The sequence below is a fragment of the Tursiops truncatus genome, chromosome 16 (genome assembly GCF_011762595.2).
Source record: "Tursiops truncatus isolate mTurTru1 chromosome 16, mTurTru1.mat.Y, whole genome shotgun sequence".
Lineage (NCBI taxonomy): Eukaryota > Metazoa > Chordata > Mammalia > Artiodactyla > Delphinidae > Tursiops > Tursiops truncatus.
Genome location: NC_047049.1, coordinates 16,990,326 through 17,567,041, shown reverse-complemented (window position 1 = coordinate 17,567,041; position 576,716 = coordinate 16,990,326). Strand labels below are relative to the sequence as shown.

Here is a 576,716-nt window from a genome sequence, read left to right as displayed (position 1 = left end):
AGGTGCTGGCCTGACTTCAAATGGTTCCCTGGAAGTAAAGTCTGAAAGAAGCACTTGGGAGCAGGTAATTTCTTGGGAAAAGATCCCAGGAAGCAGGATATGGGACATAGGAAAGCGAGACCAGCAGGGAGAAAGTCAGTTAAGGGTACATTATGGAGCTGGTTACCGCCTTGGGAAACGGAGCCCAGTCCCCCCAGGGACGGTATAGGGTGTGAGTCTGAAGGACTGGAGACTGAGGCATTTACCTGTCAGCCACTCTCCTCATGGTTGAGGGTTTCTCCAGCGACACTAAGGGCCCCCAGCTCCAGGTTATACCTACACGTGGGCTGAGCAGGCTTCCTCAGCTACAGAGAAAGCCCTGACACTGGCAGTGGGCAAAGAACACTCCACCACCACCGCCCAAAGCTGGGGGGCCGGGCAAGGAGTTGTGACGTGGGGCACAAAAAGAGGTTGCTTCGTGGTGCAAGGGGCCCTGGGTGCTCACTGTCTAGAAGGGATACGGGTGTGAGGAAGTGGGGGGCGGGAGGCTGCCGTAGCTAGGTGAGCATCCTCTGAACATGACCAAGCCACTGTGGAAAGGGAGAGGACCTTGTTCTAGACACTCGCCAGGCATTGACTCATTCTTTGCCTGCAACTGATTGGAGAGATGCTCTTCCATTTCAGGAGAGGAGACAGCTTTGAGAAATTAAATAAGCTGCCCAAAGTGACCCCGGGAAGGTAAAGCAAGGCTGGGATTCAAACTGAGGACCCCACCTGATCACAAAAGCTCATCTAATGTTTCTCTAACTTCTTTGATGATAACACATTATGAAATACATTTTACATAAGGACTCAGGTCACACTCAACAGACACATACACTGTATAACTGAAAGTTTCACAACCTCTCTTCCTGTGGACAAGGCCTCTGATGTTTGATGCTATTCCATTTTATTTTTAAAATGCCCGTTGCAGCCACCAGATTCATTTCACAATTCACTGCTGTGCCACAGCCCATGGTATGGAAAGAATACTGGGTTACTTATTTATCTGATCACTTATCAGACACTTACACTGAATCCCACCCAAGTCACTCCCTCATTCCTAATAATTATCATATTATTTTGAGATATCCCTCTCCCTCAATCTTGGCCAGTTCCCGGTTCAATGTTCTTAAAACTGGGTCAGTTTTCTTCAGAGCACCAACCTCAGTTTGTACTTAACCACATCCATTTGTGTGGTTATTGGATTCGTGTCTGTCTTCCATGGACTGCGAGGTCCACTCTGACTGAGTCTACTTGGGCTCACATGTCTTCTAGCACAACAGAGTGTGTTGGTATTTGTTTAACACAGCAGGTATTTAATACAGCAGGTATTTAATACAGCAGGTATTTAATACAGCAGGTATAATACACCATACAGCAGGTGCTTGGTATTTGTTTAATGACTTTATTGTCATAAGAACCATCGGTCTGAGGCCACTACTCCCCGGTGTATTCTATAACTCCTTTTCTCTTCACAGTAAACCCATGGGTGGACAGGCCTGGGAGTCAGCTGCTTGGGTTCAAACCCTGCCTCCAAGTCCTTCAAGTTGTGTGATCTTCAGCAAGTTTCCTATCTGCAAAAGAGAGATGATAATGGCCCACCTCAAGGAATTAGTGTGAGGACTAATTGATAAAACCTTAATGAACGACAGCAAAAAAAAGCTAGTTTACTGTAAAAAGCCCTGACGGGAAATATAATCAAATGAGGCTGGTGTTATGGGTAGAAGTGTGTTGTGTCCCCACCACCACCACTGGCAAAGATATGTTGAAGTCCTAACAATTTCTGGTACATTAAAATGAGACCTTATTAGGAAATAGGGGTGTTGCAGATGTAATTAGTTAAGATGAGGTCCTACTCGAGTAGGGTGGGCTATTAATCCAATATGACAGGTGTCCTATTGCAAGACAGCCACGTGAAGACAGAGACACAGGGAGAACACCATGTGACAACAAAGGCAGAGATCTGAGTGGGGCAACTGCAAGCCAAGGAATGCCAAGGACCTCTGGCAAACCACCAAAAGCCAGAAAGAAGCAAACTCGTATCCCCCTACAGGTGTCACAGGGAGCGTGGCTCTGCTGACATCTTGATTATAGAATTCTAGCCTCCAGAACTGGGAGACAATAAAGTTCTGTTGTTTAAAGCTAAAAAAGAAAAAGAAAAAGGAAAGGAAAAGAGAAAAAAAGAAAATTCCAAGAACAATAGTCATTATTATCATCTTTCTGCAGATGAGGGCAAAGCAGCATCCTTCAGGCCCAAGTGAATTAACTAACATTTATCCTAAGAACAGGGCTGCCTCCTGGGCTAGGCCTTTCACATATTTCAGTAAAGCCTATGTCCCTGACCCTGACCCGGAACAAGAACGATTTCCCCTAGTGATTTGTTCCCCTTGGGGCTTCGCCTTACACAATCTCGTATTGCAGCTATTTCTTTACTTTTCTTATCGCTTCATCTTCATGGTGAGCGCTTCAGAGTTGTGCTGTATTTACCTTGAATGTTAAAAGCACACATCACATATTTGTTAACTAAAACCGCATTGGATGATATGTTTAAAATACATTCAGTATCACACCATCTCTCCTCCCCGAGCTGCTGTCACTCTGGTCCAGCCCTCAGTCCCTGCCATGCTCTGGCCCCTGGTACCAACCACGCTGACCTCGTGTCCTACGACTTCTTCCTAACGCACTGATCCAGCCACACTGGCCTCTGTGTTAGTTCTCCATCTCCCAGGAAGGCTCCTGTCTCTAGAACTTTGTGCTTCTTCTTCCCTCTGGCCAAAACAACTCCTCCCCAGTCACTGCTGTGGCTCATTCTCCGGCCTCCTGCAAGTCTTTGTTCAAATGTCCCTTTCTCACTGAGGCCTACTCTGAACTCCCCATCTCCAGAAATTCCTGTCACCTTCTCCTTATCACTATTATGTATTTTACTTAGTCATTTATGATCCTTTCCCTCCATTAGGAAGGTCTACAGAAGAGCTTAGCAAGCCTAAGTATAGGTGCTCCATAAACACGTGCTGAATGAATAATCAGTGTGTCTCGTCCACAGCTCACTGTATCTATACTGCATTTTACTGCTCTATCAGTTCCAAGTTTAACTCAAGGTCTGAGACCAGACAGCATTTTTCAAAACTAATAATGTTCAAGTAGCAAAGTGTAGTTGTAGTAAAGCATTCTTAGCTCATGTGAATGCCAAAGGTCCCAGAGCCAACCTGCCCTGCTTACACAAGACCCAGAAAGACAAGTTATGGACATAAAAGCAACCTGTCAAGTGTTACCGACAATCATCTCAGCAATGCCGAAATGTCTAATGTGTTTTCAGCGAATCTCTGAGCCTCTCACTTGAGTGATGCTCTCAAAAGAGATTTTTCTCTCCAGGTTTTTCCTTTCCTAGTCAGACACACAGGCACACACAGAAGTATGGAATAATGGGGCAATGGAGCAAGGCTGGATTCAGGGCCCAGAGGGTTAAATTATAGTCTAGCCCCCTCTGCTCTGCAGCCATGAGTTTGGGCAAGTCCCCTACAGGTTCTGAACCTCACCTTACAAAAGAGAATCTAACCTAGATCATCTCCATATGCTCCTTTCTAGCTCTGAAACGTTAGTATTCTGTGAAATGCTAAGTCTTTGCAAAGAGGATGCCAGAAAGATTCAGGATTGCATCTCCTCTCCTCTTCCACTTGACCTGTCTTTGATCTCCATTTTTTCCCTCTGAACAAACCATCTTCTGTTACACTCAAGGGCAATCCTGATTACAAGTTTCTTGAAAGGGTCTCCTGAGCTTCAGTTGTATCATCTCTGAAATGCAATAAGCATGCTGACCTCGGGATGAAATAAGCTCATTTATACAAAGCACCTCCCTCGGTGCCTGGCATAGAGCAGGCTCTGGGCAAACATGCATTCTCTCCCTTTCAAGGCCCCTTGTGGTTCTGTTTTGACGAGCCCAAGGAAAGAGAATACACCAAATCATTAGCCCCAGGCTCCATCTGATCTCTTTTTCCATCTTCTCTTCAGAGAGGACAAGCCAGGCGACCTTGCCTTGGTCCCTACTCTTCCTCCCGGACTCAGTGAGATCATCACGGTGCCAACAGGCATTTTTGTGGATCACTCACAATGGCTTAATTTTTTGCAACATGTAGTCTCTCACTTAATCTTCACCACAGCTCTGTGAGACACATATCATATCCCCATTTTACAGATGAGGAAACTGAGGAACAGGTGTTAAGTAGCTACTCACAAACTGGTGAGTGAGGGGACTGGGACTGAACTTCCAGTTTCCAGATGCCCTGCTCCTTCCCAAAGCTGTCTGGTGAAATGGGTTGGAAGGAATGAGTGGCTGCCTGGGAAGTTGGGCAGACATGACCACTTGGAGGAGTTGATAAGGGGCCACGTCAGAGGAGCTAACATCACCCTGGCTCCTGACTTACTAGGGGGTGAAAACTAACACACCTTAACCTGTTAGGCAGCCAATATATACTGTATTATGTCTTATTTCTAATTTTTTTCAGTAATATTAGGAGGAAATGGGGGCTCAGAGACATTAAGGAACTGGCCTGAGGACACCCAGGCAGTGATTGGTAGAGTCAGGATTCCTACCCAGGTCCCCCGGCTCCATGATACCCACCCCCACTCTGCAATTATTTCCAGTAATATTGGATGTTGGGCTCTAGGGGTGAGATTTAACAGCCACAGTATCTGAGTTCTTACCCTGCCTGGAACCCTGCTCTGTGTCTCCATCACAGGAACTGCAGAGATTTGGCCTCAGCTTCCCCTCCTCTCACCTGAGCCCACCAGGCACCCTCCCTGCTCATCAGCTGTCCCACTCACCAGACCTTGAAATTGCTATGTTTCGGTATCACTGTCCATACTTCCTAGGAGATAAAGGACTCCTCGGGGGCAGAGACTGTGTGGGGTATGTCTTTGTGCCCCCATGGTACTTGGCATGAAGCCTTTCTCTTAAAGCTTGAACATGAATGGCTTTCCTCTCAGTGCCGTGAGAATTGTAATGAGAAACATATTTTACTTCATTACCAGATCGTGCTTGTCAATCCTGAAATGAAATGGGCTGAGAAATTCATGGTTAAGCGGTAACTACCTAGGTTACGAGTGGCTCGAGAACAGAAACTGTCTGATTCAAGGTTGAGCCCTTAGGTCAGGGGCTCTTCACCTGGGGTCTATGACCTCAATGCGCAGACGTCAGCAGGTCCAATAACCCTCTAAAAATGTCTGTAAATATTTTTGAGGATGTTCATTTGTCTGCCACAAGGACAGCTTTCATCAGATCCCTAAAGTGGGTGAAGACCCCCTCCCTAAGTACACAGTAGATGTTCAGTCATACATCTGAAAAGTATTTAACGAGGGCTTCCCTGGTTGCACAGTGGTTAAGAATCCGCCTACCAATGCAGGGCACATAGGTTCGAGCCCTGGTCCGGGAAGATCCCACATGCCGTGGAGCAACTAAGCCTGTGCGCCACAACTACTGAGCCGTGCGCCACAACTACTGAAGCCCGCGTGCCTAGAGCCTGTGCTCTGCAACAAGAGAAGCCACCGCAATGAGAAGCCCGCATACTGCAACAAAGAGTAGCCCCTGCTTGCCGCAACTAGAGAAAGCCCGTGCACGGCAACGAAGACCCAATGTAGCCAAAAATAAATAAATAAATAATTTAAAAAAAAATAGTATTTAACAAGCATTTCCTCAATAACCATTTGCTACGTGGATTAATGGCTTAAGGAAGAAACCTGTGCAAAGTGCAGACCTTTAAGGTTGGGTCTGTTTATTTCACTGGTCTTAGGTAAAGCCTTTGGGGTTCTCTGAGGGGGCCAAATTCTTCTTCTCAGTTAAAGTATCATGTAAGTCAACACTCACAGGCCAAATCTTAAAAGTGGCAATGTTACACAAGTTTTGGACTGGAAAATGGGAAACCTGAATTCTGATTAAAGCTGTTACTAATCAGTCAGAGTAGTCTCAGGTAAGTCCCCCAAAGCACAGTTGTTTGTGACAGTTCTTAACCTGTATTCTGCCACAACCAAATGACAGATGACTTTCCCACTGGAAAACAGGTGTGTGTCTTTTCTAATGCATAGGAAAGCAAAATATGACAATAATTCCTAAACACTCTGCATGTATTAACAGCATGTTCCAGAACATTCTTCATGACACCACACACCTGCAACCCTCCATGCCCCTATATTCCTCACCCACTCCTGTCCTTCCTTTCATTTCTACCCAAGAAAGCATATGAGCAGGTGAGTGACAGAACTTCCTCCCAATTTAATTTAAAAGTTAACTGTTTCCAGACATGAGCACTCTGATAAACGTACGTTACAAACTTCTATGACATACCTCCAGGACGATGGTGAGCATGGAGACCTAAAGAACCACAACATGGGTGGAGACATCCCTGGCTTTCCAGTCAAGTCAGTTGGAGAGAAGGGCTCAGCTCTGCTTATGGTCTACGTGACTTTAGGAAGTTAAATGACCTCTCTGAGCCTCCATTTTTTCATCTGAAAAGTGGAGATGATACCCCTTCCTCACAGGGTTGTGAAGATGAACGAGGCATGGTGTGGAAAGGACTATGTAGTCCTGTGCTCAGCCCCTGGTAATGAATTTTAGTGCCTGTCTCCTCCTAACTTCCCTCTCTGGACCTCAGCTTCGTGGTCATCAGGGTGAGAAGTTTAAATTACATCTATGTCAGAAGGATCTATTTTGGCCTCCCTCACTTCCTGCCTCTCGCATGGCTCCCGACTACTTTGGGAGAAAAGAGACAGAAATCCCATCAGCAAAATAATGCATCAAAGATTTGCTATATAAAAATTGGCCAATATTGTTAAGTGAAACTTCTTTGCAGATATTTCTTTCTGAAGGATAGGAAAGGTCTGTCTTCATCTCTCTAACAACCGCAAAGGGAACACTGAAGGGAGTGGCCTGTCCAGGCCTTCTACACCCTACAGGTAGAATTTAGTAGCTCCAAACCCTTGTTTCTCATATTGAGGGACCAGTATCCTTGCAGGAATATGGCAGGAGCTAGGGACACCCAAAGGCACAGGGCAAGCAACCCATCCTTCCCGAGACACCAGTTTTATTCTCATTTATTTTTTTAACTTTAATTTTTATTTTCCCTGCTAAGTTTTTAAAGCGGCAATATAAAACCTTATTTTAGCTTTTATTAAAACACACACAGAAATATTACAGCATCACAAAGTTTTTATGGATGTTTAAGACCAGGAAGGAGACATAATCCATTTCCATACGCTACTGTAAGGGAGAAAATTTGAGAAACACAGGACAGAATGATCTCCCTAAAATCTCAGGTGGTCGTGTATCTGTGTCAGCTCCAAGCCTGCCTCAGACTATCAGAGCTTACCCAAAACAAATAAATTCGTTAAAATATAAAGCTGGTGGCAGGTGTGGAGAGTGGGAGTGAGGATGGGGGCCGATTCAAGTTTACCTTGAAAAGAATTAGCTCCAAAAGCAAGCAAGGCAGGGACAGCTGACAAACTAAGGGATCCCGGGCACCGGGTTGCAGGGCTGCAGGATCCTGGGGGAACATTTGCATTTTGTGTCCAGGATGAAAGGCTTTCATGGACATCCCACGGACTGAGGCGGGTACCCTTATACTGTTGAAGGCAGATAGGGAATAGGTCCATCACTCTTACGGTGTGTGAAGGGAAACTCAAAACCTATAAATGCTCCCATGGAAAGAAAGCTCACAAAGCCTCAAGGACGACAAAATTCTTAACGTTTCTGGGCACTGCTTACGTTGTGAGAGCGATTCATTTCATTGTATAAGATTGGGGAAGTACAGGAAAGCACAAACCGGAAGTAAACATCACCCATAATCCCTGTTTTAGTCAGTTTGGGCTGCTGTAACAGAATACCAGAGACTGGGTGGGTTATAAATGACAGAAGCTTATTTCTAACAGTTCGGGAGCCTGGGAAGTCAAAGGTCAAGGCACTAGCAGATTCGATATCAGGTGATGGGCGACTTCCTGGTTCATAGAAGGCCATCTTGCTGTGTCCTCCCATGGTGGAAGGGGGAGAGGTCTCTGGGCACTAATCCCATTCATGAGGGCTAACCCCCCATGACCCAATCACCTCCCAAAGGGCCCACCTCCTAATTCCATCACATTGGTGGGGTTAGGATTTCAACATATGAATTTTAGGAGGACACAAGCATTCAGTCCATAACAGTTTCTTCCCCCAGAGATAATAACTGTTAGCATACAGTTATTATCAGTTAGCATACGCATACACACACATGCACACACACGTACACCTATATGTTTATGTATTAATATAATCTAAGTTTGGGATCATACTATACCTAATGTTTTGTAACCTATTTTTTCACTAAACATTAAATTATGAGCATTTTTCCATGTAATTATTCTGCCTTCTCAAGGGTCTCCAGAAATATCCAGCCATAGTCTGCTTTCAGAAAAAAAAAGGTTTGGTTTTATTTCTAACTAGTAAGAGAAAGAGACTCTTCTCTCATATTTTCAAACCCCTGAAATTTACCATCCCAGGGAGGGCACCACCTTCCTTGAGGCCCCAGGGCTCTACCCAGATGGTGCCTCAGGGAAGTGACATTCATAAGAGATGAGAAGGCGGCACGGCTCAGCACCCAGTGGGGCTTTCCCGGAGGACAGCACCCCAGTTGCCGAACCAAGTCACAATTTCCCTGCGTCTTTCAATCACTCGCAACCTCCCTGAAAATGTGGAAGCAGCCCGTGTAGAGGAGGCTCTGAAACCAGCCAAGAGGAAATGCTCACCCTGTTCCATCAGCCCTGCATCCACGCCACCTCCACCCTCTACTGCTTTCACAAATCTGATAAAAATCACATTTTCCTTCCTTCCAGTTGCTCATGTTTTCTTCTGACACAGGAGGCTGTTTCAGAAGTTGGAAAATGGCCACTCTTACCCCGAAGCTACCCTGCCCTCCCACCCGTCCCTGAAAAGAGCTTTTCTGTTTGAAGCCAATGCAGACCTTTCTCTCTTTTGGCCTTGAGACAGAGGGGAGGGGGGTGGTCAAAGTGGGACAAGGGAACAGGCCAAGCCTGTGAGCTTCTCCCTCAGGACCCTCCCTTTAACCCACCACTTTTGGAGGTTAAAAGGGGGCTTTTTGAAAGGCAGAAGAAAGCGACACAAAGCCCCTTGGAACAATGCTTTAACTGTTACCAGATCCCTCTAATAGTAGCGGGACAGGAGCCAGGTGACACCAGAATGGAATGTTCCCTATGTTCTCACACATTCCCCCAGCCCAAAGTGGATCCATTTGCAAGGAAAAAAGAAAAACACCCAAAAGTATTATTGTTCACCACACTTCCTGGTCCTCAGCCCCCCAACCCTAGGCAGATAGGATAGGCTTGCAGAAAACCAGATTGCTTCCCACGCAAAACACTGCAGGGGGAATAAAGACACAGACGTAGAGAATGGACTTGAGGACACGGGGAGACGGAAGGGTAATCTGGGACGAAGTGAGAGAGTGGCGTGGACGTATATACACCACCAAATGTAAAACAGATAGCTAGTGGGAAGCAGCCGCATAGCACAGGGAGATCAGCTCAGTGCTTTGTGACCACCTAGAGGGGTGGGATAGGGAGGGTGGGAGGGAGGGAGACGCAAGAGGGAAGAGATATGGGAACATATGTATAACTGATTCACTTTGTTATACAGCAGAAACTAACACACCATTGTAAAGCAATTATACTCCAATAAAGATGTAAAAAAAAAAAAACACTGCAGGGCTTTGTTGTTGTTTATGTTTGCTTTAGCGCAGACTCCTCAATAGGTAGACGTTTAAAAACAAAACAAAGCACCAGATTTATCTGTGAAGTGATCAAATGTTGACTCTATGAAGTGGTTTTAGAGAAACTTTATTCCAAACTCTTTGTTTTGCAAACGGAGACATCAGGGAGATGTGACTTGTTTCAGGGTCAGATATGGATGCGGTGACCAAGAAAGGGAGGTGACTCCTCACCAGGTGTGGAGGCGGCCAGGACTGTGATAATGACCTTGGCAAAGCACAAGCATCCTCCATCACCGCACCACCCTGGGAGAGTTTTGAAAGAATTTGCTATTTTATATTTCCAAAAGAGCATTAAAAATTCAAAACTACGTTAGATTCTTGATACCTATTTTGCTGTTTAGTATTTCTATTTGAATTACAAATAGGACAGGGGGTGACATGAGCTTTTGAGGGCTTAGGGCCCTGCAGTGCTTAACACAGCCTGCTCTTCACCCCTTCTCCAGCCCCGACAGCCCCGGCTTTTATTTCAAACATCTGCCTCCTGCCCCAAACACTCACATTCACGACCCACTCGGGGCGGGGCGGGGTGGGGGGGACATGCCAACTTTCTGTGACATTTTCCTCTTTCAAGAGGCTGCCTGTGATATTCCCATTGACTTTCAGCTGTGGAAAGTACTGGAAGCTGACGGCTGCGGGAGAAGAGGAGGGTGCATAGGGATTTCCCCTGTCGCCCTGAGTGGGAGGGTTTAGAATTAATTCTACACAGAGAGAAAGGTAGGTGGCGTCAGGATGCCTGAACTCCATTCTCCCACCGCACAGGTGAGGGAACTGAAACCCAAGGGAGGACTCAGATGACCTGGGGGCAGAGTCAAGACTCAGTCTAGGACTCTCCAGTCCTGGACTAGTGTTGTATTCACCTCATATCCCAGGCATTTTAAAAGAACATCTGCCCCATGGACCTGTCTTTTAAAAGAGTGAGTACTGGAGTTAAATAAAATTAAAAAAAAAAAAAAGTTATTTATTTTTGGCTGTGTTGGGTCTTCGTTTCTGTGTGAGGGCTTTCTCTAGTTGGAGCGAGCGGGGGCCACTCTTCATCGCGGTGCGTGGGCTTCTCACTGTCACGGAGCATAGGCTCCAGACGCGCAGGCTCAGTAGTTGTGGCTCATGGGCCTAGTTGCTCCGTGGCATGTGGGATCCTCCCAGACCAGGGCTCGAACCCATGTCCCCTGCATTAGCAGGCAGATTCTCAACCACTGCACCACCAGGGAAGCCCTGGAGTTACTTTTAAGGAATGGCTCTTGGGGAGAAATTCTAGACTCCAACAGACGGAAAGAGAGAAATTAAGAAGGCGTCCATGAGAATTATCTGGGGCTCTTCCAAAGGAAGCCTGCGTTACCATCTATTCCACCACATCCCCTCCGAACCTCCCTAAGTGGGGAGAGAAAGTTGCCGCCACGGTTCTGATACATAAAACCGCTTCCGGGCTTCCCTGGTGGTGCAGTGGTTGAGAGTCCGCCTGCCAATGCAGGGAACACGGGTTCGTGCCCCGGTCCGGGAGGATCCCACATGCCGCGGAGCGGCTGGGCCCGTGAGCCATGGCCTCTGAGCCTGTGCATCCGGAGCCTGTGCTCCGCAACGGGAGAGGCCACAACAGTGAGAGGCCCACGTACCGCAAAACAAAAAACAAAAAAACGCTTCCTCCAGGCGTGCTGGTGAGAATCCACAGTAAGCAGCCCCTTAGTCCCTTCCTGCTTCTCCCCCACACCCCATGATGCTCTCTGAAGGCATCTTGTGAACAAAACCACCAGAAAAGGCCATCCAGGAGAATGCCTGAAAAGATGTGTCCTGAGGCCTCTTGAAGGTTGTCACACCCACGAGCCAAGTCACAGGCTAATGTACCAGCCTTTGAGTGAGGCCCGCTGTTCACGACTCTGGGCCATGGCTGCCTCTGAGACGTCAAGACCTGGAGCCTCTGGGTTTGAACATTTATGAAGATGAGGGCAGGAAGCAGAGGGAGGTGAAGGGGTGAGACCCCCAAAATGGGGACAGCTATTGGCTAACAGTGGTTGGATACAAGGTATAACAACGAAATGACTTCCCTTAAATAAAAACCAGAAACCTCCTGGCTTGAGCAGGAGCAAAAGGAAGGAGGGTCTCAGAACACAAGCAGCCTCGCCCACAGCTCTGGGCTCCCAACGCCTGTGTCAGCCCTGCCCCCAGCCCCAGCAGGGGCCTCCCCCTTAACTCTCAGGCCAAGAGTTGTCAAAAAAGGGTTAGTTCTCTTTAGTTCCTTTCAGCACAGCCAAAACACATGGCATTTTCACTTAAAAAGAAAACAAATATGGGCTTCCCTGGTAGCGCAGTGGTTGAGAGTCTGCCTGCCGATGCAGGGGACGTGGGTTCGTGCCCCGGTCCAGGAAGATCCCACGTGCCGCGGAGCGGCTGGGCCCGTGAGCCGTGGCCGCTGAGCCTGCGTGTCCAGAGCCTGTGCTCCGCAACGGGAGAGGCCACAACAGTGCAAGGCCCACGTACCGCAAAAAAAAAAAAAAAAAGAAAAGAAAAGAAAAGAAAACAAAACAAATAAAAACCTTTGGGGGACTTCCCTGGTGGTCCCTTGGGTAAGACTCCACGCTCCCATGCAGGGGGCCCGGGTTCAAGCCCCAGTCGGGGAACTAGATACCACATGCATGCTGCAACTAAGAGTCCGTGTGCCGCAACTAAAGATCCCACATGCCACAATGAAGATCCCGCGTGCCACAATGAAGATCCCACATGCCACAATGAAGATCCCGCGTGCCGCAACTAAGACCCAGCACAGCCAAAATAAATAAATAAATATTTTTAAAATGTTTTTAAAAAAAAAAACTTTGGAATCCTAAGGAAAAACAAAAAAAGAAAGAAGTACAAAAAATGCAGAGTAACTGTCATCACATTCTATAGCAAAATGTTCTGTCTCCATAGAGGTCATGAAGTGCTTTGCTGACAACAAAATACTCATTCACCCAAGGATACAAATGTGTGAAATGCATTTTGCTACTTCCAATTCAATGCTCTTAGTAGACATCGCTAATCGATCACAGCATTTTATCCAAATGTTGAGCCCACTAATCTGAGAATCTTTCTCAACACAGCTTCCTAGACAGCCAGTACCAATCAGTCCGCACAGGCATAAAGATAAAGCTTATCTGCCATCTCTGCTTTTGCCAAGAGGGCTGAAAAGAACAAGGGAACACCTTGTCCAGTTTCTTCCCTTTTAGTTCCATTTGTCTTTTGACCAAAAAAAGCCTCCAGTCATCATCTTGATTTCTTGTTGCCCAGGACATGGTATAACAGTCACTTTGAATGAAAGTCCAGTGCCTCCCTCACTGAAGTACAACCTTTTCCATTGTTACAACAGACCATGGAACCTAGGGCCCTTCATTAGGTCTCCTTCTAGGCTGCACAAATCTTGTCCACACTGGGCACCACCCTGGAGTCCTCTCTGTTTCCACATTCCCCGTCTCACCCTCACGGTCTGCCCGCATATGTGCTCATGGGCCTCAACCAGCATGGGGAGATTCAGGCTTTCACCAGAGCACAACCTAGACATCCCCTCCAGCTCTGCAATGTCATGTTCTAGGCAGCACGTTCCTGTGTCGAGTAGTGCTTTAGAAGACTTCCTGAGTGTGTCTTAATTATTTTTAAATTATTATTGTTTCATTTAAAGCAGGAATTGCAAATACGAATGCCTGCAGAGTCCAGACAGGGAATATGAATGCGAGAAGCAGAAGCAAGTGGAAGCACAGGTACAGATTGTCAGTGAGTGGCAGGGACTGTGACAGCTGGAGAGTCTGTGACCTGTCAACAGGGGCCAGGATCTTCTCTGCAACCACAGCTACCACCGTGCACAAACGTGGGCACGGTATTGCAAGCGTATCATTCTTCAAGTTAAGTTAAAAGGTAGGTTGTTATGTAAAATCTCCTCGTTTTAAAATGTTGGCTCAAATTCATAAAGCCCTATGAGAGCCAAACAAGTCATGTCACCTGCCGGTTGAATCAGCCAACGGCCTGCGTGTTCATAACCTCTGATCTAAGGGAATGCTCTTTTGTTAACAGTTACAGATTAGGTAAACAGTGGGAAGTGACCCTGAAAAGAAAATAGGGAAGCCACTACCAGCAGAGTGGAAGCACTTGAGCAAGAGTTGGGAGGTGTTAGTCAGTGGCACACAGTGGCGGGACTGTGTAATCTACTAAGAGGGATGGAGAAAAAGGAAATAAAATTGGAAGCATAAATTAAGGGCGGTCATGGAGGGATCAAAATATTGATATCTGGAGATTTGATGTCATCCTGGAAATTAACAAGGAGCCATGTTTGAGCAAGAGAGTGACTGACACTTTCCTGCAGAAAGATTTTAGAAAATCTGGCCATCCCTAGAATCTCTTTTTCTGAAGGATGAGACTGCCTCCCTCCCCTCAATTAAACCAGTAGACTGTAATCAGAGGAAAGCAGTGGAGGCCACAGTCCTTTCTGTGATACAGGGACTCCTGAAACCCAAGCTCAAACTTGCTGATTTGACTTTGCTCTTTTTTCCCTAAAGCCACTTTCGTGTCATTCTCTCACTTGCAATGTGTAAGCCGCCTCTACAGGGCCACCTAGGAGTTACTTAATATGGACCCCAAAAGGCCTGAGACAATGGGGGATGATGCTATCGGCTCCCTCGAAATCACAAATGTAGAAAAACAGGGATCACCCAGGAGGATAATGGTTTCAATGTGTTCAGAAAAGGAGGCCCTGGCGTGAAGTCATGCACTCGAGTGATGGGAGGAGAGAATTCTGATTCCACTCAGGATAAGCTCAAGAGCACAGGGGAGAGGTCACCATTTGCATTTTTCCAGTGACCATTTGATAAGGAACCTCTACTGGGCCCTGATGAGAGATTCAGGTGTGTAGTTTACAGTCACGGTGCTGTTAACCCCACCTCAACCCCTTTCACCAGCTGGAAAATAATGACTTGTGCTGTGGGTTCCCCCTCCCTGGATGGCAATGAGGCTAAGTGAGGTGATTCTCCAAGGCTCCAATTCTCCCAACTCCACCTGGGAGAAGATGAGAAACAGAATCTTGAACTGCCCCTCCTACGCAACGGCGTGGGGATCAGGGCACCCTTGACAGTCACAGTGGAATATCTGAGGTTAAAACTGTTCACAAGTGATCCTGAAAGTCCAAGACATAGAGTCATTTGTTCTTTCTGGTCATGTGAATTGGAGTTTCAAGTAGTGGGGGGACTAGGTCATGGGATCTGATTCCATAGTTAGTGGTGGAGCCCCATCAACAGGCCGCAGTACAATGCAGTTGCTGTCACGTGTGTACTAGTTCATACAAAGTAGTAGAAAGTAACCCTGAACAGATAGTCAACGGCTGCTGAAACAGAGAGAGAAGTTTTATTGGGGAAATCATACTCTATACAAGTATCACCAAAATAGGGATTCAAGAAGGTCCTGAGACGCACCCCTAAAGATCATCAAGGTTCTACTACGGTAGAGTCAGAAATAAGGATGAGCGGGATACCAAAATTTCATAAACAGTAGGCTCTCAATGATGTTTTCAAAATGCATAGTTTAAAAACAGTAACAACGGGGCTTCCCTGGTGGCGCAGCAGTTGAGAGTCCACCTGCCGATGCAGGGGACGCGGGTTCGTACCCCGGTCCGGGAAGATCCCACATGCCATGGAGCGGCTGGGCCCGTGAGCCATGGCCGCTAAGCCTGCGTGTCCGGAGCCTATGCTCCGCAACGGGAGAAGCCACAACAGTGAGAGGCCCGCGTACCGCAAAAAAACAAACAAACAAAAAACCAGTAACAACAACAACAAAAGGAAGAAAATAGCAAATAGTCTAGGGGTTGCCTCAAGGGGATGGAATTATGCATTTTTCTCTGTTTCTTTAATATTTTATGAACTTTCTAGATATTCTGCAAAGAGTAAGTGTTACTTCTATAGAAAGAACAAATAAAAAAAAAGAAACCAAAGGGGAGGGAGAATGAGGATAAGAAACATGAAAGAAGAGGATGGTAGAGGATGGTAAGAGCCATGTCTTAACCTAAACTAACCTAACCTTAACCTTAACCTAACCCAGGCGTGCAAGCTCCAGCTCAGAATCACCACTCAAGCCTTATCTCCACTAGCATATTCAGTAAATCGTAGTGGGCACAACAGTCTAGGCTTTCCTCAAGATAAAATCACCACCAGCCGCAAGGCCAGCTTCACTGTTAGAAGTGGTGATCTCCGCAGTGTCTTGCACTTGTGTGTGACCTTATAGTTTTGAAAATGCTTTTACAACCTCCACTTACCTGTCTGTCTCTCTGCTTAGTAGCAAGAGATGTTTTATATATATATTTTTTTGCATAATCTTTATATGTAATTATATAATTTGATACACAAATTCTAACTTTTCTAAATATTTTTGAATGCTTCTCCTCTGTCCCTCATCACAACCTTGTAAGGAGCTTGGTGGAAATGAACGACCAGAGAAATGGAGCCATTTGCCCAAGGTTGCACAGTGAGTTCAGGGCAGAACCAAACTGACAGCGGGGAGGGGGTTGGAGAAATCTAAGTCTTCCCAAGCCCAAGGGCAGACCACGTTGTGCGGTGGTTATCTCGGAGTGTGCACAGAGCCGCAAATGGATTTCCTATCAGTTTTAACCATCTTTTAAGTCCACTGGGGAGGATAGATTTCCACAGCTTCTTAATCCAACTGTAAGAGGACAGAGTTGGTTTCAAACCCAAAACTAACGCTATGCAAATAGTCTGAGGTAACTAGTGAAGGTCACAGTGTGCAAAGGTCAGGGCCGGAAACCACAGAACTATTCAGCATTTGCAATACTTGAAAAAAAATTGCAGGCCTGACCGTGCAACTGTCCAGATTGCTCAAATTCAACTTACTGGGCTACTCCTTTGTTTTCAAATATATATATATATATATATATATATATATATATATATCATTGCACTACATTCTCCCATAAAATATCTCACAGCTGGGGAAATATTCAGTGACCACAAAGATCACTAAATCAGTTGGCTCTGTAAAGACAGCTGATGACAATAAAAGCAAATGGGAAGGAAACCAGAAAGACAGCTCACGGGTGTCCCAGTCCTGCAGATGAAAGTTTGTAGGGGGTTGGCCTAAATTTCTCCTGTAAGTTCTAAGCCTCCCTCTTCTTCTGCTTTGACCCGATTTCCCAGCCAATAAGGAGATGTGGGGCTGACAAGACAGAAGTGGTGGACAAATGGTCCCCTAGGATGAGATTTAAAAGCAAACTTAGTGTCAGAAAGACTGGGCTGGGGGCCAGAAGTACCTGGAGACTTGAAGCCCCCAGACTGTTGAAGGCAACGGTGTGGGCAGTGTGAAAAAAGGGGCCCTCAGCTCCACGTATGTGGGAAGTCTCTGAGTCTCTCCAGCAGAAGCCCCGAGGGCTCAGAAGAAAGATGTCCTTTAAATGAAGGGAACAGAACCCCATAAAAGAATGCGCCGGAGAAACTGCCCTCCTACAGGGACTTGGAGAAATGGTGATAAGATGATAGCAATACTGCCATTTATTGAGCGCTTACTGGGTGCCCAGTGCTTTACCTGCCTTCTCTCATTTCTTCCTTACAACGCTCCTTGGAGGCAGGTGTTGGGATTACCGCCTTTTTCCAAATGAGGGAAGTGGGGGGAAAGAGAGGTTAAGAAACTGATCTGCAGACACATAGCTGGTCTCTCTCATTTTTGTGCCCTGGCTCTAACCACCACACACACCTTCCTACCACCATGCCCCCTCCCCGTCACTACTGAAACAGTGACATCACGCTCAGGTACACAGGCTGGGATGCTTTCTCCCAGTCCAGATGACACTCAGACAGCAGTCATTGCATTTTATGTCATCATCTAACAAAAATTCAGTTCGTTGAATTCTGGACACCAGACGGTGGAAATTCAGCAGCAGATAATCCAGAGACGGGTCCCTGCCCTCCCAGCACTTCCAGTGGGAGACACAAGCATTCAACAAGAAATAATGATGTGATTGTGAAAGCAGATAGCTGATAGCTTCAAAGTGCTTAGGAAATGATGATGCAAGGGATTTTTTTTTTTTTTTCAAGCCCTTTCGAACTCCCAAGACCCTTTCTGGGAGTCAGTGAGGTGAAAACCATTTTCGTAACAATACTAAGGCATTAATTGCGTTTTTCACTGAGCTGGCATTTGCACTAATAGTGCAAAAGCAATAGTGGGTAAAACTGCTGGTGTCTCAGCAAGAATCAAGGCGGTAGCACTGAAAGTCTTTGTAATCGTCAATGCAGGTCACTCCCAGCTTTGAAAAAAGCCATTTTCACTAAAGAATATCCTTGATGAAGCAGTAAAAATGATTAATTTACGTAAATCCCAACCCTTGAGTACATAACTTTTCAATATTAAATTAATATTGCACATAACAGAATGGGAAGCATGCATAAAGCCCTTCTGCTACATACCAAAGTGTAATGATTGTCTTGAGGGAAAGCACTCAGAAGGTTGTTTAAACTAAGGGATAAACTAGCCGCTTTGTCAGGGAAGAGCACTTTTACTTGAATGAACAATTAGCAGACGAACTGTGGTTATTCAGACTTGGATCTTAGCAGATATTTTCTCTAAAACAAACTAAGCGAGCTTGACACTACAAGAAAATAACTGATGGTATTTGTTGCCATGATAAAAGCTGAACTTCTGCTAGAAAAGTAGAATTTCCAAAATCTACTCTCCACCACCATGATCTTAACAGCTTCTCAATACTCACTGAATTTTCTGAAGAGATGTTGGTGATCTTAATAAATGTGATATTTGAAATACTTATCATGAACATGTCAACCTTTAGAAAATCTGCAAAACTCAATGAACTAATATTTTCTAAAAGACCAATGCAAAATGTTATAAATCACGCAAAGGTAAAAGACCTATTAAAGTGTAAGATAGACCAATGAATTTAGTGTTGCAGAGTACAAAAATTTCATTGATAGGTTTCAGATTCCATGTTGCTACTAACTTGTAAGAAATTACCATTTGTTGAGTTTTGGTGTTATATCAGAAACGAACATCCATAATTATCTAAAGAGTCTATTAAAACACTCTTCTCTTTTCTAACTATAAATCTGTATGAAGTCAGATTTTCTTCTTATACATGAAGCAAAACAACGTATCACAAAAGACTGGATGCAAAAGCAGATATGAGAATGCAGTTTTCTTCTATGAAGCTAGATGTTAAAGAGATTTGTGACAATCTGAAACAGCACTGTTAGGAAATTGTTTTCTTTTGGAAAATATAGTTATTTTTCATTTAAAACTACACTATTTATGCTAACATTTAATGTTCGTATTGTTACGTTTCAATAAATTTTAAAATATTTTTTAAATTTCTCAGCTTTAATTTCTAATATATTTAAATACTAATGGACAAAACCCACAAAACCAAAGCCCTTCCGCAGTTTTTAAGAGCATAAAGGAATCCTGACCGAAAGTTTTGAGAACTGATGACTTCGATCTCTGTGCTCAATAATAAGATTATTAAAGAGATGAATAACCACTTGAATACTTAGATATTGCCATTCCAAGGCTTCTATGTGTTTTGTTCATTTTTCCTATTTTATTCATATAATAAATATTTTTTAGCTGCCAGATATGATCATTATTAGTAGTACATCTGTTAATAAGACCTATAGAACTTTTTTTGAGTTTCTTTTTATTTTATTTATACAGCACATTATTAGTTATCTATTTTATACAAATTAGTGTATGTATGTCAATCCCAATATCCCAGTTCATCCCACCCTGCCCCCCCAGCTTTCCCCCCTTGGTGTCCGTCCATACATTTGTTCTCTACATCTGTAAGACCTACAGAACTGTTTACTTTCCTTTTCATTTTATAAATTGAATTGAATTAATAAGCACTTGAGTTAATGCAGACCCCAGAGCCCCACACATGGGGTCCTAGGTAGGCTTTCATTATTAGCTGTGAGATGTAGGCATGATTCTTAACCTCTCTGTGTCTCAATAGCCTCCCTGTACGTTGGAGATAACCGTACATACCCACCTCATAGGGCTGTTGCAAAGAATAAATGTGTCAACACATGAAAAGTGTTTATAATAGTGCTAAACATCGTAAATGTGGCATAACTATCAGCTGGAATCCTATTACATGTAGCTTACTATCATTGTCATTCAACTTTGAAAAATCCCTTTCAACAGCATGTTTACTTTGAAGATAAGGAAGCTAGTCATTAAAGGGCCTGTTTGAACGTCCTGGACATAACGATCGGAGTGCCTCCCATTTATAAACCTCTTCCGAAGGAAAGGGAAGCCAAAATTCTCTTATGCCTGATCACCATACTTTAACCAATTTGAACCTGACTGTCTAACCTCAGCTGATTGGATCAGGGATCCGTCGCTCTCTAGGCTGGTTTGCAACCACTGAGATAGCTGGCTTGGCAAAAGAGCTCCACCAATAAGGTACTAGCTGACCAATCATATCTCCTCCTGGGATTGACCAGGAATCTACAGAGGGGCTCAGCAAGCGGCGGAGTGGGTGGGCAGATTGTGTGGCCTGGGTACTGGAAGGAGATGCAGCAGCGTTGTGCGAAGATTGACCGTGCTGGCCAGTTAGTCAACGGATCCCTTTCCAGGTCTGATAGCCACTGAAACATCCAGCCCAGGTCCGCAAGTTCTTCTGTCCCCACAAGGCCAGAGCTCACCACCCTGCACTCTGAGGCCTGAGGCTTGCCTGCTTTGGGTCAGAAGGCCTGGCCACTCTGAAACATGTAAAGTCTTTCTACTGAATCCTGTTCCCGTTATCTCTGCAGCATCTGCTCTTTAGATTTCAGCAGTGGAGGATCAAAAAGGGAGAATAAACCCTTTTCTGTTTGTTTGTTTGATGTTTTTTCCCACACGGTCGGCTGCCATCAAAGAAACCATCACACTGTCTGCAGTTCTTCTGCTGGGCCAGAGCCCAGGAGGTGGCAGCCAGTGGGCACTTCTAATGCAACTGGGATTGACAGGCATAACCTTGCAATGTTGCCAAAGGGAGCAGAGGTGGGAGGAGGGGATGAAGGAGGGGCAGAGAATCTCAGCATCGCATCTACTTCCTGGACACTAGTACAAAAAAATAGAGAGGACTGGGGGACCTCAGCGTATTTATAATCCACATCAACCATTTTAATCTTCAATATGAACAACTGAGATTTTTCAGTCTTATGTAAGATATCCTTAATCACTGAAACATCCCATTTACCAACTACGTTGTTGCCTTAAATCCTTTCCTCATAGAAAATCTGCTGCCACCGTTGTGCAACAACTAGTTCTTCCAGATACATCACTGGGTTCATTAAGCAGAGCCCCTACACAGGCTCAGGAACCTTCTGTGACTCTTTGCCTGCACACAACCAGTGTAAAGGCTGGTATTCATGGAGTATGTACAGAGGAGTGGATTCAAGAACGGTGTGTCATTGTCCAAAGGTGATTTCTTCTCTTGCTCTCTCTCTGCCAAAGATAGAGGCCTAAGTGGCTAAACCTGAAGGTTCTCGGGGAGTAAGATACTTAACCCTTCCTAGAATGAGATCAGGAAAGAACTTATTCTTTAACAACCCAGAATCAATGCTTCTGAAAACAGCCTTCTCTAAGGCTTACCCCTAGAGTGTTAGGACAGTCTAAGACCCAGTGCACACTCTCAGATTGCTTCCAGATAATTCTCTAATCGGGGGCCTTGAACCCAGTCCAAGGCCTTTGCTTTGTATTATGGAGTCAGTTAACAAATATTTACTGAGCATTTATTAAAGATTTCAGGTCACGAATTGATAAGGTTGGAGCTGTCTCTTAAGGAGATTGATCTGTCAATAATTTGCCTGGTTGACTGACATCAAGCTGAACACAGCTGAGGCTATTCTAGCAGTTAAGTTAGGATGCTGTGAGGCACGAATAAGAATGGTGACAGGGGAAATAGAGAACAATGTAATAGTAGAATAAATCAGGTTAATAAGCAAATATAGTGTGGTAGCTGTAAACCCAGACAATCGTGGGTCACATTCAAGCACCTGCACTTACCCCAGCAAGTGACTTAATCTTCCCAGGTTCCAGTTTTCTTACCTGTAAAATAAAAATAATAATATTTTATTATTATTAATAATAATAATAAATAAGAATAAATAAATTATAAATAATAAATAAGAATAATAAAATCCACTTAGATAGATCAATAGATGATAGAAAAATAGGTAGGTAGATAGATAGGCAGGCAGACAGGTATACACACACACACACACTCTTCCCAAAGGTAGCTCTATATATTTCACTGCTATCTGTTCACCAAAACCCATTTTCTCTTCTCCCTGGGCAGACAGCTGAAGTTAAATGTTGCCACATGACTGAGTTCTAGCCAATGAACTGTAAGTAGAAATGATGTATACTCTTTCCAGGCCTGGCCTTTTCAGATTCCCCATTGGAGATCCTCCATACTCTTTCTCCACCTGTTGGCTCAATACAGAGACGTCTGAGGACTCAGAGAACAGAGCTATGAGACACAAGAAGCCCAGTTCTGTGGATAATCATGGGAGGATTACCAACCAACTGGGAATAACTGCTGGATACTTCACATGAGTGAGAAATGAATTTCTATCGTATTAAACCACTAAGATTTGGGGCTTTATATCTATCTTTCTATTCTTGTACAGAACCTGACATCATAATCCTTTAATAAATGAGCATTATGACTTTATTTTGTTGTTTTAATACAAAGACCTACAAGTTCTCATTTTAAGAAGACAAGACAAACACAGCAGCACACACTAGAAGCCATGTACTTGATGCAGAGAACAGAAGTTCAAAAAGTTCGAAGTCCCCAGGAGTTAGGAAATCTGAGACAGCCTCACGTAGCAGGTAGCGTTCAGTTTGTCTTTGAAGACTGGGTATGAATTGTCCGGATAATGGAGTCTGCATTCATTCACCAACATTTTTAAAAAATCAACAAAAAATTACCCATAATCCAGTATCTACCCCCGTAGTCTGTAAACACTTCAGCTCTTACCCAATATTTCTCTATTGCTCATGTCTGCTGCCAATGATGTCCGGTGTGGTCTGGCCCTGGTTACCATGTCAGCCACCTGCAACCTTCTGAAATCACCTAACTTCCACTTTCCATCCCCAAAGGTCTGACCCGAGAAAGGAAGGACATGCAGCTTCAGAATTTTTGATACCCTTCCCCTTGGGTCCATCAGAGCCCTGAGTTTGTGGCTTTCAGAAAACCACTTGTCAATGAAACTATAAGCATATGTATACCTTGCTCCAGCCTTTTGCTTTGCTCCCTGCAGCTATTGATCAATAAATCCATTTTCATTACCATTTCCCTCTGGCTGTACAAGCAAAAAGCTTCATTTCAGAAATCAAAAGACGGATCAATCTAACGAAAGGCTTTTGTTTTAATGAAAAGATCAATCAATCCAATGAAAGGGTTTTCTTTTTTAATCATTACCATACACAGAAAGTTTGCAACATAAACTTATTGCTCTAATTTCCCTCTACAAATAATGAATTATAGATGATATGATGGGAATTCTACCATGATTTACAAGTTGCTTTCATCAAAACTATTGCCTTTTAGTCTTTTTCTTTTTTTTTTTTGGCCACACTGCCCAGCTTGCAAGATTTTCGTCCCCCAGCTGGGAATCGAACCCGTGCCCTCTGCAATGGAAGTGCAGAGTCCTAACCACCAGACCACCAGGGAACTCCCCTGCCCTTTAGTCTTTAAAACTAGTTGGAGTGCCTATTTTATATGAATAGTAGAAACTACCTTTGAAATTTCCCGAGTTACTTCAACTTTCCCCAAATGTTTAACACAGACATTTAAATTCTCTAGGTTCAGAAATGCACAATGTATTCATTGAGATGTGAATTAGACTTAAAAGTGTCATACTTCATTCTGCCAGTTTATTAAACAAATGGGACCCACATGTGCAGTGTCAGAGAAAACAGAAAAAAAACGGGACTACTCAGCATTTAGTACATGAGATCATTTAAAACTCACTTCATCACACTGTCAAGCATGCATTTTGCAGGAGGGTGCTAATGGAGCTGCAAGGTTTTGAAACACTTCCTCTCCCATCTCAGGATGCTGTTTGTTCTTAGAGGAAAGGGGAAACATTGGCAGGCACATGCACTACTGTTATACAGAAACCCCTCCGATGCAGTGTAGAAATGGCCTTCTCTTCAGAAACACTTAAACAATGGTGCCTGCAGGTGCTGCTGTAATCCGAACAAGTACTGAGAACTGGTATTGGCCGTAAAGAGCTGGCTGAAGGCAAATGAGAGATGCACATTTTCAAGGCTTCAGGAGTCTGATCAGGTCTCTATATGCTAACTAGCCATGATCTAATTGACTTCGCATAGAAATCCAGAATAACACCCTTCAACAGAGGCTAGCGTTTGAGGGTAGGCGCTTTGCAGTTTGAAAAGTCCTTTGGCTTCTTCCAAAGGACAACTTTGTGTCATTCTTTCATTCAGTAAATGCTTTCTAAATCACCTATGTGCTAGGTACTGTGCTGGGAGCTAGGAATTTAATGCCAAGCGAACACCCAGTTGTAACCCTTGCCTGGATGGAAGTTTCATTCTAGTAAAGGAGGTTTCATTCAAAAAAGTGAAGTCACACTATGATAAATGCTATGTAGGAGAAGTGCATCAGCTCTGAGGGTATAATTCTGTCCTAGAAGCAATGCAGTTGCTTATACCACAGATAACAAATGGGTTTCAACTCATACGCTAATTCCAATTGATTAATAGTGTCTCTTTGAGGTATGGTGTTGAGAATGCTTCTGAGGTCTTGTCTGGCATGCATGCAGAAGGGGGAAGTGGTAGTACTTGTGCCATGTATCTGATGTACCTGGTATCCATACAGAGCATGTAGGCATTTGAGAACAAAGTGACATGTGGTTACAGTTGCACAGTCGTCTAGCAATAGCGCACAAGATCATCATATAGGTTCTTTTCTTCTGCTGCTTCTTCCCTCTACCCATCTCTGGCTATCTGAGAACTGGACTGGGCCAGTATCTCTACACTCAACCATGACAGACATAAAGGAAAATGAAACTCACTCCACCTCTGTCATAATTACAAACAAATCAGACTTGGTTAGACTTTGGCTGGGAATGAGGACGAAGCTCACTGGGTAAGAGAATGGCTCCCCTTGAAGTTCCTGGAAAGAAAAATCAGTCCACCGAGATAGACGTGGGTCCTAGAGAGCAAATCTGTGAATTAGTTTTCGTTTCTACAGATCCATGGGACAATGACTCTAATCTGAATTATAAAACTATAACCAAAGTGACACTAATTTGCCAAACAGGGAAAGAAAACCCAGAATGGCATTATCCACCGAGGATGGAAATGCTCATAATGTGAAAGGCCAAGGAAGAGGAGATGCGCTTCGAGTCAAACAGGAAAACCTGCTTGGGTGTCTGGGAAAAGAGCTTTAAAATAAAAAGTACGTGATGATTGGTGAATGTATCATCTCCATCTTATATCAGAGCCTCCTTAAGTGCCATACCCCCTTCCTAGAATATTCTGTCCCTACACACGTGCGCGCGCGCGCGCGCGTGCGCGTGCATATACACGTGCCCAGCCGCTCCGCGGCATGTGGGATCTTCCCGGACCGGGGCACGAACCCGTGTCCCCTGCACCGGCAGACGGACTCTCAACCACTGCGCCACCAGGGAAACCCCCCTTCAGGTCGCATCTTCAGTCTCTTCAAAGAGATTTCCTTGACCAGGCTGTCTCAATTAGATGCCTCTTCTCTGTCCCATTATTCTTTATTTTTAAAGCCTATTTGTGTTCTGCCTCAATATCCTTACATTTACCCCAAGTAGATGATAGATATAGACAGATAGATAGATAGATAGATAGAGATATGTATATTTTCATATATGTGTATTTGATTACTACCTGGTACCTTACAGACACTCATTACATATTTGGTGAATGAATGGATGAGTAAATGGATGAAAGAATAAGTGGACGATACTCTGGGAAGTTTTAAGAACAGAACAAACGATTCACCTTGAATGTTTTAGACCAGCTGTGAGATTCCTAACCTTGATCTGAGTAGGAGCTATTTTTAATTCTTCAGTCCTGTGATTGGAGGAGGAGAGAAGGGTGGGGAGAAGACAGGAAAGGGAGGGGCTGATGGGTCCTACTCTTCAGAGAAAGAGGCCAAGTCTTTATTCCCTGTGCAGAGATTAGCCAGATAAGCCTGGAGAGGCCAGTGTGTATGCCTGGGGCACTCTGGGAACTCGTGGCCTCAGGGTCTGCGGAGGGATGGGGGAGGTGGAGCTTCTCTCTCGTATTTCAAATGCACTCTCAGGAGAGGGGTCTTTTCTCACTTCTCAGTTCTCCTTTCTGAAGTGCATTTTCCATGAGGGGAACATCACTTTCTCCGGAGAGCTGGGAGGAGTAGGCCATTGAAGCCTGCAAGGGAACACCCACTCATCTGCAAACTGGCAAACAGGGTCTCCCACAAAGTAGAAGGCTTGATTCAGGGCTTAAAGGAAACAAAGGAGTCCATTTAACAAAGCCAATGTGTAATGAACTCGAAACAGTGCGCTTTCAAAAATAAGTTACTAAAGCAGCCTTTTAAATTGTAATGCATGCTTATAGCTTTATTTTCAGACTACCATCTGTTACCTCAGGAAGAGTTTACTGGTTTGTCTATCATCATGATTCATCACCTACATGATTCCTGAGCTATGAATGACAACGTTGATTGGAATTCTGCAAATGGCAACCCTTTTGCATCTGGGCTAGCTTTCACAAACCTTGCAAGACCTTCGAAGAGAACTGGTACCTTCTAACGCCTGGCAATTCACAAAAGAAAGATGCAACGAGAGACAAACTCATTTTTCAGATGAGTTTGCCATAAAACCCTATTTATCGGGCTCTTTCAAGATCCTGATGTTTTAAAAATCTTCCCATCAGTTTTGTTTGTGTTTTACAGAGACGTAGCCATGGGCCTGAGTGGGAGACATCGCTTTTGGGTCGTCTCCCAGCGGCACCCCTCCTACCCCACCATCTCAGGAAGGGAGAGGAGTGGTGAAAAGCAGAAAGGGGATGAGGTGGGGCAGTGAAGTGGTGGGTAATTACCAAGGAAATAATAGAAGCCTCCTACCTTTTATCAGAGCAAGTATCAAATACTGTTTGGCCCAAGTACATTTTGTCCCATTCTGTTTCTTATGCAAATTACACATCTAGAGACTAGCCTGCCACAAAAGTTGACTCCGCTTCCCCAACTTTATTCAACTTGCCTTTGAAAGGAGTATCATGTACCTGATTGTTAGCTGGGTAACAATCAGAGAAATTGTAGGCAAGATCTTATCATTATGGGGGGGGGGGCTTCTTTAGAAATCAAAAGCACCTGCTCTTTGTGAAGATGGGCTTCTAAAGAGAGAAATATTCCCATTAGAAAATGCCCCGAGTTCAAATGGGAACATGATTAACATGTCCTCCCAGCCTGAGGGTACCAACCTTAGACCAATAAACTAGGGAACCTTTATTGAGCACTTACTGTGTGCCAGGTCCTTGCAACAGCCATAGGAGATGGGAAGCCTGATTATACAGATTTGGAAACTGAAGGCTTGGCAAGGTCAGGTGACTTGCCAAGATCCCACAATTGGAAATGTGACAGAGCCACAACCTCTAATTCCAGAACGTTTGCTTTTAATTACCTATGACGTAATTCAGCACCGATGACATTAATGTATACTATCTAGTGACAACCCCCCGCCTAATAGGCTGCCCTCTTTGGATTTTCCAAGCAGAACTGAGTATAAAACAAAAGACTTCCCTGAAGTCCTGCTCCTATAGAAGAAAATAAGCTACTCTATGCAAACCAATTTACACTTCATTTAATACTCCTAGTAACATTATATCATAGATATGATCATATCCTTTCAGGAAAGGAGGAAATAAAGGCTCACAGAAGCTAAGTAACTTGCCCAAGTGTACACAAGCTAGTAAGGGATAGAGGTGGGCTTTTGATTCCCAGGCCAACTTCAGTATCTATCTGCCTGGCACCTTGTAGGCATCCATCAGACGTTTCCACTGAGAGAGAGGGAAGGCTTTTAGTTCCCCTGCAACCCTTTTCATGAGTGAACTCTGCCCTTCCAGGTCAGAGTCAAGATGATCCTATTGACCCCCCTGGACCAAGGTTGGCTGAAAAGAAGGACGTATTTGAAGATGGGTGAAAAGAATCTTCTTGAAATAGAAACAAGTATCCTAACGTACATGGAAGACCAATGCTGAATTATCAGTGATGCATAACATTTGTGTCAAATTAGAGAGGCCATCCTTATGAAATTAGGGCATGAGGCCTCCGTGACTCGGCTTACCTGTTGCTTCCCCTGTCAAGCATGTCGACTCTCCCTTTTCCCTCCTCCCCCCATCCTGCGTTCCCGGTACAGATTTCTATTTTTCCGTGCATCCCGCACCCACCCACCCAGTTCCTAGTTCTGCTGATTTGCCTGTGTCTTCCCAGGGCCTTGTCCCTGGTATACTGTAGGGACTTAATATATGTTTAAAAAAGTGGACGGAGGAAGAAGCTCAGAGTTAGTGCTAAGCCCTAGGAAAGAGAAACTCAGAAGTTATGCATGCTTGTGAAATTCAAGCGCCATTTTCTGCTCAGGAAGTAATGCCTCTAATGAGTTGTGGAGACCAGTATAAACGTGCTGATACTTCCAGGTCACACTAAACTTGATCCTAGCATTAAAAAAATTAATGTGTTTCCTCTTCTTCCCCTCTCCAGCCCATTTGGTCTTTATCTATAAAATATATTCATTGCATGTGTGTTACACAATATAGATATGTCTCATGTAGCATGAATCTACAATGGGCAGTTCGTGGTACTTCCGAGGAAAAGAAAAACAACTCAGGGACACATACATGTTGCCAGAAATTGTTAGTTGTCTCTTCGAGTGATCTGTTTCTTTACCTAGGACTTTACAGTTCACAAGAGCCTTCACATCATTGCTCTCCCACCCCGTGAGGTGAGTTCAGGGCTGTGGCTTCCATTTACAGAGAAGGAAAGTGAGTCACAGAAATCTTTCGTGGCTTGCCATATGGCTATTTCCTTAGTTCTTAAATATCATCGTTGTAAGGCATGCCATTGATTTAACAATAGGTTTTGAGGATATAAGGAAACTACCATACTGTGTATACATATTGCTTATAAGACACATCCCAAAGTTTCTGAGACATTAAATTATATGCACTTGGAGAGAGAGACATGTATCTTAAACCTAAGAAAATGTGGTCAGTAGTGGAACAGTGACTTAACATGGCATTCTAACTCTGAGTCACTGTGTACAATTTACCTTCTCAGCTACATTATAAACTCCCACAAGCAGGGTATTTTTCTACACTTTTTACATGTCTCTCAAAAAGCGTAATGTAGTGGCTTCTGTACCAAATGCTCTCAGTTGGTTGACAAAAGAGTCCATTTCCTCTAAAAAACAAAACTAAAAGGAGCCCTTATTTTTCATTCTTAAATTTCTGGGTACTAAAAATTCCTAGGGAATATATTTGGAAACTTCCCAGGAGCCTCATTTTATCTGCTGTTTTTGGTGGGATCTTGTTTGGTGACTAAGAATTGAATCATAAAATTGCCTCTCTGAGAAAGACAAATACCATATGATACCACTTATATGTGGAATCCAAAATATGATACCAGTTATTTACAAAACAGAAACAGACACACAGACATAGAAAATAAACTTGTGCTTCCTGAAGGGAAAAGGGGGTGTAGGGGGCATAAATTAGGAGTTTGGGACTAACAGATACACACTACTACATATAAAATAGGTGAACAACAAGATCCTACCATCTGGCACAGGGAACTATATTCAATAATAAACCATAATGGAAAATAATATGAAAAAGAATACATATATATGTACATATATATATACATATATATATATATACATAAAACTGAATCATTTTGCTGTACTCCAGAAACTAACACAACATTGTAAATCAACTATACTTCCATAACAAATAAAAATTTTTTTAAAGAAAGATTGCCTTTCTAAGTTCCTTCTCCCAATATCACCGCTCTGGGAGACTAAAAAAACTTTAGAAACCTAGGGGGTCTACAATCAAAAGTTGTATTTCCGAATGAAGTTCTGATGAACTTCAAGATGAAACTCTAGAAGTTTGGAGCTTATTATAAGATATTAGAGAAAAAAATCTTTAACATGTTTGCATGAACACAGCCTATTTTTTTTGTTTAGTATCCAGTGTACCACTGCTGAACTTGTCTTCCTAAATTCAGTTTAGATAGCCTGCATATAAAAATAAGAAAGCAAGAAATAAACCAAAGAAAGCAAGATGTAAAAAAAGAAAACTGTCACCTGTAACCATGCAGAAATTGGTTTGTCTCCAATCAGAGTTATTTTTGTATGAGGAGGAGAAAATTCAACTTTTTATTCCACCCCTGGTTTAAAAAGCAGTTAAAAAAAAAAAAAGGTTCTCCAACTCTGTGAAGTAAAAGAAATTAGCCTCAAGTGGCCGTAACTGAGCTTCCCATCGGATTATCGTGCAAGGTTGCCTTTTATTTCCTCCCCACAGTGGATAATGCATGTTCATTGTGGTTTATCTGGAGCCGGTTTCTTTTACACCCTCTGCTTATATAAAGTCGAGCTAGGACTGGGAACAGAGATTTGGGGAGCATCTGAGAGGCAGCCTCCAGCCGGAGAGAATGAAACAGTCGGGAACTCGAGCAGCCGCGTGTGAAATTGACACTCTCTGTGGTATGAGCCCCATGTTTTGCCTCCCAACGCAGACGAAGAGCCGTTAGAAACGAGACGCGTGATCCATCTCCTCTGTATGTGCTGCTTTGTTCTCACCCTTGATTTTAATTTCTCGCTCGTGTTTCTGACCTAGAATGATCGAGGCTCGGGCCCTGTCAGGACCGTGAACGTTTGGCCAGCTTGACTTGGCCACCTGGCAAAAGCAATGGTGATGAGGGCCTTCGTCCTGTTGGCTGTCTTTGCAGAAGCCTCTGCGAGATCTTGCGCTCCAAATAAAGCAGGTATGCTCTGGTGCTGTGGCCCATTTTCCTGGAAAGGAACTTTTCCTGGCACTTCCCTTCGCAGAGTTCATAGCCCTGTGCTTCTATTGTTAGGAAAATGCAATACTGCAGCCAAGTAGAAGCGCTTAAGCACCCCAACGCCCATCCGGTTTTTCCCACAGAAAGTACAAATCTACTGGGTAAAGTTACACTTTTTAAAAATTAGAGGCTGCGAAATAGATGAACAAATAGATAAAATCTTCACATTTTTTCCCCATTTTCTATTTGACTACTGCTTTTCTGTCCTGTGCCATAAATTACTGTTTCATGGCATTGCGCATAAATGGACATTTAAAATTTTATAGGCTCGTTACATGGGATGTTCATACATATATGAAACCAGATTGAATGGATTGAAAATATATATACATATTGGAAATATAAATATGAAAATACATTGAATCTGGTTTCAAAAATACATTCCTTAAAATAAGTTAAAGCTTAAAAGGGGACCAATTCTGAATACATATTAAGAATAATGCAGATATTACACAGAGGTTTCAAAAACTGTAAAAGTGGAACTTCAGTGACTGAAGTTGGGGGAAAACTTTCGTCACAGCTCATGAAGAAGAGTGGGGAAAGTATTTTTAACTAACTGCTTTGCATGCTCAGCTGTAACAGGAGCCCACCATATGTGGATGTTACCAGATCTGATTTCAGACCAGGTCTCTCCTCTTTCCAGATGTCATTCTTGTGTTTTGTTATCCGAAAACAATCATCGCCAAAATCCCAGAGTGTCCCTATGGATGGGAAGTGCACCAGCTGGCGCTTGGCGGGCTATGTTACAATGGGGTCCACGAAGCAGGTTACTACCTATTTGTCATCCCAGATTTGTCACCTAAAAACAAGTCCTATTGTGGAACCCAGTCCGAGGTAAGACCAGGCCACACGTGGAGGAGTTGCTAAGAGGAGGCAACTGGGCCCAAGAATGAGACATCTCCTGTCCACCCTTAAAAAGATTCAGAATTCACCACTTTCTTTTTAAGAGTCAGTCCCAACTCCCAAATTTCCTGAGATATTAGTGTTCTTTGAATTCTTTTCTTCTGTCTAGTTTAGGCGACTCTTTGGATTTAAATTTTACTCTCCTAATTCACTGCCTGAGCAGCTAAGCCACCGTCCGTGAGTAGAACAAAGTACATTTCCCACCTCCACCTCACGTGGAGCTCCGAGCACATGTTCATGGCTGCCATCCTTCCTGAGTTGGATGGGTGAACCATCCTCTGCCCGAGACTTGGAAGTGGGGACAAAGGGGTGCATGTGGAAGGCATCTTAGAGACTTCCCTGGTGGTCCAGCAGTTAAGTCTCTGTGCTTCCACTGCAGGGGACACGGGTTCAATCCCTGGTCGGGGAACTAAGATCCCACATGCCACGCGGCGTGGCCAAAAAAATACAAAGATAATGGAAGGCATCTTAAAGGAGTGACCAAAGTATAACACAACCCGTAATTGGGTCTTGTGAAGTACCCAGGACAGGTAATCAGAATTAAAAGGAACCACAGACATCCTCTCGCCAAGTATCCTTATGGGATGGAGGAGAAATCTGAGACCTCCCAGCAAAGCCGCTAGTTCGGGGCCACAGAACCAGTAGAGATATAGTCATGAAGGGAGCCTAGGTCTTCTGACGCTCTGGCTGACGTCTAGAACTCATACGGCCTTGACTGAAGGAGATGGTACATCTATCGGGTCTCAGCTCCTGGGGCTTCCTCCTCTTCCTAAAGGTCCCACAAGGATTCAGGGATTTAGGGAGAAGAGTCATGGGCATGATTAACAAAAACATCATGTCTTTGAATATCCTGGTAAAATGAACTAGAAATCATATGTGCAGTCTTAGGCAGATCACTTCTCAAGTGACCGTTCAAGATCCCTTTTAACTCTAATATTTGGTGATTTTAAAGTCCAACAAGTCAGAGGAAAGAAACTCAGAAATAGTGCTCATGATTGGAAGAGGGAAAGAGCAAAGAACCAGGCAGTAACGTTCTAGAGATGGGAGGTAGTGAAGGTGTCACATAAGATTACTTGGACAGGGGAAAGTAAATTAAAAGTTGATGTTAGGAGATAGAGGTTCCTGAGCCAGTCCATTTCGGTCAGAAGCCCAATGGGTATATGGATTTTTTTTAAGTGTACAACATTCAACTTAGATTATTATAAGATTATTATAAACAATCTTGAACAGACTTAAGATCTCTTTACAAAAATTATCAGCTCACCTACAAACAAGAGTGGATGCTATATCAATGGCAGACATTCATGTCTCCCCATTGGGCATTTTTCTCTTTTTTCTTTTTTTTTTTTTCCCCCAGTACGTGGGCCTCTCACTGTTGTGGCCTCTCCCGTTGCGGAGCACAGGTTCCGGACGCGCAGGCTCAGCGGCCGTGGCTCACGGGCCCAGCCGCTCCGCGGCATGTGGGATCTTCCCGGACCGGGGTATGAACCCGTGTCCTCTGCATCGGCAGGCAGACTCTCAACCACTGTGCCACCAGGGAAGCCCTGGGCTTTTTTCTGAACCATCTTCAGTCATTTATCCAAGAGGCCTCATTCACATCATGGGGGTACAGGGCCACCCTAACCGCCTTCTTTCTTTCTCCAGTACAAGCCCCCCATCTACCACTTCTACAACCACATTGTTTCCAATGACAGCACCGTGATCGTAAAGAACCAGCCTGTGAACTACTCTTTCTCCTGCTCCTACCACTCCACCTACTTGGTGAACCAGGCTGCCTTTGACCAGAGGTAAGCTGCTCAGAGAGCGGAGGGCGGGCTGCCTTGCGTGTGCTCTGCAGTCCCTGTCAACCAGGCATGTTTCAGTCCTTATGCAAAATTCTCTCCCCTTTTCAGAGTGGCCACTGTTCATGTGAAGAACGGGAGCATGGGCACATTTGAAAGCCAATTGTCTCTCAACTTCTACACTGTAAGTGGTCTCCAGGGCTCCACTGCTACCCTGGGGCCTTTCTAGGAGATGATGGGATGCTTCCTCAGCATTTGTTCTCCTCTAAGCCGTATGCAGACCCCCATTCTTGAATTTGAACTGAGACGTAAGCTTTGTTCTAGTTTTAAGCCTCTTTAAAGACTAGATGCAGCAGACATTCAGATTCATAGACTGGATGGAAGAAAGGAAAGGTGCCACAGAGGAAAAAGGGCAATCTTCCCATTTCACAGATGAGAAAATAGAGATAAGAGAAATCAAAGGTCAATAGGCAATAAAGACAGCCAAGGTCTAATTCTTAATCAAGATCAGTTTCCACCACAACCCCCTCCAGAGATTTATATTTAGGATCTAGCTCTTGTTAAAACATCGGCACAGACTAGTGAGCTTCTACCTGGGACAGGGCTAAGGGGAGAGGTTGGGGTTGGCTGCTGCCGCCTAGTTCTTTGGTCTCCAAAGCCCTTTACTTAGTGGGCCTCCTCTTTGTCTAATTTGGACATGCTGCCTACATTGACATCAAAGCTAAAGGCACTAAGAATAAAATTCTCCAGAGAAACTAAATATGCAATGGCCATTAGCCCAGCTGCCCTCCTGTTTAGATGGGGTGCTCTGTTTTTTAGACCTGCAGCTTTCTGTGAGGGGACATGCGTATAGGAAATGGCCCAGCTGGCTAAAGGAAAATGCAGGCAGGAATAGAAACCTTTACTTCCAACATTAGAAGATAGCCTTAGAGGTCACCATGTACAACCCATTCATTTTGCAAAGGAAACAACTATACTACCTGGAACTCCACTGACCTTGAACTCTTTGAACTTGCTTTACCAGCTCCCTGGAAGCTATTAATCTTGCTGAACTCAGAAGGTGAGAGCTAGAAGGGATCCTAGAATAACCTAGTCCATTTTATAGCTGAGGATCTGAAACCCAGCGAGGAAATGATCTGTCCAAGATCCCACAGGTGGTCCAGAGCAGTACCCAGTCTGGAACAAGGTCCCCTAACATTGGTCTACAAGGCAAACTTACTATGCAGGGAATGGAGTTACTTAAGTTTCATGACCCCTCACTTCCACAGGCCCTTTTCAAGGCCCTGGGTCTAATTTTGTATTCAAAGTTTTGATTCTTTTAATTAAAGAGGGCTCTCTAAATAAGCTTCAAGGTCCCACAAAACCTAGATCGGCCCCAGGCTACACACCACTAGTGGTTAAGTCCTGAGAAAAGGAAATTCCATACAATCCCTTGACCTATAATCAGGGGGGTTAAAAACAGTGTGGATCACCAGGGTGAAGAAAGGATGGCAAAACCACTGTAGTAACTGCTGAAGGTTATCCAGAGAGGAAAATAAGCTTCACACATTGACAACAGACTCAGGGGACAGCCTGATGACAGGCTGTCTTTACTACTGAGCCCCTGTCTGGAAATACATGATTGTTGCTTTAACCAGATAAAATTATAGATATGACCCTATGAAGGTTTTACAACAGTTGGAAATGGAAAGGCACCACGATTGTCAGAAGTCATCATCCACCACCAGTTATGCGGAGCTAAGTTTCAGACAGAAATATCAAATCTTATAACTTTTTTAAGAAAAAACAAAAATTAGGAAGCCTGTCCCCAGCATCACCCAGACCATCCTCTAGATGGCTAGACAGACTGCTTCCTTGAACTGGTAGAAATGAGGCTAAGGCCTTCCCTAGGGCCCACCAAGACCCTTATAGGACAAACAAACCTTGGCAACGAGGGGCCTCTGAGGTTATAACCGAGACTTTGGTACTGATTAACATTCCCACAATGGGCTCGGTTTCCTGTGCCTTACCCATGAGGTTGGTATTTTTCTTCTCCTCCCTTCTTCTGCTTTGAGAGCATTCTTGTGTGTCTCTGAAGCAACAGCTGCTCGCTGCATATATTTCCATCAAATTACCAGAGACCGAGCTGTGCCCTGCGTGGCACAATAGAATGAATGCTCTGCTAGTTGCTTAGGATTCTGAGAGCTTCAAATGCCAGGCTGCAAAGCCACCAGTTCTACCCAGCATGCTTCCTCTCTTCTCTCTCTACCCGCTTCCACTCAATTCTGCCAATGGTCCGTGGTTGGTATTCTCGGTAAAGTTATTTTGACTCCCAATCCGAAATAAAGGAAGGTAGTCAACTTGCAGAAGTAGCCTAGCACTGTGGTTAAGAAAATAGGCCTTGACATCAGACCACTGGTTTGAAGCCAGTTTCCACCACTTACTAGTTGTGTGACCTTGGACAAGTTAGTTAACCTCTCCGGGCCTCCACCTATGCATTTGTTAAGTGGGGATAATAATAGCACTTATCTGAGAGGTTTGTTATGAGGGTTAAATGAAATAATCCTTATAAAACCCTTTCCACAGTGCCTGGCAGCAAAGTAAATGCCCGAGGAAATAGTCATTCTCACAATTGTATGCTTTGACCTTGTTTAAAGTGGAAACTGAGAACTCCTAGCACCAGCACTGTTACCTTTATAGGGTTGAACATCAATGTCAGAGTGGGATTAGGTTGCCTTCTATTCAATCAAAATGGTATTGACTATTCCTTTTAGTTAGACAGAGACAAATGCCAAAGCTTGGGATGGAACGAAGGCAAGCAATAGAGACCAAAATCATAGACTTCCAGAGTCAGAACAAACCTCAGAGGTGATTAATCTTGACCCTCCACCCAATGCCCAAAACCCTTCTGCAAGGCTGCTGAGGGATGGGTACCCCACCTCTTCCAAGGGCAATGGCAAGTTGGACCTTCTCATGTTAGGTCAGCATGTGAAATCTGATGTCATGAAATCTGACATTCCGAACTCCGGCCCACTGGTCCTGGTTCTGTCCTCTGAAATGATACTACATGTTACTGATGGTCCTTCAACTGGCTCAAGCTTGTCTTCCCCAAACTAAACATCGTCCCATTCTTGATGGTCCATTATCATCCTAGTGACTCTCTTCTCTGTATGATTTCCTGGGTTAATGCCCCCGTTAAAAGGCAGAGCCCAGAATTTGCCAAAATAAACTGTCCGGGTACTAAAGGGTAAGCTATCTGGACATAGGTCCCTAATTTTCACGTTACAAAGAAAGTAGGGGGAAATCACACGGAGTATTGCCTCACTGTCAGGTGAGAAGTGGAGAAACTGTCCCTTAAAAGCGTTTTGCTTCAGAAATTGAATTAAGTGTGCAGATTCTGTGCTCCACTATGTAACATAATCAGGAAGCTTCCCTGCAAGTGGAGGTATTATTCCAATATTCCAATTCTTGGTTCCCGGGAGATGGGGCCAGGAGAAGCACCTCTGGCTACACTGGGGACGGCGGTCTATGATTTGGGTCTCTATGTAGCGCAGTCTCCTGGACGTACATGTGATGTCCTCATCCCTTCTAAGGTGGCACCAGCATCCTAGGAGGTACAGCCTCTCTGGTCCCGGCGGGTCTCACTGTGGTCTCATGTGCCTGTGCCTTTGGGTTGTTCCTCCCCCCTCCCGTCCCGATTCATCTGCTCCTGTCAGACCCAACTGCTCAGTCTGACAGATCATAACGCCCGGTGTCAATTTCCTTCCAAAGAATGCCAAGTTCACCATTAAGAGGGAAGCGCCTTTTACCCTGGAGACATACGAAATCGGTTCAGATCTGTTTGCAGGAGTAGAAGCCAAAGGGTTAAGCATTAGGTAAGTGTGTGTTCTTAATGTTTGTATTTATAAATACAAAGAAGAGAAAAAAAAAACCAAACAAAAACAGCCCAGAGGCGTTTTAATCTCCCGAAGTTTCTAGGCATACAACTCCCTAGCTCACAGTGATGAGTTTTGTTTCATTTCCAGGTTTAAAGTGGTTTTGAACAGCTGCTGGGCCACACCTTCGGCTGATTTCATGTATCCCTTGCAGTGGCAGCTGATCAGCAAGGGGTAGGTACGGCTCTCGGGACCACAGGGCTGAGAGGTGGGGCTCGGTAGGTCCAGGGCTGCTCTGGCTTGGGACAGCTTGGAAGGAAGAGGCGGAGCCTGTTGGGGTCACATCAGTGACTTCCCCTGTGCTTCCAGACTGAATACGGATACCAGGAATCACTAACATAGTGCTTTCTAGGTTCAGGTTCTGTTCTGAGAGCTTTATCATATGCTAACTCATTTACCTTACAACAGGTAGGTATTATTACTATCATCCCCATTTTCCAGATGAGAAAACTGAGGCACAGGAGGGGTTAAGTAATGTCACATAGTTAGTGTGTGTGTGTGTTTATGGGGAAGTGGGCAGGTTGGGGTCAAACCTAATCAATCTGACATCAGAACCCTGATGAGAACTAACTTAGATATCCATGTAAAAAGCTTAGTACATAGTACCTAGCTGGTATTCAATCAATTTTAATAATAGCATTGTTTTTATTTACTAATAATTTCATAGGTAACGGGGAGTTCTTAAAATTTGGAGTAGAGGACTAAAGTAATGGGATTATAGTATAGAAATGTGATTCTGGAAATCACACACAGGGTGGTTAGAAACAGAACATGGGAGTAGAAAGACCAGATTAGAGGCTGTGGCAGCTCTAGTGCCGAAAGTGATAAGACCTGAATCAAGGCTGTAGCTAAGTGAGTGGAAAGAAGGTCATCCAACATCACCCAAGGGAGGGAGAAGCAATAAAAATTTAGCAACCAATTGGATATGGTAGAGGGAAGGACAGGGCACAATGAGGAACATGTGATAAAGAATGCTGCTGCACTGTGAATTGTGAAGATGAGAAGTTGTTTGTCATAGGCTCCTAGGGAAGAGGGGTTCTGGATAAGGGAGTTTGGATTCTCCTTGAGTTCAGGGATGACATATTGACCTTGAGATGACAATTGTCTAGAAGCACTTAGAATTGTAACTTTGGAAAAGGATGAGGATGAGTTAGACTAGAGATTCAGGCGTCATCCACACAAACAGTGAACACAGAAGAGGCCATTCCCCAAACCAAAGCAGACCAGTTACACTGGAACCATCAGGGCTGAGTAAACACTGCCGCCAGGGACAAAGATGATAAGATAACAAAGGTGAAGCCACTTTGGATCTTTATCTATTTTTATTTAACAAACACTTATACAGCCCTTACAACATACCAGGCATTACTCTAGGTAGGTGCTTTGCAAATACTAATTTATTTCAATTTCATTAAACTTCCTATAGAGTAGGTAGTATAACAATCACTATTTTATACATGAGGAAACTGAGGCACAGATAAGTTCAGAAACTTACCGAGAGTCTAAGCTAGTAAAGGGATGGATGATCTGGGCAGCGTTATCTCTTGATAACACAGGGTAGGACAGGCCAGCAAGGCCCACACCCAAGCAACCCATCTTCCTGCAGAGATGGGAGCTTAGTTTGGGTCCTTATTTCACATCTGTCATTGAATGATTCATTTAGGCTCTGTTGATGATGGTGCAAATCAAATGACCTCAGGGAGATTCTGAAATAAATTACTGACCTATAAGGACCTTGAAATTACCAAGAGGCACTGGGAACCTCTCTCAACCAATAGCCACACAAGGGCAAAGCCTTCTGCCACACCATGGAATCATCTCCTCAGATAGTTCTAGTGCCCCTGCACACCTAGTGGATGTGTCATGTGGCAGAAAAGGGAATGCTTGTGGCTTTGGGGTAGTCACTACAAGTGGTCCTCAAACTCTAGTGTGCACAGGAATTCCTTTGGGTATCTGCTAGGCATGCAGACACGTTGTAAACCTACAACATCAGAAGGTCCCTAGGTGAACCCTGGGACTCTGCATTTAAGCACAGCCAAATTAAAGACACCCTGACCTAGTTGCAAATACTGCCTAACCGAAATGGCCCCTTGAGGTTGGAGATAATTGCACGAAGACCAGTGTCAAAGGGGAGAATTAGAAAGGCCACTCCCATAACCTCCCAGATGGTTTTGGTTCACACCAGGCCCTTTGGAAGGAAAACCCAGTTTTCAAGAAAGCCTGGAGATATTAGAATAGGAATTTTGATCTCAGGTGGAGAAGTGATGATGGTGTGAAAGCTTCCCCGTGGGCATTCCACAATCCCGAGATACCTGTCACGGAGGGACAGGTGCCACAGCCAGCGCCAAGAGGCAGCAGTGCCAAGGCATCTAGGCCTGCCTGTCACTTGCCTCCTTCCTGCCGCCAGCAAAGCTCTGCTTTATATTGTTCCCACTGTCTGACACCGTACCCGGACACTCCAGCAGCCAGGAGCTATTTTAAGGACTTAGTCTTGAGTTCGTACAAGGATCTCGGGTTTAATGACCGAATGATCCTTCAAGAGTCTTGTTTCACAGCTCAGAAAATGCCCCTAGCTCTTGTCACTACTCAGAGGCCACCACAAACAGATCCCAGCTTCTGGCCCTGGTCCAGATATAAGGTGCAGTTTTCATGGCTCGTTTCACTCACTCTCAGAGTTAACAGCCCCTCCGTCCTACCTCTGATTTGGCCCCTAATGTCTGGTTCTGATGGACTGGGATGGGGGAGGGTCCACCATGAAGTTTCCCTGGGGCGACTGCACTGCTCCCTAGTGTGTGTGTTGAGTTGGAAGGACGATAGAGTCAGAGAAACACGCCAGGCGGGGCATGAACTTCGGGTTCCACTGAGGTGCTGTCCACTGGTCTTTAGCTTTTGAACCCATAGACCTCTGTTCCGTAGAGGACAGGTTCTGGAGCTCATTGTCACCTGCATACTGGCCCTCACACTCTGTGGGTCTCGCTGTACATTCCCGAGAACCACTGTGTCTGTTCCCAACCTGGCTGACTGTCTGGCACTTACGTAGGGAATCCTATGAGCTTGGTAAATGAAAAGGTATTGGGCTTAAACCAGGCTTTCCCAGTCTCCACACTGTTGACTTTTGGGGGCTGGATCATTCTCTGTTGTGGGGTCTGTCCTGTTCCCTGCAGGGCATTCTGCAGCATCCCTGGTTTCTACCCTCTAGGTGTCAGGAGTATCTCCCCCCCAGTCATGACAGCCACATGTCAAATTTCCCCTGGGGGGCAAAACGGCCCCCAGGTGAGAACAATTGGTTTCGACAAATGCCCATCTATGTCATTATTTTTTCCTTTTACTGCAGTTGTACATTTGGGACTTTGAAACTTCCCAAATATTACACTCTCATTATAGAGAATTAAAAAAAAAAAAAACAACATAAAGGTGAAAAAAGAAAACAAAAGCTGTCCATAATAGCCAGTGTTAACATTTAAATGGTATCCTTCCAGCCATTTTTTTCTGTGCTCATATTAAAAATATCTTTACAAAGGTAATTATATAATAGAATAGATATAGCGCTTAAATAGTACAATGTAAATTCAAATTCCCGGTGGCAAAACCTCACAATACACACACAGCAATATGTTGGGTGTGACCTGGGCCTAGGTGGCTGCGAGAGCACTTTGGGAAATGCCGTTCCCAGCACCACCATCTTTATTTTGGACATATGCGGGGAGTCTGTACGTATCCCAGTCCTCCAGAGGAGAGGACGTTGTCTGGGGGATTTCATTTCTTGGGGACAGAGATGTGGTAACTTCCAGATGTGTGGCTTCTCGTAAGTTGCTCCACCCTTGCTATACTCTATCTGTAGAATGGGGATGGTCACAGCCGTCTCATAGCTCCTCCAACTGACCCCGAAGAAATGAGGATAAGTGAGGTGCTGCCACAGTGCTTCAGAAGGATAATGTGCTGTGTAACAGCCCAGGGGAGGCCGTGCGTGACTTTGCCTCAGACGCCCTTGCTAGAGTTCATGAGATGACCTTGTCTCTCCCCCTTGCCTCCCCCGACCGCGTGTGCTCCAGCTGCCCTACGGATGAAACAGTCATCGTGTATGAGAATGGGAAAGGCCACAGGGCAACCTTCCAATTCAATGCTTTCCGGTTCCAGAACATCCCCAAATTGTCCAAGGTGTGGTTACACTGTGAGACTTTCATCTGTGACAGTGAGAAGCTCTCCTGCCCAGTGGTGAGCCACCCTTCCCGGAATGAGAATATTACCTGAGGCTGTGAGGGTGAGGGGATGGTATTTGAGAAGCTGTATTTTTACCTGGGAAATTGTCAACAGACCAGTGTAGATATGTGTGAGGACATACTGGAGGAAAGGCTGCTGAGGGTAGGGGCAGACGTTCCAGGCGTGTCTGCCCTGCCACAAACAAGCTACATGGTCTGGCCCAGGTCACTTAACCCCAGAGCCTGGTTTTCTCATCTTTAAAGATAGAGTGATGATGAGTAATGGTGGTCCTTCTCTTTTCAGAGAGCAATGTTAGGGAAAATGAAAGCAACAACAGACATGGAGATGCTTTGAAAAAGTTAACAGGACAAGGGAGATTCAAAATTCAGCTGGTAGCAATAGGCTCTGAATGGAAGTCGAAGGTAGGTATTTTTAGCTCTTGACTTACCAGCCTGAACGTCCGTCTCGGAGACTTAAGATGGACAAGAGAGATGTTGCAGGAATTCGCGACATGAGGTCACAGCTGTTCCGACCACGTGAGAGGAAGGGCCCGGCTTCCCAGACATGTTTAGTAGCTCATGCAGGAGGGTCAGTTTCCCCTCCGCTTCCTCCATCAAGAAGTTGCTGCAGAATCAGTCAACATGCGTAATGAATTCAGGTGGAAGAAAATTTTCCATCGCGACCAGGTGTGAACCTGGTCCTCAGAGCAGTGGTTCCAAAGTGTGGTCCACACTGCTTCAGCATTACCTGGGAACTTGTTAGGGATGCAAATTCTCAGTGCCCCACCCCACCCCCTGGCCCCAGACCACCTGATTCAGACACTCTGGGCGGACCCAGCAATCTGTGTTTTAACAAGCTCTTCAAGTGGCGTGCATGTTTGAGAACCACTGCTTTGAAGATCTAAAAGTGTTCAATTCCAAACTGTTACCTCCTCCAGTCTATTTGGACCGGAGACCTCAGGGAGGAAGGACACAGTGTTTCTGAAGAGGGTACCTGCTCGCATTGCCTATAGTAACCAACAGAAATAAGATGATAATCTCCATTTCTGTTGATTCATTTAGCCAGACAGTGGTCACTTACGAGCACAAACAGAGAAAGGGAAGGGAGTAGAGAAACATTTAACTGTTCATGAAAGGATTATTATTGGCACTACATTTAAAAAAGGAAAGGAACCAGAACACATTTTGCAGGTATCCACGTCTCAAATCACAGTGATGAGAGTAACTATGGGTAAAAGCCTTACTTCTCATCAAAAGAAACGGAGTCAGTTCCTCCCACATGCAATGCAGATTTGTTCCAGCTTGAAGAGTTAAGGACGGAAAGATTTCTTCCTTTTCTCAAGTTGGAGAAGCAATGGAATACATCGCTCTGGGTTATAAAAACAGTAAGGGAACTAATGTCTGAGGCCTGGGGAATTTTGACTCCATCAACTTTGTGACTTCTTAAAAAAAATCTCTTTTCTCTCCTGTGTTTTTTTCTCATCCCACCTCTCCCCTCGGCTTCTCCTGGGTCTCCAGACTTGTGACAAACGAAAACGCCTCCTCCAGGACCAGACTGGGGGCGTCCTGGTCGTCGAGCTCTCCCTCCGTAGTAAGCTTCTCTGTTTTCCAAATGGTTGCCCTCATGCTGGGCTGCGTCCACAGGCACGGCCGGTTTGAGCATTTTAACTGAATTGCCAAACCAGTTGTGCCTGTAGACACAACCTTTACCTGCAACGCGTCTCCTCACCTTGGGGGTGGGTAACTCACGCCCGACCAAGGAGGTTTGTTAACTACCCTGAAAAGTTCGGTCTGTGGCCTCAATTCCAATGCCCCCCAGGGACTAGGAAGTGCTGAGCTTCCACACACAGTGTGCAGGTGATAATAATAATAGAAAATGAAACGTACTGGGGCGTCCAGGGCACGTCAACAAAACTAGTAAAGGAGCTGGGTGGGCCCTGGGGTTTCAGAAATAAAGGAGATCCACACGGGCCCTGTCCTCAAGAATGTACCATCCAGCAAGGAGGGAGATGCTAAATGCTAAGGGAAAGGGAGATAATTACTGTCAGTGGGGGTGGGGGAGGTAGGGTCTATGGGAATAGATGGGTAGGCAGCTCAGCGTAGTCAGGCTTAGGGAGGACCTCTGCGAGTCGTCTTTAAGTCTGACCTCAAGAGTGCCGTGACATCAAGGGGGGGACAAGGCCTGGGAGCTTTAGGGGATGGTCACCCAACTCTGGTCAGGAGCCCAACCCCATCTGCTGCCTGATTTTGTATGACCTGTAAGCTAAGGGCAGTTTTTCCTTTTTATGTGGTTGAAAAAAATCAAAAGAAACAATATTTCATAACACACAAAAATTATATGAAATTCAAACTTCATTGTATATACAGAAAGTTTTGTTGGGACATAGCCACACTGGTTCATTTGGGGCTTGTCTCCAGCTACTTTCGACAGCGTCAAGTAGCTGCAATAGAGACCGAGTGGCCTGCGAAGCTGAATAAGTTTACCATCACCCGCCCTTTGCAGAAAGTTTACCAACCCCTGCCATAGAGAGCCGAGATGAAAATGGTGTGAGATGAAGCCTCTGTCAACCCTGCAAGAAACTTTGTGCTAAAGACAATGGGAGCGGGTTGGTTTCATCAGGGGAGAATCCAGTCAGGTTTGTGTTTTAGGAATGCAGCTCTGAGACTTCTCCCTCTGTGATCTTTTCTTAAACCTTCTGTATTCTTTCTTTACTCACTACAGGCAGGGGATCCTCCGGTCTCTATAGCTTCTCAGGTAAGGAAAAGAGACAGCTCTGGGTAATGCTTTTAACAGGCAGATGTGCGTTTTAAAAGAGGCTTACCTTTGGCCCCAGCAAAGCTTTTACCTGAATGAGTTGGGGGGGGGGATCGGAGGTCGAGAGGTCTCTCTCCAACCAGCCCCTGAGCTCTGAAGGGAGGGAGGAGCTGGGGGCAAGCTGGATGAAGCAGAGCTGGTTCCCCCACCCCCCTACCAAGTCTAAGCAAAGACATCACCAGGTGGTGCCTCTTGGGTTTCTGTGTTCAGAAAACATGATTTTCAATGATCTGTTCATTCAACAAATATTTCTGAGTCCCTTCTGTGACCCTGCCCCTCATGAACTGAGTGACCTTGGGCCATGACCCCACTCCTGCATTCCCCAGTTTCCTCTGTGAAATTGGGTTAATAATTGCCCATATCATACACAGAAGTTGTTGTGTGGATTAACTATTACAGCTAAGAGCACGAAACAATGCCCAGAAAGCAACAGACAACCAGTAAGGATCAGCTGTGATTACTGACTCTGTACCAGGCACTTTTCTAGGCAGTGTGACTGCTGCAGTGAACAAGGCAGGCAAGGCTCCTGCCCTTCCTAATATGCATGAAGTATGGTGGGTGGGGCCGAATAATGATTTAGACAGCAGTCCGGGAAGCACCTTAGAGGAAGAAGCATTTCAGCTAAGACCCAAGGTCTCACCAAATGATGCGAGAAGATGGGTCAGGCAGTTCTATTTATAAACAAACTCACAGATGTAAGATTTGCTCTCACAATTACAGGAAACCATGCAAGCCAACTGTTTGAGACTCTAAGATGCACCATCTGGAGTCTACAGTGAAACGCACCATCACTGTATTATCGAAGTTCAAGTTCCCATCTGTCAGAGGTCCCTATCCTAGGCTTATCTGTTGGGTTCTTCGTACTGATGAAAGTGAGCTATGGAAACCCCAGAGGACGAACAAAACTATGTACAAAATGTGCAGAGTTTTATGGAAACCTACTGAACGTCTCTGAGTTGACTCACTTATGTTGAGTTGACTCTTTTGTTGCGTTCTCCTTACTCCTTGTCGAACTGTTTGTCTCCTTTCCTATCTGGTCCACAGATGTTCTCTATCACCTCATCGTGATGCTGGGGATTTGTGCTGTGTTATAAGGGAGAGCCAGGCAGGCAGCTGCAGTTCCTCCACCCAAGACCATCTCCTCTGTCAATGACAAACTCACATTTATTGTGCTGCCAAAAAGAACAAACAGAAGACCGTATTGTTGGGAAGCAGAGAACAGCGCTTTGCCAAATATGTGTTCCAGTGATTTTTGTGAATTTCAGCGATTGTTTTTCTTCGGTGCCCCACTTCCTCTTGTGACTTCCTGTGGCTCTTAGATTCTGCCGTCCCTCCCCTGCAGCCGGCGGAGGAGTCTCCTTTTCCCATAGTCAAGTCGAGACTGCAGTGGACTCCTTTGAAAGCTATTCTAATTTTAAAAGACTAGCACACCCAACCAAGTGCAGCTGAGCATTTTGAGGACTTTAAAGTACTGAGGACGGAATGCACAGGAACAACCAACTTTGCCGAAGGAGCCTTTGTCTTTGAGGCTGTGCAATTCCTATCTAAGGACCAGAGCTGAGCCACCAGGCGGGGGTTCTAATATTTCAAATGATGATGTGGGAATCAGAGTAGAAAACATTCGTTTGCTCAAACCTGAATAATATAAAGGAAAGTGATCCTCGAGAGCCCCCAGTGAGTGCTAACCCAACTGGTGTTTTATTATAAGTTTTCTTAAATAGGTATAAACAGTATATACGTATACACTCCTTATTTTTATAGCTGATATAAACGTCTAAGATGGAAAGAAAATCACGAATTGAATAGGACTCAGGCTACAAAAAGACTAAAACTCACATTAGCATTCATTGAACATAATAATGCGGCATTGCCTAAATGAAACTGCTACCTGTAACATGCTTCAGAGGGACGGCCACGACAGAGTCTCTTCAGCTTGGCAACCCCATCCTACTCGTGATGCCCGAGGCTCTCACTATTTCTATCTGCTCTGCTAAGAAATCTTCATTTGTAGAGAATGGTCTGACCTCATTTAGCCTTTACTTCAACATTCAAGCCCATATCTTTTTTTGTCTCAGTAACCTACGACCATTCGAATGGAACCAACAAAAACTCGGAAACACAAATGCAAATAAAATGAAAACAAACGGCCAGTGAAATCACGTGGTTTCTCATGCTGAGAGCACTGCCACCCCAGTGATCCAGAACATGTTGAGAGTAATGATTTACACAGTCAAGCAAATAAAAAGGGAAAGAAGCGGTCCTGGTAGAGAATTGGCGGATCCCTGAAAACGCACTGAGGACCCCGGTTTGAAGCTAGAAGCTGAGATGCGCTAGGAAAAGCCTGAGCTTTAAATTCTGTTCTTTGTCTTGTAGAGACTCAACTAGCGGGCTTATCATTGGAAAACACGTCAGTTTGTATCTCTGTATTTAATGTATTTGAGAAGTTTTGGGATCTGTAGTTTGATGGTTCTCCTACAACCATGTTAATGAACTCGGAAATTAAGCTGGTTCTCAAACCTCTGGAGACACAGAGCGCATGTTTAGCAATAAGCTCGATTAAAATGACTCGTAGCTGAAACTGGTCTCAAAGCTGGTCCTCCAACCAGTTTGGGATCTCTTCTTCCTATATATTCAGAATTTTTGTAGTCAGGAAGGACAGAAGACATATTTCATTGGTTCTAGTCAAAAACTCTTAAATAGCATACTCACAGCCATAATCATAAATCCTTGGCTGTCAGAGTAAAACAAAGTTGTGCTAGTTTTGCTTTGTTTTAGCATAATGTTTAATGATCTTGTATCTCTTGGTGGTGCTACGGAATAAATAAAATGCCTTAAAATAAATAACCTATGACTATAGCTTACAGTGTAAATGTATCATGTTGGTTGCCAAATCTTCAACCCTCTCACTGGTTTCTACAACTAGAGCTTCTTAAATTCACATATATATCACAGGCTTTCAATCATTTTATCCTGCAGCTGCATTTCAGAAATTCCAGTATTGTGTTTCTAGGCAAGGAGGCAGAGCCATTTTGCATGATTAATGTCTGGGGGAAAAGTTTTTGTGGTCATCCCTGTCTCTAAGGCCCTCACGTCTGTCACCAGCAACGGCATGTGCTTCAACTCAAAGTCAACAGCCCCATGATGTTTGGTTGCATGTTTCATGTTTCACAACTTCTCTACTAAGGAATGAAGAGAAAGTCACTCTCCAAACAATCTCTCTTGCAAACTCCCATTAGTGCTAAACATAAAACAGACATTTAGAGGAGGAGGAAAGGGTACTTTCTCCCTTAGGTATCCTTGGTTGACATAGAAGAAAACCCTGAATATAGATTTTAGGAAAGTGCTCTTATCAAAATTCCTAATTATGAACACTAAAGACATCTTCTCTCTCTCTCTCTCTCTCTCCCAACTTGAGTAATTGAAACAAAATATAGAGAGAGACATGCATATATACACACATATATACTGAGTATACACAGGCACATAAATCTCTACCAATTGATAGAGACAGCTATCACTATAGCTGTAGAGATAGATATAGAGAGGTTGATGTCTGTATATACTCACTATATGTGTATATGTGCATGTATATATGTATAGGCGTGTACATGTGTATGTATATATGTGCATGTGTGTGTGAATGTAGGCACATGTGTATATATGTTCTATGTACATGTGTGTGACTGGATGCCAGATGTTTATGTTACAATGTTTGATGAAAAAGGCAGAAGTAACAAAGTTTTTATTATATGAACATAACTGTGTAAGCATGTGGGCTAGGGCTGGAAGGGAACAAACACACACACTGCATACAGATACAAAGATGGGATAATGATAGTTGATTGTCATATCCCACCCTATCCCTACGTCTGTGTGTTATTTTCTAATTCTCTTTCAATGTAACAGTATTGGATTTCTCAGTTACTTCTGCTCTTTTGTACATACCTCTGTTAGTCCTCAATATGTTGCATTACTACTATGTTTCCTCTCTCCAGCTAAACTGAGAACTAAAGATCATAGAAAGTTTCACATTTTCTTGTGTCCCCCAGTGTGGTACCTGGCACAGAGTAAGGACTCAATAAATGCTCTTTGAATTAATGAAATATTCATAAAGATGGATGGATGGATGGATGGATGGATGGATAGATTGGTGGGAACTGGCCAGTCTCTCTAAGAGACCCCATAGCAGAAGTTGCTTTGTTCCCTTTCATAATGGAACAAAGTGCTTAGCACCCAGAAGCCCTGATCCCAAACAAGGGAAGAAGATATGAGGCATGAGAAGATAACTTTTGGCCCACTGTCTCCATGCTAAGGTAACTCCCCTGTCCCCTTCATATAAATGTCTCTACCTTCCCTCCTTCCGAGGATCAGTCAAAAGCTTTCAATCCTTGGGACTTCCCTGGTGGTCCAGTGGTTAAGAATCCGCCTGCCAATGCAGGGGACACGGGTTCGAGCCCTGGTCTGGGAAGATCCCACATGCCGCGGAGAACTAAGCCCATGCGCCACAACTACTGAGCCTGCGCTCTAGAGCCTGTGAGCCACAACTACTGAGCCCATGTGCCACAACTACTGAAGCCCGCACACCATAGAGCCCATGCTCCACAACAAGAGAAGCCACCGCAATGAGAAGCCCGCGCACCTCAATGAAGAGTAGCCCCCGCTCGCTGCAACTAGAGAAAGCCCGCGCACAGCAACGAAGACCCAAGGCAGCCAAAAATAAATAAATAAATAAATAAGATGAAAATGGGATCATGTCATAGAAAATGGAGTCTGTGAAGTTCCTAGAATTCAGCTGCCCACCTCTGGGCAGAAGAAGAGTCCTGCCGATGGATAAGAAAGAAATTAAGCAATACATTGAGAATGGGACATGATCCATTTGGAAGCTGCAGTGCTCACAGGAAGTGAGAGCTCAGGGCCAGTCCTTCCAGCCACTGACTGCAGGGGTTCTGCCTGCCTGGGACGGCCTGAACCTGTTGGATTTCAGCGATTCACCCCTCAGTTAGAGCTTTAGCCCCTGAAAACATTCCTGAGATGTCTTCTGCTGTGGGCCTCTACGTCCTTGCAGGCCGATTAGCTGATAAATATAATAAACACCAAGGGTTAGGGAGGAGGCACTTTGCAGAGAAAGGCAGGTCCCTGGCCCCAGGCTTCGTCCTCCAGCTTTCCCCTTTCCCAGAATGAAATTGGACTCACTGCAAATTCGCAAGCTATTGTGCTGGAAACCTCTGGCGGGGAGGCAGGCTCGCTGGCTGGTCTGGGAGCGGCAGCCCTGGTCTCCCAGGAAATGAGTTCACTGTATCCAGCTCATCTGACTCCACCTTTGCTCTAGGCCACAGGACTCCAGGGTGGACGGAGGAGGCCAGCTAGATGGCTCCCCCTACTGGGAGACTGACTTAATACCCCGAACTACAACCCCTGAAGGGGATATTTAAGACACCCCATGGACTTTCCTGGAACCACACAAACAATTTTGAAGAAAATACTCACCTCAGAAGATCTCTGGGATTTTAGCTTCATCCTCAGTAAAGTCGGGGAGTGGGATCGTGAAGCCTTTTGCCCTTCAACCAGAAGGTTGTTTGCTCTCCTTTGCCCTGTGGGAAGCAAAGGAGAGCTAGTGAATCACAGAGCAGGAGAGGTTGCCTGTCAAGTGTGATCTCTCAGCAGACAACTCAGGTCGCCCTTGAGAACGTTGTTTGTAGCCAGAACTGCAATCAGGCGGGAGCTGCCTTGGTGAGGGAAAAGCTTCATCATAGATGAAATCGTGATCGTATCCTTGGACTTTGCTGATAAGCCTAGATGGACAGTCAGCGATGGTCTATGGGGTGAGGGCCAGGGGAGGCTAAAGTCTGTTGCAAAGAAAATCTTTTTAAAATAATAATAAAATCTCTTGAGCTCTTACTATGAGCAGGGCACCAAGTGAAACACCTCACATACAGGTTCACAACTAATCCTCACAGCCACCTTTTGAGGGCAGTAGTATCACCATTCCCATTTTACAGATGATAAAACTAAGCCCCCAAATGAGACAGCTAGGAATAAGTGGCACAGGATTCAAAGCTAGGTCTACACTGCTGACATCTAGAAAAATCTTCCTCTTACCTGAAGTCCGTTGATGAAATACATCATGCCAGAGCCAGACTTAGCAAACTGTGGAATTGAAGGTACCTCCTCCCTTTCACTTCTTTCCCTGGACCCTGACACCCACTCAAACTTCCAATGTCATAGTAACCACTCACCACTCCCACTGTGAGCATCTCCAAGATGCTCCTGAGAACATCTCAAGAGGAGTACCACCACCCCCAGAAAGGGCAATGCTTATCAGAAAGATGAGAAGGTATCATGGTACATTTCAGTGATGGACAGGAAGCCAGGATGGAAAGGAAGGCAGAGAGAAAGGGAAGAGATATTTAAATGTGTACAGATGAGGTCCAAGTGCCCCCAAACTAATGGGCTTCCATCCCCTCCACCTGGGCACTTTAGACTCATGAGAAGGGAAATAGAAGAATGTGGACATTATAATTCCTGGGCTTATATTTGCTGTTGCTTTTGTGGGAGACTAGACTGGGGTGTTCAAGCAGAAGCCAGGAGACCAGTGTAGCAAAGAGAAAGGAGGCATCACACAAGAGGTTGGTCTAGGTTGGAGCCAAAGTCACAGATTCCATGTTTGACCACTTAAGGGAATTGTACAGTCCTCTTTGGAGGAAGATAACCTCACAGTCATGAGAGCCTCCACATGGACCTTAGTGGTCTCCACGAACCACGGCATGGAGATTCACTCATCCCATCAAGTTCCTCAATATCTCCTTCAGGGACCGAAATGGGGTGGGGGGGGGGGTGGGCACGCATTTCGTCCAGTCTTACCTTGACTAGAATGGTGCCTCTCTTTTTCTCTTCTGCAAATCACACCCTCCCAACGCCAGCAGGGCGCCTGCAGTACTCTGAGAGACCTGAATCCGGAGAGCTGCCAGAAACCAGTTTTAGCCTAGTCATCACCTTGGTTGTGAATTTCATATGGATGTCAGTGGGGCAAGGGCTGCTGTGGGGAGGGAACACTACACACATGGCTCAAGTTCTTGGACTGCTAGCACCTCTCACTAAACAAATCACAGACAACCTCTCTCACGTCTAGGACACGTGGACTGGTATCACCAACCATCCAGACATTGCTCAGATGCTGCTGGGTGTTGCTCAAGCTTTAACACATTCGGTTTAGAAACAGAAGACGGAACGGAGCCCATATGCAAGTTGGTGTTCCTGATGGATGAGGGCAGCTGGGGTCCTCAGGCTCCCTGGGACAGTACCAGAGCTGGGATGTACCACTGAAAATGTCCTTTGTAACCAGAACTGCAGCTAAAGTCAGGTGTGGAGTCTACATCAGCATTTCCAATTTCATATTTTGTCCTTGAACTCTTTACTTACAAGCTAAGAGAGACGTTTAAATCTGGATTTGAGACTCAGTTGATTAACTTAGACAACAAAGTAATCAGAGGGGAAAAGATTTCTTGTGTGTTTTTATATACTGTGGAAGATTTACAAATTCAAAACAATGTTAACCTAAACTTTTCAAAACTAAATCACTGAGTAATTATTTTTTCCAGCTGATAAATGTCTCAGCTGATAAATGGCATATATGTGTCTAGTAATAATCAATACAATAAAATTATTGTAATGCAAAAGAATTTGATGTCCCCAGGAGTTCCTGGCCATAGATTTCTTTGGCATCGCCAAAACTATACAGCAGAATTGGCACATTACTACCTACAAGCCAAATCCTGCCCACCACCTGTGTTTGCAAAATAAAGTTTTATTGGAACATAAACACACCCAATATTTTTACATGTTGCAAATTGCTGCTTTCACACAACAACAGCAGTTACATAGTTGCAGCAGAGACTATAGCCCCCAAAGCCTAAAATATTTACTGTCTGGCCCTGTTCAGAAAAAGTCTGCCAACTGCTGCTCCTTATTTAAATGATCTTACTATATGCGTACCTGGCTGTTTAGGATGGAAAGTCTTGGAAGGAGATGTCATGTGTGTTTACACGGCTCCATTGAGAACACAGTGCAAAAACCCATCTTCAAAGCTTGTGACCAGTGTTGTCTGAATTGGATAATGATCTTATCCTCCAGATGGAAAAGAGTAGACAAAATGCAAATGGGTCTTCTAAAAATACTCTCTGGTTAAAGATAGGGGACGGGAGGGACAGCGATCGTGTGTTTGCAAAGTGCTGTAAACGATACCCACGCAAACTGCTACTTTCCATTCTGGAGGCCATGTTCACAGAGTCTCCAAACAGACAGTATCTGGGCCTGGTGATTCCTACCATGCCAGCCACCATGGGACCTGCAAAGGGAAGGACAGAGGCGCATGACCAGTCTGCATTTCCCAAGTGTGGGACTCCACAGTGCAAATCAGGTCAACAAAAGCAAGTCAATAAACATTCGTGAAGTAGCCTCTGGGGACAAAGCCTGGAAATAGACCTCAGGGTTTACAATGAGGCAAACTACAGAACCCACAGACTTTTGGTGGAAAGCAACATAATCAACTGTTATGGATTGAATGTTTGTGTGTCCCACCCCAATGCACATGCTGAAGCTCTAACCTCAATATGACGAGGAGGTGGGGCCTTTAGGTGGTAATTAGGTTTAGAGGAGGTCGTGAGAGGGAAAGCTCTTATGATGGGACCAGTGCCCTTATAAGAAGAGAAAGAGACACGAGAGCTCTCTCTCTTCCTGTACCGTGAGGACGTAGCCAGAGGGCAGCCCTCTGCAAGCTGGGAATAGGGCTTCCCCAGAATCCCCCATGGTAGAATCCTGACCTTAGGCTTTCCAGCCCCCAGAACTGTCATAAATGTGGGCTGTTTAAGCCACCCAGTCTATGGTAGTTTGTTATAACAACCAAACTGACTAAGACAGAAATTAATGACAGTGTTATTCATGCACTGGAGATGGAAACAAAGCATCAGTGGCACAAACACGGGAGTAATTCATCCTGGTTAGGAGTCAGGTTTTATTTTAGTTAAGCTGTGGAGGGTAAGTAAGAGCAGGTCTGGCTACATCGTTTGCAGGGCCCGGTCTCAAATGACAATAAGGGATCTTCCACTCAAAAATTATCAAGCATTTCAAGACAGTAACAGAATGGCATTAAACCAAGTACAGGTCACTTCTGCACAAGTCACAAGCCCATGAGTTTGACAAAAACAGAACATATCAAAGGGCATTTGATGCAGAGGCATGGAGGGAAAGCAGCCCAAATAAATGTCCTGGTTCGGGGGCTCCTCCTAATTTGGGTTCAACGCCTTGGAGTCTTTGTTCGTCCTTGTTACCAAGCAATCTGACTAACTAGAAATACACATGCAAAGAGAATTCAATCTTTTCTTTCCCCTGAAGATGCTACCATTTGCTCTCAGGGTTCCTAAATTAAGCCTCAGACCTAGGATGTGAATTTAGAACTACCTGCTGCTGTGTCTGGACCACAAGGCCACCTGCCCTTAGTGCTGTCTACCGGTGTGGAGGCCAGTCCAGAGCTTAACCTTCTCCTCAGGCATGTGCCCAATCGGGAAGCGGATGGTGGCACTGAGGAAGTGCAAGGACGTCGTGGCAATCTCGTCCACGTGTTGGGTACCATTCCGGATGGGAAGTCCACTAGCCACCATGTATGCATCTCCAATGGTTTCAGCCTGAAAATAAAGCAAGAAAGTGGCCTTGTGTTCATCATGAGGGAGGCTGGGGGTGATGGTGGGGTCAGAGACAAGGCCCCTCATTACTGATCCTGTTTGAGGCCACAGCCTTTGAAGGGTCATACTCCCTGACCTTCATTCCATCCAAGTCCCAGCATTTCCTCGAGTTCCTACTCTTGTTCTGGCTCCTACAAAGCCTTCCTTCCCTCACCTCTTCCCCACAGTCTCTGCTTTCTTCTCTGAAATCTGAGAGTGCTGGTGATTATATTTCCCCAACCCTAGTTCAAAACCAGTCAGACAGGCAGCAATATACTGATGGGGTAGATCTTGAAGGATCACACGGGTCCATCGAGTGCAATCCATCTTATCCAAGCTGAACTGTCTTCACTCCACACAAGGGCTCTTAGATCCAATTACACATATGCTTATATTATACAAAATACGTATAAATGTATGTACCTGCCTGATCTGTCCTCTTTTTCCCCAATCCTCCTAATAAAATCATCTTTCAGATCCTTCATTCACCACAGAGAATAAATGACAAGTGTAAGCATAAAGTTACAGCCCCTTCCAGATACGTTTGCTTTTCAGCAGAATCCAAAGATGATGTGGAAAATGTGGAATTTCAGGCCTTAGCCAGGCAATAAGACCACGTCTGCTTCCTGGTGACCCTAAAATGACCCAAAGCCAGCAAGTACACAAGTCTAACTGCTTCTAGGCTACCTCTCCCCACCATGGGCACATCCCTTAGCAATAGAAACTGATTTTAGCATTAGTTCATGCAAAACGTAGCTAAGAAGAAAACAGTAAGAGGAAATCCCAGAGGAGGCTCGTCTAAGCAGAGCAGCTTCCATTTTTGTTGGGTGAATGTGATCTGCTCTTTGTGATTACCTGTACCATCTTTCCTTCTGCTCTTGACCAGAGGCAACAGCTTTGGGGAATTTGGGGGGATAACCATTGAGGATGTGTTGCCAGGGGACATGATTGCACTGTCCCAAGTCTTCCTGATTCCAGGACCACAGGCAGAGCCCTGCAATCATGGTCAGAGCTGGTAAACTAGTGGCTGCCCACCAGGTGCGTGTGAACATGGGCACCTTGGAGTCATGATCTGGCCCCATCTGAACAGCCAGAAGGCACACAAAGTGGCCTCATCATCACCACCAGTGAATGAAGCCAAATTATTATGTTGCTCTCCTCCCCTGCAAGATTCATTTTTCACTCTAGGTGATCCTGTTCATACATCCCCAGTGTAGCACTAGGCGGGTGGTTGCTGTCTGACCTTTAGCCGTGAGTCTGATAGTCTAAGCTTGGGGGTCTATCTTCACCTGAATTGCTAAGGGCACAGTAACAGAAGTGAGACTCACGACAGATCCAAAGACAGTCTTTAAAGGAGAATAAATGTGAGCCTCTCTGAATGTGGAAAAAATATATTCAGGAGGGAACTGGAGGAATTAGCCAGAAGAAGGTCAATGCCTGTTTTAGAAATGTGTTTACTGTGAGATAAAATAATGGAAGGAAACAGAGGGAACAACTGATGATTCTTGACAAGCACCTACATCTGTGATGAATCAAGCCCTTTTCCAAGAAAACAAACAGGAATCAAATATTGAGTTTCTGCCATGAATTGAGATAGACTGCCAGCCTGAAATAGAACCTTCCTCCTGGCTGAGGTCTAGGGCTGGATTAATCCTCACTCATGCCCGGAGACAGCCTACAAGGGTCATGTGTGTCTCCACAACCCAGGAACCAGGTGTCTCACCTTATACACATCATAAGTTTTAATGATGTGATCGAATAAACTGTACAGGTCCTTAAGGAGCTGCACAAGTTGCAGCAGGGAGCTGAGAGAACAGAGTTTTGTGAATCCAACAATGTCAGAGAAAAAGATTGTCATGGACTGAAAATGCTCTGGTTCCACGGCTCTTCCAGCTATGAGCTGTTCTCCAATGAAGCTGAAACCAGAGAATAGGATCGTTTTTGAACAGTATCATTCATCTTGTCTCCTATAGACCCCTACAAAGTCTCCCTGGTAGATCTTTTTCTTCGGTGGGTTAGATTTTGGGGTCACAAAAATCCATCATCTAGAGGGATTCTTTTGACACCCATTTCTCTGCCTGCATTTTCTCTAAAGAGATATTTGAATTGGTGGGTATAAATTCAGGGAGGGGTGAGAAGCAGTTCACATAAATGCCTTTTCAAAAAGATTTTCTCCCTGAGGGAATTTCATTTGCCCCAATTGGTCATAGAATTTGATTTTAACGACTCAGTCTGCAGATGTGGAAGCAAATGTAAACATTCATCGATCCACAAATTAACATTTCTGCTTCTATCAATCAATCTCACACTGACACATTCAAATCCCCAGCCCCATTTCTTTGTCAAGACACATAAGAAGGGTGCTGGAATTTTTTTTTTTTTTTTTTTTTTTTTTTGCGTTATGTGGGCCTCTCACTGTCGTGGCCTCTCTCGTTGCGGAGCACAGGCTCCGGACGTGCAGGCTCAGTGGCCATGGCTTATGGGCCTAGCCGCTCTGCGGCATGTGGGATCTTCCTGGACCAGGGCACGAACCCGTGTCCCCTGCATCGGCAGGTGGACTCTCAACCACTGCGCCACCAGGGAAGCCCAGGGTGCTGGAATTTTAACAGCAGATGCTCTTCTAAGTGTTTAGAGAGTGCACAGGTGATAACAGAGCCCAAAAAAAGCAAGTTTTGAATCTGAAGTTATTGGTGCCTATTGCACTGTGCAAAGCATTTGGGCAGACGTAAAATCTTTATATGCTGAGGGTAGTAATTAATTGGACTCCTGAAACTAGAGCGCCATCTAGTGGTCCCTTCCTCTTGCTGCATCCCCTATATTCCATCCTTTACAGACCTGCGTTCTCTAATTCCTGTGGATTCCAGGGCCTTGCCTCTATCTCCCTTTACAAGGTGTACCAAATTACACACAAAATGCTTGACGCATTTTAGAAGAGACTAACATTCTCTTAGCAAAAGAACACAGGAAAGAGTCTCTCCATGTGAGGTCTCCTTAAATAGCGATGGTGTTGCTTCCTAGTTTGTCAAGGCCCCTGCTACTTTGGAATACCTGGGCAGCATTGTACACAGCAGTTGATCCACTTTCCTCTTCTCGGCCATCAGCTAGTTGGTCCTCTCTTCCACCCCCTCCTCCAGGTGACTGGGGTACACTCTCAGCTTGCTCACCATACTGTTCAGTACATTCACGCCGCTTTAAAAGAACCCAGAGATTTAAGTCTTTTTCCAAGAACTTTAGGGCCACAGTGGAGAACAACTTCCAAGTATACATTCCAAGACAACATGTCTCGCCCTTAAGGTTTCCTACTTAAGGGTTGCCGATGGACAGCAGTGAAATGACAATGGCCAAAAGGCCGCCTGGCAGGACAGAGCCTGTCCTTTACCAGCCCTGTGAGCTTGAGGGGCACCCTCTGAGCCTCAGTTTCTTCATCTGGGAAATGAGGATAGTAATACATACCTCCCAGGGTCATTCTGTAGATTCAGGCAGATAATGAGTACTAAGGCTGTGTCTGGTACCCAGTGGGCACTCAACAAACAGTAACCTTCACTGCCCTCCCCACCACCCCCACTTCCCGACATGCTCCATGTCAATCGTCATGGTCACGCAGAAATGTAGATTTCAGGACGGGTCATTCTTTTCTTTTCAGACGGCAACACCAGATGTTTTCTTTTCAAACGACAGATGTAAGGGGCGTTTCTAGATCCTATAGGCTCTTGTTTTACTTTTTTATTTTTTTTTTTTTACGGTACGCGGGCCTCTCACTGCCGTGGCCTCTCCCGTTGCGGAGCACAGGCTCCGTGATGCGCAGGCTCAGCGGCCATGACTCACGGGCCCAGCCGCTCTGCGGCATGTGGGATCTTCCCGGACCCGGTCACGAACCCGCGTCCCCTGCATCGGCAGGCGGACTCTCAACCACTGCGCCACCAGGGAAGCCCCCATAACGTTTTCCTGATGGAAGGGAAAGTGGGCCTTTTCTCTGGAGATTCACCCCAACATGCCTTCACCATGACCACCATCTTTTCATTTCCCTCCTCTTCTGACAGGGAAGGTCGAAGCGGCGCTGACGCCCTGGGGTCCTTGATTTGGCTGGTGATTTCTGAAATCCATCTGGGGTTTAAGTAGCTAAATGTCTGAGCTTTGTGCCATTTAGGACACTTCACTTTAAACAGACATGTTTTTAAATTTGTAAATTGAGTTTTTAAGTAAACTGAACAGATCAGAATTTCAGAGAAATCTGAATATTTTACAAGAAATATTAGGAATCCTCCTGGAAAATGGGGACTCTAATGTAAAACATATAAGCACACCCTAATTAATCTTTTTTTGATAAAGTTTTTTTCTAATAGAACTTTTCTTGAAATGAAGCATATCTCCACGTGCTTTCAGGAGCGTATAGCATTTGGTATTAGAAATCCTCAAAGTGTGCTTTACGCAATTTGCATTCCATATAAAATGTTACATAAAACTTATTTTAACAAACAATAAATGTTAACTACTATGTCCCACCTCTGTGTCCCACTTTGTAAACCTACTTTCTTTCACTTCCTCATTGGCTTCTACCGACATTTATTAAACATTCTGCTTAACCAGGTTTTGTAGAGGAAATAATATTTTGAGAACAATGTATTTGTGTTTTGGTAAAAAAAAACCACTGTGGTGTAACAAAATGAATGAATCTTAAATGTATTACTAAGTATAAGAAGCCAGTCTGAAAAGGCTACAGACTGATTCTGTTTATATGATATTCTAGAAAAGGCAAATTATGGAGGCAGAAAATAGCTCAGAGGCTGCCAGGAGTTTGGGGAGGAGAAGAAGTTGATCAGGGGAAGCACAGGGGATTTTTTAGGGTCATAAAATTATTCTGCACGATATTGCATTGGTGGATCAATGACACCACACATTTGCCAAAAGCCATAGGACTTTACAGCACAAAGAGTGAACCTTAAAGGATGCAAATTAAAAAAAATATCAGCTGGGAGATTGGACAACTGCAAGACAGAATGCAGACTGTGACAAAAGAATCTGTTTTACAAATGTGTGACCTAATCTCATTGAAGGGGATGGGGGTAAAGTGCCGACGTAAGTAACTTCTGAAACAACTAGAGACGGTGAGGCTAAAGTCAAAAGGAACTACTCAAAACCACTACACTCCAGTTGGTAGAATCGCCTCTCAGGGAGGTACAGATGAAGAACTCTGAAACGACTGTACTCAAATACTGGGATTGAACAAATAAGTAAGTGGATGGCAGATGGTGGGAGCCAGGATTCTCGCTGTTGGAAAGGGAGGTTATGGATCAGTGATGGGCAGAGACCAAAGTAAATGAAACATGTGATAACGACATTGGAGATGTCACTATGGACCCATGTTTAGCTTAATACAGATACAGATGGGTAGATAGAGATAGGAATGTGTGTATACATAGGGGTTAGTATATACCCACATATTATCTTGCTCTGTCCATGAGAGGGGCTAGAAGCAACAGCATCCCAGTAGCAACAAGCACATCTAGTGTCCAGGTGTTCATTCTCCAATACAGGAGCCAGGGCTTCTTAAGAGAAGCAGCTGAGGGGCTTCCCTGGTGGCGCAGTGGTTGAGAGTCCGCCTGCCGATGCAGGGGACACGGGTTCATGCCCCGGTCCGGGAATATCCCACATGCCGCGGAGTAGCTGGGCCCGTGAGCATGGCCGCTGAGCCTGCGCGTCTGGAGCCTGTGCTCCGCAACAGGAGAGGCCACAACAGTGAGAGGCCCGCGTATCGGGGGAAAAAAAAAAAAGAGAGAGAGAGAGAAGCAGCTGATTCTAGTATTGGAGCAGGGAAAATACAAGATGAGGCTAAAGCATCTTATACCACCAGAAACTAAGGAAGCACAAAACAAAACACTGCCATGGGTGTATGTCAAAGTACACAGAAGCCAACTGAAATGAAATGGTCAAAGATAAAACACTTTGAGCCACAAAATAAATAAAGAAGTATTCGATTATAACTCAAAATATAAAATTACTATATAATAAATTATATATAAATATCATAAATGAAATATAATAGGAAATTGAATGGATAGATAAATGGGAGAGAATAGACAAACCTGTAGAAATAAATTCCTAGCAATTTATGTAGCTATTTCTCCATTCAAGGTGGTGGAGCAAACACCCCCGTCCTTAGGTGAAGACTTCACATCGTGACCTCTTTCTTACCGGGACAGTATAGGAAGAGGGGAAATCAAGTCTCAAACGTTAGTGGGCATCAGAATCACCTGGGGAGCTAATTAGACACAGACCCTGGGCCCACGCCTCACCCCACCTCTACCCCCAGTTTCCAGTTCAGAAGGTCTGCAGTAAGGCCTGAAACGTGATTTTCTAACAGGTTCCCAGATGATCTGCTCCTACTGGTCGAGGGGCCACGCTAGGCCAGTGCTCCGCAGACTGTGGGTCTTCCACATCACCTGGGATCTTGATAGAAAAGCAAATTCTCAGGCCTGACCCCAGACCTACTGAGTCAGGAACCCTGAGGATGGGACCCAGCAATTCTGTTTGAACAAGCCCTCCAGGTGATCCTGATGCCCATTAAAACATTTGAGAACCATTGGTCTAGTGTACGCAGAGAATCCGTACTGTTTCCAGTACCAGGATTGTTGGCAGGGGTGTATGAGAAGTTAATGGAAGGGTGTGTTTCTCCATAAATTAGGTGCACGTCGTACTTTTCCTGGTTGTGGTCCTGTGTATCTATCGTCCCCTGTGACCAGCTCTCATTTACCCTGGTGAGCAGAGGACTACAATGAGGGGGAAATATACAGATTGTTCACAGCATTCCCACACCTTCCCCACCCACCCCCACCCCCCGTTGGCACCATCACATGGCAGCTGAGCTTAGCAAGTGTAGGTGGGCTCCTGCCTGGGTTCAGTGGAGGGAAGATGTGTCTAGCTGCTGGGTTCCAAATTCAGATGCCCCTGGATCTGAGATTAACCTTTTAGGTTGAGTCTCACGTCTGCTTCATTTAGCCACAGATTAGAATCAGAATCTGCTTTCAAAGCAACTAGCACACTCAGAAAGCCTCCAGGGAATGCGTGATGCTCTAAAGATGAGAGTTGGGATAGGCCACTGGGGATGGGCTAGAAATGGTAGGCAAGGCAATAAAAAAGAAATGACGGGAAAAAAATCAAGAGAGAAGAGTGGGCTGGGTTTACATAGAAACACACACACACACACACACACACACACACTTCCCTATCCTCTCTCCAAGATAGTGGTTCCCCACCTGAACTGCATGTTAGAATCACCTGGGGAACTTTAAAAACCCAGACGCCCAGGCCATACCCCAAACGAGTGACATCAGATTCTCTGAGTCTAAGATCCAGGCCTCAGCAGTTTTTAAAGTTTCCCAGGAAATTCCAATGTGCAGCCAAAGCGGAAATTAAAAGTGCCAGGGGGCTCCACCTGCTATACATTTTCTTATCAATTTTGATCAAATTTTGCTTCACCTCCCATTGCTTTTGCCCTTAATTCCCTCATGGAATGTGTTAAGAGACAACCTGGCCAAAAAAACAAAAAAAAACACCAAACCTGAATATATCCTTTGTAAGTAGAAAATTGGACACCATTTATCAAAAATTTTAAATATGTTTAAAATACATTTACCTTGGGCTTCCCTGGTGGCGCAGTGGTTGAGAGTCCGCCTGCCAATGCAGGGGACACGGGTTCGTGCCCCAGTCTGGGAAGATCCCACATGCCGCGGAGCCGCCGGTCCCGTGAGCCATGGCTGCTGGGCCTGCGCGTCCGGAGCCTGTGCTCCGCAACGGGAGGGGCCACAACAGTGAGAGGCCCGCGTATCGCAAAAAAAAAAAAAAAAAAAAAAAAAAAAAAGTGAATCAAATACATTTACCTCTTCAATTTCATGAGCAGAAGTCTATCCTGAAGGAACATTCACACATGCCCACAAAGATACAAGACTGCTCGTCGCAGCAATTTGGAACAGCAAAAAATGGAAAACAGTCAAAATGTCTATCAATAGATAATATATGACATAGCCTTACAATGACAAATTTTGTAGTCCTTAAGAAAGAATGAGGCAAATTTGCATATACGAATATGAGGTAAGAGATGCCCAGAGAGAGGCCACAGCATGAGATCTTCTTGGGTTATCTGGGTGGGTCCTAATCGAAGGACAAGTGTCCTCATGGGAGACATACAGAAGAGATCTATACAGAGAAGGCGGCAATGTGAAGATGGTTCTACATAGACCTACCTGGCCACAAACCCAGGGACGCTGGGGCAGCCACCTTGGAAGAGGCAAAGAATGGATCTTCCCTAGAGCTTCTAGAGGGAGCTCAGACCTGCTGAACCTTGATTTTGAACTTCTAGCCTCTAGAACTGTGAGAGAATAAACTTCTGTTGTTTCAAGCCAGCAGGCTTGGGGTTGTTTGTTACGGCTGCCCTAGGACACTAATATAAGTCATAGAGGCCCCATCAGAGGCCTCCAGTGATCTCCCAGGCTATTGTAAGGACTTAGTTTTCACTCCCCAAATGGGAAGTCAAGGGAGGATTTTGAGTTGAGAAGTGACACAATCTGACTCATTTTCTAACAGAACTGTTCGGGCTGCTCTTCTTGAATAAATTATATAGTTCTGAGTTTCTTGATTTTTTTTTTTTTTTTTTTTGGTAACCAAACTGCAATTTGTCTTCTAATTATTTAAAAAATATGAATGTTAAAAATTAAAGAATGGAATAGATTCTAAATTAATAAACATTTAACAAAACAATAAAAACAAGCACTTAAAAGCTAGCCCGAATGACCAAAGCCGGCCAAGGAGTCTCTCCCAGCTTTACCCTCTGGTGCCAGGTTTAGATCATCAAAATGTTCGTGGTCCTGGTGGTGGATCAGCTCCCTCATCAGGATGGCAAAGCTGTAAACGTCTCCCTTCAGGGTGCCCGACAGGGGCACATCTGGGAGCCATCCAGCAGAGCTCTGCAAAGCCGAGGATGTCAGCTGCCGGGTGGAACTGGAAAAGCCGCTCCTTTTTTCTCAGGGAAGCACAGGAGCAGTGAAAGCATCCAGCCCCTGAGAAGTCAGCCCTGATAGTTCTAGACTTTCTCCATATTCACACACTTGGGGGTCCGTGTGTGTGAATAGGGAGGAAATAATCAGGATGATCCTGCCCTAACATGTTAACAGCACTTAACTCACAACGGTGCAATCGCAGGTGGCTTTCCTTTTCCTTTTCCCTTTCTATATTGCCTACAGTAAAAAAATGATTTAACAATTCATAGAACATAAAACTAACCACTTGAAAGCGAACAATCCAGTGGCCTTTAGTACACCAGCAATGTTGTACAACCACCACCTCTACCTAGTTCCAAAACATTTCTAACACCCCAAAGTAAAACCTTGAGCCCGTTAAGCAGTTTATCCCCATTTCCCCTACCTCCCATGTCCTACCAACCACCAATCTGCATTCTGTCTCTACAGATGTATGTATTCTGTATATTTTATAAATCTACATTTCTTTGGCAGTGAGGTTTATAGGTTTATATCATTATAGGTTATAATCATGAAAAGAAAATATATTGGGGGATGGGGAGATAGAAGTGGCTGCTAGCAGGTTTTCAAAATTTCCCCTTTGCCTTTCTCTGCAAGATACCATCCTGCCCCCATATTATAGAAACCTCCCCATGTACACACAGTGAAGCTGCTGGGAGTGTGCTGCTTCAGAGACAGGCAGTCAAAGTGGAGGGCACTGGGCTCATCAGGGCCCAGGACAGTGCAAGGTGAGACTCAGGAGTGTTCAGTAACTTGGAGAAGTAGGAAAAGTCGTAGAGTCTCAATTTGCACACATGTAAAGGAGGGTTGGACTCCGGGCGGTGGGTCTGATCTTGAGATGCCCATCAGAATCACTTGAGAGGCTTTTAGAAAACAATACGAGGACTTCCCTCGTGGTCCAGTGGCTAAGACTCCATGCTCCCAATGCAGGGGGCCCGGGTTCGATCCCTGGTCAGGGAACTAGATCCCGCATGCACACCGCAACTAGATCCCACATGCATGCCTCAACTGAGAGTCCGCATGCTGCAACTAACACCCAGTATAGCCAAATAAATAAGTAAACAAACAAACAAACAAATAAATAAAATACAGATGCCCAGACTCCTTCTTCATAAATTCTGATTCAGTTGGCATGGGGTGGGACCCAGCCCCTTGCATATTTTTTAAAGCTTCTCAAGTGATACCGGAGCGCGGAGAGGTTGGAGAACTACTGAGCTCATCATCTGTAAGGTGCCTGGCAGGTCGCGCCTTCTCCCTGAGAGCACAGGATGAAGACGCGAGGAGACACAGAGGACTGAAGAGAAGGGCAGTGACTCACTTCAGGTCACCCAGCTAAGCCAGGGTGGGAACTAGTCTCCTAACTCAGACACCCCACCATGGACTCGTGCCACTCGTGGGCGTTATTTTTTCCTCATCTCCTTGGGTGGCTGGAATAACCACATACCATCAGCCCCAGAGGGAGGCCCACCTGCAGGTACCCGTGCACGTGAGCCTCAGAAAGCAGAGGTGGGATAGGAGCCCTTTACCCCTCTCCTGACAGCTAGTGGGTGCAAGACCTGCCAACAGTTACCCGAGCGGTCCGTCGTTCTCTCGTTGTATCTTCTGTACGTCCAGCCATATTTGAGTTCCCTCAGCCCAAATCCTGACAGCTTCACCTGCATCCGTCTGTCCACCAGGCAGCTGGAAGGCTTCAGGTTGCCAAGGGATCCCAGTGGGCTCCTGTGGAGGAACAGCAAGCCCTGAAAAGCGGAAATGAGCAGATGAATCAGAGCAGGTGCCAGCGGACGCTGCTGGAAGAAACAGAGACACAGCGGCAGATGGACAGAAACAGACAGACCCATGGCAGGAGACATGCCCATCTTCACGTTCATTTGTTCAAGAGCCACTAACACAGCCCCTCGCCTAGGGGGTCACCCCGGGCAGGAACCCCCAAAAAGGAGAAAACTATTTCTGGCCCCTCCATGTGGAGCCACAAACGCAAGGCCAGCTTAAAATAAATGTAGCCTCGTGGTCAGACTCCTGGGTTCAAATCCCAGCTCTACCACACAGTAGAGGGCAAGTTACTTTTCCCTGTAAGCCTCACCCTTCTTGTCAAAATGGAGATGACGATAATCCCCCTCGGGGTGGCTGTGGAGATTAAATGTAATGATACCTGCGAACCACCAGACATGGTGCCTGACACAGAGTAAAGACGGCTACAAATTATAATGAAAAATTTGTATGAATATAATAAAGGAGATCAACAATCTAGAAACAACACTATGCAATTAAAATATTATTTTATTACCTACATATTGAGGATTATATTCCATTACTATCTACATAGAATGGTTCTATAATAATAGAATATTATATTTATTACATGCACTTAAGGGTCCTGTTTGAGCACTTCACAGGGAGAGGCAATGAAATGAGGAACGCTGAAAAATTCTCATGTCATTCACTGTGTTCTTAAGAGGTTACGTCAATTATTTGTATGCAGTAATGAAGCACTGTTATTTATAAAGAGGACAGAACAAACTCTAGAGTCAGAAGACGTGTTCAAGTCTAGACTTCACCAGTCAGTCTCTTCAAACAAATCACCTGGGGGCCTCGATTTCACCATCCGTGAAATGGGTCTGCCTTAGACGCCTGCTACTTGAAAGATGTCCCAGGGAACAGCAGCAGCAGCAGCACCTGGGAGCTTGGCAGAAATACAGAATCTCAGGCGCTGCCCAGACCTACTGGATCAGTCTGTGCATTTTAACCCGATCCCCAGGAGATGCGTGTGCTTATTAGTCTGAGAACACCTGTCCTTGTCAATTGTTCCCAGCCCTGGCTGCACATTAAAATCACCTGCGGAGCTTAAAAAGACTATCAACGCTAGGGCCCAGATATAAGAACCTATACTAGCTGCAGATTACCTCCCACACAAACCAAGCCTGCGTGCGGAGGTGAGTGATCAGAATGGAGGAAGAGGGCCTAATCTGAAGGCCGGCTGAGGGAGCTCCATCCTCAAGGCAGTGATGATTCTTACTTAGCAAGGAGATGAGGGCGGGGGATGGGGATCTCTCACAATGAAGGAACTCAGGGTTTTAAACTGCTCCCAGGGAGTGGGGACAGAGCTGGGAGACAAACCCAGGTCCAGTCGCCTTTGAAGCCCAGCCACTTCTAAACCACTAGTTTTACTGTTTCTGGTGCCCTGGGTGACTGTAAGAGGAAGGTGGGGGAGGAAGAGGGTAGGTAGAAGCATACCTATTCTTCTGGCACCACTGCCAGGTTAAATGAACCACAAGTCCAGCTGAGTCACACGGTGTGGTTACGAGAAGTCATCGGCCCTCGGTACCAACAAGAAGGAATGTGAGGAGGGCCCCTGAACGGACTATTGCACCCAGAGGCCTCCTGGGCACCAGCTCTGGGACTCACCTCTTCCTCCAGCAGTGACGACAGGCTGAATCATTGTCAGCTTTAGCAAGAACCCTGAGCTAATGTTGCATTAGAAATACAGGCTAATACAGAAAGCAATAAGGAAACACTCAGGACAGTGGGTACACCATGCCCACCTCGCCCCCTAAAAGATCAGGAGGCCGTGTTCCCTTATCAATCTGTGTATTTGTTTTTTGAGGTGATAAAGTTGAATCACATTTTGGAAACACAACTCAATCAGACAGGAAGGGCCTGGGTGGGGCTCCCTCTGGAATGTTTCCAGCGAGGTTCCAACAGGCTGAGAGGTCTGGTCTTGAAATCTGGGGAGACCTGTGTCCAAGCCAGAGTTCTCTCTGACCTCACGGAGACCTTTCCATTCCACAGGAGTCTCCCTGACACACACGACTGTCCCTGCCCTTGCTAGTGCCAGGCCCACCCCCAGCATGAGACGTTCCACATTCTAGTCGCTGCTGACCACCCCTGACATCCAGGTATATTAGCGGAGCTCCTTCCATTAGGACAAAAATAACATGTTTCAGGATGCTGGAATCCTAGGAATGTAGTCCTCTGCAAGAGATGGCACACATCTCTGTGGTTTTTTGTTTGTTTGTTTTTTGGTGGGTTTTTTTGCGGTACACGGGCCTCTCACTATCGCGGCCTCTCTTGCTGCGGAGCACAGGCTCCAGACGCACAGGCTCAGCGGCCATGGCTCACGGGCCTAGCTGCTCCGCGGCATGTGGGATCTTCCCAGACCAGGGCTCGAACCCATGTCCCCTGCATTAGCAGGCAGATTCTCAACCACTGCGCCACCAGGGAAGCCCTCTTCTGTTACTCTTAGTCCCCTTTCAGCGAAGGTTGGCATTGCAGCTTCCTTACAGGATCCCATAACGTGTACACTCCATTTCAGGAGATAGCGAGCCTACCAAAGCAAGGTGTCAAGCTGTCCTCTGTCCTGGCATGGAGTGGAGGATAGACTCAGTGACCTAGAATAGCTGATGACCACCAGGAGATTTTCCCCTTCAAAGTGTCATTCGCACCCACCCCAGCATTTCTCCAGAGAATCCTTCGAGTCAATTCTTTTTTTTTCTTTATTCGAGTATAATTGCTTTACAATGGTGTGTTAGTTTCTGCTGTATAACAAAGTGAATCAGCTATACATATACATATATCCCCATATCTCCTCCCTCTTGCATCTCCCTCCCACCCTCCCTATCCCACCCCTCTAGGTGGTCACAAAGCACCGAGCTGATCTCCCTGTGCTATGCAGCTGCTTCCCACTAGCTATTTTATATTTGGTAGTGTATTTATGTCCATGCCACTCTCTCACTTCGTCCCAGCTTACCCTTCCCCCTCCCCATGTCCTCAAGTCCATTCTCTACATCTGCATCTTTATTTCTGCCCCTAGGTTCTTCAGAACCGATTCTTTTTTTTTTTTTTTAGATTATATATATATATGTTTTAGCATACGGTATTTGCTAACACATATATATGGAGTCAATTCTTGAAAGCAAAATGCCTCCACTGAAAAGCCTAAATCTACTAGTCATTCACACCATGGTGAGAACTTACTAGCTTTCTCTTTACATCCAATATAACTGATGCCAACTGTTTTGACTGGGTGGGAGACAGATCACCAGAGACTAGAGCACTTCCCTGGGCTTGGTGGGAAGGGAGGGAAAGTGGGTGAGGGGAAAGAGAGAGGAGCCCAGAGGAGGAGAGGATGCCAATCACATCCTCCTATTTTATAACCATTCCACCGCCACTTAAATAATTTCTTATGTACACTTCATGACTTTTTATTTTTTTTTTCTCTAGCTTAACTTTAAGCCATTCAAAGATGGAAACAAGTCCTTCTCTTCATATGAAAGTACCCAGAGTATGACAAACCCTTAACAGACACTCAATAAAGTTTTACTGAAATAATGAGTGGTGGCCCAGGGCTGTCGTCAGAAACCAGTCACAGAGAGGTTTCTGTTTGTTTATGTCTCCTGGTAACAATACACTGGCTTCCCACTAAGGCCTGGGAAGTCAAAGCTTAACAGGGCCATTAAGACTCAGCTCCTTACACACAAAGAGCAATCAAATTCTTGAGGAAGAAAACTCCTTCGACGTCCATTAAACCTACGTGGAGGCTGAGTAATAATAATAACAGCAACAATAATAGCTAAAATATATTTGGTACTTATTTCGGCTCAGATACTTTCTAGCACTTTGTGTATATTAATTTACTTTATTCTCACAACAAAATATAAGGTAGCTCTATTATTATCCCTGTTTCACACGTGGGAAATGAGTCGGGTGGGCCATATCGGTAGGGACTAGCATTCTGAGGATGCTCTCCTCAGCCTGGGCTAAAATCCAGCTGCTCTTCTAAGCTCACCGCATCTGCGGTTACCATTAGAGGGGAAGTAACTTACCACAGTCATTCAAGGAGTCACTGGCCCTAAAACCTAGGAGGGCAGAGTTTACATTTCACCCATGTATTCCTCACAGCACCCAGGCAGGGTCTTGCCCATAGGAGTCTGTCAGTTGATGGATGGGAATGTTGATTGATGGACGGACTGTTGATTGACAGATGACAACCAGCCTTGTCCTGCTGCCATGTGTCAGAGTGAGTGACTTCCCCACCAGGACCCATTCCCAGGTCATTAGCTTGGTCCCCTCAAAAACACTAATAGCATTTGTTCTTTACACTGGTTTATGTGATACTCGCGTTGACTCTGTCATATGCAAATGAGAGCTTGAATATCCAATCAATTTCATTGCCTGAGTTTCTCAAAACATCCTAGAGAACACAATTACTTGGAACATTACCAGTGACTCAACCAGAAGCACAGTGATCTTCGCGGGTTCAGTGGATTTGATTCTAATGCTTTGGATGGTGTTGAGCAGAAATGATACAACCTGAGGCAGAGGACTCTAAATCTAGTGACCGGAACTCTCCTTGGAAGAAACCATAACCTGCCTCAACATTGAGGAAGTTACGCAGTCTTGAGTTTTACAGATACTTCCTTGTTCCTGACATGAAGCTGGTGGTCACATGCCTCGGGAAAGATGGGCCCAGGAACAAACTTCAGATGTAGATATGACATCTTAGGAGATGAAACCAAGCTCACACAATTTCCCAGAACAAAGAGACCCGACACGTGGCAACTGCGCTGCTAATTTCATCCCCTGCAGGCAGCCCAGCAAGATAATTCAGGTCTCGAAATTAAACCAGAGAGGAGCTGTTCTTGGATGAAGAGGCAAAAGCACTTATAAGCTTCTTTATTAGCTGCCACTAATCTAACCTGAGGTAAGATTTACCGGGCTTCCCTGGTGGCGCAGTGGTTGAGAGTCCGCCTGCCGATGCAGGGGACACGGGTTCGTGCCCCGGTCTGGGAAGATCCCACATGCCGCAAAGCGGCTGGGCCCGTGAGCCATGGCTGCTGAGCCTGCGCGTCTGGAGCCTGTGCTCCGCAATGGGAGAGGCCACAACAGTGAGAGGCCCGCGTACCGCAAAAAAAAAAAAAAAAGATTTACTATTTTACTTACCTTAAGGCTTCCTCTTTTGCAATATTGGGTGACAATGCAGATGTTGGGTGATTCTGTGCAAATACCAAAGAAGGGAACAAAGTTTTCATGCCTTAATTCATACATCTGAAAATGATAATAGTAATACTAGCTTATGATTATAATGTGTCTTCTGCCCTAGGGGCAATGTTGTGTGCGTTACACACTTTCAGCAATTTTTCACAAAGACCCTGTGAGATAAGAACTATGACTGCTCCCATTTTACAGATGAGGAAACTGATGCTCAAAAGATAAATTAATGTGTTAAAGATCATACAACTTAGTAGTGGCAGAGCTGGGAGGTAAATCCGGGCAGTCTGCCTCCAGCAAATAAACGAGAGGCATGATCAAAGTCCCCCAAAGTCACGGGGATTAACTGAAGAAGTGGACCCCCTGAGCCTGACTCCCCTGCAAGGACCAGCTTCGAGAGAGACAGATACAGACACAAAGAATGAAGAGGCAGAATTAAGGCCAGGAAGAATTAAAGGCAAAAACAGGCGAGGAGAGCTCCCAGGATGCAGGTGCCTGGGTCAGCCATAAGCGTCTGAGGTCTAAATTCTGGGCTCTTGGCGGGTGGGGGTCATGGGCCAAGTTAAGGGAAGCAGCTTCCCACCATTGTCCTTTGGGGTGAAGGCCACCCGCAACCCCAGGTGGGAACAGGGAGCTGGGAGAGGCAAGGCAGAGGGCAGCAAGGCTTTGCCTCCTCCCAGGGCTGGGGGCCTCACCAGCCGGATTTCCTGCAGCACAGACGGCTTCCTGACCCAGGCTCGCGCTTGGGTCACCAGCATCACAGATGGCCACATGGTTTCCCTGGAACCGGAGACAAAGCGGAATTTTTTTTTTTTTTTTTTTACATCTTTATTGGAGTATAATTGCTTTACAATGGTGTGTTAGTTTCTGCTTTACAACAAAGTGAATCAGTTATACATATACATATGTTCCCATATCTCTTCCCTCTTGCGTCTCCCTCCCTCCCACGTTCACTATCCCACCCCTCCAGGTGGTCACAAAGCGCTGAGCTGATCTCCCAAAGCGGAATGTTCTTAACCCAGGCTGATTCAGAAAAAGCTACACTCAGAAAGAGCTAGGAAGGGGGGCAGGAAGACTGGCAAGAAACCCACCTACAGAAGGGATCATCGAGCTCCTCCCTGCTCAGCTCAGCCCTCGGATGGCCCCGTGCTGTGTCCAGGAGCCGAGCAGCTGCTCAACACAGCAGACCTCATTTAACAGGCAGCACAGCCCTGCAAGGCGGGGTGGGGGGGCAGGGGGGTGATTAGCCCATTTCCAGATGGGATCCCTGAGGTTAGGGAACTAGTTCAAGGTCACACATCTGTAGGTAGTACAGCCAGAATTTGAACATCTGCATACAGCCACTCTGCCCTCAGAATTACCCGGTAAAGCCCTACTGGGGCATGAAACAGCTCTCTGCCCTGCTGGTTCTCAACAGAGGAGCTTAAGTCCCCAGAAATCATCACACTAGATGAGTTACTGCTGTTCCCTCTCGACACAGGTGTGCCTCTCTGGGATGGCTGCGAAACAGGACACGATTCAGGTGCTCTCAGTAGGATGACCAAGTACCGATGAGACTACGCCTTTTATAGATGAGGAAAATTAGCGCCAAGGTTAATAGCAGTTAGTAAATGAGAGTCAGGACTCAAACCCTGATTTCTCTAACCCGAAGTGTGAGGGCTGAACTGCTACCCGCACCACTCTCGTGTCTGTGCCAACATCACAATGTCGTGGTTAAGACTCTGGGGTCAGGCTGCCCAAATTCAAGTGCTGGCTTTGGCCCTTAACTAGATGTGTGACCTGATGACACAGTCATTTTCCTCAATGAGCATCTAAGGAGGTGAACTCTCTGTGTAACACTCCCAGTGCCTCCCCAGCACCTAAAGAATATATTTTAAACAGAGGAGCCCTGTTTTTCTAGAAGAGTCTTACTCGGAAGCCTAATGTAGAAAACAGTAGCTCAAAGCAGAGCTGCTGTAGTTGAAGAGAAGAGGCTCAGAATTCCTCCCCACCACCCCTACCGCATTCCATCATTCACCCAAGGCCAGACCAGTGAGCCCCAGAATCCCCGGGACACTTGAAAAATAATTTACAAACGAACCCCAGTCTCCTGGTCATAGCATGTTGAAGCCTCCTTGACTTGGTACCTGCCAAGTCACCTTTTTTTCTTGAAAGTCGTAATTCACTTATTCAGTGAATAGTATATGCAAAGATACCAATAAAAGGAAACATACTATAAACTACAATTTTGAAAATAAAGCCAATATAACGGGAACAAAATACACGTAACGTGAGAAGAATGTTTGATTGTTGACCCATCATGCTTTCCTTACTTTTATAATGAACCTAAATGTCTTTAGAACAAACCTGTATACCTTGGTCTAACTTGAGTGCTTTCTAACAAGCAACAACATTCTAGAACACTTTTCTTTCGCTTTGAGATATTTAAGATTCACACATTTGTTCAAAAACATAAATTCTGATTCAGTGGTTGATCTGCATATCTTGTTATTCTCTGGATATCATGAGTAACGTGGATTCCTGAATAAGCACTATATGAAATTCTAAAATTCTTGATCTTTGACGTAAAATTTATTTCAGTTGTGGGTTTTTTTTTTTTTTTTTTTTTTGCGTTACGGGGGCCTCTCACTGTTGTGGCCTCTCCCGCTGCGGAGCACAGGCTCTGGATGCGCAGGCTCAGTGGCCATGGCTCACAGGCCCAGCCGCTCCGCGGCATGTGGGATCTTCCCGGACCGGGGCACGAACCCGTGTCCCCTGCATCAGCAGGCGGACTCTCAACCACTGCGCCACCAGGGAAGCCCCAGTTGTGGGTTTTTAATCACTTGAGATGAAAGCAAAATTCACCCCCTCCCTCCACCCCCCCTCCCAGGAACAAAGAGCTCTTATTAAAGTATAGAAACTTGAGTCTATCTTTCTACTCTAAAGAACAATTCTCACTAACCTTTCTGGGAAGGCAGTGAGTATTCCAGAATAATCAATATATGCTTGCAAAGATTATATCAACAACAAAAGCAAAACAAAAAAGGAAAGAAAGGAGACTTCAAGCTTAAGATATGCATAAAAATAGTCATGGCTATATTTTCTGGAATTATGTAACTGTTATATACTTATCAAATAATGTCATGCTTATTAAATGTGTGCCCAGCTTCACAGCCCTGAGAAGCCCTCAGCATACCCTGCGTTACTTCTCTCCTGGTCACCACTAGCGAACCCACTCTCCCCAGATGTCACCTCTTCTCTGAAGCCTTCATGATGCTGTGACATTCAATCCCTCTACCTGCGGGGTTTCTGCCTCAGCTTGTAGACACCTCCCAGAGCACTTACTTCCGTCGGAAGGCATCCATCTGTGGCGTGCCTTGCACTCTGCTTGGCCTGCAGTAGACAGGCAACACGTGTGTGTTGAGCCAATGAATTATATTGTCTTAGTTATCAGTAGTTTAAAGGAGTTAATGCGGTTTTGAAAATAACTAAACGCTCCCCAGGAGACAGCGTTAATATTTGAACAGGATGTATGGGTTCTTCTACCCACCAGGGACCAGGGCTGAAGGGAACTTCAGAAGCCATCTGATCATTTTTAAGTATTCAGAAACTGAGGCTGGGAAATTATGTTCCCAGCCAAAAAGTGGTAGTTCCAGAACCGGAACTCAGGGCCTAAGATTCTCCATTAAGAGCTCACTTTATAAATGAGTCAGCCTCCGCCCCCACAAGCTCCTAGATCAGGTCCCTTCCATGCATCACCAGCAGTGAGCAGGAAGGTGGATGTCTGGGCCAGGCGTGGCCTCACCTTGTTCTGGGACAGAATGGTGATGTCATCATAATTGATTTGCCACCAAAGACCTTTATTTTGCCTCTGCAGTTTTTCCCTCTGTGTCCTTAAAATCAGACCTATGATGACAGCTCCCAGGTTGGTAATCAGGAGGGTTACGGTGAAAATCACAGCAGTCACACCTGGAGGGCATATCGTTACTCAGGCCCACCTAAGAGCACAAGTGAGCACATCCCGGCCCTGCCAAACAGATGGCTCAAAAGCCGCCCAGGCACGGGTCCAGGTTAGGGCACACAGCATCCACTCAGGCCTGTCTTTTCCAGGAATCCTATTGGGCCCCAAGTGCGTGGTCTTCCCACACCCCTCTGGTTCCCGCGGCAACTGCACTCACCTCCTCCTTATATAGAAACGTCCCTTGTAGAGAAAAAAAGGATGACTTCTAAGACCATCGCCACCTTTCATTCAACATTTACTGTGTGCTCTCCTTACACTTGTTCTCAGTTGTGATCCACCTCATTCCAGGCCTGGGCTCCTAACCACCAGGCAACACTCCCTTGTCCAGACTCTACCTCCATAGAAATGGAATTCCTGAGACTCAGATCTCAGGAGCCAGGTTTCCCCAGGGCAGAGGTTCTCAACAGGGGAGGCCATGACGTTGCCTCTCCAGGGGATATCTGGCAATGTCTGGAGACATTTGGGGCTGTTAGAGCTAAAGGGTGCTGCTGGCATCTAGTGGGTGGGGTGGAGGCTAGGGAGGCTGCTAGGCCTGCTACAAGGCACAGGACAGCCCCTTACACAAAAAGATGATCTCGTCCTAAACATCGATGCTGTTGCCACTGCTGAGAAGCCCTGTTGTAAAGAGTCCTTTCCTGCTGCCTTCTCCAGGTGGCCACACTGATCTGCAAAAGCAGGCTCAGTTTCACAGAGCTCATTGGCAAATCCACAGCCACGTCTGTCTTCGGGAAGGGAACCGTGGAGAAATTCCCCATGGGTCTTAAAAAAAAAAGAAGACAATGAAAGGTCAGTGCCAACTTGATTTATTCAACTCGTCTCTACCTCAGGCATAGCAGGGGCAAATGAAACACACATGCCATTTGCAAAAAGCAGGCCTTGGTCTCTTCATTCAAACAGCTGCTGACCCATCCGGTTGTCCCACCTCACCAAGATTCTTCAAACCTAGCCTACAGGTAATATAATTCATGAGAGAGCAATATCTTTTTGCTTGGTAGAACAACTGACTCGATCTTTTGTTTTAAACCATGTCACTTCTGATTTAAAAGATGAAGTGTCGCTTCTCCAACGTTACTGTAGTTTTCTCCCATGTTTGATACAGACAAATCTTATTATAGAGCATCTTCACACTTTACAGACCAAAATGTCACCCCTGCCTGGAGAATGCCTGTTCCTACAATACAGAGAACCTAGCTGGCCATGGCTGTTTTGTTTCTTGGGCCAACCCATTCGGGGACATTAAAATTCCATAAGAGTAGGGGAGAGAAAAGTGTCAAGTCAAATCTGAATTGTGGGTGATGGCAGTGGGGGGCAAGTAGAAATTGAATTAAGTTTTATGTTCTCATGTAGTTGCTCATTGGTTTATAGCTGAGAGAACAGAAACAGAGTTTTTTTTTTTTTTTTCCCAAGAGATTTCTGGATACTGTGAGCCCAGGACAGCATCCAGGTCCTGGTGTCCCCCTGGCTGTCTGCATGAGTTGGTTTCACTGACTGTGAACCTGATCCTGTAGGAGGCGCTGTGCTCCATCATCGCCCAGGGCCAGGGCCTCTCCCTGAGACACTGGGGCTGTGGGACCTGCCCAGCTGGAGCATATGAGGAGGCCCAGGCCCACATGGAGGTGCAGGTAGGGATGCCATGTTATAAGTGGAACCTGAAATGGCTGAGCCACACCCACAGTCAAGGGCAAGACCACGTCGAAGGCCCAAAGTCGATCTTTATGAGTTCAGAGAGCAGCAGACAACTTGATTATAGGAGCTGGATCCCCAGCTGGCCTCCTAGCAGAACGACCGGCCCTTCCTCTCCTCCCAGGCCTCTTCCTGTAGCATGAGCTAAGCTTGGGAAAGCCCCTGCCATACCTGATGACTTCCCGATAGCTGTCATAATGAAGAAAAGGAAGAAAGAGGGACCCATCTGAGGATTTCTGTAGGGCATAGACCCAGTAATCCATGCGTCTTTCTCCCCGGGAGTCCACAAACACGGGGCTAGTAATTCCTGGAAAGAGAGGCACTTGCACACAGTAAAGGGAACATAGAGGAGCTTGGAGCTCAAAATGCCAGCCTGCCGAGTCATATCAGAGGAATGCCCTCCCCAGCAGTTGCTGAAAGCCACCCAGGAGTCTTTTGCCCTTTCGGGGAATCTAAGAGGCAGTCAAGAAGGAGAGTGGGAAAAAAAGAAGATAGTTCAGAGGTGGTACCCTGGTGGGGCTCAAGGGCCACTTGGTTCTGTTAGGCCTACACTGGGGAGGACCATCCAGCATTAAAAAAAAAAAGTTAAGCAGTTTCCAACTAATTTCACATAAAACCCAAGATTTATGCTTCCCAAACAATCAGATATGACCAATGGAGGCCGAATGACATGGCAGCGGTTGGCTGGGGCTGGGGACACTGCCTCCTCCCAGCCGCTACCATCCTACTCCCCCCACGTTCTCCACGCCGCCAGACCCTGGGACACGAGTTTGCAAGCTTTGTTCTCAGCATGGCCCTTCCTTCCCGGTTTTGGTTCCTGCTCAGGCATTGCGCTCAGACCTGGCCCAGGTGCATTCCTTGTTCTTGCTTAGGATGTGCCCTGCCCCCCACACGAAGGACACATCAGAGATCCCAGAGGAGTAAAGTACAGCAGTCCCACACCCCAAACTAGGACCCAAGGTCTGATCTAGGACTTATGATTTGTTCCCACTGGGGACAGGACAAAACATTAACATTCATGAGCTTCTGCTATGTGCCCAGCACTGAGGGCGGTAGTGATTTCACACATCTAGTTCCGGTTGACCCCACAGAGGAAGCACCATCATCCACTCCTAATAAGCAAGCAGGGCTTGGAGGCACAGACCCCTTGGAGTTTCCAGAGCCAGGAAGACACAGGTCTGTTGGGACCCAAGTGCATGGTCTTCCCACAGCCCTCGCTGCCTTGCTGTGCCCACTTGCTGGCATCCTGAATGTGGGGCTTGAGCACAGCTCCCTCCCAAGGTCTGCACAGGGAAAGGGCTGCAGCAAATGCAACAACCAGGGTTGAACCAGGAAATAAATTGATCTGACAGAGGGGATTAAACTGAGAGCAGGAAGACAGACTCCTCCCACTTCATCCCCTTTTTTAAAGCAAATGCTTCAGGGTCAGGAAGAAAAGAAGAAAGGGAAGCAAGTTAATATTTCCACTTGGAAAAGGTGTGGATGGGGTCATTGTAAACTGAATCTAGGAATGCCCTAAAGAGCAGGACTTGGCTGTCCTTTTGAAAATTTAGGATGAAGTTTAAGTCTTCATTTATTAAGGGAATGATGAGTCAAAGAAAAGATAACTAGCTGCCATTTAATGAGCACATACTATGTGCCAAGCACTTCATATATTGGATTAGCCAAACGTTCATTTGCTTTTTTCCGTAAGATGACTCTAGTAGCACTTAGTTGTCTTTAACTTCATTCGAAACAATTTTGTTAGATTGTATGTGACAGCTGTCATATCAGTGTTCATTTAGAAAAAGACATCAAAATTGGTGAATTTTTGTGTAGCCATTTGCATATTGAAGATGGAAAAAAAAGCAACATTTTTGGCATATTATGCTTTATTATTTCAAGAAAGATAAAAACGCAACTGAAACATAAAAAAAAAGATTTGTGCAGTGTATGGAGAAGGAGCTGTGACTGATCGAATGTGTCAAGAGTGGTTTGTAAAGTTTTGTGCTGGAGGGACTTCCCTGGTGGTGCAGTGGTTAAGAATCCACCTGCCAATGCAGGGGACATGGATTCCATCCCTGGTCCGGGAAGATCCCACATGCTGTGGAGCAACTAAGCCCACGCGCCACAACTACTGAGCCTGCGCCCTAGAGCCTGTGAGCCAAAACTACTGAGCCCATGAGCCACAACTACTGAAGCCCGCGCGCCTAGAGCCCATGCTCCGCAACAAGAGAAGCCACCGCAATGAGAAGCCCACGCACCGAAACAAAGAGTAGCCCCTGCCTTTCGCAACTAGAGAAAGCCCGCATGCAGCAACAAGACCCAACACCGTCCAAAATAAATAAATAAATACATTCATTTAAAAAAAATAAGTTTCGTGCTGGAGCTTTCTCTTTGGACGATGGTCCACGGTCGGGTACACCAGCTGAAGTTGATAGAGATCAAATCGAGACGTTAAGTCAATGTTATACCACGCGGGAGAGAGCCAACATACTCGGAATATCCCAATCAAGCATTGAAAATCATTTGCACCAGCTTGGTTATGTTAATCACTTTGATGTTTGGGTTCCACATAAGTTAAGCGAAAAAAACTTCTTGACCTTATTTCTGCATGCAATTCTCTACTTAAACGTAAAGAAAATGTTCGGTTTTTAAAACAAATCGTGATGGGCGATGAAAAGTGGATACTGTACAGTAATGTGGAACGGAAGAGATCGTGGGGCAAGTGAAATAAACCACCACCAATCACACCAAAGGCCAGTCTTCATCCAAAGAAGGTGATGTTGTGTGTATGGTGGGATTGGAAGGGAGTCCATTATTATGAGCTCCTTCTGGAAAACCAAACGATTAATTCCAACAAGTACCACTCCCAATTAGACCAGCTGAAAGCGGCACTCGACGAAAAGCGTCCAGAATTAGTCAACAGAAAACACATAATCTTCCATCAAGATAACACAAGACCACTTGTTTATTTGATGACCAGGCAAAAACTGTTACAGCTTGCCTGGGAAGTTCTGATTCATCCGCTGTATTCACCAGACGTTGCACCTTCAGATTTCCATTTATTTCGGTCTTTACAAAATTCTCTTAATGGTAAAAATTTCAATTCCCTGGAAGACTGTAAGAGCACCTGGAACAGTTCTTTGCTGAAAAAGATTAAAAGTTTTGGGAAGATGGAACTATGAAGTTGCCTGAAAAATGGTAGAAGGTAGTGGAACAAAAGAGTGAAAACGTTGTTCGGTAAAGTTCTTGGTGAAAATGAAAAATGTGTCATTTATTTTTACTTAAAAACCAAACGCACATTTTGGCCAACCCAATATTTTAATTACTCCTTGGTGTTACACAACAGTAAAGAACATGAGTCCTGGAGATAAAAACAGGCCTTATTTTGAATTCGGGCTCCACCATCTCGTAACTTTATGACCACCGGCAAGTAAGTAAATTTTCTACCCTGGGGTTACTCACCTGTGTAGTATATTATGGATAGTAATAGCACTACCTCATCGGTGGTGTGAGGATTAAATGAAATAGTGCACAGAAGCTCTTGGCACCCAGCTTGATATAAGGTAAGTCCTCAATAGATGCTGGTTATTATTATTAGATATGGCAGTATGTATTATCTCTGTCTCACAAAATAAAAAGCTGGAGTAGACCAAGATGACAGCCGTTGGCCAGCTCCCAGGGTGATTTCAAAACAGTTCACTTCCAAGCCTATCCTCACACCTGCAAGGAAAGTAAAATAGGATTGGCCCCATCCTCAGAGGCTGATGGTCATGATTCAGACAGGCACCGCATCAGAGAGGATGCAGGTTGTGGAGGATCATGGGAGTGATACCAGGAGGAGGGTCCCACCCTCTTGAGTTTTATTCTTGATGGGTTCGGTTTGAAAGGAGCTGTGGGAGAGACTTTTCAGGGGCGGGAAGAGACCCCAGAGGCCCCCCACCTGGTCTGGGCAGCCTTCTGGACAGAGCAGGAAGAGCAGACGGTGGCCGCTGGGAGTTTTAACCTCAACAACACTTCCCAGAGGCCGGAATCTCCGTGAGAAAGCAGAATTCTGTAATCACACACCCAACAACGCCAAGCCCCACGGACTCAGCTGCCCTGAGTTCGGCAAACCTACCACAGTCAAGACACTTACCCGGCAAAGCAGTCTGATTGGAGCCTTTCAGAGTGATGACGAGCTGCCGCCCATCCCAGAAATCCCTTCTGGCCGTTATCATCTCCTTCACGGCCTCAGCATACAGCAGGACTGCATCGTGAAAGTAAGCAGGGTAACGGCTCACCTTGGATGAGGGAAGCAAAGGCCGGGTAGAAAAAGGCCCATGGTGGTACTGAACTCTCTTAGCTTTTACTTGTCTGTGAGGCTCTTGATTTCTCCGTCAATAAAAATTAATTAATTTCTAAAATGATTTAAAAAAAAAAAAAGCCCATGGCCTGCTACATCACAGTCCGGGCTCAGTTAGAAGCAAGCTTTCTCCATCCTCTTAACAGTGTAACATAGCACACGTTCTCCGTTATTCCACAGAGAAAGGAGGACCCTCCACGTATCCTGGCCTGTGCTGGTATACCTAGGTATCACAGCTTCACTTTTCCTCTTTAGGCCTTGTTTTCTCAATTAGATTGCGTGATCTTTTGGGCTGTGAACAGCTTTTTAGGCCATAGGCAGGAGGGAATATGGTTTAATTGAAAGAGGGTGGATCTTGGAGTCAGGCTGGCCCTGGTACTTACTGTGAGACTTGGGGTAAGTTCCAGAACCTCTCTGAATCTCTCTGAATCTCGGTTCCTTCATTTATAAAATGCAGATAAAGCCACTATTGTGATGAGTATAAGGATAGTAAAATGAGGCAGAATAGGTATAGTATCTATTGTACTAACTGGCACATAGTAGGTCTTCAATACTTCATTTAGTCAACAAAAATGCATGTGCCTACTAGGCGCTAGGCACTGTTCTCCCCATAGAAACAGGTACAGAGCTGACACTTAGATGACTCCCCAAATATTCATTGATCCACCATCTTTCCTTGTGTGTTGGGATCCACAATCAGCTGCCTCATTCCTAATGGAACCCTTGTCATCAGTAGCTTCTCATCGCCTTCAGGCTCAGCTTGGCCCCGCTCTGGCAGGAGCTCCAGATCTGGCCAATGGTCTAGTTAATCAGACATTTTGCCCCATCATCCCACACATACTGGAACTACCACTGGCTGATAGGCTCTCTCCCGGCTGCCTTCTCAGAACATCTGCTTGCCTTGACCTGCCCTAGCTCCACATCTCTGCCTACTCCATTCTGGTTCCTGGTCGTGGCATCCTGCTGGGAAAGGAGACTGTCGTGGTCTGAGCACCCACTGGTATCTGTTCTGCTACTTCCATGTACTATGTCATTAGATACTCAAAACCACAGTCTGGAAGGCAGATGTCATAATCAGTCCCATTTTTGGGTGAAGAGACTGAGGTGTAGGGAGGTTAAACAATTCATCTCAAAGCCCCGTAGGTAGTGAATAGCAGAATTAGGATGGAAGCCCAGGACTCCGACTCCAAAGGCCAACCGATCACTCATGTAGTAACCTCTGTCCTCCGTGTGGACCTGGGGTGCAGATATCACAAGATCTCATCGGGCCACTGTTTATTTGGGGCTGTGGAAGATGAAGAAGTGCGTGCGTGTGTGTGTGTGTGTGTGTGTGTGTGCGCGTGTGTGTGTCTGTGTCTGTGTTAGGAGCCTGGGGAGTGGCCAAACACAGATATTCTCAAGGAAGGGAGGAGGGACCTGTGTAGGAAGACGCCCATCAGACCTGCTCCAACATGTGGAGGGGGCTGTGGAAGGGCGGCCCCCGCAGCCTTCGGAGGACCAGCTCTTGGAAGCCTTCATCTCCAGGGCCTTCTCGCGAGGAGCTGAGGGCTATGAGAATCACTGACTTGTAGAAAAGGGAAAGTGCATCACCTTCTGATTTGTCAATACCTCCTTCCAAAAACTGTCCTGAAAAATAATGAAATAAATGTAGCCATTCTGTAGGAAATACCCTAAGCAATAGTCAACATCAACTTTATTTATTTATTTATTTTTGGCTGCGTTGGGTCTTCATTGCCACGTGCCGGCTTTCTCTAGTTGCCATGAGTGGGGGCTACTCTTCGTTGCTGTGCACGGGCTTCTCATTGCGTTGGCTTCCCTCGTTGCAGAGCACGGGCTCTAGGCCCGCGGGCTTCAGTAGTTGTGGCGCCTGGGCTTAGTTGTTCCGCGGCATGTGGGATCTTCCTGGACCAGTGATCGAACCCATGACCCCAGCAATGGCAGGCAGATTCTTAACCACTGTGCCACCAGGGAAGTCCTCAACATCAAATGTGAATTTTTATTCTAATCCTTGGAAACACAATGGCCCTGGAAGACTTGCCATGTAAAGTTTATGTTTTCTAGTTAGCTTCAAAGCAGTGGGAAGGAAGCCAAAAAAATCAATCAATAAATAAGAAAAGATTACTTGGGGCATCGAGCAACTAATATGCAGAAAGCTTACCTTTTAACAATGGGCAGCAAAAACTTGAAAAACTTACAACTGTCGATTCTCAAATTTCTGCTTGTGGCTTAAGTCGTTTGTTATTATCATTATTACCTACATTATTATTATTATTATTATTATGAAAGTAACACCCACTCATTGTGTGTATATATGTGAAAGACGGTAAGATCTTCCCCAGTTTCCCTACGGCTCCCTCTTGTCTCCTCTGAGAGGCATCCGAATGTTCTAGACGTGTACAGAGGTGTGTGTGAGCATATGTGCATTTTACATAAATAGTATCATGCTATAATGGTATTCTGCAACTTGATTTTTGCCAACTTCAGCCTATATTGGGAACACTTTTAGGGAATGGATTTATGCTATTCTTTTTTTAAAGCAGCATGAATTCACTTTCATGGACGTCATGTGGTCTATTTTTAGTCCTATATTCTGTCTGCATTTCCAGCCAATTGGAATTTGATTATCAAGGTTTGGGGAGAACGTGACGAGGGGGTTGGCAGGGCTTCCCCGCTGATCCTGAGACCTGGTGCATCCTCTCCCCTTCTCGTCTGTCTGCAGGCAGAGGTGAGAGGACAAGTAAAGAGAAAGGGGGTGTATGGCAATGCAAAGGGAAGGTAGGAGGAGGTTCTGGAAAGCTTGGCTTACGATTAGAATTCCAACTGGCTGCCCAACGAAACCTGAGACACTTTTGGCAATCTGAAATACTTAATGATAAAAAGATAAAAGAAACCTGGAGCATTATTATGCATCTTCCTGTACTCCGTTTCACCCCATTTCAACTTCTTATGATCATATAAAACAAGCTGATTTTAGAAAGAGAAAACTGCTGGAAAAATTACACAGTGTGTCCATAGCTAAATATCAATACAAGGGGCTTTATTTTAGAAGCCTGTTGGTGTCGTGTGGTGGTTAAACGTACAAACACTGAGGCCAGCCTACCTGGTTTGACTACTAGGTCTCCCTCATACTAGTCGTGTGGCCTTGGTTAAGTTATTTCACCTCTCAGGACCTCGGTTTTCTCATCTGTAAAATGAGGAAAATGAAAGTATCTCCCCTTAGGGTGGTGTGAGCTGAAATGAGTGTTAGTTTATCAAGCGCTCACAGTGGGGCCTGGCACTCAGTACACACTCCACAAGGCAGAGCTGTTGGGGTCAAGGACTCAGTCCCAGAGTCCAAAAGACCAGCTTAAGAGGTCCAAGATCTTGGATAAGTTACCCTATTTCTCTAAGCCTCAATTTTTTCATCTGCGAGTTGGAATGCTAATAATCTGTACCTTATAAGGCTGTTGGAAATATTGAATGCAATGATGCATGTAAACCACGCATGGACTCTCTATCTGCCTCACGGGGCTGTTGGGAAAATCTAGCGCACCGATGCAGGTATAATGTATAACTCGGTACTCATGGGAGGTACGTGGTACATGTCAGCCATCCCTATCGTTACTAAAGGAACCAAACCACCTACAGATCGCCTCATTAGACCAGAGTGTTGGTTTCTCCAGGCCATTGTTGGGGCTCAAACACAGGTGGCCATGGAAGAAAAGAAAGTGAGAGCCACCGAGTTTGAGAGCCTCTGGGGAGGTCTCAGCCTCCCGGGAGGAATGATGGTTTTTCCTCAGCTGGTGTTTGCTGATGTAGACTACAGAGGACCAGGCTCCAGAACCAGCAGCCTGGTTCAAGGCCCGGGTCCCCGTCCCAGGAACTGTGCAAACGAACTCTGCGTAGGTTCTTTCAATTCAGTCTCAGTCTCTTGATCTTAAGTTGAGGACACAAGAGTAGCTGCCTCCCAGGGTTGAGTGTTCAGTGAGCTAATGCATCTGGTGCATAGCAAGTGCTGCATGCTTGTTACCTCTTCCTGCGGGAGCCGTTGCCTCTTATCAGCACCCACCTCCAGCTGCTGCAAAATGATAAAGATGAATTCTCCTGTGTGGAGTCCCAGGTTCTCTGCAGCCAGCAGGATAAGTTTTGCATCTTCTGAGCTGCAGACTAAGATAAGAACTGTAAGAGAAGACAGTCAGCCAGTTGCACATGTGTACACACACACACACACACACACACACACACACAGAGATACACACGTTTTAAAGTCTAGCCTAAAACCACTAGAAATGAGACATGAACTTTGTCTTTTCTTGAGCATGCTTTAGGAAATAGGAAGGTCTAAACTGTTCCCAGAGCGTGTCCTCCTTTAACCATGCCGGTAGCGTACAAACTGGCAGCTTTCGTCTTGTGGAACTAAAGTCTTCGCTGCAGCTCTCTCCCAAAGCACAAATCGAAAAAGTTTGAGACCACTTCTGTGCTCTAGTTTCTTCGTTTAACTGACTCAGAGCAATAGATCTGGCTTGTGACTCATCATCAGGTAGGTTGCGTTGACGGAGGACCTAGAACCAGGAGCACTGAGACTGTCTGAGATGGGATGGGGGGAAAAGGAGTAGGCCATGGTATTTTTCTTCCAGCCAAACACATCAGCATGCTTTTTGAGGGAACAAAAATGAAATACTGATTTATTGTTATGTATTTATTTTTTAATTGGAGCATGCTTTTTTTTTTGCTTCAGAATTTTTCTTTTTAATTGAGGTATGATAGATTTACAGTGTTGTGTTAGTTTCAGGTGTACAGCAAAGTGATTCAGATATAGATATACATATATATATATATATATATACACACACACACATATATATTCTTTTTCAGATTCTTTTCCCTTATAGGTTGTTAAAAATACTGAGTATAGTTCCCTGTGCTATACAATAGGTCCTTGTTGGTTATCTATTTTAGCGATTTATTTATTTATTTTTAATAAATTTATTTATTTAATTTTGGCTGCGCTGGGTCTTCGTTGCTGCTCTGGGGCTTTTCTCTAGTTGCGGTGAGCGGGGGCTACTCTTCGTTGTGGTGCGCGGGCTTCTCATTGCGGTGGCTTCTCTTGTTGTGGAGCAGGGGCTCTAGGCACGCGGGCTTCAGTAGTTGTGGCGCACTTGGGCTCAGCAGTTTTGGCTCACAGACTCTAGAGCGCAGGCTCAGTAGTTGTGGTGCATGGGCTTAGTTGCTCCGTGGCATGTGGCATCTTCCCAGACCAGGGCTTGAACCTGTGTCCCCTGCATTGGCAGGTGGGTTCTTAACTGCTGCGCCACCAGGGAAGTCCTTAGTGACTTATTTTTTGAATGAGATAAATTTTAATCTATTTACCTGAGCTCGAGCTAGGTGCCAGGCAATGTGCTAAGCATAGGATACAACAGTGAGCAAAAGAGAAGGTCCTTGTTCTCAGGGAGCTGACATTAAGACAGACAATATACAAGTGAAGAGATTAGAGAGATCGTTCAAGATTCTGATGAATGAAAGGGGAAAAGAATGCTGTGATACTAATGTGGGGAGGGGGAATCGCTCCATGTCAAGTAGTTGGGAAAGGCCCCTCACAGGAGATGGGATGGGCTCTGGGCTGAGTCTGGAAGGATGAGAGCAAGCTACCTATGGAAAGAACACTGTGTGGGATGAGGTGGGATTGCAGTGGAACTCCAAGCCAAGGGATACCAAGTCCCAAAGTCGCAAAGCCAGAAGGAGCTTGGTTTATTGGAAGAAGAGAAAGGAGTGCGCTACTAATTCCTGCTAGAAAGTAGAGGCTTAGAGGCACCACAACAACAATATTCACTATGGCGTGTTGATCAGTTATTATGTCCAGCACTTTACAGGCATGATCTTATTTAATCCTCACCATTCTATGAGGTAGGTAAGATGATTGTCTTTGTTTTACAGATAAGGTACCTGAGGCACAGAGAGGTTAAGCTACTTGCTCAAGAACACACAGCTAGAAAGTGTCAGAGGCGGGTTTCAAACCTAGGGATGTCTGTCTCCAGAGCCCATTCTCTGAACGAACATCCAAGTCCAAGACCCAGCCCACCTAGCAGGTGCTTCCAGAAATTACTCTGTACATCATGACACTATAGCATCGAAGATTCACTCTAGACAAAAAAAAAAGTTTTTGTTGGTTGGTAATGCTTTTATGTATCCTTAATTTTATACTCTGTTTTCATCTGCTTTTTACCCTCATAGAAAAATGAAAAATTCTTAGGTTTTTTTTCAATCATTGTTTTCTATTTGCCCCTCTAAACATAAGCAACAGAAGATTCTTTCCTACTTAGCCCTGGAAATCAATGACAGGCTTCTAAGATGCTCTTGAAGGAAGGCTGGATTGTTGTTGGTGTATTTCATGCTGGCGGTGATGGGGAAATGGGATTTGAGTTCATTCCCTACAACCCTCCACAACTTATCCACTCCCTCGCAGGAGGAAGTCCCAGAGTGACCTCCAAACATCCCAGTGTGTTTCCAGCCCAGGTACTGGAGGCTTTTCTGGAGCACATCACCAACTCTGTGCATGCGTGGCACAAGTTTCACATAGGTGTCATACAAGAAGTTGTTCTCCAGTTTTGCTGTTTGTCCAACAGAGTCAAACATGGGGGAGCCAGCAAACCAATAACCTTGAAAGTAACCAAAGGGATGACTTTCCATAATTGAGTTTTGCTACACTCCAGCCCCATTGTAAAATATCTGCATAAACTTTGTATTCAGTGAGTCTATGGGTCATACTTCCCCTCGCTTTTGGAATATTGATGATAACGTCTTGGATGCAACTTAAGGATGTAAAACCTCAGAGCACAAGAGTAACAATAGCCAGCATTTATTTAGTGATTACTATGTGCCAAGCACTCGACTAAGAGCTTACATATATTATCTTAATTCTTACATTTTCTATCAGGTAGGTATTATCATCTCATCTTAGAGATGAAAACATGGGGGCACAGAAATGTATTAATAAGTTCCAAAACTAGCAAATAGTGGAGCAGGCTTGGAATTCAGGTAATGTGGTTACAGAGCGCACACTCATAGGTACTACTCGCTTTTTCTTAATTTGTTCCTTATTCATTTTCCACTAGGAGCCTGCTATTTACAGGGAACTTCAGAGACCTTCCTCTTAAAAAGATCTTGTGATCAACTATTACAGGAGTTAAGACGTGTAAAAAAAGCTGTAGAGTTAAATATGCCCTTCAATATTTATAGACAATAGATTTAGAGGAGCTTAGAGAAGTAAGAAATTACTTCTGATTTGGGAATTAGAGATGTGAACGATGAGGGTAGAGAGATAAAGAAAGGCTCCGTGGCATTTGAGCTTGACTTTGAAGAATGGGTAGGCTTTGTTAATCAAATGGGGAATGTGTCAAATGGGGAATTCTAGGAGACACTAAGATTCAAATTCAAATGTAAACTTAACTCTATAGCACCCACTAATGATAGTTCTGCGGTATTTTTGAACGTGAGAACTGTGCTGCCTCGTCTATTCAGGCTTTGCATCTATACCTCTCAGAGCACAAGATACCCAAGGACATCAACAAAGCTAATCTCATTAGCTAAACAAACACAAATCATTCACATCTCTCATTTTCTTGCCTTAGCTTATGGCAATCTGTCATACTTCATCCTTTCCCTCTTTCTTTCCCATCACTGAATAATTTATTATACATGCCAAAGGGAAACCTACACAAACAGATGTTATTTTTCTATTTAAAGCCAAGCATTCAACTTCTTCTTCATTTTTCTGAGCCACGTGGCTGGCAATGTTGGAGTGAATGATGAGTCCATATCTGACAGCACCAAGGCCAAACAATCAACAAGTTTGTTAGTCAACATCAAGTTAGTGAGTGAACTAACAACTATTGATTTGAGAGGCTCTCTTTAGAGAGAGTATTCATTGTTCTAATTGCATGGTCTAATTACATCTCAAAGAAATGGTACACAAGACTTACACAGTTATTATTTATAATAATGTCATCCAAGTCCAGAGATTATTCAAGTCTATACCATCATCTTTAAGACCACCCTTTCCAATGGAAACCCAGAGTTTCTTAGAAGGCTGTATACTCTACCTCTGCTGCTTCTGGGCATGCTGGTCCAAACAGGGCAGAAATTTCTTCTTTCTGGACCTGGTTGATGAAAAGAGCAAGAGACTCCTTGGCGCTGCAGGTTGAGTTGGTGTAAGTAAACTCCCAGCTGAAATTTCCGAAGTCTGCCAGCTCAGAGTTGATCTTGTCCATGGCAATCTGGAGTCCGGCGCCCAGCCTCTGCACATTGAATGGATGGGAGATGTTCCAGGGGGCCTGGAACCCCGCAGTGAGTTTAGCAGCCTCAAGCCACATCACCAGGACACTGACAAGGAGCATCAGAACTAAGGTTGGGTGGCCAGCTCGGCATTCAACCCCCAAACAGGGCCCAGATCCGAGTGGGGCCTCAGCACCTGTCCTGGGAGCCATGGATGGAGTCTAACACCTGGATCACTGCAGAACCCTGAGAGGCTGAGCCTCCTGACCACTTGTGCCCAGAGCTTAAATGATAGCGCGCAGTTCCCTGAGGACCACAGCTTGCTTTCTCTTCAGTGCTGTTAATTAATCGAAAACTTCCCTTTCCAGAGTCTGTCCTAACACATCTAGAAGCAGAAATCTGTGCAAGGAGGCTGGGACAGGGAGCCAGCAAGACCCTGGTAATTGATCCAGTGACACCACTGTCAAACTCCATGGTCCTTGGCAAGCCACATAACCCCCACTCCCTCTCCACCCCCCAGATCCCTCTCCACTAGTAAAATAAGAATCATGGGAACCACTCAAGTGTAGACAGATGGCCTAGGCTGGAATTCTGACTCCATCATGTATTAGTGGTGTAACCTAAGACATGTTACTTTCTCTATTTTTCCCTCTCTAATTTTTTTCAAAAATTAGGCACAACCCCCATGTTCAATAGTAGGGGCCTAGATGAGTAACATGGAGTGAATCCATGTGACTGAGGAGGGCAGTCAATAAAAATGATATATTAAATGTGCACTTACTGACTTAGAAAAATAGTCACAATTATTGAGAGGAGGCACACTTTCAAACGACATGAATAGTATTCCATTTTTTGTTGTGTTTTTAAAAAGCACATAAAGTTGCATAACAAATATTATACACACCAAACGAATAAAAACTCTGGGCGATAGGAGTTCTGGGTGCTTTTTCTTCTCTGCTTAATTCTCATATTTTTATCTTCATGTCTTTGCAATAAGGAGGAAAAGTGAACGTTTCAATTGAAAATAAACCCTACAGACTTGTATTTGCAGAGTGAAATCACAGGGAGGTAAACTCACGCTGTCGGAATTCCTGGGTCAGGAGCACGTCACGTTGGCCTGGACCCTCACACTTCTATGCACTTGGCTTATTCTCTGCTGAACTAAGCCCCTTCCATGTCTCCACTGCCCTCAGAGGGAGAGGGAGACAGAGATGCAGGTGGTCTAGGTAATGGCGATCATCGTCTGGAAACCATTGCCATGGTAACAGGCCCACCTACTTTGTACGAAGTGCTTGATTGGCTGGAGTGGCAAGGCCTGAGCTTAAAACCAGGGAGATTGGTAGGGACTGTGGCTGCTGGAGGGGGCACACTGTTCTCCACTTTGCTTCTCCAGCCCTGCTCTCTTCTAGGAGATTCTTATGCCTGCAAGTTACCAGTGGTGGTAGATGGGGGAGGCCATGTTGTTTTATCCCACCATGCTTTGGAACAAAAGTAATCTGTGCTTGGCCCCCAGAGATGCAGAGCTTGGTTCCCTATGTTGGCATTTTGATTCCCAGATATGTTATCCCATCTCTGTTTCCTGAAAAGATTATTACAGAGGGAGGATTCTCTTTTCCTAATTTATAGTTTCCTCACTGCTGACCAGCTGGGCCATAAATCAGATATAGGGCCAGCTGTTCAGCATACAAAATCAGATGAGATTAGCTGTATCCAGGGTGATGGGACTAGCTTTTTTCTACCTGTCCTTCCTCCCCTCCCATTTGCCCCTCCCTCCCTTCAATTTGTAAATCTGTGGCCTCATCACGTTTAGAGAAAACGGAAAGGTTTGAAATGATGTGGGTTGGAACTTCTCCGGAAGGTGAAACAGAAACAGGTGTTTGGCTCACTCGGAATACAATAAAGTCAGGCTGGAGTTTCCCACCTGGAGGGAAAGACCGAGGGAGAGGCAGCCATCACTTCTGCCCTCACACTTTCTCCCACCTCACGGCGTGTTCTGGGAAGAGGCAACACCCTCAGGCTTCCAGAGTCTATAAGACTGCATCTGAGCCTCCGTTTTCTGATCTGTGAAGTGGGCTGAGGGAATGGCAGAGGGCTGAGACTTCGGACCTTACCAGCTTCTTGCCCTAAAACCCTAGGACCCTGGCGGATTCATAACTAACCAAATACTCCATGCTCAGTGATGGCCACAGTTTCTTTCCAGGTCTTGCTTACAGGCTCCTAAAGGGAGCCTTCCTGAAGGTCTAGCGTACCTTGTCCCAACCATCCTACAAGTAAGCGCAAGTCAAAAGTGGCTATTACCTACCGGGGTACGAACTTCAAACTTCCCTGTCGTGTTCTCAGCACTTGCCAATAGTTGTGATGCAGTCAAGTAAAAAGAATCTCCTGGTAAGTAAATGTCTAAAGAGCCGTAGGAGAGTGGAGTAAAGGTTGAACTTGCGTAAAGGGGAGATTGTGTTTCTTAGATCTGCAACAAAAGGCAATTCCTTGAATCCAAAAGCCACTCCTTTAGGTACCTGTGCGCAGACTACTCCCAGAAAGCCGAGGATGGGGCGCCGGCCTTGGCTTTCTGATGAGGACATGCTGATTGTTTCTGAAAAGGTTGATGTGAGGGAGGAGAATCCTCCCTCCTGGGGACGCTGCCTGTCTCATCTGTACTTCAAACTCTCGCTATTCGTCCTGTGCTACTGAAATAGACTCTTCCTCTGGCCTGTAATGTGTTGCTCTTTCTCGTGCCCATTTTTACCAGGAATGGGTTTTTGATGCCTGAGTAGTTGCTTTTGACAACCTGGAGCTTCTAATCAATACTTTCAAGTTTTCTTCTGGCTACAGATCTAATCGGAAGTTTAGCAGATTGATCCAGCCTAAATGTCAGATTTCCGATCTGAAGATTTATTCTGTGTTTTTTGATTCTGCCTCCCAGATTACTGTCCCCAACCCCTAATTAGCCTTAGCATGAAGAGCAAAACCTTCTAGAAACTAGTAGGGAGGAGGGGCAGCTGTCTGCTCAGTAATCAAGATACTAAATATTTAGCAGTGATGGAATGACTTTCCATAAAATTGTAAGTGTTCCAAGAACACTTTTGTTGTCACAGTGTCCAAACACTGAGCAAATAAAGAATGTGTCCTTGCCTTAACGCATCGTCCTCTGGGGCTTATACACTTTCGACCCATTAAAATGACATGCTTCTCCATCCAAGCCAATAGGGGAGCTGGGTAGCACCAGGCTTGTCATCTGGGTGGCGTCTCTCTGGTGCGTAGCTATATAAAGCCAGGCAGGATGTCCCTCTGGCTCCTCCACCCTTTTCAGCTTCTGGTCTACAGAGACCAGTACCCCTCCCACTTCCTGGCGTTTCCGCTCTGCTCGTGTTAAAAGCTCCCAAATTGCTCCCTAGCCAGGCACTCAATGATGTTCCCCCACGTTGCGAGCCCAGGGAACCAAGGCTGCAAAGCAGAGGACGATGTTCTTAAAGGCTTGGCAAGGGGGGAGGTGTGAGCATGGCACCCCCAAAGTACTGATGCTCCTGTCTGAAATTTCTCCCACACTCCCCTGTAAGAGGCAGCGTAGCAGAAGGGTGGGGTGCACGGATTTGGAATGAGACTGAAGCTGTGGCTGGGACAAGTTTTCACACAGCATAGTGCCTGGCCCGGAACAAGTCAGTGAACAGTAGCAGTTCCATAATAAGGAACTATTGCTTCCGTCAAGATCATGACCTCTGTTGAATGGAGGTATGTAAACCCAAAGGAACAAACTGTTACTGCTACAGAACCCGGAGGAACAGGTCAAAGACCTCATTGTTTTCAAGTTCACCCAGAGCAGTTATAACATGCTGACACTGGGTAACACCACCTTTCACATGTGGCCTATAGGCATTAAGACAGAGGATCTTTGGTCTAAATCAGTGTTGTCCATGAAAAATAGAGTGTGAGCCACTTGGGTAATGTTAAAATTCCCAGCAGACAGATTTGAAGATTAAAAGAAACAAGTAGAAATACTTAGCTAGTTTATCTGAAATATTATCATTTCAACATGTAATCCATATTTTAAAAATTGACAGTTTATGTTATTTTCTTCATACTAAGTCTCCAAAATTTGGCATGTGCTTTTTTTCTGTTTTTTGTTTTGTTTTGTTTTGTTTTGCAGTACGCGGGCCTCTCACTGTTGTGGCCTCTCCCGTTGTGGAGCACAGGCTCCAGACGCGCAGGCTCAGCGGCCATGGCTCACGGGCCCAGCCGCTCCGCGGCATGTGGGATCTTCCCTGACCGGGGCATGAACCCGTGTCCCCTGCATGGGCAGGCGGACTCTCAACCACTGCGCCACCAGGGAAGCCCTGCCATGTGTTTTGTACTTAAACACGTCTTACTGCAGACTTTCTTCATTTCAAGTGCTCAGTTGCTACATGTAGCTACTGGTCACAGTAGTGGACAGCATACGTCTAAATCTTTGCTCTGAGCTACGCTTCTAACCAGCTGGGAAATAGTGATGTTTCCTATGGGGTTGAAAGTTCTGGGAATTTAGAGCTGCCGCCTCTCTGAGGACCTTCACCCTTTCCATCTGATTCTTAAATGTTCTTGGGACGCTCTTGCTGATAAAGGTGCAAGTTGCCTGTGTCGCTGCGTTGCAACCTCGTTGACATCGTGACCCTGAGAATAATAGTATTTATATGACACACTGAATGCCCTAGGTGGGGCTGGCCGTGAGCACACCCAGCACTGTGAGGGCTGAGGCATCAGTATGTCTTGGCCCACCAGTGTCCCATGGCTTGCCAGTTGGGAAGGTCAGATCCAAGCCTGTAAGGCAATCTGCTCTATGAGTGTTATCTGGGGGAGGGGAGGCACAGGGGGAGTATCTGGGGTTGAGGCAAGCTGTTTATTGCAATCTGTGCAAACACCATTCTTGTCAATCAAGTGCTCATGCTTAAGTAACACTTCCTTCCCACAAAGAATGAGCAAGTGGCCTCAAGAGCTCAGGTGCCCAGGCTGTTACTGTCAGCGGCCCGAGTTGAGCAAAACAAGCTGCTGCAGACACTGAGCTGTGGGGCCAGCTTCTGCCGTGTGGCTAACACGGGGGCCTAGAATAGCACGGTGGCTGCTCCCAGCACAGCAGACAACAAAGCAGAAAGAGCTGGGTATCACACAGCTGAAAGATGCGGTACACTGCCCCCGCCCCCCACAGCCCGCCTTCGACTGCGGGAAGCAAGGCTCTCAGCATCAGGAAGGATGTCCAGGCAGGTGGGAAGCCCTTCTGAGGAGGGGAAAGGGAGCTGTTGTCCCACCCTGGGCATCAGGTTCCCGTGGCTGGCACTGGGCTCTCCTTCCTCCAGGGCAATGGCTCTTAATTCTCTTTGAGATACCAATCAGAGTTCCCAAGGGAAATATATAAACACACGGGGTTTATATATCGCATGCGGTTCATGGGATGAGTCATCCTTAATCATAGACATGTACTTGGGCTCTGGACTCAGGATGACCTGAGCTCAAAAAAGACGCTGCCAACTGTTAGCCACGTGGCTTGGGCAAGTAAACTTGACCTCTCTCAGCCTTTCCTCTTCTGCAAAATGACAATAACTTCTTCATAGGGCTGCTCTGAGGTTAAATGGGGTATTGCAGAGAGCTCAGCGCAGTGGGGCCACATGGGAAGTGCTCGACAATATTCACGATCATCTCGAAGGCCTTCAGAGTGGAGCTGACCTGGGAACCTAAGATTGCTCCTCGGTAAGGTGTACTTTGAGCGCCATTAGCCTTTTGAAACATCAGATAACCAAGGAAAGGGTGGGTATGGAATGGTCGGTTAGGGCATCTTGTTAAGAGTTTAGGGAACTTTGCCCCTTTCTTTTCACATCTCAGTGAAAGGCTAAACTTCAAAGTCAGCTCTGCCATGTGGGAAGCTAAAGGTCAGTCCATCACAGCTCCCATTTTGCCCACTTTGCGCCATCACACCCTCTGCCCTGCTGTACAGCTGACTCTGGGGAAGGACATGGCATTCTGATTCATCACTACTGAGTCAACATGAATAGATTCAACCTACAGCTCTAGGACTCTGCTTCTCTTTCTTCTTGGGTCATGTCGCCTGACTTCTAAAGACTTGGATTAGCTGTCAAAACAGCCTCAGATCCTTCCTAAATAAGTGTCCAGCGGACACCACCCGTCCCAGCTACTCCACACACCTTGTGCCGCCCCTTCTCGTCTCCAGCTTCCTTCTCTGCCCTCCCTCGGAATGCCGACAGTGAGCGTTGTTGAGTAGCTAGTCCACAGTCTGAATCCAGTGAAGTCTGCTACAGCAGACGAGCCGGAGGTACAAGATGAATCACCTGGATTCTGAGGGCAGAGGTTTTACTGAAAGGAGAAATTCCACTTTCCTCTAGAGGGACTTCATGAAGGTTCAGTGATGTCTGGAATCTGGAAACACCCCAAAGACCTTTAAATAATATTTGGTTCCCTGACTGATTCACACCTCCCAACCTTCTCTAAAATCTGCCTTGCCACCAATTCTGCTCCCGAATAAAGGTCTCCTTTTCAGGAAGAAGCTGCGAATCACCTGGCTTTGCAAAATAGCCTGAAATTATTTTTTTTTAAATGCTTGGCCTCACCGTCATCATCGTCTTCTTAGGAAGGCAACGTACCTGCTCTGAGCCTCCATCTTTGCACCCATACAAATCATAACTACCTGGAAGATTTACTGTGAGGGCCAAACGAAGTCCTTGTCACGGAGCCTGGCTCCGGCAGCCACTGAAGGTGCTGAAGGTGTTGTCCCCACTTACACCTCGCAGGTTTGTTAAGAGTTAGTTTGGAGGTGTTTTATAAGTTGGGAGGAGCTGTACAAATACACAGTGGTGCTATGTAAAGTTGGCCTACTGAGAAGGTCTGGCTTTCCCTGCTTTCAGAAATAGGGGAAACCTGGTTTCTGCTTCCAAAGAGCTGCCAGCCCTATGGTGAGAGGTATCTTGGCTGTTTCCGGGCTGTGTTACAAAACTCTGGAATGTTGGCTTCTGGTCTTCTCGAACTGTTGTAAATGAGATGTGTGGTTCCCTTGTCCCTACGAAAGGGGAAGGAGTGAAGGAGTGTATACTGCTCCCCCCCAATACCTCCCCCCACCTCCCGACCGGGGCAGAGAGTATGTGTGTCAGAACTGCAGCTATTGGGTCAGACTCCTCACCTCAGGCACCTCACCTGTGAATGACATAAAATAATGAAGGTTTGCACTTTTTAGAGGACATGGGATGCCTGGACCGGAAAGGAATTTTCTTTTTATTGATTTCTCAATGCATATGGCTGTGGGAAGGGAGGGAGAAGCAGAGGGTGTTGCAAAGCCTTATCAAACGTGTTTTTTTTTTTTTTTTTTTTTTTTTTTTTGCGGTATGCGGGCCTCTCACTGTTGTGGCCTTTCCCGTTGGGGAGCACAGGCTCCGGACGCGCAGGCTCAGCGGCCATGGCTCACGGGCCCAGCCGCTCCGCGGCACGTGGGATCCTCCCGGACCAGGGCACGAACCCACGTCCCCTGCATCGGCAGGCGGACTCCCAACCACTGCGCCACCAGGGAAGCCCAAACGTGTTTTTTTTGAAGGGAGATGTTATAGGAAACCATGGCTGATCAGGAGACAGTGTGGCCTGCTAGGGCAATGGAGGCCTGGGTTCTGGGCTTCCCTCTCCTACTAAGTTGATGCCTCACCCTAGCCGGCTGCTGCACCTTTTGGGGTCTCAGGTGCCCTTGAGAATAAAGTGAAGGTTATTAGATCCGGTGATGCCCCCTCCACACCCGCACTCATACCCACATGGGTCGTCTAGCTGGGATGCTGTCAGCACTGACTTACACTTACCTAAAGGAGAAGAGTGCGTGGCGATAACTCCTGATGTTGTCGAAGCACCCTCCCTGGGTCTTGGCCCTCTCGCTGGACTTGAGCAACATGTCTCTTCTAGAACATATCATGAGTTCTAATCTGTGTTAAGTTGTCCTCCCAACGGCAGGATCACCAGAGCCAAAACGACCCCATGCAGAGTTCCTTTGAACAGTTCAGTAGTTGAGCCCGTGGAAGGCGGGGTGGCTGCTTGGAGCAGTGGGGGTCCAAGAGGGTCCCCAAACCAGCAGCCTCCACATCAACTGGAATTGCGAGAAATGCAGATTCTCAGGCCCTGACCCAGGCCCACTGAATCGGAAACTACAGCATGGGCCCAGCAATCAGTATAACAAGCTCTCCAGGAGACTGTCATGCTCACTGGAGTTTGGGAACGACTGGCTTGGAGTATCTTGCTCTCTGGCTAGTGTGGCGTCAGCAGGTGTTCAGTGGGTTGCTACTTAACACAAGTTGGCATTAATCCGATCGAGTGGAACCTCAGCCCCCAGTTCCCCTTGAACTGTATCTTCTCTAGCCACCTCTTAGAAGCCTTTTCTTTCTGGTCCTACGGTAGGACTAGGGCTCCATGGCAAGAAGTGAGCCTACAGAGTCAATGCGCCTACGACCTGGATAAGAATCTGGGCAAATAAGATCTCTCTGTCGGTGAGGCAGCCACTCCTCCACACAGAGTCGGCAGGAAGTGGTATCGGTTTCTGATTTTGATATTAGCCGCCCGACCAAATACAGTGAGAGAAACCTAATGCAGCATTTCCATGAATTTCTGCAGGCCTGATACTCGGAACACGTTCAAGTATTTGAGGTCTGCTAGCAGTGAAATGAACACTGAGCAGCAAAGCAGCCCCATATGGGGGCAAAGGCACTGCGGCGGTTGTCTGTGGGCCTGGGTCAGGCCTTACCTTGACTACTAACTGACTGCATGATTCTGAGTGATTTCTTTCACCTGAAAAGGCCTCATTGGCCTCGCCTATAAAATAGAGATCACAAGGGATCTCCAGAGCCGCTTGCATCTCCAGCCAGCGTTTTTGTTTGGTGATGATGCCTTGCAGTCTTAAAGATTTTGGACTCGAGAATGGTGACGAGTGACTTTAAAATGGAAAGACAGAGGAGGATAGGCTGGACCGTGAGGCAACAGCAACCCTGCTTCTTCCAGAGCTCGCTGAGCCGTGGGTGGTGTAGGCTGTAGCCATGATTCTGCATTCTAAATCCCACCCGGCTATGCCTGTCCTTCTATCTAGATTCTAGAGTGATTTGCCTTATTTGATTGTCTTGGAGACATTGTGATTCTGTAGGGGTCACTGGCCCCTTCTAGAAGAAGGCTCATCTCTAAAATGCAGGCCTCTGCTTATCTGAATCTTAAAGCTAGAGGCAGTTAGAGTGGTGTCTCATTTTTCTCTCCCCGCTAAACTCAAGGAGCACTTTTTTCCTCTTCCTGTCACAATCTCAAGGATTCTGCCCAAAAAGCAGGTGCAAAGCCCTATCTAACCCCTCCGGTTTCCCTGAGGTATGGGCTTTATACAATGTTTTGCTTGTTAAACGTTAGCTTTCTGAGCTGACGACTCTCTCTCTCTCTCTCTCTCTTTTTTCTTCCTCTAAAGACCATTGCATAACAGTCTCCTGTTTTAAACTTTTGCCAAATCCTACACTTCTCACTGTCGGAGGTTACCACAAGTGTTTGAACAGGTAACTTCTACCTTTGAACTTCTATTGCAACAGGTTCAAAGGTTCCAGGAGAGCTGGTTAGCCACTCTCATTGGCTTCAGGTGTGGTCCCGACTCGGGCGCTGAGGAAAGGCATCATCACTAAAGGAAACGTCCGGACTCAGGAGGCTGAATGTGGTGCTGAACGAGTACAGCCAGCTGTGAGGGCCGCGTCTCCTGGACCCCGGAAGTGAGAGTATTCTTACAAGGTAAGCTGCAATAATGCTACCTGCTCCATAGCTTATATGTTTATGGGAGAGCAGAGGTAGGGTTGGTTGGGGAGAAGACAGTGGGCCGTGTGTCTATTCTCAGCCTAAGGCTCTTTCACAACATGAAATAACATTTGGTTGAATAGTAATCTCAGCTGACTTGAGTGGGAGGCAAAGAAAAAAATCAATTGAAAAGGGGGTGGAGACATGGAAGGGGCTCTGAATGTTGGCAGGAGATGGACTTGGAAGAGAGAGTTGTTAATTTCACTAAATGCAAATAAAACAGACTTAAAAGCTTTAAAGGTTATAACCAAAGCCAGGATGTGGGTCTCCTTCATCTTCCATTTAGAAATGTCTGTATCAATATGATTAGAAAGGCCATCCATCAGCTGCTGCTAACAGCCCTTCCCATTTGGAAGGGAGCAGGGAAGGGAATTCTTAACAGACTTTCTATCCCATGCTGGTGTCTGTACAAGATATGTGATGTGCATGACCTCATTGGCTCGTTACCTCCTGAAAGATAGGTGGTGTAGTTCTCATATAACAGATGAATAATGTGCCTCTGGGATGTTAAACAGAGCAGCCTGGGCTGCATAGCTAAGAGGAGGTGGGGCAGAAATTTGAGTCCTGGTCAGAATGTCACTACAGCCTGCTGCATGACGCAGAATTCTTGGGGGCTGTGAAAACCTTCCATCATTCCCTCAGATCTTGGGGGTGTCCCTCATGCATGTAGGATTGAACAGGAATGCACCCCTAGATGCTAGAGCTTTAGAATGACCCAGACTCTTCTGTACTTGAGCATTTGATCCTGGAGGAAACCATCTTCTCCTGGTCCTAAGCTCTTCGTCGGGTTGGTAAAAGAAGACAGCACCCAGGGAAGAGCCCAGTAGCATTATAATGGCTGAGACTTGACACCCACCCTGCCATCCTCTGCTCGTCGCTGAAGGGAGCTGCCCCTGTGGGAGGTGAGCTTGGAAACTAAGCAAAGCCAAGTGTTCCTCCAGCCATGAGATGAACCTGAAGATGGAAAGGCAGAGGGGACACCCTCATCTTCCCATACTTCATCGTTCTTCCATGTCTAAAGTGGGCTCCCGTGAGGCCAAGGGACCAGCGCTTATGTTCCCTGAGATTGGGGCACAGCTCGCTTTGGTTTTTATGGTTGGAGGCTTTTAGGCCCTCCTCTGTGTAGAGAAGGAATCCCGATCTAACTCTAGTAAAGAACTGAGCTTGTGCTGGAATTACCTTGATCCTTCTTAAAGGAACCAAGGCTGGGGAAAGTGCTGCTTAATTCTGGGGTGTCTGAGAGGTGGTGGGGAGGGGTGGGGGCAGGAAGGGGCAGGAGAACTTGTTCTTTCTGCCTTCAAATCTGAGAATGGAAGCCCCCATGCCCTTCTGTGGCCACAGCCGTAGGTGAATCCAGTGAGACTACTGCAGGTCCTGAGGCCCTGTAGACCAATCCCCAAGACTCTTTCAGGGCGTCTGCACATTCAAAGCAATTTTTGTAATAATACCAAGAAGTAATTTGTCTTTGCCACTGTCGTTGTCTCACGAATATACAGTGGAGTTTTCCAGAGGCTCCGAGATGCAGGATCAATCTGACAGCTAACGGCGTGTGTGCTTGTGGATTCCTGATTTTAAAATTTCCCAGTTGTGATCGGGGAGGTGAGGGAGGCAGCAAATTTGGGGTACGAAAAGGATGTGTCAGAGGAAAGGAACAGATCTCCGTGGCTGTCCCTGTCGTTCCTGACGTGCTCGTTTTCTTGGCTTTATCAGCACTGCTTCGGGGACTGAGGCAGGCTCACTGGGGACTGGAGAGTGGGTGACACAGTGCACGGCCGGCCGGCAATGCTGGCCAGGCCAGGCTGGCCTCCAGGTGTCCCCACAGTCTTGGGAAGGCTGCGAGGGCCACGGTGCCCTGTGGCTGGACCTCCCTGTCCTGGGAACCCAGGGAGGGGGTCTCACCTCTCTGACACTGGTGGTCTGCAAGGGGCACCTCAGTCATCTCCGTCTGGTTTTTGGTCTTGGTTTAGCGGTTGTCAGACCAACAGGGGGAGCGTGAGCTGCGTGGATGCAGGCTGTCTTCTGTGTCAGCCCTTAGGGACTGATGGTAAAGGCTTTGAAACCGAGCCAGGAGAGCTTTAGCGGCTTTTCTCCTCCTGGTCAGAACGCTTCCACTTTCAGTTGTGAAAGAAAAACCAGGAAGTGAAGTCCCCGAGCACGTTAGAAGCCGGCCATGGCCTGACTCCTGACACGGGGCAGCTCGGACAGGGCCCTGACGGCTCAGACGGCTCAGAACCGGGCACCCTCAGCCTGCAGAGATGCTCTGAAGCCCCTGTGACCCTGGAGGGACCGGGGGTGAGGGGAGAGGCCAGGGACTCGTGCCACGAGGAAGTCAGAGCCAGGAGGCCCCATTCACTGGAAGCACCAAGAGATGCGGCCCCCTCGCAGGGTAAGGGGGCAGCTGGAGGGGGTACTTAGTGAGGGGTCTCGTGGGCATGGGGCAGAAGCCCCGGTGGCATCCTGACCCCCAGCTCTGGCGAATCTGCCGCTTGCTGTGTCACCGGCACGTGTCAGTGCTCACTTTCTCCCTGGTCTCTAAGGGACTTCTTTAAACCCTCCTCGGGCTTCCCTGGTGGCACAGTGGTTGAGAGTCCGCCTGCCGATGCAGGGGACGCGGGTTCGTGCCCCGGTCCGGGAAGATCCCACATGCCGCGGAGCGGCTGGGCCCGTGAGCCATGGCCGCTGAGCCTGCGCGTCCAGAGCCTGTGTTCCGCAACGGGAGAGGCCACAACAGTGAGAGGCCCGCGTACCGCAAAAAAGAAAAAAAAAAAAAAAAACCCTCCCCATCAGGAGGGTGGAGGAGAAGGCAGATTGTGGAGGAGTCCTTTCTCCTGCCTCTCTTGGGGAAGGGGAACCACAACCCGGACCCCATTTTGTGGGCCTGAGCCTCTGCCTATAGCTCACCTGTGCTGCACTGGGTGTTGTCCTCAATTTTCCTGATGGATTTTCAGCCCTTCTGAGGGGAAGAGCTGCCCGATGCATGACTAATGGAATGGTTTCTGGATGAAGTTGGATCTGTTTTAAGGAGTAGGGCCACAAGTTGAATCTAAGATGAACTTGACCTTCAAGGAGTGAGTGTTGGAAAGGGACTCCATAGTTGGGGCTTACTACCTTCTCTGGGTATCCATCTTGTTGGTGATTTGAAAAGTAGGATTGGATCTGTAGCTCCAGTTTGTAGGTAATTGGTATTATCTAACAGAGGCAGTCTTAAAAAATAATAGAATTAAATTAAACTAAATTTAATTTAATTTAAAAATAAAAGATTGGTTCAGTTAAAAAAAAAAAGGAATAGTTGGTTTTGGTGATCCCTCCCTCTGTATTCCAGCGTGAGAGTTACTTTATGGTTGTCGCCTCCAATGGACAAGTATTTGAGGTGAACACAGAATAATCTTGGAAGAGACTTGGTATAAAATCTTGTAGGCATCACTTGTACGCTTGGCACAATAAAAGGGACAAAAACTGAAATAAAACAGGAGTCCCAAACACTTATAGAAGAGGCAGGCAATAGAGCGAAGTAAAGTAGGTGATATGGAACAAGATGCAGGTGAGAGGCGAAATGCAAGGCAGGTGCTCCCAGATAAACATACTCCAACTTGACGGGGTCTCTTCAAACATTATCCAGACCAAACAGGATGCTTCAGCCGAGCATTTGTTGAGGTCCTGACCTGAAATAGTCTTTTCTCCCAACTTTTAGTCTAACGCTCTGGGGGCAATGACACCTAAAATAATATCAGTGTATCATTGAGTGCCTAGGCCCTAAACCCACAGATGCTAGAGGGAGGCTGTGGGTCCAGAAAGGAGAAAGGAAGGAAACTATGGGGGAGGGGGAAGAGGAAGCCAGTTACGCACCAGCTCAAAGTGGGTACTCTGCCATTTCATTAAGACAGTATGAGGAGATGGGTGGTTAAGAGAGGTGAAGCCACCTTCCCAAGATTGCAAAGCAGCCAGCTGTCAACTGGAAGAGAAGCTGCAGTTGGTGTGATGTTAAAAACCGTGTTCCATCCACTCCTGTGTAGAATTAACCTCTCTCTGGATTTCCTAGAAATTTTCATTTTTAAAAAGATCCTTATGTACGGTGACCCGGGCAAATATTGACTTCACATATTTATTAGAGACTTTTCAGGTTGACATTTTTCTAGAATGTAAATATTACAGCTACCATTCTTTGAATATTTAGTGTGGGGCAGCGCTGTGCTTACTGTTCGTTTTGTTTTAATTTATTTATTTAATTAATTTGTTTTTGGCTGCATTGGGCCCTCGTTGTGTGTGGGCTTTCTCTAGTTGCAGCGAGCAGGGGCTACTCTTTGTCGTGGTGCACGGGCTTCTCATTGCAATGGCTTCTCTTGCGGAGCGTGGGCTTCAGTAGTTGTGGCACGTGGGCTCAGTAGTTGTGGCTCGTGGGCTCTAGAGCCCAGGCTCAGTAGTTGTGGCGCACGGGCTTAGTTGCTCCGTGGCATGTGGGACTTTCCCGGGCCAGGGCCCCAACCTATGTCCCCTGCATTGGCAGGTGGATTCTTAACCACTGCACCTCCAGTGAAGCCCCTGTGCTTACTCATTTATGGGGCTTTTATCTTTTGATCTTCAAAGCAGTCCTATGAGGTAGGTATGTTTTTTTGTAGACAGGGGAACCAAGACTTAGAAATAAACTGGACACAGTATGAAGAGATTGCAGCTGGCATTTGAACTCTGGCTCATTTAGTTCTGACGGCAAACTCTGCCTCCATTTCTGATGAGTCTAGTTTAGTGCATGGACCAGAGAATTAGAAACTGGGAGAAACTTTTTTCTTGCAAATCCTCCCACTTTCAAATCCATAGAAATGGAAAGCAGATGCATCCTTGGTTGCCACGGATTGGGAGGAAAGAGGAATGGGGAGTAACTGCTTAATGGGTACAGGATTTCCTTTGGGGATGATGAAAGTGTTTTGAAACTAGATAGAGGTGGTGGTTGCACAACATTGTGAATGTACCAAATGCCGTTGAATTGTTCACTTTAAAGTGGTTAATTTTATGTTACGTGAATTGCACCTCAGAAAAAAAAAAAAAACCCTCCCACCTCTAGGCAGGTGAATTCCTAAACCAGGACTTGGAGAGATTTTTAGAAATCAGGAAGGAGGTTTCTGTTTCTGTCTGTCTCACATGCCTGGCCAGCAGATGAACTGACCCTCATTTGGAGTGTGACCTCAGGTGACTCGTGTCCGGAGGCACCCTACGGGGGTGACATGTCCCCAGCAGCCCTGAGGTCAGCCGTCGCTGCTCTCGCCGCACTCTGCTCTAAACACATCCCGGTCTCTTTCTCCCCCATGTGACCGTGCACCATGAGATCAGAAATGTACTCTCTCGTTCTTCCCCTAGCACAGAGCCTGGTATTTTCAGGCTCTTAATTCATGTCATTAGAATAAATATGAGTTTTGGAGTTTGGAAGGTCAGGCAGCCCTTGTACTGCTGTGGTGAGGCCATGGTACCAACCCTCTGTGGGGAAGCTTGTTGTAGATCTCTGGGTCTCCATGGGTCCCTCTACTCTAAGAGTTGTGAGGTTGTGAGTGGCTTGTGGGAGGATGCAGGGGTGAGGTAGGGCTGAGGGAGATGGCAGGGTCAGAGCTTAGAGGTGGACCATGTGATCCCCAGCTAGAAATCCTCTGTTTAAATAGAAATGAGGAGTTGTTAAGACCTTTGTATGTAAGTCGAAGGACAGTTATACTACAAAGATCATGACCATCTCTTCTCTTTGGGGACATCTCGAAACAGAACACCTGATATTGACAAGGAGTTAGAAACTGACTTAAGTGGAAGAGGGAAAAAGAGAGCTCATCCTCACTGAGGGCTTCCTATGTGCTGGACAGCATACTGGAAAGTCTACCCATAGTATCCCTTTTAAGTAGAGATAATTACCTACCCCTTCTGGTGTGCAGTGGAGGGAAGCTGATGCTCAGTGACATTAAGTAACTGTCCCAGGGCCACATATCTGGTAAGTGGTAGTTCTGTTGCTCTGGTACCTGGAAAGGCAATGGCCTTAAACGTTTGCCACTGGAAAGGAGACTATTGGGAATAAAGTTTCTTGTTTACACACTGAATCTGGTGGCCCCTGACTTGCCCGACCAGGTAGTGAGTGGGCTGATTCTGCAGAGACCTCTTTCACAGCCTCCTGCGTCAGCCTGTCTTTACCCTGGCCTGGGTGATGGGGCACTAGCACTTTGTCCAGCCTATCTTTATACAGGCTCTTATCAACTCCAGCGGATTGTACTGGTTCTCCTGACCTCAGCACTCTCATGATTCACTTGGTCAGCAATAGGCTTGGAAGGCCTTTGGGAATGTTTACTGAGACAAGGACTTCCTCAGGGTAGAGCTGCTGGACTCTGACTTGTTGGAAGCACAGTAGTACATCAAGGTTGACTAAGTCGATCTAAGATCCAGTGGGACTTGTCACTGCCTGTCACCAGCCTATGAGTGGCTCAGCAACTATCCTGTGTGATCTTCATGGACTGAGTTAAGAGGATTTTGGCATTTGACTTAATGAAGGCTTTCCTGATAAATCCCACCCCACCAAGGCCTGGCACCCCAAGGCTCCCTGGTGTTTGTGAACCAAACACCAGCTGTGTAGTGTCTATACCAGGCCCCAGACACTGTCTTACTCAGCCCTTTGGAAGCTTTGTCTTTTTTCCCTTTCAACTAAAATTGGTCCTCTATCTCCATCAGACATGTCCCTTCACCATTTCCCTCCACGCTTGTCCCACTTTGGTGCCTCTAACCGTGCTGCACCTCTCACCCCACAGCCGGGTATTCCTCGTCCTCTCTGTTACTTAGGTTCATCCAACCTAATATGGTGACTGCTCTCTCCATGGAAAAGTAGATGGAGAGACACAGACAACAATGGAGAAAGGTAGTTTGGTGACAGTGACCCTGGCTGGAATCATAGTTGGGGTCTTACCAGCCATTGGCTTGGTGGGGTGGTCATCCTTGATGGACCCTGGACATAAGACTATTGTCGATACAGCCAGGGGATCAAGGACCACACGTCCTTGAGGGTCTGGTGCCCCTTAGACCACCTCCACCTCCTCCAGTCTACACTGGCCTCTCCCTTCTTCACATTCATTAGCTCATCTTGCACGCTGAATCCTTGTATAGGTGATTTTAGTGTTCGATGGACCCATAAGTCCCCAGAGGGCAGGAGCTGTGCCTTCTAAGTGTTTGGTCCTTTGCACACAGCACGGTGCTGGGCATACGCTGAGTCTAAGATCTTGGTTTGCCTCATTCAAGGGAAACTATACGTAAATTTAAAGTGCAGAGGGTAAACGTATCCCTTGCCACATACATCCTTTCTCCAGTATGTATGGAGCAGATGCTCCCAAAGCTGGGGTACATTCCACAGAGCATTTGTTTCCTGCCTGGGGAATTGGCTTTATCCCCTACTGGACTATGAACTCTGAGTGTAGTTTCCCCATGCTGGACACACTGCCCGGCACATAGTAGGTGCTCATATATTCGAATGCTTGTAGGATGAGTGAACCTTGACCTCACTCGGGTCGGGTTGCTTAGTGCTGCCCTTGCTATAGCAGGAAGTCCAGCTGTGGCATTTCTGAGGAGGGCTCAGCGGCTCTCCCCACCCCCCCGACCCCCCACTGTGTGTAGGCGCACATCGTGTCATCGCGGGATTGAGTTTTGCAACCTGTTTCCTCAGTAGACTCCCCTCCCTAGGTGCCTTTCTCTGATCTTGTGCTAATGGTGAGCGAAAGGGGAGGGTGACTTGTTGGCACTCGGTGGGTCCCCGCCGTATCTCGGGCACAGTGCTGCATTAAGATAGCCTCTGCCTGGGAGTGCTCACAACTCAGGCTGTCAGCTGAGCCCCAGGAACCCCCGAGACCCAAACCCAAGGAAAGAGCTGATCCGACTCCAACAGCTTTTCCTGTGCTATTCGGTAGCAAAGATATCACCAGTGGATAAGCATCGAAACCCTGAGGGTTTATTTACGGTTATGTTTGTTGGTGGGTCAGGGAACTTTCCCAAGCCTCGCCCTCACCTTCTCTCTGCCAGCCGCCTGACAAACTGGAACTGCTGGGTGTGGCCTAGGAATTGGGCTAGGAAAAACAAAATGTGGGAGATTAGTATCTCTTCCCTGTTTTTTTGGCTTTTATTTTTAAAGATTTTTTGATGTGGACCATTTCTAAAGACTTTTTTGAATTTGTTACCACATTGCTTCTGTTTTATGTTTTGCTTTTTGGCTCTGAGGCCTGTGAGATCTTAGCTCCCTGACCAGGAATTGAACCTGCACCCCCTGCATTGGAAGGTGAAGTCTTAACCACTAGACCGCCAGGGAAGTCCCTCTGTTTCCTGTTTTAGTTATTTAAGCACTCACACAATCTTTCCGGGGTGTGGAAATGACTGCTTCGCCACCCTTGGGGTTTTAACAGGGATTCCCTTTGATAATGCTGTCTTCCTGCTTGGCCACACGTGAATGACCCCGTGGAGGTGACAAGGAGGCCCTTTCCCATCTGCCTGGGGACATCCCATGGGGTGTGTGCTTCAGAGCATGCTGGGTGCCAGGCCCCCAGGGGAGGAGAGCCACTCAGGCCTGGGAATCCGGCCCTGCTTGGTGGAGAAGGCTAGTGCCAGGCGGTGGCCTGAGCACCCAGGTGCTGGTGAGTGGCTGAGAAGTTATCTCGTAGGTTGGGATGTTACACCAGCCTCTGTTCTCAGCAACTGCTGAGAATGTTGAAAGATGCACTTTCGGGTCCCCTTTGGCCCCATGACTCAACCTTCACCTTTGGTTTCTTATCCACTAAGGGGAATGAATGAAAAACGTTTCCACCCTCAGAGCTGCCATCCAGACTGGCCGGTAATGTGGGTGCAGGGAAAAGGCTACTGATGGAATGTAGCTTTAGTGGTGGGAGAGCTGCATTTCTAGAAATGAGGATGAGGCTGTATTCTCAGGTGTAGTCACATGAAATGCCACCAACCAAGGTAGAACTTTCTAAGTCAGCTGCCTTAGTCAGAAGTGGGATAATTCAGAGTTGTTCATTTTACCTTTTTTTTAAAAAAGCATACATATTACAGATTAAATGATACATCCTCTCAAGTGTTACTGTCCCAATGATACCTACTGTAACCTCCCTAATTAAAATTCACCCCCTGCTGTACACTCAATCCTCTTTCCCTAATATAGTTTTTATTCCACAGTATTCTATAATCTAGTTCTTGTTCAGGCTTGTCGCCAAACTCCCAATGAAATCCAACCCCACAAGAGCAGGGTTTCACTGCTATATCCCAGCACCTGGAATGATACCGATGGTATACAGTCAAGCCCTTAAATATCTTTGGCTGAATGACTGAATACTCAAAACTTCTGGACAATCCATTCATAATTTCTCCTCTTCAGTCTGTCTTTTCCTATGAGGATTATTCTTTCAGAAACACAAAAGCATACACTACACCGTCCAAGCGGTTTTTTCCTTTCTACTTGGTAGTATTTCACATAGTTCTTTCCTTATCAGACCTGCTTTATTCTCCTTACTACCTGCCAAGAATTCCATTGTGTGTAAGTGCTATAATGTATCTGGTTACTCTCCTATCAAGGAAGGCTTTCCTGGTTTCTGACATTATCAGCAATCCTATAGATTAATGATGATGAACAGAATAGCTCATACCTGAGCCCATGTGTCAGGCATTGTTCTAAGCACCGTACAGGTACATGAACTCCTTTAATCACGGTGACAGCCTTATGGGGGAGATACTAGTATTGCCATTTTACAGATGAGGAAACACACAGAAGTTATCTACCCTAGGTCACAAAGCTGACCACAGACAAGGATTGAGCGCAGTATGACTCAGAGTCCATATTCCTAGCGGGTGCCTCAAACAGCCATTTAAAGTGATGCACTTTTTATTGAACTGATGTCTTTCTATGGAATAAATTACTAGTAGAGTCATTAGGTCAAAGGGAACACATTTTAAATTGTGGTAGCGGGCAATGGGCACATCCCTACGGAGGCTGCCCCAAGTTTACGTCTTCGTGATTGATAGTGCATTTTGTACTGTTTCATCATCGCTAATCTAAATGATGGGGAAAAGGCATTTCATTTAAATTTGCATTTTAAGAAACTATAAGTGAAGTTGAATGCCTCTCCCTGGTTTTAAGTAACCTGTTTGTTTTGCCATGAACTGTCTGGTCATGCCCTCTGCCCTTGGTTTTACTGGGTTGTATTTTGTTTTTCATTGACTTCTACTCATTTCTACTGAGGAAATGAGCTCTTTGCCTATCTGGAATATTTGATATTTTTCCCAGTTTATCTTTGACTTTGTCTCTGGTATCTGTTCTGCAGGGCAAATATAAAGTTTTGTGTAGTCAAAGTTGCCAACATTTTCCTTTTATAGGTTCTAGGTTTTGTGTCTGTCTTGAGTCTTCCCCATGCGAAGATTATAAAAAACAATTCTCTCATACTTTTTATCCTCAAACACTCTCATGGTTTTCAATGTTTTATATTTAGTCTTTGATCCATCTCCAATGTATTTTTGTTTTAGGGGTAAGACAGTAATCAACTTTCGGTATTCTCACTGAATGGCTAGTCACTCGTCGCAACACATTGATTGTAAGTGAAAAAAATCTATCTTGATTTAGACTGCAGTTTAGTATATGATAATAGCATCCACTGGGAGTATTTCAGGATTATCTCATCACATAGATTTGTCTATTTATGACCAATAGAAAACTTCTATAGCTCCACAGTAAGCAAATTTGGTAACATTTGGGTAACCTCTCTGCTACCCACCCAATTCCTGTTACTTTTCAAAAACTTTCTGACTATTTTTGTAAGTTTTATTTTCCTGGGTGAACTTTAACTTTTTAATTTCCCAAGAAAATCCTATTGGTCTTTATTAGGGTTGCATTAAATGTATAAATTTATTTAGGGAGATTGGACCCCTTAACTGTCTCAAGTATGTCTTTCCATTATTCAAGCCTTTTTATGTCCTGCGGATGTGAACTTTTTAAATGTAGGTTTTACACATTTATTCTTACACACTATTGGGAATGGCCCCTTTTCCATTATTTTCGAATTAGTTATTTGCACAAAATATAGGAAAGCTATCGACTTTCTGGCTACTGATTTGGTAACTGGCCACCTAACTGAAATATCTCATGGTTTCTAATTGCCTCTTATTTCTTTAGAGAGATTTTAGGATTCCCTTCTCAGCAATTTTTTTTAATTGGGAAATATGACAATAAATTTTATCTTAGATATAACTGAATGTTGGCCCTTTCTGACTCATTTAAGATAACATGGGTAGCTGAGGTTTACCCTCCTTAGGAACCAATGCTTTTCCATTTTTTAAATTTTGTATTGAAATATAGTTGATTTACAATGTTGTGTTAGTTTCAGGTATACAGCAAAGTGATTCAGTTACACATATATATAAATATATATATTCCTTTTTTACATTCTCTTCCATTATAGGTTATTACAAGATACTGAGTATAGTTCCTTGTGCTATACAGTAGGTCCTCATATCAGCCTTTTCTCTGACCATGTTTTGCGAAAGAGGATTGTTGTCTCAAATCATGTTGTGTTTTATTTCTTATTAGAAGAAAACTCCATGTGCTACAGAAGAGTAAACTGGAGTAAGGAAAGGTGAAAACTCCTTAGCTCCAGAGCTCTGAGAAAGCTGGGTGAAGGATCTTGCAATAGAACTCTTATCTGGTTCACATTCATTGCATATAAAGGAAAAGGTTATCAGATCCTCCCAGGTATGCTCATGAGGCTATTGGTTTGTAATGTCCTATTGACCTGTTGCCATTACTTTGGGCTTTGTCTATATATATTAACTACGCAGTTAAGGAATGATATGGAGGGCTCCTAAATTGGGGGTGGCAGAAATTTAGGGAAATAACAATGGAGGCTGGATTAGAACTTAAAGCCCAACCGGGAAAGCAGAACTTTCATATACAGCCTCCTTAATAACACACAGGCCCCTTTGGAGTCATTATGAGTTGAGAAGATTTGTGACATAGTCTCTAGGAGAGAGTTAAGTAATTCAGTATGGAAGAATGTGTTAATTAACTGCGTGTAAGAACTTGGGGACTGTGGTCTCCCTTTTAATGAACTTTCTATCACCACAGAATGAGCCCATACATGCAAGAGAACAGAAAACCAATTAAGTCCCAATGAGTGTGCCACTTTCTAGAAGGCAGATTTTTTTAAAGCTTATAATTGCAATCTATATCTCATTATTGAATAGAAAATAATTCGTTCTTCAAGAGTAAAAGCAAAGATAATTAGTCTTATTGTCCTTTGAATTCCAAAAACCCAGGGCAACAGAATCATGTATTTCTAGGCTGGACCATTTACCCACTTAACACTGTAGATGACTTCATTTGATAAGATCCATCCTGCAGATTCTTCCAAGCCTGGAGGAGCAGACTGATCCTGACTGGTTTTTTATATATGTTAGAAATACATCCTTTCACCATTCATCATCCCGAACCTAATACCCTGCCAAAATATTGATCAGGAGTACCTATCTCAAGATTGTCCAGAGTGACTTTCGATAATTTAAGATTGGAGAGTTTGGGGGTGGGAGAGTTTATTAAGGGAGAAGTGGGTCAACTGAGAGTATTTAGAACAGATAATTCTGAACTAGAAAACTGGTCATTTATTCAGCAACCACTCATTGAAAGTTTACTCTGTGCCAGGCATGGTGCAGGCATTGGAAGCACAGCAGTGAACATAACAAAAATCCTTGTTCCGATTAAAGCATCAATTCAGTAGGGGCAATGGACCATAAGGGACTAGGACTATTTCAGATAGCAAACAGTGACATGGAGAAGAGAAATCAGGGTCCATGACAGTGACTGAGGTGGAAAGGGCAATATTAAATAGGGTGATCAGAGAGAGCCTCTGAGGAAATGACATTGGAGTTGAGATCTGAGCTACAAGCAATACACAACCATTTCAGATCTGGGGAAGAGTGTTTCAGGCAAAAAGAAGAGCAGATACAGAGACCCTAAGATGGGAGTGGACTTATGCTTGAAGAGCAGAATACACAGCAGAAAAATAAAATCTTTTAAGTGAAAGGGACTATCAGAAGACAAATTATTTATAGATTATAGGGAGATTCTGAAAGATTCGTAGCAATCAACATAGTTGACCAAAAACATGAATATTAGAGTAGAAGGGGGTCATTTAAGGACTTTATCCAAGGAAAACGGGACAATGAAGACATGCTGCCCCAAATCTTCAAAGGAGCAAAACCCAAAGCTGATTATGGGGTGGTCATAACCTAGGTACCAAGGCTGGTCCTGGGAGCTTGCAAGCAGGTATGAAGGCAGGAGGTGTCCTTCAGCAAGCTTGGGAATTCAACACGTCAGGAGCCAGATGAGTAATGTTGGCTGTGGCCATTCAAACCACAGAGGAAGTGAGGGGCCTGGAGAGTGAGTCAAGCGGAAGGGCTGAGGACAGATGGGCATCCTGGGGTATGGGACTAAGGCGTGTCACTATTACCACATCAGAAAGCGGAGGAAGCTTTCCAATTGGGGCAACCCTGTGGCTTGTTCAAACATCTGTAGATAACCTCAAACAAGAACTCCCAGATACAGTGTAACACAGCTCTCCTTCCTCTTTTCTTTACTGCTATTGCACTTGTCCTTACTCCATTCTTTCCCAACTGAGAGTGACGTTAAGGGAAGAGGAAAAGCTTGCAGGGGTTCCGTGGAGTGACCGATCAGAATTGTAATTTGAGTGACACAGGACACATGACGAGAGAGATGGTGGCTTCTCCCCTTGTTTACTTGAACATATCCGGAAGTGTTCATAGTTTCTAAAGTTTAGAATGGCAACCAGTCCAGTACTGGTGTAACCCGAAGGTCTTGCCTTCTCTCAGACCCTCGGTTTCTCCCATTTAAACAGTGAGAGAGTTATATGATACAAATTATGTTATATGATGCAAATCCTCTCTAGTGCTAGCATCGTAGGTTCAAAATGTGTGTGTGTGCTGTGCATTAAAAAGGAGACTATCGGGCTTCCCTAGTGGCGCAGTGGTTGAGAGTCCGCCTGCCGATGCAAGGGACACGGGTTCGTGCCCCGGTCCGGGAAGATCCCACATGCCGCAGAGCAGCTGGGCCCGTCAGCCGTGGCCGCTGAGCCTGCGCGTCCGGAGCCTGTGCTCCGCAACGGGAGAGGCCACAACAGTGAAAGGCCCGCGTACGGAAAAAAAAAAAGAAAAAAAGGAGACTATCAAGATAGTGAAAAGACAACCTACACATTGGCAGAAAATATTTGCAAATCATATTTCTGAGAAGGTTCTAGTATCAGAATATATAAAGAAGGCTTACAAGTCAACAACAAAAAGACAAACAGCCCAATTTAAAAATAGACAAAGGACTGCAATAGACATTTCTTCACAGAAGAAATACAAATGGCCAAAAAGCACATGAAAAGTTGCTAAACATCATTGGTCATTAGGGAAATGCAAATCAAAATCAAAATGAGATGTCATTTCACACCCATTAGAATGGGTATTATTTTTTTTTTAAAGAATAAAACAGCAAATGTTGGTAAGGATGTAAAGAAATTGGAATCCTCTACATTGCTGGTTGGAATGTAAAATGATAGAGCTACTGTGGAGAACAGTTTGGTGGTTCTTCAAAAAATTAAACATAAAATTACCATGTGACCCAGCATTTCCACTACTGTTTACCCCAAAGAACTGAAAATAGGTATTCAAACAAAACTTGTATACAAATGTTCACAGCACTATTCACCACAGCCAAAATGTGGAAATAACCCAAATATCTACCAACTGATGACTAGATCAGCAAAATGTGGTCTATGCATACAATGGAACATTCTTCAGCCATTAGAAGGAATGAAGTACTGAGACATGCTAAACCTTAGACATGGATAAACCTTAAAAATATTATGCTGAGGGCTTCCCTGGTGGCGCAGCGGTTGAGAGTCCGCCTGCCGATGCAGGGGACACGGGTTCATACCCCCGTCCAGGAGGATCCCACATGCCGCAGAGCGGCTGGGCCCGTGAGCCATGGCCGCTGAGCCTGCGCGTCCGGAGCCTGTGCTCCGCAACGGGAGAGGCCGCAACAGTGAGAGGCCCGCGTACCGCAAAAAAAAAAAAAAAAAAAAAAAAATTATGCTGAGTGAAAGAAGTTAGACACAAAGGGTCGCATATTACATAATTCCATTTATACGAAATATTCAGAATGGGTAAATACATGGAAACAGAAAGTAAATTAGTGGTTGCCCGGGGTGAGGGGGAGGAGAGAGTGGGAGTTACAGTTTAATGGGTGCGTGGTTTCCGCTTTTGGGGCCCCGAAATGTTTGGGAAATAACTAGAGATGGTGGTTGCACAACACTGTGAGTGTAATACTGTGACTGTGTTAAATGCTGCTGAGTTGTACATGTTAAAACTGGTTTATTCTACGTTATATGAATTTTACCTCCATTTTTCAAAATGTGGGGAGGCAGGGAGGAAGCATCTGAAATTCTGTGTATATCCTATTTGGATACCTGGTCAGCAGTAACAAACAAAGTGAGTAAGCTATTTCAGTTGACAAATACGTCTTTCAGTGTTTTCTGCAAATAAAGTCCCTTGCCAGTGCAGGCAAGGTAGTGAAGCGGCCAGGCTCATCCCATCTGTGGGCAATAGGACAGGAGTTCACCTAAAAGGAGTGCTCAAGAATTGGCAGGCCGTGGTCCGGATTACACCAGATGTGTTTTCGTTTATCCCATACCAGACCCTTACTAATAGAGCCAGAAGTTAAAATTGAGGTTTCATAAAAATCCAGTGTTCCAGGTTTTCTAGGGAGTAAAGAATCTGACCATCTGGTGACCCTGGGCTCACATTACTACATGGTAAGAATCAGCCGGGGTGGACAGCAGGTGCCACCTTTAGACTGGTCATGGGTTCTTTCTCTCTCTCCTCCCTTTGTGTTACCTGCCAGGCAATTCGCCCTCCCTCTTCCCCCTTCCCACACTGCCAGATTTCACCTTTAGACCCTCTTTTGAAGACGTTGTTTGCAAAGTCTCCCATTATGTCTCCAACTGAAATATAAAGCTGCCATGTGTAAGAAGAGGGCAAAAGTCCTCAGTGCAACAATCTGTTCTTGTATCCAAGCAGGGAGGTGCAGGTAAGAATATTTCACTTGAGGAGGGACGAAGGCAAAGGGCAGAACCCCAGATTCTAAGGTAGCACCAGACTGGTGGCAGTACCCCAGGCTGAGGACAGGGGTTGGCAGGAGGCAGAGATGGCTGAGCACAAAGCAGCTTCCCTCTTCCTTTGGCATTGCTACCTGTCCTGTGAATTTTGCAGCTTCCCCTGGGGCAGCCGCCCTTCTCAGCCTGAAGTGGGTGGCCGGCCTTGGAATGGTGTCCCGCATGGCTGGCTCTCTAATATGCTTTGCCTCCTGGACTGCCTTACCACACAATTTTGGCTAAGGCTGGATTCCAAAAATCCCAGCTCTCAGAATCCTGGCAGGTGGTCATAATAGCACCTGTTGTTAGGTAAACTAGCACCTTTGGGATCTGGCTTTTTTTAATCTTCTTTTTCTTTACCTAAACACAATGTGGAAGAAACCAAAGAACTGAGACAGTCATCCCAGTCTCTGGAAGTTCAATTTTGCTCCATAAAATGGAAAGGGACTACTCCAAACTCAGGAATAACCAATCAAGGGGTAGAAAAATGATGAAAAGTGACTCAGGGTTTCTTGTGACTGTTATGGTTCCCACACAAAATTTCTAGGCTTTAAAGCCTTTGTTAAAGTGGAAGGAACTGTTTCCCTTAGTGGCAAAAGTTCCAGGTGCCAGCTAATGGCAGCTGTCCCAAAGCTCTGAGGGTGGCTATGACTTTTTATTGGACTTGCTCTGCTCTCTTGATTTTGAGTAGGAACGTTTAGTTTCAACTCTGAGATATAGGGCGTTGCAGTAAACTTTAAAGAATACAAAATCTGAAATGCCTTTGCTGTGACCTGTAAGGGGCCAGATGAACTCAGTCTCCTTGAACCTTGTGGCTAGACTCTATAAGGAAAAAATGGGTTGTGATTTTGCAGATTTTAACAGGGAAGCAGCAGTGGCAAATGATGAGTGACCTTGGACAAGTCACTACTTCTGGGAGTTTCTATTTGCTTTGTCTGTAAAATGCGATTTCCATTAGATAATCCATGCAAACAACCCAGCTCAGTGCCTGGCATAGAGTTGGTGCTCATTTGTTTGATGCTGTTATTGTCCTAGTCAAGTCTGAAAGTTGTGAGGCAAGAGCTGAGAGAGATGGCTTCAGCGAGAATGAGTTCCTAGGACCCACTCAAATGTTAATGCCTCCTGTTAGAGTAGTTTGAAGCTGGAAACTACAAGAAAAGCTGAGTTGTGGGGGAAGACTGTTGCTTTTGGTTCGCTGAGATCACTTCCTGGCCTGAATCTTCAATGCTCACCTGCTACCATGTGTCAGGCCCATTCTCCTGCATCCTTCCTGCAGACCTGGCTAAAGTTGCCTCCAATAAAAATGGTTCCTCCAGGCTCCCTGGAGGAGAGGACTTTGGAGCTGGCAAGTTGCGGTTCTGTTGATTTCTGAGACCCTCCTGATGACTCAGAAAAGAAAGCAATGAGCAAGGCATATCTGGCCAGCAGGAAATGTCTTTCACAGGAGAATGCTTAATTTTTTTTTTTTTTTTTTTTTTTTTGCGGTATGCGGGCCTCTCACTGTTGTGGCCTCTCCCGTTGCAGAGCACAGGCTCTGGACGCACAGGCTCAGCGGCCATGGCTCACGGGCCCAGCCGCTCCGTGGCATGTGGGATCTTCCCGGACCAGGGCATGAACCCGTGTCCCCTGTATCGGCAGGCGGACTCTCAACCACTGCGCCACCAGGGAAGCCCGAGAATGCTTAATTTCTAAGATGGGTGATGTCACCTCTCCTGAGGTTCCCTCTTCTGTCTGGTTTATACTAGGGAGAGGCAGTTGCAAGAGTCCTTTGTGACCCTCGTTCTGCTTGGGCAGGGGGAGCTCTCTGGAGCCCCCTCCTCTGACTACCAGCTTATTTTGGGTCCAGAGGGCTTCTAGGCTTTGTCAGTCAAAAAATTAAAGGGTAGTCCTTTCTCAAAATTGTCTGGAAAATGATTAACCTGTTTCCTTTGATCCTTTCTGCCTTTTGGGAGGACAGTCAAGCAGCAAGGGTAGAGAATGCATTCTACTATTCTTGACAGTGTTAAGGTAAACAGTGGGAGAAATTCAGCTGCTAAAGTGGTCCAACCCTGGCTATTTGGAGGGCTAGAAGCTGTGTGTGTGTGTGTGTGTGTGTGTGTGTGTGTGTGTGTGTCTGTGTGTGTTCTTTCTGTAAACACAGAGCTATTGAGTAAAAATGTACGACCATTTCCTCTAACTTTTTCGTTCCTTCTTTTTTTTTTAGGCCTGAATTTCCTGCTGCTATTCACAAAGATGCTTTTTATCTTTAACTTCTTGTTTTCCCCACTTCCGACTCCGGCACTGATCTGCGTCCTGACCTTTGGAGCCGCCATATTCCTGTGGCTGATTAACAGACCCCGGCCCGTGTTGCCTGTTGTTGATCTGAACAAGCAATCGGTGGGACTCGAGGTAACTTACCCAGCACCTTTTCAGCTTGTCAAACTTGATCAAGCACAAACGAATTCAAGACCTGAGGATCACTGGTGAAGGAGACTTGGGTGGGGCGGGGGGTAGTATGGGAAAATAAGTCTTTTTGGTTAGCAAAACTACCCAAAATCTGTAAGTTAAACTTTCTAGTCATGGCATATTTTCCTTCGTAATAAAAATGAAATCACAGCTTTTACTGGTTTTATGATGCCAGTAATCTAGATCTGGGGTTGGCAAACTACAGCCTGCAGGCAAAATCCACCCTTTTCTGTGTGAGTAGCAAGCTAAGAATGTTTTTTATATTTTTCAAGGGATATGTAAAAAAAATTAAAAAGAGTGATAGATCATATGTGTTCCACGAAGCCTAAAGCATTTACAAAGTCCTTTACAGAAAAAGTTTGCTGACCCACGATCTAGATGAGGGAGTCAGTACTTTGGGGACAGGAGAACATTTTCATCAAGACACCCAGTGTCTGAGAATAGTAAAGAAGTTATTGAGTTAAATACCAGCTTTGAGGTAATGTTCCCTCTTAAAACGACAGACATGGAGCTGGGCTTTTCCCCTCAATTCCCTGACTTTTCAGCAAATCACACCGCCTCCTATATCTCTGAGCTAAGGGAAAGCTCCAAGAATTTTCTCTCATGATTTTTCATCTTCAACCCTTTTCAGAGAAAAAAAGCATTCCTGTTCCTTTGTAAAGCTAACCCCTTCTGATCTTTTTACAAACTCTGTTCTTCTACTCGGGAATCTTACTCCAAGTTGCCTCCACTCTCCGCCTGCCTCCCTTTTATTTGGAAGATTTTTAGCAGCATCTTCCTGTCCTGCTGGTCCTGCTGCTTCAGGCCACCATCTCTTTTCAATCCTCCCTTTCCCCCAGAGTCTTTAAGAGCAGTCCATTTGTTGATTCCCTCTTCTGAACTTCAGCTCACTGAGATCTGACCTTTATCACTACCATCTCCCCAGACTTCTCTGCATCGCTCATAATCTAACTTCTTAATTCAGTGATTCTTCAGCCTCTTCCTTTCAATTGACTTGACACTTCTTCTTTCCTGAAACTTCTACTTTTGCCTTTCATCGTATCCTTCAATGAGATTTCTTCCTAAGAAAGAAAGATTTCTTTCTTTGTCACTTAAGTTCCTTCCTTTCCTCATCTTACCGTGTCGGTCTCACCATCTCTTGATTCCTCTAAAGCAGGGGTTGGCAAACATGTTCTGTGAAGGCCAGATAGTGAAGAGTTTAGGCTCTGCAGACCACGTGGGTTGTGTCGCAACTACTCCACTCTGCCGTTATAGCGTGAAAGCACAGAAAATATGTAAATGAATGCGCATGACTGTGCTCCAATAAAATTTTATTTTAACAGTGACAAGCTATGTTTGGCCCCAGATTATAGTCTGCCAGTCCCTGCTTTCAATCCTCACTTCTTTTGAGAAAACCCCTCCTCTTCTATGACATGAATATGTACCTAAAAGTCTATGACACCCAAATCTGACTTTCTACTTCTGACCTCACCTGAGTTCCAGTCCATCTCAGTGACACTCAGGTACCTCAGGCTCCACACATCTTTGTACTGCATGTCTTCTCCCTTACACACACACACACACGCACACGCACACGCACACACACACACACACACACACGCATGCACCCTTTCCCGCTTCCCTTCCTGCTCTATCTCAGTTAAATGCATCTCTTCTTACCCAATTGCCTAAAGTTGAGTTGAATCATCTTTCGTTCTTCCTTCTTCCTCAGTCCATCTATGTAAGTAGACAGCAAGACCCCATCTTTCTTTTCTAGAAAAAGAACTTCATTTCTTTTTTTTTTTAAATTTATTTTTTTTAATGGTTTCTTTTGGCTGTGTTGGGTCTTCGTTGGTGTGTGCAGGCTTTCTCTAGTTGCAGTGAGCGGGGGCTACTCTTCGTTGTGGTGCGCGGGCTTCTCATTGCAGTGGCATCTCGTTGCGGAACACAGGCTCTAGGTGCGTGGGCTCAGTAGCTGTGGCATGCGGGCTCTAGGGCACAGGGTCAGTGGTTGTGGCGCATGGGCTTAGTTGCTACGTGGCATGTGGGATCTTCTTGGATCAGGGCTCGAACTCGTGGGCCCTGCATTGGCAGGCAGATTCTTAACCACTGCGTCACCAGGGAAGTCCCAAAAGAACTTTATTTCTGATGTCTTGACTTAATGTGACATCTGATGGAAATCTCCTGGTGCTCCAGATTAAGTCAGATCTCTTGTTATAGCCTCATGGATTACCTTGTACTTTTATAGCCCTTATCTTGGTAATAATTTACAGTTTTGAATGCTTATTTAATTGATGCCTATGCTTCTCTAAACTAACTTTCATGAAGGTTGAACCATGCCTATAGCTCTTACTGCAGCTCCAGGATCTAAATCAGGGCCTGATCCTGTAGTTCCGCTGACATTTCTGGACAAGTCCCTAGCTACTCCCTCTTTCTCAAATACCCTGTTCTCGAGCTGCCCACCAGAATCTTCAGTGTGCTTTCTTGCCTCTGTACCTTCTTTTTTTAATTTTAGTTGAAGTATAGTTGATTTATAATACTGTGTTAGTTTCAGGTGTACAGCATAGTGTTTTTTGTTTGTTTGTTTGTTTGTTTGTTTTGCGGTACGCGGGCCTCTCACTGTTGTGGCCTCTCCCGTTGCGGAGCACAGGCTCCGGACGCACAGGCTCAGTGGCCATGGCTCACGGGCCCAGCCGCTCTGCAGCATGTGGGATCTTCCCGGACCGGGGCACGAACCCGTGTCCCCTGCATCGGCAGGCGGACTCTCAACCACTGCACCACCAGGGAAGCCACGCATAGTGTTTTTTGTTTCTGGGTTTTTTTGCAGATGATGTTCCATTATAGGTTATTATAAGACACTGTATAACTCCCTGTGCTATACAGTAAATCCTTGTTGCTTCCTCTGTGCCTTTGTTCAGGTTATTCCTTCACTTTGAATTATCCTCCTTTCCCTCTGCTCTACGAAACCTCATCATTTTGGTAAATGCTTACTTATCTTCAAAGTCTCTATTGAAATGTTATTTCTTCTCTGTAGCATTTCTACTTGATACAGAATTGTTCACTTCATTCATCTCCCAAAACCATTATTACAGCAGGTACATCACAGTATTATATTTGCATGTTTTTCCCTTCTCACCCTATCCCAGCTGCAAAAACTCTCATTTATGGGGCGCTCATGGGCAGTAATTTTGTCTTAACTCACTTTGCATTTGCAGTAGTTGCCCAGTGACTGGAACACAGTATGCATTTGATAGATGTTTAAACTTCACTTGATTTTTTTAAAACGATATAACTATAATATTATCTCTTTTGTGTGTGTGTGTGTGTGTGTGTGTGTGTGTGTGTGTGCACGCACGTGCGTGTATGCCTAGGGAGGTGGGGGGAGATTTGCCAAAACATAACTGTGACAACCTCTGGATTTCTCTGATATGAAGACACCACAATTTGGAGATTTAAAAAATTGATGGACTGAGTACTAAAAGGGTCATCGCTGTGACCGCAATAGTCAGTGTTTATGTTCTTTTCAGTTCAATCCATAAGGGTTTGGAAAGGGTGGGGAAAGACTCAGTCTTAACCTAAACTTGGTCTTGTGTCTTAGGGAGGAGCACGGAGAGGTCCTTGCCAGGACAATGACCTAATACGTTACTACTTCTCAGATGCCAAGACGATGTATGAAGTTTTCCAAAGAGGAGTTGCTGTGTCTGGTAAGCCTGGATGTCTCACCTTGCCTGTAAGACCAAGGTGGGGTCCTGTTCCGTACCTCTCCTTCCCGGTCTCACTTCTAAAACTCTAGCTGTTTAAATGTGGTGGTCCAAGAAGAATCACAAATACAGCGTGGAGGGGACGTGAGCACAGAATCAGGATGGGTGCTGTAAACTGTGTAGTAGGACAGACTTGGGTTTGAAACCCAGTTCTTCTATTTCCAGCTGTGCGACTTTACATAAACGACTTTGCCTCTCTGAACCTATTTCTCACTTAACACAAGGAGAACTTCCTGGCCAAGTTGTTGTTAAAGAGTTAACAGTAGGAAAGTATTTTGATTAATTCACTAGTACATTATATTTGTTTAGGAACATGCTTTTCATAAATGCAATTCCCTGCATTATAGAATCTGAGCCAGAATTAGTATGCAGACCTCCTGACTTCTTACCTCGCCCTTGCCCCCAGTGCCATACTGCTGGCCCATGCTGCTGCCCATAGTATCACAGAAGGTAATTATCTTTTGGACTTTCTTAGAAACATCACCACGTGACCTTTGGTAGGGTCATTTGGAAAATATCAAGGCTCAGTAATTCTGTCTTGTATCATTGAACATGATGCTAGGTACACTGGTTTCCTTTCAAAATCAACTGGCTTATAACTCTCCCTATAACTTTTTTCTTTTGGGTGATATTCAGTCCAGGCGGAGGTTTACCTCTGTGACTTCTTCTCATCCCTTCCCTTCTGCCTTTTAATTATGACTATGACAATATTTAATAGTCGAGTGCTAACCAGCCTATCGTATTGCACGGATATCATCTACTTTATCTTCCCCTACAGGGGTTAGTTGCTATCACCCCATTTTTATTTATTTTTATTTTTTAAATATTTATTTGTTTGTTTGTTTTGGCTGCGTCTCATCTTAGTTGCGACATCGTTGTTTGTTTGGTTTCTTTTGGCTGCGTTGGGTCTTTGCTGCTGCGCGCGGGCTTTCACTAGTTGCGGCGAGTGGGGGCTACTCTTTGTTGTGGTGCACGGGCTTCTCATTGTAGTGGCTTCTCTTGTTGCGGAGCACAGGCTGTAGGAGCCTGTGCTGTAGGCGTGCAGGCTTCAGTAGTTGTGGCACATGGGCTCAGTAGTTTTGGTGCACGGACTAAGTAGTTGTGGCGCACGGGCGTAGTTGCTCCGTGGCATGTGGGATCTTCCTGGACCAGGGATGGAATCCGTGTCCCCTGCATTGGCAGGTGGATTCTTAACCACTGCGCCACCAGGGAAGTCCCTCACCCCCATTTTTTAAAGCAAGGAAACAGAGACTCTGAGATTCAGGAACATTTCAAAGGAGACAGAGCTAGAAAATGTTGACACTGATACTGAAATTTAAATCTGTCTATCTGGCTAGATTATTCTATTTTACGTCAGCTCTTAAGTGTTTTATAAAAGTTGTTGCACCTCCAGACAAGGAAAGGTTTTTGTAAAGAAAACTTATATCTGAAGTCTCTAAAGGGGACTGTACTTACTATTTCTGGCTCCAAATTAGTACTGATTTAGACTTCCAGGCAAATAACAAACACAAACCAATGCAACCATTAGTTTTATTTATTTGACAACTTAAGATAGTATATAGCTAATACAATAGACTTTCCTTTGGGATTTTCCATTTTTTGAAGTTTTCTTCACTGAGCATGTGTTGTTATTGTAACTAGAAACAAGTCATTGAGCGTGTAATATGTGGCACATAACACTGCTTCATTTAGAAATTTTATTTCAATACTCAATTTAAACTAAACAGATAAAGTTAAAATGGCTTCTCATGTAAGTAGGCTTGAAAAATCCATCCTGGCTATTTCCATAGAAAAATGACATGTCTGTCTACAACTGGGATTGAATACATCAGCCCTAACCTCTATCTTTAACCCCTACCCAGTAGATGATCCATGTTGAGAATCACCTGCAGATAATGTTTAAAATATAGATCCTCTGGCTCCACCTTGTTGTTTTTTTTAATTTAATTTAATTTATTTATTTTTGGCTGTGTTGGGTCTTCGTTGCTGAGCATGGGCTTTCTCTAGTTGGGGCGAGTAGGGGCTACTCTTCATTGCAGTACACAGGCTTCTCTCATTACGGTGGCTTCTCTTGTTGTGGAGCATGGGCTCTAGGCATGCGGGCTTCAGTAGTTGTGGCACGCAGGCTCAGTAGTTGTGGCTCACGGGCTTAGTTGCTCCGCGGCATGTGAGATCTTCCTGGACCAGGGATCGGACCCGTGTCCCCTGCATTGGCAGGCGGATTCACAACCACTGTGCCACCAGAGAAGCCCTCCACTGTGTTTTACTGAATTAGAATTCCAGATAGTTTGACCTAAGAATATGAGTTTTTAACAAAGCTTTCCAGGGATTCTGCATGCCGGAGTTTCAACTCTATCCAGCTTTGGGACCCAGTTTTGCTGAGAAGTTGTTAATGGGTGGATTCTTTTTAGATGGCCACGTCTTAGAACAGAAGATCTAAGTTGCTTAAGTTAATCAAAGGCTAGGCTGTTGCCTGGTCAGGACTCTGGCTAATCAGACTGAAGCTGATTAGGGCACAGAGTTGAATGAAACCCCAATTGGTTCCCCTTTGGGCCAGTTATTTGACTTGTTCCTTGGTCATGGGCCTCTGCTAGTATTTTCATCAACAGGGAAGTGATAAGGAGATGCAGTATAGTTTTTCCCACCTTCATCAGCTCTGCCACTTACTGAGTGAGCTTGAAGCTGTCTAGCCCTTCATGATTCTTGGTACCGTGGGGATAACAGTAGTTATTGGGAAGACCCAATGAGTCTTAAAATGCCTAGCACAGAGTAAGCTAGGTACCATAAATGGTGCTTATCACTGGTGATTAATGTCAGTACAGACAATCCTGTTGGTAGAGCACCAATGGCACACACTCTAGGCTGGAGCAGTGGCTGTGAACTCTAAAGCAGGACTTGCCTGTGGCTTCAGGGAAAGTCTTAGTCTGAGACTTGACTTCTTGAGCGTTCATGCAGCTGTTTCAGCAGAAAGAAAAAGAACTAACGTTTCCTGTGGACAGTCTCCACATTCATTTTTTTTTTTAATATCTCTTTAATCAGAGTGGCTATCTCTTTCCTGCTTTCTTTCCTTTGTCCTCTGTCACTTAGTCTGGAAGTTCACTTATTTACCTCTGAATTCCTAGTAACCTTCTCTTTGAATGCTTCCTTTGGGCTAGACCTGAATTCCTCTTGGCAATTTGGCTAAATCCTCTATGTAAAATTTCCTTCTCTTCTGCTTTTCTATTTATAACTCAGTCTCACGCTTCCCTGGTGGCGCAGTGGTTAAGAGTCCGCCTGCCGATGCAGGGGACACGGGTTCGTGCCCCGGTCCAGGAAGATCCCACATGCCGCGGAGCGGCTGGGCCCTTGAGCCATGGCCGCTGAGCCTGCGTGTCCGGAGCCTGTGCTCCGCAACAGAAGAGGCCACAACAGTGAGAGGCCTGCGTACCGCAAAAAAATAATAATAATAAAAAAAATAACTCAGTCTCATTCTGGCTTAGATGTTGGGTCTTCTCGGCCAGTTAGAGTTGTTCCTTAGCCTAACAAATATCATGGACTTTTGTGGCTTCTGTGGCTGCAATTACTATTTACTCTAGTAAGTGGATGTTCCCAGACTTATTGTAATTTTAAATAAGGCTGAGTAGTTTCAATGTTCAGAAGTGTAATTCTTCTATTGTCAAATGTAAGACAATAAATGTAAGTTGTAAAAATCTTGATGGCCAGTGTGTGTGTACATGTGTGTGTGTACATGTGTGCTCCTGTATGTACTCATATGTGTATGTGTTCTTGCAGTTCTTCATGAGTCTCAGTATCTCAGAAGACACGCTCATACAAACGGGCGAAGTACATTACCAGATAAAACTTAACAAATGAGGGAAAAGGCCCCACTTTAATAGCTGTTAAAGAAACCTAGACTAAAGTAATAACTTTCTAAAAAATTTTTTATTTTATTCATTTATTTATTTATTTTTGGCTGCTTCGGGTCTTAGTTGTGGCCCACGGGCTCTTTTCGTTGTGGCGCGTGGGCGTCTCTCTAGTTGTGAGGGTTTTCTCTTCTCTGGTTGTGGTGCACGGGCTCCAGGGCACGTGGGCTCTCTAGTTGTGGCACATGGGCTTAGTTGCCCCACAGCATGTGGGATCTTAGTTCTCTGACCAGGGATCGAACCCACATCCCCTGCATTGCAGGACAGATTCTTTACCACTGCACCTCCAGGGAAGTCCCTAAAGCAATAAATTTTAAAACCTATTTAACCAGAAGACATATTAAAAAGAGACTATTTAGTGTCTATGACTTGATGTATTGCTGGTTGGAGAAAAGCAAATTGTCACAGCTGCTTCACCAAGCAATGTGGGGCCAGGTATTAAAAACCTGAGCCGTGTGACCAACCATCCTCACTCCCAGCCGCTGCCACCCTTCCCAACACAGTTATTTCATTTAAAATACTCTATTCTAAGAAAATTTTCTAACTTTGAAATGATCAGTTGGAAAATATGCATCATACCATTATCATTACCAAGATCGAGGTGTCAATCTTGGAAACAATCTCAATGCCCATAATGAGATAAATTCAGCTATACAGTAGAACCCTTCATAACTTGGCCATAATAAGGCCATTGAAATCTCTACAGAGAAGAAATAATAACAGGGGAATATTTATATCAAACAGAGGAAGGAAGCAGGATACCAAAATATACATGTGAAATGAGTATAACCCTGTAGAACTATCAAAGGAGGTATGAAAGAAAATATCATCCTTAGCAATGGTGTTTATGTGATGAGATTATTGATGACTTGTATTTTGATTTTTTTCTAAAGTTTTATGAACATATATTTCTTTCATTGTAGGGAAGCTCAATCCGAGATTATCCGATATAGTCTATTAGTGTTTACTTGTGAGCTTTTGTTTGTTCACCTCATGTGGGCTAGTCCATACTCATGGCTTTCCCCAAATGCCTGTTACCATGGAGGTCACACATTCCAACATGGAACCACCCTTGTTTTGTAGCATTTCCCAAGTGTTTCAAATGTAGTTTACAAGGCTCCCTCTGCCTTTGAGAACTGAGTACTTACTGCGTTTGAATTTCCTTGGCACATAAGAGAAGCTCGCATCTTTACTGGATTTATCCTTTGTGTCTTGTCTCTTCCTAACCTCCTTTAACCTTCTCTGGTCCAAAGAATTTGCAACTGGAGCTGATTTTCATTTAATGTTATGTTTTTAGACAATGGGCCTTGCTTGGGATATAGAAAACGAAACCAGCCCTACAGATGGCTGTCCTACAAACAGGTAAGTCAGGCCCATGATTTTGGATAAATTCTTTTGCTTATGTGGTTATCTTGGGCTAATATGATCTCTTTTGGGTCTTGACTGCTTTTTTTCCTCTCTCTTTACCTCTCTCACTTGTAGGTGTCTGATCGAGCAGAGTACCTGGGCTCCTGTCTCTTGCAGAAAGGATATAAGCAATCACAAGAACACTTTGTTGGCATCTTTGCTCAGAATAGGCCAGAGGTAACCATGCTGAAATTAACTCAAGGAAATGAGTCAGGGCTAAGTCTAAAGACTTTAAACCCTACCCCAAATCCAGCACTCTGTCACTTGCTGATGACTTATCAAAGCTGTTTAAAGACCTCAGATTCTTTAAATATTGTTCCACTTAAAAGTTACAGTGCAGGACTTCTTTAATCCTGGTTGAATGTCTAGTGCTATTTGCTAGGTGACTGGACCTCTCTTACATGTCTCCCATTATGTGTCATTTTAAGTCAGTCTGTTGTATGAAGAAACTAAGGAAGCTATGAAGGACTGGCAAGTAAGAGCTTGAGGATGATGTGGAAAGGGATGAGTTTGTACTAGAATTGGAATTTGCACATTGTACGTGAACTAGCAACCAAGGCATCCATTGCTACTGAGACCAGCTGTAGCCATCTTTCCACAGTGAGTTGAAAATGGACTTTAGACATTAAGATGATTGGAATTAAGCTTATCTTCAAGTTCAAGTTAAGTCATTAGACCCAATATCCTCAGAGAAAGCCTTTGTATGTTTCAGAAGAGTTGGATGACATGTGCTCACCTAAGCCAGTTGCTTAACTAAAAATCCAAGAGGGCCCTGGCTGCACTTTTAGGTGCATCTACGTACTTCATCTTCATTACACCCAGCCTCAGTAAGAAGAGATATCCTTGACTCTAGTTCAGGAACTTAACACCAAACCTAGTATCTTAATCTACTAGGGCTTCCATAACAATATACCACAGACTGGTGACTTAAACAACAGAAATTAATTTTCTCACAGTCCTGGAGCTTGGAAGTTCAAGATCAAGGTGTCAGCAGGTTTGTTTTCTCCTGAGGCCTCTCTTCTTGGCTTATAGATGGCTGCCTTCTTGCTGTGTCCTCCCATGACCATTTCTCTGCCATCCCCTGTGTTTCTTTCTCTTCTTATAAGGACAACAGTTATATTGGATCAGGGCCCCATCCTTATGACCTCATTTAACCTTAGTTACCTCCTTAAAGGAGCTATCTACAAAAACAATTGCAATGGGGTTAGGGCTTCAACATAAATTTTAGGGGGAACACAATTCAGTTCATAATGCCTACACTGACATTCAAGGTTCGCCATTAGCAGATTCCAGCCCACCTTTCCAATTCATTTCCTGTCACTTTTTATGCTTTCTGATGTATACTTAGTGATGTCATGCGGTCCTATCTTTGTTCATTCACTTCCTTCTTCCTTGAATACCTTCTCTGCTTCCATCTCCATGACCAAATCCTACCTGTCCTTCAAAGCCCTGCCCAATTTCCGTCACTTTTCCCAAAGCAGTCCCAGATAGCCTACCCCACCCCTGAGTGTGACTCTACCTCAAGACTCCCTAATGCTTTCCATAACCCTTATGGATAGAACTTATTACACTCTCCCTTTGTTTTATAGTTGTCTCTGTACCTATCTTATCTTCTTTATTTAATTATATTTTATAACATCAGCAGTGGCAGTCCCTAGGGCATCACAAAAAAGGTGATTTTTTTTTTTTTAACACAGAGCCACCAAATAAGCATTTGTTGACTAAATGACTGAATTAGCACATTTCCTTTTCAAAGCATAAGCTATTCCTTATTTGAACTTCTCTCCATACAGTGGGTCATCTCTGAGTTTGCTTGTTACACATACTCCATGGTAGCTGTCCCCCTGTATGACACCTTGGGAGAAGACGCCGTCATATACATTGTCAACAAGGGTAAAACTTTGCTATTACATTTTTTTTAACATCTTTATTGGAGTGTAATTGCTTTACAATGGTGTGTTAGTTTCTGCTATATAACAAAGTGAATCAGCTATATGTATACATATATCCCCATATCTCCTCCCTCTTGTGTCTGCCTCCCACCCTCCCTATCCCACCCCTCTAGGTGGTCACAAAGCACCGAGCTGACCTCCCTGTGCGGTGCAGCTGCTTCCCACTAGCTATCTATTTTACATTTGGTAGTGTATATATGTCAGTGCTACTCTCTCACTTCGTCCCAGCTTATCCTTCCCCCTCCCCATGTCCTCAAGTCCATTCTCTACATCTGCGTCTTTATTCCTGTCGCTATTACATTTTAACTTGATTCTTTCTTGATGCTGAGTAATTCCTCATTATCTGTTTTTGTTAGCAGACTTAGAATGCTGTGGCCAGAAAAATGCTCAAGTCTCTCTTGTCCTGTAGTACCTATGATATAATTTAGAGGGAAGTTACAAAAAGCCCATGAGGCAGGTATATAATCAGATAGAAGTTTCAATGAAATGCTTCAAGGTAGTGTAGTATGACAATATAGTTTAGCAAAGTATGTTCAGTATGACATGTTTAGTATGTTTAGCAAAGGTAGTTTAGTATGACAATATAGTTTAGCAAAGACTATTTTTGCTGGCAACCCTGGATGAAAGGCCACAGTTAGTGAATAACTTTTTAATTGACTGTATCACTGTGAAACTACTAGTTTAATTTCCTATTCTTATAAATCAAAGTCAGTATAGCTCACCGGCATGTACCAATGTCCATGCTGAGTCTGTGGACCAAATTACCACTGTTAGAGAAACAAGTTCAAGTTCAATGGGCAAATAAGACATATACTAGATGTTACTTTCTGTCCCAGAACTAGTAGATTAAGTGAGTAGATCCATTTGAACTACAGACATAATCAGAAGGTTTCTATTTGTGTAAACAAGTATCAAAGCAAATGCTAACATTAAAAATCATAAATGCTTGTCTGCTAAAATCCCCCTTGCCTCCTCCTTTACCTTCTAATCCCTCCTCCCCTCTCCCCCAGGTAAAACACATCGGCAGGACCACATCTACATGATTCACACACGTTGTCTGTGTTCTTAAGCAGAAGGAATTTTGGGGCTCCTCTAGAAACTATAAACTGTTAAGTGCATGCAAGGAAATTAAGTGCTTCTGTTTCAATTAAGCTTATTTATTATCAGTGGAATGTTTCAGATTTTATACATTACAAATCTGATTTACAGACATAATCTCCTTTGGGGACCCAGTGGCTTTGAAATTTTCAAGAATCTCTTCCTCTTTGCAAGACAATCGGGTACACAGCAAAGCAGGAGGGTAACCCCCGGCCCTATTTCTGCTTTCAGCTGAGATCGCCACGGTGATCTGTGACACGCCCCAAAAGGCCTTGGCCCTGATTAAGAATGTGGAAAAAGGCCTCACCCCGGGCCTGAAATTGATCATCCTCATGGATCCCTTTGAGGACGACCTGAAGAAGAGAGGGGAGAAATGCGGAGTTGAGATCTTATCACTGCTTGATGCTGAGGTATGGGTCTGAAAGTCAGCTCACAGCTGGAAGGCTGGGCTGATGCTGTGGGCAGCTTGCAGGACTTCTACACAAGGGAGCAAGCTGTTGTTCTCCGGGGTGGAAGGAGAAGAGTAAATTACACTCATGCTGTGAAGCGTTGGGAATCATTTCCCCAAGACAACTCAGTGGGTGAGGAAGGTCTGTGGTCAGTGTGCACAGACTTCCAAGTAGAGGATTTATAAATGCAGAGGCTAGGTGGCAGTTAAAGATATGGTCCTGGAGCCAGGCTTGCTAGGTTCACGTTCCAGCTCCACCCCCATTAGTTAGGTGACCTTGGGCCAGTTGCTCCACATCTTCCTTTCCCCCTCTGTAAAATGAGGATGAAATAGTTCTTACCTCACAGAGGAGTTGTAAAGAGTTATATGAGAGAAAATAAAGTGCTCAGGACAGTAATATAAAGTGTAGTAAGCCTTGAAATGTTAACTGTTCATTTTATTCAAAACGATTTAGCAGTGGTCCTAGAAGACTGAACCAGAGGAGTCTGATGGGAAGTTTGGACATTTGGGATCGGCCCTCTTGAGTTGATACTCTAGAGGAAACTTATACTCTACCCCAAGGCTTCCATTATACCTGAATGTTGCCTCTGGGCCTGATCCAGGTTGGAATTTTGGTTGTATTCCCACAGAGGTGTTCTCAAGCAAAAGGGAAAAGGAGGGCTGTATTTGTCCTAAGTCTTCCCAACTCAACTAATGTCTTTCTTTCTTGGTTTCCTGTTCATGCAGAATTTAGGCAAAGAGAACTTCAAAAAACCCATGGTAAGTTTTCTTCTGCCCAAATTTGAGTCTTTCGACATTCAACTTTCAAAACTCACGGTAGACTAAGCCCTGGTGCTTTCCCCTCCAGCCTCCTGCACCAGAAGATCTGAGCATCATTTGCTTCACCAGTGGGACCACAGGTCAGTGCCCAGGAAGTTGCCGCAGAGGCCCCTGGTCAGCCAAACACATGGCTTGAGCCACTGACCACTAGTGGGCTGGTAAAAATACCCTACAATAAGCCCTATCCATAGGGGCTTATAATCTAAGATTTCTGAGTACAGATGCCTGCATAGAAAAACCTATGCATAAGCAAATAAATTTCACTGAACACGGTGGGAGGTGTTTACATGCTATGGAATTCAGGGCTCTTAAAGGTGGCATCAGAAAGTCAACTTTCTCCCCCAGCCCCAACTCTCTCAAGTTGACATCACTGGAGTGGTTTCACTCAATCAAGATAGCCCAGTGGTAGTTCTACACAGATCACTCCACGTCCTCTTTCTCCCCTGTATGTAGTTACCTAGCTATTAGAGCTCAGTAAATTTTAATGTGATCCATGATGATCTAGAAGTTATATCCATTCCACTGTGCCCAGGTTATAAAGTGATGGCTAGGTAATATTGTTAGATCTGAAGTCTTCAACATGAAAACAGCACAGGGAGGGGGGCGGGTTACTTGGTATTTTCTTTTTGACTGTGTTGCTGTCTGTGACTGTGGCTATGCCCTGTGTGGTAGCACAAGGCTAAGGCTGCTGTCAGAAGTAGAATCTGTGGAGGGATCAATCATTCATAAGCAGAGTCATACACTGTTCATAAAAAAAACACAGTGACAGGAGAAGCTCTCGGCTCCCTGGAACAGAACCAATCGAATGTAGCTCCTCATTTCAATGCCAAAGCCTACCTATTAGCCATTTAACAGATCTTTCCACCTCTTGTTTCCTACAGGTGACCCCAAAGGAGCCATGTTAACCCATGAAAATATCGTTTCAAATGCTGCTGCTTTTCTCAAATGTGTGGAGGTCAGTGGTCAATTGAAAAGGAGGCCCTCGTTAAAATGGGAATCTGTCATAAGATTTTAAAGTTAGAGGAGGCAGAGGGGGAAGAAACAGGTTGAAGGCCTGAGTGTGGACAAATACTGGTGCATCTTTGTCTAGAGTTTTGCTCTTTTAGGGTCACTGCAGATCTCTGCACTCAGTGCAGTTAGGGCACCCCTTAGGGCACAGTGCACACCTGTACAACTGTATGCAGCAGTCCTAGAAAGAAGAAGTGTTTAAATCTTCTTTGGAAGAGAAAGTTGGCATTAATCCACTGTTGTCTCCTTTCCATTTCCTGATCTATAGCATACTTTTGAGCCCAGTTCTGAGGACGTGACCATATCCTACCTCCCCTTGGCTCATATGTTTGAGAGGGTTGTACAGGTAAGGATCCTATATTCCTAGCAGGTATGTGAAAAGAGGGTCCTGACTTGCTAGTCCCACGTTTATTCCAAAGGCAGCTCTGCAACATTAACAATCTTTTCTCTAATGTGAAGGACATGGGCAGGGAGTTGGCATGGCTGAGTCCTAATCTTGGCATCACCCCTAACCTGCAGCAGAGCCTTCCTCTGTTGAGTCTGTGTGTCCCACGGAGGAAATGCTTCCTCCTGCCTTTACACAGGGTGCCTGCAAGTCCAGGGAGCTCATAGCCGGGAGCTTACTTACTATCTACCCTCAATTCTGAGCAGGGATACGAGGCATTGCTTTTTCTTTTTTCTTTTATTTGGGTTAGAATTTTTGAAAAGACCTAGGGTTAGAGAAAAGGAGTTCCCCACAGAGGGGTGGAGAAGGAGCCTTTGATCCAGGTAAGGTGTCCAGAGTGGAGCTGTTGAGGACTGTGCAGCAACTGGGGGGAGAGCTGGCCTTCTGTGAGTGGACGCCAAGCTTTTAGGCTACTCTGAGGCTGATTTGAGAACCGAAAGCAAAAACACAGGTGTTATTAGGGGTGGAAAATCCTCTCTCTGATCCCTGCTTAAATACCTCTTCAACCAGCTTATCTGTTGATGCATGAGATGCCAAAATGGAAGATTCAGTTCCTTGGGCTAAAGTGTTGATATCTGATTAATAAAATATCAATTCTAATAAGCATATTTTTTCTCACTTTACCATTTCTGAAACTGAGATGGTCTTACAAGTGTAGGCGTGTTCTAGTTTGAGTGGCAGTGTTTTTTCTTAGTGCTACATAACGAATGGTCTCTTACAAAGGATGATGCCTTAGACCCTCACCCAGAGCTGTGGGCAGAGTAGGGCTGGGCCTTCAGTCTCAGAATCTGTCTTACCTGTCCCGCCACCTCAGCAGAAGTGAGTTTCCATCTTGCCTAGGGGGTAGGGTCTCAGAGTTCTGGGTACATGAAACTTCAGGGGTCGGGTGTCCTGTCCAGAGAAAAGTGCCCATGGACCTCCTCAATTCTGTCCCATACAGACCCCACCCAAAGTGGTCCTTTGGCTCTGAGCTCTGCTCTTTGGTTTTGTTTTTAGGCTGTTGTGTACTCTTGTGGAGCCAGAGTTGGATTCTTCCAAGGAGATATTCGGCTGCTGCCTGATGACATGAAGACCCTGAAGCCCACAGTCTTTCCCGCGGTTCCCCGACTCCTTAACAGGGTCTATGATAAGGTGCTAACCTTGTTTCTGTTGGGCTGGCCCTGAGCTGCCGGAGCTGCCTGGGGCTTAGGCCTGACTAAAGCTCTTAGGAACTCTATGTTACTAAGAAACGTGCTCCACTTCTACCCCCAACCCCTACCAGCATCCACTTATAGCCACACATACAAGTGCAGCCATGAAAGACCATAACAGATGAAACTCCCTTTCCTCTGGATGAGATTACTTGGATGTGATCTGGAGAAAGAGATTAATTCAGAGAGTTGGGGAGCCCCTCAAAAGTCAGCTGACTTACTGGTAAATTGTTACTCTGATTTCATAACACTTACTGGTTTAGTGTGCTTCTTGCTGAGGTGCCGGGCCCCACAGTAAATATTTCATACGTGTTCCATCATTTAATTTCTACAAAGCCCAGGAAATCATGCCAACACTTATAATCCCTACCTTACAGATGAGGAGACTGAACCTTGGAGGTTAAATAACTTGTCCAGGGTCAGATCTACTAAGGAGTCGGGCCAGAATCCCACTGCCACATAACAGTTTTAGCTGTCATTGATCACTGCTCTGTTTTTCATTAAGCTTGGCAAAATGGTGCTTTTTCTAATCCAAGCATTTCTCTTGCCTTCATTAGCTGAGATTCCTTCATAAAGGCATGAAAATTATTTGATTTTTTCTTTTATCAGTCTTCAAAATAATGAACTGGTACCCCAGCGATCTTCAAAAATGGCCAGTGGGATGTGTTCTTTGTAACGTTATGGCATTACATACATACATATGATACTGAATCAAAAGTCCTAACAGTGGTACCCAATCAGCTGTTTAATCAGCACTCCCAGGTAACTTTAGTGTAGATAGATGCTGACTACCTTTTGAGGACATGCTATCTGAGTTGTCAAGGTTGTTTGCTAAGGACAAGGAATTTGGAGGAGCTGGAGCTCTGTGTGTATGTACTAAGTTCGCTTCTTTCTTAGTGTGGGCTCATCATTATTCAGCACACCAGTGCATGAATAAGAGCCTCTTCCTTATGAAGCTAGGAGGCACTATCTCTTGCTCACTGATGAATGGCCTTGGTGAGTATCTCCAATAGGTTTCCAACTAAGAGGAGCTGTCACTCTGCAGGTACAAAATGAAGCCAAGACACCCTTGAAGAAGTTCTTGTTGAACTTGGCTGTCGCCTGTAAATTCAGTGAAGTGAAAAAGGGTATCATCAGACGCAACAGTGTCTGGGACAAGCTCGTCTTTGCAAAGATCCAGGTACGTTGGGTAGATTATGGATGGAGCCAGGTAAGTATCTGGGCTGCCCACTGACTCAGCACACTTTGCTTTTCCTTTGATGGTCAAGCATCTCTTTAACTGGAGAGCTTTTTGCACTTTCTGTGTTCACTCACCTTTTGAGATCTCTCTTGGACAACTTTGTCACTAAAGGGATTTGGTCAAAAAGCAGAAAGTGGATTTTTCTTGTTCTAGCACTTCCATTCTCTTAGGTGGTCTGTTGAGGTTGCAGGTAATTTGAAGGGCCCAAGAATACAAATTATCTGAGGAAATCAAAAAAAAAAATAAATTGCAGGTCTGGTCCCAGCTATGGATGGTGGTGACAGTAATAGCTAACATTTTAAGTTCTTTTCTACGATGCTGGACTCTATTCTAAGTGCTGTGTAAATTAACGAGTTTAATGCTCATGACAACACCAAGTAGGTAGGCTGTTCTACCCATTTTGCAACAGAGGAAACTGAAGCCGAGGGAATAGTCTTCAGCAGGTCTTTTGTGTCTATTAAACAGGAAAGCCTGGGCGGGAAGGTTCGTTTCATGGTCACCGGAGCTGCCCCCATCTCCTCTCCTGTCTTGACGTTCCTCCGGGCAGCAATGGGATGTCCGGTAAGCCAAGCACCTTTTTTTTGATGATAGCTTATTTCACTTTTGCACAAATAAAGCTCACTATTTAAATAAAAATGAAAACATAGATGAAAAGTACCACAGAGAAAGTCAGCCAAAATCTCAAAATCAAGAGAAAATACCCTTCCAGTCACTTCTTAATGCACCTGTGTACAGAAACCTTTACACAAATGGCATCAGTACTAACAAAATTTTGCCATTTGCAGCAACATGAATGGACTTGGAGGGCATTATGCTAAGTGAAATAAATCAGACAGAGAAACACAAATACTGTGTGATATCACCTACACGTGGAATCTGAAAAAATACAACAGACTAGTCAATATAACAAAAAAAGAAGCAGACTCACAGATATAGAGAACAAACTAGTGGTTACCAGTGGGGAGAGGGGGAGGGGCAAGATAGGGGTAGGGGAGTAAGAGGTACAAACTATTAGGTATAAGGTAAGCTACAAGGATATATTGTACAACACGGGGAATATATCCAATATTTTATAACTATAAATGGAGTATAACCTTTAAAAAACAGCATCAGTTTTCTAAAATACTTATTAAACAGTGCCCATTAACATTGCTCCTTGTCAAATAAACATCATTTTAATGGTTCTGTAATAGTTTATTGAACGTACCCAAATCAGTAGTCCCCTATTGATGGACACTAGAGTTGTTTACCACTTTTTTTTTGTTATTATAATCAAGTGATAAGGATACTTGTGTATATTTATGCAGTTATCAATTTAGGAGAAATCCTTACGAGTGGGGATTATTGGGTCAAAGTATATGGGTTTTTTACATGTTAATGCAGATTATCACACTTCCCTCCAGAAAGGTCTTGTCTTTTTTATGCATTAATGCAAATAATGCACAAGTCCTGATATCCCCATATTCTTGCTAGTGCTTTTTCAGTCACTTAAATCTTAGCCGACGAGATACATGAAAAATCTTATTGCAACTTTGTTTCTTTTATTAACACTAAACATCTTTTCTACTGCTTACGGGCACTTGTATTTCTTTCATGAATTACTCGATTACTTACTTATAGAAAAATGAGCAAAGGATAATTTGGTTCTCTTTCACCTTGCTTCCTAGGAGTTCTTCGTATGGTCATAAAATCAATCTTTGCTGTGTTAGAAATATTTTTCCTAGTCTCACCTTTTTGTACTATGTATTGCTATATAAAAGTTTCAAATGTGTTTGTAGTCAGTCACCTTTTCTATGTGGCTCTATAATTGTTTAGACAGGCCTCCTAACCCTCAATATTGCATAAATCTGTTTTCGTCCAGATTTTCTGGTAGCCTTACGGTCTTACTTTTTTCCAAGTAAGTCTCTGCTCCACCTGGAATTTAGTAAATGGGCTTGAGTAGAGATACACTCTCATATTTGTTTTTCCACAAACGGCTAAGTAGTTCATTCATTCGGCCAACATGCACAACATGAATGAAACAACGGCCTAAAAGAGAAAAACAAATACTGTATGCTAACACGTGTATATGGAATCTAAAAAAAAAAAGGGTTCTGATGAACCTAGGGGGGAAGGACAGGAATAAAGACGCAGACGTAGAGACAGGACTTGAGGACACGGGGAGGGGGAAGGGTAAGCTGGGATGAAGTGAGAGAGTGGCATGGACATATATACACTACCAAATGTAAAATAGATAGCTAGTGGGAAGCAGCTGCATCGCACAGGGAGATCAGCTCGGTGCTCTGTGACCACCTAGAGGGGTGGGATAGGAAGGGTGGGAGGGAGATGTAAGAGGGAGGAGATATGGGGATATATGTATACATATAGCTTATTCATTTTGTTATACAGAGAAACTAACACACCATTGGAAAGCAATTATACTCCAATAAAGATGTTAAAAGAAAAAAGGTTCTGAATTGATGCCAAGGTCAGAGTTCCTCTGGTCTTTCAAACTAGCATCCTCCTGGCCGGTCTTAATACCTTCCTTTCCCTAAAACCAATAGGTCAGAAGGTCCTATTGCCACACCCCTTCCTCTCCTTCTCCACCAGCTCTGCCTATGACAGGCCATAGCCCCACTGCAGCCCATGCACTTACGTCCCCACATCCCCTCTCCAGTCAAGATTATCCTTTATACCAGGAGCTGGCAAACTGCAGCACAGGCCAAATCTGGCCCGTTGCCTGTATTTATAAGTAAAATTTCAGTGGAACACATCCATACCCATTTATTTACATATCGTCTACTGCTGCTTTGGTGCTACACTGGCAGAGTTAAGTCGTTGAAATACAGACCAAGTGGCTCACAAAGTCAAAAATATTCACTATCTGGTTCTATATACAAAAAGTTTGCCAACCCCTGTTCCAAACCATAGCTATTTCCCTTAAAAAATGCTACTCACTTTCTTCAGCTCCTTCAGTAGCACTCCATTGCCTTGGTTCAAGTCTGATTGCCATTGGGTTGCCCATCACTCAATGAATAACTTGCTTTTTTCCATCAGCCTGAAATGCCACATTTCCCAAAGTATAGTATGTTTCCATACTTTGGTCTATTTCTGGACCCTTTTGGTTTTTGAGTGAATCCACAGCTGTAAAGATTTAGCAGCTCAGGCATAAATTCAAGGTATTAGGACACTAAGTGTCCTCCAACTCTCAGAGACCTTGCTTTCCTCATGTCTTGCCATAGGGCACGGCCGGCTCCTGCTTTATCTTGAGTTAAGTCTCAAAGCCCTTCTTTGGTTTGCGCAGGTATATGAAGCTTACGGTCAAACAGAATGCACTGCTGGCTGTACAATTACATCACCTGGGGACTGGAAATCAGGTAGGTTCTTTGTCAGCTGGGCAGGAGGTTCAGTGGTTGGGAGGAGTTCTGCATGAACTAGGACGCAGGCGTTTAGATAACCTCAGTGCTGTGGATGAATGTGGCAGACGCCAAACCTAAGCTTTGGTCCGGGGCTTCCCATCTTGGCTCTCCAGCACTGGTGCCAGATGACTTTTCAGTTTTGTTCCTTTAGAGTCAATCCATAAATCTCTCTGAAATATGGCTGGGATTATCACCGTTTGCGGTACCCTGGCTGATTCAGTACGGTGTGTTTTAGGCCACGTTGGAGTCCCCATCGCTTGCAATCATGTGAAGCTGGAAGATGTGGCAGATATGAACTACTTTGCAGTGAACAACGAAGGACAGGTGGGTAGGCTGTGCCGGGCAGTCATTTTCAGACAATCATAGTGGGGACGTTTGCATCAGAAAAAGCACACAATTGTGAACAGGTTTGTGTTTCATTCTATTCAGAATTTTAGCAAGGAATTCAGTGTCTCTGAGCCTAACTTTCCAGTCCCCACAATGGGGATTCAAATCTGGTGCTCTTCATACATTAGTGGAAAGCATCAAATGATTCAAGGTGGTAGGAAAGTAGGTGTTTTGCAGCAGCCTTTGCTATTGTCACCACCTTGTACCATCTTATGTGCAGATCTGCATCAAGGGCACCAATGTGTTCAAGGGATACCTGAAGGACCCTGAGAAGACAGAGGAAGCCTTGGACAAGGATGGTTGGCTTCACACAGGAGACATTGGCCGCTGGCTCCCGGTGGGTGTTGCCTCAAAATTTCTGGGAGTTCCTACAGAGGAAAATTAGGTGACTTTTCCAAAGAAGAAGTGTAGTAGTCTATTTTGTTGTTGTTGTTGTGATTTTTACTTTTATTGAGGAAGAAATTGTGGTAACTCCATGGGCCTATAGTGTTTGCCTTTTATGAGTTTCAAAGGGATAAGCTTCTTTCCACTTATGTATGGAGACATATCAAAACAAGGACGCAGGATTTCTAAACAAGGTGTATGCAGAGGCTAGTTTTTGCCCCTCAGTGACCTTCACAGCCTCTCTTGGTGGAAGACACTGAGACTTTTTAAAAGCATAGCTTGCGAACAATCGGCAGTAAGTAGTCTCTGTCAACCCCGTTCTCCTAAGAGAGGAAATTAAGGCACGGTAATCATGGAGCCTTAAACCCCTGTGGAGGATATTCCAAGAGCTTTCCTCTCTGGAAGGTTTTTGTCTACTATGTGCTGGGGGAGCAGGAATGTAACCAGATTTAAAACTCCCTTCTTGCTCAATATTCTCAAGATTTAAGTGATATTCAAGGAATATTTGACAACAGATCTCTAAGAACACTGGTCCTAATGATGTATTTCATAGATTTGGGTCTAGTGGTATTTTGCTAACAGATCTGTTTCTGCATAACGAAGAGTTCTCAGTTCTAATAAGCCTACAATGTAGGCAACAGATGTGTCCTCCCACTGGAGTTGTAAAGGGCTGAGCCTTATTAATCACTTTCAGATAATGTCTGTTAGGCTGAATTGATGGCTAATTTCTTGAGTCGGCCTTGTTAATGGTTCCAAGGTTGGTTCAGTCTGCTGCGCTGTTCAGGGTGTGATCACGTGGACTGTATTTGCCACTTGTCCCAATTCTATAATTCAAATCCCTGAAAACCTAAGCGCCTCAGACCAATTAGCCCAGAGAAATGAAGCTGCAAATGACCTCTGGTGGCTGGTCAGAGAGCCCTCCCCAGCCCTGCTTCTGTCCTAACAAGCGCAATTACTGACTTGCTTGATTAGCAGTGGCACAGTAGAGCTGTATAGCCTGCTCCCGGATCTAACAGGAGGGATACAGAAAAGGGAGTCAAGGAGGGGGAGAACTAATTCAAAAGTCTTAATAAAAGATAACACCTTCCCTATTCCTGAGAGTTCTGGAAAAGGAGTAATTGGAAATTAAGTTGTTGGAAATTCAGAGCTGCAAAATTTCTTCATTGGATGAGGCAACCATTTACACAATGCCAGTGGGTCCAAGGGACTTTTTCCAAGACTGCCCACTGACTCTTCAAAGACACACGCAGTATAGACAGGTTTTGAAGAAAGCTGCCTTCCTCCCCTTTCCCCAAAGCCAAGAAAGAGAAAGGAAAGATTGCCCAAAGGTCAATGGAGAGGTCAAGTTTTAAGAAGGCAGATTACCTCTGACTTCACCTCTCTCTTCACTGACATCACTCAGTAGGGCTCAGAAACACTGATGGTGTGTGTTATCTCTGTCTCCTGTAGAATGGAACTCTGAAGGTCATCGACCGAAAAAAGAACATTTTCAAGCTGGCCCAAGGAGAATACATTGCTCCAGAGAAGATAGAAGATATCTACATCAGGAGTAGACTGGTGTTGCAAATTTTTGTACATGGGGAAAGCTTATGGGTAATATATATTGTCTTAACAACAGCCAGTTTCAGGCACAGACCATGCCAACTTCCATAGCTAGAGGAAATCTGTATAGGTAGATTTAGGATGAGAAGATCTGAGCTTATAAAACTAAAGAAATGAAGCCACACTCCAAACCTCAAATAAGGCACTATAAATGAAAAAACAAATTCTTTGAAACTATGATAGACTCTGTAAACAAGTCAGTAGAACTGTTAAAACAGTTATACTAAAGGGTAGCCATTCATTAGAAGAGCCCCATGGTGCACTTCGTTTCCACTACAATAGGAGTTCTTCTGGCACAAACTGTCTTATATATACTGCACTTAAACTTAGCTTCTTGGGAGTGGGGGAGGACTGACATGGACAGGCCAGAGATGCTTTAAGCTTAATGTTGAGCTCCACTTCTATTCATGTTTGAATAGAACATTTTTGTAGAAATGTTGTGTGGGAAAATGGGATCAGAGTTCCATGAGGGTTTGAAATATATGGTGAGAAAACTGTAGGACGCCAGCACTGAATTTCAGGGCTTGGGTACGATCATGCATTCTGAGGTAACGCTTTCTTTCCCCACTGGGGAGCAGTGCTGCGCTAGTTCACATGCCTGTTTCCTTTCCAGTCATTCCTCGTGGGAGTGGTGGTTCCTGACCCAGATGTGCTTCCCTCATTTGCAGCCAAACTTGGGGTGAAGGGCTCGTTTGCAGAACTGTGCCGAAACCAAGTAAGTCTCACTCAGAAAAGCCTATGCCCACCCATCGGCCCGTCGTGGGAAAGGGAGGCCTCCCCAGCTTGGGCACCCACAGCTGCCTAGAGCCTCCTCTCTGGAAGAACAGCCCCTTGCTGGGCGTGGACTGACTGCTTTTACTAGACTGGAAGAGAGGATGGGGAGTTTAAAAACAACCAAAATCCCTATTCTTTTTATAGCAGCATGTGCATTGTGGAAAAAATAACTGGAAAATGAGGAATTAAATAATGCCATCCAGAGAAAACCCCTGCTACCAGTTAGATTTGTTTTTTCTTCCCATGACTTTTTTTCTTTGAGCAACATTTAGGTATCACATGTGCTGGCACATACCCCCATATCCTGCTTTTATCCTGATGAGCTTAGCAGGCATTTTGAATTGGTTCATGCTCAGCCTTTCCTTTAGGCTCTTTTTCAACAGCCATGCTCTGAGCTGTTTTATATTCCTAGGTTATAAAGGAAAGCATTTTACAAGACTTGCAGAAAACTGGGACAGAAGGTGGCCTTAAATCCTTTGAACAGGTATGTACTACTCATGTTGTACCTGGTCTCTCATGTCATAAAGTTTTAAAGTTCGCATTTATAATGGGGTTTAAAATTTTAAAGTAGTTTCCAAGGAACTGATTTTAGAGGTACTATTAGTCCATTAATGACAGTAACCTTTGCATTTACCTGTCCAGCCCCTTCATGCTGTTCATTATTCCTCCTCCTTCTCCACTCATGTCTTTCCCAAGTTATTAGTGTGTGAGAATGGGCATGTGTTACCTTTCTCGTTACCCTCCCACTTCATCAGCGCCACTTTTATGAGGGGAAATATTCTTTAAGGTTCTTCCCATAGCATTTACAGGGCTCTGCGGAACCGTCCACATCACAATTAAACACGTATGCGTGCATCTTCCCTCCCAGGTCAAACACATCTATCTTCATCCAGAGCCATTTTCCATTGAAAACGGGCTCTTGACACCAACCTTGAAAGCAAAGAGGGGAGAGCTTGCCAAATACTTTCGGACTCAAATCAACAGTCTGTACGAGAAAACCCAGGAGTAGGTTAAGGTACTTATGGCTGCGAGGGGCTCAGAGGTAGCCTGCCTTGTGGGAATATGGATTAAAAACTAATCTTATGTTCATTTTTTTGTCTTTCCTCCTGTCTGTTGTTGTAGCTACTTACTAAATTATAAAACCATAGTTTCAGGGCTTTTTAAAAATATTAAGTGAGAGAACTTACCATGTGGAAGCTTAGTCTTGAACTAAATAACTCTTGTCCTTCCCATCTTAAATGTTGCTGACATTTAGGGCTACTTCTATCAAGATACCTTTCTTCAAGGTCCATTTGTATCTTTGTTCCTTCCTTGTGATCTCCAACCTTTATAAGTGTAACTAGTTCAAGGGCCAAAGTGACCCTTTGGGAATTCTTCCATGTTTTCTAGTAAACGTAAATTGTTGGCAGTCTCAACATTTAGGCCCTCCAGTGTTCAAATTAAGAGAACTTTAAGTTCTGAAAAGCTGTTTATAATTCATGTTTTCTAACCATTCCACAAAACCACTAAAATTGAGTTTTAAGCTATCACAATATTAATTAATCATATCTGTGAGACAAATTTCTTCTTTGTACTTCTGTGTCCACTGAAGTTTGTGTCCAGAAGGGAAAAGTTTGATCACTCAGCATTTCCTAAACCCTGTAGTTTCTCTGACTTGGGAGAATTTAAAACTGGGCCTATGACATTTTGTCCAAAAAGTATGTTGTGAAAGTGTTTTCTGCAGTATACCTGGTAACTGAACCTCTTCCCGACAGTTTGCTGCTGAGCTGGAAGCTGTGGGGGAAGGAGCTGAAACTCACGTCAAGTGCATTTTTCCAGTAAATGAAGCAAGCACTGAGTAACAACCTCCTGAACTGGGAATGAAGACCTATGGGCAAGCATGAAGCCTGCACAGCAGGCTTACCTTCTGGGAAGGAAGTGACTGATCTTTCCTCCCCTGACTCAGTTCCTGCTGTACCTTACACCCCTTCAACACGTGCTGCTTCCATTTGGAAATGTTCAGCATTCAGAATAAACCACTGCAGATAGCTTAAGCTGTGGTGTGTGTTTCCCCACAGACTGTGACGAGAACCAGCCTCAGACAGGACCCCTTAACAATCATGTAAGCTAGTGGCTCTCACACTTGGCTACACACTAGAATTACCTGGGAGTTTAAAAAGATATTGAGGCCTGCGTGACACTTAAGGGATTCTGATTAACATGGGCAGGGGTACAGCCTGGGCATCAGGATTTTTAAAAGGTCCCCAGGTGATTCTAGAATGCCACCAGGTTTGATAGCTACGTTGAAGACCAGGCCTTCTTATCCCACAGCTGTGAACAATAAAATAAATACCAGTCGAACCCTAACTCCAACTGAGCACAATTCATGTTCTTTCTCCTTTATCATCCAAGTAGTCTTGAACAGTGTTCCTTTCTGGTCTCTCACCGGAATTAAGGAGAATGTTCCTGGATGGTCTTTCTAGACCCTGAGCCCAGAAGAGCTGAGGAAACATCTATTCTTGGATATTTGAAACAGAAGGGCAGGCAGGAATTAACTTCCCTCCATGTCTATCTAACGCCCACTGTCTCCCTGACCTCCTCTCACACGCCCCCTTCGCTCATTCCAACTGCACCACACTGGCTGCCTTCCTGTCCTCAAACATGCCAGCCACATTCCAGCCTGTTGTTCTGCCTAAAATGCAGATACTCCCAGAGACATGTGATCTGTCCTCTCATCCACTTTAAATGTCACCTCCATCAGACTGTCCCACCTGCTTTCTTCATAATATATGACTCCATCTGACATATATTTTACTGTCTGTCCACCCCCCTACCCCTCACTGGAATGAGGCAGAGTTGTGCTTCATTCATTGATGAATCCCCAAGTGCCCTTCCCTTATTGTTAACTGTTATAAGCCAGACCCCCAAAGCTCAAGTTCCCTGCCTTGGAAAGAATTACTGCTGGAATAGGTGACTACTATAATTCTACTCATGTGTTTAGAAGAGCCCCAAAAATAGCTTTGTATACTACAAAGCTACAGTAATCAAAACAGCATGGTACTGCCACAAAAACAGACACATAGATCAATGGAACAGGATAGAAAGCCCGGAAATAAACTCAGGTGCTTATGGTCAATTAATCTATGACAAAGGAGGAAAGAATATACAATGGAGAAAAGACAGTCTCTTCAATAACTGGAGCTGGGAAAACTGAACAGCTACATGTAAAAGAATGAAATTAGAACATTCTCAAACACCATATACAAAATTAAACTCAAAATGATTAAAGACCTAAATGTGGGACTGGATACTATAAAACTCCTGGAGGAAAACATAGGCAGAACACTCTGACATAAATCACAGCAATATCTTTTTGGATCCATCTCCTAGAGTAATGGAAAGAAAAGCAAAAATAAACAAGTGGGACGTAATTACACTTAGAAGCTTTTGCATAGCAAAGGAAACCATAAACAAAAAGGCAACCTACAAAATAGGAGAAAATATTTGCAAAGGATACAACCTACAAGGGATTCATTTCCAAAATACAGAAACAGCTTATACAGCTCAATATCAAAAAAATAAACAACCCAATCAAAAAAGGGGCAGAAGACGTAAACAGACATTTCTCCATACAGATGGCCAATAGGCACATGAACAGATGCTCAACATTGCTAATTATTCGAGAAATGAAAATCAAAACTACAATGAGATTTCCTCACACAGGTCAGAATGGCCATCATCAAAAAGTCTACAAATAAATGCAGGAGAGGGTGTGAAGAAAAGAGAACCCTCCTGCACTGTTGGTGGGAATTGGTGAAGCCACTATGGAGAACAGTATGGAAGTTCCTTCAAAAACTAAAACTAAGTTACCATATGATCCAGCAATCCCACTCCTGGGTATATATCCAGAAAAGCTGAAAAAACTAATTCAGAAAGATACATGCACCCCAATGTTCATGGAACCACTATTTACAATAGCCAAGACATGGCAGCAACCTAAGTGTCCATGGACAGATGAATGGATAAAGATGTGGTGTATAAATGCACTGGAATATCACCCAGCCATAAAAAAGAATGAAATAATGCCATTTGCAGCAACATGGATGGACCTAGAGATTATCATACTAAGTGAAGTCAGACAGAGAAAGATAAGTATCATATGATATCACTAATATGTGGAATCTAAAAAAATGATACAAATGAACTTATTTAAAAAACAGAAATAGACTCACAGACATAGAAAACAAACATGGTTACCAAAGGGGAAAGAAGCAAGGAAGGATAAATTAGGAATCTGGGATTAATAGATACACACTACTATATATAAAATAGATAAACAAGAACCTACTGTATACCACAGGGAACTATATTCAATATGTTGTAATAACCTATAATGGAAAAGAATCTAAAAAGAATATATGTGTATATATATACATATATTATATAACTGAATATCTATACACACACATATATATAGATATATAGATATAACTGAATCACTGCTGTACACCTGTAACACTGTCAACCAATTATACTTCAATTTAAAAAACATCTCCTAGGGCTTCCCTGGTGGCGCAGTGGTTGAGGGTCTGCCTGCCGATGCAGGGTACGCAGGTTCGTGCCCCGGTCCGGGAAGATCCCACATGCCGTGGAGCGGCTAGGCCTGTGAGCCATGACCGCTGGGCCTGCGCGTCCAGAGCCTGTGCTCCGCAACGGGAGAGGCCACAATAGTGAGAGGCCCGCGTACCGCAAAAAAAAAAAAAAAAAAAACACAAACGTCTCCTAGACTCCTGTGATCTCAATATGCCATTAATTGGGTAATTTGAGGCAAATATGTATGTCTAAAGACTCATGATTAAAGATGTCGATTTTTCACAAGGCAGTAAAGCAGTTTTTCCATAAGGAACTAAGACAATCCTTTTTCGTCAGCAAAAAGATACTTTGAGTAAAAACTATGATTTATACAGAACATCCATTGATCTTTATTTGATTTGACAAAATCTTCATTATTAAAAGACGGGTAATAAAATCTGAGCTTACATTGAATCTGCAAATTAAGTTCTATAGTATCTAGAATATTACATAAGAAATTTCAGCAGAGGGGGAGAGAGGATAAAAGCATCACATGCAGATGCTCCTGGCAAAGGGGGAACTATATCTGCAGGTGAGGTCCATTGTGTGCAGTGCATAAAAAAATCCTAGAGAAAATGCAATCGACTTACTTGGGTGAAGTGTTTTTCCTTTTGGGGAGAGGGAGCGGTGGCATCGAGGTGCAGGAATTCAAAGGTATGTGCAGAATGGCTTCTCCATTTCAAAATGATAATAAAAATATTTAGATCATGGCATTAGGGCACCTTTGAGGAAAAGAACACCTTAACCAGAGTAGGCTCATTGCATAATTCTTTAGTAATATGTACAATTTTCAAGTAATGGAGCAGACTTAGAGTAATTTTACTTCAAAAGTGGCTATCTATTTTTCTTCTCGCCCTCTGGGGCTTGATCTGTTTCAGCATCGCAGGGACACTTTTCTACACAGTTTCTAGGGAACCATCCTCTTATTCTTGAAACATCTGAGGGAGAAAATGAAACTGATATGAAAAAGTCAGATATACCACAATGACATTTGTGAGACCCATTAGTTCTATTACTTCCAATTAATAAGCTTTTAGTTAGACTTTACCACCCCCCACCATCTTTTATAAGCACAATATGTGGTTAAAGTTAAATAAATAAATAAAATTAAAAAAAAAATGTTCCTAACAAGCTAGGAAACAGATATTTCCCAAATTGCATCATCTGGGAAGGAGCTGATGCGGCTCAGGAGAGCCCCAGTGGAGTGGGGGCAACTTGGTGTTCACGTACATGTGTGTGACCATGAAGGAGGATGGCTCTGTCATACTTCATCTGTTCCGGGGGACTATCTCCCTGTAGCCTTTGTGAATTTTCCTTTTAGACTTTCTCTAACTCGTGCACTTCTATATCAAGCTTGCCTAAGCTGTCACATGGGTTAATTTATGATTAACCCAGTGTTTTCAAAAGAGCATCCTGGGTTAATCTTTACTTTAAAAAGGAACAATTCTTAAAAGTAAATAAAAAATCAAGGACACAGTTTCAGTTCATTAGTTTTTATAATAACTTAATAGGACGAGTCATTCAATGGGGGTGCGTATAGCATGGCAGCTTAGTCATAGGCTCTGGAGCCAGACTGCGTGGGCTGGAGTCTTGGCTCCATCTGCATTTAGCGTGGCCTTGGGCACGTTGCTTAGCCTCTCCACGTTTCAGTTCCCTCACCAATACCTCGGAGGGCTGTTGGGGACCTGAATACCACAAGTGAAGCATTTCCACAAGTGCCTATTGCATAGTTAAGTATGGGGTGTGATGTTTGCTAATCATTGCAAAGACCCGATAAATACAAGTGTATGGAGAAATAATACAAAGAGCTTCTTTTTGTTGTTTAATGATGTGCCTTCCTATTTAGTTCCCCTAATGCACGTGACGTGACTGTTTATAAAAGTTATTCTTGTAAAATTTGCAGCTATTGCTGGCAGTCTTGTTCTTTAAACACCCCCTTCCACTTTCATACCTTCTTTAATGGAATCATCAAGAATTTTATCTCCATACAACCAGTATCTGAAATATTTAAAAGATTAAAATTAATTTTTTTTTTGGCTAGATGCCAATTTCGTCATTCAAGAAGAAATTCACTACTTTCTGTCACTTACCGTAAGCCTCTTGTGGCTAAAATGAACTCCCCTTTCTGTAGCCTTATCCGAGGCTCTTCAGTGCAGGGGCTCGTGAAGAAGGTTTTGATTCCTCTATTCAAAGGACAGCAGGTACCACTATAATCTTCTATTACTTTATACTGAACCTGTCATCAGTGAGCAGAAGAACAATTTCATATTAACTCATATCTGAGGTTTTTGAAGTTTGAATGTAAACTGTTAAAGGTAGATCCAAAATATGAGGCAAGTCTTTCCCTCCTGGTTCCCTACCTACCCTTTATAGAAGGTAATTAATTGATGCTTCTAATTCTCAGGCTTTTCCTTACCCTTCATTTCAAGCACATGGCTAAGAATGAAATTTTAGAAGCAGTGCTGTCCAGTAGAACTTTCTGCAGTGATAGAAATGTTTTATACTTGTGGTATCCAGTGTGATAGCCGCTAGACACATGTAGCTACTGAACACTTTTAATGTGGCTGGTGCAACCAAGGGACTTAAATTTTAATTTTATTTAAATTAATTTAAATTTAAATAGCCACATGTAGCTAGTGGCCGTTGAATTATTCAGCATCACTGTAAGGACGAGTTTCACACTAGGGAACTATATTGAGGATAATTATCTTCTGACAACATAAATTGACTACATTCCCTCCAAACCTCCAGCACAAACTATTTAAATGAAAACAAAACTAATATGCATTAAATTTCAACAAATGTATTAAGAAATATTAGTTAATAAAAGCTAACAGTTGGTTTTTACTCAAAGGCAATTTTAAAACTACACAGAAGTACAGAGCCTGACAAAAGAAAAAGAAATTAGTATCATTGCAAAAGAATTACTTACACTTCTGACTCTTTTATCTGCTTTTTGTTTCAACTGTTCTATCTGTTTGGAAGATATAGAAAAAAAACAATGAAGTCTCTTATCTCAATGTTTAAAAACAGGCTTTCCTCATTTACTATAGCACAGTGACAGGACAAACTCCCAATTTTCCAACATTTCAAATTGCTGACAATTTAAAGGCCGCTTTTTTTTTTTTTTTTTAGCATGGAAAGAAGGCCCTGTGACTAAAAACTGGTACTGAAGTGGGGCCTCCTCAGTGTTCCCTCTCCAATGTCTTTATTCACAGAGCACTCCCTGTGGCCCAGGAATCAGGGAGATGTGCTCTCTGCCCTCAGGGGGCTTCCGGGCTCGTCCCTGAGGTGAAGAGGATACAGAGACTCACTGATTCTTTAGAGAGAGGGCAAACAGACTGCAAAATTCACCAACAATGAGTCTTGATTAAAATTCACCATTTCAACTCCTTTTCTCCACTTATTCAGCAAGTTTATTAAATGTTACTACACTAGATATAGCAGGGGAAATAACCTCTGCCTAGAACCTTGCCAAGTTAAGTTAAAGACATAAGATACAAGAATTAAATAAAGATGAGACCTCATGTGCTAATATGCATTAGTATACGATTAAGTGCCAAATCCAGCTGAGTCTAGAGTGGGGAGGTAAGTCTTTATGGAAGAGAGGGCACTGGAACTGGTCTGAATAATTTCCGATAAACAGGAGCTCATATGACATAGAAAAAACAGTGTTGGGGAGGAGTTAGGTGTCAGGAATGTACCAGGAATTCGCTGAGTAGACTAGGCTGATTGGAAAGGATGATTCCTGCTAGGATGTAGGTGAAAGGTAGCTTTTGGCCAGATTTTATAAAACTAAGTTAAGGAATCTCACAGGTATGGAGAGATAAGGAATGATTTAAATAGAAGGAGGGACATGATACAAGGAGCGCTTTAGAATTAATTTAGATTCATTTGACATACTGAAAAAATTCTTATTACTTATTTTACTATAAAATGCCATTGGAGTTAAGGAGAAGTTAAGGGGAAGAAGGTGAGGCAAAAAGGCAAGACTATCTGAACAAAAATACTCACTGTTAAGCTGTACGGGTGACAGCCTTCTCTTATTGGCCAATCCAGTCCATCTCCTTTGGGGACCCCTGACCACGTAAAAACTTGTTTAAAGTTCTTCCATCTACTTCCCAAATCATAAGGAAAAACAAAGACTTCATCTAGTTGATAATATTGAATTCGATCTTTAGCCTGTGGGTAACAAAGATGTAAGATGGCAGATACATCTGTCTTAAGTGGCTTTTAGTAATATACTATCGAGAACATTTATTCCTCAAATTTGTATCATACCTAAAAATGCTTCCTCCTTGTTGTAACGTTAGAGTACACAGGAGAAATAAACACACTTATCACAATATAGGAAGAACTTGACACACAATACCAACCTTGTATGAGACCATCCAGAAAATGTCTGACAGGAGTTACTCAGGAATACGCCTAAATAAGACCAAATTTAAGCATTCAAAAACATTTATTAAAGGAGTCAGTAACTTTATTCCATGTAGAAAAAGTCCTCAATGTTCTTGCTTGTTCAGCAGAACAAAGGAATCCAGGTGTAAAGAAGACATACTGATAAGGAGGTTTAAGAGAAAACAAGGGTTTATTCAGGATGGAAGGAACCGTTAGGTGGGGTGCACTAGAATGCAATGGCTGCATCCTGGGTGGCAGCAACACCTGTGTGAGTGGCCAGGAAAGGTGTGACGGGGGAGTCATCATTCTATGAAAATTATTATTTTTTAAAGCTAGCAAGTATGTGTAAGAGATCTTTCAGTTTTATATACCATTACATATGTCTATATACTTATTTATGGAGGCATTTATATGTACATCTTATGCATATATATATAAATATTCAGGTTTCATAAATTATATTCTAGGCATTTAAATTGTTAGCTTTTACTTAAAGGGATAAACTGGCTTAGAATTTCTGATAGAAATTTCTAAGAAATTTCTTAGAATTTCTGAATTTCCACTGACACCTAGTGGTATAAAGATACACCATTTATTCCTACAATAAGTGTACAAATCCAGTTGATACTTACAGTGTAATAAAATCTGTAATTCTGATACATTTTAATATCAATACAATCATTTATTTGATTTCTACTGAGCAACAGAGCGCCAGTTTTAAAATAACTTCTAGATTTAGCATGGCACTTTATAAAGAGCTTTGGTCATTAGCAAAAAAACACTGTTAATCTAATGTCAACACATTATGCTAACTAGAGATGATACCTTGAAATATTATCAGGGGATAGTATTTTAGGGAAAAGCTTTTGCAGTTACTTATAAAGTGATGTTGATTCAATTAAAATTGTCAAGCTGTAACATGACAACATGTAAGTCCATCCCCACCCAGACAGTAAAGGGTAATTTCTTTTCCCTTTTTAAAAGCAAAAGCTTCAGTCTTCAAAATGAATTAAGAGACTCCGAGAATAGAGATCTAGAATATTAAGAAAGAAAAAGTGCTAAGGATGAGAGTAGCTTACAAAAATAACCAAGGCATGGTCTTTAAGAGAAGCACTCAGTGAAGATGGGGGATTCCAGCAATACTGTGTGTTAAAAGGTGACAGAGATGTGCAGTAAGTGCTACAGGAAAACGGTACAGAAGTACTTAACCTAGTCTAGGGAAAGTCAAGGAAGGTTCCTTGGAGGAAGTGACAGCTAAATTAAGTGTTGAGGGACAAGAAATTAGGCAAAAAATAGGGGGAAAGAATATTCTAGGCAGAGGGAACAACATGTGGAAAGATACAGAAGCATAAGATGTGCAAACTATTTGGTATTAGCTGGTATTGAGTGTGAATGGGGTGGGAGGGGTGGAAATGAAGCTGGAGAAGCAGGTAAGAGCAAGATATAAAAGGTTTTATTGATATTACGCTTAAGCTAAGGAGCTTGGACTTAAACCCGTACATCAGTGGTTCCCAAAGTATGCTCTGCATACCTCCTTGAGTCCCCAAGACCTTTTCTTGGAGTTCAACAAAGTCAGACAACTTTCATAATAATACGAAGATGTTATTTGCCTTCTTCATGGTGTTGACATTTGCAACGGTGGGTAAAACTGTTGGCACCTTAAGCAGGAATCAAGACAGTGGCACCAAACTGTATTAATAGGTGCTATAGTCTTCACTGCTACACACTCATAATTCAAACAAAACCAAACCAACAAAAAGCCCAGTTTTACATAAAAATTTCTTGATGAAGAAATAAAAATTATTTTTATTAAATCTCAGCCCTCAAGTAGATGTCTTTTTTTTTAAAGTAGATGTCTTTTTAATATTCTGTGTGACAAAATGGGAAGTACACATAAAGCTTGCCAAAGTGCTTATCTCAAGAAAAACACTTGTTTGAGTTGTGAGCTAACAAAAGCTGTGTAGCCAGCTTTTTTCATATAATGCTATTTTTACATGAAAGAATGAGTAATGTAACAGAAAAACCAAGGTTATTCAGACCTTGGTATTTAGTGGATATCTTCTCGAAAATGAACAAAGTCAGGCTGTTACTTCATATAAACAACTGAGTATTTGTTGCCAGTGGAAAAAATAAGGCTTTCAAGTGAAAATTGGAATTTGGAAAATTTATAGCCACAACTATGAGCTTGACAGCTTTCCAATATTTAAAGATTTTCCCCATAAAATTGGTAGTGATATAAATGAATGCGGCTTTTAGATACTGTATAATGAAATGTGTCAACATTTAAAAAATCTGTGTAATGCTGTAAACTACTATTTTCCAAATGACCGATGCCTGATGCCCTGTGTGGGTACCAGGTCCATTCAAAGAGCAAGATAGATTGATGGATTTAAATACGAAAGAATACAAAGAGTTTACTGATGTAGTTTCAGATCTCACATGCAGCTAACCTCTCAAGAACTAGCACTTGTCAAGCTTTAATGTATTATCAAGGAATATCCACTATTATCTAAAAGACATGTTAAAATACTCCACCCTTTTCTACCTACTTATCTGAGGCTGAATTTTCTTCATATACTTCAATCAAAGCAACATATCTCAACAGATTGAATGCAGAAGTAGATGTGAGAATCCAACTGTCTTCTGTTAAGTCAGATATTAGAGATTTATACAAAAAAAATACCACTTCCTATTTTATTTTGGAAAATTTAATTATTTTTCCCCAAAACATGTTATTTTTATTAACATATAATGGATTTATTGTTATTTTAAAGTGAAATAATAAATATTCAAAGATTTTCTCAGTTAGAAAATATGGCAAATGTCAATAGATATAATACACATTAACAAAAGCTCTTTAGTGTCCTTAACAATTTTTGAGAATGTAAAAGGTCCTGAGACCAAAAAGTTTGAGAACTGCTGCTGTAAATGAAAGCTCACCAGCTGGCTGCCGGGAGGCTAAATATGTCCTATAGGTGTTTTATTTGTCCCACAAAGGCTTTTTGTTTGTTTTTAATCTGAATTGCTTGTCAATGCTTAAAAATAGAAAGGAGGTAACACAGAAATCCAGATCTCTGACTTTTCTTGGAAAAAAAAAATATATACGATCTCACAATACTGGGTGAGGATTTCCCTGTGGCACCAATCAGCTTCGTCTGCCGGGCAGCTCTGGCCGACAGACTGGCTCCCCGCATCTAGGTTATCTGCCTGGGCCCTAGTGCATTTGGGTTTACAACCCCTGCTACAGTGATAGTGAGGCTCTGAGAAGTTTTAAATAGGGAGTGGGGTAGTCAGATGTACTTTTTATATCAGAATCACAATGGACAGCGTGAAGTATGTACTGGAGGTTGTGAGGTTTGTAACAAGCTAAATGTTATAAGCCCATCTGATGTCTAAAGCCTATGTGATGGCACCTTGGTAGGACAGAAGTTCCTTTCCCAATGGGTTCCCTTCTCCTCTAGTCTGAGAGGAGCCAAAATGGTTTCATGTGTGGCTCAGGCCTCTTCAACAACTCAGTGTGTGAGAGAGCTCTGTGGGAGTCATATTAAACCAGGAATAAATCAAACGGTTCCCATGATCGCCTTTTACATGGCATGCAAATGACGTAAGGAAGCCATTTGGTAGCCAAGTTTTCATTTTGGGGCATTTATTAGTTAATCTGGTCTATTAGTTAATCAGTACTTTATCGATATTGAGGAACAATTATAAAATTTACCTTCTCTTCAATCCATGATTCAATAGAAGTTTTGTTTCTGAGAATTATTTTCATCTGGAAATTAAATGATAAATAGTAAAATTTCATAATGTGACTGGTTCATTTAAGATTATAATCTTTACACTAACCCTACGAGGTAGTTTTTATTGTTCCACTCCATAGATGAAGATATCAGGATAACAGAGATTAAGTAACAGAGTGTGGTCCATCTGACTCTTAACCACTGTACATCTTCACATGAATGACTACATCGATCCACAGTCAAATCTGAATCTACTGTTTAAATAAAAAATCATGTTTTATGTACTATCTTCTGAATAGGTTTTTCAGAGTATTAATAAAATATTGATATAATCCATTCAATCAGTATTACATAGATTATGCTACTGAAATCTTTTACCACTATTTTTAATCTTAAATACATGATTAATCTATTTATTACAAGTAACAGTGACTCATTTCAGTCAACCTAGATATTTTGCTTGCTGTAAAAACTGAATATTTTCAGTCCTGATTCTATTCTTTGATCTTCCTAGCTATGGCAATTCCATTTATGTAGGTTTTTACACCACAGGATTTTAGTTTATTTCTAATATGATTCTTAATTCTAGGGATCGGGGAAAATTTTTCAAAGAATTTGATCCCAGGCTAGTAGAAAATGTGAACTATAACCAAAACCAGGTTATTTTAAAACCAAGAGTTCAAAAAGGGTTGGGTGATGCATCAGGGCCCTCAAGCCCAGCGTTTCTAATTCTATATGTCCTGCAATTCTTTGAAGTCTCGATGTGCCTTCATGGAGACAGTGTGACACAGTAAGAACAAACCTGGACTGGGAGTCCTTATCATATTCCAAGGGCCTAGCACAATACCTGGTCCACAATGGGCCTTCAATGAATGAATAAACTAATTAAGCAAATGAAATGAGTCATAAGAACTATTTTTTGATCCGTTCAGGGCCACATCCTCCTTCTCTGTGTTCTCACTGCACTCTGTACATAAATCTATGCTATACACATGACCCTGTATTAGTTAACTCTTCACCACTCATTGTGAGTTCCCTAATGGCAGGAACCCTTCATTTTCATTCTTGTAGCCTCAGTAATTAGCAAAGTGATTCATCACAGAGTAGACATTAAATAGCACCTATAGTACAGGGTTGTTATGGAGATTAAATGAGCTGACACATGTAAAAAGCCTAAAACAGCACTCAATAAATGTTAGCTATGCTATTATGATTTTGATTTAATATATGCTACTATAAAATAATAACAATTATGTTCATTGAATATATGTTTACTGAATACATGAATGGATGATCTTGGCTATGTCACTTAACCTTCCTGTGACTTAATTACTAATCTGTAAGGAAGGGAAAATAATACTCCTCTTCGACCTCTTTTGGGGTTGATGTGAAGATCAAGAGAGACGGTGAGAAGAGCTTTCTCAAGTATAAAATGCTATATAACTCTAAGTTAGTATTTTTAAAATTAAATCAATAACCTAGAAATTCTGGCAAAGTCACTTCAAAATTATCTGACTAGTAGAAGATTAAATTAATCATCTAGACGGAATACATAACAATAATCTCCATTTCACACTGCATACTTAAATGGAAGCTTTATCTCTTTCTCTTTACAAGTGGCCCCAATAACTTGACAACTTTAGCTAGAGGTAATAGAGGAACTTACCTGGATAAAAAACAACATCCCAACAGCTATGGTTGTTCCTAAAGCTAATCCCAAGGCAAACAAGGTGGCAGCAAATGCAGCTAATCCGAACGGCATAATCGGAAGAGGATCTCTCCGGGCTGCACTCATATCAATCTTTACCGTGTTCCACCCAAAGGAGAGCTATAAACAATAACAACAACACACAGTCATACTCTACCATTTAAAAGAACTTGGTCAAAAAGATCAACAAATGACAACTTGACACTGTGGCCAAAGCAAACAGAGCTGTTTCTAATCAATACTGTGGTTTGAACTCATACTGACATGCACGATATCATTCTTCAGTATTCTAAGACGTTTTTTGTTTGTTTGTTATTGTTCCCTCAGAGAGTGTTACGTAGACCACACAAACATTACTACGCATGAACACCACCAATCTAAGCTGTAACTGCGTCTCCCATCCTCTCCTTGTTTTCCTCTATTTACAGTGATTTCCACAGCGACAAACATAGCCTAGCATTCAGTGGTTTCTTCCCTCACGTTCCACAACGAGAGGTTTAAAAACTAGCAAAATGTAGGCCAAATATGGCCTGCCGATGTGTACTGCCTGGCCTACAAAATGTTTTAAAATATTCAGTTAGGTACCAACATTTAGAAATTTAGTGATTTAGAAATCAGATTTCACATAAAAAGTCCAGATTTTCAGATTTTTCTTGAAAAACCGGATGATCTGACATCACCAGGCTGGATTTCCAAACATCAAGAACTGGCTGAAGTCAAACATGGGCTGTTCCCTGTGTGAAGGACCTGTGTTTTCCAGCTTACCACATCCCACCAGGCCTGTTTCCCTCACTGACCCTCCAGCCCTCTTTAGGGGCCTCAATTTGTGACGACTGAACTTTATCTCATGACTACTTGCCCATAAATCAACTCAATCAGTTGCACCGTATCTTAGAACGTGCACCTGCTCTGTGAGCCACGTTCCAGGACACTGGATTTAGAAATGAACAAAAGAACTACAACTGGCCACAGGATCGAATGGAAACAGAAAGCACTAGTATTGCCTTTTTTCTCCCTCTTCTGCCTTTTCCTCTAACTATTCTTTACCACAGCTACCAAGTTTGAAGTCCAGTAAGTTATACATAGTACTAAAATAATTGTCAACTTCAACTAGAGCATATAAGGTGAGTTTCCAGAACAAAATAATCTTTCCTCATCTTAAAAACTGTTTTACTGCTTTTTTAAAAGGAGTCCTTATTGAGAATTATAAAGTTACAAAGTTCTATTTCCCCACCTAAATTGTAGAAAGCATATTTCCAAAAGGAACTTCTTAAATAATCTTAATAACTACTATTTAAGCTGGCATGATTTTATAACATTTTCTTACCCGATTATAAAGCTGTGTATACATTGTCATAACAAAAATAAAGGCAGCATGAATACAACCCAGTGGTGCTAAAAGGAGAAACAGTGTGAACGAAGCATGATTTTGATAACCACAGCAGTTGTTGATCCAAGGACAGTGATGGTCCATCTTCATCACACACCTAACAAGAAAAATTTACATAAAATGTGAGGCAGAAAATCCTGTCTACTTTAAATAACTTTGGTCTTCAAAAGATCAAGCACATCGGAATCTAGCATGTCCACGCATGGTCACAGAGAAATTATACTTCATGGAACACAAAGAAAAATCTTTATGAGTTTTTAAACAGTGACTTCTTTTAAATTTTAAACAACACAAGAAAGGGCAGGCTTTGTAACAGCATCTGAGGAAAAGATGTCTGCTACAAGTGACTTTGTTTAAAGAAGTCTGGAGGCCCGCTGAGAGGTTCATTATAAAGAAATGAGCATAGTTCCTGGTTTTCCTCTAGCTCTGAAATGCAGTGACTGAAGTGGAAAACAACAGAGACTGAACAAAATTACTTATAAATCTCCACTGGGGTTGATGGGACCTAGCAGACGCCTGTAACTTCCTTCCTTCCTGCTCATATTCTTTAGATGTGGAGTCTCTAAGCTAAGCAAGCTAACTCCGGAATATAAGATGTGGTTTAATAAGCAAAGTCTTACTCTGTTTCCCTTCCTTGAGGCTGCTAGAAGAAAATTTTCTTGCCTCAAACTAAACTTTATTTGCCCCTCCAATGGTCCCCATAAACCTCAGCATTCTCATCATAAATTTCTTATTTATCACTGGACATAGGTGTTCATTAAAAAAGGTTCTAGCTTAATTCACATTTTTCATAGTGATTCTGTTTTCTTCCAATTAAGTTTTGTATATAAAACACCTGTGATAATAGGCACCTGGATTCATTTATTAGATCTGTATAAAGTGTAAATGTTAGTCAACTAAATAATGGAAAAAGCAGGTCTCATTTATAATTTAGACTCAGAACAATTCTAAGGCTAGTCAAGATGACAGTCGAGAATTAATCCTGATTTATGAAAACAACCTAACGTTGTAACTTTTTACCCTGCTCTTGGCAAGGCAAGAAGCAAAGTAAACCTGTACTTTTCTAGAAAACTCTTTTCACTTATAACAAAAAAGAGTAATACTTATCAAAATTGACAATTTAAAAGTAAAATGAAGATTATGACACTTAATTATTTTGACATTATTTATAAAGTAGCCACCTTGCAGAAAATAAAACTAGGATTGATGTGGTAGAAAGAATAACAAAAGACCAGTAATCAAGTTGATCAATCCCCAATGAATAGCAAAGACAGTACCTGTTACACTTTCTGCAATGATGTGACCGTGGTGCCTTGTATGCTTGGCAGACTTTACAATATTGGAGGTACATGCTATCCTGAGAATTTTCCTTGGCAGCAAAATAGAAACAAAACATAAACTTCTGGGTAATTGGAAAAGTGATGTTGCTGTTACCAGAAATTCACTATTTAAAAATATTTTAACTCAAATATAATGGCTGAAAATGCAAGTTAAAATTCAAATTCCATCCTTTCCCCATCTCCCATAAAAGAAAATCAAACCATAATATTTATTCATAAGGCGTGACTTGTTATTACCAGGCTGTCTGTTATTTCTGAATACTTTATGGTTTAAAACAGTAGTTTCTAAAGAGTTTTTCTCAGTTATAAGGGATGTTAATATGTTACATGAAAAAAGATCCTAGAGCCAAACCACACTGTAGAATTATGAGGTGAATGATATGCAGTGTTTCCTAGAAACTTATGCACTCATCACCACCCTTCCATTTTTTTTTTTTTTTAAAGCAGAAGTATTTAATGAAATTGCTTTGGGAAATACTAATTTAGATCCATACTTTCAAACCAGTATAAAATAAAGTCTTTGAGCTCTAAATAATCGGTGATTAGAATAATACACTTAGTCTCTACCAAAGCAAAGAGCAGGCTGTGTTTGATCTTATTGGTTGGCAGATAAGGCAAAAACTAAACATATGATTATCATGAGGGTTCACCATCTTAAGGAATCTTTTTCTTACCGGTTTCCACCCCAGAGGGACGAAGCCAGGACCAACAAACATGGCATTGAAGTAATTATAAAGAATCATGACAGTCCAATTTATCAACATGATGAAGTTCATGCTTCCTCCAGTGGTATGTAAAGGCCAATACCACAACACAGAGTCAATCATGGCCATGGTAGAACATATTGCTATAACACCAAGGGCTATAATGGGACCCCAGTGACAAAGTCTCTTTACTTCTTGTAGATTTTCAAACTTGATAACTGAGCAGAATGTACCCATTTTGGTGAGGAAGAACTCGTTCCTGTTTTTAAAGAACTATAGATTTCCTTTTCCTGTGCATACATTTCCATGTGCCACAAGTCCACGTGTGTTCCTTAATTGTCATGCCTTCACATTGTGGGATGTTAATGCAGATTATGCCATGTTCACTGTTACACACTCTTTATGTTTTCTAGGAGAATCCGGTACCTTGGTTTGAAATCCAATCTAAAGAAACAAAATGAGAAAGTTCGGTAAGACATTTTACTATGTACTGTATTTGTTAATTCCAATAATCACCTAAACAAAAGCAGCTCACAAGTACTTTACTATGGAATGAGTACCTCATCAAACGTCAAAAAGAACTATTTTCGTCGTATCCAAACTTTCCTCATGTCTGAATAGCACCTAAACTGGACACGTGATTGTAAAATGGTTGTTTTTATTCTTTTGTTCCCAACTTGTCAGAGGACTGTGTCTATGCAACCGTTTAGTAAATGGTTTGAGGAGACGAAGAATTTTAGAGCTGGGAAGGAGGGCCTTAGGGTTGGCCTAATCCAGCTTCCTTCTTCATAGCAAAGAAAATGGCTTGGAGAGGCTGAGTGAGTAAACCACGGCGGTAACTCAACAGAAGCCAAGTCATCAAACTCCCTCTATGGAGTTCTAAACTGCCTCTTACCCAGTCTCGAATTACATAAAGTATGATCCAGACATGGTCTACACCATTTGCCTGCGGTTGCCCCCCAAACACTAACTTAAGGGTCTATTTGTGTCAAAGTAAAGAAGCGGGAGGGTGAAAGCAAAGAGACTGCAAGGAAGGGAGGGGAGAGATAAGTGTGTGTGAACTCAGGATCGGAGGTGTATATGAGAAGGAACATGATGAGAATATTTGAGGCAAAAAAAAAAAAAAAAAAGAAGAAGAAGAAGTGTCTCCCGGAGCGAGGGACGGGGAAGTCAGGACGGCGAGCGCCGGGAAGATCTGTAGAAGGGTATTTCGGACTGGACTGGAGTGAGTCAAGGGAAGAAGACCAGAGGAACAGAGTAACAAAGACTTCCATGCAACAGATGCCGCTGCCTTGTGCCTCAATTTCCCGCCCGTGTCATGGAGCAGAGCGCTTAGAAATCCTCACTCAGGGGAAGAACATCTTGATAAGAGTGGTTGGTCTCAACACTCTGGAGACTCTGGCCTCACTCGGGTGGAGCGAAGACCGCCAAAATCATGGTTACGTCCCGTGCTTTGACTCCCACCTCGGTCTGGTCCTCAGTGCCCGCTCTTTGGCCATCGCATTTCCGGGGCGGCTCGGGCTCACCCGGAGCAGGTTTTCTCAGGCTCGGATAACTCCGTCATGGGTACCCCAGCCGAGCGCAAGTAGAAAGTAAATCCTGTGTGCTAGAGGCCGGAGTTCGGCACCAGCCTCCACCCTCGCGTTGTTCCGCCATCGGCCTCGCCGCAGCTCTCCCGCTCAGGCTCAGTGCGCAGACTCCGTGACAGCCACTTCCGGGAGGTTCGCCGCATCAAACTTCCCCCCTGGAAACAAGGCCCTCTGACTTGTAGCTTGGGGAGCCGGAGCCGCTTTCCAAAACGTGGAGGGGCAAAAAATGCTTTCGGTGATTCCCGAGAACCCGCATATTTTTTAAGCTTTTGGGGGCACTAACTGAAGGGCTTTTCCTTAGCGAATTTCTTAATCTTGAAGCCCGAACGGAAAATAAAAAGCGCACCCAGCCCAACTTCCGGAGGACCAAGATCGCGAAGAACAACCAGGAAGCGGCCTGGCTGGGAGCTACCCCGGCTTCTCCGCTCCGCTCTCTAGGGAGCTTCCCGCGTTCCTACACCGTCTTTTCCTGCCCCGCGTAGCCCCAGCCCTGACCTAGGCTCCGGCCCGGGCCGGCCACTCCGGAGCCGCCATGTCGTCCGACTTCGAAGGCTACGAGCAGGACTTCGCGGTGCTCACTGCAGAGATCACCAATAAGATTGCGAGGGTCCCCCGACTCCCGCCTGGTAAGAGCCCTGCCCAGGCTGGGCGGGGGTGGCCCGGAGAGCCAGGAGGCTTGGGCAGTGGGCGATGGAACGACACCTGAATAAATGTGTCTCTGGGGAGCGAGCCTGGAGGCAGGTGGTGTTGGGGCCTCTCAGAGGGATGCTTGAGGTTGGTTGAGGGTAAGGGGAGAATCTAAGCTGGGTTGTGGGGTGCAGTGTCTGGACTCCGCTGCCTTGTGACTCGTATAACCTTGGGAACGTTTCTCTGAGTCTTAGTTTTGGCTGGGTTTTGTTTGTGAAATATAGAGATGTGAGAGTATCCAAAGAGAATCAGTGAACGTACCCAGATCATGAGTGTGCATCATACAGTAACGTTGTCTTGTTAGTAATGATGTTATTATTATAGGCAGCAAAGCAGTGTTAAGAGCCATAGTACCCGGATTCAAATCCCTGCTCTGCCACTTAGAAGTTGTTGTATTTAGGCAAGTTTCTTAATCTCTCTCAACTTTCCTTCTTGGTAAAATGGAGAGAATTGTGCGTCTCTCATAGGGTTTTTGTGAAGATTAAATGACAACATATGTAAAGCCCTTTCTTGGTGTTAGCTGCTGTAATCATTAGTATCTTTCATACCCCCATCCCCATTTATTATTTTTCATCCTTCCTGGGGATCCATAACCCAGTGTTGTGTAAAACTTGGTACAGGATAATTTTTCTCACTTTTAAAATTCCACCATTTTCATCCAGAAGAGTTTTGTTTTTGTGTTCTAGCACAACTCATTTTCGATACTGGGCTGTCAGTTATGTGAAGGTGGGAGCTGTGTTTGATTTCCTTGGCATTTACTTAGAACGGGCTCAGGAAAATGTTTTAAGTGAATGAACAGATACATAAATATGATGTCTTGTGACTTTTGTCTGTAGGACATTGTTTTAGGATTTATTTTTCTCTCAATACAGATTTAATTTGAGTATTTACTTGCAGAAAAGATTGTGGCTTTGGTGCTCAGTTTTGTTAGTGAAATTGAACCATCTACCTTCGCTCTATGGTGTAAAGTATAGGAAAAGGAGTGCTCATTGATCTGTGAACTGGTGGGCAACTTCCTTGCCCCACCTTGTTAGTCAATCCTTGATGCCAGCAGCAATTTCTCCTGGACTGAAGTTGTCATTCCTCTTTCCCTTTCCCTACCTCCCCCCAAACTTTTGTGTTTGTAAATAATTTTCTTCCTTTCTTTGTTTTTCTTTTTTTTAATATATAAATTTATTTATTTAGTTAGTTAGTTATGGCTCCGTTGGGTCTTCGTTGCTGCACGCGGGCTTTCTCTAGTTGCGGTGAGCGGGGGCTGCTCTTCATCGCGGTACGCTGGCTTCTCATTGCGGAGCACTGGCTCTAGGCACGTGAGCTTCAGTAGTTGTGGCACGTGGGCTCAGTAGCTGTGGCGCACAGGCTTAGTTGCTCCACAGCATGTGGGATCTTCCCGGACCAGGGATCGAACCCATGTCCCCTGCATTGGCAGGCAGATTCTTAACCACTGCGCCACCAGGGAAGTCCCCTCTTTGTTTTTCTTACCCCCACCTATTTTCTATTAATAGGGACATTTGCTTCAAGCCAGGTTCTCTGAATTTACACCCCACTCATCTCCTGAAGTCCCAGTTAGTTCTGGAGGAGGTGGAGGATGGTGTCTTAAAGAGGTGTACGAGTCCAAGTGAGGGAACAAGGGGAGAGAACCAAGGTAGCATATACCACCAGGCTTTGCTGCCTTGGAGATTTTTGTGGCGATTTGGCTGATGGCCTCATCACTTCATGATACATCACCTCGCCTCAACTCTTCATTTCTGCTTTCCTCCACTGCCCAATATCATCTTGATTTTTGTTGTCATTGTTGTTGGAGACTACTTCCTTTGACTTCAGTCCCAGAGCCTCAGAATATCAGGATTTGTGGTTTCCGTGGGATTTTTGCTCATTTTTAATTGTGATAGTTTTAGCTGAGGAAACATTTTTTTGTTTGGGCTAATAGGTTTTGTACTGGGAAGCTATTCTATAAAGTAACAAAATCATTCCTGGGTGCAAAGTTGTAACAGCCAATTCCAAGAAAACAGATTTGTTACAATCGATTTTTTTTCTTACCTTTATATTTTAATGTAACCATTCTTACCACATAGAAGGAAACCTTTGAATTAAGTACCTTAAAAATAAAAGTCTTGACTCTCTGTAGGTACAGTATAATGTAATGCCCAAACACAGCAGCTACATGAGAATTGAGAGGAGACTGTATAACTGGCACTGGAAAAATGCTTACTGACTTGAATAATTAAATGCTAGTAATTCTTGAAAATGCTGTGGTTTCCCTCTTAATAATTACTTGCACTTGCTCATTTTATAATGTTTCTAGTTGATAAGTAGAGAAAGATGAAAAATATATCTGTGTAGTTATGAATTTCAGATGTATATCTGTGGACTAACAAATTAATATGTACAACCATGGCGAAAACCAGTATGAATAAAAGTAATTATAATCTCTTCCTGGCATCTTTGGTAGTTGACCCAGAATTTACCTGAGTTAAGAAGGTTAAAAATTGGAGCAAAATTTTCAGCCAAAGCAGTTTGTTCCCCCAAATATTAACTTACTGAAATGGAAGTGGAGTAGGTAGGATTAATTGCAACTAAGTGTGTGCAGTATACAATGTGCTACCTCTGCTGTGCATGTACAGTGTATTAAAGTGTTACTTCCAAAGAGAACAGAAAAGATTGAAATTTTAAAACTTTATTTTAGAAAAGAAATTCGATTATTCTGTGATACATTTTAAACAATAAAAAAAACTTTCCTGTTAGACTAAAGTGTTTGAATTTTATGTAGTTTTAGTAATTGGACTAATGAGATAGATCAGTCCCTTCTTAAGTAATATTCTTATGGCACTGTATTCAAACTTTGATTTTAATGATTAGTATTCTGTGGTAAAGTCAGGACAATGGATGAGTGGAAACCATTGCTAATACTAATTGTGACACTCCTTTTCCTCTGATGATGAATCCTAAGTGGGGGGATACTTCGTAGGGGCAGAGGTTCTGTTACTCAGGCAGGCTTCCTGAAGGATCTTAAACAAAATGTTCCTTTGCAATTAGTTGCTTACCTCACCATAAACAGAGAGATAAATGGTCTGTTGTGAAGGCTATCATTTTGTAGATATAGTCAGAAATACCAAGAAAGGCATTATGGCAAATTGATTACAGTTCACACATGGCATCAGATCTGTTTAGAATCCCAGCTCTTTTTTACTAGATGTGCAGTCTTGAGCAAGTTGCCTAGCCTCTCTAAGCCTGTCTCCTCTACCTGGAAAAGCGGGGGTAGGGGATAATAGTTTCAACCTTACAGTGTTGTAAAAATCAAATGAAACAAAGCATATAACACCCTATCACACTTTTTTTTCTCCCCAGAGAAAGTACATGATAAATTAGCCACTAGTGATACTGCTGCTGGTGAAGACAACAGCTGTAGGGTTAGTCAGGACTCAGCTTCTCAGACTTTGTGATGTTAGTTGAACTCTTCAAGGAACCTTGGACCTCAATTTTGCTTCCTTTCTGTGCTAGAGTTGGGTGAATCTCTCTTGATGAACACCTACATTTGCGGGGAGATGAGTGATTAGGGACTTGGGGATGTGCACGTGGAATGGGGCTTTGAATTCAGGATATCAAAGATAGAGTCAGGGAGAGAACTGGAAGTGGTGGGGCAAGACAGGTGTCCTTTCTGGAAGGAAATGCTTCAGTCTAACTGATTGGTTATGCCAAGCCCTGAAGGCTTTTGGACACCATCTAGACATGGCCATGTATGGAAGAAGCCATAGCATTGTTCCATGATTCTCTCTTGCCTTTGCAGAGTGGTTGTAATCAGAGGATTCAGAAAAATCTGCTTTTATTTATGAACACTGTGGTTTGCTTAAAACGTATGTGGCTCTGGAGCTGTAATGTTGATGTGTAGCTACTGAGTGCTTGAAATGCGGCTGTTGCCACATAGTGAAATGATAGTGTTTTGGATATATTGAGTTAAATATTATTAAAACTAAAAAAATGTATATATTAAAATGAATTTCTCTTGTTCCTTTTTACTTTTTGAAATGTGGCTACTAGAAAATTTTAAATTACGTTATGTGACTTGCATGCATTACATTTCTATTGTTCTATAAAATTAGAGTTGAAGAGATGGTTCCAGACCTAATTCAGGAACTCAGGTACAGAGTGAGCTGAAGTAGAGTGGGTAGGACTTGAGTTAGGCATATACACACACGCACACATACCCACACTCAACCTAAGTAATAACTTCATTGATTAAAAAAAAAAAACTTTTAATTTTAGAACAGGTTTAGATTTACAGGAAAATCACAAAGATAATACAGAGACTCCTTATATACTCCATGCCCAGTTTCCTCTATTGTTAACATCTTACATTAATATGATACATTTGTTGCAGCCAGTGAACCCATATTGATACTTATTATTAACTGAAGTCCATACTTTATTCAGATTTCCTTAGTTTTTTACCAAATGTCCTTTTACTATTCTAGGACCCAATTCAGGGTATTACGGAACATTTAGTAGTCATGGCTCCTCAGGTTCCTCTTAGTTGTGACAGTTTCACAGCCCTTTCCTTATTTTTGATGACTTTACAGTTTAGAGGAGTACTGATCAGATATTTTATAGAATGTTCCTCAGTTGGAATTGGCCTGATGTTTTTCTCATCATCAGACTCGGGTTATAGGTTTTTGAGAGGAGGACCACGGAGGTTAAGCACCATTTTCATCACATCACATCACATCAGGAGTACACACTGTAAGGTAACTTAGCACTCCTGATGTTAACTTTGATCACCTGGCTGAGGTATTATTTGTCAGGTTTCTCCACTATAAAGTTACTCTTTTCCTCCTTTCCATACTGTTTGGAAGGAAACCATAGGCACAGCTGACACTTAAGGAGTAGGGAGTCGTGCTCCACCTCCTTGAAGGCTGATTATTTAGGTAAATTATTTGGAATTCTTCTATACAGGAAAGATTTGTCTATTCTCCTCCACTTATTAATTCAGTCATTTATATCCATGGACTCGTTTATTAAATACTTCATGTTATATTCTAATACCACTTTATTTTGTTGCTCACATTATGCCAGCTTTGACCATTGGAAGCCCTTCCAGCTGGCTTTTGTGTCCTTTTGCTATACTCCCATCATTGTGGGGCTTTTTTCCCCCTTTTTAACACTTTCATACTTTCTGATATTATGAGGTACTGTAGGATCATCTTGTATTTTTCCTACACCAGTCCTAGAATCACCAGTCATTTCTCCACGGAATCCCCAACTCTAGTCCTTTATCACAAGGATCATTCTAGAATGGCTTTGTTTTAACATTATTTTATTCATAAAGGGAAACTTGCCATTCTAAGTGGGAAGATTTGCCCCAGTCCTCACTGATACAATTTTTCTTTTTCTGTTTCTCTGTGAATAACAAATGTGTTGCTGAATGCTAAGACTGATTCATTCAGTAAACACTTAGTGAGCACCTACTGTGTACAGCTGTCTATGCTAAATACAAAATTATGACAAACATGTGTCAAGAGTGGTCCCTGCCTTCAAGGAGCTGGAAATGAGGCTGAAGGGAAAACTACAGGAAACAATTTCTAATGATCATCAGGGATGCTAGGGCAGAGGGCACAGGTCTAGGAATTCAGAGGAGATAAGATCATGTTCCAGGAGGTCACCTGGAAGGATGGCGGGATTTAGCCGACAAAAACAGGGAAAGAGTGTAAGAGTTGCAAGCAATGGGTTTCTGTTGTTTCGGAAGGCCCCGAATCCCCCATTCTATCTTATGAGAGCAGCGCCTCAATTTTCCGTTGAGGAACTCCCTAAACCCAGTCTTGGTGGAACTGACAGGCTGCCATGCCCTGTCCAGGTCAAGAGGTGAACACTTTACCCAAGCGAGGACATTCAGTGAATTTTTGCCAGGAATTGGAATTTTAACTCTCCTTCTGCAGAGACTGTCGGTGACTTCCTGCTCCCTTGGTTTCCTGAGCCACCCTGGGTACTGTCTTCCCTGAGCTTGGGAACTCATCTTTTCCATTGATTCTGTGATCCACCCTGAATTACTCTAATAAATTCCCTTTTTGGCTTAGGTTAGCCAGAATCAGATCTGTTCTATTCAACCAAAGAACCTAAATGGTAGCTTGAACAACGGCTTAGAGTTGTGGGGAGGGGGGTAGATGTGTTTGGGTAGTAAAGGATAGTCTGTCTGGTTAGTATGCAGAGCACATACGAGAGAGCTAGTAGTTGGAAATAAAGTTGGAACGGTCTCTTGGGTCTGGAATGTGGAGGGCCTTGACTGTTAGGCTCAAGTGATCCAATCAGAGCCACATTTTAGAAAGATTAAGTGGGGGAAGGGGTCAGGCAGGGAAAAAGGGAAACCAGGGTGGTTGGTAGCATAGCTTCTTTTATAAAGTCTTGCACTGACTACACTATTTATTCAGTTTACCATCAGTTTTCGAGAACTGATTATGTGCCAGGCTCAGTGCTAAATTTTAGGACTAAGACATGGTTCCTGTCTTCCCAGGGCCTCCAAGGTAGAAGATAAATCAGACCTGTAAGTGAGAGATAAATCATGAGGATTAGGTAAGGGTTCTCGGGATTTTCTGCAAGAGTGAGTAGTTAATTCTTCTGTTGGGTTAGAAAAAGCTTCAAAGAGGTAGTGATTTCTGAAGAGAGTTTTGAATAGCAGTTTGCCAGGTAGTCACAGTGGAGATGGGCAGAAGCATAGGGATTAAAGATCTGGAGTCCTGGAAATATATCAGGGTTAGAGGTAAAGGTTTGGTCCAGGATAGGCTTGTCTTGTTTCATATTCTGCACTATTTCAAAAATACAGTGTGGTTCTACTATAATTTGTGGAGATGTTAGATGGATTGACATGTACCAGAAGCATATAAATTTGGGGTCGTATACTAAATTTTTAATCTGGCCGTATGTAGGCTTAACTTTCTCAAAGAGGGAAAATCAAGCTGAATTTTAATTCTAAATGTGCACTTTTCTTAGGGAGAAATTCTTAGAGTACACACAGAACACTTTCTGTGATAGCTACCCCCTAGTTTGGAGGGGGGTGCTGATCAAAGGGAAGGAGTTGAAGTTATCAGAACCTAGTTATTATTCTAGTAAAATAATAACTTCTATTAAAGATTCCCCACTTGGTATTAACTATCCTTCTGAAAAGTTAGTCAGCTGCTAGGTATTGTACCCATTCAAGCTTCCTGACTTTTCTAGTCTGTTGTATTAGTCATTGGGTTTCAAGTCACAGAAAGCCAACTTAAATAAAGAAAAAGAAATGTGTTGTTTCAAAAAACCAAACCATGATAAAGTCAAGTAAAACCTGTTCCAGAGTTATCTGGAACAAGAAGCTAACTAACAAAATCTATTTCATCTTTATCTGTCTTTCTATGTATCTATCTATCTATCAGCTTTGCTTCTTTGTAAATGTAGGCTTTCATTCTCAACCACTGGAAATTGGCTTGCTCCTTGTAGCTAGAGCAGTGGATGCCAACAGCTTCTAGACTCACACTGTCATAACTCTACCAAGAGAGAGGAAAAGACTTTCCTGTTACTACAGGACTTTGATTAGTCTGATTGGATCCTATACGCATCCCACCCTCACCCCCCAGACCAATGTAGCCAGAGGGATTGAGCTACTAGTATTAGTCCAGCTGGAAAGAGAAGGCCATCCTTTGGCAAGTCACTGTGACCAGAGAGGCAGGGTCATAGAAGGACATAGTATCTCCCATTGACCTACTTGGTGAAGAGGAGAGCCTTGAAAGAGTGAGGCTTATTGCCTGAGAAGAGAAGGGTGTTAGGTAGACAAAAATATAAATGGTCAATAAATTAGGTTAGCACAAAACTCAGGTGCCATTTCTAAATAAATGGGCTGATTGATTTGGAATGGGAGTAGGGAAAATTTTTCTGAAAGTATCTGCTAGAACATGTCTCTCCCAGAATGAGGAATTATAGTTGAGTTATAACTTGATTGTGGTTGAGTTTGAAAAAAATCACATACAGACACTTAGCACTTCACAAATTAAAAGTAAATTCTCTTGCATCAGCTTATTTGAGCTAAAAAGAATCCAGTAGATGCTTTAAGTTTCCATTTTAGACAGTTTAGACTGAGTCTCAGTAGAAACTCTTTCTTACCCAGGATCCCATAACCATGAGGTAATGGCTTTGGGGTTAGAATCAGTACTTCTGACTTCAAATATTTCTTCCATTACACTCAACTCGTAATGAAAGCATAATTTTTTTTTAAAGGATTGTAAGAACTTGTCCAGTTTTAGGAATTGTTGTTATATGTGACTTTTAATTTGTATTCATAAATCCACTATTCCCAATTTATTAAAGTCATGACTTTGCGGACTCCTCATGCCACCACTAAATCTGCTATTGTTGACACAGTTTCTTCTAAAGGCCAAAATAATTTTTGGTTTCTCTTAAAAATGTTATGGCGTCTCTTAATTCAGTGCTCCATAGGATTATGTATTTCCAGATAGCCTAGAATCAGTGGCTTATAGTAGTTCCTAACCCACTAAAGAATGATATGGCCGTTTGACTGATAATGGTAATTCTCTACTCTGACCAGAAAGGAAAAAAAGTACATAAAATTAGAGGTTTTTAAATATTAAATTTATCTGTATCCTTAGCAATTCCTTGATGTTATTATTTGTTTCAGATGAGAAGAAGCAGGTGGTTGCAAATGTGGAGAAACAGCTCGAAGAAGCAAAAGAACTGGTATGTGTAGACTTGGTAACATATTTAAAACACACCCAGAGCCGTTTAATCTGATGCCTTCCTCTAAGTCTCTTTTATTCATTGTAGAAATGTGAAACATTACTGATTAGCAGTTCATGATTCAGAATTCATCAGTTTTTAGATGGAAGAGAATTTAATCACTTCTTGGTATTTTATTCTTCTTAGTAAAGGTGATTCATTAAATGTCCACCTCGAATTTTTATTCCTTCATAATACTTTTCGTAATGGTTATAACTAGCTAACACTTGTTAAAGGCATCCTGGGTACTAGACACTGGGTTAAGCATATTACTTGCTTTTTAATATTTAATTTTCACCAAAAGCCTGTGAGATAGGTACTATTTGTACCTATTTGTAAAAATTGTTAAGGATCGAGATTTTCCCCTGCTTGCTCACCAGTAAGTGAGCCTGCCACAATCTCATGGATGCTGACAGAAGACATGAGATTCCTAGGTCAGAGACCAAAGGCTTTTATTAGTCACAGCAAAAGCAGCCACCGAAGTTGCAGCAGGCTTGCGTCAGTTCCCTGAGGCCCAGTTCCCACAGGGCTGATGCATGTTTGCCTAGAAGAGTGCCTGCACATACAGCAGATTATCTTATGGGAGAGGAGCATGGAGCCTGGGGAACGTACTGCTTTACAACAGCCTGTAAGTAAGCCTGCTCTTTGCCCCGAGGGACACATTGTTTCTTGCCCCAACATTGTTCCCTGCCTGGGAATCAGTGGTCAGGACCTTGCATTCTTGGCATGCCCAGCAAGGCATGCAGAAGCGTGAGAGACCCGCAGAGTGTCATTACCCCCATTTTGTAGATGGGGAAACTGAGGCTTAGGAAGATCGAGTAACTTATCTGAAGTCCCACACCCAGTAAGTGGTGAAGTAAGGATTTGTACTTAGACATGCTAAACCCAGAGCTCTAGCTAGCTTCTCAAATCAAGGAGCAAAAAGTATTAAAATATATTGTGTCCTAATTTTTGGTTTCAAAGCCAGGTATTGCAAGTATGATTCAATTTGTTACTGCATTGTGGTCCTAAATGAGCGTGTTGCTTTTCTAAATACTGAAGGGTACTACTTGGTGTTCTAACTGATAAACTTACAACAGTTTCCCAAAGCGTGTTTCTGTTAACTGGTGTTGCCTGTTCAAACAAGTTCGGGAAACTGTAGCTTAAACAGAATTCTCCAATTCTGGGTCTTTTTTTGGTTATTATTTTTCTATAGAACCTTCTTAGACCCTAAAGTAGGCTACGAGGCACGACAGGTCTCTAGGAAGGGACCCTAAGGGGCAGCACTTCCCAGGCTTATTTGCCTGAGTAACATTTGTTAACGGGACCATACACCCGGGGCTGCTGCTTTGCAGGGTCTGAGGAATAGGCGGCAGTAGCCTCCCATCACACCGCAGACCTTTCCTTCGTGTCTGTGAATGCAAAGGAGGCGAGTTGCAGAGCTGATGCTCCATCTTGCCTGTCTCTGCTTCTTTTCTAGCTGTCGGAACGCCTACGCTCTCCTCACCCTGTAAGATCTACTTCTCATCTCACTATCTCTGCAGGGGCAGCTTTGTTCTAACTCCTCAGCTTCTCATGTTTGCCTCTCTTTTGGAAGTTATCTTTTTTTTTTTTATCCCCAATACTTTTCTGTTTCCTTTCTCTCCTTTTTATAGTCAGCTGTTTCTCTCATGCTTCCTGGCCTTCACGTGAAAAGACTGGCCTTTTATATACCATAGCTGCCAACCAGGACGCTTCTTCCTTCAGGTTGGCAGGCTTTACCATAAGTGATACAACAGATCAATTCTTTGGATGTTGAGTTAACTTCTTATCTTGTTGAGTTCTCAGTAGCGGGTGTTTTTGTTTTTGTTTGTTTTGTTTGCCATGAAAACCTGTGTTTTGGTTCATTGGTTTGCCTTCTTTTGGAGACGTTGATTTACTTGATGATGTTAGAAAGCTGGTTTCCTGATAAGCAAGATGTCACTGTACCAAGAAAAACTGAGTTATACCCCCATGGAGCTTACATGGTCATCTCCGTTTGTTACTAACGTAGAGTTTTGTCTTAGATATGTTTCTGTTTGTTTAAAATGATCAGGCAGCTGATTTACTTAATTCTGAGGACATCCTTATTAAGGATACTGATCATTATATACTGTCCTTTTGATGAGGATGCTGGGAGAAGAACTTCATTATGATTTTACTTATTAGGAGGAGTTGTATTTCTGCTGAACAGTTTGCATTAATCTCTTGGACACTGCATGTCTCATAATTACCCCTTGACATTGGTCACATGAATGTTGTGACAACGTGAAACTAGTGCATATTAGCCTTATTTCTGGTTTCATTTAAAGTGCTTGTTGTGTGTTTCCTTTTTTTCTTTCTTACCTACTTTTGGTTAGTTTTAAGTGTCCTTGTAAAACGCCTGAAACAAAAATGCAGTTAACGCTCGGATTTTCTCTTACATGTACTTTGCAGTCATTTGTCTGGATGATCCTGCTCAACCTTATTAGAACTAAGTACATAATGACGATCTCAGAGAAGTGCTCTAAGTAATTGCCTTGCTGAGTAACTAACTTATTGGTGCTTCACATTTACTTTGAGACATGTCAATAGTTTAAATGGTTACTGCGTAAATCAAGGGTAATTAAAACAATCTTTTTTTTTTAATAAAAATTAAGGCCTGTGAATTGAAACATGGTGTTTTGGTTTATCTGAGTTCTACTGTTGTTACTCAGACTCTGACACTGGACAAGTAAGAGTTTTATTAGTGCCAAGTGTATAGTGTTCATGGAAATAATTTATTAGGATTATTTGCTTTAAAAGGCAAAATATCTGACAACATTTTCGGTTGTGAGTTTATTAGACATGGCCTGAGCCAATTTGTAGTTGTTGGTTTTTATTTTTTAATGCCAAGTATAAACTACAGCTGATACCTTGTATCATGCTTGCTGTATTTCTTCTTCATCATCAGTAATCATCACTCCTATTATTCTCATTAATCTAGTGTTTACCAAGTAAGACACTGTCTTAAGCACGTTATAGGAATTACCCTGTTTAATCTTCATAACTGCCCTACAAAAGACGTACTGTTTTTAGAAATGGAAAGAGTAAGACCCAGAGAAGTTAAGAAGCCTGTCCAAGGTTGCATGACTAGTAAGCAGTGTAGCCTATGATGTGAACTGTGAACGCAGGCGTCTGACTTGAAAGCCTGTGTTCTTAACCATCATACTATTTCTGTATTGCCTCCCGTTAAATGCTCATGTGTTGTATGCAAAGTGTTACATCACGACAGGTTGTTATAAAGTGCCCTGCTCTGATTTCAGTGAGCTGTGTAATTTTACGTTACTGTATCCATTTAACTCCATATCAACATGATTAAAAAGTATAAGGCTGGAGTTCAAGATCCCATATTGGTTGCCATGGGATTTTCCTAATCAGAAAAGACTTTCCAGGAGAATTTTCACCAAATGACTAAGACTGGGCTGACATTTCATAGAATAATTGTAGAAATAACAGTTTGGTTTATCTTGGCATAGTTCTGGTGGTTTGGGGTCAGAAGACCAGACCCGGTTGGGTGGAATGATAGGATACTCCACGGATAGTCAGATCATTATCATTGAGGATGTTTGGCTTAATGCACATAGTTTTAAAAAATGCTTGACAGAGTAAACACTTTGGCACTCTATATGTCCCTTGGCAAGCACTCAGTACCTATTTGTTGACCTTAACAAACATGGAGCACAAAAATAGTCCCAGTGTTCAATTGACCACAGGTAGTTAGCTCCCTGGGTCTGGTTCCTCAAGTTGTAAACTGAGGAATTGGAATTAAATCCTTTCAGCTCGAAATGTCTAGTCACATGAAGAGTAAGCATATGGTTTAAGTCATGTTTTTCTCTCACCCTTCCAGTTGGAACAGATGGATTTGGAAGTCCGAGAGATACCTCCCCAAAGTCGAGGGATGTACAGCAACAGGATGAGAAGCTACAAGCAAGAAATGGGAAAACTTGAGACAGATTTTGTGAGTCAGATTGCACCCTTTGTTGTACTTACTGGTCTTCACACTGGTTTTCATGTCGTTTTTATTGTTGCCCCCACACGCCTCAGTCAGCATGAAGTGCACCGTCTTTGGGAGCTTGTGCCAAAGACTTGGGGATCTAAAAATGCTTGTAGAGCTGGCTAATGATGGACTTGAAGGTATGTTGGATTCCTGACTCACAAAATAGATCCAAATCATGTGGTTTTTTGAGTTTAGATAGTATTTATTGGTATTTAGCATTTATTAGGATTTTGAAATCCAATTTTGGGCCTTTTCAGAGTTTGCGGTCTTTAAACTGCAGTGTTCATGGATGGACTTCAGGGGCTCGTGAATGTCCTGAAATTATATCAGTATTTTTAGATGTGTGTTTCTATGTGTAATTTTTTCTGGGATAGGCTTCATAGCCTTTATTATTAGAGTCTTAAAAAGATACATTTAGGGCTTCCCTGGTGGCACAGTGGTTGAGAGTCCACCTGCCGATGCAGGGGTCATGGGTTCGTGCCCCGGTCCGGGAAGATCCCACATGCCGCGGAGCAGCTGGGCCCGTGAGCCATGGCCGCTGAGCCTGCGCGTCCTGAGCCTGTGCTCCGCAACGGGAGAGGCCACAACAGTGAGAGGCCCGCGTACCGCCAAAAAAAAAAAAGAATTACATTCCTGAAGAATAGAGTCCTTTAGGTATCATGTATTTGGATAAGCATTTCTCAGATATATTTTCTATTATAAAGAAAAATGGAAACAGCAGCTAGGAGCTAAACATTAGTCTCCAGGTTTTCATTAAAAAATTCATGTGTTCATCTATTTGCTGCCGCAGCTGTCTTCTGCTGTGTCAGGAAACGTCCTTCACCACCACCACCACCACCTTCTGTTGTACGGGACTCACAGTTTATAAAGTGCTTTAACACGCATTATTCATTTCACTGTAGGAAGGGTAGACAGAGCAGATGCGGATTACTATCCCCATTTTACATGTGAGAGAACCAAGAGGTCCAGCTTCATTATGGATTTCATTCAACTAGTCCTTCTTGAGCCCTGTAATGTATCAGGCAGTGTCCTAGGTGCTGGAAAAGAGCCGTGACTAAGAGAGAGAAAGTTCTTGCTCTCGTGGAATTTATATTCTAATGGGGAAGACAAGAAACAAGTGAATACATCTATCGTAATTTCAGGTAGTGATAAATGCTATAAAGAAGATGAGTAAATGGACAGACAGTGACCAGCAGGGCGGTGTGGCTGTTTGCTAGGGTGTTTGTTCTCTGTGCCCAAGTGGGAGAGAGGGGTGCCTGTGGTTACAGAAGGGGGGGCAGAGGAAAGACCTCTAAGGGCATTGCAGGCATGGTGAAGACCTTGGCCTCTACTCTCGCTTGATGAGAAGCAATTGTAGGGTGTTGAGCAGTGAGTGGTCCTTTGCTTCTTGTTTCACAGCTTTGTCCACTTTACCTTACCTTATCACGTGAGGCATTCGAATAGAATGTGGGAAGTATTTATGTAATTCTCTTTTGATTCTTATTGTCTTTTTATATATAATTCTGTTGTCTTTTAATGGAATGAAGAATATCTTCTTAAAGACATTTGATAATTTCTTATAATCATATACCATACCTCAAAGTATTGAATCCCAGGAAAAAATAGTAGAGATTGGTCCTTCAATCTTCAATTGGTCCTTCAATTGCAATGTTTATTGCAAATGAAGAAGTTCTCTTATTCCCTTTGTAATATTAAGACTTTGGGGGAACATCTATGCCAATGGGGAAAGGTAGAGGACAACTCAGTACTTTTTTCTTCAACCCCATTGTCTGCTTGCTTTCTTTTCTTGGCCCCTCTTCCTCCTCCTCTGCCTGTCCCTCAGATGCCTGGTTTCTTCGGACTTCTTCTCCACTTACCCCACTGTCCTACTCCTCATGTTATCATCCGCTCCTGCGGCTTCAATACCACAGCTATAATTCTCTTGCATTTCTCACTCAGAACTCCCTACAGCTCTAAATTCATATTTCTTACTGCTTACTGGGCACTGCTACCCCAGAGTCCTTTAAACACAAACACTTAAACTTGCCAAGTACTAGTCACTTCAGAGTGATGTTTTAATTTTTCCCTCTTCATCCTCTTGTGCATCCAGTTGGTCACTGAGAGTTAACAATCCTGTCACTTAAATAGCTCCTGCTTTCATCTGCACTACTCGAAGCCTTCATGTTTCTCAGTCTGGATGATTGTAGTAGCCTTGCCTCCTTCCATTCTTCTCCCAACCTAAACCACCCTCCACTCCACTCTGGAAATGCCTTTCTAGCACACTGATCTGAATATGTCACACTGTTCCACAAAATCCTAGAGTTCTATTGCCTGCTGAATTGTTAAAAGCCTAGAATTTGTTGGTTTCCTTTGGAGTAGTGCATCTCAATCTTTTTGTCATTGGCACTCCACTAAGGAACTTTTTTAGAGTTTTTTTTTCCTAATTGCTCCTCTCTTCCCCAGGAAATTTTAGTACCATGAATATACTGTGTGTCTGTACATCTGTTCATGTTCTGTGGCCCTTTGGAGGGCCATGCATCTTTGTAATATTTAAGATTCTTCATCCTCCCAAGAACCAGTTCTTGCCTCTGGGCAAGTCACCTCTGTTGACAGTGCCTGTTTTAGAGAATGTTGGCCTTTATTTGGACAAGCAGATAATTTACTAACAGATCCTTTCAAGGCTTATTGTTAACTTTGTTAGGACGTGTCTAGAGTAGCCTGACTTTTGAGGTTTGTCTTTCTTGGATTCCATTTGAATGACTGGAACGTTCAGTGAATATTCCACCCTCTGTTTGGTCAGAATTGTATCTCCCTGCTTTGGGTGACCTCCAGAATCTCCATTCCACCCATGGCTCCCCAATAAATGTCCTCTGTTACACCTCTTACCTCTACATACGCAAGTTCATTTTCAGCCAAAGACTTAACAGGACCCCTTTATAGATTTCTGGAGCTCCTTCTCTCCATTACTCTGCTAAGTTTCATCCATCTCGGCAGTCCCCACCTCCAGTATCTACCTCCTAAGCTTAGAGACATGTTAGCCTCCATTTGGGCTCCACCCCCCGTGCTGGAATCTGATCAGTGCCTACGGCTGAGAGCCATGGTGATTGTAGGGTTCATTTCAAGTGTTCTCTCCTCACAGGATTTCAGTCCTACACTGCCTATTGTCCAGTTTTTTAAAACGATTGCTTCACACATTTTGTCCATTGTTATAGTTGTTTAGAGACAGAGGGTTGGTCTTGTATCAGTTACTTTGTCATTACTGGCGTGAAAGTTCAGTAGAGTTTAATGTTTATTAATCCTTAGTGGATAATTGTGTACATCTGAGAATGAAAAAAGAATAATAGTCTGCTCTTTACAATGACCTATCATAGAATTTAATCTGTAGCTGAATAAATACATACTTATAAGATTTTAAAATATGGGTTATAATTTGCAGTCATAGTTGTGGGAAGGTAAGGGAAATCAGCAGACACTGCTATGTTCCCTTTTACACTGTTGCTACCCCTGATGATTCTGTTCACTTGCCTAATTCCATTTTTCTTGATTTTTGGCCTCTTATAGCCTCATATTGTTCATTTTGGATTCTTACAGTCTCAGAGTAATAGGAATATTAGGTCCAGAGAAGTTCAAATCCAGTCACATTTTTGAGATGAGGAAATGGAGGAACAGGGGGACCAAATGTCTTACCTTAAAGTCACACTGCTGTTTAGAGCAAGGACCAGAATCAAATAACTTAAACACACATTCTGATGTTCTCTCCATGATCCTTTGCAACTCCCTACCCTCAACTTCACATTTTCATAAAAATCAATTTAATAGCTCCTTTGTATGTTTGAAAACAATGTAAAAATTAGAATTCATGTATTTAAGCCATTCTTGTAATTTCTTCCTTCAGTATTGGTATGAGGTTAGCTAGGGCATGGTCACGTCCAGGAAAATGAACCAGCTAAAAGGAGGAAAGATGTAGTTGAGGATTTTTTCAAGTTTAAGATTATTGTTTGCTTCTTAAGAAAATAAAATCAAGCAAACAAAAACCCCTAAACTTGTACAAACAACAACAAAAAACAAACGTTGTATAAAGTATTTGACCAAGTCTCAGTAAGTAGAAAAAGAAAGGGACAAATAAGTGATGTACCAGGATAAGATTCCCTAAGTCATGAGGACGTGGTGTGTTGAATGATGAATGTCTTTTGCATCTGATGTTGTAATACTATGATGCTTGCGCCATCTTGTGGCTGATTTGTATAGTTGCATATTTCTTTTTTTTTTTTTTTTTTTTTTGTAACAAAGCTGAACTTCCTTTAAGATGTATACACAGACTACAGGACTTAGGGTGGAGGATTAGCAGTAGAGCTTTTTAGCCCCAGTCTCAAGTTCACTTCTATCCCAGGTCAGTGGTGCCCGAATGCTGTCCTTTTCCTGTTTGGCAGGCTGTGTGATGTGATTGTTAGACCAGCTCCTAGTGCAGAGCTGTCTACATCAGAGAATGGCACTTCTGTTGACAGTCTCAGCAGTGAGGCTGAATGGTCCTGGAAACCCAACTTCCTGCGGACTATCGGAGTTGGTCCCTTAGGTCAGGGCTCAGAGGATGTTGTGGAACAGCTTGAAGCTTTCACTGCTGCTACCTACACTCGCTCTTTTAACAGGTGAATGGACAACTTGAGTATCCGAGTTTATGACTGAAGCCAGTAGCTGTATTCTATTTTTTTAAGTCTAAGATAGACTAAAGAAGCATAAATGAGAGCGATGAACCCTTTTAAATTATGACTTTTGTTGGAAGGTCAAAAACTTGATGCTTCTGTGTATCTTTCCTGTTCTTGTGACTTCTTGAGATATTTTACTTCTGTTCTGTGGAAGCTATAGAAAACCATGAAAGCATGTTTTAGAAATTTGGATCATGTCAGTGGTAATATGTTGTAATTATGACATCAGCTGTCCCTCTTGCAGGAGCATAAGTACATTCTAGAAAGAAATAAGAAAGCCAGACTGGACGGAATCATTCCAGCAAAATCTTCCTCCACTCTGTGCACTTAATTAATATGATTTCCATTAAAAAATTACATTTGTCATTGGATTCTCTGTAAAAATAATACCTGCTCACTATAGAATATTCTGGAAATAAATAAGAGTAGAAAGAAGAAAGAAAATCACCTTAGCCCTATTACCTCAAAGGATTCATATTTTACATTTTTATTTATTTCCTTCTAATCTTCCCTTCCCCTCTCTTTTGTATAATTTGTTGTTTTATTTTGCATAATAATGGTGCAACTCGATCCACATTTACAAGGTTCTAACATTGGTACTTTCCATTTCTATAAATTCTCAATCATTTTAATGGGTGCATAATATTTCAGTCAGTGATATTAGTTCATCTTTTGTTGAATCCTAATGTATTTCCATTTATCCCCTCCATAATTTATTGTGCTGCAATGAACATATTAGAACAGGATTATTTCATCAGGGTCATTTCTCAGAAGACAGATTATCACATCAAAGGTTATCAACAATATTATAGCTCTAATTAAAATATTCCTTGGAGATATGTTTTTACTGTGATTTATCAGATCATCTTTGTTGTTCTTTCTATGATCTTCTCTGTATCAAAATGTTAAATAAGAGCTAAAAATCATAGGCAGACCAGAGGTAAGTACTTTATGTACATCACTCTTTTAACCCATAATTATATGAAAAAGATACTGTCATGATCTGTCATTATGGGGGATTTCACAATTCTAGAATTAAATACAACTGAGATTTCTTTTTCTAAGATACTTTTCCAGGGAAGATATATTCATGTTGGTAAGGCTAGTAGATATACATGGCTGTCATATCTGGTCTAAAACTGATCTCATTTTACATTCTCAAAATTTCGTAATCAGAAACTGAAGAATATGTTAGTTATCTGGATATGACTATGACCCCTTTAAGGGAGAAAGTAATACTGTACATGTACATACATGATTTTACTTGTTTGCAGTTATTTTCTGAGGATGTTGTTTCCTAAGGCCTCGATAGGTGAAATTGTTAGAAAATCATCATGCAGTTGGCCTTCTTTGTTTGTAGGATTCTCATTCCAGGCTTTGACCCTGGTAAATCTTCTACTCACAGAGCCCAGTAATTTCAAAGGCTGACACAGGAAATGGATTCGAAGTCTGTTATCGGCTGTAGTGATGCCTTCTGGGGCTGATCTGTGCTTTCGTGTCACCCTGGTCTCCTAATTCAGGATGCTGTTAAAGGTTCATGTTCTTGACCCTTCTCCCCACCATATATTTTTGAATGGAACAGTAGTATGTATTAAATATTTTATCATTGGTCTTATGTACTGAATTTGATGTTGGCCTTAATAGATCTTCTTCCCTTTGGAAACTCTGACACTTTCTTCCAAAGTGACTGCTTTTATGATGACTGCTTTGGGCTTCAGACCATTGTCTTTACCTCCTGTAGAGCTTTGTGACCTGCAAAAATAACTTTCATGTCCACTGTAGTTACTGGCAAAGTTGAAGTGTATACTGGTATGGATATATCTCTGTGTGTGCACTCACACATTCTTGTGTGTGTACATTTTTTTTAATTGGTGTCAAATTCCTGATAAGATATTACAATTTTATTGGAAGATTTTTTTCTGTCTATTGATACTAATTTTTTTAATCATTGGAATTAGTTTTAGTGTCATTTTATGGTAGAAGGAGCAAATTTTTGTTATGACTTTATGTTATTTCTATGGCTTGAGTTTTCTAAGCAGATGAAGTGTATGTTTTCTGGAAGCGGTGCTAAATTGCTTTAAAACAAACAAACAAAAAAGAATTATAAAGCTTATTGGTTTTAATGTAGTTGTGTCTGCTTATAATCCTTCTTAAATGACATAACAAATTATTATCAACTTTTCTGTTTGTTTGTTTTGCCTAGCCACTTTGATCTTACCTAGGAAATAAAGAGGAAAGATAAAAACAGGTAAGATTTTTGAAAGATTTAACTATAAACTGGTGATAAATTTGGCCTCATTGTTAGTCACTAGATGGCACTGTTTATTTGCAGAGCGCCATTTTTTAAAAAAGAACTGGTAGTGACTGAAATTACTGCTTCATGAATAAAATATTTCTGATGGGATTTGCATTTCTATATTGGCTGAAGACACTGTTGAATGTTTTATTAACCAGCCCAATGCAACTGTCAGCCTATTAAAGAGATCCAGTGGTCCCTGTTTAGATAAATAAACGAAATAAATCCAATTCGTCAAATTGTGTTCTTGGCTGTTTATTTTCCATTCTTTTGATGTACAGTTCATTTTAAGTTAAAGCCACATTGATTTAAAAATTAACGGGAAAATGTTATTTGGTGTTTGGAACATGAAGAAACTAATTGCCATAGTCAAAAAGCCAACTCTGTTTTAATGTAAAATTGTTTGCTCATGAATAGGAAATTCTTTACTGGCTGCTTGTAAACTGTCCCATGCTCAAAAATAGTCTGATATTCTGCAAATACATGGTCAGAGACTGTTACCAAGATTTGCGGCACCCCTGTTGAATTTCCCTGGGAAAAGTACTATGTAGTTTAAAAGATAAGCCTTTTACTTGTTTTATTTTGCCTTCGGGCCATGCTCTTTTTTCACGTAGGGTATACTAGTCCTTGGAAAGAAAAGTAGCTAATTGATTTTTAAATAAAATGTCTTTTATCAAAGCACTTGCCAGGCACTTCCTGGTAAATGCCAAACTTTAAAGTGGGTGACAGTGATGCTGTGATGTTGCTAGGGCAACCGAAGGCCTCAAGACAGTAGCACAGATGCCTGCACGTTCACTGCCCTCTTAAAGCTTATGTTCTAGGAATCTTGAAACTCAAAATTGAACTATTTTAATACCACTGACTTAGCTAGAGATTTCATACTTAGGCCCTAGGGTTAAAACATATTAGAATAAAGCATGTCAGTTTTGTGCTTTGCTTTGCTGAAGTAAGTGAGCAACTGGGAATGACACATCATGGTTCTGACTTTGCCTTCTCATTTCTTTCTTTCATGAATCTTCCATTGCTCTTTATGCCATTCTTATTGTCTTTCATCCAGTTCCACATTTGTGAGGTTCAGAACAAAACTTAAAATGGATTAGGCACTTTTGACTTAACTCATAGCTTTTAGGAGCATTGAGCTGCTTGTGATGAAGAAGGAGCCCGATCAGGTCTCTAGGGTGAAGGTTTTTCAGCTGTGTAGTAGTGGTTGAAGAGTTTTGCTGTGTCAACTAGTTTAAGCTTTCCTGTACAAGAAGTTAAAATGGGGCTAGAATAGATTTTGCCAGAGACTTTTCTCTTGATTTCAGGTCCTTGGAAACCTACCAGGACATGGACCATGCACACAGATAGCCTCTTTCTGGCTTGTTTTGTTTAACTTTCTGTCCTTTAGTTCTCCCAAATGGACAATTCATATTTAAGAATAAAACCAGGAACATATGTGGAGTCAAATTCGTCTTCTGGCTTTTCTTTTAAGAAGTTCATCAGATCATGGATTAAAAGCCTTTGCTGGAAATGCCTCTGAAATAAGCGCTTTAGTGTGGCCACATTGGGAAACATCGAGAAATGGGACTTCATCCTCATCACACTTTATTCGTTCTTGAGGCGCCTCGTGCCTTTGCAAATTCACAAAAGCTTCTGTAGGTCAAGCGCCATCACAGAAGATTCTGAGGAGACTTACCAATTGTCTCCATTTGGTTCTGTTAAGTATTGTTTAAAACAAGTTATCACTGTCTTGGACTTGGAAATCTACTGTGAAAATGGTGATTTCTGTTATTGGTTATAAAGAATTTGACTTGTAATTGCATTCTTAAAATGGAGAAAGACTTAGATTTTATGGTTTGGAAAGTCACACTGCATGGTATTGGTCTTGGTGTGAAATGTTTAATTACAGAAATGAAATGAGTTTCTTAAAGAGTGTATTCTGTACTTTAAAACAAGGGTGCCCTTTGTTAATCTTGTCTGAGTTTTTTTTTACCTGACATCCTTTGACTTTCCTACTGAAACATTGCCACTTTGCATATTAAATGACTGACATTTTTTGTTTCATTGCTTTCTTATTTTGATTTTTTATGTAAACCTAGTCTACAAATAAATTTCAACTGAAGTAAGACTAGGGTTGTCTTATTTATGGTGATATGTAATTTTTTTTTTTTTTTTTTTTGCGGTACGCGGGCCTCCCACTGTTGTGGCCTCTCCCGTTGCGGAGCACAGGCTCCGGACGCACAGGCCCAGCAGCCATGGCTCACGGGCCTAGCCACTCGGCGGCATGTGGGATCTTCCCGGACCGGGGCACAAACCCATGTCCCCTGCATCGGCAGGCGGACTCTCAACCACTGCGCCACCAGGGAAGCCTGCAATATGTAATTTTTACGGTGAAGCTTAGAAAGGAGAAAACAATCTCCATTGTTAGAACCTTGCAGATTTCTTTTTAGCTTCAATGAAGTTTAAATTTTTCTACTTTTTTTTAAAGAACGTGGTTCCGCGCTACCCATTTCAAATGCTGTCTGATCCAGGGTCCTTATTTGATGGCTTTATTTACCCTTAAAAAAATATCATACAGGGCTTCCCTGGTGGCGCAGTGGTTGAGAGTCTGCCTGCCGATGCAGGGGACACGGGTTCGTGCCCCGGTCCGGGAAGATCCCACATGCCGCGGAGCGGCTGGGCCCGTGAGCCATGGCCGCTGGGCCTGCACGTCCGGAGCCTGTGCTCCGCAACGGGAGAGACCACAACAGTGAGAGACCCGCGTACCGCAAAAAAAAAAAAAAAAAAAATCATACACGTATTATTAGACATTGGTTAGAAATGGTCTATCTCATATTTTTCTAAAATTGTATGAAGCTAAATTTGGTCATGGACCACTTTGTCAAGAGAGGAAGTGTGAAATAGTGAGAAAAGCCCAAGGAATGTAGACCCGAGACCTCAGACGTGGCATATTCCTTCTGGGCTTCAGTTTCTGGATCTGCAAATTTGGATCGTCTTATCAATTCTGCCTACCTAATGGGGAAATATGAGGGCCAAGTAAGATCATAAATGTATAAATACTTTGAGAACTGCCCTGATTTATAGTCAGTGGCTTTGCTGTGCACAAGTAGTAATCCTAGAATTAAAGAGTTTAGAGGTTAAAGTATCTCCAAGTCAGAATATCCCCTCAGTGTCCTAAACCTCCTTCTCAGTGCTTCAAGGCGAACTGCAGGCGCTTGCACAAAGGATGGAAGCATGAAATCTTCCATCTTATTCTCAGATATGACCTTCTACGTTGGCTTGCTTTCATATTCTAGCACATTTTATTTTGTAAAAGATGTCTTAGAAATTAATCTATGCAAGCAAGTTTCTCCTTGACCTTGTGGTAATAGTCAGAATTAAACATAGAAGAATTATGATACTCTACATTGTTTTATATCATTTTATTATATGTATCATATTACTAATTAGAGTTCTTTGTACTGAGTTTTTCATCTAGAGTTCAAAATACATGCTGAATTATTTACTTTGAATTTGCTTCCCATCCCTTCCCTAATTTCTAGTAACTGACATTTCCCAGAAACTATTAGGAGTCACTGTCTTTGCATTGTTATGGCACCGGCCTAACATACCAGTATTGAGAAGGAGAAGGGGGAAGATTCTGTAGTATCTGTTAAATATTGTCATTAATATCAACAAAGAACTTACTTTAGCAGACCTAAAGACAACAGCCAAATAGCTTTATAATTAAAAAGTTTCAAATATTGTCATACACTGAGAACTTGGTTTATAATATGCCCCAAATATACAAGGCAGTGTAATACACAGCTAAAAATTATATGGTGGAAGCTGAAATGATTTAAATCAAATTCTCACTAATAAAAACGAATACTATTAAAATTAATTTCAAACTAAAGAACAAACAAGGAAGCTGTGGAAGAGAACTTTCAAGCTGCTGTTCTTTCTATTCACTTCATTCTTTTTAATTTTAGTGGTTTTCAATAGTTTGTTGTTGTTTTGGTATAGATTACTAAAAACAACTTACATATATTTAGTACTTATCATGCATCAGGCATTGTGCAAGAGAGCAAAAGATGAATAAGACATATTCTTCAAGGGGCTCATAGTCAATAATTGTCTTACTCAGGTAAGTGAAATGATGGAGATTCTGATGGGAGAGTATGTGAAAGGGCACACTTTCAGGGAGGAACATCCAACCCAGGTGTTTGTGTAGGAATGAAGCGGGGTTGTGAGGGAAAGCAGCCAGTAGGAAGGAATACCCACACTGAGACTTGAAGGGTGAGGGAATTTGAGAGAAGCAGGGTCTCCTCGCGTTGAAAGAATAACATAAACAAAGTGGGGAGTGGAGGAGGGTAGTATCGTGGAAGGGAGGAAGGGGAGGCCTAGACTGTTTGATATCCTCCAGGTTTAACATGTGGGACTAGAGTCTTAGTTCCCCAACTTTGCTACACGTTAGAATCACCTGGGGGTCTTTAAGGACTCCTCCGCCTAGCGTCCACTCCCAGACGTTGTGATTTAATTGGTCTGGGCTGCGAATTGGGCATAAGCCCTTGATGAGCCTGAGAGCTCAGCGAAGCCTTGCCGGTAAAGTTGAGGAGCTTGGCCTTTATCTCCTTTGTGATTAGAAGTGATTGAAAGATTACACATGCTGGGTAATGTGCTTGCTTTATATTTAATGAAGCATTTAAAACAATGAAGCTCTTTCTTTCATTTAAGTTGCAGTGCCATTTAACTTGCTTTCATTCTTTTTCTCCCAAATCTTCAATGCTATTCTTTTAAAAACTTTTTTCTTTAACTTGGCAAAAGCCAGTATTTTACAGTGACAGTTACCCACATGTCTTTTGCATTAAATGACTTTAAAAATTAATTTCTTTTTGGTTTAAAGTTAGGTACCATGATAGCCATTATTTGGGGGAAACAGGTGCCATAGCATGAATAATTTTTCTCCCTAGGTGGCAAAACAAATATTTTAAATTCTCACTTGAGCCTAGGAAAAAAAAAAACCCCTCAGCCTTTAATTTCATACTACTAAATAGATTGTGCCTTTGACGTCTGACCTGAGGTCAATGCCAATAGAACATCTTCATGTGAATTTTTTGTTTATAAATATGCACTTTGCTTTGGAAACAGGTATATTAATTCCCTTGTAAGAACAGAAATATGATTATAGAAATTATATATATATATATGTTGTTTCCAGAGTTAGTAGGAAAAAACTATGTATATATATATTTTTTCCTTCCCCCTCTGATGTCCTGCAAGACTGATAGTAACTTAATTTTGTAAAAGAATTGTCAAGAAATTGCTAGTAATCTCTAATCAGAGAAAAAGAAGTGTGGATGTGGCAGATAAATAGGATTCTGTTATGGCCAACATCTTCATTGATCTTAGCAGAATTGCTCTTTGCCTCCCCTGTGTCTGTATTTTCTCTTGGCAGTAAGCCGAGTGAATTTGGAATAGAAAGAAAGAGAGAAAATCTACTTGGTGCAAAATGATGATAGCTGTGCATTGGTGTGTGGAAAATAACTTACAACTTGATAGTAGAATTACTAGAGGATTTCTCTTGTTTAGGGAGAAAATTGAAGTTCTTTTTGTGGCCAGGTTGGAGAACTTCTAATTTAATATAACCCATAGTTTATGATATCAATTTAAATCTTATGATCATCATATCAAATGGTATTTTAATTATGAAATAACTTTTAAACTATTTCTGAACTGCAGTCAAAAAGGACTCAGATTAGAAAAAAAAATACTATCCTGAGCCTTAATTGCTTTTTTTTTTTTTTTTTTTGACCACACTGTGCGGCATGTGGGACCTTAGTTCCCTGAGTAGGGGTTGACCCCGTGCCCCCTGCAGTGGAAGCACAGTCTTAACCACTGGACTGCCAGGGAAGTCCCTTTAATTACTACTTTAAAATCTATTCTGTTTCTTAAAATAAAATAGTTATTTTCTCAGGTTTTCTTTAAACATAGTGAATGGATTGAAGAGTCTTGGTTTATGGTTATATTGTTTTGCTATAGACTCTGCAGTCAGAGAAATTATCATCATGAAAGTATATAATTTCAAGATGTTATCATTATAAGATTCACAAACTTACATCTTTATAGCTGACTGTTACCCACTCAGGTAGATTCTAAGGCAATAATGCTTCTATGTGTTTGGAAATATAGATTTGGGGTGAGACTTTTGTCAGTGCATTTTATAGCTGAGAGGGCTTTCTATTTTCCTAGTCTGTTCAGGGACTGTCAAAGTAGCAAAATTATGTTTTCTAATTCAAACGGAATGTGGCCATAGATGGCACTGTGGCTCGCACTGATAGTTAACATATACCATATTGTGGCATTTTCTGAGAGAAATTTCTGAGACCAAAATCATCTACAACAGTCCCTTTGTAATAAAAGTTTACATTTCACTCCGAAGAGGAATGATTTTAAACCCGGCAGAACTAGAAATACTCACTATATTTTTAACGTTAGTAAATAGATCATGAGCAGCTGTATTTCTTGAGCCCTCAGAAATGTTTTTCAATATGGGGTCTCTTAATACTATCTCCGCAAAATGTTTTTACATAGGTATAGCGCCTAGAGAATGCCAGTTAAAGTACGCCCGTGACTCTCATTCTCATCTCCCAGAAAACATTATTGAAACCTTGCCATTAAATCAAGGCATTTTGTCTTTTGAATTCTGTCATGGCTGGGGCTAAACAACTGTCACTGGCAAGTGACAAGAGGCATAGACAGCAGGGAAAAGGAAAAGAGAGAAAGTAGGAGCAGGGGAAAATAAAAGTATAAGAGAGAGGGAGGGAAAATACCAGGTATGTACCAGAAGGGTGAGGTGCTGGCAGGCAGCAACTGCCTCGGGTGCCAGTTCGTTGAGACTCATGCAGTGATCTGCTCACTCCTGTTATATCCTGATACTTTTAATGTCTTTTTGGAATCTAGGTAGTACCAAAAAATATCTCAAAGTACAAACTGATGTCATTAGGTTCACATTTGCCTAAAGAATTTTTCAGTCCTCCAATTAAAAAAAAAATCCATAAATATTTACAAATTTATGGGTTTTTTGTTTTGGTTTGGGTTTTTTTTGCTAATTATTCCTCCCTCAGGTAGATTCTAGGGAAATAAACGTTCCATATGTCTGGAAATATAGATTTGCATGCAAATCTATCACATGCAAATAGAAGACTTCACACATGAAGGAATATTAAGTCAATTGTATTTTTGTACTCCATGTCATAAACTTGGGGATCTGATGCATTTCTACCTTGATGTTGATATTTTAGTAAAGTCAGGATGCTTGCTTTTGGGGGCAGAAAAGATATGATCTTTCTTTTCACTGAATGCTAGTGGTAATGGGTAGTTTTCCTCTTTGGTCTAGAGCAGAGTTTCTCAACCTTGGTACTGTTGAAATTTTGATGATTCTTTGTTGGGGGTGGGAGGAAGGTGTCCTGTGCCTTGCAGGGTGTTTAGCAACATCTCTGGCCTTTACCTACTAAATGCCAGTGGCCCACTTCCACTCCACCCGAGTCGTGACAATCAAAAAATGTCTCCAGATATTCCAGATGTCCCCATTGAGGCAAAAGTATCCCTGATTGAGAACCCCTCAATCTAGAATGATCGCTGATAGGGCTTTTAAAGGGAGAGGGAGAGAGAACTAACTGTTGAGGGCCTCTAATAGGTCAGCTACCATGTTGTATATAATTTATTCTTCATAGCCAGTTTATAATTCAGTCATACAAGGTTACGAAAAGCTGACACTTTCCCAAGGTCTCATAATTTGGATCCAGGACTTGAAATCAAACCTATCTGACTCTAAAGCCACTAAATCATACTGCTTTATAGCATTTCTCTTTAAAGAGTCGCTGAAGTCTCTGTTAGTTCCAGTGTGTTCAGTCTAAAGAAAACTTGGTTCAATAACTAACCTACATTTATTTCAAATAGGCTGTAAACCAAGAGAAGCAGGTGATGTAGTAGAAAGTACGCTGGATTAAGCATCAAAGTTCTGGCTTTGGGTGTCAGCTCTGATACTAACTAGCTGAGTGCCACTGGGCGAGTCACGGTGCCCTGGCTTCTTCAGCTCTGAAACGTGGGTCGACCTCCACATTGTCTGCGTGAGCTATGTTATTTAACAATTTTGAAAGTGGGAGTGCTTGGCATTTTATGACCAACAAAAGTTTTCGCGTTGCTTTAAAACTATTCTATATGCAGTTTAGGACAACAGGTGTGCTTTGGAACTTCGGGCTCACTCTACCTGTTAGTCTCATATTGATATGTCTTCCATTTCTACAATACCTCGCCCATTATTCATCTCCTTTGTGAAGTCTTTTCTAATTATCTTTCTGTCATGATAGATTTTCTTTACTTCCCATTTGCCTTGGCATTTACGTTATTAACCTGTACCAGTGTGCACACTGTTTCCATGTCAGAGCTGAAATGACTTACTGATTTTCACTTACTTATGTTTTATTACTCCAGCCAAATTATACGATCTTCAAGAGAAAAAACTGGGTGTTCCACTTTTAAGTTTTCTGAAGTAGTTTATGAATGCTGTACATAGTAGGTATTCAATAAGTGCCCATTGAATTAAATTTAAGAATTTGTAATTTTAAATCAAATTTTTTTTCAGATGAAACATCCATGATACATGGTGGGCACACAAAACATAAGTATTCCAACAAAACATCAGGTGTGAATTGTTCTTTAAGCACAATTTCTGTTTAACTTTAGTGGAGCAGCATAATAATGCCATGTGTTGCAATATATTTTTTCTCTGTTTTGACTCCTTCTAAATTTCTCAGACCTGGGAATTAAGATGCTTTAAGAATGAAGTTTCTGAAATGCTCCATTGGGTACATCTTTTCAGGAATAGCCATCTGTAGGAAAATATGACATATTCATTGGCAGAGAAGAGCTGATAAATACAATTTGATGTAGTGTTTCAGCGAGCATTTCAATAACTTTTTGACATTTTCCTGTAGTCCTTATTTGCCTTATCAATAGTTATAGTGACATATGATTGTCAACTTTTTATATTAAGACCAAACTAATAAATTAAACATGTTATGTTTATATCTGATGAAAGCTGATGTTTTCGAAGGGTGTTAAAATACACTGACAGGTCCTGTTCATAAGCTCCTTTGGTATAAATATGCAGATGGCATCTTTAGATATTGTTTGTACACACGCCGATAGAAAGTGTTGACAACGTAACAAATGCAAATGTCAACCTCACAGTTTAACCTTTCTGTGTAGAAAAAGATGTTAGTTTTAAGTTATGTGTATCTTTTAACTTTATTTCAAAGTTTTTATTATTTTTTAGCCTGTTATCACTACATGTACGGCTGAAAGCAGCCATTGCAAGAAGATTTACGCTTGAGAGCTTTTCTCTGTCATGCTCCTACTTCAACAATTGCAACTGTACAGATGTATTTATTTTTCTAATTCTTCAGGTTATTTTCCGTGTTGTTTCCTATCTCCTGAATCTTCTTGTAGCATCCTCCTACTTACCGTTACAAAATATATGGGGTTAATAAGAAAGCCTAAGGAAAACATTATGAACCTCCCCCTCCCTGCCCCACACATACTTCATGTTAAAGCATTTCTTACAACACGTTGCCACACTTATGTCTGTGCTAAGATCTAACAGAGTGTCGTGCAGCACTTTTTTAAAATTTTGGCTTATAGAGGCTCATATGGGACAGCAGTGGGTAGGCTGGAAAGAGAACTGGGTATTCTAGTTAGGAGAATATTCTAAGAAAGAATATTCTTCTGCTTAAATGCTATCGAAAGCTAGTCGCGGACACCTTTAAATCCAAGATAGTAGGATTTTAGAGTCGTTGCATGCAGAAACCATTAGAAATAATATCACAGGTCCACATGTACCCCCCAAAATAAATAACCCTTAAGGTTCCCTGAAATAAACATCAGATTAAAGATACTATCATTTCCGAACCTACACACAAGCCTTTTTTCTCCTTGACTCAGTGGCCAATCCCTAGGCCACATCGTTTCTGAATTTCCACATCCACGTACTTCTGTTTACTGCATATCCTTGATTTTACCACACTTATATCTCCTCTTACTTCAGTGCATGTGTGTGGATCTGTTAAAACAGTAATATATCAGAGGTAATATCACTTTTTTAGGGGGTAAAGTAACCTTAGAATAAGGGGAATTGTGTAGGCATATATATCTTATAAATGCTCTGCACCTGGGTTGAGAAACACTATGATAGAGTTAAGAAACTTTTTAAGAGGGAGTGTTTCTACAGTATTGCTTCTTTAAGGACTATAGTAATGTATCGTTTTTCGAGCTAGTGATTCTTTATTTTTTAAAATATGTATCTTAAAACTATAGTAATTTATTTATTTATTTTTTGGCCATGCCGCAGCTTGTGGGCATCTTCATTCCTCGACCAGGGATTGAACCCAGGCTTTGTTTCCACTTAGTCTTGTTCCTCCAACTACATTATATACTATTTCAGAATAGGAATTGTGATTTCTCGTGCTGTGTGAGAGCCTATAAATTCTAAATAAATATTTGTGAATTAACAGATGAATAGGCATATCATGTCTATTCATGATATTTTAAGAGAAAATAAAAATAGTTGTCCAGTTGGCTAATCTCTGTGGTAAGTGAAGAGAGTCAAGTTGGACTGTGTTATGAAATATACATTACAAGGCAGAGCTTTCCTAAATTGGGGTAAAATGCCTGTCTTCTTCTTGATTAAAATATAGGACTTGGCTATCCCATATCAACCAGAACCAGACCCAAAGACATTAGTTAATAGGAGTGTAATCATGTCCACTGGTTCCTAAAAAAGATTAAGATTGTTTTTTCTTTAAAATAGTACATTTTTTATATTTAATTTATCATACCCCAAGCAAACCATCTTCTATATTTAAAATATAAAGCAAAGTAATCACAACACAAACTTTAGTTTTATAACCTAAGCAGCTCTATTTGTTTAAAATACTTCATGGGGTTTTGTTTTTCCCATCTTTCTTAAGTTGTTAGAAATTTTCTGAGTTCTTCCTTTGTTTCTGAAAATACATAACGTTCTCACTGGTGAGTGCAAAAGGACCTTCCTGTTCACAAATTGGCACCCGTGATTTTAAATTCACAGCGTGCATTATCCAACCCCAACTGCTGTTGCCTTCATCCTGTCCATTCAGGCAGCTGACGGTCACAGTCAGAAGTCAGGATTATGGCTCCTCCTTTCCCAATATTGAAAATATGAACTACAGATTAGCAGTAGTTAAAACCAGGAGTGCTCAATTGAATTCTTTGTGGTATTTGAAAAACACACACACACACACACACACACACAAACACAAATCAAGAACTCCCCTGGGGAGACCGGTCTGCAGACGTGAATTGGGTCTCAGGTGATTCCAGTGTACATCTTTACAAAAGAACCATTAAACTAATGTTTCCCAGTCTTTTCACTACCAGGAAAACCAAATCAAAAACATTTATTAAGGAAGCATTGATTTCCATAATTTTTAAATTAACACAGGTAGGGAGATAGAATTTTTAAATATTTGAGTGAAGTCAAGGTTTGTTAAGTCAGTGTGAGAGAACTGAGTTCATATAATTCTAGCCTAAACAAACAAAAATTCTGATGTTTGATTAGGCTGTGTAGTCTTGTACTGGCTAAGTATATGATCACCACTAAACTTTCTGAAATATTGAAAGCAACTCATGAGCCCTTCAATACCTTTCTGGATATCTGGTAGAGCAGGAAGAGAGAGCAAGGCTGAGAGGTAATGGAAAGTGTGTTGACTAGACAGACAGAACTACACATTTCAAGAGTGAAGCTAGATAGTGCCTCTCGGAAAACAAAGGAAGCTGGGAATGTTGACTTTCCAGCCACATCCTCTCTAAGTTGAAGAGGAAGAAGAAGAAGGGGCTAATGTTTACTGAGTGCTCATTACGTACCAAAACCTGTATTAAGGACAGTTTGTATTTTGTCTCTTCAGAAGCCCTACGAAGTTAGATGTTAAGACTGTTTTAGCGATGAAGAGACACATCCTCAGTCAGATACCAGGTAGTTTGCCCAAGATCATTGAGCTGGTTAGTGGCTGAGCAAGAATGAGAAACCAGGATTCTTTGATTCTGTATCCAGTGTTCTTTCCAATATACCATTCAGTCTACGGCCGTACCACCCTGAACGCGCCCGATCTCGTCCAATATACCACTCTGTCTTCTAAATGCACTTCCTGCCATGGTCCAGTTTTTTAAAAGTCATGTAGGACCCTGGCTACATGAAGAACATCTCTCTGGTCTTCATTTATAGTTGGTTCAATATTTGTGGAATATTAAGTTGTAGGAAACCTTATAACCAATACTCTAGGAATGTCTATGAGCTCTCTAGAGCCCAAGAGTTGCATATACTGTGAAAGGAAAGATCTACTGGGGATCCTAAGGCTCAGTAGTCCCAGCAATTATGCGATAGGTCACAGTAGCGTATCTTATATATTAACAAAGAATTTTTTTTTAATGAAAGGAAAAAGACCTTAAGTTCCTCAAAGTTATTATTTAATTTGATTCTTGTGTATGGAACTTTTGCCTCTCTCTCAGCTCTCTGTTTCCTCCTTCGGACAATGAAGTGGTTAGACTAGACCAGTAGTTCTTAAAGTAGACCAGTAGATCAGTAAGTGGGAATCACCTGGAGGGTTCATTGTTGGGCCCACCTGAGACTTTCTGATTCAGAAGGCCCAGCAAGGGGCCTGGGGATTTGCATTTCTAAAGAATTCCATGTTGGGACTTCCCCCTTGGCGCAGTTGTTAAGAATCCGCCTGCCAATGCAGGGGACACGGGTTCGAGCCCTGGTCCGGGAAGATCCCACATGCTGCGGAGCAACTAAGCCCATGCACCACAACTACTGAGCCCGTGTGCCACAATTACTGAAGCCTGCACACCTAGAGCCCGTGCTCTGCAACAAGAGAAGCCACCGCAATGAGAAGCCCGCGCACCACAACAAAGAGTAGCCCCTGCTCGCTGCAACTAGAGAAAGCCCGTGTGCAGCAACGAAGACCCAACACAGCCAAAAATAAATAAATAAATTTTAAAAAAAAAGAAAGAATTCCAAGTTGACACTGAAGCATCATCCTGGGACCACACTTTGAGAGCCACTGGAGGAGATGATGCATAAAGTCTCTTCCAGTTTTAAAATTTATCTGATTCAGCTTATCAATTTCCTGGACTTCCTGGAAGATAGCTGTATCTTCCACTTTGAAGATGTATGCCTTGAATCTCTGCTTTATTTAATTGTGTTTGTTGCCCTTTCTAGTCATAGTGCAAGTTCTTTTCCCTTAGAAATTATATCCCCCCCCCCTCCGCATTCTTTGTGTACTGCCAAACAGAATGTTTGTTTAACTAATGTTAGTGCAGTGCATTTCCAGAGCTGCCCTTTGGGGAAATTTAAATGAAATTTTAAAGTATCATTAAGAATGCAAATAATAAATTCTTTGATTAGCTGTAGGCATCTTTACATTGGGATGACTAAAAAAGGTTCTGGTTAATTAGAAGTAATTTGTTAGAAACCTGAATCCTGTCTTTTTCTCTCTCAGATTAAAACTCAGTTCCCAGCTGGATGCTTATAAGTGCAGGAAATGTAATTGTCAGATGATTAATTGCAAAAGATAGATAATTACAGTTCATATGATGTGTCAAATATGGGTAACCAAGGTTGACTACAGGTTGAAAGAGAACAGCTGAAATCTAGATTTTGTGTTGTGGCTATCAATGGGTGATTTACCTTTACCACCAGAGCTTGAAGAAAGGGTTAGGTAGAAAAAGCAGATGCCTAAACCTTGCCTTTTATTTTTTTATCCCATTTTGGGCAAATTCTTCATAATGAAAATTACTAGAAAAGAGTTCCCATTACCTGAAATCAGGCTTAGAACATTAAGCTGTTGCTGAATTACCTTTTCTAATGTCAAGTAAAGGATTTGGGATTTGTAGTTGTATTTCAGTACCATATGTATTTTTAAACTGCATTAAACCTATCTTAAATTATTTCTTTCCCTAGTTGTGATGGCTGGCTTTTATTTCCTAAAAATAATGACCAAATCTTAGCTCCTTTGAAATTAGTATCTCTTGTTCCTGGAAGTTAAATGTTTTCACTGTAAGCATTGGATTCCAAATAGAATAGTTTTGCCTTCAAAAAAGAAAATGTATTTATGATATTTCTTTAAAAATCATCCATCAAAAAAATTAGCGAGTTGGAAAAAAAAATCCTACAGCCTGTCAGTAATTAAATTAGCCATCTCTATCCTGACTCACCTGTTGGTTTATTTAAAATCACAATGAAATTAATAGAACTAGATTTTTCTCCCGCATTTGTAAATGGGACTTTCTCCAGCTTCTAAACTTTGTATTTTTACTGAAGAGTTTCTCAGCTCTCAGAAATACTGCTTTACAAATTCAGCTAATTACCCAAACCCAGCTTGTTTGTTGTGTAGGAGTTGTGTTAAAATAACTCACTGTATGAGTATTGTCATTAATGATATGCTCATTTTGATAATGGGGCTGCAGATTCTTAGTCTGTAGTCCTTGGGGAGATGCTACAATTTTTTTTTTTTTTTTTTTAAACCAAGTATTGTTCTGGCTCCTTTCCTTGATTGGCCCAGAAATAGCAATCAGCTGGGGAGCAGGATGACATGCCTCTTAGCGATCCCTTTGATCTTTGAGATGAGTATCAACATTGTATGCTTCCTAATGGAAGTGTAATTTAATGAAATCTATTGGGTAAACATACTTCAGATGTTCAAAGGAGGTGACAAAATTTTTGCTGGCAGCCAGGACCTGGCGGCTTTCCAGCTTGCCTCTAGCTGCTATGCATATAGCATTGAGAAAGGCACTTAAAATAGGAACACAAAGTATTACTTTCATTGTGTTTCAACCCCCCTGCCTGCCCTCCCCTACCAATTTCTTTCCCTTAGGTTTATTTTTGTGGTATTTCTGTGAGTACCCTTTGACATATAACCTTTCCTATATAAAGTGGAATGTGAGATTTGATCTTTTTATATTTTTCTTGTTTTATTTTGTGACACCAAGAGTAGTACATTGGGTGTATGGCACCAAAGTCAGGAGAAGTTGTAGCCATGAGAATTACATAGAACATCCTAGAGGGAAAAAGGCACTCTATAAAAAGTACATATTTTCAGTATTGGTGGATTAAATTAAACATCTATTTTGGGGAGGAGATGATAGAGCGCTTTTGTTTTTACAATCCTTGAGGAAGTGTGATGGAAATAGACATAGACATCAGGAGTCGGGGACCTGACTAATCTCAGCAATGTCACTTTCTAGCTGTGTCATGCAGGGCCAGTCACTTTCTCTGGGCCTCAGTTTCCTTAGCTGTAAAATGAATAGATTGAATTAGATAATTCCAAAGGTCATTTTCAGCTCCAAGATTTTATGATTCTTTTTAAAACTGAATATCACCATCCAATAAAAATACTATGGCAGCCACACGTGTAATTTTAAATTTCCTAGTAACCACATTAAAAAAAAAAGCAGAAAGAAAGAGTCAAAATTAATTTTAGTAATATATTCTATTTAACCCAATAGATCCAAGCAAAATATTATCATTTCAGTATGTAATAAGTTTTAAAAATTATCGAGATATTAACATTCTATTTTTCTTTCTAAGTCTTCAAAAGCCAGTGCATATTTTACACAGCGTATTTCAGTTCTGACTGTCCATGTTTCAAGTGCTCAATAATCACATACGGCTGGTGGCTACCGATTTGGACAGCAGCTCTAGATGCTACCATCCAACTATTCCAAACCACATTCCCAGGAGACAGTTGGGCATGAAAATAAAGGTTCTGAGGCCTCCTCTAAACCAGTGGTTCTCAACTTTGGCTGTACCACCCAGGGAGCTTTAGGAAATACTGCTTCCTGGATACCCTTGTTCTAGGTGGAGCCAGGGCACAGGGATTTTTAAAGCTTCCCAGGTGATTGCAATGTTCAGTCCAGGTTGAGAACTGCTGCACTAGCCATAATGCCCCTAAATGCAGCTGTGTTGTATTCCATAGACTCCCCACCATCAAGGAAGCCTCTATAACATCCAACCCCACTTGTCTACACCCCACTTTCTAGGTAATAAGGAGTATATAGGATCTGTAGGTCAGATCCAAAATGTCGACACTCAGTATACCATAAATTAAGGGACTGATAGATTTTGTTTGTTCCATTAAAAATAGGGATGTGATACATAAGAGACTGTGGACACTGAAGCGTTTTCAGAACAATAACAGCAACAAAAAAACATGTAAGGTATAAGAGGAGCCTTTGACATATAAAAACTCTTAAGTCTTTTATAATCTCAGAAATTCTGTGCAGTGTATGAGGCAACTTCCAATCAATTGATACTCCTTTTTTAATATAGTTTTAGATTTTTTCTTAGATAAAAGTTTACTTCCTAAAAAAAAAAAAGTTTATTTCCTTATAGTCCTGCTTCCTTTTAAAAGAATAGCTTTATTGGCAATTCCCTGGTGGTCCAGTGGTTAGGACTCCACACTTCCATTGCAGAGGGCCCAGGTTCGATCCCTGGTCGGGGAACTAAGATCCCACAAGCTGAGCTACACAGCCAAAAAGATAATAATAATAGCTTTATTGAGGTATAATTTATATACTATAAAATTTCACTGTGAGTACACAATTCAGGGATTTTTAGGATATTTATACAGTTGTGCAACCACTACCACAATCCAGTTTTATAACACTTCCTAGAAGTTCTCTCATGCCCATTTGTAGTCAGTCTCATTCCCATTCCCAATCCCATGCCACTGCTGATCTGCTTTCTCTCTATATAGTAGTGCTTTTTCTAGAAATTTCATGTAAATGGAATCATTTAATGTATCGAGCTTCTTTCACTTACCGTAAGATTTTTGAGGTTCCTCTCTATTGTAGTATGTATCAATAATTTGTTTTTATTACTGAGTAATATTCCAGTGAATAAATATGTACCACTTTTTATTTATCCATTTACCAGTTAATGGACATTTGGATTGATTCTAGTTTTTTACTGTGACTGTGCTGTGAAAATTCACACACATGTCTGTGTGGAAACATGTTTTCATGTCTCTTGGAAAATTACCTAGGAGTGGAATTGCTGGGTCATTTGATAAATATATGCTTTTCAAGAAACTACCACATTGTTTCTGAAAAGATTGTACCATTTTATATTCCCACCAGCAATATATATGAGGATTCCAATTTCTCCATATTCTTGTCAGCACTTGGCATTGTCAGTCTTTTGATGGTAGCCATCTAGTGGGTATGTAATGACATCACATTGTACTTTTGATTTGCATTTCCCTAATGACTATTGATTTCAAGCATCTCTTTATATGCTTACTAGATGTGTATATATCTTTGGGAAATGTCTGTTTAAATCTTTTGCCCATTTTTTCTTAGGTTGTTTGTCTTCTTATGATTGAGTATTCTGGATGCAAGTCCTTTATCAGATATGTGGTTTGCAAATATTTTCTCCCAGTGTGTGGCTTGTCTTTTCATTTCCTTAATGATGTCATTTGAAGTACAAAAGTTTTAAATTTTGATAGTCTTTAATCTATTAATTTTTTAATGGATTGTGCTTTCTGTTTTGTATCTCACAAATTTCTGCCCAACCCAAGGATACAAAGATTTTCTTCTATAAGTTTTAGAATTCTAATTGTTATATTTAGGTCTATGATTATTTCAAATTAATTTTTTTGTATGGCATGAGGTAAAGTATCTCAGTTATTTATTTCTTTTTGTATATGGATATCCAATTGTTCCAGCACTATTCGTTGAAAAACTTATTTTTTCCCCCCATTGAATTCCCTTGGCTCTTTTGTAGAAAATCAGATGAGCATAGTGTAAGGGTTTATTTTTGGACTGTCAGTTCTGTTTCAGTGATCTATATGTCTGTGTTTATGCCAGTACCACAGTGTTCTGCTTACTGTAGCTTTACAGTAAGTTTTGAAATCACATAGTGTAAGTTCTCCAACTTTGTTCTTTAAAAAAAAAAAAAAATTCTAGGTTCTTAGCATTTCCATTTAACTTTAAGAATCAGCTTGTCAATTTCTGTGAAAAAGTCTGCTGAGATTTTGATAGGAATTCACTGAATAGAATCAATGTAGATCTATATGGGGGAAATTGCCATCTTAACAATATTAAGTATTCCAATCCATTTATTTGTTCTTTAATTTCTCTCAGAAATGTTTTAGGTTTTTAGTATATGATTCTTGTACTTCTTTTGAAATTTATTTCTAAATATTTTATTATTTATGATACTGTTGTGAATGAAGTTTTTTCTTAATTTTAATTTTTGTTTGTTCATTGTTAGTACATGGAAATATACTTGATTTTTGTATATTGATCTTGTATCCTGCAACCTTGCTAAACTCGCTTAATGATTCAAGTAGTTTTCTTTGTAGATTCTTCTGAATTTTCTACATAAAAGATCATGTCAACTGTGAATAAAGACAGTTTTGCTTCTTTGCAATATGTGCACCTTTAATTTCATTTATTTATTTATTTGCCTTTTTATGCTGGCTAAAACCTTCACTACTGTGTTGACTAGAAGTAGTAAGAATGGATTTCCTTGTCTTGGTCCAGTTTTTGAGGGAATATATTAATATTTTTACCATTAGATTGATGTTAACTGAGATGTTTTATAAATGTCCTTTATCAGGTGGAGGAATTTCCCTTTTAATCCTAGTTTGTTTTCAGTCTATATTATAAATGAGTGATGGATTTTGTCAAATACTATTTCTGTGTCTATTGAGATGATCATGTGGTTTTTGTCCTTTGTTGTATTAATATGATGTATTACATTAATTGATTTTTAGATGTTAAACCAGCCTTGTATTCCTAGCATAAATCCCACTTTGTGATATTATATAATCTTTTGTATATGTTGCTGGATTTGGTTTACTAATATTGTGTTAAGGATTTTTACATTTATATTTATGAGGGATGTTGGTCTACTGTTTTCTTATCATATCTCTGTCTGGATTTGGCATCGTGGTAGTACTGGTCTCTACCAGTGTAAGTTGGGAACTGTTTCTTCCTCTGTTTTCTAAATCTCTTTGTGTAGGTTGTTTATTTCTCCTTTAAATATTTGATAGAATTCATCATGCAATGTAGGACTGGGCTTTTCCTTGTAGAGAGATTTTTTACTAATTTAATTTATTTACATGTCATAGGTCTATTCTATTTTTTTTTTTTTTTTTTTTTTTTTTTCGGTACACGGGCCTCTCACTGTTGTGGCCTCTCTCATTGCGGAGCGCAGGCTCCGGACGCGCAGGCTCAGCTGCCATGGCTCACGGGCCCAGCCACTCCGCGGCATATGGGATCCTCCTGGACCAGGGCATGAACCCGTGTCCCCTGCATCGGCAGGCGGACTCCCAACCACTGTGCCACCAGGGAAGCCCAGTTCCATTTCTTTTTGATTCAGTTTTTTAAATTTATGTCTTTATAACTATTTGTCCACTTCATCTAAATTCTCTAATTTGTTGGTATAAGTTCTTCATAAGATTTCCTTATAATCCTTTCAATTTCTGTCAGGTCTGTGACAGTGTCTCGTCTTTCGTTTTGGAGTTTTGGAATTTTGTCATTTTTTTTTTTAATCAGTCTAGCTAAAAGTTTGTCAATTTTTTGGATCTCTTTTAAAAAACAACCTTTGGCTTCTTTGATTTTCTCTATTATTTTACCTGTTTTCTATTTCATTGATTTCTGCTCTGACCTTAATTATTTCCTTTCTTCTACTTTAGGTATCATTTGCTTTTTTCTTTCCAGCTTCCTTAAGTGGCAGCTTAGATTATTGATTTTAGACCCTTCTTCCTTTTTAAGGTAAATATTTAAAGCTCTAAATTTCCTAACGCCAGCTTCTTGTAAAAATTTAAGCCCATGGCCATTTTCTATATTATATTCCAGATTAATTTTAGTAGGCTAAACTAAAATTTGAAAATAGGCTTGGGAAGCTATTAATCAGAGCTTTTTCCCCCCTAATACTGAGTTAAATGGTCTTAAGGTCCCAGGAGTTTTTCAAGATATATGAAATGCACAAGATGATGGAAATGTTTCTTTCTACGTGCAGTGAAGAGGCCCGAGTGTTCTGCCACCATGCTTTTGCCTTAAAAACGTTAGCCAAATAATAGCCACCTGCTAGTAGTCCATTTCACTGAAGGGAATAATTCAGCAAAGACTTTTTTTTCTCTAACTTAAAAAAATTTCCTCTTCAACTCTTAATTTTGAAACTTTTCAAGCATACAGAAAAGTTGAAAGAAGAGTACAATAATCGCCTATATGCCTCTACTTAAATTCAGTAGTAACTGTTAAAACTTTCCTTCATTTGCTTTCTCTGTCTCTTTCAGAGATACCTTAATTTCTTTAACCCGTGTATATTACTGAAGACGGCATCAAGGATAAACTCCCAAGTTTCTAGCTTAAATAACTAGGTTTTTCAATGGATGATGCTAGTTATTGAGTTGGGGAAGACTAGCGTGGGACATGTCAGTTTTTTATTTCTTTGTTTGTTTAGTGGGAGAATAGTGGTTGTAGAATCAATAATTTACTCTCAGATGTTTTAAATTTGAGTTACTATGGAACATCCCAGTGGGGAACTTAAATAACCAGTTGGATATATCAAATTTGAGTTCAGAGGAGAAACTGAGTTAGATCTATTTTGATATTAGCATATAGATATTTTTAAACCTTTAAAAATAGATGAAAATACTTAGGTAGAGAAGAAAGTGTCAGAAGAGTGTTCTTGACCAAGCTCACAGGAATTATGGCATTTCAAGTTCAAGCAGAGAATGGTTAGAATTGAATTAGAAAAAAAAAAAAGCTACTGGTGAGGTAGAAGCAAAGCCAGATCATTTCTACAGAGGAGACTATTTAAAGAAAGAAGATATTTCAACCAAGTTGATTGAAGTTAAGTTGATAAGAAGTTACATAAAATGAAGACATAAAGAAGTGTCCATAGATTGTCTGCATGACACTGTTGACCTTGACTAGAACATGTAGGTTGAGTGGCAGCAACTAAGATTCAGCAAACCCCTTTATGTTTTTCGGTTTTTTGTTTTGGTTTGGTTTGGTTTTGGTTTTTTGCTGCAACACATGGCTTGCGGGATTTTAGTTCCCTGACCAGGGATCGAACCTGGGCCCCTGGCAGTGGAAGTGCAGACTTCTAACCACTGGACCACCAGGGTATTCTCAGCAAATCCCTTTAAAGCATGGCTTGGTTACTCACAACCATAATCGTTGAATAATTTATATATGAAGATCATTAAAATAAAATTATTGCTGTATTAAACAAATTCAGTGTTAAGTTCATTTCACTTAAGCAGATATTTATTAACTACCAATTTTAAGTCATTTAAATGGTCGCGATGATGCAGATTGTGTTCTGATAAAATGGACAGTACAGGTTTTGGTCAATGTCATCCTGGCTGTGTTGCTGACAGAGAACTATTTCAGCTAAGAACTTAAGTTTATTCTGAATATTTGGGTGGAGCACTTAAGTGTGATCATGACCACTTACTAGTTTTTTTCAGTAGTTATTTACATCTCTTTTATTTCCAGCCATACAGCTGCCAGTTGGACCAAAGTTGAAAACTAATTGCCTTAAAAAAAAAAAAAATAAGCCTGTTGGTTATTCTTTCTTCAGCAATGGAAGGAGGGGGGTAGTAAAAGAAAGGAAACATTTGAGTAATGTGATTGGATTGATTATATAAAGTGATTTATTTTAGAAGCTTTGCCAGGTTTTAAGTTCTTACTCTGACATTTATTAGTTGTTTGAACTTGGACAAGTTACGTATTTAATCTCTCTGCCTCAGTTTTCATATCTGTGATATGGGAATAATAATAGTGTATGCCTCAGGGTTATTGTGAAGAGTAAATTAATATATATGTACACACACACAGCTCTTAGAATAATGCCTGATACATAGTAAGCTTAAAAAATATGTTTACTATTATTTTTAACACAAATTAAGTTGATTTTTAAATAATTTCTGCTCAATTTCAGAGTAAATGATTATTTAAATTAGGTCAAAATCCCCAAAAGAGATAATTTCTTTGCCATGAGACTTTCCTCAGTTGTACACCCACAAGCCACATTTGATTACTCAGTCTAATGAGTGACACCATTTAATTATTGATCTACAGGAGTGTAGCAGAATTGTAATTTGCCAGCTCTAGAAAATGGATCTAGACGAATATGTAACTAGCTTAAAGTTTATCTCCAATTTGGAATCTCATACAAACTAGTGCCAGTTTTACATACGGAAAAAAGGGAAAGGTAATTGATTACCCTCTCCTAAAATTTATGATTGTTAAAACAAATCTTACCATCATTTTCAGTCTCTCATTTGTTTATATTAAATGATGTGAAATAATATAATGACACTTCAATAATTTGGAAATTATGATGCAGAATAGTTCCTGTTCTTTCGTATGTCTTTCCCCCGCTGGATTATGCACTGTATATAAATGCTTTCTGTCCAAGGATTCAGAGTAAACTTGGGTTCTTAGCTGAAACTTAGCACAACCAGGTTTATACTGACAAGAGAATTGCTCCTTCTATTTTATTAGACCATAATTTGCCTTTTCCTCAGGAGGCTAAGTTTTTCCTAAAGAGCGTTCTAATTCTGAAGTGCTACTATTGTATGATTTATAAAATGTTAATGATGTTGTTCTTTTATCGTGCAAGACCTTTAATTTTGCTTGAAAATGGATTCTTTCCCTTGTATTTGATTTACCTACAGTTTCCAAGCACACGGTAAACTAACCTCCCCACTACCAACAACAAATGAATGCAATACTTTTGAAAATCTTCTTTTTAGAAAAACATTATGATATATGCTGTGACTATTTAGGGGAACAAAATGATAGTAATTTACAAATATATTTAAACTAGACAGAAAAGAATAAATAAAGCTTGTGAGATATAGTCACCCCGTTGGCTATTTTTGAGTTATTCATATGGTGCTCAAGTTAAATAAAGATTGAGTAGACCTCGGTTTGCAGTTAGAGTTTTAACCACCATTTTTTTTCCTTGTGACTTCCAAGGGTTATCTTATCATATATTCAGATGAATAATTTTCTTAGAATTGCTGTTTCTTCATATGGTAGGTGTTTTATTCAGGTAACCTGTCACTTTAATAAATGTCTTTCTTAAGTGTGTCTACCTGAATTATTCTGTTTTCACCACAGGGACTAAAATGTTATCCAGTAGAATTTTGTCCAAAGAGAATGGGGTGAAGGTGGTGGTGCAATCAATCATTTATCTGCTAGATGTCAGCAAAGGTTTCAAGTAAATGAAGAAATAGCCAGGCTTTGGGAAAAGTGGCTTTATCTTGTCTTTATACTGTACAACTATTCCAACATTTAGATAAATGGGGATATTGCATTTAAAAAATATGTTTAAGGAAGAATTCAGGTGTTTAACTTTTTTATGTTGTATTGCTCCCATCTGTGTTAGATATCATACCTCTGAAACTTTTTAATAAAGTCACACATGACTTTTGTTTCTGAGGGCCCTTCCCAGTGTTTATCTTACTTGTCTCCTATGTAGTAGTTGATTCACTCCCATCTTCTTGAAACTAGCTTCCTTGACACCATACTCCCTTGGTCTCTTCCTGACTCTTTGATCCATCTCCTTCAGTAGATTCTTTTTCTGTCCTCCCCTTAATTTCTGTGTTTTCAGGTTATTGTTGTTTTGACTTGTCATCCCTATATTCTGTCTGGTTAATTTTATGTATGCCCACAGCTTCCACTACTGCCTATATATCAGTGACTTCAAAATCATGTCTCTAGCCCAGACTTTTACATCGCACACTGTACCCTTTCTTCAGGTGGCCATTGCACATGTCCCAGCCCTATGGATATTCAAATACAATGTTCCAACCTGAATTCATTAAACTTACTATCTTTTATCCAAACTCACTTCCTCTTCCTGCATTCATTATGCTGGTTGATGCATATGTTGGTTATGCTGGTTAAGGTACCATCTACTCAGTTACCCACATGAGAAACCTGAGAGACATTTCAGACTTGTTTCTTTGCCTTAACTCCCACATCTAATTGTCACTGAGTCCCATGGTTTCTGCCTCCATAATATCTCTCCCCTCCATCCTCACACAGTCTTTGAGGACCACGTGATTTCTCTCTTGATCTTTAAGAACAAGCTCAAGATTTCTACCTTCAGGCTAGTCCTCCTCCCATCTGTTTTCTACCTGGAGTCTAGAGGAAACTTCCTAAAAAAAATGTAAATCTGATTAGATCAAACTTTTATTTTTGAGACTTTCTGGTACCTATAGGAAGTCAGATGTTTGTCTGCCAATCAAATCGAGCTAAAAGATATCTTTTCCTGTTCAAAGTCTTTGATGTATTGAAATTGGTTGCCAACATTAAAGTAGATAAAATAATTATATAATAATATCTACTTTATCATTATTTAGATTTGTTATCTTGTTTGGTCTGAACATGAGATGGTCAGTAAAACTTTGTGACTTTATTAATAGAATTTTTTCCCAAAACTAGTAGCAATACTTATTTTATGTCATCATAACATATTCAGTTTTATAACTAATTCAAATATTTCTGGTCTTTCATGGTAAACTATTTAAATAACTTTAGACTTTTTGTATTCTCTTTTAAGACAAATTCTAGGTTAAGGCACTTACAAAAAAAAACAAAACAAAAACAAAGAAAAAGTGAAAGAAGTAATAAATGAGATTTCACTCCCAATATTCTTTTCTCCCCGATCAATATTTTGACATATTGATATTTTAAGAGTACTATATTAATAGTTGCATTTTTCAAGAACTCTGTGATTTAATTACTAATTGGAAATAAAAACTTTTTTTTTTGGCTAGCTATCATTTATTTCCCCAGAAATCAAAAATTTTGGCATCAGAGTTTACTTTTAAATTGAATAGTAAGATTGTTCTTGTTGGTTGGGAATTATGAGCATCTTATTTTGTAAAATAACGCCTCAAGTAAAATTGTAGGTATTTCTTAAAAGGGATAATGCAGGAGTTTAAAGCAGTGTTGAGGGACTTCCGTGGTGGTCCAGTGGTTAAGACTCCACGATTACAATGCAGGGGGCGAACTAAGATCCCACATGCCATGCGGCCAAAAAAAAAAGGGGAGGGGGGAGTAGTGTTGAGCAGTTTGTATGGGGGAACCTTTAAGGTAGATATTACTTTAGTTTCTGTAATCTTATGTCCTCCAATTTCTACTGTATCTTCAGTCTTACTTTACAAATAAGTATAATGTGATTAGCCAGCCATGAAGTAGCAAAATATATATCAGTCCATGTTTCCTAGAATCCTTACTTTTTAAAAATCTAGTATATTTCTTTTTACTTGTCCTAGATAAATCAGAGATTAGTATTTGCAGTTACATCTGTGACCACCTACTCAACAATCCCTACCAAGAGGAAAGAAAAAGGACATATTAAATCAAATGGAATTGAATGGTTAACCAATGTGATAAATGTGGTATAGTAGAAGGATGCCTGCACATGACTTTTACGTGTGATGAATTTCTTATGAACATGACTGCTGACCCACTGTCATCAGGTTACATGTTTTAATTATTTTTCTAAAAGTGAGACTAAAGGACTAGATTTGCACGCATTTCTCTTCATTTTCTCCCCAGCTCCAGCTTGTGAACAACAGCATGATCTTGTCTTCATTATCATTGGCTACAGTCCCTGGAATCAAATGTCCACAGCTTGCTCAGGAATGGAGGGATCTTGACCTTTATGAGGAAGTGTAAACTCTATCCGATATAACTATATGCACTTTTTTTCTTAATGGTAGTTTAGAATTAAGCCTACTTCTTTTGTTTCTTTTAACACAACTAACTTGACTTCTTTTTTGGTGTGTATTTTTGGTGTTGGTACCCTGCAAGCAACTGATTTCCATATTTTTGTATGTTGGTTCCTTAGCAACAAACAAAACAAAGAGTTTCTATGGAAGTTTGGAGTATGCCTTAATTTAAATTGCCTTGACTGTCTCTCATTCCTGAAAGAAAGCAAACACATTTTTGTGTTGCTTATCGTTTTTCCTAAGAAGGTAGAGGATTCCCATTTGATAAGGTGCTTATTTTGTAAATAACAAAATCTAAAATTAAAATTTTGATATTGAGCAAATGTTTTCTTTAAATAAATTTCCCAATTTTTCTTCCGCTAACAGATGGTGGCCCTAGGAGAGATTTTAAGAGGACAGCCCTTGTATCAATGTTTAACTCTTACGGGGTGTATGATAGAAATCATCTTTTATCACTTAATTGCTTGATTTTGAAAGTTTTACTGCTTGTTGTTATCCACGTGAAGTAGTGTGTTTATATTGTTATTGGGGTTTTCAGTTACCGTTTCTTATTTCACCTATGCATATAAGTCTGACGTCATAGATATACAGAAATGGTGAATGAAAAAGATTCGTTGGATTAATTATTCCTTCTTAGAGGGGCCAAAGTATGATCACTCCCTGTGGCATGCTGTTCAGCATTCTAAGACACTTGACTCAATGAGTCAAACATGAGGATTCCTTCTTTTTCTCCCTTGGGAAACTGCTCTATGGTCCAGAATATCTCACTCTTTTGGAATTTTTCTTAATCTCATAGGCAAGTGCTGAAAAGTCCTAAAAACATGACTAGAGTTCCTTCTTACATTATTGGAAACCTTTCACCCAGCAGATGCTGGAGATTGTGGTGCTGGTAATGATGAGGATAATGATAGTTATAATGATTACAGAGGTGTGCAGGGAAAATTCTCCCTTCCACCTCTGTTGTCCATCTCACTTCCCCATTCCACCCTCCCCTCCAATCACCAACCTAGGTAACTTCTGTTATTAATTCCTTGTGTATCTTTCCAGCTTTTATATATGTATATACGAGCAAATACAACTGTACATTCTTCTCCCTTCCCCCTTTAAATAACAGCACGAAAATGGTGAGCCATACAAAAGGCAGCAAAAATGACATATACTATACTACACCTTCCTTCTTCACTTTCTGTACTTTCACTTTGCTGCCTTATTAGTGTACTTATTGTTTGCAATTTTAGTTTATTCTCTTGGATTTTTGAGATATACAGTTATATCATCTGTAAGTAGTCGTGGAAAATGTTAAATAATAGTACTGTTAGTGGTCACTGTTTCCTTTTTTTGAGAAACAGTTTTATTGAGGTATGCTTGACATGTATATGACATATATTTGACATATATGTGACTATACATCTGATTATATATGAATATATAACTACATATATATATATATACACACACACACACACACATATATATTCTTTGTTCCTTTGGTCCTTATTTCTTGCCGTCTTTTTTTGATTAAATCACATAATTTTTAATATTATATTCTATCTCCCATATTCAATTTTTATTTATACCCCTTTGTGTTTATTTTTTAGTGGTTCCTATAGGAGAGTACAGTGTGTATCTTTATTAGTCTGCTTTCAAACAATGTCGTATTCCTTCATAGACAGTTTAAGACTTTACATAGTAGAATTCCATTTACTTGTCTCTCACCCTTTGAACTCTTGTTATCTTATATTTTACTTCTACATATGCTATCCTCATGACAAATACTTAGAAAAAGTCTTTTATATTTACCCAGATATTTATTATATTGGAACTCTTTTTTCCTTCATACAAATCACAATTTCCATTTGGTGTTATTTCTCTTAAGTCTAAAGAACTCATTTTAACATGTCTAGTTGGGCGATTCTCTCAGGTTTTATCTGATTTAAAAATGTCTTTATTTCACTACCATTTTTGAATGATATTTTCACTGGCTTTTGACTTTTAGTTTGACAGGTTTCCCATCCCTCTCCCTACCTTTCTGCACTTTAAGGGTGTAATTTCATTGTCTTCTGTAAAGTTTTCAGCCATTATTTATTCAAGTATTTCTTCTGCCCCCATTTCTTTCTTGTCCTTCTTTGACTTCTGTTACAAATATGTTAGGTCACAATATTATTTCACAGTTCTTGGATGCTTTTCTTTTATCTTTTGTCAGTTTTTTGTATCTTTGTGTTTCAGTTTGGATACTTTACATTGATCTCCTTTTAAGTTTACAGATCCTTTCCTTTGCTGTTTCTGGTCTGCTCTTAAGTCTATTTTCATGATATCATATTTTTAATTACATTTTGATACCATATTTTTTTGTTTGTTTTTCGGCCGTGCTGCACGGCTTGTAGGATCTTAGTTCCCCAACCAGGGATTGAACCCACGCCCTCTGCAGTGAAAGAGCAGAGTCCTAACCACTGGACTGCCAGGGAATTCCCTGATGCCGTAATTTTGTGCTGTCATTTCCATTTGGTTCCATTTCCATTTCCATTTTTATAGTCTCTCTTTCTTCATTGAAATTCCCCATCTCTTCATGTGTATTGTCCATTTTTTCCACCATATCCTTTAACATTTTTATGATACTTATTTTAAAGTCCCTGAATGATAATCCCAATATATGGATCATCTTTCAGTATGCTTCACTGACCATGGGTCATATTTTCTTTTTCTATTTTTTTTTTAACATCTTTATTGGAGTATAATTGCTTTACAGTGGTGTGTTAGTTTCTGCTTTATAACAAAGTGAATCAGCTATACATATACATATGTTTCCATATCTCTTCCCTCTTGCATCTCCCTCCCTCCCACCCTCCCTATCCCACCCCTCCAGGCGGTCACAAAGCACCGAGCTGATCTCCCTGTGCTATGCGGCTGCTTCCCACTAGCTATCTACCTTACGTTTGGTAGTGTATATATGTCCATGCCTCTCTCTCGCTGTCACAGCTTACCCTTCCCCCTCCCCATATCCTCAAGTCCATTCTCTAGTAGGTCTGCGTCTTTATTCCTGCTTTACCCCTAGGTTCTTCATGACATTTTTTTTCCTTAAATTCCATATATATGTGTTAGCATATGGTATTTATCTTTCTCTTTCTGACTTACTTCACTCTGTATGACAGACTCTAGGTCTATCCACCTCATTACAAAGAGCTCAATTTCGTTTCTTTTTATGGCTGAGTAATATTCCATTGTATATATGTGCCACGTCTTCTTTATCCATTCATCCAATGACGGACACTTAGGTTGTTTCCATCTCTGGGCTATTGTAAATAGAGCTGCAATGAACATTTTGGTACATGACTCTTTTTGAATTATGGTTTTCTCAGGGTATATGCCCAGTAGTGGGATTGCTGGGTCATGTGGTAGTTCTATTTGTAGTTTTTTAAGGAACCTCCATACTGTTCTCCACAGTGGCTGTATCAATTTACATTCCCACCAACAGTGCAAGAGGGTTTCCTTTTCTCCACATCCTCTCCAGCATTTATTGTTTCTAGATTTTTTGATGATGGCCATTCTGACTGGTGTGAGATGATATTTCATTGTAGTTTTGATCTGCATTTCTCTAATGATTAATGATGTTGAGCATTCTTTCATGTGTTTGTTGGCAATCTGTATATCTTCTTTGGAGAAATGTCTATTTAGGTCTTCTGCCCATATTTGGATTGGGTTGTTTGTTTTTTTGTTATTGAGCTGCATGAGCTGCTTATAAATTTTGGAGATTAATCCTTTGTCAGTTGCTTCATTTGCAAATATTTTCTCCCATTCTGAGGCTTGTCTTTTGGTCTTGTTTGTGGTTTCCTTTCCTGTGCAAAAGCTTTTAAGTTTCATTAGGTCCCATTTGTTTATTTTTGTTTTTCTTTCCATTTCTCTAGGAGGTGGGTCAAAAAGGATCTTGCTGTGATTTATGTCATAGAGTGTTCTGCCTATGTTTTCCTCTAAGAGTTTGATAGTTTCTGACCTTACATTTAGGTCTTTAATCTATTTTGAGCTTATTTTTGTGTATGGTGTTAGGGAGTGATCTAATCTCATACTTTTACATGTACCTGTCCAGTTTTCCCAGCACCACTTATTGAAGAGGCTGTCCTTTCTCCACTGTACATTCCTGCCTCCTTTATCAAAGATAAGGTGACCATATGTGCGTGGGTTTATCTCTGGGCTTTCTATCCTGTTCCATTGATCTATCTTTCTGTTTTTGTGCCAGTACCATACTGTCTTGATTACTGTAGCTTTGTAGTATAGTCTGAAGTCAGGGAGCCTGATTCCTCCAGCTCCGTTTTTCGTTCTCAAGATTGCTTTGGCTAGTCGGGATCTTTTGTGTTTCCATACAAATTGTGAATTTTTTTTGTTCTAGTTCTGTGAAAAATGCCAGTGGTAGTTTGATAGGGATTGCATTGAATCTGTAGATTGCTTTGGGTAGTAGAGTCATTTTCACAACGTTGATTCTTCCAATCCAAGAACATGGTATATCTCTCCATCTATTTGTATCATCTTTAATTTCTTTCATCAGTGTCTTATAATTTTCTGCGTACAGGTCTTTTGTCTCCTTAGGTAGGTTTATTCCTAGATATTTTATTCTTTTTGTTGCAGTGATAAATGGGAGTGTTTTCTTGATTTCACTTTCAGATTTTTCATCATTAGTGTATAGGAATGCTAGAGATTTCTGTGCATTAATTTTGTATCCTGCTACTTTACCAAATTCATTGATTAGCTCTAGTAGTATTCTGGTAGCATCTTTAGGATTCTCTATGTATAGTATCATGTCATCTGCAAACAGTGACAGCTTTACTTCTTCTTTTCCGATTTGGATTCCTTTTATTTCCTTTTCTTCTCTGATAGCTGTGGCTAAAACTTCCAAAACTATGTTGAATAAGAGTGGTGAGAGAGGGCAGCCTTGTCTTGTTCCTGATCTTAGTGGAAATGCTTACAGTTTTTCACCATTGAGGACAATGTTGGCTGTGGGTTTGTCATATATGGCCTTTATTATGTTGAGGAAAGTTCCCTCTATGCCTACTTTCTGGAGGGTTTTTATCATAAATGGGTGTTGAATTTTGTCGAAAGCTTTCTCTACATCTATTGAGATGATCATATGGTTTTTCTCCTTCAATTTGTTAATATGGTGTATCACATTGATTGATTTGCGTATATTGAAGAATCCTTGCGTTCCTGGAATAAACCCCACTTGATCATGGTGTATGATCCTTTTAATATGCTGTTGGATTTTGTTTGCTAGTATTTTATTGAGGATTTTTGCATCTATGTTCATCAGTGATATTGGCCTGTAGTTTTCTTTCTTTGTGACATCCTTGTCTGGTTTTGGTATCAGGGTGATGGTGGCCTCGTAGAATGAGTTTGGGAGTGTTCCTCCCTCTGCTATATTTTGGAAGAGTTTGAGAAGGATAGGTGTTAGCTCTTCTCTAGATGTTTGATAGAATTCGCCTGTGAAGCCATCTTGTCCTGGGCTTTTGTTTGTTGGAAGATTTTTAATCACAGTTTCAATTTCACTGCTTGTGATTGGTCTGTTCATGTTTTTTATTTCTTCCTGATTCAGTCTTGGCAGGTTGTGCATTTCTAAGAATTTGTCCATTTCTTCCAGATTGTCCATTTTATTGGCATAGAGTTGCTTGTCGTAATCTCTCATGATCTTTTGTATTTCTGCAGTATCAGTTGTTACTTCTCCTTTTTCATTTCTAATTCTATTGATTTGAGTCTTCTCCCTTTTTTTCTTGATGAGTCTGGCTAATGGTTTATCAATTTTGTTTATCTTCTCAAAGAACCAGCTTTTAGTTTTATGGATCTTTGCTATCATTTCCTTCATTTCTTTTGCATTTATTTCTGATATGATTTTTATGATTTCTTTCCTTCTGCTAACTTTGGGGTTTTTTTGTTCTTCTTTCTCTAATTGCTTTAGGTGCAAGGTTAGGTTGTTTATTCGATATGTTTCCTGTTTCTTGCAGTAGGATTGTATTGCTATAAACTTCCCTCTTAGAACTGCTTTTGCTGCATCCCATAGATTTTGGGTCGTAGTGTCCATTGTCATTTGTTTCTAGGTATTTTTTTATTTCCTCTTTGATTTCTTCAGTGATCGCTTCGTTATTAAGTAGTGTATTGTTTGGCCTCCATGTGTTTGTATTTTTTAATACAGGTCTTTTCCTGTAATTGATATCTAGTCTCATAGCGTTGTGGTCGGAAAAGATACTTGATACGATTTCAATTTTCTTAAGTTTACCAAGGCTTGATTTGTGACCCAAGATATGATCTATTCTGGAGAATGTTCCATGAGCACTCGAGAAAAATGTATTCTGTTGTTTTTGGATGGAATGTCCTATAAATATCAATTAAGTCCATCTTGTTTAATGTATCATTTAAAGCTTGTGTTTCCTTATTTATTTTCATTTTGGATGATTTGTCCATTGGTGAAAGTGGGGTGTTAAAGTCCCCTACTATGAATGTGTTACTGTCAATTTCCCCTTTTAGGTCATATTTTCTTGATTCTTCATGTGTCTTGTAATTTTTGATTCTATGCTGGATATTTTGTATAAAAGAGAGTCAAGTAAGTAAAATTTTATCCAAACATTCCCCCCCTTACCTCCACCCCAAAACCCTCCCTTTTATTTCAGGCTTCTATGGCTAAGTCAACTTGACCTTTAGTTGGGCTGTGTGGGGGCTTTATTTATTTATTTTTTTTTTAGCTTCAGCTTAATTCACATGTTTTGAGGCTGAAGTTAGGATTTTCCTTGTGAGCAGGGCTTGAGCTCTGAGCACTGGTGAGTTTCCAAAGACTTCTTTCTGCTTTTCAGCTGGGCCACCGTCTTTTTGATTTGTGGGAGATCCCTCCCTCACTTTTACAACCCCAGTGCTACCTTTATGAGTCTCTGGGGAATTCTCTTTGCTAGCCAGTCTTGCTCCCTGGCTTTCAGTAGCTTGGCAGATTCCTCTCTGCCCTGCTGCATAAATCAAGCCTTAGAAGGGCAGTTGCCTTATACTGTTTAAAGATCCGGAATGCCTCAGAGGGTTTCTCTCAGTTCTCCTGTTCTTCTCCCCTACTTCAACTTTTGGTGGCTGGAATTTTAGAATGCCTCAGATAGGTTTCCATCAGTTCCTTTGCCCATTCCCTAGCCTACTGTAGCCAGAGTGCTTAGCATGGACTTTTCTTAGCTCTGCTGCCTTGCACCCCACCTTCAGAGGGCCAGCTGTTTTAGGATTGAGGGTGGTCTTGTGCAACCCAGGGGAGCATCTCTGTCAGAAATTCTCCCATGCCCTGAGCACTCAGTAATGACCCATGGGAAAGCATTACTTGGTAGACCCTATACCTCACTCTGTGGCTCAGGTTCCTTGAAATCCTAATCTGTTATGCCAGCCCTGATGGCAACCTTTAATAGTTAGAAGTGTGACTGGTTTCTTCTTACCCATATCTGTGGAGACTTCCTCTACTCTGCCAAGAATGAGAACAGCCATGGGTTTCTTCTCTGTTATAAAAGGCTTATGGTTTTTTGGACTGTATTTCAGTTAGGTGTCTTTGTATCATCAGCTCTCTGATAGGTTTCTAAAAATTGTGATTTTTGTAGCTTCTGCAGCTTGTTTTGTTTGTTAAGGTGAAAGCAATGGCTTCTTGTGTTTTTCTACATTCTTTGGGAAGCAGGAGTCCTGTGTTATTCTTTATGTAACTCTGCTTCTCTCAACAAACTGTGTCCCAGAGTGCTTCTGCCAGCAGCTTGCTTACACCTTCCCACAGCCATTGTTTCAAATGAAGAATATAGATTTTGTGCTTTAGAATGAGTCCCTCATCTTTAGGAAGTGTATTTTAGTTGGTGCTTTTTTAGCTCGGCTGTGGTTGTGTCCTCTTACCATCCTTCAGGCATTTTGTCATCTGGCTCTGCATGATCTCATCTGCTTTGGGACACCTCTCCACATAATTTGGGATCTATGAATAATATCTGTTTTCTAGTTTTGCCAAGAAAGGAGAATTCCGAGTATATTTGTTCTTGTTATTCCCACCTACCCAAACCCAGAGGGGAAGGAGAGGGAAAAGTGATGACTTAGAGGGAACCTGTTAACTTATGCAGCTGTGTTCTTCTTGCAAGTCCCATTTAATCATTCCAACAAAGTGTTTTTCATTTCTTTTATGCAGATATGCAGACTGAGACTCAGAAAGTTTAGACACCCTTTCTTCAGTCACATAGGTAATAAATAGCAAAAGTAGGATTTGAATCATAGTTTAACTCATACTGTTAAATAAAGTGCTGGTAATGAAGCACATTATCTTTGAAGGTTCTATGTTATACTACTGTCTGAATTCTTTTCGGAGTTTGGGATGACATCTACAAGTATTTTCTCTGGGATCACATATATAAGTATTTGTTCTTCTAGAGAGAGCAAATGGGTGAATGGGAGCCTAAATCCTCAGAAAACGTTGAGGGTCAAAGCAGAGAAAATCAAGGTCAGATATAAATTAAAAGAGTCAAAAGAAAAAAGACCAAAAATGGAAGGCAAAATTGAGTCCCAAGGGCAAGGAGGAACTGGAATGGAATGGCAATCTGGTCTTTATAGTCAGAAGTTTGGGTGACAAATAACTGGGAGCAGAACTGAAGTGGCCATGTTGGGCAAAGTTGTGTGAGGCCATCTTAGAATAAAGAGCTGAGGTGGGCAAACCCAGAGTTTTATATGCTAGAAGAGTAGACTTGCTGGCATTCTCAATAATAATTATTATTATGATTAGAGCAGTTATTATTCTTTAATTCCCAGTATGTGTTAAGCACTGTATTGGTTGTTTTATAAACTTTACCTTGGCTACTACACAGGGGCTCAAAAACTTGCTTATTAATCATAACTAGAAAAGGATGAACCTGAGATTTGAATCCAGGCTCGTTGGTTGCCCAAATTGGAGATCTGTTTAATTTATCATACTGTTTTTTCAAAGGACAAGAAAAAAAATTTAAATTTAGGGCAAGTAATAGTAACTTGCCCTAAAACTCAAATAAAAATTAGTGCGTGTATATAATTTAATGTTAAATATATTCAGAGCAGAAATCAGAAAGAACAGAAAAATGAGTGGCCTCCTCAGCTTTACAGATGGTAAGATGGGGTACACTTTTAGTTCATGGTAGAATCTGGAAGAATCCACTAATGTCCATCTCTGAGTATTGTTGGGGTTACCATGCCTAAAGGTAATTCAGAGATGGGTCCCTCAGATGATTAAAGGATTAGAAAATTAGACAGATGAAGTAAGGTCCTGGGATCATTTTCCCTGCATGGAGAGTTGTGGAGTTGTTAAGTGTCTTCAAGTCTATGAAGAAGTGTTACACCAAGTGTGGTCAGCAGCTGTGGCTGGGCTCTACTGTATGTGTGACTGCAGAACCATAGATTTAAGTTTAATTTAGGGAAACAATTCCTGACAGTAATCGGTGACTGTTGGTAAACCTCCTTTGTGAAGGTTAAGGAATCTCCTTCCCAAGGTCTTTATCAGGTACATTCAGTGTGCTATGACGTCAGGGAGCAAGGCACACTAGAGGACCTCTCAAGGTCCCTTCTAGCCCTAAGGTCCTATCATTATTGCATATTTATAGAGCGCCAGAATTGGCTGTGTTGTTTTTAGAAAATGGAATTACATTCAGTCCCAGTCCAGGGCTATCACAGTCAAAATTAGACAGATCAGCCATACCTTGATTGCCAAATCAAGTCAAAGTTTAGTGGGCACATGTCTAACTATGTGAGAGTGTGTGTTCTCTTCAAGAACATTAGAGCATGACCTAAGAGCACGCTAAAAGATCTTTAGTTAGTGCAGAACACTCCGGTGAAATTTGTACTAGGATCCTCTAGGCATTTTTGTAAAATAATAATAATAAATCATTTATTTGTTAAGCAATCTGATTTAGAATTATTGTCCTCAACACTTTTATTCAGAATGAAATGAAGGGAAAAAAGAACTGTACATTACCGCAAAACTGTTTTGTTTGTTTTTTTTTTTGCGGTACGCGGGCCTCTCGCTGTTGTGGCCTCTCCCGTTGCGGGGCACAGGCTCCGGACGCGCAGGCTCAGCGGCCATGGCTCACGGGCCCAGCCACTCCGCGGCATGTGGGATCTTCCCAGACCGGGGCACGAACCCGTGTCCCCTGCATCGGCAGGCAGACTCTCAACCACGGCGCCACCAGGGAAGCCCCCGCCAAACTATTTTAAATGGTAGATAATATTCTGTCATTATGAACTGATAACTTTGAGCTTCTCTGACCAGGTATAATTTAGAGTCCATTCTACTAGCTGAACTACAAAAGAAAATTACGTTGCTAATTTAAAACTAACAAATGTAATCCTGCATTGTTACTGAAAAAAGCTAGAAGAGAACAAACACCATTGTATATAATAAAAATTACCAGTTTAAATAGTCTGAATTTGAAAGGAGTAATGGTCTTATACTTTAGTTTAACATGAGCTGTTATCTATCTAATCAAAGATTTATTCTGGACATTAGCTAATCTCAGACATTAGCTAGTTGTAGAAAATTAGCTTAGCAAGAGCCTCTATCTCCTTATCCCACTAACCTTTTCATACGTTTTAATCACTTTAAACTTTTTATTTGGAACTAATTTCAAACTTTCAGAAAAGTTTAAAGGATAGCACAAAGAACATACATATACCCTTTACCTAGATTTGCCTATTAACATTTTGTACTGTTTGCTTTATCATTTTTGTATGCTTTCTCTATTGATCTTTTCAACTCTACGTATGTCTATTTTTTTCTGAACTGTTTGAAATTAAGTTGCATACATCATGCATCTGTTCATGTTTTTAAATTAATGTAATTTTATAACTTTCTTCAAAGTAAAAATACTTTTTCTCAGATAGTTCTATCATTTACCAAAATGTAGAGGCCACTTGGAGCATTATATTTTACCTTGCTTTTGTCCTGTTATCTATTTTAACTACCGTTCATGAGGTCCTTTTCATGTCATATCTGCACTCTACTATTTTTTTAGATTGTCCTCTAATAAAATCTAAAGTCTTGACATAAGTACCTGTTGCTACAACATAAAAAGTTATAGCTATGTCATGTGACATATTACAGAATTTTGTAAAGTGCTCAATTCTTGTTACATAATTTTGATTGAAGAGAACTCATTTTCTAATGTAAATGCTTGCATTTAAGTAATTGAACTAATTAGATTTCTATTTAGTAAAATTACATTGGTTCAGTTGAAGTTTTTGATCTGTAAGTTTGTTTATTTTCTGTGTCAGCTCGATGTGGATTCCCAGGGTTGAATTTGCATGTTTGCTTATATCCTTCACAGCAGTGTCTGATCCTACAAGTCTAAGAGTGAGTTTCCCTGAAAGAGTAGCTCCAGAAGTTCCATAATGAAGATGCAACTTATAGAAAAGGGAACGGGATTCAACTCAAACAAAAATAATAGGGGAGGGGATTAAACTATTTTATATACTGATGGGCAAATTGATGTAATTTTTAAGTTGTGAAAATTTTATTACTTTGTCTTTACTGATGTAATTTATTAACATCTTTAATGTCTAAGATTAACACCAACTTATAATAGACCCTCTGACTATTTTTCCAAATAGTCTGAGGTATGGAAGAGATTGGGTGTAACTGTGATGAGGTCAGTTCTCTAAGGTTTTCAATTATTCTTTGTGAGTGTTGAAGACACAGAGCCGGAATCAGTTTAGGCTCAGGGAGAATGATGGGTTTACTTCTCAGATTGACTATGTTGTGGGCAGAGGCATCACCTGCATTCCCCAAAGGACTATAGGTCAGAGAATAAACTCAAAATGCAGCACAATATTAACTTTTTCATGTAGCTGATGAATTTTGACTTGGAATTTTCTTAGAAAGCCTCGTTCTCCTCTGATAACATGTAATTCCTGTCTGTTAGCATTTTTTTTCTTGTGTGTTTATTAGTATTAAGCATATTTCGTGCTTACTTCATGTTAGACCACTGCCAGAAAAACTAGACAGAATTAGTTCCAAAAATATTTTTCTTTCTTAGCACCCACACACAGGATGTGCGATCTATAGTAATTCTTATTCATTTGAAATAAAGCAATTTGTTCCTATCAGTAGACGATAGGTTTGTTGTTTTAAATTGCTGGGTTTTGTTTTTGTTGGCATGTTCCCCAATACAAATTGAATGGCTGACAAAAATCTATTTGTATGACAGTTCGATCTAGATAAGTGCCCTCTGTTGCCTAACGGTACAATTTGGGGTCTCAGACATAAAAGCAAACTGAACGCCAGGCTTGTAGCAGAGCTTCTTCATGCAGATTAACAGAAGTAATCCATATTCCTCAGGTCCACAAATCAGAAAAACAAAGGAGACATGTGCATGCACATCATGTCATTTGAAAGGGTGGTCTTTTAGCTTCTACATCATGAAAATTGGAAATATCTGACTTAGGAGAACAGTACAATAGCTGATGTGACATATGCCTACATTTGAAATTAAAGAGAAATGCGGTCTTGACTTACGAAGTTAGAGAGAGGTCTGCTGCTTAGCATTTTCCCATAATGTATTGGCTTTTGTCAAATGAATTTGCTTTCTATTTTAACATGCCTACTCTGAAATAAGTCATATCTTTAGACAATGATTCTTTTATAGCTTTGATATTCTGCTACAGATAGGGTTGAAAAGGTCTCCTTTACTCCCCAAGATGAGGCGCTGAGAATTTGTACCTGTTGGCTTACCTTTGCCTAAAAACATGTCAGTCTTTCCATACGAGTATCTGTCAAATATAATTCATATATAAAAAGAATGATGAAATATGTGGTAACAACAGTTATGGGGAAAGAATTGGGACTACAGACATTCTGGAAATATGGCTAAGGGCCCCAGTTGTAGATATTCTGAAAAATAAGGGTTTAATCCGTAGGGCTTGGTGATTGGATTTGGAGAGTAATGGAGAGAGTAGGAAAATTTTTAGGATTTTATCTGCGTTGACTATGTACATGGTAACACCATACCTCAAATTAGGGAAAACAGGAGGAAGAGCAGCATACAGGAGAAAGAAAATGCCCCACTTTGTCTGTATTAAGTCTGAGATGCCTTTTGATTATCTAAGGCACCGAGTACGAATTAGATTTATGCAAAAAACATGTCTTCGCCAGCCTCTAGGTGGTGGTTAGAACAACAGGTATAGATGAGATCAAACAGACGAGTGAGAATAGGGCTAAGGATGGAGACCCAGGGCATACAGAGAGAGCAATTATGATGAAGGAGACTGAGAAGGAGAGACCAGAAGGATAGGAGGAATTTCAAGGGAGGGTTGTGGTGTAACTGCTAAGGAGAAAGTGGGCAACAATGTCAGATGCTGTTGAGAGGTCTAATGAAACAAGGACTGAAAAGTGGCCATTGGAGCCAAAGTTGGTACAATCTGTGCAACAAAATTAATGAAGTAGTATTGGCTTATAAGCCAAAGTATAAAATAAATATCCGTGAGTTCATACTGATACTGACTAATGATTGAATAGACAGATCTCCCATGCCAAATAATTGATGTAGATGCTCCTTCCTCAAGGACGTGGAGCATAACTCCCCAGTCCTTAAATGGGGGCTGTTCACAGTGCATACAGTACAAGGAGGAGGAAGAGAGTAGCTTTACAATGGAGAAAGCTGATAAACATCTCCTCGGCCAGGTGATCAAGGTCAACATCAACAGTGATAAATCATGTTGATAGTCTGTACCTTTGATATGATGTTGATGAAAATAGCACTTTGCCCCTGTGGTCTTCCTCCCCAAAACTTATAACCCCCGTCTAGTCATGAGGAAAACCTCAGACTAATCCCAATTGAGGGACATTCTACAAAACACCAGTACTCCTCAAAAGTGTCAAGGTCATCAAAAACTAGGAAAGCCTGAGAAATTGTCACAGCTAAGAGGAGCCTAAGGAGACATGACACCTAAATGTAATGTGGGATATTGGATGGTGTCCTGGAACAGAAAAAGAACATGAGGTACTAAGGAAATCTGAAAAAAGTATGGACCTCAGTTTATAATAATGTGTAATAATGAACAATTGATTCCTTCGTTATGGCGAATGTACCACAGTAATGTAAGATGTTAATAATAAGAGACACAGACGTAGAGAAAAACGTATGGATACCAATGGGGAAGGGGGGGTAGGATGAATTGGGAGATTGGGATTAACATATATACACTATTGATACCATGTATAAAACAGGTAACTAATGAGGACCTACTGTATAGCACAGGGAACTCTACTCAGTGCTCTGTGGTGACCTAAATGAGAAGGAAATCCAAAAAAGAGGAGATACATGTATACGTATAGCTGATTCACTTTGCTGTATAGTATAAACTAATACAATATTGTAAAACAATACTATACTCCAATAAAAAAAAGAATAATATTAACATCAAAAAAAATAATAAGGGAAACGAGGTGTAGGTTATATGGGAACTCTCTGTATCATCTTTGTAACTTTTCTAGAAATCTATAACTATTCTAAAGAAGTTATTTTAAAATGATTTAAGAAAAAAAAAATGTCATGAAGAACCTAGGGGTAAGGCAGGAATAAAGACGCAGACCTCCTAGAGAACGGACTTGAGGTTATGGGGAGGGGGAAGGGTGAGCTGTGACGGGGCGAGAGAGAGTCATGGACATATACACACTAACAAACGTAGTAAGGTAGATAGCTAGTGGGAAGCAGCCGCATGGCACAGGGATATTGGCTCGGTGCTCTGTGACAGCCTGGAGGGGTGGGATAGGGAGGGTGGGAGGGAGGGAGACGCAAGAGGGAAGAGATATGGGAACATATGTATATGTATAACTGATTCACTTTGTTATAAAGCAGAAACTAACACACCATTGTAAAGTAATTATACCCCAATAAAGATGTTAAAAAAAAAAAAATGATTTTGTCAACTAGGAAGTCATTGGTGTTCCTGGGGAGTCCTGTGGCGTGGTAGGAAAACATCCAGTTTGTTGGAAGTTGATAAGCTGCTGGGACATGAATAAGTGTAGTTAGTGCTTGTAGTATACTCTTTTGAGAAGCTTGGCTAGAAAAGGAAGAATAAAGAGCAGTTGGGCATTAGCTGGGGAGTGTAGTATAGGGTAAAATAACCTTTTAAAATATTGAAAGTTGGGGTACACTTAAAAATGTTTGTATTCTTAAAGGGAAGAACCAGTAGAGAGTGACACATTGAAGATAGAAGAGAAAGAACATTTACTTGATGAAGCAAAGCCCCTCAGTAGGCAGGATTTTATTCTGTTCAACTGAAAATGGAGAATCTTTTAGATTCACAACATGTTTATGAATCAGGTATGAATATTTATATTTACTTAATCATATTTTATAGTTTTGGGTCACCCAGGTATAGAAGTAATCTTCAAAATATTTCCGTAGAGGATTTGGGCTAAAAGAGTTTTGTTTTATTGGCTAAGCATCACAGTTATATTGGCTGTATTCATAAAGCATTAAAAGGTATATTGTACACCTCTGAATTATGAGCACTGTAAACTCAAGGTAACACAGCATATTCTTTAATGAAGAATCTCTCACAACATGGGTCCAAAAGTAAGTACCAAGAAAAAAAATACTGTAAAAATTGTTTGCTTATGAGATGGCTGGTTCCAAGCTAGAATTTTAGAGTAGATAAATCGGGAGTCACCAGATCTCACGGGTAAGCAGATAGTTCTTAGCACATCTTAATAACTGGTGTGGCTCCTCTCCTGCCATGAGGTTAAATTATTGTTGCTTTATGTTGTAGCCTTTGAAGATTCATCTTGAAACATCTCAGTTACACCCATAGGTGTGGTTGTGACTCACCAACTGAGATCAGACACTTTTTTCTATCAAATAAAACATTCTACCTTAAGCATGTGTCACCCTTGGACTTTCAACTTTATTGTTGTCAATATTCCAGATGTTAGCAACAAAGTATAAGTAAAGGTTTGTTTGTTTGTTTTGGAGGAGGGTGACAAGAAACAAAATCTACAGACTAATCAACTTTATAGCTGATGATACATTCATAGAACTAGGTGAATGGTACAGCCAACCTTACCCTGGGGAATGGGTGATAAGACACCCCCAGCCTGTCTTGGTGGTCTGGTAAAGTGAAAAGAGCACTGGCATTGGGAAACGGATTCTGTCCTTCTTCTGCCAGGTCTTTCCTGGGTGTGTGGCCTTGGGTAGATCGCCCATCTGGCTTGGAACCTCTCATCTCTACGTTTGCAGGATGGTTTAGATGATGCTGGATGTCACTGTCAACTGTCAGATTCTGTCATTTATGTGATAACCTCAGTGACAGTTACATAGAATCCTCAAGATCATTTGTTCTTGGATGTCTGGATCACTTGAAACTACGACTGTGGATGGATTTTCAATGAATGAATCACTTTTCCTTCCTAATGCTAGGCAGATTACATAGGGAAACCTAGATACAAATTAATTATATAAATCTACATACTTTATTTCAGTAATTCTTTTAAAAATATAAATAAAGCATCTGTTATATAGCATTCATTTATCAGAGTATTATTTTCCAATGGGAATGTATAGGGTATTTATATATCATTATCAAACAAAATAATGAACATTTTGACATTTTGATTATTTCAAGTACAGTATGTGGAGTTATTTTATATTCAGAAAGACTGTAAAGAATTAGACTTCCTCTGCTGCATACTTACACTGTTCCAGATGTTGACAACAACATCTGGGCATTCTATCATGAGCTGATTTTCTGAATGAAGTAACTTAATTATTGATTGACAAACTAACATGATATAAGACACAGACACACTATGTTCAATAGCAGTGTCAAAGTTGTAAACTACAAACATATGCAAGCAAGTGGGGCCATGATTCTAACTAACTCAAGTTGCATTTTGAAACACTAATGTTAAACTTAAATTTCAGGCGTAAGTTTAGAAATGCTGGAGGAGGAAACGAAGAAGTGCAGTTACATCATTTCTGGGCTGTCTGTTTTGCAAATCATTAAATGATGTAGTGGCAATGTGGTCAGAGTTCCTAGTATAAATAAAAGTCTATTCTAGCATTGTGAAACATAAATAGAGTCATTCCATATGGATTGCATATGGGTTTGTATGAGTCTATATGTGTATATATACAGATATAACCTCATCATATGGAAATAAATACTCACATGTGATATTAAAGCTAAATTTAAAAAAATAATTAGGAGAAAATGTGGTATGATTTATCTTATTATTTATAGCCAAAACATAAATATCCATTTCAAACACATAAAATGTTTTGAAAGTACAAGCAAAAATAGTAAATAAGAATGATTATAATAGAAAGACATTTGTAATTGTACTTTTTCGAAAAAAATTTCTAGTATTACATACTCAAGAGCAATGGGTTATTTTAGTGTTCGCACGGTAACCTGCTTTTCCAACTGCTGGTAGCCTAGCAGCAGGGCATGTTAGTATTTTCTCTCTGGTGGCTTGCATATGGTCCATTGGCCATGAGTTTATGATAGATAGAAAGTGTGCTTTCCCTTTATTAACGGTACAGTATTGGTGACATGTGGCATGTGCACTTTCTAGTGAATGAGTTTGACCTTTAACTCTAAACAGTCCCTTGAGCAAGAGCAAGCCATGTTTAGTGGAATGACTACTTAGAAGAAACAGATTGGAAGTTCCTTTCTCTGATAGCATTAAAGAAATGCAGGAAAGTTTTTTATCATTGAAAGTCATCCAAAAATTGTGGAACCATAAAATAGGAAATTGGGCAAAACAATGTAGTAGTAGAATTACTGGATGAAATAATGGAATTTTTTATAGCAACTTTTGGTATATATTGGCAAATCATTTTCAACGAAAGATGCACTAATTTATACTCTCAGTCATGTATGTGTACTGGTTTTATTGTATCCGTTCCAATATTATCAAGTAATATTTAGTTGAACATCCTTTGCAGGGTTATCACATCCAAGGTATTATGATAGACTTCCATTTGTTTATAATATTTAAATCCTCACAAAAGCCCTGGGAAATAAATATTGTCACCACTTTTTTAGAGATTGAGGGAACTGATGTTCAGAAAACTTAATTTTGACCAAAGATCACATACTGAAAAGTTACTTCTGTTCTTTTCACTCAGTGCCCTGTGCTTTGTCATCCTAACAACTTTCCAAGGATCAAACATTTACCTAACAGTTTACTTTACCTTTACCTATATCATGTAGTATGGTATGTTTTAATCTTAAATTGCTATTTGCTAGAAATTAGTACAGCACAGAGAACATGGTCATAAACAAAATTTTATAAATTCCGTTTTATTTTTTTCTCCAAAATTTAAGTTTCCTGTCCTGGATTGATGAGCCTTTTTAAGTCCTGGGTCAGAGGTAGAGTAAGGATGAAAAGCTGAAATCACCAGCAAAGAAATAGAAGTAGGGTTAAAAATGGAATGCCTTGTTCCAAAGATAGATGCTTTTTAGAAAATGTCATCTGGGTATTATGGAAGTATGATATTTTTTAATTAGAACCAGATAAAGTTAGGTAAGAAATGAGTACCAGCAATTATATGGCTAGCTAATAAATATAATTTCACGGTATTCTGTAGCTATCCCAAAGTGTGAATTATAACAGGAGCAGTTAAATTCTTTAGAGTAGTTAAATTCTTTGGCTCTGAAAGCGTAACAGTTTTTAATAGGTGTATCACCTGGTAACCTGGGGCATTATTAAATATATGGAGACTGAAAGACATGGTAGAAGCAATGGAAAAGTCTGGCCAGGCTGGGTGATTTGTTTTAGACCTATGGAGAAATCTATTAACCATTTCTTCTATAGACCAATTTGATTAGGAAGTAGGACAAGCTGTTCTTTCATTACTTACCAAAACCATACTGCACTTTGTATCAATTATTTGGCTGTCTGCAGCACATAGATTAGAATAAAGGGCTTTCTTAGTGTTTGTGAATGTTGCGGATTGCTGATTAGTAATTAAAGTACTGAATGAAGAAAATCAGGCCAAAATTGAATGGGAATGAGAAAGTCTTAATTCTGTAATACAGATTTTGTCTTAAGCGGCCCATTCAACATAGTAACATTCTTCATTACCCTGGAGTATTTGCCTCCCATGTAAAACTCAAATCGAATGCCTTAGAGATTGTTTCCTCTCCCATGCCTTGTGATGTAGCTGTATGGGTATTAATTTAGTGAAATATCCTGTCTGCCAGGTGTGGGAACTAGCTGATTTTATTGTAATACCAGATCATTACTTAGTTCATATGCAACAGAGTGCAGCACATGGAAAGCATTATAAATCTATTTACAGTGTGGCTGGTCTGATGATAACATTGTATTAAATTCCCAGGTGAGGCAATTTAAGCAATTGCTTTGCCATGTGCACGCCATGGAAATTAAATTCTCATATATGCTCTAGTAATAAACCAACTTCATTGTTATGCTTATGCTAGTGGTGGGTGCTAGAATCCTCATTCTGGTTACGTATACCCTGTTTCACATGTAGAATCTTACAGGAGATGGTACCCAGATCACAGTTCTTAATTAGTTTAAACTAAGTTAATTCATTTTGTTTCTAGTTTAGCAGTGCCTGTCCAGGAACACATTCAGTTCAGTTGGGAAATGTTAAGGTCAAGTAGATAGATTGTTTCAAGCCAAATTTCCAGAGAGAACTGAGCAAGTGTATCTGTTTGAACTTGGCTTTAAGAGAATCAGCCAATCAGTATGCAGACGTTCTGTTCATCAAGTAAAAACTGCTGGGAGTCTGAAATTCTTGCTTTCATCACCAAAGACTCACTTTTGTTGTCAGTTTAAAATAACCATTGAAATTTTGTGCATCATGTCTTAGGGATAACAGTCAGTTGTCAATTTGTCATTTTTTTTATGGTTCATATATGGTCTGTAGATTTCTCTGTCTAACTGTGTCTAGTCCACCTAAGCATATAAGTTAGAAGGAATAAACTTTACAAAAACACACAACTAAAAGTGAGAAATGTCCTTGTATTTAACTCTGTGTGTGTGTGTGTGTGTGTGTGTGTGTGTGTGTGTGTGTGGCAGATATTGTCAGTTGAAGCTTTTCCATCCTTATGGTACAGACCTGAAATTGCAATAGATTACAAACTGCAGAGAGCTTCTGTCTTCTCCAGAAGCCACATATAAAGCACCAGTAGACAGTAGTAACTGACAACTAAGACTAAAAATGTTGACAATTTCTTGATTTGCCTGGTTAGCTTATGTATAGAAGTCATTAACTATTTATAAAATGCATTATGAATTGGGTTCCTTCAAACTGTAGCTGACTGTGTGACATTTCCAGCTCAAATTCTCATGCTTGCATTTGACTAAAGTACAGATTTTATACAGTTGATAATAAAGCAAAAAATATTTTAGTTGGTTTATAAAGATACAGTAGGTGTTTCAGTTTCATTAGCTTTGAGTCTGCCAAATTAAAGTATGACATAGTACTTAGCAATGTAGAGTGACATTTTAAAAAAATTCCACAAAATGTAAAATATTTTATTGATATTTTGGAGGAAAATTCCATAAAATAAGCAGTTTGTCATTCAAAGGAATTGGCCTTTTTTTGGTATTCAATTAGTTTAGTGATGATTCTGCAGGCTAAATTACAGTTGATTAAAATCGGCTTATTTAAAATTTCAAACCATAAAAATTTAGGAGAAAATACCAATGTCATGCATTTAAATATAATTCTTAGTAAAGCAAAGTGTTAATTTAAAAAAATTTTTATAAAGTGATACTTGAGTGTAAAGAGTTCAGTTTTCAGCATTAGCTGTGTCATTTTCATGAGGAACTATTTCTGATATTTGAAATGAGTTATCTTTTCAGTCAGTCAGAAGAACATTTTAAGGGAAGTCAGTCCTATCAGAGAACATTTTATAAACTCAGCATATCATTTGCTTAATTACATCCAGAAAGCCATCCCAATGAGCAGTTTTAACCATCCCAATGGTAAAGAATGACATTTATAGGGACCACCCTTCAGCTGTGGATAAATTTTTAGTTCTCTGTTGCTGAGCATGTACACCCTTAATTGCTGGTTTTTAAAAGCAATGGATTCTAACCAAAACAAGATTAGATATTTAGGGAGACATGTTTATAATTTTCTTCTTCTTTTGAAATACATCAAATCAAAATAAGAATATAATATAATTAAACAATCTATGCCAATTTGTTGGTATTTTGGTAAAAAAGGGAAAAACAAAAACCATCTCTATATGATATTCTTGCATACTGTGGAATGTTTTCGTCCCCCATAGTGATGAAATTAATAATTAAAAAGGCAGCTCTGATACCACAGCCTGTTTAAAGGTTCTCATTTCCTTTAATGCTATAAAATACTAGTTTGAAACTAGTTTGAAGCTAGTTTGAAACTACCGTAGCGAGGAGCTCCAAATGGGCAAAAGAAAGGTTTGGCTTGATTGAAATATTGTGGTAAGGCCATGAAGGGTACTGTCCTTGTAATTTAGCATTTTTCAGTACGATATGAAGTCAATAGAAATAGCTAACTAATAGTAGCTTCAGTGAATACAGTAAGAGAAGCCAACCTAATATCCGCTGTTTGTGGTGGTAAGAAGCCTGCCATATTCAAAAGTGAATGAGTTGGATCACTCCTGAATAGTTAAGACATCTGATATAGATGTCATTACTGACGTCAGTCTAATGACCTAACTTTTCTATTTTGTCCTTTCTGCAACATGGTTGCTTTCATTTATCTACTGCCAGAGTAGGAGATACACATTTGTAGCAAGGAAGGGGAGCTTGGGGTAGAGACTTAGGGCAGGAGGGGCTACCACCATCTCCTTTGTAACATTTTGCAATTTTTATATTTTTTTTCCTGAGAGTATTCAGAGGGTGATAAAATGAGGAGGAAATTTTGTGCGGTAGAATGAGTACTGAGCTGTAAGTCAGGACCACAGAGTTCTAGTCTCAATTTAACCAAAGCTACCTTTAGAATTCCGCGAGACTGATTTTTTTTTCTCTAAAAAAATAAAAGGATGTCTAGGTTTATTTATTTTTATTTATACCCCATTCAGCCCTTTTCAACTGGATTCTGCCAGAGAGTTAAGCCTTAATGCCCTAAAGTTTCTATTCTATGTAATGAACTAAACTCTCTCTCATGTCCCATCTTTGGGAGAATTGAGAAAATAGTCACTGAAATCATTTTCTGTATTTTGTGGTTCAGAAAAAGAACCCCAATTGAGAAAGGCAACTTTAAAATGATTTAAAGTCTATTAGTTTTTCTTGTCAAAAGTCCTTTTAAATTCTAGTATAGTAGGATTTTATGTTTAAGATATTATGATCTCTGTGTGGCGAAGCAGTGTTACTCATTCACTGGTTTAAAAATCTAATTAAAAATCTTGTTGACTTCTGCTCACGGATTATGGATAGTCCTTTTAAACTACAATAGTTTTTCATATCACAGTTGAGCAGGTAAGACATATTAAGTGCTAAACTGTAGACCCCAAGTGGGAAAAGATTACTGTTTCCCAACTGCCATTTTTTAATTGACTGTTTTTGCTTAGTTAGTTCAGAAGCAGAAAAGGCAGCAAAGTAATCTGTAAATCGGCATTTGGGTCTGAAATAGTGATGCTGAAGTAGGATCTGAGGATGGCACTCTAGCTTCACAGCTAATTTTCAGAGCTTTTTAGCTTTTCCAAATGTGTGCATGTTTAGATAATTCATGAGTTGCTTGCAGACATGTCCCTCTGACTTTACAGGTAAAGGTAGATTTCTTGTAAAACAAAATTTCAGTGTGTGAAAAATCGATCCATAGCCTGCTTGTCTTTATTTATTGGAATTGTGAAAAGCTGGCTCACAGCCTACTTGCCTTTATTTACTGGGGTTGGGAAATTTAATTTGTTTTACCAGATGCACACATACACACACTCCCACTGCTTTTCCTTAGGCCATTTTTATAGAGGACTTGGAGACATTTAAATTATTGTTTGGAAACGGCACGTGCTTTTAAATTCTGGTTAGTAACATCACAATAATGAAAGAAATAGGGATATGCTATTTTCCAGGCATTCCAGTGTATAGTTGGAGATATTATATTATCCTAGAATTAGAGATTTTAAAAAACCTATATTGTAGAGTCCATTTCCTGCCACAATATTAAAGACCTCCATATACTTTTGTTTTAATTACAATCTGGTGAGTGTTGCAGATATACAGCTATATAGTTGTATTTCCTTTAGCTTTGTGGTCTGATTTGAATGACTCTGCATGGAATAACATATCAATTCTGATCCGTTTGTGAATATTAATAGAGTACTTAACACAATGCAGAGTTTTCTTCCATTACTGGCATTTGAAAAAACTTCTAATTTACATTAAACTCCTCAAGTTCAAGAACTTTGCACAACTTTGGTTTGTACATTTGAGCAAATAGGTTTCCATTAGGGGGCTCTCGAGGTTTGAGATGATCAGCGTTGATACCAATAATGCTTCGAAGCCTTTACATTCTAACGTTCATCTTGCTCTCTCCCTTTTTGTTTTGTTTTATAGAAAAGGTCACGGATTGCCTACAGTGACGAAGTACGGAATGAGCTCCTAGGGGATGATGGGAATTCCTCAGAGAACCAGGTAGAATGCTAATCAGGAAGGCCCGGTGGGTGGCTGGAGGGTGAAGGAGGTCACTGGCACACTGGGCTCTCAAGCTGCTCCGTAACAGTATTAGCAGCAACTCATGTGGAAGCGATACTGTTTAATGCAAAGCTGGAGTCTTAATCAACTTCAAAATGTTTCTTGGAGATCTTACATTTAACCCTTTACCTTGTGATCACTGTCTGCTATCTTTTTAAAAAATCTTTTCTTCTCTTTTCTTTATTATTTAGTACTTAAGGAATAACTTGAAACACACTGTTTGCAGACAAAGCCAAGGTCCTCACCTCAAACACATGTAAAAGGAATAAAAAAGTACATAATGCAGCTTTGATAATAATGCAGTATAATTAAATCAACACTTGCAGCAAAACAAATGAAAGTAAGCTTTCAAAATTCGACAGGGCAGCTCAGTCTCCTATTGTGTAGCTTCTTAAAAATACATTCACCAAAATGCAAATTGTAAGCACCAGTGTGGAACTTGGATACTCACATAAAGGTCCTGCCCCTGTCCAATAATGAAGATGATGATGATGATAGTGGTAGAAGTAGTAATAAGAAAAGGAAAAGTCTTCACAGTTTAAGATCTGCACAGGCAAAAAAATTAAGATATAATTTCTTCTTAAAGAGGCCTTACAACTTGGTTGTCAGTTCTCACTGGATCACACAGTAGTGTCATGAGTCTAATTAATGTCCCACTTCTTTCTTTGAATTAATACTGCAGATTTCGTGAATTCATGTAGATAATATATATGACTTTAAAAAAATGTTTCGAGAACCTCAGAGTAGAGATGATTTTTAAAATGTCTCAAACAGTCCCAGTTTCTCTTTGACACTTTTAAAGAAAGTAAATGATAGGGAACTTCAGAAATAAGACCTGAACGTGTTTATTAATGTTACCTTGGCAAGTCTAGTAAAAGTCTCTACTCTCTAAATAAAAACAAACATAAACCATTCATTGAGTACACCAAAATTTTAATAAGATACTAAAACATAATATATTGATATTCATTATAAAAATTCATAATAGTATTTACCATTTCAAGTAGAATATAAGTTTATATATGCTGAAATTATATTACTATCCACTAAAATGTTAATATTGTAAACAGGGTTGTTGCTTATGTGATTAAGGCCCCCATCTGTCCACCCCCCCAAAAAGGAGAGGAATCACTGAGCTGATTGTGTTTGTTTTGGGGAAGATCTTACCTCCTCCACTATTTGGATGTTATCAGCTTGAGTTCAGACATGTAAACATATTAAAATTTGACTTGGGATTTCAGCTTCCCTGATTGAAATGTGAGAATAGCTAAGGGAAAAAAAAAAAAAGGAGCACATTAAACACAAAAGCGTGATGTGATAAAAGAGTTTTACATGTAATAGATTAAATAATGTCAGGATGAGAGCAAAACATTTTTTCTTCCTATTTTAAGTGAGATTTAGATTGCTCATACCTCTTGAGTGAATCAATCATAGTTTTATTTTCTATCTTTACTGCAAAAATACTATATTTTTTTGCAAAAAAAAAAAAAAGGGAATGCAAAGTCCCCATGTCAGTTCTTTAAAAAGCTACAGATCTTTCCGTCATTTGAAACTACTGCCTAATATAGAGGAAATAGAAAGGAAGGGGGTGTTTCTAACTCAGACTCCTTTATTGTAATGGATGTTGTAGTACTGTGACAGGGATCCTTTTTTTTTTTTGAAGCATGTTCTCTTCTCTTAATGGACATTTTATGTGCCTAGAACATTTGCCTTATATACATATAAGAATGATTTTTTTTAATGCCTAAAAAAAAATATTCCACAAAAATAGATTGAGTTCATATTTTCTGAATTTCTCAAATTATATTCCTGTCACTTTAAAGTGATTACTCAGAGATTTCCCCTGGACTTGTGTAAATCAAACTTACAAATTCTGAAAGTGCTTGGAGAGCCTGAAGTTTAGTTGTAAGGAGCTATCACTTCAATAAATAGAGTATATGATGAATTATACTCATGAGACTGTGGAAGTGTTAGATTATGTGAACTTTTCAGTCTAAAATTTGAATCAGATTCGAAAGTTCAAAGAGACGACACTTAACTTTTTGGATATTTTGTTACCAAATGTAGCAAAATTTCCATATCATAATGAAGCCTTTATGTTTCATTTTTGAGGCTCTTTATCATAATATAGGAATTAAAATCCCTAAAACTATAACGTATCCTTAACCAGGAATGGTCACTTGAGAATAACTCTTTATTCTGCATCAGTATTCATTCAGACTATGGAATCAAAACAGAAATATTTTCTTTAAAGGAAGAAAAGATTTCACTCTTCATTTTAATTTTTGTAGCTCAGTGGCCGAGAAGACAGCTTTTTCTGGGTAGGATCACCTGTAAATTATAGAAAAATATATTTTCTGCACACAGATAAGTTTATTTTCAAGTTAATTGTTGAGAACTTGATTTTCAGAACTTTTTGGCCATGTGATATGTATGATAAACTTTTAACAATAGAGGGAAAACTTAGAGGTAAACAGAATGAGACAAAAATGGCAAGATTTGTTTAACTAAAATTGGGATATATATCAATTTTTTAAAATTATAGGTCAGAAAAGGAAAAGGATAAAGAATTAATAGCAAAGGCTGCAAATAGATAAAGTGAACTAAGTACTAGCTATTTAGTTATTTTTGATGCAATATCCACATCCTCCCTGTAGTGACTTCTTTATGGATTCAGACAAATGTGAATGCCATAGCTCTTATTTCTCATTCTGCCAATTTATAATGCATTTTTTAGGCATCTGAAACCTGGCTGTTAATATACATAATTATGATCTGCCAATTAACTATAAAGTATATTAATTTACTCTTAAATATGTAAACATGTTTGCCATGATTACAATTGTTAAAATTTCAAAAATTGAGAATTTTCAAATGCATTTTAATGTCCTTTATACAGTACACATTTTTATTTAATTCCAAATTAACTGCTTTGTATAAATTCATTTCTATTATATCCATTGCATGCAATCAAATATAGCTCATCCGTGATTTACAGAGAAGGGACAAAATTACCTACTTTGCACATTCGTGTATTGTTGGGTCTTTCCAAGGACCATTGTCTTAGGCATTATCATTCTGTTATTTTAACATATCAAATTTTCCATTGCATGTGACATTTTAATTTTTAGAAAGAGTTCTTGAAATGTAGTGAAGCTGTATTTAGAGTGAAAACTTAAATAATTGTTAACTCAATTTAGTTTCATGAAAACGGTTCTCAAAAAGGAAAAAAAAAAAAAGAATCTTACAGAATTAAACCCCCTTCATAGTGGAGTATGATAATGGGGCAAATGTTCCCCATTTTGAAACCTAATAGTGTCTCAGTTTCCATATGCAAAATTACATTGATCAATGAATAAATCTGAACAAATGAAATTTGAGTAAATCCTAAATAGAAGGTTCAAAAAAAGATATAAAGAGTAGGATATTTCTAAACGTGTGGAAATTTTTGTGGTAAAGCAATATTCAGCAGATATGATTGCTTAATTTTTTAATGCGAGGTTCTCTTAAGTTCTGATTTGGGCTTGCTGTGCATAAAGTGTGTCAAACTTCAGCTACAGACCAGGGGGTGAAGTCGGTCAATTTAATTCCCCGAGATCTAAAGAAGGTCGGTATCATTTCATATAGCCCTGACAGAGCAGATCATTACCAGGCACAAATCTGTTCGTTACGTGCTGAGGGTTTATAGCAGAATAAATAGACTGTCATCATAAGTTCAGAAAATTGTGTGTTCGACCCACGATAATGTGTAAAGGGCGTTTAATAGAGTTCAGCATTTATTCGTTATCTGTATGCGGACAGAGACGGCAGTCGCGTTATCAGCTTTAAAAAAAAAATTCGGTAGTTCTGGGAGTCACGTGACACCCCTCGCATACAGAGGCGCGCGCGCATGAACCCTCACATGCTCTGCCGTGCAGTTTTGATTTTAGTCACAGCAGAAGGCTTAACCACAAGAGATTCCACTGGTTCAAACCAGCGTAAACCAGATTTTTTCAGCCCACAAAGGAACAGATTACCTCTTGTATCAAATTCTGCATTGGGGGAAAACCTTTGTTTCAAAAAAGATGTTGATTATCATAACTCAACATGGTGGCATGGCACGCTTTCATGTCGCCTATAACGGAGCTAGTAACTCGATAAAATACGAAATCACTACTTTCAGTCTAGTCTAAGCATTGTTAATTTTCAAAAATAGACCATCTTTTGTTTACTTGAGTGAAAACTCTCGAACTAAAAAAAAAAAAAAAAGATAAAGATTAAAAACCCTCCCATTACCTAGCTTAGCTCCAAATCCTGTGTAAAGCTGGGGTGCAGCCATGCAGCACAAACAAGATAGAACGTTTTTTGTTTGGAACCTATTGAAAAAACAAATGGGTAGCATTTTTAAACACTCATTGATTATGGCAGGGTGGTATGGCCCAAATGGTCTCTATTGCTGAAGAGTAGTTTTAAACTTTGGCCCTTTAAGTATCATAGTCAACTGAAGAATGGTGCCCCCGGAAAGAAGAAATAGCTGTGCGATCAATTCCAAGATCAGCTCTTTCTGAGAATTAATGTGTGCCTTTTTCTCCCATGATGTTTGGATAGCAAAGAGAAAGATTCCGATATACGATAGGCCAGGTATCTTAGTTTAGAATTTTACTTCTTCTGGGGAAGAATTGTAACTTTTCACATGAAATGATGAGATGCTTGACTCATACACTCAGTGGTTGCTGAGATAATGAGTGTATTAATTACAAGTAATGACAACTTCATATATATTTTTGGAAGAATGACATTAAAAGTTTCTTTTTCAGTAAATGCACTGTGAGGTATTATGTAATAGACTCTGTACCCTTTTTATAAGTTTCATAACAGATTTGAAATCTTATTCTTTTGTACTTGAAATACTTTTCAAATAACACATGAAATAACAGTAAGCTGGAATGCATATTGCCTTCCTTGAATTGGAGACAAAAACAGCATTAAGCATTGAGAAATCTGGGTTATCGTAAACATGATACTTTTAGAAAGACTTATAGTGAGCAATTCATGGCATGTTTCTCCCAAAGCAATAGTTTAATTTATTGGCCTGCATATGTCAAGTGTTATAACAGATGTTACAGATATTTGGATGCTTAAAAATTATCAGTTGTAGACCTGAATTGCTGAGGATGCAAATTTCAGACTTAGAATGTGGTTTATAGTCTCTTACAGCATAGGTTTCAGTTTCTATTCATTGTGGAAACTATGGCAGACACCTCAACTATACAATGATATTTGTGGTTTAGAATACAGTACTATCTCTGTCTCTGTCTCTCTGTCTCTCTCTCTTCCACACACACACACAAAGAGTGAACCAGATATATGGTTATATCCATTTTCTAGTTTCTAAAGAGTTAAACAACTTGTTTTATCTGTTATATTTAAGACAAATGAATATTCTACAGAGGAGAATCAAAATGTTATTATAGAAGAGTTTACTAACAGGTGAAGAGTGGTTTGGGATTTGACTTCGGTGAAAAGAGACCGCAGTACAAATGAAGTGAGAGAGCTCATTGCTTTGAAATGGCCCAGTTTACAAGATGAATAAAATTGAAAAGTGAAGAAACTTCAAAAATAAAAGCACCGTGTGATTTCAGTAGCCTCTTAAGCAAAACAAAACCCTAGAAATCAACTCTGATATACGCAGTATTTCTAAGGATGGTGAAATATTTTCTGATACTGCGTCCTAAGTATTATCTATCCTGGCATGCTTTATTCCCTATTAAAATAATGTTACTTCCAAGGGTGATCCTATTACTAGAGTGGTTACAAGTATGACATTAGCATAACAGTTTGTTGTTTTAAAATACTTATTGGGACCAAAGCATGAACTATTAATCATTTTCATTTGGAGGTAAAACCTGAAAGCAGTTGTCAAGATTCAAAATAGAGAAACATCCTGAAAACTTGTAAATACAAAACCTCTTCAGTGGTACATTCTTAGAAGAAAAGAACAGTAAACTTGTTTTCTTTCTTTATAATATAGACTTCTATGAAGTCATTCCCCTTTATTTCATGATGGTGTCTTAGATGTACTTTAAAAGAGAATTTCACACTATTCTCTTTGTTTAATGTGACAGTGTGAGAAAGTGATCTTTATTCGTTCAAAAAACTCTGCATGTAGTCTATGTTTAGGTTCTTTTAATGTGTTTGTCTGTGATTTTTAAATGCTAAACATGTAAACAGATAAATTGTCAATGTTAATTCTGTATCCTGTCACACAACTGATCTTTCTTTCCTGCCATTTCTCTCCTTTTTATCTTTTTTTTTTTGTGCATTCATGTTGCAGTTGATAAAATTACGTGAAGAGGTGAGTACTTCCTAGCTTGCTTTTAAAAAAAAAAATTCTGCTTTTCCCTATAAAATTGAGTTTCTAAATCTGAAGTAAAATCTTTGGGTTTGTTTTTTCAGGAAAATCTACACATAGCAAAAGTATTGATTATATTGCTAGAAATGTTCTCTGCTATCTTTAAGAAAAACAAGTACATCCTAATAATGCTTATCACAGTGATCATTGTTGTTTGCCAGCTTTGGAAGAAAATTCAGATTTTAAAGACCAAAAAAGGGAGGAAAAATAAAGGAATATCTTAAAACTATACCCAAGCATAGTTTTAATGTAGATTGACTTCAGTTTTGTTTTATTCATATTGGTTTCTCAAGGAAGTCAATGTGATTAAACATTTTTTCCTGACATTCTGATTTATTTTACTAAAACCTGTTTTTAAAAAAACTCCTTTCTCTCAACCAAAATTCTTAGGTTCACCATTAGATATCATGAATCTATTATCCTTTTGAGGAAACACACGTATGTTATAAATACCCTACTAGTCTGTGTACACAGATACCTAAGAATAGCTAAAGCTCTCCTCATTGTTAAACACTTTCCTTTTTGTAGGAAATAGAGCCCAAGTGAGTTCTCACTTTTCTGAGTTTGCTGGTCTGTTTCATAATGCAGCTTCAGACTTTTTTTTGTGGCCAAGCAAATATTTATAACAATGTTGAAATTTTATCCCTGTATCAATGAGGGATGCTGAATGATTCTGTATGTTTTTTTAAATTAGACCATACTTATCAAATATGCTTTGCTCTTTTCAGAAATAGAGTAGTAATATTTTTTACTTAGTGGGATTGAATTTTGTTACTTTTATATTAGGGCATAAAATAATGGCCCATATCGCAATTTAAAAATTGTCTAATTGCTTATAATAATCAGAGTCCTGTGAATTATTTTCAAGTTTAGATTGGCTGCATTGATTGAGATTTTCCCAGAAGTTTTTTTTAATTGGTATGTCACCATTCTCTAGGTGATGTGAATGCTAATTTAGAGGTTTGTAGAGAGTGGTTTTCAACAACTCTTCTGATTTAAGATGCATTAGTGATGTCTTCTCAGTAGAAGTAATAATGATATATAAAATGAAGGGTGAAAATACACAAAACCCTCACCCTACAACCTTTTTGTGTTTTTTTTAATCTTCCCTGCGTGGAAGCAGATGTATATACTAAATGAATATTATCAATCGCAGTTTTGATGTGAGTGATATGTCAACATTATTCTTCTGCAAGACAGACTGCTTGTATGTGTTTGCATATACTCAGGCTTAGGTGAAGAATCTGAATTTTCAAATGTTAATGCAACCAACAATAGACTTGAAAACCACTGTATGAAGAAACTACATGAAGCTCTTGGCCCTGAATTTAGCAGTGAATATAATTAATAAACCCTTGTGCCTTAGTACCATCAGCATCGTTGACGGAAGATTTAGTTTTAAGCTGAATTGTATGGATTTAGTAATCTTAATTCTATAAGCTGAAAACATCACATCTGCATTTCTTTTAAAATATGGTTCATCATCGTTTTATGGTTTAATTCCTTTGTTGTGCCTATAGCAACAGTTTTATCAGTTATGTGTCTGGAATGCATGTTTCCAAAACTGTAACCTGAAATGGAATTGTACTTGGAAGAGTTAGATCACTCAACTAACAGAATAGTATACTCTGAAATATTCTTTTTACAGTCTTTGATATGGGTACAGCATTGATATTTATAGAATAGGTTGCGGTGATGACACTGTGTTGGTAAATTGTTTGCTCCAAAGTGATTGTTTCTCAGCCAGGATTCTCAGAGTAATCAAACAGTGAATGTACCCCAGATTTCTTCCTTGTATCTATCCTAAGAAGACAAACACTCCTCTGCTTCAAAATAGGATGTTTCGTTGTGTTTGGAAACAAAGTATGCCCCATCCGTTCCTTATGATGCTCTTTTGGGGCTCAGTTCTGGAAACAGCATCCTTGGAGGCAGGCTGGTAGTGCATAGGGAGCTGAACTGGTGTTGGCTATGCCGAGCTCTCTGTTTGAATCCTGCATCTCCAGCTCTCCATGTTGCACAGCTCCTCACACAAGTGGAGCTGTGTCTGAAGCTTCTGCACAGCTTCACTTACCTGCTTTGAAAAGGGCTGAGAAGAGGGTGAGAGAATGAGTTTGGGATGGAGTGTGGGGGCAAGTTGAAAGCATCAGTTGCTACTGTAGTGCATTTCCTTTCATTTTCAGAGACCAGGGCAATGCACAACTAAGGGGACGATGTAAATAGCACAGCTGTTACAAGAACTTGATTTTAGCTTGACTTAAGTGAAGAGGTTCCAAAATACAAAGTGAGGTCCTGCTGGAAAGCTGCTGGTAAACTGGTAGTCCTCTTGTGTGCAGATTTGCTCTGGTAAAATTGAACTGTCCTGACGAAGAGTTATTTAGGAATATACCTTTATTCCATTATTTAGGAATATACTTTTTTTTTTTATAAAAAGTTCTCTTAGAAATTTTGCTCTCTATTATAGCCATATACTGAATAAGCTGATTTGACTCCCTTTCGTGGAATCTCAAAAGTCATTCTACATTTAAACACTTTGTTTCCTGCATTTTATATTATCATATAATTAGACTGTGCATTTTCAGTATTGAGCTTTGATTTTTTTTTTTTTAATCTACAGTAGCTAAATATTTTCTTTTAGTTTAGGGATTTCATCCAATATGAAAATGAACCAAAAATCTTTGTTCTGTTATTCTGGATTAAAATTCACATTTACTCTTGATATCACAAATCTGATTATCTTTTTAGAGAATCACCAATTTGAAATCAAGTCCTTTGTTAAGATAGAAAACAATATTCAAAGAAGGGAAGAGCAATCCCCACTCCCAAAACCTGCATGTAGTGAGAATTAGGAATAAGAAAGCTGTATTTGACAAGCTGAGTAAAGTGTTTAATTTTATTTAAAAATAGTCATAAATGCCGAACACATAAAGCTCCCCTTGCTTTTCTTTTTCTCAATTACAGCCTTGAGTGATTTTGCGTTTTCATGGCATGCGCTTTCCTTCCTCCCTTTTATTTATTTAGCACTTTTTTTTTTCCGGCGGTGGGGGGGTGGGGGAGCAGTTTTTCTCTTAATTTCTCCACTGTATAGTAGACGACTCTATTAATTATTATAGACTGTTGTTGCAGCTTTCCTGACCTTCACATCAGGTCCTATCTCTCTGTTCTAAATGCATTGTTTTAATGATTCTTCCCCCCACTCCCCCCAGCACTTCCCCCCAAAAAAAATTTCAAGGAAAGCTTTGATGTGGCTTTAGCTGCCTCCAACGTCTGGCCGCATCTCAGATGTGTCACCTATGCCGGGAGGGAATAAGGAAATCACGTTTTGAATGGTAATGATAACATACTAATCACTTCCTTTCTTTGAAGATGGGAGCGAGATATTCTGTCAGCATCCCTGGCTGCTAGAGCTTGGAGGCACTGGTCTAGGTGTATTAGCTTAAGTGTGCATGTCAATACAGCTTGCATCTCCAAGATCCATGGGGGCTCATTAGAGCAAGGTGGATCGTTTCGCTCGACAGCCACTCAGATAATATGTGTGGCACCTCCTTTTTTATTATTATTAGAAAGCATTTCTTCGATTTTAAATGACATCTGTCAACAACACAAAGTTGGAGTTATGGCTGCATTTTTTTCTTTCTTTTTGACCAGATACCAAAACTGATTTGAAGCGGAAAGTACTAATTTATACAAATACATGTGTGCATGTACATACACGCAAATATACGGTTACATATATTCTTATATTTCTAAGTATCCAGATATACATGCATCTATACACACATATGCACACACACACACACACACACACACACACACACACATTCCCATGGGCATGCATACATTCTTATCCATTCACAGCCATGATTAGCTTGTTAATATGTTTTATAAACCTGAATATGATCTAGTGTATGATCATTATGCTTTAAAAAAGAAAAGAAAAGAAAAGAAAATCAGCCTTAATGTAGAAAAGAAAGTTTAGAGGCTGAGGATTTGGGGAAAATTCTCTAATTTCCCCCATCAAATGTAATAGAAAAGCGTATATATAAGTATTATCATTTTAGTTCACAGTCTAAAACACTATGTGTCAGAAATTCACTTTCAGCCTAGTGCCATATGTCTGGGAATATTTGGGAATAAATCCACAATTTTGTACATCTGTGTGCATGGGGGAAACATGTGTCTCTTGTTTCTTAGTGGTTGCCCCGAGTGGTCTTAGAACTAGAACTGCTGTTTAGTATTCTGTTTTAGTAGCATACGTTGTTCTATATGGCATCTTGCTGTACATCTAAATTGAGAGGCATTCTCTTAAAAATAAAGTTTCTGTTTATAAATTACTATGTGTAGGAATCAAAGGAACAAGTGAGTTTTTTTAAATGATTGAATTTTATAAAAAATAAATACAAAATAGGGATCATAGATCTATGCAGATATCTCATAAATCTACTTCTGCTGAAACAGTAAAGATCCAGTTGGTTCTGGTTTTCATACCTTTCTCAGTGTTTTGGAGTAAGATTCATTGTGGCCACATACGACATGAATCTGCCTTATAAAACAAAAAAGTGGATGGTCCATACACGATTGACTGAAAAATCTGTTCATTGTAGTGGTTTGTATAAAGGAAGATTTGCTAAAAATTATCTATAATGGGTTGTGATTCCCCCCCACCCCCTGAAATGTGAGGGCATACGACGGCATTATTTTTTTTAAGGCAAAAAAAGAACGTTGTAGACGACTGTGTGATTTTTTTCCCTTTTTCTTTTTCAGAGGGCACATCTGCTCGATAACACAGAGAGGCTGGAAAGGTCATCTCGGAGACTAGAGGCTGGGTACCAAATAGCAGTGGAAACCGGTAAGAATTCTGAGAGTGAGCAAATTGTCTTGCTTATGCACAGCAGTCTTCACAACACATGACATTTCAGGGAAACTTCAAAGGAGTAGCAGAGACAGCAGCCCGAGATGTGGTTTACATATTGGGGAGACAATTGGGAGCTTATTTGCGCTTATCTTTTTTCAAGTTAAAAGGCATGACATCTACTGAAAACAGTTCCTGAGGTTTAAAAGTATACATCTGAAAAGAGATGGAATACTTCGTCTAAATTCTACATTTGTCTTAATATGCGGTTACATGTTGTCAGTTTACCCACCCGCAATGATTGCTAGCACACGGTGCTGTCTCCAGTTGTTTGCTCCTTTACGTTTATTCACGTATGTAAAAATTAACATTTTAATCAGTCTAAATGATATGAACCAGAGGAGAAGAAATACCAAGTTTACCTTGCTTGTTTGTCCTGCTGTTGGAAATGATTCCTAATGATCCCATATATATATATATTTTTTAAACATGAACAGAGCCTGTAATCAGATATGGGGGAAAAAAAGTCATGATAATTTTATTATGTGTTAGTTAATACTGTCCAAACTTTTGGGTTGAATTAACACTAGTTACTAATTTCAGAAAACGCAGCCCTATTTTGACTTCTAGGACGAGTCTACTTAAAATAGACATGCTTTTTCTTTATTGAGGTTTCACGCAATGAGTGTTTTTTTTTACCTAGTAAATAAATATCCATTAAGCCCTTTATACTTATCAGTTTCTTATTATTTAGCTATTTGCAAAGTATAGATTACATATCATCTATTTTATGTATTTGTGGATGCCTCTTGCCCTGTATATGGACAACAAAAATATGTGGTCAACGACATTTCCATTGATTTTTTTTTAATTTAGTGTTACAAAAAGTAATATTTATTTTGTAAGAGCAGGTATAATGAAAATGATTCCAAATGATTTATGAATGGCCAGTGTTTCCCTTGCTTGAATTCATGGCTATCCTGTACTGGCTGGCTTATGTGATGAATTCTAAGAAATCAAATAGAATGAGCACAAAAGGCGTTGGCATTATAGTCATGGTGAGAAAACTGAAGAAAATCATCAACCCTCCCAGATTTTTTAATAGTATGAGCAGCCCTTCTTTCTGAGGTTATTGATAGATTGGCATTCTGCCCTGATTGGAATAAAAGCCAGCTTTCAATTGTTCTTTTATTCCTTGGGCTCACCTTAAGAAGTGACTGTCCTTAAAAAGAATGTTTATAACGAGCAGCGCCCTGAACATGAGGTCAAAGGACCAGCCTTGGGTTCTGGCCCTTGTCTGTGTGACCTTAAGCAAATCACATAACTTCTTTTAGTCTGTTTCTTCTTCAGTAGAATGGAAATAATACTGTCTGTTGCAGAATATTCCTATGAAATGATAGCATAAGTTAAAATAGTTTATACACCATAAAACACTATATAAATATAAGTATTATTATTAATGTGTGGTCATTTGATGATATACAGGCATTTATCTTTCATAGAAAAAAGAAGTATTGTGATTGAAATTTGTGTTAAAGGAATTTTTAAGAAGTGTTATTTTGCGGAATGTGTCACTATACCTGTTGAACATCAGGGAACCTTCTTTGACAAAGCATCCCATCGGTGAGCCTCTTTCCACAGGGGACTGGGTTGGGTTGGAGATATTCTTGCTATGACACTGATCACTGGCCATTCATAAAAGAAATCATTAATCATTTGGGATTGATTTGGCTGATTGGGCTGCCTTTTCTCTTTCACAACACCATTCATGTAGCTCCCTCCCAAAGCTGAAGGAAATCAACAAAGAGGATCACAGATTCTGGAAGATCATGCACTGATCAAGGTTATAAGATCATGATTTGATAGTTATTCCTTTGGTGTGTACTAAAACGTAACGTCAAACTATCAATACAATCAACATGGAAAATGCGAATTTAAGAGTGTCCCCAAAACCAACCTCAGTTCCCTTGGACTTTTTAGTAGAATACAATGGTAAATTAACTCTGAAGTTTTATAAAATTAGATATTTGTATGTTTTATAATACATATATAAAAGCCTGGGAACTTCTCACAGACTGTAAAACCAAGTCTAAGAGGAGGAATAAGAGTGGGCTTTGTGGAGGTAAAGACAGATGTGGCACACAGCTAGACAGAAGTCATCATGATTCATTTCCTTGGATGAATTTGAAAGTGGGTGGAGAAATGAGAAGGCAGGCACAAAGCATTTTTCCTGCCCTTGCTTCTTACTGTAATGTGGGGGAAAAAAGTAATTGTGGCGGGCACCATGTTGCTTCTTCTCCATTTCTTGCTTCCCTGCTAGCACTCAGCCTAGTTATATCCAGTCAATCAACAGCTCTGTGTTTGTGATGTAAATTTATGATAGTAATAATCTTGTTACAGTATCAGTAGAGGAACAGCATCTTTCAAAAGGAAAAACTTTTAGCACTTATTGATTTCTTCTTGAAGACTGTGAAATGCAAGAAGGCATAGATGTGGAAGAGCTATGATGACTTTGAAGCAGCACAAAAGAGGGAAATGGTTTGCAAGTATTGGTCTAAGAACTGGTTCTAGACCACAACAAGAGTTTTCATCAGTCCACAGCAAAATGAGAGGACAAATGTAAAAAATAGTAATTTTCTTATAAAGCAAACGTCATTAATTTGAAAAAATACACGTTTTCTAAGATCATGTTTTTCCTATTTTGGGGTCATAAAAGAAAGGATAGTTTTATGATATGATAGAAATAGTAGGTGGAAGTTATATATATATATTTTTTTCTTTATCTGGAAAAATAACAAAATTGACAACCCTATTTGGGCCCTTTGAAATGTTTCTTGAAATTTTACTTGGCCACAAAATATAGGAATTATTGTCTGATGTACTGAATTGGAGAAAGAGACAGCAATCCCATCCTCTGGCCCTGCTATTAGTCAGCTGTGTGACTTTGAGGAATACTTAACCTCTCTGTACATGTTCTTTTATTTGCCAAATGGAAACCTGACATCGGATTCTATATATCCCATAAGGTTGTTATAATGTAAAATGAGGTCATATATATTCAAGGGCTTAGAAAGCAAATAGAGCTCTGGAAAAGTCATCATTTTTATGTTTTCATCAGCGTAATTGGTTATCTCTGAAAATTATTGGCAAAAGGTTTCGACAAAAATCTGTAGACTTTTCTTGATGACCATTATTGGCAAATATCATAAAAGAAATTTTGATTATTATATATAATCAGTTATTTGTGGAATAGAATAGAAAGCGTATTGACCACTAGCATCTTCCTAGTAAATAATAAAATTCATCTTCTAAAATTCTTGAGTCGTTTTTGACATTTTTAAAAGTTATTTTTTCAAATTGGCAGTTATTGTCTCTTTAAGAATAGCTGCTGAACAGGGGGACTCATGTCCAGAATGTACTTGGTCTGAGCAAATGCATCAACACATGATTATTTCTAAGCGCCATTTACAGCTTGATATATATTGAGTTTAATACCAGTCAGGTTTCTTCCGTGGCTTCCTTTCTATTTGAGAAAACTGATGAGGTTACAAGTTAATTGAACAACTCCATTTAGAAATGAAGAGACAGATGGAAGAATATATGATACAGAAGTAAAGAGCTGATGCTAGGACATCTCACTCTGAGACTGACATCAAGAGGCACAATTATCAGACTCATTAGCAAACTTCCTTGGGAGTGACCGTCAAAGACCAAACACTCTGGTGGTTGTATGAGCCATTGACATGATCCAGTTTAGCATTTTTATAAATTCTTGTCCCAGAATCTGTGAATAAAAAGTGACTCTTTCTTTTTTCATCTACTATTAATAGTCAGATATGACTCTTAGCTGTGGCGATACCTATTTTGCTTGAGGTCAGGGCATTAATATTTAAAACTTTGGGTCATCTGCCCTTAATGCTGAAATTATGATTATTTTTTTCTCTGAATTAAATATCCCAGAATTACAGTAGGCACAAAACTAATGGAAACTGTATGATGAATAAAAGAAATAGGCTGAAAGAGAAATTATACATGGGCAGAAATGCAAGGCTCACTCTCTTCTTTCAGTATGTAAACAGGTAGTTTAAGATACTCACCACTGTCCCAGCCTATACCCTAAATGGGCCCAGTGCACCTGGCAGTACATCTCTGGAACCAGGAGAGTGTTTGTCTACAGTCAGTAGCCTCACATCTTTGAAGAGTGATCTTCACCATTTACCAACCTTGCTTCTGCCATCCCCGAGTATCCAAGCCTTATGGGTTTGTACCCTTTCTCTCAGTCGTCACTTCAAGCCACCTAGCTCTGATGTCCCATTTGGTCAGTGATCTCTCTACAACTGGGTGCTGTGCTTCTGCCAGCCTTCCTGCCATGAATAAGAGGTGCTCCATCCTTCCCCAAGGGCCCCGCAGGTTCCCCACCCTGGACTAGCGATTGGACATATGTAGACATCATACAGTGTTTATTGAACACTTAATATGGGCCACACACTGTTCTCAGCACTCTGTATTTACCATCTCTTTAGTCCTTACCACAATCCAAGGTACAGAGAGATTAAGTTATTTGCCCACACTTACTAATCGAGCTAGGAAATAGTACAACCAGACTATCTGGTTCCATGCTGATTCCATGCTCTTAACCAATAAACCACGCTGAAAAATGAATGGGCCCCACATACCTAGATGACCACATACCAAAGTGACCTGTTGTAGTCAGAATAAGTCATGTTCTCACATCTGTTAAGTTCCTTTTCATATACTTTCTTCAGAAACTAACTATTGAATACTGTGTGCCATGTGCCAACGTCCCTGTTTCCAGGTAGCTTATGTATCAGAACAGGAAGGAGCCAGGAGCAGGATGAGACAGACATTTTTTTAATTAATAAATAAATGGACAAGATTATTTCAGATGGTGGCAAAATGAAGCAGGGTATGAAAGAGTAGCTAGTGAAATCTATCTTAGGTTAGCTCGTCAGGAAAGACCTAGACAAGTGCCTCGTAAGCTGAGTCTTGAACTGCACAAAGATGCCATTCGTAAGCACACGTGAGGCTGATGATTCCAAGAGGAAAAAGCAAGCACAAGGGCTCTGAAATGAGAAGATGTTTGGGGTGTTCAGGCAACAAAAAGAAGATCAGTATGGCTGAAGCAAAGTGAGCAATGGGCGTGGTACACAATTAGGTTAGAGCCACATAGGGTGAGATTTTGGGGGGCCCCAGGTGTCTGAATTTGACTTGTAGGGTATGATGCCATTGGAGAGCTTTCAACAGGCCAGTGGCCTGATCTGAATCATAGAGGACAAGGATTGTAGGGGAGGAGTGGCAGAGGAATGGGAACAAGGAGACATATTAGGAGGTATATTATAATAATCCAAGATTTAGTCCTTTTACTAGTTGAATGGAAGGATTGGATGGTGAAGATGCAGGAGAAATTATAGCCTTATTAAAAGTCATTCAGGAGCAGGGAGCTTGAAATTTGTCATTAATTTCCTTAACAATTGGCATGCGATCCCAAAGATTCTTCCTTGAGGATATCCCCAGAACAAATGGGGACTTATTAGTCCTTGTACCTGGTAGGACTTTACACAGACAATGGCCAGTCCATTAGGCTGGTGGTAATGGACACTTGTGATTATAAATCTGAACTTAAGACCAAGTTTATGATAATATTTTATTTGAGGAATAAAGATGATGATACCTATTTTCTAGAGTTTGTGAGAGGCATAAATAAAATAATGTATATAGAAAGATTTTGTAAATTGCCTCACAAAAGTTTTTTTTTTTTCCTCTCTAGAAATCTTCACTTTAGGTAGGTTCTGAGTATAAACATACATTGCCACTTTGCTTAATTTTGTGTCAGTCTAAAGAGAAATGGGTTAGTTCCATTCTACCCAAAGTGGGGCTTGGGACCAGCAGCATCGGTGTCCCCTGGGAGTTTGTTAGAAATGCAGCATCTTGGGTCTCCTCAGATCTACTGAATCAGAATCTGCATTTTAACAAGATCAGCAGTGATACCTGTGCATGGTGAAGTTGAGTTAGAAGTCCTGTTTTCAGTGTTAGTTTTTCGTCTGTGTCTGTTTGAACTGGATAAGTCATCTCATTGAATCTCATATACATGTGTATATATGTATAACTACACGTGTACAAATATTCAGGCAGGTAGCTTGTATTGTTAACACCTACACTCCCTGTGAAATACAGGTAATAAATATGGCTGTGTCTGCTAATATTGGTGATATTGGATTTGAGAATTGTCTATTTAGGAGCTATAATAATTATTTATCTTACCTTAGTTAGGCAATACTTGGCAACAAGAATAGCTAGGAACCTATCCAGTAAGCCTAAAGAGACTACATTGTACCACTTTATTTTTGTCAAAATATATTTTCCCCTATATTTAACACCACTTAACATTCTTTTTTAAAAATAGCACGTTTATCACAATTTCTTGTATATCTTGTTTTATTAGGGAAATGCAAAGGTAGATTTTCTGAGTAAGAATAATACCAATGTTATTTATAAGTTATTTTCATAAAAGAAATATTTTCTACCCAAGTCTTATTTGTTATAGAATTGATACAGAAGATTAGTCCATTTCTTTTTTTTCTTTAATATATTTATTTATTTATTATTTTTGGCTGTGTTGGGTCTTCGTTGCTGCGCACGGGTTTTCTTGTTAGTTGCGGCGAGGGAGGGCTACTCTTCGTTGCAGTGCGTGGGCTTCTCATTGCAGTGGCTTCTCTTCTTGCAGAACACAGGCTCTAGGCGCAAGGGCTTCAGTAGTTGTGGCTCACGGGCTCTAGAGCACAGGCTCAGTAGTTGTGGCGCATGGGCTTAGTTGCTCTGCGGCATGTGGGATCTTCCCAGACTAGGGCTCAAACCCGTGTCCCCTGCATTGGTAGGTGGATTCTCGACCACTGTGCCACTAGGGAAGCCCTAGTCCATTTCTATTTGAGAGTTTCCTTGGCAGTCCCATTTCCTTTCTATGAAGATTTTCTCTCTCTCTCATTTGTCTGTGTGTGTGTGTGTGTGTGTGTGTGTGTGTGTGTGTGTGTGTGTGTGTAAGGAGTCCCATCATCTAGTTAGGTAACACATTCATCACCTCACATGTTTATCTTTTTTTTTTTTTTCCTTTGGTGAAAACATTTAAGTTCTACTCTTTTAGCAAATGTCAATTATACAATGCAGTGTTATCAACTATAGTCACCATATTTTACATTAGATCCTCAGGCCTTATTCATCTTATAGCTGGAAGTTCTGTACATTTTTACCAAAGTTTTTACCCTTTGACGTGTATTTTTTTTAATTAAAAATATGGATTTTACTTCAATTTCAATATTCCAATACTATGTTATAGTTACCTAATTTTAAGCTGCAGATACTTCCCATTTTAAGAATATACTTCCAGGCTTCCCTGGTGGCGCAGTGGTTGAGAGTCCGCCTGCCGATGCAGGGGACATGGGTTCGTGCCCTGGTCTGGGAAGATCCCACATGCCGCGGAGTGGCTGGGCCAGGGCCGTTGAGCCTGAGCATCCGGAGCCTGTGCTCCGCAATGGGAGAGGCCACAACAGTGAGAGGCCCGCGTACCGCAAAAAAAACAAAAAACAAACAAAATAATATCCTTCCACAGGCCTATTTTACATGCATTCAGATTATTTTTGCTTTATATGATTACCTCGTCAAAATCTTCGTTCATTTGACCAAATAGAGAAACATATGGAGTACTTCTTTTTCTTCTGGAAAACAGATCTTAGAATTACAGCATTTTTATGAGAATTAGATAATTTATGTACACCACTGTTTCTGTTTCTACTGTGTCTATGTCTTTTTTTAAGAGTTCATACAGGAAAAGCAATCAATAGTGGTATCAGCTTACATTTTTAAAAACCAAACAAAATGTTTCATGTTCGGACCTTATTTAAAGAATCTGAACAAATGCATTTAAGATGTGAAGTGCCTTCCTCTGTATCTTCAATTGTCTCAAAGCCTTGGCTGAACTATTGATGGAGTTCACCTGAGCCTTTCATGGGGCTCTATGGGGATTATGGAGTATGATACTGCAAGTGTATCATATTCTATCTTTTGGCTCATGATAAAATATTCTTATTTTAATCAACTCACTATAGAACTCACTTAGAAATTTTAGTCAGGTTTGGAAGTATCTATTGAGACCATGTTTTTACCAAACCAAAAGTCAGTCATTTTCTTTATTTTTTCAGGAGTTTCTTCCATGTCTACTGACATTTTCTTATTCTTCTATCTCTTCCTCCTCATTATAATTAATCTTCTTTCTTCTCTTCTTCCCCTTCCTCCTTTTTCCCCTAATTCTTTTCTTCAAGAAGTATTTTGAGTGTTTACTATGTAATAATTTGATTCAAAAATATAAGTCCTTGAATGTATTAATTTATCATCTACAGGAAAGATTAATGGTTGAAACAATGCACAATAATAAAATATAATGCCTAAAACTACTTTTGAAGTTACAAGCTAGCTTTGGAACTGAGCTAACATCTCAGGAAATGTAAGAAAGTTGTTGTTGTTTTCCCCTCCATTTACTGACAAGTCATATTTATAAAGACTCCTGGGAACGTAGACCCCAAAAGTATTAACTGTGTGTTCCTTGCTCTTAGAGCTGTTATCAGTTGGTAGAAGAATAAATCTCTGATTCTGTAATATTAGTGAGAGTGGTACAGTATTATATGAAAGAAGGCAAATATTGTATTTCACTTATTCAGCAAGCTTTCATTGAACTCTGCTGAGTGTCAGATGCTTCAGAGATGCCGAGCTAGAAAGACAAGATACCCGAGTCTTGGTTCATCTGAGTAGAGGATGTTCTGTCTATAAACACTGATTCAGATTTTTAACCTGAATAATTTTGTTTAGGCACAGACTGGAATTCAGAAAGGCACTGCCATGTTTAAACTAGTGCAGAAATAACAAGTTAACACTTTATGTTGTTCTACAATATAGGAACAGAAAATGGGATTACACAGAACATGGGATTATACAATTGGGTTGATATTAACCATCTATTTTATCCAGCCACATATATTTTAGAGAAAAGATTTTTCTTTAGAAATGTTAAACTTTCTGACAGAAAAAGTTATCTCTAGAAAAAGTTTCTCTATTCATCATTTTGGGTGATGGAATAAGTGGTTATGCTTTCAGAACCTTAAAGATATCTCTGCTAGAATAGGTATTTTTTTAGATGCTAAGAAGAATTACTTGACCATGTCCCGTGAGTTTTTAAAAGTCTACCCTGTGGTAAAAGAATCATTTTAATGTGTAGTTATCACTTTATAATTACAACCCTATCAAAGTCTTACTTCTCAAAAAGCTGTGGTTCTGCTCTGAAAAGAACAGAGGAGGTTGTCATTTAGGGTGAAGCTCTTAAAGAGTATTTTCAAGTTGTGCTTAAATTTACTTTGTGAGGTTCCCTGAGATATTGGTGAGCTCCACAGTGGTAAGAAAAGGATGTCATTTAAACCCTATTTGGAGAACCTTCTCCTTAGGTGGTCCAAGGGAATTCATAGGGTTCATTTTTAATCCATTAAAAAGTATTATACTCATTTTTAAAGGTGTCCTACCCCGTAATGCCTATCACTTTGCGAGTTGGTTCGTAAGATACATGTGAAGCCATTCTTACTCTGTTGCATCTCTGTGAGTTGAGAAAAAGAAAGACGACCAAAGCAGGTCGCTAAAATGCCAATTTACTTTCAGATATTACAGTGAAGGACGGTTAAGCTTATGACCTTATTGCACTGTGCTTATATAACTTTCCTTGGGATTTTCTTTTTAATCAGGTTTATTTTCCCTTTGAGTCTGACTTCTAGTGCCCAGAACTTTTCTTTTCAGCAGTGTTTATGTATTTAACAGAATTTTCTGAGGTGGGTGCCACAGAATTTTCACAGCATGAGTTCACATTGGACTAAGATTTTGTATACGACTTATACCAAGTGGAAAACTTGACGGGCATGAGCTTTAAAAATGGCTTTTTTTGTGTGCTCTGTTTTCGTCTGTATTTCCTGTTGGGCTACAGTGTTTTCCAACGTTGCCATAAGGGAACAAAGTCAACATTAAAAAATAATTTTTTTATCGAAGAATAGGTTTTTCATAAAACCTTTCAAAAAGGTTTTTCATAAAGTCATTATCAAAGAGACTGTCATCGTGGGTCATCATTCATGTTTGGCACTGTGTTGCCCTTTTGCATCTTGAGATGTACATTCTAAGTCATAGTTAAATAGATATCTGTTTATTTAGAGAGAGGAAGAAACCACCCTAAAGCCAGACAAGGAAAAAAGCTTTTTGAAGACAGTCCCTTTTGGAGGAAAAATAAGCATATTGTTGGGTAGTCTTAACATTATCTTCCATGTCGGTAATCTCATTACAGTCAATTGCCTAAGGTCCTGATCCACATTAAAAGGTTATTTTTGTCCACATACAATACACCTTTTTTTTTTTTTTAAAGAAGATGTTGGGGGTAGGAGGTTTTTTTTTTTAATTAATTAATTTATTTATTTTTGCTGTGTTGGGTCTTCGTTTCTGTGCGAGGGCTTTCTCTAGTTGTGGCAAGCGGGGGCCACTCTTCATCGCGGTGTGCGGGCCTCTCACTATCGTGGCCTCTCCTGTTGTGGAGCACAGGCTCCAGACGCGCAGGCTCAGTAGTTGTGGCTCACAGACCCAGTTGCTCCGCGGCATGTGGGATCCTCCCAGACCAGGGCTCCAACCCGTGTCCCCTGCATTAGCAGGCAGATTCTCAACCACTGTGCCACCAGGGAAGCCCTACAATACACCTTTTAAGTTGACCTTAATAATTGTTTTTATTCCCATTTTCAGTGCTATTTGCGACACATGGCACTTGAACAGAGCACAGTGGAACCTTAACATCTATTCCAAAAACAATTTTTGGGCCCTGAGAAATTAGTTAGGGTCCATTAGATCTGGATTGGGCTAAGTCAGTCTCTGGAATAACAAGAAAAATATTGCCTTAAAAGAATATTATTAGCAAGGTTTGCATTTGGGAGTCAGGTAGGGGAGATAATCAACCCACCTGAAAAAGAAAATAGATTTTATGTAATTTAGGAAGGAACAGACCCTGGCCCCTTTCTAGGCACTTAGAATATAAAGTTCCTTTGATAAGCTGGGATATCTTGGCAAAATATCTGTTTGGGAAATACATAGCTATAAATCCCCATGATGAATATAATTAGTGTTTTTGAAGCAGGGTGGAGGAAGTAATTAAGTCTATTTCACAGTGTCAGGGAAAGACTCAGAATAGATGAGCCTTATGGAATAAATAAAGGGTGAGCTAGGGAAGTGGGTAAACCATGAGCAAAGTGGGTAAACCATTGGGGCAAGTATGTGGCTTATGAGAATTTCTAGAGTGTGTCTGTGGTGTAGCTAACATTCATCTTAGTTATTAAGTATACTTGAAAGTGATAACATTTATTTTAAAAGCATTTTCCCTCAAACTTTTATTATTTCAGAATAACCTTTCTAACTCACCTGTCCATTTTAATAGTCGGATGTGTGAGTATTTTACATAATACATTATAGAGACTTTTAATGCTTTATAGTCTTTGGTAATTTTCAACCTTGCGTTATGTGCTGTAAATAATAATGCTAATATTAGGAATAATATTATATAATCTGCTTTGAAATTTTCCAACTACTTTTAGTACATCTTTTTACATCTATTACTTCATTGTTTCAATCAATACATTAGCTTATCCAAAATGGAGATTGTGTGTTCAGATTAAGTAGACTGATCCCCTGAATACTACCCCAAATGCCATCAATTTTCACCAACTAGAATGGCTATTAAGTTTTATTTGATTTAATGTTTCCCTCTTCCTCATTAGCATATCTGTGAATTATCTCTGATGTTCGATGCTCTATGAAAACCTGTTGATGATTAGAACCTGTTACTTAAACAAACAAAACTCTGTTATAAGAGGGATACACAAATTTAAAAGATTCACCAATTTTTCTCGCCGGTGTTAGCATAGGACTTTTACAGTGTCATCCAAATTTTTCACATAGGTGAGTTAAAGAGATTGACTGCAGTGACTTTGTTAATATAAAAAAGGAGGCCTTTTTTTTTCCCCCCCAAACATTATGACTCTAAAAGGTAAGCATGAAGAAGATGGACCACATATCTTATTGCCTCACTGATGCTGCCTGCCAGCTGTGAATTTTCTTACTGTAATGAATCCCCTCATTTTTATTGCTGTGTACAAGGTACCGTGCTTTATTTTTCTTCCTACTTGGATTTCGTGTAGGATGCACACCCCATATAGTTCTTTAAATTCACACTGTTGTGCAAACAAGTCAGTCTTTCTGTTCTCTCCTTTGTTAACTGTAAACCTTGTGGTGCAGCAGTTCTTTCGTGCCCTCCATGAGTTGCTGGACTCTGCTCAAATTAAACACTGTAAGATTATCAGCAGGCTACAAAGGTGGAGTGGATCTTTCTCTTTGACATTTTGGTATAATGTTGTCTTGATCTGGAAAATGCTAACAAATTTGAGTGAAATAATCATCTCACACCCACCCGTTGTAAATTGGGACTTCGTGTCTACCACATAAAAAGTAGGAAGAACACATGTATAATTTTTGCTGTCCTTTGAGGATTCCAAAAAAAAGTTACATGTGTAAAATGCATAGTAATTATTTTTTTAATCCAGTGCCAAGTTGGATCACCTATCTTTCACCTGCAGTGACGCAAAATGGAATGTTCCTGGAGCTTTGTAACTAGACAGACCCCAGCTTCACATCTTGTTCTGCCACTTAATAACTGGGAAACCTTGGGCAAGTTCCTTCGCCTTTCCATGTCTTCATTTCCTAATATATAAAAATGTTTGCCGGTCTTCTCTGTGGAGGTTGTTGTGAGACTTACACGAAGTAAACTGTAAACACACTCAATGCATGTTGTCTATCATAGGTGCCCAATAAAGGTTAGTTTCCATTATTATGCTACTTTTCATAATAACACTAGCTGCTATGACAAATAAACCTCAAATTCCCCAGTGGCTTGATGCGGTGAAGTTTATTTCTCACTCTGGGAATAGTCCAGTGCAATTGCTGCTTATGAGCAGATGGGCTTCCACGTGGTGAGTCAGAATTCCAGGTCTCTCCCACCTGGCGGCTCTGCCCAACACCCGGCTTTGGAGGCCTCTACATTTTGCCAGTGCCCAAGGCAAAGAGAGAATGGAGAAGGCACACCCGATTTTAAAGCTCCATTGACAGCAAGTGACACATCTTGATGCTACATACATTCCACTAGCAAGAACTAGTAGAATGGTGCCACCAAGTGCAAGGGGGGCTGGGAAATGTAGTTCCAACTGGACAACCGCTTTCTCCTCACAACTTTCTAGTAGAGAAGAGAAAGAACAAATATACATGGGTAGTTTTTCCTCCTCTGCCATACTATTTGTTCTTGTCCACTTCACTGCCTCATAGTCAATTAAAACCCTGGCTTGTAACAGTATAATGGGATGAGATGGAAGAGTAGCTGGCTTATGGGTCAGGTCAGTGGTTATAATCTTGTAGAATTTGTGACAAATGAAACTTTCTCTCTTATTTATATGGGCACATTGAAGAGTCAATATCATTTGCTTTCTTTTCTACCAGGCATTTATCTCTGTTCACTTCTCAAATTTATACTCCTTAGATCTGTAACAAAAGATAATTCTGCTGCATGTGTTTTCATCTAAGTGTTGACAATAGATACAAGTCAGCAAATTTATTTATCTCATTTCTAAAGTATGTGCTTAAAGAACATTGCAAACTGTCACAACCAAGAGAAACCTAAGGAGGCAGGGTGACTAAATGTAATGTGGTATCCTAGATGGGATCCTGAAACATTAGACAAAATGCCTAAGGGCGTTAGACAAAAACTAAGGAAAATATGAAACTAGTATGGACTTTAGTAAATAATAATTATCAGTATTGGTTCATTAGCTATGTCAAATGTACCACAGTAATATAAGATGTTAATTATGGGGGAAACTGGATATTAAGTATACAGGAGCTCTGTATATCATAAATTTTCTGTAAATTTAAAACTGTTCTAAAGTAAGGTTGTTTTTTTTTTTTTTTAAGTACGTTGCAGTCACAGTGGTCTTCATATTTATTGACCAACCATAGTATAATATTGTCATTGCTGCAGACCTGGCCTCTCCTTTCTAACTTTTATATTACCACTGTCAATAATTTGGCCTTTCCAGTAACTAACAGGACCTGTGTATATCTAGAGCATCTTGCTTAGGTTTTGGCACTGGTAAATGCTTTAGGAAAGTTTGTTTCCTCTTTCTTTCCTCTCCTTCCCTCGGTACTTCTAGTAATTCTGAAAAGAACAAGATGAACTTTTATTTGGCTATTGAAAGTATCAGGCTAATAAATCAATGTTATGACTCCAAGAAATATGTGATATATATGGGGACATGGTCCCAGTGTCCATGTGATTCACTCCCATGTGCCGTCTTTAAGATGTGTAAGAGTGCATAGACCATTTTACTTATTAGAACAATAATCAATATATTTTTTTAATTTTGCAGTCTAGAAAAAACACAACAGGGTGCATCATGATAATAGAAATGGTTCCTATTTTTCTTCTCTTCCAAAGTTCCTAAAATGTTACTGTTTAATTTTACAATTGAAACAATTTTTTTCTCTGTATTTAAAAGTGCCTAAAATCTATTCTTGAAAAATTACTTCACATCATAGTTTCTCAAATATATATGTTTACAGAGAGTGAGAGATTCCATACGTCAATAGCATGAAGAGGCAAAACACTTGTAAAAACAATTTTCAGTTATTTTTGTTTCTCCTTATTTAACTGCCCAAATTGTGTAATACTAGGATTTATATCTAAAGGTCACTGTCTCTGAAAATTCTATAGTAACAGACTTTTAAAACTCTACATATATGTTTTTAACTTCCTTGGTCTATTTCTTAGGATTATTCTGGCGTCCTGATGATGATTTCTTGATTTCTCCAAACACAATTGTACCCATTTCAGCAATATTAATATGTGAAAGGAAGTGGAAGTTCGAATCCAGATTTGTTGACCCTTGAGATCTTATATTGACCTTAGTAGGTATTAACTTTTTAGATCAATAAGAGCTGTTATTGACCTCAAAGAAAAGTCAATACCCGCTTGTTGATTTGCAGCTTGAAAATGTTATACATTTTGTTCTTCATTATTACCCTACTTATTTCAGCCTTTTTAAATAAAAAATGTCTTTACTGTTTCTGCCAAGAGATCATCATGTCAAAATATTTCAGTTTTGGTGTTTAAGGAGATAATCACCGGACATGGTCGTCGTTTTAGGTGGTTTTTTTTTTAGTTTTTTAGTGGTTCATTTTAGTTTTTTGTAAAATTACAACTGGCTGAGATTCATGCTGTTCCGGAAAGTGAAGTATACTTAATTGTATTTTATTTACTGTGGTTTTTAACATTTGAGAAACAATTTTAAATAATCTATAGCTCATGGCAAGAATATTCTGACATGTATATATGAGAAATGAAAAGAAAGTTAAATTGGAAATAAGTGGTCTGAAAAGCAATTAATTAATAATGTTTTTTGCCTTTCCACGTATAAATGAAAAAGATCAGTGCAGATGCATGTTCAGCGTGTACTTTTTATGTGGATAAACATTGAAAGCTTTTAAGTAAGGACTTGTGTGGGTTTGAATTTTAGAGGCCTGTGCTTCTGAAGTTTTATTAAGTGTTTAAGTTTTAAGTATTGGTAGAGAAGTGGCTTTTTACATCATCATTGTTTTGTATATTAACATGGAAATGTCAAGCTTTGCATAACTTGAAATGTCTCAGAATTGCCTATTGCTGAAATTCAAATGTCAGAACAATACTTCTGCACATGTATGACTCTGATATTTCAACTCTAAAAACCTCATAAATGATTCAGTATCACTTTGGCCTTGTTATGATATAACTTTAAAGAGAGGTAGAATGATCTAAATGTGGTTTAGGAAGTGGTAGTCTCATTTAGTCCAGGCCTAAAGCACTAATTTCTCAACCCATTAATGGTCATTAGTCCTTTTTTAAAAATATGTAACCATTTTGGTGAAAAATTTGAATTTTAATGAGGATTCTTTCAGTATTTTGCACCATTGCAAAAAAGAAGCTATTTCATTTTTGAGCAACAAGATTGGCTTATATCTTACCCCAATTTGTGATATTAGTTCATTGTTATGGAGTCCTCAATATTAAAAAATAAATAAAAAGCTCTCTTTTTTTCAAGAGATGAATGCTTTCTAGGACATAAATGATAAATAAAGCCTAAGTGACCTGTAGAAATAGACCACCTACTATGAATTTACTCTTCCAAAGTTTATGTGGCATCTGTACATTTAAAATTTTAAACTTTAGAGCTAGAATGAGCCTTAGATGTGACAAACTTGACTGTCATTTTATACAGAAAACTGTATCTTGATGTCTAGTTCCTATATATTGCTACTTGGTTTTATTTTTTATTTAAAAATCTCAAATATTGTTGACCACTACTGGTATATTAATCATTTGGAATAAAATACCTTTACTACCCCCATATTTTTATATTAAGTATTTCCTTTCTAATGGAAAAAAAAAAAAAGCTTTCCCGAGGGGAACTTTATCACTTAAAGAGGCTTATTTTCATACATGTTCCTAATAGGTTTACTTGCTTTTCTAGGATATAAAGTTATGACAATTAAAATATGCCAACATTTCAATATGATAAAATTGATATGTTTGGGGTCTTATATTCTAGAAATAAAAAACACCATTAGGGTCATAACATGGAGTGTGTACCTTGGCCGTTTCATTGTTTCCTCTGCTAGGAGATTAGTGGAAAATAAGCTCTGCAAATTAAATTTTATTGCAAAATTATCTTCCGATGTTCAGCAGTGAAGATAATATTGAGTGATAAGGCTGCAGTGGATTTTGTATAAAGCAATTACAGCATGAAGACTACAATCTGAATGAAAAATAGCTCAAGCTTTCCTATAATCTGTAGAAAACCTCATTTTGGAATGTTTAAAATTGTCTCATTTTATACAGGTGATTATAATACTTAAGGTATATTGCAGCTTGAGAGCAGCATTACTGAATGGTTTTAACAACTATTATCGGCGAGAGGTACAAGAATACATAAATATATATTTTTTCATACTTGGAAAATTATCATTTCAAAAAGTCTCTCTGCTACTGGAGTTCCTTCTCTAAAGCTGGCTTTATCCATTGAACCCATTTCACTCTTTAGATAACTACTTATGAAAGGTAAGATCAAACTGTCCACTTGTGTATTTTACCCTCATCTTGGCACATGTAAAGAGGGACTTCTATTCCAGGTCTCCATTGTGTAATTGTATAGTTGGCCCTTTAGTAGCTTTATTTACACCTTAGTTCCTGAGTTTGTCCTTTACATAGTAATTACAAACAGATAAGAACAATGACATTGTTCTTGAATTATGTAGAGATTGGTTTGAAAGGGCCTCCTACAAGTAAACTTGAAGAAGAAAATGTGTGTGTATGTGTGTGCACGCGCATATGTGTATGCCCCCCCCTCCCGCAAACTCAGTTCATATGTGTTTCCTGGCCTTATATTCTTCTTTCCCACCAATCAGTCAGGGCTCATTTGGTGGGTGTCTGTTACGAACAAATTAGTGTCACAAGGTACCAGAATGGTGTAGTCAGATTACGGCTATGTCAGCATTGAGACTCCATCCCAAGGAATTGAACATCCAGTAGTATTATACAGCAGAAATTATTAAAGAGATATATTTGTTACCTGATGTGCAGAAAATCCTGTCATCCTTTAATTAAAAAAAAAAAGAAAGAAAGAAAGCCATCCCTTTTAGTAAATAATAGCCTAAAAGAAAAAATAGTAATTCAGAAGAAGTTACTTTTTACTTTATACAGGGAGCTTGAAAAAGATAGCTTATTGATTCAATGCACAAAAATACTTATCATAGACTTATCATGTAACCATTACTTTAGACAATTCATCCAGCTAAATTGACTCTAATGCCATCACGAATGAAGACTTTGGAGGTTTATCAAGACGAAAATAGCCCATTAAGAAGTGATCTGAACCAGTTTTGAGAAGGAGAGCCTGAGACCTGGCCCGTGAGGCTTTGGCTAGGAAAAGTTCACTCAGTGCTGGGCATATACCAGCTCCACAGGCCCCAACTTTATTAGTGTGGAGATAAGCTGATTAGGTCTTGTCAATCAAAGGTGCCCATATCTCAATTGAGAGACACACACTCTCTCAATTTTTCTTTAAGCATTGAAGCAGGCAACAAAGAGAGAGATGTGTGGTATGCATCCCTACGGTTGTCGCCATGCAGGGTGCAAGGGTCCTGTGATGATGTGATGACTGTATTAAAGAGTACATCAATTTGTTTTAAAGTGTTTTGATTTTTTATGGTGGCATTAAGAGAGAGAACATTGTGGTTGCAGCTTTACTAGAAAGCAAAGAGTTCTAGAAGAAAAAAAAATTGTGTCTCTTTGAAGCCTACCAGGGCTTTGAATCTTGCTGTGCCAATGGGCGCTTAAGTGCTCCTGTAACTGGCAACCTCAGATCCACCATCAGCTTAGGAACTACCTTCCTCTCCAAATTATTCATTTAGAGGAATAGGAGAAAAATGTTTGTTTATTTTTTTTTCTTTTCTCTTAGCTTTATTTTTTTTTTTTATTGAGGTATGGTTGTTTTACAATGTTGTGTTAGTTTCTACTGTACAGCGAAGTGGCGTTCCCTGTGCTATACGGCGGGTTCTTATTAATCTATTTTATACATATTAGTGTATATGTGTCAATCCCAATCTCCAGGAGAAAAATGTTTAAATTGACCTAAACGGAATTAATGTTTATCAACCACAAGTTTTTATTTTTTTAGAGGATTTAATATTTTGGATAAACATATGACATATATGATTATAACGATGTACCTTTATTCAGTTGTATAGAAAGAAATGCTTTTAAATGTTCCCCAAGCACAAATTGGTAGCATTGCTCCATTTAATTCTTTTATACACAATCCTTGCTTTATATACCTGGAAGATAAACCTGACTAATAAATACAGGCTGTCAAAATGGAATTCAGTAGGGCTTCAACTTGAGAGCTCATCATCTAGTCAGTGTTGAGAAAAAGGTAGAGTGATAGTGTAGGGGGAAAACCTGGCCTTTTGTTCTTCACATCTGAAGTTTGCTCACTGCAGGCCCCCTTCGTACTTCAAATGAAACAACAGAAAGAAGGCCGTCCTCTTCTTCCCTCACCCTACACGCACCCCCCAGTGCTGCAATCCTGTGCGGCCACCTTGCCACCGTGGATTATCTCTTCATCAGCTATTCTTCTCATCACTCCATCCATTTCCCATTGACCAGTCAGGCAGACCTCTTATGAAAGACCAGTGCTTATTTCAATAAAATGTGAATTCTGTACACACAGACCCACAGCCATTCTAGATGTTGCTTGTCACAGAACAGAAAGGCATTCTTGCTCCCCAGACTTGGGTACCTTTATTAGGCGTCCTTTGAGAAAAACAAAGATTTTAGGAGATGAAGACAGGACTAGTAATAGTATCTGAAATGGAAAAGGTATTTCATTTTATATAGTGCTGATTAGATGGAGCACACACAGTGATAAGTAGGTGTGAGTACCGTGCACATGGGCGTGAACGTGCTCACAGGTACCGAGAAAGGTATGTCCAGCTTTTAGGACATGTGAGATAGAAAAAACTGTTTTGTCACTGGTTCTCTACTGACCCAGATAGGGATAATTGCGGTGATGACTGTATTCCAAAGATTGTATGATCTAGAAGTACCTTCTTAGTTGTTAGAAAGATCAAGATCAGTGATGCTTAGAAATAGGTGTACTTTAATATATACAGACTTTCTACTCAGGATATTTTCCAGTAAGACATTTTATTACTGGATTTATTTTAATATTAATAAGGTCTCTGGAATACTCGCTGTTTTTTTTTTTTTTCTTAAGAAAAAGTTACCATGCAACTTTCCAGAAATATCTTTTAAAAAATAGGGCTTCCCTGGTGGCACAGTGGTTGAGGGTCCGCCTGCCGATGCAGGGGACGCGAGTTTGTGCCCCAGTCCAGGAGGATCCCGCATGCCGCGGAGCGGCTGGGCCCGTGAGCCGTGGCCACTGGGCCTGCGCGTCTGGAGCCTGTGCTCCACAATGGGAGAGGCCACGACGGTGAGAGGCCCACGTACCACAAAAAATATATATATATATATGTATGTATCGATGCGTTCACATATTGGATATGTGTATCTTGTGTGAGCAACTTAGGTAAGCACTTTCTCATTGCTTAGGTTTGTAGCTTACTGTCACTGTTTCAGAGAAGACTCTCTGACAGCTCCATTTAAAGATTTCCTTTCCTATCGTATCAGGCCCCTCCCTCATACCACTGACCCTAACTTACAAGGATGATCCATAACTTGTTTTTTACCTGTCTTCTCCAGAAGAATATAAGCTTCTTGAGGGACATTTTGTGGCCTGATTGAAAGAAATGGGCAGCTCTGTTCTTTTAATACAAAGCAAAGTGCTTATTTCTGAAAGTTTCCCACTAACCTTTAGCATAACAATAATTATAGCTATTTCCCAGACCACTTTTAAGGAGATGTATTGTGGCTTTGTGACATTTAAGGATTTGGCTTTGTCTCTCACTGTGTTGAAATTCTTAATATATTCAAGTAGTTCTCTCAAAAATACCATTGTGTGTATGTGTGGTTTTCTTTAATAATATTACATTTTCTCAGCAAAGTGATAATTAAGAAAAGTCTACTCTACTTAAGCTAGTCCACCGTGCAGCAGTATACTCATTAATAAGCATTCGGTGTTAAAGATTTTAAGCTAATAATGAGTATGGATTCACTTTTTAACTTACTGTATACTTTAGTGTTGAGCTTTGTTTTCCTCCACTATTTACCAAGTATAATTTCATAAGTTTACTTCAGTAACTGTTTTTAGGCTATAAAATTAATGGTGAAAATTAGGTTGCAGTATGATAATATTGCCTTATCATGAATTCGGGTATAATGTTTGTCTCACTGAAATCCTAAAACGAGGAGCTTGGGAAGAAATGGTTGAACTAAAGGGCATTTGCTTTAGTAGCTTTGAATTGTGTAAACCTCAGTTTTCCTCTTTATTATACGATGGGTAAAGCATGTAACCATTTTTCTTTTGCTGCTTATAAGGATACATAAAATACTTAAATTATTCCACATTAAGCTGTAGGCATCTTCAGTTCATAGCAATGATTTCAGAAAATTAATTTTTTTTATTTAGAAGCTTAACTCAAAAGAGAATAAGATATTTTGGCATGATTCTCTGATCACTGATAACTAAAAAATGCTATTTGAATAACATTGGAAATTGCACACTGAAATAGATCATGCTTAGAATCAGCATTTGAAAAAGGATCCTCCAAAAAAAAGTCTTTAAAGAGAGAATTCAGGGATACCTTAGAAATACATGGAAGAATATTATAAACTAAAGACTGCTGGCTCTTATTTCCCCCTCAGAAATATTTTCCATCAATAAAGAGATAGTTTTCTGAGTTGCTTTTATCATCAGTGTTCCACCCAGCCCCCCACAAATTAAAAAAATCTATCATCAGACTCTCTTTATGAGGTACCAGAATTTACCAATGCCACTGGACGTCCTTAGCCTCAGAGACACTACTTTTTTACTTCATAAAGGTAGAAGGAGTATCCTGAGTCACTTAATGAACTTTCCGTCAGGAAAAAAAAAATCTTTTTTAAATAAATAATGTCAGATGCTTATTTTTCTGCTTCTCAAATGACCTTTCAAGTAGTTGTCATACAGAATATTCCTGAGTTACAGTTAGTTTATCAGGAGTAAACAGACATAACTTATGACACTGGAGGTTTAAAGTATCATCATTAAACTACCAGAATTCAAAAGCAATGATGTTTTATTATTTAAAAACAATCCATATTTTTTCATATTCTTCCTTGAGGCATTAGTATTTGTTCAAGAAATTAGAGGGCCATGATCTTCTGTTTCTTTATGTTTACCTTGCAATTCTGTTTTGCAAATATTTATTTCTGAAGACAAGTATGAAATGTATATTTAGGATAATTCAGTAAATATTACCTCAACTTGATTTCTTTTAGGATGTTATATTTTCTTAAGTAACAAGTACTAGATAACTTCCAGAAATGGAGGATTCAGAAAGCAGTTTTATCTTTGTGTGTTTGTGTGTATGTGTGGACACGTATATGTGACTATATAAAATAGATTTTCTTTTATAACAACATCTAAGTGTCTCTTGATTCAGATAGTTTTATCATAGCAATCACATGTTGTAGGGAGCTCTCTTTTGTACCATTAATAATAACTAAAACACAATAATCTTTTTAAGGGAGAGAAAAAGAGAAGAGGGAAAAGGTGGAATTTGAAAAGGGGGGGAATCTGTTCCTATTCCTTCCCTGAGGCTGCACTGTTTATCACTCTATCCTCATTCGATAAAAGTGAATTTTATAATAAAATTTTCCCTAATCGGGCACTGTCAGTGGAGGTGTCTTATCGCTGAGAGGAAAATGACACCGATCCTATCGGAAAACAGAAACGATGTCACCATGTTCGCAATCACAGCTCTTCAGCCCCCATATCTACCTTCTCCACAAACACCAAGCAGTGCTTTTTTCATAAGAACATCAAAACCCAGCAAAGTCATTAAAATTGCACCCGCGTAGAGTTGCAGGGACCAGCCGCACTAGCGCAAAATGGGATGTGGGAAAACAGACTCTCTAAATGTGCTAATTCCATTGTCACGTGTTTACAGCTTAATTTTAATCAGTTAAAAAAGCCACACATTGCAATAAATTGGCATTATCTTCTGTGACACCAGAAGACACAGTTGGTTCAAGGATTTAGAGGGTCACTGGCAACAGTATATAGCATTACAGACAAAGTATTTTTACGCTTGAACTATGGTAGCTAAGGTACAATCCCCAGTTAAGACTGCAAACAAAGACTATAACCCACATTGCACTAGGTTCAACTTGCAGACTACCTTCGTCCTTGATGGACTTTGTATGCAAAACAAAGAATTTTGAGAATTTTTAAAAGAGTAATTTATTCATCATATAAAGAAATTTTAAAGTAGCCTTTCAGTGCTGTAGCCTCATTGCATACTTGGCAACAGACCAAATGGTCTTTCCATAGGCTTTCTCAGTATACTTGTTTTCCAGTCCTGATGTTTCATTGACTGTGTTTACATTGACCATTCGACTTGTGAGCCTAAACAAAGATACATTAACACGCTTGAGGAAATGCAAACAGAAAATAGTGTCATTGACAATTGTTGAAGGCCAACAATGAAAGACTGTCTCTAATGGTCTTAATTTATTAACGTCAAATTAGCACCAATATATTTTTACACAGTTACGTTCAGAAATTACTGAAGTAGAAACTACTGGCAAATTTAATTTTAATTTGTTCCAGGGGGTTATTCTTTGGATATATGTATCTCTATTTCAAAGCAGAATAATCCCTTGGACATGGACTGGCTAGTCTGCATAAGAATATCTGAGAGTAATTTTTGAACAAAAAGATTTATTTTTCCATGGCAAAATGTAAGATATCACTTCAGTTGTCTAATTTAATATTTCAGCTTTGTAAATTGCCAATACATTTACAATATGGTTTTAAAACATTAGACATCATCAAGTTTATTTTAAAAGCCTAAGGTGATTAAAATACCTACAGAAATGTTGGGAATTGTCAAACCTCTGTCGTTTGTGAAATAACAGTGAGTGCAAAAAAATTTCAATTTCATCCTGAAACAGTTTTTGTTTGTTTGTTTGTTTGTTTTTTCCTGATTGACAAATCTGATCTTGAGGGAGGGAAAAAAACAAAAAAACAAGTGCAACCACAAATTTTATGGTATGAAAAGAGCTTTTGGAATTAAATCATTTGGCAGTGACTGAAGAAGTAAACATTTGAGTGGCTTTTGTTTTAATTTCGTTTAACACTTTATTGATTTATTTATACCAAAAGCAATAGAAAGAAAAGATGACGTAATAGTGAACCAAACAGAAATAATTTTTCAGCACATCGTGCTTGTCTTCACTGCGAGTTTAGTTTTCTATAGTCAATGTCAAATTGATCAGACCTCTGCTGGGTGATTGAAGTACATTTTTTTTTTTTAATCTCACATTGTGAAGTTAAAGTGGCGAAGTTGCAGTGTCACTGAAACACTTTTCCTGATTGCACTCGCTTTGCCACAGAGGCTGGCTGAAGTTATTCCACTTCCTCCATATTTAAACAGCTTGAGTAAATTTACAGGGTCACTTTTTTTTCTTTTTTTTTTTTTAACAATAGAGAAAAGGAATGAGTGCAAATTTTGAGCCCAGTTCTTTTCTCTGCTAGGATTAGCAGCCAAGCTCTGCATGAAGGGAGAAAAGTTGGGAGTATGTATAAAGAACTTTCCTGTATGATGGCTCTTGGTTTTTTAAAGGAGACACTCACAAAAAATAACAGGAAAGTTAATTGTGTACAACGGAATGCTGGCTTTTGTCACACATCTAAAAAATGGTTTCACTGATTTTGCTTAGACTTTACTAGTAACTATGGGTCTTTGTCAACGATTTTTTTCTTTCCTTTTTTTTTTTTTTTTGAGGAGATGGGCCAGTTTACATTTATGAATGTACATTAATGTTAAAAAGGTTGAGGGAGATTATTGCTATGTGCTGCCTTGAAGGAGAACAGCTCCCCCCTCTATATTTGACTGGAGACCCATAGTATGTGTTGATTGAAGGAGATTTATGGATGGCAACGTATTTATCAAGTTTATACATGAGGTAGCAGAACAGGTTTTATTCAGCCTTCCTATCACCTGTACCATAAAACAATAGGCCTCTGTTTAATTAGCCTAATACAATTGTTAAATTGAAATAATGTTTTTGATTTAAAATATTTAATGCATGTGCTTAGTGTCTTTTCAGGGAAAGGCTATTTTAAAAGAGATTACAAATCACAGTATCATATGTTACGCTGACAGGAAACAGCTATTGAAATGTTAGCCACAAAACACCATGCTTCTTTAGATTTTTGGCACTGGAGGAAATAGAATTTCGAACTTATTCGAAAAAACTATAATGCTTCACGTTGAAAGAAAAAGACTTATTTTTATGTTTTATTTATATTTTTTCTCAATTTATTTTAGTTTCACAAATAACAGTGAAAATCATGATGCAATAGAAACAGAATTCTTTCATGTGTGCCTCTCATTTTTCAAAACCATATTATATTTTTGAACCATATTTATAACTACACAACTGAGTAGTTTTCACATTATCAGTTAATGTTGTATTATACTTTTCTACACATAGGCTGCGCCATTGAGCCACTAGTCAAAGAAATGTTTCTTGAACTGCCTGTAGTGCATGGACGTGGAATGTAGAGTAAATGGAAATGAAAAGGACCGGCTATTAGCTTTTTAAATGTTTGTCGCTATAATTAATACAGAAAAAAAGGCGTATTTTGATATACTTAACTAACAGTTTTGGATCTTTTAAGATATTTTCTAATAATTTTAAATTTACTGCTTTTTTAAAAACAGTTATTCTTTCAAGTTTTAATTATTATTTCCTCCATATATTAGTAAGTATATAAGAAAAATATAAATCTAGAAGAAATACAATTTTTAATTTAAATACGTTAAGTCATTTTAGTATTTTTTATTGACTGAAGAATTATTCAAATTTATTGTAACTGAAAAGGTAAACACCATTTAAAATAACTTTGAAGTGTCAAATATAATTAACATAAATATGTGCCTGGAAATTTTACATTGAAACTTAACTTTCATATCTGCATGAGAAATTTGTGAAGTCCAAGTGAATAGTGTTTCTCCTCTAATGGAAGAGAAACTGTTCAATAAATCTAAATAAGAACAGTTTGTTATTATGAATACATACTGCATTTTCCTTTTATTTCCATTAATATTGGAACTAACTGATACATGAAAAACTGTAGTAATATGTCTATTAATTTTTACCCTTTGATTCAAGAATATATTAAAATAATAGATTTTAAATAATATTTACAACTACATTACATTTCAACCTAAATGTTTCTTATATGTTGGAAAATAAAATTTTAAGTATAACCTAACACTTTTGTTACATATATGAGAAACCTAAATTTTATATATAGTTCATATATATATAAACTAACTTTTATATCATTTTTGATCTTTGCATTTTGTAGAGCTGCAGCTTTTGACAGCAGAGTGCTCAGGAACTATTTCTTTGCATAAATTCATTTTGTGTAAATCACTGTTTTCTTACTTAATAATTAGAATGACCTTGAGAAAAGTGAGCTATTGCTCTCGGCTAATGGAGAAGTTTGGGACTGAAAATTTAAGCAATAATATTTACAACTAACCCATGGCAAAAGTGCCAAAAACATTGGTGTGATTGGCAAATGAGGCTCCTCCTTGGATCCCCAGCGCCCGAGGCCTCACGTGCCCCTGCTTATAAACACTTACCCACGAGCACCCCATTGCTTCATATGCGAATCTTCAGGGGAAGATTTCTAGAAAATATGTTCATCAGTCAGTTACATGTTCAGGAGGTCTTCCCCGTTGTTTATACTGAGGCTGACTCAATTTGGACACAATATCTCGGTTTATCCTAAGAAAAAAACCTTACTTGGATCAAATAAAAATCTGTTGTATGTAGTACAGCATAGAGCTCATAACATAATTTACTTTATAAAATGTGGTTTGTTAGGAGTATAATTCTTACCAGTTTATGAATTCATAAATGAGTGGCAGTTCTATTTTTCATTACCGAGAATATGATGTGAAAATGTATTATTGCTTCCATTTATATCATCTTAATTTTATTAAGAAAAATAAGTCTCTGATATTAAATAATCATATTAGAATTAACAGTGTGATTTGAAATTTACAGCATCAGGCTAACATGTATTTTATTTCTTAGTGTACTTAAATTTTTTTTTTTGATAGTGAATAGAGGTATCAAAGCAAAGGTAGTGTAGCTCAGACTGTGTGCTGGGAATCTGCAAAGTTGGGTAATTGATATTGCTAGTCTATTACTTGTAGAATATCTCTACGTTGTGATTTAAGATACTCAGGAAGTGCTGTATTGGTGATTTGTCCAAATCAAAGAGTAACACAGTTACTCCAAAGGGTATGGTCGAACATGTCTCTCTGTTTATGACCTTAGATTGTCTGGCTCTTTCTGGAAAGGAGGACTGTTTTAATTGAAGAAGAGTACTAAGAATTAGCACTTAAATAGGGCACACATGTATGTAGGCAGAACTAGATTGGCCTTTGTTTAGAATGTTACTGCTTCCTAAAATGACTAGATTGACTTTCACTATTTGGTGGTCATGTTTGATATCATCTCACTTAAAGTAAGGCTATGTTATGTACCCAAAATTCATCGTGAAGCCCAAGGTGATATTTCACTGCTGTTTCAGAGCAGCTGAAACCGACGTATCAAGAGAAATATGCTATACATGTTAAGATACTGTGGACAGAGAAAAAAAAAAAGTATGGTCTCAAATATAAGCACCAAATTACAAGTCTCAGAAGGAATTGCACACACCAAGATGTGATGGAGCTTTTCGTATTAGCAGCTCTGTGTTCCTGTGCTCCAGGTATGGAGCCAAGAGAATTGTTTACTAAACAGTGTCAGGTGATTCTCCTTTGAGAGGTTGGAGAGTTCTAAATAACATCCCCAATCTTATCCTATAGCATTACCCAGCAGCTAAAAATTACCAGGTATGTTTAAATGGTCATATTTTACTAACTTGTATGGTTTATTCAATTTGGGGATTATGAAGTCTTCATGCTTTTCCTCCTGCTTCCTATAACTCTCCTTTGACCACCTCTTCTTTGTGCTTTTCCGCCATGGAGCAGACGCACTCAAGAGGTGCAACTCACATAGGTTCATTACAGGCCTTCTAGAAGTGCGGAGGGGAGCAACCATTTGTAGAATGCCTTCTGTGACCCAAGCACACACTTCATTCAATCTTCACAATAATCTTAGAAGGTAGGTGCTGTTGTTCCCATTTTACAAGCAAGGAAACTGAGGTCCAGAGAAGTTAAGTACCCAATCCAAATGAAGGACCATCTGAAGTCCTTTCCCTTATTTTTTTTCATTATTGCATGCTAAAGTGTTTAGTTATCCCAGTTGACTTCTAGTATAGAAAACAGAATTGAAAGGTAGGTTGGAACATCTGTTGGGTTAATACTTTGAAGGCAGAAGTAGCATTTTGCCCTCTCCATGGAGCCAACTCCCATAGCAGTGTTATCTGTAATGCTGCCGGCAAATATCTGTACATTGGTGAGAATGAGAGCTGACTAGCAAAGAGGGTATCCAGGGAAAACTTTGGAAGGTGGTGATGTGATGTTGCTACGAGCACGCTTCTGAAAGTGGGTAGAAAACTGCATCAGTACCACCTGGGTGCTTACTAACAACGCAGCTTCCTGTGCCCCGATGTTGATTGACCAGATCAGAATCTCTGGAGGTGTGGCCCAGGCATCTTCACTTCGAAGAAGTAACTTCTGGTGTTTCTGAAGCACACTGTCTTCTGAGGCTTACTGCTTGCATGTATGAAGCATGTATGAACTTGAGAGCACCTGTACTTTGAAATTCCATGAGCTTGTCCACAAACTCTGTTTTTCTCTGGAGAATTGTCTTCGTTTTCAAAGTGTCCGTTTAATACCACCAGTTGCCTGCATTTTGGTGCTCAGATACTCGAAGACATAATTAAGGCAATTTCTTCTTTAAAAGCTTACTTTAAAAGCTCACTGCACAGTATCTCATACAATTATATGGCTTGTTTATTTGTTGGTCCTTTTTCAAATACAAAGTGAAATGTTACCCTGAACAGCATCATAGTAAACTATAAAAATTATCTTTTGTGAAAAATGAAGTCAGGGCATACATCTGGGAATCCAACAAACTCTAAACTGCCTGTGTACAAAAATGTTTTTTAAGTTTGGAAACTGATAGCTGCCTGAAGGTCGCATATTTAAGGTCAGTTTCCCTGTTTCCTTCGTTTTTGCCCTGTGGCAAAGCAAGGAAAGACTTCCTATGGAAAAAAAAGGAAAGAAAGAAAAGAAAACCCAATACTGGCCCTCCAATAGCAAAGGAATAATAAAGATTGAGCCTAGAATTTCTAATCGTTCAGATATACTGTTCAGTTGGATAAATTCGCATACAACATATCTCAGATTGAAAGATCAGTGAATGTTGACCCATATCTTGAGACATAAGCCAACAAAGGTAGTACCTTTAATGAAAGAAAACAAAATATTTAAATAAAGTGTTTAAAATTAAAATGAAACATTGTTTTGTATAACAGCCTGAGTACCTCTGTGCAGGACATTTCTGTGAAGAGGCTAAAATGCCGGCTAAATTTTTGTATCCATTTTCTCACCAACTTCTGGCCTCAGTGAAGGAAGTCAGCACATTTTGTCTCCTTCGAGTTACCATCTATGTTAGAAGTTTTCCACGTGCCTCCTTCCTAGTTTTTGCTGAAAGAACTGAGGTAAGAGAGTTAATAGACTAATAAAAACAGTTCTGGTAAACATTTATTGAGCAGTTACTGTGTGCCAGGCACCATGTTAAAGAGTTTATGTAGATTATTTCCTTTAATTCTGAAACAGCCCTGTGAGTATTATTATTATCCTCACTTTACAGATGAGAAAAATCAACAACCAATGCAGCTAGTATTTATCGAGCATTTTCTATGTGCTGGGTACTATACTATGCTATCCCCTATGTTTTCTTAATCTTCAGAGTATTCTCTTTGTGGTATATGGGTATTTATTTTTATTTCACACATGAGGAGATTGAAGTTGAGAGATGAAGTGGCTAATTCAAAATGAGATTAACTGGCAGGTATTAGAGTTTCCGTGGCCTCTTGATTCCCCATTCTACTTGATATTTGTCCTAAGCTGCAAGTAAAAAATCTTCCCATTTGTTTATTCTTTCCATGTTTATACTCCAAAGAAAAGACTAGTAATGTCTCATACACCCAGTGATCCATTTTAAGGAAATATACATGCTCTTTTCCACGGGACAACACTAACCTTGGAAAGGTATCTTAGGATGCTTTAAAAAAAAAACCCCACAACAAAAACATGCATTATAAGGTAGTGGTTGAGAGCACGTGCTTGAATTAGACTTCGGTTTAGGTCCTGCTTTACTAGCTGTGTGACTTTGGAAAACTGATCTATCTCTCTGGCTCAGTTTCATCGTCAGTAAAATGAAGATAATGATAGCATTTTTGTGTACCTAGTTAGCTCTCAGTGAAAGGTATTAGTGGTGGGTGTTGTTGATGTTATTCCTCCATCTAAATCCTTAAAAAGGTTTGTTTTTGCAATTCTTTAGTTGTTTGCTTATTTTACTTCTCAGCCCAGCCCTCAGCAGAAGGGTTAAATTAAAGTAAGAAGGCTAGACACCATGAAGTAAGAGAGTTACCATTAAAGAAAAAGAGCCATAAAACTGTCTTTAAACAATCAAATAATGGCTGCTTGTAATAATAACGTTAAGTCAATTAAAAAAATGGAAATGTTCTCTATTGTTTGTTTAAGGAGACAATAAAGTGTATTTTAATGGTGTATTTTAGAAGATTCTCTTTAATTAATCAAATAAATGTTTGTTGCTTGAAGTTAAATCAGTTTAAATTATCTGGAAAGTTTTCTTTCCTAAAATACCCCGTTTCACCACAGTGCTAGATAAATGAGTTGTTACCCAAACCCTATAATGCTTTAAGTTTATTAGGGGTGACAGATGCAAAATGCTATGAGGGTCGTACATGTAACCACGTAACATAGTGAGTTGAGCTTATTGTAGCTGAATTTGAGGGAGCATATCCCCACCTAAAGTTGGCGTTTAAACACATTGTGCTGGCCAAACAGATGTGACTGGAGCCAGCATTCAGCCCAAAATTCGTGACCCCTGGAATGGATTGTGTTCGAGGCCCTTAGTGCTCACTAGCTGTGTGCGTGTTCACCTTGTGGCATCTGCCCCATTACCTGAAATAGTCTAAGTACCTTGGGAGTCAAGACTAAGCCTTAGACTTCTTTATGCCCCCGTTTCCTGCCCGGTGCCTGCATTAAATGGTTCTGCAACTCTTGCTTATTACAGAGGGTGTGTTTATTGGAAAGAAAACCATATCCACGAACTCCACCAAACAACATCCATGAAATTGTTTCACTGATACACATAAAAAGACAATGATGTTTGTATGTTTGGTGAAAATGTTCAAGAAACGAAAAGGTAATACTGGAGCCTAAGGGAGATTGTGTCTGCTGTCTGTCTGCTGTCTATCCTACTTACCTGGGGGCAGTGTAATCTAAGTGAAAAGACCATGGAATCAAAGAGATACAGATTTTAATTCCAACTTCATCATGTCCTTGTGCCTTTAGGAAAATTATTCATTCTGTACTTCCTCCTACTTCTGGAGATCCCCGTATTTTCTAGCAAGCTCAGTAAGAAACGCTTTAAAGATGCATGTTAGTTGAGGTAGATCCGAGATCTAGTTGTGAGATGGCCCTTCAGAGCAACAGGTCCGTCATGTTGCCTGAACAAGTGAGGCAGTAATCCTAATTCCAATAAACAACTTCTCTTTTTTTTTCTTTTCCTTATTTTAAATGAAATAGAACTAATGCCAGAGTCTACTTTAACTTAGGTTTTATACTTTAACAATGTTCCCCCAAAGTTTCAGCATATGATAAAATAAATCGTTAAAATGTTTGATTCTTTTTCTGAGTGTAACCTTTCATTTTCATCGATGTCTGCAGGTTCCTAGTGAATACTGTAGCTTTAATTCCATTTTATCTGAGTTACTTAAATTATAATACTTATTGTATTCTCTGACTCATTGGTTCCCAGATACCTGAGTTTAAAAAATCAAATCATATCAGTTAAGTGACGGGTACTGTTTTAGGCACTGGAAAGAGCATGAATCTCATAGGCAAGACAGAATGAAATCAGTGAGTACAGTGTAGAGGGATGCATTGGGTCAGGGAAAACTTTAATGTTCTGGTCTAATTATGGAAATTCCCAGATGAAGAAAGGAAAACGCTAGCTGAATTTTTTTTTTTTTAATAAAATTATTTATTTATTTTTGGCTGTGTTGGGTCTTCGTTTCTGTGCGAGGGCTTTCTCCAGTTGTGGCGAGTGGCGGCCCCTCTTCATCACGGTATGCGGGCCTCTCACTGTCGCGACCTCTCGTTGCGGAGCACAGGCTCCAGGCGCACAGGCTCAGTAGTTGTGGCTCACGGGCCCAGTTGCTCCACGGCATGTGGGATCCTCCCAGACCAGGGCTCGAACCCGTGTCCCCTGCATTGGCAGGCAGACTCTCAACCGCTGAGCCACCAGGGAAGCCCACGCTAGCTGAATTTGACTTGGCTGGCAGTAGGCTCTATTGCTGAATTATTGGAATGGTGGTCCCCAATCTTGAACCCCAATATTTGCATTTTCTCCTTGAAATGATTTAGCTCAACCATTTCATTTTAACAGATAAAATAATTGAGTCCCTGATGCATTAAGTGACTTTTCCATGTTTACACAGCCAGTCAGTGGCAGAGGAAATATCTAGATTCCAGATCACTGTTGTACTTTGCTTCACTAACATGCAATTTCCATGACCACAGGGACCTTGTATGGTTTGCTCACCACTGTATCTCTCTTTGGTGCTAATAGTAGGCACTAAATAAATATCTGTTGAATGAATGATTGATTTCTCTCTTGAGATTTCACAGCCTAAAAATCTTTTTGCTTTCCCTCACCTAATGATGTCTTTCTCTTGGCACAGAAAACTGATGAAAGTTGGGTAGTATTCCAGTAGCTCTTTTTCAGTTTCTGGTTTACTGACATACAGATCTAATTTATGGATCTTTTCATTATAATCTTTGTAGATGTTTTCATAAATATATAAATCAAGATATTCTTCATGTGCATTTAAATATCACTGATATTTGTCCTCTCTTTGCAAGAATGGATTTTGATAACAGCCAGAAGTATAGCAGTTTTCTGCTTCCTGCAGTAAACATTTGTTCTGTGTCCATCGTGTTTTCAAGAATGTTTGGTTCATCTTAGTCCCTGATGTGTGTGTCCTCCAGGGAAACATGATGGCCTTATTTTATAGCTCAGTTGAATTAACATCATCTTCATTTAAATTAGAAAATTTGCAAGTAATTACAGAACTAAATTACCTTTTACTTTATGAAATTAATTAATGTTTAAGATATAACTTGAAGGATGGCGCTGTGTTATTCTTGTGGTTGTTTATGAAGATACAGTCAGAAAATCATTTTATTGCCTTGTTTACTTTCTAGGCAGCACTGGAGGCATTTAAGACAATCTGTGTGATAGACTTCATATTTTTACCAGTTAGATTGTTCTTTTCAATTAATACTGTTCCATTATTTTCCATGATGTCTTCTTGAAGTGAATTGTTTACAGTTACATGTTTATTGTACAGGAAAGTTTAAACCTCTCAGAGTGTCCTTGACGATTTTCTGTTCGTTCTATATGTTTACCTTTTGCCCATTCTCATCCTGCCCCCTCTAAAAAGGCCAGAATGTCCCATTTCTACTTATCAGTTGCTCTTCCCTACCTATATTCTACACACATACTATTAATATTTTAGTATGCTTTTAATTACCCAGTCATTTCTGAACAATGCACTGTGCTGACATGCAGGTGACACCCATATTTAATAGTCTCAGAACTGTGCCATTCTCAAAATATAAACTTTGGAATATAGAGAAAATAAAATCTTTTCAAAGTGGAACTTTGGAATAAGTATCAAACTATCAAGAGTATTTATCTTGGGGTGGGATGTTGATTATAAGGTCCTACCCCTATTATCTATAATGGTAAAAATTTAATAATGCATTACTTTCATAATCAGAAGATTTAAAAATAAGATGTTTTCTGGTACCTACATCAAGAAGTCCCTTGTCCTATATCTGAGTGCATAATATGTCCAGGGACTGGGTCTATACATGTCAGGGCCGTATTTTTTCAAATATTTTAGATCATGACATAGTAAGAAATACATTTCACATCACGTTGCATATTACACACATATACACATACATAACTGAAACATATTTCATAAAACAATACCCTTTTTAGCTGTGGGTAATGTACACTAATATTTTCGAATCTTTTTTTTTTTAAAAAAACAAAATTCCAGTCTTGATTTCTAAATTGATTTTACAGTCCATCTACAAAGTCACGATCCACAGTTTGTGTTAGGGATACACAGATAAATCCTCTTTAGTCCTGATTTACAGTTTGTGTATTGTAATGGGGAGCGTAAAACATGCAGAGGTATACCGCATACTGTAAACGCTATAAGGTAGTATTTCCCAAAGGTCCAGCATTTATGAACCACAGCCACACTTTCCACCTCATCTATGTACCACCATCTAGTTTTATTTACTTAATAGTTTTCTATCAATCAACTTTAAAAAGACTGAAATTTTGTATTACATGGCCTTGTCCTATGTGAAACCATGAGTTAGATGCTCCAGTTAAGTTTTTTCTAATACCTAAATACATAAGTAATTGTATAAATATTAAAGTAAAAAAGATGTTATGTACCAGCAGCAGACCTCACACTCCTTGATAAACAGTTAAAAGTGAAGGAAAAAAGTGACCCAATAATAATTATGTTTTAGGAGGTGACCCTGGCCAATGGCATATAAGACAGCCCAGAGGAGAAAGAGTGGTAAGGGAAAGCATTTAGGACACTGTGGCAGCAGGCTATAGAAGTCCTAATTAAGGTTGAACTAGAGTTGTGGAATTAGGAATGAAGAAAAGAGGACAGATGCAAGAGACATCATTGAGGAAGGATCAACAAGTCTTGACAGTTTGGCTGTAAGGACAGGTGGTTGGGGGCATGCAGTGACGGGAGGGGTGAGGAGAAATCCTAGGTGGTTCCAGGGTTTCCATTTGAGTAAAACGTGTCCCATTAACAGAAAGGAAAATTGAAAGGAGGAATGGGTTTTGCAGGGAAGATACTGAGTTTTAAGGTATCAACAAGGTGCCCAGGTAATATTGTTGAGCAGGCAGCTGGAATTTGGGGACTGAAGCTTAAGAATGAGGTTATAGCTGGATATGTAAACATAAGTCGTCCTTGAAGTGATGATAATTTAAGCCTGTGTACTTCAAACTTTAGCCTTTTGAGTGCTACTTAAAAGCTTTTTGCCATACTTAACCAATACTTATACTCTTACTTAACATTTAAAAATCTGTTTTAAATTAACTCACTTTTTAAAAGCACAGCCCATTCTAAGGGACTTCCCTGGTGGTGCAGTGGTTAAGAATCCGCCTGCCAATGCAGGGGACACAGGTTCGAGCCCTGGCCCAAGAAGATCCCACATGCCGTGGAGCAGCTAAACCCTTGCACCACAACTACTGAGCCTGCGCTCTAGAGCCCACGAGCCACAACTACTGAGCCTGTGTGCCACAACTACTGAAGCCCATGTGCCTAGAGCCCGTGCTCCACAACAAAAGAAGCCACCACAATGAGAAGCCTATGCACCACAACGAAGAGTAGCCCCCGCTCGCCACAACTAGAGAAAGCCCGCACGCAGCAACGAAGACCCAAGGCAGCCAAAAAATAAATTAACTAATTAAAAATAAATAAATAAAAACATAGCCCATTCTAAATAATAATATCTGTGAAATCTGTGAGTTTGATGTGATGGATATAGTTTTTTAAAATACCCATGAAAATAAATGCATAATTACCATGTTTCATGATTGTAAGATGCACATCTTTTCACAATTTAACGTTTCCGAAATTAGGGTGTTTTACAGTTGATGGCATCTTACAAACTCTGTTGGCCAGGCAGCGGTGGAGATATACTTGTCATTGTCAGTACATGAGCCAATTTGGCGTGCGTGAAAAACTGCAGTCTCTCAACGTTTCAGTCAACAAACCATTTAAAGATCTTTAGAGAAAAGAATATAAGTTTTAACTGTTGTCTGAGAACCTGACTTTCTGGTACAAAGAAGAAAGCATGGAGACTTGCAGAATGAGTATCAGCACCATGGAAGAGAATCCCAGAGAGAGTAGTTAAGACACTTAAGAAATGTCACATCCCTGATGCTCCTGATGGCTCCGAGGATATCAATGACCTTGAGCTGAAAAGTGGTTCAGAAGAGTTGGACACTGATTGTGAGAACAATTTAGGAAAACCTTCACCCATTTGTTTTGCTTATAGCTCCCTCTGTGCATGCACAGGAGTGATGTATAAAAAAACTCTCTGAGAAATCTAAAAGATCTTTTGAATAAGTATAAAATTAAAATTTTAAGTGATAAGAAAGCATTGTGTCATAATTTAATTGGCAGCCGCTTTCTAAGTAGTATATTTTAAATGGTGCATCTTATGGTGGATGCCATCCAAGGTTAGATTAAACAAAGTATCCAAATAAAAAAATGTCAGTTCATGTTCCACTTAAAGTCATCTCATAAATACTACTTTATGGAAGCACATTTAAGCCAGAGGAATAAATAAGATCACCAAGAGAATATTTATACAGAAGAAAAGAGCCTTAGGATGCTGAGGAAAGTCTGCATTTCATGGGAGAGAGAGGAGTCAGGGTGTGTAAAGAGGGTGAGTGGATGACTCCTGGCAGTGCAGCGTCATGGAAGCCTTAGAAGGAGAGAGGTTTTTTTTTTTTCAAGAAAGAGAAGTAACTGAGAAAAATCTAATACTTCAGAAGACCTGGAGAGCATTCAAAAAGATAGGAAGTGGTGGCTTTGAGGGGTCAGAGAGCATGAATAGTGGGGAAGTTGGTCCTAGACTTTTCTTTTTAAGAAAAAGTGAGTAGAGAAATAAAAACGGTGAGGACTGATAAGGATCAGAGTTAATATTTTTTTCCTTAAGCCTGAGAGCCCTGGGCATGTTTTGGGAACAAGAGGTAGGAACTGGTAGAGACGTAGTGATGCCAATATGAAGAAAAGTAACTGCCCATTTCAGGACCTGATGACGTGCAAAGGGGTGGAATCAACAGCACGCATTGAAGAGGTAACCTTAAACGCTTCCTCAGAAGCAGGGGTGAAGGAAAAGGGAGGTAGAGTGGATTTTGAATAATGTTGAGTTCTAAAGGAGAGAACTTCAGAAGGTTCGTCATGATCCCAAACAAGGAACCCCGTTACTCCCTGACAGTGAAGGACAGGGTCAGGGGCTTAGAAGGAGGTGGGAAAGGCTCAGAATAGTTGCTGTAGGAAATGTCAAGGGGACTCAGCACGAGCTGAGTCAGAGGTGGCTGAGTTACCGTGAGTGCCCAGCTGAGGTCTGGGCGCACGAGTCTGGAGCGGGCTCACTAGTGTGGTCTCGCAGGTCTCCCCAGGATTGCTTGGCAGACAGGAGTAGGAGCCAAGAAAGCAAACAGTGGAAAGTCGCCGCCTGTTGAGAACTGGCAGAGTAGGCATGACAGGAGAACAAAGAGGAGCGATGGTAGGGTAGCAGTGAGTGCAAAGTTGGAATGGCTAACCGTGGGAGGTGGGCCAGATGGGGAGGCAGTGGGAGGCCAAATCAGGGTGATGGACAGGAAGAAAAGGGGGGCCCTGGGTGATTGACACTCACAGTGTACACAGAGAACCAGGAGGCAAGAGAAGGAATGTGAGAATCCAGTTGGCTGAATGGAGATGTGGAGGACTTCAAGAGGTTTTAAAAATAGAAGACTTAGCAATAATTATGTACCAGAATTATAAACGTACATGTCTTCTTAGAGGGCAGTTTATAGCCTGGTGGTTAATAGCAGTAGATTTGGATTCAAATCCAAGCCCAGCTAGCATTTACACACTCACTGTATGACCGCTTGAACATAAATTTTCCTTCCCCACATCCACTCTGCTTTGTTTCTTGGGTGACAGACTCTGTATGGACCACACCAATGGGCTCCCTTGCCCTCTGGGTTCCAATTAGGTTCACCCAGTGGGGAGCGCTGGCAGGACACGGAACACAGGGAGGAGAGGAAGGTCGGGGTATGGATTCTGCCAGCTCTCTTCCTGTGGTATTGCACTGAACTGGCTGCATCCGTCTCCAAGGCTGTTTCTTTCAGAGTCCTGGTAACCACTTCCTGCCCTCCCACTTTAAGCCTAGCGGTCGTAACTTGCCCACTGTTAGCTTGTCCCAGGCTAATGTGCCAGGCCTTGTGGATTCCCACACCTTTTAAATAGTCTCTTTATTAAAGACTGCTTAAATTACCTAATTTGATTATGTGGTCTATTTTCTATTGGGACTCTGATAAAATCACCTTGGGGAAGTTACTTAGGCTTTCAGCCTCACTTTTCTAATCTGCAAGATTGAGATAATAATAGTACCCACTTCACAGGTTTAGTAGAAGGATTAGATGTGATCATGTAAAATCCTTACACAATGCAGGGCATATAGTACGCCCTTAATAAATGATGATGATGTAGGATAGACTCTGGAATTTCCATTTATCCATGTATAGATTTATGGAGATCTATAGATCAGGGACAGAATGTTTGTGTTAGCAGGTAGCATTTCCTGCCCACCAGTGGCAGAATTGAAGGGGCAGATTGGAGAAGGAGAAACTCTCCAAGCTCCCTCCTCCCAAAGGCATTTTAGATTGATGGGTCACAACTTAATTTGTGGGGAGAAGTGAAGTACGCAAAGTACTCACCACTACAATTGGAATATCTTTAACATACAGTCTAAGTGAAAAATAGCGTGCTTGATGTGCAAGTGCAGCTTCAAGACAATTTCTCTGACCCTCTCCTCCTTGACACACCTTTCATAGTCCCTGGAAATTGTAGAGCCATCACTGGTCTTCTTGATTGTGGAGGCTTCTCTGGTTTTCCTGATTATATGGCTAATTGAAACCATTGAACGCATGGCTGTGCCTTTTAGGTGGCACAGAAGTAGTGGTTTTTAAAACTGGGTTCAAGAACAACTTTGGTAGAGGAGCAGCTCTGAAACTCTTACCTTCTTTCATTTGTTATGACTTAACAAGGCAATGCTTAGACTTGGTTAAGTGTTCTGAATTATTAAGCCATAATAGCAATGCTATCTTCTACTTGGTTAGAGCCTTATAATTTGAAAGTGTTTTTAGTCACTTTTCAAAAGTGGAGACGTCGTCATGTTGTAAACATGACGAGGCCAGCCACCAGGAGGCCACCATCATGCACCAGACTTTGAAGGACACCAGTGAGTATATCTGTCTTATTTGTAACAACCTCCAGGAAAATAAAGACTGCAAACCTCCATCAACTCAAGTTGACCACTGACCGTGATACTCAGGAAGGGAGGCATTTTTGCTGATACATGTATTCACACATATTCACATGTATTCACCGGAGCACTTCTGTAAACTTCACAGATCGTTTAAATGGTCACGTTTCATGTCCTATATGCGCGTAGGCACCTTACAGAGATAAAGCCGGAAAGGGGTCATAGTAAAAGGGTAAACAGTGATCAAGAGCAGGCTTCCCATGGCTCAGCTGGTGCTTTCATGATTCTCTTGTGCTTTTTGGCCCTGGGTGCTGCCGACAACAGCAGAGGATGCCTGTGGCTGTGCTCACCTGGGCACCATATGGGGTTTTAAACCCGGGGTAACAACTTCCATTTGCTAAGTCTTGTTATTCACTCTCTCAGGCCCCTAAATTTGCTTTCGAAAACCCTCAAATCCGGACGCCCTTTCTGCGTGGGATATATTTATGTGTATATCTGCTTTATCAGGAATGTGGTTGCATTCAGGTCTGTTGTCCTAAGCGCCTTTGTCGGTAGCTGCATTCCATGCAGTTCGGTCTTTCAGCCCCACGTATTTACTAACTATTCAAATGCCTTGTGGTATTCACACACAGATTATGTAAAATAAAAAAAATACATTATTAAGGCAGTGGATGCTGTGAATGGATTATTACAATTTGCCTATCATGGTAATGGCACCTGTTAGAGGTGTGATACAAAAGGCAGTGACAGGCAGTGTAATTTAGTAATTGTGGCCATTGTACCGTATGGCTGATCAGTTCACCAGGCAAGTACAAAGGAAGCAGTGTTATAGCAGAGCAGGGGTGCGTATGCTTAATAGAGAGAGCTAGTTGTGTACTGAAAGAGACTTTTGGTGGAGGGCTAACTCCCAGGGGGCAACTTCGAATGAGTTGAAAAGAATGAACAAAAGTACAAAAATGGTACAGGTTTTCCTATTTCAGCTCTTAAAGTGACAGACGAGTTACGTTGGTGCACGTTGCCAGCACTTTCTTCTACTGCCAGAGTAGCTTTTTTTTTCAAAATACTCCAAGTTGCCTTGTCATATGGCAGTCACATCTAATGTACCCTTTTCTTCTCCTATATGTAAAACATTCTGTGTCAAAGTTCAGATCTAACTGGCATAGGGGGGCAAATTCACTGAAGTTTGAGAAAACCATCTGTTTACAGTCTACAACAGTATTTAAAGAGCACGTAACTGCAGATTCAGAAAAGATACAAGTTTATATATCCTCTTCCTCTATTAATTTCCCTGCTCTCCTTAGCATTATTTTAATATCATGGGTGGTTTTGCTACTAGTCTGAAAATTCTAGCGTACTACCAGTCAGTGTAATTCAGGCCGAACTTGGGCATCAGAATGGGTTACAGAAATTAATAGGAACAATTTATAAAGTATATTTTTCTCCTTACCTCAAGAATTCATGAAGTCTAGCCGTTTCTCATGGCTTTACTGAGAAATACTTGAGAGGAGAATGAGGGAAAGCACAGTAAAAAGGACCAAATATGCCAAGATGACTTTTGTATCTCAAAATAATATGTCCTGTGCACCCTGATGTCAGATGGACCACCATGCATCACTCCCCTGTGATGTCAGGCAGAGTATACCTGTGATGTTAGGTAGAGTATAGAATGTGCCTTTGGAAACAGCAGCTTCCTCCACCTGTTTCTTAACTTGCTTTATTGTCCCTGTTCAAATTGTGATTGACAACAAACTGAGCTTTTCTCAGGGTGGATATTGAATACTTTTTATGGGCCGGGCAATGTACGAAGCTCTTTATAAGCATTTCCACATTTAATCTTTGCACCAATCTTTGGAGTATAGGTAGAATTACTATCCCCACTGAACAGATAAGGAAACAGAGCCTCAGGGAGGTTCCATAGCGTCCTTCTATGCAGTGAGTTGGGATGATGTATCCACATTCTCTCCATGTTTATGTATGTTTTTATATATCTCCAGAGAGGGAGAGAGATATAGAGAAAAACAGTACACTTAATTCTAAGTATCCATGTTATATTTGTAGTGAAGGTTGACAGGGTTTTGAAAATAGAATTGCAAAAAATTAGTCATAAGATTCCAGAATCTTATCATGGAATAAAATATGAGCATTTTGTCCCACAGTCATTTTAGTAGCACGGGCTACATGAGCTAAGTCCTTTATTAAAGGTGGATCAACTTGTAGAATATATAATGCTACGGGGAGCCAACCCAGTTTTAATAAAGGGGACACACAGAAGAAAATGTATACTACAAAATGTCGATTCACATCTCAACTTGTATAAATAGTGTTGCAGACAGTACTAGACATGTGTGAATGGGTGAGGTATGCCACTGTTCGGAATCACTCATGCAAGGGCTTTGGCCATCAGCCCGACGAAACGGGCGTGCCACTTAAGAGGGTGCCAGCTGAATAGATGGAGTTGTATGATACTTAAAACATGATTCTGTACTTGTGCTACATAGAACAGCGATTACAGCTTGTTACTTTTCTTTGCGCCAGTTTTGACATCTGAACATTTTTAACTGAAAAAGAATGTCATTTTCATGAAAGAACTTCCTGTACAATAAAGTTAGCATTTATAGTCATCCTAACATATGAAATGATTTGATAAGCTCGAATATTCTAATAGGCAGAAGTTTCCTTTTTCTGCTTCCTAGAAATCATTCCAAAGTTTGCAGAGTAGCCATGGGGAAAGATATAGGGGTTTATTTCTGGCATCAAGTTGTACAAAGAAACAACAAAGTTATGGATTTTGCGGGGAGGGTGCTTGTGTCACGCGCCCTCCTCCGCCTCTGCATCATAATTCAGTAACTATGGAGAGAATTAGCATACCGACAGAGCGCATGTAAACAGTATTCTACATCTGTAATCTAGCACTCAAGCAGAGAAAGCATTGGGTGTTTTGGACAGACAGAAGCAGAATCAGATATCAATATTCTCTAGTTTAAAGACTGCACTTACGTCTGATAAAACCACCTGGGTTTCCTCAGCGGCTGAGGTCAGGGATGGCGGCCGCAGACCCGTGTGCCCATCAGACTGCTGGAGTCAAGTCCTCTGTTTGTGTACAGTGTATAAATGGGAATGTGGGTAAACACTGCCCTCTCCAACCGCATAATTACGTCGATTGCTGAAAAAACCCAGAAGTGCACCAAAATATCACGGGGAAGCTATTTCTAACACGACTTTGCTCTTTATGGCTAAGTGGCAGCCGCTGTTTTTTTTTTTCCTTCTAAATTATGTGTTCTTGTTTCAAGCATTTAGATGATGCAAAACAGATTTTTGTGGCAACATTCTTTTTCGCAGCCAAAAAAGCATTCAAGGAAGAGCTGTACTCCGCCCAAGTTGCTATTTATTCTGGACCTTTTGTGTTATCGGCATAAACTCATTTCATTTAGAAAAGAGAAATAACCTACTTTGGATTGTTTTTTAGAACTGCTAATAATGCCAGTAAAATATCTAACAATGATGGGAAATGGAAGTCTTCAAATGATCAGTCAGAAAGGAAGACGAATAAATGAAAATAATAGGTGCAAAAAATAATAACCTTTCTCTTTATGGTTTTTCAGAATGCTCAGAATAAAGCAGATTCTTTCCCACAGAGACCTACTAATTCTTCATCCATAAAATAAAGGGTAACTTTGCGATTGCCTATGACCTCTAATCTCAAAAACAAGTCATAGTTTTATTATCAGTCTTTTAACATCCACTTCCTTATCTCTCTGTCCTCCTCTCCATTTTTTTTCCTCTGTCTCTGCTGCTTTTCTCTGGATCCCTCCCCCTCCTCTTGCCAATCTCCTTAGAAACAATTGCAGTTAGCAGAGTCGGAAGTCAAAACAGTTATTCTCATAGCCATGGTAAAAAAGACCAAAGTAAACAAATTCACAATTTCTCATTTCCAACATCTCCATTTTGCACATCCTATTATCATGGCACTTAGTTTTAGGGTAACCACTGGTGATTTAGTTGTCTAAAAATGGCCAGTGGTTTTTTAGCAGCAAACATGTTTTATTCTTTCACGGACCTTGAAATTTAAACTCAGAAATTCCACATCCATACACTTAGCTTGTCCTAGCACCATCCATTTATATATGTAGGTTCCTGTTTTTCATTTGTTTGTCTGACTTTCTTAGGCTTTAGATTTAGGATCTGAGTAGGGTATCATATGTTTCAATGGGCCCTGATGCCCATTGCTGAATATATCTTTTAATAGGTATTATAATTAATTGTTGCAAGAATGCTTCAGTTACATCAAATTTGTTGGAAATTATTACTTTTTGGTTTCTGGTGTTACTAAACGCATATTCAACGTTCCTCTGCTCTATAAATGTTCTTAGTGAATGCTCTTTTCCCAAAATTCATGTAACACATTTAATACTTGCCATGTACCTACCATCGCAATAGTTACTGTGAAGACCTCAGAGGAGTATATGTTCTCAAGCGTCTATAACACAGAGAAAGAAAGTTAAACAATATCATACTAAAAACTGGGATGGAAACTGGCACAGAGACTAAAAAAGAATATGACTAAGGGAAAGGAATTGGAAAGAATATCAAGGGAAAAGGACCTAGCTCTAACTGTTACACATTAATGAAGAGGAAAAAAGAAAGTTTAATAAACTTTGATGAAGGAGAACCTGTAAAGTGGTATGTTAAATGGAATTCTCTGAAATTCGATATCAAAAGATACCTTTGCAGAAAATGTTGAAAATTTAATACTATTAGGTTACACTTCTTAGAGAACTAAATGTAACGAGCACATTATCTAGGGCTGCTCCCATAATTTGGATGGCTTAATTAGTAAATGCACAAATACAGCTATACTCAGAATTAGATTCCAACTGGTATAACTGAAATTATAAAAATGTATTACAAAAAAGTAGTAGGATTTTTTGAAGATTATTTTTCCCTCAACGTTTGAGAAGAAAGTGACTTTTAGACTTGCCTTCTTCCCCTCCCTCCAAATTCCTGAACTGTTTTAAGTGCCTCTGATGCTTTCTTACATCCTTAATGCATTGTTTTAATGAGGAGAAGGGTGTTTGTGTGTGCATGTTTGTGTTTTACCCTTAAATTGTGCTTTGTTGGTTTTAGTAAAATAAAGTCGAAAAGCCACATCTTTCCCATTGAAATGAAATTAAAAACCACTGCAGCTCTGATGTCATGAAAGAAAAATGAGGGGGATTTAGACAGGAAAATTGTGCAAAGAAAACTTTATGAGGCTTTTAAAGGAGCTGATACAGTGTCTTCTAACTTGAACTAAGCTGCAGTTGTGTGTTCAGTGTATGTGTCTACATTGAATGTACTTTTATGAAAAGAAAGAGTAGACAAGCAACAGAAATACATACGGAGATATGAGTGGCCTGGAGCAAAAAGCAATAAATGTAGTTTTTCCAGCTCCTCCAAAAAAGCTGCAATTTAGGCCATATCATTACAAAGTTTTTTTCCTTTTGAAAAAAATGACTAATTTCTAAAGCAAATCCATACTAAAAAGTAGTACATGTAATAAGTTTCAGAGTATTACTTCAGGATAGTATGTACATAGGAAATACCACTTGTTGAATGTTTGAAGTCATTCAGTGAAAGACTGAAAACGTTATGTTGTAACACGTTTGATAATTATGCTTATTCAGTTCGGAGCTACTTTTATGTTTTCCTTTGAAAAGAATGATAATACCCTCTTATAAATTGAGACCATAAAGAAGGATGAGGCTGTGCTTCGTTCCGAATGGTTTAAAGGCAGGCTTTTTCTGAGTCTTTCTTAGAACTGCAGGTAGGAAGTAGCGGTGAGTAGTAATGCGTGGACCATAAGTTTTATGAGCTCTGCCAGTCCGTATGCTTCACACAGTCTGTCATTGTGTAGGGCTTGAATGCATTATAATATGTGTTCAACACGTCCTCTTAACTGGCAGCGTTAACTTCCGTGCACGTCATCACTGTGTCATGAGTTTGTTTAATCACGTTGCTCCTTTATTCCAGGCTTTGTGCAGCTCTCTTACCTCCCCTCTCACCTTCAGTCATGCTCAGAACCCAGTTCCTGGCAGGAAGGGAGGTATTTATTTCAGTCAGAAACATCCATGCAGCTTTCTATAATCACTTTGCCTGTAGATTTCAACCCTATGCTTCTTCATCTTTTCTTTTCTTCAAAGTTTTACATTGAAAGGGCAAATGTGGAAGATTTTTGCTTCTAAGGGAACTGTTTTATTTGCCTTAATTATTGTGTCTGAGAACTGGTTTGTCTTTATAAAATTGAAACCTCTTTCCCCTTAGAAATGGAGGAAGGGGGAGGAGGGGAAATGAATTGCAGAGAATAACATCTCACTTATCTAAAAATAATAGTAAGGAGAATAGCTAACATTTGTCAAGCACTCACGATGTTTAGACAGTGTTCTTAGTACTTTACATGTGTCAGGTCTTCACAACAACCCTCTGAAGTAGGCATCATTTTTGTCCCCATTTATAGTGAGGAAGCCGCAGAGAGTTTGGTAACTTACTGAAAGCAGCACTACTAGAAAACGGTAGAGCGGGGATTTGAACCAGCACTCTGGCATCAGAATCTGAATTCTTGACCAGGAAATTATTACTACACACACAAGTATTAAGCCATAAGAGAAAAAAATTTATGTTGCGAAAGCCTGAATTTATTTCACAAGAATTGCAATGTGCATTTCCTTAAAGATGATGATTTATAGTTTTCTTCCTTTTTATAGATTTAATGTGTATAGGGATTGAAGGGCCAAACCTTAATGTTAGGGTGCTATTTAAGTGTAGATTTCTAGTTGTCATGATACAATATTTTTGTACTCAGAATATGAACTCAGTAACTGAACATAGCTTACTTTTCCACCAGGTTGTTTTTGCCCTAATCTCTATTAGGGGTATTTGAGTCCTAGCCATGTTTCTGATGTTTAGCAAGAGATGAAAGTTGGTAGCCACTCAAAAGCCTATACGTGGGTGAGTTGATATCAATAATTTTTTTTATTACTCAGAGATGATAATGAAAATGTATGTTTAGTGAATCAGGGAAAGTTACAAAGAGGAAAATAGAGTATTGGATACACACACAGAGCAAGGGGCTCCTTCTCTCTATATGTGTGTATGTGAAGTACATACATATTTTTTATATATATATATATATAATTTATTTAATTAGACTATTTATTTATTTACTTATTTATTTCATTAGACCAGAGATTGGGAACAAGAACAGAAGATGTGCCCAGGATAATAATCCGTGTACAGAAAGATAGCCACAACTCTAGAGAGAAGTAGCTTCAGCTAAGATATCTCTGTTCTGGGCTGTAACGGCATTCACAGGCATTCAGCTTCCTATTGTGTTATCAGAATTAAGTTACAAGAGATATTTTCTGAAACAATTTTATATTTCTTAGTATATGAAATTTACCTTCTCAGAGCCGTAACCACCTCTTGCTGTCAAGATAAAATCCAGACATCTCAGGCTGGTGTTCAAGACTCTCAAGCTCCTTCCCCATATTTCCCAACATCTGTGCTCCAACCATATCTGATTATCTGATTATCCTGCAAGTTACTTGGCATGGTGGACAGAATGGACCCCTGAAGATGTCCATGACCTAATCCCTGGAACCTGAGAATATTTTACAATACATGACAAAAGAGACTTTGCAGATGTAATTAGAGAGCTTAAGATGGGGAGAGTTTCCTAAACTTGATGGGCCCAATCTAGCCACATGGACTCTTTTAAGCAAAGAACTTTCTCTGGCTGGAGGCAGAAGAGAATTAAGCCAAAGGAGAAGTTGGTGAGATTTGAAGTGTAAGAAGGACTCAGTGTACCTTTGCTGGTTTAAAGGCAGAAGGAGCAATGCGATGAGGAATACAGACAGTGTAAGGGGCTAAGAGAGGTCTCTGGCTGATAACCAATAGTAAAGCATAGACCTCAGTCCTGCAACCACAAGGAACTGAGTTTGGCCGACAACCTGAAGGAGTTTCAAAGTAGATTCATCTCCAGAACCTCCAGAAATGAATGCAGCCCTGGCAACACCTTGATTTTGACATTGTAGGACCCAGAGCAGAGGAAGCAGCCGTGCCCACCTGGACTTCTCACCTTTAGAACTGTGCAATAATAAACTTGTGTTGTTTTAAGCCGTAAGTTTGAGGCAATCTTTTCTAGCAGCAGCAAGTGCCCTTTCTCCACCCTTTCTAACTATCAACATCTGTTCGTCCTCCAAGGCTTAACTTGAATGATATTTCCTCCATTAACACTTGCATGAAAGTCCCAATCAGAAAAACCACTGCTCCATCTGTTGATGCCATTGGGTTTCTGCCTGTGCAGTGTCATTTCTTCATTTGCTTAACTTGAATGATATTTCCTCCATTAACACTTGCATGAAAGTCCCAATCAGAAAAACCACTGCTCCATCTGTTGATGCCATTGGGTTTCTGCCTGTGCAGTGTCATTTCTTCATTAGGCTTTGTGATGCATTTAGCCGTCTGTGTTCATCTCTGCCCTACTAAATCATAGCACTTGGAGCCTATGCTTTGGTTTATATCCATGCATTATTTGATATAGTACTTTGTACACAGTAAGTGCCCAGTTCCATAAAGGTTGCATTGTGAATGTCATCCTCAGAGAGCCTATAAATGATTAGACATGGTGCCCACATACACCTACTCAATCTGCAAATTATGGGCATACAAGGCAAAAAAAAATGTTCTTACCCTCATGGAGTTTACTGTCCAGTGGAGGAAAGGAAGATATTAATGATGTAATCCTGTCAATAAACCTAAAATTAAGCTCATGAAGGAAAGGGATATATAGTGCTGTGATACAGTGCTTTATAATCAAGTTTTTATCAAATGAAGGACTATGCAGCTTTAAGGAGAAAATTCATAGGCATCATTTCAAATAGACTAGAAATAGAGACAAGCATCTTATACAAAGAATGAGGATGACCTTCTTTCCCATCTTCTTAAAGGATGCAATGAGAAGTGACATTAAGCTGCAATCTGAAGAGTTTAGGTCGGACCAGGAGTTTTCAACCCTGGCTCAACGTTACAGTCAGCTGAGGAACTTTTAAAAATTACTGATGCTTGGGCCCCACCCCAGGCCAATTGAATCAGAATCTCCAGGGTGGGGTGTAAGCAACAGTATTTTTTAAAGCTCCTCAGCTACTTAAGATGCCAGTGAGGACTGAGAACTACTGCTTTAGTATTTCCGGTGCATTTTCAGATGTCTTGGTCAAAGATAGACAGGGTTGTGAAGTGCAGGCAGTGAAATACCCTTCCTCAGGAGGAGCTCTGCAATAGGATAGGAAAAGCCTCCTCAGGTATCAGTGTTTCTGTCTAAAAGCAGGCCAGTGCTGATTGTCTCTTGTTTTCTATTTCATATCATTTATTGGAACTTTTACTATAAAAGTAAGGGGTTTTTTTAATATAGAAAATTTAAGAAAAATAGAAAAGCACACAGAGGAAAATAAAAATTACTCATAATCCCATAAACCACTCTAAACATTTTTGGCAAATATTCAAGCATCACAAGCTGGTGGATGTGTGTATATGTGAACACATTTATGTAGGACATGTGGTCGCCCTTTTTTAAACCCGGTCACATCACAAATGCACTTGTTTTCATCCTCTGTAAGCATTCAAGTTTGTAACCCCTGAAATATATTTATATATATATATATATTTTTTAAAGCCAGCTTTTAAAAAAATTAATACTGTATGAAGACTTTTCCATATCATCAAATATTCTGCTGAGAAAAAAATTAATGGCTGTCTACTACTTCATCCTAAGAATATATCATACATTTATTTAACCAGATTCTTATTGTTGGACATTTTGTGTTGAATTTTTTTTTTTTTTTTTTTTTACTATTCTAACATTGCAATCGGGATACTTTTTCATAATTCTTTGCATAAATTTCTGGCTATTTCTTAATGATAAATTCCTAAGAGTGGAATTACTGGGCCAAAGAACATGAATATTTTCAATATTTTTTATCTGTAATACCAAATTGTCCTCCAATAAGCTATAATAGGTTAATAATTTGCCTTTCCCAGGACTTCCCTGGTGGTGCAGTGGTTAAGAATCTGCCTGCCAGTGCAGGGGACACGGGTTCAATCCCTGGTCCGGGAAGATTCCACATGCCACAGAGCAACTAAGCCCGTGCGCCACAAATATGGAGCCTGTGCTCTAGAGCCCGCAAGCCACAGCTACTGAGCCCGCGTTCTGCAACTACGGAAGCCCGCGTGCCTAGAGCCTGTGCTACACAACAAGAGAAGCCACAGCAATAAGAAGCCCACGCACCGCAACGAAGAGTAGCCTCCCTCGCCTCAACTAGAGAAAGTCCTCGCACAGCAACGAAGACCCAGCGCAGCCAAAAATCAATCAATCAATCAGTCAAAAAAATAATAATAATAATTTGCCTTTCCCAAAACCTTCACTCATACTGAGCAGAAGATGCGCTAGTGGCTTTTGTTGCATTTATTTATCACTATTAAGGCTGATATTTTCTCTTATGTTTATTAATCATTACAATTCTTTTGCTTACTTTTGCTTTGAAAGTTAATTTTTTTCTGTAGATATGTTTGTGTTTTTCTTCATGATTTACATAAGAGCTCTTCTAGTAACCGTTTGTGTACTTTTTTCGAATTTGTCAGTAGGCTTTTTTCAACTATTCTTAAAGTACTGACATTTTAAATTTGATGTGGCAGAATTTTTCTTTTTTATTATCTTTCCCTTGGAATTTATGTTCAGAAAAGCCCTCCCTGCTGTAAGTAAGACCAAAAACAAAATCATACTTTCCTTCTAATTCCTTTATAGTTCTATATTTTACTTATTGGGTTGTTGTCTGGTTCTCATTCTTTGAAGCTAACTTGAATTGCAAGTTCAAGAATGAAACACCTGGAAGAAAGTCTGGACTCTACCAGTTACTATTACCTGTGAGAATTGATTGAACCTCTGTGGGTCTGTTTTCTTTGTCTGTAAATGTAAAACGTAAAACCCAACACATGAGGACTAAGTGAGGTGACATAAAATACTGAGCACAGGGCCTGGCACATGGCACGTAGTAAATGCTAACAAAACAAAACAAAAACAAAAAGCCAACCAACACAAAATCCGATTTCCTCTAGTTACTTTCTTCAGAGTAACATTATCAGACTAGCATTTGAAGATTCAAGACTCAGTCGGTTTTCCCCCGTGCATTGTGACATCTTGCCTTTGGGCTGTCTCCAGTTTAAGCCCTTTCTCTCGGGTCTCTCTAATTATCTAAAGTGTATGGTTGTATTGTCATTTATGCGACTGGTTTATGTACCATTTATTGCAGGCCTCTCCCTCCTCTTCTGAATCATTGTTTTCCTTCTGCTCAGTCCTCAAGTGTCCCTTTCTCTTCTCTTTCGCCTTGACTGGCATTTCTGTGAGACATTTTGTGATGTGCATTTAGAACGCTATGTAAAAATGAACCGCCTTGTGTTATTTAAATATTTAGAGGCCTTTGTAGCCTTGCAGGCTATTTTTAAAGTGACCTTTAAAACCATTTGCAAGGAAGACAAAAGTAATGGGGGAAGGCATAACCTTTTAATGTTTCCTTCATTAGCAGTGTTCTCTCCCTTGAATGTATTGCCTTGCTTTGATAGCTCATAATGTAGGATACATCAAAGACCCAAATAATGGAGAACAATGGAGAACAATTTTTAAAAGCTTATTTTGTATTATTGCTGCTGCCATTAGGTGTCAGAGGGAAAAGGTCCCTTTCTTTTAATAACCTGGACTCATGATTGACTTTCTATGTACTGGAGACCCTCTCCGCAATGCTGGTACATAGTCATGCATGATTTGGGCTTATCCAATTTTCTCAGGCTTTGCTTTTATGAAATGATTTTATTTTTGAGAGGAGAAACTCAATCTACATTTTATCTGATTTAGTAAAAACAAGAAGCCAGATTGTAGCAAGATTCTGCCCTATCCCTTCCTTCATTCAATCCTCCATTCACCATTTCTTCAAAACACACCAGTTACTCGTTGACAGTGTTCTATCTAGGTCTGGACCCAGAGCAAGAGCCACTCTTCCAGAAACTTCCTTGAGAAACAAGAGTGAGCAAGACAGGAGGCCAGGACCACTTCGGAAAGCCACGGTTTGAATGCCCAAGAAGGCCTAAAACGAGAAGCAGCTAGCAGGGTAGAATTTAGGGATGAGTGAGGCCGGAGTGAGATGGAAAACAGAACACAAGGAAGGGTATGATTGGGCTAAGAGCATATTAGGGTAGAGAAAGCAGGCAGCCAGAATGTGGGGTCTCTGTGCTATTGGGTGGATGGGGGACAGGCAGATTAGAATGACTTGCTTTCTTTATTTTAAAATGGAATCAGGTCTTAGAGAAGATACTACCCTTTGATCTTGTAGTTCAGCTAGGGCATATATATGTGTGTGTGTATATATATGTGTGTGTGTATATATATACACACACACATATATAAGAAGTTAGATATTAGGGCAAAGTAGTATATGATGAATGCCAGTGAGTGGACAGCCAATAAGCGCTAGAGGAGAAGGCCTTTGTGGAGGGCTTTCAATACCACAGATTTGTTCTATGCTCAGAAAGAATAATAATATCCCAGCGCAGGGCCTGGTACATAGAGGGCAGCTCAATAAGTATTTTAAAATAAATTATGCTGTGTTATGCATTCATTATCTCATTATAATTATGAAGTAGGTACTACCTCATTTTATAGAATCAGAAACTAAGGTTTAGATAAACTAAGAATCACGTCCAAGGTCACACAGCTGGTGTATGATGAAGCAGGTTTTAAATCCAGGGTGGTCTGACTCAGAGCCCTAGGTATTAACCACAACAACTGCAAAACATTTCTGAGAAATGAAATGTTTGAAAACAATGTGTAGTAGAGAGAGTAATGCCCCTCTCCCTCAAGATGTCCTGTGAATATGTTATTTTGGTGGCAGAAGGGACTTGGCAGGTGTGACTGTTAATGACCTTGAGATGGGAAATAACCCTGGATTATCTAGGTCGTCCCAATGGAATCACTAGAGTCCTTATCCGAGGGAGGTAAGAGTGTCAGAGTCAGAGAAGGAAAGGTGATGATGGAAGCAGGGGTCAGACAGATTTGAAGATACTGTGCTGCTCACTTTGAGCGTGGAGGAAGGGACTGCAAGCCAAGGAATGTTGGTGCCTCTAGAAGCTGGAAAAGGCACAGAAACACATTTTCCCCTAGAAGCTCTAGAAGGAGCACAGCTCTGTCAGCACCCTGGTTTCAGTCCAGTAAGATCCATTTCAGACTTCTGACCTCCGAAACTATGAGAATAAATTTGTGTTCTTTTAAACCATTAAATGTGTGGCGATTTGTTATAGCAGCAGTAGGAAGCTAATACACAGTGCTTCAGAAGGATTAGCTTAGCAATGAAATAACAGAATGAATCAACACAGAGAGACTGAAGAGAAAACCAGAGAGGAGGCTGTTGCAACCCTCAGGTGACCTGGGACTATGTTCTTTCTTCGCCTTTTATTTCCTTCCTGACATAGACTGTGTCTTTTGGGTTGACCAGTTGTAGTTGGGACGGGCAAATTTTCTGCTCATTTTTTCTTATTAACAGCCTCACTTGAAAATAAGTGAAAGAATTATTCTTTAGGAAATTGTGGAGTTGCGGGGGGAGATTAATTTTATTATTAAGGGGGAAAAATGGTGATTTCTCATGTCTCCCCAAATCTTCCTTTTAGCACATGTGTGTATGACATACACTGAGTAGGAACCTATATTGGGCTGGCTTTTCCGTTGAACCTGCAGCACAGAGTTGGCCAGGACAATATAAAATACATTTTTATTATTTTAAGGATCCTGTGTGGTACAGCTTGGGAGTGAGGAAAAGAGATTAAAAAAAGGTGGCAAATAATGGGGAAGGATCCCTTTCAGTTATACATGGAAAAAATTTGGCTGCATTTTGGAATTTCTAGAGGAAATCACAGACATGCTAACATACAATGACAGAGGTGATCTCTAAACATTCATGTTCCTTCTTATGACTATTTGCTGAAATATTTATGGTAGAATATACTTTATTCTTTTTTATAATTAAAGTTTGACCAAAATGTGCATGCTTATTTATGCCTCTGGGATTAGGGTCAACTGTTGATGTGATAAGCAACAGTTTAAAGTGACTTTGTTTTTTAAATTCAGTTAACTTTAATAGGTTATAAGTGGGCTTTAAAGTATACAGTTAATGTTAACCTTACAGCCTCAAAGCATGTATATGTGTAAGTAAATTGCAGCTATATTCCCATAAGTCTCAAATATATATCTCCAGCTGTAGACTTTTATTTAGCTACCTACTTGACATGTCCAACTGAATGCTATTTGTCAGCTCAAGCTTCACGTACCCAGGACAGACCTCTTGTTTTCCCCACCATCCTTCTCTTCCTCCAGTGTCCTCCATCTCAGTTAATGGTTTTACCTTCTATTTAGTAGTTTAACTCAAAATGTTGGAGCCAACTTGGATTCCTCCCTCTATCTCACACCTCGTATCCAATCTATCATCAAATAGATGTCCTCCACCTTCAAAGGACATTCCAAATCTGCCCACTTCTCTACACCACCACTGTTACCACTCTGATCCAAGCCCCCAGCACCTCTCCCCTAGGCTGCTATGGTAATCTCCTAATTGCTCTCCCTTCTACAAGCACCCCAATACAGTCTTTTTTATCCTTATTAGCAGCCAGAGTGATACTTTGCAAACTTAGATCACGCCATCTTCTGATCAGAACAGCCAGTAACTTGTATCACATTTGGCATAAAATCCAGTCTTCACTGTATATGGTCCACATGGCCTCCCACTATTTGGCCACTTGTCCCTCCAACCGTAATTCTTACCACTTTTCTTTACCCATTTCTCTGAAATGCCTAGCACGTTTTTGCCACAATGTCTCTGTTCTTGCTTTTTCTTCTGCCCAGAAACCCTGCTCCCAGATATTCCCTATGGCTCACACTTGCTTTGTTCAAGTGTGGCCTCCCCAGAAAGCTCTTTTCCTGACCACCCTGTCTAAAATACTATCTCTTTCATTCTCCCCTTACCCTACGCTTATCACTACTTGACTTTGTAGTCTGAGTTTTTTTGTTTATTGTCTTCTTTTTCCCATCAGAAGGTGAAATCCGTGAGAACGGGTCTGTTTTGTTCTCTGCTCTGTCTCTATCTCCTAAAACATTCAAAGGTGAAAGTTCAAAAAATCATGAATGGATGAATTTTTACAACTGTTTAAAATTAGTGTCGGTTGTGAGTTGCACCATGATGGTTATTTGTAGTCGTTCGTTGAGATCATGAATTTGTAGATATTCCATCTGCTGTGTGCAGTTCCTCGTGCTAAGGCTTCTGAATAGGCAAATATGAATAAAATGCAGTCCTTCACTTGCCTTCAAGGCATTTACAGTCTAAGAAAGGAGATGAATTTCAATAAATGTTGGGCTGACAAGTCTAACTTGTAGTGACTTAATCATGTCACAAGGATAGTTCTGCGGAGCGTCAAAGAAGGAAGCACTTATCTCCAGTTGCTGGGATCAGGGAAACCTTCATGAGGAGGAGAGGGGAAGTTTGGCCTGGCTTTTGGGCAGTGAGTAGTATTTGGATATATGGAACTTATGAAGAAGGCATTCTAGGTGAAACGAACTGCTTAAATAAAAGTACAGAGGCAGGAAAATCCAAGGTGCTTTTCTAAAGGAAAATATTGACCAACAAGAAGTCAGAGTCAATAATACCCCAATGACAGTAAGTATTGATGTTCAGTAAAAACCAGTTGGCGTTGTCTACTATGCATAAACAATTTTGCTCGTACTCAGAACATTCTGGACTAAAATTCTGAATCAAAAATTATTTACTGCATTTTTTTTTAATTGAAGTATAGTTGATTTACAATGTTGTGTTAATTTCTGCTGTACAGCATAGTGATTCTGTTTACTGTGTTTTTTATATTTAAACATTTATTTCTATTGGGAAACGTTTATAAATGTGTCTGGTCTAATTTATTTGGTACCAACTAGGTGCTCCATGCTTTGTTGGCACTCTTTTTATTTATTGTTTCTCTGGTATTTTGTCATTGCTAGTCATCGTTCCATGCCTCATCGTAGGAGGTAGGTCTGTCCTGTTTGTGTTCATAAGCATGAGTGACCAGCATGACCCTTGACCTTTAAGCTGATGAGCAACAGGAGTTCACCGGTTATTCCGTCATGAAACAGGGATTCTCTGTATCAAATATCATCAGCAAGGCAAGAGAAGAGAAGTGGCATGTGCTGTTAGGTGCCATTTTCAGTTAATGAGAATGGTCCACATTTTAGCGTTCTTGGGAGTGATTTTTCTGAAGGGCTTTGGGAAATTGAATAAATAAACACATTTGAAATTGGATTTAGATTTTGATAGAACAGGAATGATCATAACTTAGGCCCTTTGGTGGCCTGGAACTATTCACATGTAGATAAAGACAATACATTTCCATAAATTCTTAAGAAAACACGTGGATGGAGTCTAAACCACGTTATTCTGATTGCTGGGTTAAAGACCGTTAAGAATGGGAAGAGCTGAAAAATGCAGGCGTTAGTTCCTCATGTGACAATTGCTCTAAATAGACCATTTCATAGGCTGCATGTTTTAAATATGAGCATTTCTAAAGGTAACATGAGCAATGGCATGTCAAAAGTGAAAATTAAATCATTAATTCTAACATATTCCTTTCCTAATTAAGAGTAATTATACCAGGGACTAGGTCCTATTCACCCTTTGACCTCAACCTCGGCCAGTACCCGGGACTTAATGTTCACTGAGTGAATGAAACCTCTTTTCCCTCAAATCTTTTGCTTAGGCAGGTCCATAAATGGCAAGGGGCATACCCTGAATGTTGCTGAAAGTGAGTAATTGATATGCAGAAGTTTGGCAGAATTCAGCTGAAGTGACCCAGAGCTTAAAGAATAACAGCTCAAAAAATTAAGGAAGATGGAGACTTACCAAAGCTTTCTGCCAGATAGATTCTTAATCCTGAAATGTTTATTGTCAAATAGTTTTAATACCTTTTGATAACAAATTTTGAAATGCCTCAAATAAATATGAAACTGATTATGTTTTTAATATAAAAATATTGAGGCTAGTGGATTTTTAAGACATTCTGGTGCACTTAAAATTAAGGGTCTTTATTATCAGATAGCTTTTAGGAAGTAGCTATACCATATGTTTATAAGGGGTGTGTATGCTGGGAAATTGTGGTCAAAATATCAAACAGTAAAACCGCAGAGTTCAAGCTACTTCACGTCAATATTTATGTGAATTTTGTAAACACTTATTTTGGTGATTTTTCCTGATATTCTAAGCTTTAAAGGAGCACCTTTATGGAAATATATCAAGGATCAATTTTTTTTTTTAATCATTAGTCCCATAGAATTACTTGATAATATCGTCCATATAGTCTGCTAAGTATGTGCTACTTAATTTTTTAAAAACCTATTACATGACTGAAACATTCTTTGTCAACTGAACAGTTATTACGAGTCAGGAGTGTTTATTGTTGATAGTATTTTATTTTTAATCCGTTAAATAAAATGTGGAGACTCATAGAGTGGGTTCTCTTTAGGCTTCTGGTAATTAATTATGGTATATTTTGCCCAAGCTGTATTGCCTTGCTGGCTGTGTTACTCAGCCATACCAGGGGGAAAAATGACTCGTTTAAGCTGATTTGGACCTTGTGGCATTTAATTGCAAGCAAAAGTGTAGCAGGCTAAACCCAAATGAATGTGACACTGATTAACTGGGACCTTGTTGACAACATAATGAGATTAAGAGCCCGTTTCCTAATATCACAGAGGCTCTGAGGAACACTTTTGCCACAGAGGACTTTTGGTGCTAACGGTGTGGGGCTGATTTTGCCATTGATGTACAGCAGAGGTGTGGAAGGTTTTACATAATTTTTCAGTAACATTCATTGTCTTTTTTTCTGAGCATAAATAGTCATTATGTTATTTTGTTTTGTGTTTGGTTTGGTTTTTAACAGTAACAGTACTTTTCTTAATGGTCAAGATTTGTCTTATTCAGATTTTTTTTCCCCTAGGAACTCGATACTGTTTTACTTGAACTGACTTTTTCACACTTCGGATCTCAAAGTATGTCCTAGGAATTTCTGAAATCCCTTCCCCTTACGAGAGATGCTCACAGCTTTCTTAGTCGAAGGGGGCATTACATGTTCAGACCACCTCAGTAAATGCCAAGCAAGGCTAGCTTCCTATCACCCATCTTACCACCCCCTACCTCCCACCTCCTCCCTCACTCCCCACCCCACCCCCGCATACCCAGCTGTGACTTCTGGCTACCCGTAAGGGAGAAAAACAGCTACTGTTGGCATTTAGCAACACCTGATGACAAGGACAAAACCTTCGTGAGCTCATCCTCCTTAAAAAACAGTTAAGTTGGGCTTCCCTGGTGGCGCAGAGGTTGAGAGTCCGCCTGCCGATGCAGGGGACGCGGGTTCGTGCCCCGGTCCGGGAGGATCCCACATGCCGCGGAGCGGCTGGGCCCGTGAGCCATGGCCGCTGAGCCTGCGCGTCCAGAGCCTGTGCTCCGCAACGGGAGAGGCCACAGCAGTGAGAGGCCCGCGTACCGCAAAAAAAAAAAAAACAGTTTAGTTAAGTCCTTGTGGCTCACAGTTTCCTTGCGGCATTTCCTGTCCTTGCCCAGTATGCTGCACATTTAGGATTGGGGGCTGTCAGTGCCAGACCAAGAAGCTTTAGAAATAAACTCTTTTTTTTGGTCTGGGAGTTAACCGAGGGATCAAGGATAAGAGTAGAACAGTCTAGAGTGGAGGCCAGACCCTTTCATCTGTTTATTAATTTTGCATAGTGGGTGCTCTGGGGCTAGACTGCCTGGGTTTGAATCCCAGCATTGCCTGCACCAACTAACTGTGTTGGTTCGAATAAGTTATCCAATCTCTTTATGCCTCGTTTTCATTACCTATAAAATGGGGCTCTTAACAACTTCACAGGTCCTTAAGAAGATACATCTAAAGAGTCATATACATAAAGGATTAAAACTCATACATGTAAAGAGTTAGTACAACACCTAGCACAAAGTAGGTTTTCATTAAATTGTGGTTATGTTTTTGTTTTTCTATTCCATTCTCTCTGTCTCTCCCTCTCCTCACTTTCCATCTTCCTCTCTATTTTTGCTTTCTTATGCTTCTAGAAAGAATCTAAGGTGCACTAGGATTAAAGAAAAGCAGGACAAAGAGGAAATGATAACTAACTTAAAGTTAGTCAGAAATGCATTTTCTAAGGCCCTATTCATTAATTAGAAGTGGGTTATAAGTTTGCCCTGAACTTCCTATTGACCAAAGGGGAATGTCTGATCAGTTATAAGAGTCAAAGTAACCAAAAGATTAATACATACCAGTTGGTTTGGAAAAGCACAGCTTTCCTTAGCCCTAGTTTTTCGTGTCATTCTTTTCATGGACTCTCACAACAGGGATGCTGTGGGATGTGGTGGACAATGTCTTCAACATTAGCCTTCATATTATTTTTCAAGTTCAAACAAATATGAGACGGGTAGTACTCCCAGATTTATTTCATCACAAGCCCTTTCTTTACAGAGTATCTTGCTAAACTAGAATTCCACCAGATGCAGTGTTTCTGCAAGTGAGAATTGCCTATGACTATTAACATGGTAAACTGGAAAGTTCAAGAAAAGAGAAAATCCAGCATTCTGGTTAAAAGGGCCGCATGGTGTGTACATATCTTTGCCTGCTCACCATCCATAGACATCTGTGGATAGTTCTTGAGAGCTTTCAGATAATTCGAAACTCCTATACACACAGAAACTACTGATTATTTTGCTTCTAGATTTCAGCCTGTTTCTACATATCACCTCTTTCTTATGGAGCTATTTGGGCATATTCCTGTATACCAGGCTATTTCTAGAAAACTAAGGAATGAACTTGAAAAAAAATATTGTGTGAAAGTTAAAGACTAAAGAGATTATAAAACATCAAATTTCTGATTCTTCATGTTTAATTTATGATCTGATGACCTTGTCTAAATAATGGCACATTTCTTAGTATACAGTGGTGATTACCGAGTACAATTTTACCCTCATTTAGAATAGGGGATTCCTCTCGTTTCGAATTGGGTAGTAAAATGTGTCAAAATGGACGTTGTTCTCAAGTAAAGTGGTTCACCATACAGAAGCTGAGTTCCTTTATTAGTTAAATATGTCACTGTGAACATCCATTTGTCTGGATATTGTACCTCTCTTGAGATGAGCCTCTTTTGAAAAGTTGTGCAGAGGAAAATAGTCCAGAAAATCAACAACATTTCCTCTTGGTGTACATCATAACTGTTTTCCCCTAGAGCTGGATTATTTTCGGTTTCGGTTGTGTTCCTGACCCCCACAAATTTTCCCAACTGCCTTTCCAACCTGGTCTTCCACATGCTCAGGCGCCACCCTCCACAGGTCTTTGTTTTACCCCTCCCAGTAAAGGGTGACAAACCCAGGCCTGGCCCGTGGGGATAATAGAGATGGAACAAACTGTACAGTGTCTCCTTCCCTTACATCAGCCCCTGACATATTTATCCAGGGGAGGCTGGCCCATAGTGTACACTAGGAACTGTATTAAACGAGAAATAAATATGCAGGAGGGTAAACAAGTAAGCTAAGAGGTAGAAGAAGAAGGGAGACTTGGTTCCTCCACTTTTCCAGGCAGAAGAAGAAGGACAAGATCATAGCTTCCTCTTTTTCCACTACAGCCTCTCCTGCTTCTGAGCCAGCAGCCAAGCATGCTACTTTTAACTGCGTGGATTTGCCTGCCTCCAGAGATAGTTCTTTAGGTACTAGATGCTCACCCTTCCATCTCTGTACCTCAGGAGTCTATAACTCAAATATCTGGGGCCATTGAGAATGGGGTAAAGACAGGTGAAGTAAAAACTATAGGCATTTTCATTGCAACTTAGAGTGATACCTACTTAGGCCTGTCCAGCCTGCGTTTGCAGTGCCGGGTAATTCTTTTCCCTACAATAATGATACTTAGAAGGGCCTGACAGGTAAAGGAGAGGAGTGAAGTAGGTCAGGCGTAGGATAAAGGGGCACGGCGGAGACTGGCGTATATCCTGTCCCAGGAAGGGACAGCTGGGATGGAGGCTGAATCTGAAGTTACTAGATGGTCTAACTTTCAAGCAAAGCTAGAAATTCAGATATCCTCCTGGAAGTTCCTAATTTTTAAAACACTGTGGGTCAAACAAAACTCATCCCCGGGCGACATACAATCATCAGGTCATTGTGTGCATCTAGATCCTACCTATCGGCTTGAGTTTCTCCTCCTTCACCAAGTCTTCCTGCTTGTACCACCCCATAGGGGCAGCAGTGATCAGAAAGCTTGGCTGGGGCTAGAAAATATGCTGCTCACTCAAACTGCTGCTGGCCCAGGGTTTTATTCCACCCCTTGGGCCTCTCCATAGGTCGGTATACTCACAACAGGGCAGCTGGCTTCTCCCAGAGCAAGTGATCCAAGAGAGAGGAAAGGTGAAAACAGCCAAGACAAAAGCCTCAATGTCTTTTAGAACCTGAGCTTGGAATTGACATATCATCCCTTCTGTAATAGTCTAGCAATCACATAGACCAACCCTGATGCAGTGTGGGAGGGACTATACAGGTGTGCATGCCAGGGGGTGGGAATCATGGGGACCATCTTGGAGCCTGGCTCCCCAAGCACTCTAGGGTAAACTCTTTCTGTGATACAAATAAATACTCACCCCGTATTTTCCTCCTTTGAACATTTTCACTTTAACCCCTTTTAGAATTTCTTAAAGAAGGCATCCTTCCAGTAGAATTAGCTAAGACTTCCATATCATTTGCAATTCAGTTACATGTCTATTTAACCAACTGTTTAATTTTTACAACAACATACACCCAGTCCTCTAGATGTGATCAGTAAAACACCATGTGTATAAATAAAACACTTAAGGGGCTCCTGAGGAAGCAGTGTAGATGATTTGCCAAGAAAAAATGATACACAAGGGCTACAGCCCACTTGGACCATAGTTTTTAAGTTTGTTGGTATTCTTTTCTATATTTAGGTCATTGAAATAACCACTTAAACCACATATAGACATGCTGGCAAATATATTGAATCAATGGTATAATTATTTCATGAAAGGGAAATAGGCCTTTTATATAATGACCTTGCAATAAGTGTCATTTTTATATGTGGAAAAGTAAGCGCCTGTCATTTTCTTGTTATTCTGAGGTCAGAGCCTACTGCAAAGATTTTAACATTTGAAAACTACTCTATTCACTGGAATCTCAGCATTTAAAATAATGATTTTCTTAAGATGCAGCATTCTGATGCACTATATCTGACCTTTCTTGGTCAGAAAAACAAAATCTTCAACACCTCTTGTTTCTTGTTCTACTCTTTCCATATTGCTCGAAATTCATGTTAAATGATCAGGATGCATTTTCACTCCTGCAGCGTTTTAATTAGCATTTGTCTATGGGTGTAACGAACATGAGACTTAGCAGCTTTTGCAGTCACTATACCTTCAGTCAAATACTTGTTCTTTTGAAATCATTTTAACTAGGTTAACTAGTGAAAATGGGGTTGGAAGTAAAAGATCTATAGAAAGAATTCTCATTGGAAAAAAGATTTTTTGGTGGGATATACGGTTACAATAAAGATTTAATGGATCTTATTTTATTTATATATCAGTAAATTTTAAGAAGTTCCTCTTATACTATGCTGCTTAATGCTACTGAAAAACTGGGTATATGCTTTGGGGAGGGATTAAGTGAATTGGTATAGTTTTGCTTTTTGAAAGAGAATTCATTAAAAGAAGAACTTACTCTAAGAAAAGGAAGCAAGTAATATTGAACAAGCATTTTAAATGGTTAAATTAATGAAGATGGTCTCAGATTAGAAAGATACAGAATGTCTTATTGGGTGGTTAAAAATAGCTTTAGGGGCTTTCCTGGTGGCGCAGTGGTTGAGAGTCCGCCTGCCGATGCAGGGGACACGGGTTCGTGCCCCGGTCCGGGAAGATCCCAATGTCGCGGAGCGGCTGGGCCCGTGAGCCATGGCCGCTGAGCCTGCGCGTCCGGAGCCTGTGCTCCGCAACGGGAGAGACTACAACAGTGAGAGGCCCGCGTACCACAAAAACAAAAACAAAAACAAAAACAAAAATAGCTTTAAAAATAATTACATTTGTAGTAATGATGAAAAAAACTCCCAAATAATTTGAGATTATAAACTCTGAGACAGGGATCATATCTTATTAATTTTTACAATCCCCTTCCTGAATCTAATACTTTGAGTATAGTAGACAGACAATAAATATTGGATAGAAAAATGAATAATATGGTACATTTTACTAATTTAATTACAAGACTTTACTTCTGCATAGAAACCATGTTCTTATTTTAAGAAACGTTCTAACTCTTAAAGTCTTTCTTCTGAATATTGTGTCATCATAAAATTATTTTAAGCATTTATCTAGTACGCACCCCTCACTGCCATGTCATCACCCTGCAATGAAAAAAAAATAATAATGAAATCACATTGGTGAGTTAAATGCGCTGGTTTTGTTTGGCAGATTCAGTGGTACCTCATGGACCAGTGGTCCCAAATCCACATGGAAGGGGGCTTGCTGGTGAAGTCCAGACAGCCCTTAAGCAAATCATTCTGTCCTGAATGGGACTGTGAATCTCACTTGTAAAGGATTTAGAAATTTAGCTGTATTATCACAAAATAATGACAGTATATTTACAGACATTTTAAAAGACTGCATCCCAGCTTTTAAGTAAAATATTCACCCCCCCCCCCCAAAAAAATTGTGCTATACACACAGGAAAAGAAAAACAAAGCTGACCCGTCACACAGACACTGAATTCATTAAAATGTATAGGCTTGGGAGGTGCTAGACCAAATGCTTATTATATACGTGTAGCATCAATTTAAAGAGGGGTGCATTCAACTGGTCTTATTCTGCTTAAAATCATCTTCAGTGTTCCAGGGTAGTCAGAAAAAGTGCATACTTTTCTAGGTTTTTTTTTTCCTCAAGTTTTTTTAAGATCATCCTCTTAGGATTGCTCTGTGGCTAAGCCTGTGGAAAACATACGCAGCCCCAGTAGAGTCCTTAAGCACTTCAAAAAGGCCAATGATTAATGATTACTGTTGATGCTCTGGGTAAAAGCCCCCAAATCAATCGTCTCTTCAGCCTTGTAGTCTCATTCTCCTTTCAGAGGTATCTCCCAAACCAAACACCAAGCAAAATGTGGCATAAAGTCAAAGAATCCTTGATTTGGAAAGCATCTTTGAAGTCATCCAATCAATTTTTATCTTCTACCCAAATTTCTTAGATAATTGACTCTAATATTACAGCCCAATGAATAAAATAAATGTGATTCAAAGAAATCATTAAATTTATGTTTACGTTTCTCTTGTTTTGCTTTGATAGCTTATTACCTAGCACATAGACAAAATGCCTATTTAAGAATTTTTTCCCTCTAAGTTTAGAATGCATCTAGACTATCCGGACTGTCTGATCAATAAATTAAATGAAAGTGACTGTCGGTTGTTGTCAGGCTGATTTGTGCTGCTTTCTTAATATGGCTGACTCTCACCTCCTCCTAGATTTCCTTATGCTAACTGTAAAGAAAACTAGAACCGCTTTCAATCCTAGCCATTTGTAATGAAAATTGTCCCAGCATGGTGACATTGACAACTACTCACCTTCAACAAGAAACAATACTGGAGTAGTGTTACCTGCTTTGGCTGAAGTCCAGTGGTTCAAGGAATGACTTATAAATAAGATCTCTTATCCGACACAGGTAGAACAGAAAAAATGTCTATCTGCTGAACTTTATTGTCTGTGCTCTGTTGCCTTTGCTCTTCACAGTTTTCATTATCATGCTTTTGAGCAAATAACTTGTGAAAGGTTTAGAAGTTCTGATTCACTGTTCACGCTTCCAGTGTGTAAATCCCCTAAAAGCTCCCTGGTAATTTAGCAACCTGTTCTGGCCATTTTTATACATTCTACATGTGTATGACCTTTCTCAGTCCATGTTGTAAAAGAGCGAGTGTAAGATTCTGTGGAAAACTTTTCAAGTTACTTGGAGGTAATCAAGGTGATGTCATTAGAAAATATTTGAAATTTAATGTCAATACCCTAAATTGATATCTTTGGAATATAAAAACCAAATATAGAAAGCAAAGGAAAAAAAGAGTTACGCTTATTTTAAAATGTGACAAAATGATCATTTTTGGTTAAGCCTATTTGCAGAAAAAGGTAAATGTTATTAAAGAGTTATTTTTCTTTGGGTACAAACATGGATTCACAAATTCCTTTTTTTAAAAAGCCATTTTATCATGAGTTTAAAACCGAGGTATCAGGGTTTTCATGTGACTATAAAATAAATGTGTCTACTCTCATTCTGTTATCAGCCCCTGATCTGGTTAGATAGAGATTTGTTTCTAGAGATTTGTTTTAGTGAGGATTAATAGAAAATGAGACAGCAGATTTTCAGTCTAAGTTAAACTGTGATCTTCATTAAATAAATTTGGTCATATAACCCAGAGTGATTTTTCCCTCCCTTTCACTAGTTATACTAAGATGGCAAGAGCCTTTTTAAAGAAGTCTTTTGTAGATAATGGTTAACCTATAAAACGTGTATTACATATGTGTGATTTTCAGGTCCCTGGAACATGTAAATAAAGTTAGCAATTAAACACTTTCCTATAATGACAATAAGATAAGTAAAACAGAAGTAGAGGCTTATACTTTCATGTCTGGACACTTAGTCAATCCACAATTTTAGTCATTTATTTTGCATCTAACCTGAATATTTCACAAATGTCACTGTGAGATAAGAAACAGTCTGTTTTCTTTTTTCTGTTATATGTATAATGGTCGTATTTAAAACGTGATAATTTTTTTCTTAATGTTAATATTTATTCAGTGGAGCATATAAACATTACTGTATCTTTCGATTAAAGCACATATTCAGTCATTTTGGAAGATTTCCCATAATGGGGCAAGAAAATGTTTTAATAGTGGGATATACAGTCGTCTTGTGATGATTGAAAACAAAAGTTGTTCTTTTTAAACAATTATAATTGTAAATTTTTTTTCAAATGTTAAATTTTTCTTTTTGCATTTGTCTTTTCACATTTTGGTTCCTAGACTTTTTATTGGGAGAATATACAAAGAATGTGTTCTATTTCCCCCGACTTCTTATGTTGGTTTGCCTATCCTTACAAAATTCTTTCTGCAAAGATGTCCAAAAACATGTAGGTACTTCTTATGCCATATTTCTTATGCCTCCTACCTCTTCCATATCCATAGCGGTCATCCTCTCTCGTTCTCTTTTTCTCTTCTCCCACTGCCTTTTTCTCTTTTGTCTCCCGTTTTGCAGACTCTTCCCTGTCTAACTTGAAATTGATTAGAATGCATTAATTTTTAAATAAGTGTCACATATCCTTAACTGAGCACTAAAAGGTTGAGAAGTCTTCATGGTGTAGAGTCTGATCCAAAACTGAGAAGAATTTTAAAAACAAGGGCTGCTCTTCATTAGCCCTCGTGCCATCTCCTGACAGGCTCCATGAACCACAATGCCACACCAGGCCAGGGCGAGCCCCGCTGCCGTGCACCATTTACCCTCTGTCAGCAGCTTCAGTCGGAGCTGGGGCGATACTGTACATGCGAGTCTGTCATGCGTCAGCCTCAATTAAGCTCACATTGCTTGCTTGGGAAACGCCACAGCCTCCTGTTAACCATCTTTTTTGTTGTTGTTCCATTTTCTTCTTCCATTTTTTTTTTGCCCTTCAGCTCTCTCTAGAAGCCCATGTTTTATTTGGTGAAAGTGTGTTCATAGTCTTTTAGCTTCTTACAAAGAGAAATCGTTTTTAGAGGAAGTAACTCCTCTATGTAGGTCCCAATAAGTTGATTTTACTCATGCAGTCGGCTCAGTTCACACCTGAGTTTATTGTTTAAAGGAAGGAGTTATACTGACAGTTTGTACCTGTGCCAAGCTTGGTCTCGAGTCCTATGAAGCAATTTTTCTTTAGGCTTTTTAAGAGTACAGGAGCACTAGGCATCCAGCTTTCTCAAATGTTGAAGTACTTCTTTCTCCCAACCTATTGTTTACTCATGCCCTTGTCATCTAAGGGGGTGGTGGTTTTCTTTTTTTAAGAGTAGAATGAAACCTTACTACACTTGAAGGGGGAAAAAATGTAGACAGCAGCAGTTTATATTTGGTTCACTATTCTGTGGTTTACCATAAGTTTATGGGAAAAACAAAAGGACTACCCAGGGCTTCATTATGCCAGGTGGTTGGCTGACCAAGCTAGTCTCTTATGAGAAATTATCTTTAAGAGGGAATTCTCAAAAAATAAAAGAAGAGTCTTTGCAGGGAATTTTCTTTTCCTTCTCTGGATAACAACAGAGAATTCAAAAGAGCTTTTGTGTGCTTTAGTGGACAGGTAGACATTGAGTTACTTGGTCATCTTGAGGATTCATGGAGATTTTATGGAGTTGGTCAGTTTGTAAAGTCAAGTTAACCTAAGAAGCTGATGTCAGATGTTGGTCACAAGGCACAGTATGAAAGAAATCACAACAATGTAAATCCCATGTGGTCTGTGGCATCAGAAGACGTTCACAGTGAGTGGAGAGCAAGGTCAGTTTCTTAGATGAGAATAGAGACAAAAAGTATGTGGATATGTTGTGCTTTTTTCACAAGCACATGACCAGTATGGACAAGTAGCTTTTAAATAGAATCATATTGATGGATCAATCCAAGGAAACAGATGGAGTATACAGATAATGGGATTCAGATTTCCAAAATACGTGGCAAACAGATCACTGTTGAAACTATTAACTGAAAAACTTATAAAAATCCATAATTATCTAAAGTTCATATTGGCAATAGGTTAAGGATTTCCAATTAGACTCTGTGGCAGTTCCATGCTATTGGCTTTCTGGAAGATATATATTAGCATTAAATGTGAAGTTATTGAACATCTTGAATGAAAGATTGTTTGCAAGACTCAACTGTCACAGTAGTTTAGCAAGGAAAAGTTTTCTTCTGAGATACTCTAGATTGAGAGATTTCCATTTGGAGAACAGATGGCAGCAGAAAGGCTTTGTAAATTAATATTTAGGAATATTTCTTTCGCAACCCAGGTCCTGATGGACATTGTCAAGGGAGTCTTCACTTTAACTTTTCCATCCTTCTTCTTTCGATGGGTCACACATCAGCAGCTTTTTAGGTTACTCCTTTATGTAACAAGTATTTTTGAGCCCCTGTTATGTGGCAGGCACTTGTTAGGTACAGGTGAATCAGTGGTGAACAAAACAGACATCATGGACTTCACAGCCTATTGGTGGAAATAATTGTTATAATATATAAATTTTAAACCGTATTAAATGGGTTGACAGGAATCCAGAGGGCTGTTAAAGCATGTAACAGGGGATCTTGATCCTAGTCTGGGGGTCAGAGGAACTTTCCTAAATAAGTGACATTTGAAATGTAATCTGAAAGATGAGTAAGAGTAGGCAAAGGGAGTAGAGAAGGGTGTGAGATGGGAATAGTCACTAGGCAGAAGAAGGAGACAAATGCAAAGGCCCTGCAGCAGAAAGGAGTACGGCACACCAAGGAACTGAAAGACGACTTGGCCAGAGCACAGAGAATGAGGTAGAGTGTGGTCAAATGAGCCCAGAGGCACAGAGGAGAGCTAGATCACATTTAGCCTCTTCAGGGGCCATCTCTGCGTTTTGCCCTTTATCTTAAAAGCAGACATTTTCCATCTGTAAAATGAGAGGATTAAGCATCAAAGTTCTTAATCTAGGAAGCTATTGGAAACGAGTGATATTTTTAATCAATTCTGTTACCTGCCATTAGGGATTTTAAATGACCAGCATTTGGGAAGGTCTCACAGGACAAAGAATCATCATGCCCAAAATACCCATAGTGCCTCCAGTAGGGAACACTGTGCTAAATCATCACTTGGATGCCTTTCCATTGTAACAGTCTGTTATTCTATAAATAAAAGTAAAATGCATACCTTTAGAAAGCAATGAAACTAATGTTAGTGATTTTATTGAATGCTCAAACCCTAGAACTTTTGTGCTAAACAACAAAAAATGAAAGCTACGTTAGTTGAGACAGAGGTCATATCTCCACCTGTGATAAGTCTGGACGTTAGATAAGTTAAAACGTATTATTTGATGCATTGAAGATTTTCAAGAATATATAAGGGCAATCTCCAAGGAGGGAAAGAGGTGAACAGTGAGTTGAAACCAGAATAGAGAGCAGTGAGCTGTTAAGTGAATAAGAAAGCCTAAGATATCTGGGAACCAAATGTAACCACCAGCACCACAGTTGGGAACCTAAGATGGAGGAGTGCACATACACACTTGCAGATGCACTTGTATGCACACACAGAAACACAGAAAGTGGGAGAGCTAACCTTGAAACTCTTCTGTTTAACCAGGAAATTGAAAGGGTTAATATAGTCCTGGATGAGTTACATCTGCTGGCTTCCAGCTAAAGTAAACAATTGTTTTTCTGGTAAAAAGCATCCCTAAATTAGGTTCTCTGGATTCTTGCAGATTAAATTTAACAAAATATGAGCTTATAATAAAAAAAATTACCAAACACACAAAGAAGAAAACATTACCATAAATAAAAGTCGAAGTGAACAACATATTTTGACTTTGCAACATTTTCAGATATTGACATTATCAACAGAGAATACAAAATAAGAGTATATATATTTACAGAAAATAAAATGGAATTTTTGAATGATCATGCAATATGAAACTATTAAAATGACTGTAAAGAACCATGTAGAACTTTTTGAAATTAAAATCTAGATGAATGAGTTTAAAAGCTGATTAAACAAAGCTAGAGAGACAACTAGTGAATTGGAAAATATATCCAAAGAAATTATGCAGAATTCAGCATAAAGAAGATGACACAAAGAGCATGAGAGAAATGTTGAGACATGTAGGATCTAATGAGAAGAGCTAGAAAGCATCAAATCAGAGTTCCAGAAGGAGAAATTTGAGGATCAGTCTTTGAAAAGATAATAGCTGAGAATTTTCAAATGTGGCCAAAGACATAAATCCACAAATACACAACATATGACAATCAAATTAAATAGGAAGAATTTCACATTTAGACACATTGTAGTGAAACTGCAGAACACCAGAGGCAACAAGAAGTAAAAGCCGCCAGAGATAAAAAGGCACATCAAGGGCTTCCCTGGTGGCGCAGTGGTTGAGAATCTGCCTGCTAATGCAGGGGACACTGGTTCAAGCCCTGGTCTGGGAAGATCCCACATGCCGCGGAGCAACTAGGCCCGTGAGCCGCAACTACCGAGCCTGCGCGTCTGGAGTCTGTGCTCCACAACAAGAGAGGCCGCGATAGTGAGAGGCCCACGCACCGCGATGAAGAGTGGCCCCCGCTTGCCACAACTAGAGAAAGCCCTCGCACAGAAACGAAGACCCAACACAGCCAAAAAAATAAATAAATAAACAAATGTGGGGTTTAAAAAAAAAAAAAAAGGTACATCAAGTCCAGTCTCTACATCTGCATCTTTACTCCTGTCCTGCCCCTAGGTTCGTCAGAACCATTTTTTTTTTTTTTTTAGATTCCATATATATGTGTTAGCATATGGTACTTGTTTTTCTCTTTCTGACTTACTTCACTCTGTATGACAGACTCTAGATCCATCCACCTCACTACAAATAACTCAATTTTGTTTCTTTTTATGGCTGAGTAATATTCCATTGTATATATATGCCACATCTTCTTTATCCATTCATCTGTCAGTGGACACTTAGGTTGCTTCCATGTCCTGGCTATTGTAAATAGAGCTGCAATGAACATTGTGGTACATGTCTCTTTTTGAATTATGGTTTTCTCAGGGTATATGCCCAGTAGTGGGATTGCTGGGTCATATGGTAGTTCTATTTTTAGTTTTTTTGTTGTTGTTTTTTTGTTTTCTATTTTTAGTTTTTTAAGGAACCTCCATACTGCTCTCCATAGTGGCTGTATCAGTTTACATTCTCACCAACAGTGCAAGAGGTTTCCCTTTTCTCCACAGCCTCTCTGACCTGAGGACACAGGGAGGGGCAAGGGTAAGCTGTGACGAAGTGAGAGAGTAGCATTGACATATATACACTACCAAATGTAAAATAGATAGCTAATGGGAAAGAGCTGCATCGTGCTTTGTGGCCACCTAGAGGGGTGAATAGGGAGGATGGGAGGGAGATGCAAGAGGGAGGGGATATGGGGATATATGTATACATATAGTTGATTCACTTTGTTATACAGCAGAAACTAACACAACGTCGTAAAGCAATTACACTCCAATAAAGATGTTGAAAAAGAAAAGGCACATCACTTACAAACAAATGATAAACAAGATTGAAAGTAGGCATCGCAACAAGAATCAAAGCCAAAAGACAGAACTGTCTCCCAAGTTTTAAGAGAATATAACTGCCAGCCTAGAATTTTCTTCTCGGCAAAACGGCTTCAATAACGAGGGCAAGACAGCATGTTTAGGTAAACAGAAACTAAGAGATTACCGGCTGGGCTTTCACCAAAGGAACTTTTGAAAACAAGTACTTCAGAAAAAAGGAAAATGACTCCAGAAGAAAGATCCAAGGTTCAAGAAGGAAAAGCAAACAATCATTAAATCTAAATGCAAATCTAAATAAGTGTTATAAGATTTACATTTACAATTTAAATAAAAATAGTAACTTTAATTTGGGGGGCGTTATTTAGGAAAAGGGACTAAAATCTTGCTATTTCACCTTTTTGGAAGTTAGGAGGGGTGTGATCAGAGTTAAAGTTTTCTAAGGTCTTGTAATTTTCGGGAAAGGAATAAAGATACTTATTACCTTTAGACCTCATTACATACAAATGGTAAATTTTCAGATATATCCATTGAAAGACTAAAGATAGAATTGTCTGGAGTCTAAAAAGTTTACTAAAACCACTTGTATTTCTATATAACAGCAAAAAGAAAAAGAATAAAACAAGTAAAAAGTAAGGGTGCCATTTACAATTACAAAATACAAGGTGTCTGAGGATAAATATAACAAAAGATATACAAGACCTAACTCTTCTGCTTACTAGCTGTGATCCTGAGCAAGGTACTTTCTCTGAACCTCAGTTTCTCATCTGTAATATGGCAGTGACAGTAGTACTTACTTAATAGAATGATGAAAATTGAATGCATTTAACACTGTGCCTAGCCCACAGTACAACTCCTATTAAGTAGTAGCCCATATTATTATCATCATCTTTATTATTAGGCACAAGCTAAAAGCCATGGAGAAACAATGGCCCCAACACTCAAAGAACTTAGAGTCTAAAAAGAATGATAACACGATAGACAAACAGGTAACATATGATATATAAATTGTAAATGTCAAGAGGTGATATTAACAAACTCTTAGGAAGGAGAGATCAGTTTTGGCCTAGGTACAGGAAGATGGGTCCTCAGAGACTTTGTGAAGAAGATGAGTTTTGAGCTGGGCCTAAAAATATTAATAGTTAGAATGCATACCATGGGTAGGGCATTGGGGCCAAAGGCATGCTACATATTAATTTTTTTTTAGTAAATGTATTTATTTATTTTTGGCTGCGTTGGGTCTTCGTTGCTGTGTGCGGGCTTTCTCTGGTTGCGACGAGCGGGGGCTACTCTTCATTGCGGTGTGCGGGCTTCTCATTGTGGTGGCTTCTCTTGTTGCGGAGCATGGGCTCTAGGCGCATGGGCTTCAGTAGTTGTGGCTCGCAGGCTCCGTAGTTGTGGCTCGCGGGATCTAGAGCGCAGGCTCAGTAGTTGTGGTGCACGGGCTTCGTTGCTCCACGGCCTGTGGGATCTTCCCAGACCAGAGCTCGAACCCGTGTCCACTGCATTAGCAGGGGGATTCTTAACCACTGCGCCACCAGGGAAGCCCTACATATTCATTCTTGAGTCTACCTTGACTGAATATTATTGGAGCATCCAAGGTGAACAGCAGAGAGATGGGAAAGCATGTTGGGTGATGGTGGCTAGCTCAGTTTTACTAGCTGAGAGGAGGTGAAGTTGGAAAAATGAGTTAGTGGAAGTACGCTGAAATTACAGAAGCCCATTGTGACACTGACCCAAATATTAATTAGCTGTCAGATACCAAGTAAATGTCTGGGAGACTCTTTAAGGAAAGGTAAATACATCCTCTGGAATACTGCCTGGCACATCAGTAAACAGATTTTTTTGTTTATTTTTAAAGAAGTAATATATTCAGTGCAGTGGGTTCAGAAAATTGTCATGGGGGTAATTTCATGTCAAACGAAACGGGTTTTTTTTTTACAACTGACTCCTATGATTGAAGGGATACGTGCATGCATGGTCTGAGCCAATTCATTGCATCTGGAGTAAAATTGTTCTTTTCGGAGAAGCAGTGGAAGGGGGCTTACTGAGAGGAAATATGTGGAAATAGGTAGCTATGCTAATGACAGTAGTTCCTCTAACCCACATGCCTGTACAAGCCTGAAGAGCTCAACAGCACAGCTTGTAGGGTAGGGGAGCCTCCCAGTGATGGAGAAATGTGGGCCCCTGTGCTCAAGGATCTCCCAGTCTCATTTGAGGAACTGTCCTGACACTCCGATAGCTCTTGTTTGAGTCATTCTCTGCCTTCACCTTGGAGGCCCCCAAGCTACAGAGCTGGCCCGGTGCTGCTTTAATGTTTCCGCAGAATATACAATTAGGTATTTCTAAACCATACCTAATTTTTACAGAGGTTTCCTCTTTAATGTTTTGCTCAGATGCACATAATCATCATTCTTCTCATGACTAGACAGAGCTGAGGGAAGGATGACTGCTAGATGAGACTTTAATTCACTTCCTTCCTTGTGAATAAGACTCGGGATAAAATGTACAAGGATCATTCTTACTCTTTTCCTGACAGTGTAAGTGGTTTGTTTGCCAGCTAATGAATGGTGGGATTGGGTGGGGAGGATGGAAGTTAGAAGTGAAAGAAGAGATAGCACCTGGGGAAGGACGTCATTGAAAGGACATTCTGCCCCGGCAATAAGAACGTCCAGGTGTTTGGGGAAGGTCTCGACCTCTTGGGTTGTAGTTTTAGTTTTGAAACCGGTCAGCAACAATCTGGAAGTGTTCCCAGGACTTTTAAGACTCCCCACTGAAGTATTTCTGGCGACAATGTGGAAATCTTTGTGATAGGTCAAAGCACACTGTGTTTTTAGGCCTGGTAAGTAACTGCATGTAGTATTAACAGCACGTGTTGTTCCTTTCACTTTATTATTGAACTTTAATAGAATTTGCGTTTCATTATTGGAATATAATCTCTTAGTCCTTGAGCTCTTGTTATTACTTATCAGAATTGAAGCCACTTGATCCAACAAGCATTTTATTCTTCATTTATGTGCAATACATTGTACGAGGCACTGTGGGGATAGGAAAAGGAGAGAGACAGCCCTGGTCTGGAGGGGTTTATAGTCTAGCAGAGACCCAGATAAAAGAATAGCTCTGGGGAAGGCTTGCTGGCTAGGCTGACAGCTGCAACAAAGGTGCAAACCACTTATTACTGGCTTCTGGGGAGGAAGAAATGGATTCAACTGGGGGGAAACTGGGAAGACTTCTGGTTGGGGGTCAGTTTTAAACTAGGCTTTCAAGGAAGAGGATGATTCTGATAGATTGAGGAGAGTGAGGGAATGGTTTGCAAATGCAATTTGGAACCACAGCCAAAAGATAGGAGGAAAAAGAGATGCTTTGGAAGAGATCGAGTCCTGGGCATGAAGTCCCTTGGAAGTGAGATTAGGGGCACAGATGGGCAGTGCAGTGTAATGGGCTGGGCCGATGGCAGGAGCCTTTGATTTTAGGCCAGGACTTGATTCCACATAGAGTATTGTGGTTTTTCCCCATTCGTCGGACAGACAATTCAGAGACCCAGTTGGTTGCTATTTTCTGGCCAAAGCTGAAATTTGTTGGAAAATGACCTGTTCTTTGCCATCCTCTTGTTTTGGTAGTTTCCAGTAATTGCCATCTGTTCCAAAATTCACTTATAAAGTCTAAGTAGATACATACATTTAAGGACGTATGGCAGTGTTTCCCAAGTGTGTTTCCCTGTGGAAGGAGGTGTTCTACTAAATGAGGGCTTTGTGGTCAATTGTCTGTGTGCACTGCTGCATACCGCACCCTTGTCTGGAAGAGTCGGATTATACATTAGCATATTAACGGTTCTGAGAAGTAAAAATCTTTTTTAACTTTGCATACCAAAGATCCCCTTCATCTTATTAACATCTCACAAAACAAGATTGGAGAAATATTGGATTAAGGTATAGTTCATAAATAGTTTTTATATGTTTCTCATCGTCTCCACAACATCCTAATGAAATAGACATTGTTGTCTCCGTTGTTCCAGTGAAAACTGAAGGTTAAGTACTTTTCCCAAGTTCACAGGCCAAGAAAAAAGCCAAAATTTGATTCCGTGTTCTCCTAACCTGGGAACCATCACACTTTGTACAACCTCTTAGATTCATGTATCCTAACCTAACTGGCTCTCGGCTCTGTCTTTAATGGCCTTTTTAAAAGATATGCTTCTTTCTGCCTGGGCTGTTTCAGTGATGGCTTATAGCCCTAAATCCTTAATCGTCTACTGTTTAACCTTTTATGACTCACACTCTTCCACATGGGACTGACCACTCCGGGGTGCCTGGTAACATATTTTGGGGCACGCTTGTCTCCATTTGCTGGCTCTACACTTCTTAAGCTTTGGGTGCACTTAGCATCGAGCACAGTTCTTGGCCCATAGTACAGCACAGTGCTTGTTTGCTCAATGAGAGCATGAAGAACACTTCCCAGGTATGGGAGTCGAGAGAGAGAGGACCCTAGATGCTCATTCTAACTCTGGTTCTCATCGTGCTGCGGCATCAGCCTGCTAAGAAACACATGAGGTGGTATTTTCTGTACATAGGTAGTCATCTGGTAAAGAAATATACAGTTGCCCTATCAAAATGTGAGCACAAAATTGGACCAACACCACGTAGTAACGTAATCCACCTAGAAGCGAGACTGGAACCCAGAACCCGTGCTGCCCAAAGGGACCTCAGAATATAGTTGTTTTTACAGGTTTTAATATTAGTGGGCATGAAGCACCCTCAGGTGGAGCAAGGTCTGCCCTGATTTCAAGCCTCCTCTGCCTTTTACTACTTCTACAAGTTTTAGCTTTGGCTTTGGTAGATTTTAATGCAGACCAAGAGTGCTGTTTTTACGTATGAAATCTTGTATTTAGAGAACAAAAAGTACCTTTCAAAAAGAAAGGAAGAGATGTAATGAAATCAGGTATAAGAGCCAAGACTGTAAACACACACATGTTTCTTTATCATGGATTAAGGGAAAATCAGGAAATAATTGCAGACTGGCAGTGTTTTACAAGAAAACAAGATTTGAATGATAAAATTATGTAAATTCCTATAATTTAGATTTTTACCCAAAGTCAATTTGTTCATGTAATCCTTGTTCTTTTAAGCATTTGGTGTGGCAAATCTCTTTGAAACATCTTAAAACTTTTTGTCAAAATAGCTCTAGTTCCTAATGCTAATTGGAAAATATGAATTAAAAAATCTGAAATACAAGTTAGGTGGTAGATTAGTAGAAAGTTTAAACTATAAATAAGAATGATCTCTAACTTAAGTTTTCAAAATTCCAATTATGGGTATTCAAGTGCATTTACACAAGCTGGGTTTGTTATTTCTGGAGTTAATAAGCAATTTCACAATGTACTATATATCACTTTTAAAGACATGATAAATTGTCCCTAATGGTATTGTGTGTATAAACTAGAGCTCTCTCTGCCTTGTATATAATTCTTAGGATTGGGTGGTGCACCTGAAAAGGCTTGGATTTTAATGGGGCCTTTTTAGCACTTTTGCACCTCGTATGTTCAGGATTATGTTTGATTGATGACTTTAAATGTGCTGGCATGAGAGATACGTAGATCTTAATGCTCTTGAACCATTTGTTTTCCAATCTCTGTAAAAGGCTCCTCTGTTTTGGGGTAACACTTTATCCTCCTTAAGTAAACAGAAATAGGTTTCTGGGATTTTGCTTTTTAGCATTGTAAATCCAGCAGAAAAGAGACAGGCTGGAGGCTTTTAAGAGAGGTCTAAAAACACCATGTTCCCATTTTATTAGGGGAGCCTGAAAATGTCAAAGTGTGTGTGTGTGTGTGTGTCTGGGTGTGTCTGGGTGTGTGTGTGTGTGTGTGTGTGTGTGTGTGTGTCTGGGTAGGTACATTTTTCTTTCTTCTAAACAGTTTTTAAATAACTCCCTACCCTCCTTCCCTCCCTTCCTTCCTTCCTTTCTTTCATTTTTCTTTTTATACCAGAACTCCCTGAATCGTTTCTTTCCTTTGGACCACTTGATGCCTCAGCCATTATCCTCGGCCTGCTGGCTGAGAAATCTCTTTGGATCCCATCATCTTCAACAGCTACAGGGTTGGCTACCGTGTGGCCAAGGGGATGTTCTCCCCAACAGCTCTTGGAACGAGAGACTGAGGCTATAAATTGAATCCTGCTTCCCAAAAGGCACTGGGACTTAGTACCCAAGCCTGGAGGTGTCTTATAATCGACTCCTGCAGGATTCCTCTGACTGGGACAAAATCTTCAGTGCTTCAGGAGGGGCTCAAAAAAACTCTCGTGACGGTTCCGTGTTTCTGATTAACAGTCTAGGCACTGTTCAGGGAAAGGGGGAAAATGGCTTTTGCTGAAAGAACAGATTGTTTTAAGATTTTAGGAACTGATTATAAACAAGTTACTCAGGGAGGAGAGAACCGCGCTGGTCAGAGGCAGCCTCTGCTGCTGAGCAGCGGCCCCCATCGCAACAGCAGGTCTCTGCACCGGCCTTCAGCCCCGGCTCCCAGTTGTCCGTCATCTTTCAAGAAAAGAGACCAGCATGGTACTGACGAACACATTTTCACTTCCATCTAAGATATGAACTTAGGGGCTCGAGAGTTGAAAGACTAGTGCATTTACCCATGTTTATAATATGTTGCTAATTAGCAGTCAGTGTCCTTGTGATCTTTTTCTTTGTCATCCTCTTGAGGCATCCCATTTCTTTCATTTCCTTCCTCTCCATCATCAGCAATGCTAAATGGAATATGGATTATTCTGGCAGCAGGGCAGTTTGAGCCCCCTGATTAGTCTAAAATGAAATGTGAAGGGAAAAAAATGTATGAAATGAGCCACTGTGTCTCCTTGTTCTCAAGATGTGATTTTGAAATCTTCATGGGTGGTGATGTATTTGCTGGTGATTCGTTTTGCCTAGAGATGTTTAGGATTCCTGGGAAGTTTTGGGGTTTTTTTTTTTTTTTGAATATACTTACTCTGTTTTTTTTGTTTTGTTGTAATAAAACTGTTCTTCTTAGGGTAAATCCTTGTAAATGAAGCATTAATATGATAGCAGAAAAGGTAAAAATCCCACACACAATCTTAGGGGACTTAAAATGACTCAGAGTCTCCTAGCTTTTATTACCAGTTTGTTGCTGCTGCTGTTGCTTTAAGTCTTTGAGTCAGCAAATAATCTCCAAATTATTTTTCACTCAAATTCTTGAAATTGTTTATTGTAATGGGTGTTTTATAATAAAATAAGAACTAAACGCATATGTTTGACTTGGGTGTATAAGTAAGCTGTATTTGTGTGTGTGCGCTTGGGTGAGTATAAAAGCTGGTTGAAAGCACGTCAGCAGCCATTACACGTGGAAGCACCATTAACGGAAGTATCATGTGTGATGCAAAGGAAATGCCTGTATGTGTTTGTATGAGAAAAATAGATTGATAGAGCCAGAAAGGATCTTCTAGCCATCTGGTTCAACTCTAGCAGCTTATAAATGAGAAAACTGAGTCCTGGCAAAGGCATGTATACATGTGATGGTCAAAAGGAGCTTGAACTAAGGTTTTCCAGCTGGTGGTCCACTGCTCTTAATGTGCATTGGAGATATACTCTGGCCTTTGTTTTTAGATACCATGCATTTGTCCCCCCCCATATAAACAGATGAAGGCATAATGTAATGATATATTAACCATAATAATATTTAAAAATGCACACGAGTGGAACCACAAAATCTGCACCATTACTTTTCCCTTCCAAGGTATTTTGTTCTATTCAGACAGTTATAGTGTTTAAGCACTTACAAATTAGTTGCAAATGCAGCTAGCTGAAATACTCATCCACTAATAACCAATTAATTAAAATTACCTAATGTTAATTACTCACAATTGCCTGGCCGATAATCGGTCCTCATTAAATGTATGTTGATTCACTCTTTCCTGTTCAGTTCTATCTTGAGCCAGTTTCTCAGATGGTGAGCTTTGAGTCAGTCACCTTGGGTGATATTTTTTTTAATGGAAATTCCTGCCACCCAAACACTGATCAGAATCTCTGGGGGTAGGCCTTGAAATTCGGTATTTTTGACAAACTGGGCAGTTAATTCTATGCACACAGAAGCTTGAGAACCACTGCCTAAAGTTAAGATATCAAAATCATAATTGATTAAAATGTCTTTAATTGATCAGTCCAGTTAGGAAACTAGAGGTATCTAAATGTAATCACCAGACATTTTTAAAGCAATTATGTAGGTTCTACAAACCCTAGTCCTTATACGACAACTGTTTTGGGTATTTTCAAATTATAACACAAATTATTGCAAATTATTCAAACAAGATAGAAGTATAAAAAGTTAAAAGACCCCCATCCGTCTTTCCCACTCCCACTCCCCAAGAAAAACCACTATGAACAGTTGGTGTATATGCTTTGAGATTTTTTTCACTATACATTTATATGTTTATCTACATGTAAGTATACATTTATGTGTATATATATATATATATATATATACACATATACATATGTGTGTACATACATATCTATGTATACATATTTATTTATATTTGTTTACTCATTCATTCAACAAATACTTGAGCATCTGTTGTGTTCTAGGAACTGGTACTGAAAAAACAACAGTGACCAAACAGGTGAAGTCCCCATTCTCATGAAATCCACATTCTAATGGAACCCACATTCTAATAGAGACAGTCAATAAATCAATACAAATGTAATATAAACTATTCATGCCATAACGAAAAATAAAGTAAGCTAAAGTGATAGAGAATTCCAGGTGGTTCTACTTTAGGTATGGTGGTCAGGGCAAGCCTCCCTGAGATGACTTTTAGGCAGAGGCCAGAATGAAGTGAGAGTGAGGGCTGTGCATATCTTAGAGAAGAGGAGGTCAAGTTCTTCCTAGATTACATGTGCAAAGTTACACTTTTCTCTTTTAACAAAACAAAATTATATTACGCATAGTGTCTGTACCTTGCTTTTTCCATTCAGTAATGATTTATATACATATTTCCAGTGTCAGTATATATGAATTTAAATTATTCTTTTTTAGTGACTGTTTATTATTCCATAATATGTATGTGCCATAATTTAACCATTCAAATATTGTTGGACAATTTTTTTCTTTCCATTTTACCTTTACGAATCATACTGCATGAAATTCTGTGGCTCATCATCTTAATATTTAGGTATTAGAGGATTACTATTATAGTTCTGTTGCAGAATGAGATTATTTAAAGTATTTGGATCCTATCAGTCAAATACAAAATGACTGTTCTAGTATAAAAAACCAGACCTTGGGGTACAAAAGTGCATAATATTCCTTTTAGATGTAGAGGTAAGAGTCAGTTAATCATTTTTAGTTTTAAATTGGGCCATCAGGGCTTCCCTGGTGGCGCGGTGGTTGAGAGTCCGCCTGCCGATGCAGGGGACACGGGTTCGTGCCCCGGTCCGGGAAGATCCCACATGCCGCGGAGCGGCTGGGCCCGTGAGCCATGGCCGCTGAGCCTGCGCGTCCGGAGCTTGTGCTCCGAAACGGGAGAGGCCACAACAGTGAGAGGCCCGCGTACCGCAAAAAAAAAAAAAAAAAAAATCGGGCCATCAAAGAATCCTAAATCATGTCTTTATCATAAAAAGCCATATTTTTTACTCTTTTCCATTTTTTTTTAAGTTATTCAACCAACTGCCCAGGCAACTGGTTCTCATTCATAGGACTGAGATCTGTTTGGATTGGTTTATTTTTATAAAGTCTGTTTTCTTAGTATTGGTTCATACATTTATTCTTCAGTGCTCCTGCCTTTATGTTGTTCTTTGATCCAAACTGTATTTTGTCTTTTAAATGTAAGATTTTCATATTAAAATTTTTTTCTTAATTATAAAATAAAGATAAAATTGTATCACTCAGAAATAACTTTTGTTAATATTGGGGGGTTTATCTTTTCAGTTTTTTCTTTTTTTATTTAATGCACATTTTTTTTTAAATCCAGATTTTCATTTTGGGCTACACAATTCCAAAAACTCTCTTTAATACACATGACTATCTCATAACCCACACTGAGAAGAAACCCAGTAACTCTCTCCTATTACCTTTCAATTGCTGATTACTCACTTTATTACAAACAGCCCAGAAGATTTTCTCTACATTGTCAATTGAATAGACATATGCCTTGCAGATTGATTGCTCAGTAAATGGCTTCTGGGGTGGCAGGTGATGTCACCGCAGCACTCAGAATCCCTGGATACTTGCCCAGTGGCTGTCATCATGGCTTCAGGTCAATCCTATGTGCTTGGAGCATTTGAACCCATGATTCACATTCCTCTTCGAGGACAGGGTGCCAGAAAGTTCTCGTATGCCCCTCCTTCTCATTAGCAGGCTCTGAGGAAGCTTGCTTTATATTTTCACAGAAAAAGAGATTTCCTCCCACACTATTTCTCATATCTCCTTCATTCTTCTGATCCCTATTTCACCACCACTAAGCTCTTGGGAGGAGAATTGGCTTTTAACTGGAGGCTTATATGTGTTTTCTCCCCACCTTGGAATTTAGAAGGAACAGAATCTTTGAAAAGTAGGCGCTAACTCATCTTCCCTCTGGTTAGGCTTCTCTTAGGAAAAAGCTGCTTGTCTTTGGGCTCCTCCATAGCCCATGATGGACCAGTGTAACACACTATGAGATTTGGGAATGAATGTTTCTTTAATGCAGACGTTGTTTGAATGTGAGGCTCTATAGCAGCAGTTTAGTAATTAAAATGTTTTCGTTTGCAACTCAGTGCAGATAAATCTATTCAACATGCTCCATCCTCATATGAACCGAATCTCCCAAACTTGCCATATGTAATTCATAAGTCTTTCTGTGTAGTACAGTGTACAGTTATGTGACTCCTGGATTTTTTTAAATGAAGATGATTTTTTAAATTTTTTTTCTAAAACGCCATCTTATACTATTAAAACTGAGAGTAGAGGTAAAAGGACAATAGTACATTGAAGAAACATGTTAATTGTGCCTAAAGATGTTTGTTTTTTCTTGAAATGCCCACTTAGTTCCCAACTGATCAAAAGTTGAAGGTTCCAGAGAGTCTTTCTTCTGACAGCTTGGTTATGTAGAGGCTCCCTTCTAGGGACTCTTGTTATTTTATAAACACATGCATATGTGTAATATATTCTGCCAAATACTCCCACTTTCTGATCTGCACAGTACAACAGAGCATCCCATGGAGTCAGAGAACAAAGAAAATCTTCACTCTTGAATTTTTTCCAGAAGCCAAATATGTCCTCAGCTTCAGAAAGAAAATCCTTAGTATGGATCGGGGCACCTCTCTGGCCCCCTGAAGGAAATTTTAGGCACCACTGGTGTGCTCCCCAGGAAAATAGTATGCTTGGGGGTACTGGAACTTGGGTTGATTTCCTATTGTGGATTCAGGTTTTGTTCCAGACATTTTACCTACGTCATTGCAGTTAATTCCCCCAATGACCCTGTGTTGTAGGTATTACCGTTCCATATCACACGAGGAAATTGAAGCTCAGAGAATCTGAATAACTTGCTAAAACCGTATGGCTATCAAGTGATGAAGTCAGGATTTGAACCTCTGTTCGTCTGACTCCAATGCCCTGAGATTTCTATTCTGCAGAACACAGACTCTAGCTCATAGTAGCTGGTGGATAGAAAACCACTCTGCCCCATTCAAAGTAGCTGAATTATCTTTTTCAGCCTATAATCAATCCCTGTAAAATTCTATTCACTGTAGGTTTATGGCATCCACTTCCTTACACAATAACCAGAAAATGAAAAGTAATAAAAATATTTGTAGCTGCAGTATGAGAAAGCATATGGAAAAGATCATACTGCTGTGCTACTTTCTAGTAAATTGGAGAACTCAAGTTGATAAGGGCATAGTAGAGAGAAAAGAATATTGTTTTTTCACCTCGTTATTCATTTTTAATGAGATAAAATTCACATAACATAATGAACTATTTTAAAGTGTGCAAATCTGTGGCTTTTGGTACATTCACAGTGTTAGGCAACCATCCTCTATCTAGTTCCAAAATATTTTCATCACCCCGAAAGGAAACCCCATATCCATTAAGCAGTTGCCCCCTCTTCCCATGCACCACCTGGCCCCCAGCAGCCAACAATCTTCTTTCTGACTCTATAGATTTATCTATTCTGGATATTTCATATAAATGGGGTCATATAGTATGTGGACCTTCTATGTGTAGCTTCTTTCACGTAGTATAATGAGTTTCCTCCACATTGGAGCATATATCTCAATTCCTTTTTATAGCTGAGAATATTAACTTTTAAGTAAGGGTTCTAGGCCTAGCTCTGCTAGTGGGTCACTGAAAACTTTACACAAGGCTCTTCCTTTCTCTGGCCTTATCGTGCTCATCTGTAAATGTGGAGATTGCGTACCCTTTGGAACATGAGTTTTGCAGAAGCTCTGGAACAAAAGGCCTTCCTGCTCAAAATAAACGTGGGAAAGAGTGCATGCTGTTTTCCCCCTTGTGGGGAGTCGTGATGCTCATGTTCTAAAGATTCTGGACCTGCTTTATTCTGTTTAGTCAGCATTTACCAACCTGTGCCCAGAGAACCTTTTTATTTTGCCTACTTTATTTTTACATCTTGTGGAATCCGGTCCAATTTCTAAGACACTGTAACCTGTGAACCACTCATTGATGCTACCCCACAGTGTACCACTTGGCCAGTCAAGTCCATGTTGATCTTGTCTCTAAGTTACTGACCTAGAGGGATTCTTCTTCCAGGGGAAGGTTTGAACCTTTGTTGGGGCATTTGGTTGTCCCAATGATAAGAGGCAAGGATAAGAAACATTCTGCCATGTACTGGACCTTCCTTCACAGCACCAACATCCTGGTCTACACAGACTCTCCAATGACCTGCTGGTCATTTATGTAGGCGAAAATGCTGTTTGTAATCATCCGAACCTAGTTTTCCATATAAACACAACGTATTTTTTGCATGGATTTAACGTCCACTAATTTTTCCATGTATACAACAATTGTGTAAGATCTGGCTATATTTTAAAAGGGCTATTTACCATTGAAGGACAGGCAGAGTTATGCTACAGAAACAAATTAACCTAGAAATCCTGGTGACTTAACACCACAAAGGTTTATTTTTTTGTTTATGCTGAAGGTCCATCAAGCATTGGTAGGAGGCTCTACTCACAATTAGTCAGGGGTTCAGACTGACTTCACCATGGGGGTTGTCACCAGCCACCTCCGGTGATGGTGGACAGGGTTTGTACACCACCTCTTCAATGCTTTGGCCCAAAAGGGAGGCACATCACTTCTGACTACAGCCCAGTGGCCAGAGCTAGTACACAGTCCCTCCCAACCATAAGAGGGCTAGGGAACGAGGAGCAGATGGAAAGTTTGGCAATACCATATCCGTGGTAATGCCGCTTGTAGCATTTGAGTCAGCATTAGAATGCTCACGTATTGGTTTGCATATGTAGCTGTCATATTTTTGTTAATTTTACATGCAGGTACAAGCATATGCCTACTAGCTATGTCTGTTAGTTTAGCAACGCCTGCACATTTACATATAGAAACATGTCTTACTGTAAGTTACTTTCTTGTACTTTTTCTTTACGTTACAGTTAGGGCATTGTATTGTTTTTTTTTTTTTTAATTATGTGTGTCTGTAGATTATGTTAGCTCTGAATTTTATTTCAAGGTGGTAAAGGGGCATTGAAAAAATATGTTATAAAAAGGAGGTCTGATGGGGCTGAGAGCCACTTTTCTAGGTCTCAGCATCATCTAGGGCATAGAGTAGGTCATGGAGAATTATAGGGTTTACATCATAATAGTAAGAAGAATATTAGCTAACATTTATTGAACTTTCTCTATGTGCCAGAGACTTTACCAAGCCCTATAAGTAAATCCCCTGCTGTAAGCCTCCCCAGAAGTCTATGAGGAAGCCTCTGAATTGTCCATTTTACAGACGAGAGCTGCTTTACTTATTTAGGCATGTTAGGGAGGTTGTGGGTCCCATACTTTCTCTTTACCCCATGTCAGCGTGACTATGAAGCGGGACCCCACATACCTACTAGGAAGGATAATTGCTCTTCAAATACTGTAAAGAGACAGCAAGCAAAGCGCAAGGGTTGGGATAGCACAACAGGACACCTGTGCAGCCCAGAGGAAAGTTAGAAAGGAGACTGGAAGGAAACAGTCCTGAGGAAAAGGACGTTGCCCCCAAAATGGACGTTGCCTCACCCATTCAGAGAGGATTGGGATTCTGTCACTGAGAGGGTGTTCCCCTGGGCCTTTCACCAAACTTGAGTACCTGCCTCTCCCATCTCATCCCTGTTGCTGTGCCTCACAATTTTTCTGTGATTTCATGGGCATAAGAGCTTACAACTAGCAGTTCAATCAGTTAGTTTATTTGAGTAGAATAATCAAGATAGTTCTAGGCCAAAATAAAAATTAAAATGTCAGGACCCTCCCTGTAATTATACCATCAGTTAACAAAAGAAAAAAAGAACCACAATTAACGGACAATTAGAAGGTAAAGGCTCTCGCATGCTTCCCTTTATTTGCGGTATATCCAGACGCCTTTGTTCCAGTGATGGGGCCTTCTTCCCTTCTATCCCTGGGTATATATGCAGGATGGGCTACTTTAAAAGTTTGGTTGCACCCTTACTTTCACTACTCAGTCTTCATTTTCTTCTCAGTCTTTATTCTATAAGAAATATGCTTCAGTGGCTTCCGCATTTGGAATTGATTTTGTAGAGTAGTGTAACGTTTTCCTTGCCCAGAGCAAGACCACATTGGTTCAAGGCTAAGAAAGTAGGCTGGTCCTACAGAGACCCTCTGGGTGACTCATCTCTTTTGAGAGCCTGATTGTCCGTTTTTTTGGTTGGTGTTTCTAGCAGCAGCGTGTGTTGCCCTGAAGGCACCTCTCATATGGTGTTGACTATACTACCCTGAGCTGTTTAATTCCTGCTTTGGATTGTGCCTCAAGTTTTAAGTCACTTGACAGTACAGATGGTTTCTTTCTCCAAAGTTTATCAATAGCATACCATTCCCTCCCAATAACTCCACACACAAACACACACACACACACACACACACACACACACACACACACACACACACACACAGCTACGTACAAATTTCATGTTTTCTCCCTTTTAGAAACAAGATGTGATCTGTCTGACCTAGCTGGAGAATCTGCTGCTTTTTCAGATTTATGTCCCTGTGCCCAGGTAGCTTGTCAAGCTATTTGTCTTAATCACTCAACTTCTCCATTAGACAGCTATTTAAAAACCTTCTGTGTAATTATCTTTTTGACCCTCCATCATCCACATTCTTGTCTTTATTGTAAACGTTCTTATGACGGTTTTTTATATGCTGTATGTTCCAAAAGGTATTTAAGCCTTCTTACACTGTTTTGTCTGCTTTTCATTAAGTTTGCCATCAACTTAACACTCCGTGCCCATTGCCTTCCTCACAATCTGACTGCTTATTTCTCTGGAAGAGGTGAACCCTAGATTGAGTGGTCCAGATCTGTCCTGTATCTTCTTTGCCCTTTGAAATAGACAAGGAGAGAAGCATCAGAGAAGCTCTTAAGGACATTTACCAGAGTTGTTACTGCCTTGTCATTGTCTTCTAACTGCAAGGTTACAAAGCTGGGGCTGGAGGTGGCTTCATTCATCATATGAGCCAGGCACTGTGCTGATCTTTGGGGGAATAAAAGATGACACAGATCCTGCTTTCAAGCAGCTCTCACTCTGGTAGAGAGGATAATTTAGGCAAGGTTGCATGCTTAGGAGTTTGAGGAGAAAGAGATCTCTTTTGACAGGGGCAAATGCAGAAGAATTCAGGGCAAATACAGCATTTTAGCTGAACTATGAACACTGAGTGGGGCTGTAAACACTAGAGATGGTTGGGGACACCCCAGACAGTGAACCACATGGGTGGAAGCTCATGGGTGCCCAAGTCCAATCTGACTAGAGCATTGGTTCTCAACCAGGGCTGGTTTTGACACCCAGGGGACATTTGGTAATGTCTGGAGACATTTTTGTTTAACAGCAAGGGGAGAAGGCCTCCTCCTGGCATCTCGTCAGTAGAGACGTCAATGCAGCTGAACATCCTACAGTGCACGGGACAGACCCTCCCATCCAACAGAGAGTTATCTACCCCAAACTCAGCAGATATCAAGTTTGAGAAGCTCTGTAATAGAGCCTAGACTTTTTGCCAGAGAGAATTAGGAGAGAAGCCCGAAAGACCATTTAGGCTGCAATTATGAAAGGATCTGAATGCTAGCTTAAGGCTTGGTTTTTACTTGGTAAGCAGTGAAAGGGTTCCGAGCATGACCAGACTGGTAGTTTAAGAGAGCAAACGATCAAGATGTATTGATGCATGGAGACAGTGAGGACAGGGAGACCAGTTAGGAAGGAGGCGCTAGTTTGTGTGAGAGGTTATAACAGTACCAAGGAGGAGAAGAAACAAATACGAGAGATATTTCAAAGGAAGTTTTGAAAAGACCTGATGACTTGTTCAAACTGGGAAGCAAAATAAAGGACGATTCCAAATGAATTGTTATGTGTCAGTTCTGGGAGACCCCCTTGATTTGCCTACCCTTAACTGATGGGAAGAAGCACATAGCAAGAAAATAAGATTTTGATTTTATACCTGTTGTATTTAAGGAACTGGCGAGACAACCAAAGTGAATATGCAGCATGGAATAGGAAATAGGGAGTAAAAGTTGGAATAGGTTAAGAGACAGATTAAGCATAGAAATGGGGATGATATTTAAAAAACATAGAAGTGAAAGAGGACCTCAAAGGAGATTATTTGAAGAATTTAAGGAAGAAATACAAGGTAAAAACTTACGAGTTCCAACACTTATGAGCTGAGATAAGGAAGCAGCACCCACAAGGGAGAAGGATCTGAAGGTGGGAGAAGCTCACAGTAGGCAGACTGCCCAGATTCACTCGTGGATGAGTAACTGTTAAAGTCAAGGCCGAGTCTTTCACTGCTTTGCTTCTGAATGTGGTAAATCTTTACATATGGTAGTATTTTGTAGACCAAGAATCTTGAGGTAACCAGCTCGCGTGTATTTGCTTTTTCTTCGATATCAGGATTTTATATATGGGTACACAGTTGCAATTAATATTACTTAATATTTGTACATATTGGAATCACTCATTAATTTTCTTCTGATATTGGACAGTGTGTTGGGGTCAAGGGAGAGTCCCACCTTTTCAAATAGATTATAAACTCCATCAAGGGCAGAGACTGTGTGTTTTGTTCTTTGGCAAATTACTACAGGGCACAGCAGGTATGAATTAAATGCTAGAAACCAACTTTTCTCTCCTAAAATAAAGAGAAAACAAACACCCATAACAAAATGAAACAGATCAACAAAAAAACCAAGGTCATTCTGATTTACTGTCATGGATATGGTATTTGAGGTAAGTTGTAAACCAAAGGAAACATTTCACATTTCTTATTTATCAGAAGACTGGTCTATTCTTCCAGAACCTAGAAGCCTCTGTCTACTTACTACATCTCAGAATAGATTCAACCAGACAAATATGTTTTATTTAGCTTAAATAATGACCTGAAAGCCTTTTTGAATGGTTCCAATAGAAACATTAGGAATTGTTTATACCTAACTTTTATTTGGTTTTGTTTTCTTTTTTTAAAAGCAAAACAGTTTGGGAACTCAAGATTTTATAGGTACCATCTATTTTGGAATGCAATTTACTTTTATGATGTTTATTCCTCACCCACTGAAGGGTGTGAACATTATGGGTTTCACTGCATGGCTACCTAATGCTATTTTTACATTATACTTTGTATATAGTGTCCATTTTTTCGGTGCTTCTTTTAAGGTTCCCTCATTGCATGTCAGCAGGAAATCATAATTAGGAGTGCTATGTGAAAGTCTTTCTCTTTAGCATTTAACTCTTGAAGAATGAGGAAATTAAAAAGTAATGTAAAGTTTTTTTTAAGGAACCTCCTTTACAGTTCTCCATAGTGGCTGTATCAATTTACATTCCCACAAACAGTGCAAGAGGGTTCCCTTTTCTCCACACCCTCTCCAGCATCTACTGTTTGTAGATTTTTTGATGATGGCCATTCTGACTGGTGTGAGATGATACCTCATTGTAGTTTTGATTTGCACTTCTCTAATGATTAGTTACAGATGTTGAGCATCCTTTCATGTGTTTGTTGGCAATCTGTATATCTTCTTTGGAGAAATGTCTATTTAGGTCTTCTGCCCATTTTTGGATTAAAAAACTAAAAGTAGAACTACCATATGACCCAGCAATCCCATGTGGTCATGTACCACAATGTTCATTGCAGCTCTATTTACAATAGCCAGGACATGAAAGCAACCTAAGTGTCCATCGACAGATGAATGGATAAAGAAGATGTGGCACATATATAAATGGAATATTACTCAGCCATAAAAAGAAACGAAATTGAGTTATTTGTAGTGAGGTGGATGGATCTAGAGTCTGTCATACAGAGTGAAGTAAGTCAGAAAGAGAAAAACAAATACCGGATGCTAACACATATATATGGAATCTAAAAAAAAAAAAAGGTTCTGATGAACCTAGGGGCAGGACAGGAATAAAGACACAGACATAGAGAATGGACTTGAGGACACGGGGAGGGGGAAGGGTAAGCTGGGACGAAGTGAGAGAGTGGCATGGACATATATACACTACCAAATGTAAAATAGATAGCTAGTGGGAAGCAGCCGCATAGCACAGGGAGATCGGGTGCTTTGTGACCACCTAGAGGGGTGGGATAGGGAGGGTGGGAGGGAGGCACAAGAGGGAGGGGATGTGGGGATATATGTATGCATATAGCTGATTCACTTTGTTATACAGCAGGAACTAACACAACATTGTAAAGCAATTACACTCCAGTAAAGATGTTAAAAAAAAATAGTAATGTAAAATTTTAAGTAAGTAATTGCACTTTTATTACTTTGCTGTATGTTACATAAAGGTAGATAATATAATTGGCCTAGAAGATCTAAGTGAATAAACTTAGATCTCAATGCAAGGATTAAGGAGTAGAATGGTAATACTAAAAAACTGCCTTGCATACAGTTGCTTTTTGACTCTGTAAAAATGGTTTACTTGACTCACATGCTTTGGAATTAATCGGATATGCAAGCATGTGGGCAGGGGGGACCCCTTATAGTTTCTACATATGTGAATCAAAGATGGGATTTGTCTGAATTACCCTTTAGCCTCCATTGTTAAAATCAGAATTAAGTTCTTTGTTTAGTGAAGCATTAATAGCAATCTTTGAGATTGCCAAGAAGGGCAGGTTGCTGGAGAGAGTTCTCAGTGTATTATGCTGTTTACCTAAGGGTTATATTCAAGAAGCTCTCTGAACAGCTGGGCTGATTATTGAAAATGCCTCACAGTAACTTCCAGCCTAGGCTGATCGATATTGGTGCAAAGCTTTACATGGGAGGGAGCTACTTAAACATTGAGAGCCCCAGGGATAAAAGAGAATGAAAAAATAATGCTGGACAAATATGCTGAAATGTTCAAAGGAAGAGAGAAGTATCTTGTCTTGCTATAGGGGAAAATTCCTAAACAAACAAACTAGAAAATTAAATTTGTCTTATAATGACATCCTAAAATTTTAGTTATTTTTCCTTAGAGCAAAAACACCCAAAATATTTAGCTATTTTATCTTATAACATACCCCCCCTAAATATTTAGTAGGAGGAGGGAAGTCTTATCAAATATACCAAAGACAATTTTATTTCCATTATTTTGAAATGTAACCTATTTCATAAATTCCATAAATCAATAAAGTATTTAACTTTATTGTTAAGTACACGGAGATCTTCATATTTTAAACCATTCTCTTTCTCAGACCCATTAGAAGATCATATCACCATTGTACCCCAACATCCAAATGTAGGCAGAAAATTCCTATTTCCTTAATATTTTCTGCTATAGAGATCTAGAACAGAGATATAAACATTTCCTTTTATCTTAGTCCTAGCAAAACAAGCTTATTTGTATGTTTCCAGTTCTGGTTTTAAAAGTTTAATACATTAAAGAAAAACTGCACTAGATATAGGAGATCTTATTTCCTAAAAACATTTGGTGGAATTATGACATTGAGGGAAAAGTATCAGCATTCAAAAGCCTGTCTACAAAATGGGGTAACAGAGAAATACTCCCCAAAAGAGTGGGGAATTTATCAAAGTGGGGGCAATTTATCAAAGTGAAAACCTGTGTTGAGAAATCCTACATCTTGTTACATCCATGATTTCTTACTTTTACCCTTCACACAACCAACAGACAGGAAGTTCAGAAACACAAAGGCAATCAATATGAAAACTGTGAAAGTCTCTTAATTAATCAACTCACACAAACTCTCCAAGTAAGAGGATTTTACAAGCATTTCAATTAAGGCTTTCCCTTTTTATTACCAAATTTCATTGACAATTAAGAATGCATAATTAAAGTTGACATGATTATTAAAAGCAAAATATTATTTACGTACTGAGCTTTTGGACTTATAGGAGACTTTCATTTTCTGATTCTTATTCTCTTGATGAATCACATAGACAATTGCTAATTGGATAGTTATTCTATAACAGTGATGTTTTAAAAATTTCAAAATGAGTAGGTCTTTGAACATGTTTGTGTTTCCCTCCTCACACGAACATCATCATTTTGGCATACATACCTAGAAGCTACAGGACCATTCTCATTCATGAAATTTAACAGTAATGCACATGCAGAAAACTACCTTATTCAGAGAAATTGTAAGAGCTAACATTCTGTGACTTTTTTGACTTAAGAGCCCTAGAATGGCCTGAATACACTCTGAAGCCCTGCAGCAATGCTCTTTACCCCGAATTGACATTGGAATGTAAGAAACTTACTGACATTGAAAATGGATATACTGAATATGGGAATTTTTGGAAAAAACAAACGTCAGTTTCATTTAATACTTTGTTTTTGTTATTAAAAGAAGGGTTTATTTGAAGTCCTCATTGACTCTCAGCTCTTAGGCTAAAGCCTGACAAGTTTCCAGAAACTGCACATATTCCCAGTATGGTTTATGCTACTTTTCTGCTTTGAAGACTGAAACATAGACCAGGAGACAAAGTATCATTTCACGATTCTGTTCCTCACTTAGGACAGTAGAAAAGTAATTTAACTCCTTTGTGCAACTTTTCTTCACCAGGAAATCAGGAATAATCATTGGTTTCCACCTTCGGCTGGGGACTCTGGAGAGTAACAGTCCAAGGGCCATTTGGAGTTAAAATTAAAAGATGAAATTATTATTTTTTTTTTACCCAAAGAATTAAGTTCATAGAATATGAGACTATCTCTTAAATAGTTTTTATTTTTAAACGCTCATTTAAAACTTATCATATTAAAATCTATTTCTTTTGTGTTTATATTGTAAAAATATTACAGAGATGCTAAAGATGTCATTTTAGAATGTCTTTAAATAGCAATCTCTACCAATGCCATGAAAATATTATCTACCTATGAAGCATAAAATCCTACTGTTTTAGGAATGAAACATGGGAGTTTAAAAAAAAATAAGCCGAAGCTTCCCTGTTTATCAGGAATCATAGCAGTCAGCCTTTGAGTCTGACTAGAATCTTATTTTGCCCATAGCTTGCTCCTATTTCCACGCCTCCCCTCCCCCATCACTACCACCTCTGATGGAGAACCATTGGACCAGCTCCACTGGGGATCAGGCCTTGCAAAGCCTGGAGGTGGGTAAGGAGGATCTCAGCACTCCAAGAAAACACACGCATACACACGCACGCACAGACATAAGCATCTATAGATAGATATTTAAGTGGACCAGGTTGTTTCACTTCCTAAGTGATTTGTTCACCGTTTTTAGGGTACTGTGTTAAGGGCTCCAGCGTTTAGTCCCCATAGAAAAATATAGCTAAAGCATTTTAATACCGGCCCATCATTTGGCAACCATTGAAATAGGCAGTCGTTCTATTATTTAAAGAGAATCATTATTCTTTTGTGTCTAAGAGAGTAGCAGCCCTGAGGGTAGTCTGAATACAAAATACAGGGCTCAGTCCAGAAACAGATCTTGGTGTCATATATTGTCTGGGCTCCAGGAGGATGTTGATGAATGCTGTGGTTTAGCATCCAAATTCCTCAATACGAAGGCCCAAGTCTCAGTTTCTAGCTGACAGTGGACAATCAGGGATATTCTCATTGGCTGTTTTTGTATAACTTCAAAAGGATAGTAAATATCTCTTTGTTGTCTTGTGAGTATTACAGAAAAAGCAATCGTTATTTTTTAAGGTAATCATTCAAAAAGGAGGGGTGGAAAACAAGCAAAAGTCACAGATTTTCTCCTGTTGGAAAAAGCCAGTATCTGAGCAGGCTTGTCGAGCTGTCAGTTGGGCACTTCAGGCTCTCTCTCTGATCATGCTGTTCGAAAGCCTTTGCTCCTCTCCTTCCAGTCCTCCTGCCAGCTCTCGTGACCCCTACATCCCACATTACCTGCCTACTACCGCATCCCTCCAACACACCAAGCTGGCTATCGATAAGAGAAAAACCAGAGTAGCCGCTTTCCTTATTTTGCCCAATTCAAAAGGGTTGAGGACTCCCACCAGGACTTACGAGCTCTGAAACTGGGGGATTTAGAGGAGCTTGCAGAGGCCGTAGCAAGTGATCAGGTGATGATGTGCGTGACCATGTGGGCTCAAGAGGGGAGATGACCTTAGCAAGAAGTAGAGATGGCAGTCCTTATGATGTGGACACAGTCCCAGGCAGACTTCCGGATGCTTGCAGTTGGCAAGGGTTCCAACCTCAATGCCAAAGTCCCACTTGCACAGGGTCTCCCTTAAATGATCTTCTCTATCCATTGCCTTCAGTATCCCTGTCCCTTCCAGATGTTCTTTCCCCATTTCCTAATATCCCTTTTCAGTGGAAGCCCTAGATCCCCCAAACTTCCACTTGTATGTTATGTGCTGTCCAAAGTGCTTACTTTTATAAACCGCATTTGACACATCCCTGTGTCAATTCATTGTATAAACCACATAGAGTCTTGCATCTATAAGCTAACTCCTGTGCTTGCACGCCTTTGAACACAAATGGACAACAAAAAGACAGGAACTGTGTTAAGCTCTGTGAATGACCAGAGGCAGGGTGCCATTGAGCAGAAATTGACGGCACGGTATTCATGGTTCTCAATTAACCAAAATCACTCTTTGAGTACCAAGTTAACACGCATTGCATTTAAAATACAATAAATGCAGTGTTCATAAACTTATATGTGCCTTGTGACTTCTGTGTCAGCAGGGTTTCTGTAGGCCTCTGTATCAGATAAACTTCAAATATTCAAGAATGTAGATCGCATCTGGCCTCATTTTTGAAGTGTCCCTCTAGGAATATTTCTAAAATAGTAGATCGTTCCAACTTCTTTTTTCCTAATGAGAAAAATCCATGTGTGTTCTGTGAGTATTTATAATAATGGCTTCAAATAAATTATTGCCTGGTGGCAATGGAAAGTATTTTCTAGTAGCTGAGGAGCTCCTGGGGCAACATCCGGATTCCCACTGCAGCTTGTCTAAGTTGTGCTCCTCTTCCCTCTCCACTTCATCAGCTCCATCAGTTATCAGCTGTCCCAAGCAGAGTTACCGAAGGTCAACAAGGGACAGAGGGACAAATGTGAAGGATTCATGGTTCAAGATTATAGTAACATTTAATAACAATTTAAAAGGAGTTGATGATTCTTATATTTTTTGACATATGAATCTTGGAGCTTTTTAAAATAATTTTTGTATTCGACAGAATTCCAAATATTGGCTCATGCATGCACACTCATAAACATACTTTCTGATGCCTATCTCTCTGTCGCTATATAACTATATATCTATAAATATATGTAGAGATAGGAATAGATATGCCAAATGACTACCATTTATGAGGCACTGTATGGAGGAGAAGTGAACAATGTGTAAGATTTATTGCCTACCATGGGGGAGTTGCCTACAGTCTAGTAGGGGATATGGGCATGAACATGGTCAGTCAGTCTTAGTAGACATATATTGTGTGTACCGTATCAGGCACTCTACCAGACTCTGGGCATAGAGAGAAGAGAAAAATGCCAGCCTTGGGATATGTGCCATCGTTGTGGTTCAGATAATGAACTGATCTGAGTCCAGAGGAGCGAGAAACATTGCCAGCAAAGTTGATCATGAAAGGCTTCTAGGCAGTAGTGACATAGGAACTGCATTTAAATGCATTTTCCCTATGTATAATTCTCAGAGCATGTTTTCTATTTCAACTGTATTGCATTTTGAGACATGTAAGTCCATGATCATTTATAATTTTTTTAATGTCTTGTGATTATGTAAGTAGATCTTTAAAAGTTTGGCTTTACTCAAAATAATCCAAGACCATTTACTGTGATTTAAAGTATTCATAAAGCAAGGTGATTATTACTCCTGAGACCATTGTACAAAGCCCTGAAGTGTGTTAGACATAGGCCAGAAACCTCTCTCCTTTGTTATATCTTATGAGTCTGTTAAGTTAAAAAAAAAAAAAGCCTATCCTTTTTTGCTATTCCTGTTCTGTCTTAGACACTTGAAAAATAGAATTTTATATGCTACAATCTAAAGGGAGGATCATGGAGGAATTCTCTTTCTCTATTGCATATGCTACCAAAGACTTAGAAAATCAAGAAGAAAACAGACAAAAATGCTCTGCTTATTAGTGTGCACACCTCCATTTTCCTAAAGTTGCATAACTAACTGAATTAGAGAAGTGCTATGAACATTGCATCACTGTTGACATTGAACATTGCATAGCTGGAAAGAAAGGCATGTATACGGTTTTTTTTCCATTTGCTATTTCAATAATCTAAATCGCAGTGGCAAATGAAAATACAATTGAGTCTCAAGTGAATGGCCAGAAACACCGTATATTTTATAAAATATGGCAGCATAATGAATAGGAGGTAAAAAAAAAAAAAAGGAAAAAAAAGAAAAAGTCCTGGCTTTCAAGTCCTGATGGTTGTGATGTGATTGAATCATAGTGCATTCTGTTTGATGTCTCGGCTTTGCTATTCAGATACACTGCAAAGTATGTGCATCACCCTCTCTGCAAAGTGCACCTGGCAACCCAGCACGGATGTAGTTTGTTTTTCCTGCCCCTGCAAGAAACGTATATATTCAGAGTAGAATTTAAATAGGGGTATTTTAATTCTCCTAATTGTGACAGATTCCCCATCCAGGGAAAACGATCAGTCAGGTACAAAAGAAACTGCTTAGGATTTGAAGGAATTTGATAATTTCGTTGTGGTTCCTAGCATGGCAGGTGGTAATAATGCCTATGCCAGCACTGTCAAAATATGAAAATTAAAGTGACGATGGGTTTTAATGAAATCCATTTGACAAATATAATTAAGGTGTTTTAATATGAAGTCCTGTAATAAAGACTACCGGTGGACTCCCTGAGGTCCTGACTAATTGTGTAGATTGCTTTTAAGCTTTGAATAGTTTTATTGGATAATGAACTGTTAAGAAGTGTTAGATCTTTCTTAAGCAGAATTTGGTTTGAAAAAGAAGAGGAGAGACAGGCCTGAGGTGTGGCATTTTAAACATAATTAGAAGAGAGATTTAAGTTAACATCTTTGATCTTGCTGTCAGTTTTTGATTAGAGCTGTAAATGCTTTAATCAAGTGTAGTGTAGTCATTACATTTCTTACTGTTTTTTAAACTGCGAAATTACTGAGACATTGACATCAATTTTAACACATTCTGAAAATTTGCTGTAGAATTGGGTTTCTCCGTGGAGTGTTTGCAATTAGAATATCTGATTATACTGACTTACCAACCTTAAACACAATGGCAAAATTATACTGTGGTGAGGATGAGTTTGGTTTCTGTAGTAGTTAAGCACAGCAACAGAACAGTACAATTAGTTGATATTTATTTTGCTTTCTAGGAATGTGTTTGCAAGTTGAAAGCACTCATGATATGAAAGAATTTCATTAAAATGTGTAGATGAGGAAGTAACCTCAAAATGTTCATCAAGTGAATTTTATAATATTAAATGTTTCTAACTTTCACTCTCAAAGAACCATTATTTACCAGATAGCTCATTATGATCATTTGATGCCATATTTGTGTTTTTATCGCCATGCTTGGTACACATAGTAAGCACTCAGTAACTGTTTGTTGGATGAATGAGAAATCAGTTGACAATAGCTGAGTATGTAACCTATATGAATTATTTTCCAAAAATTAAATAAGATCTAAATAAATGAACTATAAGGAAGAAGCACATTTCCTCTCCCTTCTGCCACCTGTCTTGACCCAGTTATTCATTATAGGGTATAAATGGGTATGTATTTGGTATTTCTGACTAGTTTCAGATAGCATCACTAAAATGATGAGTTAGAGCAGTGCTGTGTGGCATTCTCCTTGGTGGAAATCTGCCTCCCTAGCATTTCACCCATGACTGCAGGAGTGATAGGGCTATTTTAAGGAGCCATGCCCTAGGGCCATTCATTGACTCTAATAAGAAGGAGTCCACACTGATTACATGGTCTGGAACTTTCTGCTTGTATATTATGTGTTACACAGCATATGAAATGAAGAGTTGAGAAGTCTGGATTCTAACCCAAGCTCTGCCGTATATGCCATTTAGAAAATGTCTTTTCTCCAGATGATCTAATCCACCTCTGAGTGGAGTAAAACACTTCTAAATCTCTGCTGATTGTAGAGTTCTAGTGATCAGTGTCTAGCTCTCTAAATAAGTCTCTTTACCACCTTTACCCTTTTAGCCTTTCTCACTTTTAATGTTCTCACCTTTTACTTTTCTTTACCTTCCTTTTTTTCTCTGGATCTTCCCACCATTCATTTATCCATCCATCCATCCATCCATCCATCCAGGAAGTATTATTAAAGATCTGTTACGTGCCAGGCATTATGTAAGAAAATAAACAATACCAAGTAACAATAGATAGCCTCTTGGTTACCTGAGGCCAGATATGGGGAGTGGTTAGACAGAAGAGAATACTGTCCTCTTATCATCCAGTTTGATTTATGTGCCACTGGATGATAATACCTTTATAAGCAGGAGTCGCTGGACCAGGTACCTTTCAACATTTTTACCTGCAAGTACTGCTAGAAATAAAACCTTTCTTGTAGATTATCTGACTATCCATCATCCCATTGTTTTAAATATTTACTCTTTAAGTTAGTTTCAGGTCAGCATTATGTCCATTCTAAAGCTATAGCGAAAAAAATTAGGAAGCATTGTTTCCATAGGTCTTTACCTTTGTCTTCTAAGATTTGGAAAGAGATGTGAGTTGCACAGTAGAGTATCTGTTACAGTTAGGTTGTCGATAGACACTCGGTTTTTAAAGTACATCAGAAGGTAGCCACATCATTGTATGGCAGATGATTGTGAGTGTGGGGGCCAGAGGCCTGGGGTGGAAGGCATGGCATGGGGACTCCTGGAGACCTGCCAAGACGATGAATAAATCAGTTCATCGTCTTAGCAGGTACCATGTTTGTACGTTGGTTGATCCAACACATTTGATATGTTTCTCTATTTAGAACTGGTACAGTGTTTTATGTTGTGGTGGTGATTTTCACATCATTCTGCCCCACTTCAATATGAGCTGCTACGTGTTGGGAACATGCGTTATTCTTCTTTGTATCTTTACAGTGCCTGCCACATCATTCGCTCTCCATAATGTTTATTGAATTGAATTCTGATTTTACCTCTGATGTAAAATTTGTCTCCATGGGTAAGTTGTTGAACCTTTCTGGGAGAGTTGATTTTCATCAGGATTTCCAAGGAAAAACTGGGTAAAAAATCCATGGACAACTGAAAGTGACTGCAAAACTTTTCCTTCACTTCTGTGGGCTTATTGTAAACGACTTAACTGTCCAGCCCACTCCCAACTGAAATAAACGTTCTCCAAAGGGACCGTGGCAGTGTTCACTTTTGGAATATTTGTTCAGTGCCTTGAGATCGTGATGAAAGACCTGTAGAGTGGGGAGGGATTTTTTAGGTGTGATCCCTTCTGAGTCCATAGATGTAATCAGAGCCAGTCTGCTTATAAAATCATCAACACACTATCTCCCACTGCACTAGGTGTTCTTTTGAAGTCTCTTGTACCAAGCTCTGACCTTATTTCTCAAGATGTATCCACATTTTCTAAATGGGAGATTTGGGCAAATATAAGACAGCCCCGGGCTTCCTTGGTGGCGCAGTGGTTGGGAGTCTGCCTGCCGATGCAGGGGACACGGGTTCGTGCCCCGGTCCGGGAAGATCCCACATGCCGCAGAGCGGCTGGGCCCGTGAGCCATGGCCGCTGAGCCTGTGCGTCCGGAGCCTGTGCTCCGCAGCAGGAGAGGCCACAACAGTGAGAGGCCCGCGTACTGCAAAAAAAAAAAAAAAGAATATAAGACAGCCCCAACATGCAAAATATTTTTGAATGTTACTTTCCATTTAACACTTAAGGATTTCAATAAGGTAAAATATAGTATGCATACTATGTAGTGTTAACTGGCATTTCATTAAAGTTGTCAAGACTAAAAGTGGGTTTCCCCCCATAAGTTATGTATAGGTTTGTTTATCATTAGTGCAGAATGTTTAGGATCTCACATAAAAATCTTTTGTGAAAGAATTCCTGTATTACAGATTGTCCCTGCCTTGTTTTTAAAGGGAACAATGAGATAATCTATGTATAAATTACATATCAGTTATACATCTGGACTGATGTAGTAGCTTTTTCTGAAAAAGGTGAAAAGATTTTCCTCCTCCATTGGAATCAAGGTTTGAGAGTAAAAATGTGGGAAATGAAAATCAGCTCAAACCATATTCATTCTCATTCTGTCTTACTGTCTCTCTCTCTCTCTCTCTTACTCTCACTAAAGAAAGAGAGCTAATGGTTTGTGCCAACTTCTACGTCCATGAAACTAGAGAATTTTTGAAAATTGTCAGAAGATGCTATTTATTGTGCTCAGTGGCAAGCCCAGGACTCAGCATGCTTCTTTGTTATTGATGACCTCATCTTCAGGTTTCTGAGAGCAGTTCTGGTACCAGGCTCAGTGCATCAGACTCTACAATGAGTATCACCCACTATAAATACATTAAATCATCTTTAGGGTAAAACCAACATTGAAATTCATGAAAACATTGCAGACAGTTCAAAAAGAGATGCATTTTCCTATGGTACTAAAGGATCAAGAGTAATTTGAATTCATTCTACCTTATTCTGTCTCACTTTTTAAAAGATTTGTTGTTATTCTTTTGGTAGGAACCTTAAACATTCTGTCTACTCAGCAGTCTTTTTTCTTTTCACTATTTTGAGTCTCCAAATTTATAATACAGTTTTTAAATATGGCATCTTGCTTTCAAACAAGAGTTCAGGAGTAGACAAAAATTCCTAATTAACAATTCCTCAGCCTGGGTGAAATGTGTAGTGGGTTTGAGTTTGTCAGTGGGTATAATATATACCTATTAAATAATTTGTTTAATCATCTATTAAAATTCTGAGCCTTCTGGTATTACTTGCGGTGTATTACACATCTTTTCTTTGTATTTAGATGTTTGGGTGTGTGTTTTTGTTAAGGTTTCAGTCACTTTTCCTGCACCTGAAGAGGAGAATGGGATTTGCCAGTGATAAATGGGGAAGTGGACTAGCTAACTAATAAAGATTTGTCTTAATCAAGTATGATTTGTCAGAACAGGAGCGCACTGGGGTCAGGGCGCGCGCAATGAATTATACAGCATTCACAGGAGGAAAGGACCCGGCAAGAGACCTCATAAATATTCTGCCATTACCCACTGCTAATTCGTATTCAAAGCGTGCTCTGCAGTTAGTTTCTAGGTTGCTGAGCTGTTCACCAGCTTCCCGAGCTTTCTGTTTGCGTGAAAAAAGAAGTTTTATTATGTTTTGGCATCATCTGGGTTCTCACGGCTGATTATCAGGCCCCCAAACAGACCTGATACCAATAATTTGAAGTGGCTTATTGCATTACGTCACATAGGATATTTATTAAGTGCCTGCCGTGGACTCTGCAACATGCTGCACAGTGTGGGGAGGATACAGATGCACAAGACGTTCTCTTCTAGAAGACATTTCGGACGCATGCTTATGATCCTGTTCAAGTCTTGTCTCTGTCAATTCGAATATGGCTGTAAACATTTGTTTATATGACTTATTGCTGTGATAGGGTAAATAAGCCTTTTTCCTGGTCTTTATTTTGTAAATCTTTTCTTTGATTTGAAGAGGGTTGACTGTTTCTTCTCTTCATATTGAACATATGTTCAAATGTTCACATTCAAATGGTTTGAGAGTACAGTTTTGGTATTTCAAGGAAAAAACTGAATGGACTTTGGGCTTCCCACTTCCAAGGATGGTCCCGCCAAGAAAGAAAAGGTTGAAATAGAAAGTTGGGAAAGCCCATTTTATCCATTCCTGCTTTATCAAAGGAAAATTGTTAGCAGTTGGGCTATTATTTGGTATATTTCCTGAAACTTCCTTAGAACACTGGCCTCAGCCAGGAACGGAAAAAGAGCACAGTCCTCTGATTTCTGACCATGTAGAAATTGCCATGACACCTCACACGATGTTTGCAGTGGTGTGTAGGAGAATGTTGAGAATTCTGTAGTGATGGGGATTTCTTTGCTTCAGATGAGAAAGAACCTCCCCAACCCTGTGAATCAAAGATGGTATGAAGGGGCTGGGGAATGTGGTTGAGCCAAGGCTTGCTTAGGACAACGTCTGAACTTCCGTACAGACAAGCCCTCAGCGAAATCAAAACCTGTCCCCCTGTAAGAGACTCCGTGAAGATACTCACAAAGCAGTGCAGATAGATGGGTGGTGAAAACAGACCATAGAGATAATTCAGTTCTCAGAAATGAGTGGTCTTTACATCGGCATTAGTATTGTCTCAGCGAGTGTGCAGTCGCTGCATGTCTCAGAAAAAAACAAAACACACAAAATCCTGGAGAGGAGCTGGGAACTCTGGATTTGAGGGTAGAAGAAAGAGTTGGACAAAAGGCCAGCTGGGCCTGGGAAGTAGACCATAGGATGTGAGGTTCTTAGGCCTTAGAAAACTCATCTTGCTTTTCTTTCAAGTAGAAGGAGTCATTTTTAATTTTTTTTAAATGTCACCTTATACTCTCATCCTTGTATTTGATTTATGACATTGGAAAAGTCATAAAATGTCTAGCTTCCTTTTTTTTTTTTTTTTTTTTTTTTGGTACGCGGGCCTCTCACTGTTGTGGCCTCTCCCCTTGCGGAGCACAGGCTCCAGACGCGCAGGCCCAGCGGCCATGGCTCACGGGCCTAGCCGCTCTGCGGCATGTGGGATCTTCCCGGCCCGGGGCACGAACCCATGTCCCCTGCATCGGCAGGCGGACTCTCAACCACTGCGCCACCAGGGAAGCCCTAGCTTCCTTTTCTGTTATGTGTTTATCCAAAGTGTTGCTCCAGATTGCTTGGCCAGAGTGCCTGTGATGTTGGCCATTTATGGGCTGGTGAAAGCACAGTATGTGCCAGTGGCCATAACCATTGGCTTGGGGATCAATCGGATGTGGGTTTTGAATACTGGCCAACCTTGGGCAAATTCCCTAGCCTCTCTGAGCCTCAGATTGTCTTTAGAAGGGGTTAGTAATAGTCTACTTCATATGGTGGTTGTGAACATTAAATGCAGTATCTGTCAAGTGCTTAGCACAGTGGCTGGCATACAGTGAAGTAGTCAATAAATAGTAGCCCAAAATTAAAAAAAAAAAACCTTCCCTGGAGGGAAACATTTATTGCAGTATTTTATACACAGCCTGTAAGCAATAAACTTTTGCTGGATATATATTGAATGAATGAAGTCATTTTTTTATCGCCAAGGGTTTAAGCCTACATGCCTTTTTTCCTCAAAAAAAGTCCCATCTCAACTTGTTAATACTCTTACATGGAAGTTTGGTAAAAGACTCAATTTTAGTGGTTCCCTAATGGAGCCCACTGAGATGTAATTAAAAATTCTTCTTAGAATTATGCTAATAAGTTCAATATACGGCCTTGCCTATGAAGTCTAATAAATTTTCTATTGTATTAGAAACAATAGTAGCTTTGTTTTATTCTGTATTTTAGAAACTCCCAATGTCATAGTGCTTGCTAAGAAAGGCAAACAATAGTAAACTATTTTTTCAGGAGTTTTACTAAAAGAAGTCTCTAAGTGCACATTTGGTTATGTACTATCCTTCTAAGGTCAGACTGATATTTCAGTTTGCAAAACTGAATAATTCTTTACTGTCCTACCTGACATTGACCAGCAGTTGCCATCTGATGAGCTAGATTATCAAAATCCATATTTATTTAGTCTTTTCTTTAATGTCAAAAGAACAGCATAAATATTAGGAAATCTTTACCTCCTTCATATCTTTCATTTTTTTAAGGAAAACAATCATTTGGGCTCAGTTTGGATCTTTTATCACCTATACATCTCAAGTTAAAAAAAACTACTAAGGTCACATCACCTTAAAACTCTGCTAGAATATACCATAAAACTCTCCATCCTTTTTTTGCTATGCTTTTCTCCACTTGTTCACTAACTCCCTTGTCTTGAGTTTCATTAATTTCTACCTCTCCAAGTGTCTGTGTCTAAAATGCAGGTCCCTTCTGCTTTAGAGTTATTCAGGAATACACTGTCTCCATCCTGTTTTCTGCTTCATGATATAGTGTAAATTCTCCCCCTTCCATTTTAGAGTCCTCTGGAGATTGCTCTGGCTTACTTGTGTGTGTTTGTATATGTTTCAGTTAAACTTTGTTTACAAAAACAGGCCACGGCTATATTGGCTCAAAGGCCCTAGTTTGCCCATCCCTACTCTAGAACAGTGGTTCGCAAAGCGTAGTCCCAGGGAACCAGCAACATCAGCATCATCTGGGAACTTGTTAGAAATGCCGCTTCCTGGGCCCCACCCCAGACCGACTGAATTAGAAAGTGTGGTTGTAGGGCCCAAGAAGCTGTGTTTAAGAGCCTGACTTACTTTTGTTTACTGATTGATCTATGCTCCATCTACTTACGCAAAAGAAGCGCTTGACATTAAAGGGTCAGGTAGGTATATCAAGAGTAGAAAACTTAACCCAGGACCAAAGACAGAAGCCAAGAAGTAAAGGGGAGATTGGGTTGGGGGTTGATGTATAAAGAAATCCTAGAGCAGTGCTACAGTAATTAAGGATTAAACTCACCCTGAGCTTCCAGGATTCAGGCCAAAGAAGAAAATATGTTGGATTACATAGCTTACATTGTTCAGCAGTACAAAATGAATTATTTCCTGAATGGTCAAAAAAACATTTTTTTAATCAGGAAGGGGAGGAAGTGTGGTGGTGGTCTCTGAATAAGACAAACTAAGAAATGGGATGAATCCTGTCCTGGACATCAGCTTGACTAAAAAAGCGTAGAAATATTCTTTGTTTTTTAATTTCTTAAGTTGATCTTATGAGTACCAAAGACCCAGTGTTAAAAGGAGTAAAGTTCTGTATTGGAGCCAGATATGTAGTACTAGAGAGTGTTGAAGAATGAAGGCCAGGTGACAAAGAGTTTAGCATGACTTATAGAAAATTTTAAGAACATACATGTCTAAACCCCACCTCCAGGGACTCTAATTTAGTCAACCTAGAATGAGGTCTACACAACCCCATTTATTAAAAGTGCCATAAATGTGTCTAGACCAAAACCAAAGAAGCACAAGACCAGATGAGAACCTTTGCCATTGACTATCCCCTTCACATTTCAGTCATCTCACTCAGGCTTTTGAAGGAACTAGATGGCAGAAAATTCAAGAATGAGAGCCCTGGCTGAAAGCTGAAAAGTGGATGTTCTCTCTCATCAGTTGAAAAAAGACCCCAGTGCTGTAGATCCAGGATAGCAGATCGGTCTTATCCCCTGTACCAACCCTGATCAATTGGAGCTGATTGCCTGGAGCACTGTGAGGAGAGGGTTACCTGCAAAGCATGTTCAGGGGCAATGTGATGGATTAATGAGATCTACCAGGTGTTTGAGATTGAGTGGCAGCAGGTATGGCATATATTTGTTGACTTTGCTCTTGGACTAGACATATGGATAGGAAGAGTGACATTTCGTTGAAAATTAAAGAAACTGACTTATTTTATCACTCTGAATTTTTATTTCTAAACTTTATTTCTTTTTAAAAAAAACTTTTTTTGAGGTACAGTTGATGTACAATATAAGTTTCAGATGTACAACATCGTGATTCACAATTTTTAAAGGTTACATTCCATTTATAATTATTATAAAATATTGGCTATATTCCCTGTGTTATACAGTATATCCTTATATAAATTAGATTTTGTTGTTGTTTTTAATGTATAAGATGTATAAGAAGAAGGTAACTCCTTCCAGAGGAATTCTAAATGTTTTGTATGAGTCAAAAATATTGTGTACGAAGCCTCCTTCCTTACACCATAAACAAAAATTAAATCAAGGCTTCGCTGGTGGCGCAGTGGTTGAGAGTCCGCCTGCCGATGCAGGGGACGTGGGTTCGTGCCCCGGGCCGGGAAGATCCCACATGCCACGGAGCGGCTGGGCCCGTGAGCCATGGCCGCTGAGCCTGCGTGTCCGGAGCCTGTGCTCCGCAATGGGAGAGGCCACAACAGTGAGAGGCCCGCGTACCGCAAAAAAATAAAATAAAATAAAAATAATAAAATAAAATAAAAAATTAAATCAAAATGGATCAAAACCTATGTGTAAGAACTAAAACTGCAAAACTCTTAGAAGAAAACATAAGGATAAATCTTCGCAGTCTGGATTTGGCAATGGAGTTTTAAATGTGACACTAAAAACACAAACAACAAAAGAAAAAATAGATCTATTGGACTTCATTAAAGTTAACTTTTGTACATCAAAAGTCGCTATCAAGAGAGTGAAAAGACAGCCTACAAAATGAAAGAATATATTTACACATTACATATCTGATAAGGGTTTAGTATCCAGAATATATAAAGAACTCTTACAACTCAACAACAAAAAGACAAACCAATTTAAAAATGGACAAAGAACTTGAACGGAGATTTCTCTAAAGAAGATATACAGATGACCAACAGGCACATGAAAAGATGCTCAACATCATTAGACATTAGGGAAATGCAAAACCACAGTGAGAGGGACTTCGCTGGTGGCACAGTAGTTAGGAATCTGCCTACCAATGCAGGGGACACAGGTTCGAGCCCTGGTCGGGGAAGATCCCACATGCTGCAGAGCAGCTAAGCCTGTGCACCACAACTACTGAGCCTGTGCTCTAGAGCCCGCGAGCCACAACTACTGAGCCCACGTGCCACAACTACTGAAGCCCGCACACCTAGAGCCTGTGCTCCACAACAAGAGAAGCCACTGCAATGAGCAGCCCATGCACCACAACAAAGAGTAGCCCTCGCTCGCTGCAACTAGAGAAAGCCCACGTACAGCAATGAAGACCCAACGCAGCCAAAAATAAATAAATAAATAAATAAGTAAGTAAATTTTAAAAAAAAACAGTGCGATATTACTTCACACCTACTAGGATGACTATAATTTTTTGTTTTGTTTTGTTTTTGTTTTTTTGCGGTACGCGGGCCTCTCACTGTTGTGACCTCTCCCGTTGCGGAGCACAGGCTCCGGACACACAGGCTCAGCGGCCATGGCTCACGGGCCCAGCCGCTTCGTGGGATGTGGGATCTTCCCAGACCGTGGCACGAACCCATGTCCCATCCATCGGCAGGCGGACTCTCAACCACTGAGCCACCAGGGAAGCCCGACTATAATTTTTAAAATGGAAAATAACAAATGTGGCCAAGGAGGAACTGGAACATTCCCACATTGCTGGTGGGAATGTAAAATGGATAGCCACTGTGGAAAACAAGTTTTGCAGTTCCTCAAAAGGTTAAGCACAGAATTACCATATGATCCAGCAATTCTACTCCTAGGCACATACCCAAAAGAACTGAAAATAGATATTTAAATAAGTACTCGTATATGGATGTTCGTAGAAGCACTATTCACAATAGCCAAGGAGTAGAAACAACCAAAATATCCATCGGTGGATGAATGGATAAACAAAACGTGGTATATCCATATAATGGAACATTAAATTTTAAAAACATTTTTAAAGACATTTATTTGGCTTTGCTATTGTTATTATTATATTATTTTATTTTTTGGCTGCGTTGGGTCACAAGCAGATCCTACAGCAGCAAAACAAGAACATAAGTGAGTGAAACAGGTCAGGAAGGTAGGTGGCAGCCTCCATATGACCTGGCTTTTCTGAAGAGAGCAACTGTAACTCAGCTGCAGCCTGTGCTTCACCGTGCAGAAATGGGGACTCAGAATTGCTCTATATTCCAAACTTCAAAAGAGCCTAGATGTCCAGCTTTTTATATGAAATACCCTGTTTAAAAAAATTTTGTTGCAAACCAGTTCAGGAATGCTTAAAATAGTGTTTCAGAAAAGGAAAACATGTTTGCCAGCCATTATAGGTCCTGTGGTTCTCCCAACAGTGACTTCTGAATAAGCAGATAATTAGAATGTTATACATTCAGTGATAGAAATGTGTATAGTTCACAAAGAGTACAGAGAGTGATTAACTCTGCCCATAATGATTTCAGAAAGGCTTTCTAATTACTTTCTAGTCACTTGTCAATAGTTTACAACCCTTTTTGTTTTTTTTAGAATGAGTCATTCATTCAACCCAGATGCTGCTGACCCCCGTCTCCCTTGTCTGTTAAGTAAATACATGTTTGCTAAATTCCACAAGTGAGCCTTTGGAATGTGTTTTGACAGTTTTTCCCATTCAGGTTTTCTGCTGCTTGATCTCCTGGCTTTAACATTCTTTATTGAATTGTGAAAAAGGGATGTCCTTCCTGCCGCTCTGGTCTTGTTTCACAGAATAGAACAGATTCATTCTCATTTCTGAATGGAGCTGTAATTAACATGGTTCCTTTTGTTTAACAACCTCAATTTACATAGTACCTGCTCATTCCAGAGCATCGTTATGGGTAGCACAGCTTCATTGACTGATGTCTGAGGGCTCTGGGAATAGTGTTTGTTAATTATCTGCAGCAAACCAGGTAACTAAGGGGAGGTTCTGCTACTATGACTTTGATGAAAGTAGTGCTGATTATTTTTTTAATTGCTTAATGATAAATTTGATCATCCTAAAGCAAAATAGAATACATACCTGCTGAGGAAGTAGTGTTAAGTCATAATTGCTTTTAAAAAAAAAAAGAAAGAAACCTGAGGCCCTGTACATACTTTTGCTATATTACTACGAAGAATGCATAAGTTTACTTTCAGTTTACATAAATGTATAATTATTTCTGTAGTAATGTCATCATCAAAGTGCTTGTAAATATTTTATACTACATAGTAAATGCAAATGTCCTCAGAGGCCAAGCAGGCTACTACATGAAACAGTCCGGTTGTAGACTTGGGTATGCTGAGAGGATATGACCCGCTTAAAAGCATTTAAGTTTGAGTTATTTGTTGTTTCTTCAACATTGTCTTAGGGGAGGGGCGGGGGGAGGGTGGAATACTTTTGTGGGTCTGATTTGGCCCTTGTGCTCTAGTTTGCTTGAATGCTCCATAGAGAAAAAGAGGCATTAAGATTTTATAGCATCGTTGAGTCCAGTAGGGGCACTAGAGATTTATCTAGTCCAAAACTGTCATTTTACGTTTAAGGAAACTGAGGCCCAGAGAAGGGAAGTGTTTTACCAAAATCAAACCACAAATGAGTATGTCTGTATTTCTTTTTAGTGGGTCTTAAAGACAAAGGGAACTTGGAGATCCTTTTAAGATGGTATTTCTGTATTCTCCAATACAGTAACATTAGCCATTTGTGGTTACTGAGCCTTTGAAATGTGGCTGGTCCTACCAACACTGAAGTTTAAATTTTATATTATTTTAAATAATTAATTTGAAAAGCCTCATGTGGCCAGCAAGTGCCATATTGGACAGAGAGGCTCAAGGATTACAATTTTCATCCCTAACTTATCACAGTCTACCTCGAATAAATATTATGCTACTTCAAATATAACTTAAAACCTGTCAACAACATACTTGTATTTACTTCCTCTCCATCTTTTGTGCCATGATTTTCTTATATTTTACTTCTACATATGTTGTTATTATTTTTCTTTACATGGGTCTAAATTCTGTAATGCACATTTCCATATAGTATCGTTTCTCTTCAGCCTGAAGAATTTCCTTTAGCATTTCTTGTAACTCAGTTTTGCTGGATAATCCTCTCATTTTTCAATTATGTAAAATTATCTCTTTCACTTTTATGTTTAAGATATTTTTCACTAGATATGGGATACCAGGGTGACCTTTTTTCTTCCCCCAGCACTTTGGGATATTGTTCCATTTTCCTCTTGCATTGTTTCTGATGAAAATTCAATCCTCATTCTTATTATTATTTTCCAGAATGTAATGTGTCTTGCCCCCCCAACCCCTGGCTGCTTTTAAGATTTTTTATTTACCTTTAGTTTTCAGATATTTGACTATAATGTACTTGGTGAGGTTTTCTTTGTATTTATCTTGCTCAGAGCTTGTTGAACTTCTTTGATCTGTGGGATGACTTTTCTTTAAAATAAAATTTGAAAAATCTTTGCTGTTATTTCTTCAAATATTTGTTCCATTCCATTGTTTGTCCCTGAGACTCCCTTTTCTGGGAATCTAATTGCACGTATGTAAGACAACTAGTTGTTATCTCACAGATTATTGTTGCTATGTTCTTCCCCCTCCCCCACAAAAAACTTCTTTCCCTCCTTCAGATTGAATAATTTCTATTAACCTGTCTTCAAGTTCAGTGATCCTTCTTGTATAGTGAAGGATATTCTCTTTGGTCCATCCAGTGAATTGATTTCAGATGCTGTATTTTTCCATTCTAGAGTTTCATTCAGTTCCCTTTTAGAGTTTCCACTTCTTTCCTGAAAAATCCATCTCTTCACCGTTATATTTACCTTTTCATTTAAATTCTTTAGCATACTTATAATAGTTATTTTAAAACTCTTTATCTGTTAACCTTAATGACTAAGTCATTTGTTGGTCTACATTCATAAACCATGTTTTTACTTCATCATTCTCTTTTTTCCCCTGCTTTTTTGCATGTCTTATAATAGTATTCTTGACATAGTGTAAAGACAAAAACAGTAGAATCTGAAATATAAACATTTTGAATTTATTTCCTTTGGAAGCATTTTATTCTATTTTGTATTTGATTAATGGACTGATCAGATTCTTCCCAAAATTAAGTTGAGCTGGTGCTGAGCTGAATCTCTAATTAGATTGGATTCATCTGAGGTTAGTGTACCCCAACCTGTGTCTATGCTGCCTTTTAAAAAAAATCTTATCAGTATTTGATCTGAGAGTGGGTCCATCTCCAGTTTTCTGGATTCTTGGTTCATGTTGGGACTTAACTCTAGCAGGGTCTCAGAATGCAAGCACCACAAGAATATGTAGGAATATGAGGTTTCTCTTCACTAACCAGCCCCTTCTCCGCTGCCTCTTCTATGGCAAATTTGGAGATCGGAGGAGAGTTAAGAAACCAAGCCATTTGCTTTTGTGTTTAGAGCTCATCCAGATCCCATGCTGTCCATAAGCCTATATTTTTCACACGATGTTTGACTGATTTCTCCTTATCCCTGAAAAGTCTCTCAATGGGAGGCCTGTACTCAGACCAGGTCGTAGGTATGAATGTTGCCACAGCTCTTTGCTCACAAATGAAATGCTTGTTTCTCTCTAGAATCCATCAGAGCTTCTTTGTATATACTAGATATCTCCCAGAAAAGAATGGTAATTATTTTGTCTGGATTTTTCTTATTTCTATAAGTGTGGTCATTTGTATCTTTCTCCATCTGAATTGGAAGCAGAAGTTCTTTACATGCTTGAATTATGAAATAATGAAAGATGGTAGAAGAACTGTCTTTTCCATTTCCCCACCTATCCATGGATCGGAAATTCAAAAAGCTCTTCATGTCTCAGTAACATCAATACTGAGGATAACCTACCCACTCAGGGCATGATGCCAGAGTCAGTGCCCAGGAAGGTGTGCTAAATGCCGAAGAATGGCTGATCCAGTCACACTGAGCAGCTCCCTCCTGAGAAAGCTATATGTGAGCTACTTCGCTCTCCCAAAGCAATAACTTTTTACTTTTATTAGACTCAGTAGCCAGAATTTCTTGAGCCACGTCCAAAATTCAGTACTCCAAATTGTTAGGAAATATCACTTGGTGTTTTGCATCTGTCTGGTTGGTGTTCTGCAATATATGTATGAAAACACGTGCTTCAGAAATACCTCTATTAAGTACTTCTGTTCCCTCCACACTTCACAGAAGTCCCCATATACAAAGAATAGCTGGATAGTTGTGAATGCCTTTTACCTGTTGCTAAAATTTCTAAGAAGTTTTTGAGTGCCAGAAAATCATCTTGCCTTCTCTTAGTTCTTTAAAGAAGACTTGACTAGATGTCTTCACTTTTTAAATAATTTGCTGGAAATCACATCCTTAATAAAGTTTGTAAAAAGAAAGTTAAATATAAGTGTGCAAAGGAATGATTATTCTTTTCTGCTTTATAGCTTTATAGCATAATGGCTAAAATCTTTTTTAATATTTTGTATTTATCAAACAGAACATTTTCTGATGAATTATATTTGAGGCTCCCTCCTTTCAGCCATGTTTATATTATAACATGATGTGAACTTTCATCGGTTCTGCCTTCTGATAGAAAATATTTTAGTCTGTTCATCTCCAAAATACAAATACAATAATTTTTTTTAATTAAGTTCATTCACATCAGTCTTATGATTATTCAGGTGGCATTATTATTTTATGAATGGAGAGAAATGATTTACTGGTAGAAGCTCCTCAAAATAAGTCTTACCTTTTGTGATGCCAGTCCAGTCCTTCAGGAAGTATTTTGCTAGATTTGTAGTTCCCTGGTTCTTCTCCATAACTTTATGGGGCAGCAAAGTGTTGAATACCTATTGTATTATCCGCCACCCCCTGTAAAATATATTGAAAAGGAGAGGAAACCCATTTTGCAGTTTGTGACCCAGTAAAAGGGGCCTTAGATCAAGGATATGATGATTCATTCTGGGTAATGGTGAAAACAAAAGCTCACTTTATAAGCTTGAATGCCGTACTTCCACGCTGATTCCCAAGACCCCTGTGAAAAGGATAGAAGAAATGCAGAAAGAAACTTTTCTTTCCAGGAATTCATTTATCATGCTGTGACATGTAGAATTCCAGCATATAGCATCAGTTTTTATGTTCTTTTATGCTTCCCATTGTTTCTTAATCTCAAAAACATCCTCACAGTCAACAAGTACAATGTTTATAAAATTTATGATTTCTCAAGTTATTTCAATAGAGGCAGTATGGCTCTTCCCACTCTAAAGGTATTATGGAAGTTTGAAGAACTGAAAGCTCTAAACTCAGTATATCACATCTGCATTGGTATATGCCTGTGATCTTATATTCTTTCTTTATTGGTGTTGTTGGTGAGTTTTTACACCTTAGCTGTTCAAGAAAAATAAATCTAACAATGTTAATTTTTTTAATGAAATAATCCCTAAATGTCTATTCTGTCCAAAAATAGTCTATTTTTAAAATAATCCCCTCTTTTTTTTTTCAATGATATTTGTACTATTTTATTTAACTGGGCATTATTAAAGCAATCAGAATTTAGAATTTATGATTATTTTTACATAATAGAAAAATTATGAAATCATACATGCAATGCAGGTTATTGACAATGATAAAATAATCGCCTCTTAATTTGTTGCCTTCTTTTGTTTTGATTGGGGTAGGAGAACACATAATGAAAAAACTGTACATAACTTTTTTCATTCTACAAGTGTAAACATTTCTAATATGTTTGGCCTGGAATTTTCTTTAGTGGAGCGTTAAAATGGAAAGTAGCAAATAAGTAATTAAAAAAGAATTCTGTTTCCAACAAATGCATGGTATTTGCCTGTTAAGACCAGGACATATATGCACTCTTGCCAATATCTCTTCTTTTGCCAGATGGGGTTAGTACTTTGGATGCTAAGATACTTTCCAGGAGGCAAAGAGACTGAGGGAGTGACTTACAACTCCTGAAAAGGCCTGAGCTCTTTACGTCTTGTTCCACTGATTCCTTCAGTAACAGACTGTAGATCCATTCAGAAGAGTTTTTATATACTCCAGTGAACCTGATAGAAATGTGGCTATGTTGCCTGCATTCCAGGGTTGCCTTCTCCATTGCCACACATGATATGCTTTGAGAGCAGGAATACACCACAAACCTGTCATACACTCCATTTTTCACTTTCTTTTATTCTCTCATTGCTTTATTCCTTCCATGAATACTTACTGGAAACATTATGCTGGTGACAAGACACCATAGTAATAACCTATTTCCTATTTCTTTGAGATAGATATATATATATACTCTCAACCTTGATAGAAGATATTATATAACGAGGATTTTGCTGAACTAATTACAGTGTTGATGGTGTTCATAGATATTAGAGATTTTTAAGTTAAAAGTGAATTAAAATTGCTATGTTATGGGATTTTTTTGTTTTATTGTTTGTTTGTTTAACATCTTTATTGGAGTATAATTGCTTTACAGTGCTGTGTTAGTTTCTGCTGTATAACAAAGTGAATCGGCTGTACATATACACATATTCCCATATCTCTGCCCTCTTGCGTTGCCCTTCCACCCTCCTTATCCACCCCTCTAGGTGGACACAAAGCACTGAGCTGATCTCCCTGTGGTATACGGCTGCTTCCCACTGGCTATCTATTTTATATTTGGTAGTGTATATATGTCTATGTCACTCTCACTTCGTCCCAGCTTACCCTTCCCCCTCCCCATGTCCTCAAGTCCATTTTCTACGCCTGCATCTTTATTGCTGTCCTGCCCTTAGGTTCTTCAGAACCTTTTTTTTTTTAGATTCCATATATATGTGTTAGCATACGGTATTTGTTTTTCTCTTTCTGACTTACTCCACTCTGTATGATAGTCTCTAGGTCCATCCACCTCACTACAAATATCTCAGTTTCATTTCTTTTTATGGCTGAGTAGTATTCCATTGTATATATGTGCCACATCTTCTTTATCCATTCATCTGTCGATGGACACTTAGGTTGCTTCCATGTCCTGGCTATTGTAAATAGAGCTGCAATGAACATTGTGGTACATGACTCTTTTTGAATTATGATTTTCTCAGGGTATATGCCCAGTAGTGGGATTGCTGGGTTGTATGGTAGTTCTATTTTTAGTTTTTTAAGGAACCTCCATACTGTTCTCCATAGGTGCTCATCAATTTATATTCCCACCAACAGTGCAAGAGGGTTCCCTTTTCTCCACACCCTCTCCAGCATTTATTGTTTCTAGATTTTTTGACAATGGCCGTTATGACCAGTGTGAGGTGATACCTCACTGCTGTTTTGATTTGCATTTCTCTAATGATTAGTGATGTTGAGCATCCTTTCATGTGTTTGTTGGCAATCTGTATATCTTCTTTGGAGAAATGTCTATTTAGGTCTTCTCCCCATTTTTGGATTGGGTTTTTTGTTTTTTGATATTGAGCTGCATGAGCTGCTTATAAATTTTGGAGATTAATCCTCTGTCAGTTGCTTCATTTGCAAATATTTTCTCCCATTCTGAGGGTTGTCTTTTTGTCTTGTTTATGGTTTCCTTTCCTGTGCAAAAGCTTTTAAGTTTCATTAGGTCCCATTTGTTTATTTTTGTTTTTATTTCCATTTCTCTTGGAGGTGGGTCAAAAAGGATCTTGCTGTGATTTATGTCATAGAGTGTTCTGCCTATGTTTTCCTCTAAGAGTTTTACAGTGTCCAGTCTTACATTTAGGTCTTTAATCCATTTTGAGTTTATTTTTGTGTATGGTGTTAGGGAGTGTTCTAATTTCATTCTTTTACATGTAGCTGTCCAGTTTTCCCAGCACCAGTTACTGAAGAGGCTGTCTTTTCTCCATTGTATATTCTTGCCTCCTTTATCAAAGATAAGGTGACCATATGTGCGTGGGTTTATCTCTGGGCTTTCTATCATGTTCCATTGATCTGTATTTCTGTTTTTGTGCCAGTACCATACTCTCTTGATTACTCTAGCTTTGTAGTATAGTCTGACGTCAGGGAGCCTGACTCCTCCAGCTCTGTTTTTCTTTCTCAAGATTACTTTGGCTATTCGGGGTCTTTTGTGTTTCCATACAACTTGTGAAATTTTTTGTTCTAGTTCTGTGAAAAATGCCATTGGTAGTTTGATAGGGATTGCATTGAATCTGTAGATTGCTTTGGGTAGTATAGTCATTCTCACAATGTTGATTCTTCCAATCCAAGAACATGGTATATCTCCCCATCTGTTTGTATCGTCTTTAATTTCTTTCATCAGTGTCTTATAATTTTCTGCATACAGGTTTTTTGTCTCCTTAGGTAGGTTTATTCCTAGGTATTTTATTCTTTTTGTTGCAGTGGTAAATGGGAGTGTTTCCTTAATTTATCTTTCAGATTTTTCATCATTAGTGTATAGGAATGCAAGAGATTTCTGTGCATTCATTTTGTATTCTACTACTTTACCAAATTCATTGATTAGTTCTAGTAATTTTCTGGTAGCATCTTTAGGATTCTCTGTGTATAGTATCATGTCATCTGCAAACAGTGACAGCTTTACTTCTTCTTTTCCAATTTGGATTCCTTTTATTTATTTTTCTTCTCTGATTGCTGTGGTTAAAACTTCCCAAACTATGTTGAATAATAATGGTGAGAGTCGACACCCTTGTCTTGTTCCTGATCTTAGTGGATATGGTTTCAGTTTTTCACCATTGAGAACGATGTTGGCTGTGGGTTTGTCATATATGGCCTTTATTATGTTGAGGTAAGTTCCCTGTATGCCTACTTTCTGGAGGGTTTTTATCATAAATGGGTGTTGAATTTTGTCAAAAGCTTTCTCTGCATCTATTAAGATGATCATATGGTTTTTTCCTTCAATTTGTTAATCTGGTGTATCACATTGATTGATTTGCGTATATTGAAGAATCCTCGCATTCCTCAAGAATCCTTACATTCCTCAAGGATAAACCCCACTTGATCATGGTGTATGATCCTTTTAGTGTGCTGTTGGATTCTCTTTGCTAGTGTTTTGTTGAGGATTTTTGCATCTGTGTTCATCAGTGATATTGGCCTGTAGCTTTCTTTTTTTGTGACATCTTTGTCTGGTTTTGGTATCATGGTGGTGGTGGCCTCGTAGAATGAGTTTGGGAGTGTTCTTCCCTCTGCTATATTTTGGAAGAGTTTGAGAAAGATAGGTGTTAGCTCCTCTCTAAATGTTTGATAGAATTTGCCTACAAAGCCATCTGGTCCTGGGGTTTTGTTTGTTGGAAGATTTTTAATCACAGTTTTAATTTCAGTGCTTGTGATTGGTCTGTTCATATTCTCTATTTCTTCCTGGTTCAGTCTCGGAAGGTTGTGCATTTCTAAGAATTTGTCCATTTCTTCCAGGTTGTCCATTTTATTGGCATATAGTTGCTTGTAGTAATCTCTCATGATCCTTTGTATTTCTGCAGTGTCAGTTGTTACTTCCCCTTTTTCATTTCTAATTCTATTGATTTGAGTCTTCTCCCTTTTTTTCTTGATGAGTCTGGCTAATGGTTTATCAATTTTGTTTATCTTCTCGAACAACCAGCTTTTAGTTTTTTTGGTTTTTTTGTGTGTGTGTGTGGTACGCAGCCCTCTCACTGTTGTGGCCTCTCCCGTTGTGGAGCACAGGCTCCAGACGCGCAGGCTCAGCGGCCATGGCTCACAGGCCTAGCCGTTCCGTGGCATGTGGGATCTTCCCGGACCGGGGCACGAACTCATGTTCCCTGCATCGGCAGGCGGACTCTCAACCACTGCGCCAACAGGGAAGCCCCTAGTTTTATTGATCTTTGCTGTCATTTCCTTCATTTCTTTTTCATTTATTTTGGATCTGATCTTTATGATTTCTTTCCTTCTGCTAACTTTGGGGGTTTTTTGTTCTTATTTCTCTAATTGCTTTAGATGTAAGGTTAGGTTGTTTATTTGAGATGTTTCTTGTTTCTTCCGGTAGGATTGTATTGCTATGAACTTCCCTCTTAGAACTGCTTTTGCTGCATCCCATAGGTTTTGGGCCATCATGTTTTCATTTTCATTTGTTTCTAGGTATTTTTTGATTTCCTGTTTGATTTCTTCAGTTATCTCTCAGTTATTTAGTAGCGTATTGTTCAGCCTCCATGTGTTTGTGTTTTTTACAGATTTATTCCTGTGATTGATATCTAGTCTCATAGCATTGTGTTCGGAAAAGATATTTGATATGATTTCAATTTTCTTAAATTTACCAAGGCTTGATTTATGACCCAAGATATGATCTATCCTGGAGAATGTTCCATGAGCACTTGAGAAAAGAGTTTATTCTGTTGTTTTTGAATGCAATGTCCTATAAATATCAATTAAGTCCATCTTGTTTAATGCATCATTTAAAGCTTGTGTTTCCTTATTTATTTTCATTTTGGATGATCTGTCCATTGGTGAAAGTGGAGTGTTAAAGTCCCTACTATGATTGTGTTACTGTTGATTTCCCCTTTTTTTTTTTTTCCGGTGTTACGCGGGCCTCTCACTGTTGTGGCCTCTCCCGTTGCAGAGCACAGGCTCCGGACGCACAGGCTCAGCGGCCACGGCTCACGGGCCTAGTTGCTCCGCGGCATGTGGGATCTTCCCAGACTGGGGCACAAACCTGCATCCCCTGCATTGGCAGGCGGACTCTCAACCACTGTGCCACCAGGGAAGCCCTGATTTCCCCTTTTTATGGCTGTTAGCATTTGCCTTATATATTGAGGTGTTCCTATGTTGCGCATAAATATTTACAGTTGTTTTATCTTCTTCTTCTTGGATTAATCATTATGTAGTGTCAGTCTTTGTCCCTTACAATAGTCTTAATTTTAAAGTCTATTTTGTCTGATATGAGAAATGGTACTCCAGCTTTCTTTTGATTTCCATTTGCATGAAATATCTTTTTCCATCCCATCACTTTCAGTCTGTATGTGTCCCTAGGTCTGAAGTGGGTCTCTTGTAGACAGCATATATATGGGTCTTATTTTTGTTATCCATTCAGCCAGTCTATGTCTTTTGGTTGGAGCATTTAATCCATTTACATTTAAGACAGTTATCAATATGTATGTTCCTTTTACCATTTTCTAAATTGTTTTGGGTTTGTTATTGTAGATCTTTTCCTTCTCTTATGTTTCCTGCTTAGAGAAGTTCCTTTTGCATTTGTTGTAGAGCTGGTTTGGTGGTGCTGAATTCTCTTACCTTTTGCTTCTTGTAAAAGTTTTAATTTCTCTGTCAAATCTGAATGAGATCCTTGTTAGGTAGAGTAATCTTGGTTGTAGATTTTTCCCTTTCATCACTTTAAGTATGTCCTGCCACACCCTTCTGGCTTGCAGAATTTCTGCTGAAAAATCAGCTGATAACCTTATGGGGACTCCCTTGTATGTTATTTGTTGCTTTTCCCTTGCTGCTTTTAATATTTTTTCTTTGTATTTAATTTTTGATAGTTTGATTAATATGTGTCTTGGCATGTTTCTCCTTGGATTTATCCATGGGACTCTCTGCACTTCCTGGACTTGATTGACTATTTCCTTTCCCATATTAGGGAAGTTTTCAACTGTAATCTCTTCAAATATTTTCTCAGTCCCTTTTTTTTCCTCTTCTTCTTCTGGGACCCCTATAATTTGAATGTTGGTGCATTTAATGTTGTCCCAGAGGTCTCCAAGACTGTCCTTAATTCTTTTCATTCTTTTTTCTTTATTCTGCTCTGCGGTAATTATTTCCACTATTTTATCTTCCAGGTCACTTATCCTTTCTTCTGCCTCAGTTATCCTGTTATTGATTCCTTCCAGAGAAATTTTAATTTCTTTTATTGTGTTGTTCTTCATTGTTTGTTTGCTCTTTAGTTCTTCTAGATCCTTGTTAAACATTTCTTGTATTTTCTTCATTCTATTTCCAAGCTTTTGGATCATCTTTACTATCATTACTCTGAATTCTTTTTCAGGTAGACTGCCTATTTCCTCTTCATTTGTTTGGTCTGGTGGGTTTTTACCTCGCTCCTTCATCTGCTGTGTATTTCTCTGTCTTCTCATTTTGCTTAACTCATGATGTTTGAGGTCTCCGTTTTGCAGTCTGCAGGTTCATGCATCCTGTTGTTTTTGGTGTCTGCTCCCCGTGGGTAAGGTTGGTTCAGAGGGTTGTGTAGGCTTCCTGATGGAGGGGACTGGTGCCTGTGTTCTGGTGGAGGAGGCTGGATCTTGTCTTTCTGGTGGGCAGGACCACATCCAGTGGTTGTTTTGGGGTGTCTGTGACCTTATTATGATTTTAGGCAGCCTCTCTGCTAATGGCTGGGGTTGTGTTCCTATCTTGCTAGTTGTTTGGCATAGGGTGTCCAGCACTGTAGCTTGCTGGTCATTGAGTGGAGCTGGGTCTTAACGTTGACATACAGATCTCTGGGAGAGCTTTCGCCATTTGATATTACATGGGGCTAAGAGGTCTCTGGTGGACCAATGTCCTGAAGAGGCTCTGGCCTGACACCCAGCTGGAGCACCAAGACCCTTAGCAGTCCTAGTCTTCTCAAATCTTAAACACAAATTCAGAGCAACATTGGGATTCAGATAATCTGCTCAGGCCACCCCCTCCACACAGGTTCCCAGAGAGCCTTCTCCAAGCCCCTGAGGATGGAGGTTTCTTCCAGGTCTGCAATGTTTTAGTCTTTCCTCCTCACCGCTTATATGAATTTCACCTCTTCTTACAGACCTAATCCCAATTTCTCCAGGAAGTCTTATCTGATTTCTCCAGGCTAGAGCAAATATCCTCCTTGTCTGCTAGTGTTAGAGGGTCCCTGCAGAGGCGGGAGGCGGCTGTGGCTCACTGCGGGGACAAGGACACTCTAAAATTGCTATATTATATTGATTAAAGGAATTTAATGTCATGGTAATACCTAATAGTATGATAAAATTGAATATTGTAATTGTTATGCAAAGAAAGAAAAATGCAACTCTAGTTGTTTCATACTTCTCTGTTATTGGTGTCATTTTCCATTTTTATGATGCCTTTACTGGGAACCACATATCCAATTTTACCTTAAGGATAAATTGTATGGAGTTAGTAATAAAAAGCTAACGTCAATCTGAGAGGAGATAATATACTAAGAATGTACTATCCTAGGAAGAATTTGCAGTTTGTATAGGTGTCAAAAATATAATTTATGTTATTGTATTTAAGCAATTCTTATTATTTGGATTTTTCTTTCATGAAAGGAATATACAGTCCTTTTTTCTGATGTGCCATGAAATATGAACTCTAATGTAACATTTATACTTTAACTGCTAAATCATCTCTATTAGCTTGGGAGTTCGTGAGTGGAAGGGCTTGATCTTGGTTACTGGCCATGTCCCCAACATCTAGCCCTGGCGCAGAGTAGGGCCTCAGTGATTATTCATTGAGTGCATTGATTCTTGGGTACTATACAATTATGTGCATTTGTGTGGTACTCAATAGCTTTCAAAACATTTTTAGTTAGGTTATCTCATTTGACTATAACAACAATTTTGTGAGAAAGTTAGGACAGATATTTTCTTCCAATGAATAAAATTGCAGTTCAAGTGGATTATGGAAGACCTAGCTTAGGAGGGTGTCGGGGTCATAATAATCTGTTGTTTTTTTATATTGATCATAAGCATTCTATAAATTCTGCGCCTGTTGTCCTTTTGGTACTTCTGAAGTTTTTTTTTTCATTTGCACCCAAAGTCATCTTTCCTAACTCAAATTTTCTTGTCCATAGAACAAATTGGCCAGGAGATGTTGGAAAACCTCAGTCATGACAGAGAAAAGATACAGAGAGCACGTGAAAGAGTAAGTAGAAGTGCTACAATCTTTTCACAAATTCAGTAAATGAAAAGACAAAAAAATAAATGAGTATAAGGTCTTGGACATGTGCATAGACAGTAACAATTACATTGGTGTAAGCATGTGTAAAAATGGCTAGGGTGAAAGAGGGATATAGAGTTGGGGTGAGGGGAGTGTGGGATGGAGAAGGAATAAGCTGACTCTTTATGCCTCCATCCCAGAATGCCCCCAGGTAGATATTTTATTTAACACTATATCTAAGGAGAAGATCACTGAGGAAGATTTTGTGATATGTCAGGTCTTTCAGAGCAGAAGCTAAAAATATTGATCTCATCTTCCCTCAATTCATTTTGCTTCCATTTATATCTCTAGGACTGTGTACATTCATAGGGTGGAAATATTAATTAATTACCAGAAATAAATTAAACTTCGTCAGCCTGTGAGACATTTGCTTTTATATCCTGTTCAAGTATCCAATTTAAAGCTCCTGGGGTTATCTAGTATATGTAATTTTCTAAATCTAAGAATTTTCAGAGATAATGTAAGTGTCAAAAATGTACTTTAAAATATTTAAGCATTTTTTTATGAATTGGATTTTCCATCATGAAAGAAAATTATTGTTTGCCAGTGCACTTTAAAAATAATCTAATTCCATGAAGTTTCCTTTTGTTCTGTTTTAATGCTGCTTTTCTCCTCCTAGCTTCGGGAAACAGATGCTAACTTGGGGAAAAGCTCCAGGGTTCTGACAGGGATGTTGAGAAGGTAAGAGCCAGGTAGGGACTTATCTTCCTCTCTCTCTCTTACTTTTTTTTAAGTATATTTTTCATCTCATTGCAACCGGGCATGTTCCAGGCATGCAAGCTTCTGCTCTTAGTACCCTGTGTCAAGAACCTTTTGAAATGACAGAGCACTGATATTAACTCTCGTCTGGACAGGGACACACACTGAGTAACTTAGATTAGAGAGAAGGTTTGAGCTTGGGGGGTTACCTCAAGCTATGGAAAAAATTAGGGTTAGACATGAAGTATTTTTTCATAGCCTGAGGAAGGCCCCATGGCAGGAACAGACTGATTTTATTTTCTATTTTGATAGCCTCCTTGCTGTAGAGGGAATGGTGGCCTGCAGTACCAGGAGCACACTTGGTATTAGCTTTGCCTCTGTTGCTTTGTTTTCATTTCTTTTTTAAGAGAGTCTGGGGAAACATTCTGACTTTATGTATACTTAAAAAAGATTTTTTTAATTTAAAGGGTATCTGAATAATGTGCAGTCACATGTGCGAGCAAACAAATGTTAATGTTTTATATGTGAAACTAACCTTTGATTGATGGAAGATATTTGGGAGAGTATGTGAAAGTAAATGAATGCATGTAGGTAACATTCTACGTTCTGTAATTTTGGAGGGGAGTGAGAAATGTTTCCATTGTTCCGAAAATTGGAGTCGCTTTTGACTTAGGTATATGCAGCATGGAATTATTGCATTCAGAATCTACCAAATAAGACTATCATCTAGCATAACCTTCAGTTTGGAACTGTGGCTAGAAATATGAATGAGCAATGTTGAGAATCGCCTCTAGAATAGCTTAATTGGAATTTTAAAAAGAGAATCTTGTTTATCATTGATGCTATAGTGACAGCTATTTGAAAATAAGTACAATCTTCTCTGATCATGTATCCATGTATAATAATTTGCTAAAAGTATGTTTGCTGCGTTAGAGATTGATTGCATAAGAATCAGTCAAAGGTATGGTCACTTAGTCTTCTATAGGCCAATGTAACGACGTGATTCCTCTATCAGGCTACCCAGGAGCAAGGTTAAGTTCCTGGGACACTTCCAGCCCACGCTGACACCACTCCACATGCCCCTCCTTCTCCTACACCCACAGTCCCCAATTCAAAACCATAAACCACCGAATTCTCAGATTAGGGGTAATATGTAAATGACCTAGAAAAATTCAAAATCCACAGAGAAGTGGCAATTGAAAGGAATGCTTCAGTGCATATGAACAATAAAAAAGAAAAAAAGTGGAAAATTCTCTGTTGCTTCCTTGGGAGGGCCCCTGCAATGGGAGCTGTAACGAATATTCTGCATGTGTCTCCATTTTGTCAAACCTCATTAAAGAGTCCTCCCGCTTTATGTCAGTTGAGCTGTCCAGAAATCATTCATCATTTTTAGTGTAAAAAAAAAATCATGTGGTTATTTAAATAATATCATATTAATGTTAAAGTTCAGCTGTCATTTAATGGTATGGCTTAATCAGATGTAGCATTTAGGAAAAATAGTTTATCCAGGCTCTGTGTGGCTTTCAGGTTGGCAGATTCAAATAAGGATTTATGGGTTTCTAAACCAACGTATTTCTGTCCACATTTCTGCTTGATGTACCTCACCCTTTTGTGCAGGACACTGCAGACAGTTATTTCAGCAAATAACGCCTCTCCTCGTATTGTGTTTGAATAAATTTGCAAGTCATTTAGAGAGGGTGAAGCACAAACCACTTCTGTAACTTTTGACTGGGCTTTCTTTAGAAAAATCATACTAACAGGGTTGTTTCATAAGCCTACAGAAGAAAATTACTCTGCTGAAATCTTCTTGGGGTTCTCTTTGTAGGCAAACTCAGTCAGTCACTGACTCATCTCCTTTTGGGCTCTGTCTAGGGTATGAACAGAAATAAAAATCCCCAGATGGACATCACCTTTTGCTAGGTCTGAGCCAAGGAAACTCTTAAGTCCACCTGTGCACATTGGTAACTGTGTTTTTCACTAAGCACAACTGGGATCTTGGTATCAGCCGAGGTATCCAGGTACTTTTAATCAATGCTATAACCTGAGTCTTTGGGAACCAAATGTAGATGGTGGTTTTGGTTTAGTTTCTAATTACTATCCCACATGATATACAATTTATTTTGGACTTGGGAACAGGCAAAAATATTTTACCAACTTCTTCACTTCATTATTTTTTATTATTCCCTGGAAAAACAGTCTCTAGAAAGTGGAACCAGGGTTTATGTTTCTAATAGGAAGTCTTCTACTTACTGCTCTGATTTTGCTTCCTGTTACATCCCTCCCATTCACATGGCACTCACTTCCAGCACTGGTGGGGTTTTATTTCAGAAAGAGAAGTCACGTTATCTTACCAAAATTACACAGCTGTATCATGTGTCAACAGGTGCTTCTGATTTAAGAAAAGTTATAATATTGAAAAGTGTGCCTCTCTGTATAAATGCATACAAGAAATGAATGTCCTCTTTGTTCAGGGTAGATGTTTACCTGCATATAACATAAACTTCTTTATTTTCGTATGATAAATTCTTTATGACCGAAGATAGTTAAGTATTCTACAATATACCAAACCAAGGAATTATTTTATTTAAAAGAAAGACTGCTGATTATTTTTAATTTTTTAAACTTAGGTTGTTTTTAAATTTGTAAAATGAACAGGAATGGTATATCATGGTCCCTCATTTGAGTCATTTTGCTAATATTGATTAGTCTATTGTGAAGACAGGTGAAACCAGTGTTCCATCAGTGCCAAAGTTTGTACATAATCCACCCGATTTTCGAAGAGAGACCAAAGGTAGATAGGAAAATAAAAACGAGTAAGTGGCAGCCACTACCATTTGTGCTTTTTAATCTTTTATTAACTTCAAATGGGGTAAAAAAAAAAATTTTCCTTCCTTCCTTCCCTCCTTCCTTTCCTCCTTCTTTCTTTCCTTCCTTCCTTCCTTCCTTTCTTCCTTCTTTCTTTCCTTCCTTCCTTCCTTCCTTCCTTCCTTCTTTTCTTTTTTTCTCCTTACTCACTTCCTCAGTAAATATTCAGTAAATATACTGAATACAAGGACTTGGGGCTCCTCAAATGAAATCAGTTTGGATCCTTGCCTTCAGAGTACTTCAGTCTAGTAGAGAATATGTGCATATAAAGTGGCGTAGGAATTCCTAAAAGTATCTCATTTTCAAGGAAGCTATGGAAGATTCTGCAAGTCCAGTTAATCCTTACTGATCATTAAAAAGGGTGCCAGGAAAACAAAGAACCAATAGAAAATATGATTTCAGTAGCTATACAACCAATAAGTTTGAAAACAATAGAGAAATAGAGGATAACTTACGGAATCATAAGTTTTGAAAGAAACTAAACTATGCAGAGAATACTGAGACATATCTAGTGAGAGAGCAGCTGATTCAACCTAAATAAATGTTCTTCATGTAACTGTACTATATCACCAAAAGAAAGAAAACAAAGGAAAAAACCAGTCCGTTCAAAATTATATTAGTAAAACTTGACATCAGAATGCAGATATAGCTGATCTCCTGAAAAGTAATTTTTATTCTGTCTTGACATAAGATGAAGAGCTACCTGGGGACAAACTGTTCATTTCCTGACTCTGTAGACAGAGTTTTAAATAAAGTGGTATTCAGATAATAATGAAAATTATCGTGAAACAAATGACCATTCATGCAATGACGGGGGTCAAAAAAAAGGATTTTTCGTTGACTTCCACAAAATTAGACTGTCATTAATTGGTTGTCTTTAAAGTGCCTCAGGTAGCACTGAGAGGCTTCAGTGTTGCTCTCCATATATATTTGCCTGTACGTGCATGTTGGTGTGTATATTTTTTCCTATACATTTGACTGGGAGGTCTTATTAGATCAAACAGTACCAGCAGGAAGTGAAAATGAAAACAGAAGTTTTCAAGATTTTCAGTCAGCAAACAAAGGACATCATGATTCTATTTTCTTTTTGCCTCTGAAGAGTGAATAATTTATCAGTAATTGTATGTTTGTTTCTAAAAGTATCTAAAGGATTCCTTAGAAATGTAACAGTTATAATTTGAAATCTCTGTTGACATAAATTTGGAGGACATGTTACAAGTTTATGTTCACCCATTGACCACATGTATATGCTGGCAAAAGGCTTATGAAAGGAAATGACATATGTAACATTTTTTAAAACACCTTTTCTGTATGATTATCTTAATATCAAACAATTTTCTCTCTCGTGCACACTACCAATATTTGCTACTAGTATTAGTATTTACACACACACACACACAATACAGGATAGCAGAATTACACACACAATAGCAGAATGTTTCCTTGAAAAAGTGAATTCTGCTTATCCTTCCATCATGTATGTAGTAACTTTCTTAAATAGGTAGCTGTTGAGAGGTGTTTTGTAACTAATCTATAATATAAACAAAACAGATGGGATTAAATGAAGTTGATGCAGCCATCACTATTTATACATTTTTTAATTGCAATATAATTGATTTATTATATTAGTTTCAGGTGTACTACATAGTGACTCAATATTTTTATACATTACAGAATGATTACCACAAATATAGTTACCATCTGTCACCAGACAAAATTATTATAATATTATTGACTATATTCTCCATGCTGTATATTATATCCACATGGCTTATTTATTTTATAACTGGAATAACTTAATCCTCTTACTACTTAATACATGTATTTTTGTTAGAGCTACTTCTGAGCCCATCTGGGGAATAACTGCCACCTATCATTGTTATCACATTTTACATTTTAAACATGGTTTTGTTGCTTTGGTAGGAAGACAGGTAAAAACATCTGGAAAACTTAAATGAACTGTCAGAATGATTCCTAAGGGTAAATATATCAGAAATACCAATGCAATTTCTATAAGCAATAGATATGTAATTTTTTTATTAAACAAACTTATTCTTAAAGAAATATGCTGTGACTTTTAATCTTCTTTAAAAATTCATCCCCGCCCCCGCTATTTGCCCAGGAAACATTTTGTTATATTTTAATTGTTCTTATTATGATGTCTGAAAATTCAGCAGTAGAGAGTTTTCAAGACTTGTGAGAAAAATGTCCTTGAGAATTTACTCTCAATTTTTATTCACTGCAAAGTGTCTTACATTTATATTTTTCACTTTTTTTCTGGTTTTTGCTTTTCTCTCTTTATGTCGTTTCTCTTTCTTGGCCTGTTTTTACTAGCTGTGAACATGGGTGGGCCCTGACTTGAAATTAGTACAGCAAAATCTTAACCTCTAAGATATTCTTCAGTTTTTAATCAAGTGCTTATTCTTTCAGAACAAAATGATTCAGTTTGTTGCAGATCCTTTACACTTAACAGATTTAGGTTCTAAGCTTAGAATAATGCTACAAAGAGAAAATTATTTTTTAAAAACCTTGGTCCTTATTGTGTGAGTAAATTTATTACCATACACTTGACTCATTGCTTTCGTCCTATGACCCCTTCAAGGCTGACATGGGTGATGTTTTTACCAAATGAAAGAACAACTTTGGATTTCTTTATATATGTTTCTTTTTAATAACATTCTTATAGCTTTAAACATAGAGTTTTGGTATTGTGTTAGACATTCGAATACAGCATCTAAAGTTATCTATCAGTGATAACTCTACCAGCTGCCTTAGGTGTGTGTCTAACCCTAACCGTACTTTACACACATCAGATCTGATCCTTAAGAGCCCTGTGAAGGAAGCATCGTGTCCCCATTTTACAGGTGAGAATAACAATGCTTAGTGAAGTAAACTATCAATAGTCATATACATAGAAATGTACAGAATTAGACTATGAACTTAGCTGTCTCTTTTTTTTTTTTAATTTTATTTTTTTTATATGGCAGGTTCTTATTGGTCATCCATTTTATACACACCAGTGTATACATGTCAATCCCAATCTCCCAACTCATCCCACCACGACCACCACCCCCCTGCTTTCCCCGCATGGTGTCCATATGTTCATTCTCTACATCTGTGTCTCAATTTCTGCCCTGCAAACCAGTTCATCTGTACCATTTTATAGATTCCACATATATGCGTTAATATATGATATTTGTTTTTCTCTTTCTGACTTACTTCACTCTGTATGACAGTCTCTAGATCCATCCACGTCTCTACAAATGACCCAATTTCGTTCCTTTTTATGGCTGAGTAATATTCCATTGTATATATGTACCATCTCTTTATCCATTCGTCTGTCGATGGGCATTTATGTTGCTTCCATGACCTGGCTATTGTAAATAGAGCTGCAATGAACATTGGGGTGCATGTGTCTTTTTGAATTATGGTTTTCTCTGGGTATATGCCCAGTAGTGGGATTGCTGGGTCATATGGTAATTCTATTTTTAGTTGTTTAAGGAACCTCCATACTGTTCTCCATAGTGGCTGTATCAATTTACATTCCCACCAACAGTGCAAGAGGGTTCCCTCTTCTCCACACCCTCTCCAACATTTGTTGTTTGTAGATTTTCTGATGATGCCCATTCCAACTGGTGTGAGGTGATACCTCATTGCAGTTTTGATTTGCATTTCTCTAATAATAGTGATGTTGAGCAGCTTTTCATGTGCTTCTTGGCCATCTGTATGTCTTCTTTGGAGAAATGTCTATGTAGGTCTTCTGCCCATTTTTGGATTGGGTTGTTTTTTTTTTAATATTGAGCTACATGAGCTGTTTACATATTTTGGAGATTAATCCTTTGTCCATTGATTCCTTTGCAAATATTTTCTCCCATTTTGAGGATTGTCTTTTCATCTTGTTTATGGTTTCCTTTGCTGTGCAAAAGCTATAAGTTTCATTAGGTCCCATTTGTTTATTTTTGTTTTTATTTCCATTACTCTAGGAGGTGGATCAAAAAAGATCTTACTGTGATTTATGTCAAAGAGTGTTCTTCCTAAGTTTTCCTCTAAGAGTTTTATAGTGTCCAGTCTTACATTTAAGTCTTTAATCCATTTTGAGTTTATTTTTGTATATGGTGTTAGGGAGTGTTCTAATTTCATTCTTTTACATGTAGCTGTCCAGTTTACCCAGCACCACTTATTGAAGAGGCTGTCTTTTCTGCATTGTATATCCTTACCTCCTTTGTCATAGATTAGTTGACCATAGGTGTGTGGGTTTATCTCTAGGCTTTCTATCTTGTTGCATTGATCTATATTTCTGTTTTTGTGCCAGTACCATATTGTCTTGATTATTGTAGCTTTGTAGTATAGTCTGAAGTCAGGGAGTCTGACTCCTCCAGCTCCGTTTTTTTCCCTCAAGACCACTTTGGCTATTCGGGGTCTTTTGTGTTTCCATACAAACTTTAAGACTTTTTGTTCTAATTCCGTAAAAAATGCCATTGGTAATTTGATAGGGATTGCATTGAATCTGTAGATTGCTTTGGGTAGTATAGTCATTCTCACAATGTTGATTCTTCCAATCCAAGAACATGGTGTATCTCTCCATCTGTTGGTGTCATCTTTAATTTCTTTCACCAGTGTCTTATAGTTTTCTGCATACAGGTCTTTTATCTCCCTAGGTAGGTTTATTCCTAGGTATTTTATTCTTTTTGTTACAATGGTAAATGGGAGTGTTTCCTTAATTTCTCTTTCAGATTTTTCATCATTAGTGTATAGGAATGCAAGAGATTTCTGTGCATTAATTTTGTATTCTGCAACTTTACCAAATTCATTGATTAACTCTAGTAGTTTTCTGATTAGCTCTAGACAGTTTTACTTCTTCTTTTCCAATTTGTATTCCTTTTATTTCTTTTACTTCTCTGATTTCTGTGGCTGGGACTTCCAAAACTATGTTGAATAATAGTGGTGAGAGTGGACATCCTTGTCTTTTTCCTGATCTTAGAGGAAATGCTTTCAGTTTTTCACCATTGAGAATGATGTTTGCTGTGGGTTTGTCATATATGGCCTTTATTATGTTGAGCTAGGTTCCCTCTATGCCCACTTTCTGGAGAGTTTTTATCATAAATGAGTGTTGAATTTTGTTAAAGGCTTTTTCTCCATCTATTGAGACGATCATATGGTTTTTCTTCTTCAGTTTGTTAATATGGTGTATCACATTGATTGATTTGCGTATATTGAAGAATCCTTGCATCCCTGGGATAAATCCCACCTGATCATGGTGTGTGATCCTTTTAATGTGTTGTTGGATTCTGTTTGCTAGTATTTTGTTGAGGATTTTTGCATCTCTATTCATCAGTGATATTGGTCTGTAATTTTCTTTTTTTGTAGTATCTTTTTCTGGTTTTGGTATCAGGGTGATGGTGACCTCATAGCATGAGTTTGGGAGTGTTCCTTCCTCTGCAATTTTTTGGAAGAGTGTGAGAAGGATGGATGTTAGCTCTTCTCTAAATGTTTGATAGAATTCACCTGTGAAGCCATCTGGTCCTGGACTTTTGTTTGTTGGAAGATTTTTTATTTTTTATTTTTTTATTTTTTTATTTTTCGATACGCGGTCCTCTCACTGTTGTGGCCTCTCCCGTTGTGGAGCACAGGCTCCGGATGCGCAGGCTCAGTGGCCATGGCTCACGGGCCTAGCCACTCCGCGGCATGTGGGATCTTCCCGGACCGAGGCACGAACCCGTGTCCCCTGCATCAGCAGGCGAACTCTCAACCACTATGCCACCAGGGAAGCCCTGTTGGAAGATTTTTAATCACAGTTTCAGTTTCGTTACTTATGATTGGTCTGTTTGTATTTTCTGTTTCTTCCTGGTTCAGTCTTGGAAGATTATACTTATCTAAGAATTTGTCCATTTCTTCCAGGTTGTCCATTTTATTGGCAGAGTTGCTTGTAGTAGTCTCAGGATGCTTTGTATTTTTTCGGTGTCTGTTGTAACTTCTTTTTCATTTCTAATTTTATTGATTTGAGTCCTCTCCCTCTTTTTCTTGATGAGTCTGGCTAATGGTTTATCAATTTTGTTTATCTTCTCAAAGAACCAGCTTTTAGTTTTATTGATCTTTGCTATTGTTTTCTTTGTTTCTATTTCATTTATTTCTGCTCTGATCTTTATGATTTCTTTCCTTCTGCTAACTTTGGGTTTTGTTTGTTCTTTCTCCAGTTCCTTTAGGTGTAAGGTTAGATTGTTTGAGATTTTTCTTGTTTCTTGAGGTAGGCTTGTATAGCTATAAACTTCCCTCTTAGAACTGCTTTTGCCACATCCCATAGGTTTTGGATTGTCGTGTTTTCATTTTCATTTGTCTCTAGGTATTTTTTGATTTCCTCTTTGATTTCTTCAGTGATCTCTTGGTTATTTAGTAACGTATTGTTTAGCCTTCATGTGTTTGTGTTATTTATTTTTTTTTCCCTGTAGTTGATTTCTAATCTCATAGTGTTGTGGTCAGAAAAGATGCTTCGTATGATTTCAATTTTCTTAAATTACTGAGACTTGATTTGTGACCCAAGATGTGATCTATCCTGGAGAATGTTCCGTGCACACTTGAGAAGAAAGTGTAATCTGCTGTTTTGGGATGGAATGTCCTATAAATATCAATTAAATCTATCTGGTTTATTGTGTCATTTAAAGCTTGTGTTTCCTTATTAATTTTCTGTTTGGATGATCTGTCCATTGCTGTAAGTGAGGTGTTAAAATCCCCACTATTATTGTGTTACTGTCGATTTCCTCTTTTATAGCTCTTAGCAGTTGCCTTATGTATTGAGGTGCTCCTATGTTGGATGTCTATATGTCTATAATTGTTATATCTTCTTCTTGGATTGATCCCTTGATAATTATGTAGTGTCCTTCCTTGTCTCTTGTAACATTCTTTATTTTAAAGTCTATCTTATCTGATATGAGTATTGCTACCCCAGCTTTCTTTTGATTTCCATTTGCTTGGAATATCTTTTTCCATCCCCTCACTTTCAGTCTGTATGTGTCCCTAGGTCTGAAGTGGGTCTCTTGTAGACAGCATATATATGGATCTTATTTTTATATCCATTCAGCAAGCTGTGTCTATTGGTTGGAGCACTTAATCCATTCATGTTAAAGGTAATTATCAATATGTATGTTCCTATTATCATTTTCTCAATTGTTCTCGGTTTGTTTTTGTAGGTCCTTTTCTTCTCTTGTGTTTCCCACTTAGAGAAGTTCCTTTAGCATTTGTTGTAGAGCTGGTTTGGTGGTGCTGAATTGTCTTAGCTTTTGCTTGTCTGTAAAGCCTTTGATTTCTCCATAGAATCTGAATGAGATCCTTGCTGGGTAGAGTAATCTTGGTTGTAGTTTCTTCCCTTTCATCACTTTAAGTATATTATGCCACTCTCTTCTGGCTTGTAGAGTTTCTGCTGAGAAATCAGCTGTTAACCTTATGGGAGTTCCTTTGTATGTTATATGTCGTTTTTCCCTTGCTGCTTTCAATAATTTTCTTTGTCTTTAATTTTTGCCAGTTTGATTACTGTGTGTCTCGGCATGTTTCTCCTTGGGTTTATTCTGTATGGGACTCTCTGCACTTCCTGGACTTGGGTGGCTATTTCCTTTCCCACATTAGGGAAGTTTTCGATTATAATCTCTTGAAATATTTTCTTGGGTCCTTTTTCTCTCTCTTCTCCTTCTGGGACCCCTATAACGCGAATGTTGTTGCGTTTAATGTTGTCCCAGAAGTCTCTTAGGTTGTCTTCATTTCTTTTCATTCTTTTTTCTTTACTCTGTTCAGTGGCAGTGAATTCCACCATTCTGTCTTCCAGGTCACTTATCCATTCTTCTGCCTCAGTTATTCTGCTATTGATTCCTTCTAGTGTGTTTTTCATTTCAGTTATTGTATTGTTCATCTCTGTTTGTTTGTTCTTTAATTCTTCTAGATCTTTGTTGAACATTTCTTGCATCTTCTCAATCTTTGCCTCCATTCTTTTTCCAAGATCCTGGGTCATCTTCACTATCATTATTCTGAATTCTTTTTCTGGAAGGTTGCCTATCTCCACTTCATTTAATTGTTTTTCCTGGGGTTTTATCTTGTTCCTTCATCTGGTACATAGCCCTCTGCCTTTTCATCTTGTCTATCTTTCTGTGAATGTGGTTTTTGTTCCACAGGCTGCAGGATTGTAGTTATTCTTGCTTCTGCTGTCTGCCCTCTGGTGGATGAGGCTATCAAAGAGGCTTGTGGAAGTTTCCTGATGGGAGGGCCTGGTGGTGGGTAGAGCTGGCTGTTGCTCTGGTGGGCAGAGCTCAGTAAAACTTTAATCCACTTGTCTACTGATGGGTGGGGCTGGGTCCCCTCCCTGTTGGTTGTTTGGCCTGAGTCGACCCAACACTAGAGCCTACCCAGACTCTTAGGTGGGGCTAATGGCAGACTCTGGGAGGGCTCACACCAAGGCATACTTCCCAGAACTTCTGCTGCCAGTGTCCTTGTCCTCACTGTGAGACAGAGCCACCCCCCACCTCTGCAGCAGACCCTCCAACACTAGCAGGTAGGTCTGGTTCAGTCTCCGTGGGGTCACTGTTCCTTCCCCTGGGTCCTGATGCACACACTACTTTGTGTGTGCCCTCCAAGAGTGGAGTCTCTGTTTCCCCCAATCCTGTCGAAGTCCTGCAATCAAATCCCACTAGCCTTCAAAGTCTGATTCTCTATGAATTCCTACTCCCGTTGCCAGACCCACAGGTTGGGAAGCCTGACGTGGGGCTCAGAACCTTCACTCCAGTGGGTGGGCTTCTGTGTTATAAGTGTTCTCCAGTTTGTGAGTCACCCACCCAGCAGTTATGGGATTTGATTTTATTGTGATTGCACCCCTCCTACCGTCTCATTGTGGCTTCTCCTTTGTCTTTGGATGTGGGGTATCTTTTTTGGTGAGTTCCAGTGTCTTCCTGTCAATGATTATTCAGCAGTTAGTTGTGATTTCAGTGCTCTTGGAAGACGGAGTGAGAGCACGTCCTTCTACTCCACCATCTTGAACCAGTCTTCTTTAATTTATTTAATTTATTTATTTTTGTCTGCGTTGGGTCTTCATTGCTGTGCACGGGCTTTCTCTAGTGGTGATGAGTGGGGGCTACTCTTCGTTGCAGTGCGCGGGCCTCTCACTGCGGTGGCTTCTCTTGTTGCGGAGCATGGGCTCCAGGCACGTGGGCTTCAGCAGTTGTGGCACGCAGGCTCAGTAGTTGTGGCTCATGAGCTCTAAAGCGTCAGCTCAGCATTTGTGGCGCACAGGCTTTGTTGCTCCGCGGCATGTGGGATCTTTCTGGACCAGGGCTCAAACCCATGTCCCCTGCATTGGCAGGTGGATTCCCAACCACTGCGCCACCAGGGAAGCCCTAGCTATCTCTTTTGAATGCACTATACCAAAGGTTCTCAGAGTCAGTTTTCACTAACTAGTAGTGAAATGAGAAGAGTTAAAACAACCTAGTGAGTTTTCATTATGCCAATTGTTACTGTTATCTGCTCTCTTTGTCATGATTCCATTTCTTCTGTAAAATAATTGTGATAGTCAACAATTTCCTTAAAATAGTTGATTGTTACAGCAAATGGAAAAGGAAATCCTTGGAAGGACTAAACATTAGCAATCAGTTTTCCCACTTTCCCCCCTCTCCCCACAGTTTACTGGTCTGGGAAATTCAGAATTTTAGGAGCCGTTATTCTACACCACACTCTATCTTTTAATAACAAAAACCACTGCTACGCATGCACTCACCGGTACCTCCCAGGTAGCAGTCACTGTTTTAGACACTTGGCATACATTATCTTGTTTCATCTTCATGACATCTCTGTAAGGCAGATACCATTACTCCCATTTTAAGAAAGAAGGAACTTCTGTTAAATATTATCCAGCTCTGTAGAAGCGGTCTGCCTCCAGAGACTGTTTTTCCCACCGTGCTGGACTGTTACCCTTCTTCTATAGAGAATCAGTAGCCTCACAGAGAGTCAGACAACCATTCTGGATGGTTCTTGAAAGCAATGAACAAACCCTTACTACATCCCACTATTTTGGATCGGTCCCCATTAATCTGTGATCTGATGTTTTAGACCTGGAACCTCATGTAGCAGATGGACACACGGACTGAGAGCAGTTACCTCAGAAAAATCCAGGGCTTTTACTAAAAAGGGGACTAAATCCTGGGTGGGCAGAAACAACAGATGTTATCGTAAGAATGTTTCAGGTGAACTTTTATCTCTACTCTGGCTCTCAGGTGAACTAGCCCTCTCTTCATCAAGCCTTCATCAGTCTACCAGCCAGAAACAAACTGTCTTTGCTCTGATCCTTCAGGGTAGTTTGTGTTTCTCACAAGACTCTAACATCTTCTGCTTTGCACTGTGTACATTGTAGTTAGTTATTAATGACCAAGTCTTTCTTTTCTTCTAGATCTTTTTTATCCCCTCCCTCATCCCCCAAGGGACTTTATATGGTTCCCCACAATATTGTGCAACCAGCTGAAATAAATAGGGGAGGATATCCAAGTAAAAGAGAAAACAAAGCCAGGAATCACTTTCCTCCCCCCAAAGCATGGACTGTCAACAAATGCCTGTGCAGATATCCAGACAGGTGGAAAATGTCCTACCTGAAAGCAAAGCAGGAGACACAGTCAGAGGGCCCACGGTGTTAGATAAAATGAAAGTAACCTTTAGTTGAGGTCAAGCATAGCCTTTCATGCTGCTGAGACAGGCCTTGATAGACCGGTTACTGGGAGGGGGTGACAGTTCTCATGTCAGATCCCTGCCTGGAGGGGAATGAGGAGTTTCCGTGTGACCAGTTGTCTTAGGGGTCCTCAGGTCTGGAATGTAAGCTGCTGGCGGTCAGGAGCCTCATTGAATTTAGCACAGGGCCACGCTCCCCCGACCTGGGCCTGGTCAATGAATGGTCTTTGGAAGAATGGCTAAGAATAGTTTCAAAGTTGCTGTCTAGGTTCTTGGATGTAATTTAGTTGAAACCCCTTGACTGCAATGTAAACAGGTTCTTTCAAAGATAAAATAAGTAACTTAACAATAACAGACTATTTTTGTCCATTATTTAATCACAATGGAAAAACATCTTACATTTTCCTTGGTTGTGAGCCACAGTTTGAGCTAATTCGCAAATTACCTTTCTTTTATGATTTTCCCTTCTTTCCCCAGGAAACATGCCATCCTTTAACGCAATGTAGAATATGAAGGGTGCACGTCACCTTCACCATCAGCACTTCCTTTGAATGCAGACTTGAGCTCTTAACTGGAAGCAGGGAGCCCTAGGCCTTCCTCATAAACAAGTAATGGAGCCCTCGACCCCCCTTGTAAAGGGCTATTTATTAACATATACCATCACCAAACAACATTTTACAGTTCCATGCCCTCACACCGTTACACCACTGTCTGCTCCATGGTAAGCTGAGGGAGGCCTTTGGCCATCTGTTTCATTAAATACCAGAGGCAGTGAACGGCATCTGAACTTTATAAAGCAAGTGTCCAGGCTTCCCGCTTCACCAGTCTCCCCCTTCCTCTTCTGCTGCCACTGCTGCCGCCACTACCACCGCCGCCGCCGCCATATTTTTTTTGTTTGAACGCTCACATTGTAAATTAGTGTATTCACACATCAATTTTAAAAGGCTCACTGTGTTATAAGACGGGACAAAGCGAGCTCAGTAACAGCTCGTGCACAGTGCAGGTGGTCGAGCTAGCTGCTCCCTAGATCAAAAGTCAAACAACTGTGAATCTTCTTTTGAAAGTGCAGTTAGGGAGACAAGGCAAGGCTTATCTGCACAAACAAGAATGAGTTATAGATATACATCGCAAATGCAGGAGGACAAAAAGGGGTTTCATAATCTTGCAGGATAAGAAGACCTTCTAATGCTGAAAATTCTGAGGGCATCTCTGGAATATGTAGCCACTTTTTTCTTTCTTTCTCTCTTTTTCTTTTCTTTTTTTTTTTTTTTTTTTTTTAAAATTAGTCTTTTATTGTGTGGCAATTGGTAATTATTATTTATGCTTTGGTGCTGTTCCTAGAGTAGCTAAGTTTTTTTTTTTAAGCCACGTTGGGGGCAGGAAATAGCTCCCCTTTCATGGCTGTATTTTATTTTTCAGCAGCATTTAAGGACAGACTCCTATTTATACCACACAAGCAGTTTTGTCTGTTGTAAACAAAGTAAGTGGCTGGGAATTGTGCTTTCCCAGAAATGTTTTCCAGGGAAGCCATAATAAGAAACAACTGTGTACATCTTGAGATTTTTGTCGTCTAGGTATTAAGAAAGAATTCTTTGCATTCATGGAAACAAAAAAGAAAGAAAACACTGTTTATAAAGAAAGATGTTCAATATCCAGAAATGTAATTAAAATATTTCTTAAACTGCAAAAGTTGGCCACTTACTAGTAGTAATTGAGGTTGTTTTCTTTTCTTTTTTTTTAATTATCTCTAACATTTTTTGACAAGGTAGTAGCTGAAATGACAGGAGGCGTTTTCTTTTTTTAACCTCAATCTGCTATTTAAAAAGTTAGTGGCTTCTTTTGTAAAATTATGTGAAGAACTTTGGAACTGAAGTATGAATATCAATGGAAAAAATGCAACAGTGGTAAATTTTATGAAAAATTTTAAAAGAGCATTGAAGAGGCTTAGAATTATGAAAGAACAGCATAGTTTCTTATACAATTATAGATTACATAGGAAAAAGCCACTCTCCATCTTCTGATATCTTAATGATTTCATGCTGAAAAAAAAGAAACCTATCAGCTTTTCAATTCTCAAATCAGTCAAAGGTGTCTGAATCAGGTCCCCAAGGACTTTCATAAAACCATGCTCTCTGTCTCAGGGCGTAAGGCAGTGATCCCTATCCTGGGGTGGGTTTCACAGAGTCTCTGAACCACTGGAGTTTCCTGAAAATATTTGTGTATGTGTGTATATGCATCATTCTGAGAATTTTCCATAAAATTTTCTAAATAGTCCACAACCAACTCCAAAAAAGTTGAGAAACGAGATATTGTCACAAAACTGTGTACCGTGTCTTAGCTAAAAACCACTTAATTACTTTGATATTCTGGCTTATTTGAAATGTATTGGTCTACAAGAAACACTTATTTTGAATTTTCTGCAAAGTTTTACAAGAAACTTTTCAGGGATGCTTTCTTTGGGAAATCAGATCATTTATCAAAATTAAGTCCTTAGAGACAGTCAGAACAAGTAAAATATATATAGGGCCTTATAGTTTGTAAGGCACATTCACATATATTATTTCATTTAATGTAACCTTCATAAGAAGTCTGTGATTTGGTATCGTCATTATTATCCTTATGTTATAGATAATTGAGACCTACAAAAGTTGAGTCTTGCCCAAGGTCATTCCACCAAGATGGAGCAAAGTTGGACCAATACCCTGGTATTAGCCTCAGAAACCATGTTTTTAGCAGCCTCTTAACAGCAATATCCTCAGCAGCATCTTCTTCAACAGCAAATATTTAATGTTTACTGTGTCAAAGGGAATCCGTTAGTCATCAGAGATTCAACAAACTCAAGACTTTACTCCTAGGTACCTTAATATTTTTAAGAAACAACAATACATAGTAACTTGTGCTGTACGGTCAGTGAGAGATAAAATGGTAAGTGGGGGACAAGAAGAAGAAATCCCTGGGGCCCACGGTCAGGTAAGACTTTATAGAGGAGATGGCAGGTACCTGGCCTAAAAGTTACTGCCTGATTCTTAAGCCACACGTGGGGTAACGCCGCTTCCCTTTTTATGGCAGCCTCAAGGTAATAACTTCCAGCAGCAGAATTTGAATTGGGGGCAGGAGGATGTGTTAGAAACATCTGTTTGGCCACAACTATGTTGAGGGTATATAGGAAGTTAACAACTTGTAACTGCATCTGCTTATAAAGTAAATATGATCCAAAGTCTTCTTGATAATTTTTTTTTAATTGCAGTGGAGTTTAAGATTTTCTTCAAATAAGTAAGAAAGGCTTGAAGTCACCTCAGTAGCTCTAATTATAAACAAATAAAAAACCTTTTCACACATTTTATTTACCCCAATTTTAGAAAGATACTGAGAACTTTCATACCCTTGACTAAAATTATGTATTTATAAAATTTTATAGTCTTTGAAATTATACTGCATATTAACTGTACCTTCTATATGTGCGATTCGTGAATAGACGCAAAGAATGTTGGCAAAGTACGTGAACTATTGTATTGTGGCACGTTAATTAGTTGATAAGTGTATCACTTTAAAACACTGAATTTTTTCGTATATTCCAGTTAAATCTTTGTCATCAAATGTGTTTATAGAGGTTTAGTTAGTAGCAAACTTGCCCAGCCAATAAAGAAAAGCATTCATTTTCTGTTCTGTATAAGTGATCTGAAGCCATAGCCTTTAGGTCTTTTAATCTGTTCAAGGCCAAGCTATTTATATGGATAATTTTTAAAGCTTCTGTATAAAGAAAACAAGAACATTTTATTTATTCACTGGGGTTTTTATGTGCCTTGAAATTGCATAGATAAAGTATTTTCTGGCTCATGGATCTAGAGGAGATAAAAGGTCTCCTATTTTATAAGGCTTTATGTAAGCTTTTCAAATGTACAGTTTTCTTACGGCTAGAATTTTTTAAATAAAACATTATTTCACTATTACAACTGGAGTTTAATGTGGGCATCTTTTTCCTTCCCGGAATTGCATGTTAAATTATGTGTTTAAGATCGTTTTTATTGCATTTTTACCTCCTGGATTTTGATAATTCTCATGTTGGAGAAATTAATCTACCAATCCTCATTTTTAGTATTGGGCAACTATTTAATACGACTAGGAGTGGAAAACCCAGAAATCAGATTTAAGAGGCAGAGTGAAAGGTATAACTGACTTTTGCAGCATATTGGTCTGAGGACGAAAAATTATTTACCTCCCCCTCCTTAAGAATTTTTGCTGAGGCTGGTAGACTGAAAAGGAAAAAAGAGGCATTTTTTTTTAACTCTGGGGCAACTGGATTCAGACCAGATTCTAGGTGAACATTAGCTGTTGTTAGCTTTGCCATGTCAGGGCCAAGAAACAGCTTTCCCTGGCTGGAGCATTCCCAAGCTATCATGGCCATCAGACAGGTGGGGAATAAATATTGTAGAATGGTGGGACATTTGAAGAGCAAGCTCCTGACCCCCAGGACTCAATTTGGACAAGCTTCAATTGGAGCAAACAGGTGTTCCTGGGAGGAACTGTCCTCAGGTGGCTGGGGGTGTGCCATTCTTTCACACACATAAAAAGTTCCCTTTCCCTCTGCCCGCAGGAAAATTAGAATTAACTACAGCTTTTTCTTTTGAAATGGAAAAAGAGAAATAAAAATATGGTACCAGGTTTTGGCTCCAACTGGATTTCCATGGAGCATGTAATCTATGATGAATGATGAGAATTCTGGAAGCAAAGCATCCTTGCAGTTTTTAACATTGGAGATGCCATAAAAACTGAATGAATGCAAATAATCTTTTTACCCATGGCTGTACCTATATAAGATGGAGTAGTCTTTCCTTCTGTTATTCATTTGTTCATTCACCATATATTTCATGAGCACTTGCAATTTTCTAAACACTAGGCTAAGTGCTGGGCATAGAGTATAAGACAGAAAAAGGCCCTGCCCTCCAGGGACTTAGCCTAAATTGTAGTAATAGTAATTGGTTGGAACATGAAAATGAACCTAAATAGTCTTTGGGAAACTGTGCATTGAAAGTACTTGCTGGCATCAGAAAGATTTTTTTTTTTTTCTGTAATGCCACCACATTGAGGATATGACTAACATTTTATTTGGGGGTCATTCTTTTTAAATCAACTTTTGCTATAAAACATAAAATAGAAATATTAAAGAAAAACTTTAAAAGAAAAAAGTTGTTTTTAATCTCTCTTCCTAGAAACAAGCTACTCTGTTGATACAAGTATTTCCCTCTAGTCTTTCCGTCATGATCCATGTATATTGCTCTTCTCACTTAATATTGTATCTTAAATGTATTTCTCAATTTCCACATCTTCATGATTATATTTTTCCTAGTTAAAAATTTAATGAAAGTTTTAACAAACCTCTTATTTTGTAAAGAAAAAGAAGAAAGAAAGAAGAGAAACAAGTATCAAGAAACAGGAAGAGGGCTTCCCTGGTGGCGCAGTGGTTGAGAGTCCGCCTGCCGATGCAGGGTACACGGGTTCGTGCCCTGGTCTGGGAAGATCCCACATGCCGCGGAGCGGCTGGGCCCATGAGCCATGGCCACTGAGCCTGCGCGTCCGGAGCCTGTGCTCCGCAATGGGAGAGGCCACAACAGTGAGAGGCCCGCGTACCGCAAAAAAAAGAAACAGGAAGAAAGTAATCCATAATCACACTGACGAAAGGTAGCACCAAAATCACACTGGTGAAAGGTAGCATATTTCATTCCAGTATTTTTCTCTGTAAATATTAATTCCACTGCTGGTTCTATGAAATCTCTTCTTTATCTCACCCATCACTTCATCTTTTACCCTTTTATCTTTTTTAAATATCACAGGTTTCACTTTACAGTTTTCTGCCCTTCACTTGATAAAGGCTATTCTCTCTTACTGTTTTTATTGAAAATGCCAAACAAACTTCAAAAACATGTATAGGTTTCTTTATCACATAATTTTCAGAATTGCGTTCTTCCTCTGAAGCTTTAGGATGTCATTTCCTTTTCTTTGTTCTATAGGATCTTTTTTGCCACTGTCTTCATATTGTTTTGCATTTTTATTTGGTTTGGTTAGTTTTTAAAACCTCTTCTTGGATCTGCAAATGGATGGCAACTCTATAGGATCAACTCTGTCGAGAGATAGCCCTCTGTCTCCAGACTGTCTTCATGGGAAGGAAATGGGGCTTCTTCCTTCCCCCACTCCTTGACTCTGGCACGAAAAATGTCCAACCCTTGTGTGTACAACTGTCATCTCCTTCACATGTTTACCTTCCACCACTGTATGCAAACACACTTTACTTATGAAGGCCACACTTCCCAGGATTCACCATACCTTCCTTGCCTATCACTACCCAGTATTGATTTATTGTTTTCCTGGGAACTGTCATTTCTTACTGGCTATAGAAAAGAAATAAGATGAGGAGTGTGGAAAGGGAGGAATGACTACAGCAGTCCACATGCCTCCTAAGTGGCAGCATCCACTCATAAGAGAGACAGATACCTGGTTTCTAGTTGTAACAGAACTCACATCTACCTAGTAGCAGACTCTGTGAGAGGTGGGCTACTGCTTTACATTTCTCAGCCCAATTCATTTTTTGTAGCCGTAGAAGATCCTTCCAGGTTCTGGCAATTTGGTGTCGTAAACTATCGTCATCTTTTATTTTTTCATTCCAACTTAATGGTCACTTTGATAGATGCAGCATCAGGAGCCATCAAGCAGGCGCCATTTTAAACCGGAAACTGTGGGTGATCTTTAAAATTGCCCTACATGGGCTTCCCTGGTGGCGCAGTGGTTGAGAGTCCGCCTGCCGATGCGGGGGACGCGGGTTCGTGCCCCAGTCCGGGAGGATCCCACATGCCGCGGAGCGGCTGGGCCCGTGAGCCATGGCCGCTGAGCCTGCGCGTCCGGACCCTGTGCTCCGCAACGGGAGAGGCCACAACAGTGAGAGACCCGCGTACCGCAAAAAAAAAAAAAAAAAAATGCCCTACATAAGGGGACCATATAAACCATTTCTCTAGCTCAACCCTTGAGCCTGTTATGCCTGGGTGGTCTTGTTTTAACTGTTACTGTTTAATTATTGATTACTCACTGACACCAAGCATGGAAGCCTTAGGGAAAATGAAATCCCATGTGCCAGTTTCTTTAGATGAATCTTCTTTGAGGTTTAAGTGTCCCTCTAAGTAACATAGTGAGGCTGGATTTAGGGGGTCGTTCCAAATACTGCCTGGCAGGGTCAGCCGTGGCATCTATATTCATTGATGGAGTCTACTGATACATCTGGAAAACGAGGCGTGTCTGCCTGTGCTTCATATCATGACAGCCTCATACAAGCCCATCTCCTGTAGGCCAGGCATCCTTACATTTCCGTACTCCCCATTTCCCTTCTCTGTCCCTCCTGGGAGAAAGTCTACTCTCCAACAATAACAATGACTTACCAACAGGAACCAGCTTCCCCTATTAATGCTCCTATCCTGGAAGCATTTATTAGGAAAATGGTAATTCACTCCACAAATACGTGCAAGGAACTTTGCTGGGTATATAAGGATGGAGGATGACTCTTGCCAATGACTCTTCTTGCAGAAGAAGCACCACCTCAAATGGATGGTGATCAGAAACCTCATGCACAGTTTGGAGTGGAGACTATTGCCAGCTTGGAGGAATCAGGATGAGTTTCATGGATGACACAGCATTTGTAGTGGCCCTTGAAAGAGGGGTGAGATTTACCCAGGCAAAGTTAAGAGATTCCAGACCAAGAAAGCAGCACAAACAAGAGGGAAGTAGCATCTTTCAAGGCAGGCATAGCAGATAATTCAGATCAGCTGTTTGTCGTCAACTCTGCGATTTTTGCCTTTCGTTTTCTGAGGCTCCCATTCTAACAGTAGATTGGGTCAGCTCACAGCACACTTGCAGTTATGCACAACTGTCATCTCCCTCCCAGCTTTACCCGCCACTGGAGAGACAAAAGCTTGACTCAGTGATAGAGGCCTGAAAATCTAGGGTGTACTTTTTCTTGTCATTATTATTCTTTTATTGAGCACCTACTATGTACTCTGGGCAGAATGAACCTTATTAAAGGACCAAGTTCTTTCATTGTTTTCAGGTAGGCAGTTGCTGTGTTTCTTTTTGCAAGTTCTTATTTCCTCTTGAACATCACCGGTTTCACGGTGTTTTTCTAAGGATCCTGAAAGGTGTTACAAGTACAAGTGGCTATGTGTGTAGGCAGAATAGACCTCCACCAAAAGGTGGGATTTTTCTTTCGGGGCACCATGCCATCAAAAGTATCATTCTGAGCCATTGCCCAGAATGTTTCCTTTAGAGTTTGTCCTCTTAATCATTAGACTTTGCTGTCTCTTCAGATGCTGTGCGGACTCTCTATAACCTGTTGTCTCAGCTCTGCTGCATGTGACATAATCTGAGGATAGGTTGGTATGGGGGAGGAGGGGAGCTAGATCCTGGAGGATTTTAGGAGGCCACCAATCAGAGAGCCTGGGTGGCCTAGAATCACACTCCACAACATTGACTGAAACTGACCTGGGCCTAGCCTACTACTACCTCCTTGTTTTTTTTTTTTTTCCAACATTTTGCTTTCATAGGACCTGAAATTTTTAACCCAGTTTTGCTTTGGGGGAAAAAAATGTATTAACCATGTGCCTTGTCAAGATAACACTTTCTAAAAGTTTCTTGAATGAAAGTTCCCTCTCAGCACTGGGGTGCTTTCTAGGTACACACCTGCCTTGTTAATCAAGTTCTCTGGCTTTATTTCCATTTGCAAATACAAATGCTTAGTGGACAGCTTTGGAAGGAGTGGCTGTCCTCAGCAGCATGACTAAAGCGTTGATGAAATAATTTCAGGTACCTGGCAGGGTACTGCCAAATCCCATGGGCTTTCAGATCTGTAAGGAGAAGGAAGTGGGGGGAGCCAACACAGATGGTAACTGGTGGGTGGGTGACAGGTAAGCACAACATCCTGCCTGGTGATCCAGTCTGTGTGATTTCTGATTCATATTTATTACACAAATAGTGTTTGTTGACAGAGCAAAAGGGAACATTTTTTAAAAGAAAAGAAATTACTCATAACACACCTACAGTGATCTTGTCCTCATTTTTTCTGTCTTTAAATGTTGAATTTTTATTTATGTGCCTTTAGTACAATTTCAAGTTCTGCCTTTGCCTTTTTAACTTAACATGATAGCTTGCATTACTGTACACGGTGGATTTGATATTGTATTTAGTCTTTCCTTTTTTAATCAAGTTATTATGGCGTTGATAGAGGTTCAGGAAAGCCAAGCAGCATGTGGTTGGCATTCATTAGTTTTCTAGCAAATTGAAGGACTGACTCTCATGTGTCTCAGGCTTCCGCCGCCTAATGGTTAAGAGCACTGAGTTTTGATATTTGGGTGCTGAGACGTATGTGTACCGTTGTATGCTATCCACACAGATCCCTTGCATGTATTAATTTTAAGGTGTTTCATGATAATATTGATGACAACATGTATGTATAAACAAAGCAGGCAGGTCAGCCTGTGGAGGAGATCCATGTGGTGGGTTCCAGAAATAGCCGCATTTCCCCCCAAGTGTTCCCTAATAGACTGAAAGGCAATAGTTGGACTTGGATTAAGTCTTCACGCATTGTCTTTGTCAAATGGCAGCACTTGATCATTTAATCAGCGTCAGTCATGGCACCTGCTTGGTGATGTGTTAACCGCGTGAAGCTTTTCCTCGCCTTGCACAGAGCTCTGAGGGATGGCCTAGAATACAGGAGGCTGAGAGGACGGCTGACCGCAAGGATGGTGTTGGAGCCGCTTCAGAAGAATGAGGCGTGATCTGGGTGCCGTGGCAGGAGGCGCTGAACAGCCAGGGGGCAGCATGGGAGCATTTTGTACCTGAGGAAGGAGGAGAGTGATGGAAGAAGGGGGATGAACACAAACTTCCCCATTTTTCCCGAGCCCAGGATGATGGATGACTTGTCATCTTTTGTATTTCCTCTGGGGCAGCTAAAATGGAACCTCTCTACTGAGACCAGAGGTTGAAACTGGAACTCTGGGGGCCATAAGCGGTTTGCAGTACTTTTTTTTTTTTTTCCAGTCTGCACAGTTTTAGTTTGTTTTTAAAATTGAGATATTATTTACATATAATAAAATTCACACATTTTAAATGTAGATTTGTTGAATTTTGGTCATGGGATGCAATGACGTAACCACCACAACACATCAGGACAGAGACCAGTTCTCTGTCTAAAAAGTTTCCTCCAGTCCCTTTGCACTCATTCCCCTCCTCCATCCCTGTCCCAGACAGACAGTGATCTTCTTTCTGCTATTAGTTTTGCCTTTTCTAGAATTTCATGTAAATGGAATTATACAGCACATGGTCTTTTGTGTAGGACTTCTTTCACTGAACATAGAGATTTTGAAATTCGTCCATCTTGTTGTGTGTATTAGTATTTCATTCCTTTTAATTGCTGAGTCATATTTCATAGTAAGATACGCTACAACTTATCATTCACCAGTTTTACGAACATGTAGGTTGCTTCCAGTTTAGAGCTATTACAGCTAATGGTGCTGTGAACATTTGTGCACACATCTTTTCGCAGGTTTTCATTTCTCTTGAGTAAATATCTAGGGGTAAGATTGCTGGCTCATATGGTTTGTATATGTTTAGTTTTATAAGGACCTGCCAAACTGGTTCCAAAGTGGCTAAACCATTTTGCATTCCCCTAGCAATATATGAGAGTTCCAGTTGCTCTGCAGAGTTACTCTTAAAACATTCAAAGTAGCTGCCAGCAGTTAAAACTCAAAACCTCTCAGAGGGGCACATGGTCTCCGGCTCCCTCCAGTTACTATTTGACTCATTTTGATCATTTACACTGTCCACCTCTCCCCTGTAGTTCGTGACCCCTGCCTTAGAAATTCTGAGCAGCATCCTGTCCCATGGTATGTAGCAGGGGTTCATGACCAAGAGCAGATTTATAGAGAAAGGCAAAACTGGGTTGGAATCTCAGTCTTGCTATCCATAGGCTGTCACTTTGGACAGGTTGATTAACTTCTCTCAGCATGAGTTTCTTCACCTGTAAAATGTTGCAGATACCTTATCCAGTGGTTTATGGTAAAAATGAAATAATACAGCGCATGTCAAGCACCTAGCACAGGGCCAGGCCCAGAGAAAATGTACAGCAGATGGTACTTGTTAGTATCATGGTCTAGTCTAGTGATACTCAATTATGTGTGTATATCAGAGGCACCTGTGCAAAATTTTAAAAAACATAGATACCTGGGTCCCTACCACAGCTCTCCAGAATCACAGTCTCCTAAGCTGGACCTGAGCTTGTGCATTGTTATAAAGTTCTGCAGATAATTGGGATGAGTAAACCTGGTCGAGAATCATTGGTTGCCTGGGGAGATAGTAACAAGAAGCACTACATTCTAAACTCAGTTCTGCCACCAAGTAGCTGTGTGATCTTGGGCAAATCACTTAACCTCTGTGTGAGAGCTAGTTTAGCTAAGATCTGCCCAGCAAAGTTGGCCTTTCAGAATTACCAGTTTCTTCTGGGTAGATCGTGGCTGCAGTTGGAGACAGATGCCTTGGAGGTGGTGGAGGTCTATACCTGCTTCCCAAGTAATATGTTGAAGGCAAATTTCAGATGGAACTCTACCACACCTAGAAACATGTGCGAGCAGGCACAGAAACAGCCCTCCACCTGTCCTGTGGGCCCACGAAGCTCCTGTCCTCTGTCCTGAAAGGAGAGTGCATTGACAGCAACTTGCAGGAAAAGTTCCCTCGAGTTTGATGTGAGAATATTCTAGAAAGAGGAGTTGGCTAACCTTCTAGTCAAAGTCAGGTGACAGACTCCTCCTTTAAGTGGATAGACACAGGACTGAGTCAGAATCCTGAGTCGAGGGCTCCAATCCAGGGGAAATAGGCAGTTGGGGTCACTAGATGCAGATACCCTTCCCACGCAGGCTGGGAGTGCTGATGACAATGTTTCTAGCCTGTCCGCATAGCTTCAGTACCATTTCTGATGTCCTCATTAATGATTCTTGTTATGCTAATTAAGAGTAACTAATTAATAAGATAAAGATAGCCACCACACTTTAGTAGCTGCTTCTGGAATATGGCATTTCATTCGTCTTTTAGATGTGAACTAAACAGTTATTCCCGTTGGGCCACTTCAGTCATAAAATCACTGCCCTATGGTATGGATTAAGACCAATGCACACATATATGTCACACTATATATATGGAAGTATTTTAAAGTTAATTACAGATAACATAACGTGATTTCTAAGGTCCCATGCAAGCTTAAGATTCAGCAGTTCTACAAATGAAGGGTCCTAATAAGTGTACTGCTTTCCAGCACAACTTGTGGTTTTTAAGCCTCCTCTTTCTGGAAACCCCTCTGAATCCCCCAGGCCACATTAGTGCCCTTCCCTCGCCTGTGCCCTCCTAGAACATAAGTTGCCTCACGGCAACTTAGTCTAGGGAACATACAATAAGGATTCCAAACTTTGTAAAATGGCATCCTTTTTGACTTACCCCCATGGAACTGCGTTATTTCCCAAACTTCAGTGATCAGAGTAGTACGTCACAATTTTTTTTTTTTTGGTCCTCTCTGCCTAATATCTCCACTGCTGTTTTTCTTTAAATTGGCACACTTTTGTTTTAAACTTAAATATATTCTTTAGCTTTATTCCACAGAGTATTATCCATGAAATCATGGTTCGAATGTGTTATACATTTTTTCACATGTTAAAGTAAATGCATAATTAAATATTTTTAACATAATGTTGATTGTTAACAAATATTTTAAATTAAAAGTAATCATCTCTGTGTTCCCTAGAATCAGTTTCCGCTCCTCCAGCGGTCTGCACACAGTACTGTGGGAACCCTCGCCGTGCTGTACTTGTGGGGTTCCTGCCCATCTCCCCACTAGACCATGAGTCCCTGGAGGGGAGGACTGGCTTTCATCTTTGTAGCACCATGTCAGTAAGCCTGGTGCTTGGTACATAATATGCATTCAATAAATGTTTGATGAATGAATGTCTTCTCTTGCTATCACAAGTGAAATACCATTAGCAAATACAAATGTTTGCAATTTTCTCTCACTTTGATTTCCAACCTCTGAGAACTTAAGCACTCAGACATGGTCTCAAAACATAATGAAGCACCAAAACATGTAGAAGTGAAGTGATGCCAGTTTTTCTACCTCCTTTTTTTTTGGTACACGGGCCTTTCACTGTTCTGGCCTCTCCCATTGCGGAGCACAGGCTCTGGACGCACAGGCCCAGTGGCCATGGCTCACGGGCCCAGCCGCTCTGCGGCAATGTGGGATCCTCCCGGACCGGGCACGAACCCATGTCCCCTGCATCGGCAGGCGGACTCTCAACCACTGCGCCACCAGGGAAGCCCCTCCTAAAAGTTTTTTAAATGACTATTTTCATTTCATTACCCTAATATTAAAGGTGGAACGGGGTAGGGATGGGGGTGTAAAATGGTTTTAAATTTACTTGGCACAAGGCTCAAGGAAAATATAAAGAACTTTAAGAGGGAGTTTCCAAGTAGAAAATGGTGATTGCAAAAAGCAGTGATCAAATCATCATCTCAGTTTCCCAGAGGAAGGACAAAAAGTGAATCAAAGACCATGTTACTCTTTCCTAAGTAACACCCTTGGAGACATAGGAGGTCCTTGTGATCTGCAGGCTCTGTACTCGTGCAGGGTCCCCCTGGAATCATGTGTGCTCTTCAGTCTCTGCCCCGCTGAGGAACTAGGCATCCCTGATTCCAAAGTTAAAGTGCTTTACCCATTTTAGTGTGGGCTATCCCCTCCCAGCCCAACTCCCATCCTACTAGTTCTGTGCCGTACCTGTCCGCTTTATTCCGTCACACCCGAAAGCCTTTATGCTCCTTGTCGGCAGGGAGTAAAACTTTCTGCTTTAGACCCCCTGTGCCTCACTGGTTCCTTGGACAGAATGGACACTCAGGAAGTATTTGAATGAATAAATGAATGAATTAGTGAATGAATGAATGAACGAACAAGCGAACAAACAAACAAGCAAACAAAAGAACAGGTGAGCCACGACATTTTGGGTTATAATAAACCTTGCCGACTTAACCCCCTGCATTTTAGTAAAGATCTGGAAGGAAACACATTTTAGAGAAAAACTTTCTAATGTCTGGAAGCATGCCTGTAGATGTCAGGATTAGTCTCATTATTTTGAGCAAACTTTTACTTTTAACCTCCTTTAAACAAAATTTGATGATTCAATCTTTAAAAAATAATCAATCTTAATCTCCGAAAGCAAATGTTCCAAAGTAGATCAGTTGACTAAAACTTATAAATTAATGTTCCACTGATTTCAGTTACATAGGAAATGTAACACATGAAATGTTTTTGAGGTTTGTCTCTCCATTGGTCTCCAGAAATGAAAAGTTGGGACTTAGAGAAATATTTATCTTAGCGTAGTACCTACCTTGAACTTTTCTCCATGGTATTTACTGATATAATGTCAGATTGAAGCATTAGCATTTAATTACATAAAGCCTTTTAAAAGTTCAAGATGTCTAATTTGGGGGTTGATTGATTCTGTAAGCATTAGTTATATACATATTGAGTAGAAGAAAAGGGGCATAAGTACTTATATTAAAAACATCTAATTTTCTTAAGCCTTTAAAAAATATACTTTTTAAATGTTTAAGGTGAAAAAGGTAAACTATCTTGTTGGTTTATTTGCATTGGTTTTGCTTATTTCCCACAATTGCTGAGGTTGTTTTGTTCATAAAAAGGGAAGTGGTACTAACCTCAGGAGCAATTGCCAGGCTCGATTTGGGACATTGCAAACTTTCTCTAGCTTTACTTTAAACACACATTTGCAAATATGGTGCCAGTTTATTCTGGACAGTTCCTCCCTACACTGTTTAGAATCTTTGGCAGGCTTATTCCAGGAAAGGCACGGAGCTTGAGGCAGAGGGGAAGAACACTGAGGATGCATTGTGTGCCCACGGGCAAGCGTGTCACCTTACCCACAGCCCTGGAGTGAAACGCCCACGGTTGTGAAGTTGGGAAAACCTACTCCTCTGGGAGCCCTTTCACTACACACATGACCCGTCCACTGAGCTTAACGATGCTCACTCAAATAGAAAGCAGGAGAGGCTAAAATTATGTTTCTGATCATTTTTGCTGCCTTCTGAAAAGTTTGATTAGAAGTACAAGGTGTTATGCAAGATTCGTTAAGTACTATATTACTCTACTTAACATTGTACAAAGTGCTCTAGGGAGGAATTTGTACAGAAAGCCTCTTCCCTTTACTTGCCTCCAGTGAGTTCTGTTTATTGAGTATTTCATGTCTAGAGAAAAGTGTAAGTTAAGGAAAATGATTATGTGTATTCAAATGAGCACATCTAGGGAAATTCAGATTATCTCAAATTCAGAAGTATTATCTCAAGATCAGTATCTCCATAAGGGCTGTTTATCTTCTTCTATTTTCTATAAAGTGGGGTATGTTTATTGCTTATTTGACTAGAGGCTGGGGGCCTTCAATAACAGTTGCAGCTCATTCTGAGGACCCAAAAGCACAGCCCTCCGTAGTCTTTTCCTCTAACCCATGAGATTTAGGGATGTTTTAGCATTTCTGTAGTACAGATATTTTTCCTGAGCCTGATTTACATGCATTTGGAGACTAACCTCAGTGAAATAGCTTCAGATATCAGGGTGTGTTCAGTATTGACAGAAAATAAGTGGTTTGCATTCTCTGTTTTACACTATTGAAAATAAAACACCTTAATAATGAAGAAACATGGGATTGTTGAAATGAATTTGCTCATCAGTGTATTTGTTTTGGTCAAAAGTAAAACTATTGGGACTTCCCCAGTGGTCCAGTGGTTAAGACTCCGAGCTTCCGCTACAGGGGGGCTTGGGTTCGATCCCTGGTCAAGGAACTCAGATTCCACATGCCTCACAGCGAGGCCAAAAGATAAAAAATAAAATGAAATAAAAATAAAACTGTTAACCATAAACTAAGAAAGCCTGTGCACAACCGTCCTCCATCATTTCCTTGGTCAGATTCTATTTTCTTAGTTTTCTTAATTTGTGCTAAGTCTCCAAGAAGGAAAAATAATCATCCTCGCTCTGTCCGTGCGCACTCTGGAATTTGTTTAAGCAGAGAGTCAGGTCACAGCACCACAGACCGTGCTTTTTTCTGCTGAGGAATTGTATTTTCTTGAGTTTGTACTGAACCGCATGAACAAATCATTAAGTGACACAGTGAACGGGAAGAGAGAAGTATTCAAAAATTCTTTGACCTCTGCTACAAGGGTGGCTGACAGAAGACACTAGCTTTAATTGTTTGGTTCTGTCTTGCCAGTTTTTGTTTCAGTAAAACATTCCATGATCTCGAGGCAAAAGGTGATTGGGAAGGCAACATTTTGATTCTAATGGCTATATCTATTTTTCTTTATTCAGAATGATCAAAAATATTTTCATAGGTAAAATCAGATAGCATTTACACACAAATCACTCTACAGTTTAGCAGAAAGAGCCATATTAATTAGTACTGCTTAGGAAATGGAATTTAAACACAAGCCTGCAGATCTTTTGTCTTTTGCTCTTTTTTTTAAATGAAGAATATTTGATGATATATCCGCTCCCAACGGAGAAATTAGTGGGCTCAAACAGGTTTACTGGTTTAGTTTGTTTATCGCTTTGTTTCCTAACAAGAAAATAAAATAGCTACCTGAATTTTTTTTACCTGTATTAGTATATGTATATCTGTTTTAAACTCTCCTTCTTTACCCTGCAGAAAGGTATCTCTAGTACACTCTGATTTTTGTCTACTTTCATTCTTTTTAAAATAACATCCAGGGTTGTGTATTCCCATTTTAACATAAGAGGACTCATTTGCTTTGGAAGGGAAGCTTCCAGCAGCATTGAAGATACATAAGCTAATATATTTAGCAAATAACGTCAGAGAAACCTTAAAGCTGGTGTCTATCACATTTTACTGTCAGTAAGAACTGTCAGAATTCCTACTCTCAAGAGCAGTGTTCGAGATATTTAAAAATTGAAAATAAAAAAACAGAATCCTAGCTGTGGCACGGTGCCCTAGATGGGTAGTCACCCCCAGTCAGTGACTATGTGGTTTATCAAACCTTGAGGTTAGTCTAATATGCCACTGGATCTAGCAAACACTGTATACTGTCTCAGCACACAGAGTGTGCCTTACCCTAATCTGCCTGTTGCCTTCCTGCCTAGGGAACCTTACCCTGGTTTTTGCTTACACTAGCAGAACACCACTATGTTTATTGAAAACTACAGATGTAAATTCTTCGTGATGAAACCAAGATGGGAAAAAAGAATTCTAACTTCAATTTTTTTTAAAGTTTAATAATTTATTGTGTTCCGTTAAGACAACACAGAACTATTGCTTAGCAACACTGGATTAGGCAGAAAATAATTTAAGCTCCCAAATGAGAAACACTTGTAATCGAATATGCTCTACCACTTGCTTTACCACATGGCTCAACACCCTTTTGCTCACACATGGTTAAACACATGTTTGAACTGATGTTTTAACACCCGTCTCACACATCTTTACGCCCTTTGTTCACATATGCTTAAACACATGCTTTGACACTCTCTGAGCTCTCACTGTTGAACACAGGCAGAGTATTGTCTTAGGTCTCATGTTCTAAAGTTTCATTGGTTCGTAGCCTTCAGCCAAAGACTGGTGCCCAGTAAAGTCACAGCTCTTTCTACAAGATGATGTCTACTATTGCGTGCCTTCGGTCTGTCTAGAGAAGAGAATTCCTCATGGAGGTAACCACTGCCATGGTCCTTCGTGTCTACCACACCCCCGAGTGGTGGCCTTTTCGAATATTTCAGCCCAAGCGTGTGACGTGTCACAAAGTATTGTTTTTGCCCTGGCCAGTCTACTTGTATTTTCCCAAACTACCCTACACTCTGAAGTCTTCCTCGTGGCCAGATGTAGAATTTACCTGAGTGTTTTTCTCTTACATCTTACTTGGCAGTTTCAGCGGAGCTGAAAATATACGTACAGGAATGGGGTATTTGTGTTGCAGAAATCTGAATATAAATAGAGAAACTGTGGCCTTGCCTTGCTTACATGCGTCTGATTGCTTGGATCCTCTCTCTTCTTTTTGTTTGTGGCGTCTGCCATCCTCTTAGGCGAGGTGACTGCCTCCTCGTCACTCTGACCCCCTAGACCTGCCATTGGTGGATTCATAAAAGGTTGTCTCTTCCTCCTAAAATTATAGGATTCTATATGTAACAGTGGTTTGGAGTGTGGGCTTCTGAGCCGGACTGCTTGAGTTTGAGTCAGCTTAGGTTTCCTCATCTGAAAAATGGGAATAATGACAGTACCTACTTTCTTGAGTTGTTGTAAGGATTAAATGATACAGCACTTATAAATCACTGTGTCCATCCAGCACATAGTAAGTGCTCAAAAAATTACTAATTACTCTTAATTCAAGTAGAATAAAAGAGTGACAGTAAGCTAAATCTAAGCTGTGCTCTACAGTTTGTAAAATGTGTTTTATCCATATCTTTCTATGTTCCTACCAGAACATTGAGAGGGATGTAAACATATCCCCATTCCAGAGAGAGGCAAACTAAGAACAGACATCTTAAGAACCCTGCCAGAAATTGCATAGCCAGCAGGTAGTGAGCTTGACGGCTGGTCCCCTGACATCTAAAGGCAGTGTTTTTCCTACCATGTTACAAGACTAAGTCCTGTTACATGTACAAGGAAGTACCAGAAATGGCTCTTTCCATCAAAGAGCTTGCAGAGGAGGAAAGATACTGACACATGAAAAGTAACTTCCATTTACTGAGAAATAGTTATAAGCCAGTCTATACTAGGCACTTTTTAGTAAATTGTCTCTCTTAATCTTTACAGTAACCAGTTTGACAGATGAGGAAACTAAGGCCTAAAAAGCATAATGAACATACCCAGAGTCAAAGAACTAATAAGTAACAGAACTAGAGCAAGCCTGATTCCAAATAAAACCCATGCTTTTTATCCATTACTCATATTGGCTCTCAACCAATAACAATAAATGAGTTCATAGACAAACTACAGCTATTGTATAAGTCAATTTTGGATGAAGTATAGTCTTCCCCTAATAATTCCTGGTTATGCTGCTGTGTGATTGTTTGCTTCTTTTTTTTTAAAACATTATAGAATGGATAACATGACAAGAAATAAAAGTTATGGGTGTTGTATGAAAGCATTTGTAAATTAAATCCACATTTAGTCCGTTCCCCCACCTTGATGAAATTCAGGCCTATAAAGTGTGCTGCCTGGCTAAATCTTCATGGAAATGTTCTTTTACAAGTAACCTGTTCTCATAATTATCTGAATATAAGAATCATTTAAATTCCGTGGCTTTCAGGTCCCAGAGAGTGTTAATGGATATTAAATTAAGTTATTTGAAAATAAGCTCTACTTCATTGACTGGATCCTAGAAGGTCAATATTTAGGAAATTGTATGAAGAATGACACCCTTGAGTTTGGTGAGTTGGAAGGGCAGTTTTCATAATTGTTATTAATAACTCAAGCTATCTTCTTAGCTGTCTTTAAGGATAACTTAAAGGTGACTGGAATCCTTGAACTAACTTTCCATGTGAGATTGGTTTGGACGCAGATGCAAAGACTAACAATCAGACCATTTAAACACAGAACAGGACCAGCCAGGAATAGCAACACTTGGATGCCTGACTCATAGATGTAAGCAAGAATTAGTGATTACTGCAAATGGCTGGAAGATCCCAGAGGAAAATTTGGGAGGCTCTTCATTCCCTTTTGCCCTGTACACAGAATTCTTAGTACAAATACCTGGCAACATCAAAATACAGGTGCAGATTTGGAATACATAAAGCCTTGCTTTGGTTTCTTTGTGTTTTAACTGAATTTCACTCTGTTGAGGTTCAAGATCAAATACTTGCATTTTAATGTAACATTTGCCAAATTTCCAAACCTCTAAGCACAAAATCCTCAGCCCTCATTTTTTTTGCTTGCCTGGAAATCTAGGTAGCACTGAGCCAAAAGTAGAAGTTATGAAGTGAGATTATACTTGATTAGGAACAAAAAAAGTCCTATGTCCAGAAATGCAGATGTGTACAGCAGTCCTAGGGGAATGTTGGTATTTGATCTCCAAGTCTTAAAGGTTCATGTTCCCAAGGTTAAGAGTCGCAGAGAGCCAACTTTTATTTGTAACTAATGCTGAAATTACTCTGGAGATTCTAGAAGTATTACATTACAAATCACTCAGCTTTGGAAATCCTGCAGCTCGTGAGTTACAAATATCACTGTGTGAGAGAAAGGGGCAATAAGTGAAGGACATCATTCATAAACTTAATTTATACCGTAGCAGCATGATCATGAATATACTGTATGAGAGTTTTCTTCTCAGTGAGAAAAGGAAAAGGGAGCATATGAAGTCCATGAGTCAAGACCCCAACTAAAAGAACCAGGAAGTAAAGGCCTCCTTGTCTGGGGGAATTTGAGTGGGGCCAGGGGGGCACAGTCAACTTGGGCTGCAATATCCTCCTTTTTCTAATATCTAACTTCATGACCTGGGGTGAGTTGCTTGTTTATTGAGTAAGGCTTCCATTTTGGTGAAAGTTAAAGCCTAGGTATTTACAGAATCATATCCTTCAACAAGCATGGCACCAATGGCCATCTATGAAAAAGGTACACATAACAGTTTACCTCAAGGGGAGAACTTTAGTGGAACCAAATTCAATATTAAAATCAAGAATAGTTAAAGGCATTAATATGTCACACAGCTGCCTGGGTTTTTTTTAACCTTAATAAACTATATTCCTATAATAGGCACTTGGTACTCTCTGGTGTTAACTAGTTGGACTTGCTTTTCGGCTAGACCTTTCTTATTTTAAACTAAGTAGTGATCTGGTTCTTTGAATTTTCAATGACTTTAAGCCCAACAACAAAACAAAGATGAATAAATCTGTGTCTTGGTTACAGGAGTAAGCTATTATAGGCAAAATTCTACCTTTTACACTTTTCACCAATAATATCTACCACTGGATGTGTTTGTTTTCATTGTGAGGTTAATCTGCCCTTGCTATGAAATGTTTCTCTTTAAGAATTAAATCCATTAAGTCATCCCACTTTGGGAAGGGTTTTTAGAGTGATCTGAATGCATGACCTTAAAAATAGGGCTAGAATTTGGAATATAACGCATAACATATATAATTAATGTACAACATGTAAATGTGTGATATATCTTAAGGGGACAATATATGTCACCTACATCACACTAATAAATTCAAATTCAGGTTGTGCCATTTGAACAACTGCCACTTCACTCATCCTCACTAATGGTATTTTTCAGATCGTAGATTTTGATAGATGCACTGTGGAGTGTAGAAATAATCATCATTTAGGTAGCTGAAAAATAGCTTGCCAAAACTGATATAATGAAAGTTATTCAAGGTGTTCTGTCAAAATCCTTTCCAATTAGTGTTGAGGTCTTAAAGGGCCAGACTTAGCTTTTTATTAATATGTTCGTTTTATTAATGTATTTTTGATGTATGCATAGCATGACTACCTAATACATCTCATGATATTGCATAATTATGGTGCTTTTAATTTGTTATACCCCAGTCTATTCTCCAGTCTTATTTAAAATTCTAAATTACTTCATAGTTTCATAACTAATAACTCATTAGGAAGCCATGCCATGTACTTAAGGTTACCTCTAAGGCAATCCATATTTAACAAACTAGAGAAGTTCCTCACTACTTGACTGTCAGTGACCAGTTTAAATATTTAAAGTTATCATCTGACCCTTTGTCTAACCACTTTTAGAAAATGAAATAGTTTGTGTATAAAATGTAGGAAAGGGAAGTCCTTTCACATAGTCTTTTCCAAAATGAAGAAAACTAGCTGTCAGTAATCAAATACTTAGATAATACTATATATATATATATATGACACCATGCTGTTATTATTTTTAAAGATTAAAGGGCCCAATTTTTCATTTTCTTTTTTCTTGTTATTTTTTGACAGGACATAGAAATTTAAGTATGTCATTCTACAGTCAAATTCAGATTTGTTGTCAATCACCATAATGATTTTACATTACTGTCTGTCTCTCTGTTATATCTCAAAAAGACAGCTTTTGACTTGTTTCTGTTCCCCTCCAAATGACGAGAAATTGAGACTGTTGTTTTTAATGCCTTGCTTTCTTTACCTCGATAAATGAACACAGTTAAAAATTATAATGGTTCAACCCTTTGCTTATTGAGGTGTGTCTTCCCTACATTACTTAGACCTTGTCTCACGATCTAATAAGTAGCTGAATGATGTTAAAAGTAGTCCAGCATAATGCTATGCTATAGTGATGTGTTTTTTGTTTGTTTGTTTGGTTGGTTTTTTGCGGTACGCGGGCCTCTCACTGTTGTGGCCTCTCCCGTTGCGGAGCACAGGCTCTGGACGCGCAGGCTCAGCGGCCATGGCTCACGAGCCCAGCTGCTCCGCGGCATGTGGGATCTTCCCGGACCGGGGCACAAACCCGTGTCCCCTGCATCGGCAGGCGGACTCTCAACCACTGCGCCACCAGGGAAGCCCTATAGTGATGTGTTTTAACTAATGTTTATTCAGTATCTATTTGATAAAAATAGTGCTGGGTTCAGTAGGGATGCAAACATGGGGAGATGTGGAAGATACTTCGTATGAGGCAATGAGATAATTAGGGTCTATTTTCTGATGCTTGTCTTGGTCAGAGTTCTTAGATTCAGGAGGACAGAATCATCTATCTAATTTAAGCAGAAAGAGATTTATTAGAGCAGTGTATAGTGTCCTTAGGAAAGCCAGTGAAGCTCTTTTGGATGCTACAGAGCAGCAGAAGAGACCAACCGGACTCTCCAGGGACTGCTCACTGCTGCAGTCTTACCCCGAATGGCACCCAGGATACAGGAACTGAACTCCATAATCTCTACCGGAGCTGTCTCAGAAGAGCCAAATGCACCCTCCTCCCCTACACACACACACACCCACCCACCCCCCCCCCCCCCCACACACACACACACACACACTTACCAGAAGTGCCTGCTTTCTCCCATGCAAGTGCCTCATATTGCTCACATCCCCTTGCCAAGTCTTGCACAGAGAGACATCTGCCTTGCAGAACCTGGGTGATACCTGGAACCTGGTTGGTTGCAAGAGAATCTCGAAAATGTAGTTTTTAGGTTTCTAGCCTTCCCAGTCAAAGAAAGCTGTTAAAAGGGATCCGGAAATGTATGGAATGAGCCAATGCCCAGTGTCCCCCAGGGATGCTGTGAAATAGTGATTCTCAAATTGTATTCCAAGGAATCCTAAAATTTTGCTTATGTACATAAAGGTTGACAAGGAGGAAGAAGAGACCAGACAAGCAGGATTCTATCTGGAGCAGCTCCATGTTAATCTGATCTTCTGTTGGGCATGTCAATAATCCTTGAAGAAAAGTTTTATCAAAAAAAAAAAAAAAAAATTTTTTTTTCTCCAAGTTTCAAAACCCTTGCTAACCTGCAAATACAGGCATACCTCAGAGATAATGTAGGTTCAGTTCCAGACCACTGCAATAAAGCGAGTCACATGAGTTTTTTGGTTTCCAAATGCATATAAAAATTACGTTAACACTATTCTGCAGTCTCTTCAGTGTGCACAAGCATTTATGTCTTTTAAAAAATGTACATATTTAATTAAAAAATACTTTATTTGCTAAAACATGCTAACCATCGTCTGAGCCTTCAGCGAGTCGTAGTAGTAACCTCAAAGATCACTGATCACAGATCACTATAACAAATACAATAAAATGAAAAAGCTTGAAGTATTGCAAGAATTACCAAAACGGGACACAGAAACATGAAGTGAGCAAAAGCTGTTGGAAAATGGCACCAGTAGACTTGCTTGACACAGGGTTGCCACGAACCTTCAAATTGTAAAGAACACAATATCCGTGAAGCACAAAAAAATGAGGTGTACCTGGACGCCTCAATCTTCTGTCTACTGCTTTTCTTGTTAGCCAGGGTGTCACAGATACAGCCTAGCGTTTCTTTCCATCACAAGCTTTTTAACAGACCATCCTTTCTTAGCCAATGTTTGAAAATAATTACAAATTATACTCTTCTGTCACGTGTCTCCTTAGGGGAAGTGCTACTAACAGACCCATTCATATTAGGGTTTTTAAGGGGAAGTCACCACCTCCTGAGGACATCTCGGAACACCTCAGTGGTGGAGGGCCACCCCTCCTCATAGCCTTAGGGATGAAGAGACTGGACACGTTTAACTACTCTTCAGCTACTTTGTTTCATTCGACTTCAAAAACAAAATTAGCAGTAACAGGAGACAGTGGTCCCATGGGTTAAAGTAATCAATGTGTGCTAATTAAATAACGTGGTACCTCTGCATTGATGCCTGTTTCATTTGGTGGAGAGCTCTTAGTAAGTCTTAACCGACTTTGGTCTCTGTACTTTTAATATTTTGTCATTCGAACTAAATTGAAGGAAGACAGTGTGTAGTTTAAGCTGAAGAGAGAGCTTTTACTTCACATATATCGGCCCTCATGAAAGGATTTCGTTTTTCTTTTTTTTTTTTTTTTTTTTTTTTTTTTTACAGTTGGTTATCTCTTCTTTTAAATATAACATGTTTCCATGTCAATCCCAAACTTGGAAGTGTTTCTCCCTCATTCCCCCCAGGACATCTCCCACCATACTACATATGGCCTTTCCCACTCTGAACCGTAAGTGCTCCCCTTACAATGGATATGCCCTAAAGGAACCTGGATTTTGCTACCAATCCACTACTTACCCATCTTTCATGTGTTTTCAGAGTAGCCTAACCTCACCCCTACCTGTCATGCAATGTCCCAATCCCAGACCTGATCTGCCGCCCCAGAGGCAGACGAGCAGCCAACGTTTCTTTAAAGTAATGGAAATTTTCATCCTGTACACAAGGCACTGTTTGCCGTGTTGTTCCCACTTGCTTAAAATAGACTTCAGAATATTCTGGTTTTGTTATATTTCCCACAGTTTTCTTATATTAAAAAGTGATGAGTTTATTGAAATATTTGTAATACAAAACAGAAGAACCTGCACATTTTAAAAATATTAATTTCATATGTCTTGTTGAACATCTTGACACTTCTGAAAGGTATAGAGCACAAAATAAAACTCCCTGTAAGCCTCGTCATCCACTGAACCATCGTTGACACTTGAGAATGCGTTCTCCCCGCCTTTCTCTATGCATGTTTTACCTGCAAACAATTGCATATTTCATTGGCATTTTAAGTTTTAGAAATTTGTCTGTGATTCCTGTTACGCCAAATAAAATTTTTTAAGTTACTGTCCTAGTTTGGCAGGTTATGTATTTTAACACAAAGAATATAGAGTCTGCCAGAATTATTTATCTCGGTTTAGCTTATAAAAGTCCTTTTGGGTCACATTTTTGCCCTTTTTTTCTACCGTCAGCTGTAAAACATCAGAGCAGAATTAGCAGCTGTAAGTCCTGGTTGCACTTTATTAAGTTTATGGTGGACTTTTTCAACCCTGTTCCTGGTGAAGTTTATTTAGATAAAAGGTTGATAACATTCTTCACCCCAAAGTTTTTTTCTTTCTTTCCCGTTGAGACAGTTCTTTCCAGGGACTTCCCTGGTGGTCTAGTGGTTAAGACTCCACCCTTCCACTGCAGGGGGCACAGGTTCGATCCCTGGTCAGGGAACTAAGACCCCACATGCCGTGCAGTGCGGCCAAAAAGAAATAAAATAAAAAAGACAGTTCTTTCCTGATAACATCCAAGAGGTTAAACATGAAGAGTCATTGCTTCTCTCTCATATAAACAGACCCATCCTTCCCCTGTGTTAAGCCAGGTTTATAAAATATGTAATCTCACATGCAAAATAGAATAATTCTGTAGTATGTGTGTACGGTATGTGTCATACTGTGGGTTTGTTGAAATACAAAAGAACCCAGAAACATTTGTATTTTTAAAAAGACTGGGCCTCCACCATACCCTGATGCACAGAATTCATAATTTATGCTTGAACTTATTTAAATAACTGGAGTAACAGGTCTAGGTAAACAAGTTACATTAATTACAAGAGTTAACGTGAGCTTGAGAATATTTGTGTTAATGCTTCATTTTTTTCAAGTAAGACTCTGTGCATTCCTTACACAGAGGACTATTTTCCCAAAAGTGGTAAAAATGCAAACACTCATCTCTAATGTTTTATGCCATGTCAGCTACATCATCGATAGGATTCTTTGTTTTAGTTATTCTTCTTACCAGAGATAAGCTCTAAAGGATGTATTCTGCATACTAACTGAAGCATTACGCAGTACTTCTGCCAGAAAAGTCCCTGAATATTCCAAGTAAGAATTAAAGGAAATTTTGCATGACGTGGCGTATTTAAAATATTTCCACCATTTGGTGATCTAGTTTTTGATGGCCAAATATACCAATAAGTGTTACTCATCATATTTATACAAAAATCATGTTGTGTATATAGGTATTCATTTTGTAGCCTTTCCCACTTAGCAAGTTACCGTGAACATTTCCCCTTGACATGAAATATTTTCCTAAAGGATGTTTCTTACACAGTTTCCCTCGTGGGACTGCAAAGAGCAATTCTTAATTTGTGGGTAGAAATCCAGAGCTAGCAAGTTTGTGCTGTCCCCATGGTTGCGCGCATTGTTCCTAAACCATGGGCTTGCTGGCCTTCAAAGTTCTGTAGTAGGTTTTCTTTGGGATTAGCTTTGGGGGCTGGGGGAGGTAGATGAGAGGAGCTACCATCACGTTCCTGATTAGACCACCTCCTCTCCAGCATATTTTCTCCTTTGGCTCTGTCACCTTCCTCCTTTTAAGTTCCTGCCTGGGACTTCCCTGGTGGTCCAGTGGTCAAGACTCTGCCCTTTCAATGCAGGGGCATGGGTTCGATCCCTGGTCGGGGAACTGAGATTCCCGCATGCCACGTGGCATGGCCAAATAAATAAATAAATGAATTCCTGATTATTCTTAGCCTTCATCTCCTTTTGGTCACCAGTAATTGCTTCCCTTTTGGAGGGCCTCCTCTTTTTCAGCTTCTGGTTGCTTTGCTGACAAACACCTCAGAAAAGGGACAAAAAAATGGAGCCCTGTAGTTTTATAGGTAAAGAGTTTATGGATAAAGACTTTTTTTTTTTTTTTTTTTTTGCGGTACGCGGGCCTCTCACTGTTGTGGCCTCTCCCGTTGTGGAGCACAGGCTCCGGACGCGCAGGCTCAGCGGCCATGGCTCACGGGCCCAGCCGCTCCGCGGCATGTGGGATCTTCCCGGACCGGGGCACGAACCCGTGTCCCCTGCATCGGCAGGCGGACTCTCAACCACTGCGCCACCAGGGAAGCCCCTGAAGACTTTTTTTTATCCTAGTTCCCAGCGCCCCTAACAGTGTCTGTCTTCAGGCAGAACTGTCCCTCGGTGCCTTGGGCAGGCTTCTGTGGTCCCTCTGCATCCTTCCAGCCACGCTGTCCTCTCGTCACCTGCATTACAGCCAGACCCAAATCCTTCCTACCCCCCAGACATGCCTCATGCTCTTCCTGGACCCGTTCAACAAGAGGGGCTCCATGTTGCTTTAATTGTACTGCCCCTGTGGATGTATCTACGTAGTATGCCTGTATTTTATTTCCGTCAGCACCTGTCTCATTCACCCTACCACATGGTAACTCCTTGAGAGCAAGAGTAGGTCTCTTATATATGACTCTCAAAGCACTGGACACAGTTGCCTGCACATAGAAGATGCTTGGTAACCACTGGCCCAGGAGAATTTTTAAACTTCTGATTTGAAACTATCAATTCTCTTCCAGTTAATGTCTTTCAATTTTATTTATTTAGTGATATTGCAGAGTAAGTTTGGAGATCGCCTGTGGCTTATATGAAAGCACGGAATGACCTATCTTGGTTATGTCTTGAAGCAATGCCCAGAGAGAGGCCAGTTCCAAGTTGAGATACACTCTCAGCTCGTGCCATTGCCTGTTGATTTTTTTCCAGGCCAGTAACATAACTTACCTTGGAGAGTCTTGAGCTATACACCTTAGCTCTGATTTCCAGAATCTTCCTCAACTTTGTTAGTCATTCCGCATTGTTGTTCTTTTGCGTGTATGAGCGTGGGGACCTTGGCTTTTGGAATAATATTACATTGCACATCAACTTCTGCCTCAAAAGAACTTCTCTTCCACAATTTTCTGCATTTCTGAACAGGTTACAAAATGTCACAATTCAGTAGGGCCAATTATTAGATTTTCATTTAATGGGCAGTTTTAATGTTCTCAGAGACTCTGAATAGTAATAGCATTTTAAACTACTGCATTCCATTTAAAGACTCACAACCACTTCTTCTCTCTTTGAGTGTACCTAGTTATATTTTTGGGTATCATTTAAATTCAGGCTCCCAATCTGTAGGAAAATCAATGAGCTAATGAATAGCCTCATTTTTTAAACTTTTCAAATATTTTATCCTAATTATAAGGCATATCTAGTGACATTAATTTGATGAAATCCCAAATCATCAGATTGTGCAGAATAGCCTTTACCATGGAGTACTTTAGAGCATTTTCAGTTTAACAAATGTACTGTTTTTTAGGACCAGATCATGGCTTTGCTTACTGTGAGAAAAACTTTCTACTGGTAAGGTCTGGAGTACATGTCAGTGTAGGTCAAACTTTGTGCTTTTTTTTTTCATAGTTGTTTGTTTACCATGTTTTATTTAACCTAATAAATGAAAAGCATTCCTGCTATAAATAATAATCACCCCTGATGTATCTATAGCAAATTCTTCTTGGTAAATCACTCCCACATGCACTGTCCACCAGCTTGGTGAGCTTCAAGGTTACTCTCTGGCCATACAGTGAGTAAACAGCAAAGTCAAGTCCAAGACCAGTGACCTTCCACAAACAACTGGTGTGGTTCATGTAAACCACTTCATATCCTGTGGGGAACAAGATGGGGAGTCAGCCAGCAACAGTGATGACTGTTTGAGTCATTTATTTTCTGCCATGTCGTTCACAGCTCATAGGCTGTCCTCTGGGACAACAACAGAAAATGAATTCTCCAAACTGATGGAGGCTACAGTTTGAGAGAAACCGACACAGCAGGCGTCATTTCAGTCCTTCCTGCTATCCAGATGCCTCTTTGTGGTTCTCTGTTTTAATCCTTGTGCCTCTTTATCCTATTCAATTCTCTGTCCATTCTCCAGCTGAAGACATCTGACACTTACTCTCAGGGAAGTAGAAATCACTTACAAGCATCGCTTGAGCAGTCCTCATAGCTGTCCAGTAAGATAAGTCCAATGTAGGGAATGGAAGCCCCTCACTACTCCTTCAACATTTGAATGAGTCACCAAATTAGTAACCAAACCTAAACCTCCTGGTTCCCAGGCTGCTTCTCTGTTCGTGATCTACCACCAGCCAGAAAGTGGTAGGTGTCACATTATATCCAGCTGGCCAGTCAGCAACTTAAATTTATTCTTGCATACCTCCTTTGATTGGACCAATACAGAAGCAACATGTATTTTTAGCAAAAGCTCGTGGACTGTGGAGTTACAAAAATCAAAGTCTTCCTGGAAATAACTCATCTTCTTAATGATTTCTCTGCTAGGCCCACAATAGGACTCAGTAACTATCTGTGGGCTAAATGATATAATCCACCTAAATGATATAAATGCAACTAAAGGTATAATCCAGAGGGGAAGAAAGGAAAAAGAACGAATGGGCTGGAGATGTGAAACTGAGCAGAGAGGCACTTCCCTTTCTAAAGAAGCTGTGCTTAGTGCAACGCGTGTCCTATAAAGAAAATCTGGCATCGGGACAGGCTTGCCCCGCCCCGATTTTCCACTCGCATTTCACTTCCACTCCTCCCTCCCGCAAACATGAACTGATTTCCTTCTGCTGCTAATGAAGACTGCTGCCAGGTCAAGGGATTTTGATTACACAGCGTCTCATTGTGCTGTATGCAGATTTAATGGATTCAGACCATCAGGATGTGCTCTCCTTTTGTTGTTTTTAAATTTGGGGTGACAGATGTTGAGCACCTTTAAAATTCAATGGAGCAAAAGGTGCATCTAAGATGAGGAGGCCTCTACAACCGCGCCCAGATTGCAAGGGACACATTCCAGTCAACTCAGGAGTTTAGTTCCACTGAACTCCTATCTCGTGTTCGTGATACGGGACCCGTGTCCTAGCTCCAGGGAGCCTCTTTCCATGTCTACCTGACACTGCCTGGAATAGCCCCCACTTCCCATCCCCTTCTGGACCTCTGGGTTTGGAGGCTGAGCTCATGGTCTACTTGGATGACCCCTCCGTCCCCAGTTCCTATCTCTCTCTGACCACTGCGCTGCACTCACCAGCCCAGTAGGGTAATAGTGCTCACTTATTACTTAAGCCTCTTAGGAACCTAGAGACCAGGACTTTCCTTCTCAGTTTAAGAACTGGAGAACCTTGCGTATGATTTCCTTTTTTTTTTTTTTTAAATTTATTTATTTTTGGCTGCGTTGGGTCTTCGTTGCTGCGCGGGCTTTCTCTAGTTGCATCGAGTGGGGGCTGCTCCTCGTTGCGGCGCACGGGCTTCTCATTGCGGTGGCTTCTCTTGTTGCGGAGCATGGTCTCTAGGCCCGCGGGCTTCAATAGTCGCAGCACGTGGGCTCAGTAGTTGTGACGCACGGGCTTAGTTGGTCTGCAGCATGTGGGATCTTCCCCGACCAGGGATCGAACCCGCGTCCCCTGCATTGGCAGGTGGATTCTTAACCACTGCACCACCAGGGAAGTCCCGCATATGATTTCTTAATCATCGTTATTGTCATGATTGCTGTTGTCATCTTAATTGCCATTTATTTTAAGAGCACTGAAATGCTAAGTGCTGTATAATCATTATCTCATTTCATTTCATTTAACCCTCAGAGCAAACCTGTAAGGGAGGCATTATTATTTTCTTTTACAGATGAGGAAACTGAGGCTTAGCAAAGTTCAGTCACTTGCTCAAAGTCACACAACTATCAAGTCTCAGCCAGGATTGCAGCCAGTCACGTCCATCAGCCTTAAGAACTCAGCTCTTGGGCTTCCCTGGTGGCGCAGTGGTTGAGAGTCCGCCTGCCGATGCAGGGGACACGGGTTTATGCCCCGGTCTGGGAAGATCCCACATGCCACGGAGCGGCTGGGCCCGTAAGCCATGGCCACTGAGCCTGCGTGTCCAGAGCCTGTGCTCCGCAACGGGAGAGGCCACAACAGTGCGAGGCCCGCGTACCGCCAAAAAAAAAAAAAAAAAAAAAAGAACTCAGCTCTCCTTGTCTGAAACCTGACACCAGCTGGGTTCTCATCCTGCAGTCAGCCTCCAAGGAACCTAAGTAACTATGTGTGGACAAAGTGAAACGTCTATTTACAAATCAGACTATGCTTCTATTAATATGTTTCGTTTAGAGTATCGATGATGTTTTCAGTGATAAAGCAAGAGTCAGATTTTTAAGGAAATAGCTAAGCATATTTACCAGCTTCTTTCAGCTTAAATGGGGAAAAAAATGCTACAGTAGTCCTGAACAACTCATGTCTATATGCCAAGGTTGGCATATGAAATAATTTCCCAAGAGGTTGCTACCATAAGGCAAGGGGCAAAATGGCAGAAGAGGTCTTTGATGCTCTCCATGTTTGGTGGTGCCCAGCTCTTTTCTTCCGTTCTTTCCTGCCCACCCCACCCCAGCACCTTTGTCACCTCTGATGGCCTAATTCTCCTCACTGTAACCCCACCCGGGCCGGTCTGTCCCAAAAATGCAATCCCCAGTGGAAGCAGCCCATGAAAGAGAATCTCCGGGGAAAGCAGTCTGAGGAAGGTAAATTACACTAAGACTTAATCTTGGGACATAACCGAGTTTTATAAGAGTAGAAACGGAGACAGGCAATATCATGAACTCTGGACTTTTACCACTGCTTAGGACAGCCCACTGTTTTCCATGCTGTCTTGGATCTCTGCCCAGATCCCCTCTCGTCACTCTGTGCCTTTCCCCTGCTTCATTTTTCTTCATAACACTTGTCACTCCCTGGAATTGCTTTGTATACTTCTTGGTTTATCAGCATCTACGTCTATAGAAAGGAAGCTCCGTGAGAGCAGGAACTTTGCTTTGCTTGTTGCTAGAACCCTAGCGTCTGCAAGAGGGCCTGGCACGTAGTAGGTGCTGAATAAATATTTACCGGGTGGAGGGATCAGCCACTTGTCATGCCTCTTCTGAGCAGGGCAGCTTTTACTTTAACCCAGTTTTTGTCCAAAAGAACAAATTTAAGTAGCTATCAAACTCATGGTTTTACTGTTATTATTCCTTGAGAGGAGGTGAATTTTTCTTTCTTTAGAAGGCCAATTTCAACTTGACGTACAGAAAACAGTTAAGTAAATACTAGCTCAGGTGGTGCTCAGGTGCAATAAAGTCAGGAAAATGATATCTGAGTGTCTGGCAAACACTATGAGATCAGAAAATATTAGTGGACATCCTTCGTGTGAGTAAAAAATTGTATTGATCTACACAATTCATCTTGAAATAATTATGAGCCAACTTTTTCAATCTCACGTGACGTGTACTGTGTTCATGGTTCTCTTAGAATTATCTTTGGCTTTGGGAATTATAAGTAATGTACATAAAATTAAATCCAAAACATATCCACATTTGAGTTCAAATATTTCCTCTTTTAAAGTGTAACCATGACTTTGAAGTTGGGTTAAACCACAGATGTGTGTTTTTCTTCTATTCAGGTTCAATGATACCTGGTAATTTGGCATGTAATGATGGGGTAGGCTCAAGGATGTTCAAGAACAAATTGTACCATACTGTTAAGTTCTCCCTAATCTTACAAAAATGAACCATCACAAATTACTGAATTTTAATATCTCCTGAAACTCTCCCAGCAAAAAGAAGGAAGATACACTAATGACTAATTTAAATGCTAGAAGGCGGGGAGGGGTTGAAAGATAATCTCAAGTAAACCAAATTAGCCTACCTATCATTATGATTATTTTTAAATCACAGCGTCTCATGGAAAATGCGTTTCTGTGGTGCCGGGTTTCAGGGATACTCTTTGTTAAAACCTGTGTAAATGAAGTTATAAAATTGGAACTAGTAGATGGGGCAGGTGATTGGACAGGGGGACAATAAATAGTGGGGTTGAAACCCTCTTGTTAGTTAAAATATTGGTTTCCGTATGTTAAGAAAAAATATCTCACGCTCTCCATCTAGACCTCTAGACCTGTAGTCAGTGAGCCTGTGTACTTCTGTTTCCCCGCCAGATATTTGTTCCTGGCTGAAAGACATTTTATGGTATTTATTTGATGACACATACCTGCTGGGTAGATGAAAAGCTACTGCTCCTGAGGATGACCTACTTCAAGCTTCTGAGGACTTGGGCAGGTTGTCCTGCCACATCATTTGAGCCCATCTTGATGTCGCCTGTTGAACATATGTAAGACGAGTGCATTTGCAGACTTGTCAGAGGCAGAGTTGCTAACCCCAGGGAAGAGGTTTCAGAGTCAGTAATGACTTTGTAAGTGTACTGAGACAGGGAAGGCACACTGCTTTACCAAACCCACCTCTAGCATAGGAAGTGCTGCTCTCAGCACTGGGGATGGGGATTGGCCCAGAAACCTGCCCCCGTGGAGTGGACCATCTGGAAGGGGGATCTTACAGGAATCCACGTAATGTGGTCCAGGGTAAAGAGATGGACCCCAGGTGGGAGGTAGGGAGAGTGAGGGTCCAAGGTGACATGAAAGAAATTCTGATGCAGTGTTTTCCTGGGAGTTCACAGGACAGAGAGAGATTTCTAGTTGAGATCAAGGAAGAGCATGGGATGTTTGAAATGCATGGAGACACTGTCATCAGCTTCGTCCTTTGAAGCCAACTTGTTTTTACATGTTCATTTCCACAAACATTTATTGAGCACCAGCTATTGTGACGAGGCAGACCTTAGGCCCTAAAGATACAAATATAAATAATTTATATCCATCTCTCAGTGTACACAGTGTAGTAAGAAAGCATACCTAAACAGGAATTTTATTATAAATGTAAATATAACAGTAGAGGTACACAAGGAGTTCTTAGCCCTGTCGGCCTTCCTGGGCTTGGTGATGCCCAGCTTGAGTTCTGCAGAGTAAGTGCAAGTTAACCAAAGAAGAAAAAACTGGGAAATGGAGGCATGAAAATGATACGTTGTACTCGGAAGCGACAAACTGTTCGGTTTTACTGAATAGTTAAAAAGGTGAGGTGGGAATCAGTGGGTCCCTTAGAGGGGCTGTAGCTTCCCTACCCATCTCATGAGCCCCTTGCCACCACTGCCCGAGTAAGTGGACTGCCCCTGCCATGTAAATGCAGCTTCAGAGCACGTTCCGTCCTACCCCTTGCTGCCCTACGCTCCCCCGCGTGGAAGATCCAGAGATTCCAGGAAGAGGGGCCATTGACCCACTGCTGAGAAGTTATAAGCTCTGAATCATGAGTGAGTTGGGGTTTTACCTGGTGATTTAGAAGGAGTCTTTCTCCATTACTTTTTTTTTTTTTTTTTTTAATTCATTCTTGGCTGTGCTGGGTACCCGCTGCGGTACTCAGACCTCTCACCACAGTGGCTTCTCGTTGCGGGGCATGGGCTGTAGGCGTGCGGGCCCCAGCAGCTGCAGCACACGGGCTGCAGAACGCAGGCTCAGTAGTTGTGGCGCACGGGCCTAGTTGTTCCGTGGCACGCGGGATCCTCCTGGACCAAGGCTCGAACCCGTGTCCCCTGCACTGGCAGACGGACTCCCAGCCACTGCGCCACCAGGGAAGCCCTCTCCGTTACTTTTATTTGCGTGTCTGCAGCTCATGGTTTGAAAGCCTTGGCTCCAAATGACATATGCCCTCGGTGTTATCTACGATATGACTCTCCTTTTGGGTCTCCTTCCCTCCTCTTCCAGTTGTCTGTTGCTGTGTAACGAATAACCCCAAAAGGTAACGGCTTAGAACAACAATTGTCATCTCTCACAATTTCTGTGGGTCAGGAATGGAGAGCGGCTTGGCTGGGTGTTCCGGCTCGGAATCTCTCATGAGGTCATCTTCAGATCAAGCCTGGAACCGGAACAGTTGGGAAGAAAGAGGATTCAGGAGTAGCTAGAGACTGGCTGGGACTTTCTCCCGTTACCGCTTTATTAATCTCGAGGCCTTTCCATGTAGTCTGTCTACATGAGCTAGTCTGGGCTTCCTTACGGCATGGAGCCTCGGGCTTACCAGCTTAGACCCCCCAAAGATGAGTCCCAAGAGCAAGACTGGCAGAAGCCGCATGGCCTTTCTTAAAGCCAGCCTAGGAAGTCACACAGTGTCACCTCTGCTGCATTTTCTTCCTCAAGACGGTCACAAGGGCCCATCAGGTTTCGATGGGAAGGGACATAGGCTCCGCCCCTTGAGGCAGGGGTGGCACGGTTGTGGAAAATCAGTGGGATGGGAATATTTTGTCTCCAATTTAGGAAAATATAATGTGCCACACACCCTCCAAGAACATTTTCCTCTGCTCACGTAATCCTTTAAATTACCTAAATATTAATTCACTCATTTTGCTGTTGCCCGAAAGCTTTCTAGTTCCCTTTCCACACCAGAATCCAAGGCTTCAGTGCACACACAAGAACCAAAACACCTCCATTGTCTGAAGAGAGTCAATCACTCTAGTGTGTGGTGTTCCCCTTATGATGATAACACTTTATAAGCATATATACCCTGTTGCCCCATCTTCAAGGAAGCTCTACCTCAATCAGGCACTCGTTTTGTTTTTTTAATTTATTTTTTATTGAAGCATGGTTGATTTACAAATGTTGTGTTAGTTTCTGGTGTACAGCAGAGTGACTCAGTTATGCTTTTTTTTTCATATTCTTTTCCATTACGGTTTATTATAGGGTACAGAATATAGTTCCCTGTGCTCTACAGTAGGACCTTGTTGTTTATCCATCCTGTATATGATAGTTTGCATCTGCTGATCCCAACCTCCCACTCCATCTCTCCCCCACCACCACCCCCCATTTGGCAACCACAAGTCTGTTCTCTGCGTCTGTGTGTGTGTTTCTGTTTTGTAAATAGTTCATATGTGTCATATTCTAGATTCCACTTATAAGTGATATCATATGGTATTTGTCTTTCTCTTTCTGACTTACTTCACTTAGTATGATAATCTCCAGGTCCATCCATGTTGCTGCAAATGGTATCATTTCATTCTTTTTAATCAGGCACTGTTAAATCCAAATATTGCTCATATCTTTCCCTGAGAGGCCCCTTTTTATCTAACCACAGCAAACTTGAGCTTCAGGAGTGAATGATTTCAAATCTGTCTTTTTATTTGCCGTTCACTGGATAGATTGATGGTGCTCTTATAACAGGGTTGGTCAGTAGCGTTTTGTGGAGTACAGGATATCTCCGTGAGTAAAAAAAGAAAAAAGTTTAAAAAAAAGGGCCCAGACTTTGGCTTAAGGAACTTTAAAAACTGAAGCATTAGCATGTTCTTGGTAGGAAACCTTCTGATGTAAAGTTAAACTATTGATGTAAATTTTACATTTTTAAATAAGTACTATTGCAAGTGTGCTATCTTAATGAGGGCTTTTAGATTTTACGCATATATAGTGAACAGAAGTTGAGTTCTTTAAATATTTTCTGTTAAACATACATGATACATGAGCACTGGATTGGAGGGGTTTTTTCACCCTTGGATAACCTAGAAAAGAATATAGCTCTATTTTAAAATCCCTTCCAGTTCAAGAGTTATCCAAGCAAACAATATTGACCAAGGTGTTGAATGCACCAGTAATAATAATGCTAACCTTTCATAAAGCTAAGTAATCAGGAATAATGCTGAAAATAAGAAGACAGTCATTTATTTACTCTATTTGGCATTGTTAGTACTAATAATGCATTTCAACACAGTGGAATTGCTAGATAATGCTTTTGTGACTTTTATGCAGGTTATTGTTATTTAAATGAACAGTCGACTGCACTGTAATGAAGAAATGCATGCTTTTCCCATCTCAGTTATCAACCAGGATTCTAGGAAAATGAGAATTTGTGTCTGCCTTCATTCACAGAGCAAACTGGAGGTCACTGTTTTCAATACGAACCTTTTTTTAGCTTTTCAGCAGTGAATAATTAGGAGCTGCTGCTTCTGAAATTACCTGTATTCACTGTAGAGAAGGAAAGACTTTTATCTTCCACGATGAAATACATTTTCTCATTCAAATTTCATCATTCTTTTTTTAAAACGGCATTTTACACCGCTGAGTCAATCCTGGGTAGCATAAAATAAAAGAAGTAGATTTTGTGTGCTGCTGTAGCCTTGTTTATTCAATTTACTTCCTTAAATTTCAGCTCCGCCTTGAAAAATGATCCAAATGCAAAAATGGGTTTAAAGCAGTTGACTATATACAGCAGTTATCCACGTAGAATACTATTATACAAACACATGTGTTTTTTGCACTTTGATTTAAATTGAGTTGATCCTTGATCCTTATAATTTAATGATTATGTGCTTCTACTGAGTTTTTAACAGCTTTGTTGGGATACAGCTTACATATTATACAATTCACCCATTTAAAGTGCACAGTTCAATGGCTTTTAGTATATTCACTGAGTTGCGCAACCATCACCAAATCAATTTTAGAACATTTTCACCACCCCAAAAAGAAATCTGGTACCCATTAGCAGTCACTTCCCATGTCCCGCTAGCCCGTGACAACCACTAAACAACTTCTCTGTCTCTGTGGATTTGCCTATGCTGGACATTTCATATAAATGAAATCATATAATATGTGGTCTTTTGTTTTGGGCTTCCTTCACTTAGCATAAGGTTTTCACGTTTCATCTATGTTGTAGCATGTGTCAGTACTTCATATGTTTTTGTTGCCTACTAATATTCCATTGTATGGATATACAAATTTTATTTATCCATTTATTAATTGGTGGACATTTAGGTTGTTTCTATTTTTTGGCTACTATGACTAATGCTGCTGTAAACATTCACCTGAAAGTTTTTGTGTGGACATATGTTTTCATTTCTCCTGGCTGTATACTTAGGAGTAGAATTGCTGGGTCATATGTAAGTTTAACTTTTGAAAAAGTGCCAAATGGGGCTTCCCTGGTGGCACACTGGTTAAGAATCCGCCTGCCAATGCAAGGGACACGGGTTCGAGCCCTGGTCCGGGAAGATCCCACATGCCGCGGAGCAACTAAGCCCATGTGCCACAACTACTGAGCCTGAGCTCTAGAACCCACGAGCCACAACTACTGAAGCCGGCACACCTAGAGCCTGTGCTCCACAACAAGAGAAGCCCCGCTCGCCGCAACTAGAGAAAGCCCATGTGCAGCAGCAAAGACCCAACGCAACCAAAAATAAAATAAATTAAAAAAAAAAAAAGTGCCAAACTGTTTTCTAAAGTGATTGGACTGTTTTATATTCCCACCAGCAATGTATAAGGGGTTCCAATTTCTTCACATCTTCCCCAACACTTGTTATTGTCTGTCTTTTTGATTACAAGCATCCCAGTGGGTGTGAGGAACTATCTCATTGTGATTTTGATTTGCATTTTCCAAATGGCTAAGACGTTGAGCCTCTTTTTATGTGCTTATTGGCCATTTGTATTTCTTCTTTGGAGAAATGTCTGTTTTTATTGAGTTTTTAAAAATTCTGTTACCTCACCTTAGGAATGTGGCTAGCAGAACTAAGTTGGAAATAAATATATCTTCCTAAAGGGAGTAATTTTCAAAACAAATTTACAGATTGAAGACATTGTTTTTACAATGGTAGTATTTCTGGGTTATAGAAGAATTGAATTGCTCTCAGGAATCAGTTTACTTCTGAAACTTTTTTCAATTTGATTAGCAATATATCAGATATTGGTGGTCCCAGAGTCATACCTAGAAAATGGCTTAAAGATCAGTTTGTCCAGTTAACTCATTTTACAGATTAGGAAACTGAGAGCCTAAGAGGTGAAATATGTGGGTCGCAGAGAATTAATGATAGATATAGAACTATGCAGGTGGAATCCAGATAACTGAACATCTCTATTTAATTTAGAGAGAAAATAATGCACTCTTCAAATGGGTTCTTACTGATTTAAAAAAAAAATGGTGAACTGCTCTGCAGTTAGAATCCACAATATTTATTTTTGGGTATTTAACACATACTATTTTGTTTTATCCTCATAGTAACACATGTAAGATTGATATTATTTTTCTGTCCTATTGTGTGTAGGGAAGCAGGTTAGCTATAGCTTGTTGAATGGCAGCTACATAGTGAATGGCAGCTACATAGTAAATGGCAGGCTCTAACCCAAACCTTCTGATTCCATGTTCATGGTTTTGTTTCCTCTGGTCTTTACAAAAAGACAGCATCAACACATTGTTACCCATGCCATCTTGAGAGCCTTTTGTTTCTCGTCACTAAATCACTGACGCAAGTAACCGATAGGTGGCATCATGGAGCATCATTTCCCATCATTAATATAGTTATTCAGCAGCACTAATATACCTAACTTTGGAAATAGGATGTAAGTTTCAAGTGACAGAAGGATTGTTCGAGAATAAAAATACAGTACCTGAAAGGATCTACTAATATAATAACATATTTCTGGAGTCCTTTTCAGTTGCAAAGCACTTGGCTCACGCTTTTGATTTGATATTTACAATTATGCAAGACCACTTTTTCTGTTGTGATGGGTTTGTCATATTCATGATGACACCAAGGCCTGAAGGGCTTTAGTTGCTGCACTCATAATGGCTCAGGCAGAGCTATATCTCAGATCCAAGTCTCTTGGCTCCTGTGTAGCCCTGTGTTCCCTCCAGTGTACCATGCTCCGCCTTAATGATGTGCTGAAGGACACTCATTTGAAAGAAGAGAAGACTTTACGCCATTATTCCAGGCAACAACAGAGCTATGAACAAGTAGAAGTTATAGGGAGGCAATTTTGAGGCCGTATAAAGAAGACTTGATCTGCTCAACAATGCAGTGTGTTGTCTTGTGAAGGAGTGAGGTCTCTTGTCATTGAACTGTTCAAGCTAGGGCTGGATGACCATCTGGGAGGATGCTCTAAAAGGGGTTTCTGCATTGTGTGTGTGTGTGTGTGTGTGTGTGTGTGTGTGTGTGTGTGTGTGTGTGTGTGTGTGACTGTTGTCAAGAGAAATGAGAAGGCACTTACGGTCCCTTCCAACTGTGAGATTGTGGGTCTTTGTTCTTAGTTAAGAGAATAAGCTGGTTTAAGAGGTCCTCTGTATCCTTACTGAAGAAAGAAACTTTGAGAAACTCTTATCCTGCACAGTTGAAGGTACAGGGTCTTCTGTTTAAAAGAGAGCAGCCAAATTTATCAACTTGAATTACTAGTTTCCAAATGGTTAGAACAGCAGTTCCCGTGTATGTGTATATACAGTCAGCACAGCAAAGCTTCCATATTCAGATAAGTTTAAATACGAGCCTTTAATATGTCATTGTCCTTTGTGATTATCGAAGAGGGAGAGAAAGTGTGCAGCAGTGTCAATTTTATTTTTTATTTTCACAAAGCCCTTCAGAAACATGTTTGTCAGTCTCACCCAGTGGTTCTCAGCTCTGGTGGCACATGAGGATCACCTGAGGAGCTTTTTAAAAACACTGATGACCAGGCCCCAGCCCAGACCAAATGAATCCAGATCTCTCAGGGTGGGTTCCCAGCGTCAGTATTTTTTAACAGCTCTCCAGATGATTCTCCTATGAAACCAGGGTTAAGATGAACTACTCGAGTGTAAGCATAAACTCAGGCAAACTCTGGACATTTGCTTTGTAATTTTGGCTGCTCTTTGGAATTCAGGTAATCAATTTAGAGCCAAAGCTCATAAGTATGGTTAGAGGCAGCATCTCACGGTGATTCACGCTGCTGCTCTAGAGCCAGACAGGCTGGCTTTGTCCACTTACTAGTTCTGTGACTTTGGGCAACTTATTTTAATCTCTCTGTGCCTCAGGTTCTTAATTTGTTGATGGAGATAATAATGCTACTTATATGATAAAAGCTAAGGTAAACACCGGAAAGGAAATAAAAACTTGACATACTATGATATTACAATCATCGTCATCATCATCGTGTTGTTTTGCTGTTGTTAGTAGTGGACGCTGTAGCAGTAGTGCTCCTGGCATAGGAGCTAAGCACCTATTGAGAAAACAGTCTGTTCTACACAAGGCTGCAAACCGGACCCGACCTTACTTGAAAACTAAAGGCTTTTCAGCCACTTTAGCAGCAGCGTACTGCCTCAGATTCAGAACTTTCCAATGAAGTGGAATGTTTTGTAGCAAGTTTTTTTGGGAGCTGAGGCTTAAACCAGGTAACCTCCTGCAGTTCGATCCAGCTCTAAAGAACGGGCCAGAGCTCTGCCAAGCAGGGGCCTGGACTGAAGGGTGATGCTGGGTTTCTGTTGGATAACTGGGAAAGGCATGCACTAAGTATGGCAGGCTGACCTCCCAAATCCTCAGGGTAATCTCAGTTAACCGCCCACCCTGCTAAACCATGGGACCTGCAGTTCAGAAAGCATGGTTGCTATTCAATAGGAAGCAATGGCTCCAAACACCAGCGTCCGTGGCTAATCGTGCAAAAAAGGTGAATACAATTAGGGTGTGTGGGACAGCCTCAGAGAAAAATTAAAGTGCAGGATAGGCATAGTTTCTATTTAATTTTCAGTTGAAATAATTTGAAGTGGCTCTAGTCACTACGGATACAGTAGCAAGAGTCCCTTACTCTCTGGGGTTTAGTACAAGTGTGGACATTTCATGGATATTACAGGTTCTCTAACACACAGTTTCCATCAAGACAGCCTCCAGCTGCAATTGTGGAAGTTGGTGGAACATTCCTAGGAGGAGCTCAAAGGATTGTAAGGCTGAATAACATCTTTGTCTCAAAAACTTACGTGAGAATCTGGGGTTTTTTTCCCCTTTTCTCCTATAAGCGTTTTGTGGCTCACCATTGCAGACACTGCATGTCTTTGTAGCCCACAAAGTCCCCATGTTAATAGTTGTTTGCTAGTTGTGGTCATTTAATTGAAAAAAGCTGGCATGGAGATATTACGGGTCTCAACAGGTCATTTTTGTATCAAGTATGGTGTCATTACCTTTGACTAAACCCCTTCCAAATCCAAATTCATTATAGTTCTTTAAATGCATTAATAACATGTAAGAGGATAGAAAGCTGGAGGAAAGATGTGTGTGGCCTTAAGTATGCCAGTCGTCTACAGTTCTGCCGTGGCATGTTGCCAGTGGTGCATTATAGAATTCCAGACGGCACGGTTCTGCTGGTACTAGTTTCGGATTTGCTCTGGGAATGAGGTCAGAGAGGATGCTAGACTGGAGTTCTCTTCCTTGCCTCTCCCAGAGTAGATCCTGGAAGACTCCATCCCCTCCCACCAATCAGACAACTGCCCCAACCTCTCTTGGGGATTGTGGACTCAGCACAATTGCTCACTCCCCATGAGTTCCCAGGCATCTAGTTACCCAGTACTGCAGAGGTCAGGAAGATTGAACTCCCTTGTGTGAGCTGTGCTTGGCTTCCTCAGACGCCAGGGCTTGGTCAAGTATGGGTATGAATTCAAAGACTCGATAGATAAATGTTGTGTTTTTCATCAGCTCGCCTGTCTGAACTTGCTTTATTTTCTGTGAGATTCTCTCTTTAAATAAATAAATAAATAAAACAAAAACCTTTCTTACAGAAATTTATACAACACACAGAGAAAAATATAGTGCAGTGAACCCCCATATCCCAACACCCAGCTTTCACAGTTAGCAAATTTAGCCATTCTGGTTTTCTTTCCCTTCCCTTTTTCTTTTGTTTTCCTATACTATTTTAAAGCAAATTCCAGATATCTGATTTTAACTGTACATATTTTAGTATGTAGCTCTAGTACACACAGCATAACTTTTCAAAAACCTAACTGCAATACCCTTATCACACCTAACAAATTTAATAATGATTACATGCCCTGTCCAGGTTCAGTTCTCCCTAATTGTTTTACAAACGTCCACACACAACTGGGTACTTTGAATCAGGATCCAAACAAGATGCCCCTGTTGCATTTGACTGACCCAACCTTAAGCCTCTTTTAATCTATTACAGACCTTTCTCCTGTTTTTATGGTATTTATTTGTTGAAGAAACCAGATCATTGTCCTTTAAAAATGTCCACATTATGTATTTGACCTATTGCATCTTCATTGTGCTGTTTGATATGTTCCTCTCCCCTCCATACTTCCTGTAAATTAGTGGTTAGCTCTGAAGACTTAACGAAATTCAGGTTCAATTTTATCACATCGGGAGGCATAACACCTTTTATTGATGTCAAGATTGATCATTGGGTTCAGACGTGGTCAGCCTGATTCAACCATTATGAAGTTGTCTATCTACCTGTTAGCCTAATAGTTTTAGTAACTTAATCACTGTCTACATCCATTAGAGGTTACAAAATGGAGATTCTCGATTCTACCATTCTTTCTGCATTTATTAGTTATTATTCTATATAGAAGAACTTATTATCAATTACTGGGTTACTCTGAAATACAGTTCATACAGGAAAAGCAGCATAAAAGCCTCTTTCCATTTATTTATCAATTTTTAGAATATTGCCCCCAGCAACCTCCAAAAGTGACCAGTGAGGTTTGTTTGTTGTTGAGTATCATTATAAACACTTAGGTTTTTATCCATTTCATATGCATCAGTCCACTGTAATCATTACTCTTTTTGATGCTCAAATAGCCCATCTTTCATCAATGGGAGACCCTTCTAGTTGCCTCTGGTCACCTTTTAACTTAATTCCCCTAGTCTTTTCTGGCAGGATAAGGTACCCCAGGCTTCTGGCCTAAATCTGGAATCAGCTGTTTCTACAGGGAGTCCTGGTTCCTTTCCATGTATGTAAAGACCACAGTCTGGGCACTGGGAGTAGATTCCTTCTTAAAATCGTTACGTTTGTGTTGGAATGGTGACCTCATCTTCCTGGATATCTCGTTATTCCCGTTCTTTAAGGGGCATCTGGTTCCACCTGGATACTCCCTGCTCCACACACACTTATTAACAGCCGGTGCTCACCTCTCCTCCAACCAGACCCTACCTCTTCTCTCAATCTATCCATCCTTCCCTTCTAATCAGACGCCCTCACTCATCTTTGAGATTCGAAGACGCCAACGTGGGGAACACTTCCCTACTGCTGAAGAGTAGTTGTATTCTTTTTTTCACAGACTATTTTTTTTTTTAATTTCGTGAAGAGAGTTAACCTCCTGTTGCTATCCAAGCCTTTGGTAGACAAATCTAGTCACTTTCTTAACCCAGAACAGCAGTGCTTTGAAACACCATGGAAATGGCCAGCCCAGTCACCAGATCCGGGGAGGCTTCATGAAAACCAACAGTCCCCCAGGTGTGTGTGTCTTCCTGGGAATCATGGGTGGTTGCATGTTAAAACTTTTAACTAGAGTTGCTGGCTAATGAAAAAATGTTGAGAAATTAGTTTACCTGAACCGTTTTTTAGGCCACATAGCCGTTTGAACATGCAATGAAAACTAGGGAACTTCTCTCTAGAAAAATGCATATACACCCAAAATGTTATAGACAATCTCATGGTCTTCAAGGACTTCAGACTATCTTGGAGTCGAATTCGTTTTCACAGACTAGCTCCTGCTTTGCACTGGCTTGGTGGAGGCTGCAGGATTTGCAGTTGGAGCAGGGGTCTGGGCAGAAAAACACAAAACGGGAATCAGGGTGCCGGCTTTAAATTGCTTCACTGAACATTATTCCTTCCTTGGTCTAGAGCTACTGCTGGTGCCAGTCCATGAACTGTTTGCCGTTATCCTATGATGTCGTTAAGTAGAGAAATCTAGAGTAGGCATTTGAAAACATTTTAGCCATTTGCCATTACCACAGCATCCAAGCACGTGGTCAGTGGACTGGCCTCATCGAACAGCACGTAAACCATTGTGCACGCTGTTAAGTGCACAGCATGTGTCTGGTCATGTGAACAGGACTCCCCATTAGTCCTCGAAAGTTTGGAAATGAAACACCGAAGCAAGAATTGTTCCTTCGTCTAAGATAGTCTGAGAAGCAACAGCAGTGGAACCCAAAATGCTTTTGCTCTGTGTGCTCTTGTGTTGTTTGAGCCCGTCTTCCTCCATCATCTGCCTCTATCACGCTGACCTAGAACAAGGCACACAGTAGGCACTCAGTAAATCTCTGCTGCAAGAAGACAGAGCAGAACAAAACTGCTCTCTTAAGAGAGAAGCCACTTTCTTTCCCCAATGATACCCTGCAGAAAAAGAATCCTGGTGTTCCCCGGGGAGTTGAAGCTGCATACATGAAGAAAATATGATAGGAAATAAATTATAAGCAGTCATTCTTCACTGAATGTCTCCTAGAACATGGAATAAGTAGAGTAACATTAAATAGCTGTTCCTCACTGTGGAAGTCATGAGCTTTCGGATGGTTTGTATTTCAGTGTACAGACCACATGAATTAACAAGTCATAGTAACAAATGTGGTCCAGTTTCAGGGCGGAAAAACCACCCTGCAGTAGAGCAGTCACAGGTATAATAATACTAACAGTGGGAAGAAAATTATTTAATCTTCAGAATAAGATTTTGTAAATGAAAGAAAATAAGATACAGTAGTGTACTCTGTGCCCAGTTTTTCCCTTCCTGTCATCTCTTTCTACCTTCCCTGAGGATCCAGGAACAGTAAAATCCTCTCTTTGAAGGAATCTCACATCTTTTCTTTAAAAAGTGGGCTTGTGAAAGGTCACGTTTAGTTCTCAGGACTCCAGGCTGCCTGAGGACCAACCAACCTTATTAGGACTCTGCCCTCCCCCACCCCAACCTTACCCCACAAGCCTGGCCCCAGAAGAGCCCACGCCACACTCCCAGCATGCCTTGCAGCTGCCCTGACACTGTGTAGCACGTCTGACGTGAACGAGCTGCCGAGGGGACATAGTGGCTCCAAGTCACCAGCTGTCTCGCTTACCAGAGAAAGGGATTTTACCACAGGACAACTTCTCAGGATCTGAAGCCAGTCCCTGCTTAAGACAGACCATCTTCCTTCCTTCCTTCCCTTCCTTCCTTCCCTTCCTTCCTTCCTTCCTTTCTTCCTTTCTTTCTTTCTTCAACTTTTTAAAATTGAATAGAATCAGAAATATTATCTTCCAATAGCAAGAGAAGAAGAAAAATTGATAATGCCTCACACCGTTGATGAAATCAGCAGTAGATGGTGTAAGGGTCCGTGTGGGAGAGTGACACCTGGTTTGTGTTTATCCACAACTGTTAAGTAAACTAGAAATTTCTGGAAATAATTTTGCTTTTTAACGTCCTCTCAGAATAACACAGGCTGTTTGCCCTATATCATGAAGAGAAAGACAAAAGAAAAAATTTGTTCTACTTACCATGCGTGGGCACTAAGGGGATAAAGGGGATAAAGGAGCTTGTCCATAGTATGTGGGCCCAGAAAATACACAAGTGCTGAAGTCTGATATGACCTTTGTCTCCACAAATAAAAAAACTGATAACCCTAGGTGTCACCACCACATTTTTTAAACACATATATCACAAAGGGCTCAGCTTAATGACTATTTTCAAGTACAAATGAATTTCCTGAAGTGGAAGAGAAGAAATAGAATCATACCATGTACACATAAAGAGAGGGAGAATTGGGGGTAAAAGGGGCTTTGGTTACCCCTAGTGTTCTCCATCAATATCTACCAATAAACATTCCCTACACCAATGCCCTGACTCCCATATGGGAGTTTTATGGTTACTGATAGTAGCATGATTATGGTAACCATTTGTAGAGCACTTCTATGTACCAGGCATGGGCTAAGCCCTTTATGTTAGTGGATTTTTAAAAACCTTTGCAATAGCCCTAAGAGATAAGTGTTTTTATTATTCCATTTTATAAGTAAGGAAACAACTTACTCAGATTGTGTGTCTCATAAGTGGCCAAGCTAGTCTAGGAACCAGGTCTAACTTCTCAGCTTTAACAGTCATGCTGGCCTTTAGGGGTCTGTTTATTTGTTTGTTTTTGCTTTTGTCTTAAAAGTTTAAAAAGAGAGGTTTTTTTGCTCCTTGGCTAGAAAGGTTCCAGACCACTTTTTGTCCTCAAACTCACATAAGCCATCAGAGAGGCTAGAAACTGGCCACAGCACTATCACTGAAAGGTAATAATTAATGAAAAAGGTGTCATTTAAAGAGGTCAGTGACTCAAAGCGTATGTTTCTCTTGGATCAACTTTCCTAACACTCTTTAAATAACGTGTTGCTATCAGCACAGACCAAAAAGACTGCAAACAGACCTGAACAGTTTAAACCTCTGGGAAGAAATATACGAAAATAAAGCTGTTCTTGTAGCCTTAAACAACGACTTACACTTCTTTTTCTGCGATAATAATTGTGATAATTACCACTGATTGTGGGACTTTTTTTTTATACCAAGCAAAGTGCTTATCTTTAATCCCCAAAGATTGGAACTGTCTCGGTTTTACAACTGAAGAGGTTCTATCACTGTATAGGATCTTAGGAAGACTTTCCCTCCATGACATTGAGCGTATTCAAAATACACAACAGGGGAACTCCTTGGTGGTCCAGTGGTTAGGACTCTGCACTTCCACTGCCAGGAGCCCAGGTTCGATCCCTAGTCCTAGAACTGAGATCCAGCAAACTGCGCAGTGCGGCCCAAAACAAAACAAACAAAATCCAAAATACACAACGGAAGTAACAGGAAAAACAGCACAGATTGCTGCACACGTCCAAGGGATCGATACAAAAATACCCTCTAACAAGTCACAAACAGTGGAGGAACAGCACCCCCTATGGTGTGGTATGTTGTCATTGGTGGGACGTGCAGTAATTAAGACACAGGTCCACACTCCATTTGAAAATCGGCTAATCGTGGGCTGGACACCTTTGGTGTAACCTGTAAAATACTCTCTACAAAGACTTGGAAAGGGGACTTGTACCTTCTTGGGGCTGCGATGGTACTGCCAAGGGTCATGCCTGGCTGTGATTCTGGAGAGTTCCGTCAACCTTCTTTGTGGGTAGCAAACCCAAAACTCCCCAGAAAGTTCAAGGGTCAAGGCTGGGCATCCTGACCTCAAATCCAGGAACCCCAGCACCAGGACATCTCTCCCCAGCAGCGTCGCCTGGTATGAGTTATTTAATTCCTCTGGACCCAGGTCTCATTGACCTATTTCTTGGCAACACGGCATGAAAATAACGCTAGCCATTTGTACCTATGGCACTGAGCTCCTTAGAAGATCGCATGAACTAGCTGGGTTATTTTGAAGGTGGAAATGGGCTTGGTAAGGAAGAGAGATTATAGCCGCCGGTAAACCATAGGTTTCCTCCATTCTGTGACCCTCGTTTCTCTGCATCCTTCAAGACTTTGCTAGAGCTTAAGTTTTTTATTTCTACTTATGAGAATGCTTCTCTCGGAGTTTATTGATAATTCCTGCCCTCACATACCTTTGTATAGCAGAGATTGGGCCCTGCCAGCAGATAGTCACCTTGCGGCTTGAACCTGTCAGTCCGAAGAGTGACTGTAAGAGGTACTTTTTAAATCATTTGGAGTGAGGGTTGGTGCAGAGCAGGCATGCCTGGGTGTCACTTCCTGCCAGTCCACCAACACGTGGAGCCCCTGTGACAGGTGACCTGTTGACATTGGCAGTTCATTTCTTATCAGTCTCTGAGACTGAGCATTTCTGCTTCCTATTGACAGCAACTTGCACCTTTAGGATTTTCTTAAACATCCCTCTCCCTTTCCTCCGCGTTCTCTCTTCCCTCTCTTTTTCTTCATCTCCTCACTTTTTATTCTCTCCTCTTTTCTCTCTCTTTTCTTTTCCACTTTTCTTCTCAACATTATACTCAACCACTATGTCAGTAAATCCAGCAAGTGACCATGAAAAGACCAATTCCAACTGCAGAATGGCAGCTCAGCCTCAGCTTGGAAAACACTAGAGAAAATGAACTTAAGTCATCAAAGACTTAAGAAGAGATACTAGAAAGATGGGATTTCACGTGAGATGTATATTACAGTGAAAATTCTGCTATAAAAAAAAGAATCTTTTTAATTTTTTTCCTTGATATAGTCAGAATAATTTATACCAAATGCCAAGAAATTATATATAATTAGTCCGGGTGATATATAATTTCCATTTGATTATATATATTAAAGTGATTAAGCAACTTCAGTTTTTCACTGGTAAATATCTGCCTTCTTTGTTCCATTCTGGGTCTGTAATGACTGTTTGTATCAAGTGTAGGACTCGGAACCAACGGGAGCAAAGGTTTGAATGCCTTAATCAAGCTCTGTTGACTGATGTCTGTGAATCTGGGAGATAACGTGAAGTCAGCTATATGGGAGGAAAAAACTGAAGGGAGATTTACATCCAATCTAAAACCATTATGTAATTTTTGCATTACTTCCCATAAGAAAGTTGAGTAAAACGGTGTAACTGGAAAGCCCTATTTATAGAGAGGTTATTCAATAAAGTATCTGACATCACCAATATTTTTAGTATTGCTTAGAATAAAATGAAATTTTTGACATTTCAGTTTTTAATTAATGACTTCTGTTTACTTTTTGTACAGTACTTCTCTATGTTTATTACCACATATTTATAGCAGTTTTTCTTTTTCCAATTAGAGGATAGGTTTCATCCTTTATCTTTGCAGGTAGCTGATCCAAGACATTTTTATGTAAATGGATTAATTAATTGGTGGCCTTCATTTGAAACTTAAAAAGAATGTAATCCTTTTTGAGAGGCATTAATTGTTTTTTCATAAACAATTCTTAAGCACCTTGTCACACAATTAGAAATTGTTTGACAGCGGTAATCATAATAAAATGCATTACCCCTTACCACATCACCTTTTTTTCAAGGTGATTAAAAGAACCCATTCATTAAAAGGCTGTGTAGCAGTTTTGCTTGTAAAAATCATGTTTTGGGGAAACTTGCTGGTACATATTCACAAAACTTTGGAACAAATGACATCACAAGTTCAATTTCCTATACAGCCTTTGTCAGTAGGCATCTAGCTACAAAAATGTACTGAATTTGGGGAAAGGCAGCTACACCTGGCTTTCTTTGAGAGCCCTTAAGCCCCTCTGCCTTCCAGCCCTATGATTTATGCAAATCAGAAAGCTCTGGCGGTCTCCACTTCCTGGCCCGGCCAGCATAATCCACTTCCTTCGGGTTCATGTGACCATGCAAATTTGAGCCCTCCTGAATAGTCCCAGAGGGGCTGTGCCTCTCATTATTCCTGCCCCATTCTCTGCGCAGTGCAAGCATTCAGACTATGAATGGACAAGGGTTTAATTGCTCACCACATCTGTCAGATCAGATACGACTCGAGAATGAAGAGAATCCCAGACAAGCCCAGTCGTTTCTTTGCAGTGTTCCTCAGGGCCGAGGTCATCCAGCTCTGTCTTCTAGGGAATATTTTCCACTCCTTGTTTCATGACCCTTCTGGAAAACAAGGACTCCAGCTTTTGGAGATCCATTACTGGGCCTTTCACATTGTGTGTGGCCTTTACAAATGTTAATTAATCTTCCTAATGATGCTCTGAGCCTCAGGGAGCCCTTTATTCCCCCAGGGCTTCTGATGACCAATATGAATGCCAGAAAGTTTTCCTTACTGTTTCCTGACCTACAGGCTCCTCTCTCTGTGTGCTTTGCTCCTTCCCCCTCTCCCAAAAATGTCCCCCACATGACAGATTGACTACTCACATTACCAGGTCAGCCAGAGTTTGACATAGTAAAGGCGGATGGTCCAAGTAGAGGATACACCTTCGTGGAATAGGATTCTTGCAGATGAAACATTCCCAAGGCCAGCAGCCCAGGCCCCCCGAGGAAAATGCACATAATAACAGGTAGGAAGGAGGGTATCTGCTGGGAGCCCAAGAGACGATTTCCCTCGATGAGGGGGCACTAGCATGCCCTCCCTCTCTGTGTTTATATTCTTTGGGTTTAAGAGGAGGTTCTGGGCATGTGCAACTCAGGAATATAAGGTTCCGTGGATTGCCATAGTGTTTGGGGGGTTCTGTTTTTGTTTTGTTTGGTTTTCCTTTTATCTTTTTTTCAAATGAAGTAGAATTCACAGAACATAAAATTAACCATTTTCAAGAGCATCATTCAGTGTCATTCAGCATATTCACAGTGCTCTGCAACCATCACCTCTATCTAGTTCCAAACATTTTCATCGCTCAGAAAGAAGTCCCTGTACCCATTAAGTAGTTACTCCCCATCCCCCTGTCCTCTGTCTCTGTGGATTTACCTGCTCTGGGTATTTCATATATAGAGAATCCTACCATATGTGATCTTTTATGACTGGCTTCTTTCATTTAGAATAATGTTTTTGAGGTTTGCCATAGCGTTTTACTGTGGCATTTTCTGGGGGTTTGTGTGTGTTTATCATTCTTACCCCATCACAGTTATTCTTCACATGTTCTCTGCCTTGGATAATGGCGTTACCCTCTAAGGAAGCCTGAGGATCAGCATAGACCCATGTCTTCGCTCACTCCTGTAGTCTTTAGGAGTGTTCTTTAGGGTCCGTCGATTGCACATCTGAAATACCTCAGGTCCCTTCTCATTTAATGCTCTTACAGCTCCTGCCCCTTCTCAGAGACCATTCATTCCCCAGCTGGTCTTTCTCAAGCACAGACCCTCCTGACCCTGCCACTGCCCAGCTCAACTCTTGACTGGTTCCTCCCCACCTTCCGAACTGGGTTCAAGCTCCTTCCCCTGCTGGCCCAGGCTGTCTGCAATCTGTTCTCCCCTCCAACTGCCCTCAGTCCCATCCCTACCTGCTACACCACGTCTATCCGACCGCATTAGACTGCCTGTGGGTCTCTGACCAGGGCTCACACTCCCTCTGCTGTGCCTTTCTGTGTCCCGTTCCCTCCCTAAAATGTCTTCCTTCCCACCATCCCACCCCTGCTTCCCACTGCAGGAATCCATCCCTCCTTCTCCCTCTCTTGCGTTTAACCTTCTCACCTTCCCTGATCGGCGAGTCAGAATGAATTCCTCCTTTCTAATCCCATGGCTTTTCCTTCTCCAAAGAAAAAACTATGGGCCTGTAAGGAGCCAGAGGGAGAGAAACCAGTCTGATGAAAGTAACACGGACTAACATTTTAAATGATTTTCGTCTTCTATTGAATTCACAGTTACTCACAATGGTTTACCAGGTTCAATTAGCAGAAAATGCAACTTTGCTTTTTATTTTCCTCTTCAGATTATGTTCTTCATTACAAACCTCAAGAGTTTTATACGCAGTTGCCAAAAATCTTCTTTTTGACAAATTGCACAGGATGCATTTTGGGATTGTGTGATCGAGCGGATTGAATTTAGGCCAAGTTCTGTACCCTGATATCTCTCAAAACAAAAATACAGATGTAGGGCTACTCAAACATTTATCTATTTATTTTATCCCAGCCCTCCAAATTCATTGTCTTTAAGAATAATCAATTGGATTCTTTTTAAATTAAATGCCAAGTAAACGATGCAAATAAAACAATTTTGTTTGCCGAGAAGTAACTGAAAATCTGCAACTAATTACAAATTGGCGAGCTCTGAAGCTGCAAATAGCTCAAACCCTCTGCTGATGCGTTGTTTACAGCAGGGTTCAAACTGATTTCCTTACACCAGCCGTCCACAAGTTATTAATCAATACTTTGCCAAGTTCTATACCTCACCTTCAAAAAATGGTAATAAACATTTAATTTTCAATATGGGCTTCATAAATAAAGCTTTTAAAAACTAGCGGAGGAGGTGTAATGGGTTAGAACACACAAAGTCTGTTCTTGAGTTAATGTGAGTTGGCTTTGGATTAAGTACCCTGTCCTTCCTTGACTGCTCAGGAATCCTGCAACTCAGTTGAAATTAATATCTGCCGGTCTGGTCACTGAGTCCCCTATAGCACTCCACTGATATAATGCAAGACCTTTCTAATTGAAATTCTGGAGAAAAGCAACATATTTGTGGGCCACAGAGAGACAGGGAACAACGAATTTGATTTGCTATTGCTACAAGCAGGTAAAGCCGAATTTACAAATGACTCCATTCTGAGTGGTGGTTTAAACACACACACACACACACACACACACACACACACACACACACACACACACACACACACACACACACATTCTGATGCTTCCATACCTCTCAGACTCCATCTCCTACTGTTCTTTCTCTCCCAGCTGACCTACATTCACTCTTGTTCAGTCTCTGCCCCTGTCGCTCTGTTCCTGGAATGTTCTTCCTCTAAATCTTCACTTGGCCGGCTCCTTCTTTTCCTTCAGGTTTCAGTTTAATGTCAGTCTTCAAAAAGGCTTTCCCTGTCCACCTTACCTGATATCTTGTACTTTATTCTCTTTCTTTGTTTATTTACTTGATAATTGTGAGATGTAAGCTATACAAGGACAGACACCTTGTTTATCTTGTTCTCTACTCTAACCCTGGTCCCTGGACTAGTGCCTTGCACGTGGTAAGTTCTCAGTAAGTACCGGATGGATGGATGGATGGGTGTTCAGGTGAATGGATAGATGGGTGGGTAGGTAGATGGATGGATGGCTAGATTAGAGGGATGAATGAAGGAATAGTTACGTTGGTTGGAACAAGCAGCAGAGTGAAGACAGAAATTGAATGCTAGGAAGGACATGATTCTAAAAGCATCTTCTTTGATAAGAAACCAAAACCTCTTCTGGATTCCAAAATTAGAGACTTCTTTGCAAACTGGGGTGCATTCAGTGGTCAGAGATGGTGAGAAATACTACACAGCAAATACTCTTCAGCTTTCACAAGGACTGTTCTGTAGAAGAATCATTAGACCTATCTCTGTGGCCCCAAAGGCTTGACCCAGGATCAGTGGGTGGAAATTACTAGAATGCATATGTGGCTTAAAATGAACACACTTTCTCACTGAGAAAGCTGCCCTGAATGGAAAATTAGTAGTGAGATGATGTTGGCGGAAGGATTTATATACAAAGTACCTGGCTACTTAGCAAGGGTGCTTATCACAGGGGATATAGGCATCAAATGTGCTGTCGTTCTAGATGACTTGTCTGGGCTCTTACTACCCCGAAGCTCTGTGGTTCTGTAATGATCAAAGGAGAAGCCTGCTAAATAGTTGACAATTATTTTTAAAGGGAGAAATTCCAATGAGATTTGGATTATTCATTTTGTCCCATAAGGAGATAACTAAAAAATGATTTTGAACTGAAAGAAGATGTCCTTGGCAAAATAATAAGGCTGAATTCTGAAAGTCTCTTCCCCATCTTCTGTTCCCTGGGATGCCTGGGACAGGGCATGCAGTATTTTAGGTACATTGTGAGCGAGGAGCCTGCATTCCCAGGAGGTGGCAGGGATGGCCTGTAAGGTCTCAATCCAACTCTGTGATCTTAGGGCAAAGCTTCTGTGTGTGAAACGCAGTAGTACCTCCAAAATAGAACAAGAGCACTCCATCCATGTGAAGATGACTGTCAAGGTCACTGAGACCTACAGTGATCTGGCAAATTAAAGCTGTCTGTGGCTGCCTTTCCTTTCAGGACATACTTTAGGAGATAAAAAAAAAAATTTTTTTTTATAAATTGATGATTTTCTGTTGCTGAGTCATTTTTCTTGCAGTTCTTTTTGCTTTTCCTATTTATTGTTGGTTTGACGCCTGAGCCATAGCATTGTTGCCTTCCAGCTGGTGTGAAGGAGAGAGCGGAAGATGCAGGTGTGTGCCCCGGTGGGCAGCTCTAGGCATGGCCATGAGGCCCTCCTGCAAGTCCACCAACGTCCAGAGATCAAGATGAATGTTCTGGTTGGTTAATGAAGTTTGGGTTTGTCACTGCACCACAATCCAATTGTTTCCCTTGCCAATTCCTGGGGTGAACAGAATGCTGAGAGTGGAGCATGGGAAGGGAGTTTAGATTTCTCACCTGGTTTCTAGCCAGGCTGATACATTGTCCTACGCAGGAGGCCTCAGTCAAGCCGCAAGTAATGTGCACTGGTCACTGGCAGAGCATCCGGGATGTTCTCTCTGCCTGCACTTCCCTTCATCCGGGTAGAGCTCACTCACCTGGCAAGGCTCAGCTTAAATCTTAGCTTCTCTTGGGAGCTCTCCCAAGCCCTCATTTGGAATAACCATTCTTCCCTCTGGGCCTCCTCGCTGACTTCTGTCTCCCCTTCAGTTCATGGTATAAATTATACGGTGTCGAAGTGGCTCTCCTCTGAGGCCGTGAGATCCTTGAGGGCAGGCATTGTGTTTCCTTTTTCTTTATATCTCCGGAATACAGTGCCCTTCCTGGCACGAAATAGGTCCTCAGTGAATGCCTGATATATTGGGAAAAAATGACTAGACACCTGAAATATTAAAGGAATTAATATTATTTGGGTGGAGAGTAATAAAGACATGCAGAGTTCTATGTGAAACTCATCTTTTCTCCCCAATACAACCTGATTAAACAGTGACAGTTTCTTCCTCTCTTGAGCCACCTGGATCTTAATGGTTATTTTCTTACAAGGCTGTTGAGTTTACAAGATGACAGAACTGTATTTACCTTGGACTTGGGGCTGTCCTCTATTAAGGAGCTTTCAGCAAAGCCTAGGAGTCAAGTTATCACATTGCGGGCTAAAAGCCAGTGGGGAAACCCTGGGGGAAAACCCCTCATGGGTAAGAAATACTTTGTCATCTGGTCCCTGAGTCTTATGGACTTAAGCAGTGACCTAGCTGAGTGATCCCACAGTAGGCCTCAACGTGTTCCAAGACCTTAACTTGCTCTGAATGGCTCCGGATTCCCAGTGATGCACGCAGCCCCCCAGGGTCAGGGGCCACCATGCTGCCAGTCAGGCGGGGCAGGTGGAATGTTGCACAGCTGCGCCTCTGGTTGCATTTCCCAACACCTCCCTATCCCACAATGACTGGTCGTTGGCATGCTATTTCTGCCACCTTGTCATCTTAATGGCTTGTCTGGGGTCTCGATGGCTGTATATGCAGAGTGCCTGTCCCCAGCCCTTTTTTCTCAGGACAAGCTCGAGTTCACTTCCTCTGGTCTTATCAAACCCCTTGTTTCCAAAACTGTTAGCCACTTGGGGAGTTGAACTCGACTTCTCCCTCCCAACATCCTCCCAGCTGAAAGTAATGAGAAAAACAGTTGACGATGGTGAGACGTCCGTCCTTCCCATTCTCCCCCATCTACCATGACTTGGAGGGATGAGCCTGGAGAATTTTGTCAGGTGCGTTTCGTACTGCTGGTGGTTATTTGGCCACCTCTGATTCGAGCTCAGCTTAAAGAAACATATGGCCCCAGATTCTGCAACGCCACAGATTTGGAACTTTCCCATGTTAAAAGTCTTAACAGATGAAATATGGTTTTCTATACCTCTTTTCACTGACCGTCAAAATAACAAGTGGTGTCTTGTCTTTCAACAGAGACACTCTTTTTACTCGGTTATTCAATGAAGAATGTGCTGTTGTCTTTGCTGTAGATTTTTATTTTATTTGTAAATTGTGCGTGCTGCGTGCTATGGAATACTGAAAAGCTATACACCCTGGCTTGTTAGCTGACACACAGTATGTGTGATTACAAATTGTTTGAATAACAGTGGACTATTGAACTGCCATCCAGATGTGTGTGGAGTTAACTGTGGGAATGTCCACAAAAGAGGATTATCTTTCTGGTTGCTGGGTCCAAGCCCCCCAGAAAGTGGAAACATAAGCGTGGAAGCTACTCAAATAGAACAGTAGCTACAAATGGCTCTTCAGAAGCAAAATTAATCATTTTTTTAAATTACACATTGCAGTTAAGACTGAATTTGTCCTTCTAAAGTAAATCAGGCAAAGAAAATACCAAACAACAACAAAAGAAGTTGCGGCTTTGAATGGCCTTTGCAAATGGTTTAGTCATTTTATGTTTTTAATTGTCTACAAATTCAGAACATTGTAGACTCCAGATAAGACCCTGACCATCCCAAGTCTCTGAGCTAACTTCTTGTGTACTTTATCTATGTTTCCAGCACTTCCTTCCATCTTGTCTGCTGCACCGGATACCACAATCATACAGCAGTTGGCGTTCATAGTCCTGGCCAGGGGAAAACAATACAGAAATCCCTTGTGAACATTTCCTTTAAAATATTTGAACCACAGTGAGATACTACTTCACACCCAGTAGAATGGCTAAAATAAAAAAGACAGACAATAACAAGTGTCGACAAAGATGTGGAGATATCAAAACCCTCACCCGCTGTTTATGAGAAAGTAAAATGGCATAGCCACTTTGTCAAACAGTTGGACAGTTCCTTACAATGTTCAACATGGAGCTACCATACAAACCAGCATTTCCACTCCTAGGTATATGTATCCAAGAGGAATGACAATATAGGTTCACATAAAAACTTGCACATGTATGTTCAGAGCAGCATTATTCATAATAGTCAAACAGCAGAAACAACCCGATGTCCATCAACTGATGAATGGATAAATAAAATGGCATTTTATTATTTGGCCATAAAAAGGAATGAAATACTAATACAACCTGGATGAACCTTGAAAACATGCTCAGTGAAAGAAACCAGACTCAAAAGACTGTGTAGTGTATGAATCCATTTGTATGAAATGTCCCGAATAGGCAGATCTATAGAGATAGAAAGTAGATTAGTGGTTGCCTAGAGCTGGAGGGGTTGAGGGAAAATGGAGGGTGACTGCTAATGGGAATGGGTTTTCTCTTTGGAGTGATGAAAATTTTCTAAAGTTGATTGTGATGATGGTTGTACAACTTGGTGAATATACTAAAAACCATTGAATTTTAAACCTTAAATGGGTAAATGGCATGGTATATGAATTATACCTCAATTAAGCTGTTTAAAAATGAAGGCAAAATAAAGACAGTTTCAGGTAAAAAATTTTAAAGATATTTCAAGGTGATTTTTTTTTTTAGAGAATCATGCCTCAAATTAGGAAGTCTTCAAAAACCACATATCTGGACTTTTTTGGCAACATGAAAAGAAGGGGAAATGGTTTTAAATTTAGTAGCTTATGTCCTTTCCCCCTCCGCCCCCGGAATGAAATATCTGTTACTTGTTCAACAATGTCAATGCTTTCTATCTCCACTTGGAATCTACAGCAGTAAGTTGGCACCCAGCCATCAAATACCTAGATCTACCCTTGTGCAATACAGCTCCCTTTAGCGATGCGTATTGAAATCTATCATTTGGAACCTATTTTAAATTCTGTAGCAAGCAAGTCAAAAAAAAAATGTAAATCATGAAACATCAACCAAGTCAGAGGAAACAAAGAAACAAACAGGAAATCCTCTCGATTCTGTTCTCACTCCACTTTCTATAGTTTAATCTAAAGAAAAATGTGGAATTTCCTGCGGAGTGATTAATAGGCCAGTGTGGTGATATACAGGAACTCTGAGCTTGACCTTGCAGGTAAAGGCTAACTGGTATGTTAAGTTGATTACACAATTTCCTCTAAATAAGTTGACAAGTGGTTTGCTCAGTTGCCTTGACTTTTGCCCTTATAAATGCACACTTATAAATGACTTGCTTTTTCAGCTAAAGCAATCCTTATTTTAGATGTGACATGTGTTAAGTAAACAGACTGATAGGGAACCCAGCTTCCTAGCCTTCATAGCCAGGTCAGATTAGCAGAGTTGCTAGGGGACATGAGTTGGGGCAGCCTGAAACTTGGCTTTGAGATACGGCTGTATTTGTAGAGCATGAGAAACCCAACACTGTTTTTGTCCTTCCAGTATGGTGAAGTAGACTGGTGGATTTGAGAAGATGATTCCACAAGTAGCTGGAAATATTCCAGGAGTAGAGGTGCTAAATGGTTTGCATTGAATGACAATAGGTTTATCTCTAGTGTTTATCTCTAGTTTATCTCTAGTTCAGGTCTCCTTTCAGGATGTCAAGTCTGTAAGAAAATACAGCCTCTGGTGTTTTGTCCAAAAATATCACGGAGAAAAGGTTTCTGGTCAGCATTTCTGTTCTATTATCATTTTCATAGGAAGAAAATATAGTCCTTTTATAGTCAAGAGGATATAGTTTATTGAGATATTTTTATTTAAAGATGTACTACTTCCTTCTATTTAAGGGGAAAGTTAACAAAAAGCCACTATAAGGAACAGGAAATGTTACTTCAGATGATAAATCAAAATGATGCTTAGGAAAATAACTGGTTATTTGTAGATTTATAAGTCAAGCACCTTTATTGAACTTAATATATCCTGATTTGATAAGCAAAAAGAGCTTTGCTAACATTGTTGATTTAGCTGGAATCTATTTGTGTGTGTGTGTGTGTGTGTGTGTGGTGTGTGTGACTCTTCCTGAATGAGTTAAACATTTGGAAAATGAATTGATTTTTATTTGTATATACAAAGATAATGCCATTTATGCTTTCCAGGTCTAGAATATGACAAGCCTTGAGCTCATCTGGAAAACAGAACATTATTAGGATTCAGAGGTTAAATTTACCATCCCACCATCAAATCCATGAATGTCCCTCTGAAACAATGTGCAGACCCATTATAAATCATCTTCCTTCACATTAGCTCTTACATAAGATGAAACTCGCCAGCCTGGAAATGTTTACTACTTACCACAGATGTCTCTCTTAGACATCTTTTTGTTTATTTCATTATTTCATTCAGTCATGCATAAGTATTTGCAACAAAAGGATTGCCATCCATCTTCTGGCTGGCTGTATGCTTGGGCAAAGGACTGGGGCTAATCTGTCCTGCCATGTGGCTTCCCCTTGAAAGCTGTCAATACTCAGTAACCATTAACTATTAACAACAACATCCTCAATGCATGTGTCTGAGCCATGTCACTTCCGCCCCAGCTAGCCAGAGCCCAGTTAGACGTACTCATGAGATTTTTCACTCTCAACTCTCTCTGCTTGTGGAAAGTTCGGATCTCCTGAGGTTTGGCTTTCAACTCAGCATGGTAAACCTAAGGCTGACGAATTTCCCACCACAAAGGACCAGTCAGAGAAGTTTCTGCTGCCTCTCAATTTTCTCTCTCAAGAGAGTACCCTTTAAAATTAAAGGATAAATACTTCTGTTATATACATTTTAATCAAATATTTCAGAAATTAAAAATAGGACATAATAAGTGAACACCCTTCATAATAAATGAACACCCCTCTTCCCAGCACAAGCTTAAGAATTAATATTTTACAAATACAAATGAAGTTCCCGTTCCACCTCAGGAGGAGTTTACAAGACCAAGTGCACAGTACCTTGAAGAAATCCACATGAAATATTGGGAGCTGCCCTGTGAGAGGAAGAGAGATGACATGCTTCTGGAGAAAAAATGCACTTTTCTCTTGTTGGTTTGAGTTTTTTATATTCCAGATATTTAAACCATAAGACATTGCCGATATTCAGTTATTTTCAAACCTCAAAGGTGACAGTTTTCTGTGGTTAGCCTCAGAGCAGAGAGACAGATATCCATTGCACATTACAAGAGGAAACCAAAATCCAGGTCGCATCTTCTCTTGTCTAGATCATTAGCTTAGACTCAGAATTGGCTTCCCTGCCTCAGTGCTCAGCCCCTTCCAATTCAGCCTCCACGCTCTTGCCACAAGCATATGTATATCAGATCGAGAATCAAGACAGGGAAGCTGTCTCGATTATAAAATATATACATAGTGGAATTCTTACTACAAGCCAGCTACCTTGCAGAGGCTGCCACTTTACATAACTCATCTCATTTCATCCTCACAGGAAACTCTGAGACATCCAGGGGCAGATCCAAGTTTTGTGGAATCCAAATTTGGGGATACTTTGATGAGGGGAGGTTAAATTCAAAATTAGTTAATATTTGTTTAGGTTAAGAAAAGAAAGTACAACAAAATTTTAAAGGGAGTTAAATACTACAGACACCTCAAAGTTCAGAAAAATCACATAGTTTTATTATTAACCACTTGACATACATTTAATACTTTTTCCCCCTATATTTTTGGCTGCATATTCTTTGGTCATTTCTTCATCTAACAAGTATTTCATAATATCATTTTCTATGACGAGAACAGAGGATGCTCAGTCTTTCCTCTAACGTGGTTGAGCAAACTTTTTTTTAATTATGGAGAGTATATTTAAAGCTTCTTTTTTGCTTCATAGTTCAACATTAGTAATAATCATGTAAGTTTTTAAGATCGTCGTCAAATAGAAACATCTCACTTTTTTCCCAGATATGGAGCTGTGAGATTTGGAATTTTTTCCACACACTTAGCTCTGGCTCCGTGCATTTCTTTCTGTACCTCCCATATGCCTCTGGAGCCGGTTGCTCTAAGGCATGTTCATATGACAGTATGACCTCTGGCCCTGGCCCTTCATGTCCCAACACTAGATGAGTTGGCCGTTTCCAGCCCAGGACAGCTAGCAATAACCTGCCCAAACATGGAAATGACTGTGTAACATGTAAGCGTATCCCACTGCATCCAAAGTAAATTATCCCTAACTCAGCTTTTCCCCATGGCCACTCCAGTGCTACCCAACACAAGGGAGAGTCAGAGTAGAAAGAGACGGTCATCCTAAAGGATTGCAGTTAATATGTCTTATGTTTACAAATTGTAAAAAATATTTGACCAAGTGAACATATTTCTAGGGCCTCTCCCAGGGCCTTGGAAGGAGGCCAAACAAGTGAGAGACTGACCCTGAAGGCTGGACGGGAGCTGAGAAGCTGCATTTGCTTTTGCAAACTCGAGCAAGGTTACTTGGGTAGCAAGTGACAGAGCTAGGACTTGAACCCAGTCTGTAGAGGCCAAGCTCTTATCTATTAAATTATGTTAACTCATCTTTTTTTTTTTTAACTTTTTATTTTATACTGGAGTGTAGTTAACAATGTTGTGTTAGTTTCAGGTGTACAGCAAAGTGATTCAGTTATACATATACATGTATCTATTCTTTTTCAAAGTCTTTTCCCATTTAGGTTGTTACATAATATTAAGCAGAGTTCCCTGTGCCATACAGTAGGTCTTCAGTTGGTTACTCATTTAAAATACGGCAGTGTGTACATGTCAATCCCAAAGTCCCTAACTATCCCTCCCCACCTCCCTTCCCCCCAGTAACCATAAATTCATTCTCTAAGTCTGTGAGTCTGTTTCTGTTTTGTAAATAAATTCATTTGTATCATTTTTTTTAGATTCCGCATATAAGCGATATCATACGATATTTCTCTTTCTCTATCTGATGTCACTCAGTGTGACAATCTCTAGGTCCATCCATGTAGCTGCAAATGGCATTATTTCATTCTTTTTATGGCTGAGTAATATTCCATTATATATATATATGTTCCACACTACTTCATCCATTCCTCTGTCGATGGACATTTAGGTTGCTTCCATGTCTTGGCTATTGTAAACAGTGCTGCAGTGAAAGTTGGGGTGCATGTATCCTTTCAGACCATGTTTTTCTCTAGGTATATGCCCAGGAGTGGGATTGCAGGATCATATGGTAGCTCTATTTTTAGTTTCTTAAGGACCCTCCATACTGTTTTCCATAGTGGCTGCACCAATTCACATTCCCACCAACGGTACGGGAGGGTTCCCTTCTCTCCACACCCTCTCCAGCATTTATTGTTTGTGGACTTTTTAATGATGGCCATTCTGACTGGTGAGAGGTAATACCTCATTTCACCATTAGTCAACATTTGCTACACCAAAAAATGGGCATTCGAATCTCGAAACAGATGTGCTCTACTCCTGTGCACCCTTGGGCCAACTTCCTTTAAGACTCTGGAACTCAACCTCTGTTGGAAACAAATTTTATCATGACAGAGATTTTCCAACAGCTCTGTATTAAACAAAAGTCATGCCTCTCCTCCACCCATGTTCTAAAATTCATGTTGCCCCGCATCCAGCTGGGAATATTTCTCAGGCCGCCCCAAGGGTTGATAAATATAGTACAGTCCCTTACGTTTATTCTGGTGTCCCTAAAAGCCATATTTCGGAAGTGGTGGGACAGTCCTCATTAGAAGGGGGACAGCCAGCAGGGGCCCTGCTCTCCACGCCCTGGCGCCTGCAGAAGAAAGGCTTTTTCTGATAAACCCTCCAATGTCTGGGACCCGCGGTTGTTCACATGGGCGGAACGCTGTCTCACAGAACGAGTGTGTTTGCCAAATCAGGGGCTGAAGTATCTTGCAAGTCCACTTGTTCCAGAAGAAAGACAGGATAAGGAAAGTGGCAGAAGCAGTGATAGGAAAGGAGTTTTTCGCACTAACAGGCGTGAGCTGATAAGCCTGACCTGTAAGGCAAATGTTGAGGGTCCTGAGTACACCTCTCAGGCCAGAATTAGCTGAGCAAATTTGATCTGGCTTTCCATTTTATAGCGGGAAAAAAATGCCTAGGAGGAAAGAAAACTCAGCATGTATTGCTCTCACAAATGACAGATTTGACTGCTCAACTGCTAGATTTTCCGACTGAATAAGTCAAGGGAATCACTTCCTCATATGCCTGAATTGTAGGGTGACATGATAAAAATATAGTAATAATATATTTTAGCCCTTGCTATGCTCCAGTCCCTGGGCTGAGTGAGTTTACATTGCTTATTTCATTTGATCCTCGTAAGAAACCTATGAGGCTGTTTCAAATTACAGATGAAGAAAATGAGGCTTAGAGAGATTCAGTAATTTACCCAACGCAGCCACACAGCCAACAGGTGGTGGAGGCTAGATCTGAACCAAAGCAGCCGGGCTTGGGAGCCTGCACGCTTATCTACTCTTATACGTGGGAGAGGTCCATCTACATCCCATTCCTGTCTCCCTGCTCAGGGATCACCCTACCTCTCTGAACAGTTCCTATAAAAGGGGGAGTGGGGCTTCCCTGGTGGCGCAGTGGTTGAGGGTCCGCCTGCTGATGCAGGGGACATGGGTTGGTGCCCCAGTCCGGGAGGATCCCACATGCCACGGGGCGGCTGGGCCCATGGTCCGTGGCCGCTGGGCCTGCGTGTCCGGAGCCTGTGCTCCACAGCGGGAGAGGCCTCAGCGGTGAGAGGCCCACGTACCGCAGAAAAAAAAAAAAAAAGTGGGGGAGTACTTTGAGAAACTCTCTGTTATTTGACATATGTATAAAGCAAACAAGGATTCTTTTTATTATGTGCCACAAGTACCCTTATTAGCTTTTTTTTTTTCTCTTAGGGCGCCTAGAATAAAACATAAGAATATTGGTAAGGGAGCAAAATAAATATTTATTGAGCTCTGAAAGGCTTGATACATGCTTAGTTCTTCTCCACCCCTGCTCGGAGGCCCAAGCCGTGTAAAAGGAAGCTCTCAGAAGGGTTAAGGAGAGTGTGGCTGCTTCCTTCTGGCAAACTCAGGTTCCTGTGAAGAATCTAAAGTCATGTTGCTGCTCCTTGGAGGCTGAACAGGGTTCCCTGTGTGTTACCCATCTGTACCTAAAATCTCTACCAGGAAGTTTTTGAAAAGTTCTCCAGAAGGAAAGCCATATTCACCTGGTCCAGGTGTAGGGTATGGTGGCAATTCAATGCCAGGTCCCGGGGGAAGCACCAGCCTGGGCCTTGTAGTCACATTGGAGAGGCCAGGATGATGAGAGGGAACCTCAGGAGAATATGTGCTCCATCCCCTCATTTCACAGAAGGAGAAACTGAGGCCCCGAGAGAGGAAGTGACCTATGGCTGGTCACGGTGGAGGCAGCACTAGGCTTCCTACGTAAGACACTCCTTCTACCATAGGCTGCTGACATGCTCGCTTCAGCGCAGCCTCACCCAAGCAGACGGGGGCATCCTAAATACTTCGTGGCAGTTCTGTCATCCAGCGATGAGATCTGAGGTTACATTTCAGAATTGTGATGAGGAGGCGGACTTCCAAGAGAGGCTACGCCCTTTTTCCTAAGGTGGTTAGATTCTCAGTCTACAGCAACAAAAGAGCTATTTAAATAAACCCTATTTTATTCCTACAGTTGGTGACTCACCTACAGTAGTACGTGTTATCATATTACCTGAGCCAACCACGTTTTCCCCAGACTTACATTCCTCAGCAGAGATGCAGGGAAATTGCCCAACAAGTTCTTTATTGCTTGTTCCAAAAGCAGGAAGTGCCCTAAGTGACTGTGTACACAAGTATCTCACACAAATGACACCTGTTACTCTTTTTCTCCTTGAGGTACCTTGTTTAACCAAATATACTTGAAAAGAGTTGGGGAGAATCAAGTTATTGTTCACGTTGATCCATCTTTGCCAATAGAACATTGTTGAAGACAACGATATTATCTTATGCACTTTAAATACATTCTCAAAACCTTGAAGCAACGGATTGAGCTCGTTTAAATAAGGGAAACATCCTCTGCGTAGCCCAATTAGCAAAACCAGTCTTCACTGTAAATGAAACAATCCAGTGGACTCGTTTTCTGATAGAACAAGTCTGATTTCATTTTTTCCATTTAAACAGATGTGTTAGTACATGTCCCTGGGAGAAGCTTGTCGCTCTGAATTCTAGTTCTGAAGTAGCTGGGAAGCTAGGAAGGAGGTGGACGTATGGAGCAGAGAGCATCAAGCCTCTCTGTGAATCTGTCACAAGGCAGGTGTAAGGTGCTGCCACCATCAGTACATCTTCAGACACTTTCTTTGCTTTGTCCCCACAAGACTATCAAGAAAGCTGCATTCTTTGAAAATAAATTAGGAGATGAAAAAGGTAAAGTTATTACACTTTCAGTGAACAAAAACTGTCAAAATTTGCACCACTTCACTGTACAATATGTCTGAATTCAGACCATCCTATTACCCACTGAGCACCGTGCATCACCCTTCACAGGAATATGTGTAAAACTGGGAGAAACTCAAAGCTCCAGCTTGGATCTGTGGTCCTTGATGAAAGGAGCAGCTACTTACAGCAGTCATTCCTATTGTCTCGTCTCTTTACTTGGCACTGGGGAGCCAGTACACCCAGGGCAAAGCAACTTAGTGAAGTGGGAGAAGGCAACTGAGGAAACACGGTGGTGAAAGAACGCTGGCGTGATACTTGGATCACAGGCATAGTCTCAGAAGACTGGCTTCAACAAATAAAAATACATATGGAAGTTAGGGATCTAGACATTGATTCTCTTTAATTTAGCTATACTCCAATTTAATACTTTAAGAGAAATCTTTGCAGGTACTGAGAAAAGGCCACGTACCAGTATGTTCATTGCAACATTGGAAAAGCAGAAATTTAGAAGCGACATAAAGATTCATCAGTGGGGGAGGGTCAATACAACAGAACACTGTATGGTAGTTAAAATACATAAGTGAATCATACACACATGTGCACACACACATGCATCCTGGAACTATTATGTTGAGTCAAAAGATAATTTTTTTTTTTTTTTTTTTTTTTTTAGCGATACGCGGGCCTCTCACTGCTGTGGTCTCTCCCATTGTGGAGCACAGGCTCCGGACGCGCAGGCTCAGCGGCCATGGCTCACGGGCCCAGCCGCTCCGCGGCGTGTGGGATCTTCCCGGACTGGGGCACGAACCCGTGTCCCCTGCATCGGCAGGCGGACTCTCAACCACTGCGCCACCAGGGAAGCCCCAAAAGATAATTTTTGAAGTGCTGCGTATAGAGCATTATGTTAAAAAAAATAGTACACCTGTTTATAGATGCATACATATGTAGTAAAAGAATAGAAACATGGGCAGAAGCACAAGCTACGGGGGAAGGGGTATCAACTGTATTTTGTAACATGTTATCTTTTCAAAAGAGCAGCTCGGCCTTCCATGCTATTAAATTGATTATTGTATTTCCAGAGGAAACAAAGAGACTGATTTTTAAATATGTATCCTGTGCATCCAATGGGAGAAGGGGCTTTAGAGTTTCGACTTAGGCTTTTGTGGGAGAATAAAGGAAGGGAACTGACCTTTCACCTCGGACACTCCATCAGGGCCAAATACAGGCTTAAGACAATTTCCATCTTGGAAGGGGATGAGTCTGGTTAGACTGCTTACCCCAAAGTCATCCCTGATTTTTGTTTTTAATGAAATTTGACAAATAAAGTATGTGCATGAAGGCTCCTGTAGAATGGCCTTAATTTGTGCTTAGGAATGCATAATTTTATCAGGGTCTCTGTAATTAGATATTGTGCAATAGAATAAAAAGCAAATACTGCTCGTTCCATGGCAACAACGGCCTTTAGTACCTATCTTTGAGATAACGAAGGTTTCCATAGACACACGTATCACATGGGATTTTTTTAAATAGACATCCAACAAGAAAATGAAAGTTTCCCAATTGGTTTTCCCCTGATTTTAAGGGCAAGTGTATGGACATGTGTTTTGTTCTCTTCTTTTTCTACTGTCTCCTAGATGTGAGTTGTTTTTCCCCCTTCTTTATCTGTTTGAACTGTAAACGTGGATGCTGCAGGTTTCGTAGTCCTATAGAATAATTTCAGTGCTTAAACTGGTGTTTGGTGTGAAGTGCTCATCCTTTCAGGGGAGAGAAAAGAAGATTGTGGTCACTTTCTTTGTAAGGGCTGAAGAAAGGTTTCATGGGATGGTAGTCTGTCTTTTATCAGAAAGAGCACTGACGGGCCGGGGCATGGACTAGAGAGCAAGCTTCTAGAAGGCAGGGAGTAACCTCTGTGACGCCAGCATCTAGCATTGCAGACACACAGTAGGAACTCAACAATTAACTCCCTGCTGGTTAACTAATCATACAGACGGAAGAGAGCAGTGTTGAATAATTACTAAGGAAAGACCCTGAAAGATGCACCTTCGCTTCTAGACCAGAGGTCAGATATCTGAGTGAGCAGGTGGGTCACATAAATGTGCCAGGTGGGGCTGGCCAAATGTTACACAACAGGAAGTGGAGGGCCTGGGGTGAACCAAGGTGTGCATGGACTATCTTAAAGCATTCAATCCAAGCTTTTTCAGACATCAACTAAGCCAAACAAAACAGTCTAATTTGCATTTCTGCCTAGGCTGTGAGTAATGTAATTCTAGTACTATATTGTTTCCACTGAGAGACGGCCAAGTCCCAAACAGGTTAAGAACCATTCCTACCAAGCGCCAGTATTAAGCAGGTAACTATGCAGTGGGTATTGCTCTTTACTAAGTGGTAAGACTTTGGGCCAGACCAGCTCTGTGCAGGGCCAGTTCTGGAAGCAGTAGGCTCTCTTTTTCTCACTTTGGAATTTGGTTGAAATTCACCTGTAATGTTCACCAAGGGCAGTCTAGAAAGGGAGAATACCCAGCAGTGTATCCTGCACCTTAAGAGGAAGGGTCAGTGGAAGGTGAGAGAAGCAAGCCCATGGGTTTGTGGTCTGCTAAGACGCATGCGACCTTCAAATCATTGTTTTAAATACCAGTGGGTCAACAACTGCCTTCTATCCAACCTGCTGCCTACCTGGGGTGATCTCCTAGAGTCTGATTCACTGCACCACCCAATAAAGCCTGATTGGTTGTACATAAACATTTCTAGTACAGATGCTCTTGGCCACAAGATTTTTGCTTTAAGAACTATTAGCCCAAGTCCCTCCTGTTGGAACACATGGCCTCAAGTATTTGTAGATGTTCTGCCCAAGATACACCTAGGCTGAATTCTGGAAACTATTTCTTTTATCTCTTTCATTTCATTAACTGCATTTAATAGCATGATTGGAATTGTTAGGGCAAAGCCCTTTGCAATTTTATTAGCATTAAGCAATTTTATATGTGGCAGCGAAGTGTGCACCTTGAGAGAATACTGAGCACATTTTAAGAAGTGAAGAGAGATATTGATATATAGTGAGAGAGGCAGAGAAACACATGTTAATTATCCCTATGAATCCTGTAAATGTCTTCATAGAATCATAGAAATCACACCATTCCTTGGATTTAGAGAGCATTCTCTTCCAAATGACTCGAGGCAGTAGAGGTGTTGTCTTATCTTCATATGATCCTGAGAGATAGGGAGGAACAATTGTAAAACAAACTATTCAGACCCTGTTAGGCATCATGGGGTAGCAGTTAAGATATCATTTAAAGTATTGTTAATCTAAAATTTATGGTCTCAGTAGAGGCAGTTATAGTCACCTTTGTCAATTGGATCAATAAAAGAACTAAAATTGTCCATCTCTCCATTAAAACAAAGAACTGGAATAAGAGTCTGGGACCCTAGAGATAGTCTAGGCCACTAGACCCAACTCCTAGAGATTATGCATTTTAGAATGGTGCAAAAAGAAAAGCCACAGGAAAGGATGAATTTAATACCACGTACCTGCAAAGATAGGGAGTTGATCTCTACACTCATTGGTTAGACAGTCACTTTGAGGTATTTCAGTGCTTGCAGGTGGCAGCTGTGCTTCCTTTGCTCAACAGTGAGTTTTCTTTTTTTTAATTTATTTTATTTATTTATTTATTTTTAATTTTTAAATAGATCTTTATTGGAGTGTAATTGCTTCACAATACTGTGTTAGTTTCTGTTGCACAACAAAGAGAATCAGCCATATGCATGCATATGTCCCCACATCCCCTCCCTCTCGAGCCTCCCTCCCACCCTCCCTATCCCACCCCTCTAGGTCATCGCAAAGCACCAAGCCGATCTACCTGTGCTATGCTGCTGCTTCCCACCAGCCAACTATTTTACATTCGGTAGTGTATATATGTCGATGGTACTCTTACTTCGCCCCAGCTTCACCCTCCCACCCCGTGTCCTCAAGTCCATTTTCTATGTCTACGTCTTTATTCCTGCCCTGCAACTAGGTTCATCAGTACCATTTTTTTTTTTTTTTTTTTTTTAGATACCGTATATATGCGTTAGCGTACGGTATTTGCTTTTCTCTTTCTGACTTACTTCACTCTGTATGACAGACTCTAGGTCCATCCACCTCACTACAAATAAGTCAATTTCATTTCTCTTTATGTCTGTGTAATATTCCATTGTATATATGTGCCACATCTTCTTTATCCATTCATCTGTCAGTGGACATTTAGGTTGGTTCCATGTCCTGGCTATTGTAAATAGTACTGCAATGAACATTGTGGTACATGTCTCTTTTTGAATTATGGTTTTCTCAGGGTATATGCCCAGTAGTGGGATTGCTGGGTCATATGGTAGTTCTACTTTTAGTTTTTTAAGGAACCTCCATACTGTTTTCCATAGTGGCTGTATCAATTTACATTCCCATCAACAGTGCAGGAGGGTTCCCTTTTCACCACACCCTTTCCAGTATTTACTGTTTCTAGATTTTTTGGTGATGGCGATTCTGACCAGCATGAGGTAATACCTAATTGTAGTTTTGATTTATATTTCTATAATGATTAGTGATGTTGAGCATCCTTTCATGTGTTTGTTGGCAATCAGTATATCTTCTTTGGAGAAATGTCTATTTAGGTCTTCTGCCCATTTTTTAACTGGATTGTTTGTTTTTTCAATATTGAGCTCCATGAGCTGTTTGTATATTTTGGAGATTAATCCTTTGTCTATTGTTTCATTTGCAAATATTTCCTCCCTTTCTGAGGGTTGTCTTTTTGTCTTGTTTATGGTTTCCTTTCCTGTGCAAAAGCTTTTAAGTGCCATTTGTTTATATTTGTTTTTATTTCCGTTACTCTAGGAGGTGAGTCAAAAAAGATCTTGCTGTGGTTTATGTCAAAGTGTCTTTTTCCTGTTTTCCTCTAAGAGTTTTTATAGTGTCTGGTCTTACATTTAAATCTTTAATCCATTTGGAGATTGTTTTTGTGTACGCTATTAGGTAGTGTTCTAATTTCATTCTTGTACATGGAGCTGTCCAGTTTTCCCAGCACCACTTATTGAAGAGGCTATCTTTTCTCCAGTGTTTGTTCTTGCCTCCTTTATTGTAAATTAGGTGCCCATGTGTTCGTGGGTTTATCTCTGGGCATTCTATCTTCTACCATTGATCTGTATTTCTGTTTTTGTGCCAGTACCATACTGTCTTGATTACTATAGCTTTGTGGTATAGTTTGAAGTCAGGGAGCCTGATTCTTCCAACTCCATTTTTCTTTCTCAAGATTGCTTTGACTATTCGGGGTATTTTGTGTTTCCATACAAATTGTGAAATTTTTTGTTGTAATTCTGTGAAGAATGCCATTGGTAGTTTGATAGGGATTGCATTGAATCTGTAGATTGCTTTGGGTAGTATAGTCATTTTCACAATATTGATTCTTCCAATCCAAGAACATGGTATATTTCTCCATCTGTTTATGTCATCTTTGATTTCTTTCATCAGTGTTTTATAGTTTTCTGTACAAGTCTTTTGTCTCCTTAGGTAGCTTTATTCCTAGGTATTTTATTCTTTTTTGTTGCAATGGTAAATGGGAGTGTTTCCTTAATTTCTCTTTCAGATGTTTCATCATTAGCGTATAGGAATGCAAGAGATTTCTGTGCATTAGTTTTGTATCCTGCAACCTTACCAAATTCATTGATTAGTTCTAGTAGTTTTCTGGTGGCATCTTTAGGATTTTCTATGTATAGTATCACATCATTGGCAAACAGTGACAGTTTTACTTCTTCTTTTCCAATTTGTATTTCTTTTTCTTCTCTGATTGCTGTGGCTAGGACTTCCAAAACTATGTTGAATAAGAGTGGCAAGAGTACACATCCTTGTCTTGTTTCTGATCTTAGTGGAAATGCTTTCAGTTTTTCACCATTGAGTATGATGAATGCTCATATATATGTCATATATGTCATATATAGCCTTTGACATATAGAATGTCATATATAGCCTTTATTATGTTGAGGTAGGTTCCCTCTATGCCCATTTTCTGGAGAGTTTTTATCATGAATAGGTGTTGAATTTTGTCAAAAGCTTTTTCTGCATCTATTGAGACGACCATATCGTTTTTATTCCTTAATTTGTAAATGTGGTGTATCACATTGATTGATTTGCATATATTGAAGAATCCTTGCATCCCTGGGATAAATCCCACTTGATCATAGTGTATGATCCTTTTAATGTGCTGTTGGATTTTGTTCAGGATTTTTGCATCTATGTTCATCAGTGATATTAGTCTATAATTTTCTTTTTTTGTGATATCTTTTTCTGGTTTTGGTATCAGGGTGATGGTGGCTTCGTAGAATGAATTTGGGAGTGTTTCTCCCTCTGCAATTTTTTGAAAGAGTTTGAGAAGGATGGGTGTTAGCTCTTCTCTAAACGTTTGATAGAATTCACTGTGAAGCCATCTGGTCCTGGACTTTGGTTTGTTGGAAGATATTTAATTACAGTTTCAATTTCATTACTTGTGATAGGTCTGTTTATATTTTCTAATTCTTCCTGGTTCAGTCTTGTAAAATTGTACCTTTCCGGGCTTCCCTGGTGGCGCAGTGGTTGAGAGTCCGCCTGCCGATGCAGGGGACACGGGTTCGTGCCCCGGTCCGGGAAGATCTCACATGCCGCGGAGCGGCTGGGCCGGTGAGCCATGGCCTCTGAGCCTGTGCATCCGGAGCCTGCGCTCCGCAACGGGAGAGGCCGCAACAGTGAGAGGCCCGCGTACCACAAAAAAAGAAAATTGTACCTTTCCAAGAATTTGTACATTTCTTTGCGGTTGTCCATTTTATTGTCATATAGTTGTTCGTAGTAGTCTCTTATAATCCTTTGTATTTCTGCAGTGTCGGTTGTGATTTCTCCTTTTTCATTTCTAATTTTATTGATTTGCGTCCTCTCCCTTTTTTTCTTGATGAGTCTGGCTAAGGGTTTATCAATTTTGTTTATCTTCTCAAAGAACCAGTTTTTAGTTTTATTGATCTTTGCTATTGTTTTCTTCGTTTCTATTTCATTTATTTCTGCTCTGATCTTTATGATTTCTTTCCTTCTACTGACTTTGGGTTTTCTTTGTTCTTCTTTCTCTAGTTGTTTTAAGTGTATGGTTAGATTGTTTACTTGAGATTTTTCTTGTTTCTTGAGGTGAGATTGAATTGCTTTAAACTTCCCTCTTAGAACTGCTTTTGCTGCATCCTGTAGGTTTTGGGTCGTCGTGTTTTCATTGTCATTTGTTTCTATGTATTTTTTAATTTCTTTGATTTCTTCAGTGAGCTCTTGGTTATTTAGTAGCGCACTGTTTAGCCTCCATATATTTGTGTTTTTTACAGTTTTTTTCCTGTAATTGATTTCCAATCTCCTAACATTGTGGTCAGAAAAGATGCTTGATACGATTTCAGTTTTCTTAAATTTTCCAAGACTTGATTTGTGACCCAAGGTGTGATCGACCCTGGAGAATGTTCTCTGTGCACTTGAGAACAAAATGTATTCTGCCACTTTTGAGTGGAATGTTCTGTAAATATCAATTAGATCTATCTGGTCTATTGTGTCATTTAAAGCTTGTGTTTCCTTATTTATTTTCTGTTTGGATAATCTGTCCATTGGTGTAAGTGGGGTGTTAAAGTCCCCTACTATTATTGTGTTACTGTTGATTTCTTCTTTCATGGTTGTTAGCATTTGCCTTATGTATTGGGGTGCTCCTACTATGTTGGGTACATAAACATTTATAATTGTTATATCTTCTTGGATTCATCCTTTGATCATTATGTAGTGTCCCACCTTATCTCTTGTAACAGTCTTTATATTAAAGTCTATTTTATCTGATATGAGTATTGCTACTCTAGCTTTCTTTTGATTTCCATTTGCATGGAATATATTTTTCTAATCCTTCACTTTCAGTCTGTATGTGTCCCTAGGTCTGAAGTGGGTCTCTTGTAGACAGCATATATACCAGTCTTGTTTTTGTATCCATTCAGCCAGTCTGTGTCTTTTGGTTGGGGCATTTAATCCATTTACATTCAAGGTTATTATCGATATGTATGTTCCTGTTACCATTTTCTTCATTGTTTTGGGTTTGTTTTTGTGGGTCTTTTTCTTCTCTTGTGTTTCCTGCTTGGAGAAGTTTCTTTAGCATTTGTTGTAAAGCTGGTCTGGTGGTGCTGAATTCTCTTAGCTTTTGCTTGTCTGTGAAGCTTTTGATTTCTCCATCAAATCTGAATGAGATAATGAGATCCTTGCTGGGTATAGTAATCTTGGTTTTAGGTTTTTCTCTTTCATCACTTTAAGTATATCCTGCCACTCCCTTCTGGCCTGCAGAGTTTCTGCTGAAAAATCAGCTGATAACCTTATGGGAATCCCTTTGTATGTTACTTTTTGGTTTTTTTCCCTTGCTGCTTTTAATGTTTTTTTCTTTGAATTTAATTTTTGTTAATTTGATTAATATGTGTCTTGGTGTGTTTTTCCTAGGATTTATCCTGTATGGGACTCTCTGTGCTTCCTGGACTTGGGTGACTATTTCCTTTCCCATGTTAGGGAAGTTTTCAACTATAATGTCTTCAAATATTTTCTCAGACCCTTTCTTTTTCTCTTCTTCTTCTGGGAACCCTATAATTCGAATGTTGGTGCACTTAGTGTTGTCCCAGAGGTCTCTGAAATTGTCTTCAATTCTTTTCATTCTTTTTTCTTTATTCTGCTCCTCAGCAGTTATTTCCACCATTTTGTCTTCCAGCTCACTTATTCGTTCTTCTGCCTCAGTTATTCTGTTGTTGATTCCTTCTAGTGTATTTTTCATTTCATTTATTGTGTTGTTCATCTCTGTTTGTTTGTTCTTTAGTTCTTCTAAACCTCTGTTAAGCATTTCTTGTATTTTCTCAATCTATGCCACCATTCTATTTCCGAGATTCTGGATCATCTTTACTATCATTACTCTGAATTCTTTTTCAAGTAGATTGCCTATTGCCTCTTCATTTATTTGGTCTTGTAGGTTTTTACCTTGTTCCTTCATCTTGACACTTGGCATGTTGTTTTGCCGTCTCTCTTTTTCTTTTTTTTTAATTGGTATGGTTGTGTTCCTGTCTTACTGGTTGTTTGGCCTGAGGCTTCCAACACTGGGGTTTGCAGGCTGTTGGGTAGAGCTGGGTCTTGGTGCTGAGATGAGGAACTCAGTGAGACCTCACTCCAATGAATATTCCCTGGGGTCTGAGGTTCTCTGTTAGTCCAGTGGTTTGGATTTGGAGCTCCCACTGCAGAAGCTTTGGCCTGCCCCTGGACTTGTGAACTAAGATCACGCAAGCCGCCTGAGGCGGGAAAAAAAAAAAAGCAATAACAAAGTAAAAATTAAAATTAGAGTAGGAAACTAACAGATATTTTAGGAAGAATATAAAAATAAAAATATAGATGAATCAACAACTGGAAGGTACATCAGTACCACAATAGTAAAAAAGAGGAGGAGGAAAAAGAGAAAAGAAAAACAAGGGTAGGGGAAGGCCTTGGCTGTGGAGGGCGGGGCCTAAGCAAGGGTGAGGTTTGGGTGGTGGGCGGGGCCAATGCTCAGGACTCACAGGGCTGGAAAAGGCCCTGGGAGCCGTGGGGGGTGGGGCTTAGACTCAAGGAACGGAAGGCTCCCAGGCGTGCCCCCCTCCCTGGTCTCAGAGGATGGGGGACCTCACCTGGAGCTCAGCAGGTTCCCCGTACCCGAGTGGGCGGGGCAATCACCCTCTGCTCCTTTCCCACTCCTCTGGTCTGGGAGGGCCCCTCCTGCCTGCCTCTCCTGATGTCCCAGGTCTCCCTCCTATGCCCCCAGGACCCACGTGGCTTCGATGGGGCTTTGTGGGGGGGTACAAGCCTGGGAGCTCAGCAGGCTCCCTGGCCCGAGTGGGCCAGGCGATTGCCCTCTGCTCCCCTCCCGCCCTTCCTGGAGAGTCCCTCTCGCCTGCCTCTCCTGATCTCCCCAGCCTCAGAGGCGCCAATCCTGTCTGGCCTCCACTTCTCCTCCCCTCTCAGTCCCCCTACATCCTACCGGTTCACTTTGAGGTTCCTCCTGTTTCCTTGGGCATCAGAGTTCCCCCACCAGTGGCCGTCAGGCGCCCTAGTTGTGAGGAGATGCTAACTCCATGTCTTCCCACACCACCATCTTCACGATGAGTTTTCATGATGGTAGAGTAGGCAGAGGTCAGACAGCATTCTCTAATGGCTACTATTTACCTGGTCTTATCCAATCAGGTGCCAGGTACATCTTCTTAACTACAACTAAAGAGTTCTTTTAACTCAGAATTCAGAGAAAAGGCCGGTCTCTCTTCCCAGGTTGAGAAGGACCAAAGTTGTAGTGTAGGCATGACTATGCATAGGTCACATAAAGAACTATAAACTGGAAACAGGTATAGAGAAACCATAATATGCAGTCATGAGGAGCTTCCAGGTGTCAATTACCAATTCCTCCCTGCCTGAGCTGTGGTGAAACCCATGGTCAGGAGTTCCCAGGGCCAAGCCCAGTCTGGCTCCAACCAGAGCCTCCTCTTTCATTGTCACACTGATTCCATTTTGTCCTCTGATCCTCCCCTGTGTCCCTTCCTGGTCTGTGCTATTTGAATTACACTGTCAGCTACTCTACGACAGCATTTAATATCCTAATTACAGAAGAGTCTCCTATTCACCAGCCACAATTCCCGAAAGAATAATGCACAGATGTCATCCACTGCGTTTCTGTTGCTCTAGCACTTTCTGACCTTTGTGCTTATTTGAGAAACCTTTGAAAATGCTGAAGGTATCATTCTCCCTCGGTGGAAATATTCTTTGGGAAAATTCCCACTAAAACTGTATTTCCTCCCCTGCTATGGCAACCAGAGTTTATAAGGCCTGCTTTCTTTACGTGAAGAACAACTTTCAGACTGAATGTCTCCCTCACATAGTAAACCATGGATTGTTTTCTGTGCCAAAGTATCTAACTCCAGTATCAGTCTATTGGCGAGAAAGAACTATGGTGCTGGGTCAACGTCTGCTATTTACCTCCTTAAATTTCATGTCATGGGGGCTGTGGTGGTTTGGCTTCAGGTATAACACAGGCTTAGTCGTGGTCCTTCATTTCACTTATATGGACTTTATCCTCCCCACCCACCACTTTTTTTTTTTTTTTTTTTTTTGGTATGTTAGAGGTCTATAGTTTGTGGGCTCTGAAACCATATTTTACAAATCAATAAAGTAAGACATGTGACCTGAAAAAAAGATTTTTTTCCTGATTGGTACATGTATTTTACAGAAAGTTTCTTAAAATTAAATCAGATTTAGTTATACATTGGGGGAAAAAAATCACCTTTTAAAAAGATAAGATTACATAACATAGACACTGCCCCTAAGAGGATGGCAATATAAGGAGAGTTTACCTATAACATATACAGAGTGATATGTCTTATCAGCTGTTAGACTTACAACTTATTTTTGCAAAAAAGAATTCCTTCTCCAGGTTTGTGTCCATAAGAGAAGTAACCAAGAAGCTTCATTTTTTTAAATATAAAGATAATACAACCCTTAATCCCATAACCAGAAAGAACTAACATCTCCAAGCCACTTTTCTCCACTTTGGAAGGAGAATGAGTTAACTTTTTTTCTTTTTTTCTCTCAGAGTTACTATTCTCAAAATGGTAGACAGTGTGCAAATCCTAGAGTTTATTCTGCTTAAACTGTGAGCATTTTCCCTCCAGATTAACCATGTGCTGTTGAAACCAGACCTCTAATTACTGTTATCTAATAGTTTTATAACATGCCATGCACTATTTGCAAGAAATTTTTTCTATCATTTTTTCATTGCTCATTCAGAAATACAATTACAATGAAAATGAGCTCTTTACCCCTTGGTATGGGAAAAGAGACTGTGCAAGGGCAAAAATAGACTTTTCCCCCCTGATTTGTGTTCTGCCTACCCAGAGTTGAAGTAGCCAGGAACAGAGTATGATCATTCTCTGTGAATTTATTATATGAAAAGAATTTGATTTTTTTTTAATGGGTAGGAAAGCCTCAATTTCAGCTTATGTCCAGGACCTCGTGGGGATTGTAAAAGTGGGAGAAAACCCTTTAGGTCAGAGTGACTCAAACCATCAGAGAATTTTCATCTGTCCTTTCCAGGGTCAACTCTAAATCTGTAACAGGAAGAATTCTGCACACAGCACAGGTAGGAAGCTAGGAGCCAGGGAGAGAAGGGAGCACATATCTTCCTGCAATTTGATATAGCCCCTGTTGTGCAAGCTGGACCACCAGAGCGAATAGGGTTGGTATTCTGTTTGGGCCATCGTGCTTCTGTGTAGATAAAGAAAACTTTGGGGAAAGGCTGAACCGAAAGCAAGAAGGTAGACATTCCATAGGAGGAAACAACCAAGGGGGAACGGACTGTTTACTTCTCAGGAAGTTATGAAATCTCGTTATGTAAAACACAGTCATATTTTTGTTATTACTTGATTTAACACTCCAGGAAGTTAGCCCAAGCCAGCTGTGACTCTCAGGCTGCCCCACTCATTAAAATCCCCCCTCCTGGGCTTCCCTGGTGGCGCAGTGGTTGAGAGTCTGCCTGCCGATGCAGGGGACGCGGGTTCGTGCCCCGGTCCGGGAAGATCCCACATGCCTCGGAGCGGCTGGGCCCGTGAGCCATGGCCGCTGAGCCTGCGCGTCCGGAGCCTGTGCTCCGCAACGGGAGAGGCCGCAACAGTGAGAGGCCCGCGTACCGCAAAAAAATAAAAAATAAAAAAATAAAATAAAATCCCCCCTCCTCCCTCTTTGGATTCAGACCCCCTTTCACCATGACTGGATGTCGCCTGGCCTGTTATCCCTAACTCGACTCCATGTAATTCAGGAATGTGCCTGTGCAGTGCTCCCAAGAAGTTTCTTTTTAATAACATATTATATTCCTACAAAAGTAAAAGTTCACTATAGAAATTTTGGAAAATTCTGAAAAGTACAAATTAAAAATACATGGCACAATAATTCTATCACCTGTACGTTGTGCCACTGTTAACACATTAGTGACATAAAACTGTTTTGTTTTTTTTTTTTGCGGTACGCGGGCCTCCCACTGCTGTGGCCTCTCCCGTTGCGGAGCACAGGCTCCGGACGCGCAGGCTCAGCGGCCATGGCTCACGGGCCCAGCCGCTCCGCGGCATGTGGGATCTTCTCGGACTGGGGCACGAACCCGCGTCCCCTGCATCGGCAGGCGGGCTGTCAACCACTGCGCCGCCAGGGAAGCCCAAAACTGTTATTTTTTAAGCATTCACACTAATCCTGAAGATACCAGGTGTGGAGGTGTCCAGACCCTACCCCTGAGGGCAAAGGTCATATCTTCTCTGTTTCGGTGCCAGCGTGCAGGAGCCACGCTGTGTGTGCAGCATCCGTGTGCCTGAGTTTTCAGAGGAAAATTCTAGAATGGGTCCAGGAAAGAAACGTGTTGGTACCTTTTCTCAGATAGCAACTATCAAATATATTTCTCAATTATGACCTTTTTCTGGAATTGTCTAGAAATGTCAAAAACGTGGGCCTGAGGGTTGAAGAGAATGTAAGACTTTTCGAGGACTCTGCTCAGAGGATAAGTTTACTCAAAATTCTGTGGCATTTCTTTGGCACCCAGGGCAGGAAGATACCGGCTTGGGACAGTGGACTCCCAGTGGGTGAGCCGAGCCCTGGGCTGCTTGAGAAGGGACGGGGGCAGGGGTGGATCTGCTGAGACTGGGGCCTCACCACCTACCTGCAGTATCTGAGTCAAGGTGTGTGAGGTTTGAAGAGGGGTAGGGGAGGGACCGGGCTGGTTGGTATCCAGGCCCCCTAAGCCACCAGGGCCTGTACATGGACCATATGTCCCTGCATGGAGCAGCGCCCGTAAACAGATTACAGAACTCCATTCGTTAATCCCCAAACAGTTTTCTGTCATTTAATTAGAAAATTCATCTTATTTTGCCTCCAGGCCTTGTAGCCTTATTGCATTTGCACATATTTCAAAATGTTTCAAGTACTGACCAGATAACATTAATGAATATATTAGATAGGCAAACGCTTTTAAACAAAAAATAATAAACATACTTGTGTGTGTATATAGAAAAAAAAAGTTAATTCCGTCTGGAGCCAAACAGGTAATTTTCCCTTCAGCGTTTTTTCAGTCAGCTAAGACAGGTTGGCCTAAGAGTGCAGTCAGCCTGTCTGCAGATTCCGGCTCGACTTGCATACCAGGGTCAGAGTTTTTTCAGAAACAGACAGCAAGATGATCTGATTGGCTCAGGTCCAGAGCGTGGTCACAAGGGCTTCTTTGATGAAGGGGTCCTTGGTAAGTCCTGTACCAAAAGCAGCCTGCCACCCTCTTTTCAAAGATATCCATTTAGAGTAATTCCCAGAAAGGGAAAAAAACACTGAGAAAAAGAGAGAGGGAAGGGGAGCAGAGAGAGAGAGAGAGAGAGGAATTACCGCAAGAATAATTATGCTCCCTGGCAAGAGAAAGGGGGAAAAGTTATTACAAGTAAACTGCTGGATGTTGAAGTGGCTGGTTGGCAACTCTGCAAGAACATAAGGAATGTGCAATTAAATTCATTAAAACATCATCATTATGCTTATCAATCTTTTTCCAAAAGGGGTGTGGGGTGGAGCAGTATGTTAAGGCATGACTGCTTTTGCAGATAAGGATCCAGGACTACCTAGATGCTTCTCTCAGCAAACAAAGTCAGCTCTTCCGTTCCACGAGGCACTTACAGTTATACACGTGCCGCAGTGGTGCGTGCGCTCCGGGAAAGACATCTGGAAGACTGGTTCCTCTCAGCCGGCAAGCTTCCTTGTGATAGGATCTCCATCAGACGAGCGAGTCTTGATTAAGCACCTGCTGTATGCCCAACACTGGTGTTCAAAGAAATTCAGAAATATTGTACATGGTGTGAGCCCGGCCCTCCAAGCACCATTAACTTAGTTGGGGAGGTGAGACCTAAGTCATTCATTCACTATGCAATAAAGATGTATTGAGAGGCAGCCCTGTGTGTGCACTCTGCTGGGTGCAGTGGGTACCAGGATGACCAAGGAGGACACAGCCCCCCCCCCTCACCATCCAGCAGAGAGTCAGTCCTTCAGGCCCAAGTTCAGTGATGCAGAATTGCTACGTGACCAGTGCTGGAATGGGTAGGTCAAGGTTCAGTGGGAGCACGGGTAGGAGTAACTACTCCACATACAACTTGCTCATGGTCCACATTCGATTTTTTTTTTTTTTTTTTTTTTGCGGTACGCGGGCCTCTCACTGTTGCGGCCTCTCCCGCTGCGGAGCACAGGCTCCGGACGCGCAGGCTCAGCGGCCACGGTTCACGGGCCCAGCCGCTCCGCGGCATGTGGGATCTTCCCGGACCGGGGCACGAACCCGTGTCCCCTGCATCGGCAGGCAGAGTCTCAACCACTGCGCCACCAGGGAAGACCCACATTCAATTTTAAGCTCCTTGAGGAGCTCTTTTGTCTCTCTTTTACTGTCACTTTTTCTCTTTCTTTGCTGCTATTATTTTTTAATGGCATTTAAAAAAATAAATTTATGGGCTTCCCTGGTGGCGTAGTGGTTGAGAGTCCGCCTGCCGATGCAGGGGACACGGGTTCGTGCCCCGATCCGGGAAGATCCCACATGCCGCGGAGCGGCTGGGCCCGTGAGCCGTGGCCGCTGAGCCTGCGCATCCGGAGCCTATGCTCCGCAGCGGGAGAGGCCACAGCAGTGAGAGGCCCACGTACCGCAAAAAAATAATAATAATAAATTTATTTATTTTTATTTATTTTATTTTTGGCTGCGTTGGGTCTTGCTGCACGCAGGCTTTCTCTAGTTGCTGCGAGCGGGGCTACTCTTTGTTGCAGTGCACGGGCTTCTCACTGCGGTGGCTTTTCTTGTTGCGGAGCACGGGCTCTAAGCGCGTGGGCTTCAGTAGTGGTGGCTCGCGGGCTCAGTAGTTGTGGCTCGCAGCCTCTAGAGTGCAGGTTCAGTAGTTGTGGCACAAGGGCTTAGTTGCTCTTCAGCATGTGGGATCTTCCCGGGCCAGGTCTCGAACCCATGTCCCCTGCATTGGCAGGCAGAATCTTAACCACTGCGCCACCAGGGAAGCCCCTTTAATGACATTTTTAATATGAAAATGGTTTATGATGAAGATTAATCACATGCAGAAAAATATAAAAAGAAAATTTTAAATTATCCATAAGCTGAATACCCAGAGAGACCCACTCTGACATTTAGATGTTTTCGCTTCCAATTTTTTTTATTTTTTATGAAATCATATAAATAGAATTATTTTTTCACTTGACATAATGTGAGCATTTTCCATATCATTAAATATGCTTCGAACCATTGTTTAGAATATCTGCACAGTTTAATCTTTTACTGCTGGACATTTTGTTTGTTTATACTTTTTCACCATTATACATAATATTGCCCTGAGCATCTTTGTATGTAAGAATTGTCACTTATTTCATATCCCCACAGTTATTTTCAAATAGTGTTTATGCAATAACCACCTGTAAAATAAAGGAAAGATACATAAAACAAAACAGAGTATAACCGTGGGATCCAAACTGGAGCTGAAGGAATCCGGAAAGCAGTTTATTCACTGGGGATTAGCACAAACAGGAAGGATCATAGAGAAGGTGGGACTAGAACTGGGGTGGTCTCATTTTTAAAGTCTTATAATACTGTGGATTGTCTCAAAATCTCCACGTTGTACTTTCTTCTGAGCATCTGTAAGGAGCACCCCTTTTCCTCCACCAGCTCAGTCCTGGGAGACCCCATCCCCATGTCTCCACTACGTCCCTAGTTCGGTAATCCACAAACATTTCTCTGCTTCAGAATCACCTGGGGTGTGGGTTATAAAGACCGATTGCTGGACCTCATCCCAGACCTGCTAAATCAAAACCTGTGGAGTGGGGTCTGGGAATCTGCATTTTTTAAACACACACCAAGGTACTTCTAGTGCAAGGGGTCAGTGACCCAATGAGGCAGGAGGAAGCGCTGGCTGCAGTCGTGATGCTGGACACACAGTGGTCAAGAGGAAGGGCTCCTGGCAGAGGGGTATGGGCTCAGCCCCTGGCCCTGCCATTCACCACCTTTGCTTCCCAAGCCTGTCTCCTCATCTGTAAAAGGAAGATCATAGTAGGAAATCCCTCCAAGAGTAGTTGTGAGGATTAAACGAAGGGCTTAAGACCCCAACCCAGAACCAGTTTCCAATGAACATTTTTGGTAGCATTATTTTTCACATGTATCGTTTCTCTTTAAAACCTGAGCAGCATGTAGGCCTCCTTGCTTAGCCTTAGTCTTGGCTGGAGCTGAGCTCACCAATGAGACCGTGTCTGTATTAATAAGAGTGGCCTCAGAGATCAGTGACCCTCCTGTGCAAAGCTCCCGCAGAAGCGCTGGTGCCTACTTTACTTCCCTCAGCTTCCTGTCTTACGGCAAGGGAGCTGGGGCATCTGATTGGTAGAAATGCATCCCTGGTTGGGAGCCAAGTTAAGCTAAGGTGGGAGGGAAAGATAAGCCTAAGGAAATGCTGAAGCGAAGATGGGTGACTGGAGAAATACCAGTACCCCTCAGGACTGGAGGGAGCCAGCTTGATCTTTAATTCCTGGTTTGATCAAGGTAGTGTAAAAATGGACCCCCAACAGTCTTTAGATGGAAAACTAGGTTTTAGGTTTCACATATTAGCTGTAGTTAAAGCCAAATGTTCATTCCACTCAAATTGTGTGGGTGGATCACTTTCCTCCCACTGTTGAAGTATCGTGTTTTTAGCTGTTAATAAACTTAATAAAATCCATTTCTTATTTCCCCTAGTGTATTAAGTCCGTTCACATGCACTGCTGAACCAACGCTTAGTGACACTGTGTTAGAAAGTATTTTTGTTGGAAACAGACAACAGACGCAGTTCAACTGCAAAACACTTCTCAAAAAGGCTTCTTTTCTCCAGTCTCAAGTTTGCAAAGAGTCATTTGAATTCAGGGAATCCTCCCAGTCAACCATAACACCTACACAAAGTATGAAGGAATTTTGTTTTACTGGTTCAAGAAGCAGATTCAAAGGAACTGCATGCTTTTCTACACCCACGGAAGCCCCCACCTGTTCATTTCCCACCCCCAGACTCTCATTGCCACTAAGGGCCCGTGTCTTCTCACTGTCCCAACACGCCAAGGCTACCCAGATCAGAAGAGTCAGGGTGCATTTCCAGGGTCTAGCCAACCCCAGCTCTTCTCAGACTGCTTGGTGATTGAACGCTGGTGCTGTAATCAAGCAAAACAAAAATGCGCTGCTGAGAAGTGAATTTGGAGAGCAGTGTGGGGAATACTGGAGTCTTCCAAGCCAGGGTTGAAAAGAACCAGAAATAAAGAAGGGGGATCGTGAAGCTATAGATATAGACAAGGAAAATATGCAGGAGTCCACATGGAGACATGGAATCTAAGGAGGTAGAAATAGACATTTGACAGTTTCAATCGTTCTGTTCTAAAATTTCAAAACATGGTGTCTAGACCACTATGATGCGTTATGTTTGTGGTGTGTTGATTATTGATATGTAGGTGTTGGGGCAGGGACAGAGATGAAATTTTAAGAAAATCCAAAAAGTTGGAAACAATCCAGATTGTTTGTCAATCCATGATATCAAGTTCCCATTTGATTTAAGGATGCAAAAATAGGACAGAACGCCCTTCCTTGTCTGTCCTGCTCTGTTTTGGTGACAGGTGAAGCCATTTTACCTGTGAGCATTCATTTTTCTTTCTTACTTTTAAGGTTAAAAAAAAGATAAAGCCAACCTCGTACTCAGGCTTTTGCATACCAGGACTGTTAAGTCTTGAGGAATTTGCTGCTGTTTCACAAAGTGATTGTGAGATCTTTGCTCTTCTGTAAGGTGAAAACTAGAAAATTACAATGCCGTGCCCATGTTTGCTGAAGTGATCACCCCTCGATTGTGTGGGGCTTATCTCCCGGTATAATCGGCATGGCCCTCTTAAATAGAGCTGTCTTAAAAACCCAGATCTACCGGTAAGATTTGTTTTAATTTCGGTCTAACAGCTTTAGGATTACCCCTCAAGACTATATCGTCAGGCTTTTGTACAAACAAGGAGCTTACACAAAACTCCCATTATAATGGTGGCTTGAGGGCAAGGGAAAGCCGTGTTTGGTTGATTGAGTTATGATTGTATAGGGAACAAATAAAGGCTTTCTTTCCTTAAACATAACAGTTATGTCTTACTCTCACTAATAATGCCACATATTCTTTGGAAAAATATTTACACAGCCTGACATTATTCTTAATGTCAATGCAGTGTGTTACCTCTAGGTTGAAATCCAGTTTTAATCCTATAAGCTAGAAAAATAAGTTCAATTCTGCACAATTGAGTTTTGAAACTGTTGATTCTGTTGCTGTATTTATTACCATTGATGGTTGGTCTCTCCCCCCTCCCTCCCCCTCTCTCTTCCCCTCCTCCCCCCTCCTCTTCCTTCTTTTCTCTCTCTTTCTTTCACTCCGTATGTATATATGAATTAAACTGATTAGCTGTATATGTGTATATAGCTCTGTACGTGTGTGTATCTATACACGTGTAACAATTTCATTCATGCTGCAAGAAACTATCTTAATTCCTTCTCTGGGAATCTACTCTGTGATCTCAATAAACTCTTCTACAATGAACTGATTTACTGCAGACCTGGACAGTATTTATGCTTTATCCTGCCTTCCGCCCCAAAGAAGTTAAATGGCTTTTCTTTGACAGTTGTTACACTAGGTACATTACAGTTTTACTCACCAGATTTTATTTAAAGTCTCTTATAAATAAAATGGATTGGAGAGTTTGGGTGCTGGGTAGGTTACGTGATTTCAGCTGAGGGGTAGTCAACCACTGGTAGTGTGGATGCTGTGGGGCTCATTTCTGATGGCTTTAAGGGCTGCGGGCACATTCTCTGTAGCTGCACTCACAGGGGCGCTAGAGCCGAGTGTCCTGCAGCCAGTGGTCCAGACGCAACCCTCCAGCTGCAAGGTGTGATGGCGGAGGCCAAAAAAGAACAAACAAGTGAAATCAGAGGTGACGTTAGGCAAAACTAGGCTGAGAGCTTTTTTTTTCTTTTTTTCTCAGCAATGGAAACCAGATAGTGATCCAGAAACAGGAAGACAGAGAGATTCCTACGAACTGGCACAGGAGCCATAGTGAAGGCTTTTAAACGTGAATTCGCAGTGACCTTGGCCCTGGACCAGGCACTGGGTGCTATTTGTCCTCTCTAAATCCATCTTTAAACATAGTTCTGAGAGTATATTTGGGCAGGAGATTTGAATTGGGATATTATCATTGCAGCAGGACTAATTTTAATCAGTTAGTTTGACATTTTGGAAGCACTTGAGTCATTGTAATTATGCAAAGGGTACACAGTCATTAGCACTCAATATCCCAATTTCTTATTAATATCTACCTGGAATCGAATTGATGAATATGAGGCCATCATTGCCTGAAAATGAACATTTTCACTTGAAAGTGTGGCTTCTTTTCACTCTCGGCTGCTCCCAGAATTGGTGTGAGTACTGGGCCTGGAGCGCAGTGCCCTTTAGCTTTCAGAACCATAGCTCACACACGTGGAATGGATCAAGACATCTTTATTTATTTATTTATTTATTTTTGGCTGCATTGGGTCTTTGTTGCGGCGAGCGGGGGCTACTCTTCGTTGTGGTGCGCGGGTGTCTCATTGCGGTGGCTTCTCTTTGTTGCAGAGCACGGCCTGTAGGCGCGCGGGCTTCAGTAGTTGTAGCGCAGGGGCTTAGTTGCTCCGCAGCATGTGGGATCTTCCCAGACCAGGAATCGAACCCGTGTCCCCTGCATTGGTAGGCGGATTCTTAACCACTGAGCCACCAGGGAAGTCCCAAGACATTTAAATACCACTGATCGAGCTTATCACAGCTAAATGATCTGGCAGAAGGCTAGTTTAAAAAATTAAGAGTCACAGCCGGAGGGCGTTTTGCATAGCCTGCGATCCTCGAGCACCTCAAACTTGGACCCGGACAGCACCTGCCACTTGGCACCAGACTCAAAAACCCATTGGTGGTGCCACTTTGGTTAGTAGAGAGTGAATGACTGGGCATGTGACCTCTCAGTAGACTTTAAATGTTCCACTGGCCTTTGTTCCAAGTCTCACGTCCAAGCATAATTTTACACGCCCCACCTGCACCAAGGGGCGTGATGAGGTTGAATTGAGTTCTTGCTTCTTTTCCTGCCTGTTTGTACTAAGAGCATGTTGCCCTGCTTTGTAGCTTCAAGAAGTGAATTTAATAGTCTGGTGGCAGGTAGGACGCTGCTTCATTGAGTTATGGAACTTCAGAGCCCTGTGTTTGGGAGTTTCGTGCCTTGTATTGATGTAAGTTGTCTTTGTTTAGAACCTGTTTTATGCTTAAACCTCATCTTAATTTAGCTCTCAGGCGTTGTTTCATGAAAATACGCCACAAGGTCATTGCATTTCTGCCTTTGACCTCCAGCCTCATGCTTTTGTTCCCTGCTGCCATATGACGCCAAGAACACGTCATGAACCGGGTGCCAGTCAGACACCTGTGCAGTGGCCTTTACAACCCTCCCAATGGTTTATTCATCTGATTCATGCCGTAGCACCCCTTCTGGGAAACAGCATGTCAAGAACCTATATGGTTCCGAGGAGAGAAAAAAGGAAAGATGGAAGGAAAGGTTTTTAGAAGCTGCAGTTACGCCTGCCAATGACAGTGTCTGCGGCATCCCTGGGGGTTGTTTAAACCTCCCCAGTAGACTGATGCCCAACCCGCAGCACTGGAGATACACGTGGTACCCTCAGGAATTCCTAGTTAAGTTTAGGGATTTTTTCCTCTTCTGTGCCAGAGATTCTTGGACGCACTTTGCATGCATGCTATCAGTCACCAGCCACTTAATCCCAGTCAGAGCCTGTAGTACTTGATTTGTTGGCCGTTGTAGCCAGCTGTAGGCAATTCTTGATTGTCTGTGGGAATGGAGAAGACTTGGGGCATGGTTAATCCAAAACAGTGAATAATGCAAAAGAATCATATTCTGAGAATTATCTTCAGTTGGTTTTGTTTTTATAAAACTGTGTTACCTTCCTAGCTATACTTGGCTTAAGCTAAACTTGGTGTTTAAAATGTTATATTCTAAGTTTTTATATTATATGGAGTAATGTATTAGAAAAAATTAGAAAATTATAGGAGACTTAAAATCACACCATTAATAACCTTTTGCCGAATATATGTCTTGGCATTTTTCTCTTGCTACGAACACATATAGATACAAGTTTTTAATGCAGTTGAACTTTCTTCACTTTACTAAATATTGTGATTGTTGTTCCGTATCGGTCATTCATCAGCGTCATCATTTTTATGGGCTGTGTGGTACTTGGTGTTATGAATGTATCGCAATTTGTTTATACACATGCCTATTGATGAATATTTGCACTTCAGAATTACAGTTACTAACAGCATTACAGTATCCACTCTTGCACATCCATAGACCAGTGCACACATGTTCTAATGCATCCTTAGAGTTCAGGACTAAGGGTGCATTGCCGGGTCATTTTCAATTTTCAAAATGATGCCAAACCGCAGTCCAGAAAAGCTGAGCAAATACACATTCCTACAGCAGCGATCACCCAGTCCTTGCTGGGCGTTATAATCCCTTTCATGGTCACTAACCTGATAAGTGGGGGAAAGTGGCATCACATTGTTTTACCAGTTTCTTTATTTACTAGTTAAGGTTGAACATATTAAAATATTTGCCATTTCTATTTCTTCTTTTGTAAATTACATGCTCATCTCGTTAACCCATTTCTTCTATTATAATATTTGTGCTTTTAAACATTACATTTGTTTTTTTTTGTTTTTTTGTGGTACGCGGGCCTCTCACTGTTGTGGCCTCTCCCGTTGTGGAGCACAGGCTCCGGACGCGCAGGCTCAGCGGCCATGGCACACGGGCCCAGCCGCTACGCGGCATGTGGGATCTTCCCGGACCGGGGCACGAACCCGTGTCCCCTGCATCGGCAGGCAGACTCTCAACCACTGCGCCACCAGGGAAGCCCTATTTTTAATTTATTGAAAAATATTAATTGAACACCTGTTATGTGCTAAGCACTGCTTGGTGCTAGGGAAACAATGGTGAAAAGAAAAACACAGTTCCTGCCCTCAGGGTAGTGGGGGAAACAGACATTAATGAAGTAATCACACAAACAGGAGAGTGTAATTGTCATGAATGCCATGAGGGAGAGCATCACAGTGCAGTAAGACTATCTTAGCAAGTGATTCTCAAGCGTCAGCAGGCCTCAGAATCAACTGGAGGGCTTGTTAAAACAGATTGCTGGGCTCTAACCCCAGAGTTTATGATTTAATAGGTCTGAGCCTGAGAATTTGCATTTCTAGCGAGACCCCAGGAGGTGCTAATGATGCAGGTCCAGAGACCACAGGTGGAGAATCTCTGGTCTAGAGATTTCACTCAACAGGCAGGTTTCCTGAAGAAGTGATCCTTGAGATGTGAAGACATTACCTAGATGCTCCTGGCATAGACAGAGCTTGTGCAAGAGCCCCGTGGTGGGAGGGGGTATACAGAGAGCAAAAGCTGGTTAGGCCAGTGTATCTGGAGAGCAAGAGAAGGAAGAGTGGTATGAGGTTAGGTGGAACTGATAGCCGGGGCCACACCATATAGATGCAGTTGTACGAGTTAAGGAATATTCAGGAATTTTGACAAGGTTAAGCATAAAAGGAAACCTTAGGCAATAAAGGTGTTTTGTAGAAACAAAAAGTGAAGTTAAAAACTGACTATAAGCAATGCACCAAGTGTGTAAACTATAAATAATGAAAAGCTAGTACTTTTAAAGATAAACAGTATTTCTTTTAAACATCTTTATTGGAGTATAATTGCTTTACAATGGTGTGTTAGTTTCAGCTTTATAACAAAGTGAATCAGTTATACAAACACATATATTCCTATATCTCTTCCCTCTTGCGTCTCCCTCCCTGATAAACAGTATTATTAAGAGTTACTTGCAATTTATGTTTATAAACCTTACTAAATTCCGTTACCAGCCGGTTTATAAGCTTAGATTCAAATATAATTTTAGACTTAATAGTTAGAAAGAGCCTGTTTCTGGAAGCACTTGGCATCAGGTTCTTACCTGCTGACTGCTCCCGGCAACTTCACCAGAAGAGGGAAATGTTGTATTCAAATCAATAGTCAATGGGAAAATCAGGACTCAGATTTCCATTGGAAAGAAAAACATGTTAGCACCCTTCAAAGAGGAGAGCAAAGGACTTGCTTCAGATTTACAAAAAGTGCTCAAAGGATCCTGTGGTCCATAGGACTGAAACCTCTCATTTGATTCCTGTCGTAAGAGAGGAAGTGGTGGCTTTTAGCAAGGATGCTAGAAAATGTGTCCTGTGTGTGTCATCAACCAATCTTTTCCTTAGGTAGCTGGAGGAAAGGGAAAGTTAAGATAGCAACGGATTCTAAGTGGTTATAAGTGTTTTAAGAAGTTGTGAGACTGGTTTAATGGCAGATAGTTTGGATGAGATGGAAGCCGAGGATTATTTTTCTTTGAAGCCATAAAGGGAGAAAGGAATCAGGACAAGATCCACACCTGTTATGGTTTAGTGAGAAAGGTGTAGCAATATTGCATTTAGGCGTTTGTCCTTTCAATCTTGCTCCATATATATTATAGCCTTCAAAACAGAATTTGAAAGCTACTAATTTCTTGGCCGTTTGAGTTTTTATTCTTTGAAAGGGAAATGCTTTCCATCAGCTTCCCAATCTGTGCTTTAAACCTGACTTTTCAAACAATGTTGTAACAATAATCATAGTAATAGTAGCTAACATCTATTGATTTCTTACTATGTACCAGGTACTGCACTCTTTGTATGTGATATTTTAATTCTCACAACAACCTTTGGGTTAAGTATTTTATCGTGTCCTGTTACAGGTGGTAAAAACTAAGGCCCAAAGTCATACAATTAGTAAGTTGGGATTTAGGGATTCGAATCCAGATGATCTGGGCACAGAGTCCATCCTCTTAACCATTTGGCTATCCTGCCTCCCCAAGTCCCGTCTTTATTTGACGGCAGCAAACCCTAACTGCACACTTAATTCCTAAGAGAAAGTAAGTGCCTATTCAGTGCTGAGTACGAAGTAAAAGCTGCCAGATTAAAAGCACAATAGAGAAACTATTCTAATGTGTTGTCCTAGTCCTGGAAAGAGGGAGGCAGAAACTATAACAGTGTGGAGTATGCTGGAACAATGGGAGTGAACACCCGCAAATGTTAAATATATTTGTTTAAGGGTATCCAACTAAGGGGGCCTGCCTACCTGCCTGCCTTTCTTCCTTCCTTCTTTTTTTTCTGTTTCTCTGTATTCTCCCAATTTTCTTAGTTACAACGAAAAACTAATAATTAAAATAATTTTCTGAAGATCAATGGGACACTTAACCAACTTATTTTAAACCCTAACTCCATACAAGACATGGTGAGATAGTGTAAAGCCCAGAACATTCTGGGCTCCTAGGACCAGTCTTGTCATCAGGCATCTTGGGGGGAGGGTGACTTGAGGACGTCCAGGTGACTCTTGTTTCTCTTTTTACTGAATCCAGCAAAACAGTGGTGCATAGGGCAGCTGTAGCACGTCTGGTAGAATGAGGATGCAGTATCTTTTGGGGTGCTGCTCTCCCCCAGAAGCCCAGATAAAGTGCATAGCTGTGCTTTGTGCCATGAGCCATGAGGCATTTGTGTCACAAGAGGGTGACACTATATCACTTCCCCCCTTGCATCCTGATACCTTTCCCGGGACTTCCGTGCCCCAGTCTCCTGCTCCGCCCGGTACTCATATGATAGGTGACCTCCAGGACAAGCCTGGCCTTCCTCAGTCTCTCTCTGTCCCAACCCCGTGTCTTCCACATCCTATTTTGACGTGCAGTGGCTTGCAGCTCCTTGCAGATATTTGAAAAGAGAATGAAGTGATTTACATAATTAAAACAAATTGCTTGACGAGTGTGAGACTCCATTGTTGTGCTATAATGGAATGATTTAGATGCTGTGTGAGACACAGGGCTGGGGGGAAGCTGCTCTCCCGCCCTGGGAATGTAATTGCAGCTCCACAAAGCTCTCTCTGGAGAGACTTAGGGTGATTAGAGCAGGACACGGCAGTTGTCTCTGGGAGAAAGCATAAGACCAAAATAGAAGACTCTGAACTTCGCAAGTCTGCCTTCTCAACTTTAAGCATATGATGAAACGCCTGGAGCCACTGCTGAAGCGAGAGGGGACATTCGGTATTCCCCCGCTGGCCGGCTACCAGCTTACCGTTACAGTGGGGGATTTTTTCTTTTTTTGCACGTTTCCACCCTCTACCTCTACCTTTTCTGGTTCTCTGGTGCCACAGAGAAAGCGTCTTTAAAATCATATTAGGATTTCAGATTAAGGGAGACCAAATGGACGTGAAAAGTAGACAGCTAAATGCAGTCTGTGATCCTTGACTGAATCCGGGAACAGGGGTGGGGTTGAGGGTAGGGGAGCCTGTAAAGGACATTATGAGGACAAGTGGCAGAATTGGCATGCAGACTGTGGATTTGATGTTAGTATTATATCATGGTTAAACTTCCTGATTTTGGTAAATGTATTATGGAAATAATGTAAAGGGATATGACGTCTGCAACTGACTCTTTGGTGGTTGGTTCCCAATGGAGTATGCGTTTATGCAGAGAGAGAATGCTAACGCTTATGGGGCAGAATAATAACAATCAGTAAATCCAGGTAAAGGATACAGGGGCTCATTTTATTATTCTTGCAACTTTCCTGTTAAGTTGGGAATTATTTCAACATAAGAAGTTAAGAAAACCCAATCACATTAGGAAGTAATTCTGGCCTTGTAGGACTGACAATTACTCATTTCTTAAAAGAAAAACTGGGATGAGTAGAAAAGAAAAATAACATGCATGGTCCAAATAATTTCTTTTTTTTTTTTTTTAATTAATTTATTTATTTATAGCTGCGTTGGTCTTCGTTGCTGCGCGTGGGCTTTCTTTAGTTGTGGCGTTACGGACTTAGTTGCTCCGCGGCATGTGGGATCCTCCCCGACCAGGGCTCAAACCCGTGTCCCCTGCATTGGTAGGCAGAGTCTTAACTGCTGTGCCACCAGGGAAGCCCCTGGTCCAAATAATTTCTATGTGAAGTAGGGAGAGCTGAAATTTGCAATTAATTATATCCACAAGTTAGATGAAAATCCAGGTCACCACCGCAGCTCTGCTGACTTTAGAACACAGACCACAGGCCTCGCCTGTGCCCCACGCAGGGTGCAGCCATCTTGGGGAGCCTCATTATAAGATTATCACTAACCAGGAAGCGAGTGCTTCATGTGCGTGGAAGGACCTGTTGTCAGGGAGGCTGTGTCATTTAATTCGCAAGGTCTGTTTGTCTCCCATTCTCATAAGGAAGAAAATCAATTGACTTGGAGTCCAGGTTCATTTGGATGTTAGACGAAACCATGGAATTTCCCTGCCTTCAAGTCTTCAGCAAGTTAGACTTGCGAACAACAGCCTCCCGCTTTATACCCAGATGTACCCCTACCCCAGTGCATGAGCTGGAGGTCCTGGACAAGGTAGAGCGGTGGTGAGGTGCTTATTCTTGCAACTTTCCTGTTAAGTTGGGAATTGTTTCAACATAAGGAGTTAAGAAAACCCAGTCACATTAGGAAGTAATCAGGAGGCACCTGAGGTGACTCCAGGTGTCTCACTTGGGTTCTGCTGTAGGTGTGGTGTTGATCAGGAGGGCCAAAGTGGTATTCACAAGGGCTTTTCTTGCCTAGTGGCATTGGCACCAATCTCTACATCCTGTAGCTCTGCATGGTATTTGGAAAGGTATATGGTGAGATCCAGGTGGCTCACCCCTTGTTTACCTTCCTGTTGGAACATGACAAAGCTTAGGGCATAACCTGAGAGAGCAGGTAGGAACCTGGGAAGGGATCCAGTTCAGGGGTGGCAGACTCAGATGCTCATGGGGACTGGGTAGGTACCACAGCTGAGTGAAACGAGCCAGGAGGTGATGGGAAACCTGGAAAGTGAGTGCCCTATTGAAAAGGCTTCTCAGAATCCATTCCACTGCTGTCATGGGGGAGTGTGGGCCTGCTGAGGTCAGCCCTTCCGACTTTTCCAGAATGCCAGAATTCTAGATTACAAATTTCCCTGTTTGTAAATATTGGCAAGAAATTGTTTTAAAAAATTAAAAACTGAACACACCAAACCAACACGTCTGGCACGTGGGATCTGGCTGTGGGCTGCCAGTTGGCTTATATTACGTGTTGGACAATTATATGCCACAAGCAGTTATTGGAATCTGACACGGTGCTGGCACCCAGAGAGGGCAAGTGATGGGCCTACAGTCACATCGCCAGTTAGTGGCAGAGGTGAGTACTGCATCAGAGTGTTCAAGTTGTATAGTGAGCGTTCTGGTTTGGGATGAAAAAGAAAATTTGGCTAAAAGATGCAGCCTCGTGAACAGGAGTAATTAATTCCAAATGTTTTTTTTTTAATAAAATTAATTCCATTGTTAAATCTCATAACATCCTACTTCTGTCGCATGTTTATAGAAATACCTCCTTAAAATTCACTGTGTTTCTTCCTAACCACAAATAAACTGGTTTTCATAAACAAATAAGTGTAAAGATGGGGTTCAAAGTGTCAGCTACCACTGCTGCGGGGGAAAAAGTACCCCCGACCCCCCCATTGCAAATGATTTGTTTTAGAAATAAACAGGATGTGGATAGGGTCGTTTCTGGCTCTCTTAGGGAACACTTTGGAATGGAGAATGGAGAGGCCTCTGGGATTCCCCAGGCCCCAGTGGGGAAAAGGGGAGGCCTCTGTGCACACACACTGGCCCCCTTTCCAGTGCGATGTCCCGTGTTCACATGTAACTCAGGCTCACATGTGCCCAGATTCTGGAGTCAGTGGAAATTTGCTTCCAATCCAGGATCTGCCACTTATTAGCTGTGTGACCTTGGACAAGTTACCTAAAGTCCTTCCGTTTCTTCCTGTTTAAATGGAGGCAAGAATGGTACCTATCTTGGAGAGTAGTTACAAGAATTGAAAGAGGGCTCCCCTGGTGGCTCAGTGGTTAAGAATCCGCCTGCCAGTGCAGGGGACATGGGTTTGAGCTCTGATCTGGGAAGACCCCACATGCCGCGGAGCCACTAAGCCCGTGCGCCACAACTACTGAGCCTGCGCTCTAGAGCCCACGAGCCACAACTACTGAAGCCTGTGCACCTAGAGCCCGCGCTCCGCAACGAGGGAAGCTACCGCAATGAGAAGCCCGCGCACCGCAACGAAGACCCAACGCAGCCAAAAATTTAATAAATAAATAAATGAAAGAATTGAAAGAGATAAATTCTGCCCAACACTTAGCATGGAGCCTGGCGTTGTGAAGTTCTCATCAAAAGTGCTCAGCCTGTGACAGATGGGGAAAGCAGATTGTGAAACGGGCAGCCGGGAAGGGGGCGTGGGGGAATGTTCGGCCACCACACAGCAAAGCAGCCACACCACGGGAGCAGCTCCTAAAGCACTCATGGTTTTGGTGGTTTCAGGGGGTTTTGGTAAAGTTTTATATAGGTGTAATTCACATGCCCTTCAATTCACCCATTTAAACTACATAATTTAATGGTTTTTGGACTCTTCACAGATACGTGCAAACAGCATCACAGTTGATTTTAGAGTATCTTCGTCACCTCAGAAAGAAACCCCAGAATTTGGAGCCCATCTTCCCATCCCCTCAGCCCTTGGCAGCCACTAATCCACTTTCTCTATAGGTTTACCTATTCTGGACATTTCCTATAAAAGGAATCACATGATATAACGCGTGAGCTTTTGTGGCTGGCTTCTTTCACTTAGCGTAATGTTTTCAAGATTCAGCCGACCTGCAGCATGTATCAGTACTTCATTCCTTTTTATGGATGACTAGCATGCCACATTTTATTTATCCATACATCCATTGATGGGCATTTGGGTTGTTTCTACGTTTTAGCTATTGTGAATAATGCTGCCCTGAACATCCGCGTTCAGGTTTTTGTGTGGACGTATGTTTTCATTTCTCTTGGGTATAAACCTAGGAGTAGAATTACTGAGTCAAATGGTAACTTCGACTTAACTGTCAAACTGTTTTCCAAAGCAGCTGTACCATTTTACGTTCCACCAGCAGTGTATAAGGGTTTTGATTTCTCCACATTCTCATCAACACTTGGTTTTATCTGACTTTTTGATTCCAGCCGTACTCCTGAGTGTGAAGTGGTATCTCGCTGTGGTTTTGATTTGCATTTCCCTGATGACTAATGATGTTGAGCATCTTTTTCTCTACTTATTAGCTTATATCTTCTTTGGAGAAATGTCTACGCAGATCCTTTGCCCATTTTTAATTGGGTTGTTTGTCTTTTTATTACAGAGTTGTAATGGTCTAGATACAAGTTCCTTATCAACTACATGATTTGCAAATATTTTTTCCATTCTGTGGGTTGTCTTTTCACTTTCTTGATAGCGTCCTTTGAAGTACAAAAGTTTTTAATTTTGATGAATTACAATTTATTTTCTTTTGTTGCTTGTGCTTTCGGTGTCATATTCAAGAATCTGTTGCTAAATCCAATGTCACAAAGATTTACTCCTATGTTTTCTTCTAAGAATTTTATAGTTTTGGCTCTTGCATTTAGGTCTTTGATCCGTTTTGAGTTAATATTCATATACGGTTTGAGGTAGGGATCCAATTCTCTTATTTTTTGCAGAAGAGAAAGAACTGTGAAGTGATGTGGTCATCCACTAAGACATACCAAAGCCCAGTCCACCTTGGAAGCCCATTAGCCAATAGGAGCAGGTTGGGAAGGGTCAACTTTCGCAATGGGAGAGCTGCTTCAGCTCTCAGAAGCTCTAGTCTGCAAGCCATAGAGTGTAACTCGAAAGCTTATACAGTGTGCCCATTAAGTGGATGAAATAATGACCAAGAGGGTAGTGATTTAATCACCATAACTTGTACTTGTCTCTTACCTTCCTGCCATCTCTGAGCCTTTTGGGCAGAAGTAGGGTGTAACAGAAACAGAATTGACCTTTTTGTCAAAAGACTAGGAGCTGATTCTTGGCCACCCTTGTGACCTTAGATGAGTCATTAACCTCTCTGAGCCTTGGTCTTCTCATGTCTAAAGTGGGCTATTGATACCAAGTTTCCAGCGTTATTGAATGAGTTCAAGAAAGCATTCCCAGTTATGGAAAAGCACACAGTACCTGATGTCCAGTTGCCACACAAAACATGTGTGTTCACACTCATCGTACTTCTAACACCTCTTCCACCATTGATCTTACTGTGTGCTAAGCCAGCTGTGTGTCTGCTACATCAGTTCACACAGACCAGGACCCTAGAATCCCGTGCAGTAGTCAATTCCAGAGGCACAAACCCGCCTATAAACTATCCTGTGCTATCCCCGTTCCTCTTCCAAGATACTGACCCTGGGAAGTCTTAGAAAAGGGTGATGCTTGGACACACCTCGACTCAGCTGAGGGTGCGCTTGGAAGGTGCTTAGGCCTCAACCCATCTCAGTGTTGCAGGTGGTACCCCTGGTACCTGAAAAGAGACAGTTGATTGGAAAGAAAACTTGTAGCCGTAGGACTGAGTGATTGGAAAAGAGGACCAAGAAGGATCTTCAGAGTGTGAATTCAGATTTTTTTCTGCTAGGCCTGAAATTTCTTCCAGTGGTGCCCTACCCTTGGGTTAAGGCACAGTATCGAGGCCAGTATCGAACATCTTACCTGGCGTGGGCAGCAGAGAGCTAGTGGATGTGATGATACGAAGCAGTAAGAAGAGCTCTGCCAACGTGACGAGACACCATAACCCAAGAGGAGCTACTGGCATAAATCATAGGATATTAGAGCTGAGAGGAAGGGCCCTTAGAAATCTATCCAGCTCCTGCACTTGGCAAAAGAAGACAACTAAGTCTCAGAGGCACTGAATGACTTGACTGAGGCAAGGCAATGAGTAACAGCAGAGCTTGGTACCTAAGGCACCTGCCATTGGGTCCTGAGGCCATGGAGCCTGGAATTCAAACATTTTGATGTGGAGGGTGTTGGAGAAGGTATCTCAAAAAGGAGGCCGAGTGTTCAGGTCTAGAGTTGAGGGTACCAGAGGAGCAGCTCAGGAGCTATTTGGTTGGGGAGAGAGAAGGGGAAATAGGCTTTGAGGCAGAGGCACAAAGGCTAGAAGAAGTTCCTCTGCTTCTCCGTTTTGTCAAAGGTCCTTCGCATAGGTATATTCTATTTCAGCTGAAACTTCAGATGCCAGAAAAAGATGGTGGGACATCTGTGACCCAGGCCTGCCTCTGCCACTGACTATCCGGGGGCTTCCCAGGACCACAACTCTCCTCTCTGCACCTTGGTCTGTTCACGGCACATGAGATAGGAGTAAAGTAGATGAACCCTGGAGGCCCATGGTAAGGCCAAGTCAGGCTTAGGGTGGCGAATTAATGAACAACTTTACGGGAGCACATTTAGAAATAAGTTTGGGATGATCATTTTTAGTTCTCCTTTTTTTTTTTATGCACTTATTCAAATGATACATTTGACCTGATTAATAGAAAGTGTACCAGCCTAATGTACAGTATTAAGAGATAATTGCAATGGATGAAAGTTCCTTGAGTCAATTAACTCTTATTACCTGGAAACCATTTATAAGAGGCAATAAATTATTGGGACAACACAATTAGCAGTCCCACAATAAAACGGGTTTCACGTGTGTGCCTGTAGGCACTCCCCCCCCCCAACTCCCCACCCCGCGAGGGCCTGTCAAGTTAAAGGGTACGTGTTTGAAGGGATTGCTGTGCCCTTTTGTGTTTACAGGAGTGTGTTAACAGGCAGCAGGGCTGACATATCCCAGGCTAGCCCTGAGCAATGAAATAAGCTTTCCACGCCTGGGAACAATGATGCCTGTGTCACAGCCAGTCAATGGCTGTTTCAGTGCCTTGTACCTAATAGACTCACCAAACGTTGGCCAATCTGCTGAGTGATATTTGAGGTTGGATCTTGTGATTCTGTTTAAAGACTGTTTCTAACACTCCCACCCTTGAATTTTAAAATTGAAATTGCTTAATATTTAGAAAGAGTTTCTTTTCCCCACTCCACCCCCTCCATCAAACTACAGGTTCTGTATAGTGTGGACAGATTTGGGACCAAAGGAAAGTTTTATATGAGGATACTAGAAGGTACCACTACAGTAGCAAGTAAGCGTCTAGGAGCCACATTTCATCTCTTACATTTGCTTTCAATCTGTGGAAGAAGATTGCCTTGTCCCTAAGCTGGCCCAAACTTAGTTCAGTGTGTCTTAGAACTGTAGGATCCAGGGTCCCTTTCTACTGAATCTTCACGCTATTTGCTTATTAAGTAAAGAGAACTACTCTAGAATTCTTTCATAATGATCTGAAATAACCTGACATTTACTTTGACCAACCTAGTGTTTCTATCACCTGAAGCATTTTTCCCTCCACTGTTGCATTACAAGCAGGATTCAAATTCCTAACAGCAGGGGGGGAAAAAAAACCTCAACAAATCCCAGAGTACAACAATGTTAATGATCAACGTTTTATTTTTTACCCTGTTGACTGTTTCAACCACAAGCTTAAAGAATTATCAAGGCCAACTGCATTAGTCCAAATAAGCTGGAAATAATAGACTGACCAGAACCAGTGCTAAGAAGGCAAATTTATAAGTCAAGTAATTGGAAACATAATAAAGAAGGAAACAGGTTACCATAGAACCCAGGTCTCTCTCCTGTGTGTGTGTCCAAATTTGGGGGGGGGGTATTTTAATATCACCAGATCACTTTATGATAGTCTATCTGTGACTTCTTCAACGATGATAAATGTGCGATCTGATCTTTTAGAAGAATAAACAGTTCCTTGTTAATTAATTTATACAGCTGTCAGTGAAGCTTTTTCTCTCTTTGCACTCTAAGTGTTTCCCTGCCATAGATTTTCTTGCCGTTCCTGGCAAACCTCCAGTGAGAGCCTGGGATTTATTAGGCTGACTTGGTGCAAAGTCTATTGATTGTGGCCCCGAGGGTAATAACTAAATAGAGCCAGAGCAACAAGTCAATAAGAGCATTGTTGCTGCAGCCGGCATTCGCTGGAGGAGTGAGATTGTTTTACAGCAGCCGAGGGTAATCAGGACAGATCAGCGTGTTCAGCACGCGCCGCGTGCACCGTGTTAGAGCCGAGGACTGTTTGAGAGCTTCAGCGGGGTCGGGAGAATCGGGGTGGGGTCCTGGGATTATGAACCCTGTGAACTCCTCCATTACAGCTTAAAGGTTTCAACTTTAGTTTTTAACATCTGCTGCAACCTTGGGGAGCCCAGGGGCAGGGCTGGGGCAAGGGAGTACAGACACAGGCCCTGGGCCTCAGCGCTAAGCGCTCTCTTCTGGGCTGGGTCCCAGAAACAAGATGGTTAGGAGCTGAGAGACGCTCTCACAGCTGCTGTCTGTCGTGCATCCGTCCATCCATCATCCGCCCATCTGTGTGAGGTGCTAGCCAGTGGCACCATCCCCGGCTTCTCATAGCCCAGAATATGTTCAACATCAACCATCCAAACGGAGCTGTTATTACCCCGGAGGAAGTCATATCATTGTCATTTCTCGCTTCCAGATCTTGAGTTGCACTGACCTAATATTTAAAACCGTTTTCTTAAGGCTTGCTTCGAAAGAAAGACCAATCGTGTCTTTCAAAGCTGTTCTTTCCTCACTCGTAGAAGTTCCAAACTCTGACTTTCACATATCTGATGACTGGTTTTTTAATTACAGAAAGCAAAATCAAAGTCCACTTCGATGGCTGTCTCTCTTTTGCCTTTTGAAGAGTCCTTGCCATGTCTCATGGTAGAAACCTGTTTCTGTGCATGAAGGACTGGAAAGTCAGGAGTCAGCTTCCCGGATGTAGCTGGTGCTAACCAGGCTCCCGTCCTCCCAGACTCATCTTGTCCCAGTGGTGTTGGAATAACTAAGGTGGGGTGGATTTCTTAGGCCCATCAGGGAAAGTTCCAGGACACTGGTCCGCAATCCAGGACTAAATCGATCGCTGACGAATAAGTGCCTTCTCTTCCTGTGGGAGGCTAGAGACGGCCACGGGGCAGCCCTTTATTACACAGAAGTTTGTCCTTTGAGTCTTTGATATAGAGTAGTGTGGAGAGAAAGGCAATCTCTGGGGCTATAAAGGTAAAAAAAAAACAAACATGACTTCACCAAAAAGATTTTATTCTGAATGTAAAATCTGCCTCGTTAAGACACCTTCCCCGGTAGTCCTTGGTGATTATTGCATTTCAGTTCCATGCCTGACATTCGTCAGTCAGAGACAAAATTCATTTGCTGGGAAGGGGGCCATTTTGGTCCCACAGTCATGAGCGCACTGGGATTTCTGCCCCATCCCCGCAGGGCTCAGTTTTCTGGACATCGTGGCATTTGTCTTCTGGTTCCTTCCCAAGGAAGAGCTGAAGTTAGATTTTGCCTGTATGGTCATGTAACTTACAGAAAGAAAGTTGATAGAAAGAAAGAAATGGAAAGTATTGATAGCAGGTCCCATAATAGCCTTGTTACTCACACTGCAATAGGAAAGTGACCTTTTAGATCTATGACTTGGAATTACCAGTCACCTGGATAAACACCACCTCATTTTTTACTTTTTTTTTTTTTTTTGCGGTACGCGGGCCTCTCACCACCGCGGCCCCTCCCGTCATGGAGCACAGGCTCCGGACGCGCAGGCCCAGCGCCCATGGCTCACGGGCCCACCACCTCATTTTTAACTAATACCAAGGCCATCAGTTCCAAGTTGTTGGATTGAAGAACCATGGAATGGCTCCAGGAAGGCAGGCACCTCTGAGAAGCTGTTTAGAAGCCAAGAGCAATTCTTACCCTCATTCGTCCTCTCGACGAGGGACGGTCATTGGTGTGGGCTATGCGCAAATGTGCCTGCATGAACTAGTTACGTACAAATAACCCCAGACCCTCGTGTGACTCAATCCAGATGGAAGACAAATCTTTCATGGAATCTTCTATTTTTAAACAACTTTCATTATTCTCTACCGAATTGAGGTTTTTTCTGTTCATTCCTATTTTACTGAAATAATCCTTGGCAAATCTATGGCACAAAATAAAACTTGGGAGGGTCTTTAAAAATACTTGCAGTATGACTTATGTTACTGAAAAGTTAAGAAGCAGGAGCAATTCCATCAGGCAGCAATCTTTCTGAAAAAAAAATTTTTTTTTGAGAGTTTAGTCAATCCTAACATACAACTTCTGAGCAAAGCTGAACCGCTACTTCCTCCCCTGGGAGACATAAGTGACTTGTTCATCAGACATTCTTTGGTCTGAATGAAGAAATTTCTGTCCAGTCTGCTTAGGTTCAGTCCTGTGATACAAGCAGATTTTGACATATCAAGATGACCTAGGGGCTTCCCTGGTGGCGCAGTGGTTGAGAGTCCGCCTGCCGATGCAGGGGACACGGGTTCGTGCCCCGGCCCGGGAGGATCCCACATGCCGCGGAGCGGCTGGGCCCATGAGCCATGGCCACTGAGCCTGCGCGTCTGGAGCCTGTGCTCCGCAATGGGAGAGGCCACAACAGTGAGAGGCCTGCGTACCGCAAAAAAAAAAAAAAAAGATGACCTAAGAGCTGAGAAGCTTTGGCACAGGAAAGAAATATGCAAGAGAAGTTAAGGAGCTGAGGGGAAAAAAAATAATGATAATCTAAGTTGATTTGTAGAACACTTTCAGATTCTCAAAGATGTTTTTGTTTGGGTGGTTGTGGAACCCTCATATTTGCCTTATCACAACTTAAAGAGGGAAAACAGCAAAGAGTACACACATTTGCAGTTTGTGTGGTTGTGCCAATATCTCATCTCAAGGTTTTTAAGAGTGGAGGCCAGATTTTTTTCGGTATTATGTGCTCTTCTCAGTGTCAGGGGTAATCAGAATCATCTCGGATAGACTAAAGCAGGGGATAAACAGCTGAAACTAATCGATTTGTGTATTTGCTAGATGCTGAGAAGTCATAAGGAGTCATGTGTGAGCTCTTAAAACAGTGGCTGCTGGGTTTATCTTTGTAAGGGGAGACTGGATTTTGACACAGAGACAAGCATGGCAGGAGTATTACAGTTGTGAAATGACCAGTGATTTTTCCAAGTCTATTGTGAATACATCTTCATAAGAGGGTGTCCTCTTTTTGCCTCACAGGGCAGGTTATTGCAAAACACATACACTTCTGAGGTCAATAGGCCTATAAGCTGTAGTATACATTGGACTCATTTTCAGGAATTTCAGATAATTTGGACTTGATTTTAGAGAATATCCCTTAGTCTGTTGGTATGTGCTCACCCACTTTTCAAAAAAAAAAAAAGTGACCATCTAGGAAAATATTTTTCTTTGACAATCAAATCTTCTAGAGCAAACACAGTGTCCGCTTCGCATCTTCTTTCTGCGTCTTTATGAACTGTCTTCTTCAGCATCCACCATGCATCACTTTATGCTTTTGTGTTTCTTGCATTTTATGGTTTGGAATAATCTGAAAATAGGTATCTGAAGGATTACTCACCTAAACAGGTGAGATTAAAGAGAGAAAAATACCTATATTTCAATGTTACTATGATGTAGAAGCTGTCAGTCATGCTCTTATGGCCACATTCCTCATTTATAATGGACTGTGTTGCCAAGAGCTCCCTATTCTTCAGGTTTCTCGTGGACTATTTTTCTGTTACAAGCGATTTATTGCTTTTTTGGTTCTGAATTGCCGATGTTAATTGTTTAATTCTAAACTTCCTTGTATGCCTGGCATTTCAGTAATTGAGGATTTGGGTAACACCATGACCTTGGTGGAAAAGGAATTTAGCAACTTCACCTATAGATTGCTCAAATGCATGTGCTTGATTTCAGAATGAAACTTCAAAACCTTTGAAAACAACATCTTAAAGTCCATATCTCTCCCTTATTCCCAGATGAGGTTTTCTATAATAGCCAACATTTACCAAGTATCATCCATGTCCCAGATACTAGATGAAAGCCCAATGTGTGTAGTCTCATTTAATTTTCTTGTTAACCATATAAAGTGCATACTGTTCATATTTTATAGTTTAGGAAACAAAATACCAGTAAGGTTAGTTACTTTCTCAAAGCCACACGGCTAATGGAAAACAAGCTCCTTTGCTGGTCCATGGGCCAGCACGATCTGACCTCTGCCCTCCCCTTCAGCTCACGTCCTTCCCATCATTCTCCTCTCTGAGCACAGTACCTTTGCTCAGTCCCACCAGCGTGCCTTGCAGATAAAGGACCTTTGCACATGCTGTGCCCCCTGCCTGGAATCTTTTTCCCATTCCCACCCTCTCCCTTACTTAACCCAGTGCATCCTTCAGATCCCAATTCAACGTCATCACCACCTTCGGTATCACTAGGCCCCTGGATGAGCTTGGTCCTGTGGCAGCCACGGGGTAGGGCGGCCATCAAGCTTCAAGGCATGCAGTCCCTCCAGGTGTTGGCAGGTACCCGGCTCAGCATCAGAAATGAGCCAACCACTTCCCAGGCAGTCCTGAGCCAGTGACTGAGCACAGGGGAGGTCCTAGGACCAAGCCATTTCTGTCCAATGCACGATTCGAAAATGGAGCCGTCTTTGGCCCAGAGCCCCTGATTGGGTTGGCCGAGATTTGGTCACATCTGCAGCATGGTCCGAGGCTCTACTTGTCTGTTCCTGCTTCTTCCCCACTTTGCTTTCATAGGTGTCAGGTCTGCACGATGGTCTGAAGACTTTCCCTGCCCGATCCTGCCCCCTTCCCTTTTGATCTTTCACAGGCGGTGCCCCCCACTAAACTTCTTTCACTCCTAGCTCTGTTTCAGCATCTGCGTTCCTAAAAGTCCCAACTGACACAAATCCCCTCTTCTAGACTCTCCTACTTTCTATCTGCTCCTTTCTAAGCACTTCACGGTGTTGTGGTACTTAGCGTTGGAAACTGTACACTGTGAGCATGTGATTGTCCAGGTCTGTAAGCTCCACGAGGATGCCCATGTTTGCATGCCCAGACCCAGGCCTGTTGCCTTTTACCCTGGAGTCAGCTCACTCCCCATCACCCCACGCTGGGCGTGCTCAGCCCCGTGCATCCAGGGCCGCTTCACTGACGGTAGCCAGTTGAGTGCCGAGACTGTCACAGCAGCGCTGGGAGTGGGACATTGAGACCTGGCGCTGCCTTGGAGAGCACACTGCAAAAGGAGGCAACGATGAGGCCTGGGTCAGGCCGGCCCCCGTGTGAAGGCCCTTTGGCATCTTTTTTCCTGCGTGGAGGTGCACGCGTACCCTTTCTCCTTGAGGAGAAGATAGGACTTTAGCGTTTTCAAGGCCTTCTAAGTGAAAACATCTGTATCCGATTTTCCCCGTCGCCAGGTATTAGTAAAGGCCCACTGAAGAGCGGCTTACAGTTGACAAGACTGTCATCAGAAGGTGTCACTGCCATCAGCTGGCATTACAGTGAGGCTGCTAGAGCTGGTGCCCTAGCCAGATGCCAGCCCGGGTAATCACATTGGGTCTCCCTAAAATTCCCTCCAGACTTCTCATCGGACACGTATTCTTCATCTCTGCCCTGACCTGTGAGGCAATGTTTGCTGAGAGCCTTTCAGCTGCTGCCATAGTTCATTCCAAAAATGGATGCATTCCTGAAGGACCACTTGTCAGGGGGTGTTGTCGGGGGGGGAGTCCTGCTTGGGAGAGGGGCTGGCCTGATTAGATGGCCCCTAAGGCCACTTCCTCTTCCATTTCTGATTCTGTGGTTCAGTGCTTGTCACCCTCAAAATGTAGTGTGCACGGAACTGCTGAGAGCCTTGCACATGAAAATACTGCTAGATCAAAAGGGCAGAACTTAGTAGGAGAGATGTTTACATACACACGCACCCCAAACAAACCTGGATATCCCTGGGACCCGGAAACAGTCACGGTTGTATTTTCACTCTCAAGTAGATTTTGAAGCCATAATTAACTGAAGACAAAAAAATGTATATGTTGAATGAAAGGCGTGTAATCTTTGGGATAATTCTGATGTAATTAACACAGCAGAGCTGCATTAAGGCCAGTATTCAATGAGTGGAATTTTCCAACATCGATTAAGCTGGACTTGAAGAGAAGTGAGTCTTTGTCTGCCAAATGAAAACAACTTTGGGATATTTAAATTCAGGTTGGAAATTGGTTTGAGTAAAGGGATATTTAAACCACAGCTGTTCAAGGGCTAAGACATATGAGTACGTGTGCGCACGTGCGCGCGCGTGTGTGCGCGCGTGCACACACAACACCACACACACACACACACACACACACACACACACACACCCTCCGCCTCCTCTAAAAACAAGTTAGCCAAAGGTGTACATTCCTTCTAAGTTCTCATGATCAACAGATGTAAATGTTCACGGTGTTCGGATGAATTATGGACCCTAATGAGATTTCAATACTGAGCAAACAATAAAAATTTATGCATCGCATAGTTGCTGTGGCCTTTGGCTCCAAGGCTAGTGTTCCACCCTTTCACCAGCTTCAGTAATATAATATCCAGCTGGCTTTGGAGGTAAGGAAAATTCGAGGGGTGAATTGAAATTGCGAGAAATTATTTGATGGATTGCTTTGTCAGAGTAATGCATGGCCTTGGCATAATTACCGTGGCCACCTTAACCCTTGCGGCAGGTGGTGACAAAGGCCTGCAGGGCCGAGGTGCCGAGCGGGTCCCCACACGTGCCCCTCACTCTCCCTGTCCCCAGTGTTCATGGGGTCCAGGCTCTCATGAGCAAATGCCGAACAAGCACATTCCTGTCCTAGTGCGGCGAGCAAGCGATCAGGACAGCCGAAGGGCTGTGCTTTTTCCGAGAACTGTTGTCAGTGTCAGGGTGAGAAGAACCAAACAAAAGACAGACCGACCTTGAAATAAAATGGTGCGAAGATGGGGAAAGATGATTTGTATCTTTTAAAGCAATGCTTAGTTTAAACACAACGGCGGACGCAGGCACGTTAATTTCTCTCTCACTTTCTCTATCAATTCAGACCTTGAACTTCATGGTTGTCTGCCTTGTCCTTTATAATGTTCAAGTCTTAACATGTGATTAATAGCAGAATCCCTGTGTGTACGTGTCAGAGACCACATCTGTAGCAAATCTGCCAGCATATTTCTTATGCTAGTTTCACTCTGGAACCATAAAGTGATTCCCGTTTTGTGAATGAGAATAAACCTATTATGCAGTAACATAGCTACACCCAGCATCCGCTCTTGGGGGAAAGAAGTTGGCCTATACGCTAGGGCAGCTCACATTTCAGCGTTTGGAAATGCTTGTCAGCGTGGCCTTAACAGCGAGAAACCGTGCCCACCCATTTCATGGTTTTATTATGATAACGGAAATATATTTGCAGCATGTTGACAAACTCACTTGGAGTAAACAGGGTCGTCTTAATTGTAAGTCCTAAGGTTTTAATGCTAAATCAGGCAACAAGTCAGTGTTTCAGTTTGGCACGGCCAACCGCATGTTCCCCCAAAATAGCCTTTGACACTTTTTAAAGCAAGTCAGTGGTGTACTTAGGCTGTTCACAAAAGGCTTCATTCTTGTCTACAAATGGCAAACCTCCCCTTCATCCCAAGCGTGCCCAGCTCAAGTGAGGTTGGAGAAAAATAGGCACGTCCTCTGTATCAAGGCATTTCTCCAACTCTTACGCTCATCAAAAAGGAAAGATTTTGAATATATGGGGAAAGCATGCCTAGGAAAGGCTCTCTTGATTTTCATTTAACACACCCGCCCCCCGAGTTTTTTAAAGGTCTGTATTTCTGCATGGCTGAAAACATAGATTCCACCCTGGAGAGATCTCCGGGCTGTTCATGTTACACTCTGAAGCCATGTGTTTTCACATCGTGGCAAAACCCAAGATGTAGGCAGATCCCTTGGCCCCTGTTGGCTTTGGGATTTTAGTCTCTTCATTGTTCTCCACTGTAAACTTATACAGAAAAAGACCTCTGCACCCTGAATATAAGCACAGGCAGTAATGTTTTCCCACAGATGCCAACCATGTAGCTAAGCAAGACCCAAGAGTGGTGGGAAAGGGGAAGGAAGGGGGCAGAGGTCCATGAGTGCTGCGGCTGGAAATGAAGGGCTCTCCAGGTGCCCCAAGTGCCCTCCCAGAGGCAGCCACTTCCCTAGGAGGCTTTGTCAGCACAGTGACCACAGGGGCGGATGCAGAGGAGCCCCTCTCCAACATAGGCAGCCCTAGAGCTTCTAAGACCCTGCTTAGCCATAGAAGGGGGTGGTTACAAAAATAATAATACCAGCCCTTTACTTTTGGCTATGTGCTCATCACTTCTATGGCTTATCTCATTTAATCCTCACCAGAGCCCTATATGGTAGGCATTATTATTATCCTGAGGCCCAGATTGGTAAGGACTTTGTCCAAGGTCACACAGCTAAAGAGTGGCAGAGAGCCAGGATCCAACCCAGACAGTCCATTCCAGGGTGCACACTCTTACCCTCATGCTTTGCTGTCTTTCATTCTTTGGAGGTTTCCTCCTCTTGTCTTTTAGCATAACCCGATCCCAATTTTTCTGCCTTGTCACCCTCTCTTCCACTTATCAGTATTTTAGCATTGGGTATAAGATGTTGTTATAAGTTACTGACTTCAGGTAATTCACTGTTCTCTTGATCCATTTTGCTTATAAAGTGCCAAAGCAGTTCTTAGCGCTGTGCACTTGTACAGTTTTGATAGCTGGGGTAAACAGACAACCAGGCTGCTGTGTCCCCCGGAGATCATGGCCCAGCTGCCTTTCGAGGTTTCAAACATCCAAACATCCTCAGGACTGACACCTTTGTAAGTGTTCGTGGTCCTCAGTGACTTTCACTTTTGCTTTGTAAATATCTTCCAATGTCCAGATTGATGGATTCTGTAGATAAAATGCCCCAAATCCCTCCCTCCGCTTCCCCCTAAGACAATGGTTCTCCAACTTTTAGGTCTCAGGATGCTTTCACACTCTTAAAAATGATTGAGAGCCCCAAGAGTTCTTGTTTGTATGGGTTACATCTGTGAATATTTTTCATATCAGAAATTGGAACTGAGAAAAATTAAATATGTATGAATCCATTTGTAAATAATGATACTGAACTGATTATATATGAACACATTTTATGAAAAATGACTATATTTTCTAAAACGAAGTGAGAGAGAAGGGGGCATTGATTTACACTATTGCAAATCTCTTTAAAGTCTGGCTTAATGGGGACAGCTGGAGTCCAATGTGCTTCTGCATTAATCCGCTGTGATGTCACACATCTAGTAGCCTCTGGAAAACTCCACTGTACACTCATGAGAGAAGGAGAGTGGGAAAGGCAGATAACATCTTAGTGTTACTATGAAAATAGATTTGATTTCATGGATCCCCTTAAAGGATCCCTGGGCCACATTTTGAGAACCGTGCCCTGAAATATGGCTGGTATTTACAAAACCACACTGATGTGAGTAAAGGAGGAACAAGTTCTTATGGAAAAGGCAGGTGGTGTCCTGGACTGCAAATCAGCTTACCTTTCAGCAGTGTCTCCTATGCTCTTCTGGGCTCACAGGCACTTACTTCTCTGCTCCTCGCCTCTAGATCTGTAGGCCGGGCCATGCCACACATGCTCCTTAGATGTCAGAATACTGGGTCTTGTTTTCTGCTAGACCATGAACTTCTTGAGGCCACGAGCCAGGTCTATTTCATCTCATTCTCTAGTATCAAGCATATAATGCCTGGCACATGACAGGTGAATTTTACAGAACTGGACAAGGGTCCATGATAAAGATATTTGCAAACAGTCCAGGCATATGAATATGTTGATTTTTTAAATGAAAACCCAGATATTTCTCTTCTTTCTCTATATCATTCATCTCTTCATCAAATATTTATTGATACCTATAATATGCCAAACACTAGAATAGGTAATGGATACAACAAAGACCAAGGCAGACTTGAGCCTTGCTCTTACACAATTCCACTTCATAGAGGAGACAGTCAAGAAACAAATAATTACAGATGGAAAGAAATAAAGAAGCTACCATCAACCAAAGGGGAGACATGAGGTTGGGCTCCTTCAATCTGGAGGACTGACTTTACTATTCACTGCTAGTATGCCATCTCCCTTGGAACCAAAAGAGCCATTTGTTGGTCTATGGGCTATTTAACAGCTGTATTGAGGTATCACTTGTATACCATGAAATTTACCCATTGGAAGCATACAGTTCAATGATTTATAGTAAGTTTATAGAACTGTGCAACCATCACCATGATCTGTTTGTAAAACATTTCTGTCACCCCAGTGTTGCCTCTTGCCTGTTTGCTTGAGTCAATCCTGGCTCCAACTCCCAGCCCCAAGCAACCACTGATCTGAATTCTAGGAATTTCATATAAATAGAATCATACAACATGTAGTCTTTTATATCTAGCTTCTTTTGCTTAGCATAATGTCTTTGAGGTTTATCCATACTGCAGCATGTGTCAGTAGATTGTTACTTATTTTTTCAATTGGGGTATAGTTGCTTTACAATGTTGTGCTAGTTTCCGCTGTACAGAGAAGTGAATCAGCTATACATATACATATATCCCCTCTCTTTTTTGATTTCCTTCCCATTTAGGTCACCACAGAGCATTGAGTAGAGTTCCCTGTGCTATACAACAGGTTCTCATTAGTTATCTATTTTATACATAGTAGTGTATATATGTCAATCCCAATCTCCCAATTACTTTTTTTTTTTAATTTATTTATTTATTTTTATTTTTGGCTGCCTCGGGTCTTTGTTGCTGCGCGCAGGCTTTTCTCTAGTTGCGCCGAGCGGGGGCTACTCTTTGTTGCTGTGTGCGGGCTTCTCATTGGGTGGCTTCTCGTTTCAGAGCACGGGCTCTAGGCGCACGGGCTTCAGTAGTGGTGGCACGTGGGCTCAGTAGTTGTGGCTCATGGGCTGTAGAGCTTAGGCTCAGTAGTTGTGGCGCACTGGCTTAGTTGCTCTGCAACATGTGGGATCTTCCTGGACCAGGGCTCAAACCCATGTCCACTGCATTGGCAGGTGGATTCTTAACCACTGCACCACCAGGGAAAGCCCTCCCAATTACTTTTTATTGCTGAGTAGTATTCCACTGTAAGGCTGAACCACGTTTTGTTTATCCATTCACCAGTTGGTGGACACTTAGATTGTTTCAAGTTGTGGACTATTATAAATATGCTGCTGTGAACATTTGCATACAAATTTTGCATAGACATGTGTTTTCATTTCTCTTGGGTAGATACATAAGGGAAGAATTGCTGATTCATATGGTATGTATATGTTTAACTTTTTTTTTTAACTGCCAAACTTTTCTAAAGTAGATGTACCATTTTACATTCCCCCCAGTAATGTTTGGGGACTGAATGTCCTTGGTATTCTTTGGATTAGGCTTTTTGATTAGAGACATTTAGTGGATGTGCTGTGCTATCTCATTTTTATTTGCATTTTCCTAATGACTAATGAAAGTGATCATTTTTTTCATATGCTTATTAGCCATTTGTAGTCTTTGGTGAAATGTCTATTCAGCTTTTTTTTTTTTTTACTTATTTATTTTTGGCTGTGTTGGGTCTTCGTTGATGCACCAGGCTCTCTCTAGTTATGGAGAGCGGGGGCTACTCTTCGTTGCGGTGTGCAGGCTTCTCATTGTGCTGGCTTATCTTTGTTGTGGAGCACGGGCTCTAGGCACATGGGCTTCAGTAGTTGTGGCATGCGGGCTCAGTAGTTGTGGCTCACGGGCTCTAGGGCACAGGCTCAGTAATTGTGGCACATGGGCTTAGTTGCTCTGCAGCATGTGGGGTCTTCCCGGACCAAGGGTCAAACCCGTGTCCCCTGCATTGGCAGGCGGACTCCCAACCACTGTACCACCAGGGAAGTCCTATTCAGCTCTTTTTTAATTTTATAATTTTTTAATTGGGTTATTTGTCTTCTTAGTGTTGAATTTTGAGTTTTCATTTTTATGGTCCTGGCTAGTAGTCTTTTATTGGATATACGATTTGCAAATATTTTCCCCCAGGCTATGGCTTGTCCTTTTACTTTCTTAATGGTGAATTTTGAAAAGTAAAAGCTTTTAATTTTGGTAAAGTCAATTTATCAATTTCTTATTTTATAGATTGTGCTTTTAGTGTCTTACCTAAGAAATCTTTGCCTATCCCAAGGTCACAAAGACTTTCTTCCAGAAGTTTCATAGTTTTAGCTCTTATATTCAGGTCTACGGTCTATTTTGAATTTTTGCACATAGTGTGAGATAATCGTCTAAGTTTTTTTTTTTTTTTTTATATGGGTATTTAATTCTCCTAGCACCATTGAATTACCTTGGATCTTTTTTCAAAAATGAATTGGTCATAAATGTAAACATTTATTTTTGGAATTTCTATCTTGTCCCATTGATCTATATATCTGTCCTTATACCAATACTATACTATCTTGATTACTGTGGCTTTTTAGTAAGTTTGAAATCAGGTGATGTAAGTCCTCCAATTTATTCTTTTTCAAAATTGTTTTGGCCATTCTAGTTCTTTCCATTTACATATACATTTAATTTATTTTTCAATTTCCACAAAAAAAGTCTGCTAATATTTTGATATGAACTGCTTTGAATTGCCATCTTAACAATATTGATTTTTCCAACTCATGAACGTGGACTTGTTCTCCATTTATTTAGATCTTTAATTTTTCTCAGCAATGTGTGGTAGATTTCAGCATGCAGGTCTTATTTGGTTAAACTTACTCCCAAGTTCTGTATTCTTTTTGATTTTATTTGAATTAAATTTTCTTAATTTTATTTGCCTGCTGTTCACTGCTAGTACGTAGAAGCACAATTGATTTTTGTGTGTTGATCTTGTATCTTGCAACCTTGCTAAATTCATTTATTAGTTGCTGTAGCTTTTTTGTAGATCCCTTAGGATTTTCTACATACAGAATCATGTCATCTGTAATGAAGATAATTTTACTTCTTCCTTTATAATCAGGATGCTTTTTATTTCTTTCTTATGCCTGGTTGCATTGGCTACAACCTCCAGTACAAGGCTGAATAGGAGTAGTAAGAGCAGATCTTCTTTCCTCCTTCCATATCTTAAGGGGAAATCATTCAGTCTTTCATTTAAGTATGCTATTAGCTATTGGTTTTTCATGAATGCCCTTTATCAGGTTGAAGAAATTCCCTTTTATTCCAGTTTGTTGAGAGTTCCTATCATGAATATGTATTGGATTTTGCTAGATGTTTTCTCTGTGTCTAATAAGATGATCATGTGTTTTTGTCCTTTATACTATTAATGCAGTATATTACATTAATTGATTTTCATATGTTAAACCAACCTTGCATTACTGGGATAAATCCCACTTGGTCATGTTGTTTAATCCTTTTAATATGTTGCTGGACTCATTTTGATAATTTTTTTTTTTTTTTTTTTTTTTTTTTTCAATATGCGGACCTCTCACTGTTGTGGCCTCTCCCGTTGCGGAGCACAGGCTCCGGACGTGCAGGCTCAGTGGCCATGGCTCATGGGCCCAGCCGCTCCGCGGCATGTGGGATCCTCCCGGGCCGGGGCACGAACCTGTGTCCCCTGCATCGGCAGGCGGACTCTCAACCACTGCACCACCAGGGAAGCCCCCATTTTGATAATATTTATAAAGGATGTTGGTGTCTTATGTTCATGTTGGGCATTTCTTGTGTTGTCTTTAGCTTCTGTATCAGGGTAATACTGACCTCATAGATGAGTTGGGAAGTGTTCTCTCCTCCCTTATTTTCTAAGAAAGTTTACATAGGATAAGTATTATTTTTTTGTGGTTTTTTGTGTGTTTTTTTAGGATAAGTGTCATTTTTTTCTTTAAATATGTGGTAGGATTCATTATTTAAGCCATACGATGCTGGGCTTTTCTTTGTGAGAAGTTTTAAAATTACTAATCCAATTTATTTCCTTGTCATAGGTCTGTTCAGATTTTCTGTGTCTTCTTAAGTCATGGTTTATAGTGTGTTTATTTCTGGGAATTTGTACATTTCACCTAAATTGTCTAGTTTTTGGTATGAAATTGTTCCAAATATTTCCTTATAGTCCTTTTAATTTTTATGAAGTCAGTAGTGATGTTCCTCTTTCATTCTTGATGTTGGTAATCATGTCTTCTTCCTCTTTTTGGTCTTTCTGGCTAAAAGTTTATCAGTTTTGTTGATCTTTTCAAGGAGCCAACTTTTGATTTCATTTATTTTCAGTTTCCTGTCTCATTGATTTCTGCTCTAACCCTTAGTCCTTTTTTTCTGCTTGTATTGGGCTTAATTTGCTCTTTTTCTAATTTCTTAATGTGGTGGCTTAGATAATTAATTTGAAACTTTTTTTTCCAAATTAGGCAAATAAATTTTTTACTAAGTTCTGCTTTGTTACATCCCACAAATATTGATTGTTACTGTTTTGTTTTCATTCATTTCAAAACACTTTATAATTCCCATTGTAATTTCTTATTTGACTCATGAATTCCTTAGAAGTGTCTTACTTAATTTTCTAATATTTGGGGATTTCCCAAATTACTTTCTTTTGTTGTGGATTTCTAATTTAGTCCTATTGTGATTGCAGAACATACTTTTTATGATTTAACTTCTTTTTAATTTGTTGAGACTTGTTTTATGGCCTATATATGGTCTATGCTGGGGGATATTCCATGTAATTTTTTAAAGAATATATACTCTGCTGTCATCAAGTGAGGTGTTCTATAAAAGTTAATTAGGTCAGGTTGGCTGATAGTGTTGAAGTCTTCTATATCTTTACTGATTTTCTGTCTAGTTATTCTGTCAGTTTTTCAAGAGCAGAGTATTGAGATCTCCAAGTATAATTATTGAACTCTCTATTTCTCTTTTCTTCAATCAACTTTTGCTTCATGTATTTCAGGACTTGGTTGTTAGGTATTTATATGTTTATAATTGCCATATCTTCTTGATACACTGACCCTATTATATTTATGAAATGACCCTCTTTTTCTCTAGGAATGTTTCTTGTCCTAAAGTCCATTTGTCTGATATTAATATAGACATTCCAATGCTCTTAAGTTTACTATTTGCATGGTATATATATTTCCTTCTTTTAACTTTCAACCTATATGTGCTTTTAAATCTAAAGTGTGTCTCTTTACACCGCATATGTTCTTGTAGACGGCATAAAGTTGGATCTTTTTTATCCAGTCTGACGATCTGCTGTTGATTGAATTATTTAGTCCAGTAACATTTGTATGATTTTTTATCTTGCTGGATTTATGTCTGCCATTTTGCTATTTGTTTTCTATATGCCTCATATCTTTTTTTCCTCTCATTCTTTTCTGCTTTCTTTTTTAAAATAGATTTTTTGTGTGTGTATACCATTTTAATTCATCTGCTGATTTCTTAACTATATTTTGTTTTTTTGGCTGCATTAGGTGTTCGTTGCTCTGCACAGGCTTTCTCTAGTTGTGGCGAGCAGGGTCTACTCTTCGTTGAGGTGCACGGGCTTCTCATTGCAGTGGCTTCTTTTGTTGCGGAGCACAGGCTCTAGGCACACGGGCTTCAGTAGTTGCAGCACGTGGGCTCAGTAGCTGTAGCATGCAGGCCCTAGAGCGCAGGCTCAGTAGTTGTGGCACATAAGCTTAGTCGCTCCACGGCATGTGGGATCTTCCCGGACCAGGGATAAAACCCGTGTCCCCTGCATTGGTAGGCGGATTCTTAACCACTGCGCCACCAGGGAAGTCCCTTAACTACATTTTTTATAGTGATTTTCTTACTCTTTGCTCTAGGAATTGCAATATATCTTCTACCTTTTCACAATCTACTTTAGCTTACTACTGACTTAGTTCTAATAAAATATAGCAAGTTTATTCCAATATGGCCATTTTTCCCCTCTTCCTTTGTACTATGATTGTCAAATCTGTATATATTATAAACCAAACAATACTGATGGTTGTCCTTATAATTATTGCTTATGCAATCTTTATGTTCTTTAAAGAAATTAAGGGAAGATAAGAGAAAATATATACACAGTCTTCTATATTTACCCACATATTTACCATTTCCAGTGTTCTTCATTTCTTTCTCTGGATATGAGTTACCCTGTGGTGTCATTTCCTTTCAGCCTGAAGGACTTCATTTAGTATATCTTGTAAGGCTAACAAAAAATTCCCTCACTATTTATCTAGAAATGTCTTTATGTCACCCTCATTTGTGATTAATGCTATTGCTAGATATGGGATTCTTGGTAGACAGGTTACTCCCACACCCACATTTTTACCACTTTGAATATGTTCATCTGTCTTCTCCCTCCATTGTTTCTGGTGAGAATTCAGCTATCAATCATAATGTTGTTTGCTTGTACATAACGAGTTATTTTTGTCTTGCTGCTTTCAAGATTTTCTCTCTCCCTTCTCCTTCTCCTTCCCTCTCCCTCTCCCACTGCACATGTGTTGATATTCTTGCCCTTGTCACACAGGTCTCTGAGGCTCTGCTCATTTTTCTTCAATTTTTTTTTTATCTTTCTCATCTTCAGATTGGATGATTTCTATTGGCAAATGTTCAAGTTCACTGATTCCTGTTCATTTAATTTATTGTATTTTTCAACTGTAGAATTTTTATAGTTCCTCTTTCTCTATTGAGATTCCCTATCTGTTGAAGCATTGTCATCATAATTTCTTTTAATTCTTTAAATACAGCTTCCTTTAAGACTTTGACTAAGTTACACTAGCTGCTTTGAAGTCCTTGTCTGCTAAACCAACATCAAAGTCACTCAGAATCAGTTTGTATTGACTACTTTTTTTTTCCCCTTGAATATAGATCATCCTTTTTCATTTTTCTTTTCTTTTTGTCATGTCATAATTTTTTGTTTAAAACTAAACATTTTAGATGATATGTTGTAACAGCTCAGGGTTCTGATAGTTTTAAGTAGCTTGCCTGAACATAATCTGCAGGATCTATCTCCCCTGCAGTCTGCTCGGTTGTTGCTTTTTTTTTTTAATTCTTATTTTTATTTTATGAGCCTGGCTTCCTAGGGGTTGCCCCTTTGCACACATAGCTTAGTGGCCAGCCAATGGCTGAGCAAAGACTGTGCTCAAAAACCTTGAACCCGTAAGGCTTCCATCCTCTGCCAAGCAATCTGTATGTGGGTTGAAGAGAACATTCAAAGTTCAGCCAGTTCTCAAGCCTGCCTTGGCTTTGACTTTTCACTGGGGTCTCCCAGGTCTCCCCAGCATATACGCATACTTTCCCAATCAACAAAAGATGTGTGGAGAGCTTATCTGGCACATCTATGGCTCTCTCATTTCCAGAACCTCCCCATCACATTTTTGGTTGATCTGTCACTCATCCCGACCAGGACTGCCACCTCAGGCCAGCAAAACTGTGCTGTTTCCCCCATTCATTTTCCTACAGAGTTTGCTACTTTTATTGGCAATGCCACTGGCTTTTGCCTTCTGCTCCAAATCAAGTCAGCCTCCTCTGGCAGTCCTGCCCTGATAAAACCATCTTCCTAGCCAACTAAGCCAGAGGGTGAGGTGGGGATCTTCTTACCCAAAGTTCTGTCAGCTTTCTATGAATAAACACTTCTCAGTTTGTGTTTTGCCTTCAGTCATTATCCAGGGCCCTGAAAAGATTGTTTTAACAATTGTTCAGTTTTAAACTTGTTTTGGGGGGAGTGAATTTGTTGACCTCTTCACTCGGAGCTGGAAGTCCCCTGTCGAAGAATTTTGCTAGTCTGTACAAAGTATGTAGGATGTGGTTGCAATGAAAGGCCTTAGCCTTGACTCCTTGTGGCTTTTGGCCCCTTACTTCCCAGAATTCCCAGCCCTCCTCCTCAAAGAGCTTCCAGTGGCTGAGGTTCCCTGAGATGGGTAATGACCAGCTCCACGCGCTTTCACTCCATTCATTTCCCCATCGGCAGTGTGACCGTCAAAATCGAATCTTTGCATGTGCTTACATCAGCTTCAAATCCAGGGCAGCACTTTGCCCATTAACTGACCCAAAGGCAACAGGTGGGACCTGTTTTTGGCAGAACTGTTGAAGAAAAATGGCCTAGTCATCAGCCTGTTTCATTTATCTCTATCATCTGGGAATACAATATAGATAGTATCAGACTCAACAAAAGGTACATTCTATTTTCAGTTTTTTGTCTAGACGGAGAAGACTAAGCACTTGGATATCTGAAATACCTACCACGAAAAATAAGAAAGATGGGCGCAGTGGAAGGCCAGAGGGGGGAGCACTGCTTGTTCGCCTTCTCTCCCTATGTTCTTTTTTTTTTTTAAAGAAAAAAGTTCAACCCCATCACCCACTCGTCAGGTGATTGGAGACTGTAGTTGTAAAAATGTGCTGCAGGCAGAAGTTCTGAAAAATCCCAGAAAGTGTTGAAAACATCTCTAAACAAGGTATTTTTCTCCTGCACCTTTCTTGCTAAAGGTCCCAATTGCTGCCCAGAAAACTAGTGAGAATGTTAGCTGCCAAATAAAAAATTTATGACAGTGTTTGGCAAAGGACTATCTCGCTGCTTGTTTTATACATTTCCACAAGGCACTTGAAGGCAGCCTCTTTCTCCTTCTCCCTCCTCCTCCCACACTTTGGGTACATATACCTTACTGATCACTGTTCTGGGTTTGTTCTCTAATAAAAGAGCAAACTCCTATAAAGTAGGATTAAACAATATAACTTTTTTCCCTTCAGTAACCTCGGAAAATGTGAGGGAAGTGTTTTCAAATATGATGCGTTGCATAGAAGGGGAAAGAAATGCTGGGTTCACTTGTTTGGAATAGGCCCATGTATAAGGAAAAAAAAGAACCTTTCGATTAATGACCGGAGACGCTTAGTGGCAGAAGGAATCTTAGAAATCCTCCAGTTCTTGCAAACCCCCGCAGCCAACACTTTGCAGACAAGGAAATGGGGACCCAGAAGGAGACAGTGTCCTGCCTAAGGTCACACAGGCCGAGCCCACCTGGGAAGAGAGCCTGGCTCTCACCTGGGTACCACGCTGTACCCGCCACATCACACCGCAGCTCGCGTCACTTTTGTTTGTTGGGGATCCCCCCAAGCCTGTGCACTTACAGTGTGTTTTATGAGCATTAGCATTCTAGGCTATTCTACTTTAGGAAAATTAAAACATTTTCTTCCCCAAAACTCTTTTTTAAAAATCTAACGCATTAAAAGTGAGTCAAGATAGGGCAACGATACTACTGAAATGGCACTGCCTGCCTGTGTCAATTAAACCTCCAGGCTGTGTCATTAAATGTTTACGTGAACCTTTCAAAAGGATGGGGGTTGGGGGGAGGTGTTTAGAAAAAAAGTTTTGAAGCGAGTTTGAATGTTGATTACATAGGTTGGTGATCACCCTGAAATATTTTGCCTGCCTGAGAAAGCAAAATTATGTCTCAGTCTTTTCAAAACAGTTATCAGATTATGCTCTCAGTTGTTAATTAGTGCCGTTTAGCACGCATTTCATCATTCTTACTTATTCAGAAGCCTGGCTGCACCCTTGTTCCTTGCCTGGCTTCTGTCCGCAGAAGCATCTGCTGTGACCATCGCACGCACGCCCGGCAATGCTGAAGCACGGGGCCAGGGCTGCGGCTGCCTTTTGCTGTGGCTGAGTTAAGGAAGCGAGTGTTATTTGATATAAAGTACTGCGGACAGACCAGAAGTAAGCGGATTATTTCAGGCAGCGTTAGGAGGTAACTGGAGGAAGATTAGCTCTCCATGAGGCAGATATCATAAGCAAATTAGAAAACCTCCCCAATTAGTACAAGAAACCCAGATTTGTGCTGTTTGTGATCTTCTGCTGAAAGGCAAAGTGTCGACGTTATAGGCTCGAGTCTTGATTTAAGTTGAAATGTTGGCATTTCCTATCAGTGCGTGTTAGCATCTGAGGCTGTGTACTGGCTTAGTAAGCGAAGTAAATCCCTATTCTCCCTGGCTGCCAAGTCTTCCCCATTCCAACGTTCTGTACATTGGTAAGGTTTTCTTTGGCCCTGGAATAACCTCTAGGGCATATTATAATATTTCGATGCTGGGAATATTCAACATGACTCCAATATCCCACACTTAATCTCTCTTTCATCTGTCTTACGGCACATGTGTCATGCTGAAGTCATAAAAACGGAGTGTGCAAAATGCCAGATGCTACAAACGCAATTATATACTTAAAACTAGCTTCCTCGGGGCACTGCTTGAAATCTGAACTGGGCCCTGTTTTCTCAAACAGGGTGACACTTTTCTGCTAAGCTACCGATCGTGTGCTCTGACAGGAAGCACAGGTCCCCTTCTGAGGCCACCATGCACACGCAGGTCATTCTAGAATTCAGACCAGGCACTCTCATCCTTGCAACATCATGGCAGTCCCAGGCATGTTTCTGTTTTATTCTCCGAGTGCACTGTGTAGTCTCCGGCGTCTTGACCTCTGATGTTTTGCACAAGTTGTATGTGGCAAAAGCCCTCAGCAGACCAAGCCCTCAGCAGACCAAGCCTGACTTGTCTAAAGAAAATGGGGTAGCTGTACTCCTCGTCTGAAGATTTGAAATGCATTCCAAATAAACTTTTCACCAGAATTCGAACAACCGCAAAGCTCAGAATTTATTTTGCAGTCTTATCCAAGGAGGAAGGTAATGTTTTTGTCTCTGTGTGTGGAGGCTGATAAACAGTGCCTATTTTTCTGGCTGTAAACATAGTGCATATTCATTACAAAAAAATTTGGAAAATGTGGTGAGTCACAGAAGATTTTTTTTAAATCACCATGATCTAAACACAATCATTACTTTCATTTCAATGTATTTCTTTCCAGATTTTGTTCAAGTTTATCCTTTTGTAAAATTAGGATCCTAATATTCATAGTATTTTTAATCTTTGCTTTTTACCTAATATATCATGGGCAAGAAAATTGGTGGTCTTAATGACAAGCAGAATAGGACAAGACCCTCTCATACCTTCTGAATGATCAAGAACAAATTTATTCAGTGTAGTTTTAGTATTCTACTTCAGTATATATTTTTCTTTGAAAATTATCAGTATCCCAATGGTATTTACGGCAACTTTCAACTCACCAATGTTATATGAAATACTGTCATATCACTCTATTTCTTTGAGGAGAACTTTGCATTTTCTCTGGTTTTACATGCGTGATCTAATTTGAACATCACAAGAAGCTTTCAGGTAGGAAAAAAAAAAAAACGAACAGATGTTGTTATCCCTGATTTGATTCATAAATGCAAAGTGAGCTACAGTATAAGATACGCCGTGATGCCAGCCATTATTCTTCCCACCACGCACTGCACATGGTCTTTGAAACTGGACCTCATTTTAATTTACTTATTTTCTTTATTTTATTTGTGGCTGCGTTGGGTCTTCATTGCTGCACGCGGGCTTTCTCTAGTTGCGGTGAGCGGCGGCTACTCTTGATTGTGGTGCACGGGCTTCTCATTGTGGTGACTTCTCTTGTTGCGGAGCACGGGCTCTAGGTGCGCAGGCTTCAGTAGTTATGGCTCACAGGGTCTAGAGCGCAGGCTCAGTAGTTGTGGCGCATGGGCTAAGTTGCTCCGCGGCATGTGGGATCTTCCCGGGGCTCGAACCCGTGTCCCCTGCATTGGCAGGCGGATTCTTAACCACTGCACCATCAGGGAAGCCCCTGGACCTCATTTTAAATACCAGCTTTGCCACTGACTAGCTGTGCAATCTTGGGCAAATTGACCTCCCTAAGCCTCAGTTTTCTTCTTTGGAAAATCGTAACATTGATATCTTTGTCACAGATTTGTAACGAGGATTAAATAAAAGAATTTGTGTGAAGTACTTCGGATAGCATAAGGCACCAAAAAAGTTAATTTTTTTCTCACACATTCTCTCTTTCTTATAACATTGTGAAGAAAGTATTATGTTTCTTTTTCCAATTTACTCAATTCTTCGTTTAGCATTATTTTAAATAATAATTATATATGTAATAATATACAATTTAAGAAAATGTAAAAATACGTAATAGAAAGCAAAAAACACTCGCCAACCAAATACAAACATTGGTACTGCTTGGCTACATTTCCTTCCAGTCTTTTTTAAATATTTTCTGTGCAAAGGCTTGCCATTTGTTTTTAGACATGTCAATTAGTGCCTTAAACCAAGGAATATGGCTGGTAGTTAAGGCATGTGTTTTAGAGAACATGGTCTGCATGCCACCACACCCTGTTCTTGCTTCTAGATCTCAAAAGAGGTGTCCCTTTGGAATCCTACTTCCATTGGCAGTAAACCAAAATGGGGAGTCAGATGCGTGGTCATGGCAGGGGTGCGATGAGGATGTCTCCAGAACCTGAGGTATCTGAATGCATTGATGAGTCCCTCACCCACTGGTCCTGTGGCCTTGGAGTAAATTGTGTAAAACCCAGCCCACCCATTCACAAAACCAGCTTCTCTGACAATAGAAAGGGGTTGGACTTCAGAGGCCACAATCTGTCAGGCCCAAATTCGGCCTCGTTGTCACCCAGGGCATGGGCAACTCAGAATTACGACACTCAGGTATCATCAACCACTGGGAAGAAAAGCCTTTCCTAGACCCTTAAAAGGTGTTCTGTTCAAGCTGAAAGGAAAATACCTACAGCCAAGCATCTCCTGTCAGCTAAGTTGATAGTTCTCTATCAAGTCAACCATTAGTGAATACATTGGTTCTCCTTTTTTTTTTTTTCTTTTTTTGCGGTTCTGCCTTGGCTATTCCCAAGACTTCTCTGAACCAGTTGGGCAAAATTGATTTTTATTAGTTCCACTGGCCTTGTGGAAAATTATCTCATGAACTGGTTTTTATAGGAAGACTCAAAGCACAGCACAGGGTAAAAAATAAGCCTATAGCAGTCAAAACTGTTGTCTGAAATGTCTTCAGACTGGAAGGCTGAATTTATTGCACAAAACAAGTACTAGCAAGGCGGAGGTGTGCATTCCTGCTCATTATCACTGGAAAGGAGAACCAAAAAGCCGAGTAAAAAATTAAATTTTAATAATGCCACTGATATTTTCTAAATCTTTCCTGACAGAAAGATTCTCATTATTTTTATCTGTCTCCGAGTAGGTTCTTTTAGTGCCATCTCAGAAATGGCCTCAGCTATGATTGTTTTCTAGGCTTTAAAGCATCTGAAAAACCAAATATATACAGAGAGAAATATGCTTTAGATTGTTCAAGGAAGGGCCGTGACCGTGGTAACATTTCAGCTAGCGTATCTGCAGCCAACATTTGCTGGGAACGCCTTCTGCTTCCAAAAGGAGGTCCGTGTTATTAAGACAATTGAAGTAAATCCCCAAACAAAGGGGACCACGATCCACTGCACTTGGCTACGGGGGAACTCAGGAGTCCCAAGTTTGGGTTCACTCTGGAAACTGCCCCATGCTGGCCACAAAAGGAGATTCAAGAAAAAATGGAATTATCTTATTGTTTCGGTAAACGTGCAAACTCGCCTTCCAAGTATCACATAGTACAGAATTGTTTGGGGGATAGGAGGGAAGATAAAACCAGAATCATTAAAGTAGCCAACCCACAAAAATGTGAATTTTTTTGTTTGTTTTCTTAGTTTTTTAGTGCCTGTGTATAAACCTGTCTTGGTCCCAAAAGGATTTACAGCAATTTACCAAAATGTATACAATAGATTTTCTATATAGTAAATGAAGTCCGGGGGGAGGTTAACACACAAACTGTGGAATAGCCCATAAGTTTGTGAGAAGTGGGCCACAAATTTATCTCCAGGCATCTGGCAGGCGACTTGAAGAGGAAGACGGTTTCAGTTAGATGAGCTGAAAACACAGCTCCTTGCTCCTTCCCCCGACCCCAGCACCTTCCCATGGGACCTCATCACAGGGACACACGCCGTGCAGGGTAGTAAACATGTTCAAGAGCATCCCTACAGGAAACACGAGTTCCACAGGGCTGTCTCCTGCTGTCCCTCCGTCCAAGCAGGTGGCGTGGTGCCGAGCACAGCCAAGCGCGCATGCGCGAGCCTGAGCAAAGCCAGTGGTGCAGACTCTCGCGGCCTCCGCCCCTCCAGAGGAGACTCCTGTGTCTCGAGGAGAGGGGGACCCCATTCGTTAGGCCCCTCGATCAACCCTGTTTCCCTAGGCTGGACTTCTGACGAGTGTTCGGCAGGGGAGTTTGAGGCTCTACCCAACTCCATTAGAAACCTCCAATGACACCCCCTTAAGCTGGTAAATAGGGCGCCCACGTAGGGGTCTGGGTTTCACCATCTGCTTGTGAAAATGAAGGCCAGGGAGCTTGAGGCCAGTACCTCCAAAGAATGACAGAGGAAAGAAGGGCTTCTTCTAAGATTCAGGCTGCTTTTCGGCTCAGTCTCTGGAAAGAGCCCTCCTGACTTGTTGGTTTTTCTATTCGCTGCAGTAAAGGAGCTGAGTTCAAAGGCCGCAGGATTCCTTGGCAGTTTGTTTTCTTTCTTTTTATCAAGTCCACAGGTGTGGATGTCAGCAAACATCCTCAGGGATGCTTGGGTCACATATATTTACTACCACTTTAGAGAGGGGGAAACTGAGGCCCATTTCCTTGTTTTTCACAAGATCACGCAACAGATTGGGCGTGGAGGCCATCCTGCAAACCTCTTTGCCACTCACCCTCCGAAAGACACCACTTGGTTTCCCATCTCAGGCCCACTGACTTATAAGACGTTTCACATAAAATGTACACCCTCCTCCTTGAGAAGTACCAGCCAGGCTCTCCAGCACATTCTGCAGGCTGTGAGGGTCAAGGGGACTGCAGATATGCAGTCCAGCCCTGACCTCTGCCTGTGCTTTTCATCCCCTTGTGAGAGGTCCAGAAGGCACACACAAGCTGGTTTGTGGCTTCTGTTGACCTCTCTCTAGCCCTTGACCCTGCGGTTAGGAATCAGTTATGGGCTAAGTTGGATGCACTCAGTGTAGACCCTGGTTATTGAAGCTCACACAGAGGTTGAACTTCAGACTTCCACAGGGTCAGGACAGCTGGGCTTTTCCTGCCTCCGAGGGGATCTCCAGCAATGCAGGGCAGGGAGGCTCTCCCTCACCCACCCCCTTCCTTTTAATTCATCCCTGAATCAGTGGTCAGAGGTCACAGACTGGAGACCAGAGCCACTCTGACCCCCAGACAGATGTTTTTCTGTTTGGCTACCCAGTGTTTTGGAAAACTTTTTCTTAGTTGCCAATATTTAAAACTTGAGAGATTTCACAGAAAGAACACAGTTTCTGGCTTCTCTTGGCAAAAAAGAAGATCTGGCCGCACTGAGCTGACTCTGCGTACCAAGGGCAAGTAGGAGCGGCACCCCAGTTTAGAATGAGGGCAAGCAACCCCAGTTCTCCAGTCCCCTCTCCCGACGCCTGCAGCCCTCAGACTGGAGACTCCCCTTCCCCCCCACCGGATTTCCTTCCTTAGTTAGAGAAAAGAATTGCGCACGTTCCCGGGCTGGCAGGTGACAGGGCTTCACCTGCGCAAACCTGGAGATCCTGCTATCTGATGGCCACCCTGCCCCACCCTCCTCCCGCCCAAAGAACTATGAGTCAGCCCTCATGCTTATCTCAAATAAGCCTTCCGAGGAGGCCACCTTAACCTGGGGTCACCTGCTCAGAAATGATTAATGCTGCTTGGGGGTATGTAAAATCAGTTTCAAGGGGAAGATTGTGAGGGAGATACAAGTTTGAGCAGACAGGGCACACGCTGCTGGGTGCCTCCTGCAGGGCAGCCCAGGGATTCGAGTCACCAAAAAGCCCCTCCACCTGGACTGGAGCGGTGTGCCCAGAGCCCAGGCGAGGGCCACCTGATGGGAGCTGGAAGCAGGGAGGGCCTGTGAGGAACCACAGGGGAGATGGAGCTGCTGGGAAGGCAGAGGAAGAAAGGGAGGAATGCCCTGACTTCTCTCTCCCTCCCATCCCCACTGTCCTGCCAGCGCCTCCCACTAACAGAGCTGGAGGGGGCCGCCTCCGCCTTCCCGGGTAACTGAGGTAGCTGCTGAAGGCGGGGCTTCCAGGAGAGTGGCCGAGCCTGGACCCCACAAAGCAAGCTAATCAGGGGCAGCACTAGGACGTGCCCCGCGGGAATCTGCAGAGGGATCTGCAGGCTTTCCAGGCCAAGGCACCTGAGCAGGGGGATGCCTACTGGAGGGGAGGGGGGCAGCCAAATAAGGGGGAGTCTCAGGACTCATTGTGGGGAGATCAGTGAGCGACAATAGGAGTAGAGTTATGAAATAATAACCATTACAGTTCTTTATTGAGCGGTTACTATTGCCAGGCACTGGTCTAAGCACTTCATGTTGAATTAACTCATTTATTTATTAATGTAATTTATCGACCAAGGGGCTGCTATTATTGGCCCCATTTTCCTGAGGAGGAAACCGAAGCATTGGTTCTTTGGAACTTTCAGGTTCCTTGTATTGGTATTTTCATCTTTCTTTTTAAACAGAAGACTGATGGAACATTGTCCACTTTTTATTTTGCCAAGTAAGAGAGAGTAGTTTCCAAAGAGAGTGTACATTTCCAATGTCCAAGTTCGGGACACTGGGAGAAAACAGTGGCATCTACTGTCATCATCACTCTACAAAATAAAGAATATTTTCATGCTAAAAGGGTGAAAAGGACATAATCTTGGAGAAGTAATGAAGTAACTGGTCCAAGTAACTTGCCCGACTGGTGTGAGGCAGATTCAAATCCGGGCAGTTGGCTCCAAAACTGAAGGCGGCTGGTCAGCTTCTGCTCATGGCTTCTCTGGAGGATAAAGAGGGTGTGGGCTCTTGGTGACGGAGGGGCTGGGGGTGGCTCGTTCAGGAGGGCAGTGAGGTTGCTTTACAATACAGGGCAGGACCCAGCGGAAGTGGGGAACCTCCCTCAGGGCACCCAGCAGGAGATGCACAGGGAGAGAGTGAGAAACACCTGAAACCGGGAATGGGAGGTCATCCAGGCCTGACACCGAGGAAGGTCCGTCTCGCACCGAGAACTTTACCGGGGCCGCATGCGGAGTGGGGCTCGCCTTCGCCCTGGGAGGGTCTAAGCCACCAAATCTGGGTCCTACCTAATAAATCCGGATCATCGTGAAGATTAAATGACATCCCACAAAGAGATCTGTAGTCCTTTCCCAAGATCACACAGTGAGTCTAGCTAATTGTCCCACCTGATACTCTTTTCTGTTAGCACTCTTTTCTACCAGACGCACTAAATTAAATCTTCAGCAGACTTGGAATCTTTGTACAGCACATCCCTTCATCTGTATGACAGGTGATGTTGACGTCATAAAAAATCGTGTGGTACGAGGTCACTGGGCAAGGGACAGTCACTGGTGAGCAACCCCCAGAGGACGATTGCTTTTAGTTCTGTCCCTGAATCTGGTGAGGGATCGGGTGATCATGCATTTACCTAAAAGAGAGGGGCTGAAAGGACACGGCCAGTGTGCCAGGGACTGAAGAAAGCTGATGAGCTATGCTCCTGAATAGAAATGAGTATTAGGGGCTTCCCTGGTGGCGCAGTGGTTGAGAGTCTGCCTGCCAATGCAGGGGACATAGATTCAAGCCCTGGTCTGGGAGGATCCCACATGCCGCGGAGCAACTGAGCCCTTGAGCCACAGCTACTGAGCCTGCACGTCTGGAGCCTGTGCTCCGCAACGAGGGGCCACGATAGTGAGAGGCCCGTGCACCGCGATGAAGAGTGATCCCTGCTTGCCACAACTGGAGAAAGCCCTCACACAGAAACGAAGACCCAACACAGCCAAAAATAATAAATAAATAAATAAATAAATAAATAAATAAATAAATAAAAAGCTGATGCAGCCACGGATAAAATAAATTTTTTTTAAAAAAGGAAAGAAATGAGTATTAGTAATTTACTGTGCATTTATGCTGGGCACTAAGTAAAGAGTAGACTTTGGTTAATTAGTGTTCTGTGCTATCAACAAAAGTTAACTTGCGTGCCCAATTACTGTGTCCATGCAGAAGGGTGTGAAGATGAAGACGTCAAAGACTCGCCTTCAGACGACCAAGGCGAGTCTGACAGAGAACATGAGACACACCCGTTGCCTAAATAACCACTTCGTGTGTGTCCAGCAGGGGTGGAAGCTAAGACTGGAGAGGTGGGCTAGGGCTTCAGGGAACTCCTTTGTCCAAATGGGCGTGATATAGTCTCTACCTCATGAGATTGTGGTGAGGGTTCAACAAAGTGTAGAAAATGCCAGAATAACACCTGGCCAGGAGTCCACACCCGGCTCATATGAGCTGTGGGTGGGGTGTAGCTGCAGCTGTCCTCACAGTCACTGTCATTGATGTTGCTGTTGGCATCACCCTGGCAACCACGCTGTCAAGGCCTGAGGAGGAATCTCCAGAGGATAGAGCTGGGTGGGATTTTCCAGCTCCGGGGTTCACGAACTTTCACATTTCTTGGACTTGGGACTTTTTAAACAGAGAACTGAAGGAGGATTGTCCACTTTTGATTTTGCCAAGTAAGAATAGTTTCCAAGGAAAGAGTACATTTCCAATGTCCAAATAAGGGCATTGGAGAAAAACTTGCCGTTTACTATCACCGTCACTCCATAAAATCGAGGACATTTGAGCACTAAAACAGTAGAAAGGACCCAATCTCAGAGGAAAGGGCAGTCCTTGAAACTGAGTAATCTGCTTTTCAAATAAAGGAGGTGTCTGTGTCGCTTTCCTTGCATTGAGCTTCGGCCTGGAGTTGGGGAACCACTGTTGTCCATCCTTCCACGCCCCTCTTCATTGTATGTAGAAGTAGGACCGGGTTAAGCTCAGTAAGAGGTGGAGACTGATAGGCTCTGAGCTGTGTTCCTGGATTTTGTTGAACATTCTCTGGTAGCAGAAGACATGTTTGGAGTTGCCATGATGTGCAGTCGCCACAGTGGCCCTGGCCGCTCGCGTGAGAATGAGGGTCACAGTGAAACAGGAGCGGGCCTGGGGCTCTGGAGACCTGGCTGTGCCCCACAGGGTTGACCCTGGGCACGTCCCTCCACCTCTCAAGCCCTCAGGGTCCTCGACTCTAAAACGAACACTCCAGACCAGAGTATGGAGACCTTTTCCAGCTCTGGCTGTCTGCAAACCTGGGAGGGAGTAAGTGTACCTTGCATATCTAGAGCATCCTTATTTGATTTTCTTCAAGTTCTTTCCAAACCCTTTGATTGAAGCGAGCTGCCTTGATCGTATCTGAAAGCCCAGTAGCCAGCAAAGCTCTCCAGGCCCCTGCCATCACTGAGTCCGTAGTTCAGAATAGCAGAGGCTGCACTGCCCAGCCTGAAATTCGAGGTGCCCGTTTGGCAATGTAGAGTGCAGCGTAACTACACACCGCTCATCAGACCCTGGCGGGCTTAGCAATGGGCTCTGACAGGTACTTGTTGGCCGCCTTCCCAGGCTGGGAAGGTGTCCTCAAGCCAGCCAATGGGATGCCCTCCCTTTGCCTTTGATGTTTATGCGGCCACCTTGGAGGGAAGGCTCGCCCTGCTGGGGACAGTGTCACCGTGAGGCCCAGATAGATACCAGACTGTGGGATTGAGAAGCCTGGTGGGCTTGGGCTTGGTGGGGGGTTGGGCAGCAGCTTCCTGGACACGTGCCTCCACCTCCCCCGCAGCCACTGGAGGTTTCCCAGGCAGCTCCTCCAGACTCTGACCACCTTCCCCTGCCTGTCGCCTTTCCTGAAACCGCGTCTCCTTTCACAGGGTTATTTGCCGACCTCACGCATGTAAAGGCTTTACCTTTTGCAAGTGCTTTATAATCTCTAATGAGCTAATCCTCTTCTCCCTGGGGTGGTTGGTGAACTGGCTGATTTTGCTGGGAAGAAACTGAAGCCCAAGTGTGTCGGAGTGACTTGCTCCAGGTCACCCCAGGCAGATCCAGGATTGTGGACACACAACAAATTGTCCCCAGGCAGATCCAGGATTGTGGACACACAACAAGTTGTCCCGGGCACTGGCATTACTCTAATTACAGCCTTTGTTGTCAGGCTTCCGTAATTGATTTCTCACTGTGACACCGTCAGCTCCCTCGGGGCAGGGACTCTGGGTTTTCTGTTCTCTTCAGAGGGACTTGGCCAGACCTGCCATTCCCATCTGCGCATGGTCCAAGGACCAGCACATTCTCCAGCGGAGGAGGGCTTGCCTTCAATAGCTTTTAGCTTTGAGACCAGGAGTGGGCAAACCACAGATAGCACAACAAATCTAGCCCCTTGCCTGTTTTGGTATGGCCCGTGGGATAAAAATGGTTTTGACATTTTGAAATGGTTGGAGAAAAATCAAAAGAAGGATATTTTTTGATGTGGGGAAATTACATGAAATTCAAATCTCAGTGTTTGTAAAGAAAGTTTTGTTAGAACACAGCCGTGGTCACTTGTCCACGTATTGTCTAGGGCTGCTTTTGCACTACACGGGCAGAATCCTGTAGTTGCAGCAGAGGCCGCATGGCCCACGAAGCCTAAAATACTTACAGTTGTGGGTTGTATTGTGTGTTCTCCCCTCCCCCACTCCCCTTCCCCAAACCCATAGGTTGAAGTGCTAACCCCTAGGACCTCAGAATGTGACCTTGTCTGGAAAAAAGGTCTTTGCAGATACAATTAGTTAAGGTGAGACATCCTGGAGCAGGGTGGTCCCCTAATCCCATATGACTGGCGTCCTTACAGAAAGAGGAAATTGGGTTGCACACACACACAGGAAAAACGCCATGTGAAGATGAAAGCAGAGATCGCAGTGGTGCTTCTCCAGGCCAAGGAGCTTCAGATGTTGCCAGCAGACCACCAGGAGCTGGTGCAGAGGCGAGGAGCAGATTCTCCCTCCCAGAGCTCAGGAGGAACCAACCTGCCAACACCTTGATCTTGGACGCTCAGCCTCCAGGACTACGAGACAATACATTTCTGTTGTTCAAGCCACACAGTCTGTGGTACTTTGTTACTGCAGCTCTAGCAAACTAATACGTTTATTACCTGGCCTTTCACAGAAAAGGTTAAATTCCTTTAAGTTAAGTAGAAATTCGGAAACAGAGTACTTCTTGTCCTCACTCAGGACCTAGCCTCGGTGTCCCAGGGCTCAGATACTGGCTCCTGTCCCCTCATTTCCTTGCTGGAGGGCGTGCTCATTTCTCCGCCTGTTAAAACTTATCCCTCCTGTGTCCCGTTCCCTCAGGACTTGTGGATAACTGACCACTCCTAAATGCAGGTTGGTAAGTATGGACTATGAATGGTGGGGCGAGGCTTAGTTAGTTGACCCAGAGACAACATCTGGCTTTCTTCTTGGTTTTTATATATATATTTATTTATTTATTTATTTATTTATTTATTTATTTATTATTTTTGGCTGCGTTGGGTCTTCATTGCTGCCTGCGGGCTTCCTCTAGTTGCGGTGAGCGGGGGCTACTCTTGGTTGCAGTGCATGGCCTTCTCATTGTGGTGGCTTCTCTTTGTTGCAGAGCACGGGCTCTAAGCGCATGGGCTTCAGTAGTTGTGGCACGCAGGCTCAGTGGTTGTGGCTCGCGGGCTCTAGAGCACAGGCTCAGTAGTTGTGGCACATGGGCTTAGTTGCTCCGCGGCACATGGGTTCTTCTTGGACCAGGGATCAAACCCGTGTCCCCTGCACTGGGAGGCAGATTCTTAACCACTGCGCCACCTGGGAAGCCCCCTTCTTGTTTTAAATGTCTTATCCCAGAGGCAGGAGTCTCGTGGGATGTGCCCCCTCGGGTCCCTCATTTCACATGGCTTTGGGCCACTGTCTACTCTGTTCGTGAATAGAAATCTCATCTGTGATGAAAGAACCAGCAGCTCCTGAAGACTGTGAGCCCCACAGCTGTACGCAAAGCTTCCAGGGAACCAGGCTGGGACTGTCCTGACTTCACAGGAAGACAAGGGCGTGGAGACATGGAGAAGGGTTGTTGTAAAGGCCGAGACAAGAAGGCTGGGTCCATATCCTGGTCTGGATCTGAGAACTTCATGTACTCACGTCCTAGGGCTGCCGTTACAAAGCACCACAAACTGAGGACTTAGGGCTTCCCTGGTAGCGCAGTGGTTGGGGGTCCGCCTGCCGATGCAGGGGACCTGGGTTCGTGCCCTGGTCCGGGAGGATCCCACATGCCGCGGAGCGGCTGGGCCCGTGGGCCATGGCCGCTGAGCCTGCGCATCCGGAGCCTGTGCTCCGCAGTGGGAGAGGCCACAGCAGTGAGAGGCCCGCGTACCGCAAAAAAAAAAAAAAAACAAAACTGAGGGCTTAAAACAACAGAAACGTATTCTGTCACTGTTCTAGAGGTTTGATGTCTGAAATCACGGAGTCAGCAGGGCCATGCTGAAGGTCTAGGGAAGAATCCTTCCTTGCCTCTTACAGCTTCAGGTGACCCCACGCTTTCCCTGGCTGGTGGCAGCATCTCTCCAGTCTCTGCACGTGGCTTCATAGGGCCTTCTTCCCTGTATCTGTGCCGTCCCTTCTCATAAGGAACACCAGTCATTGGATCTCAGGCCCACCCTACATCCAGGATGATTTTATCTCAAGATCCTTAACAAATTACATCTGCAAAGACCCTGTTTCCAGACGAGGTCACATTCTGAGGTGGACGTGAATTTGGGGCGGGGTGAGGGGATAGCTGTTCAACTCAGTACAGTCGGTATGGCTGAAAGTGAGAGAAGCCCCAGCCAAACTTGCTTGAATCAAAGGGGAATTGTTCGGCTCCTATAACTGGGAAGTTCCTGAGGCACACCGCAGGGGTTCAAATAACGCCTTTAGGAACCCGTCTTTTTCTTCATCTCTGGGCTCTCTGCTCCTCTGTGTGCCATCCTTTGGGCAGGTTCCCCTCCCACATGGTGATAAGAATACCCCCCACTCCCCCATACCCCCATCCCTGCTGCTCTAGGCTTCCATTGTCCCCACAGCCAATTCCAGTAAAGAGAGGACCTTTTTCTTGATTTTTTTAGGAAAAATCCCCGGGCGACTCCATCTGGCCTGAGTGGCTTGCCAATTCCTGAACAAGTGGTTGTGCAGGGTCCAAAGAGCTGTAATTAGCCAGGCCTGCCTGTGTCATGTGTCCACCTGTGGAATCAGAGACTGGGGGTCGCCCCACCTGAATCCTGGGGTGAAACTGAGGATCCCTCCTGAAGGCACAGGATGTAGAAGACCCTGGATGGGCTTTATCAGTGGACACAACAAACACACAGCTCTAGCTCAGAGGCAACCACGTACCCAGCTTTGAAAAGAATGCTTCAAATTAAAAGTTAGTGTTAGAGGCTGATTACAATGACCCATTTCCCCTACTCCTGTTTTCATTTCTTTCTGGTGAATATTACCATTGAATTGGACGTAGAACTTGGAGAGCCTTTCCCTCGGTCCTTGTTTTTGGAAAGTTCCCAAAGAGACACGATACAGGCTCCTGTGCACAGCGTCTCCCCCGCCCCCCGCTCCGCCCCCCACTCTCCTGGTTGCTAAATGTCCTGACAACTGGTACTGTTCTGTCAGACCCCAAAGGTGAGGCATCATTATTTGCGGTCAGGCAGGAAAGCGTGTGCAGGACGGGGCGCCAAACCTGTGGCGTGGCGTGCACTCTCCAACAAATGAATGCAGGCTTGCAAAGGGATTTGGACACTGCCGGCATGCTTCATGGGAGAGTGGCTAAGAGCTAACTCCTAAAGCTGTGCTTGTCTGCAAGCAGCTCTTAGAAACCAGGAAGATGACTACATGAACCTTCATTCATTCATTCAGCAAGCTTTTTTTTTTTTTTTTTTGAGAATGTCTATGCCAAGCTCTATTTTAAGCGCTGGGAATACAAAAGACAAAGGAGATTCAGGCCATAGAGGGGCCACTTTTTATTGGGGAAACCTGCACAGAAACAGAAAATCATAAAACTGTGTGGCAAATGTAGCGGTAAGAGAGGGGCACACACACACACAAGGAAATACATGAGTGAGCAAGGGGCATGGTCAGGAAATTCTCCCGGAAGAGGTGGGGAAAATATGCCGTTGATCAAGGACTTGGTTTTGAAATTAAAGTGAATCAACCTAAAAATGCTTTTTGGTCTCAAATAACAGAAGACCTAGCTCAAACTGACTTCAGAAATAGCATTCATTTATTTTCTCATATAATGGAAATTCCAAAAGAAGGATGTTTGGTAGAGAGGTCCACGTCTTCAGGACTGGGGTTCCATTTCTCTGCTTTTTCTTCAACTCTGCTATCCTCCATGGGTCAGCTTCTTTCTTCAGCTGGCTTCCCTCATGGAAACAAAATGGCTGCAGCAGATCCAGGCCTAACACCTGCACACCACATAGTCCAGGTGACCTGACCTTGCATTCCAAGCAAAGCTTCTGACATTCACTCTATTAGATTGGCTTCATTCACATGCCTGCTTCATTCACATGCCTGGTCCAGTCACTGTGGTCAGGGGTATGTAACACACTGACCTCTTAGCCTAGGTCACAGCTCTACCCCTGGGGCTAGGGGTAGCGCCAGATGTTTGGAAGGGAGAAATGAATGCGGCCAACACATATCTGCTCTTCGTGGGAAGCAGAATGCCCCACCTGAGCTTGCTGAAACATTCATGAACACACACTGGCATTGGTTACAGCTGGAAGAAGCTCTTGAGTCTTCAGTGAGGAGTCTTACAACCAAGTATGGAGAGATGAGGATCCCAGCTTTTGAAAACCAAGAGGCAAAAAACCTAGTCTTCAAGGAAAGAAGTCATTTCACCCGCCGTTATACCTTGGCGTTTTGGATGCTTTAAACCACTTGGCTTGGCCAGACACCCCATCTTGTTGGAGAAGGGGGTCAGAGGTGCATCACCCAGGATAGCTGATGTTCTCCTGCAGTAGAAACGACCCCCAAATCTCATTACCTTAATACAAGCCCACTGTGAGTCCCACCGAGCCTCCAGGGCAATAGTCTTCCATGGGGTGACTCAGGGATCCAGGGGGAAGGAGTCTCCACCATCCTGTAGCTGCACTCCCAGAACCTAGAGCCTCCTAGATCAGAACAGCAAGGGAAGACCCAAATGGAGAGTCAAACCCTGGAAGTTAAATGCCTCCACCTGGAAGGGACGCCTAGCTCTTCTGCTCACATTCCATGGACTAAAACAGGTCACGTGGCCACATCTAACCTCAAGGGACAGGTGAGTGTGCCCAGAAATCAGGATGTGCGAGCTGGTGGATGTGGAAACGCCCACTACAGTGGAATTCCTGGGTTCCTGCAGCGCGAGCAGAGAGCTGTGCCAGGTGCCTGTCTGCTTACTTCCCTGTAACCAGTCTTCTGTGATTCCGGCTGCCACACGCAGGAACTTGTTTCTGGAGAGGGAGGAGACTGGCAATGGAAAGATTAGCTGCTCCCTGGGTTCCACACGGGGATCGGTATTTTCAACAATACTTGGTGAGTTCAGCCTCAAAGTAAATGGTTAATTCATCTTGTATCAACAGCACTGTGATTCATAAAGTAAACTTGGAGAATCCTTGATGTTTCGGGCCCACATTCCTTTTAATTTGGCCCTGCATTCTTCTGAAGCCACAGCCTGCTCACTTAATAGAATGCAGCATGCAAATGCACATGTTTTTGCCTGGAGGCAATTTAGCCTCGCTGTTTCAATGGATGTCTTCTTTCAAGTGTATATTCTTTCTTAAATTATTTACTGGGTAAACACACTTTGCATTTTCAAAAGGGAGATTAAGACCGCTTGTGGCAGACCTAGTAGGATATAAAGCGCCCCCCACAACCTTGTCCAAAGTTAGAAGGAAGTTACTCTGGGCTTCCTCTAAAGTTCCTTCTCTGCTTCACGAGCTGGGAACCCCGCTTCCCAGCTTGTGGACCTGATTCTTTCCGGACTCTGCATTCCTTTCTGCTTTGCCTACAGCAATACCTACCAGCGGCCCCTGGCTGTGACGGTAGGCCAGGCCTCCTCACAGATGGGGCCCACCAATGCCAGCCTTTGTTTCCCTGTCCAGGCTGGCTTGGTCTTATTCACTCAAAGGCCCCAACAGCTCACTTTTCTGGCCCTTAGAGGTATTGTATCTGCCCAACACCTTTGAGGCCCAAAACTGGGTTGGTGGCCTGGCCAGAGTCAAGCTTACTTCCAATTCTGTCAACTCCAGCCCTTTTTTTTGCCCCTCTACAGCCTTTGTCCCACATATCTTTGTTTGAAAGCAAATACTCTCTCCTGCTGACCTCTTCCACCGCCAGCACACAGTTCCATGAGGACCTTTCCTTCTCCCCGTTTGACCCAGTAGTGCTCTGAGAAGACACCATGATACAGTGTTCCATCTTTGGGGAGTTTATGTCAGCTTTTAACTTCAGCCTTTTCTATGCAGACTCCCTGCGATTTTCCTGCAAATTAAATTTGCACAGATTTCTTCTCCATTCTCCCTTGAATGGAATGATTACAATTACAGGGGCTGCGTTCTTTCATTATCATCCTTTGGACAGTTCTCCTGGGGGCCTACATGCCAGTAACCGTGCCGAGTTCTGGGCTGGTGAAGTGAAGACTCCAGGCTCTGTGGACACACCAAGGTCTTTCTGAACGTCTGTGACCCAGTGGTGCCCTTCTTGGGATCAGGTGTGTGTGCACTGAGTGAGTTAAAGACGAGCTATTAGGAAAAATCATGGGTGAAACCCACTCTTTGCTTTGAGATGAGGGAAGCCCAGTTAGGAAGACTGGGGAAGAGCTGAGGATTTAGGGATTCCTGTGTATTCATTTTTCTAACCATGCCTCAGATTAAACAGGTAACACCCACAGTTAATCCTTTATAAATTAGCATCATGGATGCCTTGGGGCCCTCAACCCACAAATAAAATGGTTGTCATCCGGGAGACACACTACCGTGGATGACTTAAGGCAGAATTTTAAAGAGTTTTCATGCTTTTAATCTTCCATTTTGCTGATTTCCTTTGCAAGTCTGATGCGGGTGACTGTGGTACATAGAGATTTGACAGTGACTTGGGCAAATGGGATGTGTAGGGACTGTTCTGAAGACTTCTACCCCTTCCAGGGAAAAGGGGGAAAAATCAGTTTGGGTTTTAAATCAAGCCACCAAGTTACACCGATCAAGTGTCCGTAATTAGCCTCACTTTAACAAGCCACGAAGTCCCGTTTTTATTTATTTATTTTTGGGGACCGAGAATCTTCCTGGTTCCTGAGTAAATATGGCCTGTTGAGTCTGAATTAGCTGTCATCGCAGAAGAATTAATGTCAGGGCGCAGCCTTTCTAGTGGGGAAGGGAAGAAATAAACGAGACAGATCTTAGCTGAGCATTACGTGATAAATGAGGACCGAGCAGATCATTCATCTCCTTGGAGGAAAGTGGACACAGGCGCTAAAGCAGTTTTGCGGAAGACGTGTCAGCAAATGTGATCATTTTGTAACCTGTCAGGAGGAGAGGGAGCTGGTCCTTCCAGGGGGCCACGAGGGAGTGGGCTTGTCTGATGTGACCGTCTGCATCCATCCATTTAGGTTTGAGGAAGAAGGGGTTGCGCAAGGAAGAATGCAACTGAAACCACAAGGATGGTGTCATTCTTCCGAGAAAGAAACTCACCCAGAAGCTAGAAAAGACTGCGAAGGCCCTGTAGAGATTTCTTCTCGAAGATGTGAAGTTAGGAGGGTGGGGTCTCTGTTAAACCGGGGGCCTGGCTGGTCCCACCTAGTTCCTCCCATGGGAGTCCCCTTCCCACGTTCTGTGTCTAGACAAGGCAGCAGACCTTTTTTTCTCCTTGGTATTTGGAGGACGGGCAGATGGGGTTTGCTGTGGGGTCTTGACAACTGGATGAACAGCGGGCCGGAGTGCCCAACACTCTGCCTCTATTTCTGCATGGTCGGTTCTGTGGGAGCGAGCGTGGGCAGGGCTGTTTGACCCAGCTTTTTCCCTTAGACAACCTCAACGAGGCATTCTGATATTCGACCTCTTTTCTCAGAATGAGGTAACAAAGTATGAAACAACTTCATCAGAAGCCCTCTGCAGGCGTCCTGGAGCGTGCGTCTGCGCTCCGGCTCTCCTTCTGAGTCCCCAGTTCCCCACCTGCCTTTGGCAGAGCCAGAGCTGAGGGGACTGGAATCCCTAGAGGTGAGGGCCCACCAGCCAGAGCACACGAGGCACCCGAGTACTTTGTATTATTCCTCATTTCCATCTTTTTTTTTTTTTTTTTGCCACGGAGCACATGTAACGTTTCCTCTCGGCGTAACGGAGCGTGAGCCCCAGTGACAGATGATGGTTTCATAGCCTGAGCTGCAAGCTTGACACTTGCTTCTTAATCTTGTCCTTTTCTTCCTAAGTCTCTCTTTTACTTTTCCCCGGGTATTTCTGTACAGGTAAGTACCTTACTGACATATGTTTCCTTGGAGTCTTTCACTTTCACGGGAAACACTGCAAAAAAAATGAGGCTTGTCTCACATGTTAAATTAAAAAGAGAAGCTCGCATGGGGCCCTTGATCACTGAAAGATTACTACATGGTACTCGGAGACCAGAAAGCCATTTGATTCGCTGCAGCTTCTCAGGAAGCATTTCTCCGGGTGCCTCGTGACAATCGCTGTGGCGTCGTTCGTTTGCTGGTGGATTGTTTGTGGGACCGCAGAGCTGTGTGGTCACACGCACGCACGCACACAGGCACACGCACGCACGCAGGCACACGCACGCACACGCACACCCCACACTGGGCTCCCCACCCCCATCCGCGAAGCCCCCGTTTGATTAGCCGACCTGGTCTTATAGGGTCTTTGTCCTCGGTTTATCTGTGTGAATCGCTTTTCCTCCTTTGCTCTCTCCTAGAATCATCCAGAACCGCGTCCTGATCGTCATTCTGGCCATCGTCCTGGTTATCACCATCCTGACAGCGATCACTCTTTCTGTCAGAAGACACTGATGTATCTGCTCTTCCTTGATAAACAGCGACCATGGCTCGTTCTGAGTAATTAAGACAAAATGGTCACATGAATCACTCTCTCGCGCTGACAGGGCCTGAATGACCCTCCCTCTCTCTCACCGCTGTTCAGCTGAAGTGCAAATAGTGTAAAAATATTTTCTATTCCTGTTTGCATGTGGGTTGGCTTCCTTTTCTAGGTTTGTCTTCACCCAGATTTGTTTTTCATAGGGGAAGGCGAATGTTTATTTGCCTTTTGGTAATTTCATCTACTGACCAAAATAGCCTCGGTGACATTCTTGCTTGCCCTGTGGACATGTCAGGGGTCCTGGTTTGGGAGAGGGCATGATGAGGCAGTCATGGGGGCTTCTGATGGACTGTGCTGTTTGTCACACACTTCTTGTCACCGATCAGCCCTTCTGTGATGTCTGAGCATGAAAAATGCAGAGGCAAGCAGCGGCCAGAGCCAGTGACCGGCCCAGCAAACCAGCCCTGTACCTCCCCAGGCCTAATGAATATAGTCCACCTGCCTGAGAGCTTTCACTGTAAAGGTGGGTATTTAATAGCAGTTGTGCAGGAAATTGACTTAGCACTTTCCCTGTTTTTCTATGCATATATATATTTTTTTTTACCCAAGAATATTTTTTGCTGAGACTGCCCAATATCCACTTTTCACAACTTTGATTACTGGCTACAAGAAAGATTTCCTTGCCTTCCAAACATCCCATACTCCCCAGAATCTGCTGGCAGAGAGAACCCCGGCCTGGTATTTAATGGTGACCTCCTCTCCCCTGACCTGTGTAAGCATCTCTGTATCCTTTCCGTCTTAATGTTTGCACTGCCAAAAGCAGCCCTCATACATGTAAAAGGTCTGACAGGGTTCTCTCCACATCCATTCCAGTATGTAAAGAGAGCATGAATATTTCAGGAAGAGCAAGAATCTGACTCCTTCTGTGAGAAATTTCAAATGTGATTATCAATATGGTAGAGTCCTATAGGCTGATCCACTGGAAATAAACTTGATGGAAAATGTTCACTAACCTCCTTTAAAAGAATGAGGGATTGCAGCGCGTTACAAAAGGATGGCTTGGGTCTTTCACTAACAAACGTGAGCGCAGCCTTCCTGAATTCACGATGTATTCAAACCTCTGCCATGCTTTGTGATTTCCTTTGGTTTCTTTCTGTCCGAGGTAACCGGGAATTGCGTTTAAAATGAGTTCATTTATGATCAGGCTTCAAGGTGCCCAAGCTGAGGTCATTCTCCCGCTAGTCATAAAGCAAAATGTATTTTTCTTAAGACTTCATAGGCACTTACAGGGTCCTTTCTATCTTTTGAGTATAATTGGAAGCTTTGAATCCTTGAAAAGCAAACCTGTTCCCTTCATAAAAAATGCTAACCACCTGTGCCCATGGGCAGAGATCACCGGATGCAGCACTTGATTTTTTTTTTTTTTTCCCTAACTCAGAAGAGAACCATTATGGTTTAGAGAGGAAATGCAGAATGGCAAAATCCACCCGAGAAACTGTACTCATCGAAACAGGCTAGGACCTGCACGTGTTCAGGTAAATCATTTAGTATCGTGTAAAGAAAGCTGCAGCATTTGCTTCGCAGGGATGGTGTGGGATTTGGGCAGAGCGAGGTAGACCGGCAAAGGAGTGGGAAGGCTGTACTAATTTTCCTATCAGCGTAAGGGATCTATCTCAGCAAGAATCTTTTATTCTGATAATGGAATTCTGTACCTGCTAAACACATCGAAGAAACAATGAAAAAGCAGGGAAACAAGTAATCTCCTTCTCGTTTTGAAACTCTAATGATGGGGAAGTATTCTACCAACCTCTGGTGGCTTCCTTCGAAACAGTTGGTCTTAGCTAAAGTGTATAATCCGTCACCCAGCTACACCTCACGCCGGCCTCTTCCTAAGGCCACCTGGCAAGCCAGGTTGATCTGATCATCTAAACTTGCTGGCTCCTAAATATTTCATTAACACCTGGCGTTCATGTTGAACGAGGAAATGAGGAGGGAGTGCATCGCTCGCCCTTCAGTGGCTTCTTCTTTAGGGTTCTATGTCCTTATCAGCCCTTGCCTGAGATTTTGCCCCAATTCAACCCTGAGAGTGGGAAGAAGATGAACAGATAACCCTTGGCCTAACAGCCCCATCAAATTCACCTTAAAAGCGACCCCCTAGCCCGGGATAGTGACCCCTTTGTAGGAAGCTGGTCCGAAGGCCCCTGGCCCTCTCGAACGCTGCAGGACAGACTCAGAGGTGGCCCAAGGGAGGAAAATTGTTCGCCCTGCTCCCCTGGGGAAGGAGGAAAGCCCACGCGTTGGAAGCCATTCATAGAACTGCGAAAGGTTCTAGGAACTTAATGTGAAATTGACGAATATCTCTAAAGTCAGGAGCCTTTGTTAAAAATTGTGTTCAACGGAAGGGTGGGGTGTGGAAGAGGAGACGGCGGAGGAAGAGGAAGGAGGAAGCCCTGGCCATATAAAATTCATGCAGACTAAACAGTTTCCCTGGCAGCGTAAATAAGGCGGATGCTGCCCCGCTCCAGAATCAAAAGCAATTTAATTAAAGTCTCTTAAGTCGTAAAGAGTTTTAAATGTTCCACGTTGAAGACGAATGCCGACGAATGCCTGCAAATGCAGCGGGCCTGACGTCAGCTGCCGGGCCCGGGCTGGGAGGCCGTTTGCTATTCTGTTTAAGGCAGGCTGGATTGTCTTATTTTGGAACGAGCTTGGTGGGGGGTTTGCTTTGCTACTGCTTCTGAGCCCTGAGCTTCAAAGGCTGAAATTAATGGTGAACAAAATTGTGCAGCTCTGGCCGTCCCATGCGGGGCAAGCCCATTGAGGGTTATCATTAAGTAAAGAAATAAAGAGGGGGGAAAAAGCCTGCCTGTTCCAAAAACCTCATCAGATAATGACCTCAGTGATTGGATTTTCATTACCAAACAGCATCCAGAGATTATCTACTCCACAAAAGAAAGGAGGGGGAAGGAAAAAAAAAGGAAAGAAAGGAAAGCAACCGTCTTTCTCTTCCTCTCTCCTTTTTTTTTTTTCCTCTTTCTTTTGCACATCTTTTCTTTAAAACTGTCAGATCATTTCAGTATTTCAAATCCGAGGAAAACAGCCTGCCTGCTGCTGTATTTGAAGTTGTAATGGTGTCAAAAAGTCACGACTGACTGACAGCCGTCAGTCCCAGAGGGGCTCATTAAATCATAAAAACTTGACAAGGAAATAATTGCGCATCGCCAGCAACTTGGCGCCTGTTTAGACGTTTTTATTTTCTTTCATTATTAGTCCCCACCATTACGTTCATTAACAAATTGCATTAAACTGTTAAGGGCTAATGATTTGTTTATCGCTTTTTTATTATTATTATTATTTAAACCTTAGCTGTGTCATGTGGTACCCAAGCAGCCTCTTGCCATCATCCGACTGAATATTTTCCCACTCCGAGCTCTGGGTACTGTTGGAATATGAAATAGATTATTCATTACTCTCCTCTTTGCCGCTGATTTGGTTTCATGTAGCGTCTTCCACAGAGAAAGATGAAAACTTGTCAAAAATAGGTTATATCTTATTCGAAGGGGCAACAATAGCAGCAGGTACAGGCACACTTTAATATTTAATTAAGGCGGATGTTAACCCCTTTAAATGACTTTAGGTGTAAGTTCTATTCAAATGCGGAAGACAAAAATAATTGTTCTTAATTTGCAACCTGTTCGGCAGGCACTCTCATGGAGATAGCTGGAAATTTAGAGCAGCATTTTTAAATAATGAAATTTCCTATCATAAATATTTATAGCCATTTGTCTACGTAGTTGAGAATTAACTACCAGCCATGATTTCCTCATCTCTTTGGTTTGAACGGCTACCCGGTGGGGCACCCAGTGCTTGGGAGTGGAGATGGCTTTCCCGGGAGAGATGTGTGTCCAGAGCCAAGGACTGCTGGTTGGTTATGGCTGGGGCTGGTTTCCGAGGAACCGCCGTGAGTCCCCTGTCTCTGGTCCACTTGCCTCCCCCTTTAGCTGAGTGTGTGGTTGGAGGACTCCGGTCTGGAGTGAAAGTAAGTAGGGACTTCTCAAAGGAACACATGTGTGTCCGGCTGGCTGGTGCTGGGAGGGTGCGATGGGGGCACGTCTGGGCCATCTCTGTGTCATCAATGAGCTCATTGCAAACAGTGCTTTCCTAATAGACAACAGAAGCAGCACTTTCCTGGGGTTGACCTTCCACCTTTTTTTCCTTTCTGTGAAGTGTCTGGCTTTTCCATGGGCTGTGAGCCTGCGGGAAAAAGTTCTAATATCAGCATCATCATCCTAAGTCAGAAGTCAATGGCATCTTCCATGCTGTAACTGCTGGACGCATCTGGTCACCCTGTTTGATTCGATGAGTTCACATAACCATGCAGCCACTCTGAGAGCCCTGGTTCATTGGCAGAGCTGGGGTGTTCTGGTCAATATCAGGGAATGGGGAGTACTTTTCTCCCAGCCTCTTTCTACTTCCACCCCGCCCCATCCCCAGAGAGACCAGACCCCTTGGGCAGCTTCTCTGTGGATGTGAAGGGGAGAGATGGTACACATTCCTTGCCCAGCACAGCACCTCTCAGCATCACCCACACAAGGACAGATGGCACAGGAGGGACCAGCAGGTGTGAGCCAGGTGAGGCCTGGCCTCAGCCTCATGGATCACTGTGGGCTTAGAAATGGCAGACACACCAGAGTCTGGGGGATCTCAAGCCTCCACTTCAGTCCACTCCAAATTAGCCACACGACAACTTGCCACCTTTGGAATGGACTCTATACCTCAGCAAAAGGCTTGCTCAGAGTCGTTTTTCCAGAAAGAAGGAAGGAGGAAGACTGTGTAGTGAGCCATCCCCAGTCTGACTCCCAGAGACACTGGTCGAGGTTACTGCCTGAGATGAGGGGGCGGCCCTCAACCTTGGCCTCGCCCTATGCCATAACTCACTAACCTGAAACGAAACCCCAGGAAACTCTTGTTTATATGACTTTACTCTGCCTGCAGCACATTGGACTCAAACCAGTGGTACCTGCGAGAGGCCACCCACATTATGTGAATAGTCAGGTAGCTCTTAGACGAGATGTCAGCCTTTTTAAAATGGGGTAGGCGACTGTGTACACAGACAGCTCAGAAAAGTTCTTAAAGCCGTCGGCACTGCACCCTAGAAGGGAGCCATTGAAGGATAACCGAGAGCAGCCAGGTACTGGCAAGAGAATAGGGTGTGCAATTAGAGCCAAGACTGGATACAGGGTCCCGAAACGGGTGATGGAGCCAACGTCAGTGTCCTCTCCTGTTGTGCTGGAGGAAAGACACAGTGAGTGCGGAGAGAGACTGCCCATGTCTGTGAGCATTCCAGGTCAGTAACAGGTGAATGTTCCAGAGCCAGCTTCCCAGAGGCAAGTAGGGCAAAAACAAGATGGTGGGGCAACCAAGAAGGTGGGGCAACCATGATGGTAGGGCAAACCAAGACGGTAGGGCAAACCAAGATGATGGGGCAAACCAAGATGTTGGGGCAACCAAGATGGCAGGACAGGAATGGCAGTGTATGAGGTTGGGAGTGTATGAGGAGGTAAGGAACAGGCAATGTGCAGGTTAAGGATGGAGATGGTTAGGGGGCCTCATCCCAGGAAGTAGCCAAGAAGGAGGAACACAGGCAAGTAGGCCCCACTTTGCGCCACTCTGGGCCCCTCCTTCAGAAACAGCCAAAGGAGAGGAAGGGCAGAGTGCATATCTCCTAGAACCCTGGCCCAAATCACACGCAACCACTGTTGCCTTGCCTCATGGGGCTCCCAGCAAGCTGTGGGGAAAGCACTTCTTTATCCTGAATCACCTCGCTACTTGCGCTGCATAAATAACCAAGATATCACAGAGACGGGGAAAGGGCCAAGGAGCAGAGCTCCGGCCTGTGATTCTGTGAACCCATGCAGCACTCCTTCCCTTCATCCCAACAAGGCCCTTTGGCGTGAATAATAGCCCAGCGGCCCCGAAGCCTGTATTGATCGACCGCGCACTCTCCTCTGCTGAGAGCTGCCTGGACTTTCCTGGGGGCAGGACAGGCACCGCTCAGTGCGGCGCACCCCCTATGTCCCCCGGCCTCCCCAAAGTGTACGCAGGAGGGGACAGGACCAGGGGAGCCAAGGTTCTCCTCCAGCTCAGTGCTGCTTTGTGGCCTCAACTTTTTTGTTTTTAACTTATGTTGCCAGGAAAAGTATCTGAGTTGGAGATAAGTGGTTTTTGCATGACAAGGTCCCAAAGAGTTGAGAACGAATACAACCTCGGGCTCCAGCTTCTTTCCAGAAAGTTCTGCCTAAGATCCTGGCCTCAGAGGCGCCCTCAGCTGACACTTACGGAGGCCTACCGTCTACCCACCATTGGGCTCGGCAGTGCGCCTCACTGTACTGCATTTTCCTCTTAATTTTCCCTGTCTTACATCATCAGAAGGGAGAGGAGCTGAGAATGTGGCTAGAATCCATCACCTCCTTGGGAGACGGGAGCTGCTGCTAAATTCAGTGGAGAAGCGTAGGCCGTAGGCTGGTACAGGCGGGGACAGAAGCCGGCCAGCCCCACTCCCTGAGGCTCCGACCACACTGCCCCCTTCCCTTGTTTGCTTCTCTTCTAGACACAGGAGGTGGCCAAGGCCTTGGCCCTCCGAAGGGTGTACAATTGTAAGGTCAGCCAGGGCCCTGCATGGTGACACCCTATGGGCTGGCTGGGAGACACCTGAAATCCCACCTTTAAAGACTCCTCCTTTGGTTTCTGACCTTGGACCCTGGAAAAAGGCAGATTCATAATCCCCCAGGCAGCTTCATCAACGACCGATCCCTCTAGATGAACCTTTCCGGTCTGACCGTTTCCTGTGGGAGATGTGGCATTTGGGGGAGAAGCGACCCACCACTCAAGGGAGTAGTTAGCGGTCTTTGGAAGAAAGAGGAGAAGGGAAGGGGGCCTGGGTTCCCTGGGACCAGCTCTCTGGAGGTTTCTCCTGGCATCAGCTACCCTTCTGGGTAATGGATGGGTTACCGGGGACACAGCCTTGCCCCAAAAGTCCACACACACCCGGCCAGGGCCCAGGGCTGCTCAGGCAGACACGGGGCTTCTGAGAACACGTGCATTCTGCCGAGAGAGGTAACAGGTTGAGGGCCCTGGGACACCTCCCTCAGCAGTGCCCTTGCTGAGAAGGAGAGCAGAACAGGGAGGGAGGTGTGCCATTAGCACAGTTTACCTTGGGGCCCAGCAGATACGTCCTTCCGTGAGCTGCTCCAACCTCCTGCCCAGGTCCTGCTGAAGGTGACAGGAGGCCAAGGCCACTGCGGTGCACAATTTGACATTTAGGGAAGAGCCCAGACGGCTCCCTTATGCCCTGAGCAGACCCTCCCCACACTGCCCTACCCAGGGGTCTTGGCACAGCGGGGCATTGTGACCCTCAGAGCCTCTCTCTGCATCATTTCCATCTCCTCTTCATCCAAGCCCACCCCTCCCAAGAAATCACAGAGCGGGGAGAGCTAGATGGCTTCAGTGAGCTTTTTATCGTCCCCAACAAGACTTCTAAATAATCAAATCTTTCCCTGTTCGAAACATGAGAGGTATAATCAGATTTATCCAGCGAGTCAATAAATATTTATTGAGCATCTACTATGTTCCAGGCCCCAAAGACACACGGTCAAGAAGATAGATAAGAAAACAGGTAAAATAACCCCCCAGCCCTGGGGCTGGTGGTCAGAAAGCTGTTTTCATGCCCAGCGTCCTGTCTTGCTCTCTGCTCTCAGGCAAGCGCCTTCCACTGCTGCCCCTGAGATTAAGGCCCATGTCCATAAATTGCTTGGCAAAGTCCTTTCCAAACAGCAGTGCTGTGTGTTCATTCCTCCTTGCAATCTCCACGACTACGTTTGTGCAGTCGCCCCACTGGAGCAGGAGTAGGGCTGACGCTTACCTGTCGGTGGATGGGTCCTCGTGAGCACTGGCCCCTTGTGCAGCAGGACCAGCCAGGAGAGGCCAGGGACAGGAATGGGGACCATTTAGACTGGGACTGACTTGGAGGATTTCCTTCTCCCTGCTTATTAAATGATAAAAGTTTGACTTGGAAGGCGATCGGAAACCCAAAATATCATGAAAGGGAAAAAAGTTGCCGAGTGGCTAAGAGCTGCACCACAGGAGTGTGGCCGGGCTGAGCAGAGCGGGCAGGAGACATCTTTTCAAAGGCTTCTCTCCCCTTCTTCTCCCCCCTCTGTCCTCCATGTGGAACGGGGAAAATAGAAGCAGAATCCAGACTTGGGCACGTGGGTGAGTTGATCACCCTCCCCCAGCAGCACCCCCAGACACTGGAGACACTTTGATGTCTGGCCACGTGGCACTCGGGGCCTGGAGGCGCCTGGGCATCCCGGCCTCCGGACGGGCCTCCCTGAGCTCCTTTTTGAGGAGAGATGAAACACACAGAGCCCGAGAGCAGGGTTTTGAAATGAGGAAACATGGATCACCGTCCCTTGAGCTCCATGCTGGCCTCCTTGGTGACAGTTTGGATGGCAAAAGCCAAGCAGGTGGACGAGCTTGGGCTCACAGAGCCCTCAAGCTGTGTGAGCTTTAGGGGCCATTAGACAACCTGCTCATCTTCAGATGGGGGAACGGGGCTCAGAGAGGGAACAACACTTGCTCAGGATCACCCAGGAAGTCGGTGGCAGCGCGAGGGGTGGATGCCAGGTCTTCAGCCTCCGGCCAGGCTTCTCTCTTCTTCAACCAGCACCACATTCTGGAAGCCACGGCCCGGCCACAGGAACACTGGCCTCCTTGGTACTGTTGGCCTTCACACCACGGGGGCCTATGTTCCTCAGTTACGTTTTTTGGTTTTTTTGTGTTTTATTTTTTGCGGTACGCAGGCCTCTCACTGCTGTGGCCTCTCCCATTGCGGAGCACAGGCTCCGGACGCGCAGGCTCAGCGGCCATGGCTCACGGGCCCAGCCGCTCCGCGGCATGTGGGATCTTCCCGGACCGGGGCACGAACCTGTGTCCCCTGCATCGGCAGGTGGACTCTCAGCCACTGCGCCACCAGAGAAGCCCCTCAGTTTCGTTTTTTAAACCATGATGTACAGAAAAACTCATTTCCATCCATGCTGGCTATGATCCCTTTTTTCCCCCCAAATGTCAGATCCTTGTTCTTTTGAGGAATTGGCAGGGGAAACCCTGGTTCTCTCCTCATCTGAGCTGTGAGCATCATTTCTGTCCTCAAGTCCCTGCAATCACTCTTCACCCTCCACCATCACTAGCCGCTCCCCTCCACCAAAGGAATCTTGTGAGAAACAATTAAGTAGCGAGTAGAGGCCCCACCCTGATGCTGAGCCCACAGGAGACACCGGCAACGCCTCGGCCTCTGATACTGAGGGGATGCTGCCTTAGATCTGGGGGGCCCTGAAGATGCTGGTCCTGGTGGTGGCTGCAGTGCATTCACACCCAGGAGCAGCCTGGCAACAAGACCCACGAGGCTTTGGGCTTTTCTCAAAGTCTGGTATCTTCTGGGCTGAGCTGGGCCTCAGGTCCCCGGAGCCCTGGGCCCTGCTGTGCCTTTTGCAAGTCATACCCTGTTCCTGGCTTTGGTTCCTCACCCAGCAAACCAGCAAGTTGGGCTGGAAGGGAGGTCCCTGCCAACTCCAGTCATCCATGGCAGGGAAAAGGGAATGTTCCCGACAAAGCAGGGCAAAGGGCCCAGGGGTAAGATGGCAGCCTTGGCATGTAGAACCTTCCGAAAGACCAGGAGACGTGGCCTGCTGAGCTTCTGAGTGGGCTTGGGTGCAGGGCCGGTATCACGGGCCCCGCACTCAGAAGGCCCCTGCACTTGGGGTTTAATGTTCTGTGTTGCTGTCTTGAAATTCTTAATAGTTTTATCTTTGTAATTGTGTTTTGCAGATGAAGTCTGATGGGACAGTAGACCGTGAACTGGGGGCTTGGAGCCTCCGCTCACGTGGTCTTGCCTCCCACCACCTCCCTGTTCCTTGGGTCTGGTTCTCAGCTGCTCCCTCTTCTGTCCCCTGGAACCCTAGCACCATCTGGCCTTCCCCCTCCCCACCTTCACTCAGCCACCGTTGCCCACCTGCCCCCAGCCTGGGCACAGGCATGGCGAGGAGCGGGGACAGGATGCACACCCCACAGTGTCTGGGGTGGGGCATGGTGGCTGCAACCCCCTCCCTGTGCTGGCAGCATCAGGGTGCATTCATGGGGTGCTCAGCAGGGACAAGCCTCTGGTCCCCCCGATCCAGGTACCCAGTGTATCCAGTGCATTCTGAGGTTGCCCATCTGCTGACAGTTGGGGCAGGGGGCCTATGGAAGGAGATGCCTGGCTCAACTTCCTGCCCCAGACCTGGGGCACAGCGTGTCCGTCCAGCCACTGGGGAGAAAGGGAACCTGACCTTCAGGCTCCAGGGCAATGCGGGCCCCGAGCTACCAGGCAGGGCCCAGGCCCATGAGGGTCTGCACTCCCCCAGGAGAATCCCCATTGGCCCGCTCCCCGCCTGGGGGAACCCTCTCCTACTTCTTCCCACCTTCCCGAGTCTGGCTTGTCTCTTTTGGCCAGTTTGAGGCACTCTGTTAAGAGCCACGGAATACAGTGCACAACTTTGGCGATCCCACACGTGTTAAATCTGCTGACGTTTGCATTTTAAAACTGGCACTCTACAATATAAAAGTGAATGGTACAATTTGTGCTAATAACTTAACATTTTGACTTAACTTAGTAGAACATTAACTAGACGTTTTTAAACACCATGAGAAATTGAGAGAGAGACCTGGGATGAAAGGGAAAAAGCATTTTTTTTCTTGCTTTTTGAACATGGGGCTCCATGTTTCCGTTCTGCTCTGGATCTCACGAATTTCGGAGCCATTCCCACCTGGATGAGTCACTTTGCCTCTCGGGCATCCATTTTCCTATCAGGAAACCAGACCATTAGCACTGTGCTTCTCCACCCTTGCTCACGGGCGCGTTATGAACGTGCACTTGGATAAAGTCCATGAAAGAGATTTAGAAACCAGTGTGTGGTGCCGATCCCCAGCCTTGGAGCCACAGCCTTTCTTTCTCAAACAGGAGTTCAGCCCCTCCCTTTTGTGGGTTTCACCACCATTGACAGGTCAGCCCCTCCCCCAGGCATTCTCCCCAGGTGTTCCGTCCTAGAACTAAAGCCCCAGTCTGACCACCTGCCACCTCCCATACATACAGAATGGAGGCATCAGTGCCCAGGGAGGTTGAATCTGGAATCCAAGCAAGTGGTGAAGTGGAAAGATGGCAGCTGGCCCAACAGCTGAGCCTAACAGTGTGTTGATCTCTGCACTCATCCATCCTATTTTCTGGCGAGAATCAGAATTTCAGAGCCTAGTTCGAAGCTCAGCATAGGCACCAAGGAGGCTGGGTGCCAACCGGGTTTGGGTTGCAGGATCATCTTCCTGAGAATCGTAAGAATTCTGATTCCAGTTACACTGCCAAGGGGCAGAGATGTCCATTTCAGAATTGTTTCCAAAGCTAACATAATGGACGGGGGTGGGTTTCAAGTGCAGCGTTCAATCTGCCTTGCCTGACATTTGAGGACTCACTATCCAAGGGTTGAATGGGTCCAGCCCGTCATATTCTATAAAAGTGTTGTCACTTTAAAATACTATGTATGGAGTGAATGAATGAATGAGTCCATTTAGATCAAGTTGCCTCAAATGGAGTCCAAATATTAAATTGCACACTCAACAGTGCCATTTCAGGAGAGGAAAAATTAGCTGACCTCCCCCACTTTGGCTTCCTTTACAGCTTTACCTCGATAGTGGATGATCTATCATTTTCAAGTTTCGGGTTTTTAAAGTTTGTCTTATTTTACTTATTATCACATTTTGAGTGACGTCTTCTGGCTCCAGCTCGACTTCCTCCAGATAATTCATTAGGCCTGCGAGCTGCTCCGGCGTGGGATTAGAACCCATGTAGTACATAGTCACTTTAAACTGAGATCTGCTAATTAATCGCTCTTCTCTGTGTAACTGAGCGATAGCGCTCCTTCCCCGAGGAATTGCAATTTCATGGTTCCTAATGATGCTGCGATTACATTATCTGGATCACTTAGACGGTGGGTGTCAGGAGCGATGGCTCGAAGCCCGTCTCGGGGCTGGGGAGAAATCACTCCTAAAACCAAGGGGATGAGGAAACGGAGTTCAAATGTCTGTTGCTAATTTTCATTAATGTGCTGCTGTTTCTTACATCTCATTCAGGCATTAGTTTCAAGTTCCAACTTCCTCCAGCACCACCGAACCTCACATTTTTTTTCTAATATTCACAGGGTTTATTTTTTTGTAAAAATCTATTTATTTGCCGTATTCCACGTAATAATTTATTTCCAGCATTTATCTTCATTAGATTTCTTGGAAACGTGGTTCTACATATCGTTAGTACAAGTAATACATTTTGATTGTTGTTTCCTGAACTAACTTGTATTATTTGATGAGTTAAATAAAATGCCTAATTCCAAAGTCCGCTATTCCCATCTTTTGCATTTGGATTATTTATCTTACTTCCCGTTCCTTTTCCTTTTTTTTTTTTTTTGTAAGTTTATTTATTTTGTTCATTTATTTTTGTCTGCGTTGGGTCTTCGTTGCTGCGTGTGGGCTTCTCATTGCGGTGGCTTCTCTTGTTGCAGAGCACGGGCTCTAGGCACGTGGGCTGCAGTAGTTGTGGCACACGGGCTCAGTAGTTTTGGCTCGTGGGCTCTAGAGCGCAGGCTCAGTAGTTGTGGCGCACGGGCTTAGTTGCTCCACGGCATGTGGGATCTTCCCAGACCAGGGCCCGAACCCGTGTCCCCTGCATTGGCAGGCAGATTCTTAACCACTGTGCCACCAGGGAAGCCCCCACCCCGTTCCCTTTCTAATTGAAGGGGTATTATAAATCTTCAGTAGTGCTTTATTACAATTTCTGTGCTGTGAGCATAGACACTCATTTTTTTTTTTTAATGATGAAACTTGGATCAGGTTTAAGGTTGCTTTTGAATACAAGTTTTCTTCTTCTTCTTTAATTGCCCCAAGACATGGCTTTGAAGAGATGGCATCACAGACCTGGACATGAGCTCTGGTTCCCTCGTCGGTGTGTTGGGATGATCTACTGAGCCTCAGTTTCCTTGACTGTAAAGTAGGGAAAAGGTCAGCCACCCCAAGGACAGATATGAAGATTCAACCAGGTAACCCATGGAAAGCACCATGAGGCATATGATAAACCATCACCATCCGATTCATCTTGATTAAATGAGCCGATCTGTGACACATCATGGTAGAGATACATGATTGAAGGTGGGGGACTTTTGGGTGTTTTGTTTTCGTTAAAGATTCTTCATGATTATGGCCTTTAAATACTTCAGGAATGCCTTAGATTCAAAAAAAAAAAAAGGAAGATATTCATTTTTTTATTCATTAAAAAATATTCATTTAAAAAAAGTTTTAAAATATTTTTAACACTAAATGTCAGACATGGCACCAAGGATTGGAAAACAGCACCGACCACAAAAGAGAGTTTCTGCCTTGCCCAGAGCTCACAGGCTGGTGAGGGAGACCCAGTGGTTCCCTGGCAATTAGCTGCCGTAGGAATTCAGTCACAGACCCTGGAGAGGTAAGGCGGTCTTGCTGGGGCCGACTTGAGCCTATCAATGCCAAGGGTATAGCATCCTGAAGGAAATTTGAAGACACATTTGAGACACTGGAAAAAAAAAATGGTTGATTTGGAATGAATGAATGAATGAATGGGAGACAACTGCTATCATTCCAGGTGACCGGCGCAGCCAAAATTCCACCGGCAGGAAGTTCGCCATTAAATGATCATTTCCCATCCGAGGGCAGAGGCACTGTGAATTGCGCGGGCGGGAAGACACGTGGCCCCGCCCTCCCGTGGGACAGGAGGCAGCACCCAGAAGGGGCGCTGAGCCACTGGCCACACCCACTCCCAGAGCAGCAGGTGCTTCTCCCTGTTGGTGCCTGGACCGCCTGCCTCGGAGGAGTCTCCTTTCCCCCGTCTAATGCGGTCACCAAGACACTCCACTCTCTTATGAGGAAGCCAAGCAGCTTCACAAGATTCACCTCGTTTGGATGCACAGCACAATGAATTTGGACCCACCGAGCCTCCAGCGCTGATATTTCAAAACCTACAGTACACTAAACGTGAAACTTTTGTTCACATTTCAAGGATTTTGATAGCCCAAGTGAATAGACACTGCCTATTGATTTTTCCCTTACAATGACCCTTGGATAACCTATTTTCTCATTTATTTTTAAAGACGGCTCATGAGATTTCATAGCAATTCTGCCCAACCTCCTAATATCAAAATCCCTCCTTGACCCTGAAAATTGTAATTCTGCTATAGATCACAGCTGCTGAATATTACCTTTTACTAAGCTGGTTAAATAAAATATGTCCAAATCACTGGATCCCACAAGTCGTGGCCTGCAAGTGTAATGATCCAGGGGCTGAGGTTTCTGCCGCCGCATGCCCGCCAGCCCAGCGCTCTGCCGGCCCAGCTGACACCCAAGTGTGGGAGTCGAGCATATCGGCTCAGGTTTGGAATTTAAGGAGGAGGAGAGGGAAAGGATAGCTCGGCTAGTCTTCAATGATTTTCTTGTAAAACTTTTACGAGGAAGACTTGGGCTGTTTGATGTGTTCTAGACAATCAAATGCCCTCGGAGTCTGCAGCCGAGTGGCTGGGGTTTTCTCCTGAGTGCAGGAGGGGGTGTATTTGATGTAGGGCAAGTTCAAAACCCCCAAAGCCTTCCACGCTGGTAGGTCAGATTACACTCAGAGGTGGGGAAATAGAACACGTGAAACGTGAAAAGGACTACCAACCCAGGAAGTCTCGTCCTGCTACTGGCCCGCTGGCCCCAGGCTCTTGCTTTGGCTGGAAAGGGGCCATGGGGAATTTAGACCAAGGGGGCTGGTACCCCACCTGAGCCCCCTCGGCCTCTGTGCGCTTAGGCTCCACCTGCACCTCCATTTGCTTTAGCCAGAGGACCCCACAGATGTGCCAGCCCCCCACACCGCCCAGAGGCTCCTCGTGTCCAAATTGCTGTTTCCCTTTCTCGGAGAAATGAAGGACAGCACTGACCCAAGTGCGTTCCAGGGGAGTTTTGAATATTTCAAAGCCAGCGCTTAGATCAAAAGTCATAACTTCTGGGTTTTAGATTGTCCTCTTGCCTTACCTGGACAGCCCTCACGTCCAATACGGAAATGTTTCCCGGAGAACCTCACTCGTTATGGGGGAATGGAGTCTGAAACGGCTCTGACTCAGCAGAGATACAGCATCTCTGGCAGTGGCCATCGGAGCCCATTTGAAATGCAGGACACAAGTGGCTCTTCCGTGGCCTGTGGAGCTCTGCAGTTGCTCTCTCCCCCTGCCTAGGCCCTCCTACAACGGCTGGCCCCGCTGCCTCCCCTGTAGGGCTGGCAGCCCACCTTTGGCAGGCGACAGGTCCCATGGAACAGATGCGGGGAATTTGCTGAGATCAGCACCAGGTGAGCCAGAGTGAACAGGAAATTGTCCACAAAAGAGAAATTAATAGCAGCAAGTCCGCCCATCACCAACCCTCAGTCAGGATCTGTCAGGGGGTCAGAAGAACTAACACGGGTTAATGGCCTTTATTTTTTTATTTATTTATTTTTGGCTGTTTTGGGCCTTCGTTGCTGTGCACAAGCTTTCTCTAGTTGCAACCAGCTGGGCTACTCTTTGTTGCGGTGCGCGGGCTTCTCATTGCGGTGGCTTCTCTTGTTGCAGAGCACGGGCTCTAGGCGCACGGGCTTCAGTAGTTGTGGCTCGCGGGCTCTAGAGCGCAGGCTCAGTAGCTGTGGCGCACGGGCTTAGTTGCTCCGCAGCATATGGGATCTTCCCGGACCGGGGCTCGAACCCGTGTGCCCTGCATTGGCAGGCGGATTCCTAACCACTGCGCCACCAGGGAAGTCCCAGGGTCAGTGTCCTTTAAACACACCATATGCCGGGGATGACAAGCATGTGGCCGGATCACCTCCTGTCCCCACCCCTGAGTTCCCAGCGGACACTGCTAACTGATCCTGGCTCTCTTTCGTCCTCAGAATCCTCTTCAACCCAGCAGTCCCTGCAGCCTGTACTCACCAGTGAGAGCGAATTTGGGGAATGCAATCTATTCACCTCCAGCCCACCGCATTCCCACGCCCACATCACGTGCATGCCACCTCCTGTACCTGGAGGGTCCTCACACTCCCTCCCCTGGCCGCCTCCTTCTACTCCTACCAGGGCCCACTCATGTCCATCCTGCCTCACCAGCCACTAGGGACTCAGGCAGAGGAGTGAGGAAGAGGCTAGGAGTGTGGAGACCTCTAAGTTCTGGCCCCAGCTTTGTTCTAAGCTAACTGAATGACTCCGGACAAATCGCTTTCTTTCTTTACGCCTCTATTTTCCCCATCTGTAGATTAATCATTACGACTCTATGATCTTAAGGTAGATCTCAGCTCCTTCATCTTGTGATGCAACCGTGCCACTCTTTGAGCCACTTAATACAGCCCTTTCTCCTTTCTTTCTCTACCCCTGTGAGCTCCTGGAGGGCAGGAATCGCATCTGGGCCCCACCCCCTCCACACCTGTATTTCTCCTCAGGGCATCAAAATGCTGGAAGAAAATTACTCAGTGCCTACTGGTGCATGTTCAAGTCCTGTGATGCTGATCACCTCCCAAGGAAGGAGTGTCCCTAGAAAAATGCAGTGACACCAAGTCAAGCCGTATTCCAAAGGGACTGACTCCATCTTCTACCCCTCCCAGGGGCTTTGGAGCCACTGTTGGGAGCTCAGGACGGGGAGCTGACGCGAGGCAAGGGAGGCGGTTTGTCGAGGTGGCCAGACTCAGGCGCGGGAGCCAGCCAAGCTGCCCACTAGCTGTGTGAGCTTCAGTAAGTGAATAAGCCTCCCCGCACCCCAGTTCCCTTGCCTGCAAGTCGGCATGGCCAGATGACCTTCGGCCAGGGTGCTGACGCGAGGATTCCACGAGAGAACCACGGAGCGCACTTAGCTCTGGACCTGGGCAGTAGTAAGTGCTCAGCGAAGGGCAGCAGTCATCGCGGTTACAGAACTGGCTCCGCCCCCAGGCCGCTGGTCTTTTCAGGAGACTGTCACCCACGGGAGCTTGTTATCTCAGCTCAAGTGAGCTGGCTGCCCGCTCTGTGTAGCCACTGGACTAGGAGGGCAAAGGGGAATGAGCAGTTCTCGGCCTAAAGGAGGAATTGGGAGCCTGAAGAGCAGTAACGAGAGGAGACCAGATACTGGGGTCCAAATTCTGACGTCAGATGGGCTACGTCCCAAAATGGACGTAGAGACATCACCCCACCCCTGCCCAACTTGTAACTGGCTCCACGCAAGGAACCTGCCCTGTGGCAGAGGCAGTGCCTGGTGCAGCAGAGCCCCTGGCCCCGTTTGCAGCGCCGCCTCCTCTGAGTCAGAATGCAAGCTTCGGGGCAATAAATTTTAGCTCTTGTTACCACCTCTCCATTCTCTCCCATCGCTGCCTCTTGATCTTCCCCTCTCTGCTGACAACAAGGTATGGTTGGCATTTAGTTGGGGATTTAAAACCAGGAGCACATCGCCCTCCCTTCAGGCTGGAAGCTTGCTCCCTGGCTCTCGGAAGCCTCTCGAAGCCGGGCGCTTGATGAGTGCCAGGAGACTGGCTCCTGAAACCGGAAGGGGCCTGCATTGTTGGACCAAAATAGCAAACGTGCAACATGAGTCCCTTCAGGGGCCCTCAGCAGGCTGGTGGCTTCCGGTGGGTACTCGGCACAGGCCAGCCCGTGGATACAAACTGCAGTGGCCCTCGCTGCCATTTGAGAGAGCCCTGCTCTGTACACAACTGTGCTGCCCTTAGCTAGATTAGTTCATCCAACTGCAAATGGGCCTGAGCTATCCCTAGCAAAAAAATTCCACGTCTGGGTCAAATAAACCAAGCTTTTGCACATCACCCATGGGCTTCCTGAATGATTTAAATCTTCCCGTCTGGAGTTTGTCACCCCTGGATCTCCCAGGACAAAAGCGACCCCCAAATCCAAAAGGACCCCTTTCCCATGGACGGCAGCCACGCTGTCTCCCATACATGAAGCCAGAATGACGAATTCTAGGACGTCACCCCTCTTCGTGGGTGGTGCCCAACTGATTATTTGCCAGATTCCAAAATGTTTTCATCTCTGGAAGAAACAATACACAAAAAAGCAGTTCTGAAAGAGGCCCTTGGGTCAGGGCAGGTGGCCTGTCTGGGGCGCCTTGGAGGAGACTGCTGGAGGGTTTTAAGCCAGCCCTTTCCCCCACAGTCCCTGTTCCATGAAGCTGTGGTGCTAGCCCCTTGCAGGGCGCATATGCTCCAGAGTAGTAGCAAGTGTCCCATTACTGTAAACGGCCTTTTATTTTTAAACTAAAGCTATATTTGGAAAGCAGTAATCCTGGGGAAATGATACTGGGACTAATGGGGAACATATTACCTTTCATGTGTTTTTTTCATGTTTAAGCTTTCTTTGTTATTATCTGAGTAGCAAGGCTTTGCATATACTCTTGGGCAAAAAATCAAAATAAGCCTTAAAGCAATAATATTTTAATAAGCATCAAATGTCTTCAATGAGATAAAAGTATTATATAGTGTTTTGATATTGGGCTTTAGTTAAAACCTCATTTAAAAAAAAAAAAAGAAAATTTCTCAGATGTATTGGGGTGGGAGAGCAGTGATGTATTTTGAAATTCAGGTGGAGAAAAAGTTTCAATCCAGGTCAATTATGCTAATTAAATGCCACAAACGATGGAAATTGTCAGCAAATGGACATTACTGTTTGTTGCTATCACTGTTTCCCATTGATCAAAAACGGCAGCTAATGACACTTGAGCCTCGGAAAACTGAGGCTCCAGTGTGAATACACATCGATGCCTCAGTGCCAATCACAGCACTTGCGCTGCAGGACTAAGCTTCTGTCCAGCCTGCATCTGACCCTGCCCTCTTCTTGGGTGAAGTTTCCAACAGCCGAGGCTGCTGGCCGCCTCCCCGAAACTCAGATTAGCTTGGTCAGTGTGTGCCTGGTTTTGTTCCCAGACCCAACTGGGAAGTGCTGAGGGGCCCAAGTTATGAAATGAAACCGAGTCTTTGATTTCTTCACCCATGCCAGGGACCAAGCTAGAACCATGGGCTCTTTAGAAGTGAAAGGAGGAGCCTCAGATATCCTCCCCTTGGTTTTATAAAATGAGGAAACTGAGGCTCAGAGAGAGGAAGTGACCTGCCCAAGGGCACATAGCAAACTAATGGCAGAGTCGAGAATAGCACAGTGTCCTGACTTCTGGTCCCGTGCTCTGCGTGCCCGCCGCTCCAGTATTATAAAGCTGTATTATAGAACTTCAGCTTTCATCTCCTCCACGCTCACAGCAAGCTCCCCCCAGTGTTCTGTTGTAGTTTCATGTCAAACCTTGGTTGGGTGACATCAGCGCAAACAAGAGTTCAAGTTTGGAATCAGGCCATGTGTAGCGTGACTTGAGTCTGTCTCTTCCCATGGTTGACCTAATCTGAGAGTCCATTTTCAGTGGCAAGATGGAATGCACTTAACTATGGACAGGTGGGACATCAAAGGGGGTCAGGAGAGCAGTGGTTTCAGGCTGATCGGGGGATGCCACCATCCCGGCTTTATCCCCGAGTTAGAGTAGACGCCATACTCTGCGCTGTGGCTACTGGCCATTGCTACTTCCAGGTAAATAACAGTCTCAGAAAAAGTCTGCTGCTGGAGATGGGATCGACAGAGATCCAGAACTGGTGGGGAGAGGGTGGAAGGTTTCACACGGCAGCAGTTAAGGAGATCACAAAGACACTCCTTCATTTCCCATCTTACTGAGGTGGATCCTGAAGGTCACGACCCCGTAGTCTCCCTGATTTCCAGGTGCTGTTGGGTAGGACCCCGCCATCCCCTTCTAACCCAGAGCCACCAGTCGTCAGGGACAGAGCACACCCTCGGCCTCAGAAATCCTGGGTTCTGCTCCCGGCTCTACCCCAGCCATGGCCCCTGAGCAAGTCGCTCTCCCCGCTGGGTCTCAGTTTGCTGATCTGCAAAATAGGAGGGCTTGGCCTGGACGGCTGTAAGGAGAATGGCTCCCCAGGAGCAGCTGCTGGTCTTGGGGACTCGGGACACCCGGCTCTGTCATAGCCATGTCCCTAGAGACCTGTAGATGATTCCCAGCCACAGATATTCCTGAAGTCATATTTGGGGTCATTATGGGGACTTGCGTTTTGCCTTTGAAGCAGTAGTGTCAGATCCGCCATCTGAATTTGCCTCAGGGTCATCATGAAATGAAACCATCTGAGGATGGCAGTGGAGACGGGGACAGGGAGAGGGCCGGGGGGTGGTGGGTGCGGGAGCGCTCGGCCCAGTCCAGGCCCAGGCTAAGGGCTGGAGGCTGGGCTTGTGTAGCGTACTCTCGGCCCTCCGATGCTAAGGTCCAGGCATACGGTTAGGTGACTTGGCCGTGGGCACTGGGTGCTTCTCCCCCTGCCCAGGACTCTTCAGGTGTGCTCACGGGGCCTGGTGCAGCCCTGCCCTGGGCGAGGACAGACCCAGGAGGGCTGAGGCCAAGCCTCCGAGGCCAGAACCCTTCCTTGCCCTGTTCATTCTGCTTGCAAGTGAGGCCCAGGTAGGGAAGCCAGTCCTCAAGTAGTTCCCTGGACAGACCTTGAGTCGTCCTGGGGTTAGAGCCAGAGCCCAGAGCCCACCGTATACAGCTGCCAGGGGGTCCCAGGGAGCTGAGCCCTCTGGCCGGACAGGCTGAACAAACACCCAGATGTGGTACCTGCAGGGAAGCCAATTTGAGTGACTGAAAGATGAAAAGTGCTTATACTGTATAATGTCAGCTCATGTATGTTGCAGAGATTAGGGCTGGCAATGATGTCATAGCATAGATTTTCTTTCCTCATCTAATCTGTATTTAGCGTGTCCACTATTTTGTTGAAACCACATAGAGACGCCCTCATAATCCCATCGAACGGGGCAGGGGAGGGGGAGGAACTCAGCAACCCGCCATTACCCCCCCCCCCCAGGTGACAGCAGGCTGAAGTGAGGGGCAGCGGCGGCGGCGGCGGAATTCCTGACAGGTGCCCCATGCCGCCGGCAGAGGGACGTTGCTGTGAAGGCCATCAGACCTGGGGTAAACCCCAACTCAACCCCTGACTAGCCGGGGGCTTCAGACGACTTCCTTAACCTCCCTGAGCCTCACTTCATGGACTGAGGCATGGGAATGTTGGTAAAGCTGACTTGGAGAATTGACACAAGTATTTGACACGATCCAATAAATCACCCAGCCCGTCCATTTTGCATGTGACCCTCAGTTACTGTGGGCGCCTGCTGTTGGGAGCACCCCACTTTCTCCCCTGAGGGCTGCTTGCTGAGTCGCTGCCCAGCTCACCCCAAAGAGAGGGGCTACGGGCAGCCACTGTGGTCGCAGCCTGAGGCTGCTCTATGCGTCACCCTCTCCCTCAGTCATGGGCCACGGAGGAAGGAGTCAAAGACCCACTCACTCATTCATTTACAAGGTTTTTATTGAGCACCTACTGTGGGCCGGACACTGAGAACACATGGGAACAGTGGAGGTCAGTGCCCCGTCCTCACGGAGCTCTGCCTGGGAGGGGAGGCAGACCGTCCACAAACAACTGAAAGCCCGTATCATTAGAAGGTGAGGTATGCCATGGGGTAAGGAAGGGGTGACGGGGTCCTGACCTGTGAGGGCAGCTGCTTAGGCTAGAGGAGGTGACACCTGAGTGTGCTCTGAAGGGTGCTGAGGACCAGGGAAGGAGTTCCAGGCTGGGGAAGGTGAGCAGAAAGGCCCTGGTGAGAGGAAGCAGGGTCTCAGGAGGCCTGCAGGGGAGGTGCCCTGGGGCCTGGAACAGAGCCTGGAGGAACCCAGGGAGAGCAGCTGAGGCCCCAAATGTGGGCGGGGATGAATCTGCAGGCTTGTGGGTCTCAGATGGAGGCTGGATCTTATTCTAAGAGAAAGGGGAAGCAGCACGGGGTGGGGTGGGTGGGGTGGGGTTAAGCCAGGGAATAAGACCAGCTGATTTCTGTCTTTAAGGACCCCTGGCTGGTGTGTGGGGATGGATTAAAGGGGGAGACAAACTTGGAATCAGGGATCAGGCAGGCCTGGCTTCCCATACCCATCCCAGCTGAGGCCACGTTATTTGACTTCCTTGGGCCTCAGTTTCCTCATCTGTAAGATAGGCTGCTGTGGGGATTAAGTGCTGAGAGACTGAAAGAACGAACAGACAATGGCCAGACCACACATAAAAGTAGAACTTGGGCTTGTAACCCGCAGCAACCCCTCATCTATACTAACCAACCTGGGAGGCCAGCCTGCTGTAAGTCAGCCTTGCAGAAGCCGGCCTGCTACGTCCAGCGACAATCCGGGAAGCTAAACAATAACTTCTGTAACAATGGGCCCCAAATGACCACAACTCGATTAGTAACTGACAGCTTCCCTAATTTTTTCCCTGTTTCCAACTTAGGACCAACCGGAGAAAGCCAAATATGCGCCCCTCACCCATCACACAGGATAGGATGCCCCCTTCCATTTAGCTGCCTCCAGCCTCCCAGGCCAACAGCCTCCCACCAGGCACACGTGAAGCTCCCTCTTTTCCGCTCTAAAGCTTGCCCACCCCTCTGCCTGCCTTTGAGTCTCTGCCAAAGGCAAGTGATGGTGGCTGACTCCCTTGCTATAGCTCTGAAAAAATAGCCTTTGCTTTTCTCATTTGATTGGTTCATTTATTTCCACGATGCCAGCGTACGAAAAGCGCCTGGTGCCTCCCTGGAATGTAACGGGTACTCGGTGAGGTTCTGTCCCTCCCTCTCTACCCACCAAGAGACCCCAGGGCAGCTGCCCCGCTGTCTGCCTGCCGGGAGTGTCGGCACCCTGAGTGGTCAGGTGGGCCAGGTGCCCTAAGAATTAGCTGGTTCTCAGAACATCTGCCTTGGGGGGAAAGTGAGCAGGAGATGATTTTATATTTTCTTGTGTACGATGTGGGGGAGGGGTGGAGAGGGGAGCTGTGTTTGGGGGAAAGAGCCTAGGACTGGGCTTTGCATGGGTTCAAATCCCAGCCCCATGCTGGCTGTGTGGCTCAGGCCACAGTTGTCTTCTTTGTTAAGGGGAGGAGATTCAATGAGCTAATTTTGGTTAGATACTTAGCGCGACGCCTGGCACCTAGGAAATGTATGTAAACAGAAACTGGCAGCCAGTCGGGATGGTGATGGCGGGGATGTGTGGCCACCAGACCCAGCTGCCAAAGGTTCAGAAAAGTGTTCAGGAGGATACGTGTAGGCACATCCTCCTGAACTCACTGCTTCCTCAGTGGGGCAGTCTTCGCCCAGGACTTTCCTAGGGGAAAGCAAAGGCAGACTGGGTCCTCCCGGGACCCGCCACTGTGAGGCTTTCCCCACCTAGGCCCTCATCTCAAGGGAAGCAAGGGTGGTTCCCCCAAGAGCTGACCGGGTGGGGGACAGTCCACCATAAGGCGAGGTTCACAAAAATGTTAGTGGGGCACCCCGTATAAAGGAGCTAGGCGGGGGTGTCCTGGGAAATACCCCAACTGCTGTTCATTCACACTGAGGAGGAAGTGATGGAAAGATTGGTCTTTCTACTTTAACAGGAGGCAAAGCCCTAAGTCCAGAGAAACCCCATTAATGTGGGCTCTCAGGCATCTGGGTTAGAGGAAGTGGTACTAGACTGATAGAAGAGGAGCCTCTGAAGCCCCAGCGCCAAGACGGAACCTGCAATGGTCACTGGTCACATGACTGCCCAGCATCAGAGCCTGCCAGAGGACTGCTGTCCCTGCCAGGGGTCAGGGAAAAGTGGGCATCTGGCGTCTCCAGATGCCCCAAGCAGGGATGAATCTGGAGCTGGCATCTCAAAATAGAGGAAGAATTCATCCTGAGGGCACGCATGGCAGGCACCGCCACTTTCAGAGGCACCAGCACCAGAAGGGGACGTAGCATCCAGGGCCCAGGCAGTGGAGGGCGCTCACGCACCCAGGGTTTTGCAGCATCCCGGGGTGGGGGGAGGGCATCCACTGTCCAGGGCACAGTTTCTAAACATAGTTCTCCCCCTGCCTTCCTGGTAATTCTGTCACTTCCCAACAGCTTTCCAAAAAATTCTCTCTGCTAAATCGGTGGCTTGCTACTAGGAATCTGATCTGATGCAGCCCACAGCCCCAAGGCCAGTGGCAGCAAAAGGATGATTACAATTAACACAGTTAATTGTAATTCCCTGACATGTTTTCCAACAATTGGATACAGAAACAAGGATTTCTTTAAGAGGAGTTGTTAATAGGCAGAAACGTGACAAGGTTTCCGTGATAGGGTTAGGATTAGGGCAATGTGGTTTTCATACTCCTGTGCTGTTGTGAGACCTGCCCCTCGTTGCTTTCCCCTCCCCTGAGCAGAGTAGGGAACTCACACCCGATCACTCCCCTCACCTCGGCTTCCCTCTACGGCCAGGTGTTTACTGCCTCCCATCAAAGCAGCCACAGCCTCTTATGGGATACATTTCAGCTTAGCTGCGCCTTACTTGCAAGTTTATATGAATCCCCTTGTTTGAGACCCTGGGGGCCAAGGAAGAAAACTAGTCCAGGTGAGCAAGCTTGGCTTCCAGCCCCAGCTCTGGGATGAACTGTCTGTAACTCGCCTCTCTGGGCCTCAGTTTTTCCCATCAGTAAAATGAAAAGAACCCATTTGTTTCTGTACAAAGGTCCTTCCGGCTCCAAGTTCTATGATGCCATTATTCTGTTTCTTTGGAACTCACCATCCCATTGCTTCCTTCTCTGCATTCGGTGTAGGTGGCCCACAGCAACAGCATAGAAAACAGGAAGGCTAAACTCAACAAGAATCCATGTTTCGTGTTTAGCAAGGTGGGGCAGGTCCATCTTGTTGCCACGTTTTGTTCCCTGCCCTCAAGGTGTTAATGTTATTATAGCTGTGTGTGTGGCGGTGGGGTGGGTACAGGAAAACAGAAGCCACTCTAGGTATTATAAATAGGAAGCGTTCCAATTCAGGGAATTGGAGAATTGCACGACTGCTGGAAGGGCTGGGGGCGGAAAGGTCAGGCCGGCAGCTGCCAGAGGCAGGTGATCTACAGTAGCTCACCTAGAAGCAGCAAAGGATCTAGGAATCTCAGCAGTGGCTGCCACTGGATTCACAGCTTGAATCACGCAGAGCGTGCAATTCTCAAGAATCTGAGTTTTGCCCAGGCGTCTAGCTGCAGCTACTGCCAGAGAATGACATTTTCCTTCTCCTCCACCTCCCGGTTCTTGCAGGAGCGCCTCTCACTGGAGGACTCGAACTCGGAGCTGTACAAAGAAAGGGATTCTGGGAAATGTAGTTCCAGGCTTCTCTTCTGAGGTATATATAGGCTGTCACAGCGCATGGTCATGATGCCAAAGGACAAGAGACAATGAGTCTGGTTTCACAGCCACAAACCAGGAAGAACAAAGAGATTTCATCCTAAGGGCCAGCTCTTGATTAACTGGTGATGGCTGCCTGGTGTGCTCTGTCGGAAACAGTTTTGAGGTTGTATGTAGGTTCACCAGGAAAAGGTGCTGCAATTGATTAGCAATGCCTGTGATGGGTGTAGAAGGAGAGTGGGGGATTGTATGCAACAAATTTGCTCTAAACTAATGATTGGAAGGCTTCCTGAGGTGACTGACCTTTTTCCCGGGGGTCAAATGTATACGTTGTAACCATCCACCCGTGGACTGACCCCTGTAAGCCTTGAACTCGAGAGGGATATTGGAACTGGAGCAGCCTGTAAAAGCAGGCAAGGAACATGGGAAGCCTGTGGGGTCTCCAGCCTCCGGGAATGAAGCACGATCCGCACCATCACACTCTTCAAAGTCATCTCATGGTCGGTTCTTTCATCACCACCTTCACTACCCATTTCCAGGTTTCTAGTTCTGTCTCTGCTAGGTCTTTACCACATGATCTTCGAGAAACCTTCCAAATCTTCTCCGATGAATTACTTCCTCTGTCTCTCAGTTCCCTCATGGGCATATTCAGAAGTTGGGTTAGATCTGTGGTTTGCAGATGGTGGATTGAGGAGCCTGAGGTGTTTAGGAGGAAGAGGAAGGCTGGAGAAATGCCAAGGCATGGGGCTTTGGGAGGTACCACTTTAATCTGTTTTAGATACTGTGCTTTTGCCTAAGATGTCACTTGGGGAAAAAAAGGGAGGGGGGGTCTACTGCTTAAATTAAACAAATCAATTAAAGGCTTGAGAACCTCTGGACGTATCGCACCTGGAGTCACTGCCAGATGTAACGTTCCCTGCCGCTGGTTGGTTTGCCCACCTCTGCTAACAGCAGCCCCTTCTCTCTCCACCTCCTTTCCTCCTCTTTCTCCATCCTCTCTCTTCCAAAGACGTGAAGTGCGAGGTCTCCTTCTTATCTTCCAAACTCGAGTTGAACTTCAGAACCGGACTTGAAGGCTGGTTCTTGTCCTTAGGAGATGTTGTGAGGTCATGTAAAGGAAAGGGGAAAATAAAATCAATAGGTCATTTTCCCCATTTTCCAAAAATCTGGTGTCATTCTTTTTATCAGTAAAAAACACACTGAACCATAGAAAACTTAGAACTTGACATCCTGGAGTCCAGAGGTCCTCTTGCTTTTCCCCTGCCATGCTGCGCTCTGCAAAACTGCAAAACGTGGGAACATGTGGCTTTGTGTTGTCGTCGCTGTTTTTAATGATACCGCAATGACTATATGGTTTTTATTGTGTTTTTTAAGGCAGGAGGAACCATTCAAATAGGTTTTTCTGCTCAAAATGTACTTTGGAGTTCCATCTTGGGGAATGAGAACACTTTTGTTCCTCTTCCTGCTGCAGTTTCACTTAGTTCCCATTAATGCTAGCTCTAGAAGAGTCTGAGTCAGCCATAAAGTATGTCCATTCAGGAAAATATTTTCGTTATTCCCCGCTGGAGGGAAAGGGCAGGTTCGAGGAGAACGCTGGTAAGGATGAGTTAGAGGAATGGTGCGGAGAGCCCACCCTTCTGCCCCTGCTCTGCGGGGTCCTCCTGGGCCTTGGGCCTCGGCCTGAGGAGGCAGTGGCTAGAATCCCACCCACCCCAGCAGTGGCCCCTGCCACGTGGAAGTCCAGGTACTAGTGAGGTCAAGACTACCCTAACATGGGACCCTCCACTGAGACCCTTCTGTCCTGGCTCTGCATATAAACAGCACAGCCAGGCCAGGATGGAGCATGTGCCCACCTTGCCTGCTGATTGGCTGGAACCTGAGAGGTGGCACTCCCATTGGATGGTCCCCACCGGCATAGGTAGCAGGAGAGGGCGGGGCTTGTGGCCAGCAAAAGCCACCTGCCTCACCTGTTCTCTGGGTCCCAAATTCCCCCATCAAAACAGAGAGACTGGGACTTCCCTGGTGGCACAGTGGTTGAGAATCTGCCTGCCAATGCAGGGGACATGGATTCGAGTCCTGATCTGGGAAGATCCCACATGCTGCGGAGCAGCTGGGCCCGTGAGCCACAACTACTGAGCCTGCGCGTCTGGAGCCTGTGCTCCGCAACAAGAGAGGCCGCGACAGTGAGAGGCCCGCGCACCGCGATGAAGAGTGGCCCCCGCTCGCCGCAACTAGAGAAAGCCCACGCACAGAAACGAAGACCCAACACAGCCCAAAAACATAAATTAATTAATTATTTAAAAAAAGAGCAGGACTAATAAAAATACTGTTTAAAAAAATATTTTTAAAAAGAGAGACTGCCTGAACACCACCGATGCCTGGCTCTAGATAATGGCTTTCCCCACCTCTCCACCCAGAAGTCACAATGACTGACCCTTGCACAGGAGAGGGGGTGGCCTCGCCTTTCTGAGACACTTTGGAGACAGAGCTCTCTGGTTTCCAGGACACTGAGGACCTGGGGGTTGAGGAGGAGGAGATGCCTCAATCTGAGGAGGGAAGTCACAGCCGTTTCCCTCAGGACCAGCTCCAGGTTCACCCCGGGTGGAGCAGCTCCCCAGAGGACAGGAGTGGGGATCCTGGTGTCATTTCTGGAGAAGAGAAGAGGGCCCGGGGCAGAGCCTGGCATGATGGGAACTTACCCCACAGGCAGGAGAGTTTACCCCCCAAATAAGCAAATCATCTTCCATCCTGTTTTCCATTTCCTCTGGGGATCTTTCCCCTGGCACTGAGGCCCGAATCCTATTGTCAGAGCTTTCCTGTTCAGTTGGGTCTCCTCTTGAAATGCAATTCTCTGGAAGAGTTATAGTAACTCTTACAGAAACAGATGCCTCATTGGTCTGGGGAGTGGGGAAGTGCTATATACACACAAGCAGGAAGGATGGGAGGGCAGGCACAAGCAGAAAGTGTTGATAAGAGAACAATACTGTCCGAAAGAACTTTCCATGATGATGTTCAGTAGACCTAATTTGTGCTGTGTCATACTGTGTGGCAACTGAGCTTGAAACACGGCTTGTGTGACTGAGAACCAAATTTTTAATTTAAATTTAAATAGCCACATTGGCTGGTGGCTACCATATTGAAAAGTGCAGTTCTAGAAAATCTAATTTGGAAGAGACCCTAGACATCCTTTGGTTCTTACTAGTGGGAATATCTTACCAGGCCCTCTGAGAGGTATGGGTTGCAAAAGCCTATGCCTTATCATTTTATATTTGAAAAACAAATCCCTGGTTTTGCATAATACAAACTTTCAGGAAAGTTAGAGTTTTGTGTTTAGCAAAAGGTAGCAAAACTTTGCAGCAGTCCTACCCTTTCACATGACAGGCTGAGCCCCAGAGAGAGGCAGTGACCGTTCGAGGTGACACTGATTTCTCTGGGATGGCCTGCTCTTATCCCGGCAGATCAGAAAGAGTGGCGTCTTGTAGGTAACAGTGTCCTGAATATAACACTGGTTTCCTCATGTCACAGTGGAACATGGAAATGTAGGGGTGATGATGGTACTTGATCTGAGTCCCCACCTACTGTTATGCCTGCATCTGAGAGCTCCGTCCCCAGTCTTTACAGGTCCCGGGTGGCTCACAATCTTCCCCTGTGGCCTACTTGGCTTTTTTAAGACTGGGGCAACCTCCCCACTTTTATGCTCCTGTGGTAAACAGAATAATGGCCTCCCAATAATATCTACATCCAAATCCCCGAAACCTGTGAACGCATTACCTTTCATGGTAAAAGAGACTCTGCAGGTCTGAGTAAGTTAAGGATCTTGAGGTGAGGAGATTATCTCGAATTATCTGGGTGGGTCCAATGTAATCACGAGTGTCCTTATAAGAGGGAAGCAGGAGGGTCAGGGTCAGTAGTAGAAGATGTGATGATGGAAGCGAGAGATTGGAGTGATGCAGGAAGGGGCCGTGAGACAAGAAATGCCAGCAGCCTCTAGAAGCTGAAAAAGGCAAGGAGACAGATTCTCCCCTGAAGCCTCCAGAAGGAACACAGCCCTGCCGTTACCTTGATTCAGACTTCTGACCTCCAGATGGGTAAGAGAGTAAATCTATGTTGAATAAAGTCACTAAGTTTGTAGTAGTTTGTAACAGCAGCAGTAAGAAACTAAGACAGTTCCCATTGCAGGGAGCTCCAACGTGGTCGCTGCTGTCACCAGGATTCACAGAATTGAAAGAAATGGATGACAGCAACCTATTTCCTTCAGATCTGCTTTGCTTCTCCTGTTTTACCGTTTCCTGCAGCTGAGGGGTCTCCCCACCTTCAGGGTAGGTCATTGACTGTTATCTGGATCCCCCTTCAGTAGCTGGAGCAGCCTCTATCTCCCTTGGAGCTCTGGAGAGCTGACGATCACCCTTGAATCCCCTTTGCCTTTCTCCCAAGACGCCTAGGGCTGCTCAAGCAGACCGAATTTCCCAGGTTTTGTCTTAAAACCCCTTTAACCCCTAACTTTCTCATTCTCTTCTTGATGGTCTCTTCCCTCCACCGTTTCAAAAATCCAACAAGCAAAGCCGTAAACTCAAGCAAGAATGGGAATCAGATTCCTGTTTTCAATCAGGGAGCAGGAGCAAGGAAGTTCTCCCTCTGGTCCCTGGGATGACAAGAGCCACAGGATCACTCCATCTATTTCTGTCCTTATAGTCTGAGCAAACCCCAGAGGCTGCATTCTGCAGGAAGCTCCTACTTGCTTCCAAGAGAGAGGTCCAGGTCCCAGGCCCTCTCTCAATGTCCTCAGAAAACATTCTTTCTTAATTCTCCTGCGAATCTTGCTCACCAAGTACAATCCCCACCACTCACCAGGCCAGGGACCCACAACTCCAAATGGGATAACTTAGATGTTTTCTCTTACAAACCCCAGGCTTTTCTGTGTACTCATTGATTCATTCTACCATTGAATATTTCCCTAGAATTTCCTGGGTGCCAAATGCTATGCCCAGTTGCTGAAGAGACATATCTCCCAGCTGAGGCACAGGAAGCCAGGAGTAAAGAAACCATCTTGGCTCTTACAGCAGATACCAGGTAGAGCAGAAGAACCACCCAGCTAAGCCCAGTCCAAACTGCCAAATCATAAGAAAAAAATGAACTGTTGTTGCTTTAGGCATCTAAGTTTTAGAGTGGTTTTCTTACGTAACGATAGATCATTGAAATATTTCCAAACCCAGCCCACACATAAGATGGAGGACTTGCCTTTCTCCTGTGGCTGTGGCTACTTCTGACTTCTTGGCCCAGCTCTCCTGATCCTTCACCTGTCAGCTGCCAGTAGGTTCATCTCATGGGCAGGAAGGAGAGGAAAAGACACCCAGACTCTGGAAAGGTCCAAGTGAAGGAAGAGGGAGTTTGGGGAAATGACCGTGATCAGACCCTAGAGAAGGAGGAGACCTCGAGGGAGACTTTCAGCATGTGGGGAGTGTCATGAGAACTAACTGAGAAACAAAAGAGATGTGACCATGTTTAGTACCACAAGCTGGAAAAGTAAATCATGGCAGTTACAGGAAATCATACATTTACTGTGGATAAGGTCACCCAGGCTATTATCTTATTTGATAAACATTCAATTATTCAATTTAGTAAACATTTATTAAGGCTTGGTGATCACAGCTAGGACGGGAAATCAGAGATGCAAAAAAGTGATTATGATTTCACATGATTAGTGCAGAAAGAGAAGTATATACAGAGCCCAGAGAATGATGATTTCTAAGGAGGGCTCCCAGGAGGAGGTGACCAATGAGATGGGTTTTGAAGAGTAAACAAGCGTTCACTAGTCACAGCAAAGGGTGGGGTTCATCTTTAATGGTTGGCAGCCCATGGTTTGTGGGCAGGTCTACCTAGCTTAAAGATAGAGAAACAAAGCCAGTTTCCATATTCCATTTCCAACAGACAGACACGTAGATTTCATGCTGGGTGGAGGGAAGCTACTGGACTCACCATCCCCTTTGGAGATAACACCCACTGGGGCTCTGGCATGAAACAACCTATAAGTCACAAGTGCTAGTGGAATCAACCAGTCACAAAGGTTGTAGTTTCCATCAAGTCTCTGTACGTAGAAGAAACCAAGGAAGAACAAAACTGCTCATCAGCGACTGGTAAGACTCCAAGTGGTGACAGCGCCGGCTCTGGACCTCTCCACCTACAGGAGAAGTTTCTACATTGTCTTCACACATGGGCGTTCCTCCTGCCCTGCGGTTCTTTCTGCCTGAGCCCTGAGTCAGGGCTCTCAGCTCTGAGACCTCATTTGTGGAGATGGTCTCCCCAGAAATCTAGTACCCATGGTAACCCCTTTCCTCACTCAGCAGAGTGAAACAGATCGGCCCTCCAGCACATTGACCAACACCAGTCTTGAATGGTGACTCGGGTCTCCTGGTCTATAGCTGGTCCCGCCTTAGAAAACCCACCTTTGACTCTGGAGGGCTCTGTCTGGGTATCCACTGGAGGGGGCAGCCCTGAAGTAGGTATTACCCCTTTGAAAAGAACAGATGTCATTCTTGTCACTTTAAATTAACTTTAGCTGAGAAGGACTGACAGAAACACGATGCTGGATGAACTGTATTTGAGAGATATTCTGTCAAATATCGCACGGGGTTGTGATCCACAGATTTTCCCATCTGCTGCTGCTGTCTGAGTAGCTGAATGCACAATGGCGTAATTACCATATTTTGTTCAGATTTCCCTCCATCGGATCAGAGCCCGTGAATGTGAAATGCGCCCACAGAAAAGGGAAACCCCAGTGGGGTGGGTGCAAGGGCAAGGGCAGCCCTCAGCTCTTCCCTGGGGGAGAGCTGGGGAGGGAGGAAAGCTGCCCGCAGGTGTCCCGGCCCTCAGCCAGGAAGGTGTACATCCTGGAAACAAAGGAGGAAGGTGGAGCATCAGGAGTTAGGAGCCAGATTAAGATCACACAGACCTGCAGCCCTTAGAAACTGGCTTAATCCATTTTATAAAGAGTTGGGAGGGGTTTTCTCTCCGTGAATATAATACCTTGCGCATCTGATCAGCTTTTTTCCCAGAACATTTCAAAGCTCTCTGCAAATACAGCAGTCTCCTTAGATTAGAGCCCAGCCTATTATTACCTGGCTTTGGAGACACCCCAAGTCAGAGGGTCACCTGGGGCACTGTGAAATAAGACAATTCCCTGCAACAGAAAGCCTGGTGTGATGTGGTTTGTCTAACTAGTGGTTTTCAAACTGTGTGAGTCATGGGACCCTTAAAAAAAAAAAAAGAAACAGCTTGAAGCTCCATTCTTAATTCAGAGCAAAGTGGATCTCTTGTGGTTAAAGCAAAGCTACAGTGCGAAGGGGAGCAACGATGGGTCCACTTGACAGCCCCGCCCACAGTTGGAAGACTTTTCTGGAGGTCACGTGTGTCCCCACCCCCCAAGCAGAGGTAGATTTTCTGTGAAGCTAGTAGAACTTAAGTTTCTTCAGTATGCCTTCCAAGTCTTGGTACCTAATTTCATTTCTATCATTTTGTGTTGTTTTCATAACAAGGGACCCCCGCACCAAAGATATGTTTCATGTAGAACCAGCTACATAATTTGCATGGCCAAGTACAAAATAAAAACTGGGACCCTTTTTTCAAAACAGTTAAGAATTTCAAGATGGCAGCAGCGTAGCATGAAACCAAGCCTAGGGCCCTTCTAAGCCTGGGGCCCTGTGTGACCGCACAGCTGGCATACCCATAGGACGGTCCTGGTTTCACACCCTATAGAACCTGGATCTGTCCCTTTCTCCAGCTTTCCAAAGAAATGCCAAGAGGTCCAAATGAATCTCCACCTTTCCTGAGAAGTTTCTTCCATTCTAGTGAGTTAAGCTGGCCAACCTCACAGGCCCTCGAGAGACTCTCAACACAGTGCATCTCCCCTCACGCCCTCGCTTTCATATAGAAGAATGGCCTTAAGGTGAATGACTGCATTTGCAAACAGAAACTACAGCAGAACAAAGAATCCACTGTGCGTTCAAGGACTGGGACTGGAGCGGCACTTGGGGGAAGCTGTGGATCGATCCCCAAACCCCCAGAGGATTGGGCAGAATCATTTCCGGGGCCTCCTTGAGGGCTTGGGGCTCATATACTCCTTTTCTAGGTTCCCCATGATATCTGGCTGGGGTATGACTGACAACGTGTCTATTGAATAAACACAGCCTGCGTTCCAGCCAAACAAAGTTGTGGTTCTCTGACTTTGCCAAACTCATTACCAATGACAAACCTTTGTACATTTTTTCCCCTGCCCAGAAAGCTCTTCTTTTCCCTTCTTTAATCCAGGTCCTATTCACAGGCTAAATCCCAGCATCTGCTGGTGGCCCTGCCCTCGAGATGAAGTAGGCCGCCCTGACTGGAGAGTAAGGAGAGCCGCTTCCTGAGATATTTGGGTTGAGGCTAGAAAACTGATTAGTGAGTGTACCAGGTAGAGTCTACCCAGGAAATAGAAACCACCTAAGTAGTGAAACAGAGGGGCTTGAATGCAGGAATTGCTTTTGTCAGAGATGGAAGAGCTGAGAAGCCAAACAGGAGACGTTGAGTCAACCTAGTGATGAACAGTGTAGGAAGCCACCACTACCCTTGGCCAGAGGGATGGGAGACAGGGGGTGGCGGTGGGTGGTACCACAGTGAGCCAGGGCAAAGCTGCTTCCAGAAGAGTCGGTCCAGAAAAGGTGGAGCCATGGAGGAAACAAGGTGCTAGAGCCTCTGTCCACGGCAGAATGGGATGAGGAGAAATCCTCTGTGGTCCTTGCTTCCGTCATCCCCTCTCCCTCCACTTCCTCCCAATGGCCTAACGCAGCAGGAAGCCTGAGACATGCAGCCGCAGAGCCAGCCCCCTCTGGGATGGAGCAGGGTGTGGGTAGGATCTGGGGGCCAACAAGGCCAGGACTGCATGCAGGAGTATTGGAGTGATGCTCCAGTGCAGGCAGGGAGAGGCAGTTGAACTTGATCATGTTTGGGAAACTTTCCAGCCCTGAGATGGGCACTTGATAGGAATATTCTTTCTTTCCATAACAATTCACATGATTATGGCCTTAGAAATAAAGTTTCCCTACTCAGTGAAATAACAGAGAAAAGTCTTTCCCTTGGATATGTAATGTCCCACCAGGTTAGTATTTTTTATAATTTAGGAGAAATGTTGTGTTTTCTGACTTGCAGATTCACTTCCTTTTATAAGACAATGAAAATTATATAACCTATCAAGTTTCCCTTTTTGCCTTTGCTGCCAGGAAGCTCTGAACTAAATTCAAATTCCCCAGATACAAGTTTTTAATTATATACTATCCCCTTCTACATTTCTTTAAATCCACAATTTCTAGTTTAACCCTCTCATTGATTAATGTTTTTATAAGACACCTCAAATACTTTAAGTAGCAGATAAAGTATACCTTGGCTTCTTTTTCATTTAAGATGATTCTAATAGTTCCTATTAATTGAATTCTTCCTCACGTTTGCTCCCTGTCTGTTCCCCTTCCCCCACAGAACTTCCTAGTGATTTGTCATTTTCCCACGTTAAGAAAGCCACAGGCCCTTCCACTTCTCCATGGCACTCTCTTACTCCTAAATTATCACTGAATCTCTTTCACTTCCCCTTCCACTGCCCTCTTCAGAGATTTCCTCTCCAGCAGGGCATGAACCCTTCCCAAGCAGTACCAGCATCACGGGGCCCGCTAAAGGGGAAGCTGAAAGTCTGGACAGAGAAGTGAGGGCTGACGGAGGTGGAGGGCTGGTGCTCTGGAATGGCAGTTCTCAGGGGTTTTGGGTCACTGACCTGGTTTCAGTCCGGCTCTGCCACTCACCTGCTGTGACCAATGGACGTCGGTCGTGCCCACCATTTCCCAGCACAGCGTCCCTCCCCATGCTTTTGGTAATGTCACTCCAGCTTTTCTCTAGGGATGACATCTCTCCCACTGCATCCAGCCTGGATGGGACTGATTTCTTTTCTTTTCTTTCTTTAATTTTTATTGGAGCGTAGTTGATTTACAATGTTGTGTTAGTTTCAGGTGTACAGCAAAGCAGTTCAGTTATACATAGACATGTATCCACTCTTTTTGAGATTCTTTTCCCATATAGACCATTACAGAGTACTGAGTAGAGTTCCCTGTGCTATATGATAGGTCCTTATTAGCTATCTATTTTGTATGTTGTTGGCATTGATTTTCAAAATGTCACATTCTCCCTGCCCAAGGTGTAGTCAAGTGACCCAGACAAAGCCATGATACTCTGTCCTCCAAGAGTGTCTATTTGGAGTGGGGCGACAAGCTGGAAGTCGTTCATCTTGCCCACAAGCCCTGGTACGCTCATCCCTTGACTCCCGCTACCTCCAAACCCAAAGCAGACGGCATGCTTGTCCTTACAAGGGTTTCAGGCTCAGAGTTGCCTTGGATTTTGAAAAATGAGTTTCTGTTACTGCGACCAACATCCACAAGCGATGCAGAGCCTGATCCTGGGCGAGTTACCCAGCCTCTTGGAGTCCCAGGTTCTGCATCTGTTTAACGGAGACACCGGCACACACGCCCTGGGGTCAGGGGTGCTGCGCTTAGCCCATCATGGTGTTTCACACCTATTTCATCCCTGCTTCCCTGCTCTGCCCAACAGGTGACCTGCCAAAGGGCATGGAACCTGCCCCCATTCCACAGCTGGCCAGTGGCACACGTCAATGGTCAAGTCTCCTGAGAATTCACGTTCTCCTTCAGGACCTCTCAGCTTTTCAAGGAATTCCTTGGGATCTCACCAAAGGGTGAGCTGTGGTTTACTCATTTCAATGGGAGAGGAGCAGAATTTCTAGAAACCCCATCCTGAGGAATGAAGGCATCAGATTCTCCAGCTGTGGCCCCTCACCAGATGCCCGGGTCCAGGCTCCTACATGGCGGAGCTGCTGTGCTCAGTGGATTCCTCTCTCCATAAAACTGCAACCAAGTCTGTTTTAGAAACATAGGCACAAGCAGACTCGGCTTTGACAGGCTCCTGCTTCCTGAGCACTGAAGACCCTCCGATCCTCCAGGAAGACTCTGCAAGCACCCTCCGCCCTGGGCCACGTGAACCTGGAGCTGGCTGAGGCTGGACATGCTCGGCTGCCTCCCTGGGTCCCTGTTGTCCACTGAGCCCGTCTCTAGAGAGCACCGTTCTCACTGAGAGTGGGAGCTAAACAGTGATGTTCCTAAGCCCACGGTGGACTCCATGGGGAACCCACTGGCTATTCCAACAGGCCGGCCACAAAGTCTTCTTAAAATAATAACTACTGGTGGTTGGGGGTCCACCTGCCGATGCGGGGGACGCGGGTTCGTGCCCTGGTCCGGGAAGATCCCACATGCCGCGGAGCAGCTGGGCCCGTGAGCCATGGCCGCTGAGCCTGTGCATCCGGAGCCTGTGCTCCTCAATGGGAGAGGCCACAACATTGAGAGGCCTGCGTACCGCAAAAAAAAAAAAAAAAATTACTAACAGTATCACTGCTGTGCACGTTTTCACATCAGTAGAAACTAAGTTCATTCCCTTTATTTTACAAATGCAGAATCAGGCTTAAGCAATTGAGAAAACTGACCAAGGTGACAGGGCTATAAAGGAATGGAGGGATTTTCAAGAATCTCACCCAGGTCTACCTGACCGCAAAGCCTGTGCTCTTCACCACTGTGCTCTACTGCGTCTCTCGTGTTTCTGGCGGGAGGCCCACTGGGACCCCCGTTCACAGTCACCAGGTGAGCAGCAGCTACCTGGAGACCACAGAGAGTCAATACACCTGATTCCTGCTGCTGCTAAGTGGCTTGGGAAAGTCGCGGTTCCTCTCGGATTCTCAACTCCCTCCTTTGTAGGGTGGGGGACAGCACACCACCCCCACCTCAGTGGAATAACATCATGGACAGTATGCTGCACAGGAGCATTGTAAGGGTCTGAGCAGCTCAGAGAAGACAGGTGTGTGGAGTGAGGAGACACCTGCAGAAAAGGGAGAATGATAAGGAAGCGACGGGAAGGAAATGGTTCTCTGGAGGTCTGCCAGGATCCTGAGACAGCACTGCCCTGCAGCCCCTGCCCCTCAATGCTGGCGTGCTCAGCAGTGGTACCAGGCGGGCTGATTCCTCCAGACGTCCCTGAGGGAGGGGCAGGAGCCAATAATGGGTCAGAAACAACAGGATTCTGTGAATTCACAGGGCGTCTTTGTGCTGTGGGCCTCCAAATAGTTCTGCCAGTTCTGTAAGTCCACTTGGGCTTCAAGATCTTCTTGCATCTGCTGGGAAGGAGTTGGAGAAGCTTGAGAAAGGATAGGAAGCCACGGCCTTGACCTTCCTCCTCTGTCGCTGCCCACAGACCCAGTGACCACAGGATTTTCTCTGCCCCGTTCTGTCAAGCCGAGTGACTTCCCCTCACCCACCCCACCGTCATCTCCTCATTACAGAACAAAGGAAGCTGGTTCTTTCCCTCCTGTCCAGAGAGGGTTCCTAATTGGCTTTCCATTAAAGGGAAAATAGACTACTGTTTCCACCTCATTATTTATGAGCCTTTCTGGAAGTGCATTTCCATGCACTCTGGGATTACTCACGCCCATTTTGCTTGGCCATATTTTATGATCTGTTTTATTTATTCAGGGCCTCTATTGGGTACTCACATCTGAAACCAATTAAAAGCCAAGAAATAGGAAAACCCAAATAAACACCTGGAGATGTCCAAACCCAGTCTTTCTGAAGCCTGCAACTGGGGGACTGGCATGGCTAGGCCGATAGTCTAGGCCACGGGAAATGGGGATCTCTCTCCTAGAGACATTAGTTGACAAGGCCGCACAAGGTGGCAGCACGTTGATTTGAAGACCTGTAGACAGAGCTCGGGCTGAGAGTGCCTGGGTCCTTGGTTCTGAGAGCTCCCTGCGCAGGCCAAAGGCATTGCTCGTGCATGTTGGGGTCCCCCCTCTCTGCCTGGCAAATAGGAGGAAGTCAGCAACCCTAGGCTCAGCTTGTGCACGTCACCACCGTGACTGCTGTGAGCGTAGGTACGTGCACACCGGTGCACAAATTTGGAGCAGCAATGTGGAGAACCGTCTCTATGAATTTGGGAATGGTTTGCCTCTTATAACCATTGTCTCCAGCTCTACTCTAAAAGGATTCTTGGGGGTAAATGTGCTCCCTTTCAGTCTCAGAAAAACAGATGCCCAGCTTGGTATTCCCAGAGGCTGCCAGTCTCCTGGAGACCTAATCCAGGTGGGGTGGGGATCTCAGGGAGAAGAAGACAAGCCCTCATCTTTTTCAGTCCCCTGAAAAAGAGACCATTTCACACATCTTTACAGGATGTGCTGAGACCATTTCACACATCTTTACAGGATGTGCTTTGGAGTCTGTGCCCATGGACAAGCCACCCTGCACCTTGTTTGTCCACGTAAGATGCCCAGAAGTCCCTTTTTCATTCTACCTGCTGTTCCCCTCTCCCAGCTTCAATCCCTGCTTGGACCAGAGGCCTCTCTCTGCTGCACTCCCCACCTCCACCCGGGAGAGTCAGTACATTGGTGGGCGGTCTCTGTCCTGAAGCCAAACGCCCCCTTCCTCCCCTTCAGCTGAGCTGGGGGTGTGGACAGTACGAAGCGGGGCAGGGGTGAAGGGCCCCAGCAGCCCCCTGTTGGGCAGACAGATAGATGGGTGTAAATGCCAGTGCATCACGGAACTTTGCAGAGTTTCAGTTGTGATTAAGAGAAATGATGCACATCACATCTCTGATGATGTTTACTCTCCAGGATATTTGTGTTTATTATAACCTGATTTTATACACACACACATACGCATATTGCGGGATGGGACTGGCCTCCCGAATTCTTAGGAATAATGCTGCTTAGAGACTTCTCCCTCCCTTCCCTTAGTAATTTATATAAATCCTTCCTTCGTTCATTTGTTTGGTCATTAATTCAACAAGCAATGTGTTGGGTGTGTCTATGTAGCAGGCCCTGGATGCACATCTGACAGACGCTAAATAAAGCCTCCCTCCCCTGCTGACATTTCAGCCTGAAACCTTCTCTTGGGACAATACATTTCGGAGGTTTACTCCCCACGATGAATGTAGGAACTATAAAAGCCATCAACTCTTGAGGCAGGAGGGGAACTAGGAAGCTGACACAATTCTACTTGTCCACAAACCACTGTTTCCAAATGTGAGGTCTGTTCTTCTATATCTTGGTCACATTCTGGTGAACGTGATGATGACTTCTTGCTTTTACTACACGACTGGCCTGACGCTTCTGAATATGAGGCGCAAAGTTACCCAATTTCTCTGCTTTCTTCAGCAGCATGTGGGGACTGACAATGGCAAGGATTCAGGGAGCAAATGGGCATGTGAAGTGGGCGGGTGTGAGGTGGAGATTGCCAGCATGACCACAGACCGGCTGCTACTCCGAGAAAGGTTCAGACTTTGATGATGTCAAGGTGGGCTGAGGGAAGTGGAATTGCTCTGCGTGACAATAAGAGAAAATTTTGCAATTTCTGTACCATTGGTTCTGGGGAGCCCACTGGCCACTTAGGGAAAGCTAGATACCACTTCTTAGGTTAATATTTGTAACGCATAAAATGAAATATATAGGATGAAAAAGAAGCCAAATATATTAAAATATGGTTATCAAAATATTTTTTTAATGTATTAGAGTAATTTGTGGGCTGCTTTAGAAATACATTTAAATAACAAGGCAGTTCACTGAAAACACAGGCAACTTCAATTGAATTTTATTTTGTAAAGACATACACACATGAAGGCTGTTGTTTCATGGCTTGATCCTGGCCAGTGTCACATGTTTGTCTTGGAAAGGAGAGTGCACATGTCCTGTTGGACACTCAGTTGATTTTGTTTTTCAGTTTGATGGTTCTAAAAATCCTGATGTACAAAGATAAAGTGTTGCGGGCTTCCCTGGTGGCGCAGTGGTTGAGAGTCCACCTGCCGATGCAGGGGACACGGGTTCGTGCCCCGGTCCGGGAGGATCCCACATGCCGCAGAGCTACTGGGCCCGTGAGCCATGGCCGGTGAGCCTGCGCGTCTGGAGCCTGTGCTCCGCAACGGGAAAGTCCACAACAGTGAGAGGCCCGTGTACCGCAAAAAAAAAAAAAAAAGATAAAGCGTGGCAAGTATATTTGAAAAGTCCACAGCTTGCTTTACAAGGAACACACAAAGCCTCTAAAATTTACAGAGTTAAACTCCAGGTGTGGAAACACACAACTTCACCATTTGGTGGCTGAACTGCCAGGATCAGGGTTACTCAAGAGTTAACAAGTTACATTGCTTAAGTATCTGCAGAGAGGAACACTGTGATATTCTGCAATCTAGGAACAAGTAACTGGCATCATGTCAAAGGATAGCATAAATGATATCTCAAGATCTGCAATAACTGTAATGCAATATAAAAATACCTGGATTTCTCAGGTGACAGTCAAGGGCACTATAATACCTGCGGCCTTTAATGAACAAGAATGTCCTTGTCCTAATGTCTGAGCTGCAATGATGCAGACCCCTCTGCTGCCTACAAAATCCTCAGGCAAGTCTCCCCCATTCTCATATGCGCTTCGAGCGATTTTGTAGTAGAAATCAATGAAGGGGCTGAATTTCATATTTGGGTCAATCCAGGGGGATTGTAAATCCGTCAATCAATGAAACAGATTCAGCTAAAGTGGGAACCTGGGCCTGAGAGGTAAGGCTCACCTGGAAAATGTGCAGACCCTCAGGGAGGGCTTTGGACCCCCATCAGTCCTAGAGTACAGGTCCAAGGTGATCTCATCTAAATCTCAGTGTCCAGGGGCCCCTGCAGACATGGGGTGGCATCAGGAAAGCTCATGGGACCTGTTATTATACACAAGGAGGTCAGCAGCTCGAAGCTCTGATATTTGGGAAGCTGGAGGAGGCTGAGGAACGGGCCAGACTGGTGCCCCTGCCTTCTCAATCGCTCTTTTCATGGTGCACCACCCTTCCCTGTGGCTCAAACATCCAAAAAAGATGTGGAGCCCTATTTGGTTTGCAGTGCTCCCTTCACCATTGCTAAGCACTTGGCCCTTTCAGAGTCTGAGAGAGATGCTCCTGGCCGTTGCCAACCCAGGCAGTGGTTGCTGAAAAGGCTCTAATGAGAAGCCGACAGATGAATCTCCTCTGCCGTCCCTCCCGCAAGCCCACCTCTTCCCCACACTGCCCTGCGCTGTTTTGTAAGTTTTCCTCCTAATCTCAACCTCATTCCTCTTTCCCATTCTTCTGGATGTTAGAGTCACGACCTTTGCGGTTTATGGGCCACCAGAGACCGAACTAAATATGTTAGCTCTGAGTCCAAACAAGTAATAGCCGGCCAATTAAATTAATAATCCATATTGTTACAATGTTTAACCATGGCTGTTTCCTCAGCGGTCTGTTTAAATCACAGCCAAGGCCTGACCTATTAAAATGAATAACTGGAATTATGAGAAACACCATTTAATAAACCCAGTGAAGAACGCAGCACAATTGGGCATGAAATATTTATTACCACTTGAAGCAAAGGGCTGTTTGGGACTTTAAGATGGGATTAATGAATGCATTTTAATGTCTAACTCATAAGGTGGGAGTTGGGGCTGGAACCAGAACCAAAGGCCCTTTGGAAGTTTCTTGGAAAAATCAGCTCACATTATATTATCACATTGTGCCAGGCTATTTGTTTATGTGAGGGCCTCCACCAATGCTGAAAGAGCAGGAAGGTGGACATCTGATCGCTGGCTTCTCAGAGGCCTCGTACTTGCTCAGCAAAATTTCCTGGATGGATGGATGGATGGATGGATGGATGGATGGATGGATGGGTGGATGGATGGATAGATGGATGGATGGACTGATGGGTGGATGGATGGATGGATGGATGGATGGACTGATGGGTGGTTGGGTGGATGAATGGATGGATGGACTGATGGGTAGGAGGATGGATGGATGGATGGATGGATGGATGGACTGATGGGTAGGAGGATGGATGGATGGATGGATGAGTGGATGGACTGATAATAGATGAAACATTTTGACACCTTAGTATGTACACTTCAGTGATATCGGAAAGGTGAAACACTTAGCACAATGCGTGACACATTCTAAATTCTCAGTAAATGGTAACTGTCATTGTAGTCAGGAGAGCAAAGTCTGGTTAATTTACTAGAAAATCAATGCTCACATTTGGCAATTCCTCAGGAGCCCCAGAGCTGCCCCAGGACCCAACCTCCACACTGACTGCCCCATTTGTCTTTATGAATTGAGAGCCTGTTTTGGATTACATATTCTTCTTTGACTATTTTTGGCTTTTCTCAGAAAGAATTGCTCCTTTCCCTGTTTTCCCAAAGCTCAATGTCTTATCCTTGCATTCGCCCCGACATGTCCCCATTTTCCCTGGTATAACTATATTTCACAGGGTCTATTCCCTTTTCCCAGGTGTCAGCTCTCAAGTTTTGATCATGGATTTAGAAAATGTGGTTGTTGTAATGATAACCCTTCGCAAGTCAGGTAAGTGGGGAAGCTTATCAGGGATATATAAACAAGATAACTCAGCCTTCCCTTTAGGGGAGCCCCAAATGGGAAATGTTCCTGCCAGAACTTGCTTTTCAGAGAAAGTGGGGAGCAGGCAGACCGAGCTGTATGCTAATGGGGCACATGTGACATTGTGAGAGCTGGTGGGGAGAGGGCGACACAGGAAGGCTTAGCTTTGGTTTCCCCTTTAAGAACCAGGGAGCGTCTCCTGGAGACCACAAAAGTGCCCTCAGGTCCGGTCACCATATCCCCAAGTCTAAAATTAAATGTATCAGTAAAGGCAAAATAGGCCAAGGGTAGTCTCATCTTGAGTAGGTAGAATCTTGAAACTGAAAGTAGAATAAGAGGAACGAGCTTTGTAAAAGAGGGTAGATCTCTTACTCTTGGGACGATGTTGAGTATCTTTTCTTTCAATGAGGAAAAGATGGTTCTAACCTTATGAATGACTGATGGGATCTCCCCACCTCCCCACTACATTCAAACCCAAGAATGGTCCCAAATAGAAGTGTCATAAGTGGCCAATATAGTCTCATGGATGTGACACGGGCAGCTTGCCTGACCCCAAGTGACCTTCAAGAGATTGAGGTTTCAAAGGGCTCTGTTTGCACTCTGCAGATCCCATGTTGTCAATGTTACTGTTACTTGATCTCTTTAATCCTTAAGGATGCTTGCAGGGCGGTGGATAACATGGCTGTGTCGGAATCCTGTTTTTCTGTACATTGGAGGGGACTTCTGTCAAGCTAGGTAGAGTGGCTTCTGTATCAGCCATCCGTCCCCTACAAGATCGTGAGTTCCTGCACAGTAAGACTGTATCTTATTCATCTCTGTATCCCCCACCACGACTTGCTCAGTAGAGAGCATCTTCCTGGTTCTCAGCAGAAGTTCGTGGATAACAAAAGCCACCATTTATGGAGCCCCTATAATATCCCAGCCCTGTGTTCAGTTCTTTGCATGTGCCCTCCGTGCGATAGTCCCAGCCACACGATGACTCATTATTACGATTCCCTATTTTATAGACGAGGACGTTGAAAAGTAGGGGTTTTTTTGTTTTGTTTTGTTTTTTTATTTTTGGCTGCACTGGGTCTTTGTTGCCGCACACGGGCTTTTCTCTAGTTGCGGCGAGCGGGGGCTACTCTTCATTGCGGTGCGTGGGCTTCTCATTGCGGTGGCTTCTCTTGTTGCGGACCACGGGCTCTAGATGCACGGGCTTCAGTAGCTGTGGCTCGCGTGCTCTAGAGCGCAGGCTCAGTAGTTGTGGCGCACGGGCTTAGATGCTCCACGGCATGTGGGCTCAAGCCCGTGTCCCCTGCACCGGCAGGCGGATTCTTAACCACTGCGCCACCAGGGAAGTCCCAATGAGGACACTGAGACATAAAGAAGCTGGGCACTTGTCCAGCGTCACCTAGATAATACATGACAGCCCTGGAACTCGAACCTTGTTTGTATAATTGCGGAGCCTTTGCTTTCGCTACCATGCTGTTCTGTCTCCAAGAGTTGAATGCACACGCCACTTAACCCAGCCACAGAAACAGCCTGTGTATGAGCAAGATTGTGAGGCTGAGGTTGAATGAGAGGAGGTGGGAAGATTCATTCGGAGTGGACTTGCCTCTCTCTTTATGGTTTTCTCGTCTGGAAGATGCACCCATTTGTTACACATCTGCTGCCCAAGGCATTGCTGCATCTCCCCTGTCCTCTGGGCTTGCTGAGCACGTTGCTAACCAGCAGCTGACGTGCTCCTCCCCCCGCCCCACCCCCACCCCCCACCGCCCAAACCTCTTAATGCATCCGTGAGGGATGATGGGAAGGCCTGGAGTAAAAGGCAAGAGATGGGGGTTTGGGGCCTGGCTCTGCCGTGTGAACTTGGGTAACCTTCCAGGTCCAGTTTACCTGACAATATCCTGGGAAGGCTGGATTATCTGGTCTTCCTCTCCCTTCAGACTTTGTAATTCCCCAGATGGCCCATCATCAGATCAAACACCCTCTTTCTAGCCAATCTGGATTATTCAAGATAGTGACCGAATGGCTCTTGAGAGTATGTGTCTCCTGCCTCCAGGATTCCAGAAGTCTGTGTCTGGCACCCTAAGTAAGAGACCCGCTGGAGCATGAACACTGCGTGAGCGGCAGGGTTTTTTTGTTTGTTTTTGCCGTACGCGGGCCTCTCACTGCTGTGGCCTCTCCCGTTGCGGAGCACAGGCTCCGGATGCGCAGGCTCAGCGGCTATGGCTCACGGGCCCAGCCGCTCCACGGCATGTGGGATCTTACCGGACCGGGGCACGAACCTGTGTCCCCTGCATCGGCAGGCAGACTCTCAACCACTGCGCCACCAGGTAAGCCCCTCTCTAGCTCATTTTATCCTTGAAATATTCTGGTGAATGGGAACTATTTTTTTTTTTCTTTTTTTTTGCGGTACGCGGGCCTCTCACTGTTGTGGCCTCTCCCGTTGCGGAGCACAGGCTCTGGACGCGCAGGCTCAGCGGCCATGGCTCACGGGCCCAGCCGCTCCGCGGCATGTGGGATCTTCCCGGACCGGGGCACGAACCCGTGTCCCCTGCATCGGCAGGCGGACTCTCAACCACTGCGCCACGAGGGAAGCCCCAGGGAACGGCACTTTTTGAGGCCTGCGCCTCGGGTCTTGCTGAGGTCCTCCCCGACCCATAGCCACCAATCTCCTGTGTGCATCACACTCTTGGGCTTTAAATTTCATCTGTAATTTAGGGATGATAAAACCGGCCCTACTTACTTCCGGTAATATAGGAAGAATTAAATAAGATCACAGATGCTTTGAAAAGTTGGCCCATGTTAAACAAATGTGAGTGATTCGTTATTATTAACTGGATTCCGTCTTGGGAAAGTTGAGGCACCTCAACTTTTTTGGGGTGAATCGTCAAGGTATCCCAGTGGTGCTGAGCATGGCTACATAAAGTTGGCCCAGAACTCAGTCTGGCTCTGACCAAGGGGAGTACCGTGCCTTAATCAGACCTCATGGGAAAAAGCAGCCCTGGAGTCATTGTTATCTCTGTATGTAATTACAGAAAAACCCAGTATTCGCAGAACTTCTTTGAAAGTTCTACTTTCACAGTAGGTTAAGCCTTTATCTACATAATAAATTGTTGAGGTTATGATCAACTAGGGCTTGTACAGTGTGGTATTTTCTGGAGGGTGTCCACATCAGTACTTCTAATTTCAATGTATGGCTTTATTTAACTGCTTTGATGGGGATCGTTAATAGGATACTAACATTTCAAAATTAGTCTTAAAAAGAAAAGAGTAAATATGTATACAAGTTGTAACTTTTTCAGATGCAATAAATATGATTTTGATGTGCCAATAGCACTAAATAAAGATAGTCTCTGTTAGTTAGATATCAAACTTAAATGTGTACATAAATGTCTATCAAAAACTTATAGGAGGGAATTCCCTGGCGGTCCAGTGGTTAAGACTCAGCACTTTCACTGCCAAGGACCCAGGTTCAGTCCCTGGTCAGGGAACTAAGATCCCACAAGCCACGCGGCATGGCCAAAACAAACAAACAAAAACCTATATGAGTTTCTTGCCCCAGACCAGCAACAGTCTTTGTCCAAAGAGCCCTAGTTTTAGTAAGAAATGGTATTTAGAGACCATAGTCCGGGCAAATGGAGCTGTCTCTTCCGCTGGGTTGGTCATTGTTTCTAGGTGTTTAAGTGGAAAGTGCAGGAAAATAGTCTTTTAAGGGAAACTACATCGTGAGTTTATGATGAATATCTGTTTCTAACCTAGAATTACTGGATTTTACTTTATTTGATTTTACGTATGTAATTCTTTGATGATAAAAATCTCGTTTCCTAAGAACACTAACGTAATTACTTAGTTGCTATATATGAAATAGTTTCAAAATAACAATATCAGTATTAATGCTAACAATATGATTTTAAAGGTGCAGAATGAGAGCGGAACATTTGTTATATCAGAAAGCAAATCTACCAAAAACTTATATAACTGTGTCAAAAGGACATAAGACCAACCAGAACTGGCCAAAGGTGGGGAAGGGAAATTAAGTATAAAAGTAATAATAACTATAATGAATCGAAACACATCATACATGTTCAAATCCATGCGTTTGGGAGGAATGGGGAGTAATTGCTTAAAGGGTACAGGGTATTCCTCTGAGGTGATGAAAAAGTTTTAAAACTAGAGGGAAGTGGTAGCTGTACAACATTGGGAATGCAGTAAACGCTACTGAATTATACACTTTAAAATGGTTAATTGTATGTTGTGTGAATTTCAATTCAATGAAAAAGGAGAGATTTAAGAAACGTCTTAACCACGTGCAAATGTGTAGATGTTGTACGGATCCTCGTTATTGCTTTCCTTTTGCTTTATTTTTTCATTTTTCCATGTGAATTTTGAGTTGTTTTAGAATTCTAAATAATTAGTTCCTAGGTAGTTAAAATAGCTCTTGCCTAATGAAATGGCATGTTATCTGGAATTTACTCCTAAGTCATCTAGGATTGGACTGAAGATGAAACAACTTTGGCTGTGACTTGACAGCCCTTGAACCTGGATGACTGGGTACATAGGGGTTCTTTCTACTTTGTTCTCTGCTTCTGGATGTGTTTGGACTTTTTCATCCTAAAGGTTTTCTAAAAATAATCTTTTTCATTCAAAATGACATCTTGTCATCTTTGGTCTCTGCCCCTCCCATAATACACCTCCAGAGGTCAAAATCGGCCAGGATCACTCGCAGAAACATTAACAACTGTCTGATATTTTGATTACTAAAATAACTCATCTGTCCTGAAATTGGAAAGGCATTGATTTGGAAATGATCCTCCCTTGAAGGTCCACTTTCCTGCCTACACAAGATTAGCTGCCTGGGGCCAGGGGTGCAAATTGCAGCCAAGAGCTAATTGGACCATGCAAGGAACAAACTCACAGCCTTTCCTTCCTTAACTCCTTCATCAGTCTGATTCCTGTGTCACCCCATCTGCGGGGCCTCCATTGCTCCCTCGTGCCCAGGGCCATCTCTTTCTCAGAGGGAGGAAGTATGAAGTGGTTAGTGGATTTGGCATGCCCAGTCTGAGGATTGGTTCTTCTGACTTGGCTACTGTATGATGTTTCTCATCCAGGCATATTGGCTATAAAAGTGCCTAGAATGCAGAAATCACTATGAATATTCATGAAGTCATTATGAATAATACTATTTTAAAAATGAATAGTCTTATGGCTATCTGCCCTGGAAATTGAATTCTTCTCCCACACGTTGAGTCACTTGGAGATTGTTAGTAGCAGCGAACAGCAAACTTCAGTCCAGAGGCCAAATCTGGTCCACTATCTATTTTTTACATGGTCTGCAAGCCAACAATGGTTTTTACATTTTTTAATAATTGAAGAAAAGCAAAAGAAGAATAATATTTTGTGACATGCAAAATTAAATGAAATTCAAATTTCAGAGTCTGTAAATATAGTTTTTTTGGAACATACGCTACACTCATTTCTCTTACATATTGCCTATGGCTGGTTTCATGCTAAAATGACAGAGTAGTTGGAATAGAGACTACATGGCCCAGGCAGCCTAAAATATTTACTATCTTCCCCTTTAGAGAAAAAGTTCACTCATCTCTGGTCTATAAGCTTGAGATTCTCCTAACTACTCTTGTGATTCCCTCTTGTCTAATAGAGCTGGCCTGCAATGCCACCTATTGCCAGTGGGTGACGCTGTCCTCCATACGTCAGCCTGAAACCATCCAGATTGTAGGCTTTGGGTTTTGGAAAATGTATTCAGCAAAGATTTAATGAATGACGACTTCACGCCAAACACAGTTTTAAGTTCTGGATTTATAGCAGTTATTAGCAACACAAGCAAAAACCTCTGCTTTCTTGGAGCTGAGGTTCTACTGAAATGATTATTTCCCATGATTCTGAGGGGTGAGTGGGATCAGCTGGGCTGTTCTTCTGCTTTTTGGGGGCATCACTTGAGGTCACTCATGCAGCTGAACTGGGCTGGAAGCTCCAAGGTGTCGCTCACGTACCTGGACCTTCATTGTTCCTCAATTTGGCCTCCGCTAGTGGCCAGCTCAACATGGTGGTCTCAGGGTGTCAGGGTTTCCGGGACTTCTTTTGTGCAAGCTGGCTTCAAGAGGGAAAGCGGAGGCTGCCAGACCCTTAAAGGCTAAACCCAGAATTAGCACAGCAACACTACTGCCACATTTTTTTGGTCAAAGCAAGTCAAAAAGCCAACCCAGATTCAAGTGTAGGAGAAAGAGATTCAACCTAGTGATGGTCGATAGATGGGTTAAGCCATCTGTATGTACTTGGAGAGAGGAAATTGATGGTGATCATCTTTGGAGACTATGAGAGTGGACAAGAAACACTGATTTTGCCCCCACAGACCTGCAAAGTTTCCCCTGCTCTCCTTTTGGCCATCGCGTGTGCATAATATTGATAAGTTTGATTGGTCGACAGTTACTGAACTTTATATTCTTGAATCATGAGATTCCCTAAATCTAGAAAGCCACTGTGGGAAGGACTTTGAGCCCCGAGTCCATATAGGCTGTGTGCATTTTCCTCCCTGGCTCTGCAGGCCCAGCTGTCTGGCTGAGCCCCTGTGCCGGTCCTGGGTACAGTCACACTGTGACAGGCAGCTGAGCTCATCTCAGAAGATGGGGCGGGCAGTATGACATTCTGCAGAACTTAGGGAATGTGATGCAGCTCTTTCCCCAGAAGAAGCCAAAGCTGCCCAGACTGGCCAAATGAGCAACCAGGCCTTGATCCTGCCCCATCATCCCAGAAGGAAAATGTGCAGAGGACTGGGCACTTAGATTACCTCCGAGCTTGAAAAACAAAAACTTTGGGGGGAAAATAACTTTAGATTTACAGAAGAGTTACAAAGATAATGCAGAGAGTTCCCAAACACCCTTCACCCAGCTTCCTCAACACCAACCCCTTACATAAGCGCAGTACATTTATCAAAACTAAGAAATTAGGCTTCCCTGGTGGCTCAGTGGTTGAGAGTCCGCCTGCCGATGCACGGGACACGGGTTCGTGCCCCGGTCCGGGAAGATCCCACATGCCGCGGAGCGGCTAGGCCCGTGAGCCATGGCCGCTGAGCCTGTGCGTCCGGAGCCTGTGCTCCGCAACGGGAGAGGCCACAGCAGTGAGAGGCCCACGTACCACAAAAAAAAAAAAAAAAAAGAAAGAAAAGAAAACTAAGAAGTTAACATTGGTAAAATTCTATTAACTATCAATAATACAGACTTATTCAGATTTCCCCAGTTTGTCCACTAATGTCCTTCTTCTGTTCCGGGAGCCTGTCTGGGACCCCACATTAATTTAGTCATCCTCTCCCCTTAGTCTCCTCCAGTCTAGAACAATTTCTCAGTCTTTCCTTGGTTTTCATGATCTTGACACTTTTAAAGAGTAGTCATCAGGTATTTCTGTAGAAAGTCCCTCAGTTTGGGTTCGACTAGTGTTTTCTTATAATTAAACTGAGGTTCTAGGGTTTGGGAAGAATATTACAGAGATAATGTGCCTTTCTCATTGCATCACGTTAGGGACACATGACATCAACGTATCTTGTTACTGGCGATGTTAACTTTGTTGTTAATCTTAGCTAAGGTGGTACTTGTGGGGTTTCTTCACTGTAAAGTTACTACTTTTCCCTTTCCATTGTCTATTCCTCAGGGTGGAGCCCACACTCAAGGGGAGGAGAGTGGAGCTTCTGGAGCGAGGACCCTCTGAGCTTTTAAAAATATACAGCACACTAGAGCAGGGCTTCCAGGAGCAGGGAGGGCCCCAGACCCTGCCCACTGACTTGCTGGTGACCTTGGATGAGTCACTCAGTCTCTCAGAGCCGGGATTTCCCTCCCTCCTATGAAATCTAAGATGGCATCTCTGTCCCACAGCTGTCTCCCAGGGGCCTCTGGAGGTTTCGGCTGGTAACACTTCGAGTTGCTAGAGCATAGATCTGATGAGGGAAAAGATCCTTGTTATAACAGCTGAGGTCTTGTTCCTGTTCTGTAAACATTTCCCAATCCTGATGTCCATCATCCCCGCAACAGGAGTGTCCCCTCCGAATGATGAGGCCATCACTATTTTTATAAAATGGTCTCATTCACATGCTAACAAGGGCTTGGTGTTGGAGAAAGTACTGCAGGGAAATATTGTTTGTAAAGTGAATAATTCCCCTGAGTTAACCTTTTTATATAAAGTCATTATTTTCACTATTTGGATTTGCTTAAACCAAGGGGCTCCAGGAATTCCTTCCAAAGTACATACCATCACTGTGCAGATGCTTTTGAACGGACAGAATGTTTTCTACATTGATGGTGATGAATTACCCTAGAATTATCCATTAGAGTAATTATTTTACATCCTTAAAGATTGACTCTTTCCTGGTGGAGAATCCTGGACAAACTATTTCTGACACTTGATACTAGGGAGAACTAAACACCCAGGGGATTGTTGTTTAGTGATTTTTTTTTTTAGCAAAATGTCGCTGGTGAGCTATGTTTCTCTGGGGTAGGTGTATCTGCTGGGATTGGATGTCTTCCTCCAGTTCTTTAGAAGTCACACCACCCTGTCATGTCTGCACAGCTCAAGGGCAGCATTCGCGTGGGCTCTGATGTAAATGGTGCTCCCTGGAGCTCAGCAACACGGCAGCCCCATCTCCCACTCTGCGCCGAGCACTGATGAATTCACCCAATCACACCCCCACGGACCAGTCCTCTGATGAGCCTAGAGCAGGGCTGGTGTAGAGCAGGAATGCCTTTTGGCTAAGACGTCAGTGTTCTCTCCAAATTCAGCTCCACATACAATCCCTGAGGTTCTGTGACAAGATGGAAGAAGATGCTTATCCTGCATCTTTCCCTTCTGCTATGGCTGGACCACATAGCCCAGGTGATATGTGATAAGGTACATTACAAATCCTCTGATTGTCTTAAGCATGGGATGATTGCCTGGGTTGTGTTGGGGGAAAAGTGTTAAACTGTTTCTTTGTTAAATGTAAAGAGTTAAAATAGGGACTTCCCTGGCGGTCCAGTGGTTAAGACTCCACGCTTCCACTGCAAGGGTCACAGGTTCGATCCCTCGTCGGGGAACTAAGATCCCTCAGGCCGCACGGCGTGGCCAAAAAAAATAAAAAAGAAAAGAAAAGAGTGAGGCAGGTTTGTTTGACAGAAAAAAAAAGAGTTAAAATAGAAAAGAATTTTTAGCACTCTTTTGGCATTTCTTCATTTTATCTACAAAGAGCCTCAAAACTGGAAGTGATCCCACCTATCTCTCATTCTTGGAAAGGTTCAGGCCAAGAAAACCACCCTCACTGTTCCAGTCTTCTTGCTTGTCATAGCCAACGTTGCTCCACTCTCTGTTCCTAAACCCCTCCAGTCCTTCACCTCTACCATGCTTCTCCCCGCAACCCCGATCTACGAGGCTCTCCCTCTTTCTTCTCTGTTTATCTAATTCAGTATTTTTCTTCAAGGTTCAGTTCAGCCGTGTAGTCTTAAGGAGGCCCTTTCTAACTGTCTTAGACCCAAATACTCTAGGACTGTCTCTTTGAAGAGGAGGACATGTCACCTTATTCTGACACATTTCTTTTACCATGCTCTGTCTTCTTTGTTTTTGTTTTTTATTAAGTTTTTAAATTGAAGTAGAGTTGATTTATAATGTTGTGTTAGTTTTAGGTGTACAGCAAAGTGATTCAGATATATATAGATATAGTCTTTTCCATCATAGGTTATTACAAGATATTGAATATAGTTCCCTGTGCTATACAGTAGGTCCTTGTTGATTATCTATTTTATATATAGTAGTGTATATCTGTTAATCCCAAACTCCTAATTTATCCTTCCCCCCCATTTCCCCCTTGGTAACCGTAAGTTTGTTTTCTATGTCTGTGAGTCTATTTCTGTTTTATAAATAAGTTCATTTGTATCATATTTTTAGATTCCATATATAAGTGATATCATATGATATTTGTCTTTCTCTGTCTGGCTTACTTCACTTAGTATGGTAATCTCGATCCATGTTGCTGCAAATGGCATTATTTCATTCCTTTTTATGGTTGAGTTGATTAATATTCCATTGTATTTATATATACCACATCTTCATCCATTCATCTGTCGATGGACACCCTTTCTTGTTAAATGGAGTGCAATGATGGCCATGCATTGTTTCTACCAGTCTAGTATCTACTCCTCCTACTTCCGGCAAAGGATCTGATTTTCCTTTAGGGAACCATCTCTCTCTATTCTCTCCTGTACCTCCCAGCACCCAAGTCCAGAAGAGCATATGTGACCCAGACCAATCAGCATATTTCATTCCCCTGCTCGTATGTTTGATTCTGGAGCTGTCAGGGTCATCATATGGAAATAGTTCACCTGGGAGTGGAGCCCAGAGGAAAGCAGAGGAAAGTAAGAGTGACGGGGACTTCCCTGGTGGCGCAGTGGTTAAGAATCCGTCTGCCAATGCAGGGGACACGGGTTCGAGCCCTGTTCTGGGAAGATCCCACATGCCATGGAGCAACTAAGCCCAAGCACCACAACTACTGAGCCTGTGCTCTAGAGCCCGCAAGCCACAACTACTGAGCCCATGTGCCACAACTATGAAGCCCACGTGCCTAGAGCCCATGCTCCCCAACAAAGAGAAGCCACTGCAATGAGAAGCCCGTGCACCACAACGAAGAGTAGGCCCCGCTCACCGCAACAAGAGAAAAGCCCGCGTGCAGCAACGAAGACCCAACGCAGCTAAAAATAAATAAATAAAATAAATATATATATTTTTAAAAGTAAGAGTGACAGTCAGAGACAGCAGAAACAGAGATAATAGCAATGTTTGAGCCCTTGGATTCAGCTGTACTTGAAGTCAGAATTATTTTTTGGAATTTTCTGGTATTTAAGCCTATTTATTCCTTATTTGCTTTAGGCAGTTTGGTTCCTGCTATTTGCAATATACATTTTGGGGGGGGCAGGGGTCATGTCTCATCTACCTTGACATTTCACTTATGGCAGTGCAGTGCTTTGCCGATATAATAAGGACTTCATAAATGGGTATTGCTAATATAGGGGCAAATACGTTAAACCAGGCAATTCAAAGGGAGAAATTTTTATTTTATGAAAACCAAACAAGTCACCGTAGTTTTTCACCTCTCACCTGGCAATAGAGAGGGCAGAGAGGTAGCCTATACTTTATTTCCCCGCCCTCTACTCCTCCTCTGAATTGTGGCTTCTCAATTAAGACTATGGCCTCTGAGTTCAGGTGGCCCAGCTTCAAACCCACATTTTGCTGCTTACAAGCTTTGTGTCCTTAGGTATTTACTCTTTCTAATCCTCAGGTTCTACAAATGTAAAGTATGGGGAAAATAATAGTTCCTATCTCTTGGGTTGTCATGATGATTAAATGAGCTATGCTTCATAGATGGAAAGGGCTGACTCAATGTTATTACTGTAAATCTTAAAATGCCAACATTCTCCTCCCATCTGAGCCCTTTAGCCTTCTCCTAGGTGGGACTTTGGAGCCAGGACATGATGTGAAAAAAGGGGCAGCAACAGAGGGAGAGCTGGGAGAGCAGTGGCCAGAAGAAAACGAGGTGACATCCCAAGAAATAGATAAAGAGCTCGTGTTCCCATAACTGCAGCCAACCTCTAACAGGAATAGGGATGCCACACCCTCAGTCTTTACAGATTGTATTTTCTCCTTTATGGCCAGGGCAGCGGCAGGAAGAATGTGAGCTCTGGACCAAGATTGAGAGTTCAAATTCCAGATCTGGTCCTTCAGAGCACTCTGGCCCCTTCGAACCTCAGTTTCCTCATGTATGAAATGGGGGTTATATTACCAACTTCAATAAGGAAATCACTTAGAATATTAGATACTCAGGTCATTATTTAACACAGATGTTTAACGCCTGGTCAGTGCTGCAGACCTTCTGACGCATGACAGGGTGAACAGTACACACATGCACTCATGGACTTTAGACTGATGAGGAAGAGAGCTATCAGTCAATGAATTTTAATAAAACACGATGAGTAATTTGATAGAGGAAGTACAAGGAGCTGAAGAACTTATAATGGGCAGTTCAACAGAGGTTAGGCATTTAGGAGATGAGTAGAAGAGGAACTGTTGGACTGATAAGGAGTAGAGAGTGAAATAGAGGAAAACAAGGAGAATCATGGAGTGTGGGGCAAAATGACCATGTCTCCAACGTCCATTCTGCCCTTCAGCCTTGTGCTTTGGATGGGAACCCCCTCATTCTAGCTCCTGGGGTAATTTCAGCCCCTTGTCACAGTAATTGGGTTAGATAGCCCAGACTTAAGCCAAATAGCATATGGCATTCCCCTGGCCACAGTAATTGGTTAAAAATAGTCTGATTAGAGCAGAGGTAAAATTCTTTCTCCTTCTTAGAGATAACCTAAACAGCTTTATTTATTGTTGGAAGCCATCTTACAACCATCAGAGAAACCAGACTGAGGACAAAGATAATCCATCAGAGAGGGCAAAGCTAAGAGGATTGCAGAGCCAGAGCCCTGATCAGACTGTACCTGAAGCCCACTTACCACTGGTGTTTTGAATGACACATGATTCCCCAAAAAGTCTCCTTTGTAATTTAAGTCAGCTTGAGCTGAGCTTTCTGTTATTTTCAATGGAATTATTCTAACCAATACCCAATAAAACAGTAGCTTGAAAAGTAGGAAACAAACATGACAGTGTCTGATGATACCAATATGTCAAGCAAGACAAAGACAAAAAGTGTCCATTAGATTTAGCAACATGGAGATCATTTTGACCTAGGCGAGGTCAGTTTCATTTGTGGGGGGCAGGCAGGGTGACAGGGAGAACCCTGTGCAGACTTCTTTTGGACATTTGAGTGGACAGAGGACCCCCTGAAGCCATGAACTTTTTTTTTTTGGGGGGGGGGGTACATGGACCTCCCACTGCCGTGGGAGGAGCACAGGCTCCGGACGCGCAGGCTCAGCGGCCATGGCTCACGGGCCCAGCCGCTCCGCGACATGTGGGATCCTCCCGGACCGGGGCACGAACCCATGTCCCCTGCATCGGCAGGCGGACTCTCAACCACTGCGCCACCAGGGAAGCCCAGCCATGAACCTTTGAGTGCACTTTGAAGGACACAGGCAACTAGTGTCTATCACCACAGAGAGATCAAATTTCTAAGATTTTAGACATTCTGTCCTATTGCCCCCACTATCCATCAAAACATTCCCCACCACCAATTTTTTAACTATTTGAGTTCTATGCTGTCCTGTAGCTTTAACTATAGAAAGAACAGGATTTAGAGTAAACTGTGTAAGAAGCTTCCATCACAGCTGACCAGTTGGCTTAAAGTTTGGCCTTCTCCCCCTAAGGTACTTTACTGTGTCTTAACTCTTTTCAGGTGGGAGTCACACATCTCTTGGAAAATTAGATTAAAAACTATGAACCCACTCCATAGGAGAGAAAATGCCCCCAATTCTGCATACATTTCTAGGCCTTTGTGATTCCATGAAACTGACTTTGCAGATTATGTGGGACACTGCCCAAACACTCCATCATTTACAAGCTCTAGTCAATCACTATTTCCTTAACTGGGGTCGTGTTCCAATGAGTAGAGGATTTCAACCCATCAAACTAGTTCCCTCTTCCTGCCAATAGCTCCTGAAACCCCAGGAGCTTTCTTTTCTAGCCTTCAGGAACTGATCAGGGAAGGGCTTACAGCTTTCTCACCCTATCAAAACTCACTCACACCAGCCTTGCTTCTCCCTGGTTCCCTTCCCAACCTCTCCTTCTCCAAGCACTAATCTCCAGCCATGACCTTTGTGAAAGGTTTGGATTTAGAAGGTGTATATAGTTATCATTCTCATTCATTCATGCCTTCATTCCGAGGATCCTACCTGCATAATGAGTCCTAGCTCTCAGCCACCTGTCCACGCGGTGCCTGGAAACTACACTCAGGGATCAGGTGATAGTGAAGACATCTGAGTCCTAGACGTGACCCGCCACTAACACATTCCCTACCCGTGGCCTCAATTTTTCTCATCGTGGTGACCTGTCAGCATAAAAGAATTCACTTGTCCCAAAGTGCTGGTTTCAGCCTGGCTCAGGGATTTACTGGTGAGGGCTGAAGGGATGTCTAATTTGAGGGCAGCTCTTGCTGTCTGGCCTGGAGCAAACTCTTTGGCCCTAATGGTGTGCACTTCCCACCTGAGCCAAAGAAAGGGGTCTAAAATGTTTTGTGTTGACCTCTGTTAGCACTTATAATTATGCCCTGGTTGTTTGCATGCCTGCCGGTCCTCCTGACTCGATCATGAATAATTCACCCTCGTGCCTGCAGACTTCCGACAGATGATAACATTAATAAGAGCGAATGTAGACTGAGCTCTCCCTGCGCTGAGAACGGAGTTAAGCACTGTGTTTATCTCCTTCACAAAACTACACAGCACCATCTATTACTAACCCCACTTATATTTTTTTTTTTTCTTTTTCCCCACTTATATATTTTTTTAATTTTCATTTTGAAATAAATTCAGACTTACAGAAAATTTGCAAAGTTAGTACAAAGAATCCCCATATATCCTTCACCCAATTCCCTCAATGTTAACATCTTGCATAACCACAATAAAAGAGCCAAAATCAGGAAATTAACACTGATACAATACCCTTCACAAATCCACAGACCTTATTCAAATTTCGCCAGTTATACCATTACTGGACTTTTTCTGGTACTGAATCCAGGATCTCATGTTGCATTTGATTGTCATATCTCTGGTTTCCTTTCTTCTGAGACCTCATTTTTTCTTTGCCTTTTATGGCCTTAACACTTTTTCAAGAGTATTGGCCAGTTCATTATTTGTAGACTATCCCTCCATTTGGATTGATCTGCTTTTTCCTCAAGATTAGAACTAGGGGACTTCCCTGGTGGCATAGTGATTAAGAATCAGCCTGCCAATGCAGAGGACACGGGTCCGATCCCTGGTCCGGGAAGATCCCACACGCCACATAGCAACTAGCCCTTGTGCCACAACTACTGAGCCCACGTGCCACAACTACTGAAGCCCACATGCCTACAGCCCATGCTCTGCAACAAGAGAAGCCACCACAATGAGAAGCCCGCGCACCACAACGAAGAGTAGCTCCCGCTCGCCGCAACTAGAGTGCAGTAACAAAGATCCAACGCAGCCAAAAATAGATAAATAAAATAAATAAATTTATTTAAAATAAATAAATAAATAAATAAATTTATTTTAAAAAATTAGAATTAGATGAGGCATTTGGGGTAAGAATACCACGAAAGCAATGCTATGCCCTTTTCAGTGCATCATAACAGGCAGTACATGATGTCAACATATCTCATTACAGGGAACGTCAACTTTGGTCGTTTGGGGAGGTGGTGTTTGCCAGGTTTCTCTACGCTAAAGCTACTATTTTCCCCTTGTAATTAACAAATATCCTGTAGGTAAATACTTTGAGACTATATAAATATCCTGTTTCTCATCTTACTTTGGTCCACTAATTTTAGCATCTCTTGATTATCCTTGCTTAAAAACAATCACTACTGTGATGTTTGCCAAATACTGATTCTCTATTTCCATATTTCCTTCTATACTGAGAATTGGAATTCTACCATAAAAGATTTTTCCTTTTCTCCTTTTCATTTACTTATTTAATTATTCATTTACACAACCGTGGACTCATAGAATACTAACCTCATTTTTCAGGTGTGAAAACTGAGACTGAGAGCTATTAGATAAGGGACAGAACCACAAAAGTAGGATGAAGGAGAACGAGGATTTAGTCTTGGGCTACCCGAGTCCTTAACTGATACATGCTTCCTCCTGACAAGGTGAGTCTCGTAACATAGCATAGTCACCTCTTTGCTTTGGTTACCAAGAAGTTCAAATTTAAAACCATTTTTAGTAATATTGCTGGTACTTACAGTTTGCAGGCTTTGCCTCTGACATCTCCTTGTTACTGTATCCTCTTTCTCTCTCGCTCCCATGTCTTTATCTATGTTTTATTTTGATCACTTTTTTAGGTGGTGTTTGGTTTGGTTTGGTAAATCACCTTACATCTCTCTTTGGGAGAAAATTAGTAATAAATAAACGCATCTCTGAGATGAGAACAGGATAGGTTTTTTAGTATTGTTTGAAGTAAATCAATTTGATTGTTGAAAGATTGTTTCCTGATAACAGTATCCACGGAGTGTCCTTGAGATTTGTCCAAGTGGACAAATTCGCAAAATATGTAAAATACACACCTTCTCTCAATAAGTGACGGTGTCCATATGGGATGATCAGAGGACATAACTATGACGGTCAGATTCAAGGGCCGAATGCCCAAAGTTGGTACATGAAGGAGCCATTTTTAATGATGCCCCATGCATCTTTAAGATGGAACTCCAAATGGCTTCTTCTAGAGCATTGCTTGAAGATTAAAGAGGCTGAGGGGACAAGCGGTGAGCTGTCTGGGACTGCAAGTATTCAAGCCCAGGCTTCCAGAAGACAAAACGCAAGGGTGATCACAGGACAGGCCACTGTTGCTTGGAAGAGGCAGATGGTAGACCTCCATGCTTTGCTTCCCAGGATCCGTTTCCTCTCCTTGTGGAAAGCGTATCTGAAGTTCCCTTGGAAATGCATCTCTCCTCCACTCTCAGCTGTGTGGCTAAGGTAAGCTGAATTCACCCCCAGCTCAAGGGTTTAAGCCAGTGAGCCATAATGACTGGTTCAGGTGTGAGAGGTAAAAAAACTCAGAGCCGGACACATGACAGCCAGTTCCTGGGGCCTCCTAATAGAGAGAAGACCGTCTCCTCCATGGAACTCTGTGGACGAGATGCTCTCTCTTCCTCCAATGGTGGAGTGAGAGGGTGTGAGGTCAGGAAACACGGCAGCCATCTTTTGATCGTGCAGTGGCGTTGGCTTGAGAAGGGACTAAACCAGAGGACTGGAGCTGAGAAACGGAAATACAGGCTGAACTGTGTCTCTAGCTCTACAAGAAGGCAGATTATTTCCTGAGCCAGGGAACTGCCACTTTTTGAATTAAACAGTTTGGGTAAAGTTTTCTATCATTGGCAAGTGAAAGAATCATACATGGTAAAACCAGATGGACTAAACATCTGACTTAGTGCCAGAATCATTGGGGGAGTTTATTCAACACACAGACGCCCAGAGATTCTGAGTGTTTAATAAACACCCCCCAGTGATTCTTCCATGCACCCAAGCCTGAGAATCACAGATCCCTGCTCATACACACTGGGGCTGGCCATTAGGACATCCTCAGTGTGTCCCTCCTGCTTCCTCCCCTCCCACTTCTCCTCTGCCAGATGAGGGACCCCCAGGGAGGAGCCCTGGCCCCAGCACCCGAGCTTCAGTGCTTTCTATTTATATATGAAATTGCTTGTGTTCCCCTAGTTAGTGGCAGATCTGTCTGTTTGATGTTAATGAGTTTGTGAACCCAACAGAAACATAAAAGGTGAGGCTCTTCCAAAGAGAGAAAATAGAAAATAAAGTGCTATCCTAAGTAGGATGGGCTTGAAATCCACCTTGAATCTCACCAGCCCCCTTTTCGGTCTTCCTAGCAGGACCCCCTCTTATCCAACTGAAGAGATCAAGATAAAATGCCATCCTGGTGAATATCCTGCAAAACCAAACCCATCTGATTTGTCTGGACAAAGACAAGGAAAAATCTGGCTGATCAAAGTGGACACAGCTGCCCCTTAAACTCCTCCCACCCACTAGGTAGACAAGAAACACGCACATCTCACCATTTTCAAATGGTCCCTTGCATCCTGGTGCAAAAATCTGAGCTGTCTCTTAATAACCCACTTTAGGACATGGATGTTCTGATCTGATATTATTAATGGAGAGTGGCCTCTTTCTAATCAAGAGAGAGGCAGGGGCATTTGTAACAGCTGGAATCAAAGGCCTGGTTTCTTCTGTTCCTAATTATCAATAGTGTTTCATAATCTTATCAATACTGATACACAGTATACTGAAGATCTGTTAAGGCGTAATGTATGTGGAAGATAGTTAACAAGATCCGAGTCAAATCTATCGCCTATTTGACAGCCAATGGTGTGTGGCTTATAAATTATACATATTCTAGGTATTGCTCAAAATGTTTAAAGTTTCAGTCTAACCCTTCCAATCCAGCGCTGGGGGAGGGCGTGAACCTAAAGGTACCGTCCCCAGCCTATTGGCGCCTCCTCGGCACACGTAGAACTCACTCTTACTTGAAAATCAAAGGGTTCCATTAACCACTGAGATACACACACAGCGTAAAAACACACCTTCTTCCTGTAAAGTTCAGGAAAACAAAAGGTGAAATCTTGTAAGAAAAGAGATAATTAATGAAAGGAAGGTAATGCGCCTTTTGATTTCTGAAAAAGGGTACCAGTTGGATGTTTCAAATGGCGGAGTTGATCTTTCCTGCGAGCGCTACTCTGGAACAGGGTGAGACATTTGGTTGCAGTAATACAATGAACAGTCGCAACTAATGTGTATATTTGGGTAGGTTTAGGAGCTTAAAATCTCTTTATCAAGGAGAGTGCGTGTGTGTGTGTGTGTGTGTGTGTGTGTGTGTGCGCACGTGTGTGTAGTGTACTCACATGTATTGTGAGGGCAGTGGACATATTTTTTCTCTCACACAGCATACCTTTAGGGACAACCCTTCCCCCATGCTATAATAATCCCATTCAGTCCTCGAGAGTCAGGTGGGGCTGACCCTACCATAGCCCCAGGGGCAGGCACATGACCCAAACTGGCCAATCGGAGCCCTTCTTGTGATTTATTTTTCGGAGCCATTGGAAAAGACAACACAATTTCCCACTGGAGTTTTAAGCAGGAAAGGCACAAGCCTCTTACTGCTGGTGGTCACTCTGCCATGAAGTAGAAAGAGCCTATCTGAGAAGCAGTCCAGAGGACAGTACAATTAAGCCA

At 41.8% G+C, this 576,716-nt stretch overlaps 5 protein-coding genes and 1 long non-coding RNA gene across 29 annotated transcripts; 3 read left to right on the top strand and 3 right to left on the bottom strand.

The window, feature by feature from the left end:
• The first annotated feature begins 30,408 nt into the window (after nt 1-30,408).
• On the top strand, nt 30,409-45,728 carry TECTB (tectorin beta). Its single transcript, XM_004314620.4, has 11 exons — nt 30,409-30,577; nt 30,711-30,858; nt 31,580-31,770; nt 33,484-33,626; nt 33,732-33,804; nt 37,371-37,474; nt 37,625-37,708; nt 41,587-41,749; nt 43,252-43,324; nt 44,456-44,488; nt 45,593-45,728. The coding sequence occupies exons 2-11, from the start codon at nt 30,783-30,785 to the stop codon at nt 45,640-45,642; spliced, it is 990 nt and encodes a 329-aa protein (XP_004314668.1). The 5' UTR covers nt 30,409-30,577; nt 30,711-30,782; the 3' UTR covers nt 45,643-45,728.
• LOC141276792 (uncharacterized) lies at nt 38,714-45,657 on the bottom strand. The gene is made up of 3 exons (XR_012326903.1): nt 45,514-45,657; nt 42,183-42,358; nt 38,714-41,591 (listed from the first exon to the last, which is right to left on the bottom strand). It is a non-coding gene; the product is annotated as an uncharacterized lncRNA (long non-coding RNA).
• A 4,308-nt stretch (nt 45,729-50,036) lies between the features above and the next one.
• Nucleotides 50,037-96,446, bottom strand: LOC101324798 (guanylate cyclase 2G-like). The gene is given in 27 exon segments (XM_033842380.1): nt 50,037-50,100; nt 50,102-50,139; nt 51,410-51,439; nt 51,442-51,509; nt 52,794-52,892; nt 54,054-54,228; nt 55,988-56,180; nt 57,313-57,453; nt 58,186-58,357; nt 63,086-63,280; nt 64,867-65,035; nt 69,415-69,486; nt 70,236-70,340; nt 70,979-71,029; nt 71,031-71,063; nt 71,645-71,782; nt 74,068-74,231; nt 74,945-75,042; nt 76,138-76,273; nt 80,087-80,231; nt 81,735-81,868; nt 81,871-81,919; nt 84,342-84,453; nt 86,595-86,910; nt 86,913-86,928; nt 88,372-88,744; nt 96,358-96,446. Coding segments are annotated over 27 exon segments (3,375 nt in total).
• A 1,614-nt stretch (nt 96,447-98,060) lies between these two features.
• ACSL5 (acyl-CoA synthetase long chain family member 5) lies at nt 98,061-142,821 on the top strand. Of its 3 annotated transcripts, XM_033841475.2 has the most exons (23): nt 100,594-100,748; nt 109,932-110,093; nt 116,753-116,937; nt 120,572-120,677; nt 125,934-125,998; nt 126,119-126,220; nt 127,837-127,936; nt 129,325-129,503; nt 130,268-130,300; nt 130,389-130,440; nt 131,242-131,315; nt 131,637-131,714; nt 132,810-132,944; nt 134,049-134,183; nt 134,709-134,804; nt 137,527-137,599; nt 137,877-137,965; nt 138,249-138,365; nt 139,862-140,005; nt 140,628-140,729; nt 141,201-141,272; nt 141,657-141,803; nt 142,543-142,821. In XM_033841475.2, exons 3-22 carry the CDS (start codon nt 116,782-116,784, stop codon nt 141,795-141,797), a joined length of 2,049 nt encoding a protein of 682 aa, XP_033697366.1. In that variant the 5' UTR covers nt 100,594-100,748; nt 109,932-110,093; nt 116,753-116,781; the 3' UTR covers nt 141,798-141,803; nt 142,543-142,821. The 3 variants fall into 3 exon arrangements, with proteins under 3 accessions (XP_019795557.1, XP_019795560.1, XP_033697366.1); XM_019939998.2 differs by lacking the exons at nt 100,594-100,748; nt 109,932-110,093 and adding an exon at nt 98,061-98,299; XM_019940001.3 differs by lacking the exon at nt 109,932-110,093 and having other exon boundaries at nt 100,499-100,748.
• A 2,904-nt stretch (nt 142,822-145,725) lies between these two features.
• ZDHHC6 (zDHHC palmitoyltransferase 6) lies at nt 145,726-160,358 on the bottom strand. 3 transcript variants are annotated; one of them, XM_019940002.3, is made up of 11 exons: nt 160,144-160,358; nt 158,650-159,123; nt 157,913-158,004; nt 156,573-156,732; nt 155,204-155,365; nt 153,516-153,569; nt 149,414-149,581; nt 148,332-148,373; nt 147,490-147,635; nt 147,351-147,397; nt 145,726-146,355 (listed from the first exon to the last, which is right to left on the bottom strand). In XM_019940002.3, exons 2-11 carry the CDS (start codon nt 158,914-158,916, stop codon nt 146,234-146,236), a joined length of 1,260 nt encoding a protein of 419 aa, XP_019795561.1. In that variant the 5' UTR covers nt 158,917-159,123; nt 160,144-160,358; the 3' UTR covers nt 145,726-146,233. The 3 variants fall into 3 exon arrangements, with proteins under 3 accessions (XP_019795561.1, XP_019795562.1, XP_033697367.1); XM_019940003.3 differs by having other exon boundaries at nt 145,726-146,337; nt 160,144-160,357; XM_033841476.2 differs by lacking the exon at nt 160,144-160,358 and having other exon boundaries at nt 145,726-146,337; nt 156,573-156,640; nt 158,650-158,848.
• Nucleotides 160,359-160,503: 145 nt separating this feature from the next.
• Nucleotides 160,504-529,340, top strand: VTI1A (vesicle transport through interaction with t-SNAREs 1A). 20 transcript variants are annotated; one of them, XR_012326899.1, is made up of 12 exons: nt 160,508-160,894; nt 169,609-169,667; nt 173,572-173,682; nt 230,035-230,112; nt 236,486-236,506; nt 241,325-241,409; nt 361,979-362,049; nt 362,744-362,805; nt 498,307-498,419; nt 514,810-515,451; nt 516,367-516,463; nt 527,952-529,340. XR_012326899.1 is itself a non-coding variant. In XM_019940008.3 (10 exons), exons 1-9 carry the CDS (start codon nt 160,801-160,803, stop codon nt 498,416-498,418), a joined length of 693 nt encoding a protein of 230 aa, XP_019795567.1. In that variant the 5' UTR covers nt 160,508-160,800; the 3' UTR covers nt 498,419; nt 514,810-527,405. The 20 variants fall into 20 exon arrangements, 17 of the variants coding, with proteins under 17 accessions (XP_073650070.1, XP_019795565.1, XP_019795568.1 ...); XR_012326898.1 differs by lacking the exon at nt 527,952-529,340 and having other exon boundaries at nt 516,367-527,405; XM_019940008.3 differs by lacking the exon at nt 527,952-529,340 and having other exon boundaries at nt 514,810-527,405.
• The last annotated feature ends 47,376 nt before the right edge of the window (nt 529,341-576,716 follow it).

Bases quoted from the DNA above. Each gene is read 5' to 3' on its own strand.
- TECTB (XM_004314620.4), top strand. From the start codon at position 30,783: ATGGTGATGAGGGCCTTCGTCCTGTTGGCTGTCTTTGCAGAAGCCTCT. The intron at 30,859-31,579 runs GTATGCTCTGGT...TCCTCTTTCCAG, and splicing joins TTGCGCTCCAAATAAAGCAG to ATGTCATTCTTGTGTTTTGT. The intron at 44,489-45,592 runs GTAAGGAAAAGA...TCTGGTCCACAG, and splicing joins CGGTCTCTATAGCTTCTCAG to ATGTTCTCTATCACCTCATC.
- ACSL5 (XM_019939998.2), top strand. From the start codon at position 116,782: ATGCTTTTTATCTTTAACTTCTTGTTTTCCCCACTTCCGACTCCGGCA. The intron at 134,805-137,526 runs GTAAGCCAAGCA...TGGTTTGCGCAG, and splicing joins GGGCAGCAATGGGATGTCCG to GTATATGAAGCTTACGGTCA. The intron at 137,600-137,876 runs GTAGGTTCTTTG...GGTGTGTTTTAG, and splicing joins ACCTGGGGACTGGAAATCAG to GCCACGTTGGAGTCCCCATC.
- ZDHHC6 (XM_019940002.3), bottom strand. From the start codon at position 158,916: ATGGGTACATTCTGCTCAGTTATCAAGTTTGAAAATCTACAAGAAGTA. The intron at 158,005-158,649 runs GTAAGAAAAAGA...TTTGCTGCCAAG, and splicing joins TCCCTCTGGGGTGGAAACCG to GAAAATTCTCAGGATAGCAT. The intron at 149,582-153,515 runs GTAAATTTTATA...TGTTACCCACAG, and splicing joins AATCATGGATTGAAGAGAAG to GCTAAAGATCGAATTCAATA.
- VTI1A (XM_073793969.1), top strand. From the start codon at position 160,801: ATGTCGTCCGACTTCGAAGGCTACGAGCAGGACTTCGCGGTGCTCACT. The intron at 169,668-173,571 runs GTATGTGTAGAC...TCACCCTTCCAG, and splicing joins TCGAAGAAGCAAAAGAACTG to TTGGAACAGATGGATTTGGA. The intron at 230,113-236,485 runs GTAGAATGCTAA...TTCATGTTGCAG, and splicing joins GGAATTCCTCAGAGAACCAG to TTGATAAAATTACGTGAAGA.